At 36.4% G+C, this 510,261-nt stretch overlaps 13 protein-coding genes, 1 long non-coding RNA gene and 1 pseudogene across 44 annotated transcripts; 6 read left to right on the top strand and 9 right to left on the bottom strand.

The window, feature by feature from the left end:
• Positions 1–41,615: 41,615 nt before the first annotated feature.
• Positions 41,616–69,045, bottom strand: LOC6045708. Of its 4 annotated transcripts, none has more exons than XM_038257747.1 (7): positions 68,751–69,045; positions 68,190–68,695; positions 68,034–68,133; positions 67,880–67,975; positions 46,672–46,824; positions 42,119–42,243; positions 41,616–42,053 (listed from the first exon to the last, which is right to left on the bottom strand). In XM_038257747.1, exons 1-6 carry the CDS (start codon positions 69,036–69,038, stop codon positions 42,193–42,195), a joined length of 1,194 nt encoding a protein of 397 aa, XP_038113675.1. In that variant the 5' UTR covers positions 69,039–69,045; the 3' UTR covers positions 41,616–42,053; positions 42,119–42,192. The 4 variants fall into 4 exon arrangements, with proteins under 4 accessions (XP_038113675.1, XP_038113674.1, XP_001863018.2 ...); XM_038257746.1 differs by lacking the exons at positions 67,880–67,975; positions 68,034–68,133; positions 68,190–68,695; positions 68,751–69,045 and adding exons at positions 47,278–47,373; positions 47,436–47,535; positions 47,590–48,107; positions 48,176–48,506; XM_001862983.2 differs by lacking the exons at positions 67,880–67,975; positions 68,034–68,133; positions 68,190–68,695; positions 68,751–69,045 and adding exons at positions 47,278–47,373; positions 47,436–47,535; positions 47,590–48,107; positions 48,176–48,506 and having other exon boundaries at positions 41,616–42,048.
• Positions 59,303–59,675, top strand: LOC119767889. The gene is made up of 2 exons (XR_005277769.1): positions 59,303–59,537; positions 59,605–59,675. It is a non-coding gene; the product is annotated as an uncharacterized LOC119767889 (long non-coding RNA).
• Positions 60,789–63,165, bottom strand: LOC6045707. Its single transcript, XM_038257750.1, has 4 exons — positions 62,881–63,165; positions 62,302–62,819; positions 62,148–62,247; positions 60,789–60,871 (listed from the first exon to the last, which is right to left on the bottom strand). The coding sequence occupies exons 1-3, from the start codon at positions 63,067–63,069 to the stop codon at positions 62,220–62,222; spliced, it is 735 nt and encodes a 244-aa protein (XP_038113678.1). The 5' UTR covers positions 63,070–63,165; the 3' UTR covers positions 60,789–60,871; positions 62,148–62,219.
• A 4,634-nt stretch (positions 69,046–73,679) lies between the features above and the next one.
• LOC6045705 (odorant receptor 94a) lies at positions 73,680–75,231 on the bottom strand. Its single transcript, XM_038257749.1, has 6 exons — positions 74,971–75,231; positions 74,392–74,909; positions 74,225–74,324; positions 74,068–74,163; positions 73,855–74,007; positions 73,680–73,799 (listed from the first exon to the last, which is right to left on the bottom strand). Exons 1-6 carry the CDS (start codon positions 75,016–75,018, stop codon positions 73,749–73,751), a joined length of 966 nt encoding a protein of 321 aa, XP_038113677.1. The 5' UTR covers positions 75,019–75,231; the 3' UTR covers positions 73,680–73,748.
• A 21,593-nt stretch (positions 75,232–96,824) lies between these two features.
• LOC6045703 lies at positions 96,825–109,978 on the top strand. Of its 3 annotated transcripts, XM_038256470.1 has the most exons (7): positions 96,825–97,086; positions 97,158–97,431; positions 106,955–107,113; positions 107,181–107,522; positions 107,594–108,314; positions 108,396–109,649; positions 109,716–109,978. In XM_038256470.1, exons 1-7 carry the CDS (start codon positions 96,987–96,989, stop codon positions 109,959–109,961), a joined length of 3,096 nt encoding a protein of 1,031 aa, XP_038112398.1. In that variant the 5' UTR covers positions 96,825–96,986; the 3' UTR covers positions 109,962–109,978. The 3 variants fall into 3 exon arrangements, with proteins under 3 accessions (XP_038112398.1, XP_038112400.1, XP_038112399.1); XM_038256472.1 differs by lacking the exon at positions 96,825–97,086 and having other exon boundaries at positions 97,347–97,561; XM_038256471.1 differs by lacking the exon at positions 96,825–97,086 and having other exon boundaries at positions 97,347–97,688.
• Positions 109,979–118,030: 8,052 nt separating this feature from the next.
• Positions 118,031–139,247, top strand: LOC6045702. Of its 7 annotated transcripts, none has more exons than XM_038253831.1 (10): positions 118,031–118,239; positions 122,744–123,536; positions 131,821–132,039; positions 132,116–132,710; positions 132,768–132,905; positions 137,057–137,513; positions 137,573–137,606; positions 137,829–138,069; positions 138,406–138,489; positions 138,548–139,247. In XM_038253831.1, the coding sequence occupies exons 2-10, from the start codon at positions 122,857–122,859 to the stop codon at positions 139,142–139,144; spliced, it is 3,045 nt and encodes a 1,014-aa protein (XP_038109759.1). In that variant the 5' UTR covers positions 118,031–118,239; positions 122,744–122,856; the 3' UTR covers positions 139,145–139,247. The 7 variants fall into 7 exon arrangements, with proteins under 7 accessions (XP_038109759.1, XP_038109757.1, XP_038109755.1 ...); XM_038253829.1 differs by having other exon boundaries at positions 122,718–123,536; XM_038253827.1 differs by having other exon boundaries at positions 122,651–123,536.
• Positions 139,248–140,935: 1,688 nt separating this feature from the next.
• On the bottom strand, positions 140,936–143,545 carry LOC119766081. The gene is made up of 2 exons (XM_038250462.1): positions 142,108–143,545; positions 140,936–141,177 (listed from the first exon to the last, which is right to left on the bottom strand). The coding sequence occupies exons 1-2, from the start codon at positions 143,543–143,545 to the stop codon at positions 140,936–140,938; spliced, it is 1,680 nt and encodes a 559-aa protein (XP_038106390.1).
• An 8,106-nt stretch (positions 143,546–151,651) lies between these two features.
• Positions 151,652–162,798, top strand: LOC6045699. Its single transcript, XM_038253181.1, has 6 exons — positions 151,652–152,090; positions 152,673–153,084; positions 153,139–153,908; positions 161,768–162,002; positions 162,058–162,144; positions 162,198–162,798. Exons 1-6 carry the CDS (start codon positions 151,732–151,734, stop codon positions 162,777–162,779), a joined length of 2,445 nt encoding a protein of 814 aa, XP_038109109.1. The 5' UTR covers positions 151,652–151,731; the 3' UTR covers positions 162,780–162,798.
• LOC6045704 (WD repeat-containing protein 35) lies at positions 162,765–167,669 on the bottom strand. The gene is made up of 7 exons (XM_001862976.2): positions 167,512–167,669; positions 166,949–167,351; positions 166,448–166,896; positions 165,999–166,392; positions 165,839–165,942; positions 163,250–165,074; positions 162,765–163,188 (listed from the first exon to the last, which is right to left on the bottom strand). Exons 1-7 carry the CDS (start codon positions 167,533–167,535, stop codon positions 162,827–162,829), a joined length of 3,561 nt encoding a protein of 1,186 aa, XP_001863011.2. The 5' UTR covers positions 167,536–167,669; the 3' UTR covers positions 162,765–162,826.
• A 9,725-nt stretch (positions 167,670–177,394) lies between these two features.
• Positions 177,395–361,839, bottom strand: LOC6045698 (protein yippee-like CG15309). Of its 5 annotated transcripts, none has more exons than XM_038257318.1 (5): positions 360,927–361,839; positions 188,733–189,220; positions 183,492–183,709; positions 179,133–179,241; positions 177,395–179,062 (listed from the first exon to the last, which is right to left on the bottom strand). In XM_038257318.1, the coding sequence occupies exons 2-5, from the start codon at positions 188,763–188,765 to the stop codon at positions 178,973–178,975; spliced, it is 450 nt and encodes a 149-aa protein (XP_038113246.1). In that variant the 5' UTR covers positions 188,766–189,220; positions 360,927–361,839; the 3' UTR covers positions 177,395–178,972. The 5 variants fall into 5 exon arrangements, with proteins under 5 accessions (XP_038113246.1, XP_038113247.1, XP_038113249.1 ...); XM_038257319.1 differs by lacking the exon at positions 360,927–361,839 and adding an exon at positions 284,208–284,335; XM_038257321.1 differs by lacking the exon at positions 360,927–361,839 and adding an exon at positions 213,958–214,585 and having other exon boundaries at positions 188,507–189,220.
• LOC6045701 (UDP-glycosyltransferase UGT5) lies at positions 234,384–236,398 on the top strand. Its single transcript, XM_001862974.2, has 3 exons — positions 234,384–234,704; positions 234,760–235,171; positions 235,236–236,398. The coding sequence occupies exons 1-3, from the start codon at positions 234,470–234,472 to the stop codon at positions 236,116–236,118; spliced, it is 1,530 nt and encodes a 509-aa protein (XP_001863009.1). The 5' UTR covers positions 234,384–234,469; the 3' UTR covers positions 236,119–236,398.
• Positions 259,935–284,295, bottom strand: LOC6045700 (ras-related protein Rab-23). The gene is made up of 2 exons (XM_038257316.1): positions 284,208–284,295; positions 259,935–262,197 (listed from the first exon to the last, which is right to left on the bottom strand). Exon 2 carries the CDS (start codon positions 261,972–261,974, stop codon positions 261,246–261,248), a length of 729 nt encoding a protein of 242 aa, XP_038113244.1. The 5' UTR covers positions 261,975–262,197; positions 284,208–284,295; the 3' UTR covers positions 259,935–261,245.
• Positions 361,840–367,672: 5,833 nt separating the features above from the next.
• On the bottom strand, positions 367,673–430,276 carry LOC6043494 (zinc finger protein 135). 14 transcript variants are annotated; one of them, XM_038251335.1, is made up of 11 exons: positions 429,832–430,276; positions 422,979–423,291; positions 394,633–394,775; positions 394,501–394,565; positions 388,478–388,717; positions 386,787–386,926; positions 386,589–386,724; positions 385,395–386,483; positions 378,370–378,899; positions 378,079–378,309; positions 367,673–369,273 (listed from the first exon to the last, which is right to left on the bottom strand). In XM_038251335.1, the coding sequence occupies exons 2-11, from the start codon at positions 423,102–423,104 to the stop codon at positions 369,190–369,192; spliced, it is 2,784 nt and encodes a 927-aa protein (XP_038107263.1). In that variant the 5' UTR covers positions 423,105–423,291; positions 429,832–430,276; the 3' UTR covers positions 367,673–369,189. The 14 variants fall into 14 exon arrangements, with proteins under 14 accessions (XP_038107263.1, XP_038107270.1, XP_038107271.1 ...); XM_038251342.1 differs by having other exon boundaries at positions 378,085–378,309; XM_038251343.1 differs by having other exon boundaries at positions 378,370–378,884.
• Positions 430,277–432,232: 1,956 nt separating this feature from the next.
• On the bottom strand, positions 432,233–439,251 carry LOC6043498 (annotated as a pseudogene).
• A 23,565-nt stretch (positions 439,252–462,816) lies between these two features.
• Positions 462,817–469,550, top strand: LOC6043497 (ADP-ribosylation factor-binding protein GGA1). 3 transcript variants are annotated; one of them, XM_038255458.1, is made up of 7 exons: positions 462,817–463,016; positions 463,072–463,232; positions 463,295–463,432; positions 463,487–463,970; positions 467,529–467,591; positions 467,817–468,313; positions 468,381–469,550. In XM_038255458.1, exons 1-7 carry the CDS (start codon positions 462,980–462,982, stop codon positions 469,143–469,145), a joined length of 2,145 nt encoding a protein of 714 aa, XP_038111386.1. In that variant the 5' UTR covers positions 462,817–462,979; the 3' UTR covers positions 469,146–469,550. The 3 variants fall into 3 exon arrangements, with proteins under 3 accessions (XP_038111386.1, XP_038111385.1, XP_001859412.2); XM_038255457.1 differs by having other exon boundaries at positions 462,818–463,016; positions 468,378–469,550; XM_001859372.2 differs by lacking the exon at positions 467,529–467,591 and having other exon boundaries at positions 462,819–463,016; positions 468,378–469,550.
• Positions 469,551–510,261: the final 40,711 nt, after the last annotated feature.

Below are 510,261 nucleotides of genomic sequence, written 5' to 3'. Positions count from 1 at the left end.
CTTTTTCACACACCCAAAAAAGTTAAATCGACTTTACATTTTCTTGTGTTGATCTTATTTTAAATTATACTTTTTTTGCCTTTCCTCCCTCGATCTCAAAATGAGTACAAGATCAAATAATTTATGCATACAATTTCATCAACCATAATTCATTGACGATTAAAAAATGTTTGTTAGAAGAAACTATATTTTCAGGATTTAAATTCTAGATTACAATGATCAAATCATACTTGAAACCACTTGAAACGACTTTTTTTGATAATGCTCAAATTTGGTGAAGCTGTCTATACTACCGAATCATAATAATCCCGAATTTAATCAAAATTGAACCACCCCCTCCTTTTTAGGCACCACCTCGAAGTTTTGTAATTTTTCTAAATAAAAAAAAACTATGCTTCCAATTTCCTATATCTTGAAAAAAAATAAAGGACAAAACTTGAGCTCTTTTTTTTTTGAAGAAAATTGGACGCTGGATCGAATGGCATAATCAGCTTTTTGATTGGAAGCGAAGTTGTGCCCAATTGAAAACTTTACAAATAACATGTCACATGTTTTCTTATGGGGCAAATTCAAATCTCTTGTGTTAACGAATGAGAATTTTTACCACGCGTTGCATTTTGAGCCCTTAAAGAGAATAAAATGAACAGATTTTTTACTAAACAGATGTGTTTTGGAAAAAATATTCAAAATTGCAAAAAATAGAGTAGTAACAAAAAGAAGGATTGATTTTGCAGAAATTTGGTATTCTTGCATGTTTTGTTAGTATGCACAGCTCAGCCAAATTTGTGCATGACCAGACAAAGTTGATTTAGAATGTGTTCTTCTTTGTGTACAGTTAGGGTGAAATGACCCCAAGGGTATTACAAACTTTCTTCAGTCGAGGTCAAGAGGGGAGATATAATAGGACTTAATTTAAAATTTCGCACATATTTTTTATTCTAGACACAGAGTATCACAAAATACTCAATACATTTAAAAGGTTTTTTTTCCTAGGCAACTTGGGCTTAGACAATCATCACATCACATGGCGAAATCCAGTCTGCAATCCGCTAAAATCACCGTCTCCTAGCGAAGCGAAGCAAAGCGAAGCGAAGCGAATACATTTAAAAGGTTTTTCCATTCCTTCTTTAAAATATTCTTTCAACTTAAATTAAACGTCTTTTTCAGGTCCCAAAAATTCAGAAATCATTTTTTTTTTTTAAATCCTTAAAGGGCTATTTGAAAATAAATCCAAAAAAAACTTTGTTAATTTTAATTCTAAACGTTCATAATCGATTGTATAAGGTGTAACCTTTCAAATTTATATTTTTAGACTTTTTTTCCGCCCTTATTATTTGGGAAAATATTGCAGTGGCCTAACTGACTGAACTACTTTGACTGAATTTTAAACTAATGCATGCAAGAAAGATTAAAAAAGATTACGATTCACTTCATGTTTCACGAAAATGACTTTATAATTCAACTTAACTACGGTTAGTCCAATATATGCTAACGACATTCCCTCATGTTTCAGAACTTAACTAAAATGACTTCAAAAGTTTCACCGAGTTAGAGAAAAAAATGGTGTAGCTTTGACCCTTAAGTCTTAAGATTTTTTTTTGTTTTTAAGAGCCCTACACGGAGAGACCGGCCAGGGCAAATCTAAAAAAATCTTGGTTAATTTAACTAAAAGTATGGGTCAATTTTTTTCACAGCTTTTTTCGAACAATCGATTGTTGATTTTGTTAACCCGAAATTGCTGACCAACAGTAGCTAAAAGTAACTAAAAAAACAAAAACTAACTTAATCCACCAATGTGGTTGGAGCCTTCCTCACTTATTACCAACAATGGCTGATATGATGGAATTGTACAAAAATTTCATCTATTTTTAAGATCCGGAATAAAACAGTACATAAATATCACTTAAGTGGCCATATCTCGAGACAGGGTTGCCAGATCTTCAATGTTTTAGGCTCTTTGGAAAGATCTTCTGATAACCTAACCAACGAAGGGTTGGATGGTGGATCCGGACATAGTTTACATACATTTAAGTGAGATCCGGCTTCCAAAAAGTACATCAATATCACTTAAGTCGGGATATCTCGAGACAGGGTTGCCAGATCTTCAATGTTTTGGACTCGTTGGAAAGGTCTTTTGATAATCTAACCAACGATGGGTCGGATGATGGACCTGGACATAGTTTACATACATTTAAGTGAGATCCGGATATATGTGAAAACACATTTTTATACATAACTTTTGAACTACTTATCGAAACTTCAATCTGTACAAAACTCGATTTATGGGACCCTAAACCAAGTCGAATGCAACAGGTTCGGGTCAAATCGGTTCAGCCAGTGCCGAGAAACATGAGCTAGTTTGTTGGTCACATACATACATACACACACACATACACACAGACATTTGTTCAGTTTTCGATTCTGAGTCGATATGTATACATGAAGGTGGGTCTACGACGTTTTTATGCAAAGTTCATTTTTAGAGCAGGATTATAGCCTTACCTCAGTGAGGAAGGCAAATAGTTAGAATTGCCATTTTTGTTGGTTGAATGGCCGAAAAAAAAATTCTAGCAGTCGACTGCTAGAATTTTTTTTTTTCAGAAAATCAACTATTTTTTTTTGTTTTCAGCTGTATTGTGGAATATTCTGTAAAAAAACCCATATTTTTCAACTATTTTTTAACAGTTTTTTTTTCGTTGTATCAACTGAAATATTTTTGCATGCAGCAAATTATTAGTGGTTTATAACTAAACATTTCTTCATTAAACATAATTTATGTTATTGTCTATATATATTTTCTTTAATTATTAAACGATACAAACTGGGCTGAAAGACAAAAAATTCGTACATGTAGTCAATAATTAGCTGTTATTAGCAATATTTTTATTGAATTTGCAGTACATTTTATAATAATGCCTCATAAATTAATTTGTTGTACTTGTACTTGTACCACCTTGTACTTGTACTTATTTGTATTTTCTTTTATTATTATTATAAAACATTAACATGTTACATGATTATTGTTTATACAAATTATAATAAAAAAAGCATTTTACAAATTTTGTTAAACATATTTAAAAAAGATATTTAATTTCTCGTGAATTCCTTAAAAGTAGAAACCGATCAAAATTTTCACCAAATTTTTAGCTTTTTATTATGTTGTATTCACTTACTATCACTGTGAAATCTTCCGATAAGTCGTCATCATCTACAACGGTCTCATGTTTATTTATTTTTCTTGTGGTTGGACATAGAATTTACACCAAAGCGAACCTTTTGCTGCAAATAAACATATGAAATTTATTATTAATTTAATAAAAAAAATCTTAATTTCGGCTCTAAACTGATAAAAGGAACGTTAATAAATGTAATTATTATGAGGAAACAAGAAATATCAATAATGCTACTCACCAAGCTTGCATTAATTTAACAACTACTTTTGGCAACACACTTTCATTGCATTTGATTCAATTTATTCAACGTACTCCGATTCCTGAAAACAATATTTTGAGTTTTACTTACCAGTTTATTGGGCAGTCTTTTTCAACATTTTTAAAATATTAATATCTTCTTTTGTATATCTTTTATAAATTTTATTTTTTAGACATTTCCCATCATTCAATTTTTTTTTTGATATCTTGTGTACGCATTTCCATGTATTTTATGGTTGATGATTCTGAAAAAATAATAGTTTACTAAAATTGTATCCATCGTAAGCACGAAGGGTTTTATGTTTCAGTTTTCTAATTAAAATCACAATAGATAAATTGTTGTGTAAAATTAAACCCATACTTACTTAGATTAACCAACATTTTGTTAAATTTGCCCGTGCAAGTATTTTCGTGCAAGAGTTGGCCCGCCTCTTTCTTCCACTGCCCCTCTCTTTCCTCTAAACATTATCATAAAGTCCCCCCGCATCAGAGGTCCCCATTGCGAATGTCCTCGTTTTGCTCTTCATAGTTTATCACCTGCAAAGAAATCATCAACAAACTTACTCACCAATTGCACCTCCACAGTTGCAGCAGTGTGCACTTCGATTTGCCACTTCAACTTAGCCACATAGTGTGATTTTCACAATTAACAACACAAACTCAACAAATCGACCGCTCTCGATGAGTCCTGACTTCAAATGACAGGCGTAAACAAACCGAAGTTCATCTTTTAAATATTCAACCAATTGCAAATTATATTCAACCAGCATTTTTTTTATTTTTCCCAAAACCAAAGCTAACAGTCGAGCACGTTCATTCGAGTTTGGGAAATCTGTTAGCTTTTTGCCTCTAGCATGTTCAACAAACAGGTTATTCAATTAATACTTAATTTTAGTTATTTTAACGGAATATTGGCAGTAACGAGTACGTTTTTGTAAAAATATACGAAAGTAAAATCAACAATTTTAATTGTTTAAATTTCTGGGCACAGTCTCTCGGTGTAACATCACTTTTTTCTTTAACTTAACCCTGAATTGCTACATTTACATTCGAAAAACTGATTTTTGAAGGTTTGCTCAGATGTCTTCGGCTAAGTTGCTTGGGTTTTGTCAACGATGCCCACGATTTTCTGGAAGACAAAAAACCCCTCAGAAATATTCCTGCAAAGTTGGAATTTCAAAAACATCCTAATCGTAAACCAACCGAATTTTCAATCAAGCCAAAAGTTTTGCCTCTCATTTGCAACCACTTTTTTGAAGACTGTAAAACTCCAGAACGACATTGTTTTTCGAAATACTCAATTTTCCGCTTAATTTTGCAATTTAGACCACTGCTAGCAATTGGAAATACCATACCAAATATTCACATACACAATCCTAAGCCCTTCCAGAATTCCCGTTTCATCGGATATTCTCATTGAAAAAAATACAAAAAATCACCCAAAAAATCATCGACGAATCATTAGCCACCGCCACAAAACTTTTTGACGACGCAAAATTGACACAGCAATCAACAATTCACTTTCGGAGAGCTCCAGCAGCCAGCAAGCAGCACAATAACAGTAAAAGTTAAATTTAATTTCATTAGTCGAACAAATGGAACATGAAGAGCAACGAATCGCTGCGCGCTGGAGGCTGCCGGCTGCCAAAATGTTAAGCGATGGATCAGAAACCCTCTCGAAACGGTAAAACTTTTCCGTCGTCGTCGTCGTTCCACTTTTTTGTCAATTTAATTAGCACAATTAACAAGAGTGTTTTCCTATGGTTGATTTCATTATTGCTCCGAATCCGAGGCAGGAGCAGTTGTAGAGGTTTCACTCCCGAAAATGTGGTGTTTATCGTCGTCACGAGAGCGCATTTCAACTTTGCGCGATAAAACTTTGCTGGGGTGGGCGGGGTGGTGCAATCGTGTTGTTTTAAGCTAATTGTTCGATCTAAGTGAAATTGATGATTGTTTCATTTTATTGGGTAGCAGCGCGATTGCATGGGGTGGAAAGTGTGTTGCAGAAATTAAATTGAAAATTCATTTTTGAAATGCATTTTTCAAACAGTTCCTCACGAGTTACGCTACAACCATGTAGAAAAAAAGGTTTACTCTTTCTTGGTCATAAAACCTAGCCCAAACGAGTTTATTTTATTTCGGTCCTATTTCGGCAGCAGTTTCGATCCGACAAACTAGTAAAACCACATTTAATCGACGTCTGGTAAATATTTAATTATTTTCTTCGCGCTTCCTAACGCCTCAATTGCACGAAGAAGTGAATCCTCCAAAGGGGTGTGGTGTAACAGGAAAGAACCCGTCAGGTAATTCCGTGAAAGCTCTCCGGGATTCGAACTCGATTCGTCCCCTTACAAAAACCACACTTTCAAAGTAGGGTGAAGGATGGATTTTTCCCTGCTCGTTTTTTTTCTGTTGTTTGACGAAGTAACCATAAAATTTGCCCACATAAAACATGCTTAATGCAAGTTTAACTAGATTGTAAAATTATATTGAATTGTGTTTTATTTTTCCACTCTCGCTGCTTCCTTTTACGCTGACCAACTCTCCGCTTCCAAGAGGGGCAGGACAATTTCTTCGCTCGCAGGACGACTCTTGGGACGGCATCAACCATCGTCGTCGTCCGGCTGCTGTCGATCCTTTAAGCAGCTGCCAATGCCAAAGTGACACACACAAACACACTTGCTAGCTGGAGAATTTTTATCTTTTCTGGACATGGTGGAGACTTGCGTTTGCTTTAGATCATTTCTTGATATTTAGAAAACAATAAATTGCGAAATTACTTTTAAAAAATTTAAAAGCAAAAAGCAAAAAGCAAAAAGAGCAACTCTCTACGAAATCGGCCGATTTCGACCATTTTAATTTTTTGTATTTTTTTATTTGACTCAAACTTTGTGGGGGCCTTCCCTATGACCAAATAAGCTTTTTTGCGTCATTGGTTCACCCATAAAAGTCTCCATACAATTTTGGCAGCTGTCCATACAAAAATGGTATGTAAATATTCAAACAACTGCAACTTTTGAGTGAATTTTCTGATCAATTTGGTGTCTTCGGCAAAGTTGTAGGTATTGTTGAGGACTTTTGAGAAAAAATAGGTACACGGAAATTTTTTTTTGCAGATTTTTTAATCAACTTTTTTTTCACTAAAACTCAATTTCCCAAAATACGTATTTTTTGATTTTCGAGATTTTTTGATATGTTTTAGGGGACAAAAATCCGCAACTTTTGAGCTATAGAGAAACATGGTCAAAAAATCTGCCGCCGAGTTATGATTTTTTGAAAAAATAGTGATTTTTGGAAAAAATCGAAATTTCATGCAAAAACAAGTTTGACATTAATTTTTAATGCAAAATTGAATTTGCAATCGAAAAGTACTCTACAGATTTTTTGATAAAGGGCTCCGTTTTCAAGATATAGCCACCGAAAGTTTGATTTTAGCGAAATATTTGCAGTTTTTCGATTTTTAAAAATAGTGACCATGAGTGACCATTTCCAAAATTTTTTTTTTGAAAAGTTCAGAAAATTTGCTATAAAATAGTCTAAGAGACATCGAAGATTGGACATCAGGTTGCTGAGATAGAGCCACTTTAAGAAAAAGAAACACGAAAATTGAAGTTTTCTAAATCTCACTAAAACAACCCACCATTTTCTAATGACGATATCTCAGCAAAGCAAAAAGCAAAAAGCAAAAAGCAAAAAGCAAAAAGCAAAAAGCAAAAAGCAAAAAGCAAAAAGCAAAAAGCAAAAAGCAAAAAGCAAAAAGCAAAAAGCAAAAAGCAAAAAGCAAAAAGCAAAAAGCAAAAGCAAAAGCAAAAAGCAAAAAGCAAAAGCAAAAGCAAAAGCAAAAGCAAAAGCAAAAGCAAAAGCAAAAGCAAAAAGCAAAAGCAAAAGCAAAAGCAAAAGCAAAAAGCAAAAGCAAAAGCAAAAGCAAAAAGCAAAAGCAAAAGCAAAAGCAAAAGCAAAAGCAAAAGCAAAAGCAAAAGCAAAAGCAAAAGCAAAAGCAAAAAGCAAAAGCAAAAGCAAAAGCAAAAAGCAAAAAGCAAAAGCAAAAGCAAAAAGCAAAAGCAAAAAGCAAAAAGCAAAAGCAAAAAGCAAAGCAAAAAGCAAAAGCAAAAGCAAAAAGCAAAAAGCAAAAGCAAAAGCAAAAGCAAAAGCAAAAGCAAAAAGCAAAAAGCAAAAGCAAAAGCAAAAGCAAAAGCAAAAAGCAAAAAAGCAAAAGCAAAAGCAAAAGCAAAAGCAAAAGCAAAAGCAAAAAGCAAAAGCAAAAAGCAAAAGCAAAAGCAAAAGCAAAAGCAAAAGCAAAAGCAAAAGCAAAAAGCAAAAGCAAAAGCAAAAGCAAAAGCAAAAGCAAAAAGCAAAAAGCAAAAGCAAAAAGCAAAAGCAAAAGCAAAAGCAAAAGCAAAAAGCAAAAGCAAAAGCAAAAAGCAAAAAGCAAAAGCAAAAGCAAAAGCAAAAGCAAAAGCAAAAAGCAAAAGCAAAAGCAAAAAGCAAAAGCAAAAGCAAAAGCAAAAGCAAAAGCAAAAGCAAAAAGCAAAAGCAAAAAGCAAAAGCAAAAGCAAAAGCAAAAGCAAAAAGCAAAAGCAAAAGCAAAAAGCAAAAGCAAAAGCAAAAGCAAAAAGCAAAAGCAAAAGCAAAAGCAAAAAGCAAAAGCAAAAGCAAAAGCAAAAGCAAAAGCAAAAGCAAAAGCAAAAAGCAAAAAGCAAAAGCAAAAGCAAAAGCAAAAGCAAAAGCAAAAAGCAAAAGCAAAAGCAAAAAGCAAAAGCAAAAGCAAAGCAAAAGCAAAAGCAAAAAGCAAAAGCAAAAGCAAAGCAAAAGCAAAAGCAAAAAGCAAAAGCAAAAGCAAAAAGCAAAAGCAAAGCAAAGCAAAAGCAAAAGCAAAAGCAAAAGCAAAAGCAAAAAGCAAAAGCAAAGCAAAAGCAAAAAGCAAAAAGCAAAAGCAAAAGCAAAAGCAAAAAGCAAAAGCAAAAAGCAAAAGCAAAAAGCAAAAAGCAAAGCAAAAAGCAAAAGCAAAAGCAAAAGCAAAAGCAAAAAGCAAAAGCAAAAGCAAAAGCAAAAGCAAAAGCAAAAGCAAAAGCAAAAAAGCAAAAAGCAAAAGCAAAAGCAAAAAAAAAAGCAAAAAGCAAAAGCAAAAAGCAAAAGCAAAAGCAAAAGCAAAGCAAAAGCAAAAGCAAAAGCAAAAGCAAAAGCAAAAAGCAAAAGCAAAAAGCAAAAAGCAAAAGCAAAAAGCAAAAGCAAAAGCAAAAAGCAAAAGCAAAAGCAAAAAGCAAAAGCAAAGCAAAAAGCAAAAGCAAAAGCAAAAAGCAAAAGCAAAAAGCAAAAAGCAAAAGCAAAAAGCAAAAAGCAAAAGCAAAAGCAAAAGCAAAAAGCAAAAGCAAAAAGCAAAAGCAAAAGCAAAAGCAAAAGCAAAAAGCAAAAGCAAAAGCAAAAGCAAAAAGCAAAAGCAAAGCAAAAGCAAAAAGCAAAAAGCAAAAGCAAAAGCAAAAGCAAAAGCAAAAGCAAAAGCAAAAGCAAAAGCAAAAGCAAAAGCAAAAAGCAAAAGCAAAAAGCAAAAGCAAAAGCAAAAGCAAAAAGCAAAAGCAAAAGCAAAAGCAAAAGCAAAAAGCAAAAGCAAAAGCAAAAGCAAAAGCAAAAGCAAAAGCAAAAAGCAAAAGCAAAGCAAAAGCAAAAGCAAAAGCAAAAGCAAAAGCAAAAAGCAAAAGCAAAAGCAAAAGCAAAAGCAAAAGCAAAAGCAAAAGCAAAAGCAAAAGCAAAAGCAAAAGCAAAAAGCAAAAGCAAAAAGCAAAAGCAAAAGCAAAAAGCAAAAAGCAAAAGCAAAAGCAAAAGCAAAAAGCAAAAGCAAAGCAAAAAGCAAAAGCAAAAAGCAAAAAGCAAAAAGCAAAAAGCAAAAAGCAAAAAGCAAAAAGCAAAAAGCAAAAAGCAAAAAGCAAAAAGCAAAAAGCAAAAAGCAAAAAGCAAAAAGCAAAAAGCAAAAAGCAAAAACGCAAAAAGCAAAAAGCAAAAAAATATTGCTTTGTTATGTTTCAATATTTGAATTGTAATATTTCATACCAAACCTTTTCTCAATCAAGTACCCACCCTGCCCCCGACTCTAGCTGGAGTCCTCGTCGACTTTCCCTCAGTCCTCAGCCCACTCACGGTCCCGTCCCCAGTCCTCGGCACATCCCGGAGTTGGATTTATGTTGTAGGATATAAACATAAACTAGCGAAAATTTATGGCTTTGGCTCAATGACTTTGTGCATTTTTCCGGCCATCATGCCCCCCTCAACCTCCTCCCTGGCTTCAATCCCCGACAAAAGTCCACTTCCGCCGCCCACACGCTCGATGAATATGTTTTGGATGCAACACAAAACTTGCTGCCGCTGTTGCTTCGTGTGCTATTCAGAAGGGGTTTTGCTGGTTTGGTTTGGTCTATTTCTACGGTGTTCGACTCAAACCCAGTCCTTTTGGCCAAGCCAAGATCTTCGGGAACTTGCACGTACGGCATACTTCTCCACTCTACTGTGCGCTACACTACTAAGGGCTGCTGCACCGCACACACACAATAAAAGATGAACAACATATTGCCGGGATAGTCTTATCTCTTATGCATGGTTTGGTATTTAAAATAAGACCTCCTCGAAATTTGGCAGCAGCGATAAAAGGGGTTGACGCTGCAAGGAGGTGTTTTCGTTTTTTTTTGCGAGGAAAATATTTGCTAGATTGGGATGAATTAAAGGCACCGTTTTTAAATGCAGATTCAGGTAAAATGCTGAAAATATTTTTTTTCGATTCCGCTGTGAAACTGTCAACTTTTCCTGTCCTTCTGAAGAAATGAAACGGCCTAATTTTTCCTACCAAAAATAACAGAATCGAATAGCAACACTTTTCAAAATAAATGCTGAAAAGTTCTACTTTCCAGCACTGAAATGAGTGCTGAAAAGTTGAACTTTTCAGCACTTGTTTCGAAAAGTAAAACTTTTCAACATTTTTTTTATTGAAGCGATTTATTGGAAAAATACATGAAAATTTTACTTAAAATGTCACTCAATGGGTGTTTTTCGGAATTGCAAAAAATATTGTATGGAACTCGTTGCAAAACTTGATTTTTTCAACACTCGTCGTATTTATCCAACTCGGTGAACCTCGTTGGATAAATGTACGACTCGTGCTGAAAAAATTCTCTTTTTGCAACTTGTTGCATAAACTACTATTTTGCAATTCCGTCGTGAAACTACTTATTTTTCCTGTCATTCTTGAACGACGAAATAGCCTACTTTTCTGTATCAAAAATAACAGAATCGAATAGCAACACTTTTCAAAATAAATACTGAAAAGTTCTACTTTTCAGCACTCAAATGGGTGCTGAAAAGTTGAACTTTTCAGCACTTGTTTTGAAAAGTAACACTTTTCAACATTTTTTTGATTTAAACGATTTATTGACAAAATACATGAAAATTTAACATAAAATTTCACTCAGTGTGTGTTTGTTGGAATTGCAAAAAATGTTGTATGGAACTCCTTGCAAAACTTGATTTTTTCAGCACTCTTCGTATTTATCCAACTCGGTGAACCTCGTTGGATAAATGTACGTCTCGTATTTTGTCATTAATTTGTGAAATAACTCAAATTTTCTGAATTCTTGAAGGACAAAGTGACCTACTTATAGTTAAAATTACAGTAATGACAATTATTTTTTCAATTCCGTCGTGAAACTATTTACTTTTCTGTACCACTAATAAGGGTTCGTTCGAAAATTACGTCCATGAATAGGGGGGGAGGGGTCTGGAGGAACTAACTATTCTACACTGAAGTGGATGCTGAAAAGTTGCTCTTTTCAATACTTGTTTTGAAAAACAATAACAAAATAAATCAACAGTTGACTAGAACTCCATTCAAATGGTATTTTGGAATTGCAAAAAATGGTGTATGGAACTCGTTGCAAAACTTGATTTTCTCAGCACACGTCGTATTTATCTAACTCGGTGAACCTCGTTGAATAAATGTACTACCCGTGCTGAAAAAATCTTCTTTTTCCAACATGATGGCTAAACTACTAATACATTAATTTGAGTGCTAAAAAGTTCAACTTTTCCGGAATTGAACGTACACATTAATCTTCAAAACATAATTTCTCGGGAAATAAAAATTAACACACTTTTCCACACAAATCCAGCTCAATTCATGTTTTTTCTAGTACTTCTGCATCCGCCAGTCTCTGATTTCAATGAAACTTTGTAGACATAGGCTTATATAAGAAATTGTTGTGTATATGGAGCCAGTTGCACTCGAAAATGACTTTTGAGAAGGGCCTAAGTTATTTAAATATTTTTCTATTTCGTAATTTACAAAAGGTACAAAAGAACCAGACAAATTCCGGATTTGAGCTGGAATTGCTCTATATTTACTAAAATTATAAAACCTATGTTTTTTCAGAAACACGATAGTGGAGTCAAAAATCCAGAACAAGGACCCAAACAGCCCTTCAATTCCTAAAAAAATGTCAAGACTAACATTTCAATCGAATGATTGGACCTTAATATGATAGTCTTGATTAAAAAAAAGAAAATATTTTTTCGAAAAGATTTTTAAAATTTTACGATTGTTTCATATTTTAACATTGAAAATTGAACTATTAGTTGCTGAGTTATCAACATAAGAAATTAGAAGGTTGTTTGGGAGAGACTTAAAAAAATCAATTTCCCTGTTTCTTTTTCTATCAGCCGCTTAATCTCAGCAACCAGAAGTTCAATCTTCGATGTCTTTTAGCCATTTTTTTTTTGCAAATTTTTAAAACATTTTTTTTTTCAAGAATGGACAATCATGAACGCATTTTTTTTAAATATAAAAAAACCGGAATTTTTCACACAAAATTCATCTTTGAATGGCTATGTTTTGAAAACGGTGCATTTAATAAAAAAATGTAAAGTATTTTTCGATTGCAAGTTCAATTCTACATTGAAAATGAGATAAAAAAATTGCAGGTACAATATTTATTTTTTGTACAAAAATTACTATTTAAATTAACATAACCCGTCGCCCAAATTTTGGTCCAAACTTCTGAATGGCATTTGTCCCCTAAAACTTATAAATAAAATCAAAAATTGAAAAATTTGGATTTAGGGAAATTGAGTTTTTGCGAAAAAAAATAATCAAAAAATCGCATTTTTTTTCCGTGTACAATTTTTTTATGAATAGTCCTCATCAATACCTACAACTTTTGCCGAAGACACCAAACAATCAAAAAATTCCTTGAAAAGCTACAGATTTTCGAATATTTACGTATTATTTTTGTTTGAACAGCTGCCAAGATTGTATGGAGATTTGTATGGGTGAACCTCACAAATTTTGAGTCAAATAAAAAATTACAAAAAAATTAAAATGGTTAAAATCTGATCTCTACGCTTGAAAAAGAAACAATATTAAGTTCAACATTTCAAAGGAGCAAAATATTGAATTTTGAACTTTTAGAAAAATAAGTCAATATATTTATTTTTTTTTAATTTTAATTTTCGAAAATGAAATCAATTTTTTACATTGAAATGCAGCCCATGAGTTTCAGAAAAATCGAAAATTTGAAATTGAGTTCTGTCTGGATGAAACTTAGCAAACTTCAATTTTATTGCTTCTTCATATTTCCCGAGCATGGGTAGATAACAAGAGAAATGCGTGACCTTTCTCTGGTATCAATACCAAATTTTGGTATTCCTGGACCCTTTAAAATTTGTCTTAAGGATTATGCAAGAGCAAAATGTGGTATCATACCAATTTGTATTGTTTTGATATTGCAAAATTGCAGAATTTGGCAATGGTCGAACACCAAATTTTGGTATTCTTTTGGTATTACAGTATTTTATCAAATTCCTCTGAAACTATGGGAAAATTTTGACCAATTTTGATAAAATAATTAATGCGCTAAAATGATGTCTCATAGAGAATGCTTACATTGAAAACCGGAAATTTCAAACTTGATTTTAAACATTTTTGATATACCCCCTAAAGAAATGACTTGAAATTGTAAAAAAAATTTTTAGTCAGGATGGCTCATTTTGGTATTATTTTGGTATTGAAAAGTTTCATCAAATTCCTCTGAAACCATGGGATTTTTTTTATAAATTTTGACGAGACAATAAATTTTGCGCTAAAATGACTTCAAATCCAAAAATGTTTAAGCTGAATTATTTTTTTTATATACCTACCCACTTAGATTTTTCTAAAAACGTTGAAAATTCTCTAAGTCGGGATAACCAAATACTTTGAAAAACGAGTTAATCGACAGATTATTGAATTTTGGTGAATTTCAATCCAGTTTCATTTTAATAAAACTTATTTTTCAATCTTGTTATTTTTCAGAATCTTCAAGATCTTCAAGCACATGCCGTTCATCAATGACAATTGCATTCGATGAGGTGAAGAATATCACTAAGAACAACATGGAATCATCAGGTGAGTAGATTTGGCTGTTGCATATGGATCATTTCCGTTTTTTCACTAACTGCAACTGCTGCACTAAAAATGGTATGAAAATACCAAATTTTGGTATTACTTGTTCAAATACCAGCGACTTAATTGTGCTCTTGGTTGCCCAGTAATAGATGGTAAAATATCATGAAATCATACCAAAATCATGTATGTGGAAGACCACAGAAATACTAAAATCTGATTTTCCAAGGGCGCGGGAAAACCATTAATCTAATCTAATCTAATCTAATCAGACCCTAGCGCAGCCAATCTTTCGAAGGGATCCTGGAGAGTGCCTTAGGTTAGATGACGCCTAGCACTCTTCTTGTCATTTATTAACATCTGTAGTGCGCCATTGCATTAGAATGCATTGAAACCTCACAGACGTTAAAGCGGCCAGGCCTACTGCGTAAAGCCGTATCGCAGAGATGACTCGTAATTGGGTTGAGTTTGAGCACAGAGTGTTCGAACAACAACACAATTCTGAATCGACAGGGGAGGAAGAAGCGTGGGGACACACCACCATACGCTCCGAGATTTGGTTGTATACGTTGGGAGCACCATGCTAAGAAGGTTTGGTACTCCGGGACTCTCTGGGATGGGACATTGTATTTCCACGAATGCCCTGGACACTATTTGCCGTGGTTATAGCGCCACAACTCGCTCCAAGGGCGCGGGAAAACCTTTAAAATAAAAACATGGCAATACCAAGTTTTGGTATTCAATCAATGTTCAAAAATCCAGAAGACCTCAACTTGGTATTGAAATGGTTTTATCTTGAGGTATTATTTTACCCTTGGAATAACATGGTATGGTATTGTTGTGCCCTTTCACATACAAGACTTTTGCATTCAGAAATTCCCCACGGAAACAGCATGATTCGAAAAAAAAGTTCTCCGATCGAACTCAAAATTTTTCTGGGGGATCCTTGGCCGAAATAATTAGACTCGTATTTTTTTTGTTTGGCCAATAGGGTGACCTACGCCGTATTAGGGTGGTTCGAAAGATGGCAGTTTTCGTCGATTTTCGCAAAAACCACTTTTTTTCAAAAAATCATATCTCCGCGCCATTTCATCCGATTTTAGCTGTCTTAGACGCAAAAGAAAGGTGATTTGTTTGGCTATTTAAAAAAAATAGTAAGAAGTTTCAAAAATTTAGCTTAACATTTGAAAAGGTCGTTTTAAAACTTAAAATGCTGTTTTGAAGGTCTCGGGACCGAAGAGCCTATGTCTGAAAATATTTTTATCGGATTCCTCGGAAAATTTCACATAACATATCAAAAAATGGTGAAGTTATGTCATCGATACTCTGAACAAATCTTTAATGTTTCTCAGCTTTTTGATTTATTTTTTTCAGAAGAGTGTAACTTTTGGTCTGAACCTACAACTTTTGTGAATAACCACGCTCCACACAAAAAGTTGAAATTTTGAAATTAAACATAATTTCTGCAGTACTCTGAAAATGTTTGAAAATGTTTAATACCAAACCCGTCTTATTCAACCATAAAAAACAGCGTCTGACGAATTTACGTACAAATCTATAGTGTACATAAAATTGTCCCCTCAGCAAAGCCACCACAAGTTGCACGTTCTCGCCATAAACATTCCATTTAGTGCTACAATTTTCGCATTTGCAACGATGGCAACTGCGGCGCTAAGACTGTCCTTCCTGGTAATCCCGATTGACTCCACTCGCTGGTCGCTGGTTGACTGATTCCAGCTGGATTCCATCCCGTCTCTTGTCTCTTCTGCCACGACGCGGAAATAAAAATCCACTACTCCTCGGAGTGTGTGTTCCACTTTTTATGGACACTTCCTTCAGTCTTGAGACGAAGAACCGGCACGCCATTTCGCCAAACACACCATCTAATGTTATGACCTTATTAGCTGAAATGACAAAATGTGTAATGTACGCTGTATCGAAGCTGAGGGCATACCTGCTAAACTAGCAACACTTCGCCCCTCTTGGGCGAGGCTGTTTATGGCTGCACCGACTCTGATGGACGGCCAAATGTCCAGGCGTCAGCGTCGTAAAAAAGCTTATCAAAGTCACATAATAAAAATACCCTCCTGCAGGCCAAATCCTTCATCGTCACGTACGACAGTTTTTTTTTCGTCGTCCTAGGCTGACTTACGGATAATCCAACAATTACCATCCAGCAACCGGGAAAAGGCAAGCAACAAATTATCCTCAAGCCAATAGCAATAGAAGACCGGTCAACCATCGTCTTTATTTGGATAGCTGATTTGAGCTCATTTGCTGCCTAATAACACGTGTTTGGCGTTTGTTTTATTATTATTCTGGAAAGGTGTTCAGGAAGATATGTTTCGCATCGGGAAATACCTGCTTCTCTCAGTCATCAATTTTCATTATGGACCACAACTATTGAAGGTTGTATTATTCGCTGATAGCAGGAAAGAAATCATATTTAAATTGGGGTTTCGCCTTTCTTACTGAGGAAAGGATTCCTTCCTAAACTTTTCATATAAATTTGCTGTCTGTGTGCTCAAAATGATCAGGGTCATTTTCCGCCAACTCACACAGCAGTTGCCCCGACCCTCTTCGATTTTTTTTGATTTTTTTTTTTCTTTAAAGAGTAATTTTGGTCTATGATTACGTATCCGAGGTCTTTTTTTTTATATCTCGTGACGGAGGGACACTACAACTCCTCTCATTTTTCAGGATTTTTAAAAAGACACGTTTTTGTCAGTGATTTATAGCTCAAAGAGATAGACATTTGGGTCTTTTATTAACCCTCTACAACCCAACCCCACCATTCGACGGGCTTCGATTGAAAAAATCACCAAAAAGCAACTATTCAACCAATTTTTGATCTTTCAAAAGCATTGGAAAGAGAAATCATAACATTTTAGAAAGTTTATGGTCTAAAAGTTTCATTTTTTTTATTTGACTTTGCCAATGTTTTTAAAAATGTCATTTTTAGGGGTCAACTTTAGCTGTGTTTTTTACTAACATTTCCTATATTTTAAGTAAAAATAAGTATGCAGTAATTTTTCTAGTGTCCCAGACTATGCCTCTGCGCATTTGTTTACATTATAAATGATAATGGTGCCATTCTATAGCAGAAAAATTGGAAAACAAGTAAAAAATTGAAAAAGTGACTGTAAAAACATGAAAAAATTAGATAGGCAAAATGTATTGATAGGAGGTGTTAGAATAGGCCAAATACTACCAAAAACAAACATAAACTAAACAAGATAAATGAAAATTTAAATACAAAAAATAAAGCAAGAAAAATATAAAACAAAAGAAGTGAAGTTTATCGTAGAACAAAAGATGGAATCGAACCCCATCGCCTTCCGTTTACAAAGCAAAACCCATAAGCTTTCGGCAATGGAAGCTCGGCTTTTTGAAAAAAGGACGCATTTGACTTGATGTCGTACTCCAAATTTCTAAATGAACGTATTTTTCAGTTAAAAAAGTAAAAGAAATAGTTTTAAAAACCACGCCATTTCCCATTACTCTTACTGTTAAAAAAACGTAAGACCTTCCATTTTATGCGAAAATTAATGTACTTTTCAAATCTGCAATAACCCAGAAAGGTAATTTTGATCATTTAGAACAAACTTTCTTCATTTAAAAAAAAATCGTATTTTTTTAAAATTTGAAGGGTTGCTTAATTGAAGTGAACATTGACTAGTTTTTCAAAATTTTAAGCTCTCAAACACAATCGGAAGCCTTTGAAGATGTATTTTTGAAAACTTCGGCAAATTTTGCATAAAAATGATCTTTTAGACCAGGCCTGCCCAGCGACCGACACGAGGGCCGGATCTGGCCCGTGAAACTATTTCATCCGGCCTGCGACTGGTCTTCAAAATGGTTCTATGACCGGGCCTTCATGAAATGTTAAATAAATAAATTGATTGTCTGAAATAAAAAAAAAAAATCTAAGATCAAATTTTAACACACTAGAACTCCTTCATGTTTGAATATAAATCTTATAATTTCTATATTGGTATTTTCAAGCTAAAAAATGGTGCAAGAAAACAAAATTATCCATTCAATAAAGTTTTAAAATTTATGAAAAAAACTTGGAATGCAAACTATTCATACTGAAAATGAATCGATACAAATATTTTAAAATGTCGCAAAATGGGTCACAAAATCAGGGAGCAAAAACATTTTTTTTTTCAACTTTGAATTTCGAAGATAACGAATCAAACATGATTTTAAATATATTTTCACACTTTTTAAATTTCAAAATATTGAGAATTTAACCAAAAGCCTCGAGTCTTTTTGGGCTCAATCTCGAATGCCTATTTTTTAAAAATTTCAATGGTAAATTATGGGTCACAAGATGATTATTAGGGTGGGTATGGATTTTGAAAAGTTCTCAAACCAAGTTTTGGTGTGGTTTCCCTTGTAGAGCATACCTATAGGGACTCTCACGCCAAATTGCAGCTCACATGGTTGAAAACTGGCTTGTCTCAAGCGAGTTCAAGCCTGGAGTCCAATAAACCAAATTTCCAGTTTTTGCTTTTTGTGTGTTTTTTGAAACGAAAAATTTGGTTTATTGGACTTAAAAAAAACTCCAGGAGTTTGCATGGGATTTACAATGGGAAATTTAAATTTTTTGTTTCGCTCCTGCAGGCCTGAGGAAAACATGTAGAAACTTCTAGGATGGCCAGAAATGAGTGGCCTACAAGGGGAACCACACCTAAACTTGATCTGAGAACTTTTCAAAATCCGTACCCACTCTTATGATTATACTTAATTAAGAAAAAACATATTGGATTCACATTATTAGAAAATTATAAAGGGTACTCAGTCTTCAATGTTAATCTATGATTAACTTAAAAAAATATGTATCGATATTGCACTTTGACGATCTATTCCAAATAAATGTGCTGGCGCTTCGGCTAGACGACTTATCGATCTTTCGAGCAGGAACGAACCGGGACTTCAAATTTGATGTTCAGTATATGATTCTGTATAAAACCAAAAATTGAATAGGAAATATTATCTGGAAATAAATTTTGGAAAAGCTTCAAATTTTGGGCACAAGCAGTTTATGGCGTATGTTATCGAATGGTTTTTGCCTTCCTCACCTCAATGAGGAAAGGCTTTAAAATCACTCGAAAAATGAACTTCTTTATTTGACCTCGTAGACCCAATTTCACGTATACCTATCGACTCAGAATCAAATTCTGAACAAATGTCTGTGCGTGTGTCTGGATGTGAGTCCGTGCACCGAAAAACATGCACTCGATTATCTCCGGACTGGCTGAACCGATTTAAACCGTTTTGGTCTCATTCGATCCGTCTTGGGGTCCCACAAGACCCTAGTTTATATACTGAAGTTTAGAAAAGTACTGCAAAAGTTATGCTAAAAAAACGATTTTAGCTAAACTTCGGAAGATTGTAAAAAGGGTGGTTTTTGTAAGAAAACCCGTCATGCTATATATTATTAGAAAGGTATTTGAAAGACCTTTCCAACGCGTTAAAAAGATTGAAGAACTGACAACCCCATCAAAAGTTATGAGCACTTAAGTGTTATTTATAGACTTTTTTAAAGCCGGATCTCAAATATTTTGATAAAAAAGTTGTTGGATAGGTAATCAAAAGACCTTTCCAACAATCCCAAAAGATTGAAGATCTGACAACCCTATCAAAAGTTATAAATACTTCAGTGTTTTTGATACACTTTTTTGAGGCCGGATCTCAAATAATTTGATAAAAATAAGTGTTATTTATACACTTTTTTGAGGATGTGTAGTGTCTTTACTTTATGAATGTGAGGAAGGCACCAACCACCTAAAGGTGGATTAAGTAACGTTTTTTTTTTGAAATTAACATCTGGGTAATTCTCTACCAACTCACACGAAATCGGAAAAAGTTGCCCCGACCCCTCTTCGATTTGCGTGAAACTTTGTCCTAAGGGGTAACTTTTGTCCCTGATCACGAATCCGAGGTCCGTTTTTTGATATCTCGTGACGGAGGGGTGGTACGGCCCCTTCCATTTTTGAACATGCGAAAAAAGAGGTGTTTTTCAATAATTTGCAGCCTGAAACGGTGATGAGATAGAAATTTGGTGTCAAAGGGACTTTTATGCAAAATAAGACGCCCGATTTGATGGCGTACTCAGAATTCCGAAAAAACGTATTTTTCATCGAAAAAAATACTAAAAAGGTTTAAAAAATTCAATCATTTTCCGTTACTAGACTGTAATTTTTTTTTGAAAATGTCATTTTATAGGAAATTCAATTTACTTTTTGACCCAGAAGGGTAATTTTTTCATTTAGAACAACATTTTTCATTTTAAAATTTCGTGTTTTTTTCTATCTTTGCAGGGTTATTTTTAATAGTGTGACAATGTTCTACTAAGTTGTAGAGCAGACAATAACAAAATGTTTGATATATAAACATAACGGGTTTGCTTATAAACATCACGAGTTATCGCGATTTTACGAAAAAAAGTTTTGAAAAAGTTACTTTTTGCGTTTCTCTTTGTTTCGTCGTCCATGTCTGTCGCGGGTGACTATAAACGGCCATGATCGATGACGACCAACTTCAAATCGGGCGTCTTATTTTACATAAAAGTCCCTTTGACACCAAATTTCTATCTCATCGCCGTTTCAGGCTGCAAATGATTGAAAAACACCTCTTTTTTCGCAAGCTCAAAAATGGAAGGGGTCGTACCTCCCCTCCGTCACGAGATATCAAAAAACGGACCTTGGATTCGTGATCAGGGACAAAAGTTACCACTTAGGACAAAGTTTCACGCAAATCGAAGAGGGGTCGGGGCAACTGCTGTGTGAGTTGGCGGAGAATTACCCATCTTTGAATTTGAAAGTGTTACCTCTAAAAATGGGTTTGACCACATTTACTGGTCGAAAATTGTGAATCGAAAAACAGAATGTTCGTCTCCGATCCCATGGCTACAAATCTTAGATATGGAAATTGTGGGTTTTACGAGCGGTTTTCCAATGATGGAACACACAAATTTTAAAGAGCGGATACAGACATCGCACAAGAATTTCAGAAAAACAGCTCTCAAAAATCAGGCTTTGAGTTATGGGTTTAGGGCCAAAATTCAATCGAAAGAGCGCATCAAAACCTTCAAACTAGTAATAGGATTTTATTTTGGGACGATTCCCTGTCGTGCACGATTTTTTAAGATTTCTGAGAAAAACGTTTTTCCAAAAGCAAACCTTAGACCTTTCTTTTGTAAGAAAGGCAAAAACCAATGCTAAAAATATCGGTTAAAAATGGCATTTTTAAAAACATCGATTAACAAGTCAATTTTCCAAACATAAAATGATCAAAATGTTAAAAGTTTTTCGTTCCACTTCTTATTGGTGATCCTAAATTGGCCGAACAAATTGATTTTTTGCGAATTATTAGATCGAAGCTCAGCGTGTGGCAAGGATGCATTGTAAGGGGTTAACTTAATTTGCCCACAATAAACGTACTACATTTGCTACAGGCAGCACAATTAGAATTTGTTCTTCATATATTAATTCTTTATTATGAATTTCAATTTGTGGATTTTTAATAAGGACTAAAAACCAAAAGTAGACAGTTAAATTTTGTGTGAGGAGCATGGACTGAACGTTTGCAGATAACTTAAGTCTGCGATGGAACAATGTTTCAAAAAGATACAGCCAATCACGTGGTGCCATCAGTTTCTCCAAATTATTCATTTTTTCAGCATTAACCACTTTATCACCGCAGCGTATGACACCGAAAATTTGATCTTACGACCTCTCCTGTTTCTTTACTCTCGCATAAAACGGCACTCATTTCAAGAGAGCGCTACGCAGAGAGGGGATGCTTTCAGATAATCCACCGCTAAGCATGTGCACGTCATCCCTGGACGCACCCCTCCCACTCCCCGGTAATGAAAGCAAGCCATTTTGTGCCCTTTACGTGGAACGGTCGTAAATTACGAATTGCTGTGACAAAGGGAGGGTGCATCATTCAACCCCGAAACGTCAATGGATTTATGAATTCATAAAAAGTTCCAAATAGATAATGAATTACTTATTGTGATATTTGAATAACGGTTTTTATTATTCATATTTTGTTGAACAGAATGACACTCTTAATGCAAAAAGTTTTTTTAAGATCCTTCGAAATGTGCAATGAAAAAAAAATAAAGACGAGGACAGCAGAATCCCTCCCCTTCCCTGTGAAAACCTTTGCAAACCCCAGCAAAGGATTGGACGACACAACTGTCTCGGATTCAACAATTGTCTTAATTTCCAACGCCGTCAGCTCTTTGGGATTTTTCGCCTTTTTCTGATTCAACCAGCGGTGCTGGGTAAGAAAACGTGTCTGGAAAACGAAAAGAGTTAATTAGATTTTAATGTACGTTACAGGAACCGCAGATGGTGCCACCCTCTCCCAAGGGAATGATGTCCGTCCGTTTTCGTGGTCAGTTTTCCGGCTGGTTCCGAAACATTTTTCCGGACAATTCATTGGCCAACTACCTAATTGGTGATAATAACTGGGATAAGGGATGTCGATGAGGGTTCAAATTATCTGTCTTTAACAACATGTTATCGCTTTCCAATCTATCTCTGATCAGAGATTCCCTCAATTACAAATGCAAACGATATTTCACAAAAGAAAAGTAGGTGGATGAAGAACTTTTCCCTTCGCCGACCTTTCCCTTCGTTGGGATCCAACCACGTAGGGAAAACGTAGCTCAAGCTGGCTTTGAATTAATAAACATGCAATATATGCAAATCTACGGTTTTCCCCGTTTGCGTCTTCATTTCTTGCTTGGGCGTGGAAGGTGGGACATAAATAATATCGGGAAATGCAAAAATGTGCTTCTTCAACGTTTTTGTTTTTTTTTTGCTGTTGTTTTGTCCCAGAAATGCTAGGAAAAGTCATGACACGTGCTCCTTGTTTTTGCTGTCGTTGTGTTTTACAGTTGCCTAGGACATAAAATTTTGCAGTATGCGAAAACGGTCAGAACTGCACAGCTGGGCTTGTTGGTATTAAATTGCTTTAAAATGCACACAAACGTAGAACACCTTCAAAAAGTTGAATATGGTTGAAGTCGCTTGTCAAAAAAAATTTAGGCTTTTCAAATTTATAACTTTTCAGGTCAATTTCCCACCTAACAGATTTGTAGATTTGATGTTTTGAATATTTGAATAAAAGAAAATAAAAAAAAGATAGAAAAAAAGAGAATAGAGAATAGAGAATATAGAATAAAGTTAAGAGAACAGAGAAAAGGGAATAAAGAGAAAAGTATACAAATAAAAAAAGAAAATAAAAACTTGAGAATAGAAAAAAGACAATCTCTATTCTCTATCTTCTATTCTCTATTCTCTCTTCTCTATTCACTCTTCTCTATTCTCTATTCTCTATTCTCTATTCTCTATTCTCTATTCTCTATTCTCTATTCTCTATTCTCTATTCTCTATTCTCTATTCTCTATTCTCTATTCTCTATTCTCTATTCTCTATTCTCTATTCTCTATTCTGTATTCTCTATTCTCTATTCTCTATTCTCTATTCTCTATTCTCTATTCTCTATTCTCTATTCTCTATTCTCTATTCTCTATTCTCTATTCTCTATTCTCTATTCTCTATACTCTATTTTCTATTCGCTATTTTCTATTCTCCTCAATTCTCTATTCTCTATTCTCTATTCTCTGTTCTCTATTCTCTATTCTCTATTCTCTATTCTCTATTCTCTATTCTCTATTCTCTATTCTCTATTCTCTATTCTCTATTCTCTATTCTCTATTCTCTATTCTCTATTCTCTATTCTCTATTCACTATTCTCTATTCTCTATTCTCTATTCTCTATTCTCTATTCTCTATTCTCTATTTTTGATTCTCTATTCTCTATTCTCTATTCTCTTTTCTCTATTCTCTATTATCTATTCTCTATTCTCTATTCTCTATTCTCTATTCTCTATTCTCTATTCTCTATTCTCTATTCTCTATTCTCTATTCTCTATTCTCTATTCTCTATTCTCTATTCTCTATTCTCTATTCTCTATTCTCTATTCTCTATTCTCTATTTTTGATTCTAAAGAATAGAGAATAGTGAATTCTCTATTCTAGATTCTGGAGGACAGAGAATAGTGAATTCTCCATTCTAGATTCTGGAGAATAGAGAATAGAGAATAGAGAATAGAGAATAGAGAATAGAGAATAGAGAATAGAGAATAGAGAAGAGTGAATAGAGAATAGAGAATAGAGAATAGAGAATCGAGAATAGAGAATAGAGAACAGAGAATACAGAATAGTGAATAGAGAAAAGAGAATAAAGAATAGAAAATAGAGAATAGAGAATAGAGAATAGAGAATAGAGAATAGAGAATAGAGAATAGAGAATAGAGAATAGAGAATAGAGAATAGAGAATAGAGAATAGAGAATAGAGAATAGATAATAGAGAATAGAGAATAGAGAACAGAGAATAGAGAATAGAGAATAGAGAATAGAGAATAGAGAATAGAGAATAGAGAATAGAGAATAGAGAATAGAGAATAGAGAATAGAGAATAGAGAATAGAGAATAGAGAATAGAGAATAGAGAATAGAAAATAGAAAATAGAGAATAGAGAATAGAGAATAGAGAATAGAGAATAGAGAATAGAGAATAGAGAATAGAGAATAGAGAATAGAGAATAGAGAATAGAGAATGGATTCAATATTCAAGATTCAAGATTCAAGATTCAATATTCAATATTCAAGATTCAAGATTCAAGATTCAAGATTCAAGATTCAAAATTCAAGATTCAAAATTCAAGATTCAAGATTCAAGATTCAAGATTCAAGATTCAAGATTCAAGATTCAAGATTCAAGATTCAAGATTCAAGATTCAAGATTCAAGATTCAAGATTCAAGATTCAAGATTCAAGATTCAAGATTCAAGATTCAAGATTCAAGATTCAAGATTCAAGATTCAAGATTCAAGATTCAAGATTCAAGATTCAAGATTCAAGATTCAAGATTCAAGATTCAAGATTCAAGATTCAAGATTCAAGATTCAAGATTCAAGATTCAAGATTCAAGATTCAAGATTCAAGATTCAAGATTCAAGATTCAAGAACACACTGTGCCCTTTTCTCCTTTCCAGAAACTGGTCCTTTTCCCAGCCAAGACAAAATAAAATGCAAAATTTCTGTTCCGCTAGTTCACCACGTGGAAATGAAAAGTGATGAACACCACCACGGCCAAAAAGGGGGTGACATTCACACAGTGCACGGCGGTTCACGACGAAATGAAGTGGCCCATTTGGTGAAACGAGTCAACTCTGCCCCCGAAGTACTTCCGGGGGGTCTGCACCTGCTCTGCTCGGGTCGAAACGCAGTAAAGATGAATTTACGTGAACGTCTTTTCACATTTTCGTCGCCTCTTTTGGGCATAAAAAGTTCCGTAACGGAACGGAAGCCGTTGCACAGCTGGGGACAATGACGAAGCGTAATTTCACCTCTTTGGTACGAAGGACGACTGTTTCGAGGCATTCTAGAAAAGTGTTAGGAGGAAGCATTAGGTTGACCCCAAAGAAAGTTGATGTAAATACACTCAACCCCCGGTGATTGGTCACTTTTTCGTTTGACACTTTTTTGGTTTGTACCCCGTTGGTTGGTCAAAGTCAAACTTAAAAGTGACGAACTGTCTCTTTTTGCTCAGCACTCACGGACACTATCAAAACAAACGTTTGTTGGTGTATGTGAACTCCGTATAAAAAGGGTGTCAAACTAAAAAGTGGCCCGTTCGTTTGACAACAGTTGGTGTCAAACCATCGGGGTTTGTAGCATAAAACAAAGTTAGAAACGTTTCTTTACGTTTTGTTTATTTGAGTGTGGTTGTGGATCTGATCTGTTCTTAACTTAACACGCCGTAGAGGTCAGATCATTGAAAATGTCAAGGTTTAATCTAGGCTGCAGAATCAGGTCTCCAGAATTCGATAGAGCTACGTATGTTGACTCTCCATCACGTTGATATTGTCTACTCTGAAGTTGGAGACATTCGCAACAAATGCAAAAGATTCATTAATATTTATGCGTATAAAATTAGGCCGATTCGTTACGCGGGTGATCTGGTTAATTGAGAGATTTTGAAGGACGAACCTGCAAAAGCCCTGACAAAGCTGCAAATTCAAGTGAAACTCGTAATCAAGCTCGGAAACTGAAAATGAAAGTCTTAAGTTGAGTACAACATCATATAAACTGTTCAAAGAGTTGAAAATTACATTACAATATGCTCTGCAAAGCCATATGACCTACCATATATTGCCTGTAACAACACGCTTCCACATCCACGTATCATGACACGGTGGTACGTAAGTGTGAAGGGGAAATCGGAGATAAGTGAGGAATCCCTGGACGAATTGACGGGTCGACAGGACACCGTACGATTGCTGCTTGATGGATGGAGTCGACAACCGCCTGCAAGTAAGATGGAACCACTGTTTTTCATGATTTCATGGATCAACGAACCATTTAAAATACCGATTGGATATTATCTCATTATGACTTCTTCATTTTCAAAAAGCAGGAGTGATTATACTGCACAGTTTGCATTGAATCTCGCCGATGGAGAATTGAGGCAACTTAACTCATTAAACTCTTATCCGGAACATGGAAATGTCTGGGAGATAAAGTGTCCGATTCTAGAAAGATCCTCTTCTATCTTGGACTTCAGGTGCAACTTATCACAAGGTCAAGGAAGGATAGAGAACGGAGTATTTTAAAAAAGAGCACGGAGATTATAGGATGCTGTCTACCATGCAAATCTAAATATATACCTTTAGACAAACCAAATGCCTATATATTAGGCAAGAATACAAGTGATTGGATAATGGGTAACTCAAAACGTTGCAGTGGACATTTGAAGTCCGTATTCGAGATCAAATAAAATAGCGAGAATCCAGCGGTGAATTTCATCGTCAAGTAAAATGTTGGAACTTTACTCAAGATCTTTCAGTTCAAAATTTCATCTCTACACGACCACCCTAACTGACAAACCAAGAAAAAATATTTATTTGCGCCACTGTTTTAGTTTACTACCCGTCCCCCTTCGAAAGACCCGGTAGACCTGGTCCCAAACCGTCACGACGACATTCCAACGAAGACGTTGCACCGTGACATCTCCGCATACTGGGCGACACAAACGAAAAGACGGGGGCATTTGTTCCTTTTTCCTCGGACAGAAAAGACCATCAACATTAGAAAACACATGTTCTGCATGCAAATTTCCTCTTGCTGCAGCAGGTGGGGTGTTAGGTTAGGGTGGTACACACACAGGAAGGAAACCGCACCAGCACATTTCTGTCCAATGTGCTTAGAATAAATTAGGAGGGTTTATTGGCTCGCACATTTTGCCCCGTTCGTTTGATGTCCTGCAGCTCTTCACCGGCTGTATACAGCGAGAGTGTCATGTTTTGCATGTCCGGAACTTCCCGGAAGGAGTGCGGGTCGTCGTGAAAATTGAGGTGAAACAGTTGGGGTGGAAAAGGCTAAGACAAAGTTCTTCTACGAGCGGTGGGCTTCTAATGGAACAACTTTGGTGATCGAAACTTTGGCCTCGAAGAATGGTTTTGGGAACTTAGTGAAGTTATTGCACTTTTGAAATCACCTTGAAAATGTAGATGTTTTATAGTTTGCCATTATGAACTGACAAAAAACAACAAACGTTGTTAATTTTCAAATTTCCTTGAATCTTGAATCTTGAATCTTGAATCTTGAATCTTGAATCTTGAATCTTGAATCTTGAATCTTGAATCTTGAATCTTGAATCTTGAACCTTGAATCTTGAATCTTGAATCTTGAATCTTGAATCTTGAATCTTGAATCTTGAATCTTGAATCTTGAATCTTGAATCTTGAATCTTGAATCTTGAATCTTGAATCTTGAATCTTGAATCTTGAATCTTGAATCTTGAATCTTGAATCTTGAATCTTGAATCTTGAATCTTGAATCTTGAATCTTGAATCTTGAATCTTGAATCTTGAATCTTGAATCTTGAATCTTGAATCTTGAATCTTGAATCTTGAATCTTGAATCTTGAATCTTGAATCTTGAATCTTGAATCTTGAATCTTGAATCTTGAATCTTGAATCTTGAATCTTGAATCTTGAATCTTGAATCTTGAATCTTGAATCTTGAATCTTGAATCTTGAATCTTGAATCTTGAATCTTGAATCTTGAATCTTGAATCTTGAATCTTGAATCTTGAATCTTGAATCTTGAATCTTGAATCTTGAATCTTGAATCTTGAATCTTGAATCTTGAATCTTGAATCTTGAATCTTGAATCTTGAATCTTGAATCTTGAATCTTGAATCTTGAATCTTGAATCTTGAATCTTGAATCTTGAATCTTGAATCTTGAATCTTGAATCTTGAATCTTGAATCTTGAATCTTGAATCTTGAATCTTGAATCTTGAATCTTGAATCTTGAATCTTGAATCTTGAATCTTGAATCTTGAATCTTGAATCTTGAATCTTGAATCTTGAATCTTGAATCTTGAATCTTGAATCTTGAATCTTGAATCTTGAATCTTGAATCTTGAATCTTGAATCTTGAATCTTGAATCTTGAATCTTGAATCTTGAATCTTGAATCTTGAATCTTGAATCTTGAATCTTGAATCTTGAATCTTGAATCTTGAATCTTGAATCTTGAATCTTGAATCTTGAATCTTGAATCTTGAATCTTGAATCTTGAATCTTGAATCTTGAATCTTGAATCTTGAATCTTGAATCTTGAATCTTGAATCTTGAATCTTGAATCTTGAATCTTGAATCTTGAATCTTGAATCTTGAATCTTGAATCTTGAATCTTGAATCTTGAATCTTGAATCTTGAATCTTGAATCTTGAATCTTGAATCTTGAATCTTGAATCTTGAATCTTGAATCTTGAATCTTGAATCTTGAATCTTGAATCTTGAATCTTGAATCTTGAATCTTGAATCTTGAATCTTGAATCTTGAATCTTGAATCTTGAATCTTGAATCTTGAATCTTGAATCTTGAATCTTGAATCTTGAATCTTGAATCTTGAATCTTGAATCTTGAATCTTGAATCTTGAATCTTGAATCTTGAATCTTGAATCTTGAATCTTGAATCTTGAATCTTGAATCTTGAATCTTGAATCTTGAATCTTGAATCTTGAATCTTGAATCTTGAATCTTGAATCTTGAATCTTGAATCTTGAATCTTGAATCTTGAATCTTGAATCTTGAATCTTGAATCTTGAATCTTGAATCTTGAATTTTGAATCTTGAATCTTGAATCTTGAATCTTGAATCTTGAATCTTGAATCTTGAATCTTGAATCTTGAATCTTGAATCTTGAATCTTGAATCTTGAATCTTGAATCTTGAATCTTGAATCTTGAATCTTGAATCTTGAATCTTGAATCTTGAATCTTGAATCTTGAATCTTGAATCTTGAATCTTGAATCTTGAATCTTGAATCTTGAATCTTGAATCTTGAATCTTGAATCTTGAATCTTGAATCTTGAATCTTGAATCTTGAATCTTGAATCTTGAATCTTGAATCTTGAATCTTGAATCTTGAATCTTGAATCTTGAATCTTGAATCTTGAATCTTGAATCTTGAATCTTGAATCTTGAATCTTGAATCTTGAATCTTGAATCTTGAATCTTGAATCTTGAATCTTGAATCTTGAATCTTGAAACTTGAATCTTGAATCTTGAATCTTGAATCTTGAATCTTGAATCTTGAATCTTGAATCTTGAATCTTGAATCTTGAATCTTGAATCTTGAATCTTGAATCTTGAATCTTGAATCTTGAATCTTGAATCTTGAATCTTGAATCTTGAATCTTGAATCTTGAATCTTGAATCTTGAATCTTGAATCTTGAATCTTGAATCTTGAATCTTGAATCTTGAATCTTGAATCTTGAATCTTGAATCTTGAATCTTGAATCTTGAATCTTGAATCTTGAATCTTGAATCTTGAATCTTGAATCTTGAATCTTGAATCTTGAATCTTGAATCTTGAATCTTGAATCTTGAATCTTGAATCTTGAATTTTGAATCAATATTTTACGGTCTTTTCTTTTATCTTCAATCTTTGTCTTATCTGTTTTTGTTTTTTTAGACCAGGCAATGCAGAATTAATTGCTTAGCAATTAGTCCTTTATTGATTTGCTCCTGGAAAATTGAAGACGACTATTTGAAGCAATGTTCAAGGACGATCCCAGACAAAGCACATTCATATTTCTTGAAATTTGAGGTTATTTCTCAATTTGAAAAAACGTGTTTAAATAAAGTCAGGAATTTAATTGAAACAATTCTGTTTGATTTTACTTGTATATTTTTTCTGTTAACCATAACAAACCTTTTTGAAATGTTAAACCAGATCCATTTCAGTCATCTTCTTGCTGTCCAGATGGCCGGTAAACAGCTTGATTGAGCATGCCAAGGAGGAAAATCAGCAGCAAAGTGGCCGCCAAAGTTCCGGCTGCTGCTGATTATAGTTCAATAACACACTACTCACGCACGTGGTCCCGATGATAAGAAGAGGATAACACGGGGGAACCAACACGTCCTGTCCCGATGACGTTCGTCACGCACACCGGGAAAGTAGTGCGGGAGTTGCGTCTGAGTTGAGCTGGTGAAGGCGTGTAATTTAATAAGTTACGCAATTTGTACGCTCGCTGTCTCGTTTGGGCAAGGTTGGCCCTGTCTCCACGTGGAACGAGACTTGACGAAACGGAACGTTGATTTATACTTGAATGGGGTGTTTGTCATTTCGTAGTTGCTTTTCAAAAGGGCGTAACCTTGGCTGTATTGGTTCAATGCATGCACCTTGAGGAAAAATTATGACGGATTTTGTGAGTATTTTTTTCAATAATGTTTTTTTTTGTGTGTAAGAAATCTACAGTTTTTTTTAATAGGTCCTTTAAACATATTAACACAGTAGTTTATAAGATCTTTAAAAAAACGATTTAATCCTACCTGAGGTGAGATAGAGCCTTTCTAAATAAAGAATATAACAATGGTAGAATTCTTTCAATTCATAACATCGACTTTGTTTATTTAAAACGTCAGTGAAAAAGAAGGTGAAATGATAAAAAAATCTTTTGATGAAATCAAGGTATTATAAATGATGTGTTTTCCAAAAGAAATTGAAAACGAAATTTTCTCCAAAGGAATACAAATTTGTAATCAGACAAGCGTTTATGACAAACGCGAGCATAGAAAGCTTCCCATGCGCCAGTGGCGTTGCACACCGCGGTTTTGGTGTTCTATTTTTGGTACGAGCCCATAAACCGAACAATGCAGGCGCTAAACAAAACCGAGGTACAAGTGAACCGCGTATGGTGCAAAGAAGCTTGACATTCAGCTTCTACAAAAGTGAGAGGGTCACAGATAGCTATTTTTACAACCGCACCACTACACACAAAATCGCGAGTCTTTAGGTAGAAAACCATTGGCAGCGCGAGCATTGAAAACTTTGAAAACGATATAATCGATGAAAAGCTTAGAAAGCTTCCATTGGAATCCAATTCACTCTCTACTTTCAGGCGATTTTTGGAGCACACGGGAAACAAATTGATAGTAGCCGGACGAATGTCCTATGTCACAACAGTTTTTGCATAAACATTGGACAGTTAAGCAATAACGGAAAAAGCATAAAAAACCGAAAAGCTACGATATCCTACATGTTGTAGGAAACATCGATAGACAAGCTACTACAAACGAGTATATCTCGAGCTACAAAATATATGCGTCAGCATTCTCGCGCCTGCATTCGAAGCTCAACTTGACAACTTGTCGACATGGCGACGAAGCGTCGAAAATCAATGCAGTGTGATTTTTTAGCATATTTTTCCATGCTGAATCGTCATATTTACGAAGATGAAAATAATGTCCGGCCATTAAGTAAAACCTATACCGTTTTTTAGTAAGAAAGACAAAAAGTAAATCGTTCTAAAAATTGATCGGGATTGCCGATAGATGTCAAATTTGTTTCAGATGCTCACTCATGAGCAGTTCTCCCAGATTTCGGTCATTCGATTTTTTGTGTATTTTTTGATCCGACTGAAACTTTTTTGTTGCCTTCTTTATGCCCAAAAAGCCATTTTGCATCATCAGTTTGTTCATATAATTTTCCATACAAATTTGGCAGCTGTCCATACAAAAATTAAAAATCTGTATCTTTTGAAGGAATTTTTTGATCGATTTGGTGTCTTCAGCAAAGTTGTAGGTATGGATACGGACTACACTGGAAAAAAAGTGATACACGGAAAAAATTTTTTTGTGATTTTTAATTTAACTTTTTGTCACTAAAACTTGATTTGCGAAAAACATTATTTTTATTTTTTGATATGTTTTAGAGGACATCAAATGCCAACTTTTCAGAAATTTCCAGGCTGTGCAAAAAATGTTTGTGCGAGTTATCAATTTTTGAATCAAAACTGATTTAAAAAAAATCGAAAAATTGTTCGCAAAAATTTTTCAACTTCATTTTTGCAATCAAAAAGGACTTTAGTGAAATTTTGATAAAGTGCACCGTTTTAAGTTAAATCCATTTTTAGGTGACTTTTTTGAAAATAGTCGCAGTTTTTAATTTTTTTAAATTAGTGCACTTGTGTGCCCACCTTTTGAAGAGCTGAGAAAATTCTCAATATTTTGCTTATTTGAACACACCATTTTCTAATGTCGATATCTCAGCAACTAATGGTCCGATTTTCAATGTTAAAATATGAAACATTCGTAAAATTTTCCGATCTTTTCGAAAACAATATTTTTAAAAATTTTAAACCAAGACTAACATTTTAAAAGGGCGTTATATTGAATGTTTGGCCCTTTTGAAATGTTAGTCTTGGTTTAATTTTGAAAATATTTTTTTCGAAAAGATCGGAAAATTTCACGGATGTTTCATATTTTAACATTGAAAATCGGACCATTAGTTGCTGAGATATCGACATTAGAAAATGGTGCGTTGTTTGGGTAAGACTTAGAAAACATCAGTTTTCCTGTTTTTAAACCTTTGCATGGCAATAACTCAGCAACTAAGGGTCGTATCAACAAAGTTCAGATAAGCAAAATATAGAGATTTTTCTCAGCTTTTCAAAAATATTAATTTCAAAAGTGGGCAAACATGTGCACTAATTTAAAAAATGAAAATCTGTGACTGTTTTCAAAAAAGTCACCTAAAAATGGATTTAACTTGAAAACGGTGCACTTTATCAAAATTTCACTATTGTACTTTTTGATTGCAAATTTGATTTTACATCGAAAAATGAAGTTAAAAAATTTTAGCGACTAATTTTTTGATTTTTTGAATAAATCAGTATTGATTCAAAAGTTCATAACTCGCTCAAAGTTTTTTTGCACAACCTGGAAATTTCTGAAAAGTTGACATTTGATGTCCTCTAAAACGTATCAAAAAATAAAAAAAATTAAAAATAGTGTTTTTTTTTTGCAAATCAAGTTTTAGTGACAAAAAGTTAAATTAAAAATCACAAAAAAAAAATTACCGTATATCAGTTTTTTTCAGTGTTGTCCATATCCATACCTACAATTTTGCCGAAGACACCAAATCGATCAAGAAATTCTTTCAGAAGATACAGATTTTTTAATTTTCAATCATGTTTGTATGAACAGCTGCCAAATTTGTATGGAAAATTATATGGACAAACTAATGTTGCAAAATGGCTTCTTTGGGCATACCGTTGGTTTCAGTCGGATTAAAAAATACAAAAATTAAAATTTAAGAAAAAAGACCGATTTCGTAGAGAATTGCTCTCATGGTCTGTACTATGAATGTAGACAGAAATTTAGGATAAAATTAGTAAAGAAAAATGTTGGCGAATGTCGCCAGCTGGGCTTTTACCTTTTTTATGGATTTTTTTCTTATGGTAGATTTATCAAACGGCTCTAACTCCAGAACCAATGAAAAACTTTAAAAATTTGTGAGGTTGTAGTGCTCGAAAAATGCATTTTTTTAGACAAACAAAAGTTATGAAAATGAATTTTTTTACCATAATTTCATTTGGAAACTGTGTAATTCGTTGGAAAATCTTATCACATCCGAATTCAGATGGATATTTCGAAATTTGTGTGGCAACTCGCCCAGGTTCAGCACACTAGCTTTCATCTGCATTTAGAAGAATCAAAATCGGATTTAGGGAAGCTGAGAACGACGCGACACAAAATTTGGCAAAATTTTACCACACACGAACATCACTCGATCTCCACGGAATTCATTTTCTCAAAATTCGAGGGTTGGAGATAGACGAGTTCTGTCAAGATGAATCAATAGAGCGTCAAAAATCGATACAGTGTGATTTTTTTTGCAATTTTTTCGATTAAAATTTGTGCTGAATTGTAATATCTACGAAGCTAAAAGTAAAACCTATACCTTTCTTTAGTAAGAAAGGCAAAAACTTCAGAAATCAACATTTAAGTTTCTCCCCAAAGGTTCAATGCTAGGAGATGAATAGAGACAACGCGTAACGTGATTTTCGAATGATTCCACTTTGTTTTCATCTACATAAAAGTTTTAAAGAAACAAAAATAATAATTATTTCTAAAACAAAATAGAGAACAAAATTGCACTTTAAACAGTAAAAAGCAAAAAAAATATCAACAAAAATCCAAACCATTTCCATTTTCCATACAGAAGCCACCTCGTTTTCTACCGTTACGTCCCTACACGTGTGCAACCGTTCCCACGTGGCGACCCATGAAGCACGCCGCGTGCCTTTTTCGGGGGGCCTTTACATTTTATTATGTATTGCCTACCCCGTTTTGGGGCCCACGATTGCCACCCACATCCCGAGTGGGGAAGGTGGTGGGAAAATGATGTGTTGCGCAACATCGTCGGAGTAAATACATAAAGAAGAGGCAGCAGCAAGCCGAGAGTTTCCGCCTACTTTTTCCGTCGCTGTTGTGTGAGGGCTTCTCTTTTTCACATTAGCGGGTTGGTGGCTTCCGCAGCTGAGTTGGGTTGGTGTTAATTACTTAGACGGCCTATTGAACCCCACGGAAATGGCGGAATCAAATTTGGCATTTACAGAGTCGTAAATCATGAAATAAAAATGGAAACGTTATAGGGTTCCATGCGGGTTATTGAATTTCGGAATCATTTTATTTTAATTTAAAAGCGTTTAAGTAGAATAAAATAAAATTATTCTGTAATTAAAACAGTAAATCTCCAACGAAAGTCATACATCGACTTCAACCGTGATGGCTTAGGCAGTTAAGTCATTGATTTAGTCTGTCAAAAATCCACAATATGGCAAAATTTAATGAACTTCACCTTAAATGCCTTATAGTCAAACGAAATTAAAATATGCTCAAATACCAAGATATGGATGAAACAAGTCATACAACACTGTTACTTGTTCAAAGGAATCATATTGACATGCTAAAATGATGAAAGTGAAAATGTTAAACAGCTAGGGACTATCGAGCAATTGAAAAAAAACGTATAAAAAGTTCAATTTTTTGAGATGCCATTTTTGGTCGAAATTAGGCAGCTAGTCAAATGACAGGATTCGATCTTGAAACGAGATGTTTTCGGCAATTTTTTAAATTGTTCCTATACGAGCAGTTCTCTACGGAATCGGTCTTTTTTCTTTAATTTTAATTTTTGTATTTTTCAATCCGGCTGAAATCTTTTTGAAGCCTTCGGTATGCCCAAAGAAGCCATTTTGCATCATTAGTTTGTCCATATAATTTTCCATACAAATTTGGCCGCTGTCCATACAAAAATGATACCGTCAGTGGGGGTGACTATGGGTGAAAAAACGATACACCTCTCGTAATTACTTAATAACAAAAACAATTTAAATAACATCGAAAATCTTCCAACGTGGATTTGTTCTTAGATAGTTTACTAACATTTTGCCAAAATATGGTGGATTTTTATGAACACTACCTTAAATGCCAATAGTTTGAAAATTGAACTAATCTCACCCCTTAGAGGGGGTGACATTGGGTCAAATGAAACTAAAATTATGCTCAAATACAACGATATGGTAAAAACAAGTCATCCAACAGTGTTTCTTGTTCGAGGGAATCGTATTGACATGCTACAATGTTTGAAGTGGAAATTTTCAAACATTTTTGTAGTTTTAGAGCAATCCCAACAAAATTAAAAAAAATGATTTTTGAAGAGGTCATTTTTGGCCAAAAACGTACCTCAACTTAAGACAGCTGTCAAAATAACAGGATTTGCTCTAGGAACGAGATTTTTTCAGCAAAGTCATCTTAAGATGTCCCCTACACAACCATTTTAACAGAATTCAGTTTAATTGAGAAGAATCTGAGAAATGGTGAAATCCGTAAAAAATCACTTTGACCCAATCTCACCCCCCTGACCCAATGTCACCCCAACTGACGGTATGTAAAAATTCAAAAACTGTATCTTTTGAACATTTTTTGATCGATTTGGTGTCTTCGGCAAAGTTGTAGGTATGGATATGGACTACACTGAAAAATATGATACACGGTTAAAAAAATTGGTGATTTTTTATTTCACTTTTTGTCACTAAAACTTAATTTGCAAAAAAACACTATTTTTAATTTTATTTTTATATGTTTTAGAGGACATCAAATGCCAACTTTTCAGAAATTTCAAGAATGGGCTAAAAATCTTTGACCGAGTTATGATTTTTTGAATCAATACATTTTTTTTCTTCAAAAAATCGAAATATTGGTCGCCAACAATTTTTTTAGGTTATAGCCATTTTTATGGAACTTTTTTTTACAATGTTACAATATGAAACATTTGTGAAACTTTCCGTTCTTTTAAATAAAATATTTTCAGGAATTTTAAATCAAGACTAACATATCAAAAAGGCGTAATATTGAAAGTTAGGCCCTTTTGAAATGTTAGTCTTGACTTAAAAAAAATGAAAATATTGTTTTCGAAAGGATCGGAAAATTTAACGAATGATTCATATTTTAACATTATAAAAAGGTCCCTAAGAATCGCTATAACTTGAAAACAGTGCACTTTATCAAAATTTCACTAAAGAACTTTTTGATTGCAAATTCAATTTTACATCGAAAAATGAAATTGTAAAATTTTTGCAACCAATATTTCGATTTATTGAAAAAAATTGTATTGATTCAAAAAATCATAACTCGGTCAAAAATTTTTTGCCTATTCTGGAAATTTCTGAAAAGTTGCCATTTGATGTCCTCTAAAACATAATAAAAAAATAGTGTTTTTGCAAATCAAGTTTTAGTCACAAAAAATGAAATTATAAATCACCAAAGAAAATTTTACCGTGTATCATTTTTTTCAGTGTAGTCCATATCCATACCTACAACTTTGCCGAAGACACCAAATCGATCAAAGAATTCCTTCAAAAGATATAGATTTTTGAATATTCACATATATTTTTTGTGAGATTATTAATATTTTTTTTGAAGATATTTTTTTAATTTTATGGGATATTTGTTCAAAACAAATCACAGAAAATCGATGCATTCATGTTGATATCACTCAAATTTCTTATCAATTCGCTTTAGAGATTCTAACCAACTATATTTGACCAATATTTGACCTCCAATTAAAAAAAATCGAACCAGAATTCCCAGATTTCCAGTTTTTTTTTTTTGAAACTACCCCAAAATCTAAGCTGGAAACCCCGATACGACTGAAAGTAAACCTTTTCTTCGTACAATTTGTCATGAAGCTACAGCAACACATTGCCCGGATACAAACTTGAGCATTAAACAATGCAAAACTTACATGATTTATTTAATAACCATTTTTTGATATATTAAGTAAAATTTTCCGAGGAATCTGATAAAAATATTTTCAGACATAGGCTCTTCGGTCCCGAGACCTTCAAAACAGTTTTCATACGACTTTTTCAAATGTTAAGCTTGATTTTTGGAACTTATTACTATTTTTCCCAAATAGCCAAACTAATTAGCTTTCTTTTGCGTCTAAGACAGCTAAAATCGGATGAAATGGCGCGGAGATATGATTTTTTGAAAAAAGTAATTTTTGTGAAAATCGACGAAAATAGCCATTTTTCGGACCACTCTAACACGGCGTAGGTCACCCTAATAGCCAAACCAAAAAAAAAATACGAGTCTAATTATTTCGGCCAAAGAACCCCCAGAAAAGTTTTGAGCCCGATCGGAGAACTTTTTTTTCGAATCATGCTGTTTTCGTGGGGAATTGCTGTAGGGGGAAGTGGGGCAAGTGTAACAAGCTAAGGGAATGCTCGTTAAAACCCATTAAAAACGTTAAAACATCTGTCGGATTTTTTCATAATCATCTTATTTCAGGTCATGACTAAGACTTTGATAGAACAAATTTTGAATTATCCTGTATTTCAATGTTAAAAACGTTTCTTAATCCACCATTAGGTGGGTGGTGTCTTCCTCACATTTACAAAGTAGGGGAGTGTGGGGTAATTTGGACACCCTAAGGAAATCGCTCTATCACGGGTTGTATGGATATTTTAAAGGAATGTGGATGACTCCAGAGGATAAAAGAGACCATATTTGACGGAAAAATATCATTCATTTCGATAAATTTTGATGAAAACCCCATTTTTATCGTAAAAATTAAAAGGTGTCCAAATTACCCCCACATTTTTGTGTGGGGGTAATATGAACACCCCTATGGGGTAATTTGGACATGCCTTGTGGGGTAATATGGTCATAACTTGTGGGGTAATATGAACACCTTTTGTGGGGTAATTTGGACACACGTTGAAGAATAAGTTTAACATTTGATTTTTTCAGCATGTTTTTTATCCTTCAACCTGGTTTTGTAATTGCTTTATATTTTGAAGTGTTGTTTTGCTCACAATATTTCATCAAAGGTTTAAATAATGATTTTGTGATAGAACTATAATTCAATAGGAAGATAACAAATAGTTCAGTGTAGTATACATAATTTAATCATTAATACTGAAATGATTTAAATATTGATTCTGGATTAGGCACAAGTATAGTTTTTAGTGAATAAGGTATCGTTTATATTTATATAAATCAATCTTTATATAGAATTTATCAGTCTGAAAATATCATTTTTTTATTTTACATTCTGTAGCCCTTCAATTTTAAATATTATTGTAAAGCAGCATAGAAATGAGAAATGTCAAAGAAATTAATTAAAAGCAATCAACATTAGAGTCTTGTTGAACGCCAAACGTACAGTAATCAGATTTTCATTAATTCGAATATTGGAATAAATTTATCTAAATTTAAAAAAATAGGGGTTTCGTGAAAATCCCATTGCTCACATTCCTTTTTGATTGTTTTGACATATTAAATCCCTCTAAATTTATCTAAATCCCTTTAAAACTTATCCAACCATGAAAGTTACTTTTTTGTTGCCTGACAGGTAGACATTCAGGTATGTCCAAATTACCCCACAAGCCATGTCCAAATTACCCCCACAGCATGTTCTATCATTAATTGCAATTTTTGATGATAAAAATGGATAAAATGCACAATTTTAATACGTACATATCTCAGGCATCGTCCAAGCAACCCCCTTAAACAAAAAATGTCCACTTTTTTGCCATATAACCCCTGCAAAACCTTATTTCCTAACCTTCAAATATTAGAATTTAAGACCGTGCCAACCGGCCTTTGGAAACTTTTACATATTATACCAAAACTACTTAACCTATTCCAACTTTTTTGGTTTGTCCATACTCCTAGGCCATTACTAGTACTAGCCTTATCACTTAAATTGCCGTTTTCACTTTATATCCAAAGAAAATGTGATTTTTAAAGGGGTGTCCAAATTACCCCCACTGCCCACACATATTACCCCAAACTCCCCTAATAATGAAAATAAGTTTATGAAAAAATATATACCTGAAACAGACTTTTCCAGAAAACATGCAGAGCTCATTTGAAGCAATATGGCAACCGGGCGTTTCGCATCTGGCGCGACTCTCGCACGTAAACAAAAAGACCCGGCCTTTTGAGGTTATGCAAAAAATCACCCTTTTTTGTATCTACAAAAATCTTTTTCTTGGCATAACTTTTTAAATACTTTACTAAACAAAGTAAAATTTAATAGGGTCTTAGGGGACCCCAAAACGAACAGAATAAGGCGGATCCGGCCAAAATCGGTTCAGTCAGTTCTGAGATAATCGTGTGGAAAAAAATCGTGTCTACACACATCCCCACAGACATTTGTTCAGAATTTGATTCTGAGTTGATAGGTATACGTGAAGGTATATCTAGGAGGTGTATTTAAGAAGTTCATTTTTCGAGTGATTTTAAAGCCTTGCCTCAGTGAGGTGAGGAAGGCAAAACGATTTTAAAATTTTTGATTTTTCGTACGTTCTACTCAACTGGTGGGGCAAGACGAACAACCCGTTTGGGCAAGAGGAACAATGCATGAAACAACATGTTAATTTGCTATCAAGTGAACTGCTATCACTTTGAAACAACAGATTAGAATGTATTTGAAACGTTTCTTTCATTTTTAGGTTAAATAATAATATTTTAATAAAAATTTGATCGTTTTAACGAAAAAAATTATTACTTAGATGATAATTTTTTTTTTTAACAATTGTTTGTCAGCTTTTAAGAACTTTTTTTGTATTTATTTCCCAATAAAATATGTTGTTGCAGCAATTCGTATTTTTTCCATACTAAAAATCCATATGGTACACTTGCCCCACCTGAACAAGATTTTTTAAAAGCTCTCAACAAAAATAACCAAAAGATAAACCATACTTTCTAATAGGTGCAAATTATTGGTTGGAACACTACTGATCTAGGAAAAATAGCATTTTGATAAAATAAGCCTTATAACGATCCCTAAGCCTTATTTTGTACTTTCCAAATATTATTAGAAAACAAAGGTTTTTAAAAAACTTCATTTAATCTTATGCCCCGTGGCGTTTACGTCATTTTGGTGATTATGTGGTAGTAGAATCAGCTAATAGCACTGCTAGCAACAATTCCTCATACTGCACATGGTCGTCTTGCCCCACCTTCCCCTATATTTAGGATTCAACATGGTGGCATTTTTTTAATTTGAAAAAAATGATTACATTTAAATTTTTAATAAAAAAGTTGTGGAAATATGAAGTTCCATTTCAAATTCAAATTCACTTTTTTGAAATTTGAGACATCCCCTCCCTCCCTCCCCCCTCCACTCTTGGACAATTTCCATACAAAACATATCTTTTTGCATGAATTGTGAACTAAATAAGGAAAAGAGGCAAAATTCCTAGAACAAAGGAGTTTGATACTATTTTTTTATTTCAGTGAATACTTTTAACATCATATTCTAACTTAAACACAAGACATTTGCAACAGAGAAGTGTGAATCATTCCATCTCCCACAATACTACGCGTAGTCAAAGCTACTGCCTTGGCTTGGTTCGACTGTTCCGACTTCCAGACAATAAACCCATTCGTCACCCGAATGTCGTCGACAGCATAAATGGTCCATGGTCGGAAATGCTTTTTTGATGAGCTCAACGCAGATAAGAACATCCCATAGACTGGCCGATTACTCCTTCAGGCAAAACCCACCCCTTTTCGGTCTGGAAAATGGAGAAAAATGCACAGTTCAAAATTGTGGAAATTTGTGATTTTGTTAGTTACTGAAACAATCAATAGCTAAAATGTTTGAATGATTTTTTCACTGTGAATATCCGAATTATCTGCGAATCTCAGAAAAATTTATTGTTATTAATATGATTATTTTATTGCACTTCAAAACAAAAAAGGGGAAAGACAACCAAGGGGACGCGCATCGTGCACAATGTCTCCATTTTGCTGGAAATTCCTCGGCGAAGGGCAAATGAGATTGGATCGGAAGCAGATTATGATTCAGAAGAAAACTGCGTGAATAGTTTTATTTGATGAATAATTCTCCGCCCCCACCCCCTCAACATTTTCCGGGGGTGGTTGTAGTGAAAATTTACATTGAAATTACATTCTGTGCGATCTAAGGGATTGGATGGAAACTTGTACCATCTTCTCAACTCAACTCAACTACTGGGTGCTTTTTAACAACTGTGGGCGCAGTTATCGAAAAGAAATTCTACTTCAAAAAACGAGCAACACCGCACATTCCATCACAATTTTAATTTCCCCTAGGTATTTTGCAAAATCATGCTCCAACGCGCACTTCCAGAAATGACATCCAAAGAATTCTTAACACATCTCATCCTTCTATGTCCTTCTCCGCAAACTTCCTCATCCAGTCATAATCATCCGTCTTGCAAGATATCAACGCCTTATTATGCTTCTTGACTATCCTGGAAATGACATTCATTACTCTCATTCCCCAACCCACGCAGCCGGGGTTTCCGGTGATGATTACCATATTTATTACAATATCTGGTGACGTGTGAAATAATTTCAGCCTCCATCCTGGCGGGACGTCCCATTCGTCATTTAGTTGAAGTTCAGCAGCATCGCCACAAACGAGTAAATTTGCTTGTAGATCTGAAAAGAAGACATGAATATTTTTGTTTTGCATTTTTGAAGCACTTGCATAAATACGCAGATGTGAAAGCTATGGTTTGATTATTCACAAAGCAAAAATGGCTTTTTAGCACCATTTTTTTTTCATTTCTTTTTAGAGAAAACAGTTTAAGGAACGCTGCTGAGTGTTAATTTTTCTGAAAAAGTAATATTTTTTGCAACAAGTTGCAAAAATGTTTTTTTCACGAGTCGTACTTTTGTCTACCAAGTTTTACCAAGTTGGGTAAATATGACGAATGCTGACAAAATCATTGTTCTGCATGTTTTTTTGAAACGGAGTGGCAAAAAAAATAGTTTATGCAACAAGTTGCAAAAAGGTGATTTTTTCAGCACGAGTCGTACATTGTCAAGGTATGAGAACACATTAAATTTTTTTAAATTTTTTTTTCATGCATTAAAATAAACATTTTCATCTATTAACAATATACATAAACAGCTTTAAGAAGTAATTTACAAAACTAGATCTAGGTGTTAATTTGTTTCGTTTATTTTGGATCTGAAGTAATAATCACAACGTCTTGCCTTAACCTGATACAAAGTGTTATACTAACAGGCTATCGTTTCCAATAAATTACAAATTACAAATTACAATTACAATATTAATATGAAGACATTTGGATATACCATTGCCGAGGTATAGCTATTTTAAGTTAGCAGTTTCAAAAAACGGGTGCCACGATATCTCAACACTGCGTTGGCCAAATTGGCTCCAAATTTTGGTGATGGTTCGGTGTGCATGACGAAGGCCGATTTTCAAAAAGTTTATTAAAAAAAGATAAAAATTGTTTTCTGTTTTTCATATATTTAAAAAAAAAATCTAAATTTCCAAATCGGCCTTCGTCATGCACACGGGATATGTATTGAGAGTCCTCACTCCAAATTTCAGCCAATTTGGTCTCGAGATATCGTGGCACCCCCAAATCAACTCGATGTTTTGAGAAAAACGCTCACAAAGTTTGACGGTTAGCTTTGCGCATGGCAAAACTTTAAACTTAAATCGTCTTCGACTCACTTAAATCATGAAATATCTTTATGAATCTATCAGGAGTGATTTGAAACCATCTTTTGAAAGGGTTTAATAAATAATTGGATGCATGAATTTTAGAATTTTTTTAAATGGATGTAACCCCTCCCGAGCAGGGGTAAATAACACGGGAATACCAAATTTTGGTATTACTTGAGTAAATAACAGAGACCAAAAGGTGCCCTTGGTTGCCCAGTAATAGATGGTAAAATACCATGAAATCATACCAAAGTCTTGTATGTGGAAGGGCACAACAATGCCAAACAATGCTATTCCAAGGGTAAAATAATACCTCAAAATAAAACCATTTCAATACCAAGTTGAGGTCTTCTGGATTTTTGAACATTGCTTGAATACCAAAACTTGGTATTGACATGGTTTTATTTTTAGGTATTCCCGCGCCCTTGGAAAATCAGATTTTGGTATTCCTGTGGTCTTCCACATACATGATTTTGGTTTGATTTCATGGTATTTTACCATCTATTACTGGGCAACCAAGAGCACATTTTAGTCGCTGGTATTTGCATAAGTAATACCAAAATTTGGTATTTTATTACCATTTTTCACATCTATTAGCTATTTCGAAGGTTATTTTCGCAATTTTTTTCCTTCTCTGTCCAATTCGTTCTCCTTAGTAAGAGTAAACTCTATCCTCATTAAGAACAAATCAGCTGTTGAAAGGTAGTCCATATCTCAGCTCAGGATAACAACTGCACCAATGTATTTGTTAAAGCAACCAAATAAATGAAATGAAATGAAATTACCATTTTCAGTGCAGCAGTTGCAGTTAGTGAAAAAATGGAAATGATCCATATGCAACAGCCAAATCTACTCACCTGATGATTCCATGTTGTTCTTAGTGATATTCTTCACCACATCGAATTCATTTGTCATTGATTAACGGCCTGTGCCGTTCTTGAAGATTCTGAAAAATAACAAGATTGAAAAATAAGGATTGAAGTTCACCAAAATTCAATAATCTGTTGATTAACTCGTTTTTCAAAGTATTTGCTATCCCAACTTAGAGAAATTTCTACGTTTTAAAAAAAATCTTAGAAGGTTTATCAAAAAAATATGAAAATCAGCTTTAACATTTTTGGGTTTCAAGTCAAATAAAAATTAAATATTTCCTTCAATTTTATAAAAAAAATCCGTAGTTACCAAAATAATAATCCTTTCAATACCAAAATAATACCAAAATGTGGCATCCTAACTTTAAAAATTTTCCACAATTTTAAGTAATTTCTTTAGGGGGTATATAAAAAATGTTTAAAATCAAGTTAGAAATTTCCAGTTTTTAATGAAAGCATTCGCTTTGAGACATCATTTTAGCGCAAAGATAATTATTTTGTCAAAATTGGTCAAAATTTTCCCATAGTTTCAGAAGAATTTGATAAAGTACTGTAATACCAAAAGAATACCAAAATGTGGTGTTCGGCCATTGACAAATTCTGCAATTTTGCAATATCAAAATAATACCTTAAATTGGTATGATACCACATTTTGCTCTTGCATAATTCTTAAGCCAAATTTTAAAGAGTCCAGGAATACCAAAATTTGGTATTGATACCAGAGAAAGGTATTATTACGCATTTCCCTTGTTATTTACCCATGCTCGGGTTAACCAACGAAGTTTACCGAAAAACGCTATTCGAATGAAAGCTTATGTCTATGTTGCTTTTCGACACAAGTGTTTAAAAGTTCAACTTTTCATCACCCATTTCAGTACTGAAAAGTAGAAAGTTTTGCAACGAGTTCCATACAACGTTTCTTGCAATTCCGAAAAACACCCTTTGGACAGAATTAAACGACAAATGTCCATTAGGGTGGTACTGTCTTTGAAAGAGTTGTTAAGGATATCAAGGGCTATACTTCTACGGTGTAAGTTTCATAAAATAAGAAAACACGAATTTTCAAATTTCAAAAATGTGACAATGCAAGTTTTCCCATAGTAATTTCCATACAAATTTCATTCGCTTTGCGCCAATCGTGAGCTTAACCAATCGCTCCCAAATTTTGGGAGGTTGTTTGGGACCCTAAAAGCGACCCAAAAATGTGTTGCTGAAGAAACCAATTTTCGATTCCACCCTAATGTCCTCAATGCATGGATGAATCGATTAAATAAAAAAATGTTGAAAAGTATAACTATTCAGTGTTTGTTTTGAAAAGTGTTAATATTCGATTCTGTTATTTTTGGTGCAGAAAAGTACGCTTTTTTGTCGTTCTAGAATGACAGAAAAAGTAAGTGGTTTTACGACGGAATTGCAAAAAAAGAATATTTTTATACAAAAGGGATTAGGCTGATAATAAAATTATTTGAAGTTTTTTTTTTGTATATTTAGAGGATGAATGATTTTAATTAGGAATTTGAAACTCTTGGAACGATCCAAATGATGCTATCCCAGAATTTATAAAACGAAATTTGAAAATTTTCCTGTGTGAATATTTTAATCTCAAAATTCAGCTACAGTAAAAATTTTACGTAGTTTTAAAAAGAAACCTGTTTTTTGCCTTCCTCGCTGAGGTTAGCTGAAAACTGAACAATTTCTGTGTGTACGATGTGTATCGATAAGAAGTTCAAAAGTTATGTATAAAAATGTGTTTTCATTAATTTCCGGATGTCAGAAAAGTGACTTAAATTCCAGCATGTTATACATCGCTAGTTAGATACTTGAAAGACCTTTCCAATTAGTCCAAAACATTGAGGATCTGGCAACCCTGCCTCGACTTAACAGATTAGTCATCCAATGCATCTTTGGATAAATAGACTTTCCCAAAAATTTTAAGAGTTTGAAGATTTTTGAGAAGTGAGAAAGGCACCAACTACATGGATGGTTTCAGTAACTTTTTTTTAGATTCTTCACTTTAACAAATGTAAGTCATTAATATTTTTGAAACAAATTTCAAAAATATCAATCGCAAATTGAACTTATTTTTAACAATGGTAAGGGGAGAAAATTCAAAATATTTTTTCTGTTATTTTTCTGAGTCTCTGAACTTTATATAAGTTTACTTGAGAAAAAATAGATCAAATACTTGCTTAAAAAATATAAAAAATAAGCATACAATATTAAAATAAGTAAAAGATTGGTAAGATTAAAATTGGCAGAGTCCTACATTGTTGAAAACGATTATATTTTGCTAGGTTTCATTTTTGGAAAACATATTTTTTGATTTACGGTTCACGCTATATTTAAACCGGACTCGTATTAAGTTACTCTAATACTTGTTTCTAAAAATGATACAGCGTGGTTTTGCTGAAACGAGGAGCGAAGTGAGGAGGTGTCAAGTTTTTTTGCGTAACGTAATAAAAGAACACTCCCTTACTGTCACACCTGGTTGTTTAAGATGTTGAAGGTACGTACCGTCACAAAGTAGAACAAATCGACAGCGTTGAATCCATCAGACAGCACCATCGGTTGCTGGGCCGAGTGGAGCAGCAGCTGGAGGCTCTTCTGGGCTTCGATCGGCAGGTTGTTCCAGGATATGTCGTAGATCTCGCGAATCAGTTGATCATTCTGTATGGAAAGTAAACGGGATAGAAAAGAAAAGTCTCCCCACCTTGAAAGTTTTGCTTAAATATCAGGGCTGCAACTTAGGTATTTTGTTTAGCCACTCTGACTCCGGCATCTGAAGATTTAACGATTTCAATTTCGGGTTCCTCTCTCCAGCAAGACCCGACTTCGTTGACTTCAACTGTAAAAACAACTCCCATATAAAAAATTCTTAAAATTTGCCATGTCCATAAATGCATAGCTGTCCCATATAAAATTTTCCAATTTTTCCCGACTTTTTCTGACCACCAAAGCCAAACAGAATCAAACATTTTTCATTTGTTTTTTTTTTTTTCATAATTATAGTTTATATAGTTGAGACTACAAATTTCAAGTGCGTTTTTATCGAATGCTTGAAAAAGTACTCCTAACAAAAAAGCTTTTGTGGGTAGCTTATGGCTCCTTGAGCTAACTTACTTTACTGGACAGCAGCGTTCCCATCAAACAAGCGGAAAACAACTGCAATGCGCTGCCAAACGCTACCGCCGACCCCGTGTACCAGATTTCATCAGCCTTAAATTGTTCGTTAGAATGAGATTCTCGTGTTTCATTTTGGCTGCTCAAACAATAATTACCGTTACAAGAATATAACATGAAAAGACAGTTTGAGCGATCAAGCTGCCAAAGTTGACGTAAATGCCGTTTTGCAAAACATCGTCCAAATCACTGAGATTCCTGAAATTTTTCCAATCTTTGGATGATCTTGATTAACTTGATTGGAAAACAAACCCAGTATGTTGAATGTGTTTTTCGATAATATCATCCAATAACTCATTTATGGCAGATCCATTCCGTTCTAACTCTGGTGATTGTGTCAAGAGATCGAGTTTTTTTAGATAAACTATGATTATCTCCAGTCGTGCAATTGCATGAATGATAAAAAATATGAATACAAGATCTGAAGCTTGCAATCCACAATAGCCGTACACCAGTAATGTACTTTGGTAAGCGAAATTAATCAAATATCCAGCCAAGGTGTCCCGGTCAATCCATGGAAAGAAGTATCCAAACGGCAATACGTAGTGTTCGCCCACGAGGGAGCTCACGATTGAATACGCTACAATCAATCCGATCATGATTTTTGCGAAGATTGCGTAAAAAATCACGGCAAATTTGCAAAAAGTCGCTGCATTCCACATCGCTTCCTCGAACTCGTCATATTTTCGAACGTTTTGAAAGTTTTCCAAATTGCACATTTGAAGTTCATGAATCGTGGGATTGGTGTAGCTGTGAATCTTTGCAAAAGCCTGTAACCAAAGTAAATACAATTACATCCTAGGATGCAAACAAACAATACAGGACATAATTATCAAACCTGCACAGCCCCTCCAATCATTACGACGCAAAACATAACGTCAAGTAGCTGACCCCACAGAACTGTAATGCACCAGAAACTAAGCACCAGGTACAGCGTAAAGTCAGCGTACAGCAAAGCCAACCGCCGATTGTTCCGGGTGTAATTTTGACGGAAAATTTCGGCCCCACAAACGTCAGCCAAACGCATCGCAGATTCGGAGGCACTTTCGTACAAAGCCTTTGGATTTTTGAACTCACTGCTCCACAAATTGCGGTGGCGCACAAAGTACCGCTTGGCAAACTCCATGGCTAACAACGAGGTTGTAACTTATCCTTGATAGGGTGATGCAGCAAACTCTACTGGCTATGTGCTAAATTACAACGGCGATCGAATGATTGATTCATTAAATCGCAGAGAGGGGTAGTGTTAATATTTAATCTACAATCAGCCTTGAAGTAATCATGCGAAACTCTAGAAGGTTTTGAGGCATCTGCTGTTTCCCAGATTCCCAGACGTTGAAACGGAGTGAGAATAAACTAACTTTCGAACCTTTTTGATATCATACAAATTAACAATTGATATTGATTGATCAAGCAGCGATTAATGATTTGACTCATGGAATAACTAAAAAAGGTCACCCCCTGCTCCCACAAGCAGTAAACTATTTTTTGTTTATTTTAAGCATCTGCTTCAATTTTATTTTTTTTGCATTCAAATTAAATAACTTCAGCGTTGGTCTGTTCGACAAGGTTGATCCTGTTACTAATTTGAAGGTTTGAAGCCCAGAAACCCAAAGCCTCAAAGCCTGATTTTTGAGAGCTCTTTTTCTGAAATACTGAGGAAATGTGAGATGCCTGTACCCGCTCTTAATAATTTGTGTCTTCCATCATTGGAAAACCGCTCGTAAAACCCACAATTTTTATATTTCAGATTTGTAGCCGTGGGGACGAACATTTTATTTTTCGATTCACAAGTTTCGACCAGTAAATGTGGTCAAAGCCATTTTTAGAGGTATTTTTGGACTATTTTCAAATAACACTTTTAAATTAAATGAATTCAGTTTCAAACAAAAAGCCATTCGAAAACATGCGCCAGCGATGAAATAATCAACATCAAAAGAAAATCTTTGGAAAAAATCCGAAGGGAACATGGCTCTCGTCTCTCGCTCACGAAAGCTTGGTAAAAAAAATCTAAAAAAATCATCATCTTGATTATACGGCGAAACATCTTTTTCTCTACTACACTTACAAATGTAATGTCACACGTCGAAATATGACCTGTCACATTTTGTAGATGGGCAATGTGTGTAAACAAAGTGAAATAAATATTTTTGAGTGGTGCTGACAAGGTAATTCACAAAAAAATCATCAGCAGATTGATTTTCTAGAAGAATTTTGGGAGCGATTTTCTTTTGAGTGATTTGCCTCCTCTCTCTTTCGCGGGTGAAGAAGGTTCGCAAGCAAAATTGATTTTTTAACGATTCTTCCATCCCTGCATGCGCCATAAACTACTTGGGCCCAAAATTTGAAGCTTTTCCAAAATTTATTTCCAGAGTTACAGTCATCCCACATATTCGGAACACCCACAAATTCGGAACACTTTTGTGGTAATTTGTCAATAGGATGCAAAATGCAACTTTTCTGCCGACCCTGCTATTTTTAAGGCCTTAGTTTGGACATTTTCTTGCTATTTCACTAGTAAAAGTAGTACTTTTTAAACGAAAACTGCATTTCCAGACTATTTTATCCAGAGCAGCAAAACACTGCCTCCAAATTGCCTGTTCCATGATTGTGGGATGTTATTGTGTCTCCCACAATTGTGGAACACCTGAATTTTACTGATATTTTCACAAAAAAAGTTATCAGGCTATTCATGAAACATTATTAAGCATGAGTTTTATTGGTTTCGGAGTGCGAAGTCATTTTTTTTTGTAAAAAATATGTACTCCTGGAGAGAAAAATAGTTTGTTTACATCGTAAGAAAAAAGTGTTCCGAAATTGTGGATTTCAAGGGTCAATGTTTTTCTTTGAAAACTTTATATAAAACGTAAAAATGTACAATCGGTCTATACATCAATCGAAAGATCGCAAGAAAAGCTTCCACATGGAGGTAAAAGCAAATCACTATGTTCAATTATCGATTTTCTATGATTTGTTGAACATTGGCCGATCTGTAAACTGTTCCGAATATGAGGGATGACTGTAGAGCCATATTAGTTTTACGTCTTATTTTTACCCTATTTTTCTGTTAATTTTTTTGGTTTTATACAGAATCATATACTGAAGAACTTCTGTTTCATTCCCATCTATTCCGCGATGACCCGGGAACCAATACAGATGTACCCGGTTTCTAGATGCTAATTGTTTCAAAAGTGTTCTACATTCCCAAACAAGCCTGGACTGGCATGTTGGCGATTTTAATGCATTCATTGTACATTCCATGATAGCGTATATTTCCGCTAAAAATACTGTTGTCCATTGTCCCATACACGGAGAAAAAAGAGTTCCCAAAATCGTGAACAAGCGTTCATGAAAATGGGAACCTCGAACAAAGTGTTCAAATTCCATGGTACGATTTTGAAAAACGTACCATGAAATTTGAACACTTTGTTCGTGGTTCCCATTTTCATGAACGCTTGTTCACGATTTTAGGAACTCTTTTTTCTCCGTGTAGGTATTGAAATATTCAGTCCAGGATCAGTTATTCCAGCACCCGTTTGTTTTCACATTATGGATCCATCGGTGTAAAGTATGATCGACCTTGGAGGAAAAGTTGGCCCTTCTGACTCCCACTCTACCCGAACAGACGGCTATAACTAAATTCATGCCATTTTAATAACAAATACTGTTAAAATAACGAAAAGTGTTATGGAATATTCTTGCAAAATCCGTTTTTGCATAAGAGTTTAATAACAGTTTATATTATCATAACGAAATATGATATTGGTCTGATATCGATTGAAAGCCAAAACAACTTTGGAATAACATTTTTTGTTATGGAAGAATACCTCAAACCGTTATTGGGATGATCGGATTAGTTGTTAAAATAACAAAAAATAATAACAAAGATTGATTCGAAGAATAACTAAAATTGTTATTAGTCTGATATTACAATAACAATTCAATAACAAAAAAATCATAACGACGAATAACAAATATTGTTATAAATAACATAAAATGTAATTTCCAAGTTATTTCCGTCTGCTCTAGGCGATTTGTTTCAACCCAGCCCGGGAGCATTTTGACAGCTCCCATATAAACTGAGCGTACCGTAAACTGGGGTCAATCGGGACACATGGGGCGAATTGGGGCAGCAGTTTTAACCATGTTGGAGCACAATATTTTGATTTTTCTGGTTGGTTTCGGTTAAAACAGACTCAGACCAACAAAATGTGTACATTCATTTCCAAATTTAAAAGCTTCAAGTGCTCTAAAAACTGCTGTCCCTATTCAGACTGAAGTCCCGATTCGCCCCAGATTACGGCACCTTTTTTTGTGGGCCCAGGGGGGCCTAAGATGGCGGCCTTTGATGTTATCCAGCCAATCTTTTGAAAATGGCGAGCTTTTGCCTTGTTTCGATTTAAAACGACAAAATAACCACTGGCCTCCTGTTGGCGAATACTCGCAACTCACGAAAACTGTCAACTTAGGGTCCGGCTGTTTCAACCACTTTGAACGGTACGTCTAGGTCCAATTCGTGCTTGCCATTTCATTAGGACACATAACTTTTGTAGACAAGAGTATGTCCCTTTCACACCTTAGGTAAACTATCATTTGAGGGAAAGGGATACACTATTGTTTACAAAAGTTACGTGCCCTTTTGAAATGTAAGGCTCCAATTTTCTCTCCACCCAGTCTGTGATCTTGAATACTCCTTGGTTTATTTTCAGTTCAGCTAAAATTAGCAAAAGTTCAACGGAATTGCATGCAAAGAGCATTTCTCTACGAAATCGGTCGTTTTTTCTTAAATTTTAATTTTTAATCCGACTGAAACTTTTTTTGGTGCCTTCTGTATGCCCAAAGAAGCCAGTTTGCATCATTAATTCAAAAATTCAATATTACGCCCTTTTAAAATGCAAGTTACTTACTTTACTTGACAGCAGTGTTCCCAAAATGCATGCACCAAAAATTTGCACCGTAGCTAACACAACAATTACCAACCCAGTGTACCATATTTCTTCAGCCTGTAAAAATCAAACTTATTTTGTGAACTGAGCTTATAACTATTTCTACCCAGTTTTTATACCGTTGCAAGAACGAAGCATGAAAACACACTTTGCGCCACCAAACTTTTTGTGTTAAGTAATATTCCAAATTTCAATAGTTTATTCATGCCACTGAGATATCTAAAAGATTTTTCTACAGAATTTTGATGTTATCATACTTCAAATATACAAACTGTGTGTGCTTGATATGTTTTTTGATGATATCATCAAACAGGACGTTCATTGTTGATCTTTCAGATGGAAAATCAGCCTTTAGTAAAAGATCAAATTTTCTCAAGTAAATAATCATTGTGTCCAGCTGGCCATAAGCATGCATGACCAGAAATAGGAAACATAAATCTGTATATTGTAACCCACAATATGCATAGACCAAGAATGTAGATTGATAAGTAAAATTGACCAAGTATCCAACGAAGGTGTCTGGATTAATCCATGGAAAGAAATATCCAAAAATTAAAACGTAGTGGTCACTCATAATGGAGCCACCGATTGAATACATCAAGACAAGGACCAACATTGTGTTGTATAATATTTTGGAAATTTGTACGGATAGTTTGCAAATTGCGGCCACATTCCACAAAGCATCTTCAACTTCTTCATATTTTCGCTCATTTTCGAAATTTTGAAGATTGCTTAAATGAAGATCGTAAAACTGTTTGTCAGTGTAGCAGGTAATTTTAGCAATAGCCTGAAAAAGATACATTGCATATACAAAAATTCCCTTTTTTCAAAATTGCCAAACCTGAACGGCTCCTCCCATGGTCACAAAGCAAAAGATAACATCATTCAGCTGACCCCATAGCACAGTCACGCACCAGAAACTAAGCACCAGATACAGCGTGATGTCAATCAACAGCAAAATCAACCGAGAATTCCTCCGTGAGTAATTCGAACAGAAACGCTCGGTGCCACACACGAAGGCCAATGTTGTAACATTTGCACATGCACTTTCGTACAAAGCCTTGGGATTTTTGAACTCGCAACTCCACAGATTTCGTCGGCGCACAAAGGATCGTTTAATCGCATGCATGATTGCCAATTTGAGACTGAGCTTGACGTTGGCGTTTTCTTATATTTTTTACAATGGATTGTTTTTCATGCCAGCAAAAAGCTGGTAATGAATATTTAATATGAGAAGCACCTCTGAACTACCAACATATGGTAGTGTGTACCCAAACGGAATCCGGAATATCTCCGGTAAAGGTGGACCATTTGGGTGGAATCTAGTTATATGGGAAAATTAGAAATGATAGAAATCCAATCAGCAACACATTTTTCGGGTCCTTTTAGAGTCCCAAACAACCTTCCAAAATTTGGTAGCGATTGGTTAAGCCCACGATTGGCGCAAAGCGAATGAAATTTGTATGGAAGTTACTATGGGGAAACTAGCATTTTCACATTTTTGAATTTACAAAATTCATGTTTTATTATTTTATGAAACAAACACCGTAGAAGCACAGACAATTTAAAAACGTGCTAGGTATTTAAAAACGTGAGTTTTATAGAAAACCTAGATGTATGGGTATCAAAAGGTCGGAAATTTTATGCCCTTTCCGATTCCACATAAGTTGACTTGTGAATTGTGGACCGGTTTGGATGCCGGCGGATTTTCCGACGACGTAATTCCGAGTTGGTACAAAATTCCAACGAAAAATCTATTCTATCGATACAAAGACCCCCAAAACGGTGTTATACCCACTACAAAATGTTTATTAATCATTTCTATGGTAATATATTGACATTTAGTTAAATTGAAAGTTTGCAAAAATAAGTTTAGATAAGTTTTATATAGAATTTCCAGAGTTATTAAACTTTTATATTTAGTTATTAGTAAACTTAATATTCAATCCAAATTATTCTTTCAATCAGTCAAGGATGCCTATTTCGAGTTGGGAGGCTGGATTTATGGTGATTTGTCAACATTTAACATTATTTATGTTAATTTTTCGAAAGGTGTACAAACTTTTTTTGCACCTTTTTATTTATTGTAATAGTATTTGGGTAATTCTCTACCAACTCACACGAAATCGGGAAAAGTTGCCCCGACCCCTCTTCGATTTGCGTGAAACTTTGTGCTTAGGGGTAACTTTTGTCCCTGATCACGAGTCCGAGGTCCGTTTTTTGATATCTCGTGACAGAAGGGCGGTACGACCCCTTCCATTTTTGAACATGCGAAAAAAGAGGTGTTTTTCAATAATTTGCAGCCTGAAACGGTGATGAGATAGAAATTTGGTGTCAAAGAGATTTTTATGTAAAATTAGACGCCCGATTTGATGGCGTACTCAGAATTCCGAAAAAACGTATTTTTCATCGAAAAAAACACTAAAAAAGTTTTAAAAATTCTCCCATTTTCCGTTACTCGACTGTAAAAAATTTTGCAACATGTCATTTTATGGGAAATTTAATGTACTTTTCGAATCTACATTGACCCAGAAGGGTAATTTTTTCATTTAGAACAAAATTTTTCATTTTAAAATTTCATGTTTTTTCTAACTTTGCAGGGTTATTTTTTAGAGTGTAACAATGTTCTACAAAGTTGTAGAGCAGACAACAACAAAAATTTTGATATATAAACATAAGGGGTTTGCTTATAAACATCACGAGTTATCGCGATTTTACGAAAAAAAGTTTTGAAAAAGTTGGTCGTCGTAGATCATAGCCGTTCATGGTCACCCGCGACAGACACGGACGACAAAACAAAGAGAAACGCAAAAAGTAACTTTTTCAAAACTTTTTTTTCGTAAAATCACGATAACTCGTGATGTTTGTAAGCAAACCCTTTATGTCTATATATCAAAATTTTTGTAATTGTCTGCTCTACAACTTTGTAGAACATTGTTACACTCTAAAAAATAACCCTGCAAAGTTAGAAAAAACACGAAATTTTAAAATGAAAAATTTTGTTCTAAATGAAAAAATGACCCTTCTGGGTCAATGTAGATTCGAAAAGTACATTAAATTTCCCATAAAATGACATGTTCCAAAAATTTTTACAGTCGAGTAACGGAAAATGGGAGAATTTTTAAAACTTTTTTAGTGTTTTTTTCGATGAAAAATACGTTTTTTCAGAATTCTGAGTACGCCATCAAATCGGGCGTCTAATTTTACATAAAAGTCTTTTGAACACCAAATTTCTATCTCATCACCGTTTCAGGCTGCAAATTGTTGAAAAACACCTCTTTTTTCGCATGTTCAAAAATGGAAGGGGTCGTACCGCCCCTCCGTCACGAGATATCAAGAAACGGACCTCGGATTCGTGATCAGGGACAAAAGTTACCCCTTAGGACAAAGTTTCACGCAAATCGAAGAGGGGTCGGGGCAACTGCTGTGTGAGTTGGCGGAGAATTACCCATTTGTTATATAACTTTTTATAGAAATCATCTTTTCATGAGTTTTTTGTAGCAAAATGTTCGGCATGAGTTTCTGAACAAAACGTAGTACTAGGTTTCTGTCAAAATTTTGATTGTTTACATGTTTCATCACAAAATGTGCATAGTGCCCAAGGGGTGTAAATACTTTTTTTACATACTGCAAATTTTCTCATAGAGCATGGTACAAAATCTCAAAAAATGACAATTTTTAAATCGCTGTAACTTTGGTTTAAGAAAAAACCCTTTTGAGATGTTACATTCATATTAAAGAAGAAGTTTTAAGCTTTCAGATGCACCACAGAATATATTTTTTCGTGTACCCCTCGAAAAGATACAAACATTTGAAAAAGACCTATTAAAAACGCTGTAACTTTTTACCAAAATGACCTAGCAACTTCGTTCATGTTTCAAAAGACGTGTATTTTTATGCTCTAAATATGTCCCGAAGACACCAAAATTGCCAAAAATAATACAAAAAAGTTACGCAAAAAAAAAAACATTTTTTTGATGGGCCACCCTAGTGATTTTCATATAAAATACTGTAGAATGAATAAATTGAGGGATAGAGATTTGGTGTCTTCGACAAAATTGTTTGAAATGGCTAGTACTACGATACTGCCAAAGAAAGTTTACCTCTATCTCATCTAGGAGCGAAGATAGTTTTTGAAAATATTAAAAATTGTTGGACCACCCTAATATCGTTTTGGCCAAAAGATGTAGAATTTCCTTCTTAATAAAAGCTTCTTAGACACTGAAGCTCGAAAATGCGTCCCTGAAGCGTAAATAAATTATTCCTGCTAAATTTGCGTTTCCGACCACTGCCCTAGTAACATTTTTAAACTTACAGGTTTTATCATGGTTCTGAAAACCCTGATACGGCCTGAATAAGCTTTTATGGCCTACTTAAAACCTAAAATGTTACTTGGGTGTGCCGTGGTTATAGCGCCACAACTCGCTCTCTGTAACAGTATTCCTATTTCCAGTTCAATCTCACCAAGTCGTCATGGTCTTGTGGCATAGAATAGAAGTCCAACTGTCAAAAACAAGTTGTATCACTTTTTTCTCGAGAACAAGTAGCGCCGCGTATCGGCGATGGTATACTTTATTATGCCACTACTCTGGCATAATTTCAAGAAAGTGTTGGTAAAGGTGGCAACAACACCATTATTGATTTTTATTCGGAAGAATTTAATTAAAATTTGTTTTATTCTTAGCATCAATAAAACGAGAGTGAAACACGCAGATGAAGGGGCAGTATGGAAAGTCTGCTGCTATATTTTTCTATGGTTCTAAACTTTCACAGCGCTTTCAAACTTCGTTTTGATAATTTATTTTTGATCAACATATATGATTTGTTTTACCACAATTTTTGCATCGCATTTCCAAAGAATTGCAGTTGAAAATCAAATTTTATTCTCCAAAAAAAAACGAATCTCTCCATATGGCGAGCACTTGAAATTCTAGGTGTAAATACGAGTATCCTGCGCTTTCACCTTGTGAAATATTTTCAAATACTTAGGTTTCCATGGCGTCAAAATTTTTGCGCTTGAAAGAAGATTTAGTTGTTTGATACTAGCAATAGTGGCCAACTGAGAACACGATCTAGTAGTATAAAGGTACTGCAAACGGACACAGAGGATAAATCCCGAAATTAGCGAGAGCGTTATTCTCATGGGTTCATTTTCAAAACAGTTCATCAACCAAAAAAAAATGCCGTTATCGAGACTCGAACACCTTTGACTTTCCAAACCGCGCCCTCGCCGTATCCGCCACCAAAGTTCGATGACTATGAGATGGTCATTTGGCAATAAAAGCCACTCAATTTGATGAACAAATAAACACAATTTCGTGGTGGTTCACCCGCGAGAGGTTTTTTTTTTCATTTAATTTCTATGTTTCTATCCTCCAAATCGAGTCGGCTGTTCGATATTTTTGAGCACGTGGTTTTAAGCTTTTGACAGCTATCAGTTGTTCCAATTCGCGAATTCAGATTCGCTAATTCAAATGCAGTTCTATTCAAACTGCATTTTTTCTTAAAATTATTTTTGTTCTGTTCTTTTGGTACCGAAGTCGGCTTATGTAATTTCATTCTGCTACATTTTTATCACATTTGCAGTTGAGGATTACAATGATGTTTCAATCAGTGTTATGACTATGTTCTGTCTAAGAACCTCCAGAACCGGTATCCGAAACATCCGGTTTCGGTTCTGCGTGACCGGAAGTTGATATGTGTGACTCAGAAGTGTTAAAAAAGCAAAATTGGTTGGAATTTGTTAGTTTCCCAATTTTTTACAAGCGATTATCCTCGATTCTAGACTCAGCGACACCTAATTTTTCAATTTTAGGCTTATTTTACGCAAAATATAATTAATATTTCAAAAAAAAGTTTTAATTCTGAAAAATATTTGTTTTAAATTATCCGTTGTAACCATTTTGCCGTCATCTTGGACAAAAAACCGCTCCGCCATTTTGAAATCTGGTATAATTATGGTACAGCGGAACCCCGCTAGTTTGGAATTTTGGAATGTATAAAAAAAATCGTGTTTGGTCGCTTTTAGAATAAATCAAATTGATAATCCTTTAATTGACAAAAAAAGAATGTTCAAATAGATGCACACACTGTACATTTATCCACAAAACCTTGTGATTATTTATGCAATTGTTTTGTAATAAAAAGGACGAACCCAAGACGAACCTGATCAAACAGCTGAGAAGAATGATTTGTTTGAAGGTTGTTTAAGGATTTTTGTATGCTCCTGAACTAAGTTTTATATGCAGTTGTTTCAGCTAATGGGAATATGAAAGGAGCAGGCAAGAAAAAATGTTGAATTATTTGAGCATGATTTTTCATTTATATTGTTCAGTTTTGGCTGCTAATATACAGTACCATGTAGCCCTGTGGTAAACCTTCGGCCACATAAGCGGTAGATTGGGAGTTTAATCCTCGGCTTAACCCAACACAACTGAAGGAGGTATTAGACTATGGCAAACAAATAAACAAACTCACACTTTTTCGCGTTTGACAGTTTGCCAGCATGGTGTTAAGCTACACATAAAGAAAAAATACTGTAAATTTAAAAAGATCGTTCGTTGGATTAAAAGTTCGCGTTGGTGAATATTCGTAGAAAGTAAGTAAGTAAGTAGACAAAAACATTAAATATAATTTGTACCAGCCTAATCATGATACATTATGAATTTCAATTTCTAAAGTTTTTGTTCATGTATTGTTTAAATCACACAACTTTTGAGGTGACTTCGGCTGATAAATTGACAATTTTGATGGATTTTGTTGTAACGTTTCGTCGGTAAGTTTAAACAAAATTGAAATTGACTTCATAGCTGTAGGCCACTATTACTAGTATCTTCCTTTTAAGTCCTAAGAATCCTAAGTGTTTGAGTACGGCACGGAGCTATGGCTCCGGATACCCATATTTACTCTTAGCTACCTAATGGCATAGACAAAGACGAAGTTACAAAATGTTAGCCAGACATGGCACACTAATTTTGTGCTATGAAATGTTTAAAAATAAAAAAAAAATGTTTTAGAGGATTTAACTTCAATAGAAGATTTTAGGATTTTACAAAGGACAACACAAAAAATTTAAGCAACATTTAAATAAACGCACAAGATTTTTGACAGCTGTATTTTTTCAAATTCTCAGGCAATAGGTCCCAATGTAACAAAACCTTCAGTGTTAAAAAAATATCTGGTGGGCCAGTTTTAAACTTCGAGTTTTGTAAAAAAAACTCACGTGAAACCTCGGTGACGAATTACTACACTTCGGTTAGTTATCATAATTCAATAAACAACATCATCTAGTCTAGAGCATTGGTTCTCACGGCACTTTCAGGACTTTCACCAAAAGTTTATAATTCATATCATGATATTCGGGGATTTTCTTCAGGGTTGAGATATTGGCATATAAAAAAAACATACAGAACATGGCGCTTATGTGCAGCCCGCGACCCGCACTTTGGTGACTGTAGGGAATGAGTAGTGCTAATGTGAAATAAAAGAAACCGAAAATAATAAGGAAAAGGTAAATGCAAAATAATTAAATAAAGTTCGACTTTTTGTTTGGTCAAACCTTCTTTACTCAAATTTGGGTAGAATGCCTAGAAGAATGAGTTGCGTTTCATAAGAATTACATTAAACTTTTGAATGAGCTGTCGCGTTTCAGCGTGTATGGTTGAATTTTGACAGCTGCTTGCTCGAGAACGACAGTCATTTGACGAACGCGAAAAGAGTAGGATGTGCGCGAGAAATCGAGAGGTGGATTTTGAAAAAAATTGTTTTGTTTTGTTCCGTCACCACAGTGACCACTGATTTAGAGCCTGCTCCTTCACCGTCTTTCGTATTGGTCCTGAATACTACAAATAAATCAATTATAGTTCGTTTTGATATTATATTTCCGAACTAGCAGTGTCCTACTGTTACAGTTTGTTGACATTGGATTAGACCAGCTGGATTTGACAGTTATACCGGTTCGGTGTACACTGTGAAGCCAGAATAGTGAGAAGTGGCAAAATCCATGCAGCACTTTTGATACACGTCGCCATCTTGTTTTTCCTCTCAGTTACATTTCTATTCTATGCTTGTGGTCAGCATTTTTTCTTACCAATCAAAAGGACGGGGCATCGAACCCCGTTTCGAGCGACTTTGATTTTTCGTTTCTATATTCATCATTTCAAATTTCTGTGTTTTCGAATTTTCTCGTTGGGAGCAGTTGGGAATCGAACCCAGAACCATTCGCTTACAAAGCGAAAATCGTAACCAGTCAGAAAAGGCCGCTCCCTTGTTGCCGGGTTCTTGAGTTACAATCAAAAATGTAGACAGTAGTTGGGCATTTATATGTGTCAAAATGTATTCTGCCTAAAATTCCATTTGGCCGGTTGTTTTTTTAGGGTTTTGTTAAATTTTTGTCTGCGATGATCAAAAATGAGATCAATGCTGTCGCTGTCTTCGAATTAGTGAAAATCTAATTAGGGAATCAGCTCTGTACATAAAACAAACTCACTTACTTTGCTGGACAGCAGTGTTCCCATCAAACAAGCGGTAAACAACTGTACAGCGGAAGCTGTCACGATTTCCAAACCCGTGTACCAGATTTCATCAGCCTGAAATTTTTGGTTAAAAGGGCAGTTGAATTGTCTGAAATGTCTGAAACTAGAGGGTGACGACTCTCGAGATTTTCAATTTCCCGGGAATCGAGAGTTGTATTTTGCTATTTCTCGGGAATTCCCGGGACCCGGGAGTTTTTATCAACTATGCAATAGTGAAAATGATTTAACAGAAATGTAATAAATTTGTTGCTTTTCAACTAATTCAGTTACAATAAATTCAAACTTATTCATTGAAACGTTAAGTTAATTAGCCTCGTTTTATAGTTCTACATTTTAATATTTTTTTCTGAATTCTGAAGCTTTTTGCATGGACTTGTTATAGGATTTTTAAAAATTTAAAATTAGCTAATATATAATTACCCAGTATCTATAAGGCTTTCTAGTCAGAAATTTACCAACACATTCAAAGTTTGTTTGCATCAGAAAAAACATAACCAAGAAATGTGATGCGGTCCAAAATTACGATGTTTTGTGTTGTACAAGGTTGAAAATTAAAAACGCAACAAGTAAAATTCGTTTTTTTAGTTACCCTGCGATTCGGAGAACATGAAAGGAAAAAAAACCGGAAATTGACAAAGATTCCGAAAATTAAACACAAAAACAAACAAACACGAAACTGACAGCTGCTCCCATCAGCTTGTTTGCATCAGTACACGTTGCCGAAAGAATACCCATTTTACTATCTCGCCATACTTTTTACAGTGTGCCTAGAAAGCCTTATATGATAAATAACGACTCAAAACAACAATTTAAAATAGTTTTTCCTTCTAGGGTCACCTGTAAATATTAAATTAAAAATATTAACCTGGAAAATATTAAATGAGAAAATATTAACAGTTATCCGGAAAGCCATAATGTTAAAAATTGGCGGATCTGATCTTTACAAAGGTTGATGCAAAACCCAGAACTACTATTGAATTCAAAAAGGAAATTACCTTGATACAGCGAAATTAAGTTATTTAGAATTTAAAAAAAAAAAAACAAAATTGTAAGGATTGTTATGCTCGAAAGATAATATGGAAATTGAAAAAACGAAAAAAAAAACTTATCTTAAAAAGACTTATCCCTCAATGTTCTGAACAATTTCGATTTTTTCAAATGTTTTTCTGATAAGTTTTCATAATTTGGCTTTCATATTTAAAAGAATAAAATTTCCCGGGAGTCTCGACCAAATTTCCCGGGAATCGAGAGGTCAAAAAATGATCGATTTCCCGGGAAATTTTTCCCGGGAATTTCCGCTCGTCACCCTCTATCTGAAACCTTCAAATACCGTTGCAATCACGTAAAATGAAAAGACTGTTTGTGCGATCAAACTTCCAAAATTGATGTAAATTCCGTTTTTTTAAGCATTGTCTAAATCACTGAGATTCCTGAAAGAAACACAATTATTTGGCGATTTTGCTGATAACAATCTCTGAACAAACTCGGTATGTTGGATGTGTTTTTCTAAAATATCATGCAGTAGTTCACTGATAGCAGATCCGTTGAGCCGCAAGTCTTGTGATTGTATCTGAAGATTAAGTTTTCTCAGATAGATTATGATTGTCTCCAGCCGTGCAATCGCGTGCATGATAAAGTTTATAAATAAATGATCCGTAAGCTGCAGTCCGCAATAGGCGTACACCAAAAATGTACTTTGATAAGCCAAATTGATCAAGTATCCAGTGAAAGTGTCCCGATCAATACACGGAAAGAAATATCCAAACGGCAAGACGTAATGCTCGCCCATATAAGAGCTACCAATTGAATACGCCAAAATCAATCCAACAAAAATTTTGGAGATGATTGCATAAAAAAGCACTATCAATTTACAAATAGCCGCTATATTCCACAACATGTCCTCAACCTCGTTATATTTCCGAATGTTTTTGAAGTTGTCCATGTTTTTCAAGTGAAGTTCGTAAATTGTGGGATTTATGTAACTGGAAATTTTTGCAAACGCCTGCAAGAAATTGATCAACTATTACACCCACCAAAAGCTAACAGAACAATCACTTTCTAACCTGTACGGCCCCTCCAATCGTCACGACACAGAAGATGACGTCAAGTAGCTGACCCCACAGCACCGTCATGCACCAAGAGCTAATCACCAGGTACAGGGTAAAGTCAGCGTACAGCAAAGCCAACCGACGATTGTTCCGGGTGTAATTTTGACGGAAAATTTCGGCACCACAAACGTAGGCCAAACGCATCGTCGATTCACAAGCACTTTCGAACAAAGCTTTAGGAGTTTTGAACTCACTGCTCCACAAGTTTCGGCGACGCACAAAATAACGTTTGGCAAACTCCATGACTGACAACGAGACTATGACTGTATTTTTTTTTTTTTGAGATCGTGTTTCAAATTTTGCTTTGCTATGTGGGAATTTTCCTCGGCGATCAATTAATCAATGCATTGCAAGAGTGTTTAATATTTAATGGACAAATAGGTTAACCTTGGACCATGACTACGACTTGAGAATTCTAGAAAATTCAATAACATCTGTTATTTCCCAAACTACCAAGTGCCTCTTTTAAGGGAACAACATCCAAATAATATCATCATGCTTTTTAAAAAGGACGACGGTATTTTTTTTGCACATTTTCAATAACGTTTCAAATAAATTGCCACTTAAAGTTGATTTGCAAGAAAAACACTATTTTTTCCATTTTCTGATACGTTTTAGAGGACATTAAATGCCAACTTATCAGAAATTTCCAGAATGGGCAAACATTTTCTACCAAGTTATGATTTTTTGAATCAATACTGATTTTTTCAAAAAATCGGAATACTGGTCGCAAACATTATTCAACTTCGTTTTTCGATGTAAAATCGAATATGCAATCAAAAAGTACCGAAGTGAAATTTTCATAAGGTGCACCATTTTCAAGTGATAGCCATTTTTAGGTGCCTTTTTTGAAAAGAGTATCAGTTATTCATTTTTCAAAATAAGTGCACATTAAAAAAAATTTTTTTTTGAAAAGCTGAGAAAATTCTCTATATTTTGCTTTTTTGAACTTTGTTGATACGACCCTTGGTTGCAGTGATATTGCCATGCATATACAAGAAAATTGATGTTTTCTAAGCCTTACCAAAACAACCCACCGTTTTCTATTGTCGATATCTCAGCAACTAATGGTCCGATTTACAATGTTAAAAAATGAAACATTCGTGAAATTTCCGATCTTTCCGAAAACGATATTTGATTTTTTTTTTAAATCAAGACTAACATTTCAAATGGGCCAAACTTTCAATATTACGCCCTTTTGAAATGTTAGTCAGGTTTATTTTTTTTAATATTAATTTTGGAAAGATTGGAAAATTTTACGAATGTTTCATATTTTAACATTGAAAATCGGACCTTTAGTTGCTGAGATATCGACATTAGAAAATGGTGGGTTGTTTTAGTGGGACATCAATTTTCGAGTTTTTAACCTTTGCATGGCAATATCACAGCAACCAAGGGTCGTCAAAGTTCAAAGATGCAAAATATAGAGAATTTTCTCAGCTTTTCAAAAATATTTTTTTTTCAATGTGAATAACTGCGACTATTTCCAAAAAAGTTACCTGAAAATGGATATAACTTGAAAACGGTGCATTTTATCCAAATTTCGCTAAAGTACTTTTCGATTGCAAATTCGATTTTACATCCAAAAATGAAGTTGAAAAATTTTTGCGGCCAGTATTTCCATTTTCTGATTTTCCAAAAAATCAGTATTGATTCAAAAATTAATAACTCTGTCGAAGATTTTTTGCCTATTCAAGAAATTTTTGAAAAGTTGGATTTAATGTTTCCACATCAGACAATGAAAAAAAAATTAAATAGTGATTTTTTGCAAATTAAGTTTTAGTGACAAAAAGTGAAATTAAAAATCATCCATTTTTTTTCAGTGCGGCCCTTATCCATACCTAAAACTTTGCCTAACACTTGGCTCTGACGGCTCCGAGAGTGTAGACGTGTGTGACGTGAGCGCTAAAGGCATCGTGTCTCGAGTTGTTTGACGGATGGAGGTGGAAGAGACCTCCGAGACGGATGATTTTCAACTCATCCCCGGAAATCGGAAGCGGAAGAAGACCCCTGAGATCACCGGAGCTGTCGTCGGAGAAGGAAAAGTGGAGCAGAATGTGCTCAATAACAACAAGTTCAGCCCGCTAGCGGAAAACAAAAACAACAACAATGCCAGCTCAGCAGGAGGAGGAGACGCCCCGGTGGTTCCACCACCCGGCCAGTCGGCAGGTAAACAAAAGCAACCACCTTTGGTGGTGAAGAACACCACGGATTTTTACAAGCTCGTGGCGATAGTGGAAAGTTGTAAATTAGGTTTCAAACCGATTTACAAACTAACCCGATTTGGAACCAAGGTGACCTGCTTCTCTGTCAAAGATTTTGACAAGTTGCAAGAGCTACTCAAGAAGAAGAAAGTGGAATTCTACACCCACGATCGGTGGAGCGAACGAAATCATCGGGTGGTTCTTCGTGGTTTTCCTGATGAACTGAAACCGGACGAGGTCAAGTACCTTCTGAAGAGGGATCTCAAGCTGGACGCGCTGGAGGTTCATATCATCAAGCGGAAGGAAAAGTCCACCGTGGACGAAACTCCGTACATTGTGGTCTTCCCCAAGGGATACACCAATCTGAAGAAGCTCTCTGCAATGAAAGTTGTGGCAAGCACTATCATCCGGTGGTAGGCCTACCGGAACAAGCGGGCGAACGTGACCCAGTGCAGGAACTGTTTGCAGCTGGGACCAGAAACTGCCACCTCAAGGGGAGGTGCAACAACTGTGGGGGTCCCCACAGGACGGACGAGTGCAAAGTCCAAGAAGCCGAGCCGAAGCGGTGTGCCAGCAGTTCCGGACGGAAAATCCAAGGATCGCCCTCGTCCCGCAGGAAGCAGCCAAGGTGGCCCCCGAGACGGTGGAGCCACGGAGAAGGAAGCCGGGGAGGTACTCTACAGTTTGGCTGAGCTGTGGGGGATTTTCTCCAAGTACATCGGCAGGTTCAAGACCTGCAAGACCCGCTTGGACCAAGTAACCCTCGTCAGTTACATGATCTCCAAGTATGGAATTTAAGGAGTTTTTTTGTTATTATATATTGTTTTACTGATCCTCGGTCCCAACCAGGTCACAGCACCTAAAAGGACCTAATAAAAATAATTTAAGAAAAAAACAAAAAAAAACTTTGCCTAAGAAACCAAATCGATCAAAAAATTTCTTCAAAAGATACAGATTTTTGATTTTTCATAAATCAATTTGCATGGACAGCTGCCAAATTTGAAAGGAAAATTATATGCACAAACTTATTATGCAAAATGGCTTCTTTGGACTTACTGAAGGCACCAAAAAAGTTTCAGTCGGATTAAAAAATATAAAAATTAAAATAAATAAAAAAAAACAATTTCGTAGAAAACTGATTTTATGTGGTAATTTATCAATATAATTCTAAAGGCAACTTTTATGATAACACTTCCTAGTCCTCCTAAATCCACCTTCACGTATACACATCTACTTAGGCTTCATCCATAAAGTACGTCACGATAATATCGGCCAAAATTTACCCCCCTCTCCCCCCCCCCCCTTTGTCACGCTTTTCCTATACTTATAACATGCAATGTCACACTTGCTCAGACCCCCCTACCCCCCTAGAGCGTGACATACTTTATGGATGACGCTTTAGGATCAAAATCTGTGCAAATGTATGTGAACTCGGCAGTGGCTGAACTGATAATCCAATTTGGATCCGTCTTGGGATCCCAGAAGTCGCTTTCGAAATTATTATGTTTAGTTAAGTACTTCAAAAGCAATGTTAAACAGGTTGACTAGATTCTCGAATATTGTAAAAAGGGTGGTTTTCAAAATAAATCCCATCAAGTTATAACTTTTTAGAAAGGAAATTCAAAGACCTCAACGAGCTCAAAGATTGAAGATCTGATAACACTGATCAAAAAAATGACAAAAATTACTGCGCATGCTCAACTCGAGGGGAAGCATAAAGTTTGGGGTCCCCAGAATTACGTGCATTTGAATTTTTCAAAAATAGTTTGTCTGGGCCGAATGGTTTTTCTCCAAAGTTTGTATGGAGAATTAGGGCGGTTCATCGCTCTTGCATACAACCCAAAATTTGATTTCTTAAATAATTAATGACGAAAATGGGACCACTCTAGCACGGTGTAGGTCACCATAACGGCCAAACAATAAAAATACGGGTCTAATTATTTCGGCTGAGGAACCGCCAGAAAAATTTTGATCCCGACCGGAGAACTTATTTTGAGAACAAAAAGCAGACACTACTCACTAGAGTGTAACAAAAATGACTTTTTGGCGGGCATTCAGGGGTTTGTTCAGGTGGGCATACTGAGCCTAAATCCCAAATATGAGCTTGATTGGACGTAACAGGAGCTGGCGCTCCGCCCTTCAATTTTGAATGGGATTTAACCCGTAAAAAAAGATTTTTTCAAAAATGTCACTTTTTGAGGCATTTTGGCCACCAATGCGTTTACCAAAAACATCACTGGCGTGTAGGCCAGATCCTTGCGCATCTTTTGGTATATATAACTTTGAAGTTTGGAGCATCCTGGAGCTCGGTACAGACCTTCAAAGTTTCGCATTTTTTCGAAAAATCGGCCCCGGCAAAAAAGATATGCGTCGCACCTCGCGACGCCCGAGACGCCATTTGATTTTGCTGGGACCGATTTTTCAAAAATATGCCAAACTTTGAAGGTCTGTACCGAGCTCCAGGATGCTCCAAACTTCAAAGTTATATATACCAAAAGATGCGCAAGGATCTGGCCTACACGCCAGTGATGTTTTTGGTAAACGCATTGGTGGCCGAAATGCCTCAAAAAGTGACATTTTTGAAAAAATCTTTTTTTACGGGTTAAATCCCATTTAAAATTGAAGGGCGGAGCGCCAGCTCCTGTTACGTCCAAACAAGCTCATATTTGGGATTTAGGCTCAGTATGCCCACCGGAACAAACCCCTGAATGCCCGCCAAAAAGTCATTTTTGTTACATCCTACTACTCACCTTGCTCGACAGCAGTGTTCCCAGCAGACAGGCGGTGAAGAGCTGCACGGTGCTCAGAACAACGATCGCTAGTCCAGTGTACCAGATTTCTTCGGCCTGGATAAGAGGAGCGATTGAACCTATGGTGAACTGTGATGATGGTGAGCTTTCTTACCGTTGCAAGCACGAAACAAGAAAACACAGTTTGAGCAACCAAACTTCCAAAGTTTATGAAAATTCCCATCTTCAGTAGGTCGTTCATGTCTTTTGAGTACCTGTAGCATAAAGATGTGCTTAAAAGATGTATTTTACAAGTTTCCAAGATACACACTCAGTGAGTTTGATATGTTTCTCGATAATATCGTGCAGCAGATCGAGACAGGATGATGCACCGTTGGAACTGATGAGATGATTGAGTTTTCTCAAATAGATTATAATGGTTTCCGTTGCTCCAATCGCATGCATGATTAAATATAAGAAAACTAAATCCGAGGCTTGTAACCCACAATAGGCGTAAATTATAAACGTTAATTGATATGAGAAATTTACTACAAATCCAACGAGGGTGTCTGGATCAATGAATGGAAAGTAATATCCAAATGGCAACACGTAGTGTTCCCCCATTATCGATCCTCCAATCGAGTAGAACATGACTAATCCGACCATTCCTGAGAAGATTATCTTAAAAACGGTTACTGAGAGCTTACAAATCGTTGCAACGTTCATCATTATTTCCTGAACTTCATCATAGTTGCGATCATTTTTGAAGTTTTCCAGATTTCTCAAATGAAGGTCGTACAATCCTTTTCCAGTGTAACTGCTGATTTTAGCAAAAGCCTGTCAAAATACTGGTTAAAATCCAAATTTCAAACCTGAACAAACACTTTCAAACCTGAATGGCTCCTCCAATAGTGACAAAACAGAAGATAACGTCATTCAACCGGCCCCAAAACACGGTCGTGCACCAAAAACTTAACACCAAATACAAGATAAAGTCAGCGAACAATATGGCCAACCGGCGATTCTTCCGCGTGTAGTTTGGCCTTAAGACTTCAGAACCGCAAACGTAGGCCAAACTCATCACCGATTCGCAGCCACTTTCGTACAAAGCCTTGGGATTCTTGAACTCACTGCTCCACAGATTTCGACGGCGCACAAAGTAACGCTTGGCGAACTCCATGGCTGCAAGTGTTGGAATGATGGATTCAGTATTCTGATTCCAGGTTCAATAGTTAACTTGCATGACTTTGCTATATTATACGGCTGCATACTTAAACTGTTGCATTGTACCGAATCATTCACCTAAATGCCTTTGGTCTTTTTAACAGTTTTGCCTTCCTTACCTTACTGAGAAAAAGGCTATAAAATCACTCGAAAAATGCACTTCTTAACACTCAAACGCTCGGGTAGTCATTTGACCCCTATTTTTTTTCTTAGAAATCCCATAACTTTTGATAGAATTGACCAATTTGGATGCTTTCGGTTGCAAAAGATCCAGATTTGTCTATATTTTGAACTGCCAGATGGGGGACAAATGTGGTCCATTTTACCGGAGATATTCCGGATTCTGTTGGGGTACCTCGGCCCTCCTATATGGGTATTTGGCCAATATAATAAAAACTTTTCAACAAAAAAATTTCGGAAATGATGCAAAACTACAAGGCATCATCCTAATACATCATCCTGCAAAAATAATTGACATGGTTAAGTCCTACGGGGCAGCGGAGCCGGTTCCAGTTGAGCAACAATTGACATCAGCTCAGTGAACCGTTTCCGGATAGAACCTGTTCCGGTGCCCGAAGGTCTTCAGCATGTCATGTATCTATGCATGATGATGTTTTAGGATGATTCCTTGAAGTTTTGCATCATTTCCGAAATTTTTCTGTTGAAAAGTTCTTATTATATTGGCCAAATATCCATTTAGGAGGGCCGAGGTACCCCAACAGGAATCCGGAATATCTCCGGTAAAAATGGACCACATTTGTACTCCGTCTGACAGTTGAAAATATAGACAAATTTGGATCTTTTGCACCCGGAAGCATTCAAATTGGTCAATTCTATCAAAACTTATGAGATTTTTAAGAAAAAAAAATAGGGGTCAAATGACTACCCGAGCGTTTGAGTGTTAATTCGACCTCCTGGACCCACCTTCACGAATCCATATCGACTCTGAATCACATTCTGAGCAAATTTCTGTGCGTGTGTATGTCTGTAAGACGTGCACCGAAAAAATGTACTCGATTATCTCAGGACTGGCTGAACAAAAGTTATGAGCAATTCCATCTCAAATCAGGTATTTTTCTGGTACTTTTGTACCCGACCTTCTCCGATTTCAATGAAACTTTGTAGACATGTTATCCTAAGCAAATATAAGCCATTTTTGTGTATATGGAGCCAATAGTACTCGAAAATAACATTTGAGAAGGGCGTAACGTATTTAAATATTTTTGAAATTTTGCAATTTAAAAATTGCTGTATCTCGAAGCCGTTGCATTGTATCAAAAAGTGGTCAAAGACAAACTTGTAGGAAATTGGGCGGGCTTTATGAAAAAAATACACTGAAAGAAAAATACATGCCACTTCTATGGGATTTTTCAATTTTTATGTTTAAAAGTTAAATTCAAAGGTGAAGTTACGATTTTTTTTCATTCAAAATTTTTGAGGAAATAGCCTAAAATGTTGCACAAAGACTCACCAAAAATGCAGGATGGTATGTCTCTCCTGAAAAAATACAAAAATCATTTTCTAAAACAGTTTTTTTTTTTGGAAGTGGCCCAAACGTCAAAATTTTCAAAAACCAATAACGGGAATCGATTCTCCAGACAATTTTACATAAAAGTCTCCATATTGACCATTGTCCTAAGTCCAATCCTTGCGAAGTTACAGTGGTTTTAAAAATAAAAATGTTCAAAAAGTATAGAAATTGCCAAAAACCATCTAAAAACCTATTTTTTCAACATTTTTTTATTTTTAAAAACCGCTGTAACTACGCAAGGATTGGACTTAGGACTATGGTCAATATGGAGACTTTTATGTAAAATTGTCTGTAGAATCGATTCCCACTATCGGCTCTTGAAAATTTTGACGTTTGGGCCACTTTCCAAAAAAACAGTTTTAGTAAATGATTTTTGTATTTTTTTAGGAGAGATATACCATCTTGCATTTTTCGTGAGTCTTTTTGCAACATTTTAGGCTATTTTCTCAAAAAAACTGAATGAAAAAAATCGTAACTTCACCTTTAAATTTAACTTTTAAACATAAAAATAAAAAAAATCCATAGAAGTGGCGTCTAGTTTTCTTTTAGTGTATTTTTTTCAGAAAGCCCATTCAATTTCCTACAAGTTTGTCTTTGACCACTTTTTGATACGATGCAACGGATTTGAGATACGAAGTTGACTTTATAGCTGTCGGCCACCATTGCTAGTACCAACCACTAGTGTCTTCCTTTTATCTACAAGGACTTCACCGCCCTGGGCTCCTAAGTGTATGAAAGTATGGCACGGAGCGACGGCGCCGAATACCCATATTTACACAAAGAATTTTAGAGCGCTTTGAGATACAGCAATTTTTAAATTGCAAAATACAAAAATATTTAAATACCTTACGCCCTTCTCAAATGTTATTTTCGAGTACTATTGGCACCATGTACACAAAAATGGCTTATATTGGCCTAGGATAACATGTCTACAAAGTTTCATTGAATGGACCAAGTAACCCTCATCAGTTACATGATCTCCAAGTATGGAGTGTAATGAGTTTTTTTTTATTTTTATTTTATATTTTGATTGTAAACTGATCCTCGGTCCTAACCTGGTCGTAGCACCTTCAAGGACCTAATAAAAATAAGTTATGAAATAAAAAAAAAGTTTCATTGAAATCGGAGAGGGTCGGGTACAAAAGTACCAGAAAAATACCTGATTTGAGATGGAATTGCTTTTATGCTAAAATGCTGTGTGTTTTTCTAGCGATTTTTCCGATTAAAACTCATGCTGTATCGTCTTATTTACGAAGATGAAAATGACGTCCAGCCATAAAGTAAAACATATACCTTTCTTTAGTAAGAAAGCCAAAAAAACGATTTTAATAAAAGTACGGAAAATTGTAAAAAGCGTGGTTTTTGGAAGAAAACTTATCATGTTGTCTTAACTGTTGTCAAACAAACGGGGTCACGTTTTAGTTTGACACCCCTTTTACACGGAGTTCACACGCACACTACTTGTTACACACTATACAACATACTACACGCTTATTTTGATAGTGTACGTGAGCACCGTGTAAAAAGTAACTCTGTGTCACTTTTTAGTTTGACTTTGTCAAACCAACGGGGTACCGTAAAACGGGGTGACTTTGATAGCCGGGGTGACTTTGATGGGTTCGCGATTTTTCCGCAAAATGAAGAGTATAATTAAAATACGTACGGAATTGTTTAGAATCATTCTGACTATGGTAGAACCATTTTGAGGTTCAAAGAACCTCAAAAAGAACTTTTCATAAAATTTTGGAAACTTTAAAAAGTTAGTTAACTGTAGTTAAGCAAATGTTGATGAAAGTAATTATTTTAAACTTCTCAAAGTGTCATGATTTTCTCAATGATCATGATTTTGAATCGGAAAACGGAATGCATTTTAGGATTCTTTGGACAATTTTCCACTAGGAGAAGGTAAAATAAGTTTGTAAATAATAAATAATATGTGTTTTTGAAACACAATTTAAAAAAATCTCCAAATTTATAGGCAATTTCAGTTGAACAAATTTCATGTAAAATGTGAAAACTTGTGATTAGTGCTTCGAATTCAGTATAAAATGCAATATAAATCGATGATTTTATAAACAAAACCAGTTTTTACAAATTTCAGGCAAAATTCCGACTTTTAACAATTTTACCTAAAATTTATATTTATTTTGTTAAAAAGCTTATAAACTTAAATATCTAAATATAAACATTTTTTTTTCTTAAAAACAATACCAGTTTCTTAAAAACAATCAGTGATGGTACATTTAACGTACACATAAAGTTTGAACATCTTAAATATGATTTTAACAACAAAAACAATGACTATCAAAGTCACCCCGGAATTTAAACTAAGAATTTTAAACGTAACTATTTTTCTAAACACTATTGAAAAAACTTTTTTTCCAAAAAAGTGCATGTACTTTGTGTGGCCTGCCCCAGTACATGTTTTAAAAATAATAATCTTGAGTAAAACCTTACCTGTTGAAAAATATTCAAAAAAAAATTGCAATCCTATCAAAGTCACCCCGGTTTACGGTACGGTTTACGGTACAAACAAAAAGTGTCAAACGAAAAAGTGACCAACCACCGGGGGTTGAGTGTAATTCGACTTTCAAATTAGTGATTTGTTGCTCTTTTGGTCTAAAATTTGAGAAAAATAATTCGTTTTTTTGTAGCACCTCTTTTGAACGGCTGCTACCAACACGCGGTTCCGCTGTTTCGAATGAGAAAAGGATACCGGATTTTGAGACGAGTTTCAATCGATTCCAATATGACAACTTCAGTTTCCTGTTTGTCTTTAATATTCCAGGAGTGAATGATTTTATAAACAAAATAAAAAAACACTATTCTTTGTACAAGTGATCGTCAATTTTCTGCATTTCAAATTGCTAAATTCTGTAAACTTTAGCTTATAGAAACCATCCATAAATCACGTGGTCACTTTAAGGTTGCAACTGCTTTGTGAATTGGCGGAGAACGACCCTTCTAAGGTGATAAACAATCTCAAAAAAAAAATCTCTTTATTTCAAAACATTCAACATTCAAAAACGCCTTTCGATTGGGAAAAAATATTGCTGTGGCCTTCTATTTCTGGGTTATGAAATGATTTTGTATGACAATCTTTTCTATCGTTGATTAATATCCATTAGTTAGTTCTTAGTTGATACTCAGCAACATCATCAGGAACGAGTAAATTTTCTTGTAGATCTGCAAAGTAAACGCATTGATTTTAGCGACTGTTGTTTGCACTTTTACTCATTACCGAAACAAAATTGAACAGATTTATGGGGCAAAATCCGTCCGAAAGAACGACCGGATTTTGGGCAGAATGAAGCAACAGTTGCAGCAGTTTTTGCTCGGAAACTGACAGCATATTCCACGGGGTGTTGTAGATCTCCCGGATCAACTGGTCGTTCTGCAAATAGGAGGCAAACATTTTGAAATTGCTACCAATTCACTTTTGCATGTGGACTACCTTGTTTGAAAGCAGGGTTCCCAGAACACACGGTAATCCTATCTGAATTATGCCACCGAAGACAATGATGAATCCGGGGTACCAAATTTCGTCAACCTGAGATTGAGGAAAGTTTAGTTTTGATGATTTTTTTTTTTGCTTAAATAGTTGTACTTACAGTTGCTATAACGTATAATGAGGTGACAGTTTCAAAAATTAGACATCCAAAGTTTCCGAAAAAGTAGTTTTTCTTTAGTGTTTCCATCTTGTTGAGGTATCTGTCGATTAATGAATTATGTTTAATATGATTCATGATATTGATAACAAATGATTCGATAAACCTACGCAATATGTTCGACATGTTTTTCGACAATCTCAACCAGTAGCTGATACTGTTCGTCGTTTTTCTGGGACCCATCACATTTCATCGTAATTTCACCAAGTTTTTGCAGATAAATGATCAAAACGTCAAGCTGCCCTACTCCACTCATGATAAGAACGAAGAAGCACATGTCGGAAGCCATCAGACCGGCAATTGCTTCGAACAGCTGGAGTGCGTGATAGGCATAGTTTATTAGGTATCCAATTAAGGTTTCCCGATCGATCACAGGAAAGAAAAATCCAAACGGCAGCTCATAGCTGTGATACATCAGTGAAATAATCATCGGTAAAATCAAAATGAGCGATGCTATGTATGGATAACACATTTCCAATACTCTTACAGCAATTTTACAGTGAGTTGCCGTGTTCAGCAAAGATCTGCGAACTTCTGGAAATTTACTTATTTTTGAGTAAAACTGCAAATTGCTCTGATGTAGGTCGTAGATTGACATGCTCGTAAAGCAAATCATTTTAATAAATCCCTTTAAATAAAAGAATGCTTAAAATCAATGCCCAATAATATCACAATCAAATAGAAACTACTTGAAAAGCCACCCCAATTGTTACGATGCAAAATATCACGTCCACCATGTCGCCCCAGAGCTCCAAGATGCACCAAACACTCAGTACCAGATACAACACTAAATCCACCACCAAAAATATCAATCTGGCATTTATTCGCGAATATTCCGACCTAAATCGCTCGACACCGACAATGTAAAAATATTTGGAAACGGATTCGCAAGCATTGCCGTACAGCGCGCAGGGATTCTTGAACTCGACCTCCCAGGCGTTTTGATGTTCGCGGTGAATTTTCTCCAAGAAGTTCCAAAGTTGCAAACTGACTGAAACGAACATTCACTGGTGATGCACTTTAAATAGAATGAATAAAACCAAGTAAATCCTTGCATGGCGATACTATGGGAATCTAAATCATCTGGCGAATCAGAAAACCGTGCGAGTTCTTCATCAGTTTGCAATATTAATGAATCAATCAACTATATGAAGAACAAACATTGTTACATAGATTTCTAAATATAACTATTTCAATTATAAGCTGTCCTCACTTTTTTGTGAAAGATGGATTGATGTGTTTATAAACCACTTATAAATTTAAAAAGGCAAGATCGGATAGTAAAGAACATTATCGATCAGATTGAGTATTTTTTCTTTTAATTTTAGATTGTTAACAAACTTTTCTTTCCAAATATATCTATTTAAATGTCACACTAAAAACAGCCAAAATGTACCTCCCTCCCTCCTCCCATTTGCCACGTTTTTCCTATACTTATAACATGCATTGTCAAATAATTGTAATTGTAAATGTTTTTTTGTCTGCGATATTCTGTTTGTCAGACTTTTGTCAAATATTTCATAAAATTATTTTCATTAGGTTCTTTTCGGTGCTGGGATCAGGTTAGGACCGAGTCGGCTTTTGTAATTACATTTGACTTAACGTGAAGACTTCCATCATTGTCATGATTTTTCGTTCAAAGATATAAATTTTGCGTCGCTTTCAATGTTTTGACAAAATTCCTTCAACAAGTTTTTTAGAATAGTGCCCTACACACGCTGATTCATTTTGGTAAGGATTATCCCATTCCTTGTAAAGTTATGGAAATCGTCATTAATCAATGATTGCCAACTACACCCAAAGGAAAAATATATCTCAAAATCTGCAACATTGGATTTGCTGCAGAAAATGTCATATTTTATAACATTTTTTGCAGCAAGCCCGTAGATCATTTTTGCCCGCGTGTAAAAATTTCAGCGATCTGCAGTTCTCACCAACATATATAATGCTGGCCCGTCCCGAGCAACACTCCAAAAAGAAGCATATGTTGGTGCTCTTTCACTCACTTTTCATCAAGCGTCCATGGCTCGGTGGTAGCGTGTCGGATCAATAACCAAGAAGTTGGTGGTTCTATCCTCGTTCTGCTAAGTGTTTTTTTTTTGTGAAATACAACCAAAAAGCCGTCGGTAATGTCGATAATTCGTCAGTTGTGTGCTATCTTGTGACAACGGCCATTTAGTACTTTTCGAGAAAATCGATTTTTATAGTTTGTTGGTAAATAATTTCAAAACTATGAATGATAAAGCCAAACCTTTTGAAGCAATCGGTTCGTATACTATCGCTCAACAAACGCTATAAATTTCAACTGATTTGGTTACACCAGTTAAAAGATACAGTAAATAATGTAAACAAAAATCTGAAAAGCACGTGTCACAAGAGTGTTTCGAAAGTAAAATTGTACTACGTGTCACAAGTGTGCACAAAATTCCCATACAAACTAAAATAAGCTCAAATCAATGGTTTAATCGACTTAATCAGTTTATTTTTATAAACAGAAGGTTGCATTACCTTAAGAAAGTATGTGTGTACATAAATTTGTGAAAAACAAGAAAAATTTTCCACATATTCCAACAACATGTATGACGTGTCACAAGTGTGCACAATCATTTTGAACATGAGCATGAGCATGAGCATGAGCATGGTTGACTGCCAGTGAGCTGCTACTCCGTTATTGACGGATCAGCTGAAGTTAAACAATGAATCAAAAATGATCAGTGGGAGCCAACCATCCGTTCACTGTTTAACCTCTGAAGATCCCTACTTTATTAGTCAATACCGGCGCCCTCCCAAGAAGCCTGCAGTTCAACGAAAGGGAGGAATGTTAGTCCGATAGTAAAAGTTGCAGACTCATCAAGCACATACTTTTTCGCTATATACTTGTTGATACCGCTTGAGACCGTTGAATCCACAGCATCTCCTTCAAGCATCACGTTGTTATTTTTTTTTTTTGGTTAGTAGGATAAGGTATTGGCTTTTCGATGCCTCCCGAGCTACGACGCTATGGGGAGGACTTTCATAACAGACCCGTCGGCGAGCCTTCCGAGCAACGATGCTATGGGAAGGTCTTTCTGGTTAATACACAAAATCACACAGTTATTTTGCTCCACTATTAACTCGACGATCCAAATTGTCAGTGCGTCTTTCGATCATTATAAAGAAATAGCTTTTTCACCGCAAAAAAATAAAACCTTATTCGAAAAATTTAATTACAGTCCACCCGACGCCGTGCCTTCCGATCAACGATGATATTGGAAGGGCTTTGAAAATCACAAAACATCACTTTTCACTCTGAATATTTTTTTACGACCACGTGCTCCCTTTGCCAATTATGCACGGATGACGCTGCATTTTCAGAGGGTAATCTTCTCCTCGCAGCACACAATTCACGACAAAAATGCGAAACAAAAGGCACACACAAAAAAAAAATCACTTTTCACTCCGAATATTTTTTTACGACCACGCGCTCCCTTTGCCAATTATGCACTCACTCGAACAGCGACACAAAAGAGGCGGAAAATAACACGAAAAAACAGGAGTGCGCGTCCACACAGGCACCGCACTACTCGTGTGCACAATCATTTTGATGATAAATTGGTCTATGTCACAAGTGTGCATTGCGATATCCGGGAAACGGAAGCGAGTTTCCAAAATCGGGTTAAAGCATCTTGTAGTGTTTGTTAAGTATAGCAAAACGTCATCATTAACTCATTTTCGACCAAAATGATCTATGTCACAAGATAGCACACAGCTGACGAATTGTCGGTAACGGGCAAAAATGTCATACTCCTATATCGCAAAAAATGCATGAGGACAGATTTCATGCAGATTCTGATATACTTTCATGCCGCCATGCATCACAATCATGCGACTGCCAGTTGGGTGTAGGACGTCAATGACTGTACCACAAAATTATATAAATTTTGAAGCACAATTGATTTAGAACAAAAATTATTTCAGTGGCTTCAAAAAGGCAACAACCGGCACATGCTGATTCATTTTGGTGCAGAAATTCGTTAAATTGAATTCAATACAGAATATTTTATAGTGATGATCAATTTTCTTGGAAAATGATCAACGGCTTCACCTTAACGTGAAGACTTCCATCATTGCCATGATTTTTCGTTCAAAGATATAAATTTTGCGTAGCTTTCAATATTTTGACAAAATTCCTTCTACAAGTTGTTTAGAATAGTGCCCTACACATGCTGATTCCTTTTGGTAACGATTATCCCATTCCTTGCAAAGTTATGGAAATCGTCATTAATGATTGCCAACTAGGACGTTAATGATTGTACCACAAAATTATATAAATTTTCAAACGCATTTGATTTAGACCAAAAATTCTTTTAGTGGCTTCAAGAAGGCAACAACCGGCACATGCTGATTCCTTTTGGTGAAGAAATTCGTTAAATTTAATTTAATACAGAATATTTTATAGTGATGATCAATTTTCTTCGAAAATGATCAACGGCTTCACCTTAAAGCTAAGAGTAATTACAGAGGATCTTGTGTGTGAATGTACGTGGAAGGGGAGCCGATAACCTTTTGTCAAATATTTGTTGTGCATTGCAACAGTCTATTGAGTAATTTCTTTAAATTTAATTTTTGGTGTCAAAGAAGCCCTTTAGCATCATAAGTTTGTCCATATAATTTTCCATACAAATTTGGCAGCCGCCCGTACGAAAATGATGTATGAAAATGCAAAAATCTGTATCTTTGAAGGAAATTTTTGTTCGATTTGGTGTCTTCGGCAAAATTGTAGGTATGGATAAGGACTACACTGAAATTTTTTTTTTGTGATTTTTTATTTAACTTTTTGTCACTAAAACTTGATTTGCAAAAAACACTATTTTTTCTGATATGTTTTGGGAGACATCAAATGCCAACTTTTCAGAAATTTTCAGAATGGGCAAACAATTTTTGACCGAGTTATGAATTTATGAATCAATACTGATTTTTTTCAAAAAATCAAAATATTAGTCGCTAAAAATTTTCAACTTCATTTTTCAATGTAAAACCGTATTTGCAATCAAAACGTACTTAAGTGAAATTTTCATGAAGTGTACCGTTTTCAAGTTAAAGCCATTTTAAGATAACTTTTTTGAAAATAGTCGCAGTTATTCATTTTTCAAAATAAGTGTCCACTTTTTTGAGACCAGATCTCAAATATTTTGATGAAAACGTTGACCGGATCAATTATGCGACCCATCGTTGGATACATAATCAAAAAATCTTTGGGACCATCCATAAACCACGTGGACAACTTAGGGGGTTCGGCGATTGTCCACGCTCCATACAAAAAGGATTTTATTTGTATGAAAATTGTCCACGAAGGGGGGGGGGGGGGGGTTGAGAATTCCAAAAAAGTGTCCACGTGGTTTGTGGATGGTCCCTTTGCAATGAACCCAAAAAATTGACCTGACAACGCTGTCACAAGAAATTAATAAAGAAGCTTATTTTTTTAAACATGTGCTTTTGTAACTAAATCCAGAGTTTTTTAAATAGGTCCTATAAACATATGAAACACAAAAGCTTAGCTAAATTTGAATGAGACAAATACGAATGGTTTGTGGAAAAACATTCTTGTTGCAGACAACACAAAGACAAAGACCGATCTCAGACGAGCAAAACACGCCAAAGTGAATTTTTACAACATCACACATTTAATAGACGCAAAAATTCAATTTGTTTGTGCTGCTGTGTGAGGTGTGAATTTTTATAGGTGCCACTTTTGTTCTTCTTGTATTTTACTCCCTCCCAACCATCAACAAAAAAAACCCCTCCGTAAAGTCAAAGAATTCTGCTTTTTTGCCATTGAAAGCACCAATAAACCTGCTGCTCCTAAACATGCTATGGGGAGGGTGACTTCGGCATTGGAAAAAAATGAGGAAAAACGTATGAAAAATGACTGAGGCTTGCAAGGAAGCGAAAAAAAGACATCAGTTCGCCGGCAGCATGCACGTGAATAACAATAAAATTTTCTTAGCATACGCCTACTTTGGTAGCGAGTCAATCAATTCATCTACTAGAGTGATGGAACCTTTCCTTATTAAATAAAAGTCGCACTACATCAAATAGCTGATTAAATTTAAAGATTCCTCATATTTTGGCAAATTTATTTTTTTAAGCTGATAACTCTTTTAAAAAATAAACCATAAATAAAACAACACTTAAAATATAGAGGCATTTATTATTGATCTATTTTTGGATTGTGGTAGTTTAATTTTGTTTTAAAAATAAAATTTATGTGGATTCCGACTGATATCGTTAAATTAAATTAAAAAGAGCAGAAAATGTCACCAAAGTGTCAAGTTCTACATTGAAAATTATTCCAATATTTTCGAAAATATCGTGAATTTAAAAGAGGACAAATATACAGCAATTCCATTTGAAAAGAGCCTAAACCAAAAAAAAGTTCTCCGATCGGGCTCAAAATTTTTCTGGGGGTTCCTTGGCCAAAATAATTAGACCCGTATTTTTTTGTTTGGCCATTAGGTGGCCTACATCGTGCTAGGGTGGTTCAAAAATGGCAATTTTCGTCATTTTCGCAAAAACCACTTTTTCTAAAATCATATCTCGCGCCATTTCATCCGATTTTAGCTGTCTTAGACGCAAAGAAAGGTGATGAGTTTGGCTATTTGGGAAAAATAGTAAAAGTTCCAAAAATCTAGCTTAACTATTGAAAAAGTCGTATGAAAACTTAAAATGGCGTTTTGACCGTGTCTGGACCAAAGAGCCTATGTCTGAAAATATTTTTATCGGATTCCTCGGAAAATTTCACATAACATATCAAAAAATTGGCGATGTCGAACCGTACGTTTTGGAGATACGATTTTTTGAAAATAAAAACTGCGTTTTTCGACGCGCCACGCGCAAAAACGGGAAAATGACGAAATCGGCAAAAAATCAACTTTTTCCACTAAAACTGCGATAACTTTAAAATTTCAGCGATGACCTATAGATGTTATGGTACCAAAAGTTGCGTCTCTCAATTACGAAAATTTTGGTACCCAGACATGTATAGGTCATCGCTGAAATTTTAAAGTTATCGCAGTTTTAGTGGAAAAAGTTGATTTTGCCGATTTCGTCATTTTCCCGTTTTTGCGCGTGGCGCGTCGAAAACGCAGTTTTTATTTTCAAAAATCGTATCTCCAAAACGTACGGTTCGACATCGCCAATTTTGATATGTTATGTGAAATTTTCCGAGGAATCCGATAAAAATATTTTCAGACATAGGCTCTTTGGTCCAGACACGGTCAAAACGCCATTTTAAGTTTTCATACGACTTTTCAATAGTTAAGCTAGATTTTGGAACTTTACTATTTTTCCCAAATAGCCAAACTCATCACCTTTCTTTGCGTCTAAGACAGCTAAAATCGGATGAAATGGCGCGAGATATGATTTTTAGAAAAAGTGGTTTTGCGAAAATGACGAAAATTGCCATTTTTGAACCACCTAGCACGATGTAGGCCACCCTAATGGCCAAACAAAAAAATACGGGTCTAATTATTTTGGCCAAGGAACCCCCAGAAAAATTTTGAGCCCGATCGGAGAACTTTTTTTTTGGTTTAGGCTCTTTTCAAATGGAATTGCTGTATATGTATATCCACAATTGAAACATTAAGGGGAAAAATAAAAAAAATACTTGCCATGGTTTAAAATTTGATTGAGAAAAGTTTTGTTTAATGCATTAAAAACAGCAGTCCAGAAGTGTGACAAGAAAAGTTCAAAATTTTGGAAACCTTAAGAGATACCTCCTTGGTCAATTCTGTACGTAATAATTAGTAACTGAGCCAATTTTGAACCAAATCGGTTAATTGTTAAGGATCGCTATTGATCGTTGAAGATTGTCTGGAAAAAATACTATGTATGAGGAAAATTTTAAATTTCAAAATTCCACAAAAAACGCTTCGTTAAATGTGTTGGATCATTGTCAAACAAGACATTGTTTTGAAAATTTGATGACAAAAAACTTTGTCCAAGACTGTAAAACGATCCGAGTTAACTCTGACAAGTTGTAAGCGATTTAAAGAAGTTGTTTTAGTATGAAAAGATTTTGATTTTATTTATTCTTACGATCATTAGTGGCCCATGATGTTGATTTTTTATTGTTTCAGTAAAGTACAGTTGTTTTACAATCCTTAGTTTTCTCTAAAAAAAACTTGGTACCGACCAAAAAATTCTTTTTTATGCGGAAAAAATCTAATTTTGGTAATTATTTTGGACGATAATTGAATTTGATATCGTTTTTTAAAGATATTGCATGTCGAAATCGATTGAATTTTTAAAGATTATTGCATTCAAAAACTGTGCCACCTGATTTTTTGAGCCAATCATCGACTTAAAACAAAAAAAAAATGAAACGGCCTAACTCGAAAACGGCGGAATTAAAAACAGATAAGTCATTTTTGATTTCAAATTCAGTTCTGCATCTAAAAATTGTTTTTTTTTTTTAAATAATGTTAGACAACTTAACTTCTGTACCAGATATTTTATCCCCTGTACCTTACATAAGATTGAATGACAAAGTTTTATTCAAATAAAAAAATAATTCTGAAAAATACAGAAACAAGAGAGAAAAAAAAAACAAAAAAATAATAACAACATCTGAATATTTGCCGATTCTATCTGCAAGCTTAAACGGTTGAAAATATATTCAAAATTTGTGGAATCACTCAACTAACTGCGTTTGTAGATATTTTATAATTTAAAAATAATCAAATGTATTCGATTCGTAACAAAATTTCGATAAAATTCATTTTCACCATTAACAATATGTCCACGAATCATCAAAATATGAAAACTAATAGCTAATGTTGAATACATATTAAAACCATATTTTGCTATAATGTTATTTTGCAAGGCTGTATTCGATTTCTCAGGAAATTATTTAAGCTTTCCAAAAAATACATTTCAGAGTTGTTTGTTAGTGTTGTAAACAAAAAAAAAAACAATTCATATCTTTATTGAAATTGGCTATAACAAAAATCTGTGCTTTTTTAAGAGATTATTAAAAACATTTTGATTTTTAAATTTTAATGTGATTCCAAATTAATTTAGCATGAAAAATTGCGTAAAAAAAAAATGTTGTATTTGTTTAAACAGGTTATACTTCTATCATTAAATTCTGAAGCTTTAACACAAACTTTAAAAAATATTTCCAGCGGCTTTTTGAAGTTTTTACCCTCTACATTCATAAATAGTCTTTTTTTTATTATTTGTGTGACACACTAATAATAAAATTAATCAAATTTAAAAATTTTAACAAAAGATAATACCAAAAACGTAGCGGTTTAATGTTACAAGATCATTTTACAATATATCACATTACTTTAATCACTCAATAATTGAGCAATTCTCTACAAAGTCGGTATTTCTTTTATAATTTTAATTTTTGTATTTTTTAAATCCGACTGGAACTTTTTTGGTGCCCTCGGTATGCCCAAAGAAGCCATTTTTTATCATTAGTTTGTCCATATAGTAAGAACACCCTTGAAGAGTATCGGAGCCGGCATTTACAAAGCGGATTCAGTGGCAGTTTCATTCTCAACTTAATGTTAACATGTTAAGGTTAATGTTAACATTCCATAGGTCGCCTCCCTAAGGTGTCGTGATAAGGTCCATTTTGTGACGATAGGTACACTACCTTCCCTTTACTAAGCAATCGATTCCAGAAGGGAAAAGATCACCAGTTGTGTTGGTCCGAGCCGGGATTTGAACCCCGATCTACCGCTTACGAGGCGGAAGCGTTAGCACTGGGCTACGTGTCTCGGTCAATATAATTATTCATAAAATATGACAGCTATCCATACAAAAATGATTTATGAAAATTCAAAAATCTGTATCTTTTGAAGGAATTTTTTGATCGATTCAGTATCTTCGGCAAAGTTGTAGGTATGGATACGGACAACACTGAAAAAAAAAATGGTCACGGTAAAAAAATTGCTGGTCGCAAAAATTTTTCAACCTAATTTTTTGATGTAAAATCAAATTTGCAATCCAAAAGTACTTTTGTGAAATTTTGATAACGTGCACCGTTTACAAGTTAGAGCCATTTTTAGGTAACTTTTAAAAAAATAGTTGCAGTTTTTCATTTTTTTAAAATTAATGCACATGTTTGCCCACTTTTGAAAAAAAAAATTTTTTTGAAAAGCTGAAAAATTCTCTATATTTTGCTTTTTTGAACTTTGTTCATACGACCCTTAGGTACTGAGATATTGCCATGCAAAAGTTAAAAAACAGGAAAATTGATGTTTTCTAAGGCTCACCCTAACAACCCACCATTTTCTAGCGTCGATATCTCAGCAACTAATGGTCCGATTTACATATTTTAACATTTTCACAATTTCTGGATTAGAAACCCAGCACGCCTCTAGTCGAAACCCATCCCCTACCGGTCAGTATTCCCAGTGAGCCGATTTAATCGTTTAAGGGTTCTGACTTTACCAAGCCAGACAGCTATCGAACCCATCACATTCCGCTTACATGGCGAAACCCGTAACCTTACGGTCACGGTAGCTCGACTAAAGTAAGCAACTAGTTTACATTTACGCAACACACACTAAACTGACTAAACACACACTAAACTGAACTAAACATTTTTATTTGAAAATATACTGCGTCAATAGTTTCGACGACCAATTTTCTTCAAAATTTAATCCTGGAAAAACCTTCTACCACTTGTATTGCCAAAAAATATGAAACTTTGGAGTGGTGTCAAAAAGCGGAAGGTTTTTTTAAATGAAAACCGGAATTCTTGCATGTTTTGATGATATAAACCATAACTAAATTTGAGCTTGATCAGATAATGTTGATTTCCATTTGCAATAATTTGTGTACGATTTAGGTGCATTGCATTTCATGTTAAATGTCCATTAAAAATTCATATAATACAATACTATTCTCAACAAATCCAGAACAATCGCAATTCCTCCAAACTAACAGCCAGAGCACTGTGAGCATTCTTACGAGCCTCCTTCAGCCAACAACAGCAGCCGCAAAAAAATGTAACCATCTTCTCCAAAAAATTGTAATGCGTCTCGGCTAGCCGGGACAGCAAAGGAAAATTTCCCGGGCACGTCTTTAGCCAATTTTATTACACGTCTCCACACTGGGGTGAAGAGCGAACCCACACGTGGAACACGCACTCTGGAGCGAATAAAATTGAATAAAAATTCGCACGGAATTTAGTTGCTGCGAACAAATAAAGTTAGCCAATTTGCGCAAATGTTACCCCGGCCAACCAGCAGCCGACTTTTTTTTGGGTGGCGCAAGTTTTCGCGCGTAAATAACGCTATTATGGTAACCGAATAAAAAGTCCTCTACTTTGGGGAGCGGGGTGTGGGCTGGGCCCGCTAACTGTCACTCTGGAATTGAGGGAACAAGATGCGAACATTTTGCACGTGATGGCTTTTCGGAATTTCCTTGACATCGCGTGAGATGGGAGATGATGTGCCAAAGAGAGTGTATTATTTCGGCGCACCGCAAAGTTATCACTTGTCTTTTCTTGTCTTAACCAGGGCTTCGTGAACCTGAGTCCTGTTTTATAAAAAAAAAATCAAAGACTCCAGGACATTCTCTCCCATGACAAGGCTCCGACGCAAATTCCGAGAGATTTAATTTCTTTTTATGTGTCGGAAAGCTAATTCCAATAAATAGCCAAACTTTTTTGCCTAGACATCAATGTCTCCGTTCTCCCTAGCTTGCAGCTTGTCACTCTCATGTTCATTGGTGCAGTTGAACCCCTCCTCCTCCCTTTACCACGTGGTGTACCAGATCGGAGGATGAGCACTGAACACGTCAATCGGCCGACTTTGGTGGGCTAGCTTAATTGGTTAATCACGGAAGATGCTTCTCTCTCTCGGGTTATCAAAGTTGATGAGACAAAGTTCTTATTAGAAAAGTTCGGTAAATTCGGATCCTGCCCCTGTCCAAGCTGCCTGGGGCTGGTTGTTCTGTCGTGTTTTTCATCGATATGGACGTCGTCGTGTACACCACGTCCACTAAACTGACGGAATGACATTCCATTAGCTGCAGATGTTTCCCGGGCCAGAAGATCGGGCGAAGACGTCCGGCAGAGCGATTAGCCGATTATCAACGTGTTGAGGAGGGAATTTTAAAAAGTTCGAACTGGCAGGGCACTTCCTCGTAAAATCTAACGACTTCAACGCGGGCAGTTGCCAAAAGGATGGTTCCGACGAGGTTTTCGAACTGTAAAAGGACTTTTACAATCTTTGACCTGTCGTAAAGCCCTAAGTGAGCGATTAAAATGTTATGAATAATATTGTTTGAAAGACCTTACAAAGGTAAACGGCATGTAATTCAATCGCGCAATCTAATGTTGGCATATCAGCATATCAGCGTTAAAACCCATATCAAACCATAAATAGCTCAATGGGAAACGAGCAAGCGAGTTTCTATCAAAAACAATGCAAAGAAATATAGAAATAGTAAGAAACTGTTTGGAATATTTTTTTGTTTGGTTATTATTTTTAAGAGGCAGTATTTGTAGATTCTGCTCGGTTTGTTCTAGAGGTCGTATCGAGGTGCTCCGATTTGGATGAAACTTTCAGCGTTTGTTTGTCTATGCATGAGATGAACTCATGCAAAATATGAGCCCTCTACGACAAAGGGAAGTGGGGTAAAACGGGCATTGAAGTTTGAGGTCCAAAACACATGAAAAATCTTAAAATTGCTCGCATTTCCGTAAAACTTCATCAATTCCAACTCTCTTAGATGCATTCGAAAGGTCTTTTGAAGCCCTTCAAAATGTGCTATAGACATCCAGGATTGGTTTGACTTTTTCTCATAGCTTTTGCAAATTACTGTTAAAAATTGATTTTTTTTAAAACCTTAATAACTTTTGGCAACAGCCTCCAACACCCATACTCCCATAGGTCAAAAGTTAGGGAATTTCATGGACTATAAGCCTACGGTATTAACTTTTTGGCCAATCGCAGTTTTTCTCATAGTTTTTCGATTTTTCTAGAACAAACATTTAACAACGTTAGTTTTTGCTCTGTAGGCCTCCATAGCGGCACTTTTTGGTCTCAATTTTGACATATTCGGAATCCTCAGAAAATTTTACATTAGATTGAGGTGTTGGAATTTTGAATTTGATTGGAAAAACGTTACTTAATCCACCCTTTGGTGGTTGGTGCCTTCCTCTCATTCAAAGGGTAATGCTATCCAAAATAAACACGCTCGTGGGAAGGTCTTTAAATTACCTATCCAAAGATAGGTCGCATGATATATTTGGAATACGTTTTCATCTAAATATCTGAGAACTAGCCTCCAAAAAGTGTATAAATAACTCTTAAGTGCTTATAACTTCTGATAGGGTTGTCAGATCTTCAATGTTTTGGTCGCGTTGGAAAGGTCTTTTAAATACCTTTCTAAAAATGTATAACATGCTGTGGTTCCTTACAAAAACCACCCTTTTTACAATCTTCCGGACTTTAGTCAAAATCGTTTTTTTAGCATAACTTTTGAAGTACTTTACTAAACTTCATAATTTTCAATAGGGACTTATGGGACCCCAAGACGAATCGAATGGGACCAAAACGGTCCAAATCGGTTAAGCCAGTGCTGAGATAATCGAGTGCATATTTTTTGGTGCACAGACCCACATCCCTACACTCACACACACACACAGACATTTGCTCAGAATTCGATTCTGAGTCGATAGGTATACATGAAGGTGGGTCTAGGAGGTCTAATTGAGAAGTTCAGTTTTCGAGTGATTTTATAGCCTTTCCTCAGTAAGGTGAGGAAGGCAAAAATGCCATTTAGAATTAATTAAAATATTATTTAGAATTCTGTCGGATTAGGGGTAAACAAGTTTTCGCCTACTTGATACAGCATTTGACGTATTGATCATAGGGTAAATAAGATCTATTTCTTTTTTCAAAAATGGTTTATTTAATTATTTTTTAAATCAAAATTACAACTCCAATACTTCTAACTTACGTGAAATTGACCGAGGATTCCGAATATGACAAAATTGAGACCAAAAAGTGCCGTCTTCTTGGCCTACAGGGCAAAAACTAACGTTGTAAAATGTTTGTTCTAGAAAAATCGAACAACTATGAGAAAAACTGCGATTGGCCAAAAAGTTAATACCGTAGGCTTATAGTCCATTAAATTCCCTAACTTTTGACCTATGGGAGTATGGGTGTTGGAGGCTGTTGCAAAAAGTTATTAAGGTTTTAAAAAAATCAATTTTTAACAGTAATTTGCAAAAGCTATGAGAAAAATTCAAACCAATCCTGGATGTCTATAGCACATTTTGAAGGGCTTCAAAAGACCTATCGAATGCATCTAAGAGAGTTGGAATTGATGAAGTTTTACGGAAATGCGAGCAATTTTAAGATTTTTCATGTGTTTTGGACCTCAAACTTCAATGCCCGTTTTACCCCACTTCCCTTTGTCGTAGAGGGCTCATATTTGGCATGAGTTCATCTCATGCATAGACAAACAAACGCTGAAAGTTTCATCCAAATCAGAGCACCTCGATACGACCTGTTTCACATCGGTGAAAAACTCGCTCTTAATTTTCTTCAAGTTTAAACTTTTAAATGTGTCTGGAATATTTCTTATACAATTTAAGAGTTTATTTTTGCAAAAAAAAAAACAGATTATAAAAAACAATAGAGCAATTCCAGCTCAAATCAGGAATTTTCCTGGTACTTTTGTACCCGACCCTCTCCGATTTCAATGAAACTTTTTAGACATGTTATCCTAGGCCTATATAAGCCATTTTCGTGTATATGGAGCCAATAGTACTCGAAAATAACATTTGAGAAGGGCGTAAGGTATTAAATTTTTTTTTGTATTTTGCAATTTAAAAATTACTGTATCTCAAAGCCGTTGCGGCGTATCAAAAAGTGGTCAAAGACAAACTTGTAGGAAATTGGACGGGCTTTCTGAAAAAAATACACTGAAACAAAAATACACGCCACATCTATGAGAGTTTTTGATTTTTAAGTCTAAAACATAAATTTTAAGGTGTTGTCACGATTTTTTTTCGTTCAAAATTTTTGAGGAAATAGCCTAAGATGTCACCAAAAAACTGACGAAAAATGCAGGATGGTATGTCCCTTCTAAAAAATACAAAAATCATTTACTAAAACTGTTTTTTTGAAAAGTGGTCTAAACGTCAAAATTTAAACAAAAAACCCATAGTGAGAATCGATTTCCCAGACAATTTTACATAAAAGTCTCGATATTGACCATTGTCCTATGTCCAATCCTTGAAAAGATACAGCGGTTTTAAAAATAAAAATGATGAAAAAATGGGGTTTTTGACGGTTTTTGGCAATTTCTATATGACAGACTTGGCTTTTCAGTCTCGTAAATAAAGCTCATCCAATTTCCCATAAGTTTGCCTTTGACAGCATTTCGATTGGATGTAAGGGCTTACAGATATAAGCTAAATTACATTGTTAATAACTGAAAAGGGAATATTTTTTCCAGTGTGCTAGAAACCTGGATAGTAAATTAGCTTACGTAAATATCAAAACGAGTCAAATAAAAAAGCTGTCACAGGCAAACTAATGGGAAATTGGACGAGCTTTTCGGTAAAAATATTTACGAGACTGAAAAACCAAGTCGGTCATATAGAAATTGCCAAAAACCATCAAAAAACCCATTTTTTCATCATTTTTATTTTTAAAACCGCTGTATCTTCCCAAGGATTGGACATAGGACAATGGTCAATATCGAGACTTTTATGTAAAATTGTCTGGGAAATCGATTTCCACTATGGGTTTTTGAAAATTTTGACGTTTAGACCACTTTTCAAAAAAACAGTTTTAGTAAATGATTTTGGTATTTTTTTAGGAGGGACATACCATCCTGCATTTTTTGTCAGTTTTTTGGTAACATTTTAGGCTATTTCCTCAAAAATTTTGAACGAAAAAAAATTTTGACAACACCTTTAAATTTAAGTTTTAGACTTAAAAATCGAAAAATCTCATAGAAGTGGCGTGTATTTCTGTTTCAGTGTATTTTTTTTTTCATAAAACCCGCCCAATTTCCTACAAGTTTGTCTTTGACCACTTTTTGATACGCCGCAACGGCTTCGAGATACAGTAATTTTTAAATTGCAAAATACAAAAAAAAATTAATACCTTACGCCCTTCTCAAATATTATTTTCGAGTACAATTGGCTCCATATACACGAAAATGGCTTATACAGGCCTAGGATAACATGTCTAAAAAGTTTCATTGAAATCGGAGACGGTCGGGTACAAAAGTACCAGGAAAATTCCTGATTTGAGCTGGAATTGCTCAATACTATTTTCCGCTGATTGAATTTTTAAATATTGAATTACTAATAATACAAAGTAGCTGCAAACCCAATTAACAAACTGTGCCAATATTTTCTTCAACACGTGGCCGGCAATTCCTGTTCACACATCATGCGCATGCGCATCAAATTTCGCAGCATATCTTTGAACGCAGCAGTGCCACCTTGAGTCGACTAGCAGCAACGATAGTTTGGAAAGCGTTCGATGCTGTGAGTTGCAAAGCTTTATGGTGCCAAAAGCTGCAAGCCGGGAGGCGAGAATAATATTATTATAAGGACAAGCAGTTAAGCATTAAAACTACAGAACAACCAAGTTGAAAAAAATGAAAATAACATATTAATCTATGTACATAATGCTTTTGATTTTGAAGATGTATAAAAGATTTTTTTTTTAACTAATTACTGGATAAAATTTTAACAGCAATGGAGCGAAAAAAAAAACAAATAGTTCAAAAACTTAATTTTGCTTTGCTTCCCCAACAAATTAAAGGGTTTTACTAAAAAAAAATAAAGGAAAAACTTTTACAATCGATTATAAACTATTTGATATACATTGAATATCGTTTATTTGGAACACTTTTGTAGTTGAGTTTCTCTGCAGCATTCCAACAAATTGAATATGAACTAGTAATGAATATGAACTAGTAATGAAAAAATAAACGTAGGGGAAGGTGGGGCAAGAGGAACAATCGCTCGTACGCCCGTAACTTTTACAATTTTGATTATTTACAGTATGAGGAATTGTTGCTAGCAAAGCAATTAGCTGATTCTACTACCACAAAAATAAAAAAAAAATCCCCGGGTCTTTTGTGGTCTCTATTGCAAGTTTCTGCTCGAACCTAGGAGTCCGAAGTCTTGAATGGGGAGGGCACCCAAACCTCTTTTACTCCAAGGAACCTTCCACCCCAGTGTTTGAACTGACGACCTTTGGATTGTGAGTCCAACCGCCGCCAGCGATTCCACCGGAGTAGGCTTGGTTTGGTGTGTTGTTTGTACTTATGGCATGGAGACGACTCCTACACCTGGAATGACTTAACGGCCTAACAACCAAGGCCGGGACCGACATTTTACTTCCTCATCCGATGGAAGGTTCTACTACCACATAACCGCCAAAACGACGTAAGATTTAATGAAGTTTTTTTTCAAAACCTTTGTTTTTTATAATATTTGGAAAGCACAAAATAAGGCTTAGGGCTCGTTTTAATGCTCATTTTATCAAAATGCTATTTTTCCTAGATCAGAAGTTTCCCTACCAATGACGATTATAAGGTTTGATTTAACTTTTGGTTATTTTTGTTGAGAGCTTTTAAAAAATCTTGTACCATATGGATTTTTAATATTTAATTATACGAATTACTGTAACAACATATTTTACTGGGAAACAAAAACATAAAAGTACTTAAAAACTAATAAACAGTTGTAAAAACTTGTCCATGTAAAACAAAGTGAAATTATGAAAATTTACTATTTATCATCTAAGTAATATTTTTGAGTCTATGATTAATTAAAAAAAATATCGGTATTGCACTTTGACGATCTAATATGAGAAGCCAGAAAGATCACTTTCACGCGCAGCGTAAAACGCGCTAACGCTTCGACTTGACGACTTGTCGATCTTTCGAGCGAGAACGAGCCGGGACTTCTAATTTGACGTTCAGTATAGGATTCAGCATAAAACCAAAAAATGAACAGACAAAAAGGGTAAAAATAAGACGTAAAACACTAACATGGCTGTATCTCTGAAAATAACTTTTTGGAAAAGCTTCAAATTTTGGGCACAATGGCTTTTTGTTTGAAATTGAATTCTTTGAATTTAATATATTATCAATAAAATAGTCAACAAAATACCTCTATAAATGGCCAAATTTACTGGTGCAAAATTGTGAATCGCAAAACAGAAACTTACAAATTTGAAATTTAAAAAATGTGGGTTTTACAAGCGGTTTTCCAATGATGGAAGAGCGGATACATACATCGTACAAGTATTTCAGAAAAAAGAGCTCTCATAAATCAGGCTTTGAGTTCCAAGTTTCGGGGCGAAATTCAATCGAAAGAGCGCATGAAAACCCTCAAATTAGTTATAGGATTTTTTTAGGATGATTCCCGGCCATGCACGAATTTTCAAAGATTTCTGAGAAATGCGTTTTTCTAAAAGCAAACCTTGAACCTTTCTTTTGTTAGAAAAGCAAAAATATGAGTATAAAAGTCACCCTGGAATTCAACATAAAAATTTTCAACACTGCTACACATGATCAATACGATAAAGAACTTTGCCCATATCTCTTTAAAAAAATATCATTTTAAATTTTTACTTTTGTTTTGACTAGACATTCGAAGAGTTCAATAACTGAAAATTTTAATACTCCTATTGTCAAAACTCTTACTGTTTGAAAACTTCCTTGAGGGCACTGGTCACTCTAGATTGTGGAAAAAATGTGGCCAATATTCTACCGTCTTGGTCTCTCAGTTAACAACAATAATTGCTACAACATGAATTTTGATGTAATACATAGCCGAAAAAGTAGCTTTTTAAAATCTGTCATCAGTCAAATTATTGTAACTCGATTTTTCCCAAATAAAAACAAATTTCACATTCAATTCACTTCTGTTTATATCTGTAGCTCATCAACTAAAAATTGTTTATTGTAGGAGAAATACTGAGTTTTGGAGGATCCTTTCATTTGTGTATAATACTTTTATATTAGTGGATACAGATACAGTACAGTTTGTTGTAGGAGTAAGCGATAAACAGGAAAAGATCTGTAGGCCTGACACTATTGCTGGGATAGAAGGAGGATTGTAGGAGAAAAACGAGTTCCCAAAAAATAAGTCACAAATATCACGGCACCAAACTCGATATCAGAGTGTTCTCTGACATCATGCAACTCGTCCAAAACCGCTGTAGCAGTTCGCTGATCCATGTGTCCAGCAATTCCGTGTTGGTCGCCTTCTCGAGCTCGTCCGTCGGGGAAGTTAAACGGCAAGTCCAACATCATTTTCAGGATCTTGTTAAGGCGCGTCTGCAACTTTCTGCCAGGTTGGAAATCCGTACGTGAGCGTTGGACGGAAGACGAGTTTTTAGAGCAACAGTTTTTTGGCATTGCTCAATCTTGACCTTCGGTTCACCAGCGGTACCACGAAAATGACGGGAACAGGTTGAAAATCACTGTAAAACCATCTATATTTACAAATGACTGCCAGAATTTGAACACGTTTTATTTCAGATAACAGAGCATCCCAAGCATCCGAAGGCAAGGGGATCCCCCTTTCAAAACTGTCGTTTAAGATTATAGGGGGAGAGGGGGTAATATGCACCCCCTTAGGGAAAACTGATTTCTCAACCATAACATCAATTCTGTGGAAGAATTTTGTTAGATGTTCTAAAACAAGTATTATTCTTCGTCACCCATGTGTAAAAGTCTTGAAAAACCCTCAAAATTGTTAAAAAAAAACTGATATTTCTAAAAATATTTTTAATTCATTCCAAACAATCATGCGGGGCAATAAGCACCACAACATTGGGGCACAATGGACTACAACAACGAGGCAAAAAGCATTACAACAATGGGGCAAAATACACCGGGTAAAAGCAGTTTTCACTAGTCACCACTAGATGACACCGCTGTTTTTACAAAGAATCATCACAGCGGTGCATTTTACCCCGACCACGCTTATTACATTAAATGATTAAATTCAATTAAAAATTCATTTTTTTATGTTTTTGGACTCATCTATTTGGGTAATTCTCCGCCAACTCACACAGCAGTTGCCCCGACCCCTCTTCGATTTGCGTGAAACTTTGTCCTAAGGGGTAACTTTTGTCCCTGATCACGAATCCGAGGTCCGTTTTTTTGATATCTCGTGACGGAGGGGCGGTACGACCCCTTCCATTTTTGAACATGCGAAAAAAGAGGTGTTTTTCAATAATTTGCAGCCTGAAACGGTGATGAGATAGAAATTTGGAGTCAAAGGGACTTTTATGTAAAATTAGACGCCCGATTTGATGGCGTAATCAGAATTCCGAAAAAACGTATTTTTCATCGAAAAAAACACTAAAAAAGTTTTAAAAATTCTCCCATTTTCCGTTACTCGACTGTAAAAATTTCTGGAACATGTCATTTTATGGGAATTTTAATGTACTTTTCGAATCTACCCAGAAGGGTCATTTTTTCATTTAGAACAAAATTTTTCATTTTAAAATTTCGTGTTTTTTCTAACATTGCAGGGTTATTTTTTAGAGTGTAACAATGTTCTACAAAGTTGTAGAGCAGACAATAACAAAAATTTTGATTTAAAGACATAAGGGGTTTGCTTATAAACATCACGAGTTATCGCGATTTTACGAAAAAAGTTTTGAAAAAGTTGGTCGTCATCGATCATGGCCGTTCATGGTCACCCGCGACAGACACGGACGACAAAACAAATAGAAACGCAAAATAGTAGTTTATGCAACAAGTTGCAAAAAGAGGATTTTTTTAGCACGAGTCGTACATTTATCCAACGAGGTTCACCGAGTTGGATAAATACGAAGAGTGCTGAAAAAATCAAGTTTTGCAACGAGTTCCATACAACATTTTTTGCAATTCCAAAAAACACACACTGAGTGAAATTTTATGTCAAATTTTCATGTATTTTGTCAATAAATCGTTTAAATAAAAAAAAATGTTGAAAAGTGTTACTTTTCAGCATTTATTTTGAAAAGTGTTGCTATTCGATTCTGTTATTTTTGGTACAGAAAAGTAGGCTATTTCGTCGTTCAAGAATGACAGGAAAAGTAAGTAGTTTCACGACGGAATTGCAAAAATGACTTTTTCAAAACTTTTTTTCGTAAAATCGCGATAACTCGTGATGTTTATAAGCAAACCCCCTATGTCTATATATAAAATTTTTTGTAATTGTCTGCTCTAAAATTTTGTAGAACATTGTTACACTCTTAATTAAAAACCCTGCAAAGTTAGAAAAAACACGAAATTTTAAAATGAAAAAATTTGTTCTAAATGTAAAATTGACCCTTCTGAGTCAATATAGATTCGAAAAGTACATTGAATTTCCCATAAAATGACATGTTCCAAAAAATTTTACAGTCGAGAAACGGAAAATGGGAGAATTTTTAAAACTTTTTTAGTGTTTTTTTCGATGAAAAATACGTTTTTTCGGAATTCTGAGTACGCCATCAAATCGGGCGTCTAATTTTACATAAAAGTCTCTTTGACACAAAATTTCTATCTCATCACCGTTTCAGGCTGCAAATTATTGAAAAACACCTCTTTTTTCGCATGTTCAAAAATGGAAGGGGTCGTACAGCCCCTCCGTCACGAGATATCAAAAAACGGACCTCGGAATCGTGATCAGGGACAAAAGTTACCCCTTAGAACAAAGTTTCACGCAAATCGAAGAGGGGTCGGGGCAACTTTTCCCGATTTCGTGTGAGTTGGTAGAGAATTACCCATTTATAAAATAATGAAGATTATGGCAAAAACTATACAAACAAACACGTACAAAATCAATGAACACTTTTTATATTGTCCAAAAATCATATTGGAAGTTCAATTAAAATTAGATCAAAACACAACATTTTAAAGTTTTGCAAATAACTTTGGCTGTTTTTATCCTACCATGCTCAAACTTTTCCAGCATAGTATTGCAATGTTAAGCTTCCAATTTCTAAGATTTTTTTCTCCGGAAACTTCTTCCTCATATCGAGAAATGCTGGGGGTGCATTTTGCCCCGGAGGTGCATATTACCCCCTCTCCCCCTACACTCTCGTTTTCGGTTGAATATGGTTCAAGTCATTAAGAAATCGATCCGTAATGTTTAATTAAAAAAATATATAACTTGAACTAAATCGAAACCAATAAGCATTCAAAAATACTTCAATAATCAGTATAAAAAATTCAAGCTACATGAAAATTAATGTAAAAACTCGTTGTAAGTACTGGGTAACATTATGTCTGCATTACGAATTATTTCAAAAGATTAAACTAAAATTAAGTTATACTTTCAATATCCCTGAAATCAAATACTTGTTTGCAAAATGATTCAAAACGCCGCCGCCGGATACCACGAGATGCAAGATATGCACCCAGATAACAATCAAACGAGGGACAACAACGCCTTCCTACCAGGTTACACCCCACACCACCATCACAACCCGGAAAATTGCGGTAGTCGTGGGGCGAGAAATATGATAAAAACTCAGTATCAACAGCCAAGTCCATGCTGATAGCGCGAGAATAAGTTATCAGGTCGCTTCTGGCGGCGGGTCGGACACTTTCGGAAACGCCAGAAATTTTGCACTGACAATACCACGATGACCGCGGTGCGCGACGGACGACGGTTATCGATAAATCGGAAGTTTAACTGCGTGGAATCGAGGGCGACACGTGTCCGGTCGGGATGAGTGTCGGATATTCGTACTTTATGGAGATGCTGGGGGTGGGAGTGCACCCAGCTGGTGACACAGTGCCGGAAGGTGACCTTGAAGCGCCGAAAAGAGGTTCGTGCGGTGAAGAAGCTAACTTGGGACTGTTTTCGGCAAACCTGTCAATTTTGAACCCCTCTTTTCAGAGGGCAAACATCGGTCCAGTGTGAGGAGGCTAGTGCATCGGTTCGAGGCCCGTGCCAGTGAGCAGTTCGAGCGGGTCAGTGGCCGATTCTCGTCCAAAGTCCGAAGGTTTAAGCACCCTAAAGAGGATGCTGCCACTCAAGGATCTTCGCAGGGCAGCTCTCCGTTACCTTCACCTTCCGAATCGCAGCCGACGACGACGTTGTGGTACCTGGAGGAACGCGATAAGATAACCGACGACGGAGTTGATAACGACGACGACGACGATGAACGACGGTAATGGTCAGCCTCAAATGAAAAAGCCCCGTTTCGACGTGGGCTTTAGTGTAACGCTGGCGTTTTGTTATTGATAATGACATTCGATGTTGTGATTTGGGGCGGAATGTGTTTTTGCGTGCAAAAATAGGTGCGAAAGAATCCGTGATTTGGCAAAGGTGTCCAAATTGCTGTAATTTTAGTGCAGTGAGTTGTAATTGCTGTAATTTGAGTGCAGTGAGTGTTAGTGGGGTTTAAGCATATGTAAGAGCAACAAAGTAAGAGTAGATTCAAATCAATTACATTGAAAAAATCGAAAATAGACCATCTGTAAAAAGTGAAAATTGTGACAGGGAAAAAGGAAGAGTGAATAATTACTTGAAAAATGAGATGAAAACTTAAGAAACATGAAACATATGAAAACGCTATTATTAGCGAGTAAATTGATTAACTACCAGCTTCCAGTTGAATTAATTTTTATTTGTCAATTACCTGAAGCCATGATTTAATAAACTGTTGTAAATTAAAATGCTCTTAGACAAAAGTCAAACAATTGGTATTTTGTCCTGCTGACTTGTTGAATTCAAAAAATCTAAAAGATTTGGATTTTCATATTCAATAATATAATGATCCTATAAAAAATAGATATGTTTTTTTAAATTGAAAGATACCGCAGTTTAAGTGCAAAAAGTGTTTTATGACCCTTAACCATTTTTTTATGTTGTGGGTGTAATTCTAATGTTATGTTTGGCAAAAAATCGACTGTAAGTTGATTGAATCCCCTTTTGATCTTTCCAGGGTTTTGAACATTCTATATATTTTGCCTTCAGGCAAAAGTTTAATTGTAAACATGACTGGAGCACTTTGATAAATTACTTTTGAAAGGTTTTATTAATTTTCTTAAAACTTCAAATAAGAAATATATATGACTTAACCAAGACCAACAAATATAGTATTCTCGTCAAGATCAAAAATCCCTTTTTAAAAATAATTATCATGACAAAAATAGTTATAACTTATTTAACCAAGAGTGTGTCCCTTTCACACCTTATGTAAACTGTCATTTGAATGAAAGGGATACACTATTGTTTACAAAAATGATGTGCCCTTTTGAAATTTTAGGCTCCAGCTAACAAAAAAAATTTAAAAAAAAATCAAATACAAACAAGTTGAAGACAAAATTGCATAATTTTTCACAGTTTTAATTCATGCACCAACCCCAATCCAAAGGTCGTCAGTTCGAATCCCTGGATGGAAGGTTCCTTAGAGTTAAAAAAGTTTTGGGTGCTCTTCCAGCCTTTGGACTCCTAGGTTCTAGTAAAAACATGCAATAGAGACCACAAAAGATCTGTGGGTCGTGAATGGTTTGTTGTTGTTCTATACAGAGTTTATACAAAATTTACTAATATTTTCCGATTTTGGAATGCTTCAAAATTACACCAGTTAAAAGTCCATTCAAAAACAAAACCTCAAACGCAATCGAGTGTTTTTAGAACCCTAATCCTTTGGTTTCTTGGCAAAGACAAATCGTCTAAAAAACTGATTGCATCAATTGTATCATGTGTAATACACAGCATTTCAATGCTTTATTTTTATTTTTTTGCAAACATGTTTACAATAGTCGTAAAATTTCCTCAAAATTCCATATTTTGGCAGCATGTCTGTCATACAAATTGAAAATATTGTATTGCTTACTATAAAAAAATCAATTCAAATTATTCGCTCTACATCATTGCCTTGGCGTTCTCGATTGCGAGATTCCTACTCGAAACTAAGTGTCCGAAGGCTTGATTGTTGAGGCAATTGCAAACCTCTTTTTACACCTTAGCTTCCATCCATCCCGGGATAAGAACTGACGACCTTTGGATTGTGAGTCCAACTGCGACTCCACCGAGGCAGGACCCAGGGAGACGACTCCTACACCTGGACTGAGCTATCGACCTAACCCTTTGGGTTAGACCGGGGCCAACATTTACTTCCCCATCCGACGGAAGGCGTGGTCGAACAAATCTCGTCTCGAAAAATGCCACCGGGACCGTCTGGGATCGAACCCAAGCCGACTGGGTGAGAGGCAACCACGCTTACCCCTGCACCACGGTCCCAGCCGCATTACGAAACAAATTGATTTTTTTACAAATTGGTTGTGAATTCGTAAATGTTGGCCCCGGTCTAACCCAAAGGGTTAGGTCGATAGCTCAGTCCAGGTGTAGGAGTCGTCTCCCTGGGTCCTGCCTCGGTGGAGTCGCTGGTAGGCAGTTGGACTAACAATCCAAAGGTCGTCAGTTCGAATCCCGGGGTGGATGGAAGCTAAGGTGTAAAAAGAGGTTTGCAATTGCCTCAACAATCAAGCCTTCGGGCACTTAGTTTCTAGAGAGCCTATATGGAGAGGTGAAATGTCACTCTCAGGGTTCCGATCGAACTGTCAAATCGGGACTCCAATCGAGCAACAAGATCATGCAAGCAGGGCCGTGTACAAGGGGGGGGTTTTAGGGGTTTAACCCCCCCTGGCAAATTAAGTTAGTTACACACCATGCGCCCCTCGGCCCGAAGGGCCGATTTTTTTAGCTATGTTGCTAAAATGCCAAAGAGATTTTTTTTCAAATCGATATGAAAAATTTGACTGGAGGCGCCCTAACGATTAAAACATTTTTATGAAAATTATGAAAATTTAACTGGAGGCGCCCCTAAAACTTATTTTTTTTCAATACGAATATGCAATATAAAAATTTGACTGGAGACGCCCCTACGACTTAAAAATATCATGCAAATTCTCGATATGAAAAAATGAAAGCAGGCACCCTTACGACTTAAAAAAATCATACAAATTTTGTTATGAAAATTTGACTGGAGGCGCCCTTATGACTTAAAAAATCAAGCAAATTCTCGATACGAAAAATTTGACTGGAGCGCCCCTATGATTGAAACATTTTCATGAAAATTATGAAAATTTAACTGGAGACTTAATTTTTTTTTCAATACGAATATGCAATATAAAAAATTGACTGGAAGCGCCCCTACGACTTAAAAATATCATGCAAATTCTCGATATGGGAAATTAAATAGAGGCCCCTACGACTTTAAAAACATCATACAAATTTTATAATGAAAATTTGACTGAAGGCGCCCTTATGACTTAAACAATCATGCAAATTCTCGATATGAAAAATTTGACTGGAGGCGCACCTATGACTAAAACATTTTTATGAAAATTATGAAAATTTAACTGGAGGCGCCGCTAAGACTTAATTTTTTTTCAATACGAATATGCAATATAAAAATTTGACTGGAGGCGCCCCTACATCTTAAAAAAATCATGCAAATTCTCGAAATGAAAAATTAAATAGAGGCGCCCCTACGACTTTAAAAAATCATACAAATTTTGTTATGAAAATTTGACTGGAGGCACCCTTATGACTTAAAAAAATCTTGCAAATTATCGATATGAAAAATTTGACTGCAGGCGCCCCTATGACTAAAACATTTTCATGAAAATTATGAAAATTAAATTGGAGGCGCCCCTAAGACTTATTTTTTTCAGTACGAATATGCCATATAAAAATTTGACTGGAGGCGCCCCTACGACTTAAAAAAACATACAAATTTCATAATGAAAATTTGACTAGAGGCGCTCTTATGACTTAAAAAAATCATACCAATTCTTATATTGAAAATTTGACCTATGACTATGAATGAAACATTTTTATGAAAATTCTCAATATGAAAATTTAACTGGAGGTGCCCCTTAGAAATAAAAAAATCATGCGAATTCTTGATATGAAAAATTTACTGAAAGCGCCCCTATGAATTATTTTTTTTAAATACAAATTCCCAATATAAAAATATGACTGGAGACGCCCCTACGACTTTAAAGGCATATGCTCGATATGGCAACTTGGATTGAGGCGCCCTTATGACTTAAAAAAATCATACAAATTCTTATTATGAAAATTTAACTGGTGCCGCCCCTACGACTTAATTTTTTTAAACAAATTCTCAATATTAAAAATTTGACAGGAGGCGACTTAAAAAATCATGAAAATTTTCGCTATGAAAAATTTAATGAATGCGTCCCTACGACTTTGAAAAAATCATACAATCTCTTATTATGAAAAAATGACTGGAGGCGCCCTATGACTTAAACATTTTTATGAAAATTCTCGATATGAAAATTGAATTGAAGGCGCCCCTACGACCAAACAAAATCATGCAAATTCTCGATATGAAAAATTGATTGGAGGCTTCACTACGACTTTAAAAAAATCATACAAATTTTATTATGAAAATTTGACTGGAGGCGCCCCTACGATTTAATTTTTTCCCATTCAGGTTCTCAATATAAAATTTTGACTGGAGACGCCCTAACGACTTAAAAAAATCAGGCCAACTTTCGATATGAAAAAATGAATGGAGGCGCCCTTTTGACTCAAAAAAATCATACAAATTCTTATTATGAAAATCTGACCTATGATAATTATGAATGAAACATTTTTATGAAAATTCTCAATACGAAAATTTAACTGGAGGCGCCACTACGACCTAATTTTTTTTAAACATATTCTCAACATTAAAAATTTGACAGAAGGCGCCCCTTCGACTTAAACAATCATGAAAATTTTCGCTATGAAAAATTTAATGGATGTGTGACTACGACTTTAAAAAAATCATACAATTTCTTATTATGAAAATTGACTGGAGGCGCCCCTATGACTAAAACATTTTTATGAAAATTTAATTGGAGGCGCCACTACGACTTTAAAAAATCATACAAATTTTTTATGAAAATTTGACTGGAGGCGCCCTTATGACTAAAAAAAATCATGCAAATTCTCGATATGAACATTTTGATTTGAGGCGCCCCTACGACTTAAAAAAATCATGCAAATTCTCGATATGGAAAATGGAATGGGGGCGCCCCTATGACGTAAACATTTTTTTTGTAAATTCTCAATATGTAAGTTTTACTGGAGGCTGCCTTATGAGTGAGGAAAAAAATTGGTAAAAATATTGAAAAAAAGTTGAATAATCGGTGCCCAAATCAGCTTAAAAATGATAAAAATATTTTAAACATAAGATTTTACTGGAACCGCTATTATGACAAAATTAAAACATTCAACAAAAAAAGTTTGACTATCGACGCCCCTCTAGCAACATAAAGACTGTTTAATAAGAGCAAAACAAAGTTTGGCGTACGGTAACATAAAAAAATAAAAATTCTGTTCAGCGTTCTAGCTACAACAATTTTTTGCGCCGGTTTGCAAACTTTGTTTGACTAATTTTGAATAGTATTTATAGCTTGAGGAGCGCCGATAGTCAAATAATTTTATCAACAAAACGCCGCTGGTAAAATCCTATTTTTAAAATATTTATCTTTGATCTTTTTTTATGTTGCTCTAATTTTTTCATTTTTTTTATTTTGTCATGAGGCCACCTCTAGTGAAATTTTATTTTCAAAAAGGTAGTCAATTTGTTTTATTTAAAAAAAATATTTCATCACAAGGCACAACTTTTTATCATTTTTATGTTGCTTAAGCTAACTTTTTTTGATTATTTTTTTTACGTGTTGTGAAACTTTCTTTGAAATCTAATTTTCAAAATATTTTCATCATTTCTATGGTGCTATTCAGGCGTTGATAGTAATTTTTTTAATATGTTAATTATTTTATCATTTTTAAATTTTGTTTATGAGAGAGGTGCCTTTTCGGAACATTTTCTGGGGTAAATCGAAATATATCTTTGTTTCCTGTAGCAACTTTGTTACTTTTTATCGATTTTCTAGGACGTTTCTTCAGAAAAGTCAAGGAATCGATAGAAATATATTCAAAATTATCTTTTTTAATTTTTTATACTCAAAAAATCTGTTACAAATGTTTGACCCAAAAATGAAGTTTCTTATCTAATTTTTCAGATTTTCAGAAAATTCCGTCCAAAGATACAAAATTTCATACGTTTACATACCCATTCCAGCCCTCAAAATTGTATGGAGACTTGTATGGAAAAACAAATGATGCAAAATTGCTTCTTTTGACATAGGGAATGCAAAGAAAAGTCGATTGAAAACCAGTAGTTTCCGAGTTATGATCAGTTGAACACTTTCAGTTTATCCAGCTACAACCCAGCCCCACCTCTAGGCGGGGTTCGATCTAATAATTCGCCAAAAATCTTTTTTTTTTACCAATTTTCGATTTTTAAAAAGTATTGGAAAGGTGAACTCTTAAAATTTGATTTTTTTAGGGTTGAACGTGTGACTTGTTTTATTTGACTTTACCAATGTTTAAAAAAATGAAAATTTTTCTTGACTGTGTTTTTCACTAATATTTTCTGTACTTTTTTTCTTTTGTTTCAGACTATAACTCTAAGCATTTTTTAACAATTTAAATGATAATGGTTTGTTCAAGAGTAAAAAAAATTAAAAACATACAAAACATAATGAAAAATTGGCTGTAAAAACATGACAAATTAGGTGCTAAAATAGGCCAAATACTACCAAAAACAAATATCAACTAAACAAGATAAATGCAAACATAAAAACTATAAATGAAACAAAAACAACAAAAAACAAGAGACGTAAACTTTTTCGTAGAACAAAAGTTGCTCAAAATGACAAGGGAAAAATTAAAAAAAAAAATCGAAAAAAAATTGGGCAGCAAAGGGTTAACACTTAGAAAAAATCAAGTTCATCGATTTGAATTCTTTGAGATTGTGTATCTCAGAAACAAATTGCTCGAATTGAAAGTTTCAGAGAGAAAATTGTACAAAATTTTCTTGAAAAGAAACCAAAATAAATTGAAAATGCAGTCCTAAAATTAGCTTTAACCTGAAAACGGTACATTTTGTTAACAAAATTGCTTCAACAATTTTTGTCCACTTTTACGTTTTTTTTTTTTTCAAAAAAATCATATCTCCTAAACCAGATGAATAATATGACCGGCCCCAGAATTGTATGGACATTTGTATAGAAAACGAATAATGCAATTGTGCTTCTTTTGACATATGGAATGCATGGTGCATGGCAAAGTTTCATCCAAATCAAAAAAATGAAAAGCTAAAAATCGTGAAAAAATTTGCGAAATCGTAGAGAACTACTCTTAATATTCAAAAAAAAAAAATATGAAAACTTGTTTTGAGCAATTACTGCTACACTTCTTCACTAAAACCCCGTTTTACGCTCCACAAGTGAACGGCCCATGCCTCTTCCGATTTACGCCAAAACTCTCATTTGCGCAAAAATCTCAAATTCGCTCAAACTCCGAATTAACGCCCCCCCCTTCATGGTGCTATTCAACACGATTTGCAGCACCAACTCAAAAAGTGTAGTCTCCTGTTGCACCAATGTAAAATATATAAAAAACGAAGTTGACTTTATATCTGTCGGCCGGTACTAGATCAACCACTGTCTTCCTTTTAACTACAAGGACTTCGCCGCCCTGTTTGAGTAAGGCACAGAGCGACGGCGCCGGATACCCATATTTACACTTAGAATTTTAGAGCGTCCGCCGCGGGATTCGAACCAGCAAAATATATGTAAAATATATCAAAGTATTATTTATTGAGTTTAAAGATTGACTGTTAGCGCCCTTTCGCAATCTAAACAAGCACCCCATGCGCCCCTTTCGAGAAAACCCTCCCCTTTCGAAAATCCTGTGCACGGCCCTGCATGCAAGAACAAGGTTGGAATCAATTAAAAATAGTTTTTGCAAAAAAACGAGTCTTATAACAATTACAAGTATTGTAAAACTGTTGTTGATAATAATCTGGTAGTTCTTGTTATGTTTGTGCTTGTTCGGTATAAGAAAAGTGCCAGCACGAAAGAAAAACTACAAGTTTTTCAACCTTAAATTTGAATGACTTTGGGTGTTTGAAATTTCTCCCAGAACATTTCATTTCCCTATGTAGGTCCCTATCAGTTTCGAGTAGGAATCTCGCAATTGAGAACGCCAAGGCAATGCTGTAGAGCGAATAATTTGATTTTTTTTTTTTCGCTATACCAATTTGTAGAACATTGTTACATTCTAAATAATAACCCAGCAAAGCTAGAAAAAACATGAAATTTTAAAATGAAAAAAAAATGTTCTAAATGAAAAAATGACTCTGCTGAGTCAATGTAGATTCAAAAAGCACATTAAATTTCCCCTAAAATTACATGTTCAAATAACATTTTCTTTTTTAGTATTTTTTTCGATGAAAAATATGTTTTTTTTCGAAATTCTGAGTACGCCAACAAATCGGGCGCTTGGATTGGAGAGCAGGGGCAAAAGTAACTCCTTAGGACAAAGTTTCACTAAAATTTAATACATGAAAATAAGGCCCGTAGCCAGGGGTGTGGGTTTTGGGCTGCGCCCACCCCCGCATCCCTCCTTCGATTTTTGAGAAGACATATGGGAGAGAGTGAAGAAGAAGAAAATTTCTCTTGGGTAGCGATTTTCGTGTTCTTTATTATGTTATAGAAATTATCATTTTATTATAACTGTCAATCAGGAAGTACATTGTTGCATCACAAAGTTATATAAATTTTGATGCAAATTTGATTTGATACGCAGTTTTTGCAGTGGCTTCCAAAAAATATAATCTAGACATACTGATTTATTTTGTTGCAGAAATACGACAAATCAAGTTATTTACAAAGTATTTAAAAGTGATAATGATATTTTTTTTATTGTTAATCAAATTCGTTTATTTCAGTTAAAAAGTTATTCAAGATGGGCAGAAAGCAAAAAAATCTAGCAAAATTTGTCACTCTGGCACAGAGAAAGATGAATCTTTATTCTGGATGACACTTAAAAATACTGGCATTCCCAGATTTATCGAAGCCGTTGAGAGTTGGAAAACTCCACCCCCAAATCACCCTAAATTATAAAAAAAAAAAAAAAACATTTGAAAAGTCTAATTTGTTTTCGTATGAAATTTCGATTTTTTCCAAAACTCACTATTCTTGCAAAAATTCATAACTCAGCGGCAGATTTTTTGACCATGTTTCTCTATTGCTCAAAAGTTGCGGGTTTTTGTCCCGTAAAACATATCAAAATATCTCTAAAATCAAAAAATATGTATTTTGGGAAACTGATTTTTTGTAAAAAAAAGTTGATTGAAAAATCTATTTTTTTCCGTGTACCTATTTTGTCTCAATAGTCCTCATCAATACCAACATCTTTGCCGAAGACACCAAATTGATCAGAAAATGCACTCAAAAGTTACAGCTGTTTGAATATTTACGTACCATTTTTGTATGGACAGCTGCCAAAACTGTATGGAGACTTGTATGGGTGAACCAATGACACAAAATAACTTTTTTGGTCATAGGGAAGGCCCCCACAGAGTTTGATCCAAATCAAATTATTAAAAAAATAAAAATGGTCGAAATCGGCCGATTTCGTAGAGAGCTGCTCCTTTATAAATATGTCTCGCGCTTCAAGTTTCAAAATAAATTATCTCTTGTCGATTTCGAATCGTAAAAAATGGGCCTTAATAATTTGTCAAGTCTTCAATATTAAGAATTTTCGAAAGTTACGTTGCGATCAAATATTTAAAATTTCGTCCTTTTCCTCAGCAAAACCACCATGTGCCCCGGTACGCCACTCCCCCTAACGGACGAGCAGCTGGAGCGGATATCGCTGCCCGATTCGGAAACCATCTGCGACTGCTACAACGAGTTCATCTACCTCTGCCTCACCAAGAGTGCCGCCGATCACCTCAACTCGTACGACTCGTAAGTACCAGCTCTGCCAGTGTTGTGCCTTTGACGGTCAATGCTAACCCCTCAGAAATTCTTGCAGCGACTTCGAAGAAGACGACGACACTGACATTCCGGCATCGGCCGAAGCGAGCAACACAACGGTGTCACTGCGACTACCAGGGGATTACATCCACTATATGTTACATGGCCACTATCTAGTAAGGCGGCTTAGCGCAGAGCAAACAACTAACCTAGACAAGGAGGTCAACTGCGCTGGTTGTAGTGGTGGGAGTAGTTTCGATGACAATGATTCAGTATTCTTGGACGCGGAAGAAACTCTGCCAACGACGACGATTTCCTTCGAGGAAGCTGATAAGGCTGTGGGAACTTTGGAAACCGATAACGATATTGGGAATGGCAAACAAGACGACGAGCAAGTCAGGTGATTTATTGTTCTTTTTTGGGACGATGACTTCAAAAATTAGCAAATTTTAACTGAAACTTTGATTTCAGAAAACTAGCGTACCTGATCGATGAACTGGTTGAAACCGAGCGGAACTACATCAACACCCTCGAACGGGGAATCACCACGTACATCAAGAACGTCTTCCAAAAGATCCCGATCCCATCCGAGCTGATCAACATGAAGTACCACCTGTTCGGGAACATCGAGTACATCCACCTGTTTCACAAATCCATCCTCCTGCCCAAAATGATCGCTTGCGGCAAAGATTCCGGCCGGATAGCGGACGTGTTCCGGAAGTATCTGGAAAACGACTCCTTCTATGGGTACGTCCTGTACTCACTGTACCACCCAAAGTCACAGCGACTCTGTGAGCAGTTTAGCCGATTCTTTGAGGACCATCAAAATCACAGTGGAGATAAGCTAGGCGTCAAAAGCTTCATCCTGCAGCCGATCCAGCGACTTCCGAGGTACAACATGATGCTGAACAGTATTGCCAAAGCACTGAGAAAGTCTGCTCAAACCAGCTCAACCTCGATGAACCTCCAGTCGGTGGAGGCTGCCCAGCGAATGATGGAGGCGTTCATCAACAGCATGAACGAGTCGATGGCGGTGAACGATATCGTGGAGTGCGAACGGGCTGAGGATGATGAGGTGGAGTTGGGCTTTGGAGTGCCGAAGCCGGCCACCGTGCTGAAGGAGCAGAACAGCGAGAACCAGATCTTGTTTCTGTACCCGCGGGAGTGCGAGAACGCGGAGCGGAATAAACCAGTGAGTTTTGCCGTTACAAACATTTTGCAAAGTTTATGTTTGTTTAAAAATAAACCAACATTTATTGCAATTTCATTCCAGATCAACATCCTGCACCAGGGCAAGTTCAAAAAGGTGTTTCCGCTGTACATCAACGATCTGCGACTGGGCCGCCAGTACCAGGGCAAACTGTTCATATTCGAGCGGTGCGTGATTTTTACCGAACAGACCAAGCAAAAGCCCACGGAGCAGTCGAAGCAGAAGCTCCGCTACCGGGGACACTTTGACGGGCAGGAGGTCGGGTACGACTTCAGCAATCACCAGATATTGAGGGTCGTATCGGAGAAGGAACGAGAGTACGCCATTGAGGTTAAGATTGATATTCAGAATCCGAACGCGGCCAATTTGGCGGTCGTGGTGGAACTGCTGAGGGCGATCATAAGTAAGCGTGAGAAGAAGGAGGGATTTATCATTGAGAGTACTGAGCTGACGATCATCCGGAATGCTATGGTGAATCGGAATAGCAGTAACAGGAGCAGTATCTCTAGTACGGCTAGTAGTTTCAGTTTTTACAACACGTGTGGTCCGGAGATAGTGGAAGAATCACCGTTGAGTTTCTACCCGAAGCAGGACTTCAACAACAATAGTTCGGCGATCGACACCATGATCAACTTTCATCAGTATTACGAAAAAGCTTTGAGTGATAGTTTGAGTTTCTACATGAACTCGTTGCCGTTTGAAGTACGAGAACAGCTGACTGAACTGAATGAGATCCTCAACGACATGTTGAAGGTTCAAAGAGGTCTGAACTTTCGACTATTTGAAGACGATCTTCGCCAGGGTGCCGAAAGTGACCTGAAATATCTCTGTGTTATTTTCCATGACAGTCTCAAACAGTCCGAGTTTGAAATATTCCTCAGATATGTGGAACGATCCAAGGCTGCGGAAGCCGTCCTGATGAGCTTCGAGCAGTACTTTTCCGGCCAACCAAAGGAAGATGATGCCATCTGCCTGTCGATCGATGCATTCTTGTTTCTTCCGATCGAGTACGTGAATCGCTGCTACGAGTTCTTCGAATCTGTCTGGAGAGACGTCCACGGATCAACGGGCACGATACAGCTGCGAAACACCGTACTCGACTACAAGATCAACTACGTGCACGATCAGCTCTCTCTGCTGCGCCAACGGGTCAACGAAAACTACTACATCCGGCAGCTGATCATGGACGTTGACTTCCTGAACGAAATCGAACTGGTTCAATACTCGGAAATTGTTAGACTCGAAGGATCGTACGCCAACTACCGGCTGTTCCTTATGAAAACGGGACTGCTCTGCATGAAAATCAAACCAGATCAGGTAACAGAATCAACTTTTCAACTTTCAAAAACCTAACCTCAAACCCTTGTCCTCCTCCCCAAACAGCAACCGGACAAACCGGAAGCCTACAGCGGTGTGACGTTCTACTGTCCGTACACCAAGTCGACGCATCGGAGCAGCAAACGGAGCGAAAAACGGTGGATCGTCTACCTGGACGGGAAGAAGACAACGCTGGTATTCGCTGGGAAGCAGGCACGGCACATGACCAGCGATCAGTACCAGAAGCTGGCGAATCAGATGCGAGCCAAGGCGAGGGTTAAGAAGCGGTCGTTCTTTAGGGCGAATGATTAGTTTAAAGGGCAGGTTTTCGTGCAATTGTGATAGTGAAATATAATTTATTTTCTGCTGGTTATGAATTGTTTTTTTTTTTTCAAATTACTGAGAAACTTGTTTTACTCAAAATGTCTACAAATCTGATGATTTTTTTTATTCTGTTTCAATAATACTTAATTTTTTTAGTTTCGATACTTATTCTAATTGTTCTTAGTGTATGATTGTTCATAAAATCCGATAATGTAGTTCGTTTCCGATTCGACCAATTTTCCAAAGGTATTAAAATAATTTTTTAAACAAATGTTTCCATAATTAAAAAAAAAAAAAACATGTGAAAACTTCTTCTTGGGGTTTTATGAACCCCAGATTTTATTCGTATTTTTCATTTTGCAAGTAAAAAAACTTCATCCTTTTAATGTCACCTCTGTTTACGGTACGTAAATATTCGAAAATCTGTATCATTTGACGGAATTTTCTGGCCATTTGGCGTATAGGTCAAAATTGTTGGTGTTGATTTGGTCTAACTTTCAATGTTCAAAAAAGAAACATCTTGAAATTGTCTGAACTGTTTTCAAATTATGCCCCGGTTTTGCACGCCTCTGTTTTGCACTGCCCCGGTTATGATTCGTGCAGTTGGCTCGGGCCCAGTGCTTAACTGGAGCACAGAGCTAATGGGATTTTGGCTATATACAAAATCATCCATCATGACTTCAAAAAGTCGTAGTGTTTTGGAACCTGGATGATATTATTGTTTTTGCTGTATGGGTATCAAATGATCGGGATTTTTTTTAAACATTTTGAAAATTATAACACCCATTTTTGAAAAAATCAAAATTTTCACAAAACTACGCACTTTGGCGTCATCCATAAAGTATGTCACGCTAAAATCGGCCAAAATTAACCCCCCCCCCTCCCCCCTATGTCACACTTTGTCACGCTGGCTCTGACCTCCCCCCCCCTCGAAAAGTACGTCACGCTTTGTTGGACCCCCCCCCCCCATTTTGATTTTTTGTACAATCTAGATTAAATTTTCAAAATGTCATATCTGGATAGAAATCCATGTGGCACGATTTATAATTGTAGGATTATATTTTTATTTGGAGTTAAATCGAGGAAGTTTATTATTGCAGTTTGTGTGTTGATTTTTTTTTTCAAAATATGATTTAAACATTTAAATCAATTATCAAAAAGTCTGTTTCTTAAAACCTTGTATCGTGTTTCTTTTATGAATATAGTTTATGAAACATTACTCTTTTAAACTTTTTTAAAATATATTTTAAGACTGAATTTTCAGTATTCAAGAAATAGTCTAGCGTGACTTCACAGTCTCACGGACCCCCCCTTCCCCCCCTTGTCACACTTTGTCACGCTTGCGATAGCCCCCCCTCCCCCCCTACAGCGTGACGTACTTTATGGATGACGCCTTTTGGATTTTTTGTCCAAATCTCAGTATTTTACAATATGGGTATCAAATGATCGGAAAGTTTTCATACATTTCGGTAGCAATAATTTTTTTGTGAAATACTCAGAATTTTCACAAAACTTCGTATTTTTGAAAAACATGCTAAAAAATTATGTTTTATCAAATGATCGGGATTTAATCTTACATTTCGAAAGTAATAACAGAAATTTTTGGCAATATGAAAAAAAATCACTAAACTACGTATTTTTGAGAAAATACTAAAAAATCTAGTTTTTATAGTATGGGTTTCAAATGATCGGGTATTTTCATATATTTCATTTTTTGTAAGTGTTTTCTAAAAAAAATGTTCACAAAACTAAGTTTAAAAAAAATTAGTAATTTAAGTTTTTTTAATCCTTACATAATAACAACTGAAATTTCTGGTATTTTTTCAAAAGTACGTAGTTCTGTGATAGTTTTATTATTTTCATGAAAATATTCAATCGAAATTTATGAAAAATTCCCAATGATTTTATGCCCATTAATTTAAGTATTTTTTTTTCAAAAAGACGCATTTTTTTAAATATTATGAGTATTTCATAAAAAAAGGTGCAGGTGGTTATGTTACACATGACCAGTATGACAAAGAACTTTGCAAGATGATTGTTGAAATTTTCGATAAAAATGTCCGGTCCAAATTTCCCCATGATGCCCTTATAATTACATTAGACAACTCTTTTGTGAATAGTTTTAAGACATAATATCAACGTCGTATCGAACTAAGGGGACGGAAATTGCAAATGGAGCTGCAATAGAAATCAAGGTGAAATCAATCGACTTTCCCTCACCACTCGAAAGTTATCAAGATGCGGAAATGTTTTTGCAAGGCTGTTGCAAGCAATTGGCGGCAGCAAAGTAAATTTCAACAGCAAACATTAAAACTGCCCTTTCAAGGGCTCTAATTGAATTCGAAATAATTATTCTATATTTCCAGAAACAGAATTTCGCCGCGGCACAATAAAAAGGCAATCGCAGTAATCGATTTATTACTTCCTGCGTAAAAAAGCGATTTATTTTAACTGCGTAACTTCAGATAATGGTCAGATGCATGTGCAGTATCAAAAACCATAAAGTTTGATACCCATATTGCCCTAACTCTTATGGTTCGGCGAATGTCCCCTCATCGGAACATCCGTGGGGCCTCCGGCCACTCTGGATTGTAGCCAATACTTCCGAAATTTCAAATTTCATGTCCAGTATCAAAAACCATGAAGTTTGATACCCATATTGCCTCAACTCTTATGGTTCGGGAAATGGCACCCCACCGGAACATCCCCGGGGCCTCCGGATTGTGGTCACTACTGCTGAAATGTCAAATTTTATGTCCAGTATCAAAAACCATAAAGTTTGATACCCATATTGCCCTAACTCTTATGGTTCGGCAAATGTCCCCTCATCGGAACATCCGCGGGGCCTCCGGCCGCTCCGGATTGTGGCCAATACTTCCGAAATTTCAAATTTCATGTCCAGTGTCAAAAACCATAATGTTTGATACCCATATTGCCCCAACTCTTTTGGTTCGGCAAATGTCCCCCTTCGGAACATCCGCGGGGCCTCCGGCCACTCCGGATTGCGGTCACGACTGCCGAAATGTTAAATTTCATGTCCAGTATCAAAAACCATAAATTTTATCGCAACCACAACCAACTTGACCCAAAGGGAACTGGTTCTCGATCAACACGGAGACCCCTTCTTGATGCCGTTAACCGGAGCCTTCCGGGATCAGCAGCTTGACCACATCGGTCCCTAACGTTCTTCCTTGATGGCCTGCAGCGACAATCGGTCCCGTTCCTGCGACGGCCCGAGCCATTTCGGCGACCTCTCCACGTCGTTGACCGGGAGAAATTTCTGCTGTCCCTTCTGATTCTGCAACTGCCACTCGATGTTGACTCCTCGGCTGTCAGAAAATTATGAGCTTGAGTGGAGATGATTTTAGATACATCAATCTCACGTCTCTCGGAGAGGATGATCGGGAAAGGTTTGTTCAACCAATCAGCGTGAAGGAAAAGGAGGGAAGTCTGCGAAGAGGAGAAATCGCCACGTAACGATTTCGCTTCGCAAAAATTGGGTTCCGATCTTTTTATTCATTCTCTTTACACATACTACACACCACCTAGAGCACCAAACAGTGCGTTGCAAGTGTATTTGTAGCAAGAAAGCGCCATCGACTGTGGATTTGCTCGTGTGTGTGTGTAGTAAACCACACTAAAATTGTGTTCGCGGAACCACACTAATATCGAAAATCGATTTTCCCAAGATCGATCGGATGAGCAAACTCGTGAAGGGTAGTTGCACGGCAGAAACCAGGCGCACACAAATGAAGCTCCCCAGCCCGCGTTTGTGTGTATGCGTTGATAATTTGGTGCTCTTTCAAGCCCCAAACTTGCCACTCGATTTCCCTTCCGCACACACAAACACTCACTACCGTACCCAACCAGATTTTTAAAGAATACTCTTTCGTGTGAATTGGCCCTGAAAAGGGCCATTTTAACGTCCTATGACGATGATAAAACCATGCGATGATGACACTCCAAGTTGCCGGCAATTTTCCCTCCCGCGCCTGCTCTGCCTCTCTTTCCAATTTTTCAATTCTCTCCTTCCTCTCGGCGGCTCTGCTGTACTGCTGCTTCTCGATCCTCCTCGTGCAAAGCTTCGGACTCGTTTGAGCTTCAACCGGCGGCACGGCGCTCTTTTATAACCTCGCTTGGCTGTGACGGCTCGACGCTTTCGAAGCAGTGGCAGAGAGCAAAATTTGCTAAGTGCTAGATACTTGAATCTGATTAATGTGTTCGGGAAAGGTTGCGCTCAACCAATCAGCGGCCGGGATTTTCCCGGTCTGAATTTTTATTTTTCATCTTAACTTTTGAGTACTTTAACAAAGTTTTATCAACATTGTGAGGTAGTCTACTTGCAATTTAAGACTTCCCCTTTCGTTTGGTGGATAAAGCATGCAGATTGCTTGAATTGGGTGGAAGATATAAGCGTTTAAACGATTACACAAATCGTTACACTTTCGCTTCGCGAAATTTTGGATTGACACCCGTAGACAGTGCCCTTAGGACAAAGTTCTTTGTCAAAATATTATTACTATTACTATAAATGTGTTAAACAAATATTTGGTACCCATATGAAAAAGTTTTGAAATGTTTTGTAGTTTTTCGAAAATATGTAGTTTTGTGAAAATTTTTAGTATTGATAAAAACAATAAGCTTCGTTTTGAGCATTTTATCGAGAAAAAATGTCATTTTCAAAGTACAGGAAAAATACGTATTTTTGTGAACATTTTCATGTAACTATATTTTCAATGGATAGTAGACATCATCCCTATTTACTAAACACTTTAATTTTTGAAGTTTGGGTTATTTATCATGGGATTATAGCCATTTTGTAAAAAAGATAATTTAAGGTGAAACGGGACGCCCATTCTAGGACAACTTCTGTTCAACTAAATTCAATGGCATCGCCTTAGGCGTCATCCATAAAGAATGTTTTTCGTTGACTTTTATTCGGTATCGAGCTTAAATATAACCCTTAAACTACGCAAACGTGATTCAGAATGTTTAAATCCAAGATGGTGGCGAACATGGTGGCAATGAAATAATGAAAAAAATGCATTTAATTTAATAGATGTTGAACAGTTTGACTAAAATTGGGTCGCAGAATTTAAGTTTGATGTTAAAAGAAAAAAAATTAAAAAAAAACGAGAAAAAAATGTTTGTGATCATGATATGATTATCCGAAGTCCCATACAAACATTTGGAAAAATAAATTCGCATAACCAAATTTCGGATAATCGAGTTTGGACTGTATATAAAATAGTTGAAATTGCATGATATCAAGAGTTTCGTTCTGAAAATGTTCTATCATTTCCAAGTTATAAAAAAGAAAATTGTTACAAGAAGGTAAAATTTTATGTATTCAATTATTTATTTATTTCTAATTGTTGTCCCAAATAATGATACGAATAAAACAGTTTTTGCAGCACAACTAACTTTCAACACCGTTTTATAAATTTGCCTTCTACGCACAATTTCCAACCACTCGGGACACAGCGATCAACACCTTCTCTAGTCGTGCGTCGTGCCTTATCATCATTCGCGCGCGATTAGTGCACTTCGGGGAGGCGGCCACATAAGCTTACTAACATAAACACTAGGGTGGTCCAAATCCGGACTTTTTTGGGGCTACCCCCTGAAATCAAAGATTGACCCATCACTAGGCTAAATTCCAAATTTGAGCTCATTCTGACCACGGGAACCCCTCCCTCCAATCGCTTAAAGTTTGTATGGGAAAAACCGTCAAAATGTATGGAGAAAAGCAACTGTTTTACTTTTTTACCTGTGGAAGGCGCCATAATTATCCGATTCTTACCATTTCTCAAATGTAGAACCTTCATTAAATTTTGAACAACTTTCCCGAAGACACAATATTTTTAGGATTTTTCCCGCGAAGTTATTAGCGCCCAAAACTGGCCATTTTGCGCGGCCAGCTGTAAGGGCTACCTAACAACGATGTTTATTTCCAATTCGTACACGCACGTGCTCTCTCAGGTTCAAACTCTCTCACGAGCTTGCTCGCCTGCCTGCCTGCCTGTTTACCTACAAGCGCGCGCTGTTTCTCGGCTTGGACTTTTGTCGTCGTCGTCGTTTTCGTTTGATATCCGCTACGCTGCGTTCCTGGCATAATTATTATAATTTTCAACTAAAATAGCAGGATTGTATTGAGATATAAAATCAAATGTAATATGTGAACAACAAAACGAAAAAAGCACAACAAAGGATATCATTTTATAAAAGCGTGTGAGAGAGAATACAAATTTGATGAATTAGTTCATCCATGAATCGTCATCTGTTCTAATCCAAACCTAATTGCAAACGTTTTGGATTTTAATTTATCTGCTTTTGTTACAAGAAATACCATGCCTTCTATCGGATGGGGAAGTAAAACGTCGGTCCATTTGCGTAAAAGAGGATTTGGGTGACTCACCACACAAATCCTTCGGACGCCTAGAAATGAGCAGAAACTTGCAACAGAGCCCACAAAAGACCCGGGGGTCGTTAAAATTGATTGCTTTGCTTTTTTTACAAGAAATACCAGGAAGTTTTTTTAGATAAAAAGGAAGGAATTTTCTTTAGATTTTTTTAAAAACTGGATCCAAAAGAGTATCTTAAAGGAAGGCCGCAACTGCAAGATCTGAAGGTTGTTAACGATTGTGCAGAAAGAGATGTTTCCTGAAACGAAAAATTTACAGGTAAACTGACAAAAATGATAAACAGGTTCAATATTTGTTGCAGGTGGTCTAGGAACATAGAAAGAAATTTCCAGAAAGAATAAAAAAATAATTTTAGAGAGTATGAATGAAAATTTGCAGCAATAATTGTAAAATTGCCTTGATTTGTTCTGATTTGTACTAAAGTATAATTTTGTTAAAGCAAACTACCTAAAGGAACAACATTTGTATTACCTGAAGATTTTTTTTTTCAAATAATTGAATCATTATCATGTTTCTTTAGCATATACGAAAAACTGCGTGTAGTGCTTGGAAAAACAAACAAACCCTGTTCTCATGACATTTGCTGTATTTTTTTTAATTGAGCTTAAGCTGTCTTTTCTTTAAACTATTTTTTTCAGCGCAGTTTTTTTATTTTTGACATAATTTAAGAAATTATATGCTAAATATATCTCAAAACAATCCTGCTATTTTAGTTGACAATTATAATTAACATGCCAGGAACGCAGCGTAGCGGATATCAAACGAAAACGACGACGACGACAAAAGTCCAAGCCGAGAAACAGCGCGCGCTTGTAGGTAAACAGGCAGGCAGGCAGGCGAGCAAGCTCGTGAGAGAGTTTGAACCTGAGAGAGAGCACGTGCGTGTACGAATTGTAATTAAACATCGTTGTTAGGTAGCCCCTTACAGCTAGCCGCGCAAAAATGGTCAGTTTTGAGCGCTAATAACTTCGCGGAAAAAAATCCTAAAAATATGGTGTCTTCGGAAAAGTTGTTCTAAATTTAATGAATGTTCTACATTTGAGAAATGGTAAGAATCGGATAACTATGGCGCCTTCCACAGATAAAAAGTAAAACAGTTGCTTTTCTCCATACATTTTGACGATTTTTCCCATACAAACTTTAAGCGATTGGAGGGAGGGGTTCCCGTGGTCAGAATGAGCTCAAATTTGGAATTTAGCCTAGTGATGGGCCAATCTTTGATTTCAGGGGGTAGCCCCAAAAAAGTCCGGATTTGGACCACCCTAATAAACACAGGTAGGTATCAGTGCCTGATACCGGCGATACCAATTTCACCGATACAAACAGGTTATGAGCGTTGTGTGTTGGATACCATTACTATGGTGAGCAGGGCTTTTAAAGTGTTGGATTATTTGCACTGTGATAAATCGATTTGAAGGCAATTGTGACGAGGGAGTGGAGGATTCCAATATATTTAGATGCAAATGATGTCGTTGCATTGAATTTGTCTTTTACTACATTTTCTCGAAATTTACTAGAGTTTAGGATATGTTAGTACCTTCCCCTTCTCGGGTCATTCCACCTGACCAAATGACGAACCGCGCCTGATAATGATGATAGCGTGGCAGCAAGGTTGTATGGGCTGTGTTCTGCTGTGAGTTGTGCACTGTTTTCCGAGCTCGTCGAATCGTCGCAGCACGAGGAGGTCGTTCGCTTACTCAGGCAAACACGACTCCACCAACCTGATACCTGGTTGACGTTCCTCCAAAGTGTTCCTCATATTTTGGTCGCGAATTAGTCATTCCACAGTCGATTTCAACCTTGGTCAGCAGCAGCAACGGTTTCGCGTTCAGCTTTTGAAGGTCTGTTTTTCTCTTCAAAGTCGGAGGTCACCGCGATTTTCGCTCGATTGCAATTCAGCCCGAGCAACAGCTGAGCATAGTTGGAGGTAGAGAGTGGTCACTTGCAGTCGATACACAACGCAGTACATGACGAGGAAGTTTAAAACTAGAGTGGAAAGTTGGAAAGCTGGAAATGTGCTGGTACCTCAGGCCTAAGGCAATTCCGTAAAAACATTTTAAAGTGCACAAAGTGAAAAATGTTGTGTGTTGTGCAACTGTCCGGTCAGCTTGAAGCCGAGGGCCGAGAGTTTGTGTAGTGACAAATCGGGCTCGAGTATGTGAAGAATGATAACGAAATGAACGTCTGATAGCAAGAAAAGAGAAGAGTGCTTCAGCAAGCTAGTCAAAAGTGTGGGAGTCGTTGTCGCAGTTTAGTAGTTACTCTTTTGCTCGAGTTGGCACGTTCGTGTTACGCTACTGAGTTTTGTGCGAAAAAAGTTCGTGATCGCAAGTGGACAAGCGGTTCCTTCTCGTTTTATTCTTTTTTTAAACTGCTTCGTGAAAAGAGGCTCTTGTGTTTTTTTAGTAGGGTTGTTCAAAGGTTTGAAGCTAACAAAAACGATTAGGTTTGTTTCAATTTTCAGTTATGCGGAAAACTGATACTAAAAATAATCAGTTTGGACACTATAACATTTTCGTCGTAACCGTGCTATTTTTTCACACGTCGATTTTGGGCCAAAATTTATTAACAACACATTTTTGTGCAGCTTTCTCTGCCTTACTTCGACCTTCACAGATCCTTAAAATTGATTTCAGTCCTGATGTATTCTACAAAAAACCGGGAAACTCCGTGTATTGTTGTCACATGTTAAAAAATTGCTAAACTTGTGACAACTGGCCAAAGGGATTTCAGATCAGAACGCCTTTGACACAGGTACATTCCCGACTACCGTAAGCATTTGTAATTGTAACTCGGGACTTTTCATTTCGTTTAAATTCAACCAAATTTCGGGAAAATGCACATAATGGTCAACCAGACGAAACTAGTATGTTATTGTTAATATTGTGTGCTCTAATTAATGTGTATTCTAGGTCAAACATTAAAACGCGTTTTTCTCGATACATCAAAAAGCGACGTGCGACAAGATATCACGACAATGTCGATTTGAAAAAGTAGACTTATGCTTCACAAATACATAGAAGGCAAAGTGGTGATAAGTGACAAAAATGGCTCAGCGATATCAATCCGGGCAGGGTTATTGAATTCTAAGAATTCCGAAATGTCATGAACATTGTGAATCACTTGTGATACAGCGCAAAACATACATTTGATGTTAGGTTTAGCGATGTAAAATATTCTATATGTAAATAACAAACTAAAAACGATCGATATAAAATTACACCCGCCGTTATCATTAACTTCAGTACAATCTTAAAAGATTATCTACAAAATGGTTTTCATACACGTAGCGGCGCAGTGCGCAATAAAATCATTTCATATTTTAAAATTAAAGTATATCTGAAAAACTTGTTAAAATGATTACGAACACAGCTACTTTCCATTTTGAATGCAACAAACAATTGCAAAAGATTAAATAATATTGTGTAATTCTCCGCCAACTCACACAGCAGTTGCCCCGACCCCTCTCCGATTTGCGTGAAACTTTGTCCTGAGGGATAACTTTTGTCTCTGATCACGAATCCGAGGTCCGTTTTTTGATATCTCGTGACGGAGGGGCGGTACGACCCCTTTCATGTTTTAACTAGGGATCTGACACGTATGCAGTTTCCTGAAGTCCCCACCAGAGGTGCTGTCAATATTGTTTAAATATGGTATTTGAAAAGGTCGTATGAAATAAAAACATAACTTTTTTTCTCAAAATATGTTTTTTGGTAGTTTCTACCTCGATTTTTTTGCATATATATGCGAGATCGTTACAATCATTACGATATTTTTTACATTTAACATTTATTAGATGAATAAAACAAAGTTCTACTTGGCCATTCAAGAAAAACAACACAACACAACACTCTGAACTGAACTAAAAAATGAATAGCTTCAGTTTCCTTGAAACAAAATAAAATTTGTTTGATATTTCCTGTCCGTTGTATTAAAATGAATTACGCATTCAGAATACTAGCTAAATTTCTGTCGAAAATGCTTTAAACTAGCTGTAACTGAACACCAAAGTGCTGGTATGCCAACAGTAGGTTCTCGATGGAATCATATGCTGTTCCCTTAGTTCAAATTTGAAATTAAACATAAATCTTTCAAAAGAAAAAAAAACGAAAAGAAGTTTTCATTTATGTAATTTATGTCCGATGCGCATACGACCTTTTCAAATGCCACGCGCTAAAACTTGATTCGATCTTGGTTCGATTTTGACTTCACTCGCTTTGTATGTGGATGACAGTCGTGTCGTAAACGTAGTTTTAACATGCAAAAAAAGAGCGGCCTGAAACGGTGATGAGATACAAGTTTACGTCTGACAGCCGGAGACAGCGATTGTTTTTTTCTGCTGTTTTCGTGGCGCGGCACAGTGCTTACGGATGGAGGTGGAAGAATCCTCCGACGGGGACGAGTTTCGTTCCGTAAATGGAACGGGGAAGCGGAGGAAGACCAGCAACGGAGCCGTTGTCGGGGATAGCCCAGAGGAGAATCTTATCAACAACAACAAGTTCAGCCCAATGGTATCCCAGCCGGGAAAGGAAGCGTCTCACCGGTTCCAGTGGTTCCAGTGGCCAAGAAACCACCACCTCTGGTGGTAAAGAATACGAGCTACGCTAAGCTGAGGACTGTAATGTCGCCGTGCACAACCAAGCCAAGTTACAAGCTAACTCCGTTTGGGATCATATTGCTGTTTTCCTCCGAGGAGCGTTTTGAGACCGCGCTGATTGCTAACAAAGTGGAGTTCTACACCCACGAGAAACGAAGCGAGCGGCAACTCCGCGTCGTCGTCCGAGGACTTCCGTCGGCTTCACCTGAATTCGTCAAGAAGAACCTCAAGGAATCGCAAAACCTGGATGCTGTGGAGGTGCACGCCATCAAGAAAAAGGGAGAGTTCGCCTCGTCAGAGGAAACCCCGTACATTGTTACGTTCCCCAAGGGGTACATCAGCCTCAAGCAGCTGAGTGAAATCAAGCGCTTGAGAAGATTTCACATCCGGTGGGAGGCCTACCGGAACAAGCGACCGAACGTGACCCAGTGCAGGAACTGCTTGCAGCTGGGTCATGGAACCAGGAACTGGCACCTCAAGGGGAGGTGCAACAACTGTGGGGGTCCCCACAAGACGGACGAGTGCGAAGTCCAGGAAGCCCAGCCAAAGCGGTGTGCCAATTGCTCTGGTGCCCACGAAGCTACGGACCGCAGCTGCCCCAACCAAAACCGCCGGCAAGGAAGGTAGAGAAGCAGAGTCCAGCAGTTCCGGCGTTCACGCCGGCGGAGTTTCCTCCGCTGCCGGGCGCAGTTCCGGACGGAAAATTGAAGGATCGCCCTCGACCCGCAGGAATCAGCCAAGGTGGCCCCCGAGACGGTAGAGCCACGGAGAAGGAAGCCGGGGAGGTACTCTACAGTTCGGCTGAGCTGTGGGGGATTTTCTCCGAGTACATCGGCAGGTTCAATACCTGCAAGACCCGCTTGAACCAAGTAACCCTCGTCAGTTACATGATCTCCAAGTATGGAATTTAAGGAGTTTTTTTTTTTTTTTTTTTTTATTATATATTGTTTTACTGATCCTCGGTCCCAACCTGGTCACAGCATCAAAAAGGACCTAATAAAAATAAGTTAAGAAAAAAAAGGGTAATGAGATAGAAATTTGGTGTCAAAGGGACTTTTATGTAAAATTAGACGCCCGATTTGATGGCATACTCAAAATTCCGAAGAAAAAAAAACGTAAAACGAAAGATTCAAAAAGTACATTAAATTTTGAATTAAATGACATGCTCCTTTTTTATACAGTTAAGTAACGAAAAATTACAGAATTTTCGAAACCATTGTTATTTTTTCGAAATTCTGAGTACGCCATCAAATCGGGCTTCTTATTATTATTATAAATGTCCCTTTAACATCGAATTTCCTAATATCACCATTTCAGGCTGCAAATTATTGAAAAACATGTCTTTTTTCGATTATTTAAAAAAAGGAAATTGTCGTACCGTGTCTTCATCACGAAATATCAAAAATGGAGCTTGGATTTGTGATCAGGGACAAAAGTCCCCTTAGGACAAAATTTCACGCAAATTGAAGAGGGATCGGGACAACTGCTGAGTGAGTTGGCGGAGAATTACCCAACATTTATTTGTTTGCACAGTTTTTTTTTTTTTTGTAAATCGATAGGTATATTTCAAGGTGTGCCTACGAGGCCAAATCAAAAAACTTAAGAAGCTTCTCTCCAAAAACTACTCATAATTAATATCAATTATCACTTCTAAGCCCAAACAACCCTACTCAAACCCACACTGATTGCGACAAAGAAGCAGTTATATTACATAAATCGCAGTGCAGCGTTTCGTTCCGCCCCTCCAGAGTTTTGTCGGAATTCTACAGTGCACGCTAGTCCGAGCACATCCCAACTAATTACTACAGTGCAAAACATTACAACTACAACTTAGCAAATCGTCAGCAAACACAGCACAATAATGAGTAGCAACAGCCGGCCCGCGATCAAGACGAACCGCATCTCCCGGGACAGCGGCATTTGCGTCGAAGACGGCACTCAGAGCAACTCGTCGTCGTCGTCGTTGTCTACATTGCCGTCGATCGCGGGCGTCAAGAAGCGATTTCCGGCCGGCGGAAGTCGCAAAAGATCGTCGTACGTGAGTCGGCTGACGCAGCACTTTGAGAACCTGACCTGCCACGGCACCGGAAGCGACGAAAGTGGCCACTGTTCACCGATTCCGGCGTACCACTCGGAGTGGGATTTGCGGGAAGTTCAGCGGGCGAATCGGGAGGAGCCGGAAGAGCCGGAAGTGGTGCCAGTTGGGGGTATCGTGCGGAGTGTTAGTGTGGGTCAAAGTGAGGAAGGTGAGGGAGGTGGATTAGTTAAGGAAGAAAAGATGGATGACGCCGTTCAAGTGATTGAGAATATCTACGAAGAGATTATGGTGAAGAAGCGAGTTTCGGCCAAACTTGGCGTGAGGAGGGTGAAAACGGCCAAGATTGAGTCGGTGGAGTGCAAGGAAGAAGTCGACGATGGTGGTGGAGGTGATGATCGACACCAGCTTGGCAGTGGGAATCACCTTGATGAGGGTGCAGCTGATAACAAAGAGGCTTGTGATAAGATATCGGAGGATGAGTTTGAGAGGGAGACGGTGCAAAGGTGAGTGAAGGAATTAGTACTGTTTTTAAAGGTATACAAACAATGTTGCTGATTCAAACTATTTCTCTAATTCCGGATATCTTTATTCACATAATTGCTATGACTCGTTCAGATTAAGGTAATTAGACTGTTGCAAATATCTTTCAAAATGTACGTTAATGATAGATATAAAATTTTCCATTAATAGGGTAACAGCATGTAATTCCATCCGGCACCTAATGCTGGAGATGCGTTACGTTTTTCTAATTTGTCGATTTCTCTGTAACGACGCAACCTATCTGCTATCTTTTAAAATCAATTTGTAGGATTTGTTCAGATCTAAAATACGCTTTTTGAAGCTTGCAAAAATTTTATATGGTTTCAGAGAAATCGACAAATTATAAAGCGTAACGCCACCGCGTAAAAAAAGGTTTCTCTGTAGTTTGCAAAATCAGGTATCAAATAGCTTAATGGGAAGTGAGAGAGCAAGTTTTTCTCGAATGTTATGCAAAACAAATCGGCGGATTGGATGGAATTAGGACCGAATACTTAACCTGCCAAACATATGAAAATTCTCAATAGCGAACGAATATCGAGGAAGAGAAAGTAGCGCTAAATGAGCATTTTTGCAAGGATACGAAAAAAAACAATTTTTTATTGTACTTTTTCAATTCTGGAAAAAAGTTACACTCATTAAAAATTACTAATTTTCTAAAATAACTTTTTACTGAGTCGTGTGGTGTTCGCGGAGGAGATTGGTAAACAAATAGACGCGCGAGAAGCCACAAAAAAGTGCTAGAAGATTATGGAATCAATTGCGTCGTGGCCTTGGGATTCGTATTTCGGGCATATTTTTTCAATGATTGGTGTTTTTTGTGCTTTAATTAAGATTACATGATTTGTTATGTGATTTTAAAAGCCCTTTCTATATCATCGTTGATCAGAAGGCACGGCGTCGGGTAAACTGTACATGAATTTTTCAAATAATGTATATGTTTAGTAAAGAGAAAATGCTAACTGTTGAGCTAAAGGGCATGACGGACGTTTTGTTTTATGCAATATTATTTCGGACATTGTACACAAGTGGTCCAGAACGCAAAATCAGTGGAGTTTGCTGATCATGACCGTTCATGGTCACCCGCGACAGACACGGACGACGAAACAAAGAGAAAAGCAAAAAGTAACTTTTTCAAAACTTTTTTTTCGTAAAATTCCCTTTGTTTATATATCATTTTTTTTAATTGTCTGATCTACAACTTTGTAGATCATTGGTACACTCTAAAAAACACCCTGCAAAGTTAGAAAAAAACACGAAATATTAAAAAAAAATTTATTTCAAATGAAAAACTACCCTTCTGGGTTAATGTAGGATTGAAAAGTACATTAAATTTTCCTTACAATGCAAAAATAAAACTTGTCTTGTAATCAACGATCCATTCCAGTTTTGTAATTCAAAATCGTTTTCGAGCAATTCTCGCTAGAATCAGGATTTTTTCTGGTACTTTTGTACCCGACTCTCTCTGATTTCAATGAAATTTTTCAGACATGTTATCCTAGGCCTATATTAGCCATTTTTGTGTACATGGAGCCAATTGGGTCCTAAAGCCCTATGTCAATTTTTATGTACAATGGTAAAAAAACACGATTTAAAACCATTTTTGATCACGTAGTTAACTTTTGAACATTGATTTAAAAATCCATTTTAGATCCTTTGAGGCCGTACAAAAAGTCATAGTACTCAGAGAAATAAGCTTTATCGTTATGAACAATAATATCGAAAATTTAAGCTTAATTTTAGGACCCAATTGTACTCAAAAATAACATTTGGATGGTTTGATTTGATGTCATAATTTAAAAACTGATGCGTCTCGAAGCCAATGCATTGTATCAAAAAGTGGTCAAAGAAAAAACTTGTAGGAAATTGGGGCTTCTGAAAAAAATACACCGGAAGAAAAAACTACGCCACTTTAATGAGATTTTTGCTTTCCTCAGCTTACTGAGGCAAGGCTATAAAATCACTCGAAAAATGAACTTCTTTAATACACCTCCTAGATATACCTTCAAGTATACCTTTAGACTCAGAATCAAATTCTGATCAAATGTCTGTGGGGATGTGTGTAGACATGATTTTTTTCCACACGATTGACTCAGAACTGGCTGAACCGATTTTGGCTGGATCCGCCTAATTCTGTTCCTTTTGGGGTCCCCTAAACCCTATTAAATTTTATTCTGTTTAGTGAAGTACTTATAAAGTTATGTCATGAAAAAGTTTTTTGTAGCTACTAAAAACCCGATTTAATCCCACCAGGGGTGAGATAGAGCCTTTCTTACTTAAGAATATAACTTCTTTCAATTCACAACATCGACTTGATACAAAAAATCTTATGATGAAATCAAGGTATTATAATGATATGTTTTCTAAAAGAATTTGAAAACGCAATTTTCACTAACAGAATATAGCTTCGAATGCGCAAGTGATGACACACACCGCGGTTTTGGTGTTCTAGTTTTGGTACGAGCCCAAAAACCGAACAAAGCAGGCGCAAAGCAAAACCGAGTTAACCGCACAGTGGGAAGCTTGCCATTCAGCATCTACAAAAGTGAGAGAGTCAGAGATAGCTATTTTTACAACCGCACCACTACACACTCAATCGCAATACCTTAGGTAGATAGCCATTGGCGTCACGAGCATTGAAAACTTTGAAAACGATATAAAGCTCAGAAGCTTAGAAAGCTCCTATTGGAATCCAATGAACTCTGTTAAATAAAACTACACGACAAATGAAGCCTACTTAAAGGCGATTTAAGGAGCACACGGGAAACAAATTGTTTGTACTCGGATGAATGTCCTATGTCAAAAAAGTGTTTGCATAAACATTGGACAGTTATGCAAAAACGGACAGAGCAAAAGAAACCGAAAAGCTACGATATCTTACATGTTGAAGGAAACATCGGTAGACAAGCTACTACAAACGAGTATAAGTCGAACCAACACATATGTGCGCCAGCATTCTAGCGCCAGTATTCGAAGCTCAACTTGACAACTTGTCGACATAGCGACGAAGCGTCGAAAATCAATGCAGTGTGAATTTTTGGCGATTTTTCCGATTAATATTCATGCTGTATCGTATTATTTACGAAGATGAAAATGACGTCCAGCCATAAAGTAAAACCTATACCTTTCTTTAATAAGAAAGGCAAAAAGTAAATCGTTCTAAAAGTTGTTCGGGATTGCCGATCGATGTCAAATTTGTTTCAGATGCTCACTCATGGTCTGTACTATGAATGTAGGAAGAAATTTCAGATAAAATTAGAAACGAAAAATGTTGGCGAAGGTCACCAGGTGGGCTTTTACCTTTTTTTGGGGATTTTTTATCTTATGGTAGGTTAATCAAACGGCTCTAACTCCAGAACCATATTATGAATCTGGATGAAAATTTGGGAGGTTGTAGAGCTCGAAAAATGCATTTTTTGAGATAAATAAAAGATATGAAAATGAAAAATTTTGACCATATTTTCATTTGAAAACTGTGTATTTTGTTGAAAAGTCTATCCACATCCGAAAACAGATGGATATTTCGAAATTTGAGCGGCAACTCGCCCAGGTTCAGCACACTAGCTTTCATCTGCATTCAGAAGAATCAAAATCGGATTCAGGGGAGCTGAGAACGGCGCGACACAAAATTTGGCAAAATTTTACCACACACGAACATCACTCGATCTCCACGGAATTTATTTTCTCAAAATTCGAGGGTTCGAGATAGACGAGTTCTGTCAAGATGAATCGATAGAGCGTCGAAAATCGATGCAGTGTGATTTTTTAGCGATTTTTCCGTTTTTAATTCCTGCTGTATCGTCTTATTTATGAAGATGAAAATGACGTCCAGCCATAAAGTAAAACCTTTACCTTTCTTTAGTAAGAAAGGCAAAAAGGTAATTTTTGCCTAACCTCAAAGGCCGGGTCTTTTTGCTTACGCGCGAGAGTCGCACAGCATGCGTATCGCCCGAATGCCACATTGCTTAGGTAGTGTCTACGTCTCTTCTAGAAAAAGTCTGTATTAATTATGTTGCTGAATACATCATTTTGTAAATGAAATGAAATATACAACTCATAAGACATAGTTTACTAAGAATAAGGGGACAGCATGCAATTGCATCGTGCACCTAATATTGGCATATCAGCACTTTTAAATTCAATTAGAGCCATCCCTTTCTCCTTTATTTTGGAGATGTGGTTAAAAAAGAATTGAAAATTGCTGTTCTGGTGAAAACATTAATTATTAAAAAAAAATATTAAAATTAAAAACCCGATTTAATCCCACCAGGGGTGAGATAGAGCCTTTCTTACTAAAGAATATAACTTCTCTCAATTCACAACATCGACTTGATACAAAAAAACTTATGATGAAAGCAAGGTATTATTAATGATGTGTTTTCTAAAAGAAATTGAAAACACAATTTTCACCTATCGAATATTTTTAATCGTACAAATTCTTAGCTTCCAATGCGCAAGTGACGACACGCACCGCGGTTTTGGTTTTCTAGTTTTGGTACGAGCCCAAAAACCGAACAAAGCAGGCGCAAAGCAAAACCGAGTTAACCGCACAGTGGGAAGCTTGCCATTCAGCGTCTACGAAAGTGAGAGAATCAGAGATAGATATTTTTACAACCGCACCACTACACACTCAATCGCAATACCTTAGGTAGATAGCCATTGGCGTCGCGAGCATTGAAAACTTTGAAAACGATATAAAGCTTAGAAGCTTCGAAAGCTCCTATTGGAATCCAATGAACTCTGTTTAATAAAACGACATGACAAATGAAGCCTACTTAAAGGCGATTTTAGGAGCACACGGGAAACAAATTGATTGTACCCGGATGAATGTCCTATGTCAAAAAAGTGTTTGCATAAACATTGGACAGTTATGCAAAAACGGACAGAGCAAAAGAAACCGAAAAGCTACGATATCTTACATGTTGAAGGAAACATCGGTAGACAAGCTACTACAAACGAGTATAAGTCGAACCAACACATATGTGCGCCAGCATTCTAGCGCCAGTATTCGAAGCTCGACTTGACAACTTGTCGACTTGGCGACGAAGCGTCGAAAATCGATGCAGTGTGATTTTTTAGCGATTTTTCGGTTTAAAATTCATGCTGATTCGACATATTTACGAGGCTGGAAATGACGTCCTGGCTAAAAGTAAAACCTATACCTTTCTTTAGTAAGAAAGGCAAAAAGTAAATCGTTCTAAAAATTGATCGGGATTGCCGATCGATGTCAAATTTGTTTCAGATGCTCACTCATGGTCTGTACTATGAATGTAGCAAGAAATTTCGAATAAAATCAGAAATGAAAAATGTTGGCGAAGGTCACCAGGTGGGCTTTTACCTTTTTTTTAGGGATTTTGTTTCTTATGGTAGGTCAATCAAACGGCTCTAACTCCAGAACTATATTATGAATCTGGATGAAAATTTGGGAGGTTGTAGAGCTCGAAAAATGCAATTTTTGAGATAAATAAAAGATATGAAAAGGAAAAAATTGGACCATATTTTCATTTGGAAACTGTGTATTTTCTGGAAAAGTCTGGCCGCATCCGAAAACAGATGGATAATTCGAAATTTGCGCGGTAACTCGCCCAGGTTCAGCACACTAGCTTTCATCTGCATTTAGGAGAATCGAAATCGGATTTATGGGAGCTGAGAACGGCGCGACACAAAATTTTGCAAAATTTTACCACATACGAACATCACTCGACCTCCACGGAATTTATTTTCTCAAAATTCGAGGGTTCGAGATAGACGAGTTCTATCAAGGTGAATCGATAGAGCGTCGAAAATCGATGCAGTGTGATTTTTAGCGATTTTTGGTTTAAAATTCATGCTGATTCGACATATTTACGAAGCTGGAAATGACGTCCTGGCTTAAAGTAAAACCTATACCTTTCTTTAGTAAGAAAGGCAAAAGTAAATCGTTCTAAAAATTGATCAGGGTTGCCGATCGATGTCAAATTTGTTTCAGATGCTCACTCATGGTCTGTACTATGAATGTAGCAAGAAATTTCGAATAAAATCAGAAATGAAAAATGTTGGCGAAGGTCACCAGGTGGGCATTTACCTTTTTTTAGGGATTTTGTTTCTTATGGTAGGTCAATCAAACGGCTCTAACTCCAGAACTATATTATGAATCTGGATGAAAATTTGGGAGGTTGTAGAGCTCGAAAAATGCAATTTTTGAGATAAATAAAAGATATGAAAATGAAAAAATTGGACCATATTTTCATTTGGAAACTGTGTATTTTCTGGAAAAGTCTGGCCGCATCCGAAAACAGATGGATAATTCGAAATTTGCGCGGCAACTCGCCCAGGTTCAGCACACTAGCTTTCATCTGCATTTAGGAGAATCGAAATCGGATTTATGGGAGCTGAGAACGGCGCGACACAAAATTTTGCAAAATTTTACCACATACGAACATCACTCGACCTCCACGGAATTTATTTTCTCAAAATTCGAGGGTTCGAGATAGACGAGTTCTATCAAGGTGAATCGATAGAGCGTCGAAAATCGATGCAGTGTGATTTTTTAGCGATTTTTTGGTTTAAAATTCATGCTGATTCGACATATTTACGAAGCTGGAAATGACGTCCTGGCTTAAAGTAAAACCTATACCTTTCTTTAGTAAGAAAGGCAAAAATAAATGAAAAAAAAAATAAAAAAAAGCTCTTAAATTAATTTGAAAATACAACCTAAAATACAACATGAATGTGAGGAAGGCCTTAAGGTGGATTAAGAAACGTTTTGATTGTTAAGTTTATAAGTTATATTTAAAGTGATTTCACGAATTTTTTCGTTCGAAATATTTGAGGAAATAGCCTAAGATGTTACGAAAAATGCAGGATGGTATGTCCCTCAAAAATAAAAAAAATGAAAAAAAACCATTAACTAAAACTGTTTTTTGAAAAGAGGTCTAAACCTCAAAATTTGTCATAAACCGATAGTTGGAATCGATTTTCCAGACAGTTTTTCATAAAAATCTCCGTATTTAACACTGTCCTTTGTCCAATCCTTGTGAATTCCAATTCTATATGACAGACTTGATTTTTTAGTCTCGAAAATATTTTTACCGGAAAGCTCGTCCATTTTTTTTATTTGACTCGTTTTAATATTTACGTAAGCTTATTTACTATCCAGGATTCTGCCAAACTGAAAAATATACTATTTTCAGTAATGAGCAATGTAATTAAGCTAATATCTGTAAGTCCATGCATCCAATTCAAATGCTGTTAAAGGCAAACTTATGGCAAATTGGACGAGCTTTCCGGTAAAAATATTTTCGAGACTGAAAAATTCAGTCTGTCATATAGAAATGGCCAAAAACCACAAAAAAAACCTATTTTTTCATCATTTTTATTCTTTAAACCACTAGGATTGGACATAGGACGGTGGTCAATATGGAGACTTTTATGTAATGTATGTTTATGATGTAAATGTATGTTTATGATAATTTTGACGTTTTAGTTAATGATTTTTATATATATATTTTTAGGAGAGACATACCATCCTGCATTTTGCGAGAGTCTTTTTGTAGAAGTGGTGTAGTTTTTTTTATTTCAGTGTATTTTTTTTCAGAAAGCTCGTCCAATTTCCTACAAATTTGTCTTTGACCACTTTTTGATTTTTGCATTGGCTTCGAGACACAGTAGTTTTAAATTATAAAATACAACATTATTTAAATAACTTACGCCCTTTTCATATATAATTTTTGAGTACAATTGGCTCCATATACACAAAAATGGCTAATATAGGCCTAGGATAACATGTCTGAAAAGTTTCATTGAAATCAGAGAGAGTCGGGTACAAAAGTACAAGAAAAAATCCTGATTTGAGCTGGAATAACTCTTTCGTAAACCAAGTCATAATCTATAATGAATAAAGTTGAATGTATTTTTAGCAGCCAAAGTTCTGTTTATCGCAATTCTTGTTTAAATAATATGACGATAACATCCAAAAGACTTTCACCATACACAAATCACTCCCTAAAACGAACTCAAAACGTGCGCCAAATTCACTATCATTAACTAAACAAAAGCGAGCTGGCGTCAAACAGTATACCGGCATGTACTATTTTTGCAAATCCCACTCACTTGGGATGAATCATCACATTTCCGAGGAGACGTCCAGAGCTCAGCTGCTTCTTTTTTTCAAGCAGCGATCGAGGATTAGTCACGCTTGTTTGTTTCTTTTATGCAGATGATTGCAAATCAGAATTAACAAATTTTCTTCTTTTTCCTTTTAAATTTCAGAAATTTCGAACTAGCAGAAGAAGCTACGGAAGCGCTGGCGACGGTGGCAGAGGCGAGAAATACGTTTGTGGCTCATGAGGAGGTCAGCAGTAGCTATTACGACGATGATGAGTTCGATACCGACACGGATTCGTTTGATTCCACGGACGACGATCACGAAGAAGTTGCTGCCGTCACGAGTGGTTCCAGGCCGGGTTCGGATACGTCGATAAAGTCTGAGTATGTTTCTGTTTTTTCAATATGTAAACCCATAAAACCGTTTTTCAAATGTTCAGCAACTATACCCTTCTTTCAGACGCATCACCAACATCATGAAGGAGCTCCTCGACAACGAGGAAAACTACGTAAACACACTGGGCAAAGGCATCGAGGACTACGTCAGCGTGATGCACCAGAAGGACCTGCCGATGGCACTACGCGGCCAGCGGTACCACATCTTCGGCAACATCGAAAAAATTTACCAGTTCCACCGGGACATATTCCTTCCGAAGCTTCGCGAAAACCGTGCCAGCATCGCCGGAATCGCCGAAACTTTCATCAAGTTCATCGAAAGTGACCGGTTATACTGTTACATTCTATTCGCGCTAAACCGGCCCAAATCGGAGAAGATTTGCAATAAAAACCTGGAGTTCTTCCAGGAGCGCCAGCACGCCGTCGAGGACAAACTCGGCCTGAACAGCTTTCTGCTGCAACCGATCCAGAGGCTGCCGCGGTACAAGCTGCTGCTGGCTGAAATCAACAAAGAAGTGCTCAAACTGATCGCCGACAGTCTGCTCGACTCGGTCAAGGACGAGATCGGAATCCTGTGCAAGGCCGAAAAGCGACTCGAGCGGTTCATCGACGTGGTCAATGAAGCCATGAGCATCAACGACATTCAGGAGTGCTACGAGGTGAGGCTTCTTATTAAGTTTAACTTTTTTAAAAGATTAACCCGTGCCCAAAAACAGGACTCGTACTCGATGCAAGCAGACCTGATCAGTTCGTTTTCGATAGCGCTTAGCCCCTTGCTCAGTCCCGTAGTAGATCCCCAACCGGTGTTAATCCTTCGAGCGCGTAGTAACAAGAATCACGAGAAAAATAAACCCGTGAGTGGTAATTGAAAGCGGCAAACATCAAAAGTCTTGGGAAAAATATCACGTGGTAAAAGTTTAATCTTCATTAAAAATCTTATAAGCCCTTCATTACTAAATTCAACACTGGTGATAGTTACAGTTTTGTCAAATTACCTCAAAGTTTCATGAATCATTCCATGCGTAATCGAACCAAGCCAGGACATTTTGCTAGCCTATTTCTGCTTATTTAGGCAAATACATTTTTCTGTTCTTATATACTGTACTACATATATTCCAATTTTGCTGAACTTCACTTTTTTACTAGAGCGTTAAATTTCCCGGGATTACAAAATTTACGAAAAACGGTTAGTTTTCAACAAATCCAGGGAATTCTCGGGAAATTGAAAAAAAAATCTGATCCTGCTTCTGATTTATTTTTTGCAACAAATTTGTATAGAACAACATTTTTAATGGTCCAAATGAGTATAAGGATCGGTTAATGGTTTGACTTTTGTAAAAAATCATCCACTTTTAAGAAAATATATAAATTTGCTGTCTTTCAAATCGTACCAATTTAAAAACAAAATATCACTGGTATTAGTTCCTTGAGAAGTACCTATTATTGATTAAATCAAAGTGTTTGGACAGTGAGAAAAATCTATGCTCCGTAACCATAAAACCTTTAAATTTGTCTCTGAGACTGATTCCAGCAAATATGTTTAAGAAACACATTAACAGATAAGGCTGGTACAAATATTTTTAAAGATTTTGATTGCAAATCAACTGAACTAGTTTAAAATGTATTTTTAAACACTTTTTTATTCAAATGTTGCGACTAAGGCCTAATATTTCAATTTTTTTGACCACTTCCTTTCAACCTTGGTCAGAGCCGCGGGCAAAAACTTTTTTAAATATTTGCATCGACCTAAAGATGAAATGGAAAAAAAAAACATGCAGAATAGTAGTTTATGCAACAAGTTGCAAAAAGAGGATTTTTTCAGCACGAGTCGTACATTTATCTAACGAGGTTCACCGAGTTGGATAAATACGAAGAGTGCTGAAAAAATCAAGTTTTGCAACGAGTTCCATACAACATTTTTTGCAATTCCAAAAAACACACACTGTGAAATTTTATGTCAAATTTTCATGTATTTTGTCAATAAATCGTTTAAATCACAAAAATGTTGAAAAGTGTTACTTTTCGAAACAAGTGCTGGAAAGTGTTGCTATTCGATTCTGTTATTTTTGGTACAGAAAAGTAGGCTATTTCGTCGTTCAAGAATGACAGGAAAAGTAAGTATTTTCACGACGGAATTGGAAAAATTATATTTTTCATGGCAAACTTTTGCCATAACAAGTCTTACTGATTTCAACTTATGAATAAGGATAAGCATTGATTGTACCTTAAAAATCTGACTTCTAGTGCTTTTTTACTGGAAACACTCTTTAATAAAACCACAACTCAAAGCATTCAAATATTTGATTTCTTTGAGCGCTTTGCATATGACATGAAGTTGTTGCTAAATGATTTTTTTATGATTTCATTCATGGTAGATAGTTGTACTAAGCATAAAAGAATTATCATATTGCAATAAAATGGTTTCAATAAAAAAACATGTTTTTAATACTTAAAATACTTAAAATACTAAAAATACTTAAAATACTTTAAAAACATAAAAAACTTATAATACTTTAAATACTTAAAAATACTTAAAATATTTAAAACACTTAAAATACTTAAAATACTTAAAATACTTAAAATACATAAAATACTTAAAACACTTAAAATACTTAAAATACTTAAAATACTTAAAATACTTAAAATACTTAAAATACTTAAAATACTTAAAATACTAAAAATACTTGAAATACTTAAAATACTTAAAATACTTAAAATACTTAAAATACTTAAAATACTTAAAATACTTAAAATACTTAAAATACTTAAAATACTTAAAATACTTAAAATACTTAAAATACTTAAAATACTTAAAATACTTAAAATACTTAAAATACTTAAAATACTTAAAATACTTAAAATACTTAAAAATACTTAAAATACTTAAAATACTTAAAAAATACTTAAAAACTAAAAACTACTTAAAACTAAAAATACTTAAAATACACTTAAAATACTTAAAATACTTAAAATACTTAAAATACTTAAAATACATAAAATACTTAAAATACTTAAAATACTTAAAATACTTAAAATACTTAAAATACTTAAAATACTTAAAATACTTAACATACTTAAAATACTTAAAATATTTAAAATACTTAAAATACTTAAAATACTTAAAATATTTGAAATACTTAAAATACTTAAAAAACTTAAAATACATAAAATACTTAAAATACTTAAAATACTTAAAATACTTAAAATACTTAAAATACTTAAAATAATTAAAAAACTTAAAATACTTAAAATACTTAAAATACTTAAAATACTTAAAATACTTAAAATACTTAAAATACTTAAAATACTTAAAATACTTAAAATACTGAAAATACTTAAAACACTTAAAATACTTAAAATACTTATAATACTCAAAAAACTTTTAATACTTAAAATACTTAAAATACCAATAATTCTTAAAATACTGAAAATACTAAATACACTTAAAATACTTAAAATACTAAAGAGCAATTCCATGCCAAATAGGGAATCGGTTGTACCCGACCCTCTCCGATTTCAATGAAACTTTGTAGACATGTTATCCTACGCTTAAATAAGCAATTTTTATGTATATGGAGCCAGTTCCACACGATAATGACATTTGAGAAGGGCGTAAGTGTTTTAAATATTTTTGTAATTCGGAATATAAATATTTCTGTATCTCGAAGTAGTTGCATCGTATCAAAAAGTGGTCAAAGACAAACTTGTAGGAAGTTTGACGGGCTTTTCGATAAAAATACACTGAAAGAAAAAAACATTCAACTTTTATGAGATTTTTTGATTTTTAAGTTTAAAAGTCAAATTTGAGGGGGAGCCCACGATTTTTTTTCGTTCAAATTTTTGTGAAGATAGCCTAAGATGTTAAAAAAGACTCACGAAAAATGTAGGATGGAGCAACTCACCTAAAAATATACAAAAATCATTTACTGAAACTGGTTTTTTGAAAAGTGCTCTAAACGTCAAAATTTTCAAATACCGAATACGGGAATCGATTCTCCAGACAATTTTACATAAAAGTCTCCATATTGACCATTATCCTAAGTCCAATCCTTGTGAAGTTACAGCGGTTTTAAAAATAAAAATGTTGAAAAAATAGGTTTTTTGATGATTTTTGGCAAATTCTATATGACAGACTTGGTTTTTCAGTCTCGTAAATATTTTTACCGGAAAGCTCGTCCAATTTCCCATAAGTTTGTCTTTGACCACATTTCAATTGGATGTATGGGCTTACTGATATAAGCCTATTAACCTATTGATACTCGGTGATGAAGTTTGTATGGAAAAAAATCGAAAAAATGTATGAAAAAACAAATTTTCTTACCGTTTGGTCTACACGTGGCGTTACTTCCGTCCAAATATTCCCAAAAATTACATTCTCATTGGAAATTTAATGCTCTACAACGTTGTAGAACACACCAAAACTGTAAAACTCGATCCTGAAAAGTTATTAGCGATTTAAAAATGTCATTTTTGTATGAAAACCATTTTTTCACTAACTTTAGGCTCGGGTATCAATGGGTTAATAACAACCAATTTCGCTCAAAAATTGCACAGATCTGGAGTTTTTTAAAAAGGTCCAATAAACCAAATTTCCAGTTTTTGCTTTTTGGGTGTTTTTGAAACCGCCTTGAGTCAGGGGTATTAAAAACACCCAAAAAGCAAAAACTAAAAATTTGGTTTTTTGGACCTTTTCAAAAAAAACTCCAGAGATGATTAAAAATCCCAAAAAACCGTTTTCCGCCTGTGGAGCAGGGGGTCATTTTTTCCGGGCACCCTACTAGTCACCTATCCATCACTTACTATCAATTCAAAATAAAAATGTTCGCATGGTGTGGATGGTCCCATATTTCAGGAATCAATAGCATGGTGGTTACAAGATGGGTTTATTTAACATAATCAATACATATTTTCTAATAACTACAAATACCTTTATCTAACATGGGAAGTCTTGTGACCAACACTCAACCAAATAACTAGTAAACTTTCCATCAATTGCAATTTCCAGCTGAACCTCTTCCACCAGGGCAAGTTCCGCAAAATGTTCGAAGTGGACATCTACGACTGGGACCGGCGACGGCGCTACCCGGGCAAGATGTTCTTCTTCGAAAAGTGCATCATCTACACGGAGAAGATCAAGGAGTACCTGGAGTACCGGGGCCACTACGAGGACTCCGAGGTGGGGCTGTACAACGACGGCAAGTCGCGGGTGTGCGTGTTTGCCCGAAAACGAGGCATCCAGGAGGTGGAGATCTCCGGCAGTGACATCGGGTCCGTCCAGAAGCTGGCCGGGTACATCGAGGAGGTGATGAAGAGCTTTGCCATGCAGGAACGCAACCGGGTCAAGACGATCAACAGGAACAAGGACCTGCGGTACGAGCAGCGAGTTCCGAGTGTGATGACCATCAACCGGGGCAGTGTCGCCAGCACCAAGAGTACCTTCTCGGTGGCCAGCAATGGCAGTCGTGAGTCTTTTTTTGTTGGGGTTGTGAGTCTGTTGACTCAGTGATGTTCTTTTTTTCAGGTGATAGCTACGAGTCAACCTCTCAAACCACGTGGTACGTTGCGTTGTAGTTTCGTCTACTTCATCGTGCTGCGGCTTGACTGTTTAGAATTAGTTTCAAAAGTTTTGTTATTTAAGCGAAAATACATGTGCCTTTCATAAACATCGTGTCTCCTCGTGTTGTAATTCTTACCCTTCATTGCGCTTGATTGGTAATGGGTTTAAGTGTTTGAACGAAGAATATTGCTCTGCAAACGGTAGCTTGTTTCAATTCTAGGGATCCGGACAATCCAGTACAGAGCCTGATCACTGCGCAGAAGCATTTCTGCCAGATATTGTCGGCAAATAGGAAGTATTACTTCAATCAACTGCCTGATGGATTGGCGGAGAAGATTCGAAACTTTATTGATGTTTACGATCGGATGGTGGAGGTTCATTCCAAGAGGATTTACGAGGACTTTGCCCAGGCTGGCGTAGGAATCGACGAGCTGTGTGAGCTGTTTATTTTGTATTTTCAGGTAAGTTCCAAAATGTCTCGATTCACCCCTTATAACGGTTTTTAAAATCTTATAGGGGAAATTCTTGTATGTTTGGCAGGTTAAGCTCTCGCTCCTAACTCCATCCAATTTGCTGATTTTCACTATTTAAACAACAAATTTTGCAAAACTTTTGGTAGAAACTTGCTTGCTCACTTCTTATTGAGCTATTTATCACTCGATTTCAGTTGAAAACGCTTTTAATAAACATTAATTGAATTTCAAAGTTCTGACCTGCCAACATTAGAGGCACGCTGGAATTAGATGCTGTTCCCCTAGTTATTATAAATTTTCTTATATTACTTTTGTGCATTCCAGGAAAACCTGTTCGACATCTACAACGACTATTTGAAGCACTTCAAAAAAGCTGCTGGAATCATGAAAAACATTCACCGAGCATCGGTTTGTGAAAAATAACTTTTTCCAAAATCAAAAACTTCAAATCGGTTTCTCCTTCCAGCGCACCTCAATCAGCAGCACCTTGGTGGCTCAAACGACGGACGACTTTACCTTTCTTCCGGTGGAAATGTGGAACAAGTACCAAAACTTCATCCAAACCCAAATCGTGCGCATGTCGGAGCAAATGAACAGTGACTCAAACGCCGGCACCGACAAGGAACTCTTCCGGAAGTTGGCCTTCGTGGAGGTGCAAATCACGACGTTCCGCAAAACGTTGATGCAAAACTATCGCCTGTTCAACCTGGACGAAAGCCTTTCCGTGGCGAGTCACGGGCTGGTGGTTTACTCGGAACGGGTTCGCTTCGGGAACGAAACCATCAGCAACCACCGGATATTGATCTGCGAGCGGGCGGCCATTTGTGTGAGGATTCAGCTGGCGAAGGAAGTCGATCGACAGGTGGAGAAGTTTAACAGGGTGGTGTTTGTGGATAAGTTTGTGCGGGGAGTTCCAGCGGCGAAGCTGAGTAAAAAGTCGGATATTAGGGTTAATTTTGAGCTGAATGGGAACAAGCATCCGGTTGATTTTGGGACGAAGGCTAGCAAGGATAAGTTTTTCGGGAATTACTGTATGATGTATCAGAAGTTGTATACAGGTTAAATTGTTTGTAAAGTATATTAAATTTGCAAATTAGTTTTGATCCGAGAAGTATCGACACAAAATACAAAGCAAATGATTATATAAAAATGAAAGCACTTGTAAACAAAAAATGATTTTATCACAATTATTTTTTTATCACAACTCCGACTCGAATACAGAACAGTATATTACCACAATTGATTTATCTAATTAAATTAAATCAATAAAATCAATTTCCCTAAAGTAGCTTTTCACTTGCATGTCGTGATTTTAAGATCAGCTTTTTTTTCGCAAAAAGTTTTAATAAGGCCGAAAGGCCGATGCAAATATTTAAAAAAGTTTTTGTCCCTCGGCCCTGGCCGAGGTCAAGGGGGCAAAAAAATAAAAAATATAAAAATTTTAATAACAAGCCATAGTCTTCACATTTAAATGAAAAAAGTGTTTTAAAATGCATTTTACACTAGTTCAGTTGTTTTGCAATCATTAGTTTTCAAAAAATCTAAGATCTGACAAAAACAAAAATTGTATCGAAAAAAAAGATTTTGCATCGAAAATTTTCAAAAAATCTTAAGATTTTTTAATAAACCCAAACATGCTAAAAATGATTTTAAACGCAGAAGAATGTATTTTAATTTGATTTCAGCTGGTTGCACTTGAATTTTCATTGAAATTTTGAAGTTTAATGTAAAAATATTTTTTTTGCCCCTGACTTTTCGGGCCAATTTTGAAGGGGGTGACAAAAACTTTTATAAATGTTTGTACCAGCCTAATCACTTTTTTTTAAATTGCTGTTTATTTTGTCTCAGACAGATTTATAGAGTAAATTCTTACATTTGGAACCTTTTTAAAGCATGTAAATCTAATTTGATTGTAAACTGATATTCCAATTTCAACACAACAATTGCTAAGTTTCGAGTAACATAGATATACAGTCCAGTCCTCGATTATTCGAAAATACGGTTATCCAAAGTTTGATTATGTGATCGAATCGAAACAATCGAATTAAATAAAAAAAAAACGTTTTTTTTTAATTTTCTTCATTTTAACAGCAAAATTTGAGTTACGAATTGTTGAAATTTTATCAATTTTTTATCACCACCATTTTAACTTAAATCCAGTAACAAAACATTCTTAATCAATAATGATTAGTTTCGAGTTTTTAAAGCACCTTAAAGGAAAATAACATAACTAACAAGAATTATTGGTGTTGTAGTTCCCTTCCACACCGGAATTCGAACTGACGGCTATTGGATTGTGACTTTTTTGTCTGTACCAACTTTAGGGAGTCTCTTACATCTGGAATGACTTAACCACCTGATTAAACAATTGAGGACGAGGCCGACATTTACTTCACCATCCGACGGAAATCGTGATTAAGGTTTTTTTTTTTTTTTTTTTCCTTGGATGGCCCACCTCTTACCCATACACAGTTTTTGTAGCATGGAAGGATTACGAGCAGATATCTTTCGATAATTCTATCGTCTATTATTGAGAGTGTCCTTTGATCTAACTCTACTTCCGTGTATGCCCATCCGTTCCTCTCTTACTTCATCTCAAGGCGCTCTTACAAAATCCTGTGTAGAGTCCTTTTGTCTTTCACTCAGATTGCAGCTTCCATTTAGGGTATTGAGATCATTTGCTATCCCACACACATATGAGCACATAGGGTTAAAACCGCGCCCAGATTCGCGTTACTTTTGATCAAGCTTACATCATATGAGGCCCAAAGTGATCCCATGCGACATGTACCGATAATGAAGATGGCCGGCCGTCATAACATGCTCTTCCTCACAGTACAGTCGTGGTTCACTTTTACTCCATCGGTCGTTGACGCACGAAATTCTTACACAAGTTTTTGAACTCGTTGATGTTCCTTGTGTTCTTTGCTGCTTCCGGTAGCTGGTTGTACATGCTGTATCCTTTGTAGAACAGTGAATTCTGCGTACACGCCTTCCTGCACATCTGCAATCTGAGATTGTCAGCTCCTCTGGTGTCGTGCTGATGGATATCCCTCCCGTATACCACCGTACCTGTCAAGTATTTGGGCGCCATCCCTTTAGTTACACGAAACACAAAAATTAACGTATTGTACTCGATCCTTTGACGAACAGACATCCATTGTAAACAATCCAGCATGTTTTGCCTTGGTGTTAAACGATCACATTTCAAAATTAGTCGCATCACTTTGCTCTGCAGGACCTGCATTCTTTTCAGTTGTTGACGAGTTGCTAAAAACAGGATAGAGGCACAGTAGTCGAAGTGAGGAGCAATCAGGGATTTGTACACGTCTATTTTGGCTTCAGTCGTCAGGTAACGGTTAATTCTGCAGAGTACTCCAAATTTTCGGGCTGCTTTCCGTATTGTGTAGTCAATGTGGTCATTAAAGTTCAATTTTTCGTCCAGCATCACTCCGAGGTATTTGATCGTCTCGACCCTCTCGATTTCCTCGCCATCTATCCGAACCGCTCTGCTTACGCCGTCGCTTGGTCGTGTGGTCACTATCATGCATTTTGTTTTGCTGACATTCAGCTGTAGTTTCTTCCATCTCAGCCATTCGGTAAAACTGGCAAGCTCAGTATTCATCACGTTAAAGCACTCTTCAAAGCTAGTTCCGGTCATAAACAGTACAGTATCATCAGCGAAAAGGTTTACTTGAACTCGTCTCAGTGCTTGCTTCAGGTCGTTGATATATAAAATAAAGAGAAGCGGTCCAAGCACACTGCCTTGAGGAACTCCAAGATCTACTGCCGTGGCTGATGACGTGGAGCCGTTGTAACGAGTCACCTGCGTTCTGCTGTCCAAGTAGCTGCTAAACCATTTGAGCGCTGAACCGCGAACACCGTAGCGACGCAGTACTGCTTTCAGTTTGGTTCGGTCAATGGTCTCGAAAGCTCGCTTCAGGTCTACGAACACCGATAGGACAATTTTCCCTTCTTCAATTGCTTGTTTCCATTTCAGCAGTAACAGGTTGAGCGCTGACTCACAGGAGTGATGCTTTCGGAAACCAGACTGCTCTTCGAGTAAAACTTTCGTCCGATCCACAAACGCCAGGAGCTGCTCCTTTACTATAGTTTCCAAAACCTTTTCATAGAGTGGCAAGATGTTGATTGGTCTGTGATCTTCCGGGCGCGTCGATTTCGGTACCTTAGGTATCGGTATCACCAAAGTCCGCTTCCAAGGTTGTGGGAATTCTCCGCTTTCCAGGGATCTGTTGACAATCGCCAACAGCTGCTCTCCAACAACGTCAAATGAATCCGTCATGACCCGTTTAGTCACGCTATCAACACCAGCGCTGTCTTTTAACGAGTAGACTGTTTCTTTCAATTTCGTCAAGGTGATTGGTTGAAGCTCCGTTAATAAGTCCTCGCTGCCATCTTCGTTTACCCTTACTTCTGCTGGTACTACTGCTGGTTCCACCTGGGCTGGTGGGATGTTTCTATGGATTGTCTCTACACTTTTCACGAAGAACTGATTCAAGCGTTCCGCCGTTTCCCTTTCGCTTCGCGCTCCCTCGAAAACAATTTCCATTGGAGGTTCTCCACCAGGCCGAATCAGCGATTTCAGGCTTCTCCAAAGCTTCTTGGGATTTCCGTGACAACTTCGAATTTCCTCTTCTACTGCCAGGTTCTTTGATGATCTCAATCCTCGGACGTAGCGGTTTCGAAGCACTTTGTAAAGGTTCCAATCATCCAGCCTTTTTGTATGTTTGAAGGTCCTGTAGGCATCATCCCGCTCGGTTTTCAGGTTTCTCAGCTGCTCTCCATACCACGCGTTTGAGACTTTCCGGTCATTGCTGCATAGATCGGTCAGCTCCGCAACCGCCGTCGCCAGTGTTGAGCCAAAAGTTTGTGCAGCTTCTCCAACGGTCACTCCAGCGTCAGCTCTCCTCAGTTTTGCTCGTATCGCAGCTTGCAGTCGTTCCTTTGTATACCGTTTCCAGCTAACGTAACTCTTTTTCTGCTCCGGTAGGTTAATCGTGGTTTCTCCGACGTGAATACAGATGGTCTCGTGATCAGTTATCTTAAGCTCTTCAGTGACGCGCGCCTCCACCCCCTCCAGGTTTGTAAAGACAAGGTCAATAATTGTACTGCTACTGGGACCCACACGCGTCGGTTCTGATACTATCTGCTTCATCCCTAAGGCTTCGGTAACGTTCTTCAGCTCACGTGCGTATCCCGGTTCGTTCCATCGGATGTTGAAGTCGCCAACGAGTAGATTTGTCCTGCAGTCCTGGAAGACCGTCCTCAGCCAACTCTCAAAGCTGTCTATGAAACCAGCGTCACTGCTGCTGGGAGAATGGTAGATTCCTCCATAGATTCCATTGAGCGTTGTACTTTTCACGTCGATCGCCAAGAACCAGTTATCTCCTGCCACCGTATTCGAGACAATCTCATACTCCAAGCGGTCGTCTACATACACCATCACCCCACCCGTGTGTGCTGATCTGGACAGACAGCAACTGCATCGGTAATTCTGGATCTCAAATTCGTCTAGGTCGTGCTTTTCTGTCAAGTGTGTTTCCGTCAAAAATACTATTTTAGGTTTTGTGTTCTGCATCATCAGTTTCAGCTCGTCAAGATGTGATTTTATTCCAGCAATGTTCAGGTACAGTATTTCTCCGCATTGTTTTGGTTGCTAGATTGTGAAATCCACCATTTTGTTCCGTTTTTCCTGCTCTTTGATGAATACTGGACATTCGCTGCTCCAAGCCGAGTGGTTGACATCAATGTTGAGTTTGCGTTGCACGCGTAGTTTCTCGCAGTTGGCACACTTCTCTGTTTCAGCGTTACAGTCCTTCCATTCGTGGTCTTCACTGCAGATTGGGCACACTAAAGTCTCGGCCTTGCAGTCCGCTCCCTTATGGCCGTATCCGTTGCATTTGTAGCACCTTGTCACTTGAAGCCCGTCGAAAACACGACACCGATTCCAACCACAGTTAACTTTTCCCTGCTCCAAAACTTTGAAAAATGTCTCCGCGTCAAGCTCAACGAATGCAGCATGGTTGTTAAAGCGCCACTTCTCGATCTGGAAAGTTTTGCGCAACTTGAAGTGTTTCAGATTCGCAAAGACGTCATTCTGCTCCACCAACGACGCTCTCAGCTCCTCTTCACTAAACTCGTCACTCATTCCGATGATTTTGATCGACGGCTTCATGCTTTCCCGTAAGCGAGCCTCAAATCGACCTCCTAGCTGAGCATCCACGCTTGCTTTTAGCACTCCGACTGACGCTTCATCCTTCAGCTCGACGATAACTGAACCATTTTTGCTGCTGGTGACGCGTTGAACATTCAAATTCTTGGCGCTGATTTTCTTCTGCACCTCTGCTCGCGCGTCTTCCACCTGTACCCCTTCTTTTGGCTTGATGACAACGACAGGATCTGGTTTTCTTGCCTGTTTCTTTTTGACCTCCTCCTCCGTGACTTTCACCCGCTTTCGAAGCGCTTCAGCAAAGCTTGTTTTCGGCGTCACAAATCCTATTCCGGTTTCCTCAACATCCTCTGCCCTGTCTTCCGCTTTCCGCTTGCCTGCTGCTGCTTTTGCTGCCGATCGAGTAAATATTTTACGCGTTACTTCCGGTTTTTCCTCCGTCACTGTTTTTTTCACATTCGCACGCACTAACTCTTCACGCACTATTTTTTTGACAGCCGAATCAAGGTGAAACTGGACGTCAGCCATTAAAATACTTCTATGCGACTCAAACCAACTTTTCAACACGACAGATTGTCTGCTTAGGGAGCGTTCTTTTAATACGTAACAAATCGTAACAGATGAGCAATCTCCCGTACCCCCCTGTAACGCGTAACGCAAGGGTTTTTTTTTCAAATTTTCATGAATTCTTATATGAAAATTTTGCGTTACGTAACAAAATTTATTAGCACATCGCCCTCCCCCATTTTCATAACATTTCGTAACAGACCCCCTAACTGCGTTACGTAATAAAAGAACGCTCCTTCACGGCTTATTTACCGTCTGTCAAAAAAATCTTTCTAAGATACTGCGCCTATCTTAAAACTGTTACCAAAAAACGTGAGTCGAGGAATTGGGAAAAGTGAGGCAAGACGACCATGTGGGGCAAGAGGAACAATCACTCGATCGTTATTCTTACAAATTTGATAATTTTATAGTGAGAAATTGTTACTACCAATGCAATTATTTGATTCTTCTACAACGTAACCGCCAAAACGACGTAACGGGATACAAGGTTGAATGGTTTTTTTTTTATTTTATTTTTTGTTTTCTAAGGTTGGTACAAATATTTTTAAAAGTTTTTGTCACCCCCCCCCCCTTTAAAATTGGCCCGAAAAATCAGGGGGCAAAAAAAAATTTGTACAATAAACTTCAAAATATCAATGAAAATTCAAGGGCAACTAGCTGAAATCAAATTAAAATACATTTTCCTGCGTTTAATAGTAGTTTATGCAACAAATTGCAAAAAGAGGATTTTTTCAGCACGAGTCGTACATTTATCCAACGAGGTTCACCGAGTTGGATAAATACGACGAGTGATGAAAAATCAAGTTTTGCAACGAGTTCCATACAACATTTTTTGCAATTCCGCAAAACACCCTTTAAACAGAATTATAGGTCAAATGTCAATGCATTTAGTCAATGAATCGTTTAAATCAAAAAAATGTTGAAAAGTATTACTTTTCCAAACAAGTGCTGAAAAGTTCAACTTTTCAGCATCCATTTCAGTGCTGAAAAGTAGAACTTTTCAGCATTGTTTTGAAAAGGGTTACTATTCGATTCTGTTATTTTTGGCAGCGAAAAGTAGGCTGTTTCGTCGTTCGAGAATGACAGGAAAAGTAAGTAGTTTCACGACGGAATTGCAAAAAATCATTTTTAGCATGTTTGGGTTTATTAAAAAATCTTAAGATTTTTTGAAAATTTTCGATGCAAAATCTTTTTTTTTCGATACAATTTTTGTTTTTGTCAGATCTTAGATTTTTTGAAAACTAATGATTGCAAAACAACTGAACTAGTGTAAAATGCATTTTAAAACACTTTTTTCATTTAAATGTGAAGATTATGGCTTGTTATTAAAATTTTCATATTTTTTTATTTTTTTGCCCCCCCCCCCCCTTGACCTACATAATATTTGCATCGGCCTAATAACATTTGAAAAGCATAAAATAAGGCTTAGGGTTTGTTTTCAAGTTAATATTATCAAAATGCCAATTTTTCTTAATCAATAGTGTCCCCATCAAAGGTATGTTTGGGACTTCGGACAATCAAATCACGAAGATTTTTTTTTTCGTATTTTGTTTTTGTTTTCTTACGTAAAACATCAAATTCGAGTTCTGAGACTCCATTTCAATCAAATTTGTATGGTTAAATACCTATAAAATTAAAAAATGCATTTGTTCCAAAAAATAATTACCACCATTTTGGCCACCATTTTGGATTTCAAAAATACTAATTACTTTAGAGTAGTTTATTGGTGATAAGCTCAACAATCAAAAATAAGACAACATTTCGTGATTCGATTATCCAAAGTTTCGATTATCCGAAGTGATAATCTGCAGCCAAGGACTTCAGATAATCGAGTCTGGATTGTATAAATGTTATGATAGTTTACTATTTGTTTTCTAAATATTTTTTTTTTTCTTAAAAACGATCAAATTGAGCATGAGCATGAGCATGAGAGACCACCCATGGTTGTCCTTCTCCGTTGCTGAACAGAACCGTAATATCCTTTCAGCACTACTACTGATCATAGGCTTCGAATATCAAGTGGTATTTACCTTATCAACAGCATGTATGAATGCGCTGAAAAGATAAAACACCATGATTTCCAGAACAAGATCAGTTGCGAATAGGTAACAGTCATTGGCCACCAACGGCGCCCGCCATGTCAGTTTGTAGATCTCGATTTTAAGGGACGGGAATGTTAGTTAGCGCAGGTTGCTACTAGGGCAGCTGATTTACTCTGTGCTTACACCCCACAAGCGCCAGGAACCTGAAAAATTGGTTAGTAGGATAGGGTGTTTGGTCAGGATTCATCATAGAAGATGATGATGCGACCCAAAATCAAAAAAAAGGTATTATATTTTATTCTCAAGGCAAACACTCGGTTGCTGCGGATGAGACATTTCCCGTTTAACTGTTGTTAAATTTTTAATGAAATGGTTTAATCTTAGACAGCCGGCTGTGGAAAGATAAAACCAAATAATATTTATTTATAAAATGAGGTGTTAAACGCAATGCTGCAATGATAGCGTAGTCTGATTTTTAATTATATAATCATTTAGTTCTTGAATTTGTTACGAAATAGACGCGACGAACTCAATCATCAAGTGCCTTCCTATCTTCTTTCTGTTAGCTAGATAAGGTATTGATTTACGTTGCCTCTCGAGCTACGATGCTATGGAGAGGGCTTAACACACAAACAACCGACGTCGAACCCTCCGAGCTACGGAGCTATGGGAAGGTCTTTTCAACACAAAAAAGACTCGCGCACCACACGACGTTCTTGATGAATCAAAATAATTTTGTTACGCGATAAACATAACGAACGCGGATTGTTTTTATCGAAAGCTATATCAAAATTCACGACAAAAATGCGAAACAAAAGGCACACACACAAAAAATCACTTTTCACTCCGAATATTTTTTTACGACCACGCGCTCCCTTTGCCAATTATGCACTCTTTTTTCTTAAAAACGATCAAATTATTAGTTAAGTATTATTATTTCATCTAAAAATAAAATTGATGTGTCTAATTAATAACAGTTAAATTGTTAGCAAATTAACATGCAATGTTCCTCTTGCCAAAACCGGTTGTTCGTCTTGCCCCACTAGTTGAGTAGAACGTATTGAATATCAATAATTTCAAAATCTATTTTCTATTGTACAAAACAAATTGTTAATAACTTGTTCTATCAAAGTCTTAGTTACCATGAATAAGATGATTATTGAAAAATCCGACAGATTTTTGACGTTTTAAATGGGCGAGCATTTTCTTAGCTTGTAACACTTGCCTCTCCTTCCGGAAGGAAGCTTCCCCATGTATTATCGCATTTATCAACTTAATTAGATTTCTAAACTCGACAATCCCATCTTTGATATCGGCTTGAAAAATATGGACAAAAAGGACAAATTGCATGGAAGTAGACGTGTAATCAACATTTCCTGATTATGATTTTTAGCATGACTGAACCAGTTCGAACAAATAAAGTGTTGTAAAGTGTCGGTGTACAGTACCACTTTTATTAGACAAAAAGAAATCTTGGAAGCTCATGCTTTTTGAAAATATTTCATTGAAATCTATGGCTCGTTCTATGGCTCGTTATTTGATTAATTTGATGACCAAAATAACAAGCCGTGTTTGGACCAAAGATCTTGTGTATGAAATTATTTTTATCGGATTTCTCGGAAAATTTTACGTGACATACTAAAAAACTGGAGGTGTCTATAAACACGATTCCAAGATATGATTTTTTGAAAATAAATAGTGAGATTTTCGGCGTGCTCCGTGCAAAATCAGAAAAATGACAAAAACGGAAAAAATCAACATTTTCCACTAAAACTGCGATCGCTTTAAGATTTCAGCGATACCTATACATGTTTGGGTACCAAAATTTTCGTAATTAAAAGACTCAACTGGTACCCAAACATGTATAGGTCATCGTTGAAATTTTAAAGTTATCGTAGTTTTGGTGGAAAAAGTTATTTTCATCATTTTCTGGATTTTGTACGTGGCGCGCCGAAAATTCCACTTTTTTTCAAAAAGATCATATCACGATATTCTGTTAATGAACACCTACAGTTTTTGAGTATGTTACGTAAAATTTTCCAAGGAATCTGATAAAAATATTTTCAGGCTCTTTGATCCAGACATGGTCAAACGCCATTTTAAATTTTCATACGACTCTTTTAAATGTTTGGCTAGTTTTTTGGTCCTTTGCATCTAAGACAGCTAAAATCGGGTCTAGCTCATTTCCCCGAATGACATTTCCCCAAATGCCATTTCCCAGAAAATCATTTCCCCTAATTGGTCACATCCCCGAATACCACTTCCCCTAATCAGCCACATCCCCGAATGCCATTTCCCCGAATATCATTTCCCCTAATCGGCTACATCCCCGAATGCCATTTCCCCTAATCGGCCATTTCCCCGAATGCCATTTCCCCGAAGTGACACTTACGCCAATTGCCGTTTATTTAAATTTAAAATTACCCGAATTTGCATATCCCCTAATCATCATTTTCGCTAAAGCCTTTTTCCATGACTAACAGTTATTTTCTTTCTCAATTTTCCGAACAAACAGCTTTTTCGGGTATGCTGTTGATTAAATGTTGTAAATTGGGTAGTAAAGCCCTTTGTCAATTTTTATGAACAACGGTAAGAAACACGATTAAAAACCATTTCTGATAACTTTTTTTTCTTCATTTTTATGCAAAAAAAAAGTTATTGACAAGACAACATTTTCTCGATGGATCAACTATGGCCCCCCTGGATCGAGCTGTCAAGTAGGAGCTTTTCTGCCAAGAAGGGCCGTGAAGTGAATTTTTAGAAATTGAATTAAAAATCCATTTTAAATCCTTTGCGATCGTTCAAAGGGTCATTGTACTTAGTAAAGCTTATTTTTCTTGTGAACAATAATATCACAAATTTAAGCTTAATTTTAGGACCCAATTACTAAATTTTTTGTTGTTCAATTAACATTTGTGTTCAACCGCATGATTAGATGTTGTTTTTGAGAAATTTGCAAGGATTTTTTTCAAATTTTGCTCAAAAATGCAAAAAATCGAACAAATAGTTACATAAGGCTGGTACAATTTTTTGTTGATTATACTTTTCGCCAAATCCCAAACCAGCAATGTGAATAAAATGATCAGTGTGAACTGGGTTCTACTGATACGGGGTACTACGAAAATCGCACGGTATGTTTTTGAATCATAAAAAATAACAAAACTTCTATTGCATTATTATTATCATGTCTATAAGAAAAAAGTATTTGTTTTGAGAATATATATAAAAAAGTCTGTAACAATATTCATTGTATTTGAATGAATAGTACCAAACCTTCCAACACCACTTCCCCCCTAAAATGCTACGTCTGTTCTGAGTGAAGCCAAAAAGAAAGTTGATCATTCAAGGCCAATACGAACCTTTCAAGAAATATTATATGTAGTTTGATGTGATAAAAAGTGCCATCATTTTTTTTTTTCTTATAGAGTCGACTCTCTGGCTGTCGATCTTCTAGATATCAATAATTCTCCATCTATCGATGAATTCTTCAGTCACTGTATGCTTTAAAAATCTCTTCCGGTTGTCAATATTTTCAGTTTTCATGGCTTGCACAGACATTTTGCTTGGCGAAACGAAGCTTTAAAGGGTGTTTGAAATTTGTATGTTTTTGTTTGATGGACGTTGCCATGATTCTCTCCCATAGCTGGGTATCAAGAAAAAAATATTTTCAATCGAGTCCTCATTTTGCATCGTTCTGTAATCTGATGATTCTCTTCCTCGACGGTCCCTTGGATATTGACAAGCAGAGAGTCGACTGTTAAATGATTTCGAACGGTCAAGCCGAAATGCCCGGTGCCCAGGAGCGCGCGCGCTCCGGGGCACCGGGCATTTCGGCTTGACCGCGTTCGGGGAAATGGCGTTCAGGGAAATGACTATTCAAGGATATGACTAATCGGGTAAGTGACATTCGGGATTGTGGCACATTCGGGAAAATGGCATTCGGGAATGTGGACGATTAGGGGAAATGGGAAATTCGGGTAAATGGAATTCGGGGAAATGACTATTAGGGGAAGTGTCTTTTCGGGGAAGTGGCATTCGGGGAAATGTCCCTTCGGTAATATGGGTTTCGGGGAAATGTCATAGATTCCTAAAATCGGTTGAAATGGAGCGTAGTTATGATTTTTCGAAAAACTAGGTGTTCGAAGGCTTGATTGTTGAGGCAATTGCAAACCTCTTTTTACACCTAAGCTTCCATCCACCCCGGGATTCGAACTGACGACCTTTGGATTGTTAGTCCAACTGCCATCAGCGACTCCAAAGAGGCAGCACCCAGGGAGACGACTCCTACACCTGGATTGAGCTACTAACCTAACCCTTAAGGTTAGTCCGGGGTCAACATTTACTTCCCCGTCCGACGGAAGGCATGGTCAGACAAATCTCGTCTCGAAAAATGCCACCAGGACCGTCTGGGATCGAACCCAAGCCGACTGGGTGAGAGGCAACCACGCTCACCCCTACACCACGGTTCCCGGTATTGTATATCTTGTTTAAAATAGAATTTTGATGATCTTTGATGGTCAAAAAGGGAGTTATGGAGAGTTGCACAAAATGGCGTCCTTAACTCAATTTGGCCCAAAATCGGTGTGCTTTGAAGATTTTATTGTACCTTTTAAAACACATACATTCATGTGCAACAAATAAACCCTTCAATATCTGCCCGACAGCTGGGCTGATAAGAGTTTTATTTTATTCTTTAATCAATTCCACTCTAAACGCAACGCACGATATCAAATCTAATCGAAGGTAAATACCACCAGTCTACTCGAGTCTTCCGGGCGTGATGGTCGTTCGTTTCCAGACTGAACTCTGTGTGAGATTAATCGCGATTCGGTGATAACAGAACCGTCAAACATGAAGAAATCCCCACCGCCGGTGCCACCGAAGCCGAAAAGTGTACTGTTGAAACCTACGAAATCATTCATCGCAATTTTAAGCCAAGCTCAGCTGAGGGACAGTGGAATTTCGGTAGACGCGATTAGTCCCGGGAAAAATGAACCCTCCCCCAAACCGGATCGATCGACGACGAGCAGCGTGAAAAAGTTGGCGGAACAATTTTCACACCTGAATTACGTTATGGGAAGTGGAGTGGAAAAGCCAAAAGTGCCACCGAAGCCCGTGCAGGCTAAAGTTGTAACGCAAGAGTGTGAATTAGTGGACGAGAATCTAGATCTTGAAGATTGTGATAATATTTATGATGAAGTGTTTATAAGGTAATTAATCAAATATCAGAAAATTTTATATAACTTCATGAATGAGTCATCAAAACACAATTGAAAATGTCATAAATATATTGTTTACTTTGAATCTCAAGATAAGCATTGAACCAGTGCAATCAAAATCTTATTGACAAACCTCTCAATGCACTATCACTATCAATCGTAAAGTTCTGAAACGATCAGATTCTACCAGCAGTAGCTAAAACTGTGTAAATCGTGAATCATCCAACGTTTTGGCATTGTGGAATTGAGTGATAGAAATCCTGGTTGTGGGGTTAATCACCCGTATCAGATAAACCCAAACATTGTTTGCGATAAGGAAATTGGATGCAACGCGCCAAATCACAACTTATTGAAATGGCCTGTCAATCGAATCAGAAACGATTAGGGGCAAAATAAAAGTTGCGTTGAATTTTGGAATTGATGGAGTTTGTAAAGTGCATGATCTTATCTAAAGACATTAAATGTGCCGCAATACAATATAATTAGCAATAAGTTTATAAGATAATTAGGTTAGTTATCGAATCTCTTAAAGAAAATTGTTATTTAACCAACTTTATTTTTTACATATTGCAGCGACGACGACGAGGGCTATTACGCACCAATTCCCGCTGAAGCACCACAAACAGCATTACAATGTCCTCCCAGTCCCCGAAATGCCGTCGAAGAATTCCTTCAAAACGAACGAAAGTACGTCATCCGATTGGGAGAATACATCGAACAACTCATCCCTGTGATGTACCAACCGAATCTACCTCAAAGTCTGCGTTTCCAGAAGAACAACATCTTCGCCAACATCGAGGCGATCCACGCGATGCACCGAGATGTGTTGCTTCCACGGTTGGAACTGTGCGACGGATGTCCGGGCCGGATTGCTGACCTGGTTACTGAACTCATCGAGAACGATGATTTGTACTGCTACGTTCTGTACGCCATGAACAAGCATCGCTCAGAGCGGATTTGCGATGCCAATGCGGAGTTCTTCCAGGTTTGTTGGTGTGAAGTTTGTGTGGTGAAGTTATTTTAATATTTCAATTTTTAGACCATCTTTCAAGATTTGAGCAAGTTCCTGGTTGAACCAATCCAGCGATTGCCACGGTATAAGCTGCTTCTGATCGAAATCTACAAGGGAACACTACGAGCCGCGGACACCAGCTCAATCCGAAGAGAGGCCGCAGCTTTGTGCAAAGCTGAATCGGCGCTGTCGGACTTGATAGAGCTGGTTGATGCAGCGGTCAGCTTGAGTGACATTCTACCAGATCCAGATGTTGCGTCAGGATCATCTGCGGGACTCCAAACCCTGACCTACCACGAGGATGTTCCACTAGCCCTAGTCCTGCGTCCAGATGCAACCAAAAAGTCTGCTCCAAAGAATCCTATCAACCTCCTCTACCAGGGGAACCTCAAAAAGTTTATGGAACTCCCAGTCTACGACTACGACGAACGCCGCAAGTACACCTCGAAAATCTTCATCTTCGAAAAGTTGCTCCTCTACACGGAGAAAAAGTCCAAACTGGAGTACCGCGGCCACTACTTTGACAGTGAGCTAAACTACCGGACGGAATCTCGCAACAAAGTGCTGCTGTTCAGCAAACATCCGGGTACGCAAGACCTGCAGGTGATGGCGAGCGATCCAGCCCGGCTCAAGTACCTGACCGATTGTGTGCACATTATGCGCGAAAAGCACGTCTACTATCAGGCGGTGGAGTTTATCGCCCACAAGGAGCACGAGCGGCGACACTCGATTGCGTCGCAGCTGATGCTCGAGGAGCTGCAGCAGGAAGAGCAGGTGGACGAAGAAGATGCGGAATGGTGAGTACACAGAGGCACAATTCCCGTGACTTGTAATCGACCCTCTTGATAGTAGGATTTTCACAACATCAACAAAACAAAATCAGCCAGAAGTCATCCATTAACTTGGTAATATTTTTTCACTAGGACGTACGTACCATACAAATCAGCAGCGCACCAGGTACGCGTGCTGTAGCAAGAAGTCGCTTCCATCTTTCTCGGTCTTGAACTGCTACTCTCCAATTTCCTAGGTTACAGATCTTCCGGAGGTCTTTCGTAATCCTAAGTAAGCACGATTCCAAGCAAAAATACAAGTCCGGGTTTCTTTCCTGGTATCGTTGTCGGCCGTTTCCACCTCAATTCACCTCCTCCAACTCATCACCATCCACAGCTAGAGGGGAGAGGCTTAGGGGACCGACGTCCTTTAAGCCCCTTCCTCTCATGTACTTTGTTTTCGTCGTAATTATGCCAAGTCCTACACGCCTTGCTAGTACCTTCAGTCGGGTGTAGACATCTTTCACCGTCTCCAAGTTTGTTGCCACAATATCGATGTCATCGGCAAAAGCAAGCAGCTGGTAGGATCTGTTCATGATCGTGCAACTCGTGCCAATGCCCGCCCTTCGAGTAATGCCCTCAAGGACAATGTTGAACAGGCCTCGGCAGGATTCAGAGGGGTTCCGCTAATTTCTCCGAGACACGCACCGGCCACAACACACCATCCAAGGTCAGCCGAGTCAGTTTATTCGGGAATCTGCCATAGCTGCTTGCGGTTGACTGTAATATAGGCCGCCTTGAAATCGATAAAGATGTGATGTGTGGGCACGTTGTACTCACGACATTTCTCGACTATCTTCCGTGACAAAATATTTGGTTCGTGGTAGCGCGCACTCCAGTGAATCCCGCTTTTTTTGCCCAAAGGGCATTGGGTTAAGTTCACTGCGACCACCTGAGACGGCTATCTTTTGTGATGTAGCCTAGTTACTGTCCATACTACAAAGCCCGCTTGGTACGAACCTCTTTGCATGTCACCCCATGCTGACAGCAGAGGATCTGGGAGAGGAATTTGTAGGCCACGTTGATAAGCGTGATGCCACGGTAGTTGCAGCAGTCCAGCTTATCTCCCTTTTTGTAGATTAGGCTCGCCAGTTTCTTTCCTCCATATTTGAAAAGATGACCGGGTAACCGATCCTTGCCGGCAGCTCTGTTGTTCTCAGCTTCCTGATCTCCCTCTTCACCATCTCCAGATCAGGTGCTGGGAACTGTTCATCAGCTGCGGCGCTCTAAGGTTGACTCCATCGCCGTCTCCGTTCGCTTCATCGCCGTTGAGGTGCTCGTTCAAGAACTGCATCCACCACCGCGCTCTTGTTTACGATCTGGTTTCCCTCGTTGACCCTGCACACGTCAGCTCATGGCACGAAGCCTTTGCGGAATCGGTTAAGCTTCTCGTAAAACATCCGCGTTTCGTTAGCTCTTAGGGTGGATTTTCATGGATTTTTCGATGACCGACATCGAAAACGGCTTTCGATGCTCGTGGTCATATTTTGCCGAAAACTCATTTTTATCAATCAGGTTAAATCGCAAAATGGTTTGGATTGATATTTTATGGTAGTATAAGCACAAACAAACACATACCCATCGCCGGAAAGTTGCGAAAATGCGATTTTCCGACTTTTCATTTTCAATGCACGAGCATCTTTAGACGACTGACATCGAAAGCATACTCACGACCATGCTTTGCTAAAATGTCCGTGCATTGAAACTCGATGCTCGTTCAGTGCCTTTTTGCTACCTCAGCGGCACCCTAGACACAAACCTAAATAACGCTTTGAAACGCTTGGTACGGGATGGGAATGAAACTTGACGAAACAAATCTATCTGTCAAACCAGACCTTGTCAACAATCAAAACAGCTGATTTTGCATGGTGAAATGGTGGACATTGTTTTGCAGGAGGAATCCATCCACCGGTGGTTGGATTTCGGAGCATTATTTTACCGGAGGAATCCGTCCACCGGTGGTCGGATTTCAGGGCATTGTTTTGCAGGAGGAATCCGTTCACCAGTGGACGGATCGCCTGGCCAAGTTGACAAGAGGAACTTGTCCACCGGTGGTTGGATTTCGGTGCATTGTTTTGCAGGAGGAATCCGTCCACCGGTGGACGAATTTCAGGGCATTGTTTTGCAGGAGGAATTCGTCCACCGGTGGACGGATTGCCTGGCCAAGGTGACAAGAGGAACTAGTCCACCGGTGGTTGGATTTCGGGGCATTGTTTTGCAGGAGGAATCCGTCCACCGGTGGCCGGATTTCTGGGCATTGTTTTGCAGGAGGATGCCGTGCACCGTGCCGTGCCGTGGACGGATTGCTTGCCTAAATTTTGCTTAAATTTCTTAAATTCCAAAATTTCTAAAAAAATTAAAATTTTCTTAAACTTATAAATTTACAAAGTTTTTAAAATTTCAAAGTATTCTAAAATTTCAAAGTTTTCTAAAATTTTAAAGTTTTCTAAAATTTTATAATTTCTAAAATATAAAAATATATAATATGTCTTTACTTACTTTAATTTCTTCAATTCCTTTAATTTCTTAATATTTATAATTACCTAAATATCTTAAATTTCTTAAATTTTTAAAATTTGTTAAAAAATTTTAAATTTCTAAAATTTCTAAAATTTCTAAAATTTCTAAAATTTCTAAAATTTCTAAAATTTCTAAAATTTCTAAAATTTCTAAAATTTCTAAAATTTTAAAATTTCTAAAATTTCTAAAATTTCTAAAATTTCTAAAATTTCTAAAATTTCTAAAATTTCTAAAATTTCTAAAATTTCTAAAATTTCTAAAATTTCTAAAATTTTTAAAATTTCTAAAATTTCTAAAATTTCTAAAATTTCTAAAATTTCTAAAATTTCTAAAATTTCTAAAATTTCTAAAATTTCTAAAATTTCTAAAATTTCTAAAATTTCTAAAATTTCTAAAATTTCTAAAATTTCTAAAATTTCTAAAATTTCTAAAATTTCTAAAATTTCTAAAATTTCTAAAATTTCTAAAATTTCTAAAATTTCTAAAATTTCCAAAATTTCTAAAATTTCTAAAATTTCTAAAATTTCTAAAATTTCTAAAATTTCTAAAATTTCTAAAATTTCTAAAATTTCTAAAATTTCTAAAATTTCTAAAATTTCTAAAATTTCTAAAATTTCTAAAATTTCTAAAATTTCTAAAATTTCTAAAATTTCTGAAATTTCTAAAATTTCTAAAATTTCTAAAATTTTTAAAATTTTTAAAATTTCTAAAATTTCTAAAATTTCTAAAATTTCTAAAATTTCTAAAATTTCTAAAATTTCTAAAATTTCTAAAATTTCTAAAATTTCTAAAATTTCTAAAATTTCTAAAATTTCTAAAATTTCTAAAATTTCTAAAATTTCTAAAATTTCTAAAATTTCTAAAATTTCTAAAATTTCTAAAATTTCTAAAATTTTTAAAATTTCTAAAATTTCTAAAATTTCTAAAATTTCTAAAATTTCTAAAATTTCTAAAATTTCTAAAATTTCTATAATTTCTAAAATTTCTAAAATTTCTTAATTTTTTAAAAATTTCTAAAATTTCATTTATTCTTTTAATTCCTTAAATTTCTTTATTCTTTTAATTTCTTAAATTTCCTCAATTTTCTAAATCACTAAATTATTTCTTTAATTTCTCATATTTCTTGAATTATTTTTTAATTTCTAAAATTTGTTAAATTACTTAATTTTTTGAAATTCCTGAAATTTTTCCAATTTTTAGTCCACTCTATAGAGAATTTGCAGCTAAGCTAAAAGACACATGTCGCCACCAATGAACAAATAGCGTAAACCTATGATTTTTTTGAAAAATGTGTTTTTCCTTCATAATCAACATTTTTATTAAACTTATGCCGGATTCGGATGAGAAAAATATTTCCAACAATTTGGTGTACAACTTTCCAATATTTGTTTGATTTTTCTATGAGTAAACTGTAAATTTAGAAAAAGATAGTAATTTGGACTATTTGGTAAGAAAGTCTGTCAAAAATCAATAAAAAATAGTTGAATATACGTAAACACATCTGTTATCAATTATAAAACTGTTTATTTCATTGATATAAACGGGGAAAATAATTTTATGTGTCCCAAAACATGTTTTTTTTTTTAAAAAAGTCAAATATTTCTGCGCGCTCAAAAAATGTTCTCGTCTTTTGCAACCAGTTTCATTAAGATTGATGCAGGGAACCATGAGAAATAAGCAATTTTGTTCTTCAATCCAGCAGAAAGAAACACGATTTTTGGCAAGTAACCTCATTTTGGCGCCACCTACATTTGAAACACAGTCGCGCTGCAAAACCTCAGTTATCTCTCATCTTTTTTGCATGATTTTTCGCAACGAACATGAGGCAAAAGGTTTTATTTAATTAAATTATGCGCTAGTCTAATCATGCGCCTTTTTGAAAAGATTTATTGAACAACATCAGCTTATTTCAAAAGTTGTTCTGTAGTTCCGATCGGCACGCAATGCTGCTTTGTTTAGTTAAATTATGCGCTAGTCTAATCATACGCCTTTTTGAAAAAGATTTATTGAACAACATCAGCTTATTTCAAAAGTTGTTCTGGAATTCCAATCGCCACGCAATGCTGCTTTGTTTACGTTTGAATCTGTCATCTGTCCATCCTTCGTTAACTTGCATGCAAGTGTTCCTTATTCCGGAAAGTCGATTTTGGGGTTGTGTCTAAGCTAAATGAAGTAACGCAAGCCACGAGCATCGAGTTGGTTCGATGCTCGTGCTCTCGATGTCGTTGCACAATCCATGAAAATCCAGCCTTAAGATTGAATGCCGCGACCTGCCGATACCGTTCCACGTTCTCTATCGTCGCCTTGTGCTTTTTGGCGTAGGCTGCTTTCTTCTCGGCTGTAATAAGTAGTGCGTCCATCCCGGGAATTCCCGGGACAAAATTCACGGGATTTTACCAAAACCGGGAATTGCCGAAAAAAATATAAAATATTAAGCATTGGGGGTTTTTAATGTTCTATAAGCTTTTGTGTTTTCATATGTTATTGTGAAGGCAGACAAAAATCAAAACCCCTTGCACCACAGCTTACGACAAACCACTCAATTTTTGTACCGCGCAACAGATTTTTTCGCGCAACAGAAGAGATGCGCACTTCGGTTTGGTGGTGCGTGGATAATAATAGGACCGATTAAAACTAGGTATCAGCATTAATTTGATTTATAAAGGAGATCCGTAAATTGCCTAGAGCTTTAAAAATGTTTTAATAAATTTTATATATTTTTGAAAAGACTACATATCTTTTTGATTTTAAATTTATAAAACAATATCATTTTAAATTATTTTTCATGAAACATTTTTTTTTATTGATTTAAGCATAAGCATAAGCATAGGTGCCCACCCGCAGTTGCTACTCCGTTATTGACCAGGACCTCAAGAAGTTACATCCACGAGCCGTGGAAGATGAGTGGGAGCAGGGATGCCACATACTTTTTTAAAATGTTTGTGAAAAAATGTCTGGGTGCTGAACAGTGTTTCGCAAAACGGCCTCAATTTTGAACTGTCAAAGTGGAACCAATTAACTGTTCGCCAAAAGTAGAGAGTATTGTTATCGATCAATAAAAATTGTTTTTTTTTGCAAGAATGAAAAATGTGTGGCTATTGAGGAACTGGAGTTGAAGTCAAGAAATCTTAAGAAAGTTGAAGGCGGTTTAGTGAAAATCTTCTCTGTTTGTTGGATTAACTTTGCTAGAATCAGCGATGCTTTTTCGCTGGACCTGGAAGAGCTGCAGGATTCCAAAATCAGCCATGTAGTTTATCTGTGACATCGCAAAATGACACTCTAGCCGCAGTTCTACGTCACCCGTAAAAAAGAAAAATCTCTTCTAACCGATCGAAACGCGACAATTTTCTAGTGTAGTACTAAACATAGACTACTGTTACTGTTTTGGTCACAAGTAAAGTCAAGTTCACGACTACGGTAAATCATCTGGCGCACGTGGTGTGTTTTTCAAAACATACAGGTAGCGGTAACGCTTGACACCTGATGTTTGGTGTAACCAGTAAGAAAAAAGTCATGCTTACGCTTGAACAGCCTCCTTCTTTGTAGATGCAAACAAAGTGGGGTCATTCGAAAATCACGTTACACATTCTCACTATTCATCACCCAGGTCTGTGTATGTCTGTGAATTTGTCTGAAATTCAAATATATCAATTTCCGGTAATAGAAATCTATCAGAAATTGCGTTTTTAAGCATTTGAAGCTCAACGAAATAAGTGTCGGTTGATATTTTTACAAAATATTAATTTAATAATGTTTTTTAAAAGTCTGTGCACCCCCAAATATGTCAGGGGCAGAACAAAACAATTAGTACATCGATCTCCAAATTAATTGCTCTAAAATCTCCAGTATCCATTTAGACTGTAGTACCGTAATCTGGGGCGAAACGGGACTACAGTCTGAATAGGGACAGCAGTTTTAAGAGCACTTAAAGCTTTTAAATATGGAAATGGATGTACACATTTTGTTGGTCTGGGTCTGTTCTAACCGAAACCAACCAGAAAAATCACAATATTGTGCTCCAACATGGTTAAAACTACTGTCCCAATTCGCCCCATGTGTCCCGATTGACCCCAGTTTACGGTACCGGCTTTCCCAAGAAACGATTTAAGTTTTTTTTTGTTAAATATTTTATATATAAAACATGAATGTCTTAACTAATCTAAAATTTAACTAGTATAATTTTATATGTTGTCTTTTTATTTGTTATTTTAGTTATTTAAAAATATTTTTTATGCTTTTCTAGTCATGATATGTATAAAAAATGTATTTATAAAAAACTTATTCATTTTGAATCACATTGGATTAGATATTTTAAATATTAGATATGAAACCAAAGAACAACAAAGAACAAAAAAATCTTTCAAGCTATCTAAAAACTGCTATCCTAGTTAAGATTGAAGTGTAGTTTAACACCACTGAATAGTAATGAGCTAATTCTATGATTTTAAGCTTGAAAATCATGCAGATATAATGAAAACATAGTTTTTTAACTGTTTTCAAAATTTCCCGGGATCCCGGGAAAAAAATATGTAATCGGTTTGCTGATCTGGCCATTCCAGCACCTGCTTCTCCTCTAAGCACACCTCCTAAGGTGCCACAACATCGAAATCGCAAGGTTGCAACTCATTCGCCAAAGTGATTTCGAAACCCGGAAAATTAAGAGACCTGCACTGCCGTTCTACGCATAATTGTCCCATGTTCGAAAAAGTGCAACTGAGAAAAACGCGATTAAAATTTTTCGATCGATTTCTGTGTTTCTACGCATAATTGTCCCGTGGGTTCCTATTCGTCCTATGTGTTCCTAATTGCCCCAGTTAGCAGTGTATCACTCTTATTTGTGATCCTCTTGCTAAACAACAGGTAAACACGACATAATGCTACATAAAACCAATGATTGCGTATAAGAAAATACTTGGAGGGACAATTATGCGTAGAAGTTTAACGATGGGGCAAACAGACTTGATGTTGTTTTCAATGAGTTTCCGAACAAAGTACATAGTAAACTAAACTAAACTAAACTAAACTTAAAAATGTTAAAAAGTCAAAATCGTCCAAAAATGACATGGGACAATTATGCGTAGAACGGCAGTGCAGGTTCATGAACTGAGTCGACAATCGGTTATCTGCCGTTTGTTCCGGATTTCTGATCTTTTTGCCATTCGCGATCATGCTGAAATTTTTAGAACACAATACCTCCCACCCACCCAATGTCACCTCTGATTAAGGTATTAAAAAAGGGGTTGAGTCTTTCCATAATTTTGTAACAATTCCTAGTTCTGTTTGAAATTGAATTATATATCTTTCAGGGACGTCGAAGCCCACCTCACCACGCTCGTATCCTGTCAGCAACAGTTCTGCCACGTTCTGCAAACAAACATGGACTTTTACATGCCCCGGGAAACCCGCGACAAGCCGGGTGTGGCCAGTTTCGTCGAGGTGTTCACCAAAATGCACCAGCTTCACATCAACCAAATTCTGCCGGACATTGCCCAGGCCTCAACCCCCCTGGAAATGTGCAAAGTATTCCAGGCGTATCTGCAGGTTGGTTTGAGGCGAATGGGTACATTAAATCAGAATTAATTTGTATATTTAACAGGGTGACGTCCTCTCGTCCATCTACTTCGAATATCTGAGGGAGTTCAAGAGAGCAATCAGTATTATCAGCATTCATCGAACGCCAGCGGTAACTTTTAAGTAACTTCTAAAGAATCTTCAACTGAATTTTAAACTTTGTAGACCTTCAACAACCTGGTCGCACCGAAAGCCGAAGACTTTACCTACCTTTGCGTGGATCACCTGCGCGAGTATTGCCGGTTCTTCGAGCGGTTCAGCGTGCGGATGTCCGATGCCAGCAGCTGCAACCTCCCAATCGACATGGACCTGTTCCGGCAGCTTGCCATCACCCAAACGGAGATGGCCAAGTTTGTGGCGAACGTGAAGCAGAACTACCGACTGTTCCGGCTGGACGATCGCGCCGTGGAGTGCGGAATGGTCAAGTACGGCGAGCTGGTTAGGCTGGATCGTGACGAGGGCGAACCATTGAGCTGTAGACTGTTTGTGAGCGAGCGGGCGGCGATTTGTGTCGCGATTCAGACGATTCAGGAGAATGAGAAGAGTTCCGAGCGGTACATGAGGATCGTGTTCATCGATCGCTTTGGGGGTCGTGCGACCCCTATTAAACTAAGAAAAAGCAAAAAGACTGAATTCAGACTCAACTTTGTGATCGACGGTATCAAGTTTAAGGTTATCTTCAACAGCCGACAGGCTAAGGAACGGTTCTACAACAAGTACATCGACAGTTTTGTGCTTATCAAATAAAATGAGATTTATTGAAACAATTCAAACTTCACAGTAGGCGTTTTTCTTCAAACCTCCACCGCTCCCTTTGTGGCGATCACCGTGTGGCAAAGCGGGCACGTCTTACGCGTCGTAATCTCCAACGGATTGGCCACGTGGTAGCACGTTCCGCACTGCCAAGCCCCCGTCGGGTTGGTCAACGGCTGACCAGAGGCGGTGCACGGCGGAAAGTGGCTTCCACAGTTGGGACACAGCGTGCTGCAGTCCGCGACCGGGGTCTCGCAGGTGAAGCACGTAACGCTCTTCGACTTGCCGTCCTTGGGGTCGTATCGCGAGAAGATGTTGATCGCCAGCTCCTCGTACTGCTGACGGCGCAGCTCGGGGATGTTCTCGAGCGCTTCCAGCTTGATGAAGGCCTTGGAGCAGGTACCTACGGGGTGATTTTAGGTTATACTTCTGAAAAATGATAGTCGAAAAAAGCAAATCCTTACCAAACGACCGATCCGCACAGCTCGCCAACGCCAACAGCGCGTACAACGACTCTACGTCCAGCACATCCTCGTACTCCCGCAGCCTCAACGCCGTGATGACCGCACTGTGCAGCAGTCCCGACCTGAGCTGCCGCTGCGCCAACAACATGTAGTGATACGCTTCCGCGTTGTGCCAAATGTTCTCGATCAGCACCGAATCTTCCGGGTTCATTTGGGACAGAACCGATGCTCGGTTACCTCCCGTAAGTGAAATCTGCTTCTCGATATGCTCCTCGGCGAGCAGCCCGGACAGCACGTACAGCTGTTTGATTCGGACAAAGTCGGACTTTTTCTCCGTTTCGCTTTCGGCCATCTTGACCAGAAGACGGGCCGAGTCCAGGAAGCGACCTGCCTTCTTCTGAAGTTCAATAGCTTCGGGGAGTTTGCCCTCCTGGAGCAGGTGAGCAGCATGCTTGCTTAGCAGGGCACTTATTTGAGGCATTTTGTACTTTTGGGCGAGCTCAACGGCTAGTCCCCACTGACGGAGTCCGATACACGTTGAGACGGCTGACTTGACGTCTCCCAACTTGAGATAAGCCGCAACGGATTGTTCGCACATGCCGACGGTGGCCAACATCTGTCCCAACTTGGCCAGGTTCGGACTCTTCTCCGGTAGCTTATGCATACAACCGACCAACTCGTCGTACTGCTCCAGATGGTACAAGGTGTCCATCAGGCCTTCAACGTGATGCGCCTTATCGTAGTATTCCTTGGCGCTCTCCCAAGCGCGCATGTTCATGAAGTGGTTCCCGATCTCGCGCCAGGCGTGCTCCATCTGCTGGTCCGAGATTCCCGGCCCCATCTTGTACAGCTGAACCGTCCGAAACCAATCGCACAGCGATTGCCTCAAACTTATCGCCAAATCTCGCCGATCAACGTCAATGTACAACTTCTCCGCTTCGTCAAACTCTCCGAAAAAGGCGCAAATCTCCGCTTTCTGAAGCGCTTCCACCTGAATGTTCTTCAACCGTTTGATCAGCTGAATCCCGGGGTAATTGCTACACCTTACAAACGCCGACTCCGCCGTATCCAGGTCCAACTTCTTCACCGAAGCCTCCGCCAACAGGCGCCACAATCTCGGATGCGAGTTATCCTCAATAAACTGCTTCGCCTCCGTAATCCCCACGTGAACCAACAAGTCCTCCGTGTCCCGCAGCGACTTCACCCTCAACTGCAAAATGTGCTCCTTAACGTTCGGCGTAGCTCCCCCCTTAATAATCTCATCCAGCAACACCCCCGTTATCTCCAGATCCTCAAAGTTGCAAATGTACCCCGAGCACGTGATCGGCTCTTCCGGATCCGCACCCCTCAAAATATACATCCGCGTCTTCTCCATGATCGCCAGCAGCTGCGGATTATCCTTGGCCCAGCAAATCGCCCAAACGTCCTTCCTCTCAATTCGACCCTCCAACGCCGCCTGCTCGTCCGACTCGCCCTCCCTCAGCGAAAGCGTCGTCAACAACCCGTTACAGTCGATCAGCGCCGCCTTCGACGAGTTACAGTTGATCGCCATCTTGTAGCACTTGATCTGCAGATAGTGTCGATTTCGCAGCACCAAATGCGGTAAGGTGTACTCGTGGATCAGCCCCGACTCGCGCCCAATCAGCAACAAACTCTCGGAAACGGCGATGCAGCAGATCGGATCCTGGCTCGCATCGGTCTTCGAGGGGATGTCATAGGTGGCGTTCGAGTCCAGATCGTTGAGCACGTCCAGCGCCGGCGTGTCGTCGATGTGGTACTTTTTGTCCTTCTTGGCCTTGACGTTGCCGTGCAGCGTTGAGGCGCCCTGGAAGATGGAAGAAATGTACAGTTGAGTTTAGGTCACCGCTTCAGAAATAAAGATTTTAGTGGGAGTTGAACGGTAACTCGTTTTTTTTAAACGGTAGCTTTTGAATTCAAATACGGACTTCAATGAAGTCCTTCTAAGGGTTCACTTGACTTAGAAATTGTTGAAACGAGATTTCATGTTAGGATCTTCTCATGCATGAGGTTAACAGCAGCAGTTACAAAGTAGGGGAAATATGCCCATTTTAATCACTCTAAGCCGTTCGACCAATTCTCATCACTTTTGCCGTTTTCCGCTATAAAATCAACATTTTCAGATGTATCAACAATGGAGAGTTGCTTGCTCACTTTTGTTTGAGCTATTTATTGCTTTGGAACCGTCAAAAACACTTTATGAAAGCTGTAATTCATGATCAAAGTGCTGATAGGCCGATAATAGAAATAGGCTGAGAAAGGGTATAGTTCCCCTACTTTACACGTTTTTTATTGATCAGATGATTATTCGTTTCAACAAATGTTGTTGAACAGTTGGCTGCGATTGTGGTATCTCGTTGTAATCAGCCACAGACATTTTTAAGCATGGAGGGTCGTGTCTACCCAGGCACCTTATAGACGGTTTGTGCAAGCTTTATATTATATTTTGTTTTTGGAAACTTGTTTCTAGGACATTTGCAAACTTCTTTTCATCTTACCTTCGTTCAAAACATAGGGCCCATTCTATGTTTTGAACGTGACCGTAATAGGAGTAGAGACCAGTTGACTTACTTTTGGGGTATGATAATGCCACAGTAAAAATTGATCTTTTGAAGCAACGACCACATGCGTCGAGTTCATCGCGATGAAGTTGGGTCTCAAATCAACGTATTTAGCTGCAAGGAAATACCAAATTAAGACACTTTTTCGCAACTCTGTAACAACTACTCACAATCCACCGTCGTACTGATAGAATTGCACACCAACAGCTGGTACATAAAATCCTTACTCTTGCTATCGCTCATAAAGCTAAACTCCTTCGCGCTGATCTTGGTCTCGACGGCCAGCACGCAGTGGTCCACGGTCGCGGCGATCCCGATGATGGGATCCACCTGCTTCGAGTAGCACTGGTTCGAGTTGGTGTCCCAGAATGTGATCAAGCTGGTGTCCTCGGCCTTGGTGGCCTCCAGGTAGCACACGGTTTTGTTGAAATAACACCACGTGTAGTCGGGTCGGATGTTGGCGAAATAGATGAACGAATCAACTGAGAGGGCGATCCGAAGGGATTTGCCCTCCCAGGACAGGCAGGTTATCTCTTTGCCCGGGATTTTGAGGGTTCTGATGTGCTGGAATGAGATATAATTCAGATATAAGAATCATATTAAAAAAAGTATTACTTACAATTCCATACGGTGTGTAGAACTGAACTTGGTTGACTTCCTTATCGTTAAGATTCGTTTTCATGCCACAAACTGCAATGATACTTCCATCGTGGTTCCACATACAAGAAATTGCTTGGATATTGGTGTCAACAATTACTGGACTGTCATCGTTCTCGCTCCTCATAATCTGCATTTTACCATTTTCATAGCAGACAGCTAGAACTGGGCGATTCGGCGATACTGCATCGTGGTACCAGCACAGCCCAACCACCGTAATGCTCTTCGAAGGGGTCAAATACACGCACTGAATGTTCAGTTTCATCACAAATATTCCCTGGTTGTCGTACAGGTGCAGCTCCCCTGTTTTGATACTGAAGAGAAGCAATCTTCCGTCGGGACTCCACTGAACTCCAGTTAGTGAAACGTTCTTAAGCTCTTTGCCCCAAATGCGATTGCCATCAACCGATCCTAAATGAAATTTGTATTAAAACTAGTCAAGGCCAAAAGATCTTCAACCTACCAACAATAACCGTCCCATCCTCGTACACAATACAAATCTTCTGCCCGTCACTGGTCCACGCCATCCCCCTCACGGTTGATTTCTTCCGATCATTGGTCATTTCCTCGTACCACGAGCCCTTGTACATCATCCACACCATAATGACCCCATCACGGTCCGACGAGGTCAGCTTCTGCTGCGATTCGTTCCAGGTGACCACGTGAATCGACGACTTGTGGCCCTCCAGCGTTTGGTTCATCGACAGGTTGCTCGGCTGAAGGGCCTTGCCCGACTGGGCCGTACTGGCGGTGGCCTGCTCCAGTTTCAGCACCTTCAGCAGGCCGTCCTCGCCACCAACGGCCACGTAGCCCTGCTCCTTGTTCCATGCTATGCAGTTGAGCCGGGTGTTGTTCGGAATGGCGATCTTTTTTGAAAGAAAAAAGTTGAAACCAACTTGAAACATTTGCAAGAAGATCAATAACTGGACTCTTCCAGGTTTGATGCAAATTTTCGCTCCAGAAATAACGGTAAAAAGCTCTACTTTCTCAAATTCCCTAACCATCCCACTTCCTTCACTCGCTCACCTTTTTACTCAAGTAAATAAACATCTTGCAAGCTTCCACAAACGATTTTCACAACTTATCCGCCACTTTTCATTGTAAAATCCTCAAAAAACCACCAATTTTTCACACCTGACAGCTCCACGGCAGCCGCACTTTGTTGATTGTTTACTCCAACAGGTTGCCATAGCAATAATGATTGCGGCTCGACGAACGGAGAGCGTCGACGAAGAGAGAGATAGCAAAAGTTGCGACGCAACCAATACACGCGCGCTCGCGCTCTCTCAACACACGTGGTGCATCAGAATGTAAACAAAACAGTTCAGGCCAAGGTCAAGTGCACGGTCGCGAAGCGAAATGTAAACAGAGAGGGTTTGGGATTTCGGGTCGACGAACAAACAGGTGGCTTTGATTCGTTTTGAATTTTATTGTTATCATTCAATTGATTAGTAAACACTGTGTTGTCACTATTTTCTTTTTTTTTCTGTTTATGACGTTATGGTTTATTTTTTCTTCTTGTTTTCGGTGGCTATTATCTAAGCGAGTCTGTTTGTCACGTAACTATTTTCGAGAGTAACCGAGAGTATGGAAATCCAAAAAACGCTTCGATTTCTTCATTTTGTTTTTGGTTTAGTGTGTGAGTGTTGTTGTTGTTGTTTACCTTTTGCTCGTCAGTAAACAAAGCCGCACACAAACATCGCGAGTGGTGGCATGGTTCACTGAAAAGACTCATTCAAGATTTTTGAGAAGTCTCAAACACGTCGAAGGTTTTGCTGTAAGAGTGTAAAATTGACAGATTGAAGAGGGTACTTTCCACTCAAAAATGATTTAGTTTCAAATTGCTTGGTTGCTTGGTTTCAACGTAAATGTATGTTTCAAAGTAAAAAAAACGAGGTCTCAGACGTGTTTGAAAACTCTTAAACAATGTTCATTGAATCTTTTTTATTATTTGGTTAAGTTTTTCGAGTTTAAAGGTAAATTTAGCTGCATTCAATTGATAACTTCGAGTTGATTTTTGCTACAAATTTGCGATCGACAATTTTTCTACTGGTTACAATGGTTAAAATGACACGAGAGATACCTCTAAGGGGAGGGGGTTATACATACTATATGCACTTACAGATTACTGCTTCGATTGAGTACATCATAATGGGTTAATACTTGGATTAATTTAATCTGTTCGTTTCCCTTTTTGCATCGCTCCCACCTACGTAACATTCAAAATTCCAGCAACTTGCCCTCAAATGGTCTCACTCGTCTTCTTTCGGCTAAACTCGTACAAAACTAGTTTTTTTATGTCACTTTTACATTATTATCCGTTCCCAGTTTTGTGATAAAAAATATTACTTCTTCAAGGTTTTATGTAGAAAAATAATCCTTTAGGGTTTTTAAAAAGTTCTCCTTGCTTGGATTTTAAGTGAGATTCTGTGTTTTTATTTTGCTCCGAAATTGTGTTCAGTTCCAGTGTGTTTGTGTAAATATCTGTTTTATAATTGTGCTTTTTTCGTGACTTCTGAAAACTACTTTTGAAAAGTTACTCAACTTTGTTTGGTTCATCTGGAGTAACTTGATAGTTTTGAAAAGAAAACTTAATGTTCTCGAAATTCAAAAAACAAAAAAGTAAGAGAAAGTTACTTAAAAAAATAAATGAAACCTCTAGAAACAACAACAAAAAATTACTTTGACAAGTCTCAACATTCTACACAAACACTTCGTTAACATCTAAAATGAGTCACTCCTCAGAAAACTTATCAAATACTACATAATATATATTTATCACACTAGTACAACAAACGTAAACTAACCACAGATAATCACAAAACGTTTCCAACTTGACACAACGAATTCGTTCAAAATCGTACCAATCAAACTACTTTTCTCTGTTCTTCTCATTTCTTTTAACATATTTTTACTCTTTTTTTTATTTTCATTGTTCAGATGGCATTTCGAATCGATTTATTTATCACAATTACATTCATCAGACTTCCCCTCGTAACTTTTTCTGTCATTTTTTTTTTGTTTTTTTTTTCTTTTTTCTTTTATTTATGGATTTATTGTGGATTGTTGCTTTTCTCTCTATTTATGTTTTTTTTGTTCACGGGTGTAAATAATTTAGTGTTTCCGTATGTGGGCTAATATTTTTGCTAGTTACTGTTGGTTTATTTTTCGTTCGAAATGGTTTAGCTCGTTTTTTCTCTATATTTCTCTGGTAATCAAATGGTTTCGTGTTTTTTTTTTGCGATTTCGAGTTTCGTAACTAAAGTTTCAACTGCTGCTTTTTTTGGTAATGATGTGCGTTTTTTTAGTTTTTTTATTATATGTATTTCAAAATTAACATTCAGTTCTACTAGCAAAGTGCATGATTAATGACGACATGGATGACATGAATGGCTGCTTTTTTTTCTCTCTACTGATGAAAAGTTTTGCTAGTAAAATTGGGCTTTTCCGGCGATGCATATGAGTTGTAAAAAATCGACGCGCATGACTACAAGTGTAAAAAGTACACGATTTTTATGCTACTTAAATATAACGACGATTTATGCTTTTTTTTTTGTTTCTCAACAGTGTTGTGAGCAATTAAGTATTGATTGAACTTAAGCTGTAACAAAAGTAGACTTTATTTATAATTCAACCGATTTATAAAAAGAATAATATGTCAAGCACAAAAATCAAAACAAAATCACGTAATTTAATCATTATTTTCTTCTTACTAAAACTATCATTTTAGGGAACATTGAAAAAATCAAGAGACCAAATTTGCATAATCTTTTGCCATAACAAAATAATTTACAATTTTTTTTTTAATTAAGCTGTAACTTAAAATAATTACTTTGCTCAGATAATTTTGGAAGAAATATTAGAAATAGAAAAACATGAACGAAAAAATCATAATTCAAAAATTTAAAAATGTAAACCACATAATACTAAAGATTTATAAATGTTTTTTAACAAAAAAATAATTGCGGCATTTTATTATTAAAAGGCCGATTCAAATATTTTTTGAAGTTTTTGTCCCTCGGCTCTGGCCAGGGTCGAGGGGGGAAGAGGCAAAAAAATATGAAATAAAAATACTGAAATAAAAAGCCATAGTTTCAACATTTACATGGAAAAGTATTTAAATGCATTTTAATAAACACCAAAAAGTTTCAAAAATTATAAAGATTTTTAAATCAACCCAAACTTGCCAAAAATGATTCTAAACGCAGGGGAATGCATTTTGAGTTGGTTTCAGCTGATTGCACTCAAATTTCTATAAAAATTGAAGTTTTTTTTTAATATTTGTTTTGCTTCCCGATTTTACGGGCCAACTTTGAAGGGGAGGGGGGGAGACAAAAATTCAAAATTAGTTCCAACCTAAGGATTTCTGAAAATGAAAATTAAAAAAAATATTGATCCTTGCACTGTAACATGGATTTTGCCCGCATTTCTCTCTCGCACTTTTGACAGCAAAAATCAAAAATCTAGGCAACCAATCGTTGTTTATTTACTTTTGCAGTCGCAGTTTCCACCAAACTGAACTTTCGCAATTCAAAATTGCGAGTGACAGCTGAAAAACAAGCGATAAACCTCGGCTCTCTTTGATCATTTTTGAGGAAACTTTAAATTTTCCAGTTCCAGTTCCAGCCAGTTTGGCAATTCACAATCAATTCGCAATAGTGCGATCGATAGCAATAATTTAATGATAAGTCCAAGTTAGTGAAAATTGCGCAATATTGTTTATAAATCTTTTTTTTTTTAAATTTTGAGATGTAATAAGCCTTTAATTTATTTTAAACAGAAAACTTCAAAGTATTCCCAACGACGTTCTAAGCCAAATTTTATAAAGTTTTCAATGTAAATTCTTAGAAACCACAAAAATAAAATACGAAAATTTAATTTGAATTTGTAAAAAAATACAAAAATGTCCTTTTGATTTCCATTGCAACTGTAAAAAAAATAAACAAAATTTCTTTAAGGGAGCCGTTAACCAGCCTGAGGAATAATTAGAACTGAATTTGGTGTTTAATGTGACTTTTTAAAAAACGGTTTTTTTATTTCAATAGACTAACAAAGATGAGCTGAACAAATTATCGCAAAAAAACTTACCAATTTTTTGTTTAAAAACCTTAAAAACTAAAAATGGAAAATCATAATAAAACAACAAAAGGTTTAAATTTCACAGTTAAGTTTTTTTTATTTTTATCATTTTTCTACTACTTTTCTTCCTTATATTTTATTTCGCTTGTATAATTGCCTTAGATGCTACAGTGTATATAATAACCTTTTTTTTGTTTTCAATTAATTCAATTATAATAATACACATATATTAATGTCCGATAATAATCACTTACAAAAATACTTTTTACTTAAGGGGGGCTGTTTGTTGATTTTTGTATTATAACTGTACTTTGCATACAAGATCGCGAAATTAAGTGTACATTACCACTAGATACGTAGAAAAAAAACGCGTAGGAGGGGGTGAAAAAACAAACGCAAATTTCACCACCCACAACCACACCCAAAAGTTTAGGGGAGGGGTGCGAACCAATTACAGACGAACGTATAAACTTAAAATTGCATTGAATTGCGTACTTTTTCTGTGTTTTTTTTTTTGTTATTCACTTTTTTGTTTGTTGTCATGATCATTCGTACCAATCACACTCGTTCTAACTCTGTCTGTCTGTCTTCTTCGAGACCAAAAGCTTCACATATCACAATCTCGGTTCACCTGTCTCCTAACACAATCACGATTTCACTCAGTCTAAACACCGTCTGGAAAACAACTCGCATTCACATTTTTTTTTCTTGCATGTTTAGTTGTTTTTTTTTTTTTTTTTTTGCATGATCGTGACAACTTTTCTAACATGTTGGATGTAATTTTGCTTTTCACACACATTTTGTTTTTTTTCTATCACAAACTTAACGGAGGCTAATTTGAATCAAAATTGGCGCAAAAAAATATCGACTTCGGATAACTAACTGCCGTAACACGATACGATGGTAGTCGTTAGTAAGAATTCGAATTACATTTTTTTTTTGCATTGAAATTTTGTGTTTTTTCAAAGCACGAAATGACGAACTTTCGTGCTGCTTTTGATGACGGTTTTCGAAAAGTTTTGCATTGACAAAGTTGACTAGCAGAGTGGCTTCAATGAAAAAAAGTTGATAATTGTTATTTCACTGATCAACTTAAACTCAAATTAAATTCTTTTATTTGTGTATCATTAATGCAATTCAAAAAAAATGAAATAAAATAAAAAAACAAAATATATATCAAAACATCGATTTTTAGTCAGCCTATTTCAATTATCGGCCTAACAGAACATTGATAATAAATTACAGCTTTCATGAAGTGTTTTTGACTGTTCCAAAGTAATAAATAGCACAAATAAAAGTGTTGATCCATTGTTGATACATCTGAAAATGTTGTTTTAATAGCGGAAAACGGTAAAAAAGATGAGAATTGGTCGAACAGCTTAGAGTGATTAAAATGGGTATATTTCCCATAGTTTGGGTTTTTATTTGTAAAAATATTAATCAAAATATGACCAAAAATCGATATTTTGATAGATTGGATCAATTCTGAAGGCAGATTAAGATTCAGCGGGCAGAATTTTGGACAATTTTCAAACTTCGTTAGGGTGATCCCAAATACTTTTCTCTTGAAAATTAAACAGTTTCAAACAAAGATATCTCAAGTTTAAAAGAAAATACCCCTGATTTTTTCAGCGTTTGTAATGTTAGATCTACCCTTTAGTGGTTGCATTTGTCCAAATTGACTTGTTAAAAATAAAGTTGTTCGATTTTCAGAGCTCTTAAAGTGCCCGAACATCACTTTTCTCTAAATCTTGACCATGAATTGCTAAGTTAAAAAACAAGTTTTTAATAGTTTGCTCAGTTGCGTTCTCTAAATTTGATTGTAGAAGGCATGGATGGAGAAATTCAGTTTTGGTGTCTTAGACAAAATTCCTTGGTTTGGCAAGCCCAACAACTTTCTAGAAGACAAAAAAAAACAAAAATATTTCTTATAAGTTAGAACAACCCTGATTTTCGACTAATTTTATAAAAAAAAAAACAACGCATTAAAAAACAACGCATTAAAAAACTGGAATTAAATCTGAATTTGTGTGAAAAAATATATAAAAAGATTGAAATCAACAAACTTTGAGGTAATTTTGCACATATTTTCTGACTCAAAATCTGTTCTCATTCCATCATGTTAGGGAGAGGGGGTAATATGCACCCCCGGGGCAAAATGCACCCCCTGCTTTTCTTGATATTGGGAAGAATTTTCCGGAGAAACAATCATAGAAATTGGAAGCTAAACATTGCTAAACCATGCTGGAAAAATTTGAGCATCACATTATAAAAACAGCTTAAGTTATTTGCAAAACTTTTAAATGTTGTGTTTTCATCTAATTTTCATTGAACTTTCATTATGATTTTTGTACAATATAAAAAGCATTTATTGATATTGTAAGTTTTGAGGTTGATAGTTTTAGCCATAATCTTCATTATTCTATAGACAGACGAGTCCAAAAACATCAAACAATGCATTTTTAATTAAATTTTCTGCAAAAAGTGTGGTCGGGGCAAAATGCACCGCTGTGAAGCTCCTTTGTAAAAACAGCGGTGTCATCTAGTGGTGACTAGTCAAAACCGCTTTTAACCGGTGCATTTTGCCCCATGTTGTGGTGCATTTTGCCCCGTTGTTGTAGTGCATTTTGTCCCAATGTTGCGGTGCATATTGCCCCGCAGTGTTGTTTGAAATGAATCAAAAATGTTTTTAGAAATTTGATATTTTCGAACAATTCTGTGGTTTTTTAAGACTTTTTTCACATGGATGACGAAGAATAATAGTTGTTTTAGAACATCGAACAAAATTCTTCCACAGTAATGCTGTAATGGTCGAGAATTCACTTTTTTCCCTTAGGGGGTGCATATTACCCCCTCTCCCCCTATATGTTATAACTAAAATTAAAAAATATTGTTAATGAAGTTATTAAAAAAAAAGTTTATTCATAACGCATAAAAAGGATTGAATAATCATTAAAAATGCTATGATAAAAAATTTAAATTCCAACTTTTTTTAAAGTATTAAATGTGTTCCCTCGAAATAATAATTACCATTTTTATTTTGCTTTAGCAATATTTTTGCGAATTCTTTAAATCTTTCAAACTTTAAAAGTTCTTGAAAAGCCGTATAAGGATTTCTAGTCAGAAATTTACCAATACATTCAAAGTATTTACAGTACATTACAGCTGGACGATTGTTTGCATCAGGTTATGTCAGCACGATATGTCAGCCATCATACTTCGCATGGCTGTGACAGCTCGAGCTCGATCATTGTTTGCATCAGGACACTGTGATGAGAACTTCGTCATTTTTGGGTTAAATTATATTTTTTTCACCAAGCCTAGAAAGCCTTATGCTATTTTATGAAGCTAAAAGAGATTAATTGGGTACTAAAGCCCTATGCCCATTTTTATGTACAACGGTAAAAAACACGATTAAAAACCATTTCTGATCACTTTTATTCATTTTAATGCAAATTTTTTTTTTGGCAAGACAACATTTTTTCGATGGATCAACTATGGTCCCCTTGGAACGACCTGTCAAGTAGGAGCTTTTCTGTCAAGAAGGACCGCGAGGTTAATTTTTCAAAATTGATTTAAAAATCCATTTTAAGCTCTTTATGGTCGTACAAAGGGTCATTGTACTCAGAAAAATAAGCTTTATCGCTGTGAACAATAATATCAGCAATCTAAACTTCATTTTAGGACCCAATTAAAATCTGTTGAAATAATTAACTCGTGTTTCTGTAATTGTGAGTATTTCCATTTTTTCAATATAATGCTCCAACCCCTCTTTGATTTGCGGGAAACTTTGTCCTAACAGGTAACTTTTGTCCCCGATCACGAATCCAAGGTCCGTTTTTTTGAAATCATATTTTTCAATATTTTTAAGCCTGAAAATGTCATGAGATGGAAATTTGGTGTCAAAGGGACTTTTATGTAAAATTGGACACCCGATTTGATAGCGTACTCAAAATTCTGAAAAACGTGATTTTCATGAAAAAAAACACAAAAAAGTTCCAAATAATTTAAGTTAACCTTTAAAATAAGCCTAACACACGGACGGAGGGGCGGTACGACCCCTTAGGATAAAGTTTAACGAAAATCGAAGCGGGATCAGGGCAACTGCTGTGTGAGTTGGCGAAGAATGACCTCAATATAATAATAATTTTGAGATATTTTTTTCCATTCTTATGCTTTAATTAGCATAAACATTTCTTCAAATAGAATATGTGGCAAAACTTAAGGAATTCAGAAGGAATTTTCGGACGCGATTTTTCTGACGTTGTCATTTTCAATTTCAATATTTTACTTTGAATTAACCGAAAATTCAATGAATTTCGAAGAATAACATCCGGAAGTGGCCAGTTATAGCGATTGCAATGGAAGTGTACGAAGGCAAAGTTGCTGGCAAGTGAAAACGGCAGTCTATGACGCCGGGAGTTTGCTTATCGGGGAATTGATCCTGAGGTCACGCGTCCCGTTTAATTCAAGAATCTCCAGCCCAACGCGCTAACGATCCTGCTGTTTTTGGCATGTTTCCGGAAGTTCAGCAAAAACAGTTTTCTCAAGACTGAAGCTTGATGTTTTCGATGCGATAGAAATGGAGAATAATGTGGATATTTGATACATGGTGAGATCTTTCCATTTTTTATCATTTTTAGTTATTTATTCTTTCATATTTGTATTTTTTGAATGATCTAAGCACTACTTCATTCGTCGGTGAAGTATCCCATCAATCCCTTTCCCCCTCCAAATCCGGATATCTTGGAGGTCATCTAAGATCTTAGGCATCTCTATAGGGTATCCAATCATCAAATCCCTCCCCACCTCCCCAGTTGATCGTGAGGAGTCGACCAAAAGGACAAATGAGTGGTGATGTGTCATTCGGCACATTCCTGACGCATTTATTTTCCTTATCGGCGCCAACCTAGCTATTGCGAGCTTCATGCTCGGCTAGAGTACGGTCAACCAAGCTAAGCTAAGCTAAGCTAAGCTAAGCTAAGCTAAACTGAAGGAATTCAGAAGGAATTTTGAAAATTCGCCATTTTTATTTTACTGAAATGACTGCATCTTCGCACTGCAGAGACAAAAACTATTTATTCAAGAAGCCAAACAGTTCACAATGAAGTTGCCTTCCAGATGATTGTATTGATCTTGGCGGTTTTTTTTTTGTTGGTTTATTAAAAGAAAATTTTATCAAAAAAAAGTTTTTAAGCTTTATCATCTTTTTATTGAAAAGTGACGACTTTCTGAATCAATTTGATTACAGAAAATTGTTGGTTCAACCCTTTACAATGACTTGAAGTTAAAATGGGGCAATTTGTAAAGTTTCTTTTCTGTAAATCATAAATCGCGAGTTCAAAGCGGTTTTCTGAATTTTTCGTTGTATGAAAACATTGTTCCTGAGGCAAAAACCTATCGAAATTCGGATGAGCCTGAAGGTTTTTTTTTTAGGACACACTAGTGTGGAAGTATGACGCGGGATTAGAACCGGCGACTTCCGGATTGTGAGTCTAGTGTGCGGTCCGATTGACCCACACAAGCAGATCTTAAAAAACGCACATGGGAGGTTCAACGAAAAAAAAAAAATAAAAAAGGTATTTTAAAGAGTCTTCTAAAAAATAAACATTCGAAAAAACACCAAATTGTAATGAAACCAAAAAGAAAATAAAAACCACTCTGCCAAATCGACCTGCTAAACGTTTTCAGAATAGTTTTTTCAAGATTTGTTTTTATAGCCGTACTTTTTGCGATCGTCGTTAAGCTACCATTTATTATTTACTTTTATTGATGTTTGTGACTGCGTGTGTGTGTGTGTATGTGTGTTTTTGTGACTTTTAACATTGTTTTTTCATTCAACGATATTGCGGTAGTACAGTTTGATGTTTCCGTTTTTTTATTTCTTACTGTTTTGTTTTAGTATTTATTTAACTTGTTAGTTAGTTTTTCTCCGTTTTTTGTTATTTTATTTTTAGTTGGCAGTAAAATTCATCCATAGTTTTATTTGTTTTCCTTTTTCAATCCGCTGTCGTGTGTGTTTAGTGCTCCTTTTGTTTTGTTTTCGCTTGCTCGAGTTCGAGTTGAATCTGGTTTGATCGTTGCAAAACCATTCTTGGACTTTCGTCAGTCACGCCAGAGAAACAAAAGAAAACACAGACACACGGATATTCTGCACAAAAAAGTTGTTTTGTTTTTATTGTTATTGTTTTTTAATAAAAAAAATACATTATAACTGTAATATTACCGTTGATCACAATCGCTATCTCCGAAGAACGAAAAGAAAACGAAAACTGAAATTCCTTTAACATGTTGTATGTGAGTGTGTTTGTGTTTTTTATTTCTGTTTTCACACGCGAATTTGCACAATCAACTAACTTCTGATTTATAAAACCATAAGTGTGTGTGTGTGTGCTTGTGTGTGGGAGTGTAAACATATTAATGTCTTGTTATTCTCTTTTCGCTTCCAGTTTTCTTGTTTTCTTCTCGCAGAACTAAAGCTAGTTTTTTTTTTCTCTCTCTTAGACGTGTATATTTCGACTAAAATACGATTCTTTATAAATGTTATCTCACTTGAAACATTCGTAAAACTAATATCACTCTCGCATTTTCTCTCTCGCGTTCCTCCATCTCCGTGTTCGATTTCTCCCTCATTCTCACTCTTTCCATCTCTTTCTGCTGCTCATCTTCACCTCCGTTGACAGCTCTTGTTCTGTCGCTCTCCTCACTAACACAAGCGCACAAACGCATTTCACTCGCTCTCTTTTACGCTCTCGCGCGCTCTCTTCAACTCTTCTTGCTCCGATCCGCGACTGACGACGTTTAGTAATTTTTCACTAATCCATAAAGTAGTGTTAATCTTGTTCGGCTATCTTATGCAAAATTGTTGTTTGTTAAGGAGGGGGGACAAAAGATTCCGATTTTTTTAGGTTATGTTTTGTGAAATCATTTAAATTATAAAAAAAATTAGATTTTAAACGAATTTCCTCTTGATAAAACAATACTAATAATTTTCTAATGAGACAGAATCGACTAAAAGGAACAAATTTTAAGAAAATTCACAAAAGATGGAGTTTTACAAACTAAAATCGGGCAGGAAACAAAAAAAAAGGGACTGGAAAGTAGACGATGCACGGCGTATTTTGTGGTCGCCGGGGTGGGAAAAAGGGTGACCATCCCCAAACCGCGCCGCAAGCAGCAGTAGTAGTGGCAGAGTCGATTTGTTGCCCCGGAGGTCGCGGGGATGGCCGTGGGTGGCACCTTTTCCGGCTTCCCGACGACGCACATTGTGTTTTTTTGTTGTTGCATGATTTGCGGGGGCTGGCTGGCGGGAGTTGGCGTTCAACAATTCGCTAATCTAATTTACGATGACGACGGCGGCGGCGACGGTGACGAATTGATTTTATCAAAAATAACTCTCGCTCGGCGATCAATCCCAGCCGTTTTCCTTGATCATGTGGGCGAGCTCTATGATGTACTTGCCCTCCTTGTACTTTTGGCTGGACTCGAAGGCGTGCTCCTGAAAAATGGAAAAAAAACGCCGTGAAAAATGGCTCAACTCTTCAAACTCTCAAAACAGGCTTTCTTACATATTTCCACCCTAAGGGCGTTTTACAGCATTCGCAGTAGATGTCGGCTACCGCGTGGAGACCAGTCAGCAGGACGCGTTCTTCGGCCTGGCCACAAGCGACGTTGACCCTGGGAAAGCAATACATATATTTATTTAAATAAAAACTGTTCACTATTAATTAAAAACGAAAAACTGGGACTTGAAGGATGTTTTGAATTACTTGTAAAAAAATCATTATTTGTATTATTTAGGCAAAAATAATCAACTGTGCAAATGTTGACCCAAATCTGTTAAGGTCGCTATTGATCGTTGAAGTTTGTATGGAAAAAAACGCAAAATTGTATTAGGGAAAACATCGTTTTAGATCGGCTCCCCTCCCACTAACATTTACACACAAGATCCTCTGTAATTACTCTTAGCATTAAGTACAATGTAATTACAAAAGCCGACTCGGTCCTAGCCAGATCCCAGTACCGAAAAGGACCTATTAAAAATAATTTTATGAAAAAAAAACATCGTTTTAGTATTTTTCTGCCAGGCTGCCGGCAAAGTTCTGAAGCAATGAATTTTCCTCATACATTTTTTTGCGATTTTTCCCTTACTAACTTTTACGATCAATATAGAATCCTAAACCTTAACCGATTTGGTTCAAAACTTAACAGGAATCGAGTCATGTCGATTTTTTTATTGTCACCCTACTGTTCACACAAATGTCCCAAAACATGTGCTTTTTCAGAAAAAAACAAAACTATGCACTAGCTTGTTCAAGAAAACTAGAAAACATCAAGGTTTTTTTTTTCATAAAAACAAACTTGCCATGCGTTTTCTCTCAGTATGCTGTTTTTGCATATGAGACATTTATGCAAACATGGGCTGTTAACGTTTAAAACTGAAAAATATGTGGAGACTCGAAAAACACCTAGTTGAATATTTGAAAAGGTCCCATCAAAATTTCATTTGTTAATTTGAAGGTCTCTGGACCAATGAGCACATATCTGAAAATGTTTTTCCCTGAATCCTTGTAATAATTTAAAAAACATATCCAAAAATTTGGAATATCCATTAACACGATTCGGAGCTATTATTTTTTCAACGTAAAAACTGGGATTTTCGAAGCGTAGCGCGTAAAAACGGAAAAATGACGAAAACGTAACAGAGATAACTTAAAAATTTCAGCGATGACCAATACATGTTTGGGTACCAAATTTTTCGTAATTGAAAGACCCAAACATGCAAAGGTCTTCGCTGAAATTTTCCTGTTATCGCAGTTTTAGTAAAAATAAGTTGATTTTGACCCATTTTCGTCTAGCGCGCGGCGCGTCGAAAATCCCAGTATTTATGTTCAAAAAATCATATCTCCGAATCGTAATAATGGGTTATCGCAATTTTTGGATATGTTATGTAAAATATTACAAGGAATCAGGAATATTTTCACATATGAAATTTTTGATAGGACCTTTTCAAATATTCAGCCAGGTTTTTCGAACCTCCACATATTTTTCCTTTCTTCTGAAACTTTCTTTTCAAACTTGGGACTCTTAAATTGGTTCAGCCGTTTGGACCACCCTATTTTGGATAGAAGCATCAAAATCGCCAAACGAAAAAATACGGGTCTAATTATTTGGGTCAAAGAACCCCCACTCCAAATTTGAGCCAAATCAAAGCTCCTTAATTAAAAATAATAATTTACTAAAATTAAAATTTTCATTCAGCCATTCCACGTCAAACAGGAAGTCTCCAATCCTGTTTGATATTTTTAAAGGGAAATTTTGTAGGGGAAAAGGACAAACACTTCAAATAAAATTTGCAGTGATCTCATCAGCTTCCATAAATTTAACAATAAATGTAAAAAACAGACTGTCAAAACAACGCATTTACAAAAGTCTATGAAATTTCATGAAAACTAGTTTTTTTTAAGTCTTAAACCCTAAGTGCGGAAAATGTTTCCAATACATTACCAAACAAATTACTCTGTGCTATACCATAATTTAGAATAAAAATCGCGCAATATTTTTAAAATTCAAAGATCTGAAACATTTTCGAAATTTTTTATTGAGGTTTTGCAGCGTGACTGTGTTCCAAATGTAGGTGGCGCCAAAAGGGGTTACTTGCCAAAAATCGTATTCCTTTCTGCTGGATTGAAGTACAAAATCGCTTATTTCTCATGATTCCCTGCATCAATCTTAATTAAACTAGTTGCAAAGGGACCATCCATAAACCACGTGGACACTTTTTTGGGAATCTGTTACCCCCCCCCCCCTCTCGTGGACAATTGTCCATACAAAAAAAACTTTTTTATATGGATCGTGGACAATCGCCATACCGCCATATTTGCTTTAAAATTATGAACATCATATTTTGGGCGCGTTGATCATATTTTGGGCGCATTGATTTTTGACAGACTTTCTTGCCAAACAGTCCAAATTACTATCTTTTTCTAAATTTCCAGTTTTCTCATAGAAAAATCAAACAAATATTGGAAAGTTGTACACCAAATTGTTGGAAATAATTTTTCTCATCCGAATCCGGCATAAGTTTAATAAAAAAGTTAATTTTGAAGGTAAAAACTTCGAAAAATCATAGGTTTACGCTTTTTTTCATAGGTGGCGGCATGTGTCTTTGAGCTTTGCTGCAAATTCTCTATCAAAATATGCCAAATTTGATTTTGCATCAGAAAATTAATTTTAAAATTTCATATCTTCTAAATTTTAAGTTTATAAACTCTTCCCCATCCCCCATTTTCAAGTATAAATTATAAATGAAAATTTGACTTTGCGTATGGACCATGTGAACCGTTCTCAGAATTCTTTCTGCGGTTAACACAACGCAGTAGGGCTAACGGCATTAATTTTTGAAATAAATTTTCAAGTATTCTCGGATGTGCTGCATTTTCGTTAGATTAGGAACCGTCGAGGAAGAGAATCATCAGTTTACAGAACGATGCAAAATGAAGACTCGATTGAAAATAGTTTTTCTTGATACCCAGCTATGGGAGAGAATCATGGCAACGTCCATCAAACAAAAACAAACTAATGTCAAACACCCTTCAAAGCTTCGTTTCGCCAAGAAAAATGTCTATGCAAGCCATGAGAAAGTGAAATTATTGACAACCGGAAGAAATTTTTAAAGCAAACAGAATCCAAGGGACATACACTAGAACTTTGCTGAAGACACCAAATTGATCAGATGATTCTTTTTCAAATACAAATAATTTGATATCAAGTCTTATTTTCAAAAAATAAAATAAGCAAAACGTATCACAAATGCTTTATTTAATATTACAGTTATGATGCTGTTCAAATTTAAAATCATAAAAATATGTTCAAGGTTTACGTCTTTTTCCGATTTATCGCTCCAAAATTTTAAATTTTATAAAGACTAAAAGTGCCCTATTTGATTTAAAATGCAGAAAGAATCATCAACTGTAAAACTTGTTTAAAAGCTTTTTTTTTTGTTCTGTCTCCTTTTTTATTCGGAAAATTTTGAAATAAAATTGGCCATTGGCCAATGGCATTGGCCTTATTAACCTTTTCCGAATGGAAGTAAACGAAATTTTCAAAACAAACTTCCGTTTATGAGGCGGAAGCGTTACCACTGGGCTAAGTGGACTTGGTTCCATAATACTAGTTTGAATTAATTTATAAGTAGCAAAAAGCAAAGCAATCCACTTTAACGACCCCCGGGTCTTTTGTGGTCTCTGTTGCAAGTTTCTGCTCATTTCTAGCCCAAGTAACATTTTTTTCCCAGGAGTTCTACAAGAGCTCTTCAAGATAGCTACAGCATAGCAGTTTGGACCGCGGTAGGATAAAATTCTCTTCAAGTACTCTTCCAAACTCCTGAAGAAGTTTTGAAGAGAATTTTATACTACCGCGGTCCAAACTGCTATGCTGTAGCTATCTTGAAGAGCTCTTGTAGAACTCCTGGGAAAAAATGTTACTTGGGTAGGCGTCCGAAGGTTATGTGTGGTGAGTCAGCCAAAACCTCTTTTACGCAAATGGACCGACGTTTTACTTCCCCATTCGATAGAAGGCCAGGAGGATAAGGCGGGAATCGAACCCGCGCCCCATAGCAACTTAGGGATCGGCAGCCGAAGCCGCTAACCTTCGCGCCACGGGGCCCTTATAAGTAGATGGGAGTCATTAAATGGTTACGTTTGATTTTATATATACCTTTGGGCCACTTTCAAAGATCGATTCAAAAAATAAATTGGAAACTTTTACCACCTTGTCGCCACTCATGAATCCTACATTGAATGCGAAATCCACCCCGAAAAACCCCAAGATTAGCATTCCTGGCACGGTTTCCACATCCACCAGGATATCCTACAAGTTTGCCCATGAACACACGTGTTCTTGTCTTTCAAGCATTATGTACTTACACCGAGTTGAAGAGATACGCCCGGCCCTGGCTTCCCTGGAACGATTTCGATATTAGCTCATCGTGACTAGCTAGATGGGCCCGGCAGTGGACACAGGAATACGTTCGGTTCGTTGGCGGCAGGTAGGCTTGGAACGTTTTCACCATATTGCCACTTCCTGTCGAGTGCGACGACTGCGACGACGATTGCCCGTTTGCGTGCCCTTCGGTGGCCGCTTCCTGTTTCCGGATTCAGAAAGAGAGAGAGAGAGAGTGGAAATGACACCAAATTAGAGCAATTTGTAGCAGGCAAACTGTGAGTTGGGGTCTTGGGGAAAACGTGTTATTTGGATCAAAATTGGAACAGAGCTGGTTAATGACACTCAGAGCCGTAATGAAAGTTGAATGGACTTGGCGCCGATTACTTCGATTGTTTAAAAAGTAGTTTATAGCACAAGTTGCAAAAAGAAGATTTTTTCAGCACGAGTCGTACATTTATCCAACGAGGTATACCGAGTTCGATAAATACGACGATTGCTGAAAAAATCAAGTTTTGCAACGAGTTGCTTTTAACTTATTTTGCAATTCCGAAAAACGCTTCAGGAATAGAATTTTATGTCTAACATTCATGTGTTTAGTAAATTCACCATTCAAAACAATAAAAATATTTAAAAAATTACTTATCGATACTAGTTTTAAGAAGTTTAACTTTTCAGCACCCATTACACTGGTATAGCACTGGTATTGAAAGGTATTAATTTTCCATTCTGTGTTTTTTTAGGGAAAAGTAGGCCGTTTCGTTTCTCCAGGAGGACAGGAAAAGTTGACAGTTTCACAGCGGAATTGCAAAACATAAATTTTAAACTATTTTCAAATAATTTAAACATTTTTTTAAATAGCTTAGCTTTGGCAAATAAATTTAATTCAAAATATGCCACAACTAAAAAGATGAGATTTTTTGATTTTTTAAAAATTAAAAATATAACTTTTGTACATTAAATTTTTCAAAGTAAAATTAAAAAAGGTGTTTTTTTCTTTTCTTTTTTTCATGAAACCTGCAACTTAACCGAATAAGCAATATATGCAGTTGTTTATGTTACAGACATAACCAGTTTGGCAAAGATCATTGTAAGGTTATAGAGAGTCAAAGAAGTTCAAACAAGATGTCTTGTACAGAGCTTGAAACGTAATATTTTTTTTCAGGGTGCGGGACATTTCACCTAAAGTCGTTTCACCGAATAGGCATTACGCCGAAGATCGCTTCTCCGAATAGGAAATTTTGCTGACTGGCGTTTCGCCGATCGAAAAATAAAAGAATATTCTGGAGTTTTTTTTGAAAAGGTCCTATAAACCAAATTTTCATTTTTTGCTTTTTGGGTGTTTTTGAATACCCCTGACTCAAGGCGGTTCTAAAATCACCCAAAAAGCAAAAATTTAAAATTTGGTTTATAGGACCTTTTCAAAAAAAACTCCAGAATTGAATTGTGAAGAAAAAATCAGTACCGTTAGTGGGGGTGACATTGGGTCTGGGGGTGAGATTGGGTCAAAGTGATTTTTTACGGATTTTACCATTTCTCAGGTTCTTCTCAATGAAACTGAATTCTGTTAAAAGGGTTGTGTAGGGGACATCTTAAGATGACTTTGCTGAAAAAAACTCGTTCCTAGAACAAATCCTATTATTTTGGCAGCTGTTTAAAGTTGAGGTACGTTTTTGGCCAAAAATGACCTCTCGGAAAATCATTTTTCTAATATTTTTGTTGGAATTGCTAGAAAACTACTCAAATGTTTGAAAATCTTCACTTCAAACATTGTATTATGTCAATACCATTCCCTCGAACAAAAAACATTGTTGGATAACTTGTTTTTACCATATCGTTGTATTTGGGCATCATTTTAGTTTCATTTGACCCAGTGTCACCCCCTCTAAGAGGTGAGATTGGGTCAATTTTCAAACTATTGGCATTTAAGGTAGTGTTCATCAAAATCCACCATATTTTGGGAAAATGTTAGCAAACTATCTAAGAAAAAATCTACGTTAAAATTTCAATGTTATTTAAATTGTTTTTGTTATTAAGAAATTACAAGAGGTGTATCGTTTTTTGACCCATAGTCACCCCCACTGACGGTAGTAAAAAAAGTATTTGCCTGATTTTCAAAAAAAAAATCAAACCTGACTAGTTCTTTGAACTATTTAAAAAATGATTTTATTCTTTCCTGGGTGTTTTAGCATTTTGTTTTTTTTTTTTTTCAAAATGTTTAGTTCTTTGAACCTGACCAATTCGTTGGGCTATTATAGCGATGATTTTATTTATTTTAGGGACTTTTTGCATTATTTTCAACAACAACAGTTCTTTGAAAATAAATTGGTTGCTCAACAACAACAAAATATCAGCAGTTTTGCATTTTTTCACATTACCGTTCATTGGACTATTCACAGGATGATTTCTGGGAGTTCTTATTTTAAACATGAACAGTTCTTTGAAAATGAATTGGTCTCTACAAAAAAAATGTGAATTTTGCATTCTATCAAACATTACTATTTATAAGATGATTTTTTCAATTTCTTGAAGCTATGCATTGTTTTCCAAATAACCAGTTCTATGAAAATAAATAATCCGGTTAAAAAATATTGATGGATTTTGAACTCTTTTCAAGCATGACCTGTTCTTTAAAAAATGGTTTTGATTAAAATATTTTTTCTATTCTTTCTTTTCAAACATTCCTTCAAGCATGAGCTAAAAGAAATCTATGAAATCTCGCATTCTTGTTTTTTCTTTGGTTTTCCATAACTAATTTCTGTAGTTTTTGCATTCTTTGGAACAAAAACAGATATTAAAAAACAAATATGGTTTTCAAAAAATAATTTCTTTGAGTATTTGAATTGTTTTGAACATAAAAAATTATGCGAATAATTGAAAGAGATGATTAATAATTTATTCTTGATTGTTTTTTTGCATTATTTGACAAGAGTAGTCTAAACAATATATCATTCACAAATATAGTCATAGATTTACATTTTTTTCCTGTGAAGTTTTGTTATGAAACCAAAAAAGACGAGGCAAATATTTTGCAAAAGCAAAAGATTTTGATGCAATCCTTTTGATTTTTGATGCATAAAAAACTATTACTGAAATAGTCTTTTAGGCGAAAAGTTCATCGGCGTAACGACAAGAATGAACTAGATATATTTTTAAAACAAGAAAAAAATGTTTCAAAAAACTTTCTAGTGAAACCATAACAAAAACTAAAAGCAACAAATTAAGTTTTAAAGCGCTGTTATTTTTAGTTCCTATACCAAGAAGTGATATGTGCGGGTGGTGGAGCAAGGTAAAATTACGAAATAAAGACTTTTTTACAGGATTATAAGTATGGTACAAATATTTAAAAAGTTTTTTTCGGCCCGTAAAATCAGGAAGCAATTTTTTTAAGAGACTTCAAAATTTTAAATGGAATTACAAGTACAACCAGCTAAAATCAATTTTAAATGCATTCCCCTGCGTTAAGAATCATTTTCAGGATGTTTGGATTTATTCAAAAATCCTTTGATTTTTCGTAAATTTCCGATGTCCAGCACCGCAAAATGATTTTTTTTCAATAACATTTTGGTTTTTGTAGAATTTATATTTTTTGAAAACTAATGATTTCAAAACAACTGAACTACTGTAAAATGCATTTAAAAACCCCTGTTTCATTCAGATTATGAGACTTTGGCTTTTTATTTCCCCCTCGACCACGACCAACCAAAGTCTCATTGGAACGAGCTGTCGAACAAGATACTTTCTGTCAAGATAGGCAGCAATATTTTTTTATTTTTCAATAATAAATCGTTTAAATCAAAAAAATGTTGAAAAGTGTTACTTTTCGAAACAAGTGCTGAAAAGATCAATTTTTCAGCACCCATTTGAGTGCTGAAAAGTAGAACTTTTCAGCATTTATTTTGAAAAGTGTTGCTATTCGATTCTGTTATTTTTGGTACAGAAAAGTAGGCTATTTCGTCGTTCAAGAATGACAGAAAAAGTAAGTAGTTTCACGACGGAATTGCAAAAAAAGCATTTATTGTTATTGTAAGTGTTGAGGTTTATAGTTTTTGTCATAATCTTCATTATTGTGTAGACAGATGAGCCCAAAAACATCAAAAAATGCATTTTTAATTAAATTTTCTGCAAAAGGCGTAGTCGGGGCAAAATGCACCGCTGTGAAGCTCCTTTGTTAAAACAGCGGTGTCATCTAGTGGTGACTAGTGAAAACTGTTTTTAGCCAGTGTATTTTGCCCCATGTTGCAGTGCATATTGCCCCGCATTGTTGTTTGAAATGAATCAAAAATATTTTTAGAAATCTGTTATTTTTAAACAATTTTGAGGTTTTTAAAGACTTGTTTCACTTGGATGACGTTGAATAATAGTTATTTATGAACATCTAACGAAATTCTTCCACAGAAATGCTGTTATGGTTGAGAAATCACAGTTTTCCCTTAGGGGGTGCATATTACCCCCTGTCCCCCTACATCAATTACAGTTTATTTAGTCTAACTAAGTATAAGTTGGTGGGTCTCGTGGCGCAGGGGTAGCGGCTTCGGCTGCCGATCCCGATGATGCTATGAGACGCGGGTTCGATTCCCGCCTTATCCACTGAGCTTCTATCGGATGGTGAAGTAAAACGTCGGTCCCGGTTTCTCCTGTCTCGTCAGAGGCGCTGGAGCAGAAATCCCACGTTAGAGGAAGGCCATGCCCCGGGGGGCGTAGTGTGCCAATAGTTTCGTTTTTTTTTTTTTTCAAGTATAAGTTAGTCATAATCATTACTGCTAAACATTTTTACAAATCACAAATAGTAGATTTTTGAAAAAAAAAACTCATTTTTTTTTTAAATCTGGGATCCATAAAACAATTTTAGATTGGATTTAGAATTTCAATTTTAATTAACTATTAGAAAGGGTGTGGATTTAAATTGAGATAATTTTTAATTTTGTTTCACAAAAATTAAATTTATTTTTAGTTATAAAGAATGGCTCTGAGTGCCACCACCATCGTCGTTTTCTACCTGGGTTGGATCGTGGTCTCGATTCGAGTCCAGGCCGAAAGTGGTGTTTAAAACTAGTATGGATGATAAAAAGTACGGCTCCCGGCGAACTTTGTTAATTTCTAGTCGCTCTCTAGTTGTTAGTGGTTAGTAGTGACGTCACGCACGCAAGCTCCAAGTGTTAGCTTAGCCCAAGGTTAGTAGTAGTGTTAGCGTTAGAAGCGGCAAGAAACGTTACGATCCGTACTTCGAACAGCAAACTAAGTAGGGATATGTGCATCCGTCGAGGTTACTGAGAGGCTCGGTCGCTGAGCTCACTGCAACCCCGCTCACTCCGCCTCTGGTTCCGGTTCCGGTTTCGCGCTGACACTGCCCTCTTTCCCCCTCACACTGGCGTCGACATTCGCGGTCAATGTCAGACACGGAGCTTCTTCTTTGTCGTCGCGGGGATGACAACCGCTTCTGCTCGGGTGCTAAACGCGGTCAGCGATTTTTGTTGCGGTTTCTGCTGTATTTTATCAGTTCTATGCCCCAATAACAAACACTGCACCGAATGTCTTCTTTGAGGGCTTCTTTTTTTGCTTTTCCTTCGAAAAAAAAACACACTTTCAAACTACGACTTCGGTTTCGGTTGTATGGCTGCAGCTGTTGATGATTTTGTTGTTGTTGTTGCTGCTGATAACTGGATTACTGATTGATGTTTTCGGACATTCACTGATACTGTTTACGAAAATTCTGGAAAGAAAGGTGAGAGAAAACAAAAATAATACGTTAGACACGATGACTCCGATTTGGGTTTTTACAGCGTAGTTAGAGTGGTGATTGGAAATGTGAATGCAAATATTCGATAATGTTTTAACAAACAAATAAAATAATATTGCGCAATTATGCCGCATTCGAAATTAAAAACAACGGCGTCAAACGAAATGGTAACGTCACAACAAAAAAAATTTAAAATCATAAATATATTTTCAACCATTCTTAGAAATAGCATAAAAAATTATCGATTTTTCACAATATTTCCAGAGATACAATAATGTATGCATGTCACAATTTTTTAATGCACATTGTAGAAAAGTTTTGAATTAGTAGTTTATGCAACAAGTTGCAAAAAGAGGATTTTTTCAGCACCAGTCGTACATTTATCCAACGAGGTTCACCAAGTTGGATAAATACGAAGAGTGCTGAAAAATCAAGTTTTGCAACGAGTTCCATGCAACATTTTTTGCAATTCCGAAAAACATCCATTGAGTGAAATTTTAAGTCAAATTTGCAAGTATGTTGTCAATTAATCGTTACTTTTGTTACTTTTCGAAACAAGTGCTGAAAGTTCAACTTTTCAGCACCCATTTCAGTGCTGAAAAGTAGAAGTTTTCAGCATTTATATTGAAAAGTGTTGCTATTCGATTTTGTTATTTTTGGAACAGAAAAGTAGGCTATTTCGTCGTTCAAGAATGACAGGAAAAGTAAGTATTTTTTTGAAAAATAGCCAGAAAACTATCATATACATATGAACATCCCCGTTCATTTGTCGGGTGAACGAAAATCTATGGTCGGTAAAAATTAAAGCTATCCTCGTTTGAAGTTCTTGAACTTTTTTTTATGCTACGTAATTACACCTATTTCAATTTAGTATTGTTTTAAGTCCACATGGCCATGATTCATGTTTCAGATCATATCATTTTTTATGGGAAATAATGCAGGGAGCATTTCCCTGAACCACGCAAAGTGATTGGAAATAAGGGGAAAAAGTTATAAAAGTTTTATTGGAAATTTGGGAAATCTTCTATAATGTGGTCAAAGACTATCTTATGAGAAATTGGACGAGCTTTCCGGCAAAAATATTTACGAGATTGAAAAATTAAGTCTGTCGTAAATAAAATGTCAAAAACCACCAAAAAACGTTTTTATTCAAAATTTTAAGGACAGTAGTCAATATGAAGACTTTTATGTAAAATTGTCTGGAGAATCGATTCCCGTATTCGGTTTTTGAAAATTTTGACGTTTAGAGCTCTTTTCAAAAACAGTTTCAATAAATGATTTTTGTATTTTTTTAGGTGAGTTGCTCCATCCTGCATTTTTCGTGAGTCTTTTTGTAACATCTTAGGCTATTTTGACTTTTAAACTTAAAAATAAAAAAACACATAAAACTGGCGTGTTTTTTTTTCAGTGCACTTCTAATAATCGAAATTTCAGATAATCGAAACAGTCTTATTTTTTATTGCTTAGCTTAAGTATGACTCCTAGACTACTCCAAAGTGATATAGAATTTAAATGATAAAATTTTTAAAATATGCATTTTTAATTTATAAGGCAATCAAACATTCAGATTTGACAAAAATTTGGTCGCAGAATTCGAAATTGATGTTTAAAACAAGAAAATAAAAGATACGAAATTTGTTGTTGTTCGTGATTCGATTATCCAAAGTCCCATACAAACCTTCGCATTATCGAACTTCGGATAATCGAATCTTCGGATGATCTGGAGTCTGGACTGTAATGCCCTTTTGAAGTGTTAGCTGTGATTAAAAAAATAGCGAGGTTTTATGAGTTTTCATTTATAAAATCAAATAAATAGCCATTGATATTTTAATATTGAAAAAAAAAAATTTTTGAAAACCTTTAAATTTTTTAAAGGAATTAGAAGTCTAACCAACTGAAAGCAATTAGAAATGCAATGCAAATTTAAAAAATATAAAAATTAAAATAACAAGCTACACATTTAAAAACATGATAAAATTACATCTAAAAAGGGGTACATCTTTTATGTCAGAAAAAAGCTTTAATTTTACCTCTAATAATGTGTAAATTTACATTTGGCAGACGCTAGGAAAAAATATCTGTAATCCTAAAAAAATATCAAACCGGCGATAGTTATATCCAGCTTCCTGAGTCCGCGCCCCAACCCGCACGGCCAACTCGCCGCTGTGAAAATTGGACGATCAAAGCCAATGTACCTCTATGTACCGTATATGCAGTAAATAAAATTTACAATATACGGAGCACATAGCCAATGTACCTCGGCTTTTATCATTCTATTTTCACAGCGGCGAGTTGGCCGTGCGGGTTGGGGCGCGGATTTAGTAAGCTAGATATAACTATCGCCGGTTTGATATTTTTTTAGGATTACAGATATTTTGCCTTCCTCACTGAGGTAAGGCTATAATCCTGCTCTGAAAATGAACTTTTTATTAAAAGCTCCTAGACCCACCTTCATGTATACATATCGACTCAGAATCGAAAACTGAACAAATGTCTGTGTGTGTGTATGTGTGTGTGTATGTGTGTGTGTATGTATGTATGTGACCAAAATTCTCACTGAGTTTTCTCAGCACTGGTTGAACCGATTTTGATCGAACCAGTTGCATTCAACTTGGTTTAAGGTCCCATACATCGCTATTGAATTGTTTGAAGTTTCGATAAGTAGTTCAAAAGTTATATATAAAAAAGTGTTTTCGCAAATATCCGGATCTCAATTATATGCACATAAACGATGTCCGGATCCATCATCCGACCGTTGGTTAGGTAATTGAAAGGCCTTTCCAATGAGTCCAAAACATTGAAGATCTGGCAACCCTGTCTCGAGATATGACCACTTAAGTGATATTTATGTACTTTTTTGAAGCCGGATCTCACTTAAATGTATGTAAACTATGTCCGGATCTATCATCCGACCCATCGTTGATTAGGTAATTCAAAGGCCTTTCCAATGAGTCCAAAACATTGAAGATCTGGCAACCCTGTCTCGAGTTATGACCACTTAAGTGATATTTATGTACTTTTTTGAAGCCGGATCTCACAGAAATGTATGTAAACTATGTCCGGATCCATCATCCGACCCATCGTTGGTTAGGTAATTGAAAGAACTTTCCAATGAGTCCAAAACATTGAAGATCTGGCAACCCTGTCTCGAGATATGACCACTTAAGTGATATTTATGTACTTTTTTGAAGCCGGATCTCACTTAAATGTATGTAAACTATGTCCGGATCTATCATCCGACCCATCACTGGTTAGGTAATTGAAAGGCCTTTCCAATGAGTCCAAAACATAGAAGATCTGGCAACCCTGTCTCGAGTTATGACCACTTAAGTGATATTTATGTACTTTTTTGAAGCCGGATCTCACAGAAATGTATGTAAACTATGTCTGGATCCATCATCCGACCGTTGGTTAGGTAATTGAAAGGCCTTTCCAATGAGTCCAAAACATTGAAGATCTGGCAACCCTGTCTCGAGTTATGACCACTTAAGTGATATTTATGTACTTTTTTGAAGCCGGATCTCACTTAAATGTATGTAAACTATGTCCGGATCTATCATCCGACCCATCGTTGATTAGGTAATTCAAAGGCCTTTCCAATGAGTCCAAAACATAGAAGATCTGGCAACCCTGTCTCGAGTTATGACCACTTAAGTGATATTTATGTACTTTTTTGAAGCCGGATCTCACAGAAATGTATGTAAACTATGTCCGGATCCATCATCCGACCCATCGTTGGTTAGGTAATTGAAAGAACTTTCCAATGAGTCCAAAACATTGAAGATCTGGCAACCCTGTCTCGAGATATGACCACTTAAGTGATATTTATGTACTTTTTTGAAGCCGGATCTCACTTAAATGTATGTAAACTATGTCCGAATCTATCATCCGACCCATCACTGGTTAGGTAATTGAAAGGCCTTTCCAATGAGTCCAAAACATAGAAGATCTGGCAACCCTGTCTCGAGTTATGACCACTTAAGTGATATTTATGTACTTTTTTGAAGCCGGATCTCACTTAAATGTATGTAAACTATGTCCGGATCTATCATCCGACCCATCACTGGTTAGGTAATTGAAAGGCCTTTCCAATGAGTCCAAAACATTGAAGATCTGGCAACCCTATCTCGAGTTATGACCACTTAAGTGATATTTATGTACTTTTTTGAAGCCGGATCTCACATAAATGTACGTAAACTATGTCCGGATCCATCATCCGACCCATCGTTGGTTAGGCAATTGAGAGGCCTTTCCAATGAGTCCAAAACATTGAAGATCTGGCAACCCTGTCTCGAGATATGACCACTTAAGTGATATTTATGTACTTTTCTAAAGCCGGATCTCACCTACATGTATGTAAACTATGTCCGGATCCATCATCCGACCCATCGTTGATTAGGTAATTCAAAGGCCTTTCCAATGAGTCCAAAACATTGAAGATCTGGCAACCCTGTCTCGAGTTATGACCACTTAAGTGATATTTATGTACTTTTTTGAGGCCGGATCTCACTGAAATGTATGTAAACTATGTCCGGATCCATCATCCGACCCATCGTTGGTTAGGTAATTGAAAGAACTTTCCAATGAGTCCAAAACATTGAAGATCTGGCAACCGTGTCTCGAGTTATGACCACTTAAGTGATATTTATGTACTTTATTGAAGCCGGATCTCACTTAAATGTATGTAAACTATGTCCGGATCCATCATCCGACCCATCGTTGGTTAGGTAATTGAAAGGCCTTTCCAATGAGTCCAAAACATTGAAGATCTGGAAACCCTGTCTCGAGTTATGACCACTTAAGTGATATTTATGTACTTTTTTGAAGCCGGATCTCACTTAAATGTATGTAAACCATGTCCGAATCTATCATCCGACCCATCACTGGTTAGGTAATTGAAAGGCCTTTCCAATGAGTCCAAAACATAGAAGATCTGGCAACCCTGTCTCGAGTTATGACCACTTAAGTGATATTTATGTACTTTTTTGAAGCCGGATCTCACTTAAATGTATGTAAACTATGTCCGGATCTATCATCCGACCCATCACTGGTTAGGTAATTGAAAGGCCTTTCCAATGAGTCCAAAACATTGAAGATCTGGCAACCCTATCTCGAGTTATGACCACTTAAGTGATATTTATGTACTTTTTTGAAGCCGGATCTCACATAAATGTACGTAAACTATGTCCGATCCATCATCCGACCCATCGTTGGTTAGGCAATTGAGAGGCCTTTCCAATGAGTCCAAAACATTGAAGATCTGGCAACCCTGTCTCGAGATATGACCACTTAAGTGATATTTATGTACTTTTCTAAAGCCGGATCTCACCTACATGTATGTAAACTATGTCCGGATCCATCATCCGACCCATCGTTGATTAGGTAATTCAAAGGCCTTTCCAATGAGTCCAAAACATTGAAGATCTGGCAACCCTGTCTCGAGTTATGACCACTTAAGTGATATTTATGTACTTTTTTGAGGCCGGATCTCACTGAAATGTATGTAAACTATGTCCGGATCCATCATCCGACCCATCGTTGGTTAGGTAATTGAAAGAACTTTCCAATGAGTCCAAAACATTGAAGATCTGGTAACCCTGTCTCGAGTTATTACCACATGAGTTATATCTGTGTTTTTTTTCTGGAACTAAAAAAAGCTGAAATGTGTGTCCAAACCACTCATATTACCCATTTTTGGTAAAAAGTGAGGAAGGCATTAACCACATAGGTGGATTAGGTTAGTTTTTTCCTAGCGTCTGCCAGATGTAAATTTACACATTATTAGAGGTAAAATTAAAGCTTTTTTTCTGACATAAAAGATGTACCCCTTTTTAGATGTAATTTTACCATGTTTTTTTTACTGTGTATGATCTTAACATTATGTGCATTTTACATCTGCCCAGTTGTTTTGCATTCATTAGCTTTAAAATTTCCAATTATAAAAGAGATTTATTTTTCGTCGAAAAATAACTTTTTGCGGTACTGTACATTGGAATTCCACAAAAATTGAAAATATTTGTGATTGATCCCAGACATGCTAAATATGATTTCAAATGCATAAAAATGAATTTTTAAATGTTTTCGGTTGGTTTGACTTCTATTTCCTTTAAAATTTTGAAGTTTTTTGAAAAAAAGGAGGAAATATTTGCAACAGCCTGATTGGATATTTTAAAAACTAATGATTGCAAAACAACTGGGCAGGTGTAAAATGGCAGGAGACACCGACCTGGGAAGAGGGACATAAACTTCAAACAATATTTGCAAAGGCCTTAAAAATTAATTAAGAGGCAAATTTAAAAAAAATGTTTGAGCATCAAACATACTCAATTTTTATTGAAGCGTAGAAAGTTTAAAAAACAAAGGAAACATATTGCTTTCAGTTAAAAAAAAAAGAAATTTTCCAAACATTGGATCTTAATGAGTCTAAATGGGAAATATCAATTAAAATGTAAATGTCATAAAATAAGTTATAATCATTATTTCAGTTTTGATCATTTGAGAATCTACATTTCAAATGCTCGTACAACAATAATTTATGTTTTGTTTGTCTAGCATGACGGTGTTGCTTTCCCATCACTAGCAGCCACAATGTACTTTGAACAAACTTCCAAGAAGCCCCAAACGTAAGCCTTAGTAATAGTTTCAACTCAAACTTTGTCACTCACAAAGCTCTGCCTGCAACGTAACCGGTTTAAATACTCAACTCAATTCTTCGTCACCCCACTCTACAAGTACGGTCTATACAAGCCAGATGACACATGTCGCCATTTTGAATTTTCTTTGTGCTAAAATTTAGTGCTCATTTAGTGCTATTTAGTGCCCTATACCCCACATTTAGTGCCCTTATAGTTTCCATACAAATTGCCATACAAAATTTGAAATACAAGCCAGATGACACATGTCGCCATTTTGAATTTTCTTTGTGCTAAAATTTAGTGCTCATTTAGTGCTATTTAGTGCCCTATACCCCACATTTAGTGCCCTTATATTTTCCATACAAATCGCCATACAAAAATTTGAAATACAAGCCAGATGACACATGTCGCCATTTTGAATTTTCTTTGTGCTAAAATTTAGTGCTCATTTAGTGCTATTTAGTGCCCTATATCCCACATTTAGTGCCCTTATAGTTTCCATACAAATTGCCATACAAAATTTGAAATACAAGCCAGATGACACATGTCGCCATTTTGAATTTTCTTTGTGCTAAAATTTAGTGCTCATTTAGTGCTATTTAGTGCCCTATATCCCACATTTAGTGCCCTTATAGTTTCCATACAAATTGCCATACAAAATTTGAAATACAAGCCAGATGACACATGTCGCCATTTTGAATTTTCGTTGTGCTAAAATTTAGTGCTCATTTAGTGCTATTTAGTGCCCTATATCCCACATTTAGTGCCCTTATAGTTTCCATACAAATTGCCATACAAAATTTGAAATACAAGCCAGATGACACATGTCGCCATTTTGAATTTTCTTTGTGCTAAAATTTAGTGCTCATTTAGTGCTATTTAGTGCCCTATACCCCACATTTAGTGCCCTTATAGTTTCCATACAAATTGCCATACAAAATTTGAAATACAAGCCAGATGACACATGTCGCCATTTTGAATTTTCTTTGTGCTAAAATTTAGTGCTCATTTAGTGCTATTTAGTGCCCTATACCCCACATTTAGTGCCCTTATATTTTCCATACAAATCGCCATACAAAAATTTGAAATACAAGCCAGATGACACATGTCGCCATTTTGAATTTTTCTTTGTGCTAAAATTTAGTGCTCATTTAGTGCTATTTAGTGCCCTATATCCCACATTTAGTGCCCTTATAGTTTCCATACAAATTGCCATACAAAATTTGAAATACAAGCCAGATGACACATGTCGCCATTTTGAATTTTCTTTGTGCTAAAATTTAGTGCTCATTTAGTGCTATTTAGTGCCCTATATCCCACATTTAGTGCCCTTATAGTTTCCATACAAATTGCCATACAAAATTTGAAATACAAGCCAGATGACACATGTCGCCATTTTGAATTTTCGTTGTGCTAAAATTTAGTGCTCATTTAGTGCTATTTAGTGCCCTACACCCCACATTTAGTGCCCTCATAGTTTCCATACAAATTGCCATACAAAATTTGAAATACAAGCCAGATGACACATGTCGCCATTTTGAATTTTCTTTGTGCTAAAATTTAGTGCTCATTTAGTGCTATTTAGTGCCCTATACCCCACATTTAGTGCCCTCATAGTTTCCATACAAATCGCCATACAAAGTTCAAAAGTCAAATTTCAGATGTCGCCATTTTGAATGGTTTTCAATGCTTAAATTAAGTGCTCATTTAGTGCTATTTAGTGCCCTATACTCCACATTTAGTGCCCTCATAGTTTCCATACAAATCGCCATACAAAGTTCAAAAGTCAGATTTCAGATGTCGCCATTTTGAATGGTTTTCAGTGCTAAAATTTAGTGCTCATTTAGTGCTATTTAGTGCCCTATACTCCACATTTAGTGCCCTCATAGTTTCCATACAAATCGCCATACAAAGTTCAAAAGTCAGATTTCAGATGTCGCCATTTTGAATGTTTTTCAGTGCTCAAATTTAGTGCTCATTTAGTGCTTTTTAGTGCCCTATATCCCACATTTAGTGCCCTCATAGTTTCAATACAAATCGCCATACAAAGTTTAAAAGTCAAATTTCAGATGTCGCCATTTTGAATGTTTTTCAGTGCTAAAATTTAGTGCTCATTTAGTGCTATTTAGTGCCCTATACCCCACATTTAGTGCCCTCATAGTTTCCATACAAATCGCCATACAAAGTTTATAAGTCAAATTTCAGATGTCGCCATTTTGAATGTTTTTCCGTGCTAAAATTTAGTGCTCATTTAGTGCTATTTAGTGCCCTATACCCCACATTTAGTGCCCTCATAGTTTCCATACAAATCGCCATACAAAGTTCAAAAGTCAAATTTCAGATGTCGCCATTTTGAATGTTTTTCAGTGCTAAAATTTAGTGCTCATTTAGTGCTATTAAGTACCCTATACCCCACATTTAGTGCCCTCATAGTTTCCATACAAATCGCAATACAAAGTTCAAAAGTCAGATTTCAGATGTCGCCATTTTGAATGTTTTTCAGTGCTAAAATTTAGTGCTTTTTTACAACGCTTTTTACAACGAATTGTGGAGGTTCGATTTTAAAGACCGGGTCGATTTGAAAGAAAGTTGAAATGTGAGTCAGATCATGAAAGGTGGCAATACATCTGTCTCTTTTCTCTTTCTCTTTTATGTTATACCATAGCTTAGAAAGAGACAACAACACCTCACAAGCTGAATCAGTCCTATGAAGTGGTTGATGCATGCACACTTGCATTGAAATAGTAAGTGTGTGTGTTCTACAATGAGTTTCATACAATTTGTTGCACGACACCAACATTTTAAAATTGCAGCGCATGTGTACGATGGCAGAGGAACTTAACCAACATTGTCAAACATGTTGTTCTATGGGGCCGTAATTTTATGACGTAACGCAGTTAGGGGAAGAGGGTGTCGGCTTCTGTTACGAAATGTTACAACAATTAGGGAGGGTGGGATGAAAAATTATGTAACGTAAAGCAAAATTTTCATATACAGTATGTAAAAAAAGTATTTACACCCCTTGGGCACTATGCACATTTTGTGATGAAACATGTAAACAATTTAATGTTGACATAAACCTAGTACTACGTTTTGTTCAGAAACTCATGTTGAACATTTTGCTGCAAAAAGCTCATGAAAAGATGTTTTCTATAAAAAGTTATATTACAAATACTATTACAAAAATAAAAAAGGTGCAAAAAAAGTTTGTACACCTTTCGAAAAATTAACATAAATAAAGTTATTTGTTGACAAATCACCATAAATCCAGTCTCCCAACTCCAAATAGGCATCCTTGACTGATTAAAAAAATAATTTGGATTGAATATAAAGTTTACTAATTACTTAGTATAAAAGTTTATATTACTCTGGAAATTCTAAATAAAACTTATCTAAACTTAATTTTGCAAACTTTCAATTTAACTAAATGTCAATATATTACCATAGAATTGCTAAATAAACATTTTGGAGTGGGTATAACACCGTTTGGGGGTCTTTGTATCGCTAGAATAGATTTTTCGTTGGAATTTCGTACCAACCCGGAATTACGTCGTCGAAAAATCCGCCGGCATCGAACCGGTCCACAATTCACAAGTTAACCTATGTGGCATCGGAAAGGGCATAAAATTTCCGATCTTTTGATACCCATACATCTAGGTTTTCTATAAAACCCACGTTTTTAAATACCTGGGCAAAAGTAAGTTTGATCCACGAGAACAAAAATTACGAAATTCCATACATTTTTGGCAGATTGCTCAAACGAAACCATAACAACGTTTTTGCCTAGGTATTTAAAAACGTGGGTTTTATAGAAAACCTAGATGTATGGGTATCAAAAGATCGGAAATTTTGCCCTTTCCGATGCCACATAGGTTGACTTGTTAATTGTGGACCGGTTCGAATGCCGGCGGATTTTCCGACGACGTAATTCCGGTTGTACGAAATTCAACGAAAAATCTATTCTAGCGATACAAAGACCCCAAAACGGTGTTATACCCACTCCAGAATGTTGATTTAGCAATTCTATGGTAATATATTGACATTTAGTTAAATTGAAAGTTTGCAAAATTAAGTTTAGATAAGTTTTATTTAGAATTTCAGAGTTATATAAACTTTTGTACTAAGTAATTAGTAAACTTTATATTCAATCCAAATTATTTTTAATCAGTCAAGGATGCCTATTTGAGTTGGGAGACTGGATTTATGGTGATTTGTCAACAAATAACTTTATTAATGTTAATTTTTCGAAAGGTGTACAAACTTTTGCACCTTTTTATTTTGTAATAGTATTTGTTATATAACTTTTATAGAAAACATATTTTCATGAGCTTTTGCAGCAAAATGTTCGGCATGAGTTTCTGAACAAAACGTAGTATTAGGTTTATGTCAACATTAAATTGTTTACATGTTTCATCACAAAATGTGCATAGTGCCCAAGGGTGTAAATACTTTTTACATACTGTAGGCATTCATAAAAATTTGCAAAAAGACCTTGTGTTACGCGTTACATGGGGGTAGGGGGATCGCTCATCTGTTATGATTTGTTACGATGGGGGAGGAGGGGGTCAAAATCCCAATTTGCTCACGTTATTTTGGGGAAGGGGCCATCTATAAACCACGTGGAAACTGTTTTGAAAACATAACCAAGCCCCCACCCCTTCGTGGACAACTATCCATACAAGAAAAAAATGTATCAAGCGCGGACAACCACCCCCTCCACCACGCAGGCCCGTATCCAGGATTCTTCAATGGGGGGTGTTTCCTCCCATAAGGCGTTAGGGGTGTATGTGTGTTATAGGAAAGGCGTATATAGTAGGATGGCTCGACATGATCGATTTTTCAGAACAAAGTTTTTTCGGTCCCTTTTGGGTCCCTGAACAACCCCCCAAAATTTGGGAGCGATTGGTTCAGCCCACACTTTGCGCAAAGCGATTCAATTTTGTATGGGATTTAGTATGGGAAAACCAACTTTTTGTATTTTGATTTTTATAATTTTCAGGTTTCACTGAATTTAAAAACCAATACCGTAGGAGTGTAGCCCTGATTGTCCTCTAAAACTTTCCCGAAGAAAGTATGGTCCTATCTCTCTTCTGAAAAAAGATATAGCGATTTCAAAAGTTCGATTGGAAAATAAGTTGAGAAAATTATATTTCCTGACAACACTGGCAGTACATTTACGTAACATGAGTACGACATTTGTTTCTAACTCGTTTCAAGTGCATCCTAGGTAAATGGTGTCTTCTGGAAAGTTGTTGTATATACGCAGGGCTATCTTTTAAAAATATTGACGTACAGGGTGACACCACTACAGGGTGTCAAACCAACCCTAACTTTTTCTGTTGGCCATTTAGAGGATTGGTGTATTCGGAAAAGTTGTTGAGAAAGTTATTTAACGTAACTTTTTATCATTAGGGGGAACAGGGTGACACCACTACAGGGTGCCAACTCAATCCTAACTTTTTCTGTTGGCTATTTGGAGCATTGATGTGTTGGGCAAAGTTGTAGAAAAACTTATTTTATGTGTCCTCCAACAATGAGTGACGTGGTGACACCACAACAGGAGGGAGGGGGGGAGGTTACTCAACACAACAAATTCTCAAGATGGTCTTTTAAAATATTGACTTTTGCAGCAAAAGTGCATAGATATTAATTTTATTTTCTCCAAGCTACATAAATTTATTTCGATGTTTTAGCTTAACTCGTGTTCCGTCATAAGTCCAAGCTGAACCTCCTTCCACCAGCAAATAGGATTTCCTGGAAAACGGGCAACATAAATTTACATCCCGGAATCCCAGGTTATTTTTTAAATTGCCACATAAATTTTTTTTTAGTACATATGTTTTAAAACCTTAAAATCATAAAATAAGTTTATTGTCATGAACTAATGAGAGTCTAGACTACAATCTTAAAGGGGAAAGCAGTTGGTATTGTTAATGTACTTTGTTATGCTTGAGATTTTGAATCAACTGCAATTCTTTATAAAATGTGTTTCAGATTAAATAAGTAAATAGAAGCTTGTACAAAATATGTATTTTATAAGATATGAGAAAAAGAAAAAAGAAACAATGAAAATTACATCCAGTCATTGCTACATTTTTGCTAAGTTTAGAATTTTGGTTGTTTTTTAAACTTATATTTTTAATAATATCGTTTATCTTCACTTAAGTCCGCCTTTTGATGCAAATCAGAACTTCAATATAAGTTGGAAGCCCTTTTGATCGTTGACGTCTAGAGAAAAACTGAACTGTTACTTAATACGCCCTAATAAAATATTTGGAAAAAAATTGAACGTTGACTCCCAGAGAAAACTCAACTCTCACTCGATACGCCCTCATTTATATTTAAAAAAAACTTCGATCGTTGACGCCTAGAGAAAAACTAAACTCTTACTGAATACGCCCTCATACTATTTTTTGCAAAAAAAACTGAATGTTGACGCCCAACCCAACTTTCAATAAATACGCCCTCAAGAAAATATAAAAAAAACTTTGATCGCTGACGCCCCGAAAAAACTACACATTCACTAAATACGACCTCAAGAAAATATTTAAAAATAACTTTGATCGTTGACGCCTTGAAAATAACTCAACTTGCACTAAATATGCCTTCATAAAATAACTTAAAAAAAACTTTGATCGTTGACGCCTTGCAAAAACCAAACTTTAACTAAATACTCCCTCAAGAAAATATTTAAAAAAAACTTTGATCGTTGACGCCTTGAAAATAACTCAACTTGCACTAAATACGCCTTCATAAAATAATTTTAAAAAACTTTGATCGTTGACGCCCTGAAAAAAACAAACTTTCACTTAGGGAGTATTAAGAAAATATTAATACGCTTTCATAAAAATAATTTCAAAAAAAAACTTTGATCGCTGACGCCTTGAAAAAATTCCACATTTATTAAATACGCCCCCAAGAAAATATAATAAAAAAAACTTTGATCGTTGACGCCTTGAAAAAACCAAACTTTCACTAAAACCGCCTTCAAGAAAATGTTTTAAAAAAGCTTTGATCATTGACGCCTTGAAACAAAACTAAATTCTTGCTTCATAAAAATAATTTCAAAAAAACTTTGATCGTTGACGCCTTGACTAAATCTTAATTCCCACTAGATACGCCTTAATAAAATGAAAAAAATACTTTCATCGTTAACGCCAAGAGAAAAACTTAACATTTACTAAATACTTTGGTCATTGACACCAAGAGAAAAACTTTACTTTCACTAAATGCGCCTCATAAAAATATTAAAAAGATCATTGATGGCCACCGAAAAACTCAACTCTCACTAAATACGCCCTCAAGAAAATATTTAAAAAAAAACTTTAATCGTTGACGCCTTCAAAAAAAACTAAAGTTTAGCTAAACCAAAATCTTAACCCTCTAACGCCCATGGTTACTCCAGAGCACCACTAATTTTTGTCTTCAAAACTAAATTTCTCTGCAACCATGCATGTTTTCAACCTGATTCAACTTGCGTTAGTTTATATAGATTGTTAGGTTATAACCATTAGGAGTTATGGTGAAAAACGTAAAAATCTCGATTTTACTCTGGGAAGGAAGGGGTTAATACGCCCTCATAAAAATATTTCAAAAAATACTTTGATCGTTGTCGTCAAAACAAAAACTCAACTTTTACCAGATACGCCATAAGAAAAATATTTTGAAAAATTAAAAAGACACTTTGATAGTTAACACACGGAGAAAAATCGAAATCTCACTAAAAACGGCCAGCTATTATTATTATAAAGCCTTCGACTAACTGGATAGGCAGTTCTGGATTTTAAGTAAAATGGTTTCTTAGATCGTTATCGGATCCAAATCCAAATTTGACTATGTACCGCCAAAGTGATTTTTTTTAAATATGGTCTACTTTTTCTGATTCTGTTGAAATTTGGCGACTGTTTATCATTATACTGCCCCAAAGTTTTACGATTTTCGCCAATTTAAAAAAAAACTTTGTCAAATATTTTGGAAACAAAAAATGAGTAATATTCGACTGCTATTTTAAAAGAAATTTGACGCTGATTCAATTCATCGTCATCATTTTGATTAAAATCAAACATGGCAGCATTTTTAACAATTAAAAAATGTTGCATGGATCGATGTAGGTAAATTCTGCTACTGCAAGCTTATACATTTGAAATTGACAAGAGAACTTGGCCTAACAAGTAAAGACGCAATATAATTCAGCGTTTCTTTAAAAGCAGTCGAGTTTTGCTCTATTATTTTTGTATCCAAGATATAACCATTTGAAAACTAAATAAAAAAATAGGTGAAAATCGTAACACTATGGGGCGGTGCCAAAAAAGAAGGGATTTTTGCATGTTTCGATAGGATAAACAGCTCCGCTAAATGTTAAGCATGTTCAGAAAAAGTCGATTTCGAGTGGTGTTCCGCTTCGTGAAATGGACTCGTAAGCAATTATATGGGCAGCTGTCAAACTTCTATAGAAAGTTGTACGGACAAATCAATGATTTTTTTTATTTATGAAGCTTTCACAACTAGGAATATTGTTTGCTTATGTGTTAAGCAACAAAAATTATTTTTGTCTAATAAATTTAAATATTAGGCCATATAACCATATAACTAAAATCATACCATAAATGGAACCATTAAAAATCATTAAAAATACAACTTTGTATCATATGAAATTCACCCAAAGTATGCAACCATTTTTTCAAAACTCACTTCAAATATTGTAAAACTTGTTGTTGTGATTTCATGAAATAGTGTTTCAAGTTAAATAACGTGCGAAATTAGATTTTTACGCAAATTCAATGATTATCTATTTATTCACAAGTTGAAAATACTAAATTGCCATGAAAAACATTATTTCTACTTGATATATTTTTTCATTTCATTTCATTTTGATGGCCACTGAGACAAATTTAAAAGCAATTTTATTGTTGTGGAGCATAGATTTTCACTGTCCAAACACTATGATTATAAAAATACTTCTCAACAAAAATCCTAATATTTTTTTTTTATTTGGTACGAACAAATCTCGCTGATGTCTTCGGCAAACTTGTTCCTTAAAACACGAACTATAAGCTCATGATATTTAAGAAAAATAAAAAAAACGACGAAAATCAAAACGCATAGGGTAGAGGACCCAGTTTTCGCCCTGCTCCAGTTTTCGCCCACCTACTGGATTTAATCTGTATTCAGCTAACTTGTACCATTTTTAGGTTGAATTTATTATGCAGGTTTGCATATTCATTCATTTCTAGCTCTAATTGAAACATTCCTAGTGAATTACTATTGTTTATTAAGTTTTTATAAGCATTTAAAAAAAGCCTTATTGCAGCCGCCATATTTTTGTCAATTCCTACTACAGTGGGTAATAATGTTAATGAGGAAAACAATTCATTTCGTCCGAAAATAATGTATCTGAATAATTTATTGAATAATTCATCAGGGTGTTTTGGAAAAACATCAGTTCAAAAATTAACCTAAACTCAGATATGGGACACCTAGTTCAAACGTGGTAAGAGTTGTAGAACAAATTAAGTAAAGGAGGAAAAAGAAGTTACACAACATCTTTAAAAATAGCACATGTGCTAAATATTTTTATTTAAGAGGTACTCGAAGTTTTCTATTGAGTCAATTCGGGAGCGAACATGGAACTAATTGTAACTGTGTGCCCTTATCTTGGGTGAATAGGGACACATGAGTTCTATTAGGAATTTTGATTAAGTCATATTTTTAAGAGTGCGAACATGTTTTGGTTTTAGTTAGAACCTCAAAATTAGTGGAATATCTGTTAAAAAAACAACTAGGGTTTTGAATTTCAATTTAAAAATATTACAACAAAATTGTGCACATCAATGAAATTGAGCTTCGGGAACATATTGTGAATCAATAGGAGACCTATTTTGAGCCATAATTTTATTTGATTTCTTGATTTTTGTCGTGGGCGAAAACTGGTTCCAAGGGTGGGCGAAAATTGGATTTAGGGGGGCGAAAATAGGCACTTCAGAGCACTTTATTAAAACGCAAAATTTCAAAAAAATGAACTTGTAAATGATAAAAACCTGGTGGAAAATTAAAAGCAAATAGTTTGTCAAAGTTTTACAACAAATAGAACCGAAAATCATAAATTGTCATTGAATTCTTGTCAAATTTCTATGATTCCCACTATAAAGTGGGCGATTTCTGGGTCCTCTACCCTAGATCTTACGAGTTGATTTCCATTTTAAATTCATTTTTAAATTCATCGTTATTTCAATATTTTCAATCACATGTATCACATCAATAATATATGCATGAATAAAAATATTTTCATGTACTTATTGATGTTTAGATAATTTTTTAGCATTACTGTTACAATATATAAAGCAAATTTCACGTTTTTTTTTGGTACTCATTTGTTGACTATATACGCCTTTCCTATAACACACATACACCCCTAACGCCTTATGGGAGGAAACACCCCCATTGAAGAATCCTGGATACGGGCCTGCGTGGTGGAGGGGTGGTTGTCCGCGCTTGATACATTTTTTTCTTGTATGGATAGTTGTCCACGAAGGGGTGGGGGCTTGGTTATGTTTTCAAAACAGTTTCCACGTGGTTTATAGATGGCCCCTTCCCCAAAATAACGTGAGCAAATTGGGATTTTGACCCCCTCCTCCCCCATCGTAACAAATCATAACAGATGAGCGATCCCCCTACCCCCATGTAACGCGTAACACAAGGTCTTTTTGCAAATTTTTATGAATGCCTACAGTATGTAAAAAAAGTATTTACACCCCTTGTGCACTATGCACATTTTGTGATGAAACATGTAAACAATTTAATGTTGACATAAACCTAATACTACGTTTTGTTCAGAAACTCATGCCGAACATTTTGCTGCAAAAAGCTCATGAAAATATGTTTTCTATAAAAAGTTATATAACAAATACTATTACAAAAATAAAAGGTGCAAAAAAGTTTGTACACCTTTCGAAAAATTAACATTAATAAAGTTATTTGTTGACAAATCACCATAAATCCAGTCTCCCAACTCCAAATAGGCATCCTTGACTGATTAAAAAAAATAATTTGGATTGAATATAAAGTTTACTAATTACTTAGTACAAAAGTTTATATAACTCTGGAAATTCTAAATAAAACTTATCTAAACTTAATTTTGCAAACTTTCAATTTAACTAAATGTCAATATATTACCATAGAATTGCTAAATCAACATTCTGGAGTGGGTATAACACCGTTTTGGGGGTCTTTGTATCGCTAGAATAGATTTTTCGTTGGAATTTCGTACCAACCCGGAATTACGTCGTCGGAAAATCCGCCGGCATTCGAACCGGTCCACAATTAACAAGTCAACCTATGTGGCATCGGAAAGGGCATAAAATTTCCGATCTTTTGATACCCATACATCTAGGTTTTCTATAAAACCCACGTTTTTAAATACCTAGGCAAAAACGTTGTTATGGTTTCGTTTGAGCAATCTGCCAAAAATGTATGGAATTTCGTAATTTTTGTTCTCGTGGATCAAACTTACTTTTTGCCCAGGTATTTAAAAACGTGGGTTTTATAGAAAACCTAGATGTATGGGTATCAAAAGATCGGAAATTTTATGCCCTTTCCGATGCCACATAGGTTAACTTGTGAATTGTGGACCGGTTCGATGCCGGCGGATTTTTCGACGACGTAATTCCGGGTTGGTACGAAATTCCAACGAAAAATCTATTCTAGCGATACAAAGACCCCAAACGGTGTTATACCCACTCCAAAATGTTTATTTAGCAATTCTATGGTAATATATTGACATTTAGTTAAATTGAAAGTTTGCAAAATTAAGTTTAGATAAGTTTTATTTAGAATTTCAGAGTAATATAAACTTTTATACTAAGTAATTAGTAAACTTTATATTCAATCCAAATTATTTTTTTAATCAGTCAAGGATGCCTATTTGGAGTTCGTCAACGATCAAAGTTTTTTTTAAGTTATTTTATGAAGGCATATTTAGTGCAAGTTGAGTTATTTTCAAGGCGTCAACGATCAAAGTTATTTTTAAATATTTTCTTGAGGTCGTATTTAGTGAATGTGTAGTTTTTCGGGGCGTCAGCGATCAAAGTTTTTTTATATTTTCTTGAGGGCGTATTTATTGAAAGTTGGGTTGGGCGTCAACATTCAGTTTTTGCAAAAATAGTATGAGGGCGTATTCAGTAAGAGTTTAGTTTTTCTCTAGGCGTCAACGATCGAAGTTTTTTTAAATATAAATGAGGGCGTATCGAGTGAGAGTTGAGTTTTCTCTGGGAGTCAACGTTCAATTTTTTCAAATATTTTATTAGGGCGTATTAAGTAACAGTTCAGTTTTCTCTAGACGTCAACGATCAAAGGGCGTTAGAAAGGCGTATTTAGCGAGAGTGTAGTTTTTCTTCAGGCGTCAACGATCATGGTAATTTTTAATATTTTTAGAAGGGCGTGTTTTTGAAAGTGGAGTTTTTTGTTAGCGTCAAATGTTTTTATGAGGGCGTATTTACTAAGAGTTGAGTTTTTCACTTGATGGCGTATCTAGTGAGAGTGAAGTTTTTCCTGGGTGAATAAATATTGATAATCATAAAATGGCGGCCCTTCGGGCCTTGTTTTTGTGCGGGCGTTGGGGGTGTAGGCTATTTTTTTCCATGGGGGGTGTTGAACACCCATAACACCCCCCTTAGATACGGCTCTGCCACCACGTCGTTTATGGATGGCCCTGAACGACAACAATGCAGTGCTGGTTTAATCAGGTTTAACCTAGCCATGGTCACTCGGGTCTATATGACCAAGACATGTTTTGGCTACCAAAATACGGAATCTGAACCGATAGTGGATGTTACTGGTAAAACCGGTTTTGGACACTGTGGTCGGGAACCGGGAACCTGCTATAACAAAAAGAAAAAAAACATTTTGAGGCCCCGATTTTGAGGACCTGTATCTTCGAAACGATAACAACTAGCGGGTTGATTCCGGTTGCATTTGACTGGTAATAACTTATTACCAGTCAAATGCAACTGGAATCAACCTGCTAGTTGTTATCGTTTCGAAGATACCAGTGCTGTTAAACGTTAATCAACGTTAACGACTCCGTTAATCGTTAAAATTAACGTGAAAGCGAACGAAGCCTACGTTGATCTTAACGTGAACGTGGACGGAGTACGTTAATTAACGTCGTTAATTAACGCGACGCACTAAATTTTAGCACGGAAAAACATTCAAAATGGCGACATCTGAAATCTGACTTTTGAACTTTGTATTGCGATTTGTATGGAAACTATGAGGGCACTAAATGTGGGGTATAGGGTACTAAATAGCACTAAATGAGCACTAAATTTTAGCAATGAAAAACATTCAAAATGGCGACATCTGAAATCTTACTTTTGAACTTTGTATGGCGATTTGTATGGAAACTATGAGGGCACTAAATGTGGGGTATAGGGCACTAAATAGCACTAAATGAGCACTAAATTTTAGCACTGAAAAACATTCAAAATGGCGACATGAAATCTGACTTTTGAACTTTGTATTGCGATTTGTATGGAAACTATGAGGGCACTAAATGTGGGGTATAGGGCACTAAATAGCACTAAATGAGCACTAAATTTGAGCACTGAAAAACATTCAAAATGGCGACATCTGAAATCTTACTTTTGAACTTTGTATGGCGATTTGTATGGAAACTATGAGGGCACTAAATGTGGGGTATAGGGCACTAAATAGCACTAAATGAGCACTAAATTTTAGCACTGAAAAACATTCAAAATGGCGACATCTGAAATTTGACTTTTAAACTTTGTATGGCGATTTGTATGGAAACTATGAGGGCACTAAATGTGGGGTATAGGGCACTAAATAGCACTAAATGAGCACTAAATTTTAGCACTGAAAAACATTCAAAATGGCGACATCTGAAATTTGACTTTTGAACTTTGTATGGCGATTTGTATGGAAACTATGAGGGCACTAAATGTGGGGTATAGGGCACTAAATAGCACTAAATGAGCACTAAATTTTAGCACTGAAAAACATTCAAAATGGCGACATCTGAAATTTGACTTTTGAACTTTGTATTGCGATTTGTATGGAAACTATGAGGGCACTAAATGTGGGGTATAGGGTACTAAATAGCACTAAATGAGCACTAAATTTGAGCACTGAAAAACATTCAAAATGGCGACATCTGAAATCTGACTTTTGAACTTTGTATGGCGATTTGTATGGAAACTATGAGGGCACTAAATGTGGGGTATAGGGTACTAAATAGCACTAAATGAGCACTAAATTTGAGCACTGAAAAACATTCAAAATGGCGACATCTGAAATTTGACTTTTGAACTTTGTATGGCGATTTGTATGGAAACTATGAGGGCACTAAATGTGGGGTATAGGGCACTAAATAGCACTAAATGAGCACTAAATTTTAGCACTGAAAAACATTCAAAATGGCGACATCTGAAATCTGACTTTTGAACTTTGTATGGCGATTTGTATGGAAACTATGAGGGCACTAAATGTGGGGTATAGGGTACTTAATAGCACTAAATGAGCACTAAATTTTAGCACTGAAAAACATTCAAAATGGCGACATCTGAAATTTGACTTTTGAACTTTGTATGGCGATTTGTATGGAAACTATGAGGGCACTAAATGTGGGGTATAGGGCACTAAATAGCACTAAATGAGCACTAAATTTTAGCACTGAAAAACATTCAAAATGGCGACATCTGAAATTTGACTTTTGAACTTTGTATTGCGATTTGTATGGAAACTATGAGGGCACTAAATGTGGGGTATAGGGCACTAAATAGCACTAAATGAGCACTAAATTTTAGCACTGAAAAACATTCAAAATGGCGACATCTGAAATTTGACTTTCAAACTTTGTATGGCGATTTGTATGGAAACTATGAGGGCACTAAATGTGGGGTATAGGGTACTTAATAGCACTAAATGAGCACTAAATTTTAGCACTGAAAAACATTCAAAATGGCGACATCTGAAATTTGACTTTTGAACTTTGTATGGCGATTTGTATGGAAACTATGAGGGCACTAAATGTGGGGTATAGGGCACTAAATAGCACTAAATGAGCACTAAATTTTAGCACTGAAAAACATTCAAAATGGCGACATCTGAAATTTGACTTTTGAACTTTGTATTGCGATTTGTATGGAAACTATGAGGGCACTAAATGTGGGGTATAGGGCACTAAATAGCACTAAATGAGCACTGAAAAACATTCAAAATGGCGACATCTGAAATTTGACTTATAAACTTTGTATGGCGATTTGTATGGAAACTATGAGGGCACTAAATGTGGGGTATAGGGCACTAAATAGCACTAAATGAGCACTAAATTTTAGCACGGAAAAACATTCAAAATGGCGACATCTGAAATTTGACTTATAAACTTTGTATGGCGATTTGTATGGAAACTATGAGGGCACTAAATGTGGGGTATAGGGCACTAAATAGCACTAAATGAGCACTAAATTTTAGCAATGAAAAACATTCAAAATGGCGACATCTGAAATTTTACTTTTAAACTTTGTATGGCGATTTGTATTGAAACTATGAGGGCACTAAATGTGGGATATAGGGCACTAAAAGCACTAAATGAGCACTAAATTTGAGCACTGAAAAACATTCAAAATGGCGACATCTGAAATCTTACTTTTGAACTTTGTATGGCGATTTGTATGGAAACTATGAGGGCACTAAATGTGGGGTATAGGGCACTAAATAGCACTAAATGAGCACTAAATTTTAGCACTGAAAAACATTCAAAATGGCGATATCTGAAATCTTACTTTTGAACTTTGTATGGCGATTTGTATGGAAACCATGAGGGCACTAAATGTGGGGTATAGGGCACTAAATAGCACTAAATGAGCACTAAATTTTAACACTGAAAAACATTCAAAATGGCGACATCTGAAATTTGACTTTTGAACTTTGTATTGCGATTTGTATGGAAAATATGAGGGCACTAAATGTGGGGAATAGGGCACTAAATAGCACTAAATTTAAGCACTGAAAAACATTCAAAATGGCGACATCTGAAATCTAACTTTTGAACTTTGTATGGCGATTTGTATGGAAACTATGAGGGCACTAAATGTGGGGTATAGGGCACTAAATAGCACTAAATGAGCACTAAATTTGAGCACTGAAAAACATTCAAAATGGCGACATCTGAAATCTGACTTTTGAACTTTGTATGGCGATTTGTATGGAAACTATGAGGGCACTAAATGTGGAGTATAGGGCACTAAATAGCACTAAATGAGCACTAAATTTTAGCACTGAAAACCATTCAAAATGGCGACATCTGAAATCTGACTTTTGAACTTTGTATGGCGATTTGTATGGAAACTATGAGGGCACTAAATGTGGAGTATAGGGCACTAAATAGCACTAAATGAGCACTAAATTTAAGCACTGAAAACCATTCAAAATGGCGACATCTGAAATTTGACTTTTGAACTTTGTATGGCGATTTGTATGGAAACTATGAGGGCACTAAATGTGGGGTATAGGGCACTAAATAGCACTAAATGAGCACTAAATTTTAGCACAAAGAAAATTCAAAATGGCGACATGTGTCATCTGGCTTGTATTTCAAATTTTGTTTAGCAATTTGTATGGAAACTATAAGGGCACTAAATGTGGGATATAGGGCACTAAATAGCACTAAATGAGCACTAAATTTGAGCACTGAAAAACATTCAAAATGGCGACATCTGAAATCTGACTTTTGAACTTTGTATGGCGATTTGTATGGAAACTATGAGGGCACTAAATGTGGGGTATAGGGCACTAAATAGCACTAAATGAGCACTAAATTTGAGCACTGAAAAACATTCAAAATGGCGACATCTGAAATCTGACTTTTGAACTTTGTATGGCGATTTGTATGGAAACTATGAGGGCACTAAATGTGGAGTATAGGGCACTAAATAGCACTAAATGAGCACTAAATTTTAGCACTGAAAACCATTCAAAATGGCGACATCTGAAATCTGACTTTTGAACTTTGTATGGCGATTTGTATGGAAACTATGAGGGCACTAAATGTGGAGTATAGGGCACTAAATAGCACTAAATGAGCACTAAATTTAAGCACTGAAAACCATTCAAAATGGCGACATCTGAAATTTGACTTTTGAACTTTGTATGGCGATTTGTATGGAAACTATGAGGGCACTAAATGTGGGGTATAGGGCACTAAATAGCACTAAATGAGCACTAAATTTTAGCACAACGAAAATTCAAAATGGCGACATGTGTCATCTGGCTTGTATTTCAAATTTTGTTTAGCAATTTGTATGGAAACTATAAGGGCACTAAATGTGGGATATAGGGCACTAAATAGCACTAAATGAGCACTAAATTTTAGCACAAAGAAAAATTCAAAATGGCGACATGTGTCATCTGGCTTGTATTTCAAATTTTTGTATGGCGATTTGTATGGAAAATATAAGGGCACTAAATGTGGGGTATAGGGCACTAAATAGCACTAAATGAGCACTAAATTTTAGCACAAAGAAAATTCAAAATGGCGACATGTGTCATCTGGCTTGTATTTCAAATTTTGTATGGCAATTTGTATGGAAACTATAAGGGCACTAAATGTGGGGTATAGGGCACTAAATAGCACTAAATGAGCACTAAATTTTAGCACAAAGAAAATTCAAAATGGCGACATGTGTCATCTGGCTTGTATAGACCGTATCTTTACGCCAACCCAGAAACCCCCTGAGACTCCTAGTACAGCAGTGAGTAAGTAAGCCACCAACAAGTAAACAACAACAACGGACACCCCCTAAACCCAACCCCCAACTCACGAGTCGCCCCACCATCGCCCAACCAAATCCCATTAGACCGAAGACCCAACCAGGTAGGCAGGCGAATCCCAAACTTTCTCTGCCTCGAGTCGACCACCAATCTCCCAGAGTTCCAAGCGCCACAACAACAACAACAACAACAACAACAACAACAACAGCAAACAACTTGCTTCAGCAATAAGCCAGAGCCAGAAGTGGCTTAACGGTTCGGCTCTCCTCCGCCAATTGGTACACTTACACTTCTTGGTTTCGGTACTGCCACTGAACACTGAGTTGGTCTGTACCAGCAGCTGTAGAAGGTATCCAGTATACGGCTTCTTTTCTCTGGTGACGACTTTCGGTGTCTCGCTGCGTTATTCTTCTTCTCTTCGGGAGGTTCGTGGTTTGTGGTCGACGACAACACAACACTCGTAAAAACGGAAGCAACGGTACAAAACCGCTGGGAAAGCGGTAGGCACGAAGCAATCCGGACGGCAACGACTACGACGAATCACAACTACGCACTATTCTTTATCCCCCTCCTCGCTGAAACTCCGGAATTGAACGCAAAACCCGCAATCGCGCAATCAAACTTGCTCTACATTCGCAGCTCTTGACCCAAACCCGGTCAACTACGCATCAACAACTCTGAAGACAACAACAACATCGGCGTATCGACCAGCAACTATAGAGACCGATTCTTCACCCCTCACAACGAGTTTCGCGCAGCAAATCTTCTCGCGTATACAATTAGCAACAACAAATCCGCACCACAGAACTGTGAAACTGTGTTGTTGCCCTGAACTATCGAGAACTAACTAGCTGCTGCTGCTGCTTATTTGCTTGAGAGCTTTCTCGCGTAACTTCTGGCGTTGTACTATTGGCTGGTCGGCCAAGGAAGCACGGCCGTACCTCCGCGGCGACGTACTCTCGTTGTTGCCGTTGTTGTTGTTGTTAGACTCTCTTTGCTGCTCTCGACCACAACCACGGCAGTTCCGTTCGAACCCTCACGACGACATGGATAGCAGCAGCAGGGTGGGAGCTCAAACAGCTGACGCGGGATGAGCGGGGACTCGGCGGATAAAATTATTCCTCAGGACAATATCCTGAATACAGTACGGTGAAGATGCAGTAGATTCGAATTAGACAACCATGCAATTTGTTCGAAGTTTTGTCAAAAGATTTGGGTGAATCATTAACTGCAGGAAAATAACATACAAAAGTTATCAACTTTTCAAAATTTGCAGCCTCAACCGTTTGAACTTTTCTCCAAAAGCAGAGAGTCTATTTTTGCAAGAATGAAAAATGTGTGGCTTTTGAGGACCTGGAGTTGAAGTCAAGAAATCTAAAGAAAACTGAAGGCCAAATCGTTATTTTTTTATAATTATGAATCTGTTTATGCAGTCGATGCGGTTGTATCCATCCGAAAGCTGTCTTTTTTGTTTGATTCCATTTGAAAACCTACTGCGTTAGTAAAAATCTTCTCTGTTTGTTGGATCAGCTTCGCTAGAATTAACGATATTTTTTCGCTGGACCATGAAGTGCTTCAAGATTCCAAAATCAGCCAGGCAATTTATCCATGACTTCGCAGAATGACACTCTCGCCGCAGTTTGTCGTCACCCGTAAAAAAGAAAAACCTCTTCAAACCAATCGAAACTTAAAAACAAACACAATTTTCAGCAAAAAATTACAAAAACTAGACAAAATAAAACACATATTACTGATTATAAAACAGCCAATTTATCAGTAAGAAAAAGTCATGCTTGTCCTTGAACAGCCTCCTACTTTGTAGATGTAAACAAAGTGGGATATTTCGAAAATCACGTAACGCATTCTCTCTATTCACCACCCAGGTTTCACCATAAGCTTATATATCCTAATTTTTGTTGGACTATTATGGGTATTTTGTCCTTCTATGTCGATCCTTTTATTGAATATTTGGAAATGAGACACATTGACAATTATTAGATGCAATTTTAAGAATTCTTACATTGAAATAAAAAAAAACAAATTCCTTTATTCTAGGAATTTTGCTTCTTTTCTTTATTTAGTAACTGGATTTTTAGAATTCGATGCCTCTGTGCTCTCTTGTACTAAGCTTTCTGGTTTTCCTGTCTAGTTAGCATAAGAGAGCACAGAAGCATCGAATTACTAAGTAAGAAAAGGAGGCAAAATAACTTAAATATAGGAAATTTGTACTTTTTTTTAAATCAGTATACTAATTTTCAAATCCTTTGATAGTAGAATAACTTTAAATCATGTCTGAAGCTATTTGACAAACTTGTAACTTTTTTTGCTCAAAACTTGCGTTTGATCGTTTGAAGTTAGATTTTTATTATTTGTACTATTTTTCATCATCCAGATCGGAGCACCTCGATACGATCTCTAGAACAAACTGAGCAATATTTACAAAAACTGCCTCTTAAAATCATTCCAGAAAATCAAGGGGCAAAATAAAACCTTTGAAAATATTATGCATCGTTTATATCTGACTTATTCTGACTTATCCGATAGAGCACAATAATCAACCATTTTATTGCCATAGAATCTTTGCAAAACCTTATTTCCCAACCCTTAAGGTGAAACGTGAAGGCAATCTTGACTTCATATGTATAAGTGCATTTTGATAGTGTTAGTTTGATGATCATCATCGATGACGTCACTAAAGACAAATTATCTTTAAGGTGAAGCCGTTGATCATTTTCGAAGAAAATTGATCATCACTATAAAATATTTTGTATTAAATTCATTTTAACGAATTTCAGCACCAAAAGGAATCAGCATGTGCCGGTTGTTGCCATTTTGAAGCCACTGAAAGAATTTTTGATCTAATTCAAATGTGCTTCAAAATTTATATAATTTTGTGACACAGTCATTGGCGTCCTAGTTGGCAATCATTGATTAATGACGATTTCCATAACTTTACAAGGAATGGGATAATCGTTACCAAAAGGAATCAGCATGTGTAAGGCACTATTCTTAACAACTTGTTGAAGGAATTTTGTCAAAATATTGAAAGCGACGCAAAATTTATATCTTTGAACGAAAAATCATGACAATGATGGAAGTCTTCACGTTAAGAGGGTGTCCAAATTACCCCCACTGTCCATATTCCCCCAAACTCCTATATGTTTAAAATTGCATACCAAAAATTCAACAATTGATTTTACAAGTCGATTGCCATATTCTTCGAATTTTGTTTAAATTTAGCTTGAAATATTTTTTAATACATTATTTACAAATTTAGATAAAAAAAGATTCAATGTTGTTTAAATTTATGTTACGCTTACATTTGGTATAAGAGATGTTATTAAATTACCTAATATTTAAAATTTATCTAATTTAAAACGTTGTTGGAATTTCGCTTTAATTTAAAAAAAAATCAATTTTGTTAAAATTTTGCTTAAATTTGTTTGAATTTTGTTTAAATTTTGTTTAAATTTTGTTTAAATTTTGTTCAAATTTTGTTTCAATTTTGTTAAAATTCTGTTGCAATTCTGTATCAATATTTTTAAATTTTGTTTAAATTCTCATTTACATTTTGCTTAAATTTTGTCTAAATTTTGTTTAATTTTTGTTTAAATTTTGCTTTCGAATTTTGTTTACATTTTGTTTTATTTTTTTAATTTTGTTTAAATTTTGTTCAAATTTTGTTAAAATTTTGTATATTTTTTTTAATATTGTTTAAATTTTGTTTAAATTTTGTTTAATTTTTGTTTCAATTTTGTTTAAATTTTGTTTAAATTTTGTTTAAATTTTGCTTAAATTTTGTTTAAATTTTGTTTAAATTTTGTTTAAATTTTGTTTAATTTTTTTAATTTTGTTTAAATTTTGTTTAAATTTTAATTAAATTTTATTTAAATTTTGTTTAAATTTTGTTTAAATTTTGTTTAAATTTTGTTTAATTTTTTTAATTTTGTTTAAATTTTGTTCAAGTTTTGTTAAAATTTTGTTAAAATGTTGTTCAAATTTTGTTCAAATTTTGTTCAAATTTTGTTCAAATTTTGTTAAAATTTGGTTTAAATTTTGTTTAAATTTTGTTTATTTTTTTTAATTTTGTTTTAATTTTCGTCAAGTTTTGTTCAAATTTTGTTAAAATTTTGTTCAAATTTTGTTCAAGTTTTGTTCAAATTTTTTAAAATTTTGTTCATATTTTGTTAAAATTTTGTTTAAATTTTGCTTAAATTATGCTTAAATGTTGTTTAAATTTGGTTTAAACTTTGTTGAAATTTTGTTTAAGTTTTAACTAAATTTTGTTTAAAATTTGTTTAAATTTTGGCTTAATTTTGTATAAATATTGTTTAAATTTTGTTTAAATTTTTATTAAATATTGCTCAAATTTTGTTGAAATTTTGCTTAAATTTTGTTTAAATTATGTTTTCATTTTGATTTTTTTTTAATTTGTTTTAACTTAGTTTAAAAATGTGTTTAGTTTTTGGCATTTTTTTTTATTTTGTTTCAATATTGTTTAAAGTATGTTTAAATTTTGTTGAAATTTTGTTTAATTTTTGTTTAAATTTTGTTTAAATTATAATGAATTTTATTCGTTTTTTTATTGTTCAAATTTTGCGAAAATTTTGTTTTTGTAACGTTGAACCATTATTAATCCAAATGTTTTATTTTTTGCAAATATTGTTAAAATGTTCAAATTTATGTAAACATTTTTTATCATGTTATGTGATTAATCAGACACCCTGTCACAACAACCCACATCACTATCGTCCACAGTAATGGGAAAGAAAACAGAGAGAGAGAGAGAGCGCGCGTGTAAACAAAAATAGAACTGTGTGAATGTTTTTGTTGTTGCTTTCGGCGTCGTCGTCTTCGTGCAATAATAATAATAATACTCGCTCTGTTTACGGCAACAGCTGGGCCCGCTGATACGGAGGAAGAGAGCTGGTGTTTTACCATCTTTTGACGATGTCGCGAATTCATCGTCGTCGTCGTCGTTTTCTGCACACTACTGTTTTAGAGTGTGTCGTGCCGTGCATTTTGATGATGATCATGATGGGAGAGAGGCCTAAGCGCTCTGTGTTTTGGTGCTCCGGCTAATCGGACAGCACGAGCACGTAGATAACTTGCTGTACAGCTGGGAGTACAAGTTTGCGTTCTGTCGAGCCGATTTGTGAGAGTGTTCGATTTCATTCGAAATGTCAGGGTGGATGGGATGGATATAGAATAAGATTTATTCTATTGAATTCTTTTTTTTTTCATTCTATTTTCTGTTTTATGTTTTACTTTTTCTCTTTTTTAACGCATTTTAATTTCCTGTTATTTGGTATTCTTGCATTTTTGTTGTTTCTTATCTTTCTTGTCTTTCTTATCTTTCTTGTCTTTCTTGTCTTTCTTGTCTTTCTTGTCTTTCTTATCTTTCTTGTCTTTCTTGTCTTTCTTGTCTTTCTTGTCTTTCTTGTCTTTCTTGTCTTTCTTGTCTTTCTTGTCTTTCTTGTCTTTCTTGTCTTTCTTGTCTTTCTTGTCTTTCTTGTCTTTCTTGTCTTTCTTGTCTTTCTTGTCTTTCTTGTCTTTCTTGTCTTTCTTGTCTTTCTTGTCTTTCTTGTCTTTCTTGTCTTTCTTGTCTTTCTTGTCTTTCTTGTCTTTCTTGTCTTTCTTGTCTTTCTTGTCTTTCTTGTCTTTCTTGTCTTTCTTGTCTTTCTTGTCTTTCTTGTCTTTCTTGTCTTTCTTGTTTTTTTTTGTCTTTCTTGTCTTTCTTGTCTTTCTTGTCTTTCTTGTCTTTCTTGTCTTTCTTGTCTTTCTTGTCTTTCTTGTCTTTCTTGTCTTTCTTGTCTTTCTTGTCTTTCTTGTCTTTCTTGTCTTTCTTGTCTTTCTTGTCTTTCTTGTCTTTCTTGTCTTTCTTGTCTTTCTTGTCTTTCTTGTCTTTCTTGTCTTTCTTGTCTTTCTTGTCTTTCTTGTCTTTCTTGTCTTTCTTGTCTTTCTTGTCTTTCTTGTCTTTCTTGTCTTTCTTGTCTTTCTTGTCTTTCTTGTCTTTCTTGTCTTTCTTGTCTTTCTTGTCTTTCTTGTCTTGTTTCTTGGATCCACCCCACCTCCACCTCGAAGCATTAAACAGCCCACAGAGCCCCCTAGTTGTGAATGGCGTCGTGCCCTCTCGTTTACTCAACTTTTCGACTGTGGTTGTGTTGGTGGTTTATCTTTGCGTTCCCACTTTTCAACACGCAAAAAATCATCATCGGCAACGCAATACAGTTATAATTCGCGGATATAAAATTATAATAAACATCAACAAAGAGCCGGCTGATTGCTTTGCGATTCGTATTTCTTTTTCGCTTGTGATGATTGTTAAGTGGCGTTGATCCTTTTTTTGCTGCCGTCGTTTGCGAGTTTTGACACTAAGGTTACGAAAATGATTGCACCGTGCCACGTAACGAAACAACTTCAACACTGACCCATAACCAGGAGGGGAACGGATGTATAAACAGAAAATCGCGTTTATCAACAACAACAACAGAGACAGAAACGACAACAAAAAATAACAAGTTCGATTAATTACGTCTTAACTCACTCATTCACACTTGGAGCGCTCGTAGCGGTGAAGTGGATTGATCGACAGGCCGACGAAGGAGTTCAAAAGGTTGCTGTGGCTCGTCAGCCAGAAAAGTTTTCTAGCTTGACGAGTGAACTGCTTTCTTTGATTGTGAAGGAGGGCAGTTCTCTGGAAATCTTGTGAATTATATTTTTTTGTACAATTTCAAAGTTATTGTAAACAAGTTTTAACAAAAAAAAATATTTAAAAAAAATAAACAAAGGCCATCGAAAAAAGCAAAAACATGTTAATGACAATATTTGACCCCATTCATGTTTGAACATTTGAAAAAACGTGTTTTTTAATAGTTTGCAGTCTGAAATGGTGAACATTTGAAAATTTGGTATCAAAAGGACTTTTATGTAAAATCGGTTTTCAATAAGGTTTTTCATCTATTATACCAACTTTGGAGAAAAACCATTCGGCCCAGACTAAATATTTATGAAAAATTCAAAATTCACGTGTTTCTGAGAATCCCAAACTTCATGCTTCTCCTCGAGTTGAGCCTGCGCAGTCAATTTTGTAGTTTTTTTGTCAGTGATATTAAAAAAAATCGGAAAAATCAGAGGGCAAAAAACTATATGTTTTCAAAAAAATTCAAAATTTCAATGGAATTTTAAAAACAATCAGCAGATATCAATTCAATATGCATTCACCTGCGTTTAGAATCATTTTTTAGTATGTTTGAGTTTATTCAAAATCATATGATTTTTAAAAATTTTCAATGTGCAGTGAAAGTTTTTTTTCGCTAAAATTTATGTTTAACATTTTTTGAAAAATAATGATTGCAAAACAACTGAACTAGTGTAAAATGCATTAAGAAATCATAATATTTTAATTTTTATATATAAGCACACATCTTCCCTTTCGATCGCGGCCAGACCCGAGGGACAAGAATTTTGAAAAATTATGTTGAAATTTTGATTAAATTTTGTTTTAATTTTGTTTAAATTTAGTATAGATTTAGTTACAATTTTGTTTAAATTTTGTTCAAATATTGTTTATTGTTGGGTCGCGAACCCTATTATCGGAGATTATTTATCACCCCCCGTCGCACGGGGGGGTGAGTACGAAAGAGACGTCAGTGGTGGCAACTGACGTCTGCTTGAGTTGTTATTGTTTTGAATGTTGTTTGTAATATTTGTGAAATATACGTTCTGTTGCGTTTTGACACCCGTTGAGACTGGTCGTCTCATCGGGACCAAGAAAGTCGTCGTGTTTTATTTTGTAGTACCGTTCTCCCAGTGGTGTCTTCGTCCGCCGTCGTAGTTTCGTTTCGTTTTCTTGTTCCGGACGTCCCCGCAGTAATGCACAACGTAGGGGACTGGACGATCGGGCCGAACATTGGTGCCGTGACCAGGATGCGGGGGCTGCGCCGGAACATTTGCTGTTTTGTTTGCTGTCGATGGTAGCGCAAGATGGTTTCAGCGCCTCTGCAGCAGCTATGATGTAAGGAGTGGAACTTGGTCGCGGAAGTTGGGTAGGACCTGACGGGGACTGGAGTGTTGATGGCGAAAGGTCACTGGCTGCTGGTTCCCGGTGTCGGACCTGAGGTAATCCGGCGTTCAAGGCTTGTGCTCGCGAGTCAAGTCTGGGGCCACAGAGCCTTTCCCGCGTACGGTCAAATCGGACCCAGGGATGAATTGACCGGAGACAAGGCCGGCAGCTTCCGGACACACAGTGGCTGCCCATTCATCGCTGCTGAAGGTGGAAACCATCGAAGGATGCCTGTCGCGCAAAAGGAAGATGGCGGTAGCGAAGCAGAGGACATCATGGGGACCGGAGCAGCAACAGCAAGAAGTCGTGCGAAGAAGTTCGTGGTAAAATGTGCCATTTTAGGGGACCGGTATGTTGGGTCGCGAACCCTATTATCGGAGATTATTTATCACCCCCCGTCGCACGGGGGGGTGAGTACGAAAGAGACGTCAGTGGTGGCAACTGACGTCTGCTTGAGTTGTTATTGTTTTGAATGTTGTTTGTAATATTTGTGAAATATACGTTCTGTTGCGTTTTGACACCCGTTGAGACTGGTCGTCTCATCGGGACCAAGAAAGTCGTCGTGTTTTATTTTGTAGTACCGTTCTCCCAGTGGTGTCTTCGTCCGCCGTCGTAGTTTCGTTTCGTTTTCTTGTTCCGGACGTCCCCGCAGTAATGCACAACGTAGGGGACTGGACGATCGGGCCGAACATTTATGTTTTGTTAAAATTTCGTTTGATTTTTTTTGCTTTTGTTTAGATTTTGTTTCAATTTTATTTAAATTTTGTAAAAAAGTTTTTTAAGTGCGGTTTAAATATTGTTGAAATTTTGTTAAAATTTAAAAAAAAGACAGAATACTAATGTTAAACGGGACAAACATTGAACAAAAAGTTCCAGAAGGATAAGGCGGGAATCGAACCCGCGCCCCATAGCAACTTAGGGATCGACAGCCGCAGCCGTTAACCTCCGTGCCGCGGAGGGCCCTTCATGTTAAAAATTTGTTGAAATTTTGTTAAAATTTTGTTCGAATTTTGTTCAAATTTTGTTTAAATTTTGGTCAATTTTTGCTTTTTTTTCTTTTTTGTTTGAATTTCGTTTAAATTTTGTTTAAATTTTGTTTAAATTTTGTTTAAATTTTGTTTAAATTTTGTTTAAATTTTGTTTAAATTTTGTTTAAATTTTTTTTAAATTATGTTTAAAATTTGATTAAATTTTGTTTAAATTTTGTTCAAATGTTGTTCATATTCAGTTAAAATTTTGTTTGAATTTTATTAAAGTTTTTGAACTTTTGTTAACATTTTGTTCAAATTTTGTTTAATTTTTTTTAATTTTGGTTTGAATTATGTTTAATTTTTGTTAAAATTTTATTTACATTTTGTTAAAATTTTGTTTAATTATTTTTAAAATTTTGTTTACATTTTTTTTAAATTTTGTTAAAATTTTGTTGAAATTTTGTTTACATTTTGTTAAAATTTTGTTTAAATTTTGTTTGAATTTTGTTCAAGTTTTGTTTAAATTTTGTTTAAATTTTGTTTAAATTTTGTTTAAATTTTGTTTAAATTTAGTTTAAATTTTGTTTTAATTTAGTTTAAACTCTGTTTAAATTTTGTTTAAATTTTGTTTAAATTTTGTTTAAATTTTGTTTTTATTTTGTTTAAATTTTGTTTGAATTTTGTTCAATTTTTTTAATTTTGTTTAATTTTTTTTAATTTTTCAGTTTTGTTAAAATTTGTTTAAATTTTGTTTAAATTTTGTTTAAATTTTGTTTAAATTTTGTTTTAATTTTGTTTAAATTTAGTATAGATTTAGTTACAATTTTGTTTAAATTTTGTTCAAATATTGTTTATGTTTTGTTAAAATTTCGTTTGATTTTTTTTGCTTTTGTTTAGATTTTGTTTCAATTTTATTTAAATTTTGTAAAAAAGTTTTTTAAGTGCGGTTTAAATATTGTTGAAATTTTGTTAAAATTTAAAAAAAAGACAGAATACTAATGTTAAACGGGACAAACATTGAACAAAAAGTTCCAGAAGGATAAGGCGGGAATCGAACCCGCGCCCCATAGCAACTTAGGGATCGACAGCCGCAATTTTGTTTAAATTTTGTTTAAATTTTGTTTAAATTTTGTTTAAATTTTATTTAAATTTTGTTTAAATTTTGTTTAAATTTTGTTTAAATTTTGTTTAAATTTTTGTTTAAATTGTGTTCAAATTTTGTTTAAATTTTGTTTAAATTTTGTTTAGATTTTATTTAAATTTTGATTTAATTTTGTTTAAATTTTGTTTAAATTTTGTTTAAATTTTGTTTAAATTTTGTTTAAATTTTGTTTAAATTTTGTTTAAATTTTGTTTAAATTTTGTTTAAATTTTGTTTAAATTTTGTTTAAATTTTGTTTAAATTTTGTTTAAATTTTGTTTAAATTTTGTTTAAATTTTGTTTAAATTTTGTTTAAATTTTGTTTAAATTTTGTTTAAATTTTGTTTAAATTTTGTTTAAATTTTGTTTAAATTTTGTTTAAATTTTGTTTAAATTTTGTTTAAATTTTGTTTAAATTTTGTTAAAATTTTGTTTAAATTTTGTTTAAATTTTGTTTTAATTTAGTTTAAACTCTGTTTAAATTTTGTTTAAATTTTGTTTAAATTTTGTTTAAATTTTGTTTTTATTTTGTTTAAATTTTGTTTGAATTTTGTTCAAATTTTTTAATTTTGTTTAATTTTTTTTTAATTTTTCAGTTTTGTTAAAATTTGTTTAAATTTTGTTTAAATTTTGTTTAAATTTTGTTTAAATTTTGTTTAAATTTTGTTTAAATTTTGTTTAAATTTTGTTTAAATTTTGTTTAGATTTTGCTTAAATTTTGTTTAAATTTTGTTTAAATTTTGTTTAAATTTTTGTTTAAATTTTGTTTAAATTTTGTTTAAATTTTGTTTGAATTTTGTTTAAATTTTGTTTAAATTTTGTTTAAATTTTGTTTAAATTTTGTTTAAATTTTGTTTAAATTTTGTTTAAATTTTGTTTAAATTTTGTTTAAATTTTGTTTAAATTTTGTTTAATTTTTGTTTAAATTTTGTTTAAATTTTGTTTAAATTTTGTTTAAATTTTGTTTAAATTTTGTTTAAATTTTGTTTAAATTTTGTTTAAATTTTGTTTAAATTTTGTTTAAATTTTGTTTAAATTTTGTTTAAATTTTGTTTGAATTATGTTTAAAATTTGATTAAATTTTGTTTTAATTTTGATTACTTGTTGTTGAAATTAAATTGATTTTTTTAAATATTGTTTAAATTTTGTTCAAATTTCGCTTAATTTTTTTTAAATTTTTGTTTGAATTTTGTTTAATTTTTGTTTAAATTTCGTTTAAATTTTGTTTAAGTTTTTTTTAATTTTTTTTTTAATTTTGTTCAAATGTTGTTCATATTCAGTTAAAATTTTGTTTGAATTTTGTTTAATTTTTGTTAAAATTTTGTTTAAATTTTGTTTACATTTTGTTAAAATTTTGTTTAAATTTTGTTTAGATTTTGTTTAAATTTTGTTTAAATTTTGTTTAATTTTTGTTAAAATTTTGTTTAAATTTTGTTTAAATTTTGTTTAAATTTTGTTTAAATTTTGTTTAAATTTTGTTTAGATTTTGTTTAAATTTTGTTTAAATTTTGTTTAATTTTTTTTAAATTTTGTTTAAATTTTGTTTAAATTCTGTTTAAATTCTGTTTAAATTTTTGTTTAAATTGTGTTCAAATTTTGTTTGATTTTTTTTTACATTTTGTTTACATTTTGTTGAAATTTTGTTTAAATTTTTGTTTGAAATTTATTTGAATGTTGTTTCAACTTTTTTATTTAATTTTTATTACAATGTTTCAATTATGATAAAACCGTACTTTCTAGAGAACTACTCAGAATAACCTCCCAGGAACGAACAACGTCTTCGTCTTCCTCGTCATCGTCTGGGGGAGGGGACTGACTTGGCGCGATTAACCTTGACCCAAAGCAATGCCCCGGATTGGCTATCTTTTCGGACTCAGCTCAGCTGGTTTGTGCGAGTGAGATAAAGGCCATTTCCCTGTATGTGCAATGCCTCGCTGTGTGCTGTTATTGTCGGTGAAAGGATGTTAATTGAAGATTGATGAGAGTTCCGTCGTAGTTTCGCAAACGATGTAGGATTTTATGCCTTTCGGCCAACTGCTCACTTTGTTTGGCCTGACCGAACCACGGGTCTTTTAACAAAAAAAAACAAGACAAGAAAGATGGCCATGGAATAGGCCAGCAAGAGTTCGAAAAAAGGTTAAAGTTTAAGTGAAAGCTGCTATTAGACAAAAGTTTGAAGATAACACATGTGCAATTGTTAAATTGAAGTGAAAGTGAGTACAATTCGAAATGAGAATTGGATAATGTGTTCAATAACAGTTTAGCTTTCATCAAACAATTAACTATACTTCTTAAGTTATGGACTTTACCTCTTTGAATAATTATAATCAAATTAAACTTTTTAAGCATTTGTGGAAATTGTAACCATAAAATTGTAGACACTATCCAGCTCAATTCTGACAGGAAAAATGAAAGTGAGAATTTTCAATTTCGGCAGCTTTCTAGGATTGTTGAAATGCAAAAATGACTAAAATAAAGTTTTATTTCAAATATTGCCAAATATTTTGGTAATAATTAACAAAAAATATTTTGAAATTACCATATGTTAATGTTATGTTTTGTTATGGTTTATGTTAATAAAAATCATGTACAAGACAATCTACCATGATTCTTTTTTTTTTCTTCATCTCTCTTTTAATTGGAAGTTAAAACGTTCTATTAAACCCTTTGATTTAATCGCCAGTAAAGTTCATCCATGTATCGCATAATTACTCATGATGAATGAAGTTATGCTTTTTTTGCTCTCTCCTTTCTACTTGATGTGTTGCCAATTTTATTTGCTCGATTGCCCGCAAAATTATCCAAATTACCCCGTTCGCTGGTTCGATTAATTGGCAACACTTCATGTTCACGTACAGAATTTACAGACACGCCCGATGACGACTTTGATAGAACAACTTGGATACGTCGTTTTACGGTGGGAAAAATCAGTGAGCGTTGGGCCAAGCCCGTTTCACCTACATATCGTTCGGGTTCAGATCTAGAGAATTAATTAATTCATATGGCGTTTAATTGACTTTGCTCGTTTGCTGCTGCGGTTGGTAATTAACGGCAATTGCCGGGATATTCATGAAGCCGGAGAGCATTGTGCTCGCGTACACAACAGTTTAAACAATACCGATTATTTCTTGAAAAAATTCCGACCTACACCGTGAATCAGTTACTTTGTGCACTATGACGGCCAAGTCCGGCGCGACAACGCGTTGTGCCGTAATACCTAGCTTAGGTTCTTGTACGCGGACAGTTCATTAGCCAACAAGCGAAAGTTTCGCTCACATTTGCGTAGTTCGTTGTATACAAAGTGGCGTAGCCTAACAACCCCTTCGAGTTGACTGCGAAACGACCATCGAAGCCGCACCGTCGAAGGTCAGCAAGTCGCGTTTGTTGTTTTTCTTTCGAGCTTTCGAGCCTGACCACGCAGCCTTTTTGGCGGCAAAAAAGGCCATCGCGAAATCGCGCTGGCAACCTTGCCAAACATGTGTTTATATCATCGTTCTTCGAAAGGGACACCACACAAAAAAGGCCATCGGATGCTAATGAGGCTTGTACGGACGGAGACCAGTGTACGGGGCGGCGCGATTACCTAACCTCAAATTGTGGCGGCGGGTTCTAAAAAAAGGAACAAATTTGGACCGAAATAGCACGCCGGGAACTTGCAGTCGGGCCGAGAATGGTTGGTACCAAACAGCAGCAGATTGTCAATGGGATTAGGGACGCCAAGGGACACGGAATCGGGTGGCCCTCTGTGTGACCTACTCAGAATGTGGGGAATCCGCGGTTCTGAAAATAGTCACATTGGCGCGAAGCCGTACTCGACGACGACGACGACGACGACGAATGGCGATGTTTTGTAAACAAAACAGACGTTGAATGGGGCGTGCAAAATGTACGGTATGGTCAGTGTTAATTTGTGGTAATGCAATGTCCGATGAGATAGAGTGGCGTATTAAAAGAAGATTTCACAGAGAAAAAATAGTTTCATAGATTATCCAGACATACGCTTCAATGTGGTTTGTTTTGGTGTGATAAGTATTACTTTGTAATCATGATTACTAAACGATCACAGTTGGGAAGGATTTGACTAAGTTTTTGATATTTTGCAAGGTTGTTAACCGATAATCGATCAATTTTTCACAAATTAGCGTATTTTTTCGAAATATGTTTTACAATTTTCAAAATATGCAATATGGGTGTTTCCGAAAAATACGGTATTAAAAAAATGTATTTTACAAAAATAAAGCTTGAATAAAGTGAAAAAGCATAAAAAATTTCGTTTCGTTTGATAGCCATATTGCAAAACATTAAAATTTGAATTCTTTCGAAAAAATACGGTATTTTGTGGAAAAATAGTTTTTTTTCAAAAAAAAACTCCATGAATGTGAAAAATCTAACTAAATTTTGTTTCGTTTGATACCCATATTGCACATTTTAAAATTTTGAGTATTTTTGAAAAAAATACGGAAATTTGTGAAAAATATTAGAGTAAGAGAAAAAGTATTTTATCTAACTCTAATGCAGTAAAACAGCATACAAAATTTCCCTTCGTTTGATATCCATATTGCAAATTATGAAAATTTGGGTACTTTCGTAAAAATACGTTATTTTATGAAACTTTTAGTGTTTAACAACAAAAACTCTACTAAAGTGAAAAAGCAAACAAAGTTTCGCTTCGTTTAATACCCAAAATGCAAGTTATTAAAATGAAATCTTTAGAAAAAATACGGTATTTTGTAAAAAAAAGTATTTTCAAAAAAAAACTCTAAAAATGCGAAAAATCCCACTAAATTTTGTTTCGTTTGATACCTATATTGAAATTTTGAGTTTCTTCGAAAAAATACAGTAATTTGAGAAAATTTTAGTATTTGGGTCATTCCAGGTCAACTGAGTACACTTTTGGACTCGACCTTCACCGATTTGGACCAAACTTAGAGAGAACGTTTATCTATCGATAGTTAACAGAAATAACAAGTTTGGTACTGATTGGACCATCTCTCTATTTTTGACACCGCCCTCTTTTTTGACGATTTTATAAAAAAAAATATTTTAATCATAACTTTGCAACTATTTGAGCAAAAGACTTTCTACAGGTTGCATTTTATAGAAAATTGTCCAAGGAATTCGATAAAAATAAAATTTTAACCCTTAAATGCCCACTAATATTATATTTTATCGTTTTAAGTATAAAAATTCAGTTTTGACCAATTACTTATATTTTTATTTGTTTTATTTTATCACCATCGTGTTCCCCGGACAATTTTACATAATAATCAATATAGACTTCAAACTAAAATGAACTCGGAAGTTCATGGTGTAGTTTTCATCAAAAAAGAATGAATCTCGCATAATTCGGTTTTAATATGTGAGAAACTTATTTCGGATTTGAATTCATAGGACAGAGTGCAGTGCAAAATCAAACTTTTTTCAGTAAAATCGCTATATCTCGCAAATAGTTCATTTTAGTTTAAATTCTATATTGATTATTATGTAAAATTGTCCGGGGAATACGATGGCGATAAAATAAAAAAAATAAAAATATAATCAATTGGTCAAAACTGAATTTTTATACTTAAAACGTTAAAATATAATATTTTATTTTTATCGAATTCCTTGGACAATTTTCTATAAAATACAACCTGTAGAAAGTCTTTTGCTCAAATAGTTGCAAAGTTATGATTAAAAGAAAAAAAAGTTTTTTAGAAAATCGCTAAAAAAAGAGGGCAATGCCAAAAATAGAGGGATGGTCCAATCAGCACCAAACTTGGGATTTCTGTTAACTATCGATAGATAAACGTTCCCTCCAAGTTTGGTCCAAATCAGTGAAGGTCGAGTCCAAAAGTGTACTCAGTTGACCTGGAATGACCCATTTTCAAAAAAAACTCCAATACAGTATAAAAGCATACAAAATTTCAATTCGTGTGATACCCATATTGCAAATCATGAAAATTTGAGTACTTTCGAAAAAAAACGGTTGAATGTGAACAATTTTGAAACAAAAACTTTGAAACATAGTAGATTTTCAAAAAAATAATCTTAGTGAAAGCATTGATAATTAAGTCAATTTTAGATAGATTTTAAAAATGAGTTATCGTCCATCATCGGCGATAATATTATCGCCGATAGAATTATCGAAAAACGCGTTTTAATGCTTGACCCTGAATAAACAAAAACTAGAAAACTCGATGTAAACGATAACAACCACGTTTTGTTTGGTTGACCATTCTGTACATTTCCCCGATGTTTGGTTGCATTTGGATGCCAGAGTACCGAGTTATAATTAAAAATGATTACGATAGTCGGGCATGTACGTGTGTCGAACGCATTTTGAAATAAAATCCCTTTGACCAGTTGTCGCACTTGTAGCAATTTTGCGACAAGATAGCACAACAACGACGATTTGGTCAGAAAATAAGCCACCTCTAAAGAATTTTAAAGTAAATTTTCAGTTAAAAATTACCATTTTCTTCACATGCATTCGTTTTATACGCTTTTAATTATGTTTTGGTATTTCAATTTTATTACTGAACATTAAGATTTACTCACAAAAAATGTATTGAGTTATGTTACCTGGAAAAGATAAAAATAGAAATATTTAGTTTGATTTCAGTTGAAGTAAATAAAATTAGTACACTCAACCCCCAGTGGTTGGTCACTTTTTCGTTTGACACTTTTTTAGTTTGTACCCCGTTGGTCACTTTTTACACGGCGCTCACACACACTATCAAAACAAACGTTTGGTAGTGTGTGTGAACTCCGTGTAAAAAGGGTGTCAAACTAAAAAATGACCCCGTTCGTTTGACAACAGTTGGTGTCAAACCATCGGGGTTTGAGTGTACAATACAAAAGCAAATCAGTTTTGTTCCGGTTGTATATTTCAAAACCCCGCATGAACAACCAAACGGATTTTTACGGTTCCAATGAGTTCCACCCAAAGCGGTTCCACCCCATTATGTGCGGACCACTAAATCGTTAAACTTAATTTGGGGACATTGATCGGTGCTGGTGGCTCCCACTGCCGATGGCATGGCGAACCACAATCAAAACGAATGCTTTGCTTCTCCCAGCCCCAATTCGGCTCAATTTCTGCTTTCTTTCTGGTTCTGCCAAGAAAAAGTGCCGCCCAGAATTGGGATCATTTCCCGGCCGCAGGCCGCAGCGCTCGCTGAAGCACCATCATTAACGGAACCGCTACGTTATTTTTTCTTCCCTCGAAAATTTCACGATTTGTGCTAAAGAGAAGGCTGACGAAATTTGAATTTTTAATTTTACAATCTGCAGTAAAACTACATTATTTACGATCGCGAGGAGTTGTGCAAGACGAAAATCGCCCAGTCGAAAGTTGCTTCAATTTATACAAGCGGTAGTGTTTTTTTTCGTCGTTTCGAAGCTGTGACCAGAAAAGGGGCATTTTGAGTAACGACGATTCATCAAAAACGAAAAAGCTTCCAGTTCGGAACAAGAGAAGAACCATAAATTCTACGCGGTTTGCGAAACGGAGCTTGGTGCGCCAATAAATGATGCGTTTTATGGTGACAACAGTTGATTTTTATTAATGAGATTAAAATTAGTTGTTCTCCTTTCAAGAAAATGATACAATTTTACATTGGCTCTGAAGCTGAAGTTTGACTTCGACTTTGACTCTGAAGCTGAAGTCTGAATCGGACTCTGACGCTGAAGTCTGACTTCGACTTTGAAGCTCAAGTCTGACTCTGACTCTGTTTCAGACGCTGAAGCCTGATTCTGACGTCTGAATCTGACTCTGACGCTGAAGTCTGACTCTGATCCTGACGCTGAATTTTGACGCTGACTCTGATTCTGATTCAGACGCTGTTGTCTGACTCTGACTTTGACGCTGAAGTCAGACTCTGATTCTGACGCTGAATTTTGACGCTGACTCTGACTCTTACGCTGAGTTCTGACTCTGACTTTGACTCTGACGATGAAGTCTGACTCTGATGTCTGACTCTGATTCAGACGCTGATGTCTGACTCTGACACTGATGCTCAAGTCTGACTCTGATTTTGACACTAAAGTCTGAACTGACTCAGACTATGTCGCTAAAGTATGACTAACTCTGACGCTGAATTCTGACTCAGATTCTGAAGCTGAATTTTGACGCTGACTCTGATTTTGATTCAGACGCTGATGCCTGTCTCTGACTCTGACGCTGAAGTCTGAATCTGATTCGACATTAAAGTCTGAATCTGACTCTGACTCTGTCGCTAAAGTATGGCCCTAACTCTGACGCTGACTCTGAAGCTAAAATCTGAATCTGACTCTGTCTCTGTCCCTGAAGTCTGACTCTAACTCTGATTCAGATGCTGAAATCTGACTCTGACGCTGATGCTGAAATGTTACTCTGACTCTGACGCTAAAGTCTGGTTCTAACCTCGACGCTGAAGTTTGACTCTTACTCCGACGCTGAAGTTTGACTCTGACGCTGAAGTTTGACTCTGACTCTGTCGTTGAAGTCAGACTCTGACTTTGACTTTGACTTTGACTATGACGCTGAAATCTGACTCTGACTCTGAATCGGTCTCTTCTCATCCCTCTTCTACTTTTACCTTCTTTCAAAAGTTATGTTCGTTTAGCTTTTGACAGATTTTCTTGATTTTTTAATGATTCGGATTCCATAGTCTGCTGATATCTGCTAAATAAGCAAGTCTTGCGATCACAACAGCACGCAGCTCAATTGTGTGGCGCCAAACGATTTATAAATCATGGCGGCAAACGTGCGTGTCATTCCGTCGTACGTGGTAAACTGTGATTAATTATTCCAACGCTGGTGTTTCGTTTTCTAACCTGTGATGTGATTATTTACACACAGTGAAAAATAATAAAAAATACTATTATTCATAATTTTGTTAAAGATTAATAAACTGCTTTTTTTTTGTTAAACTTTGAAATGTTTTGTCAAATAAATAAAAAAACATTTAAAAAAATGTGTTTTTAACATTTTTTTTGTATAATGTCTGCGACAAAAATTATTACCAGCAAAAAAAAAAACACAATCGGCAACAGTTTGTTGACGTTGACGTCGGCCATCAAAGTCAAACGGCTGGACAAAGAGAAAGAAAGGGCTTGCTCGGACTAAATGTGTTTTACCTGTGGTGCGAGCTCGTAAAATATAACCGCACAGTTGTTTTGATGTGAAAAGCTGACTGCCATAAACCGGTTAACCTTTTTGGCGGTCAAGTTTGTTTTGATTGAGTTGTGGTGGAGTACGGTGTGGCACGCACAGCTGGGGAGTAGTTTGAGGAATTGATTAATACACTAGGAACATACTTTTCATGTCAAGTCAGTCAATCTAGCTGATTTTGCCGTAATCGTGTAATCTTGTCACATCACACGTGCATTTTGGGCCAAATTGAGATAAGAACGCCATTTTGTGCAGCTATCAATGCCTCACCTTTTGACCATCACAGATTGCCAAAATTCGATTTCAATTCTGAATCAAGTTTCGATCGGATCGTGCTATCTTGACAACTGGCCAAAGGGATTTCAGGTCAGAACGCGTTTGACACACGTACATGTCCGACTATCGTTAACATTTGTAATTAAAACTCGGGACTCCGGCAACCAAATTCAACCAAACTTCGGGAAAATGCACGGAATTGTCAGCAAAACAAAACGCGTTTGTCATTTTTTACATAGGGGGATGGCGTCGCTATTTTTAGACCACATTTTCCACTTTTTCTCATCGAAACCGACTACTTTATCGACTTCATTTTGCTGGGCGAGATAGGACGCCGTCTATTTTTAGACGATGACTCAGCACTTTTCCACTCTTGCACTAAAAAAAAACCAGATGGCAGCACGATGTAACGCCGCGTCCCTATTGCGTTTTTGTTTATTCAAGGTCAAACATTACAAAAAGGACAAAAAGGTTGCTCAAAAATTTCGAAACTACCTCTCGAAGCGCGCGAAACATACTCTGGATTTCAAATTGGTTTCATATTCCGAAAATCAAAATTTGCAAACCTCAAGCATCACTAATTTCCCATTATCTGAATTGCATCCATTCATTCCGAAAACAATCGGAACTTGGTAGACAATGCCGATATCAACGTCAACACTGACGTGACCAATCACTACTCCTTAGAGCCTTCTGTCAGGACAATCACGCAGCAGCACTGCTGCACGTGTCCTTGGGGAGAGGTTGTCCGATACATTACTGGATACCAGCACGTGGCGTAACGACCACCGCCAGCTGACGTCGTACTAGAGGAGAAAATCGATACTCGATTCGCAATTACCATATGGATGCATTGGGTTGTGAAATAAATTTTGTTATAAAGAGTTAAGAGAATTTCATCAGCTTCAACACAGCTAAAGCAATTAGAAACAAAACAAACTCTCCTAAAATGCCAACTACCTTATCAGAACGATCCAATAACCCCGAAACAGCTGTGTCCACCTTCAATTGCGAGTATTGAGACGTAGAGATAAGATTAGACTCGCACACACAGCGGTAGCACAACCTGTATAACAATTATCTGAGATGAATGTGTCGTTGTTCATTGCTACAACCTCAGGATCACATGCTGGCAGTGGTCAACCGGTAACTTAGCATACGAGTACCGATTTAGTCGTCCCTCAGCATTCACACAAATCGTATCCAGTGCAATGAGACTAACCGTAACACTTCTAGTTCTGATCGCCCTGGCTTTGTCCGTCCAAGGCTACCGGATTCTCAGCATCAACGCCAGCCCAAGTCGCTCCCATGTGATCGTACAGGAAGCCCTTGCCAAGGAGCTGGCCCGCCGCGGTCACCAGGTAACAATGGTGAGTCCCTACCCGGCGGGGAAACCACTAGAGAACTATCGACAGATTGTCGTACCGCTGGATTCGTACTGGAAAGGTTAGTTTAGAGATCCACGATGTTGAGACAGTTACTCACGCTATGCTGATTCTAGCCACCATGGCCAAGTTCATGGAGGATCAGTCCAAACTTGCACTGTTCAAGAACATGCCAAAGATGAACCAGATCATGCAGGACGCCGCGAACAACACCATCAACCACCCGGAAGTGCAGCGGATCATTCGGGAGGAGTCGTTCGACCTGTTAATAACCGGGATGATGAGTGACTTCGTGCTGGGAGTTGCCTTCCAGCTGGGAGTCCCCAGCGTCGTGGTTTGTCCCAACGCGGCGTTGGAGATGGTTAACAGCATGGTCGGTAATCCGGCACCGCTGGCCACGGTACCGAATCCCATGGTGGGAGCGACCAACGCGATGACCTTCACCAACCGGTTGAAAAACTTGCTCGGTAAGGCGATCGAAGGCGGGTTCGCGTGGTACATGAAAACGTCATCAGAGCAGTATTACAAGTAATTGATGCGGGGTTGCATCAGTTGTGGGTATTATCTTATCACTACCCCCGTTTGATTTCAGCTCCAACTTCCCGCGGGACCAATTTCCATCCTACGACGAGGTGCGCCGCAATGTATCGCTGGTGCTGATAAATCAATACTTCACCAAGACGGTGGCGCGTCCGTACGTCCAAGCCATGGTTGAAGTGGGTGGACTACAGATCAAGCCCGTTCCGGACCCACTGCCATCTGATCTGCAAGAGTGGCTCGATGGAGCGACGGATGGGGTGATATTCTTCAGCATGGGAACCAATCTGCAGAGCTCAACGATCCCGGCGGAAAAGCTGCAAGCGTTGGTAGCGACCTTCGGCAAGCTCAAGCAGCGCGTCATCTGGAAGTGGGACTCGGAAGACATCCCGAACAAACCCGCAAACATTCTACTGAAAAGCTGGTTACCCCAGGATGACATCCTAGCCCACAAGAACGTCCGGCTCTTCATAACGCACGGAGGTCTCGGTGGAATCGCCGAAGCGCAGTATCACGGAGTTCCACTGGTCGGAATGCCCATGTTCGGCGATCAACCGTTTAATTTGGAGCGAGTTAGGGAGGAAGGCTGGGCCGTGGTAGTTCCCTTCGCGGATCTTACCGAGCAAGCGCTTACGGATGCGGTAAACGAGGTGCTGCACAACCCGAGCTACTCGCAGAAGGTCAAGGAGCTGTCGAAGTTGTACCGCGATCGACCCCTGTCCGCGATGGATACGGCGGTGTTTTGGACGGAGTACGTGATTCGGCACAAGGGAGCGCGTCACATGAGGTATTCCGCCGTGGATCTCAACTTTGTTCAGCTGAATATGCTGGATGTGTGGGCATTTTTGGGAGTTGTGGTGCTTGTGGGTGTGAAGGCCACGCTGTGGACCTGCTCAAAATGTTGTGGGAAAAGAAGCGCGAAATACAAGATGAACTAGTCACTTTGTAGCTTCTTCAACAATAAATGCAAATTGCATCAACTAGATTTTCGTTTTTCGTTTTGCCTAGAAGGAGTAGAAGGAGTTGAAGGAGTAGAAGTTAAAGATATAGATCGAGGATTCTGCTGGTACTTTCTCATAATTTCGCTGCCGGCCAAATTTTGTATTTATCAGTATTAACGTTACAATTTGGACTAGTCTAGATACTTTATAACAGAAACTTCGAAGCTAAAGAGAAACTAGTAGAATCGAATTATGAATAAATCAATCTTTGATCCAACCTCCCACCAATCCTGACTCTCGAAAGAACACTTTGAGGTTAAGTACTGGCAAAACAAGAGCCACACAATCAAGTGCAGAACCTTCACTCTGGTGAAGCTCAGTTCATCCCACAATTCCGGCGCCAAACATCATCCAGCACCACCACCATCAACAGCATCATCACCATCATAATCAACAACATTCATGAAGGGGTTGGGGAGGCCGGAGGAAGCAAGTCAATGAACTGTTTTTGTTTCGTTGGGATGCCTTTTTTCCTCTTTCGTCTGGTAACTTTTTTTTCGACTGGGCCTTCTTTCCAAGCTCTGAAAGCTTTGGATGGAAGTTCACCTTAAAGACCTTTTCCCTCTCAGTTTGTTGAACACGAAAACAAGTCAGGGTAATGTTCTCATTAGCTTGCTTGGTGTAGATGCGTCACTGAATTTGATCACTTCATCTCGATGGAGCTATGTTGTGCTTTTTTGACGCAAACGCTTGTTAACAATTAGAGACATAACATTTGTATGGAATGTGACAAATTACAGCTGGCGCGTACGTCGTTATGAAACAAAAATCGTTTGTTTATCTCATACCGTCTGAGGTATTCAGTAAAAACCGAAAAAACTCCGTGCATTTTTGTCACTTTTCATATGAAAGAAGTTTCAATCTTGTCGTGCTATCTTGGCATACCCTGCAAATTGATATAAGTGCGAAATATGGCCAAAGGGATTTCAGGTCAGAACGCGTTTGACACAAGTACGAGCGTCCAAATTCAACCAAACTTCAGGACAATGCACAGAATGGTCAACCAAACAATACGTGTTTGTTATTGTTTACATTGCGCGTTTTTTGTTTTTGTTTATTCAAGGTCAAACATTAAAACGCGATTTTCTCTTCGACAGTGCGACAGTGTTTGTAGCAAATGGCGTTTACGTCAAAAGACCGTCAACACGACGCAATACCCAACAACGTCGGTAAAACAAATGAAGGCCACTTCGCACCGTAAGCACCCATCTTTCCAGGTAAGTGCAAATTTCACGGAAAGGTCACCCTTGAACTTTGCAGCAGCAGAGATTATCTCGAGACGCGCCTTAAGAAAGTGTTCCTCTCTACAACAGTTACCGCGCAAATTGACGTTTATGACAGGCGAAGCGACTTGGCGTCTTGAGACCTTGTTGACTTTCAAGCGGGTGGGCACATGTCGATTTCCAGACAGACGGAACATCAACAAGCCTGTCCAGCATCTTCTCGGGTACGGTAGAAGCTCGATAGTTGGACACCTTTTCATTTTTTCCGAAGTTCTGTTAATTTCGTAAAGCAGTAGATACTAATACTACAGTAAAACTACAATAATCTAACAATCATTGATTCCAAGCAAATCACCCCTAGGATGACCCAGCCAAGCATCAAACTATTGCATCTTTACTGTAATAGTCCAACAATGAGTAATGACCCCGAACCCACAGACCATGAGAAGCGACGTAATCTGCGGATCAGAACATAATTACCGCGCGTCCTCTCTATAAACCACTTCCAGCGAAATCCACGAATCCCAACAATTTAGAGTATCATCCAGAGTGCGATTTCTGGAGTTTATTATATTCACCCCGACTCAGTTGTTCTGGGCCGAGCAGTGGCTGGCAGGTTGTTAAAAGCTTTTAATGCCCTGCTGGACTGGCCTGGTAATGATCTCCTCTCCTTGCCGGCAAAACATGAAAAGTAATAAAACGGCGATGCTGATGGGAGGTGTCTGACACTTATTTTGAAATTTGGATACGCTGATGATACTTTTAATGTGAGCCGGCAGGAGGAACTTGATCAAAGCTTTGTTAAATTGAGAGCTGAATTAGGTACGTGATACTACTACTAAGATTACAACAAAAATGCTATAAAAAACAAGTTGGAAAAAGGGATACACCCATACAGAAGCAAACCAATTTTCTGAAAACTTTAATTCCATCGTGACTCTAATTCTGGCATATTTTGATGATCAATTACAGCTCTTAAAAGGCGTTTTTAACCAGGGCTGTGGAGTCGGAGTCGGAGCCGAGGTCGGTGGGTCGGGTCTTTTTGGGAAGCCTGGAGGCGGAGTCGGAGTCATAAAAACTCGAACAGCTGGAGTCGGAGTCGGCTAAATTTTATTAGCTGGAGTCGGAGTCGGAGCCGAAAATTTCTGATTACCCGGAGTTGGAGTCGGAGTCGGAGTTATCTTAAATTCAACAAAAATTATGTTTATTCTTTATTTTTTATTTTTTAGTATTTACTATAAAACAGATTAATACACAAAACTTCCTATCTTTTTAATTTTTTTTCGAGTTGCATGCGCTGCGTTGCCATTTTTTTTAGAGATCATTAAATAATAACCTGTCAATCAACTCTTACCCAAGTAGTAGTATCATCATAACTAAAAAAAAACACAATATTGGTTTTGTAGTCAAAAATATTTAATTGATTTTTGACTGCATCCTTTTGCCAATATTTATGTACCCATTAAACTCAAATTTGACCAAATTTAATCTAGTTCTTTCTGAAAAAGTACACACACAGTCATCTTATACCCCGATAGTGAATGTGTTTAATGGTTTTAAGTAAATCAATGTTCAAGAAAAAGTTACGAGGTACATCAAAAAATATAAATAATAATCACTATTTATGGAAATCGAAAACAAAAAAATCACTGACAGGATAACTCTTCCAACAAATATTCAAAGATTATAACAATCTATTACTTGGAATTCAACATGCGCATTTTGTTTATAACTTTGTACAAAAAGTTAAAAGTGTCTTAGAATGTTGATCCTTAGGCAAACTATTTTGATATTGTTGCAAATTATCGTTGAACAAATCTCAAGATTTTAGGATAGGCCAGGATTTCAAGATAAAAAAATATCCGTGACCTAGAAAATATTTATCCTGTGGATTTTTGTTTTTTATCCAATTATAAGTTTTTTCATATTTTTTTCATGGAGGCGCAAGACCATTCATAAAGCTTCGTTATAGGTGAAGATGCAAGAATTATCGCTTGCCTCCTTTTAAATATATATAAAAAAAATTCAAATAAATCCAAAATTCCGAGGTAATTTTTTTTTCTAGGTCACGGATATTTGAAAAGGACCCCTTAAGCGTTCTTACCACGAAGAATTTTTTAGATATATTGATTTGTAATAATGAACTTCTTCAGCCTTGTTGTGATGTCCATGTACGTCTTTTACAAAAAATTTAAAAAAAAAATTGAGTGGAGCTTTAAAAAATAGTTTCGTTTAAAATTTTTATTGAAAAATACAAGGTGACTATGATATTCACTGTGCTTCATATAAATGACAACTTAAAAGTGAGCAAATTGAATTTATATGTTAAATCAATCATTAAGGCCAGCTTTCTTTTAATGATCATTCAAAAAGTAACAATTTAATATTTTAGTTTTTAATCAATTTAATGACAATTTGAGGTTAACCCTCTACAACCTAACCCCGCCTTTAGACGGGCTTCGATCTAAAAAATCACCAAGAATCAAATTTCTAACCGATTTTTGATCTTTAAAAAGCATTGGAAAGAAGAACTCTTAAAATTTTAGTAATTTTCAGGGTTGGAAGTTTAACTTGTTTTATGTGGCTATGCCAATGTTTTTAAAAATGTCATTTTTTTAGGGGTCAACTTTGGCTGTGTTTTTTACCAACATTTCCTATATTTTCAGTAAAAAGAAGTATGCAGTAATTTTTGTAGTGTCCCAGACTATGCCTCTACGCATTTTTTTGCAATTTAAATGATGATGGTGCGATTCTATAGTAGAAAATGTGAAAAACATGCAAAAAATTGAAAAAGTGACTGTAAAAACATGAAAAAATTAGATAGGCGAAATGTAATTATATTAGGTGGTAGAGTAGGCCAAATACTACCAAAAACAAACAAAAACTAAACAAGATAAATGCAAATTAAAATACTAAAAATGAAACAAGAAAAACATAAAACAAGAGAAGAAAAGTTTTTTGTAGAACAAAAGTTGCTCAAAATGACCTCCTGAACACGGGAACAATAAATATTTTCGAAAAAAAAATTTGGGCAGTAGAGGGTTAAGTAAATAAATCCAAATTTACCAAACTGTTCTTCTGAAAATGCCTTCAAAACTGCCGTTTTTCTATTTCTGTTTCAATAACGTCTAAAACTTGTTCCTTTTAATTCTGACGTGTAAAACTTGAAACTTTTTTTCAGTTTTTTACACTTAAAGAGTTTTTAAATAATCCTATTTATCAATGTTTTCGAAATAATAGTAAACTATCTTTTGAAATATTTAAAAATATGTGGAGTCGGAGTCGGATTCGGAGCCAACCATTTTTTGAAAGCTGGAGTCGGAGTCGGAGTTGGTTGGATCTGAAAGCCGGAGCCGGAGTCGGAGTTGGCTAATCCTAGAAAGCCGGAATCGGAGTCGTTTGAAATATGACCGAACTCCGCAGCCCTGTTTTCAACTGCCATCGAGTGATAAATTAATCAGTTGGAAGTGAGCAGTCAAATTTCTATCAAAAGTTTTACATAAACTTGTTTAAATTGTAAAAATCAGTAAATTTGATGGAATTAGAACCAAGTACTTAACATGTTAAACATATGAGACTCTGTGCCAAATATGGTCAATGTTTACCCATTCATACTCAAAGGTGAAGTTTGTATGGAAAAATCGGAAAAAAATTATGAACACATAATTTTTCTTACGGTTTGGTCTTCAGGGTGCGAAACTTCCATCCAAATATTATCTCGACTCGATTATCCGAAGGTTTGTATGGGACTCCGGATAATAGAATCATTGGTATTTTTTTATTTTCTAACTTTTAACATCAAATTTGAGTCAAAAAAATATAATCGCAGTTAACCAAACATTTAAAAGTGATTTTTTTAAACGAAAAAAAAACAACTCACAAAGTTCAAAAACCGAGCACAAATATTAAGAAAGGAAATTTTTAAATTTTCCATGGGTTTTTGAAGGTTTTCATGTTCTGTCATTCGATATTACAATTACTGACAGGGGACCATCCATAAACCACGTGGACACTTTTTTGGTAATCTCGAACCCCCTCGTGGACAATTGTCCATACAAAAAAAAAAACTTTTTGTATGGAGCGTGGACAATCGCCATACCCCCTAAAGTGTCCACGTGGTTTATGGATGGTCCCCAGATTAACTGGAAAACAGGGTTCGTTTGTTTTTGTTTGAAATATTTCAGCAACATCAATAATCTTCAAGAGTCTTTTCTTTATGCATGTGTTCCGATTCCTTTCTACACAGAAGCAAAAATCCTACATTTTCGTGCCAATAGTTTTCCAATCACAGACGAAAAAATCCCCACTAAATTATGCAAAAACCTCTGACCAGAAGGGGGCCCACCCAGCTTCTGACCAGCAATCGACCAGGTCTCAGCTGTTGAATCGGAAATGCCACCACCAGCACTCTTTCTCTCTCCCTGGAGGGAAACACCAGAAATACGTGCAGATTGGATTTGAACCCATGTTTGACATTGAACTGGGGGAAAAAAAAGCTTGCTGGGCTGGCTCTGTGTAGAACGAAATGAAAATTTCATTTCCATTTTCCGTTTTGCTACACTCTAAGCCAGGGCACTCTGTGGGTTATGTTCCGGAACCGGTTTGCCGGTTGAACTTGAACAGGGAGGAGAGCCACAACATGGGAAAAGAAGAAAAATCTTGCGGTTTTACAAGTTGCACGGTGCAGAAGGGTCAGCTGGAGAAATGAGAAGAAAAAAGATTGCTAGCTTAATTCCTACGAGATTTTAGTGTATTTGTGGTGGGTGGGCGATTGCCACAAATACACACTAAAAGATAACTAGACTTAGTGCCAAAAAGAGATATTTTTTTCATCAGTTTAGTAATTAAATCAAAGTTTTATTAATCCAGAATAAAAGTGTACTTTTGACAGCTAAACTGTTAACAATAACACGCTCAAATTACTCAAACTGAATTACGCTATTGGCAGCGATCAGTTTTATCTCAATTTGTCTGTGAACTTGTTGAATCCAAAGGAAAGGTAACCTCGTGTTCTTAGCACACAGACACACTTACAAACGCGCAAGAAGATACACACGCAAACCGGTTTCCTCAAATTGCCGGCAGGTGTTTTGCGCTGGATTCAATTTTTAAGGCTCGCTGTGGGCACCAGGAGGTCGTAGTCAACAGCTGATAATTACATTTGGCTGATTTTTTATTAGTTCCTCATTGTTTTTTAAGCAGGATTTGTTTTTCAAAAAAAGTCATATCAAAGAAAACCCTAAACATTTTCTTTTTTTTTAAATTAAATAAATTAAAATTCTGTTAGGTGGATCCACTCTGCACTGTACTCATTTAACCCATCTTTCTGGAAAGAGCTTTCGATTACGGTTGTTGTGGTTCTGTGCGTTTTGCCTTTTTTTCTTCGACGCGGATTATTCCGACTGTTTGGTGAAAAGGTTTCTTCTGGTGGATATCGTGACCACGAACACGACATCGTGCGGTAATTGGATCAACACCTGGCGTGCAATTTTCGATGGAAAAGTAACAAGGTTATGAACGGAAGAATGGCAAAAATGCATCAAATTAATTCATGTTATGAAGAGAGCTGAGTTATTTTTCAAATAAAAATTAAAAGAATATCTCAAAAATTAAGCTAACAGATTTAAAACAAACAAACTTTGGGCTTTTTAAAAATCTGAAAATAATTATTTGGTTTTCAAAGTTGAAATATGATTTCTGGCTGATTTTTTTTCCAATGTCAATCTGTTTTTTTCTTATATTTTAAAACGAAAAAGTTTTTTTTTTGATAAAAAAATCGTTGAATAGTATTCAAAGTGACAAAAAACTATCCCGAGCAGACGGAAATAATTTGGGAAGGTCAGTTTTTGATATTGTGAGAAGATCGAAAAATGTTATTGGGATGATCGGATTAGTTATTAAAATAACAAAAATCAATAACAAAGATTTGTTCGAAGAATAACTTAAACTGTTATTATGTTGTTATTGCAATAACAAACCAATAACACAGAAGGAATCATGAAGGAATAACAAGATTTGTTATTTTGTGCGGAGAGGTGGAGCAGCATAATAACAAAAAATGTTATTGAACTGGTATGTCTCCATAACAAAAAAAGTTATTGTTTTGGTTTATTTGTGATTTGCAAATAAACCTGCAGTTGCCCTCCTATGTACTAGTCAGGGCTGCAGACCCGAGCAGACGGAAATAACGTGGGAATAACATTTTTTGTTATTTGAAAATACTAGGCCAATAACATTTCATGTTATTTATAACAATATTTGTTATTCGCCGTTATGATTTTTTTGTTATTGGATTGTTATTGTAATAACAGACTAATAACATTTTGCGTTATTGTTCGAACAAATTTTTTGTTATTTTAACAGTATTTGTTATTGAAATGGCATGAATTTTGTTATTACCGTCTGCCCGGGGAGTCGGGTACCTCCAAGCGACTTTGAATCCATACTTTAAAGACAACTCCGACTCTGGATGCAGGATATGACGTCAACGACGACTTCAGCTCTCCAAAAATACCCGACTTCACAGATTCCGACTCCAAGTGAATGTTGCTGAAAATTTGCTGAATCCGATGCAGTATCCGAGGTCTCACTCCAGCTTGAACTTCAACGTCAGCTCCGACTTCCTAACTCTGTGAAAATAGTAACAGCTTTGCTATTCACAATTTAAAAATTCTCAATAAATAAATCAATTCCGTTACGGAACATAACAAAATTTAAAAAAAAATAACTCTGAAAAGTTAATTTTAGCTTGAAACCCCATTTCATGGTGAAATAAATGACCCCGATTCATGGCCAAAATAATTACCCTGACGAAATTGGTCAAAATTATCCCATAGTTCTAACCATTTTAAACAAAGTCCTTTAGGAGGTATATCAAATAATTAAAAAAGCCAACATTCAAAATTTCAACTTTTCAGAATAATTTTAGCTTAAGGACCCCATTTCATGGCCAAAATAATGATCCCGACGAAATTGGTAAAAATTATCCCATAGTTCAAGCCAATTTTAGCAAAGTCCCTTAGGGGGTATATCAAATTATTAAAAAAAAACTCAACTTTCAAAATTTCAACTTTTTAAAATAATTTTAGCTTAAGGACCAAAAATTATCCCTTAGATCTAACCATTTTAAACTAAGTCCTTTAGGGGGTATCACGGCGTGTTTTCTAGAACAAGCTTTTCAGGAAAAAATAGTCATCGCTACTTTCAAATGTGTCTTATATGAAATTTTCTCAGCTTTCCAATGCTTCTAAGAGCGAAATGATTCATCGGGAAATTTCTGAGATATCTCTATTTTAAGTTTTTTAGTTTTAAATTTCTATATTATTTATTAGAAACTTTATGGGTAATTCTCCGCCAACTCACACAGCAGTTGCCCCGACCCCTCTTCGATTTGCGTGAAACTTTGTCCTAAGGGGTAACTTTTGTCCCTGATCACGAATCCGAGGTCCGTTTTTTGATATCTCGTGACGGAGGGGCGGTACGACCCCTTCCATTTTTGAACATGCGAAAAAAGAGGTGTTTTTCAATAATTTGCAGCCTGAAACGGTGATGAGATAGAAATTTGGTGTCAAAGGGACTTTTATGTAAAATTAGACGCCCGATTTGATGGCGTACTCAGAATTCCGAATAAACGTATTTTTCATCGAAAAAAACACTTAAAAAGTTTTAAAAATTCTCCCATTTTCCGTTACTCGACTGTAAATAATTTTGGAACATGTCATTTTATGGGAAATTTAATGTACTTTTCGAATCTACATTGTCCCAGAAGGGTCATTTTTTCATTTAGAACAAAATTTTTCATTTTAAAATTTCGTGTTTTTCTAACTTTGCAGGGTTATTTTTAGAGTGTAACAATGTTCTACAAAGTTGTAGAGCAGACAATTACAAAATTTTGATATATATACATAAGGGGTTTGCTTATAAACATCACAAGTTATCACGATTTTACGAAAAAAGTTTTAAAAAGTTGGTCGTCATCGATCATGGCCGTTCATGGTCACCCGCGACAGACACGGACGACGAAACAAAGAGAAACGCAAAAGTAACTTTTTCAAAACTTTTTTCGTAAAATCGCGATAACTTGTGATGTTTATAAGCAAACCCCTTATGTCTATATATCAAAATTTTTGTAATTGTCTGCTCTACAACTTTGTACAACATTGTTACACTCTAAAAACAACCCTGCAAAGTTAAAAAACACGAAATTTTAAAATAAAAATTTTGTTCTAAATGAAAAATGACCCTTCTGGGACAATGTAGATTCGAAAAGTACATTAAATTTCCCATAAAATGACATGTTCCAAAATTTTACAGTCGAGTAACGGAAAATGGGAGAATTTTAAAACTTTTAGTGTTTTTCGATGAAAATACGTTTTTCGGAATTCTGAGTACGCCATCAAATCGGGCGTCTAATTTTACATAAAAGTCCCTTTGACACCAAATTTCTATCTCATCACCGTTTCAGGCTGCAAATTATTGAAAAACACCTCTTTTTCGCATGTTCAAAATGGAAGGGTCGTACCGCCCCTCCGTCACGAGATATCAAAAAACGGACCTCGAATTCGTGATCAGGGACAAAAGTTACCCCTTAGGACAAAGTTTCACGCAAATCGAAGAGGGGTCGGGGCAACTTTTCCCGATTTCGTGTGAGTTGGTAGAGAATTACCCTTATACTAACAGCTCAGAAAAAACTTATTAAATGATGTGTTTCATTTGTCATTTACTCAGCAAAATGTGCAAAATAAGACAAGAAACAACTTTGTAGAAGGTTGCAAACCGCTAAACATTTTAAAAATTATGTTTTGTCTGAGTTTTTGAATATATGGGATTTATTCAGAAATTTAAATGATAAAACAGTGTAAAAATTTATTTTTTACCAAGAATTATTAGATTATTACATATTTTTGTTGTAAAAATATCACGTGTCTGCTCTGATTTAGCTTGTTCAACCGAAACTTTGGCAGGTTTATGATTGTGAATGGTATTATTGAATTTTAATGAATAAATTTGTTATTTTCTTAAACAAACATTAACTAGGAACATAAATACAAATATGATTTAAAAATCGAAAATGTACTACATATTACTGTTGCAAGCTTCAAAAGTCGTATTTTCATGAGTTTAAAATAAATATAAAATTTTATATAATATTTACTTTTAAAAATGCATTTAAAAATAACAATAAAACTCGAGTCTTCCAATTCAGAATGCTGAAAACACCGTCACAAACATTTTTTTTGTTCGAACAATATTATTATTTCAACAACAAAAAATTCAAACAGAAACTTCCTTTTCAAACTTCTCGAACAAAAATCAGGAAATGATACAATTTTTAAAAAGATGAGATTGAAGATGAGGGTCTTATAAACTTCTAAAATATTGCTAATTCCTTGATTATTTAATACAAAAAAAACTAAAACAATCATTTTATACAAATGAAAAGTATGTCTCCTAAAGCTTGCAACAGTAGTTTGCAGTTTAATTTTGAGTATTAAACAATAACATGTTTTGTATCCATGCAACTGGTTAATGTTTGATTGAGGAAATGTGATATTAATTTAATTCATAAAAATCTTGAAAAACCTCATTAATCTCAAACCTGAAAAAAAATCGGTTGTATCACCTAATTCCAAGCTGGATCAGAGAAGACCGGTGTTATTTGTACACAACAATTATGTAACAATCTAGTTGTTTTTGTAAAAATAATATTTTAATGCGGTTTTGAGATTTTAATTTCTGAATAAATCCCACATATTCATAAAATCGGTAAAAACTTCATTTTCAAAATGTTAAGCGGTTTGCAACCTTCTACAAAGTTGTTTCTTGTCTTATTTTGCACATTTTTATGAGTAAATGACACATGAAACACATCATTTGACAAGTTTCCTGGACTGTTATTTAAAAATTTCCAATAAATGATTAAGGATTTTATAACAAAAAACTTAAAATAAAGATATCTCAGAAATTTCCCGATGAAATATTTCGCTCTTAGAAGCATTGGAAAGCTGAGAAAATTTCCTATAAGACACATTTAATAGTAGCGATGACTATTTTTTCTCCTTAAGGTTGCCCAGAAAACACGCCGTGGGTATATCAAATAATTTAAAAAATCAACTCTCAAAATTTCAGCTTTTAAAAATAATTTTAGCTTAAGGACCCCATTTCATGGCCAAAATAATGACCCTTACGAAATTGGTCAAAATTATCCCATAGATCTAACCATTTTAAACAAAGTTCTTTAGGGGGTATATCAAATAATTAAAAAAATTAACTTTCAAAATTTCAGCTTTTTAGAATAATTTAAGCATTAGAACCCCATTTCATGGCCAAAATAATGACCCCGACGAAATTGGTCAAAATTATCCCATAGTTCTAGCCAATTTTAAACAAAGTCCTTTAGGGGGTATATCAAATAATTAAAAAAATCAGCTTTCAAAATCTCAACTTTTTAGAATAATTTTAGCTTAAGGACCCCATTTCATGGCCAAAATAATGACCCTGACGAAATTGGTCAAAATTATCCCATAGATCTAACCATTTTAAACAAAGTCCTTTAGGGGGTATATCAAATAATTTAATAAGTCAACTTTCAAAATTTCAACTTTTTAAAATAATTTTAGCTTAAGGACCCCATTTCATGGCCAAAATAATGACCCTTACGAAATTGGTCAAAATTATCCCATAGATCTAACCATTTTAAACAAAGTTCTTTAGGGGGTATATCAAATAATTAAAAAAATTAACTTTCAAAATTTCAACTTTTTAGAATAATTTAAGCATTAGAACCCCATTTCATGGCCAAAATAATGACCCCGACGAAATTGGTCAAAATTATCCCATAGATCTAACCATTTTAAACAAATTACTTTAGGGGGTATATCAAATAATTAAAAAAATCAACTTTCAAAATTTCAACTTTTTAGAATAATTTAAGCATTAGGACCCCATTTCATGGCCAAAATAATGACCCCGACGAAATTGGACAAAATTATCCCAAAGATCTAAACATATTTAACAAAAGAAAAAATAATAACAGATTGTGTTATGGACACTAAGAAACTTTTCCATTTGTGCGATTTATGGTAATTTTATTTCTAAGTCAGTATACCGAACGAATAACAAATTTTGTTATCTGGAGAGTTTTTGAAATGTATAACATTTCCTCTTATTAGCGTGTTATTAAACATTTTCAATATAATATCACTTCAATACCAAATTTTGTTATTTTATCAGAAACTGTTATTATTTTTTCTTCTTGAAGTTGAACTTCAGGATAAAATAATAACACTTTTTGTTATTTAAACAGGATTTGTCATTGAAATATTATTAATTTTGTTATTACCGTCTGCCCGGGATTCATGTATTTTATTTGCACCAAAAGTGTCATCCAGTGAGCACTTAAAATTCAAAATTTCAAATTCATGCAAGATTTGTTTTCTCCTTTGTTTAACGTCTGTGATCTAAAAGTTCTTTTTTAAAATGGATCTGGTTTGAATCTAATAAAAAAATGTCTTGAAAACAGCTTAAATTGGGGATAACAATTTAAGGGTTGGAAATATAATGGTAAATTATTGCCATTTTTGTTTTGTTTTACAAGTCTACAGTTTTTTTGTGTGAAAAAGTCTTATAATCTTTGGGATTCCCAATGTTTATAGGACCTTTTCAAATTAAACTCTACAAGTGATTTAAAAACATACTAATACTAATAAATAAAACAAAAATCAAAAATGAGTTTCAATTAAAAAAAAACAATTTCTTTCTTAGAAATTCTTTTTCTTTGCTTAGCAGACTTTCAAAAATATCCTAATAATCGTAATTCATGAATTCACTTCAAAAATTGAGGAGTTTTTGAAGTGTCTCCTTTCACTTCTTTGATTTGAAGTCTTTTCTGCCGTCGTAACTTCCACTTCCAGATACTTACCAAATTACTCAACAACCACTACAAAAACCCACACACACACACACACAAAAACGCCACGCCGTAGACCATGTTTTGCGCCGGTTTTTCGCGCTTTGTTTTGCTTTCCAACGTTTTTTCTCCGCTCAACGAAAGTCACTGTCATCGTGCGCCCTCTCTCTATAATTGGGTCCTAAAATGAAGCATAGATTGCTGATATTATTGTTTACAGCGATAAAGCTTATTTTTCTGAGTACAATGACCCTTTGTACGACCACAAAGAGTTTAAAATGGATTTTTAAATGAATTTTGAAAAATTAACCTCGCGGTCCTTCTTGACAGAAAAGTTCCTACTTGACAGCTCGTTCCAAGGGGACCATAGTTGATCTATCGAAAAAATGTTGTCTTGTCAAAAAAAAATTTTGCATTAAAATGAAAAACAGTGATCAGAAATGGTTTTTAATCGTGTTTTTTACCGTTGTACATAAAAATTGACATAGGGCTTTAGTACCCAATTCGCGATCGGCGCAAATTTACGAAACAATGAAGTTTGGGACTCACGAAAAAGGCTGAAGAAAAGTAAGAAGAAAAAAAAGAATGGTGGGAAGTCTGTTCGCGGAAGCATGTCGTAACATGTCTGTGGGGCTCACCCATACAAACCCACCGTGGTGTGGTTAACTCAAAAGAGCCGGTTAACGACCTTGGCCGAATCCACCTGACGCGTCCCGAATCGCCGGCTTTGGACGCGAGTGGACTTTACTCATACCAGCTTACAATCAGAAGAGTGATAAACAGACTTGACCAACAAAAACAAGTTGTTGGGGATCGGCGTGTGGGGACCGGTAGAACTTGCTCAGCGTGATCCGGCACGGTTTGGGGGGAGTTGTTTGGAGCCGGATCAGGTCTGAAAGTTTGCAGCCGAATGCCATGCGAATTGGTGCAGTTTTTTTTAAATTGGATTTCATAGAAGTTGAACCGGATCAGCATTTTATATCGATGGAACTGAAAAAAAAATCATAACAAGACATGTGTCCATTTTCAAACAAGTTCGACAAGAATATCATAGACAAAAAAAAAGAAATAGAAGAAAAATTGTCCGCTGTTTTATGCAAATTGCCAACTTTGAATTAACCTCACACGGAGAAAAAAGAGTTCCCAAAATCGTGAACAAGCGTTCATGAAAATGGGAAACTTGAACAAAGTGTTCAAATCCCATGGTGCGATTTTGAAAAACGTACCATGAAATTTGAACACTTTGTTCGTGGTTCATAAATTACAGCTTACAGTGCAGCTTTGTTCTACCAGATAGCTATAGTGGAGAGTGTTTTATAATTATTTGATGTTGATCAATGATTTACATATGTTTGTCTGTGATTGGATGTTTAAGAAATTTATGAAATTTTTTGCTATAAATTTTCATTCCTTTTACACAAACCATTATTTGATAGCAAAAAATTCATTTATGCAATAGAATGTATGAGTTTATTAAACTTTAATGATGAAATTTTAATTTCAATCTGACAAATACTATTTCGCTTCACCGAAATCAATTCAACAATAAAACTCTAGTTCAGTAGCGTGACCAGGCTCTGACAGAAGGCGGGGCACACGCATTGTGGTTTATTTTTATTACGGTGTTTGTGAATGACCCCTCGGACAAATCTAGAGCAAATTCCTGCAGAAGGAGGAACACGGGCCCCACCAGGCCCCTCCTTGGTACCGCCAGTTCTCTAGTTTCAAGTAGAAATCTCGCAATAGAGAAAGTCAAGATGATGCTGTTGAGCGAACAATTTGATTTGTGATTTCAAACTTGTATTGATGTTTTTCTTTTCAAATCACTAATAAAATTTTCCTTACCTTAAAATAAGATGTTTTTGATTTATACTCAATCCGCTTTTTCAAGACAATTGGATATTGATCTATGAGAAATTTGTATTTATTTGTTTTTGATAACATTACAGTTGGTTCCACATAAAGTCAATGAATATCAAATCAAAGATAGGTATACAGATCCGAAACGCTTAAAAAAACGATTTTTATGTTCAGTCCTTAGCAAGTAATTGTACGATTTTCAAAGTAAAGGGTAAAGTAGTCATCAATGAGGGTAGAGTAGTCATCAATGAGACACGGGTAACAATGATAAAATGGCTCTCACAAGTCGTAGTTCCAATCAATCAGGCTCATATTTTAGGGAAAGGTGTGTCTACTAGATACACATCTGCCATAATAGTGGCTTTGGTTATGGACGCTCCCTTGAAAAGTTATTCATAAATGTTTGATTCTGGGGTGTAGAAGTAAATTTTGGAGAAAAAATACTTTTTCGCTCGTAGGCTGCCACTTACACCAAAACTAATATTTCTTCAAATTTCTTTCGACGTTCCATAGGGATGGAGTTGGGCTACTATGTCCTTTCATAAGGTTTGGCCAATATTTAGAATATACCCAGAATCCAGGGCTGTCTCATTGTTCCCCACTCATTTTAGCCCATGGGTAACAATGAGACACTTTGATTTTTCTTCATTAAACTTTTCAAAATCTGTGGAAATCTTTCAAAACATATACTAAAAGTGATTTTTGGCATATTTATAGAGTTTTAACTTCATTTAACTAAAAATACAAAGTTATTTGGTATAAATATACGGATTTTACAAAATTTAAATACTTTTTAGTATAACTTTTGTTAATTAAAGTTTCATGTTGGCAAAATTGCTCTAAAATGTTCAAGGCAAGTCACCTGCAATGGAACAATACAAAAACATGATGTTTTACTAGAAAAATCTTGATTTTCGTAGTGTGTCTCATTGTTCCCCAGCTGTCTCATTGTTCCTGCCAAGTGCGTCTACAATGAGACAGTTGAATAACTCTGTCTGTAGATGTCGGATCGATCTCATATTTTGGTCAATGTTAGAACACATTTAAAGAAAGAAAATGTAACAAAAAGCTCATTAAAACATGCTGATGAAAAAATTAGAAAAATCGTTGAAAATTGAAAACCAAAAGTGTTTCATTGATGACTACCCGTCTTTTTTAATTACCAGTATGTTTATTTTTATGCGTTTTATAAAAAAGTCGGCTTTAATCTCTTTTTCTTTTAAAATAAAATATTTTTCTGGATGTGTCATTGTTATCAACAACTTTGCCGAAGTCACCAAATTGATCAGATCAGTTACAGATTTTCGAAAATGTGATCACAATTCTAGAGTTTTTTTTTATAAGGACCAATAAGCTATTGTGTTTCATATGTTCAAAGAACATTAAAAAAAAACTTAAGAATTGTTGTATGGACAATTGGGTGACAGGTGGCGCAGGTATCGCCCAAATTTGTCCAAATGTGAACGATTTTTCCCATACAAACTTCAACACTAGACCGCAAACTCAAAATTGGCACAGATAGGGTATATGACCCTATTTCGGACCTATTTTTATTAATCGAGGTAGTTCAGTGTAAGCAGGATCGTTTTGTAGCTTACCTATTCCAAAAACGTTAACAATTTTAATTATTTCCGCTTTTTCAGCCACTTTTCCCAATGCCATTCGTATTTCCTACCATTTTTCTAGCACATCGATTAGGTCCAAAAATTCTGGCCTCGTTGCTTCTCATAGTTGGCTCGCGACAACTTGAAGAGATTTTACTGTTTTGCACTGACCCAAAGCTTTTTCGTCCGGTTTCCGAGCAATGTAAGCGTCACTAAACCATTCAAATAACTATTCTATTATTGAAAAAACTCAAATAAAAAAAAAATTTCAAATCAGCCCCGTTGGATCAGTTTGTGGAGCTACTTTGCCGTCGGTTCAAGGCTATCACCAACACATGTACAACAAGGTGTTGCCAGTTTTGTTTATAAATTTATTTCGATATTTCATTGAAATTAAATGAGTTTTAATAATTTATAATTTATTTAAGTTTTAATTTAATTTTTAGGAATGAACATCTTTACTGTAATTATTTGAAAAAAACTAAAGCTTTGAAAAACAAATGATAAACAGAAACAATGAAAATATGTTTTTAATCGATAAAAATTCAAATTGATGATAGAGATTTGGATGATTCTCAGGACCGATTGCAAAGTAGCCCAACATTTAAAGTGATGTTGATTAATTTTTATGTTAACATCGTTATCACCGATTTAGCTGAATATATTTTTTATGAAAATATGTTTGCTTAAAAAAATGCAATCTGGCTACCCTGTCGGAATTGAAGTGAAAACAATTGTATAAACTGAAGGGCTGAGCAATTCTCTGAGATTTCGGTCATTCGATTTTTTTGTATGTATTAATCCCTCGGAAAATTTTTTGGTGCCTTCGGCAAACATTTAATATTTCGCCCTTTTGAAATGTTAGTCTTGATTTGAAAATTATGAAAATAATGTTTTCGAAAAGATCGTAGAATTTCACGAATGTTTCATATTTAAACATTGAAAATCGGGCCATTAGTTGCTGAGATATCGACATTAGAAAATAGTGGGTTGTTTGAGTGAGACTTAGAAAATTTTCTCAGCCTTTCAAAAGTATTTTTTTTTTTTCAAAAGTGTATTTTTATTTTATAAAAAGTTAAATGGAGATAACAAAAAATTTCGGGCAATGTCCAACAGCATTGATTAAAAAATTCATAAATTTTTTAAAGATTTTTGGAACATTCTGAAAATTTCTGAAAAGTTGACATTTGATGTCCCCTAAAACATATCATAAAATAAAATAAAATACAAAATAGTGTATTTTTGCAAAAGTGAAATTAACAATCCATAAAACTATTTTACCGTAAATTTTTTTCAATGTAGTCCTTATCCATACCTACAACTTTGCCGAAGACACCAAATCGATCAAAACATTCCTTCAAAAGATACGGAAAACGGAATCGACGTAACACCTTATTATGTGGTCCTCTTAAACCTTGCGGTTTCGTCAACGGATCCACAGGCGTGTATCGTTCTTTTTGCGACAAGACTCCGCCTCCCGGGTCTCCTAAGTGTGAAGGTATGGCACGGGGAGAGGGCACCGAAAACCTATATTTACACTTAGAATTTATTTGCGTCCGTCTCGGGATTCGAACCAGCGACCTCTGGATTGTGAATCCAGTGCGCGGTCCGATTGATCCACACAGGCAGACAAAAAGATACAGATTTTTGAATTTTCATATATCATTTTTGTATGGACAGCTGCCAAATGTGTATGGAAAATTGTTTGGACAAACTAATGATGCAAAATGGCTTCTCTGGGCATACCGAAGGCACAAAAAATAAAATTAATAAAAAAAAGACCGATTTCGTAGAGAGTTGTTCCCATACAAACTTCAACGCTCAACCACAAGTTCAATATTGGCACGGATACTTATTTTTGCCCTAACAGGGAGTTTCAATAGTTTTCCATTTTTCTTGTCACAATTGCTGCAATTAACCATTCGACGTTTTCTTCCTATCGTGTTGCACGTCACTTTCTGACGTTCCGAGAAAAACGCGTTTTAATGTTTGACCTTGAATAAACAAAAAAATAGAGCACGGAATGTACACAATAACAAACACGTTTTGTTTGGTTGACCATTCTGTGCGTTGTACCGAAGTTTTGTTGAATTTGGTTGCCGGAGTCCCGAGTTAATAATTACAAATGTTTACGGTAATCTAGCTTGTACGTGTGTCAAACGCTTTCTGACCTAAAATCCCTTTAGCCAGCTGTCGCACTTACAGCAATTTTCAGGGTGTGTCAAGATAGCGGGACAATAATTCACGGAGTTTTTACGGGTATTATTGAATATCTCAGGCTCAGGATTAAAGTAGAAGTTTGGAGTTCTGTGATGGGAATAAAATTGAAGCATTGAAAGCTGCATAAAATGGCGTCCGTAACAAAATTTGGTCCGAAACGCACGTGCGACAAGATAGCACGACAACGACGAATTGACATCTGCCTCAAATTTATGAAGACTTGATGCAAAATGGAAAAAATGTGTGCTCCAAGGAGAATTGTGCTTAAATTTTATTAAATTCTACAGACGTTCGATAACATTAGCCTAAAATAGCACAAAGAATCAAATCATTCCACCACAAACCGGTTTATTGACACCTCGGTAATTCGAAAAGAACCACTCCCAAGTTTCTTTGGGAAACTGTGGGCGAAACCATTACCGTGAAGAAGCCACTAAATGAGTTCTGCTGCTGGACCTAGCGGAACCGTAACACCAAATTTCGTTTTACTGGGAAATGACTCGAGCTGCGAACTCTTCTACCACCACCACCACCAATCTTGAATCTGAGAGATGAATAAACTTTCGCAATTGAATTCATTCTTTTGGGCTTTGGGTTGGCTTCTTTCACGACTTGCTGCTGGTAAGGTTTCTTTATTGCGCAGCTCACCTGAACAAACCTCAGTCTCCATCGACCGGCCAGAAACGGGAGGGTTGAGACGAAATACGAAAAGATTCGTGGAAGTCCATTTTTACGGTGAATTGAATCCCGGCGCGTGGTTTCGCGGTTCGTCGCCACCACCACCAGCAACTCGCAAGTCTCAAAACAGACGTGATCAAATTTTCAACGCTCCACGGTCATCTCTGGACCAGGGGGGTTTGATGCCTCAAGAAAGAGGGATGGGGATCTATTCGAAACCAGAGAGATGGCCATTCCAGTCACGACGCCACGTGGAAGCCAGCCAGCCAGCGACAAACAGCAAATCAAATCAAAATGGATGCAGCAACAGATTGGACATTAATCATGACCAAGCAAGAGTACAAGAAGTAGCATTGAAGCCAACGGGGAGGAAATCGAATCAATAAACATTGGAAAGTGAATGAATTACAGCGAACAGTTGGTGTTTGAAGAACGGAACAAAAGATTTAATTAATTTAAGGTTTTTTTGTTGTGGTGAGAAACACAGCAAACCCCCAACCGCTCTACGTTCTAGTTGGTTTGATTTTTTCATTTATTTGTGTTATTTTTGCATGATTGAGCTTTTGTTTATTTCCGTTGAATTAATTATTGATGGAGTATGAAAGAGGTATTAGATTAGACTGTTTGACTGTGATTTCAATATTAAAGAATTTATTTAACGTATTTTTAAATTGAATTAGTTTAGTTTTTTTATGACAAACCAGGACAAATTCTCCAGAAAGAGTTCAACATTGATAGATTGAATTTCAATCGATTTCTGTTATAATTATTTTAAACAGATACCGGAACCGAAACCGCTCCATTTCGTAACAAGAACTGCTGCCAACCAGTTTAACAGCTGCAAAAAAAAACCCCCTTACCACAAAACCAGATCAAATTTCTCCTTTCTACTCGCCGTTATTTCCTCAAAGTCACAATCTCGATCGATACATCACAAAAATGATATTAATTAATGCCACTGCTGTTTTTTCCACCAAACCACCCTTCACACCAAACTAGTGAAAGTGACTTACCAAACTATCAATCAAAAGACTTGCCTGGTTCGTGCAGCTGCAGCAGCCACATAACGGTTTGTTGCATGTGTGTTTTTCAAATTGTCAGATTGTTGATTCATGATTCCGAGAGATTTAAGACAGCCCATCAGCCAAGTTTGCATACCTCGAAAATGGTTCAAAAAGAAACGCCTAATGACCGCCGAGGAGATTAAATCATGATCAAATTAGAAAATTTCTCCCAAGTGCCCAAATCGAGTCACGAAACCTGCGCTGTTGAAGCCATGTTGGCAACACTGCCTGTTTGCCAGCAGATCATCACACAACAAAGGACCAATTTGGGATTTTCTCAGAGCAATTCTGGCCGACGCGCTAAAAACGTGAGCAATTACGCGTAACACTCGCGGCCATTATCGACTTTCGCCGCAAGTGCGTTTTGGTGCAAGTTGCAACGTTGTTGCAGGAAAATTTGATGCGTTAGGAGCATGCGAGCAACAGCTGGCAACACTGGATTGCGTGATCAAGTCTTGTTTGCACCAGAAAAATATCCACGTGGAGCTGTGAATAACTTCACTCGTTAGTTGTTTTATCTACATATGGGAAACTCTAACATAATCTTTTTGAAATCTTATAAAATTTCAATTGAAGTACTATGATTTATGCTATAGTTCATTTGATGTGATTGGATATTCTTACAATGGATTTGCCAAGAGGAGAGGAAATTATTTAAAAAAAAATACCTACCTTCGAAATTTGCTAGCGATTTTACCATCTGATTTTTTGCTTGAGTTTATATGGAAAAATCGGAAAAATGTATAAAAACCCCAATAATACCAAACGCCCAGTTTTCTGCTTCTAAAGCAGGGGGTCATTTTTCTAGTACATCGTATTTTGTCAAAGCTTTGTTTTTCAGAAAGTAATGATTGTAAAACAAGTGTATTAGCTTTAAATGCATTTGCAACACTTTTATTCATAGGAATGTTGAAACCACGGCTTGTAATTTCAAAAAAATATTCGAAAAAGTAAACAGTTGTGCATCCAGTGAAAGTTGTGTTTAAATTTATGAATAACTTAAAAGGGGGAAATAGAACTTTGTATTACCCTAACTAAAAATTCATGAATCATTCGAAAAAATAAAATTTATCCAAATTTGGTTAAGTTTTTTTTTTAATTTGAGACATTTCCCATTTAATTTAAAATTTTGTTATTTTTTAAATTTTAATAACCATCATCAAGGTACACATTGAGTCTATGGGCGAGATTAGGCCATATCTAGGGTCAAATAATGTAAAACTAATCTCACCCAATGACAAAATTAAAAATAAATGGGAAACATTATTTTGATTTAGTTTGTTGCACTTTTTTCAATATATCTCATATTAAAACAAGATTTTTTTACAAAATTAAGATAAATTTCAGTTTTTTTCAAATGTGTGGTTCGCTTTTTTATTATTTTTTATTATTCAGATGAAGTTTTTTTGTAAGCTGATTTATGTAAACCAATTAAAAAAATATTTTTTTGTGTAAATTTGGTTTGAGTTCGGTGTAAAAATAGTTCAAATTTTGTCAAATCTACATAAAATTTTAGTAAATTTTGCTACAAAAGTCAATACGATATTTTATGAATATAGCTTACATTTTGTTTCTATATTGCAATATTTTGCGCATAATTCGTATAAATTGTGTTGAAATTTAGTTTCATTTTTATTGAAAAAATCCTTAAATTAATATTGAACTTGGTATACATTTTGTACAAATTTCGTAAAAAAATGGATGAACTTTGTTTAATTTGTTGAAATTTGGTTTGAATTTTGTTAGAGTTATGTTTTAATTTTGTTTGAGTTTTGTTTAAATATTGTTAAAATTTTGTTTACATTTTGTTTTAGATGTAATTTTTTTTGAATTTAAATCCCGTAACTATCCAAAAACAAAAAAAATGGAAAAAATAATTTATTTTTTTTAAATTTTATTAAAATTTTGTTAAAATTTTGTTGAAATTTTGTTAAAATTTTGTTTAAATTATGTTAAATTTTTATGAACTTTTGTTTAAATTTTGTTAGAATTTTGTTTGAATTTTGTTTTAATTTTGTTTAAGTTTTGTTTACATTTTGTTTAAATTTAATTTTATTTAAATTTTATTGAAATTTTGTTTGAATTTTGTTTAAATTTTGTGTGAATTTTGATTCAATTTGATTTAAATGTTGTTTAAATTTTATTTTTTATTTTTTTGAATGTTTATGGAAGTTTTTTTTTGAAATTTTATTGAAATTTTAATTAAATTTGGATTAAATTTTGTTAACTTTTTGTTTAACTAATGTTTAAATTTTGTTTTAATTTTGTTTAAATATTGTTCAAATTTTGTTTAAATTTTGTTTGAATATTGTTTGAGTTTTGTTTGAATTTTGTTTGAATTTGTTTCAATTTTGTTAAAATTTTGTTAAAATAAATCAAAAACTAATTATTCGCTGTACAGCATTGCCTTGGCGTTCTCGATTGCGAGATCCCTACTCGAAACTAGGTGTTCGAAGGCTTGATTGATGAAGCAATTGCAAACCTCATTTTACACCTCAGCTTCCATCCACCCCGGGATTCGAACTGACGACCTTTGGATTGTTAGTCCAACTGCGACTCCACCGAGGCAGGGAGACGACTCCTACACCTGGACTGAGCTATCGACCTAACCCTTTAGGTTAGACCGGGACCAACATTTGCTTCCCCATTCGACGAAAGGCGTGGTCAGACAAATCTCGTCTCGAAAAATGCCACCGGGACCGTCTGGGATCAAACCCAAGCCGACTGGGTGGGAGGCAACCACGCTTACCCCTACACCACGGTCCCGTCAAATTTGGTTTAAATTTTGTTTATTTTTTGTTTAATTTTTTTTTTAATTTTGTTTGAATTTTGTTTCCATTTTGTGTAAATTTTATTTAAAGTTGATTTAAATTTTGTTTCTATTGTGTTGTTGCTTTGTTTTAATTTTATTTAAATTTTGCCCAAGTTTTGTTTTAATTGTGTTTAAATATAGTTTAAATTATAGTTGATTTTTTAATTTGATAAAAAATTGAACATTTAAAACTAGTTTGGACATTTAGAACATGATTTAACTTAAAAAAAACTTATAGGTAACATTTTGCTATTAATTTTTATTTGCTTTTATTTTGTTTTTCGGTTTTAAAATACAGAGCAAACATAATTTATTAGGTTATTCAATCTGGAATTTCTTTCGACAGGTGGAAGACCAACAACCCAAGATGAAAACACAAACAGCGAGCGTATCAAAGCTTCAGAGGTTTCTTTTAAATATCGGATTTTTTTCGTCCGTCTTTTTTATTAACATCGTCATCATTTGCATTATTCACAACTTTTGTTTTTTTTTGCTCCCTGGGTCTGACTTACTCTACTCTCGTTAGTTATCGCCGGCTGACTGAAACAATTTTCCTTTCGTGCCGATTTTCCTTTCACCCTGCATGATCACGACCGTACTAAAAAAAACACTCCAATTACACCTCCTCAGTCATTCACTCCTCTTGCAACATGCGATAATTAGTATCAAAATAGTGTAGAAAGATGTGGATATACTGTACGTAACGTAACATGGAAATTTGCCGAGTATTTTCGCTTTCTTTTGCGCGTTAGAGGCTGTACTAACTACGAATTGGGCTGGAGATTTGAGCTTGTTTGTTGCCGTCTGAATTTTTTTTTTAAATTCGTCGAATTTGTCTTACTGGTTGTTCGAATCACATCAATGCTGCCGTAACGTTACAAAGTGACGTCACACTGCAAAATTACCGCAGCAACATTCCCATCACTCCTATCAAGTCTTCAGTTTCTCATCTTTGTAAAGATTCGTTGAGCGGCACACAATTGTCATATAATACCTAGCTAAGATTTGTTGAGTATAACCATTATTACAAGTAACATTACAACTCTATAATTATCATATCGTGCTAACTCTGCGTGGCTGCCACAGTTCTTAGAATAAAAAAAAATATAAGTACACGGAAACTACAACCTACTCCAACTATCAACAGTTCCTCGCGGGTTATCCGGCGGCGGGCAGAAGCAATTTAACAAATTTTCAACAAGACCCGCGCGAAGCCAGCGACCTCCAAGCTTCCCCAACCACCCCGTTGTTGCTGTTGTTGTGAGGAAGAAGAAAATACTAGCTTGCGGATAAATCAACAATTGCTATCATTATCATCTTGCGTTGGTCACGGCCATGCTCGCTTGTCGCAATCGCCATTTGGATTTTGTTAAAAATAAATTATGTGCATCATATTGACCATGAGAATGTTTGTCGAGGATTCTACTTTCATGTATAGGCGGGGCCAGATAATGCCCAATGATCTCAGAATCGACCGCCAGGTTTGCTGAAGGCAGCGCGAGGGCTAACACTAACCCAATAGCCGGGTCTAAGATAAGTCTGAGACAAATTATACATTTCGCTAATTTCGTTGCCAGCTAGTAGGTTGAACTACCAAGCCTATGTGTCATGCTAAAAGTTTTGTCTTGGCTAGTTGAGTTATCAAAATTCAGAAATGGCGATTGCGTCACGAGAGCACGCGACAATCTCTCCCGATCAAAAGATGCCACACCTCTTCTGCAGTGGTTTTCGCTTAACGGATGGCCTTGTTAGTTGGATCGTATTGCTGGTGGCTTTCGACTGGAAAGTGGGACTAAATGCGCTGATCGTGGGCTGCGAGATCGGCATCGCCGCGCTGTACTGCTGCTTCATCTGCTGGTGGCACTTGGTCGCCAGGTACCGGAACACGCTGGCCACGTTGACGTCCTCCTTGACCGAGGTCCGTATCAGTCGGCAGCCGAGTGATTGCGCCAGCGATTCGGCCTCGTCGAACGACACCACCGCCTTGTCCATGAGGTCGATCTTGTTCTGGACTAGCACGGTCGGAATCTCACAGCACTCGTTCTCGACCTTGACCTTCCAATCGCGAATCGCCTCGAACGAAGCCCGATCCGTCGTACTGAACGTCAACACGCAGGCCTGCGCTCCCCGGTAGTACGCCTTGGTGATCGCGTCAAACTCCTCCTGCCCGGCCGTGTCCCACAGCATAATCCGGATGTCCTCACCATCAAGCTCAATCTGTCGCTCGAGAAAGTCCACCCCGATCGTCTTCTTGTAGTCCTTCGTGTAGATCCCCTTACAATACCTCTGGACCATCGAGGTCTTCCCAACCCCTCCATTCCCCACCACGATCACCTTCAGCGCGATCTCCAACTCCTCCTCCAGCATGCTGAACTCGTTCCCGAAGTCCGTTTCTCCACGCTCAAAATCTCCCCGTAACCACATAGAAGAGCCCCCTTTTCAAATCTTCCGGTGCGTCACCAACTTGGCATGATCGTCGTGCTGGTGACCATTGATCGTCGTCATGCTGGTTCTGTGTGTTCGCTACCGTCGTCCCGGGGTCATCGCGCGCGCGCGTTCTTGGTTTCGGACAATTTAGAACGCAGGTCTTACCAATTCTAATCGTTCTCAGTCACTGTCTACTGACATAAAAGGCGAGGGTGTGCACCTGCAAATCCAAACGAGACAAAGGTTTTCAGGTTAAGGTCGCTGTCCAAAAAAATACGAAATTTGTTGTTCAAAAAAATAGTAAGAAAAAAAGAAATAAATTAAATCCCGAAAAAAGTCTAAAATAACCAACGTCCAATTAGCTAAAGTATAAAAGTTTAGAATAAAACCGAAACAAAAACCAAGAACTAAAAATAAAAACAACAAAAGAAAAAAAAACCCGTGTTGTACAAGTCACCTGTCTGGGGCCGCGTTCAAGTGTGGTGGTGGTGGTGGGGGCGTGCCTAAACCTATTACGATAAATATTTAAACCATCTGCTGCTGGCCGCTGTACCTGTCATGTCACACAAGAGCTTATATCTATAGGTAAATCTATGTTCTGCTGCTCTCATTGACGCTCTTTTTTGCTTCCCGCTGGTCTAGATTAAACGCTCGTGCAAAAGTCGATTTAGTATTGATTTTAAGTATGAAGCTTTAATTCGCTCGTCGCAGATTTCACCTCTCCACCTTTGAAGCTACAGAACTAAACTATTTGATACAAAACATGCAATTTAGGGCATTCCAACCGGTGTAAGCAATAGATACTCAAACCAGACAATCTTTCACTTTTAGACCAAAAGAAACCCAAGACTCTTGTTCGAAACTAGAGAATCAATTTCGAATTACTCAAATTTTACTGTAATTTTTAATTCAGAAACATGCAATTTAGGGCATCGTCACCGCGCCGAGCAAAAGAAGTTTCAAAACACCATACAAATGTCAAAACCAAACAATTATTGAAATTCGATACATTTGACTAAACAAAGGTGGCGGCGTCGGTGGTGGTGGGTGGACTGGACAAAGAGTTCAACCCGACCCGAGGGCTAATTTAGCATGCATACGTCAAACGATTTTTCTTTCATAACTTGTCATGCAGCAAGCACGACGACTGCTGCTGCTGTCTGATTCAAGCGCGAGAAAAGCTGAAATCGATCGTTATTTATTCCGTATCGCAACGGGGAGTGACTTCCCGTGAATTGTCGATATCGGCAGGTAGGGTTGGGTTTTGGTTTGAGAGAGAAAAAAAAAATAACTGATTGTATTCAATTTGAAAGATTAACTCCGGGTGGATGGAGAAATTGAATAGTGGGTTGTGAATATTGATTAATTTTAAAAACGTTGCAGCATCGTGTTTTGACAGACAAACAAATTAATAATACCCTAAGGCAAATGATTTGATTTGAATTCGAGATTCATTTCTTTTTTGCATAAAATATGGATAAAATTAATGCCTAATGAAGCAGTTTCATGATTTTTTAAGCAATTTCGATCTCAATACATACGCAAGTTAAACGTCAGACGCCGCTAAAGTTGCTAAGAGATGCAATGTTTACAAACATTCAAAACAGGTGAAACACAAACCAAGCAAAACCGTGTAAAAGGGCCGAAGCCGAAGTGTAAACAAAGAGTCTATACTGCTCACTTCATTAGGAATGAGCAGGATAGACTCTTTGTTTACACTTCGGCTTCGGCCCTATTACAATGTTTTGCAGGAAACTCAACAAATCGCCCTAATATCGAGAAATTTAAAAGAGAGATGTGAGCCGGCAACATCGAGGGAAACTTTCGCAGATGTCATGAGAAACTTCACATCAGCTTGACAGAAAGTTATCTCCATGTCATGGCTTTCTACCTAAGGTACTCGCGATTGAGTGTGTAGTAGTGCGGTTGTCAAAATCGCTATCTCTGACTCTCTCACTTCACTGACACTGACATTGTTTATGTTTTGGTTTTCCTGGCACGGTCCATTGTTCTTTTGTTATTGTTTTGGTTTTAGTGGCACGGAGTCATGCACTCACACTAATGCAAAGCAAGATGACGAGTACCTTTGATATACAGCCTTGTCTCCATGTTGCACTTTACGTGCGTTTGTATTGCGTGTACGTACACGAAATAAAGTGAGATTAGATTTTGTCAGGTAGTAAAATCAAATGGTGCGCTAGTGTGCGTACGAGAAACGTCATAAAAGTCTCTCGAGCTGTAAAATCTGCAACATGGAGTCAAACTTTCTATGAAGGTGCTGTGAAGTTTTGCGTGGCACTTCGAAAAGTTTAACTCCATGTTGCACGCACCCACTCTCATTTTTAATTCCTCGATTTGAGTCGGAATGACTGTCAAACAATGTTTTGAATTCGATGCTGTCGTGCAATGTTGTCGCCCGTGGCTTTTTGACGTTCCGAGAAAAACGCAGCACGCAATGTAAACAATAACAAACACGTTTTGTTTGGTTGACCATTCTTAGCAGAGTCCCGAGTAATAATTACAAATGTTTACGGTAGTCGGACTAGTACGCGTGTCAAACGCGTTCTGACCTGAAATCTCTTTGGCCAATTGTCGCACTTACAACAATTTTTAGGATGTGTCAAGATATCACGACAAGTTTGAAACTTCATTCACGTAGTTTTTTCGGTTTTTGTTGAATATCTCAGGATTGAAACCAAGTTTTGGGGATCTGTGAAGATCAAAATTTTAGGAATGGAGAGCTGCACAAAATGGTATTCTTAACACAATTTGTCAAAAAATGCAATTGCGACAAGATAGCGCGACAGCGACGATTTGTGAATTACATTCGATGTCAAAGGTTTTTGGTTTGGGTGTAGAAAAGATATGCAATAAAAACTTGTTTATTTGATTTAAGAAGATCGCAGATATTGTTTGCATGTTTTCATAGTAGAAACATGTTGCGTACAAACAACACCAGATTGCACGAATCCACTCGGACCATCAACACAGAACAACTTTATTCGGTACCATGTTGCCGTCCAATAAAGAATAACTCTCAAGCACTCTGATAACACAAATATATGCAAAACAAAACAGGCACCAAAGTGCCACAATTTTAATCCATCTGATACCAAACTCGAGCAGGAGAAACTTTCGTCGAAAAAACGCCATTTCAGCTTAAGCAAAACATAAAAAAGTAAGCAAACTGCATTTCCACAAGCCAAAACGTGGCAAACGTGTTTCGAGGAACAGAGCCATTTGTCAAAAGAAGAAGAACAATAACAAAAAGCAGTGCTCTTTGGTGAAGAGAAAGAGATGTCTTGGCTGCACGAAGTGGGTAATTAGTGTGCAGCAAGCAAGTTTGGGTTCAATTTGTTCTCACAGCAGAAAAGGGTAGAACCGTTGGGGTTGCTTCGCGCACCAAAGTGCTCGCGATGTAATAAACGTTAAGATAAGACACTGAGTTGAGTCGGAGGAAGTATTAAACCAAGACAAGTCTTAGAAGTGACTGTTTTCGTGGAGTTTGAAATTAAGTCAGTGTGTTTTTAACGGCGCAAACAAACTGGTCTTTTTTGGAGATTTGAACTTTTGAGTTTTAAGAATAGTGAATATTATCGCAGAAATAATCTGGTAAATTGGATACTCTTCAGCTGCTAACAGCATACAAAAAAGTGAACAGTTAAGTTCTTCGTTTTAATGGCGTCAAGTTTTCAACTTATCTTAAGTTGTCCCACGGTCATGAGCTTTGGAACAGTTAGAAAGTGTCGATTCCTGACTCGGTTTTTTATAATTTCTTTTTTAAGAAAGCCCAATGTTAAATTTTATATCCAACGGTAAACAACACTCTCAAAAAAACCATTTCTGACCACTTTTTAATATTTTATGAAGAATTTTCTTTCTATGAGAAGAACTCAGAATAGATCGCAGTTCTCCAGTCCAGAAATAGACACGTGGTTGCCACATGCAGCGCGTAATCCGATGCACCCAAGGAGGACAAATTCCTCACCACACCACCATTGAGGAAGCATTAAATCGCCAACTACTACTCCATTTCACAAGCGAATCTGTTCATCTCGCATGCTGGTGGGAGATCAAGCCACAGCTGTGGGTTCAGAGCTATCCGATTTCGCATTACGCAAGCCATCATCATCAGCGAAAAATTTCAGCTGTTGTGTGAGACATCTGCACCACAAACATGCATGCATGAGAAGGAGGGGGCGGTGTTCGGTTTATTACGGTGGGGAAGTAATCAACAAACAATTAGTCTTCCGCCTTCAGGGGTCTCAACTTCAGAAGAGAAAAAAAACTCCAACTCAGAAACAATATTCTTTCGACACCCTTTTGTCTTGCGGGGGTCGGTGTAATAAGACAAACCGGATGATGGTGGTGAAGCTGCACCGCCCCATCGGAAAAAGCGTAGATGATGTGTTTATGAAATTTAATTAAAAATCCGCGAGATAAAGCACACACACACAGTCATAAAAACAAACACCGCGGAACGCGATTGAGGCAAATTTATTGTTCATTCACGGAATTCCACCACGTCGACGGCGATGCTTCTTCTGCGGCGCTGCATCCATCAATGCTGAAGACGAAATAGGGGAAGAGGACCTATTTTTAGGCATGTTAAATTTGATTTGACATGATTGATGGAACCTCTGACATTTGAAGTCTAAAATTTCACAAGGGCACATAAACTAACTTCCCAAAAGTTTGAGAGATATTAATTTGGTATCAACATAATGCAAAGCGATTAAATTTTTCATGGGAATTTGTAAGGGAAAAACATATATTTCGGATTCCAAAATCAAAAAAACAAACCAAGCTGTACAAAAACCGGACTCGTATTAAGTTGTTGAAGAAGGTGAAGAAGGTCTTAACTCTATAACTATCTCGAAAAGAGTATGGTGCAAATTTTCTCCTAGAAAAAAGATACAGCTTCTTGTTTTCAAGAAGAAAAAACACGTTTAAGACCAGTTTTGAGCACTCTGTATCATTTTTCAGGAGCAAAAAAGCACAATGTTGTGGAGCAAATTTCAGAGCAACCAATTAAGAGTCCTGTTTTTATACAGTGAATTTTTGAAATATCAATTTTCGTCTTAACTAAAATCTTATTTGAGTTCGCTAAAAACTTGCTACGCTTGAAAACATTTTGGCAGAGCTTACATTTTTTGCTGAAATCGGTGCCACAGTGGTCTGAGAAGTGAATTCAGCAGGAAAAAAATATTTCTGCTTCGGAGAAGCAATTTAGAGTGTCAAAGAAACTAGGGTGGTCCTGAATTTTCTCATTTCTGCCTTCCTCACTTTACTGAGGAAAGGCTATAAAATCACTCGAAAAACGAAATTCTTAATTTGACCTCCTAGACACACCATCATGTATACTTATCGACTCAGAATCACATTCTGAGCAAATGTCTGTATGTGTGGTGGGATATTGATCAAAAAAATTTGCACTGGATTATCTCGGCACTGGCTTAACCGATTTGGACCGTATTGGTCTCATTCGATCCGTCTTGAGGTCCCATAAGTCGCTATTGAAAATTATAAAATTTAGTAAAGTACTTCAAAAGTTATGCTAAAAAAACGATTCTAACAAAAGTCCAGAAGATTGTAAAAAGGGTGGTTTTTGTAAGAAACCCTGTCATGCTATACATTTTTAGAAAGGTATTCGAAAGACCTTTTCAACGAGTTCAAAAGATTGATGATCTGACAACTCTATCAAAAGTTATAAGCACTTAAGTGTCATTTATGAACTTTTTAGAGGCCGGATCTCATATATTTCGATGAAAACGTTGTCCGGATCTATCATGCGACCTGTCGATGGACAGGTGATCAAAAGACCTTTCCAACGAGTTCAGTAGATTGCAGATCTGACAACCCTATCAAAAGTTATAAGCACATAAGTGCCCTGAATTATGAAGATCTGACTACCCAATCTGATGGTATGAATTTCATTATTCAAGTTGATAGAACACTGAATAACACCGCCATTTTGAGTCTATTTTGGATTGCACCCTCTAAATGTGAGGAAGGCAACAACCACCTAAGGGTGGATTAAGTAACGTTTTTCAATAAATATCCTCGAACCCTGATGAGATAGGGGTATACTTTCTTCAGCAGTATTGTAGTGCTAACCATTCTAAACAACTTTGCTCAAGACACCAAATTTCTATCTTTTAATCTGTTCATTCCACAGCTTTTTATATGAAATCGGTTAGGATTACCCTTCAAAAGGCTATTTTTATTGTATAACTTTCTTGTTTTAGTTTTGGCAATTTTGGTGTCATGAAAGCACATTTAGAAAATTAAAAAACGCTTCTTTTGACAAAAGAACAAAGCCAAAGTAAAAAAAAAATATAGCGATTTCCGGTTTTTGATAAGCCTTTTCCAAATGTTTGTATCTTTTTTTGGTGGAAACAAAAAAAATCTGTTTGTTGCATTTGAAAGTGCAAGACTTCTTCTTTACAAAGATGTAAAAATCTTAGGATGGTTTTTTTTTTTTCAAAAATCAAATTATTCGCTCTACAGCATTGGCTTGGCGTTCTCGATTGCGAGATTCCTACTCGAAACTATGTGTCCGAAGGCTTGATTGTTGAGGCAATTGCAAACCTCTTTTTACACCTTAGCTTCCATCCACGCCGGGATTCGAACTGACGACCTTTGGATTGTTAGTCCAACTGCCTACCAGCGACTCCACCGGGACAGGACCCAGGGAGACGACTCCTGCACCTGGACTGAGCTAACGACCTAACCTTTTTAGTTTAGTCCGGGGCCAACATTTACTTCCCGTCCGACGGAAGGCGTGATCAGACAAATCTCGTCTCGAAAAATGCCACCGGGACCTTCTGGGATCAAACCCAGGCCGACTGGGTGAGAGGCAACCACGCTTACCCGTACACCACGGGTCCCGGCTTTTTTTACTCAAATAAAAGTTGTTTAAAGATTGTAATTTTTTGATTCTTTTACTTAGCGAAATTACCATTTTATATAAGAGTCGCAAAGTAAACAACAAAAATTTCTAGATTTAGTTAGAATATGATTCAGAAGAATCTCGGACACCAAAAATAAGACAAATATTACTGAAATGAACAAAAATCACGTAAACGCCCAGTTGAAACAATATATTGAAGGAGTTTGATATTTTTCCACATATATATTCTCCTACAATATGTCATTCCAACCGAGCGTTTACGTCACTTTTGATTATTTAAGCAGCAGCAGTACAAGTTCCAAAAATAAGTGTTTTGTGTGCGGTCGTTTGTCCAACAAAGTTGGCCGAGTTGGATAAGTACGACGAGTGCTGGAAACACATCGAGTTTGAGTCGATTGCGAGCGGCGAGGCCACGCGGTTGCAGGATTGATCGTGTGTTTTTGCGACCTTATTTCTCTTTGGCAGTGATAAAATCAGTCCTTCATTTATCATCGTTGATCGGAAGGCACGGTTGAATTGGTCGAAGTTATTGTGTTACAAAATAACAAGTTGATTTCAGTCGATTGTGAGCAGCGAAGTCACGCGGTTGCTTGCTGGATTAGTTGTGTTTTTTTAAGGGCGTTTTTTTCTGAGTGATTATAGTCGATCGCGAGCAGTGTAACCACTCGATTACTTTGCATGTTTAATAGTTATTTGGGGCGTCCATTTTATGGAGTTATAAGTGCGAACTATTTTCCCTGCATCATCAGTCGATTGTGAGCAGCGGGTCGTGCGTATGATTTGCATGTTTCGCAATGATTGTAGTATTTTTTCCTTTGTTTTTATACTTTTTGATAGAAATAAGCTGAATTTTGTTGTGACAAGCAAGTTGAATTGCTAGATTAAGTCCTTGCTATATCATCGATGATCGAAAGGCACGCCACTCGTGAATTCTGACCTCATACGTATTTTACTAACCCCCTCAAAACTCGCGCGATACTTTGTCAGAGAAGCAGTCGATTAGTCGGTTTCTATCACTTACTATCACATTGATCAATACCAGCTTCGGCTACAACCGGGGTCACTCGGATGTGGATGGGATGAATTTAACTTCTGGAGGTCCTGATCTATAACGAATTTTCCGTCAAAATAAATTTTAAACTATGAAATCTTATTATAAAGTATTACTTTTCGATGCAATTGCTAAAAAGTAGAATTTCTATGCACTCAAAAATGTGCTAAAAAGAGCATTTCAGTGCTGTTATTATCGGTGATCAAAAGTAGGTATCTTTCAAAAATGAGAGGAAAAGTGTTTTACGACGGAATTGGAAGAATTATTATTTTGAAAAACTTTTGATAGAAACTTGCTTGTTAATGTGGTCAAATCAGACATCGAATTTCAACGCTAGAGTACCTCGTTGAGACGTGAACAGAAAAAATGACAGGAATAGGTCCTTCTCCCCTGCAGAAAAAGTACCGGTAAGGAAGGAACCAGCCCCGCAGATCGATTGTTTCGTTGCGGTGGTGGCGAAATTTGTGCGCAACAAATCAAACCTTCTTCGAAGAAGATGAAGATGATCGAGCACGTCACGACGTCGACGTCGGAAGGAAATTGGCATCAGCTGGAGCTGCACCTCCCCCCTCCCCCCCCCCTGGCTCTGCGGTGAGGCCACCCATCGTGAGAGAACTGGAGGTTTGCCACGGTGGAACGGAACCGCTTTCCGATGTACGGCCGTGACGAACTGTGGAGGCTGGTGAAGTTAAGGTGCTGCAACGGGTGGTGGATCTCGGATGCTGGCAGAATGTGATAGTTTGTTAATTCGATTCAATTGCGATTCGTGGTGGTTCGATTGTTTTGCAAATGGGTTGGAAGAGAGGAAATGGTTTTACGGAGATTGAATTTTTCGCCGGCTATGGGGATGATCGTAGCAATCGGTGCGCGCGGACGCGATAAGTTTTTGCTGCGTCAAGTTTTTGCGTTTTTCTTCAATTTTAAGATTTCGGTGGAATTTCACGGTTATTTTTAGTTTCAAAGAAAGGGTTATTTTGTGTGAGTGGTTGGCATCTTTTCCGGGAGCATCGCCGAGCCCTGTTTTGCGACAAGATGGTCGTTTCTGCTGGTTTAAAAAGTCATTCTGACGGTTTGTGAATGATCCGGAACTCGTTGTGCGTCAGGTGAAATTGAAGAAAGTTGCTTCATCCGCGCCGTGAGTGGAAATCCCAAACCTCCGGCCATTTTGTCGTCGTGTTCGAGACAAGATCATCAATCGGGTGAATGCCGGGTGAAGACTGATCGATCGGATCTCTAAGAAGACCCACCGGAAGCTGTCCAACATGCCAAAACTGATTGGTGCTGCCTGAAAACAACACGAGAAACGGCGGGAACAGTGCCAGGAACAGAAGAGCAACTCAAGAATGAAGCTTTCGTGGATATTCAAAGATGGACTTGAAAAAACTTGGACTGCAAGAATAAAATGCCCATCTGGATGCGAAGAATTCGTAATTTGGTGAGAGCTTTCCTTTTTATTACAAAAGAACACTTTCATTTACACACACATATTGACAATTCATTAAAGACAACCAAGCCAACCTTATTATATACGCGGTAGGGTGTTCCCTTGGTCGTTCGCTGTGAGTTGTGGATTGCCTGCTTCTCTAATGAAGGTTCGACTGAGGGGGCATGCTTATTAATTTCTCGTCGCTCCATACCCTCAGTGACGTGATGGGAGCAAGGGCGTCTATGCGAAGTGTCCCTACACCCGCTACAAATTTCCGGCGCTTCGGGAGGGAAGCGGGAAACCATTTTGATCTATGCACCGGTATTTGTAGCATTAAAATTCGTGCAAAAAAACTTATGCACGTGGGTGTACAGATTACGGAGTAAAAGATGATCGAATTGTTCACCTAGCGCTCACATGTGTTTCAGGACCAAGTTGCCTGCGGGTATGGGGATCATACATACATACATACATTGAATTTTTCGCCGGCTATGGATGCAATGATAAATGTAATAAAAAGATGCAAAGACTCGTGTTTAGAAGACAGAAAAGAAACAGAAAATTTAACATTTAATTTAATTAATATAAAAAAACCTTTACGCTAAAAATTAGCTAGAATATGCAACGTAATGCGTTTCAATTTGTCATTTTGTACATTTCTCTTTCTGTTCTTAATTTTTCTAACAACTCATCAAGAGATAATGGATGGCGTTGTTTACAGTTCTGTTGTAAATCATGTTCCAGCGCTGTATCGAGCGCGGTGATAAAATCCCTGATTGATGGAACAGTCCTCGAGCTTATCTCACAAACTTAAAGTGAAAACACCCGGGGTTGCATAACCCGCTGCTGTACAAGTTTATAACGCTCGGTTGGCGTGTTCCCTCCACAAATTGAGGCGCACTTTCTCCAACCCAAATGACGGCAATTAATTTCCTCCGCCAGCTCGGAGTTCGGGGAGGTTCAGCTAACTGTTTTGTGACAACAACAATTCCCTCGAGTCACGTTTGGAAGTGGCTTAACCCAGCTCTGTTGACCTTTTTTGAAACAATGCGAGCGCGACTCCAAGTCATCTTTCAACCGGTGATGTCTTCTTCGAGGTGGGACAATTTCCAGCACGTGATATTTTTAGAGACCTGCTCTCTCACTGGAGTGCCGTCCCCACAAAGGAATCCTGCCGACCGTGGCCAGCACGGCGACGCGCTCCAGAGGTCTACGTGTCAATACTCTCGCCGATTCTCGTGCCTTGAAGCGTTCTGTTGAACTTGACTTTGAAAGCAGAGCCAGTACACACGCAAAGCAGCACGAGAATGAATAAATAAATTTCAAATAATGACACCGTTGAACCGCTGAATCGACCTCGGGTTTACAGATCGTCGCCGTTGTGCTATCTAGTCACACGGGTTACCAGGACTGAAGAGATTTAAACATTTCTTCAAAAGTCGGAGCCAGAGTTGTCTAAAAAGCTACTAAAATACCAACATACTATATCATGTGCCAAGATAGCACAACGTCATCAAGCCTTGTGTTTTGGCTGGGCACAGAGTCAGCACAATTTCCAAAAGAAAGAACGGAAATTGCGGGGGTGTGGTGTGAGGGCAATGGTCACAGGACCATGCGGAACGACCAGTCGAGTATTTCCACGTGAATCACTCTCACTGTGATGAGCGTTTTGTGGGAAAGTCCAAGAGCGTTCGCGTGTGTGTGCCGGCTTGATTATGGCTTGTAATGACCGGCTGACATACGATGATCTAAATTGGATAGGAGGAGCAATATTTTGGGAAATTCAGCTGAGCCGTAAATGGCGATTAGTTTGGGGGAAAACAAGTGTGATGACTATGTGGTGCTTGTTGGTAAACATTATGGTTGATTAAAGTTATGGAATTAATTATCCTTGAAAGTTTGTATTGAAGGCAAATGAGTTTATCTCCAAACATAAAATTTCATATGAAATCGTACAGTCATCCCACATATTTGGAACGGTTTCCAGATCGGCCAATGTTCAAAAAATCATAGCAAATCGATAATTGAACTCAATGATTCGCTTTTACCTTCATTTGAAAGCTTTTCTTGCGATCTTTCGAATGCTGTATCGAACATCTGCAAATTTTAACTTTTATATGAAGTTTTTGAAGAATTACTTTGACCCTTGAAATCCACAAATTCGGAACACTTTTTTCTTACGAATGTAAACAAACTTTGGATCTTTCCAGGAGTACATATTTATTACCAAATAATGACTTCACACACTGAAACCAATGAAACTCAAGCTTAGTGATGTTTTATACATGGTTTGATAACTTTTTTTTGTGAAAATATCAGTTAAATTCAGGTGTTCCACAATTGTGGGAGGCACAATAACATACCACAATTATGAAACAGGCCATTTGGAGGCAGTGTTTTGCTGCTCTGCACAAAAGTCTTTGAATGAAGTTTTTTGTTCAAAACGTACTACTTTTACTTATTTCACTAGATAATGTCCAAATGAAGGTTCTAAAAATAGTAAGGTCGACAGAAAAGCTGCTTTTGGCATGCTATTGACAAATTATCATCAAAGTGTTCCGAATTTGTGGGTGTTCCGAATATGTGGGATGACTGTACTTTATACTGATATATTTTGAAACAAAAAGCAAAGAAACTGTCACGAAATCGCCCACCCTTAAAATTTAGAGCCTAGTAGAATGGACAAAAAAGAACATTTCTTCCATGGAATGAGAAAAAAACCTCTCGCCATTTGCCATTGAAACTGAGCGAACTAGAACAATTGTTATTTCACAAAAACCCACCTCCCAGCAGAACAAAACAAAAATCTGAAACAAAAGCCAAGTAAAAAGTGAAAACCGTTGCTCGTGGCTCAAAGTGCTAACCTTCAGCGTTGGTGTGAAATTTTAATCTTTTACCCAGGGTGTCTATTCATTCTTTTCGGTAAGATTTTGATGACAGACATCTTTTGTTGAGTTGGAGTCAGAAGTTAACTTCAACAAAAAAAATCTTGCAGTGTTATTTTATTTTATGAAAATAAAAATTAAGTTCATAATATTCAAAAAAAAAAATTCGTAAAATCACATAAAAATTCATAACAACTCAAACATTTTTACACAAGCCCAAACATACTAAATATGTTTATCAATACAGAATAATGCATTTTATATTGTTCTCAGTTTTTTGGAAAAATGTTTTTGCCCCCTGATTTTTCAGACCAATTTTAAAGGGGCGACATAAACTTTGAGAAATATTTGCGTATTTATCCAATTCGGTGAACCTCGTTGGATAAATGTACGACTCGTGCTGAAAAAAATCCCTTTTTGCAACTTGTTGCATAAACTACTAAGGGAACAGCATCTAATTCCAGCGTGCCTCTAATGTTGGCAGGTCAGAACTTTGGCATTCAATTAAATCTAATTAAAAGCGTTTTCAACTGAAATCTAGTGATAAATAACTCATTAAAAAGTGAGCAAGCAAGTTTCTATCAAAAGTTTTGCAAAATTATAGTTGTTTAAATAGTGAAAATCAGCAAATTGGATGGAGTAAGGAGCGAGTGCTTAACCAACCAAACATACGAGAATTTCCTCTATTAGGCGTTCGAAAAAAAAAAACAATTTTTGGGTTTAAAAGTGCAAATTTAATTCTTGGATATTTTGAAAACTAATGACCCGATTTTAAATTTCCAAAAATTAAAATCTATGTGAAATTTTATCTGCTTTTAAAATTCCGAAATCACGACTAACACTTTCAAAACGGTACAAAACGTAGGATCGTGAAAAATAGAAAAGCTTGGGTTGCTCAATATTTTATTGAATGATAAGCGATCAAAATTAGTTTTTTTTTGCAGAAGGTTTAGAAAAATAACAGTATGTTGCCTGAGATATTGCAAAGTAGCTAGATGTCAAAATGCTTACGTGTCAGAATTTATTTTTAATTTTATCCATTATCAATTCAATTTATGACATTTCATAAAATTCAAATAAAAAAGACAATTTACACAAAAATAAACCAGTAGGTTTTCAAACAGAATCAAACTATTATTACAGCTTCTGGATGGATACAACCGCATCGACTCCATAAGCAACTTCCATTCATAACATAAAAAAATTACGATCTCGCCTTTAACTTTATTAACATTTCTTGACTTCAACTCCAGGTCCTCAACGCCACATTTTTTTCATTGCTGCAAAAAAAAACAAACAAACCAATTTTTAATGATCTATAACAATACTCTCTACTTTTGGCAAACAGTAAATTGGTTCCACTTCGACAGTTCAAAATTAAGGCCGTTTTGCTAACCACTATTCAGAACCCAGCTATTTAATTATGATTATTTCACAATTTTACAAAAATAAAAGATCAGTGTGTCTCAGTCGTTGGAAAATTCCCCCCTAGGAAAGGAATTTGATAAAAAAAAATCAAAAATCTAATTTCATTCTGATTTAAAGGTACTTGTGCGAGTTTTCGAAAAAAAAGTCCCCGATTTCAAATTACCGTAAAACGGGGTGACTTTGATAGGCTTGAGATTTCAAAAACACGTAAGCGATGGTATGGAATCATACTGACCGTGGTAGAGAAGAGTTCAAAAAACCTCAAGAAGAACTTTTCATAATATTTTGAAGAGTTTAAAAAGTTAGTTAACTATAATTTAATCTTCTTAAAGTAGGGGAAGGTGGGGCAAGAGGAACAATCGCTCGTACGGCAGTAATTTTTACATAATAAGCAGTAATAATTACATAAAAATACTTTAAAACTGAGGAACAATTGTTAAAAAAATTGTCCATAAAAAATAAAGTGATATTATGAAATGTTATTATTTATCATAGCTAAGTAATATTTTTTTTTTCGTAAAAACGATCAAATTATTAGTAAAATATTATTATTTAATCTAGAATTAAAAGAAACGTTTCAAATACATTCAAATATGATATGGGTAATTCTCCGCCAACTCACACAGCAGTTGCCCCGACCCCTCTTCGATTTGCGTGAAACTTTGTCTTTTTTTTTCGTAAAATCGCGATAACTCGTGATGTTTATAAGCAAACCCCTTATGTCTATACATCAAATTTTTTTTAATTGTCTGCTCTACAACTTTGTAGAACATTGTTACACTCTAAAAAATAACCCTGCAAAGTTAGAAAAAAACGAAGTTTTAAAATGAAAAAAAATGTTCTAAATGAAAAAATTACCCTTCTGGGTCAATGTAGATTCGAAAAGTACATTAAATTTCCCATAAAATGACATGTTCCAAAATTTTTTACAGTCGAGTAACGGAAAATGGGAGAATTTTTAAAACTTTTTTAGTGTTTTTTTCGATGAAAAATACGTTTTTTTCGGAATTCTGAGTACGCCATCAAATCGGGCGTCTAATTTTACATAAAAGTCCCTTTGACACCAAATTTCACCGTCACCGTTTCAGGCTGCAAATTATTGAAAAACACCTCTTTTTTCGCATGTTCAAAAATGGAAGGGGTCGTACCGCCCCTCCGTCACGAGATATCAGAAAACGGACCTCGGATTCGTGATCAGGGACAAAAGTTACCCCTTAGGACAAAGTTTCACGCAAATCGAAGAGGGGTCGGGGCAACTTTTCCCGATTTCGTGTGAGTTGGTAGAGAATCACCCTATAAGAAAGTTCAATAAAGACATATTTATTTCCAAAAGAAATACTAAATTCATGAAGTTCTTGAAAATAAAACAAAGAAGGGAACGGAACGAAAATGTTTAGAAGCACTGCTATAGATGAAAAACTAAAACCATCGTGTTGCTCAAGACTAAAATCAACTCTAAGCCAACACAAGTTCACACATCCAGCCTACTACGCAAATAGGCATACCCAAATCAGTCCATTTCGTTCCAACAAAGCCACAGTAAATCAGGGCCAAAGGCTCCCTTAAGTGGGCGTCAAATCAACATACGAAGTTGAAACCCCGATCAAGGTCTCAACACCTACACGGAAAAAATCAATCCTCAAAATCGTTAATTAAAATCACGAATGCGAGGACCACGAAGGAATATATTCACGTTTATAGTGCAAATGCACCATACTAATGAATAAATTCCTTCGTGGTTCTCACATTCGTGAACTTTATTCACGATTTTGAGGATTGATTTTTTTCTGTGTAACTTGAAGTGGTTCAACTTTGGGCAAACGTTGCCGCGTCGACTTGGCGATTCGAAAGTGGGCACTCTCAAAGGAGTGGATGCATTTAAGAGCACCCCACAGAAAGCTCGCCGGTTCTCCACAAATATTCAGTCAAGTGTTGAACAAACAAAAAATCAAAAGAAAAAAAAGGAGTTTAAGGCATGGTTATTGAGTGTGAAATAAAAACAAAACAAGCCGGGCTTCGTCACGGAACCGTGACGGCGTCGTCGTCGTCGCAAGATCTCTTGTAAAAAGGTACCCCGACCTGCGATTATGAAAAAAATACATCAAGTCGCAATAAAACATGTCCCGCTGTGTGTTTGTGGTGACCGGCGACTTTTTACTTCTGGGGACGCGATGACGGCTATGAAGGCAGTCATCGTCGTCGTAACCGGCTCCGACTCTCGAGAGCAGCGGCCAGACAAAGGCTCAGGGCATCAGGGCGCGCAATCAGCTGTTATTGACTAAACTTTGACATTCAGCAAGGTAAACGACGATGGCGCCGACGATGGGGGGTTGTGCAACGGTTTCTCCGGTTCTGCTTTTGGGGGGCTTGATGGCGAGCCGTTGATAGGCCTTTCCAAGGAGAAGAACTCGGGCCTGGTTACAGTCAGTTGAATGAAACGAAATCACACACATCTCCACAACTCCAGCCCCCCTTTTGCGCTGAAGATGACCGTCATAACCACCAATACCACTGTCACAACGCCGACTGTCCGCGGGAAAGGTCATCCTTCATCTGCGTCTGCGGCTGTTTTGGTTGTTGGATCTCGAGACTTGTTGGCTCCCTAAAAGGTCACCCGTGTGATTGGAGCACTAAAAGTGGAGCTGCTCAACTTCAGAGTTGGCTGCGTACTGCGTAATTTATCGATTCGCCATTCACGTCACTACGTCGTCTGTCTACGGGCCTCCCGCGTCCACCAGCTCACAGTGGGCGAAATGGAACCCAAAATCGGACTTAATTGAACGCGGCTGGTTCCCTGGTATAAATAATAGTGTTTCTTATGTAAAAAAATCCGGGGAATCGATTGGTGATAATTTCATCCACCGCACAAAACGGCAAAGGGTCCATTTTGCCCCAATTCCCCATTTATTCACATTTTTTCTTGAAAATCGGTCTGGAGGTGTTTCCAAAATGCACATAACTTATGTGAAAATGTCCCAGGAATCCAGTAAAAATAACCACTTGCACCGCAAAATCTAGGTCCATTTAACCCCAATTCCGCTATAAAAGCATTTTTGGCCGTTTTCAAATGTTAGGTCAGATTTTAAAAATCTGAAAATATTTTTATCGTTAAGATCAGACAATTTTACATAAGAATGACGATTAACACTTGATAGTTTGACACATTTATGTTGATAAAAATAAAATGTATGTGAAAGGCAGTTTATTCTGCGTTTGGGAAAATTGGCCCAAAAGTGATTCTTCAATCTTTTTATTTAGTTTAATTTCTATATCAACATAAATGTGTCAAACTTTCAAGTGCAATTCGTCATTTTTATGTAAAATTGTCTGATCTTTACGATAAAAATATTTTCAGATTTTTAAAATCTGATCTAACATTTGAAAACGGCCAAAAATGCTTTTATAGCGGAATTGGGGTTAAATGGACCCTAGATGATTTTTGCGGTGCAAGTGGTTATTTTTACTGGATTCCTGGGACATTTTCACATAAGTTAAGTGCATTTTGGAAGGCCGCATAAAGCCTCCGCTCTAAATACAGACCGATTTTCAAGAAAAAATGTGAATAAATGGGGAATTGGGGCGAAATGGACCCTTAGCCGTTTTGTGCGGTGGATGAAACTATCACCAATCGATTCCCCGGATTTTTTTACATTAGAAACAGTATTATTCATACCAGGAAACCAGCCGCGTTCAATTAAGTCCGATTTTGGGTTCCATTTCGCCCACTGTTCAGCTGTTCTCTCTCCTAAAGAATCGACCTGGCGTCAGAGCCGTGGGTGTTTTGGGTCTGAACGCGTGGGCTGTGGGCGGGATTGTTTCGTCGTCAGTGTTGTGGCGCAGAACCAGCCAGCAATTAGGCACGTTGTGGTTGCGCGTGGGTGAACCACGGTGTCGGAACGCGAAGCCGGAACGGAAGCGAGCCCACCAACCATCGAAGCCAAAGTAAGTTTGGTGGGAGGTTCCACTAGCGCTGGATGACGACAACGTCGTGGCAGGTCAAGCTGAACGGTTAGAACGGATTATCGTATAGTTTCGTTCAATTAACTTAACCAATTCTGTCGAAAAAAACCTTGACCTGAAGAATTGAAGGAAATGCCCAAGTTTCAAAAAACATCAGACAACCCAGATATAACTCAACTAGACCTCATTCCCATAGTCGGACGAAGTCGGACGCGGCCCTTGACCGTGTGCACATGTCAGACAAACTGTCACAGTTGCTTCAATGTTTACACTGGTCCTCGATGTGGTCACGTATAGGGAACTGTGCAATTTTCTAGAACGAACGTAAGTATAAAAAAATAGGTACACGGAATAAAAAAATAGCCGATTTTTTATTAGTTCAATTTCCCAAAATACATATTTTTTCATTCCTAGATTTTTTGATACGTTTTAGGGTACCAAAACCCGCAACTTTTGAGCTATATAGAATTATGGTCAAAAAATCTGCCGCCGAATTATGAATTTTTGAAAAAAATTGATTTTTGGAAAAAATCGAAATTTCAAACAAAAAATTGTTGACCTCATTTTTTTAGGCAACATTGAATTTGCAATCGAAAAGTACTTTACAGATTTTTTGATAGAGGGCTCCATTTTCAAGATATAGCCACAAAAAAATTGATTTTAGCGAAATATTTGCAATTTTTCGTTTATAAAAAATACATGGTCACTATTTTTAAAAACGAAAAACTGCAAATATTTCGCTGACCATTTCTGAAAATATTTATTTCGAAAAGTACAGAAAATTTGCTATAAAATTGTCTAAGAATAACTGAAGATTGAATCTCAGGAAAATTGATATTTTCTAAGTCTCACGCAAACAATCAACAATTTTCTAATGTCGATATCTCAGCAACTAATGGTCTGATTTTCAATGTTAAAACATGAAACATTCGTGAAAAACAATATTTTTAAAAATTTTGAATCAAGACAAACATTTCAAAAGGGCGTTGCGGGTTATGGTACCCTAAAACATACCAAAAAATCTCGAAAATAAAAAAAAAACGTATTTTGGGAAATTGAGTTTTTGTAACAAAAAAGTTCATTAAAAAATCGGCAAATTTTTCATTCCGTGTACCTATTTTTTCTCAATAGTCCATAACAATACCTACAACTTTGCTGAAGACTCTAAATTGATCAGTAAATTCACTTAAAAGTAACAGATTTTCGAATATTTACGTACCATTTTTGTATGGGCAGCTGCCAAAATTGTACGGAGACTTGTATGGGTGAACCAACGACACAAAATAGCTTCTTTGGTCATAGGGAAGGCCCCCACAATGTTTGAGCCAAATCAAAATATACAAAAAATAGAAATCGGCAGATTTCATAGATAATTTTTCAGCAATAACGTGAATTTCAATATTTAATGTGCTTGTGAAATTCAGATTACTGATTACTGATGAGAAATTTTAATCTTCAACCTAAAATGCAGATAGTTCATTGAATTAAATTAAAAATTAACGAGATTTTTTATCGTTTGTCCCGAAACAGAAAATGGATGGATTAAAAAAGTGAAAAAAATTAAAATAAAATATTCAAAACACCGTTGTAGCACCAAAAGCAAATGAATCGCTTTTACCAAAAGTTTACATATGAAATCAATCTGCCTGTGTGGATCAATCGGACCGCGCACTGGACTCACAATCCAGAGGTCGCCGGTTCGAATCCCGAGGCGGACGCAAAAATGCTAAGTATAAATATAGGTATTCGGTGCCCTCTCCCCGTGCCCATACCTTCACACTTAGCAGACCCGGGAGGCGGAGTCTTGTCGCAAAAAGAACGATACACGCCTGTGGATCCGTTGACGAAACCGCAAGGTTTAAGAGGGCCACATTATAAGGTGTTACGTCGATTCCGTTTTTTTATGAAATCAATAATTTAATGAAACCTAATATGATATTCTTGAAAATAACTGAATGAAACCTGAAATTTTTAGAAAAATATCCATACGTTAAATTTATAAAAATATTTGCATGCATTTAGAAAACAAAATGATTGAACAAAATTTACAAATTTGGTGAAAATTGAATAAAAGCAAATTGAATTTGTTCATAAACGATTTATTATTTTTTTAAACAAAGGCAATGCTGAAATCTGGAGCAACATTTGAAAAGGACGAAAAAGCATTTTGACAGCTAGAAACTGTGTGGCACTGTTTGGTTTGTGAGGGGCCATCCGAGAATTGTCCCACAATTGTGTTCCAGAAAAAATATGTTTGTCATTTAATTTCTTCCACAATCTTTTTAATCTACGATCTACGCATTTTCTTCAATTTAAATGATATTGGTATAATTCTATAATAGAAACTGTGAAAAACAAGCAAAAAAATAAAAAGGCAAATCTAATCATAGCTGGTAGAATATTCCAAATACACAAACGAACAAAATATAAATACTAAAAAATAAAACAGGAGAAGAGATGTAAAATTTTGCGCAGAGCAAAAGTTGCTAAAAATTACCCTTTTTTAACATGAGAAAAACCGAAATCAATTTAAAGAAATGTTTTTGATATGATTGCCAAGTTCAAGTTTTCGATTGCTCCAATTTTTTATTACATGATGTTGGTCAAAAACTGACTGAAAATTTTTATGGTTTTTCGATACAAGTCGCCATGCAATTCAGCAGCTTAGTCTGAAAAATTCAGCACGTGAATATTCGAAAATTTGAACCTTGAGTAGGGATGTTGTGATTGATTTGGTGACTTTGGAAAAGTTGTAAGTTATGATTGGGACTTTAAAAATTAGGTATTCAGTCCAGACTCGCTTATCCGAAGGCCTCGGAAAAATTTCACTTCGGATAATCGAATCACAAAAAAAAAATTTCATTGTCTAATTTGTGATTGTTGAGCATAGGTATGACCCCAAAACTACACTAAAATTATTTAGAATTTTTTAATCCAAGATGACGGCCAAAATGGCGGTTTTAAAGGCAATCAACAACTCAAATTTGACTAAAATTGGGTCGTAGAACAAAAATTTTATGAAATGAAAATGAAAAAATACGAAAAAAAATTTATTGTTCGTGATTCGATTATCCGAAGTCCCATACAAACCTTCGGATAATCGAACTTCGGATAATCGAAACTTCGGATAATCAAAACTCAGATAATCGAAACTTCGGATAATCGAAACTTCGGATAATCGAGACTTCGGATAATCGAGTCCTCAATTTTCAACTGACGAAGTTCCATAAATTATAGGATATTTCTTAGTATATTAATTTAAATGATCCAAAAAAATCCACGAACGATTCAATTCCACCTCCATCCGACAAAATCAACCAAGTAAGTTCTTGATCCGCACGAAAACTGGGCCAAACCCATTTCGAAATGACCACACTCAACCCGGAAAACTTTAAGTCTCGCAGATCGTTCCCAAAAATAGAACCATTTCCACCTAGATAGTGTTGTGAGACGACGGCGCGCGTAGATCGCGGTGTATAGTTTCGTAACGGAAACCGGGTGGAATCTTCGACATTTACACTTATTAGCGGATCGTTTCGATTGGAGTTTTCCTCTTTCGAAATGTTTTCTAGTACAGTCATCCCACATATTCGGAACGGTTTCCAGATCGGTCAATGTTCAAAAAATCATAGCAAATCGATAATTGAACTTAATGATTCGCTTAAACCTTCATTTGAAAGCTTTTCTTGCGATCTTTTGAATGCTGTATCGAACATCTGCAAATTTTAACTTTTATATGAAGTTTTTGAAGAATTACTTTGACCCTTGAAATCCACAAATTCGGAACACTTTTTTCTTACGAATGTAAACAAACTTTGGATCTCTCCAGGAGTACATATCTATTACCAAATAATGACTTCACACACTGAAACCAATGAAACTCAAGCTTTGTGATGTTTTATACATGGTTTGATAACTTTTTTTGTGAAAATATCAGTTAAATTCAGGTGTTCCACAATTGTGGGAGGCACAATAACATCCCACAATTATGAAACAGGCCATTTGAAGACAGTGTTTGCCTGCTCTGGACAAAATAGTCTTGGAATGAAGTTTTTTGTTCAAAAAGTATTACTTTTACTAGTGAAAAGTAAGATAATGTCCAAATGAAGGTTCTAAAAACAGTAGGGTCGACAGAAAAGCCACTTTTGGCATGCTATTGACAAATTATCATAAAAATGTTCCGAATTTGTGGGTGTTCCGAATATGTGGGATGACTGTACTGGTGTGTAGTTTTGTAGTGTTTATAAATATACCTATCTGTATTCACATGAGCGCCCGCTTTAAAGAGGACGCGATTTGAAGATTTATAGCCGCAGGCAGTTTTAATCGAGGAAGAAATAGTAGAGCAAAACCGACCGCAGAAAAGAGAGAGGAATTAATAGTTTTGGGGGTGGTAAAAAAGTAAGAGGAAGGAGATATCCAACGCCGCCGCATTCCATAGCATGCCAAATCTTAAGGGGAGAGGGAAAGAGCTTACCTTTCCCCTTAAAGCCAAAAACAACGTGAGATACTGTACAAGGTGTGAGTGTTAGAATTGGGTTGGCTAAAGAACAATGGCGGTAGTTACCTTGCAGGTGTTCGAGTGACGTTACAGCAACTTTCGGTTCTACAACTTTTGAAGATTTGACGACGAACGACGCACGAAGAAACGGCACTAAATTACTGCCTTTGCTGGAACACGTTGGCTTCAGGTCGTTTCCGCTTCGCGGGGTTCTCCACGGGCTTGTTTGTTCGATGAAACGGTGCTTGAACGGCTCTCCTCTGCGCTTCTTCTAGCAACGAATGAACATAAAACGAACTCACGCACTCAAGCTTCTTCACGTCTTCGAGAAATGAGAAAACTTGTGAATGAAGAATGTGTATCAATTTCGGAAACTGAAGAAAACTTCCACGTTTGAACTCTTTCTTCTTGCTTGCGTTGCACCTCTTGAACACCACCTCGGGACCTTGAAGTCCGTTCACTGCGATGCACTTTGCACTTTTCTTCAGCGCACGTCACCTTTCTCTTGTAACAAACGAACCAAAAACTGCAAATTTTCACGAAAAACTCAACTGAAACAATAAACCCAAGGAAAATCTTTCGCTAGCTGTTCACCACGAGCATCGGAAGCTTTTCCCAGCGCTCCAGAAACCGCCTACTGCTCAACGGCTGACAGGTTGTTGCACAAGCCACTTCGGATACACAGATCAAACTAACGACGACGACGATGACGACAAACTCTGAACAGCGCCTACTGCGTGCAACAACACAACTAGCGATCTCGACCGTTCCAACTCCAAACTGCGACTGACTTCAGCTCCGCCGTCTGGACAACTTCAACACGTCTCTCTCTCTCACTCGCAGCAACTTTCCAGCAACACAAAGCGCCGAGCCTTTCCTCTACACCGTTCGTCGTCGTGTTCATCAGCTGCCTTTCTCTTCGCTAGCCCGTACACGTGAAACGACGACCAACTCTTCGGGGGTATCCAACAACAACAACGACCTCTTCTTTGCAGCAGGTCTTAAGACTCACCACATGCGCCTCAACTCACCACACCGAATTCACCTGGCGTCGACCTCCAGAATTCGTTCCCTTCTTCGCTCGCGCAACAACAACAACAACAGTGTTGCTGAAGAACCGACCACAGACCCAGACGTGAAACGCGAAAAACTAGAATAAAGAGTTCGTTCAAGGCGTTGGTGGTGGTGGTCGCAACTATTTCCGACCTGGGGGTTGGTTGCGATGTGGGTGAAGGAGTGAGCCCGCGCACGAGTGAGAAATAAACAAACAAAAACCAAAATAAATCAACACATTGAAGGTTGCTGACGGTGTTGCTACGAGCGCAGCCTGAATGGTGGTGTTGAGCGCTGAACGAATACAGACTAGCGAACGAACGGTGGTTCGTCAGCAGTTGTACCAATACCAAGAGATGGACGAAAGGGCTTCCCCCCACACACGGTGTTGAGGAATACAGTGGTGGAGCATAGCACTATGGCTATGTTTTGGGTTGGTTGGTTGGTATGTAGCATGCAGTTGGATGCTTCAACCAATACCATAACGGTGTAAGAGCGATGGCTGGTGTTGGTGAATTGAAACGCGATGCTCCAAAATGTGAATGAAAATTAAAAATATTCTGCTTTGACGACTAGGATTTAAAACTAACCTATGTGGATGCCATCCTCACTCCTAACTTAACATTGATTACATAAAAGAAATATTCTTTATCTTAACTACATGAAAAAAACCGATTTAATATCACCAGAGGTAAAATAGAGCTTTTCTTACAAAATGATGAAACTTTGATGACTTGACGACTTGTCGATCTTTCGAGCGAGGACATGCCGGGACTTCGAATTTGATGTTTAGTATATGATTCTGTATAAAACCAAAATTTTAATAGGAAAAAATAGGGTATAAATAAGACGAAAACCACTAATATGGCTATATCTCTGGAAATACATTTTGGAAATGCTTCAAATTGTAGGCCCAAGCAATTTATGGCGCATGTTTTCGAATGGTTTTTTGTTTGGAACTGAATTCTTTTAATTTGATAGTGTTATCTGTAAAATTGTAAAAAAAAACCTCTTAAAATGGCTTTGACCACATTTATTGGTCGAAAATTGTGAATCGAAAAATAAAATGTTCGTCTCCGACCCCACGGCTACATATCTGAAATATAAAAATTGTGGGTTTTACGAGTGGTTTTCCAATAATGGAAGACACACATTTTTAAGAGCGGATACAGACATCTCACAAGTATTTCAGAAAAAGTGCTCTCAAAAATCAGGCTTTGAGTTCCGGGTTTCGGGCCGAAATTCAATCGAAAGAGCGCATAAAAACCTTCAAATAAGTAATAGGATTTTTTCCTGAAACGATTCCCCGCCTTGCACGATTTTTTTTAAGATTTTTGAGAAAAGCGTTTTTTTTAAAGCAATCCTTTCTTTTGTAAAAAGGTAAAAATAATAAAAATACCTAAATATTACTCAATTTGTTATAACTAGAGACAGGGTTACCAGATTTTCAATATTTTAGACTCGTTTAGAAGGTCTATCGAATAGCTATCCAACAATAGGTTGGATGATGGACTATGAAATAGTTTTCATTAAGAAAAATCAGATCCGGATTTAAAAATGTAAATTTAACTTTTAAAAAAATCAAATTATTCGCTCTACAGCATTGCCTTGGCGTTCTCGATTGCGGGATTCCTACTCGAAACTAGGTGTCCGAAGGCTTGATTGTTGAGGCAATTGCAAACCTGACACCTTTGGATTGTTAGTTCAACTGCCTACCAGCGACTCCACCGAGGCAGGACCCAAGGAGACGACTCCTACACCTGGACTGAGCTAACGGCCTAACCTCTAGGTTAGACCGGGGCCAACCTGTACTTCCATGTCCGACGGAAGGCGTGATCAGACAAATCTCGTCTCAAAATTTCCCACCGGGAACCCAGTCCGACTGGGTGAGAGGCAACCACGCTTACCCCTACACCACGGTCCCGGCGAATGCTCGAAATTTAACTTAAGTGGTCATAAATTGAGACAGGGTTGCCAGATCTTAGTTTTTTTAGAATCGTTTGGAAGGTATTCTCGTATGTTTGGCAGGTTAAGCTCTCTCTCCCATCACCATCCAACTTGCTGATTTTCACGATTTAAACAACTTATTTTACAAAACTTTCGATAGAAACCTGTTTGCTCACTTCCTATTTAGCTATTTTTACTCGATTTCATTCGAAGACTTTTTAAATGGGCTGTAATTGAATGCCAAATTGCTGATATGGCATCTTTAGAGGCACGCTGGAATTAGATGCTGTTCCCCTAAAACATGTGAAACACAACAGTTTATAGGACCTTGAAAAAATCTCTAGATTTGTTAATTCAAATGTTCACTTTTTTTAATTGTTGGGAGTTGCCATATTCGGTGCTAAAGGAACGCTTCCACTTCATCCGACCGGCCTAAGTCCTGTCAAGATCCTGGGGTCAGACTATCGAGACACCACCTTGCTGTGTTTTTGAAGATTTGCTGTTTCTTGGTGAGAGCTTTCCATCATTATTTTATTATATTCCCCTATATTATTATATTATAAATTAAATAAACCCTCCTCCCCTTTACTACTTTTCCTAATCTAATCTAATCTAATCGAACACAAGCGCAGCCAGTCCGAAGAAAGCATCCGGGAAGAACTTATGGTTAGATTAAGCCGCAAGTTCCCTCTTGTCTTTATTAATGTTTGCAGTACTTTCGAGAACCCCCGAAGTATATTACACTCATTAAAGCGGCCCGGCCTACTGCGTTGCATCAACCGCATGAGACAGATTCTATGAACGGATCCCACATTTCATAGAACCATCAGTGGAAGAAGAAGAAGCCGGGGTCATACCGTACCAACCGGTTCGAGTTATTTATAGATTGTAATGGTGTGTGGTGGGTGTGTAGGGAATCGTTGGGGAAGGGATTGTTGTATTATATAGTAAATGACCTTGTGACAATACTTCACCACTACGGATTAATTCACTCAAGGAGTATTAATTTCTTGATGCCCGAATGGCTAGAGCATCCGACTTCCAATCCACAGGAGTGAGTTCGAATCCCACCTGATTCTATGCGTTTTTTGTTCATATTCAAAGTTCAGTTACAGTCGAAAAATTTCAAGTAGACCGGTCGGGAATCGAACCCTGAACCTTCCGCTTATGAGCCAGGAGCTTTAGCCATTAAGCTACGGGCCGGTCTCCCCTTTCCTACTTTTCCGTTCCCAATCCCGATTTTCCAACCCACATTTTCCCATTTCCCCTTCCCCCATAAAAATATAATAATTTACCAATTTACACTTACACACCACAACTAACTGATTCGGAGCGTTTGGTACGGTATGTCCACGCATCCTTCCTCTCCTGATTATTCTGTGAAATGTGATCCGTTCACAGAATCTGTCTCTGCGGTTAATGCAACGCAGTAGGCCTGGCCGCTTTAATTTTTGCTATGCATTTTCGGGGGTAACTCGGATGTACTGCAATTATTAATATTGGCAAGAAAGGACGTGGGGCGTAAACTAACCGCAAGTTCTTCCAGGATGCTTTCTTCGGACTGGCTGCGCTTCTGTTCGATTAGATTAGATTAGCTTTTCTGATCATGTCATATAAAAAAGAATTATATTTATATAAGTTTATTTAATTTGAATCACTTTGAAGTCATTTCAAATCCAAATCACATCAAAAAACAAAAAAACTTATTTTAATTCCCTTTAACAATTTAAAACTTGTCGTCCTTGTTTAGATTGAAGAGTAGATTATCACCTATTATCACCAATCAATAATATTGAGCACGGCGTGTTTTCTAGAACAAAATTTTCAGGAAAAAATAGTCATCGCTACTTTCAAATGTGTCTTATAGGAAATTTTCTCAGCTTTCCAATGCTTCTAAGAGCGAAATGTGTCATCGGGAAATTTCTGAGATATCTCTATTATGTTTTAACCGATTTTTTGGATAAGTGGGATTTATTCAGAAATTAAAATCATCAAACAGTGTAAAAATATTTTTTACATGAATTACATTACAATTTACATATTTTCATAAGTATAAAATAAAGATAAAATTTTATAAAATGTTTTCTGTTGAAAATGCACTCCAAAGTAGCAATAAAACTCGAGTCTTCCAATTCAGAATGCTAAAAACACCGTCGCAAACTTTTTATTTTTAAATATTATTTTAACAATCAAAATCAAACAGAAACTTTCTTTCAAAACTATTTGAACAAAAATCAAGAAGATGAGATTGAAGATGAGAGTCTAATAAACTTTTAAAATATTGGTAAATCCTTGATCATTTAATACAAAAAACTAAAACAATCATTTCCTACTAATGAAAAGTATTTCTCCTAAAGCTAACAACGGTAGTTTGTAGTTTAATTTCGAGTATTTAACATGTTTTGTATCTATGCAACTGGTTAATGTTTGATTAGGCTGGTACAAATATTTTTAAAAGTTTTTGTCACCCCCCCCCCTCCCCCCCCTTCAAAATTGGCCCGAAAAATCAAGGGGCAAAAACAATATTTTTACAATAAACTTTATAATTTCAATGAAAATTCAAGTGCAACCAGCTGAAATCAAATTAAAATACATTCTTCTGCGTTTAAAATCATTTTTAGCATATTTGGGTTTATTAAAAAATCTTAAGATTTTATGAAAATTTTCGATGCAAAATCTTTTTTTCGATACAATTTTTGTTTTTGTCAGATCTTAGATTTTTTGAAAACTTATGATTGCAAAACAACTGAACTAGTGTAAAATGCATTTTAAAACACTTTTTTCATTTAAAAGTGAAGACTATGGCTTGTTATTTAATTTTTTTTATTTTTTTATTTTTTTGCCCCCCCCCCTTGACCTCGGCCAGGGCCGAGGGACAAAAACTTTTTTAAATATTTGCATCGGCCTTAAAGAAATATGATATTTATTCATAAAAATCTAATAATTCCCTATCAACCTCAAACCTGTAAAAATTCGGTTGTAGCAGCTAATTCCAAGCTGAATCAGAGCAGATCGGTGATATTTGTACACAACAATTATGTAATTATCTATTTGTTCTTGTGAAAATAATATTTTAATGCGGTTTTATGATTTTAATTTCTGAATAAATCCCACTTATTCAAAAATTCGGTTAAAACTTCATTTTCAAAATGTTTAGCGGTTTGCAACTTTCTACAAAGTTGTTTCTTGTCTTATTTTGCACATTTTGATGAGTAAATGATATATGAAACACATCATTTGACACGTTTTCTGGACTGTTATTTAAAAGTTTCCAATAAATGATTAAGGATTTTAAAACAAATAACTTAAAATAGAAATATCTCAGAAATTTCCCGATGAAACATTTCGCTCTTGGAAGCATTGGAAAGCTGAGGAAATTTCCTATAAGACACTTTTGAAAGTAGCGATGACTATTTTTTCTCCTTAAGGTTGCCCAGAAAACACGCCGTGTGAGCTAATTCTGTGAAGCTGAAGCTTGAAAAACACAACAAATATAATAAAAACATAGATTTTATAACTGTTTCATAAATTACCCGGGATCCCGGGAATTCCCGGGATTCCAACAATATTTTTCCCGTTTCCCGGGAAATTCAAAACCCGGGAAATTTGGACGCCTTACTCAAAAAGCATCAAATTTTCCTTAGCATGATATGAAAGCTTGATGAACACCGCGACGCCATATGCCAGACAGCCGTCATTTGCAAAAAAAATACAAATTAGCCATGCAAAGATTCTTAATTCGACTAAATAATATCAGGATTACTCGAAGTGATCATTTTCTAGTTAAAAAAGGTTTGCAATTAAATATTCCAGCCGTTTCTCACCCACGTGGTAGCTGTCTGACATATGGCGTCGCGGTGTTCATCAAGCTTTCATAGCATGCTAAGGAAAATTTGATGCTTTTTGAGGGAAAACCGTTGATTCCGGAAACATCGGATTGTTTGCCGATGCGCCAGCTCTAGGTACAACGAATCCGTGTGCTCTCTTCAGGAAAAGTGTTCCCCAGACCATTCCCCATAGGCCTGACCATACCAGAAGTTGGCGCGTGATTTTCTCAGACCTGTAGAAGCATTTGAACAAAAAGTTCCAATTTCCCATAGGAATTTCCATGTAAACTTTAAACCCTGATGCGCGCAGTCAGTTTACAACCAAATGAGCTGATATTTGGCATGAAAGTCCCTATGGGCATGCCCTACAAGGGGAACCCTACCTAAACTTGATCCGAGAACTTTTTGAAAAACATAAACGAAAACGAAACTATTGGCACTACGCCCCCCGGGGCATGGCCTTCCTCTAACGTGGGATTTCTGCTCCAGCGCCTCTGACGAGACAGGAGAAACCGGGACCGACGTTTTACTTCACCATCCGATAGAAGCTCAGTGGATAAGGCGGGAATCGAACCCGCGTCTCATAGCATCATCGGGATCGGCAGCCGAAGCCGCTACCCCTGCGCCACGAGACCCACCGAAACATACCCACCCTAATATTTAGTAAGGAATTTCTAAAAGAACGATTCTAGAGTTTTTTTAAAAGGTCCTATCAACATATGAAAGACAATAGTTCAAAAACTCTAGAATTATTGATAATCAAGTATGAATTGGGGAAACCCCGGAAAACTCTCAATTTTTAAATCAAACTCACAGAAAAATAAAAATGTATAGTTAACAAAAGCTTCGACCAAATCAAAAAAGCAGTTCAATGATTAAAAAGTTGTTAAAATTCCGTACAAATCCGTATTATGCGTAGAATTCCCTACAAAAATTCCGGCCTGTTAAAAATCCGCGAAGAGGTTCGAAAATCCGTATGGTAAGGACAAAATCCGCACAGTTGGTAGCCTTAGCCTTAGTAACGAAAATGAGCAGACTTGCAGCTCCAACACAATTATGCTCCCCTACATAGAACTCTGTAGGCTGCCCCAATGCAATGTATACTTGCACACGTTTTGAGTGCACTTGGCCTGGTCACCCATACAGGTGCAGGGGAGGTTCGCGCAAATGTATGTGACCGTGCAGTGCAAAACTAGAACGGTGCTAATGGTACACATGCGTTCAAAGCACCCGTGGCCAAGCCAAGTAAACAGTCTCTTCTCGGGATGATTTAGTGCCCTTTACAGCTAACGGACTATTTCAGTAACAACATTTCAAAAGGGCGAAACCTACGATCCTGCCGTTTCGGGAAAATCAACATTCAAAATTTTGCAATTTCGATCAATTCCTATTTCCACAAAAAAGCATGAAAACCATCAATTTTGTCAAAACGTTATAGAAAATAGCAATAATTTCATCATAGAGAGCAATTTGGAATTAATTAAAGTGTTTTTGCTATTAAAAATTGAGAAAAACAAATTACGCCTTTTTGAAGAGCGTGCCTACATTTTCGCCCCACCGTATTCGCCACCCACTCAACCAAAACAACGGTTTAGCCCGTCAGGTTACGCCACAAAGCAGAAGTAAACAACAGATTCGCCCTTTTGTTTTTTGTTCATTTTTCGGGTTTTAAAGAAAAAGTGGTGAAACAACTATTTTATCATTGTGAAACGTTACAGTCAGTGATAATACAGTGATATTTGCAACCTCAGTGATAAAAAATTGGTCTAGAAAGCCTTCATAAGGAGTCCGATTCAGGCCAATTCTCGTTGAGCCAGGATACACCGTAAGTAGCAAGTTGGTTTGACGATGTGGTCTGTATTGAAGTGACGTTCCTTGGGGTGTCCCCGCCGGAAGTGGGAGACATGGCACCTGACGACTAGGCCACCCCGCGACGCCATCCTGCCTTCTCAATCTTTGCATAGCTTCAATGGTTACGGAGGCGATGATTTTGTACGGCATTCCTCCTAAACCTCCCTACACTAACTTTTTGTCCTGCAACTGCTCGAAACAGAATCCCCGGATGTTCCCAGAACCGGCAATTTATGGACCTTCATATCTAGATTGTGAAACCAGACCAGATCCGATACTACAATAATTGAAATTAAAAATTTATGTATTTAGGATCATACAAATCTGTGTTTGTTGTGGAATTGTGGTCAGAGACATCAGAAACATACATTTTGATCCATTTTTAGGATTGTCAGGTTAAAATCCGTCCGTCCTTGCCCTGATAAAAAGTCTAACTAACAGGATATCGTTGCCAAATAAAATTACTATTACTATTACTACTAAAAATTTACAAAATTATAACGAAAATTTGGTGTTTCTAAATATACGTCGGAACTTGCAGAAAATACTACATTCGCCCCTCGTGATTGGGTGAAAACACAAGGGCGGAAACTCAATTTGGTTTGTTTTGATTGATGTTGTTGATTAGCCCTTTTGTTTTTTGCTTGTAAAACTACGTAGTTTCGGAATTTTGAGATGTTGGAGGGTGTTTTAGAATCAGTTTTGTTCGCTTTACATGATTCTGACGAAAACTCAGTTTGTTTACATCTGAGGGATTCGCCCTTTTGAAAAGTTGTTACTGATTTTTCGCTGGAATTGTATGAAGTAAACAATGTTTGATCACTTGCTGGTGAATAGTTGTGAACTTTGAACAAAACTAAGTGCTTTAAAAGTTGGATGATTTGACTTGAATATTAACTAAATTAAACATTGATTCCTAAAACAAAGTTGCCAATCTTCAAATAGCCGTAATTACTGTCTTAATCAAATGTAATTATGTGAAATCAGTATGGCAATTGACATAAAAAACCAAACTTGACAGACAACCCAGACAGATGAGCACAAGATTGAAGAGAGAAAAACTAGCCATTTCCATAAGTTTAAAAGTAGGTAAAAGTCTGATGGATAAAATATGGCTTGGACCGAGTCAAACAAGTTAACGCAAATATGGCAATCGGGCACATACAAACACGCACACACACGTACGCATTCAAGTTTGCTCACAGAGAGTGGCAGTAAGTTTACAAACTTTATTGCGCAATCCGAGTCAACATCCAGTCAACGGAAGTGTGTGCGGGAGTAGAATACATTTGCGTACGTGTCTTGGGAACAAAGCACGATTCTAACGATTTGCCGATAAATTTATTATATGCAACGCCACTAAACGTAGTTTGATGGATGAGGAGAAGAAGCTGTAACTGAATTAATTGATACTGTGAGCGATTAACGATTTTATTGCTACGATCGATGATAACGACAGCGACTGCAGTCATAAAAGTATCGTGATGAGTGATTTGAAGAACAGTACAAATTTGTGAGAAAATAGTAATGTAGAGCATTTCTTCTAATCTATTCAATCAAGAACAATAAAAGATACGAATAAAAATATTGTTATCTCAATAGAACGTCCAATTTCTCGAGGTGCCGGGAATTCCCGGGAAATGGTTAATTTTAACAAACTTCCTAGGAAACCCCGGGAATTACCGGAAAAAAATTGAAATTTATGTTGAGAAGTATTATTTTTTAAATCAAATTTCAAATTTTGCGTGAAATCCATGCTCCACAACAATAAAATGCATTTAAATTTATCTCTGTTACCAATTCGAGGAAATATGTTTAAGACTAACATTGACACATAAAGTTTAAAAAATATACAGGAATTGTGTTTTTCATGGCAAATAACTGAATAAATGAATGAAAATATCATTGAATTTATCTTAAAAATCTAATTTCTCGTGCTTTTTACTTGAAACACCATATCATTAAATCACAACTTAAAATTTTCAAATATTTGAAACGAGTTTTTGAAATATTTTTTTGGGCACATTTTTTTTTTATTTTTTCCCTCGAAACGGGAAATATTATTTTTCGGGAATTCCCGGGACGGGAAATTGGACGCTCTAAATCTTGCTCAGAAATGCTGTTTTAGCTGAGAAATCATAGTTTTCCTTTTCACGCAGTTATGATTCAAGATTTTAGATTAATTCGTAGAAGATTTTTTCTATGATGACAACAAGAGACTGGTAGTAACTTACCACGCTTATTTTGCACTCAGAATAATAAGTCCATTATACTTGGAAGTAAGCTCACCTGAAATTGAGAAAAACAAGTTTTCAAAGCAGGTCAAAACTTGCATGAAAATATATGTAGAAAAAAATGTTTCCTGTAAATACATGAGTTTTTGTGTGAAAGTTTTGAAATAGATTGCTTACGCATGAGAATGCATTTTAAATTGATTTCAGCTGATTGCACCTAAATTTCCATTGAAATTCTGAAGTTTTTTGAAAAAATATTATCCTCTAATTTTAATTCAGTATCCAATTTTCTCAGAGAGGAAATAGAAATTTTCATCACCGTTTCAGGCTGCAAATTATTGAAAAACACCTCTTTTTTCGCATGTTCAAAAATGGAAGGAGTCATACCGCCCCTCCGTCACGATAAAAAAATGGACCTCGGATTCGTGATCAGGGATAAAAGTTACCCCTTAGGACAAAGTTTCACGCAAATCGAAGAGGGGTCGGGACAACTGCTGTGTGAGTTGGCGGAGAATTACCCTATTACAAAACGTTTTACACATTATTACATTTGTACCTTATGCCTAGATAAAATAAAAACGTTTATTGAAAATATTAGTACCTAAAGTGTAACAGGTTTGTGATCCCAAAATTCGAAATGTGTGATAAGATTAAATAGGTCTAGTTGATTGACAATAGAAAAATTAACATTAAACCCCGATGGTTTGATACCGACTGTTGTCAAACGAACGGGGTCACTTTTTAGTTTGACACCCCTTTTACATGGAGTTTACTCATACTATAAACGTTTGTTTTGATAGTGTGCGTGAGCGCCGGGTAAAAAGTGACAGTTCGTCACTTTTTAGTTTGACTTTGTCAAACCAACGGGGCACAAACTAAAAAAGTGTCAAACGAAAAAGTGACCAACCACCGGGCGTTGAGTGTACAATGTTTTCCTAATGACAATCGATTATTTTATTTTTCATCACAATGTCAACTTTAAACAAATTTGAGGAAATTTTTGAGGTAACTTGGTCCAAAGAAAGTTGTACGTTATGGACATTTTTGAACACTACAAAATTAAAATGACTTTTTGTGACAAAAAGTTTGCAATTTGTATTTAAAGAGTGTTTCTAAGGAGGGAGGGAGGGAGCACTAAAAACAAAAAAAAATCTACGCTGTCTAACCTATATTTTCAATTTCAACATATTTTTTCCATTACTATTCAGTTATTTTAAATTGAAACAAAATGGAAACTAGCTCGGTTACATAAGGTGGAGTCATGTTTGCAAACAGTTTAATCTTATCACACAACTGTGAGCAAACAGTGCACCAGAGCTAAACTATCAGCACCTGATCAGCACCTACTGATAACTCACGCGCCCTTTGGGGTTTGTTGTTGTTGCACCACCAGTCTAGACAATATCTAGAAAGATCCCCAACTCACTCGTGGCACAAAATCGAGCAAACATCCCGAGAGACTTGTGAAACTTCGCAGTTAGAAACGGTTGGATGAATACAACTCATTAGTTAGTGTATTTAACCCACATACTTTTTACAGAATGAATTTTTAATTTAAATTTAAATTGAAAAATATTATAAAGATTTCATGCCGTCGTGATCGTTCCATTTTGTCAATTTTGGAACGAATTGTGTTATGGACCTTCACAAATCCCCAAAATTTGACTTTAATCCTGAGATATTCAACAAAAATCAGGGAAAACTCCTTGCATCGTGCTTTCATGACACACTCAAAAAGTCCTGCAAATGCGACAACTGTCCAAAGGAATTTTAGTCAAAACGCTTTTAAAACTAAAATGTTTAATATTTAAACCGACTGAAAGATATCCCGCCCGTGTGGATCAATCGGACCGCGCACTGGACTCACAATTCAGAGGTCGCCGGTTCGAATCCCGCGGCGGGCGCTCTAAAATTCTTTGTGTAAATATGGGTATTCGGCGCCGTCGCTCCGTGCCATACTTTCATACACTTAGGAGCCCAGGGCGGCGAAGTCCTTGTAGATAAAAAGGAAGACACTAGTGGTTGGTACTAGCAATGCACAGTGGGCAAAAACGGGTGAAAAAACGGATCTTTTGATGCCGTCAGTTTCTGCCTGTCAAAAGTATCATTTTTAATGTAAAAAATTACGAGGAATCGATTGGTGGTACTCTCATTAGCGGCAAATGACGAGAAGTGGTCCATTTTACCCCATTTTGCCTTTTTTAGGGTGTTTTTCTCGAATATCTTCAACTGCCATAGTTTGCCGCACTTCTAAAGTATCTTATTTTATGTAAAAAAATCACGAGAAATCGATTGTTGATACTCTCAATAGCGGCAAATGACGGCAAGGGCCCATTTCGCCCCATTTACCCCTTATTTATGTGTTTTTCATTCATATCTTGAATTACTGTAGTTTCCTGCAGTTTTAAAGTATGTTATTTTACGTAGAAAATCGCGAGGAATCGATTTTTGACATTTTCATTGGCGGCAAATGACAACATGGGCCCATTTTGCCCCAGTTACCCCATTGTATGTGTTTTTTGCCAATATCTCTAATTGCCGTTGTTTTTACACTTTGAAAGTATATTTTTTTATTTAAAAAATCACGAGAAATCGTTTGGTGACACTCTCATTGGTGGCAAATGACGGCAAAAGTCTATTTTGCCCCATTTAACCCCTTTCTAATGTGTTTTTCAAAAATACCTTGAAATTATTTTATTTCTTACAGTTTCAACGTATATTATTTTATGTAGAAAATCATGAGGAATCGATTGGTGGTGTTATCATAACCGGCAAACGACGGCAAAGGCTCGTTTTGCCCCATTTACCCCATTTTATGTATTTTCTTTAATATCTTGAATTGCCGTGGTTTTCCAAACTTTAAATAAATGTTATTGTATGCAGAAAATCACGAGGAATCGATTTAGAACACTCTAAATTGCGGCAAATGGCGAAAAGGGCCCATTTTACACCATTTACTCTCTCTTGAAATGTTTTTCGTGAATATCTTGAACGTACTGTGCATTCTATAGTAACATTCTTGTAAACTGTATTGGAAATCATGACACGTTTAATATATTGACTAAAAACACATGAAATGGACAAAATAGGCCCTTGTCGCCATTTGCCGCTAATTAGAGTGTTCTAAATCGATTCCTCGTGATTTTTTTGCATAAAATAACATTTGTTTAAAGTTTGGAAAACCACGGCAATTCAAGATATTGAAGAAAATACATAAAATGGGGTGAATGGGGCAAAACGAGCCTTTGCTGTCGTTTTCCGTTTATAAGTACATCACCAATTTATTTCTCGTGATTTTCTACATAAAATAATATACGTTGAAACTGTAAGAAATAATATGATTTCAAGGTATTTTCGAAAAACACATTAGAAAGGGGTTAAATGGGGCAAAATGGGCCCTTGTCGTCATTTGCCACCAATGAGAGTGTCACCAATTGATTTCTTGTGGTTTTTTACTTAAAATAGTATACTTTCAAAGTGTAAAAACAACGAAAATTAAAGATATTGGCGAAAAACACATACAATGGGGTAACTGGGGCAAAATGGGCCCATGCTGTCATTTGCCACCAATGAAAATGTCACAAATTGATTCCTCGCGATTTCCTACATAAAATAACATACTTCAAAACTGCAGGAAACTACAATAATTCAAGATATTAATGAAAAACACATAAATAAGGGGTAAATGGGGCAAAATTGGCCCATGCCGTCATTTGCCGCTATGGAGAGTATCACCAATCGATTTCTCGTGATTTTTTACATAAAATAAGGTACTTTAGAAGTGCGGCAAACTACGGCAGTTGAAGATATTCGAGAAAAACACCCTAAAAAGGCAAAATGGGGTAAAATGGACCACTTCTCGTCATTTGCCGGTAATGAGAGTACCACCAATCGATTCCTCGTAATTTTTTACATTAAAAATGATACTTTTGACAGGGAGAAACTGACGGCATCAAAAGATCCGTTTTTTCACCCGTTTTTGCCCACTGTGCAATGGGGTAACTGGGGCAAAATGGGCCCATGTTGTCATTTGCCGCCAATGAAAATGTCACAAATCGATTCCTCGCGATTTTCTACGTAAAATAACATACTTTAAAACTGCAGGAAACTACAGTAATTCAAGATATGAATGAAAAACACATAAATAAGGGGTAAATGGGGCGAAATGGGCCCTTGCCGTCATTTGCCGCTATTGAGAGTATCAACAATCGATTTCTCGTGATTTTTTACATAAAATAAGATACTTTAGAAGTGCGGCAAACTATGGCAGTTGAAGATATTCGAGAAAAACACCCTAAAAAAGGCAAAATGGGGTAAAATGGACCACTTCTCGTCATTTGCCGCTAATGAGAGTACCACCAATCGATTCCTCGTAATTTTTTACATTAAAAATGATACTTTTGACAGGCAGAAACTGACGGCATCAAAAGATCCGTTTTTTCACCCGTTTTTGCCCACTGTGCAATGGTGGCCGACAGCTATAAAGTCAACTTCGTTTTTTCGAAAGATATTTGAAGGTAGATTCCCAATATCAATTCTGAGGAATGATTTTTTAATAAATATTCAAAAAAATGTCATCAATAAATTTCAACAATCATTCTTGCACCACAACGCAAATCACCATCCAGCGGTGGTTGGGTGTTGTACGTGCGGCGAAGGTGATACCCCTTTCTCATTTCAATACAAAACTCGTGCGCGCGTGTCAGACGTGTTGATGATTTTTCCCAACAACGGAACGAAACGAGACGCGACGCGACGCTTCTGTTCTGCGGCGGACTTCCGCGTGTGCGAGAGGCCTCTTTTGTTTGGGCCAACGCGACGCGAACCATAATTGAGTGTGTGTCGAATTGCTCATTCACTCTCACTTTTGTTGTTGCTGCTGCTGCAATTTGCGCATCCATCCAACAGGCGGTGATGCAGTTTTGCATTAGTCAGCTGGTGTTGCGGGAAATGAACGGGCTTTGTTTGAAGAAGTGCAATTTTTATTAAGACTATTAATAATAATTCTGTGTGCTTTCCTCATTAAAATATTATATTGCCACAAAAATGATCAAAACTGTTTCTTGTTTCTTGTTTCTTGTTTCTTGTTTCTTGTTTCTTGTTTCTTGTTTCTTGTTTCTTGTTTCTTGTTTCTTGTTTCTTGTTTCTTGTTTCTTGTTTCTTGTTTCTTGTTTCTTGTTTCTTGTTTCTTGTTTCTTGTTTCTTGTTTCTTGTTTCTTGTTTCTTGTTTCTTGTTTCTTGTTTCTTGTTTCTTGTTTCTTGTTTCTTGTTTCTTGTTTCTTGTTTCTTGTTTCTTGTTTCTTGTTTCTTGTTTCTTGTTTCTTGTTTCTTGTTTCTTGTTTCTTGTTTCTTGTTTCTTGTTTCTTGTTTCTTGTTTCTTGTTTCTTGTTTCTTGTTTCTTGTTTCTTGTTTCTTGTTTCTTGTTTCTTGTTTCTTGTTTCTTGTTTCTTGTTTCTTGTTTCTTGTTTCTTGTTTCTTGTTTCTTGTTTCTTGTTTCTTGTTTCTTGTTTCTTGTTTCTTGTTTCTTGTTTCTTGTTTCTTGTTTCTTGTTTCTTGTTTCTTGTTTCTTGTTTCTTGTTTCTTGTTTCTTGTTTCTTGTTTCTTGTTTCTTGTTTCTTGTTTCTTGTTTCTTGTTTCTTGTTTCTTGTTTCTTGTTTCTTGTTTTACAGATTTAAAAATCCTTCTCAGTTACTAACGTCGAATTTCCCAACATTACGGTCATTACAGGAATTAGCGACTGCTTTGCATACCGAGTTCAGTTCAGTGGGAACCAGTTGACAAGGGCTCCGTTGCTCAATTACCCACTCTCACTCCTGCCTGGCTGCATCAGCACTTCCACCATATCTAAGTGGCAGCCAGACTGCAACTAAGCAAAACACACCCACCCACAGCTGCACAATGCTAAACTAGCTCGACGATGAGTGCTTGCCCGCTCCTCGCGGCTCTGGGAGTGAAATTGAATTTTATAGCACTTTGTTTGCGAAATTAAATTGAGCCTCTTGAGTTGCGATTATAATTTTCACTTTTATTTCCTGGTTTGGGGTTGGTGGGGGTAAAGCTGCACTCCCTTTAGGTCTGTACAGACCACGTACAGCAAATGTCGTGCAGAGCAGTGCATTTTCCCTTATTTTTGCATGCGCACAAAGTTAGACGAGTTTTGTGGTTGGGGGTTTCCTTGTGTATTTGTGCTCAGACTACAAAGCAACAATTCCATTTTGAAAAATAAAAAAAAGAAATCAATTGTTTTAGAATTGTAGGAGTTTGAAGAATTTCGTCAACAATAATTTAGTTTTTAAAGGAAAAACATTCTGTTTTTAGCAATTTTGCATTTTTGCATTTTTTTTAAATTTAGCATGACTGCAAAAAAAACATTCGTGTGACATGATTCAGCGTCCCAGCCTCGTCTAAGCTGCGTTATGGTACCTATTATTGCACGTCAGACGTACCGCAAAGCGTCATTAGCTATGTGCAGGTCGCTGTTCCCTATACCAACCCAGAGCAGAATACGTTTTCGGTCGAGCAAAAGGGTATCAAAAGGTACTGTTTTCGCGTTAAAACCGCGACAGCTGCCACCGGCTGCGGTTGGTATGCAATTCGCGTCGTCGTTTGTGCAAATTAATCGTTAGATGGTTCCCACCCGGTTTTGATGGTTGAACGCAGAAACCACAAAGAGGTATTGTTTCTGTGCCGGTGGCTTTGGAACGTGTTGAATCACACAATTTATAAAGTCTTGGAATATAAATTCAAAAAGTACCTTAAAATTACTCCTTTGAGCAAAAGGACCTAATTGCTCAATAATGACTCATTCTCTCGTGATCACAAATCAATAGTGACGAGAAACTGCTCTGACCGTTTCCTACCGTTTGTCACTTCCGCACCGATCGCCTGCTGAATACTCTCTCTTTGCTCTCGCTCTTACCCCATTCGGCTAGTACAGCGAATGGTTCAGAGAGGCAGATTGCGATATGTCGCTCAAAGCTGGCTTGAAATAGTCCGCGATCGGCTTTGTTTTGATCATTCATTAAACTGCTTGAAATCAATGTTATCAAAAATGTTTAGCAATTTTGTTGATAACACAACATCCAAGACACATTTGACAGCAATTTCCACCATGCCGAATATAAAATGACAGCAAACTGTGGTAGTGCACGCCAAGTGAGCGCCTCGCTCTAATTTTGTTAGATTCTCTCCTCTCTGAACATATTCGTTTGTGACTCCGATTGGCGGGCGAAGTAGGCATAGAAATTCACAAAGTATTTGTATCACTATGTAAAGCGATTGGCCAAAGCGCTGGAAACTATGTACAGAGAAACCTCCTTTTACGAGATGCGCTCGCGAATGGTTGCACGCTCCAGTCGGCGAAGATTCGCTCGGCGATGAGTGAGTGATGTCTGAACTTAAAAAAAGGACCCTTGTTTGAGTTTCGAGAAAATCCGACATGGGTCTGGACAACTGCTCTTTGAATTTTTGTGACTCATCTATTAAGGTGGTAGATGGAGTCTTTCACTTTTGAGGCAATTATTGTCAATGATGATTCTGAATTCAGGGCCCAGAAATAGTAAATTGAAAAGACAAATTAATCACTACACGGAGAAAAAAGAGTTTCCAAAATCGTGAACAAGCGTTCATGAAAATGGGAACCTCGAACAAAGTGTTCATAGTACGCATAGCCGCTAAATGGCCGATCGGGAATGATGCCTTTCAGAGCCTCAATCCAACATATCTAAACACATTTTGGCCTTTCTAAAGAGTTATAGAAATCTTTTTGATGTTCTAATTTGGGGAAATCTCCACCAACTCACACGAAATCGGAAAAAGTTTCCCCGATCCCTCTTCGATTTGCATGAAACCTTGTTCTAAGGAGTAACTTTTGGTGATGGGTTGGAAATTTGGTGTGAAAGGTTCTCTTATGTAAAAATTGGGCGCCCAATTTGATGGCGTTTTAATAATTTCGAAAAAACGTATTTTTCATCGAAACAAAACGTATTTTTCTTCGAAAAAAAATACAAAAATTGTTTACAAAATTGTGCAATTTTCCGTAACACAACTTTACATGAATTTTCTGATCAATTTGGTTTCTTCGGCAAAGCTGTAGGTATTGATGAGGACGATTGTTAAAACAAATTGTACACAAAAAAATCAAATTTGTTAATAAAGTCTTTTTTACAAATAACTCAATTTCCCAAAATTGATTTTTTGATATGTTTTAGGGGACTAAAACCCGCAAATTTTGAGCCATAGAGAAGTATGGTCAAAAAATCTGTTGCCGAATTATCAGTTTTTGAAATAAGTGATTTTTGCAAAAAAAAAAAAATCAAACGATATTTCATACAAAAAGAATAGTGAACAATTTTTTTGCCCAATCGAATTTGCAATCGAAAAGTACTTTAAAGATTTTTTGATAATGAGCTTCATTTTCAAGATATAGCCACCGTAAACTTGATTTTTGCAAAATATTTGCAGTTTTTTCAATTTTTTTAAATATCATTTTTTTTTAATATAGGTTCAGAAAATTTGGTATATAATTGTCATAGAGACATTGAAGATTGGACGTATTTAATAAAATTAATCAAGACTAACATTTTAAAAGGCAGTAAAATTGAATGTTTGATCTATTTAAAATTTTAGTCTAGATTCAAACACTTTAAAAATATTGTTTACGAAAAGATCGAAAAATTTCACGAATGTTTCATGTTTTAACATTGAAAAACGGACCATAAGTTACTGAGATATCGACATTAGAAAATGGTGAGTTATTTGGGCTTAGAAAACTTCAAATTTCCTATTTCTTTTTCTTTAAGTCGCTGTATCTCAGCAACCAGAGGTCCAATCTTGAAAGTATTTGAGACAATTTTATAGCAAATTTTCTTTGAAAAAAAAAATGTTTTTAGAAATGTCACTAAAAATCACTACTTTTAAAAATCGAAAAACCGCAAATATTTCGCTAAAATCAAGCATTCGGAGGCTATATCTTGAAAACGGAGCCCTTTATCAAAAAATCTGTAAACTATAATCGCAAATATAATTTTACATAAAATAATCAGGTCAAAAAATTTTTTGTTTAGAATATCGTTTTTCTCCAAAAATCACTATTTTTTCAAAAATTCTCAACTCGGCGGCAGATTTTTTTTTGGTTTAAAAGTTGCAGGTTTTGGTCCCCTATAACATATAAAAATATCTCAAAAATAAAAAATACGTATTTTGAGAAATTGAGTTTATGTGAAAAAAAGTTAATAAAAAAATCGACAATTTTTTTCCGTGTACCTATTTTTTTCTCACTCTACCTATTTTATTCTCAATAGTTCTCAATAATACCAATTGCCTAAGACACCAAATCGATCAGAAAATTCACTAAATAGTTACAGCTGTTTGAATATTTAAGTTCTATTTTTGTATGGACAGCTGCCAAAATTGTATGGAGACTTGTATGGGTGAACCAATGACACAAAATATTTTTCTTGGTCATAGGGAAGGCCCCCACAAAGTTTTAGCCAAATCAAAAAATACAAATAAAATCCATTTCCGGTTTTGGTAGAGAATTGCTCTTAAATAGACAATTGACTTGAAATTCCATTCAAGAGGTGTTTTTCGCAATTGCAAAAAATGTTGTATGAAACTTGAAACCCTGATTTTTTCAGCACTTGTCGTATTTATCCAACACGGTAAACCTCGTTAGATAAATGTCTTCTTTTTGAAACTTTTTGCATAAACTATAATTTAGGCACTTCTTAAAAACTTGTTTATATCGTAGTTACCTCAATAAACAACCTATGAATTCCACCACCTTGGTCTAACACATGCATATGCAACTCAAGAAACCTCTCGTCATCCGACCTGAGTGATGATTGCACTGCAGTGTGAGGAAGTACATAATTGTATGGAAACAACCGCGGCGCCGCCGGTGCGTGCATGCCACTAACCAGTGATACTATTTTGTTCGAACTCCCTTCCAATATGTCAGCACCAGCACCAGCTGGGAACACTGGTGGTGTTCTCTTTGTGCTATGTTCGTGTTCATGTTCGAGTCATGCATGCAGTGGGGGGTCATTGTGGTAATTGATATTATTGCGCGTCAGTATCGTGCAAGCAGTGGTGTTGGGAAGGTGGATTTTTGTGGTGTTCTCTTTGTGCTATGTTCGTGTTCATGTTCGAGTCATGCATGCAGTGGGGGGTCTTTGTGGTAATTGATATTATTGCGCGTCAGTATCGTGTACGCAGCAGGGCCAGGAAGATGGTTTTATGGTTGTGTTCGTTTTGTAATGTATTTGTATTAAAATCTAGCATGGCTTTTGTGGTGATGGTATGGTTTTGGTGGTGGTGGTGGTGGTGTTAAAAAAACAAACGTTCAATTTACTAACATTGAGTCCAAAACCTCCCTACAAACATCTATACCACTAGGTGACGTAGAGATCTCTGCGCATTCTAGATAGATGTTTACTAACATACCTTCCAATCCCCGAGGTTAGCAAGGTACCGGCCAGGAGCCCCTTATCTTACTGGATAGTATTACACGCTCATCTAAAGAGGAAAACATGGTATCTCCCGTGTTGGAATATTGTAACCGGATGAGAGTCTAGTGCTATCATACGTTTAATTACAGTTAAACAGCAAGATAAGCGTTGTGCAGCCATCCGGAATTGTGCGACCTTTATTGCTAATGCTAATGCTAATGCTAATAACCAGCACCAGCTGGGAACACTGCGCTGAGATGATGATGCATGCACCCTGCACTAGAAAGTCATACAAAACTTTGCGCACAACATTTCATCACAATCTTTTGATTGGCATCGGCGGCCTCCAACAGATGGCGCACGTTGCGTGATGTGCATTGCCAAGGAGAAAATCTGCCTGTCTGAAGCCTCTCCTCTGCTTGCGGGAAAGGTAATCACTCTTTTCACTTTCAAGTGCAACAGCAGTATGATTGAAGTGGACCCTTAACAAGTAGGTTGTGCGGGATTTATTTTTAGAATGAGTACAATGTGAATAGAAACGTACTGATTAAAAGAGAATTCTTAAGAAAATCAGCAAAGAAAATCTGTCATATATTTTTTTATTACAACATGTCCAGCTAAAGAAAAAAAAACTGCATATTCCTCTAAATTCCAAACAAATTACAATCTATACTTACTACTCAACAATTCATATAGGTCATTAGCGTGTGATCGAGATAATGGGTATGTTTACAGCCAGCACAATCCTCGGAGAAGTCACTGACGCCATCCGCCAGGAAGATGATCTTAATGGCGCAGCTTGAACTAGAAACCGCAGTCTAGTCGAAACAAGAAGTACTATGCACTAGAATGTGTACCTACACATCCTTTGATCTGTTATACTTAATATTTTCAATATTTTTTTTTTGCTGGCTTGGATTCATTGACAAATTTGTAGAAGTACTACTTTTCGTAGTTACGAGCAAAAAAACCTTTTTTTTATTTGAAACGTGAACCACCCTAACCCCTCATCACAGTTCAAGCGCCACGGAAAGGGCGAAAGAAAGTAAATATTTTTGTTCACATTTCGTGCAACTCGCGGCTTATTACGATTATTACGACTAACGAGAGACGTTTTTGTTCGGAATTGTTGACATATAGAACGCTTCTTCTTTTCTCTGTCTAGCTCAAACTGCATCGAAGAAATTGTTTGCGTCTCCTCACATGAGGAGCGGCAAATCTTGAGCTGATTGTACAGTATTATCTCATTTTATTACTGTGACGAGACGGGGTAGTATTACTAGCTGGCTGCAAGAAAAAAAACAGAATTCAAGGCTGCAACGTTCCAGATTTGCAAGAAAATAAAATGCAGATGCTATACCGTGGCATGGACAAGAATTTTTCTGTACGATTAGTTTATATTAGTTTGGTTATAGACTGTAGTATAAAATGCAAATTGGCATACTTTTTCTTTAGACAGAGATTTACAACATTGATTCGAAAATAGCGTCTGCCTGGGTGGATCAATCGGAGGTCGTCGGTTCTAATCCAGAGGCGGACTTAGGGTACCCGGGAGGCGGAGTCTTGTCGCAAAAAGAACGATACACGCCTGTTTAGCCCTTGACGAAACCACAAGTTTTAATAGGGCCACATTATAAGGTGTTAATGTCGATTACGTTTTTCCGATTCGAAATTAAGTGCAAAAGTTTTAATATTTTCGAAATTACAGAGTAAAACTATCACCCAATTCTCGTTACTAAACCACAAACAATCGAGAGACATTGCATTTTACGTGAAATTTTCTCCTCTTCTGTCCATTTTTTGTGAGATCAAGAGGTAATTTTTTTTGTATTTTTATATGCATTTAGTGTTTGTTGTTTATTGGTAGTCATTTGCCATTATGAGCAGTTCACTCAGATTTCGGTCATTCGATATTTTTTGTAAAATACTAAACACATCGAATGACCGAAATCTGAGAGAACTGCTCATCCGACTGAAACTTTTTAGGTGCCTTTCGTATGCCAAAAGAAGCCATTTTGCATCATTAGTTTGTCCATATAATTTTTCATACAAATTTGGCAGCTGGCCATACAAAAATGATGCATGAAAATTCAAAAATCTGTATCTTTTGAAGGAATTTTTTGATCGATTTGGCATATTTGTAGGTATTGATTCGGACTACACTGAAAAAAAAAAACTATACACGGTAAAAAAATCGTGATTTTTTATTTAACTTTTTTTCACTCAAACTTGATTTGCAAAAAAACACTATTTTTATTTTTTGATATGTTTTAGAGGACATTAAATGTCAACTTTTCAGAAATTTCCAGGATGTGCAAAAATCTTTGAGCGAGTTATGAATTTTCGAATCAACACTAATTTTTTTTTAAATCGAAATATTGGTCGCAAACATTTTTCAACTTCATTTTTCGATGTAAAATCAAATTTGCAATTATTTTTTTTTTTTTTGATTGCGAGTCCAACGGTTGCCAGCGATTCCAACGGAACAGGCTTGGTTTGGTGTGTTGTTTGTACTTATCCAGGTTTTTTAAGCGAAGATGGCATTCGAATGGCGAACATCCGAAATGTCAAAATCGCACAGTAGCACCAACATTAGAAAACAAATGTGGCCGTCATGCCATGGTACACTTTTTTCGGAATATTGGTACCTCTGCGTGATTTTGACATTTCGGACGTTCACCATTCAAATGGTGGATTTTTTATTTTTTGAATTTGTTTGCATTAGGTTTCCTATCTCTTTCTAGCAAAAGTTTTTTGTCATTTGACTTCTAGCTGTTTTTTTGACTGGCCGCCCGATATGTCAGCTAACATACTTCGCAGGGCTGTGACAGCTCGAGTTCGATCATTGTTTGCATCAGGACACTGTGACGAGAAGTTCTTCATTTTTGGGTTAAGTTTTTCTTTGTATTGGGCCTTGAAAGCCATATTATAAAAATAAAGTTGATAAAGTAGTTAGAGTGAAGGTCAACAATGTAATTAAACTGAAAAATATCTTTAAGGAACATAAAAATGTTTTCTTGGAAATATATTACGTATTTTTTTTAAATCGTGAACGTTTTGAATTCTGGGCACCTCATCTTGTTAAATAAATTATTTTTAAATAATTTTGAATAATAAATGTCAAATCTGTGTCTTCGATGAATTTCAATAAACTATCTTATTCATAGCAGTCTATTCCAAATAAATAAATAAAAAAAGAGAAATGAGTCTGCCCACAAGTAAAATTATGTTTTAATATAAAAATATCAATTGTCTACCTGTTAAAAGCTTATTTAAGGGGTAACTTGACTTGCCACCCTGCCAACATTATTTACGCTTTGATTTTTTGAATTTTTTAACGATGGATATCAACAATCCAATAATGAAAGCTTGTTGAATACATGTTTGTGAATATTTGGAGAAAGTTTGAAGCAATTTGGATGATTTTTAGGTTAACTGAGTGGTACATGAACAACATAGTTTTGAAAAAAGAGTATTTTGCCTTTATAACGCAAGTTTCCTGTTATGAACCTAACAGTATGGGTATCAAAATTCATGATTTTGAAGCACCAACTCAAAACTGGTCATTGGGAATGCTTAAATGGCCACTGGCCAACCCGGAACCGGTTCCGAAGAATTCCGGGGAACCTACTTTATCAAACAAAAAACCATCAAAACAGGATTCAAATTACAGCGCATCCAAAATCATTCTCATTTATGATCACCAGAACAGATTTGGACCGTTCTGGCCACTTTGGGACCGATTCTTAAAAAGGCCGTTCCTTGAAAGTTAAAAGGATTTTAGCTCGCTCGCTCATTCGCAGCCCTGCGACTCCTACACTTGGAATGACTTAACGGCCTAACAACATCCAAGGCCGGGACCGACGTTTTACTTCCCCATCCGATGGAAGGTTAGAGCAGATGGGAATCGAAACCATGATCTTCCGCTTACTAAGCGCATCTTAACCATTCGGCCAAGCCTGCTAGTAGACAAGCCAATGAAGCTTAATACCTTGTTCTGCCTCTAGATTCAGCCAAATAAAAAATACAAAAAACTCAAATTTCATAAAATCGTCCGATTTCGTATTGAAGAAGCGTTGAACCTTTAAACACATCATTTTTATGATACCTTCAGACGGTGCTTGAAAAATTTTTAAAGTTAAGAAAATGGATCAAACTTATCACATTTTATGAAACATAAAAACTGCCTAAAAATTATGAAATATTATCACTATATTATCAACTATTGACTACTTTTTATCAAATTTGATTGAACCACGATCTGTTTATTGCAATTCAGATTTCAGAACAGTGGGTATAATTATCAAAATATTTGTAGATTTTAACAATGGATATCCTGAATCATTTGCTAATAATCGAAATTTTACTGAAATTAAAAAAAAAATCTGATTTGTTTTTTCCGGCGTTTCTTCCCCCAGGACAAAACGCTACTTGGTGCTCAGCCAAGAGTTCCATTCGTTTGTTTTAAATATTCTGAAGGACAAAACACTAGCTTAAATATGCATTTTTATGACATCCAGCTACTGCCACTAACTGGAGATGCCAAAACTACTGCACTGACCTTTGTTTGAATGCAACTATGAATTCAAAGTAGTTCTCGGGCACAACTTTTTGCGCCATAAAGGGAATAAACTCACAAATATGACCCAGATCGAGAGATTTCCCTGCTGCTCTAATCCAGATAAGTCCTTGTTTCTGGGAAAGTTACTGTCGCCCCATTAGCACAGGTTTAAAGCAGGTTCAAAATAGCTTCTATCACGGCAAAAAAAAACTTGACAAGCTTCCAGCTTTACTGTGGGGGCAACACTAATTCCAAAACCATAATCGACGACACATTTACATAATTTATCATGCAAAACTTTGCATTCACAACGCGATCGATGCACTTTCCCTGCCCGATGGTAATATAATTAAGGCACGACATCGATTTAGCGTCCATGCAGCTAGATTGCATCCGCTTAGTCGTCCAGAAAACAAACCAAGCCGTCTTGCCGCTCGATCTAAATCACTTTACAATGAAGCCTCTGTGTCGGTCAGTCGACTACGACTTGGCTTGTTAACTAGTTTTGTGTTAAGTATTTAGTCTTCCCCTGCTAGCCTCGTTGTGGTCGAAGTGTCCCAGTGGGACAGAGTGTGCCCCCACTCAACATAATTGTTCCTGGCGGGAATTTTTGCAACACGCCTCGTGGTGTGGCCATGGAATGGTGTTACTTGGCAGCGGACTTTGCTTCAATAAAAATCACTGAGCTGGAGAATGCTCGAAGCAGGTAAATGTGTCATCAACTCAATTCAGAGAGGGGTTATAATTAGAACTTCCTTGAGAAAAGGGAAAATTGCTGGCATCATTTAATAAGTTGGTTATGGGAATAATAAGTAGAAAGTGTCAATATTTATTTTAAGTCAACTTCAGTATGACTCTGAACAGAGCACTACCTCAGACATTCAGTCTGTCGTGAAGCTCATTGGCGCAGATCGTGGTGGACACCTTCCCCCGGTAGACAGTACACTTCAACGAGAATGTCGTTTTCTCTTCTTCAAACTGAGTGTCAGTCAAACCACCAACGCCGGCTTTCGCCGGTTAGCCCAGGTCAACGACGTTTGTTGTTTACATCCCTCTTGGCATGGGTAGAGAATGAAGCCATTGAGTTTCTTTTATCGTTTGTTGATCGCACCTGCTGCCGAGAAATTTCACGATCAAATATTTAATTAGACCAAGTAAAGTTCAAATCTTAAATCAGAAGGCAAACTGAGATGATTTCAGTTGTTTAAGTTTTGTGTTAATCATAGGCAAAGATGAAATTTGATATGGATGGCTTTAAATTACGCAATACTTAGAGCCTGGTGAAATCATGTAACACAAATCAATAATATTCTTAATATATAATGTTGAAAAAAAAATATGCAAGGAGACATAATATATATTTTCCAAAAAAGGGCAAAATTCTTAGAGAATTTCCGGCAAAGAAATATATGAGCAACTCTCTACGAAATCGGCCGATTTCGACCATTTTTTATTTTTTGTATTTTTTTATTTGACTTAAACTTTGTGGGGGCCTTCCCTATGACCAAATAAGCTATTTTGCGTCATTGGTTCACCCATACAAGTCTCCATACAATTTTGGCTGTTGTCCATACAAAAATGGTATGTAAATATTCAAACAGCCGTAACTTTTGAGTGAATTTTCTGATCAATTTGGTGTCTTGGGCAAAGTTGTAGGTATTGTTGAGGACTTTTGAGAAAAAAATAGGTTTACGGAAAAAAATTGCAGATTTTTTTATCAACTTTTTTTTACTAAAACTCAATTTCCCAAAATACGTGTTTTTTTGATTTTCGAGATTTTCTATGTGTTTTAGGGGACAAAAATCCGCAACTTTTGAGCCATGAAAAACATGGTCAAAAATCTGCCACCGAGTTATGAATTTTTGAAAAAATAGTGATTTTTGGAAAAAATCGAAGTTTCATGCAAAAAAAAGTTTGCCATTATTTTTTAATGCAAAATTGAATTTGCAATCGTAAAGTACTTCACAGATTTTTTGATATAGGGCTCCGTTTTCAAGATATAGCCACCGAAAGTTTACTTTTAGCGAAATATTTGCAGTTTTTCAATTTTTAAAAATAGTGACCATGAGTGACCATTTCTAAAAATATTTTTTTTTTGAAAAGTTCAGACAATTTGCTATAGGGTAATTCTCTACCAACTCACACGAAATCGGGAAAAGTTGCCCCGACCCCTCTTCGATTTGCGTGAAACTTTGTCCTAAGGGGTAACTTTTGTCCCTGATCACGAATCCGAGGTCCGTTTTGATATCTCGTGACGGAGGGCGGTACGAAAAATAGGTGTTTTTCAATAATTTGCAGCCTGAAACGGTGATGAGATAGAAATTTGGTGTCAAAGGGACTTTTATGTAAAATTAGACGCCCGATTTGATGGCGTACTCAGAATTCCGAAAAACGTATTTTCATCGAAAAAACACTAAAAAGTTTAAAAATTATCCCATTTTCCGTTACTCGACTGTAAAATTTTGGAACATGTCATTTTATGGGAAATTTAATGTACTTTTCGAATCTACATTGTCCCAGAAGGGTCATTTTTCATTTAGAACAAAATTTTTCATTTTAAAATTTCGTGTTTTTCTAACTTTGCAGGGTTATTTTTAGAGTGTAACAATGTTCTACAAAGTTGTAGAGCAGACAATTACAAAAATTTTGATATATAGACATAAGGGTTTGCTTATAAACATCACGAGTTATCGCGATTTTACGAAAAAAGTTTTGAAAAAGTTACTTTTGCGTTTCTCTTTGTTTCGTCGTCCGTGTCTGTCGCGGGTGACCATGAACGGCCATGATCGATGACGACCAACTTTTTCAAAACTTTTTTTCGTAAAATCGCGATAACTCGTGATGTTTATAAGCAAACCCCTTATGTCTATATATCAAAATTTTTGTAATTGTCTGTTCTACAACTTTGTAGAACATTGTTACAGTCTAAAAAATAACCCTGCAAAGTTAGAAAAAAACACGAAATTTTAAAATGAAAAATTTTGTTCTAAATGAAAAAATGACCCTTCTGGGACAATGTAGATTCGAAAAGTACATTAAATTTCCCATAAAATGACATGTTCCAAAATTTTTTACAGTCGAGTAACGAAAAATGGGAGAATTTTTAAACTTTTAGTGTTTTTTTCGATGAAACGTTTTCAATTAATGCGGCGTCCAAAATCCCTTTGACACCAAATTTCTATCTCATCACCGTTTCAGGCTGCAAATTATTGAAAAACACTCTTTTTCGCATGTTCAAAATGGAAGGGGTCGTACCGCCCCTCCGTCACGAGATATCAAAAAACGGACCTCGGATTCGTGATCAGGGACAAAAGTTACCCCTTAGGACAAAGTTTCACGCAAATCGAAGAGGGGTCGGGGCAACTGCTGTGTGAGTTGGCGGAGAATTACCCTATAAAATTGTCTAAGAGACATTGAAGATTGGACCTCAGGTTGCTGAGATAGAGCCACTTTAAGAAAAAGAAACACGAAAATTTGAGTTTTCTAAATCTCACCAAACAACCCACCATTTTCTAATTACCATATCTCAGCAAATAATGGTCCGATTTTCAATGATAATACATAAAAAAAATCGTGATTTTTTTTTTAAATCAAGACTAGCATTTTAAATAGGCGTAATATTGAATGTTTGGCCCTTTTAAAGTATTAGTCTTGATTTAAAAAAATTCAAAATATTTTTTTCAAAAAGATCGGAAAAATTCATGAATGTTTCATGTATTAACATTGAAAATCGGACCATTAGTTGCTGAGATATCGTCATTAGAAAATGGTGGGTTAATTTGGTGAGATTAAGAAAACTCCAATTTTTGTAATTTTTTTTCTTAAAGCGGCTCTATCTCAGCAACCCGAGGTCCAATCTTCAATGTCTCTTAGACAATTTTATAGCAAATTTTCTGAACTTCTCGAAAAATATTTTTAGAAATGGTCACTCATGGTCACTATTTTTAAAAATTGAAAAACTGCAAATATTTCACTAAAAGTAAGCTTTCGGTGGCTATATTTTGAAAACGGAGCCCTTTATCAAAAAATCTGTGAAGTACTTTTCGATTGCAAATTAAATTTTGCATTAAAAAATAATGTCAAACTTGTTTTTGCATGAAACTTCTATTTTTTCCAAAAATCACTGTTTTTTCAAAAATTCATAACTCGGCGGCAGATTTTTTGCCCATGTTTCTCTATGGCTGAAAAGTTGCGGATTTTTGTCCCCTAAAACATATCAAAAAATCTCGAAAATCAAAATATACGTATTTTGGGAAATTGAGTTTTAGTGAAAAAAAAGTTGATAAAAAATCTGCAATTTTTTTTCCGTGTACCGTAAACTGGGGTCTATCGGGACACATGGGGCGAATCGGGACAGCAGTTTTAACCATGTTGGAGCACAATATTTAGATTTTTCTGGTTGGTTTCGGTTAGAACAGACTCAGGCCAACAAAATGTGTACATCCATATCCAAATTTAAAAGCTTTAAGTGCTCTAGAAACTGCTGTCCCTATTCAGACTGTAGTCCCGATTCACCCCAGATTACGGTACCTATTTTTTTTCTCAAAGAGTCCTCAACAATACCTACAACTTTGTCGAAGACACCAAATTGATCAGAAAATTCATTCAAAAGTTACAGCTATTTGAATATTTACATACCATTTTTGTATGGACAGCAGCCAAAATTGTATGGGGACTTGTATGGGTGAACCAATGACGTAAAATAGCTTATTTGGTCATAGGGAAGGCCCCCACAAAGTTTGAGTCAAATAAAAAAATACAAAAAATAAAAATGGTCGAAATCGGCCAATTTCGTAGAGAGTTGCTCAGAACTGTTGGTTTATGAATGGGCCCCTCCTATGGGTTTGAGTGTTATTAAGGAAAATTGAATAAATCTTACAAACACATTTTCATAATTTATATTTCGATGCAAAATCAAATTTGCAAACTTAAAAGACTCTTGAATATGTGTGAAAGTGCATTCTGTCTTTAAGCTATTAACAGTATAAGGCAACTTTTCTAAAATTAGAATAAAATGTAACAATTGTACGAAGCGCCTAAATTTCCCTTGCTTTAACATTTTCTAACTGAAGGAAAATAAACAATTTTAAATGTAGTCCATCAAACCTACCTCTGTTCCTAATCGGTTTGACTTGACATTCTACCATCCTCATAATGTGCTCCCCTTTTTGCATGCATTCCGTTTGAAAACCGCACATTGTTCAACATTCCAATATAAAATATCCAGGTCGAGTCAATGCACCGTTGCGTTACCTTGCGTTGTGTTGTTGGCTGATGGAAAATAACCACCCAAGGGAAAATGCAGGAGGCTTCCTTTTTCCCAACTCGGTTCCGCAAGAAAAATAAAACACATCGTCACCTGATGAAGCTACTCAAAGAAATGCTTTGTTACGGGGAGGGAGGTGTTCTTCTTTTTCTTCCTCCTGAAGGAAAGACTTATTGCACACTTGCATTCCAGCCCAAGAGGCTTTCCATATGGCGGAACCGTGTCAGGTGTGCTGCAGCACCAGTCCGACACACGCCGCCGGCGGAGAGCTTCTTTCCGGCAGCAGAACAAAAACAAGCATAGAAGACTGAACTATACCGAAGGGTCACAGGCAAACGGGCGTGAATGTTTGGGATTCACTTGTACTTCAGAAATAACTGTCAAATTGAATCTCAAATTCTAATTGACTCAAAAATTATGAGAATGCATATGAGACATTTATGTGGCAATCGACAAATTAGTCAATATTTGGTCTGGAACTCAAATAATCGTTTGACCAAAAAAGTTAAATTCTCAATTTTCACGTCCTTTTGTCTATATCTCCCCTAGGACACTGCACTACTCTTTCCCCCCACTTACAAGCCCGTACGTCCAAGTGGAAGACCGTTGAAGATCCCCGCCCAAGAAAAGACTGATGGCGTGTGTTTCGGAAGCATGTGCTGCCATGTCATGGCTGTTTGGCCGTTAATCTTCTTAACGACGGAGACCTGGTGCAAATTTGTTTACCACTCTCTCGCAAAAACGGTCAGTTACGTGGAGTGGGAGCAGGGGGGAGTGGAATGATGTGTTTACATTGTCAATAGAGGACATTCCCGACCGATGACAGGTTGGGGGTTGGGACAGGTCAAGATTGGTGCGGAAATCGTTGAACTCTTTGCGTCTAAATTTGTTTTGTTTTTTTCCTGCCAGAAAATTTATGGAAACTTTTACAAAATACAGAGGATGCAAAATATCTTCTTTGAATAAAAAATGAAAATCTTACGGTTCATAGCGTTGAAAACCTGTCCCGTTAAAAATAGTCTTACAATAAATCTCTCCACAAACAAGAACTTATTTGTTTTCGCTAGAAACTGGAACAACTCAACAACTAATAGCACTCATAAAAGTATCACCGCCCGTCCAGTCGTTTGCCGTTGCGGGGAACTAATTAGCCCATCCAACGGACAACGGGACTTGGCCCGATGATCCTCTTGTTGCTCTTTTACTAAGTCTCTTTTGGTGGGTGAGCAAATATTGCACCACAAATCGCTAGAAGTTGGGCTGTTGAATCAGCAAGTGTTCAATAAAGTTATCGCGCAATATCTTTGTGGCCTTTTCCACGATCGTGTCGTGTCCCATTTTTGATTTTAGCACGGTTGTGGCCAACTCCAAGCTCAAACTAAGGTGTGAACAGCTTGTGGTCTTTGACTCAACTTTTTTTATTTTTGCGAGGCCCCAGGTGTGCTCGAGCTTTGGGTGGGTAGAATTTTAATTGGTCAACCCACGCTTTGGGTTTATTACACTCTGTATGATTTTTGAGAGGGGGTGACTGAATTGGCTGTGAAGTATATGGGAAATCAGGTTTTTAATGGGGACAAATTAACAAATTTTCACCTCATTTCAGGTATAACGGAATCGAACAATATTAATATATTTCAATAGTTCTATTTCCCTTCCCATCAAAAAACATAAGTAATAGAAGATTGAACTACCTCAACATGGAATTATTTCCAAACTACAGTAGATTCTTTTCGTCATCTTTTACAAGTCAAAATCAAAATCAAATTATTCGCTCTACAGCATTGCCTTGGCGTTCTCGATTGCGAGATTCCTACTCGAAACTAGGTGATTGTTGAGGCAATTGCAAACCTCTTTTTACACCTTAGCTTCCATCCACCCCGAGATTCGAACTGACGACCTTTGGATTGTGAGTCCAACTGCCAACCAGCGACTCCACCAGGACAGGACCCAGGGAGACGCCTCCTACACCTGGACTGAGCTAACGACCTAACCTTTTTTTTTTAGGTTAGTTCGGGACCAACATTTACTTCCCGTTCGACGGAAAACGTGATCAGCCAAATCTCGTCTCAAAATTTGCCACCGGGACCTTCTGGGAACTTCTCTTACAAGTATAAAACTTAAAAATATATTAAAAATCAAACGAAATTAAGTTTTCAATCTGTGAATTTTAACAAACAAAATGTAGTGTGACAAGATAACTAACTTTAACAATTGGAAAATAGTAGTTTATGCAACAAGTTTTAAATAGAAGTCTTTTCAGCACGAGTCGTACATGAGTAATTCTCAACGAAATCGATTTTTTTTAATTTGCCTTCGATATGCCCAAAGAAGCCATTTTGCATCATTTGTTTGTCCATATAATTTTCCATACAAATTTGGCAGCTGTCCATACAAAAATGATACATGAAAATTCAAAAATCTGTATCTTTTGAAGGAATTTTTTGATCGATTTGGCAAATTTGTAGGTATTGATTCGGACTACACTGACAAAAATATACACGGTAAATTTCACTTTTTGACACTAAACTTGATTTGCAAAAAAACAGTAATTTTATTTTTATTTTATATCAATTGCCAACTTTTTAGAAATTTCCAGAACGTGCATAAAATCATTGACCGAGTTAAACAAATTTAAATATATACTGATTTTTTTTTAAACTGCAATATTGGTCTCAACAATTTTTCAACTTCATTTTTCGATGTAAAATCTTATTTTCAATCAAAAAGTACTTTAGGGATTTTTTTATAAAGTGCACCATTTTCAAGTTATAGCCATTTATAGGTAATTTTTTTGAGAATAGTTTTATTAATTAATTTTTTTAAATAAGTGCCCATGTTTGCACAATTCTGAAAAAAAAATTTGGAGAGCCGAGAACATTTTCTATATTTTGCTTTTTTGAACTCTGTTGATACGACCCTTAGTTGCTAAATTGCTTTTCATTTTTTTTAATCAAGACTAACATTTCAAAAAGACGTAATATTGAATGTTTGGCCCTTTTGGAATGTATGTCTTGATTTAAAAAAAAATCGTAAAGATCGGAAAATTTTGTGAATGTCAAAATTTCACTAAAGTACTTTTAGATTGCAAATTCGATTTTTCATCGAAAAATTAAGTTGAATTTTTTTGCGACCAATATTTAAATTTAAAAAAATTAGTATTGATTCAAAATTTCATAACTCTGTCAAAGATTTTGTGCACATTTTGGAAATTTCTGAAAAGTTGTCATTTGATGTCACCAAAAAATTTAACCGTGTATCATATTTTTCAGAACTGCTTATCCATACCTACAACTTTGAGGGAATGTTTGTAATGTTTGTACATAAGCTGACTTCAAATCGATCAAAAAATTCCTTCAAAAGATACAACTGTCAACTGCCAAATTTGTATGAAAAATTATATGAACAAACTAATGATGCAAAATGGCTTCTATGGGCATACCGAAGGCACCAAAGAGTTTCAGCCGGATTAAAAATACAAAAAAAAAACAAATAAATGACCGAAATCTCTGATAATTGCTAAATATTATTTATTCAACAACATTAATTTTCTTGAGGTCAATACAAAGTATTTGTCTTTGAAACTATCCCACGGAGTTTTCAGCAATTTTAATTGTATGTTTCTCAGGACTTCTTTGAAAAATTTGTTACACTCTAGAAAAAAGTTACTCATTTTTGTATTAGACCTTTGACACAAAAAAATATTTTTTTAGACAATTTTTAAAAATCTCATTCTTAGATAAAGTGACGAATGACCTCTCTAGGTTAAAGTCACGTTAATAAAATAAACAACAACATTCTTAGATATGTGTTTAATGATAGAAATCACACCTTTTGAGCTATGGTACATGTTGATAAAAATCATTTGGCAGTGTTGCCAATTTTTCAAAAGGATTAAAATTTTTGAGAAACGTGAATAATATCAATCAAATTAACGTTTTTTTTTTTAATTTGCAATCAAAAAGTACTTTAGGTCGATGCAAATATTTTTTAAAGTTTATGTCACTTTACTCTGATCAAAGTTGAGGAAAGGGGCAAACAATTAAACATAAAAATTTAAATTCTGACTGCATTGTAATAAGCTAATAAGCTTTTCTGGATTTTTTATCATTTGATGCTAATAAAAAGAATATTTTTAAAATATGACAAATTAAGTTAATTGGATAGAAAATAATTAATTTTCACGTGATTTCGCGGAATATTCACTAACACTAATTACACAATTAAAAGTTTCATTTAAAAGGCATTTAAGAATCTGTAAATGAACGTCAAAGTGACCAAAGTGCCAACATTAGGTGCTCGATGGAATTTCATGCTGTTCTTCTAGTTAATATGACAGAGATTAAAAGACAGTGCAGAATTTTATGATTACCTGAAATAATTGCATGTTCTTCAAGAATTATTCCTCACCTGAAATGTAGCAAAACAAAAAAAAAATAGTTGAGTTTTGTTTATTAAGGATTTCTATTTGATAGTATTAATGTGACAAAAAATCTAATATCTAAAATTTATCAAATTTCATGAACAATTTTAAACCTTCATTGAAAGCAACCCATCACGAACGAATAACAAATCGCTCCTATTTTTTTTTTTTTTTTTTTTTTTGCAGCTAAAGAGACTTAAAAACTCCTCAACATAATTATCCTCCCCCCCAGCGAGTTTTTAAAATATGCAACAATCGTTCGTGACCTGTCATACGGGTACACAGTGTTCACTTCACTTCCTCGAACCATCATCCGCGAGGACACCACCGTCGACGAAAGCAACAGCATCAAGGAAACAGCAACATTTGACCCAATTTCGACCGACTTCGAGTTCCCCCTTTGCGAGGAACCGCGTTACTCCTCCTATGTAGAGCAACACCACCGTGTCCTGGCATATCCTGGATAAATAGGTCAACTCCGAATGCAATTTGCAGCAGTTGATGCACCTGCTGGCGCACTAACACGAGGAGGTGGACGGGGACGAAGGACGAAACTGGTTGCAAGTGCACTCCAAGTTGATGCTCTTTGTTCCACTTTGCGTCGTCGTCAGGAAGGATTCTCACACACATAAAACGAGTTCGGTGGTATTAGTGAGCGAGAGGGAAAAAGGATCACGCGCGCAACTGCCACTGATAGTGATGGGTATGTAGTGGTTCAATCGCGCGTTGAAAAATGATAACAAAGTTTACCTTTGATAACCACTACCATCAACACTAACTACTACAGTGCTAGTGAGTAAGTGCAGCTGGTAGTTGCATCTCTGACGATGCACCATATCGAACCAACACAGGACCTTTCTTTGTTTCTGGCCAACCAGCGAGCCAGCTAACAAAATGTATCCTTGAACTGTCTGTTCCGACGTGGTGGCCACGACAAGGAAGAAGAAAAAGAGCCATCCTTCACCATGTGCACTCAGTTTCATTTGATAGAATAAATAGATTTGCTAAGGACTAGCTATACCACAGAGTAACTTACTCTGTGGCTATACTGTTACATTTATTCCTTTACATCAGCGATTCTCAACGGGGGTACCGAGCCTACTTGATTTACACGGTAGGGGGTACCAGCCTCGAAGAAGGTTGAGAATGGCTGCTTTACATCAAAGATATTTCTTCACAACGCAGTACTGCAAAAAAAGTAATCCCTTGCAATGATATTTTATGACAGGGTTGCTAGATCTTCCAAAGGCATATTTGATACATCTGTCAAAAAATCTATCCAACTTTGTAGAGTTGGACGGTTGCAAAAGTTGGTTTAATCGAAACTTTTGTCATCTTACCTTTAAAAGCTGATAAAACTTCATTAAATAACTCATAACCTTAGACAGGGTTGCCAGACCGTATTTACAATTTTCCCTCATTAACAAGCTGTTTCAGATAGGTACTATATTTCATTTGAAAGCCTTCGTTTGGCCAATTCGACAAAATTTAAGAGCGAGTTTTTCACCGATGTGAAACAGGTCGTATCGAGGTGCTCCGATTTGGATGAAACTTTCAGGGTTTGTTTGTCTATACATGAGATGAACTCATGCCAAATATGAGCCCTCTACGACAAAGAGAAGTGGGTTAAAACGGGCATTGAAGTTTGAGGTCCAAAAAACATGAAAACTCTTAAAATTGCTCGCATTTCCGTAAAACTTCATCAATTCCAACTCCGGTAGATGCATTCGAAAGGTCTTTTGAAGCCCTTCAAAATGTGCTATAGACATCCAGGATTGGTTTGACTTTTTCTCATAGCTTTTGCAAATTACTGTTAAAAATGGATTTTTTAAAACCTTAATAACTTTTTGCAACAGCCTCCAACACCCATACTCCCATAGGTCAAAAGTTAGGGAATTTTATGGACTATAAGCCTACAGTATTAACTTTTTGGCCAATCGCAGTTTTTCTCATAGTTTTACAATTTTTCTAGAACAAACATTTTACAACGTTAGTTTTTGTCCTGTAGGCCTCCATAGCGGCACTTTTTGGTCTCAATTTTGACATATTCGGAATCCTCAGAAAATTTTACATTAGATTGAGGTGTTGGAATTTTTAATTTGATTGAAAAAAATGCCATTTAGAATTAATTAGAATATTATTTAGCATTTTGTCGGATTAGGGGTCAAACAAGTTTTCGCCTACTTGATACAGCATTTGACGTATTGATCATAGGGTAAATAAGATCTATTTCTTTTTTCAAAAATGTTTTATTTATTTATTTTTTAAATCAAAATTATAACTCCAACAATTCTAACTTACGTGAAATTGTCCGAGGATTCCGAATATGACAAAATTAAGACCAAAAAGTGCAGTCTTCTTGGCCTACAGGGCAAAAATTACCGTTGTAAGATGTTTGTTCTAGAAAAATCGTAAAACTATGAGAAAAACTGCGATTGGCCAAAAAGTTGATACTGTAGGCTTATAGTCCATGAAATTCCCAAACTTTTGACCTATGGGTGTATGGGTGCTGGAGGCTGCTGCAAAAAGTTATTAAGGTTTTAAAAAAATCCATTTTCAACAGTAATTTGCAAGAGCTATGAGAAAAAGTCAAACCAATCCTGGATGTCTATAGCACATTTTGAAGGGCTTCAAAAGACCATTCGAATGCATCTAAGAGAGTAGGAATTAATGAAGTTTTACGGAAATGCGAGCAATTTTAAGATATTTCATGTGTTTTGGACCTCAAATTTCAATGCCCGTTTTAACCCACTTCTCTTTGTCGTAGAGGGCTCATATTTGGCATGAGTTCATCTCATGTATAAACAAACAAACCCTGAAAGTTTCATCCAAATCGGAGCACCTCGATACGACCTCTAGAACAAACCGAGCAGAATTTACAAATACTGCCTCTTAAATACAGATTTTTTGAAATTGAAATAAGTGTACCTGACAGGACTTTTCCGCCCCACGCAAGCCATCAACAACTTCGATACGTTGCTCCTTTTCCCTCGCCCTGGTTGGTGGCACAGAACACTATCGCGCTGCATCGCATAAAGTAGTAGTGGGTGGCAGTGTTGCTGGTGGCAAACGTGTCCTTCCCTAGCTCACTTTAAAGTCTTCTTCCCATTCAACACTCCCACGTATTCATTATACCTTATGCACCGCAACCAACCAACCAACCTGAGGTTTGTGATCATGGTAACGAGAAAGTATCCGGATTACTTATTTATAGAGGATATGTTTTTTTTTCTTCCTTATTTTGCTTTTCCAAAGAAAAGAGGTTAGATTTTTCCTCGTGAATGTGGAGTTTAGACAAGGCTTGCGTGGATTTGAAAAGATAAACCGATAATTCATAATTTAAAAATTTAAGTGCATTACGCCGTTACGACTACACAAGAAATTAGTAGGGATTAGAATATATGAACAAAATGATACTGTGAACACATAGAAATTCGGGCAAATATTTAAGGATCGAATCATATATAATATAAAATTATTTTTTCAAAAAAAATATTTATGAAATTTTTAGAAATATTTGTTTTTTTTTGAAAAAATAACTTACCAAAACAAGTTGTTGATACGTTTTTCTATTTAAAAAAAATAAAAATAGATGAAACTTTGTACATCAAGTCCTATTGAGCATCACTGAAGTCTCCATACAAACTTGGGTGCTGTCCATACAAAAGTGCTATAAAAACGTTAGAAAATCCGTATCTTGAAAAGGGACTAGCTTATCGATTGTGGAATCTTCTGCATAGTTTTTGTTTATGTTAGATTTTCACCTATTAAAATGATAGTCGTGATTTTGAATCTTCGAAAGTAGGTTTTTGTTTTTTTTAAATGACAGAATTAAACACAGATTTCATCCTTTCACATTGAAAACCAAAAATCTAAAATGCTTATTAGTCCTAATTTTCAGTCTTTGAATGTCGGAACAACATACCGTAAATCGGGGTGACATTGATAATTTATTTTTAGAATATTTTCCAACTGTTTACGTTTTTCTCAAGATAAGGCCGTTGCAAATATTTTTCAAAGTTTATTTTGACCCCCCCCCCCCCCCCCCTCCCCCCTTCAAAGTTGGCCTGAATAATCCGGGGACAAAAAAAATATTTTTTTGAAAACTTAAAAATTTTAATGAAAATTAATGTTTAATCAACTATAAACCAGTTAATCCCGCGTTTATAATCATATTTAGCATGTTTGAACTCCTTTGAAAACATTTTAAATTTTCACGAAATACTAATGTACAATCCCACGAATAGTTTTTTTTTTTCGAAAAATTTTTTGTCTGTGCGACGGCTAAAAAGTTGCGTTTTATTTTTGTCCCAGAACTAATAAAAAATCATAAACTAAAAAATTAGGATTTGGGAAATATATTTTGGGTGCTTAAAAATTAACTTAAAAATTGGCAATTTTTTCCATGTACATTTTTATCTTAATAATCCTCATCAATACCTACAACTTTGCGGAGACACCAAACCGATCAAAAAATTCCTTCAACATATACAGATTTTCGAATCTTTACGTGTCATTTTTGTAAGGACAGCTGCAAAAATTGTATGGAGACTTGTATGACACAAAATGGCTTTTTGGTTATAGGCTGCCAAAAATTTTATACCAAATTTAAAATTACAAAAAATATTATGCACAAAATCGGACGATTTCGTAGAAAATTGCTCATTAATAATCATTCTCAAGAAAAAAATCTTTTTTTTTTTCTTAAATTATGCATTGGTTTGTCAATGCTTTTCATAGAAATTACTGAAATAATCCAGGTGTTGACAATCTGCTGTGTTCCATTTCAAAAAGCGGCAAACAGTCCTACATTGCTGAACGAGGCATGTCAATAAGACACAGCTCAAATCTGCCATAAAACTAACCTATCCCTGGGCAAACATTAACTCCTTCAACACAGTACAAACAAACGGTATTTAAGTAAAACAAGCTGCATTACGACCTGGCACGTGTGCCGGTGATAAAGTTCTATTCCGTGTTAGATAATGGCTTCAAGAGGTGTGCTTAGGGCGTTGCATCATTTGTCATTCGATTGTATACCGGAAAATAACACACGTTAAACATTTAAAGTAATTAACTTTGTGCACTCAACTCTTCACGGGGAGTTTAGTTTGCGACGGTTGTAAATTTCCACCTATTTGTCGCGAAATGTTCAGACACGAAATGGCACTGACCTTCCTCACCATATCTCGAGTGTTTGAGTTAAACTTTCCATAAATATCGATCTGCAAATGTTTTTTCAGTACGGCGGTCAATCATCTGCATGCAAACTAAGAGCTAGACTGTGGTGTGGCGACACGGTTATGACTGTTAATGTGCTTCTCGTTGTTTTTTTTTTCTTTTACTTTTGTCCCATCCGGTCCAAAATTGGGACATTTTGGGACAATTTTTTTAATTTGTTAAGTTTTTCTCAGTCAAAAAACCGTGAGAAGTGAGAACCGATTTTTTTTGTAAATTTGATTTTTTCCATTTTACCCAATTTGCCCACCCTTTTGCAAATAAAGATTTATTCCAGAGTTGCACTTTACCAGGCGACCAGAGTGCACTGTTTTTCCTCGAACTCGACCAAGTGAACAGCAAAAGTGTTAATAAATATAATAAAAAAAGAAGTTTGCAAAGTGCTGCAGTTTGTTGCACCAGTGCTATCGATGGTAGAAATTGCAATCAAATGTGGACCTTTAACGGAGGAGGGGAAGGGTAGCGAAATGGCCATAAATCATACTTATGAGACTGTTGTTCCCGCGCGATATCCAGACACACGGACTATAACAAGCTGCATGCAAATACGGGACGTGGCGATCCCCGCGAGTTAAACTTCCGACGACGGGCGGCTTAAAGGGTCGAGCATTGAACTTAGCGGGTGCAAGGCATGTGTTAGCTGATAAAGATTTCGTTTTAACATTTTGCAAAAAAAAAAGTACACAAAAATCCCAGAACAAACATAAATTTAATGTAAAGCTATTCCGCGTCAAACAGGAAGCATCAAAATCAAAAGTGCGCCGATTTGGCTCAAATTTGGCATAGGATTTCAATTTGGCAATGCGTAGTTCAAATACAAAAATTTTGACACTGAAAACAATGTATCGACCATCGCTAAAATTTTATAGATATCGCAGTTTTAGCTTGAAAAGTTGTGTTTTCTCGTTTTCTTCATTTTTCAGTTTTTGCACGATGCGCGTCTTTAGTCCTGAAACCTTCAATTCAGCAAATGAAATTTTCATAGGACCTTTTGAAATATTCAACTAGTTTTTTCGGACCACAACATATTTTTCCTTCAAAGCTCAACCATTCTTTTGAAACGTGGCTCTTGGTTCAGCCGTTCCGGAGATAAGAGGGCTTTTGTTAATTTGATTTGGTTAACCGCGGTGGATTTTCTTGAAATAGGGGAAATATACCCATTTTAATCACTCTAAGCCGTTCGACCAATTCTCATCACTTTTGCAGTTTTCTGCTATTAAATCAACATTTTTAGATGTATCAACAAAGAAGAGTTGCTTGCTCACTTTTATTTGAGCTATTTATTACTTTGGAACAGTCGAAAACACTTTATGAAAGCTGTAATTCATGATCAAAGTGCTGATAGGCCGATAATAGAAATAGGCTGAGAAAGGGTATAGTTCTCCTAATTCGAACTGTCGAAAATCCACCAAAGCATCTACCTCATTGATCGCACAAAAATCTGTGGTAGAAAAGTATCCACCGGTAGATGCTTTGGCGAATTATTTCAAGAAAATCCCCCGCGGTTAACCAAATCAAATTAACAAAAGCCCTAAGATTTTGTGGTTTTTGCGAAAACCGACAAAAAAAGCCATTTTTTGAACCACCCTATTTCAGAAAGAAGCACCCTAATTGGCAACAAGGAACTCCCATGCCCAATTTTAGCCAAATAGGAACACTTTTGATTTGGATACTTCCTATTTGACGTGGAATCGCTGTGTAATCAAATTAATAATACATGTGGGTAATTCTCCACCAACTCACACGAAATCGGAAAAAGTTGCCCCGACCCCTCTTCGATTTTCGTGAAACGAATCTGAGGTCCATTTTTCGATATCTAGTGACGGTGGGGCGGTACGACCCCTTTCATTTTTCTGGTTTTTTACTAAGACACGTTTTTCAGTGATTTGTAGCTCGCAACCGTAAAGAGATAGAAATTTGGTGTCAAAGGGACTTTTGTGTAAAATTAGACGTCCGCGTACTCTTAATTCCAAAAAACGTATTTTTCATCAAAAAAGTTAAAAAATAGTTTTAAAATCGCTGCCATTTCCCGCTACTCAACTGTCAAAAATCGTGAGACATGTCATTTTATGGGAAATGTAATGTACTTTTTGAATCTGAAATAACCCAGAAGGGTTATTTTTTCATTTATAACAATTTTTTTCATTTTAAAATTACGTGTTTATTCTAACTTTGCAGGGTTACATTTTAGAGTGTAACAATGTTCTACAAAGTTGTAGAGCAGACAAAAACAAAAAAAATGATTTATAAACATAAGGGGTATTCTTCACGAGCTATCAGAATTTTACAAAAAAGTTTTTTAAAAAAGTTATGATTTTGACCATTTGTGACCAGTTTCGAATTTTTAACACCTAAAACTCAATGGTGTGCTTTTGAAAGTATTTTTTGCCTTCCTCACCTCACTGAGGCAAGGCTATACAACAGGGGTGCCCAAAGTATGGCCCGCGGGCCAAACGTGGCCCGCGATGTGATATTTTGTGGCCCGCGGACCCATTTTTAATGATCATGTAAAATGGCCCGTGTAAAGTGATTTTATACTTTTTCAAAATTATGGTTTATTTTAAGTTTTTATATGCTAATCTTTTTTATTTTTTTGTTAATAAAAAGAAACTTATGGTTTATCAATATTTTGATCCCCACTTAAGGATACAAATAATTTGTTCAAAATATTTTATAATTAAAACAATTTCACACGTTTCAATATGAGTGAAACTAGTAAATATCGTCAAAAAAACGTTTAAGTTTGACTTAGGTAGAATTCTGTAATAGTTGCAAAAATAAAAGTTTTCTTTATTAATTTACAAGTCACCCTCAAACTAACATTGCACTTCCTTAGGAATTCGAGCTCATTACAGTTAGATAACGAATCTGATTGACTATCAACTGATTCAGGCAGACAAGCAGACAGACAAGTTTGCAGCAAATATTTTACAAAGCTTTCGTCGATCAACCCACCCTCCACCATTATTAAAAAATTGACTCAAAAAACCAGGAGCATAAATGTATTTTCAAAAAACTTAAAAAAAAGAAATTTAAGTGCATTTAGCTGAAATTGATTAAATATGCATTCCTTTGCATTTAAAATCATTTGAGCATGTTTGGGTTTATTAAAAATAATTTGAATTTTAGTGAATTTTCGATTAAATAAATAAATGTTGATTCGCTTTTTTTTTTGAAAAAAATGATTGCAGGTTAACTATACGGAAGCTTAAAACATTTTCTAAAAGTTGTTTTTCATTGAAATGTTCAAATTCTGGATCTCAACGATTGTTCATTAGCCACACTTAACTCATAGAAGAATTGTTCAACATGTAATGTCACAACAATTTTCGAAATATAAAAACAAAACTTTATTTTTTTTTTTTTGAAAACACAAGTACATTCAGCTAAGAACTTTTTTTTCAAATACCAGAAACAACAATACCGATAGTAACTTGTTATTTTGTGGTTTCTATTAGTTTGAAAAGACATTACAGAAATGTAATCTTTTACATTAAAATAACGTAATTTATTTTTTTAACAACCTTTTTTTTGTAAATTTGGCCCGCATGCTCATTTGAGCTTCAAATTTTGCCCGGCCTTCAAAAACTTTGAGCACCCCTGCTATACAATCACTCGAAAAATAAACTTCTTAAATACACCTCCTAGATATACCTTCACGTATACCTATCGACTCAGAATCAAATTCTGAACAAATGTCTGTGGGGATGTGTGTAGACACGATTTTTTCCACACGATTATCTCAGAACTTACTGAACCGATTTTGGCAGAAGACGCCTTAATCAGTTCGTTTTGGGGTCCCCTGAGACCCTATTAAATTTTATTTTGTTTAGCAAAGTATTTAAAAAGTTATGCAAAGAAAAAGATTTTTATAGATACAAAAAGGGTGATTTTTTGCATAACCTCAAAAGGACGGGTCTTTTTGTTTGCGCCAGATGCAAAACGCCCGGTTGCCACATTGCTTCAAATGTGAGTCTGCATGTTTTCTGGAAAAGTCTGTATCAGGTATATATTTTTTTCATAAACTTATTTTCATTATTATTTTGTAAATGTGAGGAAGGCACCACCCACCTTTTTCAGAATGTTCATCTAATTTTGCATAAGAATGACCCCTTGGACGATTGTTGTGGCTTGTGCACCTATTGACTCAGAATCAAATTCTGAACAAATGTCTGTGCGTGTGTATGTCTGTAAGTCTTTGCACCGAAAAATATGCACACGATTATCTCCGGACTGGCTGAACCGATTTGGACTGTTTTGGTTCGATCCGTCTTGGGGTCCTACAAGACCTTAGTAATATTATGATGTTTTGAAATGTACTTCAAAAGTTATGCTAAAAAAACGATTTTAACAAAAGTCCGGAAGATTGTAAAAAGGGTGGTTTTTGTAAGATAACCCGTCATGTCATACATTTTTAGAAAGGTATTTAAAGGACCTTTCCAATGAGCCTAAAACATCGAATAGCTGATGATCAAAAGTTATTAACACTTTATTGATATTTATTCACTTTTTGGGGGCCGGATCTTGTATATTTCGATGATAATGACAACCGGGTCCACCATGTGACACGACGTTAGTTAGATAAATGAAAGACATTTCAAATGAGCCCATAATATTGAGGATCTGATAACCCTATCAAAAGTTATGAGCACTTAAGTGTTGTTTACACACTCTTTTGAAGACGGATTTCAGATATTTCGATAGAAACGATGTCCGGATCAATCATGCGACCTATCGTTGGATGCGTAATCGAAAGACCTATTCAACAAGTCCTAAAAATTAGAGATCTGACAACCCTATCGAGTTATGAGTACATTAAGTTTCATTCAGAGAACATTCGCAGGTAATAAATTTTTATTTTACGAAAAAAAAAACTATATTAATGTGTGGAAGGCATTACAGTGGATTAAGTAACGATTTTTTTGTAATACATCCACTTTATTTTAATCAACATAAAAATAAAAAGAAAACAAATAATTATTTAAGCATTGTTTTGTACCGGAAAGTGATTGCGTGTAAAACAAAAAAAAACAGAAAGAAATCGAAAAAGTTGCTGGAAAAAACACAAAACAAGCAGGTGATTTGGGTTTTATAATATGGCTAGAATATTAGAAAAAATAATAAACTATTAAAAGGAAAACATGAATCAAGAGAACAAAACAGCTGTGGCATGAAAGTCCGCAAATTTTCACCATTCATGGGCGCCAAAGATAAGTTTATAAATTTAATCTGTTTTCATTACCGGAATTACCGTCCAGTTCTAACGACCATCCATTACTCTCCTCACTTTATCGACACACCCAGACACCAGACAAGTGTGCAGCAGGTGACAAACTGTTCACACTCTACTCTTCACTGCAGCTGTGCACGCGAATTGCAAACTTCCTCACCATGCATCAAGAGTAGCGTGGTTCACGTTTCTATGAAAAAGACAAAAGTTGTTATTTTGTCTTGCATCAACCGGAATTTCGTTCTTTTATGTCCCCAGAAGCACTCCTGAAAATTTGAGCCCATTTGGTAAGGTCTAGGAGCTCCAGTTTTAATTTGAAATTTATATGGGATTTTGATTTATTTTCCATGGGAAACTATCTTTTTTTTGCATTGTATTAGGATTTTTTTTATAAGTCGATGAAATGACTTGATTCTTATAGTAGGAGATAGGTTTTGAACTGGGGAACAACTTTGTAGAACATACCAACATGCTAGGAAGTGACCCTTTAAAGATACAGATACTTTTAGATGGTTGCTGGCCCCTTCAAAAGCCACCATCTAAAAGTATCTGTATCTTTCTTCCTAGCATGTTGGTATGTTCTACAAAGTTGTTCCCCAGTTCAAAACCTATCTCCTACTATAAGAATCAAGTCATTTCATCGATTTATAAAAAAAAATCCTAATACAATGTAAAAAAAGATAGTTTCCCATGGAAAATAAATCAAAATCCCATATAAATTTCAAATTAAAACTGGAGCTCCTAGACCTTACCAAATGGGCTCAAATTTTCAGGAGTGCTTCTGGGGACATAAAAGAACGAAATTCCGGTTGATGCAAGACAAAATAACAACTTTTGTCTTTTTCATAGAAACGTGAACCACGCTAATCAAGAGGTTATGTCTGGGGCCGCGGTGCTAAAAGTTGTTTCTAATTACGGACACAACCGCACGGAAGTAAACACCCCAGACGGTCATCGCACCGGCAGACATGGAACTGTTCCGGCGACCGTTCGTCGTCCCTTTCATACTGGTGACCTCGTCAGCAAAAGTGTACACAAAATCGAAACTGATGAGACGTGAAAAACTCTTTTCCCCGGATTGGGATATAAAATTTTCATTTTCTCCACCTCATTCATCTTTTCGATTGGAGTCTTCTTCTTTGGTCTGCTGTGTTGCCGCTGTTCATCAACTGATAGTGGACGAACCATCCCGAGGAAAAACCCTTTTGACCGAATCGGAGAACAAAGAACCTGGAACACAACGCAGACCTTCCCAGTTTTCCCCGGTCCTTACAACATTCCCAGACAGTTTCCTCTAACCTTTTGCGTCCTGGATAGTGTGACGTGACTGCAAAAGTCTGTTGGGGCAGGACATGGTTCAGGGCGACGACGAAACTGTTCCGCTTCGACACTTTATGGCACAAGCACCACCATCCCCAAAACGAGGGGAGACGAAACGATCAGCTCAGTAAAACTTTGTTCGTCCCCCTCGAGAAGGGACAATTGGCAACGATTTAGGGATGGGGAGATCCATAAAATAAACGCTTTCGTGAGCAAATTAACCCTCCCGCAAACAAACTCGGGGATCCTATAGTGTTACAATCATTCTCTCCCTTTATTTGGAATCATTGACCCAAAGTTTGCGACTTTTGTCAGAGGAAATCTTTGAAGGAACTTTGAGGAATGTTTTTAAAAACTTTTTTAAAATCGCGATAACTCGTGGTAATTATAAGCAAACCCCTTTTCTGCCGTTTTACGGCGATATGATGTATACGCCATTTTGGACATTTTCAATTTTATTGTACAGTCTGATAAAGAATCTTAAAAGCTACCTCCTGACGAAAGAATTTTTCAAAAAACTGCTCTGGGGCCCTTTTTATTAAGCAAACAAACAATGATGTATACGCCAATTTTACTCATCATGATGTATGTATACATTGAGAATTGCTAGAAGTCAAATTAAATTCTGTTTGAATGTTGATTTAAGGTTTTGGGACCAAATCAAGACTTGGCAATATTTTATTACATTATTTCGATTTAATTCTTAGGGGACGTCCAATAGGCGTCATCCATAAAGTACGTCACGTTCTGTGGGAAGAGGGGGGTTTTGAGTAAGCGTGAAATTGCGTGTTAAAAGCATACGGAAATCGTGACAAAGGGGGGTGGAGTAAATTTTGGCTGATTTTAATGTGACGTACTTAATGGATGACACCTTATCCACATCCACGTAGATACTTTTTTAATTCTAAACCCACCCACCTCCCTTGTGGACAACTGTTCATGCAAAAATGTGTTTATGGAGCTTATACAATTGCTAAGGGAGCGTTCTTTTATTACGTAACGCAAAAAACGGATTTTTAGACCCCCTCCCCATTAGTAACAAAATTTCCATACAAATTTTAAAAATTTTGTATGGAGCGTAACACGGCCTCCAACCCTCCCTCCCCCCAACTGCGTTACGTAATAAAAGAACGCTCCCTAATACCCTCCCCCCCTTAAAGTATCCACGTGGACAATGCATTAAGGGATCCGCTCAGCTGTCAAAATAGCTGGCACAAAAAATATAGCCAGCCTAGCAGCCAGCTTTGATCAAGCAATGTATACATACATCATTGGGAAGTAAAAGTAGTGATTTTTTATTGCTATTTTTTCGGCCAAATGATGTTTGTGGTTTAAAATCGTAGAGAATAGGAAAAAACGAGAAATTTTGTAGGGGCCACATTTTTATTGTACTTTTTAACAGTTTCTACAGAGCAGACCCTAAATTAGTAATTTTAAATTGAAAAAATGAACAAAAACAGAAAATCGTGTCTACAGCAAAATCACCTCGATGGCGTATACATCATATCGCCGTAAAACGGCAGTTTTGTAATTGTCTGTTCTACAACTTTGTAGAACACTCTTTGAAAAAAACCTTGCAAAGTTAGAAAAAACACGAAATTTTAAAATGAAAAATTTAGCTCAAAATGAAAATGACCCTTCTGAGTTAATATAGTTTCGAAAAGTACGTTAAATTTCCCTTAAAACTACATGTTCCAACATATTTAACAGTTGAATAACGGAGTTTTTATAATTTTTTTAGGGTTTTTTCGATGAAAAATACGTTTTTTTCGGAATCTCGAGTACGTCATCAAATCGGGCATCCAATTTTACATAAATATCCCTTTGACACCAAATTTCCATCTCATCACCATTTCAGGCTGCAAATTATTCATAAACATGTATTTTTTTGCTTGTTCAAAAATTGAACGGGTCCTTCCGTCACGAGATATCAAAAAACGGACCTCGGATACGTGATAAAGGACAAAAAATACCCCTTAAGACATAGTTTCACGCAAATCGAGGCAACTGCTGTTTGAATTGACGGAAAATGACTCCAATACAGGTGCTGAAAAGTCAAAGCTTATAGCACACATTTGAGTGCTGAAAAGTAGAACTTTTCAGTTCTTGCATAGAATTACTTTTTGATTCTGTTATTTTTGGTGAAGAAAAGTATGCAATTTCGTCATTCGAGAATGTCAGGAAAAGTAAGCAGTTTCACAATAGAGTTGCAAAGAAAAGTTTGCAACTAATTGCAAGATTTGTTTTTTTTTTCAGCACTCGTCGTATTTATCTGTACACTAAACTTTCAACAAAATTCAAAATGTTTTAGAATGCTTCAAATTTCGGATTCAAGCCAGAACCAAAATGGTTCTAAGATATTATACTAACCTTTTATTGATTTTTTTTTGTGTTATCTTGATATTTTAGTCAAGTTTAGATTTTTATTGATGTTTAGCAGAAGAGTTCTTTAGAAGTTTAGAAAATTTCTAAATTCGTCTCAAAAAATTTAAATAGACTATTAAAAAAATGGTTTGAACATTTCACCCCTCCACATTTTTTCCTAAAAAGAATAAGATTCAAAAAAAATGCAAATTTAAATTTATAAAAAATAAAGTTTTAAGAACTTTTTACAAACTAATACCATTTTGATACATAAAAGTTTGGCGTTTGCTTGCTTGCTTCACAATTTTCTGATTTCTTTGGTTTTACATTTGAGCAACTCTCTACGAAATCGGCCGATTTCGACCATTTTTATTTTTTGTATTTTTTTATTTGACTTAAACTTGGTGGGGGCCTTCCCTATGACCAAATAAGCTATTTTGCGTCATTGGTTCACCCATACAAGTCTCCATAAAATGTTGACTGCTGTCCATACTAAAATTATATGTAAATATTCAAATAGCTGTAACTTTTGAATGAATTTTCTGATCAATTTGGTGTCTTCGGCAAAGTTGTAGGTATTGTTGAGGACTTTTGAGAAAAAAATAGGTACACGGAAAAAAAATTGCAGATTTTTTAATCAACTTTTTTTTCACTAAAACTAAATTTCCCAAAATACGTAGTTTTTGATTTTCGAGATTTTTTGATATGTTTTAGGAGACAAAAATTCGCAACTTTAAAGCCATAGAGAAACATGGTCAAAAAATCTGCCGCCGAGTTATGAATTTTTGAAAAAAAAACTAACTTAATCCACCTATGTGGTTGGCGCCTTCCTCACTTTTTACCAACATTTGGTGATATGATGGGTTTGGACACCAATTCCATCTATTTCTCAATAAAAAAAATACACAAATGTCACTTAAGCGGTCATAACTTGAGACTGAACGTTGCCAGATCTTCAAACCTAACCAACGATGGGTCGGATGATGGATCCAGACATAGTTTACATACATTTAAGTGAGATCCGGCTTTAAAAAAGTACATCAATATCACTAAAGTGGTCTTATCTCGAGACAGGGTTGCCAGATCTTCATTGTTTTAGACTCATTGGAATGGTCTTTTGATTACCTAACCAACGATGAGTCGGATGATGGATCCGGACATAGTTTACATACATTTAAGTGAGATCCGGCTTCAAAAAAGTACATCAATATCACTAAAGTGGTCTTATCTCGAGACAGGGTTGCCAGATCTTCATTGTTTTAGACTCATTGGAATGGTCTTTTGATTACCTAACCAACGATGAGTCGGATGATGGATCCGGACATAGTTTACATACATTTAAGTGAGATCCGGCTTCAAAAAAGTACATAAATATCACTTAAGTGGTCATATCTCGAGACAGGGTTGCCAGATCTTCAATGTTTTGGACTCATTGGAAAGGTCTTTTGATTACCTAACCAACGATGGGTCGGATGATGGATCCGGACATAGTTTTCATATAGATAAGTGAGATCCGGCATCAAAATTCCAGCACCTGATTCGCAACTCTGACACTTTTTTATACGTAACTTTTGAACTACTTATCGGATCTTCAAACAATTCAATAGTGCAGTATGGGGCACCAAAACAAATCGAATGCAACTTGTTTGACTCAAATCGGATCAGCCAGTGCCGAGAAAACTTGGCAAGAATTTTGAGCGCCAAGGGGAATACGCACACACATACACACACACACACACACACACACACACACACACACAGACATTTGTTCAGTTTTCGATTCTGAGTCGATAGGTATACATGAATATAGGTCTACGAGCTGTTTTTCAAAAGTTCATTTTTCGAGCAGGATTATAGCCTTACCTCAGTGAGGAAGGCAAAACAGTGATTTTTGGAAAAAATCGAAGTTTCATGCAAAAACAAGTGGTACATTATTTTTAATGCAAAATTGAATTTGCAATCGAAAAGCACTTTTTTGATTTTTTGATAAAGGGCTCCGTTTTCAAGATATAGCCACCGAAAGTTTGATTTTAGCAAAATATTTGCAGTTTTTCAATTTTTCAAAATATTGACCATAAGTGACCGTTTCTTAAATGATTTTTTTTTTAGAAGTTCAGAAAATTTGCTATAAAATTGTCTGAGAGACATTGAAGATTGGACCTCGGGTTGCTAAGATAGAGCCGCTTTGAGAAAAAGAAACACGAAAATTGAAGTTTTCTTTTAGTTTCTTTTTTTTCTCACCAAAATAATCCACCATTTTCTAATGACCATATCTCAGCAAATAATAATCCGATTTTCAATGTTAATACATAAAACATTCGTGAACTTTTCCGTTCTTTTCAAAAAAAATATTTTGAAAAATTTTAAATCAAGACTAACATTTTAAAATGGCAAAACATTGAATATTACGCCCATTTAAAATGCTAGTCTTGATTTAAAAAATTTCAAAATATTTTTTTCGAAAAGATTGGAAAATATCACGAATTGTATTTTTTCTAAATTTGAGAAAATCATGAAAATGAATTAAGAACAAAAGACCACAATTTACTTCAAGAAAAGTTTCATGCAGATCGTTTCTTTTAGTTTGTTTTGGTTTGTTTGGGTTTCTTTTTGTTTCTTTTAGTTTCTTTCTGTTTCTTTTAGTTTCTTTTAGTTTCTTTCAGTTTCTTTTAGTTTCTTTTAGTTTCTTTTAGTTTCTTTTAGTTTCTTTTAGTTTCTTTTAGTTTCTTTTAGTTTCTTTTAGTTTCTTTTAGTATCTTTTAGTTTCTTTTAGTTTCTTTTAGTTTCTTTTAGTTTCTTTTAGTTTCTTTCAGTTTCTTTTAGTTTCTTTTAGTTTCTTTTAGTTCTTTTAGTTCTTTTAGTTCTTTTAGTTTCTTTTAGTTTCTTTTAAATTCTTTTAGTTTCTTTTAGTTTCTTTAAGTTTCTTTTAGTTTCTTTTATTTTTTTAGTTTCTTTTAGTTACTTTTAGTTTCTTTTAGTTTTTTTAAGTTTCTTTTAGTTTCTTTAAGTTTCTTTTAGTTTCTTTTAGTTTCTTTTAGTTTCTTTTAGTTTCTTTTAGTTTCTTTTAGTTTCTTTTAGTTTCTTTTAGTTTCTTTTAGTTCTTTTAGTTTCTTTTAGTTTCTTTTAAATTCTTTTAGTTTCTTTTAGTTTCTTTTAGTTTCTTTTAGTTTCTTTTAGTTTCTTTTAGTTTCTTTTAGTTTCTTTTAGTTTCTTTTAGTTTCTTTTAGTTTCTTTTAGTTTCTTTTAGTTTCTTTTAGTATCTTTTAGTTTCTTTTAGTTTCTTTTAGTTTCTTTTAGTTTCTTTTAGTTTCTTTCAGTTTCTTTTAGTTTCTTTTAGTTTCTTTTAGTTCTTTTAGTTCTTTTAGTTCTTTTAGTTTCTTTTAGTTTCTTTTAAATTCTTTTAGTTTCTTTTAGTTTCTTTTAAATTCTTTTAGTTTCTTTTAGTTTCTTTAAGTTTCTTTTAGTTTCTTTTATTTTTTTAGTTTCTTTTAGTTACTTTTAGTTTCTTTTAGTTTTTTTAAGTTTCTTTTAGTTTCTTTAAGTTTCTTTTAGTTTCTTTTAGTTTCTTTTAGTTTCTTTTAGTTTCTTTTAGTTTCTTTTAGTTTCTTTTAGTTCTTTTAGTTTCTTTTAGTTTCTTTTAAATTCTTTTAGTTTCTTTTAGTTTCTTTTAGTTTCTTTTAGTTTATTTTAGTTTCTTTTAGTTTATTTTTCTTCTGAAGTTTATTTACCCTATCTCATTGTTGACATAGTTCTTCTTTTCACTTCTAGCCTCTCCTTGGCTTCTCAAGAATCTTGATGTTTTATTGAACCAATTTTTTCACTTTTCTTTCAAATTGAAATCTCCAGGGATGATAACCCACTCTTAACGAGTCCCAGACATCTCATGATGAAGACAATTTAATACCACGCCACCGTCTATCTCCAGCTGAATTAGTATCCCCGGTAAACAGAACCTTTTCCTTGGCATTCCCAGCCATTCTTTATCCTGCTCTGCAGATCAACCCAGCTTCCGCTTGGCTGTGCATTCCGAAAATTTCTTACACTTTCTTTGCAGTTTTCCCCCCTCTTCACGGAGTCTTCTGCCGCTGCTAAGCATGATAAATGTGTCTGGAAGCTGTGTGCTCCAAACTTTTCCGCAGGAAAATGGTCCGCCTTGCCCGGGGAAAACTAACCATCAGCCACTATTTCTCTCTGCACAGTGCTCCGAAATGGTGACCAAAATCGCTTCATCTAAAGTGGCTCAATTTCCATAAAGTGGTAATGTGGTTTGAGCGCGTTTGAATATCTTAATCCCCAAGGTCAGCTCGTACTCGTCGGCGGTCCCGGGGAAAATCGTCAACCTTGATCATAAATGGTTCTCAGTGTGCCACCCCACCCCCTTTCTGTCTGGAGGGCGCCCACCACCACCACCCACCAGGGCGCACTCTGGACTTGAAGAAATATTTCTCTTCTTGACTGGGCTGCAGACTGCAAGTCACTGGGTAAATTCTTGGCATAGGTTAGTTCTGTCTGTGATTCTGGTCGCTTGCTTATTTCTAGCAAATTGTATAATATACAAAATTCGCGAGATTAAATTCACTGCACTGAGAAAATGGAGGAAAAATAAATTGAGTCCGATAAAATTATACAACGTGACGCGCCTGAGCAACTCCTCGTCGGCGGTGACGTTCAATTTCGGTGTGTCCCCGCCGCCGGGCGTTCTCCCGCGTTGGGATAGGTCAGGGTACCCTGTGCACGGCTGCTGGTGGCGTACTCAGGCCAGCAGGCAAATAACTTTTTATGTCAACCGCGCCAGGGCAAATAAAAACTTTACAGCCAACTCGTCTGGGTAAAATGTATACCTAATTTTGGATAAGATATTCCCACGCGGAATTTAAATTGAATCGAGATGTCGAATGATAACCAAATTGAAACAAGTTTTTAAATTTCTGTCGTTCGGAAATTTGTGTTAATTATTGAACTTGTTCAAAAGTTCTTTTTTCCTAAAAAATGAGTCCATAGAACAGATTTTATTGTTTTACAAACATCAGTTCAACTACAATGAACAAGACACTTGTTAAAATGCAGCACGGAAAATCTTTTTTTTAATTAAGAGATTCGTTTACACAAAACTTATTTGTAAATGCAAATTCCAAGGTTATATCATTAAAAAAAGGAAGAATTGAGCTACAATTCGAAATAAAAATCTTCCTACTTATTTAACTCAAAAGACTTTATTTAAGCAACAAAGTTCCAATCTAAAATAAATATTTCTTAGCTCATGTGCAAAAGAAATAAATAAAAGCGCTTAAAATAGTAGTTTATGCAACAAGTTGCAACAAGAGGATTTTTTCAGCACGAGTCGTACATTTATCCAACGAGGTTCACCGATCAATTTGGTGTCTTCGGCAAAGTTGTAGGTATTGTTGAGGTCTTTTGAGAAAAAAATAGATACACGAAAAAAAAATGCAGATTTTTTAATCAACTTTTTTTCACGAAAACTCAATTTCCCAAAATACGTATTTTTTTGATTTTCGAGATTTTTTGATATGTTTTAGGAGACAAAAATTCGCAACTTCAAAGCCATAAAGAAACATGGTCAAAAAATCTGCCACCGAGTTATGAATTTTTGAAAAATAGTGATTTTTGGAAAAAATCTAAGTTTTATGCAAAAACAAGTTAGACATTATTTTTTGAGTCGCGTGGTGTTCGTGGGGGAGATCGGTTGAAGAATCAACGCGCGAGAATCCACGAGAAAGTGCTAGAAAATTCTTGAATTTATTGATAGAAGGCTTTGCGTCGTCGTGTATATATTTTCTTTCTGTTGTTGAGCCGGTTGTTCGCGGTCCGGACTGGGTAAATTCGTGGTGAGGTTTGTTGCAAAGAAGTCATGCGCGAAGAATTTCATTAAATCGATTGAAACAGTTCAGTTTATCGGCACTATTTGTTGTTTATATGATAACGAATAATATGCGTTAAGAGGCAGTATTTGTAGATTCTGCTCGGTTTGTTCTAGAGGTCGTATCGAGGTGCTCCGATTTGGATGAAACTTTCAAGGTTTGTTTGTCTATACATGAGATAAACTCATGCCAAATATGAGCCCTCTAAGATAAAGGGAAGTGGGGTAAAACGGGCTTTGAAGTTTGAGGTCCAAAAAACATGAAAAATCATAAAATTGCTCGCATTTCCGTAAAATTTCACCAATTCCAACTCTCTTAGATGCATTCGAATGGTCTTTTGAAGCCCTTCAAAATGTGCTATAGACATCCAGGATTGGTTTGACTTTTTCTCATAGCTTTTGCAAATTACTGTTGAAAATTGATTTTTTGATAATCTTAATAACTTTTTGCAACAGCCTCCAACACCCATACTCCCATAGGTAAAAAGTTAGGAAATTTTATGGACTATAAGCCTACGGTATTAACTTTTTGGCCAATCGCAGTTTTCTCATAGTTTTACGATTTTTCTATAACAAACATTTTACAACGTTGGTTTTGCCCTGTAGGCTTCCATAGCGGCACTTTTTGGTCTCAATGTTGACATATTCGGAATCCTCAGGAAATTTTACATTAGATTGAGATGTTGGAGTTATGAATTTGGTTAAGAAAATAATTAAATAAAACATTTATGAAAAAAAGTTAGATTTTTCATACCCTGTGTTCAATACGTCAAATGCTGTATCAAGTAGGCGAATACCTGTTTTACCAATAATCCGACAAAATGCTAAATAATATTTTAATTAATTCTAAATGGCATTTTTTCCAATCAAATTCAAAATTCCAACACCTCAATCTAATGTAAAATTTTCTGAGGATTCCGAATATGTCAACATTGAGACCAAAATGTGCCGCTATGGAAGCCTACAGGGCAAAAACCAACGTTGTAAAATGTTTGTTATAGAAAAATCGTAAAACTATGAGAAAAACTGCGATTGGCCAAAAAGTTAATACCGTAGGCTTATAGTCCATAAAATTTCCTAACTTTTTACCTATGGGAGTATGGGTGTTGGAGGCTGTTGCAAAAAGTTATTAAGGTATTAAAAAAATCAATTTTCAACAGTAATTTGCAAAAGCTAAGAGAAAAAGTCGAACCAATCCTGGATGTCTATAGCACGTTTTGAAGGGCTTCAAAAGACCATTCGAATGCATCTAAGAGATGCATCTTAGATGAAGTTTTACGGAAATGCGAGCAATTTTATGATTTTTCATGTTTTTTGGACCTCAAACTTTAATGCCCGTTTTACCCCACTTCCCTTTGTCGTAGAGGGCTCATATTTGGCATGAGTTCATCTCATGTATAGACAAACAAACCCTGAAAGTTTCATCCAAATCGGAGCACCTCGATACGACCTGTTTCACATCGGTGAAAAACTCGCTCTTAAATAAAATTTCATTTCGTTTTGAAAGCCCATCCCAAAGCATCGTTGCTCGGATGGCACGCCGGCGGTAAGAAGTAAAAAAATACGCGAATGATAAGTCCTTCTCATAGCGTCGTAGCTCAGAAGGCAACGATTATGGTTCACAGTTCACATTCTGGTCATATCATCTACCAAGATGAATCCTGACCTTCCCTTTTCTTCCCCTACTAACACAATTCCCCCACTTCCCGTGATGCTTGAAGGAGATGCTGTGGATTCAACGGTCTCATGCGGTGTCAACAATTATAGAGCGACAAACTCTGTGTCTGATGAGTCTGCAACTTCAACTATCGGACTAACATTCCTACCTTTGTTGAACTGCATCTCCTTGGGGGGGCGCCGGTATTGACTTAAAGCAGAGATCTTCAGGGGTTATACAGTGAGGATGATTAGCTCCCACTACTCATCTGTTGGTTCATTGTGTAATTTCAGCTGATCCGTCAATAACGGAGTAGCAGCTCATTGGCAGTCAACCATGCTCATGCTCATGCTCATGCTCAAAAGACTTTATTTAAGCAACAAAGTTAAATATTCCAATCTAAAATAAATATTTCTTAGCTCATGTGCAAAAAAAAATAACAGCGCTTAAAATAGTAGTTTATGCAACAAGTTGCAAAAAAAGGATTTTTCAGCACGAGTCGTACATTTATCCAACGAGGTTCACCGATTTTCAAAAATTCATAACTCGGCGGCAGATTTTTTGACCATGTTTTTCTATGGCTCAAAAGTTGCGGATTTTGTCCCCTAAAACATATCAAAAAATCTCGAAAATCAAAAAATACGTATTTTGGGAAATTGAGTTTTCGTGAAAAAAAGTTGATTAAAAAATGTGCAATTTTTTTCCGTGTACCTATTTTTTTCTCAAAAGTTCTACCTACAACTTTGCCGAAGACACCAAATTGATCAGTAAATTCACCCAAAAGTTACAGCTGCAGCATGTTTGAATATTTACATACCATTTTGGCATGGACAGCAGCCAAAATGTATGTAGACTTGTATGAGTGAACCGATGACACAAAATAGCTTATTTGGTCATAGGAAAGGCTCCCACAAAGTTTGAGCCAAATCAAAAAACACAAATAAAATCCATTTCCGGTTTTGGTAGAGAATTGCTCAGGTGTGCATACAAAAATGATATGTGGGTAATTCTCCGCCAACTCACACAGCAGTTGCCCCGACCCCTCTTCGATTTGCGTGAAACTTTGTCCTAAGGGGTAACTTTTGTCCCTGATCACGAATCCGAGGTCCGTTTTTTGATATCTCGTGACGGAGGGCGGTACGACCCTTCCATTTTGAACATGCGAAAAAGAGGTGTTTTTCAATAATTTGCAGCCTGAAACGGTGATGAGATAGAAATTTGGTGTCAAAGGGACTTTTATGTAAAATTAGACGCCCGATTTGATGGCGTACTCAGAATTCCGAAAAAACGTATTTTCATCGAAAAAACACTAAAAAGTTTTAAAATTCTCCCATTTTCCGTTACTCGACTGTAAAATTTTGGAACATGTCATTTTATGGGAAATTTAATGTACTTTTCGAATCTACATTGTCCCAGAAGGGTCATTTTTCATTTAGAACAAAATTTTTCATTTTAAAATTTCGTGTTTTTCTAACTTTGCAGGGTTATTTTTAGAGTGTAACAATGTTCTACAAAGTTGTAGAGCAGACAATTACAAAATTTTGATATAGATACATAAGGGTTTGCTTATAAACATCACAAGTTATCACGATTTTACGAAAAAAGTTTTAAAAAGTTGGTCGTCATCGATCATGGCCGTTCATGGTCACCCGCGACAGACACGGACGACGAAACAAAGAGAAACGCAAAAAGTAACTTTTTCAAAACTTTTTTCGTAAAATCGCGATAACTTGTGATGTTTATAAGCAAACCCCTTATGTCTATATATCAAAATTTTGTAATTGTCTGCTCTACAACTTTGTACAACATTGTTACACTCTAAAAACAACCCTGCAAAGTTAGAAAAACACGAAATTTTAAAATAAAAATTTTGTTCTAAATGAAAAATGACCCTTCTGGGACAATGTAGATTCGAAAAGTACATTAAATTTCCCATAAAATGACATGTTCCAAAAATTTTTACAGTCGAGTAACGGAAAATGGGAGAATTTTTAAAACTTTTTTAGTGTTTTTTTCGATGAAAAATACGTTTTTTCGGAATTCTGAGTACGCCATCAAATCGGGCGTCTAATTTTACATAAAAGTCCCTTTGACACCAAATTTCTATCTCATCACCGTTTCAGGCTGCAAATTATTGAAAAACACCTCTTTTTCGCATGTTCAAAAATGGAAGGGGTCGTACCGCCCCTCCGTCACGAGATATCAAAAAACGGACCTCGAATTCGTGATTAGGGACAAAAGTTACCCCTTAGGACAAAGTTTCACGCAAATCGAAGAGGGGTCGGGGCAACTTTTCCCGATTTCGTGTGAGTTGGTAGAGAATTACCCATGTGATAATAAAAAAATCTGTATCTTTCGAAGAATTTTTTTTTATCGATTTGGCGTCTTCAGAAAAAAATTAGGTATGGATGTGGACTATACTGAAAAAAAAAATTATACACGGTATAAAAAATTGGGATTTTTAATTTCACTTTTTGTCACTAAAACTTGATTTGCAAAAAAACACTATTTTAACTTTTTATTGTTTTCAGATATGTCTTAGAGGACATCAAAAGCCAACTTTTCACAAATTTCCATATTGGGCAAAAAATCTTTGACCGAGTTATAATTTTTTGAATCAATACAGATTATTTCAAAAAATCGAAATATTGGTCGCAAACATTTTTCAACTTCATTTTTCGATGTAAAACTGTAAATTCGTTTTTACATCGATAAATGAAGTTGAAAAATTTTTGCGACCAATATTTCGATTTTTTTTTTTAAAAATCTGTATTGATTCAAACAATCATAACTCGGTCAAAGATGTTTTGCTTATTCTGGAAATTTCCGAAAAGTTGGCATTTGATGTCCTTTAAAACATATCAGAAAATAGAAAAAAATAAAAATAGTGTTCTTTTTGCAAATCAAGTTTTAGTTACAAAAAGTGAAAATAAAAATCACCAAATTTTTTTATACCGTATATAATTTTTTTTCAGTGTAGTCCATATCCATACCTACATCTTTGCCCAAGACACCAAATCGATCAAGAAATTCCTTCAAAAGATTCAGACTTTTTAATTATCACATAATTGAAATTAAAGAAAAAAGACCGATTCCGCAGAGAACTTCTCATTTAAAAAATACGTGTTTCGGCAATACAACGTATAGTTATAAAAAGTAAAATTTAAAAAAATGTTTTCTCTTCGAGTACTAACTTTTTTCTGAAAAGTATGTTACCTACAACTTTGCCGAAGACACCAAATCGATCAGAAAATCCTTTCTCAAGATACAGAATTTCATACATTGACATTCTCCCCAAAATTTTGTAGAGACTTGTCATAATTCATTGCTTGATATAACGCGATCAAACATCATCAACACTTCCAAAAATTGCTAACCATGCAATTCACAGATTCACAGAAATGAGCTGCTCGCGAAGAAAATATCTTTTTCGTTGCACCACTCGACTTCATCAATCTATACAGAGGATTTCTCAGCCAACGCCGAAGGATAAGGCATCCCCTGTTGAGCAACATATCTCGCCCATTTTCACCATCAAACAAGAGCAAACAAAAGACGCGCCACACCGCAGCCTCGTTATCGCTTCATTTTCCACCCCATGCAACGAATTTTCCCCGACATCATGGCTTCAACCACACACAGAAATTGGAACCTTTTGCTAGATGTAAGAGAGACTGCCTCAAGATTGTTTCCCCGGGAGCTGGGATCTGATGGAACCCCCCCCCCAACCCCCCCCCCCCACCACGATGAAGAACTGCTGCAGTGCACTCAGTTTTACCTCTTTCGAAAGAATCGTTGTCAATGCCGCCGTGGAATATCTGACAGAGCAAAGATTGGCGTCTCAATGGATATTCGACGTCGAGTTGTCGAAGAAACGGAGCGCATATTGGGTTACCGGTTGCGTCTGACTTTCTAGGGTAAAATGGCAGTTGAAATACGGTTTAAATCAAAACAAAAAAAAAATATATCCTAAATTTTTTCTGTTACATTTTAACAAAACAAACAAAACAAAAAGTTGAAACAATTACCCTCAGACCCTGTCTTAGAAGCCGACGTGCTTCACCAGCAGAATTGGATGGAAATTGAATCAACAACACTCTTGAATGTGTATCCCGTCACGTCTGGGATTACCTCCTGCAATGACATGGCTAAAAGAAGAACTAACCTCGTCGTGTTTGGTGGGCTGGTTGTCGCGTTACTGCTGCTGACAGTACTGTACGCAACCTAATTGAATATCAGGTTGACTATTTGAACAAACTATAATGTTTCACTTTGTAAGGATACATAATCTTGAGATTCAAGCATTTCTTGCATTAGTAGAATGATTCTGATATCAGTTTTAAAGTATTTATTGTAGGCTTCTTCAAAATTTTGATTTGGCTGAAAGATTAGTCATAACTGGAATCTACAGAATGTATAAGAGCCAACAAATCCAAGTTAATATTTTTTACAAAAAAAATTAAACACGATCACCAAAAAACAACTAAATCCTAAAATATCTTAAAGTTTAAAAATTATTGGTATCCTTTAAATTCATGAAATCAAACTGGATTTTTGAATCAAAAATTGATTTAAAATAATTGAAAAAAATAATCTTTAAAATCTTTAAAATCTTTAAAATCTTTAAAATCTTTAAAATCTTTAAAATCTTTAAAATCTTTAAAATCTTTAAAATCTTTAAAATCTTTAAAATCTTTAAAATCTTTAAAATCTTTAAAATCTTTAAAATCTTTAAAATCTTTAAAATCTTTAAAATCTTTAAAATCTTTAAAATCTTTAAAATCTTTAAAATCTTTAAAATCTTTAAAATCTTTAAAATCTTTAAAATCTTTAAAATCTTTAAAATCTTTAAAATCTTTAAAATCTTTAAAATCTTTAAAATTTAAAAATTCTTAAAAACTTTAAAATCTTTAAAAAAATTTAAAAATTTTAAAATCTGTAAAATCTTTAAAAAAAATTAAAAATTTTAAAATCTTTAAAATCTTTAAAAAAATTTAAAAATTTTAAAATCTTTAAAATTTATAAAAAAATTAAAATGATTACAAGTTATAAAAAAAATAAAATTCTTAAAATTTTTAAAATCTTTGAAATTCTTAAAATTTTTGAAATCTTTAAAATCTGAGAAATTTTTGAATTCTATGTTATTCTGTTTTGTTCTTTGTAAATCCCTACACCTGACCAGTAACTGGAATCTTCCTGAATTTTAATAAGTTTGAGTAGTTTCTCATTGATGATTTTTTAGAATTTTAATTTTTATTTTAGAAAAAAATAAGCTTTTGCAAACATGTTTTATGTTAAAAGTTGTAAAATTCCTAGAACAACATTATTTTGGTAAAACCATTTGTTTCAAAAGCGAGTTTAAAAACAATTGGCATAACTCAAAGAACAAATCTATCTAATAATCCTTACCAGCTCAAATTAGTAGAATAAATAACTTTAAAATCATGCGAAAGTTCATGTTCAAATAGATTTAATAAAAATCGTTTGAAAAATGCTTAAATCCTTGCAACTTTTAAACAGTTTATATATAGTTTACTCAAAAGGGTTTTACGTTCATCTCTTGTGAGGATTTATTCCAATCTAATTATATTTGATTCATTCAATGCCTAAACCATCTAAACTTCAACCACCAAACCATGTCCTAAACTCGTGCCATAAAACTAAACCAGTTCGGCCCGCCCTTGGAACGTCCCCACAAACAGCTGCTGCTGAAGCCACTCAAAATATTGAGTGTAAAAAAAATCGTGCACGATCGATTTGAAAGGAAACAAGGGGGCTTGATTTAACGTGCATAGAGTTGCATTTTGCGAGTGGAGGTTTTTTTTCTACAACCGGCCACTCCTTCACTTTTTGGTTATTTTTATTATCAGTTTTTTGGAAAAAATAATGTTTCGAAAAATAAAGTTTTCTGATATTTTTATTTCTGATTATAAAAACTAAACCATGTTATTCTTAAAAGAAAATTAAAAAAAAACTAAACAAACTTCAACAAAGCTCGAATTATTCTCTTAGGTGAATCAATCCCAGCTCGCGTTTCAGGTCAAGCTGTTTATCAACAAATCTGTTTACCGCGCGATTTCGAAACTTTTCATAATTTATTAGCATAAATTGCAGGCAATTTGACGTTTGGCGGGCTGAACTTTGGCGTGGTTTCAAACTCACGATCCTACTGCTGGTTTTGGTTTGGTGGGAGCTCCGTTTTGGATTAGCGGCCAACAACAAGGCCAGAACAACCCGCGATTGGATGGGCTATCCAAGCTGCACATTAGGCCAACTCGAAGCCGCCGTCGGTTTATGGCACCGACCGTGGTCTATGGTGCGTGGCTCCATATCGGATATCGCTGGCGTGCCGAGGGCAGATTTGTGCGGGGTTATTAGGCTTTTTATAGAGGCTGATAGGCTATTGCTATAAAAGAGGGATTTTGCGATTGTGTAGAAATTAAATAGATTGAAAGCCTTTATTTCAAACAATTTACCTTTGAAAAATAAATGTTGTGTATCAAATGTATTTGCTTTCTTTTGATTAAATTGAATAGACTTCAGCCCACAATAAAACCAATCATCAATCAAAAGTTGCAAACACAAACACAAAACACGACACACGATTGAGTCCAGTTTCATTATCTGGATCCATTTGGCTCGACGAAAGAAAACTAGTTCAATTTACTCGACTCGATCACTGCCATAAAACACCAACCAACCAACCAAGCCAACCCTCCCATACCAGAACACCATTTACCGTTGACTTTCTCGGATGAATTCATCATGAATGCAGCAGTTTATAACATCAGCAAACGCGCGTGTGGCATCACATTCATCCCATTTATGTCACCTCGTCAGACTATGGGATTTTGTTATCAATTAAAATTTGATTTAAAGAAAACAGATTCAATCCAATTTTATTTTTGCAAAAACAGCAAATCGAAATATTTAATTTACAATATCTTTTTTTACTAAATTTCAACCACTGTCCAATGTGATCCAACTGTCCCGTCTGTCCCACGATGATGTCCTGATGTAATCTGCAGTCATAAACTGTACTTTTTAATTAAAATTATACAACCAGCCATACGCACATGCACACACATATGTCACAATAAACGTCTGATGAAAAAGGGGAAACCATCTTGACGAACTATACTTTTCCCCCATCATGTGAAAATCATTGCTGAAGAAGGTAAACCACATCTCTGTTCCGGGAATTTCGATCACCTTTCTTATTAATAGCTACATATTAATCCGTAGCACTGACTAAAGTAATTTAGAAAAAAAAACATGAGCAAACTTTTGCAAAAGAAAAGATTACATTAAAAGGATTTGTTTCCTAAAGCCTTAGCTTGGGGCAGGAATATAATTTATCTGTAGATCAAACATAAATTGAAAACATATAAAAGGGTGTACCCCATATAATGGACATTTGGCATAACGGGTTTTCAAGATGGACGTTTGGCATAATGGACGTTTGGCATAATGGACGTTTGGCATAATTGGTCCAAGACATCAGGGACGTTTGGCATAATGGACATTTGGCATAATGGACGTTTGGCATAATTCGTTCAAAACCCATCAAGGACGTTTGGCATAATTTTTGCTAGCTTTTTTTTGTTCAATAAATATTTATTTTTTTTAAAGAATAATAATTTATAGGTTTTTTTTCTTTTTTCTAAGCAGATAACTTAACTTTAAAAATGATTTTTGTTTTCAAGAAATCTAGTATCTTTGTCATTTTCTCCGAAAAGATGTATTTTTTTTTCCTTTTTTTTCTTAATAAATCTTTAAAATGCAATTTTTCATAAATATAAAATGCATTTTTTTCATAAATGTATAATATTGAGATTTGTCTTCATTTGAAATATTTTGCAGCTAATTTTTTGTATTCAATTATTCCTTCTTTTATTTTAAATTCAACCTAACAAAGTGATGTAAGTTTTGCCAGTCTTTGAAATTTAGCAATAAAAAATTTATACTGTTTACCCTTTCCCCTCCTTTTTCAAATTCAACCTAAAGAATGTATGTACATTTTGCTCTTATTTAACGAAATGCATTTAATTTTTTTAAAGCAATTTGTTCTTCTTTTATTTTAAAGCTAAAGTAAGGTAAAATCTCTCAAAAAATGTGCAGTTTGTTTTTTTTCAAAATTTTGCAATCATTGTTTTTATGCAATTTTTTCTTCTTTAATATTCATCCTTAATAAGGGATGTACATTTTTTCTTTCTTAAAATATTTGACAAATGAGTTATGAAATTTTCCCTTCTTTTATTTTAAATTCAACTTTTAGAAGGGAAAATCTCTAAAAACAATACTTTTCGAATATTTGACAATGAACTTCGATTATGAATTTTTTTATAAAATTTATATTTATTTATATAAAATTCAACTTATGGAAGGAAAAGTAAATTTAAAGATTCACATTTTGACACTCTTTAAATGTTTGACTATCGCAATATTTTTATGTTTTTCACCTACCTCTCTTAAAAATAACATTTAATCAGCTTTTTTTTAGGCAGTTGTCCCTTCTTTAAGATTAGTATTGAATAAATAAAAGAAGGGAAAATTCCATAAACAACTTTATTGCAAAAATAAACCAACAGAGAAAAAATGTGCAGAAATTATATAAATGTTCAAAGACAACATCTATAAGAGAATTTCCCTTCTTCAAGTTAAATATAAAAAAATATGGGAAAATTGAATAAAAAAAACTTAATTACGAATTATTTAAAGAAAAGCAACATCGACATCCATTCACCCAAAATACAGGATCGAGAGTATAATTCCATCAAAATTTATAGAGAGCTCAATGCTAAACTCGATAGAATAATGGTACCAACTCACACCTGCAAAACAATTAATTTAATTAATTAATTGAAACAGTAAATCTGCAACAAGAGTCATACATCGAAATCTGACTACTCTTGTGTCACCAAGCTGCTGTGGCCAAGGCAGTTTAGTCATTGAGTTAGTCTATTATAAGTCTCTGGTTCAGTTCCCGTAGAGAACACTTTTCGTTTTGAAGGATGAACTTTTTCTTGAAAATGGACTCGAGGGCATAATTCTCTCGGTCATGTAGAACTGTGTTCTCTGTGTCAGTGAATCTTTCCACTAGTCTCGTGTCGGATGAGTGCTGCCCAGTTCTGGGGTTTCTTTAGATTAAATTCGAAAAAGAAGGGAAAAATGTGAATTAATTTAGAAATTTCCTTCTTCAAGTAAAATTTTAATCAAAAGAAGGGAAAATTGCATTATAAAAGCTCAATTGTCGAAGATTTGAAGAGGTTTTTCTCATCATGAATTTCATATAAAAGAAGGGAAAATTTCATTTAAAAAATTACTCCTAATTATATTGAAAGGGGAAAAATTTTAAGCTAACAAGAGATATGTTAATTATTTAATAAAAATATCAAAATTTCATTGAAAAGATTTATTGTGAATTATTCAAAATGGAAAGAATTTACTATTGGGAAAAAATATAGAGATACCTAATTTTTTATAGAAAAAAATGATAATCTCTTAAAGTAATATAAAAAAGGTAAAAAATATACATTTTCATTCGTGAAAATGAGAAATAATTAACAAAAAAACAAGCTAGTAATAATCATGCCAAACGTCGATTATGCCAAACGTCCATTATGCCAAACGTCCATTATGCCAAACGTCCTTGATGGTTTTTGAACGAATTATGCCAAACGTCCATTATGCCAAATGTCCATTATGCCAAACGTCCCTGATGTCTTGGACCAATTATGCCAAACGTCCATTATGCCAAACGTCCATCTTGAAAACCCGTTATGCCAAATGTCCATTATGCCAAATGGGGTACACCCCATATAAAACGCGTTGAAGAAAAACTAACGGGACTTTTATGTAAAATTAGACGCCCAATTTGATGGCGTACTCAGAATTCCGAAAAAACGTATTTTTCATCGAAAAAAACACTAAAAAAGTTTTAAAAATTCTCCCATTTTCCGTTACTCGACTGTAAAAATTTTTGGAACATGTCATTTTATGGGAAATTTAATGTACTTTTCGAATCTACATTGTCCCAGAAGGGTCATTTTTTCATTTAGAACAAAATTTTTCATTTTAAAATTTCGTGTTTTTCTAACTTTGCAGGGTTATTTTTTAGAGTGTAACAATGTTCTACAAAGTTGTAGAGCAGACAATTACAAAAATTTTGATATATAGACATAAGGGGTTTGCTTATAAACATCACGAGTTATCGCGATTTTACGAAAAAAAGTTTTGAAAAAGTTGGTCGTCATCGATCATGGCCGTTCATGGTCACTCGCGACAGACACGGACGACGAAACAAAGAGAAACGCAAAAAGTAACTTTTTCAAAACTTTTTTTCGTAAAATCGCGATAACTTGTGATGTTTATAAGCAAACCCTTATGTCTATATATCAAAATTTTTGTAATTGTCTGCTCTACAACTTTGTAGAACATTGTTACACTCTAAAAATAACCCTGCAAAGTTAGAAAAACACGAAATTTTAAAATGAAAAATTTTGTTCTAAATGAAAAATGACCCTTCTGGGACAATGTAGATTCGAAAAGTACATTAAATTTCCCATAAAATGACATGTTCCAAAATTTTTTACAGTCGAGGAACGGAAAATGGGAGAATTTTTAAAACTTTTTTAGTGTTTTTTTCGATGAAAAATACGTTTTTTCGGAATTCTGAGTACGCCATCAAATCGGGCGTCTAATTTTACATAAAAGTCCCTTTGACACCAGATTTCTATCTCATCACCGTTTCAGGCTGCAAATTTTTGAAAAACACCTCTTTTTTCGCATGTTCAAAAATGGAAGGGGTCGTACCGCCCCTCCGTCACGAGATATCAAAAAACGGACCTCGGATTCGTGATCAGGGACAAAAGTTACCCCTTAGGACAAAGTTTCACGCAAATCGAAGAGGGGTCGGGGCAACTTTTCCCGATTTCGTGTGAGTTGGTAGAGAATTACCCAGAAGCAAGGGTCCTGATTTTCGGTTCAATGTACAGAAACCACTCACTCATCGCCTATCCATTCGCCACCTATTCTAACCCGCTAGCGAATGATACTCGCAAGCAGCCAGCGAGTGGCCCGAACTTAGAGAACCTTCTAAGAGAAATAACATGGCACTCAAACACAACAAAACTCGCTCTCCCGTCTCGTTCCCGCTCATGTGCTTCTGAGTGACGACGCTTCTCTCTCAGGTTCTCTACCCGAACTGTTCACTCAGCGAACAAATACATCGTGAAAATTTTTGCCTACTCCATCGCTCGACGACACTCACACACTACCATGCTCAGCGAAGAGCCATTCTCAGTGAGTGTCAGTGAGAATTTTTCACAAAATGCCAGCCTGCAGGGATGCCAGATACACAGATTTGTCTGTGTTTCACAGACATTTGAGCTCGTGTCAGACATTTTTTGAGGTGCACAGACTTTTTAAAAACTTCATTAAATTGTTATTTTGTTAAAATATCAATCGAAACTTATTTTTTTAGTCTTCAAATGCTTAAAAACACAATTTTTGATAGATTTCTATGCCTGTAAATTGATTTATTTGAATTTAAGACAAAGACACAGACATACACAGACTTTTTCACAGACATTTTAAAAAATCATTTGGCATCCCTGAGCGCGGCAGTCTTTTTGTCTTCACGCCCTTAGTTTGCCATCAATTTGATTTTTTCTTGGTGGAAGTGTCTTTGAATGGTGTCAATAATGTTATGAAATCCAAATAAATGCACAATTTAATTGATAACATTGATTTTAGGCAACCCAAATCAATAAGTGTAACGCAGCGCATCAGAGAAAAAATATTTTCAGTTCAGAGTGATCGGAGCCGATCGGACTGCCTGAGCCGTTCGGAGACTGAGCCGATCAGAGAGAGAAGGAGAGTAGAAGAGAGAGTGTACGGGAGCGAATGGTGTGAAAGTGACAAACAGTAGGAATTCATCAGGGCAGTATCGCGTCGCCTGCTATTTGTGCTCGCGAATGGAGTGTTTGATTTTGAACAATGAGGACCCTTGCCTAGAAGTTTTTTTTTTCGATTTTTTAAATATTAAATTAGTTTTCCTTGAGATTTGCCGCAATAAAATTTCAACAGAATTATTAGTAAAATAAATTCAGTTGGCTGGGTGGCATTTCCTTTTTTTCAATCTCAGATCTAATAAAAAACATTGTTTTAATTTTTAAGCTTTTCTAGTCTTAAAAGCAAAAAAAAAATAAACGAATTTATGCATTACGACCTTATTAAACCTGAAACATAGGATTGCGTTTTATAGAAAATCTATTAAAATTTGCAACTGCTGTCTCTGATCAGATTGTAGTATAGATTATCAACAATTGATTGCATCATTTCCAGCCTTAAAAACTGAATTTATGTATTCAAAAATGGTTTTGAAGACCATTTGAAAAATATCTCAAAATTAAAAAACATTCTGTTTCGCAGGAAAATTGGACGCCCTCGCTCTTTAACTTACAGATGAAGATTCTTAAAAAATTTCCATTAAAACAGTTTTTATTTGTTTTTAAAACAGTGTCAAACAATTTATTTATTTTATTCAAAACGAAAAGATTTTTTTCTTAAATTTTTAGAAACTTTTAATGCTTTTCAGTAATTTTATTGACTTTTGTTTTTTTTCGGGATTCCTTTATTTTTATTGTTTGGAATTCTTCTTTCTCTATGTCAATAGAATCCGTTTTGCATCATTTGTTTTTTTCATATAGGTCACAGTGTTGTGCGCTGATTTAATCTATATTTGAGCAATTATCTACCAACCGGAAATGGATTTTATTTGTATTTTTTTATTTGGCTCAAACTTTGTGGGGGCCTTCCCTATGGCCAAATATGCTATTTTGTGTCATTGGTTCACCCATACAAGTCTCCATACAATTTTGGCAGCTGTCCATACAAAAATGGTATGTAAATATTCAAACAGCTGTAACTTTTGAGTGAATTTTCTGATCAATTTGGTATCTTGGGCAAAGTTGTAGGTATTGCTGAGGACTTTTGAGAAAAAAATAGGTACACGGAAAAAAAATTGCAGATTTTTTTATCAACTTTTTTTTCACTAAAACTCAATTTCCCAAAATACGTATTATTTGATTTTCGAGATTTTTTATATGTTTTAGGGGACAAAAATCCGCAACTTTTGAGCCATAGAGAAACATGGTAAAAAAATCTGCCGCCGAGTTATGAATTTTTGAAAAAATAGTGATTTTTGGAAAAAATCGAAGTTTCATGCAAAAACAAGTTTGACATTATTTTTTAATGCAAAATTGAATTTGCAATTGAAAAGTACTCTACAGATTTTTTGATAAAGGGCGCCGTTTTCAAGATATAGCCACCGAAAGTTTGATTTTAGCGAAATATTTGCAGTATTTCAATTTTTAAAAATAGTGACCATGAGTGACCAAACAAAGGGCCAAACATTGAATATTACGCCCATTTAAAATGCTAGCCTTGATTTAAAAATTTTCAAAATATTTTTTTCGAAAAGATCGAAAAATTTCACGAATGCTTCATGTATTAACATTGAAAATCGGACCATCAGTTAGAAAATGTCTTCAAAAAATTAGAAAATAAAAAATAAAATAGTGTTTTTTTGCAAATCAAAAACAAACACAAAAATTTAAATTAAAAATCATAAATTTTTACCGTGTATAATTTTATTAAATGTACTCCTTATCCATACCTACAACTTTGCAGAAGAAATCAAATCGATCAAAAAATTCTTTCAAAAGCTGCAGATTTTTGAATTTTCATATATCATTTTTGTAAGGATTTTTTTTTAGTTTTTAATCAGACAACCAAAAAACTAAAACTTTTCAATGCACAATTGATCATTCATTAAATTGAAGTACCCTCTTCAAAATCTTTATTTTTGTCAACTCATCTGACATTTTTCACCCCGTTCTCGAACAAAACATAAAACAGCTGGAAAGCACCCGGACTAACTACCACAGCCACAAAAAAAACATACCACGACCAGAAAGAAATTTTCTCAGCTCCCGACACCAATACCAAAACCAACAGAGCCCCAAACAAACTCATACATCACCGTTATCTCCCCCCTTTTCGTTGGGAAAAGGATGGGGGGGGATGTGGAGAAAAATCGATTCGCGACCAAATGCAAACGGAGACGATGACGACGATAGAGATAGCAACAATAATAAAAACAAATCCAACGCGCATGACAGCAGCTCCAATTTTCACTCAGAAGCAAAAGAAAGCAAAACAACAAAATAATTCCTTTTGTGTTTACTCAAATCTTGCATGAAATTTTGAATTAAAAAGTACAACATTATAATAGATGAAATGCAACAAATGAATCTATTTTTAGTACATATTACAAAAATTAAATAATCGCGTAACAAAACTATCATTCTGCAGTGTTGCCACCATTCGCATATATAGTGCAGCAAAGCAGTTGCCATTGACTGAGTTAAAAAGTAGTGTTTGGGTTCGACGGCTGTGTTTGTGCTAGATATTTTCGTGTTCTAGCGACCTACCAACACCATCGAATGACCTCGGCTGGACTTTATGAGAGAGAGAGGAAGAGAGCAAGGAAACGGCTCCTAACAACAAGACTGCTTTGTTTGGGAAAATTTGATTGAAAAGTGTTGCAAATCAAATCGTCTGAATATTTAAATTTTAAAGTACCATGCGTTTCCTTTCGTAAAAGAAAATGTGGAGACGCACGGTTTATACAATTAGTCATTATTTATTTTAAATAAATAAACTAGTGTACGGTAATTAAATAAATTTAGGAAACATCTACTTCTCGTTCGATTGCAAAACTAAACCTTTGCTGAGTTTGTTTTAAATATTATTCAAGATTGATCTCTATTCTTTTTGCTACATTCTACATTGTAATCAGAAGACACAACTCAACCACAAACTCACTTTGCATTTCTCGGACGAATAAATCAGCTGTGCATTATTCAAACAAAGCTCGAACGAATCGATTTTCCCCTCACAAGCTTCAATTGCCTCCTCTCTCCCCCAGTTCAATAAATTCTGCACAAAAGTGACGCGCATCGAACACGAAACCATTAGAAAGCCAATATGCAATTCAAGTGCAACTTTTAATTGAACCTCTGACTCTCGATGTCCATCGATTTCGATTCGATTTGAAACGGTACGAAACGCCAGCCAGCCGTTTCGTCCGTTTCAGCGGAAGTACTTGAACCTCCATGGACGCCATGTAGAATGGTTCCTGCTCTTGCATTGCTGCATTGCTCCACGATTGTCTAGTAATCAAAATGTTGTTATCGGGAATTGATTTTGAAGCAGAGCAGCTGTGGTTCACGTGCAGTTGGCATGTTTTCATGATGTAATCGTATGATTATGATTTTCATTTTAAAAAAATAGAAAATAATAAGAACTTTTCTTTCGTATTGTTTATGAGACGCTTAAAATGTAATAAAAATAAAGCAAAACTAAATTTTTTCATCAAAATTTGAAGATAATATACAACAATTGTCTTGCAATCATTATTCTTCTAAAAATCTAAGTATAAAAAATACTTTTTGCAATTCCGTCGTGAAACTACTTACTTTTCCTGTCATTCTTGAACGACGAAATAGCCTACTTTTCTGTACCAAAAATAACAGAATCGAATAGCAACACTTTTCAAAATAAATGCTGAAAAGTTCTACTTTTCAGCACTCAAATGGGTGCTGAAAAGTTGAACTTTTCAGCACTTGTTTCGAAAAGTAACACTTTTCAACATTTTTTTGATTTAAACGATTTATTGACAGAATACATGAAAATTTGACATAAAATTTCACTCAGTGTGTGTTTTTTTGGAATTGCAAAAAATGTTGTATGGAACTCGTTGCAAAACTTGATTTTTTCAGCACTCTTCGTATTTATCCAACTCGGTGAACCTCGTTGGATAAATGTACGACTCGTGCTGAAAAAATCCTCTTTTTGCAACTTGTTGTATAAACTACTATTTCATGCGATAAAAAGAAACAAGTTTGAAACTATGTAGCTACATTTTACACAATGATTTTTTAGCAATTTCGTAAATATAAAGAAAATGATTTTCCTGTAATTCGACAATACTGAACAGTATTATAGCACTTATTAGAATGCTGAAAAGTTCCAGCACTTGTATCGAAGAGAAATACTTTTCGACACTGTTGCCTGTTAAAACACAGCAAAAATGTTTTTTAAATTGCATTAAAAATGTACGCAGCCGTTGCAAAACTCGTATTTTCAGGCTCGTTGAATAAATGTCAATTTGACAGGCTCGTAGTATAAATCAATTTGATACTTGTTACATAAACTACTAATTAAACATCAAGCAAATTAAAATGTTTTGCTACTTGACTTCTGAATAAGTGAATAAAAAAACCATGCCCATGATGATCATATCAAATTCATGCAAATTCGATCATTGAATTCTATAAGTCATAATTCTTGTATGGTTTTATATTCAACATAAATGGGCATCAATATTATGTCTACAATATTTTTAAACAAAAATCCGTAACAACCAACTGAACCAAATGTTCAAGTTATATAAAAAAAATCAAAGTATTCTTGTAAATTAAGGGCGAGCAGCGCAGCACAAAAAAGGGAACAACTTACGAGTAAGTGATTGCAAAACTGATGAATATACATCAAATTGTTGTTGCAACTTAATTTAAAAGCCTAAAATAAATCTATATTTAAAGATTAAATGAAAATGAGAAGGCACTCACCTGAAAACAACTAAAATACATTTTTCTGCGTTGTTTTTTATGTTTTAAATATACAGCAATTAAAGAAGTAATCAAACTACGTGTAAAATGCATTTTGCACTATTTTATGAAATTTTATGTAATTTTACAACCATCCCATCAGAATGGGAATTTTGTTGACCGAAATGTCAAGCTCATACATACACGACATGTTTTCTGGGCAATTTTAAGGAGAAAAAATAGTCATCGCTACACCGAAAACTGGCAGCGCTAGTCCGAGAGAATGATGGTCTCGAGTCGAGAGAATAGTGGTACCATTCACGGACGCAGAGAACACAGCTCGAGATGGGCGATAGAACTATTCTCTCGAGGTTCATTTGCAAAAAAAGTTCATCCGTCAAACAAATAACCAAAAGTGTCGACAACGGGAATCGAACCAGAGACCTTTGACAAACCAATCCAATGACTTAGCTGCCTCGGTCACCACAGCTTGGTGACCATGGAGAAGTCAGAAGTCGATGTATGACACTTGTTGGAGATTTATTGATTCAACTAACGAATGAACTCATTTGTTATGATGGTGTGAGTTGGTACCATTATTCTATCGATTTTGGCACTGAGCCCTCAATAAATTTTGAGAGAACGATTATCTCGATTCTGAATTTTGGGTGTACTTTCAAATGTGTCTTATAGGAAATTGTCTCAGCTTTCCAATGCTTCTAAGAGCGAAATGTTCATCGATAAATTTCTGAGATAATGATGTGTTTGATGCGTCATTTACTCATCAAAATGTGCAAAATAAGACAAGAATTTACTTTGTATAAGGTTGTAAATCGCTTTACATTTTAAAAATTAAGTGATAACCATTTTTTTGAATATGCGGGATTTAACTATTCAGAAATCAAAATCTTTGGGTTTGAGTCCCGTCTTTTGTTACTTTTTTGTGTTTACAAAAATTGTATATACAGTGGGTAATGTTAAGTGTCTTTTTTACAAAGGTGATTTGCATGCGATTTTACCATCGGATTTTATGCTGCGTATAAGTAAAATTTTTGTTCAGACTCTTTAAAAAAATTAAAAAATGTGAAACCATTGCTTGACACTTTATATTGTCTGCCTTTCCTCTCGAACATTCTTTCACGATTGCAGTGTTGGTATTCTCGTGCTTTCGCGAGAAAAAATCCTCTCCCTCGAGTTCTCGCCGCCAGTCTCGAGCTGCCGAGAGAAACTCACCGATTGCCCGTGCTCTCCTACGCTCGCGAACGGACTTTCTCGCGTGCCAGAATTGTCCGTTCGAGAGATGGTGAACGTGTTAGAAACGAACAAAAAACAAAAAAAAAGCGATTGGAGTCTGGTTCGCATTCATAAGCCTGATAAAAAAAATTCTAGCTTGGGATGAATGGCTAGCACGAGAGCGAGAACGCGAACGAAAATGCGAGCGCGAGCGAGAAGAGAAAAGTACTACAAGTTCTCTCCCTCGCTCGTGAGCGAGAAATGCTTTCCTTCTTCTCTCTCGAATTCCAACACTGAACGATTGTAAGGGAATATTTTAATTAAAAAATTGCAGAAGATAATTTTTTAAGCATTTCCATGCAGAATAAGTTTTTTTCTTCAAAAATCATGACTCAGCGGTGAAATTTCTGCCCAGACTTCTATGTGTTTCAAAAGATGGCTTTTTTTTTGATTCCCTAAAAATGTCACAAAATTTCAAAAAATATAAATGCGGATTTTGAGAATGAAATTTTTAGATATAAAAAATATTTAAAAATAGGATATTTTCCTAAAGTGTTACTATTTTATGAAAAAGTCCTCATGAACACGTACAACTTTGCCGAAGATATCAAATCAATCAGAAAATTTCTCAAAAAGATACAGATTTTCGAATAGTTACAAAGCATTTTGTATGTATAGCTGCCAAATTGTATTGAGACTTGTATGGGAAAACCAATTATGCAAAACGGTTTCTTTGTACATAGAGATGCCCTCTGGAAAGTCTTTGTTCAAAACTACAAATAAAATAAACTTCCGGTTTTCGTGAATAATTACTTTAATGTAACCATAAAATTAAACTAAGCAGTATTGAAAAGATTTTTCTTTGAAGTTAAATTATAATCATGATTTTTTGTCCACCTTTTTATTGAAAGACTAGAAATACTGTAATTTGAGCGGAAATGAAATTTCAGATTTCAACCCGAATAAAAAACTAACCACTTTTTATTTTGCTGTATATTCCGATATTTTGAGCCTGAAATAAGAAATCTAGAGTTTTTTTTAAGGTCCAATAATCAAAATGCCATTTTTTTTCTTTTTTGATGTTTTTGAATACCCTGACTCAAGGCAGTTTCAACAACATCCAAAAAGCAAAAAAATCAAAATTTGGTTTATTGGACTTTGAAAAAAAAAAATCTTCAGAATTGTTCAAAAATGTTTTAAAAACCTTAATTGTACCCACACTTTCCCCAAAAAATCAGTTTTTTTGTAAACTTGTTCAGTTGTAAACTATTCAGAATGCATTCTTTATTGTTGATGTTACATTGTTATCAAAGAGGACAGTTTCGGGAACTTAACACATTTTGAATTATGAACCAAATATTGCAAAAGACGTAAAACTTCGGAAAAAATATATTTTTTGATTTTTTAAATATCATATTATTGACGGTAGATACAATAATATTTAACGCATGTTGTGATAGTTTTGCTCCAACATTTTAAAAATTATACTTTAAGTTTTATTGCTAAATTATTGCTGATCAGGACCGAGGGACAACAAATTTCAATAAACCCTAATATATTTTTCAAATAGTGTTACCTTTTTATTGAGTTGATTTAGCTTATTCGGCTTCCCCGACTATCCTCTTGCCGAGACCATTATACCATCCGCGCAATCTTTCCCGCAGTTGAGCAGATTGCTTACTGGTAGAACACTAAAGCTGACTTAATCTGCTGCACCGCACACTGAGATCAGATGCGCCCCGATGTCACTCAACCCTTTTGTCGTTATATAACACTTGTAATGCATACATGCATCAAGTAAAACTGCACACACAAATCTCCCTTCAGCGGTGCTGCTACTGCTTTTGCAAGTAATACTGCGTCAATTCAGATTTAAAAAAAAAACCCTTCACCATTCACAGCTGCTCTGCTCACAATGACGGAATTTGAATTTTGAAATATTTTAAATGGCAAACATCGCTTAGTTTTTTTTTTCTTGTTTAGTATCTATTTTTGTGTTGTTTTATCAAACGTTTATTTTGGATGTAATTAAATCATAAAGACTTTAATTTTAATTGTTGAAACTTCGGTTTTTCTTCTTTCTGTAATTTTACACGCTCTTCCATGTAATATCACCTTGTCATTTTATTGTCAAGCAAACGATGCAAATTTATCACGAAACAAGCAAAAATTCACCCATTTATCAAACATGGCATCGAAACTGGGCCATCAATAATCACCCCACGGCTGTGTTGTCCTCAATTCCCCGGATCCGGACCGACCACGGAACACCGACCACAATCCGACCCGACGTCCGTACTAAACCATCGTAGCCACCCGCGCCCGGAATATTCCGATATTCGCAACCCAACGCAATTTACGCCAAAATTCGCCAATTGAGCGCACTTTTTCACGCGAAATTTTCCTCCAGCGAGAATTTTCTCTGTTTTCAATTCGCAACGACGCAACAGAAACCGAAATTTTTGTCGATTTTTTCTCCACTTTACGTTCTATACAGTACCAACACAACTTGAAAAAGCTGCACTTGATTGTGTTGAATTTGGCTAGTGTGCGATGTGGGGCTGTTAAAATGCGAACACGAATCGTTAGTGTGCGTGTTTAACATCAACAAAAACAAACACAAAGTTTGCGTTGATAAGTAAAATTCATTTTGTTTGTTTTATGAAAATACGACTTTCAAGGAAAAGCCATGTAAATTTACTTGTTTTTTACTAAAGTATGATAGCTTCTTCGAAATTATTATTATTTATGATCATTATTTTTATGTAAAACCGTCTGAAATCAAACTAAAACGAAAATCAAACATATTGTTGAACAACTATTACTTTTTTCCTAAAACAAATCAATGACAATTGTCCAAACATTAACTACGTAGTAGGAAATCTGATCCTGGATACAGCTTAAAAGAAAAAGCATCCCTTTTCATCCCCCATCGATCCCCTTTCCGGTGAGGCTCCCCACTACACCCCCTTAACAATAACACCAATACATCCCTAACCAAAACATTTCACCAATACAACTGCTTGTACTGGGTTGAACAGATGATAGGAGCTCAGATCAAAACTGTTATTATTGCCACCCCGTTTACTCCAACGCTGCTGGGCCACCCCCGGTTTGTTTCTGTTTCACTTTTAGTACAACTGTGGGGTCTCTTTCACGCAAGTGCATCATCAAAAGGCATGCGAAAGTAAACAAACAAACTGCAAATTAAACCATCTAACAGGGATTGTGGGTTTTCTTTTGTATCAACTTGTAGGCATTAGGTGAAACCATCAATCATTTGGAGCCTAACATTTCAAAAGGGCACATAACTTTTGTAAACAATAGTGTATCCCTTTCACACGAATGACAGTTTACATAAGGTGTGAAAGGGACACACTCTTGTCTAAAAAAGTTATGTGCCCTAATGAAATGGCAAGCACGATTTTCAAAGTAAATCGATCATCTATGCTCTGTATTTAGTTCAATAATAATTTTTCAATTATTTTTGCGATTTTTTGAAATTCGTCTTCTTAGGCCACTATATTGTATTAAATTTTTTATGTTTGCTTGGTATTAGGGACCTACACGCTAGACTTTTTTGCATGGATTGATTATTTTTGGCTCAACAATTAATTTAACAGGCAATGTTTAAAAAAAAACATTTTGGAACTAATCTAAAACTTTTCAATGTAAAACAGTGGCGTTCCAACATGGGGATTATGGTCTAAAATTGGGGTAAACATTAGTACGCAAGTCACCGGCTCTGTGGCTTAATGGTTACGGCTTCTGCCTCACAAGTAGAAGGTTCAGGGATCAAATCTCGGCCGGTACCTTTGAAATTTGGAATCAGGAATTTGAACTTTGAATATGAACAAAAACGAAAATGAATCAGGTGGGATTCGAACTCACACCTCTGGATTTGGTGGTCTGGGACGCTAAGCATTCGGCCATCAGAAGGTTTACACTCTAGCAGTGAAATTATCCGTAGTGTTGAAACATGTTATCTTCTCATATTATGTACGCGCTGATCCCTGATTTGCCTGACGGGATTGGAAGTCTAAATATAGATCGAGTTTCCTTCAGATGCTTGCTTCTATGTTTAGGCGGGGCCGAACAATGCCCAGCGACCTCGGAATTGGACCGCAAGGAGCTCTGTCATTCTGTAACGGGTCGTTGGAAGCAGCGCGAGGGCTATCACCACCTAATACCCGGGACTGAGATAAGTTGTATCAGCATTCGACATATACAAAGTCTGATACTAACTATGCTTTCCCATAATATCGCTACCGGTTAGCGGGTATTGGATTGGACCACACACACACACAAACATTAGTACGCAAGTCAATGTAAAAAGAGGTTAGTATGCAATGTAGACACAGTTTTTACACAATACTAGGGCTAGTGATTTTTTTTTGCGATTTCACGGAAGCCACGTAATCCATGAAATTTGCTCTTGGGCGTGAAATCTGATCAACACGGTGAAATGCCGCGAAATTCGAAAAATCACTTGTATTGCTTCTCAGTGGTTCAAATTTTGATTTTTGAATTGCAACAAGCCACAAAGAGTGGAAGCTGACGCTGTTGTACTATCTTGCCGCAAGTCGATTTTTGACGTTCCGAGAAAAACGCGTTTTAATGTTTGACCTTGGATTAAAAACTAGTAGAGTATGTTAATGTGTGAGACCAGATTCCGCCCGGGAAATCGTCTGCCGAGGATGACCAGTGCGGACTGACATCCGATCTGGCCGAGCGTCGCTCGAGGAAAGAGCCGAGAGCTGGACCTGCTTTGCCAGCTGTCACCGAACCGTTCGCGTGGCTGCGTCCATGCGCTGTCAGCGCTTGGCTGCGTCGAGCCCAGCGTACGAGGGGCTTATTCGACTACATCCAATGGAGTGCGTTCGCATTCACCGCAACAGGGTGTATCACGCCACACAGTTAACAATAACAAACACGATTTGTTTGGTTGATTGTCCCAAAGTTTGGTTGAATTTGTTTGCCGGAGTCCCGAGTTATAATCAAAATGTTTACGATAGTCGGGCTTGTACGTGTGTAAAACGCGTTCTGACCTGAAATCCCTTGGGCTAGTTGTCGCAGGGAGCGTTCTTTTATTACGTAACGCAGTAGGGGGGAGGGGGAGGGGGCGGAGGCCGTGTTACGCTCCATACATTTTTTTTTTAATTTGTATGGAAATTTTGTTACGAAGGGGGGGGAGAGATAGGGGGTCTAACATCCGATTTTATGCATTACGTAATAAAAGAACGCTCCCTTACTTTAATTTACAGGATGAATCAAGTTAACACAACAAAATTAATACTTCTTTCATATGAAAAATTACAACAATGCACGGTGTTGTATCGTTTTTTTTAAATCAAATATCTCAGGATTCAGCACGTATGACAAGATAGCACGACAGCGACGAGTTGTTAAAAAATATTTTTTCTGTCAAACTTAAAATTGTTTGCATGTTTTGGGGTCTTAAACAACTCCCCAAAATTTGGGAACGATTGGTTTAGTCCTCACTTTGCGCAAAGCAATTCAATTTTCCATACAAATTTGTATGGGGAAAATCATTTTTTTGAATTTTGATATTTAAAAAATCCAAGTTTCACGCTGTGCTAAAACCGGATTCATATTCGGATGCTCCATACTGACCATAGTCCTATGTCCAATCCTTGGGAAGATACAGCGGTTTTAAAAATAAAAATGTTGAAAAAACGGGATTTTTGGTGGTTTTTGGCATTTTCTATATGACAGACTTGGTTTTTCAGTCTCGTAAAGATTTTTACCGGAAAGCTCGTCCAATTTCCCATATGTTTGCCTTTGACAGCTTTTTGATTTATATCGTTTTTATATTTACGTAATCAAATTTACTATCCTGGTTTCTACCACACTGAAAAAAATATTCTATTTTCAGTTATAAGCAATGTAATTAAGCTTATATCTGTAAGCCCTTACATCCAATTGAAATGCTGTCAAAGGCAAACTTATGGGAGATTGGACGAGCTTTCCGGTAAAAATATTTACGAGACTGAAAACCCAAGTCTGTCATATAGAAAATGCCAAAAACCACCAAAAATCCCGTTTTTTCAACATTTTTATTTTCAAAACCGCTGTATCTTCCCAAGGATTGGACATAGGACAATGGTCAATACGGAGACTTTTATGTAAAATTGTCTGGAGAATGGATTCCCACTACCGGTTTTTAAAAATTTTGACGTTTGGACCACTTTTCAAAAAAACAGTTTTAGTAAATGATTTTTGTATTTTTTTAGGAGAGACATACCATCCTGCATTTTTCGTCAGTCTTTTAGTAACATTTTAGGCTATTTCCTCAAAAATTTTGAACGAAAAAAAATCGTGACGTCACCTTCAAATTTAAGTTTTAGACCTAAAAATCAAAAAATCTCATAGATGTGGCGTGTATTTTTGTTTCAGTGTATTTTTTTCAGAAAGCCCGTCCAATTTCCTACAAGTTTGTCTTTGACCACTTTTTGATACGACGCAACGGCTTCGAAATACAGTAATTTTTAAATTACAGAATACGAAAATATTTAAATACTTTACGTTCTTCTCAAATGTTATTCTCGAGTACTATTGGCTCCATATACACAAAAATGACTTAGGGGAAATCTACCCTTTCCAATCAAAAACCTATCTTCGTCATATGGAGAGTTTGATGCTCGATTAAAGCTCCAAAAATACTATTTGGGCTATAAACTTACCAGCAACATCACCGCCTCGAGTAAGCACGCAAATGTATGCCACTTACTGGCCAAAAAGATCACATTTAATGCACTTTTGATCATAATTTGTATTTTGCGAGACCACTTCTCATCATTTTGTTGGCACACACAGTGACACACACTAGAATCCCTCAAACGCTTAATGAATATCGCCAAAATTAACTTTTCACTTTCGCTTACTTTTTCACGGCGCTTAAGATATGAAATTGCTTCCAACTACCGGCAACATGTTCTTTTGATCATTATTAAGGCACTCACTTGAAGAATAATCCCGAAAAATGTAATAAATTAGCAAGCGCCATCAAAAAAACAAACGCGCCAAGTCGTTTGACGTTTCAATTTTCACTTTGCATTCCACTCGAAGGCTGAAGAAAACCGAACGAGAGACGAAGGCAAAAAAGAACAAAGGCTGGCCGTCAACACCACCAGCAGCACAGCCAGCGATGCCAGGAAACTTTCCCTATAAATGCCACTTTTCATGAGTGTTCGTTTGAACTGTCAGCGCAAATGGCAACACTCGACAGAGTGTTGGAAGAAAAAAGAACTAAGCCGATATTAGAAAAATGGGCGTGGCCCAATGCATTCGCCTCGATTAGAATACCCTTGGGATTTTTTTTTGTTAAATGCTTGGTAAAGAAATAGAATAAATTTTAGTGAAAGTGAAAATAAACAGAAATGTTCACAAAAACTTGCTCTACTCGTTGGTGTACTTGGTTTTAGTAAAATTCAAGGGAGACTCTAGATTATCCAGCATCATTCTAACACGACCGCTTATTAGGATTAAAATGGGTAGATTTCCCCTATATAGGCCTAGGATAACATGTCTACAAAGTTTCATTGAAATCGGAGAGGGTCGTGTACAAAAGTATCAGAAAAATTCCTGATTTGAGCTGGAATTGCTCTATAGAGATTTACCCTTTGTGTTTTTATAGGATTTGAAGATTTGAATAAACCAGTGATTCTCAACGGGGGTACCGGGCCTACTTGATTTACATGGCAGGGGGTACCGGCCTAGAAGAAGGTTGAGAATCGCTGGAATAAACCAAAAAAAGGATAATCTCTAAGTTTCATTTTTCATTACCATAAAAAATAATCCTTCCCTTGAAAAAAATAAACAGACAACTACAACAACAAACATTTGCAGGTTTAGGTTCAGTTCATTCCAAGAATCCCGGCGATAGAATTTTTGGAGAATGGCATTTTTAAAAATCGTGCTTTCCATTTCATTAGGGCACAACACTTTTGTAAACAAGAGTGTATCCCTCTCACACCTTATGCCATTCGAGTGAAAGGGATACCGATACACTGTTGTTACCAAAAGTTTTGTGTCCTTTTGAAATGATAGGCTCCAAATTTCTGAGGTTAGAGATTTGAAAATGTGTTAAAAGCCTTTGATGCTCCAAATCAGATTTTCATACAAACTCTGAAAAAGACGGGTATTTATACTCGACCAGAAACTAGTATTTTAAGAACGGTCAAAATGGCCGATTCAAACCAGATTCGAGAAGAAAAACGAGACAGAATCGAGTATCATTCGAACGAGTCAACCATTCTTCATAACCATAACCTTTCTTTCACTAATAAAAACACATCTCACTTTATGAATATTAAAATATTTATTATCCACAAATCATCTCTTTTTCCACGGTTTTACATATAATCAATAAACATTTTTTCCTTAAAATTTACAGATTTCATCTCGTCCTCCCTAAACGTTTTCCTGCGCCGCGCTTTCTTCCTCTCCCTATAAATGCACCCACCCTGGCGGTGCACTCTCTCCTACCGATTGTTAATAAAAATATGCGCGCGGGCGCCCGATTTGTTACTCTTCACTTACCCTAAGCCTAGCTTTATAAGCTATCTCTCTCTCTCTCTCTCGCGTTCGTTCAATTTGTGTTTGTGTTTGTGATTAAAAACTAAAATGTTACAATTTCATCATCTTAAGAGCACGAAATAAGCAAAAAAAATATGTATAATAATCCTTAAACAACGAATAGTAGTGACTTTAAAGTTGCGCCCTTTCTTTTCAAGAATTGTGTGTTTGTTTGTTTTAAGCAAATTAGTGAGACTTTTGTGTGTGTGTGTGTGTGGGAAATCATTATGGCCGCCGCGAAAAGAACAACTTTCTCTCTTCTCGTTAATATGTACAACTTGATGTGTTTCTTGTTAGATTTGTTTGATTCTCACGATTTTGTAACAGACAAAAGCTGCTTGTTTTTGTGTTGGTGGTTGGTGTGTGTGTTTTCCTACATTCTAGTCGCGCGCTAACAGTTAAAAAATACATTTAACAATCGTGTGTGTGTGACCCTTGCAATCCTACACGTAGCTTTACCTTTTCTCTGGTTTTATGTACAGCGTGTGGGGGAGAGGGTGGAAAAGAAAAAAATAACCGTAACATATGTTAAAACTCTCTCTCCTTACTTTCTCTCTCTTTCTAATAAGTAACGCAAGGTGATTCTTCTTCTTCAATGATTGGCGCGTGATTCTGCAGCACTGGCTTTCTTAAAATTAAAACTTTTTCTGAAACTTTACACTTTTAGTAGGGAGGTTAAACCGGCTCCTGTCCTGCGGCAGGAGCTCAAAATGCTATAAATTAAACTTGTTTGTTTCTCGCGAACCTCTTTGTACAAAATAGTGCTGTTGTACATCTCCGATTCTGACTTAAAAAGATAAACTGCTTGTGTGTGTGTTTGTGTAAACCTAAAGTTTCGTCCAAATTACGAGGGTTTTTTTTGTTGAAATCAAAACTGAAATTAATTACAAGGCTTCGTTTTTGATCGACGATTGGTACTCCCCGGCAGCCTGTTGTTGATGATGATGGTAGAGATGCTGCTGGTAGTGCTCGCTACCACCCTCGCTGACCACGATCGCGTTGGCCGCCGCATAGTTGTGATGATTGTCTGTGGCGGCCCCTTCCGGCTGCCCATCCAATATCTCCCCCATCACCAGCTGCTGCTGTTGATGCGCAAACTCTTCCCCAGCACCGCCGGAACTTCCACTCGCCGTCGCCGTCGCACTCTGCAGCATGTTTCATCCGACCTCGTTCTTCAGGATAAACACCTTCTTCATTTCCTCCGTACCGTCCGGCTTGGTAATACGGAGCATCGCCTCCTCTCACTCGACGTTCGACTGCCGGGACGAGTCGTGGATGATCTCGTACTTGATGACCTGGGCGGTGTTGCTCTCGAGGACCTGCACCTGGCCGAAAGGAGAAAGAGAGGTTTTCTTTAGTTCGGGGGGTTCGGTTGGGGGAAAACGGGTTTGTTTGTGGTTGGGGAGGGCACACTTGCTAACTACTATCAACATTCAAGGCTAGATACTTTCAAGCTAAGCACAGAATTTATATTTAAAAAAAAAAGATAAAACTCTCTGTAATGTTTTTGCCTTCCTTACATGACCCAAGTTAATATTATGAAGTTTTGTGAAGCGCTTCAAAAGTTATGCTAAAGAGGCGATTTTAACAAAAGTCCGAAAGATTGTAAGATTTAATAAAGATTTTGCCGCTCAAATCAAGTCCGTCCCATATGTAATTTCGTCAATTTTAAGTTAGTGACGCAGTTTGGTTCTAAATCATGTGAACTATCAGAAAAACAAATAAAATTTAGTAACGTCATGATTCGAATCCCCGGACACCTCATCTTGTTTTATCAATTATTTGGATATAAGTTCGCATTATAAATGTCAAAAATGGGTTATTTGATGAATTCTAACATCAACTTTCATTTAAAGTTTGTTTGAACGCTTTGGTTAATGTCAAAACAATTAAATAAAATAGATTTACACTCAAACCCCGATGGTTTGACACCAACTGTTGTCAAACGAACGGGTTCACGTTTTAGTTTGACACCCTTTTTACACGGAGTTCACACACACTACCAAACGTTTGTTTTGATAGTGTGCGTGAGCGCCGTGTAAAAAGTGACAGTTTGTCACTTTTTAGTTTGACTTTGACCAACCAACGGTGTACAAACTAAAAAAGTGTCAAACGAAAAAGTGACCAACCACCGGGGGTTGAGTGTATAAGATTACCACAAATGCGAAACATTTCACGTGAAATATTTCATAGGTGTCCGAAGCACCGGGAAGGCAAATCAAAAATTTATGGTTTTGATTTCCATAAATTCAAACAAATTTTTATGTAAAATATCGATTGTTTTGAAGTTAACAGCTTATTTGAGACCTAAAGAATGCCATTCACTAACATTTCAGTCCAAATTTGTGCGATTCATTAACAAAAACGTTACTTAATCCACCGATGGTGGTTGGTGCCTTCCTCACAATTATGTACATATTTGTTTCTGTAGTAAGAATGTCAAACCTACAAGTTTTATCTAAATTTTACTTCTTACAACATATCTTCATGGAGTATGGGGTCTAGAATCCCAAAAATCATTGGACGTAATATTAGAACAACACCTACGGGGCTGTTTCATGAAAATTGTTCACTTTCAATAGTTATATTACTTTAAAGTGTTTTAAGCCTTAAGGCAGTTAAAAAATATATCTGTTCATTTTTCCCGGGAGTTTCAAATCAACAAAATCCCGGGAGCCAGATCCCCGGATAGATCCGAACAACTTTTTCATCAAAATATGGGTCATTCCTTCCCAAGTGACCACGCGTCCAACATCGACTTTCACCAATTCTGCTCATATTTGGCATGGGGGTTGTTTTTGCCCCAAAAACAAAGAATCCAAAGTTTGGTGACATTTGGTCCACCCCCGCGCCCGTGGCACCCCTCTCTTTTTCTGAGATTTTTGAAATACCTCATTTTTAAAATGCATTTTGCTAAGAGAAAAGTTTACAAAACGTGAACTTTTGAGTATGCATATTTGAAGATTTTTTGACGTAGAATCGAATGGCGTACTCAAAATTTACGTACAGTGTTGTCAGATATGAAAATTTTGCCCTTTAAGTTTTAAAATGCTTTCTTAACGTTTTGGACGAGCACTTACGGGAAAACTGACAATTGCATTCGATTGCTGAGAGTTTTTTACATTAAATTCAATCAAAACCTCAGGGTAAAATGGATATTTCTTGAGATATCACATTTTTAAGTTGGAAAGCTCTGTATTGCACAGCAAATGTTTTACTTAACCATCAATTTTCAACAGTACATTGCGTGAGAGCATAGTAGGCCTTGAAATTTGAATATTCTTTTTTTTTGAATTTCTTAACGGAAGCAAGTGAATGTCCCAAAATTGAATTTATGTATGTATGTATTGTATGCATGTATTTATTTGTGTATGTATGTATTGTATGTATGCATTTGAACCCCCGTCTTGGCAGGACTTGGCGTGGTTCACGGATATAAGAAAATGACAAAATGTTTAATTTCGAGCGCTTCAACAGGAATTTTCTAGTTTTTTGGCCCCAGAAGCTAGCCTGATAATATGAGCCCATTTGGTTAATGTTTACTGGGTCCAGTTTTGACCTGAAGTTAGAATGGAACTTTAATTAATTTACTATGGGGAATTTTCACTTTTAACATCTTCTTCGACAAAGTTTCCCAAAATGCTATCAAATTTTCTTATTGTCAAAATTCTCAAATATTTTTATCCGGGGAACAACTTTGTAGAAAATCGCAAAGCGCTAGGAATTGATCCCGAAAATATATAGGTTAATTTTTTGAGCATGTTTTTATATTTTGCCAAAAAAAATCCAAAAATCCTTCTAGTAAAAATTGGACCCACCAACCATAACCAAATAATTATAAGCTCTATTATCAGGATAGCTTCTGGAGCAATAAACTAGAAAATTCCTGTTGAAGCGCTCGAAATTAAACATTTTTTCATTTTCTTATATCCGTGAACCACGCCAAGTCCTGCCAAGACGGGGGTTCAAATGCATACATACAATACATACATACACAAATAAATACATGCATACAATACATACATACATAAATTCAATTTTGGGACATTCACTTGCTTCCGTTAAGAAATTGAAAAAAAAGAATATTCAAATTTCAAGGCCTACTATGCTCTCACGCAATGTACTGTTGAAAATTGATGGTTAAGTAAAACATTTGCTGTGCAATACAGAGCTTTCCAACTTAAAAATGTGATATCTCAAGAAATATTCATTTTACCCTGAGGTTTTGATTGAATTTAATGTGAAAAACTCTCAGCAATTGAATGCAATTGTCAGTTTTCCCGTAAGTGCTCGTCCAAAGGGTTAAAAAAGCATTTTAAAACTTAAAGCGCAAAATTTTCATATCTGGCAACACTGTACGTAAATTTTGAGTACGCCATTCGATTCTACGTCAAAAAATCTTCAAATATGCATACTCAAAAGTTCACGTTTTGTAAACTTTTCTCTTAGCAAAATGCTTTTTAAAAATGAGGTTTTTCAAAAATCTCAGAAAAAGAGAGGGGTGCCACGGGCGCGGGGGTGGACCAAATGTCACCAAACTTTGGATTCTTTGTTTTTGGGGCAAAAACAACCCCCATGCCAAGTATGAGCAGAATTGGTGAAAGTCGATGTTGGACGCGTGGTCACTTGGGAAGGAATGACCCATATTTGAGATCCGGCCTCTGAAATGTATACAAGTGACACTTAGGTGCTCATAACTTTTGATAGGGTTATCAGATCTTTAATCTTTTGGGCTTGTTGGAAAGGTCTTTTGATTACCAGGGTTGTTACGGACGGCGCGGATCTGGCGCGGATTTGCTGGCTAATTTTGCTCAGGCGCGGATTTCGCGCGGATGGCAATTTTGATAAATAAATTAATTGAGAGAGATAGAATTACTTTCAAGTTATTAAGAAAAATATTATCAGGAATTACGATAATTTGTTTTTTCCTTTGAGTGCAAGAATTTCATAATTTTTATTAATTAAATTTTCTTCTGAAAATGTTTGTTTGTATTTTCTTAGTACGAAACGTCGAAAAATGAAGATGAAGATTATGTAGAAATTATTTTTTATATGTTTCTTGTAATTTCTTAACATCTCCGGCTGTGAATATTTAATTTCTTTTGAGTTTTGAGTAATGATTTTTAACCTTATTTATTTTTAATTTTCTACTGGATTTATTCAATTTTTAATTTTGTAAATCAAATATTACAAACTTTTCCCGAAGATATAGACATTAGAATGTGTAACAAAAACTATTATTGGGGCTTGTTCTGGTGGGCGCCAAATATGAGCTTGAGAAGTTGGCCTCCACTTTCGAATTTTGGAATGGAATTTAATCGGTAGAAATATTTTTTTTCTAAATTTAAACATTCGTGGCGAAAATAAAAAGATCAGAACATTCCAAATTCAATGCTTTAGAAATTCAAAAATTCGAAAAAAAAATTGTTTGAATAGTTTTTATTATAACAAAAAAAAATCAAAATACATATTAATTTTTTTTCGATGTTTCTAAAATCGTAATTTCAAAAATCTGAAATTTCGAAATTCAAAATTTTGGCAATCTGAAATTTAAAATACCAAAAATTTGGGTAATCGAAAATTTGAAGATTTAAAAAAAATCAAAATTAAAAAGTCAAAACTTTCAAATTCAAAACAGTATAGAAAAAAAATCTCAAATCTAAAATAATTTTAGTATTTTTAAGCTTATACATTCTAAAATCCTTAAATTTCTAAATTCTAAAACCTTAGATTAAATTCTTAAATTCTTAAATTCTTAAATTCTTAAATTCTTAAATTCTTAAATTCTTAAATTCTTAAATTCTTAAATTCTTAAATTCTTAAATTCTTAAATTCTTAAATTCTTAAATTCTTAAATTCTTAAATTCTTAAATTCTTAAATTCTTAAATTCTTAAATTCTTAAATTCTTAAATTCTTAAATTCTTAAATTCTTAAATTCTTAAATTCTTAAATTCTTAAATTATTAAATTCTTAAATTCTTAAATTCTTAAATTCTTAAATTCTTAAATTCTTAAATTCTTAAATTCTTAAATTCTTAAATTCTTAAATTCTTAAATTCTTAAATTCTTAAATTCTTAAATTCTTAAATTCTTAAATTCTTAAATTCTTAAATTTTTAAATTCTTAAATTCTTAAATTCTTAAATTCTTAAATTCTTAAATTCTTAAATTCTTAAATTCTTAAATTCTTAAATTCTTAAATTCTTAAATTCTTAAATTCTTAAATTCTTAAATTCTTAAATTCTTAAATTCTTAAATTCTTAAATTCTTAAATTCTTAAATTCTTAAATTCTTAAATTCTTAAATTCTTAAATTCTTAAATTCTTAAATTCTTAAATTCTTAAATTCTTAAATTCTTAAATTCTTAAATTCTTTAATTCTTTAATTCTTTAATTCTTTAATTCTTTAATTCTTTAATTCTTTAATTCTTTAATTCTTTAATTCTTTAATTCTTTAATTCTTTAATTCTTTAATTCTTTAATTCTTTAATTCTTAAATTCTTAAATTCTTTAATTCTTTAATTCTTAAATTCTTAAATTCTTAAATTCTTAAATTCTTAAATTCTTAAATTCTTAAATTCTTAAATTCTTAAATTCTTAAATTCTTAAATTCTTAAATTCTTAAATTCTTAAATTCTTAAATTCTTAAATTCTTAAATTCTTAAATTCTTAAATTCTTAAATTCTTAAATTCTTAAATTCTTAAATTCTTAAATTCTTAAATTCTTAAATTCTTTAATTCTTTAATTCTTTAATTCTTTAATTCTTTAATTCTTTAATTCTTTAATTCTTTAATTCTTTAATTCTTTAATTCTTTAATTCTTTAATTCTTTAATTCTTTAATTCTTTAATTCTTTAATTCTTTAATTCTTTAATTCTTTAATTCTTTAATTCTTTAATTCTTTAATTCTTTAATTCTTTAATTCTTTAATTCTTTAATTCTTTAATTCTTTAATTCTTTAATTCTTTTATTCTTTTATTCTTTTATTCTTTTATTCTTTTATTCTTTTATTCTTTTATTCTTTAATTCTTTTATTCTTTTATTCTTTAATTCTTTAATTCTTTAATTCTTTAATTCTTTAATTCTTTAATTCTTTAATTCTTTAATTCTTTAATTCTTTAATTCTTTAATTCTTGAATTCTTAAATTCTTAAATTCTTAAATTCTTAATTTCTTAAATTCTTAAATTCGTAAATACTTAAATGTTTTTATTTTTAAATTCTTATTTCTTAAATTATTAAATTCTTGAGTTCCACAATTTTTGAAGTCCTATTTTATGTAAGAGATTTTGAAATTATGAGAAGACATTATTTTAAATGTCGGAAATTAGCGAGGATTTTGGATTACAAACTGTATAAAAATTCTTTGATTTTGAATATTTAGACTTTCGAAATTTAAAATTTTATCATATTATTATTTTAGATTTGGATTTTATTTTGAGGTTACATTTTTGAAGTTAAATTTTTAGGTTTTTAAATATTGTATTCTCTATTTTGAAGATTTTTTTTCATGACCCTTGCCTTGACCGTCTCTTGAGGATTTTTTTTCAATGGATATTTTGCTTTCATTATTTTTGAGCCTTCAAACATAAAACAAGTTTTTTAATCAAATACTTTCTGAATTAGTTTTTCTTCATTAAAAAATAAAATTTCCTCAATGTTGGTCGCGATATTTTTTATATGGTGTGGATTTCGCGCGGTTTCGGATTTTAGGTCGGCGCGGATTTGGCGCGGATTTTTTTTCGACTCTCCCGTAACAACCCTGGATTACCTATCCAACGATGGGTCGCATGATGGATCCGGACAACTTTGTCATCAACATATTTGAGATCCGGCCTTTAAAATGTGTACAAATGACACTAAAGTGCTCATAACTTTTGATTTGGTTATCAGATCTTCAATGTTTTGGGCTCATTAGAAGGGTCTTTCAAATACCTTTCTAAATGTATGATCAGACGGATTTTCTTACAAAAACCACCCTTTTAACAATCTTTCAAACTTTAGCCAGAATCGTTTTTTTAGCATGACTTTTGAAATACTTAACAAAACTTCATAATAGTTGATATAGGTCTTGTGGGACCCTAAGACGGATCGAATGAGACCAGAACGGCCCAAATCGGTTCAGCTAGCCCGGAGATAATCGAGTGCATTTTTTCGGTACACGGACTTACAGACATACACACGCACAGACATTTGCTCAGAATTTGATTCTGAGTCGATAGGTATACGTGAAGGTAGGTCTACGAGGTCGAATCAAGAAGTTTATTTTTCGACTGATTTTATAGCCTTTCCTCAGTAAGGTGAGGAAGGCAAAACGAGTGTCCGGAATTCGAAGCAAAAGTGTCCGGATTCCGAATCAGCTTTTATCAGTGTCCGGGATTCGAAGCACAACAAGTCATTTTAATTTTACAATTCTGATGACAAATTGTTAGAAAAGACATATTTTGCATGCATTATCTTAAAATTGACTGTTAATACTACATCCTGATGATATTTCTCCATTTCCAACTTATTTTATGATTTTTTGTCAGCTATAACAAAAATGATATGCTACTAAGTGTCCGGATTTCGAATCATGACGTTATTACAGTTATTTGTTGGCAAATCACCATAAATCCAGTCTCCCAACTCCAAATAGGCATCCTTGACTGATTAAAAAATAATTTGGATTGAATATTAAGTTCACTAAATACTTAGTATAAAAGTTTATATAACTCTGGAAATTCTATATAAAGCTTATCTAAACTTAATTTTGCAAACTTTCAATTTAACTAAATGTCAATATATTACTAAAGAATTGCTGAATAAACATTCTGGAGTGGGTATAACACCATTTTGGGGGTCTTTGTAAGCCCGGAATTACGTCGTCGGAAAATCCACCGGCATCCGAACCAGTCCACAATTCACAAGTCAACCTACGTGGCATCGGAATGGGCTTAAAATTTCCGATCTTTTGATACCCATACATCTAGGTTTTCTATAAAACCCACGTTTTTAAATACCTAGGCAAAAACGTTGTTATGGTTTCGTTTGAGCAATCTGCCGAAAATGTATGGACTTTCGTAATTTTTGTTCTCGTGGATCAATCTTACTTTTTACGTCTGATTAAGCTACGGACGTGCACCGAAATGTAGTAAGATAACGATCATTCTCGATAAAGCCTTCAACCTGAACAGACGTCTTTTAAAACTTGCGACCAGTTCAAGAGAAAATCTGTGAATAAGAATAACAGCCTCCTGAGGAAGACTAAACCGAAGGAACCGAACGGGTGGGAGGATGTTTTACAAGCCTAAAAGACCTTACATCATTCGGTGTACTTAAATCAACAAAATTAAGAGAAAGTTTAGCGGAAGGAAACATCGAGAAAAATTTCCACTCGATTGACGGCAAACCCAAAGACAGTGCTGACCAACGAAGCGCTTATTCACACTTCAGTCTAACATCATGCCTCGTGAAGTCGAACTTTTTGATCCAACGATTGCTGCATTGAGTCTTAGCGAAAGGGAATTTTGCTGAAGAAGTGACAATATGATGGCAAACGATTGGATGACCTTATGATATCGGGATGTTCCACGAAGTATTGATGATCCATAAGCTTGGAAACTAACAAGCATCATTTTGGCGTAAGTGAAGAAACCCGCAACAAAGGAGTCATCAAAGCCGTTTACAAAGGAGAACAGAATGCAAAGAATACATGAAAGCACCGAAAATCACTATTAAACCAAGTGGCATGCAGGAGTATTGGAAAGAGTGTGTTGCGAAGACGTGTTTCTCCGATGCATATAACAAGTTCACGATATATGACATTCACGTCGGTGATCGGGAAGCGCATTTGTGTAAGATTTCTTGAGCCATTTTAAAACAAACATTTTCGAAAATATCTTGCGCTATCACAAACTTTGCATTCTAAATATTTATAACCATACCGTCATACCGTTTTCAGTACTTTTTTTTCTGTTGCTGGTGAAAACCAACCATATATCTACTTCACAATGTCGAGCTACTATCTACCGGCGTCGAAACCCCGCTACTCAAGCCTTCAAAATATCCAAAACACGTTCATTTCACAGTTTCACACTCGAAAACGGGGGGAGGGGTTTTAGGAGAAGCTTAAAATGACTTTACATATTGTACCTGCACGGGCTGGTTGGCGATCACCAGGTTGCGCATCGCATGCTGGTTGTTCTGGTTCTGCTGCTGCTGTTGCTGTTGTTGGGCTTGCTGTTGCGCCTGTTGCTGCTGCAGTTGGTGCTGCTGCTGGGCGGCTTGCTGCTGCGCTTGCTGTTGGGCCTGCTGCTGCGCTTGCTGCTGAGCTTGCTGTTGCTGCTGCTGTTGGACCAGGGCTTCCTGGTTGGTTTGTTGGATCTAAAATTTAAGGGGGTTAGAAACCTGTGGGGTTGATTCAACTTTTCAAGCCGTTCTCACCACAACAAGCTGCTGTCCCTGCTGTTGCTGCTGGGCGGCCGCGCCGCCACCACCCCCGCGTTGGTTCTGCTCCAGATGCTGACGCTGGTGCAGCATCAGGTGGTTCTTCTGGAAGAACGCCTTACCGCACTCGCACACGTGCGTCCGCACGGTGCAGCCTCCGTTCGGGTGGCGTCGGTTGTGCAGCAGCAGCCCGTGCTTGGCGGCGAAGCCCTTGCCGCAGTGGCCACAGTAGTGGGACTTGGGCTTGGCCTGCGCCACCACTACGGTTTGCTGGTGCTGCTGAACTTGTTGCTGGACCTGTTGGGTTTGTTGCTGTTGCTGCTGCTGCTGAACCACCTGAACTTGGTGGGTTTGCTGCTGCTGCACCTGGTGGTGCTGAACCTGTTGCTGTTGGGGTGGGCTCTGCGGCTGGATGGTTTGCTGAACCACCTGGCCGGAGGAGGTGATTATTTGTACTGGAACGGGAGACGATTGCATTACAGGGTTGGTTGTGACCACCGTCGTGCCACCTCCTATTAATGAATATTCTAATGGTTATTAGAATGCAGATTTTTTTTTCATTAAGTTGTTAGATGTGTGTGCGTGAGTGAGGGTAACGTAAGAAGCGTCAGGAAGCACAAACGATTAGGTGAGTTGTTTTGGTTTTTTGGATAGTGTGTGCGTGGGTGCAACATGAAAATTGAGAAAAAGAAACAAAAATTATGAGAATGAAGAAATCGTCATGTATTAAGAAAATAATTTATGTTACAAAATCATAATGAAAGCACAAACTACTGATGTTAAATGAACTACAAATTATAAGAGAAACTCTAAACCTAAGATGGGGAAATGATCTAGAAAAAAAGGAAAAATCCTAAATTTACATTTTTTGTCAAATCGGATGAAACTTTGTGTACGCGTTCCTTCAATCCCCCAAACAATTTTAAAACATACAATTCAAATAGCAGTACTCTGAAGACCCAATTCATCTATCTTTTTTGTGTCCTGACAGCTGGGCGTCAGCTATGAGTATTTCTGCGGAGATCCGATCTATCCCTGGCGCTAATTCGGACTTTATACACCTCATGGCTGCCTCAATCTCACTCAGCATAGTTGAACTATAGAGTTCACCCGATTAATACTGAGCGCTTCAACGTGGATTCCAATTCGAATTCGGATTCGAAACAACCAGTTGGACAGCTGGGTCGATAATCAACTGACCACTTCTGTTTTTCACTGGAATGCGTGTATTTGCCCTGGCACTGCCACGAGATGTCATAGAGGAGGGTTGTTGACAGCTTTCTCTCGCAATTTGACAAACGATTCTGTCCAAGCTCGTAGTCCCGCCTTTCATGAGCGTTTGACAGTCTGTTCCCGATTTGCGTACTCTTGATGGGTACCATCTTCAGGGTTGACATAAGGTCTTGGGGTGAGATTGGATCATGCAAAAATGCAGAAATTTTTAAGACCCAATCTCACCTTCCAATACTCAACGTCACCCGGTGCGACGGTGCGGTGACGGTGCGTGCATTTGCCGTTCTCGTTCTTACACTCACAGTGGTAGCCTTTGCTTGTTTCCTCTCTTCTATCTTCTCCCAGTAGGCATCCGAACATCATTCCTGCGAAGATCCGGATGCCACCTTTCTGGATTTTGTAAAGCTCCGTGTGGAATCTTCTCTTCGGTCAACACGTCCGCTCCATACGACGATCGAATTTCAACTGCCGTTTGACATTTAAGCTAAGAGCAAGATTGTCCGTTCGACGCAGTGGTGAACGCAGAACGTTGTGCCAGTTCGATTTTTCCATCAACTGTCAGTCGAACAATCTGCAGGGGTTGCTTTGTTCAATGGTCGATGACTGGCAGGCTATGATGACAGGCGCAAAATTTTGCGTTTGCGTCCAGGTCTGACGGACAATCTTGTTCTTAGCTTTACTCTCTCGCTCCTGTCCGTTCGTTCGACTGACAGTTCTCTCCGTCTACACGCTGAACTTGGTTTACTCATTTTAAGTGTAGGTGCTACTCTTGGAATAACTGAAAAGTCAGCATTTGGGTCATTCCTTCTAAGTGACCACGCGCGTCCGACATCGACCTTCACCAAATCATATTTGGCATGGAGGTTGTTTTTTCCTCAAAAACACATAATCCAAAGCTTGATGACATTTAATCCACCGCGCCGGAAAGGGAAGTGCCATTTTTGAAAAACCTCATTTTTAAAATGCAAACTTTTGGGTAAGCAAATTTGAAGATTTTTTACGTAGAATTCTTAGAACATATTTCAAGGCCTACTGTGCTCTAAAGGAGCAATTCTCGGATTAGTATTCAAAAAGACTATGGCAAACAAACAAACTTTTGCCTTCCTCACTGAGGTAAGGCTATAATCCTGCTCTAAAAATGAACTTTGTATAAAAACGTCGTAGACCCACCTTCATGTATACATATCGACTCAGAATCGAAAACTGAACAAATGTCTGTGTGTATGTGTGTGTATTTATGTTTGTGACCAACAAACTAGCTCATGTTTCTCGGCACTGGCTGAACCGAGTTGACCCGTACCTGTTGCATTCGACTTGGTTTAGGGTCCCATAGATCGAGTTTTATACAGATTGAAGTTTCGATAAGTAGTTCAAAAGTAATGTATAAAAATGTGTTTTCACATATATCCGGATCTCACTTAAATGTATGTAAACTATGTCCGGGTCCATCATCCGACACATCGTTGGTTAGGTTATCAAAAGACCTTTCCAACGAGTCCAAAACATTGATGATCTGGCAACCCTGTCTCGAGATATGCCCACTTAAGTGATATTGATGTACTTTGTGGAAGCCGGATCTCACTTAAATGTATGTAAACTATGTCCGGATCCACCATCCGACCCATCGTTGGTTAGGTTATCAAAAGACCTTTCCAACGAGTTCAAAACATTGAATATCTGGCAACCCTGTCTCGAGATATTCCGACTTAAGTGATATTGATGTACTTTTTGGAAGCCGGATCTCACTTAAATGTATGTAAACTATGTCCGGATCCACCATCCGACCCATCGTTGGTTAGGTTATCAAAAGACCTTTCTAACGAATCCAAAACATTGAAGGTCTGGCAACCCTGTCCCGAGATATGTCCACTTAAGTGATATTTATGTACTTTTTGGATGCCGGATCTCACTTAAATGTATGTAAACTATGTCCGGATCCACCATCCAACCCATCGTTGGTTAGGTTATCAAAAGACCTTTCCAACGAGTTCAAAACATTGAATATCTGGCAACCCTGTCTCGAGATATTCCGACTTAAGTGATATTTATGTACTTTTTGGATGCCGGATCTCACTTAAATGTATGTAAACTATGTCCGGATCCACCATCCAACCCATCGTTGGTTAGGTTATCAAAAGCCTTCTCCAACGAATCCAAAACATTGATGATCTGGCAACCCTGTCTCGAGGTATGGCCACTTAAGTGATATTTATGTACTTTTATATTCTGGATCTTAAAAATAGATGAAATTTTTGTACAATTCCATCATATCAGCCATTGTTGGTAATAAGTGAGGAAGGCTCCAACCACATAGGTGGATTAGGTTAGTTTTCGACAGTATGTCTGCTTTGTTTGTTTACCTGCATTTGTTTGCAGAAATCAACCTTGGCTTTGTTGGCGAGTTTGTCGCAAACAAGTTTGCGAGTTTGCCAAACTATCAAACACAAAAAAGTGCGAGTTTTTTTGTTTGCCATGGTCTAATAGCTCCTTAACTCAGTTATTTTAGAAAATGGATGGATAAGTAAAACAGGAGGTCGGTACGAGACGTCGTGCGGTGCGGTTCGCTCTGAAGCGAGTATTTTTATAGACTCGAATATCGGTTGTTTTAGTCGTGCGATTTACCTAAAAAGTGTTCAGGATTGTCCAGAAAGTGTTGTGTGATGTGTGTTGCCTTTAAAATTTGGAAATTTTCTCGGTTTTATTAGAAAATTATCATTTTATTTGAGTTGTGTGATTGGTGTCGGCCATTGTTCGCATTGCGTCGGTTGCGCCGGAGAAAAAAATCTTCAGCTTGGTGAAAAAATCACACGAATACAAGGCCAGGCAGTAGTGTATTGGTGTGATGTTGTCTTGTTGGCCACTGGAGGAAAAGAGAAGGATGGCCGCGAGTTAGTGTGTTAGCGAACGGAGAGGAAAAGAAATTCGTGAGTGCAGTCGGCTATCATCGGATGTCATCGCACCGAGCCTCTCATGCTGGCTTGGGAAGAGTTGATGACGCTAGCGATTCGTCATCGTCATCGCGGGCCGCTGAGCCAGCTGAGCTGAAGCAAATGAATGAGCGGAGCAACAACATGAGTGTGAAAGAGATGGCCTTTCGCGTTGTGTGCTTTGAAGGAAAGTGGTGTAAACTTGAAGAGGTGGCAGTGTCGTTAGCTAAGCTTAGTTTCTTAAAATTTCTTTTGAATCGCTTTTTTTCTGAAGTGGTGGTGAAATTGGTGAAGAAAGTTTTTATCGAGAATGGGATTACCGTTACGGCTGCCGCCCTCTAACTGCACTGGTATTGGTGACGACACCGATGACAGATGTAGATGAGATGAAAGAGAAGAAAAATGCCGCTGCTGTCAAGATGGATGCGTGTTTGGTCAAAGTGATCAGTGCTGCCATTTTTCGAAAGAGACTAAGTGAGACAAACATAGGTGGTTCAAGTCGTTGCTGTGGACAAAACAAGTCCAACGGATGCCTAAGATGATAAACTTGGTGAGGACTTTCCATTATTATAGTATTTATTTCAATAATATTGAATATGCCGATTAATCACATTACACATAAAAGTTTAAACATTAACTAAGTATGCTTTTTGAATCGGTCGTTAATATTAACTTCTAAATCTTACATTCAAATAAAACAAATGAATAAATAAATAATTGATGTTCACTCTGCATCGCTGTAAGAGTTTAAATTCAAGATTTTAATTATGCGTTAAATTACTTTTAACCTCGAATTCCGCTTAAACACATGATAATTTATAGAAAAATATATAAACATCGCTTTACTCTTACAGTCGATAGCTTGAGTTTAACAGCAAACATGTTAAAACTGTGTTAAATCAGCATTGTTTTTACCTGAGGAAATGGCGGGTAAAGTAATACTACAGACAATTTTTTCATGCACGGCTTCGTCGCGTTGTATCTGCCGTGGCTTTAAATCAAATAAATATAAATCATGCATCTTTTATACTGTAAAATCTGTATCTGTATAAGTTTAATAATCAAAAAACTAAATCTACTTGACTCGCCCGCAATACCTTTCGGGGTATATCCTAGGGTTCTACCTCTCCTACTAACATTGAGTCCAAAACCTCCCTACAAACATCTATACCACTAAGGTGACGTAGGGGTCCCTGCGCACTTTAGATAGGTGTTTACTAACATTCCTTCATTTCCCCGAGGATAGCTTGGACCCGGCGTGGACCCCCTTATGCCCTGGGCTGTATTACACACTCATCAAAAGATGAAGACATGGTATCTCCCGTGTTGGATTATTGTTCCGGATGAGGGTCTAACACAACCAGACCAAACAGTGGGATAAGCGTTGTGGAGCCTTCCGGTGGTGGGGCGTCCTCCAAATGCTAATGCTAATGCTAAAATGGATGGATAAGTAAAACATTTACTAAAGGAGGTATTAGACTATGGCAAACAAACTCTCCCTTTTGCCAAACTTTCAAACTTGTTTGCGGCAAACTCTCAGCCAAAGGCAAATGTGTGCAGGCTAACGTTTCTTCAAACAAATGCAATCAAACAAACAAAACAACTTAACCCATCGGCCAGGGATGCCAAATTTGAAGATTTTCGAGCACAGGCTCAATGCTCAAACGTATTGTTTTGCCATGTTATTCGATGATTTTTAATTAAATGAATTACTCACGAAAAAGATAACAATGTCTTTTGCCACTAACCGATTTGTGGAGTATTATTTTGTCATCAAGGTCAACTCATTTGCGTTTTTGTGATGGGCCCGAAAATCTTCAAAATCTGGCATGCCTGCCATCGGCAGTCGCATACGTGTACTTTGTACACACTTTGTATGAAACGCCAAAACACGTGACTTTCAAAAGGTAAAAAACGTGATATCTCAAGAAATGTTTAATTTTCCCTATTTTTGATTGAATTTAATGTAAAGCAATCGAATGCAATTGTCTGTTTCCCTGAAGTGCTCGTCCAAAGGGTTAACATGCATTTTAAAACTTCAAGCGTGAAATTTTGATATGCAACACTGGCACTGGCAACACTGTAGTTAAATTTTGAGTACGCCATTGGACGCTACGTCAAAAAATCGTCAAATTTGTTTTCCCAAAAGTTGACTTTTTAGTATTTTTTCTCTTAGGAAAATGCATTTAAAAAATTAGGCTTTTCAAAAAACTAGCGCGGGGGTGGACCAAATGTCACCAAACTTTGGATTCTTTGTTTTTGGGGCAAAAACAAACCCCGTGCCAAATATGAGCAGATTTGGTGAAGGACGATGTTGGACGTGTGGTCACTTGGGACGGAATGACCGACTTCTCACTTATTTGGTTGTTAAACTTCTTCTCGTTGCTAGGCGCATAAAGTTGATCGAAGAATACATTCCTAACATTTTTTATTCTCCTAAATGTTTTTTGTTTTTCTGGTTATGTTAATAACATAACCACCAGCCACTTTTTTTTGAAATTGAAAAAAAGTGGCTGGTGGTTATGTTATTGACCAGAGTTACAAAGTGAATTTATATAATTTTTATATGAAGGCTTCCCAAGTTTTGAGAAGAAAAAGTCGGAAAATACCTCAGATTACTATTACAATTAAACATTTAGCTGAAAATTTCTTTCATTATTAAAGACAGCGTTCACAAAGTTTCATCCAAATTAAAAAAAAATACGTTATTCTACAGAACTACCCTGGCGTCATGGAAGCTACAAAATCATAAAAAAAAATAAAAAATCATAAAACCAAATGAAATATGCTACAATTCAAGTGAACTCAAGCAGAACGAGCGTGCGTCCTTCCAGTGCTCTAAATACACTTCATCTGCCGTACCTTGGTTCACGGCCGGGAACAGATGGCCGGGGATGGCCGCGGTCAGCGCGCACAGGTCCGTCATCAGGCTCTTGTCGCCGGTGTGCAGCCGCAGGTGAAGCGCCAACGCTTCCCGGCTGTTGAAGGCACTGCCACACTCGCGGCACGCGTACTGTGGCCGCGGCGACGTCTCCGGCGAGCTCTGGCCGGTCGAGATGGTCGTGATGATGTTGCCGGTGTTGACGTCCTGCACCTGCTGTTGCTGCTGGTGGTGCTGCTGAATCTGCTGCACCTCGATGTGCTGCTGCTGGGCTTGCTGTTGCGCTTGTTGTTGGGCCTGCTGTTGGGCTTGCTGTTGAGCCTGCTGTTGGGCGGCCTGCTGGGCGGCGGCTTGCTGCTGAGCTGCCTGCTGGGCGGCGGCCTGTTGTTGTGCCTGCTGCTGCTGCTGCTGCTGGGCGTTTGTCGTGACCACGGTGTTGGTGGTGATGATGGTCGTGTTGGACGAGTTCGGGTTGACGCCGCCGTGCGTTAACCGGTTGTGCGCGTTCAGCTCGGACTTGGTGCGGAAGCCTTCGCCGCACGCGATACACGGGAACGGCTGGTCGCCGGTGTGGATTCTCATGTGCGCCGCCAGCGTCCTCTTCTGCAGGAACTCCTTACCGCACAGCGTACACGAGTGCGGAATGCGCCCGTGCAGCTTGCCGTGGTTCACCAGCTGGAACTTGCGCGGGAACGTAGCCCCACAATCGGGGCACACGAACGGATTAACCGACCCGTGGAACCGCGAGTGCATCACCAGGTGCTCCTTCTGGGCAAAGCTCTCGCCGCAGTCCTCGCACACGTACGGACGCTCTCCGGCGTGGAACTTGCTGTGCGTGACCAGGTGACGCTTCAGCGGGAACGAACGGCCACACTCCTGGCAGACAAAGGGCCGCTCCCGGCTGTGGACGCGCGAGTGCGTCAACAGATGATGCTTCAGCGTGAAGCTCTTCTTGCACTCCTGGCACTGATAGGGCCGGTCCGTCGAGTGCAACAGCAGATGGGTGTTCAAGCAGTGCTTGTGGGCAAAATCTTTGCCACAGTGGACGCACACGTGCGGTCGTTCACCTACAATTGGGAAGAGACGACGGGCTCGATTAGATACCTGCTGCTACTAACGACCGGACGGGACGACGATGTTCGACGGAAGGCCGCCCAGCGCGTGCTGCAACTTACCGGTGTGAACCCGTGCGTGGGTCGTCAGGTGGTGCTTCAGCAGGAACGATTTGCCGCACTGGTCGCACGAGTACGGCCGCTCCTTCGGGACCACGTTCGGCGTGGGCGTGTCCGACTCCTGCTGGACGTACTCATTCTGAGGGATGAAAACGGGAGAATCAGTTCCGAAATCTTGAATATCTTGAGGAATCAACTTACGTAGTCAATTTCGACCGCCTCGAGCTTGGGCGAGATGCTCAACGTGGGTTCGATCTTGAGCTGGTGTGTCGAGGTGGTGGCCTGCGAGTCTTCGCCCTCCTCGAGGCCCTGGATCACCTTCTGGACCTGGACGGCGATGGCTGTGGAAGGTAAAAGAAAAAAATGTTTTATTACTAATACTCGTTAACATTTCCTAAGAACTGCATTCTGACGTGGCGGGCGCCACTATTGTCCAGAATAACGTTATTATTTCAAATTAAAATTTTTAAAATTTTAGAATTTTAGAATTTTAAAATTTTAGAATTTTAGAATTTTATAATTTTATAATTTTATAATTTAAGAATTTTAGAATTTTAGAATTTTAGAATTTTAGAATTTTAGAATTTCAGAATTTTAGAATTTTAGAATTTTAGAATTTTAGAATTTTAGAATTTTAGAATTTTAGAATTTTAGAATTTTAGAATTTTAGAATTTTAGAATTTTAGAATTTTAGAATTTTATAATTTTAGAATTTTAGAATTTTAGAATTTTAGAATTTTAGAATTTTAGAATTTTAGAATTTTACAATTTTACAATTTTACAATTTTACAATTTTACAATTTTACAATTTTACAATTTTACAATTTTACAATTTTACAATTTTACAATTTTACAATTTTACAATTTTACAATTTTACAATTTTACAATTTTACAATTTTACAATTTTACAATTTTACAATTTTACAATTTTGGAATTTTGGAATTTTAGAATTTTAGAATTTTAGAATTTTAGAATTTTAGAATTTTAAAATTTTAGAATTTTAGAATTTTAAAATTTTAGAATTTTAGAATTTTAGAATTTTAGAATTTTAAAATTTTAGAATTTTATAATTTTATAATTTAAGAATTTTAGAATTTTAGAATTTTAGAATTTTAGAATTTTAGAATTTTAGAATTTTAGAATTTTAGAATTTTAAAATTTTAGAATTTTAGAATTTTAGAATTTTAGAGTTTTAGAATTTTAGAATTTTAAAATTTTAGAATTTTAGAATTTTAGAATTTTAGAATTTTAGAATTTTAGAATTTTAGAATTTTAGAATTTTAGAATTTTAGAATTTTAGAATTTTAGAATTTTAGAATTTTAGAATTTTAGAATTTTAGAATTTTAGAATTTTAGAATTTTAGAATTTTAGAATTTTAGAATTTTAGAATTTTAGAATTTTAGAATTTTAGAATTTTAGAATTTTAGAATTTTAGAATTTTAAATTTTGGAATTTTAGAATTTTAGAATTTTAGAATTTTAGAATTTTAGAATTTTAGAATTTTAGAATTTTAGAATTTTAGAATTTTAGAATTTTAGAATTTTAGAATTTTAGAATTTTAGAATTTTAGAATTTTAGAATTTTAGAATTTTAGAATTTTAGAATTTTAGAATTTTAGAATTTTAGAATTTTAGAATTTTAAATTTTGGAATTTTAGAATTTTAGAATTTTAGAATTTTAGAATTTTAGAATTTTAGAATTTTAGAATTTTAGAATTTTAGAATTTTAGAATTTTAGAATTTTAGAATTTTAGAATTTTAGAATTTTAGAATTTTAGAATTTGAGAATTTTAGAATTTTAGAATTTCAGAATTTCAGAATTTTAGAATTTTAGAATTTTAGAATTTTAAAATAAAAAAAATAATAAACGAAAACAAACTTTAAACTTACCAGCATGGTGCCCCTCGGTGTTGGTGGTGATGGCGTGCTGATTGTTGGCCGCAACGGCCGCCGCCGCCCGCTTCATCAGGATGTCGTTGCATTCCTCGGCCGTCAGCTGGATCGGCCCGAGCGGGGACATGAAGGCGGTCGCCGCGGACGAACCGCCGCCGCCGCCGCCGCCCGACGTCGTGGTCAGGATTTTCGCCTTCGAGTCGATGATTCCGTTCGCTAGGGCGGAATTAGATTGATCTGATGATGGTCCGGGGTGATTGTTTTGTTGTTTGAATTTACAAGATTTGTTTTGTTTATTTTTGTTAGCAGGGGTTAGAGGAAAAAAAGAGAAGAAAATCCACTTTAGAATACACAATACACAACCAACCACAACAATTCTAAAGAGGCTACTACTGCGCGTGTAAAAGTTTAAAAAGCGTTAAAAGCATAGAGTCCAGAAAGAACCTACAAGGAAAGCCGGAAACTCGGTCGATTACGGCGAAAACACTTATCGAGTGCCACCCACAGAAAAGAGGAAAACCGACCTTAAAATATGTATGACCACCCAACTAGAAACCGAGAACAGCTTTCTCAAGCAAACTATTCTTTTTGTGTAGGTTCAAGTTTTTATCGTCTGTGCATCGTCGTCGTCATCGATGGAAAATCAATACTGACGCGGCGGTGGTGGAGGCGGAAATGAAGGAAAAAGACCAACTGCTCCCTCACCAGAACAGGAAAAACCAGAACAGGAAAAGAGGTCGTTTTTCTCTCAACTGTGAAACCATTTCGACGTTGCAACGAAGCATGGTGACGTGCGATTTGATTAATCGCGGAAAGTTAAGCGGATATATATTTGAGTAAGAATGGAAGGGAAAACTTTGGTTTTCCGCGGACTTTCATACACATTCATGAGATGAGTCATGATTAAAAAAGATTTTTAAGGTTAAATCGAGCTATCAAAAATAGATTCCTCAACAAATAAGCACGTTGCATATATTTTGGAAAATTAACAAATTTTCTTCATTTGCCCTTTGAAAAACGAAAGCAAGAACATCAATTTAAAATTCGGTTGAATCATTTAACAAAATTGCTTTTACATTAACATTGCAAGTGACAATAACTCTACAAAGTTATATCAAAATGACTAATTATTTCGAAATTTTTCGACTTGAGTTATTATTGACAAACATTTTGTTCAACCACAACTTAAATTTCAAAAGGGTTTAAATCATATCCAGACTTGATTATCCGAAGGCCTCGGAAAAAATCACTTCGGATAATCGAATAGGGTAATTCTCCGCCAACTCACACAGCAGTTGCCCCGACCCCTCTTCGATTTGCGTGAAACTTTGTCCTAAGGGGTAACTTTTGTCCCTGATCACGAATCCGAGGTCCATTTTTTGATATCTCGTGACGGAGGGGCGGTACGACCCTTCCACATGCGAAAAAGAGGTGTTTTTCAATAATTTGCAGCCTGAAACGGTGATGAGATAGAAATTTGGTGTCAAAGGGACTTTTATGTAAAATTAGACGCCCGATTTGATGGCGTACTCAGAATTCCGAAAAACGTATTTTCATCGAAAAAACACTAAAAGTGTTAAAAATTCTCCCATTTTCCGTTACTCGACTGTAAAATTTTTTGGAACATGTCATTTTATGGGAAATTTAATGTACTTTTCGAATCTACATTGTCCCAGAAGGGTCATTTTTTCATTCAGAACAAAATTTTTCATTTTAAAATTTCGTGTTTTTTCTAACTTTGCAGGGTTATTTTTTAGAGTGTAACAGTGTTCTACAAAGTTGTAGAGCAGACAATTACAAAAATTTTGATATATATACATACATTTTACGAAAAAAAAGTTTTAAAAAAGTTGGTCGTCATCGATCATGGCCGTTCATGGTCACCCGCGACAGACACGGACGACGAAACAAAGAGAAACGCAAAAAGTAACTTTTTCAAAACTTTTTTTCGTAAAATCGCGATAACTTGTGATGTTTATAAGCAAACCCCTTATGTCTATATATCAAAATTTTTGTAATTGTCTGTTCTACAACTTTGTAGAACATTGTTACACTCTAAAAATAACCCTGCAAAGTTAGAAAAACACGAAATTTTAAAATGAAAAATTTTGTTCTAAATGAAAAATGACCCTTCTGGGACAATGTAGATTCGAAAAGTACATTAAATTTCCCATAAAATGACATGTTCCAAAATTTTTACAGTCGAGTAACGGAAAATGGGAGAATTTTTAAAACTTTTTAGTGTTTTTTCGATGAAAATACGTTTTTCGGAATTCTGAGTACGCCATCAAATCGGGCGTCTAATTTTACATAAAAGTCCCTTTGACACCAAATTTCTATCTCATCACCGTTTCAGGCTGCAAATTATTGAAAAACACCTCTTTTTCGCATGTTCAAAAATGGAAGGGGTCGTACCGCCCTCCGTCACGAGATATCAAAAAACGGACCTCGGATTCGTGATCAGGGACAAAAGTTACCCCTTAGGACAAAGTTTCACGCAAATCGAAGAGGGGTCGGGGCAACTTTTCCCGATTTCGTGTGAGTTGGTAGAGAATTACCCAATAACGAAAAAACATTTTTTTTTCGTTGGCTTATTTTTGATTGTCGAGCTGAATTACGCTTAAGTGATTCAAAAATTTAAAATCCAAGATAGATGCCAAATTGGCGGTGATGAAATATCGAAAATTGCAATTTGTTTTGCTTTCCTCACTGAGAAAAGGCTATAAAATCACTCAGAAAATTAACTTTCTAATTTGACCTCCTAGACCCTTGACTTATACTTATCGACTCATAATCAAATTCCGAACAAATGACTGTGCGTGTGTGGGAATAAGAGGTGGGCAAAACCGCTCTTTTTTAGGAGCCGCTCATTTGAAAGAGCCGTTCTTTTGAACGGTTCTTTCGCTTTTTTTTTAAATTTTTTGATAAAAAGGTTATTTTTTAGAATGCTATGGTTTTCAAAGTTATTTGACATTGGACTTTTATAAATAATTTGATCTCTATGTCAAGATTTCTATTCGAACCAAAACGTTGAAATAATTGAATGGCATCCAAACTCAAATCTAGGATTTTAAAGTTTTCGCTATCAATTTTAAAATTGCATTTATTTTCGACAAATTTGAAGTAATGCATTTTATTTGGAGAAAATATTCTGTGAACTCTTTGATATATTCTTATTTAATCGATTAAGTCTTTAAACGCTAAAGTTTAATCGGACAAGGGAATTTTTTTTCCTAAAGTAGATGTTTGATAATATTTGACCTGTTAAACAGTTTTAAGTGCTCAAATTTGTATTTTGGTAACACATTAATTTATAATTAGTTTTACAATGATTTTTTTTAAATTTTGTTCAGAAAATCATTTTTTTTTTTGAATTTCAAACAAAAGTAGGAAACTGAAAATGAGTTTAAATTTTTTTAAGTGGTGTTTGCCAGCAATTTTATTTTGGGATTATTTTTTATAATTGCATTTTCAACTCTCAAACATAAATTTTATGCTACAATTTGTTCGAAATTCAATAAATTATATTTATAACAAGTTTGAAAATCATTCCATCTTGGAATGATTCTGTCAAAAGCCCGAAGATAAAAATGAACCGCGGTTCTTTTTTTGTGAGCCATGGTTCATTCGCTCTTTTCAGTGAACCGGCTCTTTGAGCGGCTCGCTCTTTTTTTACCCACCTCTAGTGGGAATGTTGATAAAAAATATGCACTAGATTTTCTTGGCTTTGGCTGAATGAATTTTGCCCGGATGTGGTCCACTCGGTTCACATTCAGGTCCTACAGCTTAAAAGTTATGATAAAAAAAGCTATTTAGACGACTACAAAAAAGGATGATTTTCAACATAACCTCAAAAGGTTGGGTCTGATCGCCACGAAAAAGTCGTGTAGAGGGATGCCATCTTCTTAAAATGCGGTGTCTGTATATTCTTGACAAAAAGTCTGTAGGTAGTTTGATTTTTTTTATCCATAACATATTTTTATTGGGACTCACTCTATAAATGAAAGGAAGGCTCCAACCACCTAAAGGTGAATTAAGTAACGTTTTTAATAGGCAATCAACTCTTCCAATTATCTTAAAATGGGGTCGCAGAACTCAAATTTGATGTCTAAAACAAGAAAATAAAATAAAAAACACGAAACAAAAATGTTTTGTTTCCTAATTCGATTATCCGAAGTTCCATAAAAAACCGAGTCTGGAATGTATTTGGCTCTATCTAAATCTGATAATATTTTTTCAAAAAGTTGAGCACAAGATATTGCAAACCAATATCTCAGCAACCAAAAATCGGATCAAAAATTTTCAAAAAGCAAATTGTAGAGATTCTTCTCAGTTTTTTATTTATTTATTTCAGAAATGAACAAGAAAACCCCTATTAAAAAAATAAAAAGGACAATTTTGTTAAATAATTAAGCCAAAAAAGGCTTTGGCAAAAGAATTGTGCACTTTTTCACAATTTTACAAAAGTACTTTTCGATTCAATTTAATTTTACATCTAAAATGTTATTTAAATTTCTAGTTTTATTTGAAAAAAAAAAGATTCTATATGCTATTGTGTTTCATATATTTGTTGGACCTAATAAAAAAAAGTCTGGAATTGTTTTGTGCCAATATTTTTCCAAATAATCATAACTTGGCCTAAAACAAAACATCATAACCTTTAGCTCAAAAGTTGGAACTTTTTGTCAAATAAAACACAAAAATTAAGGGGTCAAGGTTATGGAAAAAGAGAAAAATTGTGATAAAAATTAACTTAAAAAATAATATATAAAAATAATATTTTTTTTATTGACCATTGTTATTTGGTTCTTGAATTTCCAATGTTGTGAAAGTAACACCGTAAAACAACCCGTTTCCTTTTACACCAGTTTCCTTGTAGGTTCCTTAGTTACACAGACAAAAAAATCAATTCTCGTAATCGTGAATTAAGTTCACGAATGTGAGAACCACGAAGGAATTTATTCATGAGTACGGTGCATTTGCACTATAAACGTGAATATATTCCTTCGTAGTTCTCGCATTCGTGAATTTTTTTCACGATTTTGAGAATTGATTTTTTTCTGTGTAAGCTTCTTAATACTAGTTTTTGCAACAAGTTGCAAAAAGAAGATTTTTTCGGCACGAGTTGTACATTTATCAAACGAGTTTTACCGAGTTAGATAAATACGACGAGTGCTGAAAAATTCTAGTTTTGCAACGAGTTGCTTACTAGTAGTTTATGCAACAAGTTGCGAAAAGAGGATTTTTTCAGCACGAGTCGTACATTTACCCAACGAGGTTCACCGAGTTGGATAAATACAACGAGTGATGAAAATATCAAGTTTTGCAACGAGTTCCATACAACGTTTCTTGCAATTCCGAAAACACCTTTTGAACAGAATGAAAGGATAAATGTCCATGCATGTAGAACTTTTCAGCATTTGTTTTGAAAAGGGTTACTATTTGATTCTGTTATTTTTGGTACAGAAAAGTAGGTTGTTTCGTCGTTCAAGAATGACCCCGAGCAGACGGAAATAACGTGGGAATAACATTTTTTGTTATTTGAAAATACTAGGCCAATAACATTTTATGTTATTTATAACAAGATTTGTTATTCGCCGTTATGATTTTTTTTGTTATTGGATTGTTATTGTAATAACAGACTAATAACATTTTGCGTTATTCTTCGAACAAATCTTTGTTATTCTTTTTTGTTATTTTAACAACTAATCCGATCATCCCAATAACAGTTGGAGTTATTCTTCCATAACAAAAAATGTTATTCCCAAGTTGTTTTGACTTTCAACCAATATCTGACCAATAACAAATTTGGTTATGATAACATAAACTGTTATTAGACTCTTATGCAATAATGGATTTTGCAAGAATATTCCATAACATTTTTTGTTATTTTAACAGTATTTGTTATTGAAATGGCATGAATTTTGTTATTACCGTCTGCCCGGGACAGGAAAAGTAAATAGTTTCACGACAGAATTGCAAAAAAACATTTTTTTTTATTATTAAGAAGATGTACTCACTTATAACTTCATGTTTCTTAACTCCGGGATGTTGTGCAACGGTTGTTCCACTGGTTGTGATGATGCTTTAAAAGGAAAAAAAGAAACAGATTTATAGTTATAAATCACGTGATTCTAAAAGCTTCAACTCACCGCTGCGCGCCGCCCTGCTGGAGCGCGGACGGATCGTTCACGACGATCATCCGCCGGACGCCCTTGTTAGCGTGCGTGATCGTCCCCTTGGCATCCTTCTGCACGATAATACTGGCACCGTCCGGCAGCTGCAAGTATGGCATCTATAGAGATTCAGGTTCAAGTTCCGGGGTTGGGGTTGGTTGGTGGGTCACACACGTGGATGGCGATGGCGATGGCGTGATTTTGGTGATGAATTTGGTGGTGTTTTTTTTTTGTTTTTGAGGGTGTGACAAAAACGACGCAACAAACGGAAGCACAATCAATCAAATACATGGTGTGGGAAAAGAAAAAAGAGAGAAAAATAAGCAAACATGTGGTAAAACAGGTTGAGCTGATGATGAGCAGGGCTGTTCATATATGAAAGAGATAACTTTTTTTGGTAAGTTTGTTCGAATTGGGGTGCTGAAAAGTAAAACTTAAGGATGTACCAGTTGCGACCGAGATGGGACCAATTTTGTGATTTCTTCTAATATTTCTTCGTCTATTAAATGTATGTTCGATTAAAGAGCGCTCGAGATGAATGTGAAGAGTCCCACCACCAAACGCCAGACTGATATAGCAGCAACAACAACAAAACGGTGGTAAGTGTGAACATCCAAGCACAAACACACGTGCCGCCAGCTGCAACTCCTGTACGCACGTGTTTGTTTTGATTATTTCCTTTTTGCACCGTACTCACGTGCAGTGAAAAATGATGTGCACACTCACTCACTCTATTTTAATTTTTTTTTTTGCTAAAGTGGTAAATTATAACGTGTGACGTAGAGAAATGTAACGCACACATTGTAGCACACAATTATGAGCATGAAAAGTGAGTGTGAGTGCGCGCCAACCCCAAAACCCACCACCTCACGACCACCCCCCTGCGAACCGAGTAGGCATTGCTTTTGTGCTAGTGTTGTTCCTCTTCGCTGTGTTGTGCAACATGTGAAGCGTAAGCTGTCAAAATCAGCTGTTTATCATTATCGGCGCGTTTGTTTTGGTCCCGGCGTGTGCATCCTCTCCTTCACACACAGATTCTTGCAGCGACCTTGCCCGTGGGTCTGTGTGTGGACCCAGGGTGTGTGTGTGTGTGGGACCGTGCCACACTCACCGTGAAAAATTACCACTATGCTGGTATGCTGCGGAACAACAACACACGCGTACCAGTGCAAGAGGAGGAGGAGGATCTCGACGACCTTGACGAGGGAGAGGATGTCCTCCTACCCTGTCATGTCTCTGGTCCTTCGGAGGAGGACGCGACTGTGTGCCTCTGTGTGAAGCTGTGTGTGTGTGATAATCACGAGATTAGAACTTGAAAAAGGACGTTTACTAGTGTTAGAAGGTTTGAAGACATTAAAGGTATCTGCTAAGTTTACGAACCTCTTCCATTAATCTTCTTTTTTCTGAAACCAAGTTCTTCCTCAAATTGCAACAACCACACATGCCAACTTGACGCAACACATGTTGGTTGAAGATACAACATGTTTCTGCGTGCGTTTGTACACCCATACCGACAGCTAGAGGGGACCACGTGTGCGGCGGCGTCGCCGTCGTGAGAAAGTACGCGCCGAGTCTGAGGTTGTTGTTGTTTTAGTAGGCGCTGAAGAAGCCTATACTTCAACAGTCAAAGGCGTCGCGACGCCGTGCAGAATCAAAACAAACCAATACGGGTTGAAACTCTGGTAAATCTCAACGCGTACTAGGATCGAAGCAAGATTTGAGTAACGTCATGGTGAGAGTAAAAACTTGATGTAATTTATACAATTCGTGCCTGACTTAGTACACACAAAACAAGAATAAAGTCAGCACACGCAGAAAAACTAATAATAATGGTGTTGTGAGACATGGGAGAATGTGCGGCGAACGTGGTTGGACTAGTGTGTGGAAAATGTGAGCGCGATTTTGATCTCTACACGAGGTACAAATTTGTAGGACAATATTAGTTACGGCGCGGACTTCGGTGTGGAACCGGCTCAGATGAGGAGAGTCTCTTTTTGTTTGTCATTCATTGTTGATAATCGGACTGTATAGAAAAATCTTCATGGAAAGTCCTTCGCTGAAAGAAGTAGCTTCTCTCTTTCGCGAGATAGCGGTAAAATCCCTCAAGTTGGTTCAAAAGACGAATGAGCTATGAATCAGGTTCGAGATTTTCGAAGAGTTTTTCTTTTTCAAAATGAGTTTCACTTAGCTTCACTTTCTGAGAGAGAGAAAATCGAAAGAGACCGAGCCGCTCTTCTATCATAAAAGAAATATCAACAATGAATGCTCAAAGGTTTTCGGGAGAAATTCGGGAGATCGTTCTCACTCATACATTTACAGGTAAAATGTCAAAACTCTCATTTGCTAATTGGCTAATTAAAAACTGTAAACAATGTAAAAATTATCAAAACTAGTGATTCTAAGACAGTTTGAAGAGAGATGCATGAACAGTAGTAACTTTTCAATAGGGCGTAACCTTGAATGTAAACAAACATTCTATCCCGCTTACTCTAGTGACAGTTTGCGTTGGATGTGAGTGGGATAGGCTTGTTAACATCAAAGGTTAGCTTTGTATGCCCAAAAATAGGGATATCAACCCGACAAACAAATTTTACGAACCCCGGCCTACTATCGATACCGCTGTCGTCATCGTAAAACGAACGCGATTTAGCACTCAAATGCTAAACATTCCAAACACGAAATATTTCGTAAGTCACGTTGCTTCGGAGGAGAGTTGATGACTAACATAGGAGGTTGTGCTTGTTGGCGTCTTAAAAAAAAAACAAGCAAGTCCAACAATTGACACCTTTCCCTAAGCTAGAAACCATGATCTTTCAAGCTTAACGTGAAGACTTCCATCATTGTCATGATTTTTCGTTCAAAGATATAAATTTTGCGTCGCTTTCAATATTTTGACAAAATTCCTTCAACAAGTTGTTTAGAATAGTGCCCTACACATGCTGATTCCTTTTGGTAACGATAATCCCATTCCCTGTAAAGTTATTGAAACCGTCATTAATCAATGATTGCCAACTAAGACGTCAATGACTGTGCCCCAAAATTATATAAATTTTGAAGCACAATTGATTTAGATCAAAAATTCTTTCAGTGGTTTCAAGAAGGCAACAACTGGCACATGCTGATTCTTTTTGGTGCTGAAATTTGTCAAATTGAATTTAATACAGAATATTTTATAGTGATGATCAATTTTCTTCAAAAATGATCAACGGCTTCACCTTAATGTACCTTCTCCTTTTCAAGTTTTGTATTGAAATAAAACTTGCACAAGGGTCAGAACTTGAGTTGGGATTTGACGAAGCAACACTCTTTCAAGTTTGTCAGCAACTCTGACATTGAATGTCATAAATTCCGATTACGCACGATTCAATCTAACAAATTTATCTCCAAAGGTCATTTTCCACCAAAACCCCCATCGGAATGTTATCTCAACCAGACATCGAACAACGCCACAAATTTGTATGTGACCAGTAATGACTGCGGCCATCAGTAACTAGCGCCGTTGTACGTGCGGCGCTTCTCAGATAATGAAAAACGTGATCGCTTTGTATCGCAAAGCCAGTCGAGGTCATTACTTGGTATTTCACTCATTGGACCAGAACACGGTACAAAGCCGGACTCGTCGGACACAAGGATAGCTCGCCATTCAAATTTAATGAACCTTCAGGGGGTCCTGGCAACGGATAAAAGAGGAGCGCTGGTTATAATGCTATTTTATTCATAGGATCTATCACGGCGACGCATACAATTAGAAGCGGACGGTCCGGCTCTGAATGGGAAAAAGAAGCTCGTACCGCATCCTGACAAGTATTAATTTCCATAATGCTCTCGCTTCCCCGCGTTGGTCCGATGCTTCTGCCACAATCTCTCCAGAGGGTCGTCGTCGTCGTCGTCGTCGTGTTCCGAAATCACGAATGCAATTTATCATTGAAGCTGCCGCCGGCAGCGCCTTCACGTTCCGGATTTTAGCCACTGTACGAAAATTTCGCGCCAAAATACGCGATTTTCTTGTTATGTTAGCGATGTGTAAGAGTGGCGCCTACCGGGTTGGTTCAACTTGAACGCAAGTTGCGTTCAAGTTTTTTTCACAGTGTCCGCGCGTTTGCAGTGACGACGACGACGACGGCGGTGGAATGTTGAAGCCTTTGATGATGGGGAGTTCGTCGTACGATCCAGGATGAGAGTTTTCGCAATAAAAAGCTTCATCATGCTCGTTCGTTAGTAATTTCCTCTCTTCTTCGTTTCGGTGCAGACACCAGTACATGCAGGGTTCGTCCCGGACCTTCACCGGAACGCTGGCAGTCGCCTGAATGTATGCACGAACGTTGGCGAAATTGTGTGCTCGCAAAAAGCGAGCATGATTGTTCGTTCTGTTGTGTACATAAGGTACACACACACACAAACTCCCGCACAGATTCGGTGGGGGTGGTGGTGGTGGTTATGGATGTACCCTTTTGTCGGTACCAACACCATCCTCCCTGGGCATCCTGGGATAGTGTGGGTTGAGAGGTTTCTGATTGAGATATGCAATCTCTGGAATGGTTTGCTAAATATTGGGTTTCGCAAGCTGCACTTTTGAAAGTAGTTAGTATTCGCATTTTGTAAAGGAGGTATTACACTGCTGAAAACTAGACAAATAAACACATCTTTTTGCATTCGACAATTTTCCTGCCTATCATGTCATGCAATCCGCCAAACATAAAAAGGTGCGGTCCTATCTAGTTTAAAACAAAGCTTGATATAGTTTAATACCTCCTTAAGATTAGGCGATTCAGTGAATCAAAACAAACAAAAAGTGCATAACAACACTTGCAAATTTACTTTTAAAGAGTTTTGTATTGTTGTCATATAAAGCAGCATGGTGTGGTAGTGGCTAGACCCAACACTTCCTTGAGTGCGTAGCACCAAATTCATGCCTACACCACCCCAAGCATACATACATAACAAGCAAAAGCATGACGACGACGTCATGGCGCTCACACGAACATTAAAGTGCGCCCCGCTAATAACATGTACAGCAAGGCAGCGCCAGTTCAAACACAGACATCAAAAAATGGCGCTTCCGAATCAAAACACTTTACACATTTTTGTGTAGAGAGGCAGTAGGCCTTGTGTTGGGGTGCTGTGCATGGGAGAGTCAGGTGTGAGCGGATTTTGGCGCCAAAATGACGCCAATATATATTTTTATTGGCCTGAGCGAGGGTCTCGCCACTTTAAGGCAGGATGAATTGGGGTTGTTTGAAAGGACACAGATTTCGTGAGTTTTAGCATGTTATTGAAAATTATTTCAAACCGAAACATCACTTAATGTCAGCCGCCGGATCTGTTCAAAAGATGATACCTCAACAGGTAAAAACCACCTTTTGTTTTGAAAAGTATTTCCAGCAAACATCTCACAAGATATCAACAACAACCTACTGAGTGTAAACCATCGGGGAGACCAAAAACACGAACAAAGCAATTTTGCCGTAATGGAACCTTCATAGTTTGGACCAGTCATCATTTTTTAATGTTTGTACCGCGCGATGGTCGGCCATTATTACAGGTAAAAGATAGAATGACGTGATACAACGTGAACATCAACGCTGTGGTGTTGATGATCCGGGCTGACTTAAAAACAAGAACGAAGAGTCGCATTTGGAGACGGTGATCTTAGCGAGTTGCAGACTGGATTTCGTCATGTATATGTGAAGATAGTCCAGTATAGTGAATTACAAACAAGAACGAAGAGTGGAGGAAAAATTACAATTAAATAGTTTTGCATGTAAATTTTCCACAAATTATATTGAGAAACCATGTAATTTTTTTTTTCTGTTTGGTTTTCTAGTTTCCTGTAGATTTATAGATTTATAGATTTATTATTTTTTCCACATATAAGATTTCACTTTTGTGCTTAAAATAAACCCAATTCAAAGAATTATCTTTGCGAGCAACTTAACGCAGTATGCCTGGTCACGAGAAGAGGGGTAAACGATCCTACGATCTCCAAGGTGCATTTGAGTCACGGGATTCGACTTGGATGTTAGTATTACCATAGTTAGCGTTTTTGGGTTAATAACTTATTGAGTCCAGGGTGACCACTCAAATTCCATTTTCAAATTCCCGACTTTTTCCCGACTTTTTTCCAGACTTTTCCAGAATGCTCAAATAATAGGCATTTCTTATCTAAAGAATGCTTTCAAACAAAAAACTTTCTGTAAGAACAGTCAATATCAACCAGCGAAAAAAAAATCACAATGGTTCAAAAAAATCCAAGTATAGGCATTTTTTGTAAATACAAAAACTAAACAATAAATAAAAAACACTTCAAAAATGGAATTTCATTATTATGATTCAGAGTAGAAACACAAACAATTAGTCTTTGAAAAAATAATCGATTGTTCAACAATACTTATAACTTCCATGTTATTTTTTAAATTGGCAAACGTATCGTTTTTGATACTTCTTTTCAACTGAAAAATGACAAAGAGTTAAAGATAACTGAACTTAAAATAGCGTTCCTATTTTTTCAAAACTTCATCATCATTTTAAATCAAAGGATGATTGAAACATAATTGCTGTTATTATTCATTCAAAGGATTTAGAAAAATGTCAAGGAATTCATTAAATTTAATTTTGTAATTTGTAATTGATTGTTTATTTGTGACGAGGGCCTGAGTTTACAACTTTTTATAAGGTTTTTTTTTATATTAAATTTTCTAATCAATTTTAATTTATCTAGGGTCAGTATTTAGCTGTTTTTTCCAATGAAAATTAAGTTTGATATGATTTTATATTTTCCCACTTATTTTAAGCAAAATAATTGAAGAAACAATTTTTTTAAACAATTTTGCAATAACTAAAAATCATTGCCAAACTCAAGTTGGAATCTGTTACCAAATATCCAATTATGTGACAAAATGAAATAGAAGCATAATTCTAAGCTGGCCATTATGCTCTATTTTTATATTAGTTTTTCATTATCTTTACCTCTTGTTAGATGAACAAAAATTAAAGCGATCATTTGATTCATAAAAAAATATTATGAACATCTGTGTCAAAAACTCCAATATTCATTAAGGTTTTGAATGCCTTTAACAGCTTTTCTATATATTGAAAAAGTGAAAAGAACCTTAAATTTAAAGTAAAATATATATAAATATTAGCGTGGTCGCTGCCGGTAGCGGCGATGCGGCCCAGCAAGGAGTCACCGGGGAAGATCTCTTTACCCTGCCGGAGTTCTTTGCTCTCGCGGGGGAGATGATGACGCGGTTTCGGACCTGCCGTAACAAGGCGGAGCAATTTCTGGCCCTCGGGGAGCTGATGATTAAGCACATCTATAAAGGATAAAAAACTGTGATCTAGTTTTAAGCTTTTTCTATTTCTATCCCCTTTCCCTCGCAATTTTAGTAAGTTTTTTTTCTTAACTTTTTCTTACTTTCGGTAACCCCTTAACTACAAGCAACAATTGTTCCAATATGGATTATGATGTAACACACAGCTGAAAGGAACTCCAAAACTCTGTTTTGTACCTTAAAAGAAATTATTGTATCTGATTATTCACCAATAAAACCGAATTTGAATTTGAATATATAAATATTACAAAATTATTCAATTAAAAAAATAATTTTCAGCCAAGTATGCTCAGAATTCCCGACTTATCCCGAGTTTTTGACAAAAAATCATGAATTCCCGACTTTTTCCCGATTTTTGGCGGATTTTGGCGAATTCCCGACCTTTTCCCGACTTTCCCGATTTCCCGACTTGAGTGGCCACCCTGAGTTAAGTATAGAATTGCTTACTACATATTTTTCGTATTATTTACACTGGTCCAGACTATTTTTTTTCCTATCGAACATGAGTGGTGTTGAAATAATTGAAGATGTATTTTGAGTGAACTTTATCACAATGTTAGTGCATTTTTCTATCATAGGTTTGAATTAGATTCAAAATTAACTTACAATGAATTCAGCAACTTATTTCAGGTCGAAAAACGAAAAAATATAAAAATTTAAAGAACAAGCCATTGGAATGCAAAAAGTGTTTTAAAATTCATTTTACACTAGTTCAGCTCTGAAGTTTTTTTTTGAAAAGGTCTAATAATCCAAATTTCTAGTTTTTGCTTTTTGGGTGTTTTTGAAACCGCCTCAAGTCAGGGGTATTAAAAAACACCCAAAAAGCAAAAACTGAAAATTGGGTTTATTGGACCTTTTCAAAAAAAAAAACTCCAGAGTTGTTTTGGAATAATTAGGTAGTTTTCAAAAAAAAAAAGTAAGATTTGACGAAAACAAAAAAAGAAAAAATAACTTTTTGCGATACTAAACATCGAAAATTTTCTAAAATTCAAAAGATGTTTAAGTCAATCGAAACATGCTAAAAATGATTTTAAATACAGGGGAATGTATTTTAAATCAATTTCAGCTGATTATACTAAAATTTTCATTAAAATTTTGAAGTCTTTGAAAAAACTAGAAAAAAATCATTTTTGAAAGGGGGGGGGGAGGGGGGGGGGAGACAAAAACCTTAAATAAAATTTGTACCAGCCATATTGTCAAAAATGAAAAGTAGACAAAAATCAAACGCAGACGTTTTCAGATGATTTAAAAAAATATCGACGCTTTTTTGGTGATGTAGAAAAAACTCCATTTTCCTGTTGGCTTTTCGTTCAGCAATGATTGGTCCAATGTTGAAATATTTTTGAAGCCAATTAATAGGACATTTTATGATTTTTTCGAACAAGGCATTCTCAGAGATGGTCAAGCATGGTCGTGACTTCTGCAGATAAAAAAAGTAACTATTTGGCTATTACTTGAAAAAGATGCACGATATCAAAATTTCCGTAAAGCCCTTTTCGATTGTAAATTTGATTCAGAATAATTTTTTTTTTTTTTGCTTTTTTCCATAGTTTTCAAAATTCATGATTTTTTCGATAAATTTTCAACATATGGTTTGGTTGAAAATGAGGGTGGTTCACGATTAAGGTGATTTCGAAAATGTAACTTTACAGGAATATTTTCGAGAATTTTATTGTCTTCTAGAAAGTTGTTGGGCTAGCCAATTCAAGCAACTTCGTCGAAGACACCAAAATTTTATATCGTAATCTACGCCTTCTATGACCAAATTTATAGAAAGCATCTGAGCAAACATTCAAAAATCAGTTTTTTGAACGTGGCATTTCAGGGTTTAGCTTTAGAGAAAAGTGATATTCGGAGCACATATATTATTTTTATTTCTTTGTCATGTCAATTTGGCCTTAAGGGTCAAAAGTTACAGCAATTTTATGGTAAAAAATATGCAAATTTAAAACTTAAATATCTCGAAAAGGTGCAAGCCAAACTTTAAGCACCAGGTTGCATTTGAAAGAGGAGATCTAGCACTACAAACGCTGAAAAAATCTCAGGGGTGTTTTTCTTTAAACTCGAGATATCTTCATTTGAAATAGTCTAATTTTCAAGGGAAAACCATATGGGACCACCCTAACGAAATTCGAAAATTGTTTAAATATATGTTTTTCCATGTAATTTTGCCCGCTGAATCTGAATTCGCCCTTAGAATTGAGCCAAAAAGTCAAAAAATTGAATTTTGGTTATATTTTGGGTTTCCTTGTAAAATTATCATATAAACCCAAATTACAACAACTTTCTAGGAGACAAAAGAAATCTCAAAAATATTCCTGTAAAGTTAGATTATCAAAATCATCTTAATCGTGAACCACCCTAATTTTCGACCAAACCAAAAGTTGCCAAAACATCACAATTTTTCGGAAAATCCATTTTCCACTTAATTTTGCGATCTGGACCGCTCCCAAGTAACATTTTAGGCTTTATCAAAGCTGTCACAACCGCTATAAAGCCTATCAGCCAAAACCAACATTAAAACCCCATAGTCGTAACAAACTCCCCAGAACCTTGATAAACCCCACTTAAAACCCAAAAGGACCTCCGCAAAAGGTTGTTACGGCCTATTTATAAAACCTACATAGGAGTTCAAGGCTTTACAACTGAATCCTAACCACATCCTCAAAGCTTTGATAACACCTTTGTTAAAACCTAGTCAGGAGTTATGGAAAAATGACATTTCATACGTCTTCAAACATCTTATGCCAAATAGGTTTTATTTTGGCAAAAATAAGTCTTCGTCTTGCCAAATGAAATTATGGAGATGGTTGTCAAAAATGGCGATGATAAATAATAGATATTAGAGGTAATCCAAATAATTTGAAAGCTTATTTCTCACAATTGATGGCTCAAATTCAGCTGCGGTTGAAATTTTATTGATAAATGTAAGGCAGATAGAGCCAAAAATTCAACTCGCTTCATCAAAAATCAATATTTGGTAATCATAGTGTTTAATGTTAAAAAATATTTTATTGCAATTCTTTAAAAAAAAAGTTCAAAATATTTTTAAACATCTATCGCTTTATTAATCATACCAGAAATTCAGCATAAATGTGTGTTTTCATCAAATTTAAATCAAATTTTTAGTTTTCTATTTTTTCAATCAAGATGGCGGTCAATCATATTCAATCAGAGCACGCGTTTAGCGCCATATTTATGCACTGCTATTTAGCCGCGATAATTGCTCTTTTAGGAGCTTATGGTTTTAAGTGAGCTTTTTACATGCCTAATGTCACTTGACAGCTACAACACCCTAGGTTTTAACAAAGCATGCGATAAAACCGTTTGGCATGGCATTGCCATCTGGTTTTCAAGCCTCTATTAAAACTTTCATAAAACCTTATTGAAAGCCAGTCGGCTTTTATTTCCACCCGGTTTTATGTCCGAGGCATAAAACCCTGTTAGAACCTATTAATTAGCTCTTGCTTGTTGGTTGCGGTGAATGCCCAAATAAAACTATTAAACAATCAAGATGCTACAATAAACCTTTAATAAAACTTGATGGTGGCTAGTTGGTTTAAAAATGTTACTTGGGCTGTGCATTGCTTAAGACAGATAATTGCTCAGTAATTGAGCTACATAATTATGCGGACAGGTATCGAATGGGTGTCTTTTTTTTATTTTACCAAAAAATCAAACTATCAAGAATTAAGTGATGTATTACGTTTTTCATCTATCAAATCATGATTCTGGTGAAATTGTATTATCTCAACAAAACAGCTGATGCTGTAATACCATCAAAATCTTGCCCCCATAGAAATGTGCGTTCCATCCCGCGTCTCGGCTGTCTCCTTCTACCAATCCTAACCCGGCTAGCAGCATCAATACAGAACACCGAGAGTACACACGGTTCGAAAAGTGTGTATAGTTTTTCTTTCCGATCCTCCCCACACATTATATTATACACTTTCAGCCGTCGTCGTCGTGTACACTAGAGAGAGGACGCGGACTATACGCTTGTATTTGGGTCAAGGCCGCCGCAATGATTCGGAATTGGTATATGTAGGTGAGGTGAGGGACCGAACTTCAAACACCAACGTCGAATCTGTTGTGAATGTGGGGGGGGGGGGACAGCAACCACCCTGGCCCAAGTCCTGTGATGTAGGTCAGGAGACCGAACCGACACCGACAAACGCACAGGACTCGCGTGTGTGTGAGCACCCGCTGCCAGCATCAGCAGAGCAACAACGGCAAGTATGAGTATATGTTTGTACAAATTTAATTCAACACTACAGCCGCCGCCGGAGACAAAAACATTACAATCACAGTCGCGCCGGTTGTACTATACCATGGGACTCAGCTGTTTGGCGGAAGACCAGAACGGGACAAGCCTCCAGAGGAACACACACAAGAATTACGACGACGACCACGAGTTCGGAACGGTACACACTGATTTAAATCCGCGCACTACTAAGAATTGGAACCGAGATGTACACAAACCGTCGTCAGACTGACGACGGGGGAATTTAGTCCACCCTTAAGTTCCGCGCGCCCAAAGTGTAGTACACGAGCGAAAGTGACGGGTTACGTAAGGGTTGAGCAAAAGTTTAAAAATAAAAAGTTACAGATCGAACTGTGCGGTCGAGGTTGGATATTGATTTCGAGTGTGTTGAGATGTTCATGAAACAATTTTGGAGGGAACTTTCACTTGGGATTGAACCTGTTTCATGAATAAACAAATATATATCCACACCAGACATTTCTTAGAATTCCTTGAAATTTTTAAAATCTTGAGTCGAAGTTGCTTAATCTTAAGAAAACGGAATCGGAGTTGGCCAATCTACAACATTTGTTGTTGGAGATAAAATTTAGATTAGAAACCTTCACAGATGGCACATTCTCAACCAGTTCCTAAACTTGTTTCCACTCTGTTCCGATCTAATCCCCCTTCCGAAGGTCGCCCAGCTTCCCAAGCTCACCAACACGCACCTCTCAAAACGCACGTGGTAAAAAGTGCGTAAAGATGAGAGTTGTTTGCAAACAAATCTCCTACATTCCTTCAGCAGAACCCCCCACTTGCCACCCCCTCCGGACCACAACACACTCAACAATTTTTCGTGTTTGTTGTGATATTGCACTTGGGTCTACACAAAGTTTTGTCTTCCTCAAGCGTTTCCATTTCGTTCATTCGTGCTCACTGGTATTGGATACTACCACCAACTCGACAGTTCCCTCGGAGTTTCCGTGAACAGAAGAAACTTTTAGCAATCATGTCGTCGCTTCTATGTTTTAATGGAAGGTCCTCCCCCCCTTTCCCCTCCTGAACTGAATCTTCTCTGAAGTCGTGCTTTAGTCTGCAGAGTACCACACCACGAGAAGAGGGAAAGGTCTCAAGTTTCTATGTGTAACGCACACACAATACACACCACCCTGTCGCGGGATTCCGTCCGGACTTGGTTCACACAACTTCAGCAGCTGAAACTGGCGGTTCGATGAAGGTTTAGATGTTTCCTCCAACCCTCTAATACAGCGTTGAGCTTTGTAGATGAAGCGGTTTTAATCTTCAAGTTTTGTAGAACCTTTCACAAACACGAAGTTTGCTTGTATATCTAAGCAAAACAAGATTTTAACTTTTTGCAGTGATTATCATGATTATTAACAAAGATACCAATTTGATACCTTACCTCAAAAAAACAAAGAATAATTCATTTCATTAATAGATGTTAGGGGAAATTCTCGTATGTTTGGCAGGTTAAGCACTCGCTCCTAACTCCATCCAATTTGCTGATTTTCACTATTTAAACAACTAATTTTGTGCAACTTTTGATAGAAACTTGCTTGCTCTCTTCTTATTGAGCTATTTATCACTCGATTTCAGTTGAAAACGCTTTTAATAAGCTTTAATAGAATATCAAAGTTCTGACCTGCCAACATTAGAGGCACGCTGGAATTAGAAGCTGTTCCCCTACTTCATCAAACAATCCTTTACTATTTTAAACAAAATTAAAAAAAGCTAAAGGAGGCACCAATTCTTCACCTATCTTAGTGGAAACTCACTTCACAACTATTTTCATTAAGATTCATTTAACAAACGCTATTAATTTTAGTTCAGTAACAAGTTAATCCACTTAAAATACGCCCGAATTCTAAATACATTCTGCTTAAGGAGGTATTAGACTAAGACAAACAAACAAATTCGCACTTTTTGACAGTTGGCTGATTTGCATGCATACATTAAGCTTTGTTTGCGAGTTTGCCGCACACAAGTTTTCGAGTTTGGCAACGTTACTAAATCCACCATTTGGTGATTGCTGCTTTCCTCACATTCACATAGTGAATACAATTATTCAGAATTGCATGATCCCACCTTAACACCTGATGATTACACAGTTTAAAAATCATGGTAATATTACATCTGGGAAGGGGTATGTATGTCAGAAAATTGGTGTAATTTTACCCCTGGAAATGTATAATTTTACCACTAGTGTAATGTCACTTTTTCAGTCTAAATTGAGGTAAAATACATCATAAAGAGGTAATATTCAACCTTCCAAAATTACAACTTCTAATTTTACACAATGTTTTACTGTGTTACACTTAAGTGCTCATAACTTTTGATAGGGTTGTCAGATCTGCAATGTTTTGGACTCGTTAGAAAGGTCTTTTAACATGACGGGTTTCCTTACACAACCCACCCTTTTTACAATCTTCCGGACTTTCCTTAAAAAATGTTTTTTAACCCTCTAACGCCCATGGTTACTCCAGAGCACCACTAATTTTAGAATTCAAAATTAAATTTCTCTGCAACCATTCATTTTTTCAAGCTGCTTCAATCTGCATTAGTTAATATAGAATTTTTACCAATAACCATTAAAATTTCGTCCAATTTGGTTGATCCAGTTACGAGTAATGTGGAAAACGTAAAAATCTCGATTTTGCACTGGGCGGGAAAGGGTTAAGCATAACTTTTGAAGTTTCAACAGTTTTGAAGCCTTTCCTCTGTAAGGTGAGGAAGGCAAAAAGAAAAAAAGGCAGTTTTTTTCAGGGATTTTTTTGATTACGATCACAGTAACCAATTCTATACCAAACTTTAAAAAAAAAAAAACAAAGTTAAATAAATTGCATCACTATGGGGTCATTACTCAATCAATTCTGTCCTATTAAAAAAAAAAACAAATTAAAAAAAATCTATAAATTTACTAGAGGCACCAATTTTATACCTATCATAGTGGAAACTCATTTAGATTTTCATTCAGATTTTGTCAAAATTGAGGCTTCTCAGCTATAAGTTTTTTTTATCAAATAATAAAAGTTCAGTTTTGGGATGATTCCACTTGAAATTGAACGGAAATCAATTCGCATATTTCTGAGTAAAATTTACTTCAAACCGAGTTTAATTAAATTTGGTTTCACACACGGGCAAAGTTGATATACGAGCTTGCTTTAAAATCAGTTCAGAAAACAGATTTGATACATTTTTTCCTGTGGGAATAGCATGAAAAAGCGAATTGATTGAATGTTTATATTATTTTTATTTAGTAATTTAAATAAATCGTCACAGTGAAACCCAATGAAAAACCTTAAAAAAAACTTATCACCCTTCATCAGTCTCTCCAAGCATCACAATCGTACAACAACAAAAAATCCTCAACCAAATAAAGAGAAATGGTGGCAATTATTCAATCTAGCAGTCCTGGCCCGGGGAACCGTGGTCCGGAGCGAGAGTCCAGGCCGCCAACAGAAAACCGTGCACGAACAAAGGCACAATAATTTCAATTGGCTAAATGAGACTTTAATTGGGTCGTGTCGGTTCCGATTGGGGGATAAAAACGAGTCTGCAGTTGCAAACATGCTGGCAGCACTGGACGGAATTATTTGAAGGGTTCGAATAATTAATGTTATTGATGGAAATGGTTCCCGTAAGTTGTTTTTGTTAAAATTTTAGCCAAATTTGAGAGCAAGTCAAATTTCAATTTTAATCAAATTTGAGAGCAAGTCAAATTTGAGAGCAAGTCAAATTAGAGAGCAAGTCAAATTAGAGAGCAAGTCAAATTTGAGAGCAAGTCAAATTTGAGAGCAAGTCAAATTTGAGAGCAAGTCAAATTTGAGAGCTAGTCAAATTTGAGAGCTAGTCAAATTTGAGAGCAAGTCAAGTAAAATTAGAGTTCAAGTCAAATTTGAGAGCAAGCCAAATTAGACAGCAACTGTAATCTCGATTCAGGACGAATTTGATAGCTAATCAAATTCTGCATTAGCTTAGTTAGGTTTAGATGAATCTGACTATCGATTTGAATAAATACAAAACTATTCAGTCAAACCAACATTGCGTGAAATTAAATTAGAGAACCAGTTTTGCATTCTGCTCGCAGTTCTAATGCAATGAACCGAGCAAATATGCTTCGACGGCCTCAATTATGATGACCACAAACAACAAGTCGTCGGCTCTGTGGTATGGAAACACACATTCAAATCTATGCTAATCTCAAACCTGGCATCACCAACGACGCAATGTTTGTACTGGCCCCGGTAGTGGTCGTCACGGTGCAAACACACACACACTTACACCATGGCAAAATGTGCAGGAATTTTGTTTGAAAACAAATGCACGTGGGGGCCAATGAACCTCTTTCACTTTTCTCCTGTACTCACACACAAGCTTCCTGCAGTCCGCGCTTAGATCACACACATATCGAATCGCTCGAATCGCGCTATTATTTGTCTTTGTGGCATAAATTTGCGCGCACTCTGCTTTGTGAAGGTCGTCCCGTGGAAAATTGAGAACATTTGGCTTTTGTGGTAGTAAAATGCGAGTAATACAATGTCAATTTTAACCAAAATAACAGAATTAAATAGGTACTTTACATTGTTTTGATTGAAATCATAAAAAATATATAAAGATTTCAAAAAGATCTAATGTCAGTTCTGGCCTAAATTGATTTGATTTAGACCATGATCCATGATCAACAGTCCAAAAACAAACCTTTTTTTCTATTTTTTGCTTTACTACACAGCAAAAAATTGGGTAAATTTGAAAGGTGTAATTCTAGAACGTTGAATATTACCTCTTTTATGATGTAATATTACCTCAATTTAGACTGAAAAAGCGACATTACACCAGAATAGTGGTAAAATTATACATTTTCAGGGGTAAAATTACACAGTTTTTCAAACATAAAAGATGTACACCTTCCTAGATGTAATATTACAATGATTTTTTTTCTATGTATATGAAATTTAATAAAATTAAATAATTTAATATTACACCCAGAAATATGTAGCTCATCAGTATGGGAAACCTACTTGACCGAAAGACTCATATGGGCGTTTGTCCTTTTCTCCCTTCATCGGTCTAATAGCCGAGCGGGCTAAGGCGTCAGTCCTCACTATTGGTGCTGTGTTTGAATCCCGTCGGTTCGACTTTTTTGAGTGTGCAGAAAAACAGAACATGCCGTGGGTAGTATTAAGCGACTTAACATCGGTTTTAATGCTGTGCAATACAGAAAATAATCTCAAAACTTTTGTGATTCAGATTTCACCTTTCTCCACGCGCAATTTTCGAGTTCAAGTCCCTTTCACTTTGCGTTCTTCGCAGCCTGGAACGCAAACCGCAACCTTTTCGCTTCGTCAAGAGTCCAAAGTTTCGAAAATTGAACTCTTCCGGAGCGCGCGGTCATCACTGTGCAAATGAGGTCAGCCCGTCGAAGACGACGCTGCCTTCGGTGAACGTTGATAACGAAGAGCGGTAATTAGGACTTACGGTTTTGGGACTAGCTGAGGTCATTCTAGCTCGTTTTGCGGGGTAGAAGTTGAGACTAATCAACGAAATTGGTGCTAATTGGGTTGAGTCGCGGAATTTGCATGCTTGTGCGAAAAATGGAACACGTTTGCGAACTTTGAGTGTAAGTCAGTTCAAGTCAAACGTCACTCCGGTTGCGTTGTTCAATTGTGTGCAACTCGACCACGTGCGCTTCGATGCCGGTGCATTCGCAAAACACATCGTAGTATGTGCGTAGAACTGTGTTTTTTCACACTTTTAAAGACACGGTCGTCACACGAACATCATCATCAGCAACATGTACGTAGTATGTTCAAGTCCAGCAGACACTGACTGTTGTAGGCTTGTGTGAATTTTGCCATAAATGTGATGCACACCTCGCCAAGACCGTTTCTTGGGCTACCCCCGGTCACAATTATGGCGTGGAGGCATCAATGGTCGAGGAGTCGTGTGATACCTACTTATGTTTGTAGCAAACGTAAAAATTCACCAACCAGTCCTCAACATTGTGTGTGCGGAGTACTCTCGTTGTGGGTGTGGGGGTGACAGACAAGGCAGCACACACGTGGAAACCTGACGAGCCTCCGCGCGAGCGTGTACGTGTGTCGGCACACACACACACACTCACAGAGATATTCACACAATTCATTCAAAAAGCAAGAAGTCTTATAAATTTGATCAGCTGTGCCAAAACAACACAAAATCCACGCGAAGAAAGCTTGAAGGAATGTGTGAATCACGACGACGAATCGAGACAGGAAAGTGAAACCCACACCAAACCGATGAGATCATCGTTCGGTGGAGAGAATGGAACCTGCTACCCCCTTCACAGTCAGTGTGCTCGAACGAATCATAATCGATTAACCTCGATAAACGAGAATGATTTGCATACCAAAGCGCTGAGACATTGGGGTTTGGTTTCGTTAAAAGTGATGAAAAAGGTTCAGAAAGCTGTCACTGTGCTCTCGGAAATTGTTGATGCTCCACTTTTTTAAGAAGACAAGGGAAAATCTCCATGGTATCCTCAAGCTAGTTTCGCTTTCATGTTGGCTTAACCTTTTGAACATTGACTGGAACTCTTGAATGTTGACTTAACTTTTCAATATCGCCTCAAATGCTGACTTGAACTCTCGCAAAATTGGCTTTAAGTCTCGAATATTGACTGGAAGTCCCAAATGTTGACTTGGACTACAATGAGAATTGTACTTTCAATTGGATTTTCTAAAGATAATTTTGGCGTTAGCCTCACGGTCACTTTTTCGGCGAACTCCTAATGATACCAATTATGATCCTTCCCCTCCATTATTCCCCGCAAAATCAAGCATAATTTAGATGGAACGATACCAACGAACTGAACTTTGTGTACCGCATCCCATCATCAAATATCAACCTAACAGGGTCAAAACCTTTGCCCAGCAGCGTTTGAACCTATTCCCATTCGTACACCGTGTAGTGCAAACACTGGCAGGCAGTAACTATATAGTTTCCATCTATCAACGGCGGCGTAATCTGGCATCGCGTACCACCCCCGTGCCACCCGGAAGCTCCGGCAAACTTGGCATGCGGACAGTGTCGTTTAGTTGCGACCAAGTTGCGACACGCAAATGACTTGCTCGAAAACCGGATTTTTTTTTTTTTGAAGAACAAGTCAAATTTGAGAGCAAGTCAAATTTGAGAGCAAGTCAAATTTGAGTGCAGGTCAAATTTGAGTGCAAGTCAAATTTGAGTGCAGGTCAAATTTGAGTGCAGGTCAAATTTGAGCGCAGGTCAAATTTGAGTGCAGATCAAATTTCATTGCAAGTCAAATTTTATTGCAAGTCAAATTTGAGTGCAAGTCAAATTTGAGCGCAAGTCAAATTTGAGAGCAAGTCAAATGTGAGAGCAAGTCAAATTTGAGTGAAGTCAAATTTGAGAGCAAGTCAAATTTAAGAGCAGGTAAAATTTGAGAGCAAATCAAATTTGAAAGCAAGTCAAATTTGAGAGCAAGTCAAATTTGAGTACAAGTCAAATTTGAGTGCAAATCAAATTTGAGTGCAAGTCAAACTTTAGTGTAAGTATGAGCGGCCGTGGCTGACTGGTTACGGTGTTCGCTTTCTAAGCGAATGGTCCTGGGTTCGATTCCCATCTGCTCCCAACGAGAAAGTATAGGAAATATTAATCTTGAAACACTGAACATGAACGAAAAATCAAAGTCGCCCGAGTCGGGGTTCGAACCCCCGTCCTTTGGATTGGTAAGCAAAAATGCTAACCACAAGGCCATCACGGCTTGGTGAACGACGCCTGGAATTAGGAATACTGTTACTATCAAACTATATACGCGCTGGGTCCTTGTCCATTTGACAAGGGTTCGGAAGTTCTAAATAACGTTTGAACCCGATTGGTGCAAACGTTCTTCAGGGCGGGGCTTGTCGATAAAAGCTGAGGGACCTCGCGCTCGGCTAGCCAGCGTAGAAATGGGTCACCAAAGCTCGGCAGAGCTAACACCTTCCAAATGCCTATGCGAGTTATTTGTATGTATAGAATGAAGATCTAAAAATACATGGAAACAACTCAATTTGTAAGAAGCGACCGCGTGGTCCCGTTTGGTTGGTTGCACACACACACAAGTCAAACTTTAGTGTAAGTCAAATTTGAGATCAAGTCAAGTTTGAGAGCAAGTCAAATTTGAGAGCAAGTCAAATTCGAGAGCAAGTCAAATTCGAGAGCAAGTCAAATTTGAGAGCAAGTCAAATTTGAGTGCAAGTCAAATTTGAGAGCAAGTCAAATTTGAGCGCAAGTCAAATTTGAGAGCAAGTCAAATTTGAGAGCAAGTCAAATTTGAGTGCAAGTCAAATTTGAAAGCAAGTTATATTTGAGAGCAAGTCAAATTTGAGTGCAAGTCAAATTTGAGAGCAAGACAAATTTGAGAGCAAGTCAAATTTTAGTGCAAGTCAACTTTGAGTGCAAGTCAAATTTGAGTGCAGGAAAAATTTGAGTGCATGTCAAATTTGAGTGCAGGTCAAATTTGAGAGCAAGTCAAATTTGAGAGCAAGTCAAATTTGAGAGCAAGTCAAATTTGAGAGCAAGTCAAATTTGAGAGCAAGTCAAATTTGAGAGCAAGTCAAATTTGAGAGCAAGTCAAATATGAGAGCAAGTCAAATTTGAGAGCAAGTCAAATTTGAGGGTAAGTCAAATTTTAGACCAAGTCAAATTTGAGACCAAGTCAAATTTGAGAGCAAGTCTTATTTTAGAGCAAGTCAAATTCATATTCCAACAGAAATTCCTGGTTACATTTCTGGTGCTATTCATCTTTACAAAGTCTGATAAAACTCTCCTCAGTCCACGTCTGGTCCAAAAACAAACAACCAGCGAGAGAGTCGGGACGGACGCGAGCGGTATTGCATACCACAGTCACGAAGGGTCGCTGCAAACGCAGACCAAGGGGACATTGTTTGTCCAATCCACGTTGAATGTGTGCCCGCCGTCGCCGCCACCATCTGCACACAAAGAGCTCGAGCTGTTTTTGTAGAAGAGAGAAACTCATCGTCCGGTTTCAAAAATATCAACGACGAGCTCGTTCGTCGGCAAAATCACACAAAAGCACCGTCATCCACCATGGTCGTCGTGGCCCCGGCTGTATGTGTGTTAGCACATACACACACACACCGAGCGACGAAACCTTTCGGGGCTGAAAATAAAATCGTTCATGTTGTTGAAATAAACTCGGCACCCGCCAGTTTAACCTCTTCCACTTCCCAAACTGCGTCATGATTTTTTTAACCATCGAGCGGCATTTCATCACACAGGGATGATGTTTACGTGCTTCGCGGATATTTTCTTGTTCCGTTCGCGCAGCGAACTCCACGATCCAGTTCTCGGGTGCACGGAAATAATCAAATTTAGAAGGAAATTGCTTCACCCGTGACTACCTCGCCTCTAGGCGACCATGCTCGCGCAAGCGAGCGCAGCGCCGCGGTAGTGACGCAGCGCGTTGCGCAATAGGTCACGGGATCGAGTCCCGAAAAAGTCGTAGTTTTTTTTCGCTTCTTCTAAACTTTTCCGTGCACAGATTTCCATCGAGCTTACAATTTCTGCCCTTCTGAACATCTCGACGGTGCATTACACAATCTGCTCGCGTCGAGTGACGAACAATCGGGCCGCTTCTTCACGTCCGCAAGAGCTGATCATCGGCGATGACTACAGCCCCTGAAGAAGAAGAACTACAAGTGCGCTCGGATTTTGTAGGATGCACGCCAAACACAACTTAAATCCCCTCGACGAGATTAATGTGCCAGGTCATGCCCGCCCTGGCTGGTGTGCTGAATAGCTGACCTTTTAGATCGGCGACGTGGTGGTTAAAGATCGCTGGCAAAGCGCGGCTAAGCTGACATTTCAAGCGAGTTGGTAGTCTCAAACCAGCTGCTTTTTCCACTACCATATTTTGTGTACTTAATTGTTAAAACACTTGCAGCTGCGTAACGCTGCTGGTCGTGACGGGCCTGATAAGTTTCCCCCCTTATTTTTTCGACAGTTGGTGTTGTTTTCGAGCTGCGCCGTATCTTGAATTTATTCAGGCCCTGTTATCTGGCTGTGCTGGTTGGATTCAACGACCTCGGAAATTATCACAGCTTTTCGGCGTAGAAATGGTTTATTTACACTGAATTTGCTTCAGCATCAAGAAGGCGCATCGCAAACTAGTCGCTTCCAGGCGCTTACTGTCTCGCTAGCAAGCGTAGCTTAGGGGAAGCGCGTCAGCGCTTCAACCTGAAGGTCGCGAGTTCGATCCCAGATGCATTTTTTATATTTGTTTTTTTTACGTGCAGATCATCCCAAATCTGCGGAATCACTTGTACTCGGCGTCCGCTTCGTATAACGAGACGTAAATGCAATCGCATCCTAAATCACATCAAAGTGGTGAACTCAAGAATGTTTGAGAGCTCGTAAAAAACAACTTCGTTGTCTCGACCTGACCGTCTAGCCGGAATATTCAATTTGAATTGAATCAGCAATTAATTTTTTTTATTCTTTGCTTCCAGTTCCGCGCTTATTTTTTTGTTTTGATTGACTTTGTTTTGGGATTGTCCGAAGAATGTTTATGAATGAAGTCACCACCACCACCGCGGTCCCTGCACTTTCCAACATTATTATTATGTGTTATTCTGGCGCTTCACGCTCGCCGATTTGGATGTATTCATTTCAATTTTCACACGGGAACCACCAACATACTCTCGAACCAACTGCGGGAGTTGGTGGTGTGGTGTGAACCCGCAACCTAGGGCTTTATTTTGGTGAGGGTTCCTCCGAAAAGTTTCCCCCAACACCAACAGCAACATCACACACCATCAGGCTTATTATGCTGTCGGTTCTTTTTTTGTTGGGATTCGCTTCTTTTTTTTTGGTAACTGGTATTTGTGGGCTAGGATCTGCGCATACACACACTCACCCACGCGGACAACGTGTTTCATCCCGACAAGGATGTGCTCCACGTGTGTCGCCAAACATTTCCCGGCGCACCAAGAAGAATGCAAGCGCAACATATCTCTCTAACCCTCTGTGTGAGTGTGTGCGTTTAATGTGCGTGTGTACTTTTGATTATTCATTCATATAATTTCACATTGGGTCTATCCCGGTGACTCATGTGTGGGTGAGTGGGCAGCATTGCGTCAAATCTAGCCGGGAATCAAGGTTGAGTGAGTTTCCCGCCTTTTTTCCTCCACTCGACTCGGATTCGGTTTTTGTTGCAAGAAATTATAGCAATTTGATATCGTGACAACCTCGCATTAAGGAGGCTTAACTCTCGCAAGCGAGTGCAGCGTCGTGGTAGCGCTGCAGATCGTTGTGCAAGAGATCACCGGTTCAATCCTTAGCATCAGTGTTGGTGTTCTCGCGCTCTTGCGAGAAAGTTTTTCTCTCTCGAGTTCTGTCGAGAGCAACTCGTCGATTGCCCCTACTCTCCTCCACTCGCAAACGGGAAAGCTCGCGAGACAGGCGAGTTGGCGAGAGCGCGAGCGAGGAAAAGAAAGAACTACAAGTTCTCTCTGTCGCTCGCAAGCGAGCAAAGCTTTCCTTCTTCTCGCTCGAATTCCAAAACCGCTTAGCATAAAACAAGAGTTTTTTAGCACCTTTTTTGTTGATTTTCTCTTGAGATATATTTTGTTTATGAGGACTTGTCGCCTAGCTGAGTCTGACGCGTCTCCTTTAAATGTGTTAGTAAAATCAGCTTGAATTATTTTTTTAAAGAGCAATTTTTTTTCACGGAGCACACCGTGTTTTACTGACTTTTTGTATCACAAATCCTCAATATCTGTAATTCGGGATTTTTTAAATAGTTTGTTTTCCAAAATTTCATCAATTTAGCAATTTTAATAATTATTTTCTGCGTCCCAAAAACAACATGATAACATGGAGAAAAAAGTTTCCAAAATTGTGAATACCCGTTCATGAAATTGAGAACCACGAACAAAGTGTTCAAATGGCATGGTACGATTTTCAAAAACGTACCATGGAATTTAAACACTTTGGGAACGCTTTTTTCTCCGTGAAGGACCACCTCAAGAGTTTTTTTTAAGATTCAATAAAGCTTTTTTTTGCTTTTTAGAACTCCGAAACAAAGAAATTATTCGTGGAAACCGGAAAAAAATTCTATGTATTTTTTGTTATGGCTAAAACGTAGTGAAAGGTAGCTACAACTTTATATCATAAATTTGACCGTACAAATATCTATAAAACAATATTGGCAGATTTTTACACAAAATTAGTATGTAAATACTACACGACAAAAGTCAATTCTCGAAATCGTTAATTGTGTTCATGAATTTGAGAACCACAAAGAATATTTTCAAGTGTCTATACAAAATAAATGCAATAATATTTCTTCGTTATTTTCAAATTCATGAACACAACTTACGATTAGGAGAATTTTTTTCTGTGTAGAAAATCTGCATCTTGGAAAAGTAAATTTCTGAACGATTTGATGTCTTGGACAACTTGTAGATATTGCTAGGATGGTTAAGATGGAAAGGTTACAATCTTAAAGAAAATTACCATTTCTTTTTTCTAAAAGTGATTTTTTGAAAAAAAAATAATAATATTTTTAATTCATCGAATAGTACTTTAAAGGATTTAGAGTAACATTCATATTTTGCCAATTTATGATTTTTTTTTTGTCCTAATAAATATTAAAGTTTTGTCTTATTGCTCCTAAAATAAAAAGAAACAATAAAATTGAAAAAAATACCTCAATAGTGGGGCTCACAATCGAAAGGTCGTCAGTTCGAATCCCGGAATGGATGGGAGGTGTTAAAAGATGTTTGCCTCACCGTTTCAAGCCTACAAACACCTAGTTTCGAGCAGAAAGCTCACTAAATATCAACGAAATGTTTGGTCTGTTCTAGGCCTTAAAAACAATACGATACATACTTTTCTCTAACTGAATACAGATCTCCCTTGCCTTGTTCTAGCAAGAGAGAAAAGGTGGTATCTCGATTTTTCTCTCAGTGAGTACTCAGTGTGAGTCTTTTGATACAAATAAATTGTTCTATCAGCGATTCACATTTTTTCAACAAAAATTTTTTATAGGCCGTCAATTTCACAAAAGAGACAATCTCGCATCATTCATTAATCTTGCATTCCATAAACGTCACCTGAAATAGAGAAGAGAGATTCTTCCTGTTTAGATTCTTTCTCTCAGTGAGTGTTTTAGGTAAAAAGCTTTGGACGAGGTTTCTTCCAATGCTAAACTAAAGCATTTTGGTAGCAACTTAGATTCAGAATCGAAAGTTTGTGAGTTCATGTTCTGAGTGTAAAACTGCTACGCAAATTGTAAACAAACTTAAACGAAACGAATATCTTAGTAAAAGTAATTTTCAAACACTCTCAAAGTAGTTGACGCTATTTGATATTCATGTTTCGCGCTCATACACGGTTACTGCAGAACGGAGCAAGCGAAACCACGAGGTTCCACGCGATAATGAATGTGTTAATTTAATCAGTGTCAATACGTCAAGTGCCTCAAAACACATTCGCCTCTGTTGAATGTAGCTATTATCATCCCAGCAAGCGTGTTGCCACGCAGCAGCGCACACTTGCGAGAGTGTCTTGTCTGAACACGATGATTGTGTGAATTTCATACGAAAATTTCTTTTCATCGTCGCACACCTTCAGGAACATGTTTGCGCGCGCTTGTTCTTCCGACTGTGTTATTTTCGAGTCGAGTCTGATTTGAATTTCAAATATAAATTTGTTTGCGTCGTAGTTTTAACCTTTTCCCCTTGGCCAGGCCGTTCGTGTTGGTGCCTCTCTCCCCGCGCCACACCAATACCCGCGCCTACTTGGGGTGGTATGCGCCGCCGTATCCGGTTTGTATTAGTTCCAGCAGCGGGCCGAACCCAGGGCCTGCTTCGCATTCCCTCTACCAACACAAATTCTAATTATTCAAAGGTTTTTTTTGGGTTGGTTGGTTGATTGATCCCTGTACAGTTTCCTGCGCTCGACCTAACCCTTCCGTCATGAACGAGAGAGGGCACTTTGGGCGCGTTCCAAGATGGCCGCCGGTGCGCGTTATGTATTGGTTCGGAAAAGTACCGAACGCGAGCGTACAAACACACACACGTACAAGCTTCGTGTTTTGCTGAGTAAATAACCACATCATCAAGCGTGCGCGCTGTTGCCGTATTTGGGTCGTCGGCTGGTGTGTGAAAAAGTTCCCCTCACCACCACCACTCTTCGCTATACTCATCCAAGTATGCGACGACGACGACGACCCGAGAAGAGCGTTCTACACCTAACCTCAACCATAATGCGCTATTGATTTTTGTTGACTCTCTCATACAATCTCTCTTGTAGTATGGCTACGCGACGAAGGGTAGGCTGTGTGCGCGAGAGAGGTAGGGTAGACTTTGGATGTTGGAAGGCAGCAAAGAAGTACAGTTTCAGGGCACACGCTGGGCCCCACAAACACAGAGGCAACGTTGCCACGTTTGCGCGTGTGTGCGGGTTTGCTGTTCACGCTAGCTGCGCATGGATCGGACGAGGGTTTCTCGAGTTTCTGCTGGTGCTGGTTTCCAAGCCCCGGACGTCGTCGTCGGGTAGCTGCGCATTAAAAATTATCGCTTTGACGACTCGACCGGGTTATGTAAAGACGTAGAAGTTCGAGGCCCCTTCGAGTCCAGCGAGAGCTCAGAGCATAATGTTTATGAAAAATTGCATGAAACGACCTGCTCCTTGTACACACAACTTCTTGGAAACTGTGGTATTTGCGTCGATTGACATCGTTTGCAATACACATCACGCTCTCTACCTTTCAAAGTATGTTGTAACTTTTCCTCTAGGTCTTGAAAGCAGCTATACAAACACAGCAGGCCGTGTCACGTGTGTGTAGCCCCGTAGTCAAAGTAGCCTCTGTGTCTTGATGTACTTTGGTCGTGGGCGCCACCGACAGAACTGATGCGATCATAATCAAACTTGTTCTTGTATGGCGTGGCCTGCTTGAACGTGATTGTTTTGCTCAAACGTCAAAAGCGGTTTTGCTCTCTGCTTGTTTGGATGGTTTTTGGACAAAGTTCTGATGACATTTTAAGACTTCTGACCAGGACCTCCGAAGACTCATCCATGACATGTTCTAACTTTAGACAGCTCTACTACAAAGTTAGTTTACGATAACTTCTTAGCCTCCATCAACCAGTGTGAGCTCTAGACCGACTGCGCTGCACTTGACGGGTGTGACGTGTGTGTGATGTTTTCCGTTGTTTGGATACACACCTTATTATAATTCCAATCGACACCACCAATACACACCGTGTGTGTGTGTCTGTGGTTTTGCTCTCGCGGTTTGTACTGTTGCATGTTTGTTTTGGTTTTGATTTGTTTTTTTTTGCTTGCTTGTTTTTATATTTGTTACACTAAAAATGTAAACATTGCAATACACTCATGGCGTCGCATAGCCCGGCATGATTTGGTGTGGACATGTGCGTTTTCTGTTGTATCGTATCGTTTTATATCCATAACGTATGAGATTGGAGATGTTTGATCTTGTTTTTGTTTCGATGTTGTTTCTAATCTTTTTTCGAAGACTTTCAAACAACGTTACATTATTTTTTATAACGATTAAATTATCACAAATTTGCATCTATTTTTACTGGCTCAACGCTGAAAATTAGACCATATCTCTTAGAGGTAGGTGAAGTCTATCCTTTTTGATTGGTTGGTCAATTATCCAAATTCGTTATAAGGAGACTGATATATATATATATAAGTCTTTCCCTTTTTCGTTACATTTAGCGTTTTCGAAAATCTTGTTGAAACCATCAACCAATGTTTAGTCCAGTCTGACAAAAGATTTTAGTTTGTGTATGTAACTGAAGGTAAAGTCTTTTTCTTTCGTTTGATGGGACTATCATATAAATTAACTTCTATGTGATTGAGATATAAGCGTTCGAATTCTTTCACGTTTTTGTAACGCATAGGTTTCGCGATAAGTTATAAGATTTTAGCAAACTTGGAAAAAATCATTTTAATCTCTGTGAATAGACTACGATGTTCTCGTGACAATATTGACAGTATTTATTGAATCTTGCTGAAGGACTCCAACGTTTCGTTCGACACAACAACTTTCTCAAGGAAGGCTTTAAAAGTGGTTCTCTCGCAGCTTTAATCCAAATTTCTTCAACAATAAAAAAGAGCTACGGAATCTCAGGTTCCGTCAACATCCTGGCGTGTTTTTTTTGCCAATCAAGGAATGTGCGAAGCCTCACAGAGAACCTGTTCCGAGGAGAACCTGTTGTGGATTGGGCTTGGTGGTTGCCGACAGAGAAAACCATCTCTCCACCGTATGTGTCGAGTCGTGCAATGGTTTGCGGCGGTGTGGTGCACGAGGTGGTCGGTGTGAGTTACACAAAGTGTGTGTGTCTGTGTGTGGGATTTTGTGTGTGCTATGATAATGCTGAAAAGCAACACGAACATCACTCGGCGTGGAAAGCACAAGTGTATGTTGGAGCAGCAGCATATTAATCCCTGTGGCTCTGTATGTGCGGACACAATCGCCGACAAACGAACATTTGTGCAATGAAACCAGATGATTTCGACGGGGATGGATTTGAGCGGGAAGTGGAATCACACAAGCACTCATTGAGTAACCCGATAGTTCTGAATGGTCTCGCACACCTCTTTCTATCGCAAATTGGGCATCCTTAAGGGGAGTGAGGGAGGAAAAAACTCTGCTAAAACAAACAAAACAAATCGCCCCGGAATCCACTTACCGACGCATCCGTCACGGTGTAGTTGATGTTGGGGCTGATTTCGACGACCGACTCGGTGCGGGAATTGTCCGCGAAGCCCCACGTGTAGTTAAAGCTGGACGGCGGATTCGTCTGTGCCGCACACATTTTGCCAGCGCTCTGTTATCTTTCGATACTACTAGTTAGTACACACACACACACTTTACACTTCACTTATCAGTTGTAATCGGTTGCACGGTTTACACTTTTGCTCCTAACTTATCAAAACTTCACTTTTTATTATCTTATACACTGTATGTCTTCACTTCAAGTCAGAGCAGCAAAATGACGTTATCTGAAACGGGAAGAGCAAACAAAACTCGATTGAAACGGGCTGTTTTTGGAATGCGAACACAAATTTTGGCTGTGACGAAGGGGTATAATTAGTGGATCGTGTCATACAATGTGGCCAGAATACGAGCGAATTCAGAGCGAGGGAAAAATGAGTCGGATTCTTTATGTTCTTTTTTTGTTTGGCGAAAGAATGCGGTTATGATGAACATATGCTGCGGCCACTTGCAGTCGAAATTTGAAGGGCTTCAGTCGATCTTCGCTTCATTTGTTACAGATATTGAATGGAATTTTGTTCGGTACAAATTTGTCTGTTTTCATTTGACTGTATCTTGTGTTGGATCCAATTAGGATAACTTCAATTTGAATAGCACTTCACTGTTCTCATTTAACTAGATCATGTATTGGTTTCATCTTCGACGTTTCGATCTTTGTTTGAGTTCTCTGAAGAATGAGTTGGATGCAGGGTTCACTATTCTCATCTCACTAAATATTGTATTGGTTTCATCTTAGACGTTTCGATGCTGGCCTTCAAGGAATCAGTTTAGATTCCGGTTTCACTGTTCTCATTTCACTAGGTCTTGCATTTATTTCGTCTTCGACGAGTCGATTTTGGCTTCGCTTTCTTCAAGGAATCCGTTTAGATCCAGGTTTTACTGTTCTCATTTCACTAGATCTTGTATTGGTTTCATCTTAGACGTTTCGATGTTGGCTTTTGCATCTTGAAGGAATCAGTTTAGATGCAGGTTTCACTGTTCTCATTTCACTAGATCTTGTATTGGCTTCATCTTCGACGTTTCGATGATGGCTCGTGCGTCTTCAATAAATCAGTTTAGATGCAGGTTTCACTGTTCTCATTTCACTAGATCTTGTATTGGCTTCATCTTCGACATTTCGATCTTGATTTGTGCATCTTCAAGTAATCAGTTCAGATGCAGGTTTCACTGTTCTCATTTCACTAGATCTTGTATTGGCTTCATCTTCGACGTTTCGATCTTTATTTGTGCTTCTTCAAGGAATCAGTTTAGATGCAGGTTTCAGTATTCTAATATCACTAGATCTTGTACTGGTTTCGACTCCGACGTTTTGCTGCTGTTTTAATCGTTTCGATCCTTCTCTAACTTGGGTTGATTGCTCCTTGGATGTTGCTTTTCTGTAGAAAAAAGAAAAAAGACAAGCTGCGATATCCCAGATTCCCAAGAAAAATCAGAAACTCTTCAAATTAGACCAAAACAAAAACCATAACCTTTTCACTTCAACACAGAGCACCAACATTCAACAAACATTGCGTTAGTATGGTACACATTGCCAAATGTCCTTTTTTCATACTACCACAAAACATACTCGAGAAGTATGCATTTTTCCATGCAACTTTGCTCCTCAACATTGACGCACGGCTATCCAACAACACACAGTAGCGAAAAATCTCCTAGGCCCATCACGTTATCACAAAGTCAGAGAAATATCGATTTACAAACACACACACACGGACACATACACACGCCACACCCACACTGTTGGAGCCCGCAGCAGCAGCAGTAGTAGGCTCTGCTGGAGCCCCACATCATTTCATGTGATTATTAATGATAGTGAGCCCAGCGCACACTTTGATCCACACACACACGCACACCTTCAGTTAGCGTTGATAATGGATTTCCTGATGGAATTGCGTCAAAAGAACGAACGTACACCACATTTTTTTTTCGCTGGCCTGGTCGTTGTGCACACGAGCCTCAACTTTTCGTTTCAGCGTTCACGGAGAGAATGTGTGTGATATTTTGTGTTGTTTTTCACTTTCGATTCACTTGTACAAACATACACACACGCACACACACATGAGCCGTACGCAATCTGCTGGTTCGAAATTTCTGTGCGACCGCTGATAACAACAAACATCAGTTTCCGAGAGCATTGATAAGAATTTCAACCATCGTGGCGCCGTTTTGAGGTAACTCGATGAAGAAAAAATGCTAATTCATTTGCTGACGCCATTTTATGTTCGGCTGAGAGAGGGAAAAAGAAGGGACCTGCGCGATTTTTTTTCTCTTCGCTTTTTTCTGCACTCTTCTAGAGGACGCTTGCACGAAAATTCGTAATTCATCAAAAAATCTCTGTTTTTCTTTCGACGTTGGAAAAGTTTGAAATAAAAATAAATAACCTACACTTTTGTGCAAGTGAGGGCGAAGAGAACGCGCGCGCAAAAATCCAAACACCGCTGCTCTGTCCTATCCAAGTGTGCGATGCGGCGATGTGATGTTCTGTCCGGACTAGGGTCTCGCAAACTATAGTCTTGAAACGGCTCGAACGAGGTGTGCTGCAGGCCACGATGGTTGGTAGGGTATATTAACCATTAGTGGACCCCCTAGTAGAGCCGAAGCACATTTTTCACAAATTTTCAATATTTTAAGCACTTTTTCATAACCCTTTGTACGAAACAATGAAATCTGAAGTCTTTTGAACAATTTTGACTATTTGTTTCATCAGTTATTTGTTTTTGAGCAGAAAAATAGCCTTTTGAAAAAAAAGTTTTTTGCCTTGTTATGGACCCCCTTTTCCTATAGTGGACCCGGGTCCATAATCCGATTGTGGACCCGGGTCCACTATAGGCAAACTGTTATTTTTATACCAAATTTAACCGATATTTGATGTTTTGATGTATGGTGTAGGTCTAATGATAGATATAATGAATAAAGGATGGATTTTGCTCACTTTTCATTATAAAAAAATATGTTTTGTTAACAAATTTGGCTTTAAACAACAAAAAACCTAACAGACATTTAAACACATTTATTACCGAAAAAGATCAGAGAAAACGTTTCAAAAACCACTGTAAACATAAAAATAATTAAAAAAAGTAATCTTGATGCAATTTTTTCCATATTAATTACATAAATGGTTGACCGAAACTAAATAATAGATTTGTTTACAGTTGCTGATAAAATCACGCATGTTTATTTAAAAAAAATGTGTTGTTATTGATTTATTATTATAAAATATCATTTCAAACTGCATTTATGATGCTTCAGTTAAGAACAATCAACTATAGTTTTGATTAATTATAAATTTTAACGGCTTCAGCATTTTTGGTACTTTTAACATGAAAACAGCTATATTTATACTCATAATTGAAAAAATATGAGTTTAGGTTGATAACAACAAGCATTTGTTGTATGTTTTAGAGAAACTTTTGCTTGAATACACAGTTTTCTTCATTTTTGAAGGTTAAATTAACAGGGGTCCACTTTTGGAAAAGTTTGGATTTCGTTGTCCTATATTGGACCCCCCTAATTTTTGCTCGAAAATGGCAGTTCTTCGCTTTATTTTAGTAAAGATCCTTAATCTTACATTATTTCGACTTGCTGAAGTTAAATAATCAGTCAAAAAATGATTGGATGATTAATTCAATCATAAAATATAAATGCAGTTTTGTTGTGAAAATGCTAGTGGCCATGGCTGATTTCAGATGTCGAACTAAAAACACTTATTTTGGTGAAAAGGACAATTCAATGTCAGTCAACATTGTTTTAAATGATGCTGAACATGCCAAATAAAAGATTTGTAGACAACAACACGCTTGAAATTGTGATTTTATTGAATTTTTCATCAAAAACCCTTCAGAGGGTCCACTATCGAGAAATTAAAAGTGAGAGTGTGTGCAACATGGAGTTAAACTTTCTGTGCAGTTTCTGTGAAGGTTCCCATGGCACTTCGAAAAGTTTAACTCCATGTTGCACGCACACACTCTCACTTTTAATTTCTCGATAGGAAAGGGGTCCATTAATGGATAACGTACCCTACGAACAAATGAACGAAGGCAAACACACAGGCAAAGCGAGCGAGAGCGGACCTCCCGAGCAGGGTGATGTAACGAAACGTGGCAAATGATATTTTAAAGCAATTTTGTGTTTATTTTTATCATACAAGTTAAAAGTTTAGTTTTTAACAAATCGTTTTGAAAAGAGAAGATAATTTGAATAACGTCTTACTCGAAAGTAGTGAGGTGCCATTCCGAAAAAAACCGGTTCGAGGACATTGCGTAAGATTTCAAACGCTTTCAGACAAATTGAAACGGCACAATTTGTGCACCATTCGAATCGAAATTAATTTTGCAATTTGAACTTTGAACATTGGCAAAATAAACCGCTGCAAATATTCATAAAGTAGTATGTGCTGAAGACTTCTCATTTAAATAACATGAATTGTGTATTCAACGCCATCTCGGTTATGTCACAGATTTTTTTCAGGTGAGATGTTTTTGTTTTCCCAAAATAAAAAAAGTATTAAGTAGTAAATACGCTATGTGAATGCCGGTCCCAATACACTTTAAGTCTGTTTTTTTCGGGAAACTGAGAAAACATTACCTTATAGTTGAATTGGATTTTTTCTATAATTTGTCAATTATTATAATTTTTATAATTGAGCAATTCCAACTGACTGAAAAATCTTGATTAACCATAAGATGAAAAAAAAAATCAAAGAATATACATTAACAATATTCATGGCTTTCATAAGTTTCTCATATAGATTTCGTAATTCATAGGAAAAACTTATACAAATAATGCTTGTTACGTATGAAAGCCTTACGTTCTCTGAATTTATTAGCAATATATAGATTATCTATTTTTATATAGATATTTTTTATAAATGATTTCATTTATATGCGAACGATAAATATTTCAAAGTTTGTTTTGGCTGAGTGCGCTCCATAAGGCGTTTTCAACTGAGATCGATTAATATATACAGTGGACTCTCTCAATATTGACAGAAGGGACCGTTGAGAGCGAGAGTTATCAAATTAAAGAACGAAAAATCAAAGCAATCTATTTGAAGGAACTGACAAATTTATTGGAGCAATAATGATATCGAGAAGATCGACAGCCAGAGAGTCCACTGTAGCTCAATAGGAAGTGAACAGACAAGTTTTCATCAACAGTTTTGTAAAACAATTTGTTCAACACGCAAAAAAAATATTTCCAAATGTTACGTAATTACATCGTGATTCTTTTTTTCCGTGTCGAGTAAATTCACTTATAATTTTTCTGTGAACAGTGCGACACAGGTCGTATCGAGGAGCCCCGATTTGGATGAAACGTTAAGTTAGTTTGTCTATTTATGGACTGAATGAACTGAAACTGTAAGGGATGTGGAGTAAAACGGGCATCGAAGTTTGGGTTACAAAAACATTAAAAATCCTTAAATTTCTCGCATTTTCGTAGAATTCGACGAAATCTCATTCTCATTTTCTTATTTGCATTTGAAAAGTTTTTCTAAAGCACTTCAAAAATTACCATAAAGATCCGGGATTGGGACTACTATAAACCACGTGGCCACTTTTTTGTTGATAATCACAACCACAAGTTACAGCTGTCAAAATGCTTTATATTTGTGGTGTTGTGAACTTTGTCTCAATTTTTTTGTAATTTGAGCGGTTATTTGTAGCGAAAAAAACGAAACTATTGGCACTACGCCCCCCGGGGCATGGCCTTCCTCTAACGTGGGATTTCTGCTCCAGCGCCTCTGACGAGACAGGAGAAACCGGGACCGACGTTTTACTTCACCATCCGATAGAAGCTCAGTGGATAAGGCGGGAATCGAACCCGCGTCTCATAGCATCATCGGGATCGGCAGCCGAAGCCGCTACCCCTGCGCCACGAGACCCAGGGGTAGCGATAACCCGTGATTTTACAACTATTTATCAGGAGTAGGAAGACAGAACAATCATTTCAAACCTAAGTTATTGGAATCTTAACTAGCTCAAATTAATTCATTGGCATTTAACATTGATTTACCAAACTTGAAAAAGAACTGAACTGCAAGTAAGATAAAAAGTCAAGCTAACAGGATATCGTAGCCAATTAAAATTACAATCACAATTTAAATGCAGAAAGCTTTTGTTTTTAAAAAAACAATCTTCAATTTCAAGTACCTAATCGTACAACTTCTAGCAATTTATTCTGCAGTTGTGTAAAATATTGAAACATTTGAAACGATATCCCGCTTATGTTTACGACGACTTAGAATTTTTACAAATATGCATTATTCAAGCACTTTTGCATAGAATAGACCCCTCTTCCTTTACTTCTACTTAATTGAACTAACAGGTTATCGAGGCCAATAAAACAACAAATTACAAAATAACCCTCACGTCCCTCGAACGAAGTTGACTTTATAGCTGTCGGCCACCAATGCTAGTACCAACCACTAGTGTCTTCCTTTTATCTACAAGGACTTCGCCGCCCTGGGCTCCTAAGTGTATGAAAGTATGGCACGGAGCGACGGCGCCGAATACCCATATTTACACAAAGAATTTTAGAGCGCCCGCCGCGGGATTCGAACCGGCAACCTCTGGATTGTGAGTCCAGTGCGCGGTCCGATTGATCCACACAGACGGGACACGTCCCTCACTTTCAATAATATCTTTTCCAAATGACTGTGACATCACCCTGATCGGGAAGCTCTTCTTCTGTTCGATACCCAACACTTCTTTCCCTCTCCCCCCTTCATCAAACGTACACAGTACTGCCCCAAAACGCTCCTCACCTACCTTCTTTTAATTCAATTCACGCTGGTTGCTGTTTCGCACACTCGTCGATAAAAAGACGCTGCTGCTGGCTGATTCCGCTGCTATTGTTCGTAATGGTGGTCGTGGTGGCGGCGGCGTCAAAGACGGCGGCGGTGGTCGCATGTGAGCGTGTTCCTTGAGAGGGCGCGCGGCAAGAGAGAGAGACAGACGTGACGCGAGGGGAAATATTCACGCAGGCGGCCAAGAAAAAAAAAGAACCCCGAGAACCGCGGCTGAGGAAAAAGAAGAACGAACAGCAGCTAATCGAAGTAGCCGATGTCGGGGTGCGCGCGCGAAAACCAAAACACCTTGAAAAACTGCTGGCTGAGTTGATGTGAGAATGGCGGGCAAACGACAACGACGACGGAGAGTCCACACCACACACAACTGGATCTGTCTGCAGCACTACGAATACTAGCGAAGCGGTGGCCAAATTTTCTTGTGTTCGGCCCAGGGGCGAAGCGACGCTCTCTCTATCTCTCTCTCGCTCTGCGTTTGCGTTCGGCTCCGTGTGTACCTAGTAGGCAGTGTGTGTGTGCGCTTATGTACAACGAGGAGGGGCGTCCAGAGCTCTTTGGTATGCGAGCGGAGGGTTCGAGTTGCAGGAGCAGTGTTGCCGGAAATGTCAATAATTTGGGCAAAAGATCGAAAATATTTTTTTTTTCAAAATTACGAAGAAAATTTAACCTTAATTCACCTTTATCTAATAATTGGGTGAAGAATAGAGAGAATGCGTAACGTGCTGTCCCGCCCGTGTGGATCAATCGGACCGCGCACTGGACTCACAATCCAGAGGTCGCAGGTTTGAATCCCACGGCGGGCGCTCTAAAATTCTTTGTGTAAATATATATATATATTCGGCGCCGTCGCTCCGTGCCCATACTTTCATACACTTAGGAGCCCAGGGCGGCGAAGTCCTTGTAGATAAAAGGAAGACACTAGTGGTTGGTACTAGCAATTGAGATCTCCACGGTTTCTCTCACGCACACCATGATTCTGTGTTAGTATTTGTATTTGAAGTATTGTTTTGGTTTTGAACGATTGTGATTGGCTGAATTCCAAGCAGCTGATTTTGTTTACACTTTTTTTACGCAGACATATGCAAATCGAGTAGATCAATCGTCTGTAAAAAACAGCTGTTTACCACGTGCTCGTGGTAGAACAAAGGACACAGCTGATTTTGACAGACGAATCATTCTACTCGATTTGCTTATGTCTGCGTGTAAATATTGTTACAAACTAACATACTCTCGCGCGTGGATATCTCTATGGTGGCCGACAGCTATAAAGTCAACTTCGTTTTCGTAACGTCAATTTCGAATGATCCCCGAGGGGGACGTCACTCCTGCGTTCACCGAGCGATAAAGCTCCCTTCTCTAACCTTCGCAGCACTATCTTTTGCTTTTCCGCTTTATGTTGCTTTAACTCGCGTTAACCGCGATAACTTGCTTTTTGGCTTACCTTTTGTTGCTTTCACGCATCAGACTGCTCGATTTTTTTGACAGCGAGAACTGTCAAACGCATATGACAGTTCTCGTTGTCAAATCAATCGAGCAGTTTGTTTTGCTGGAACCGATCGTCTGCCATCGGAATTTTAGACCGGTTCCCGTCACCGGAGAACTGCGACGACCACGAAAATGATGTAGAGCCTTCTTTTTCATCATCTTCCACCTTCCATCTAAAGGTTAAGTACCTGAACAAATTCGCCAAAGCCGCCGTTAATACGACCTGCAAGGACCTAGAGCGCTAATAGCCGAAGGAGACACGCAACCACCTGGATGCGGTTTCGGGAAGTTGGTTTGCACCCGGTGCAACGTCGTGATGGACCACACCCGGAAAGGTTCCATCATTCCATTCCAGTGGAAGGCGCAGGAGCACTTGAAGAGTTTATGGAGGAAGGTAGAAGCGAAGGCGTCAGGGAAGGTCAAAAAGAAAGTTTCGTTCGTGGCGGAGCGTGAAGAAGGTGGAGAGCACATTGAGGAAGGTTTCGTCGTACGTGTCGTGTGAAATGCGGGTCAGGCAACATCCAGAAGGGACGCTTCACTTTGATCCGGACAGCGAGGGATTTAATGTGTTCCACGTACAACGTGATGATGGACCATACACGGATGCATTCATCGATAGGCACCTGTCAACAAGTTCAAGAAGCGAAAAGTGGACCAGGACGATCCTGCAAAACACAATCAACCCTCCTACAAGGTTGCACGATACCCTTTCAAAACAACAGCATCTAACGCCATCACAAACCTGGCTGAACACTTGCTGATCCGGCTTAAGCGAGTTAGCAGCTTCCGGATGGAATGTGCGAGGAGAGAAAATTGTGAAATCATTTAATCATATTTGAATTTTTAAATATATATTTTCATATATTTATTAAGCGATGAAAGTTATGTATTAAATAAAAATAAATGTATTGCGCCTCCAGCTTGTGCCGATCGTCTTCCGGAAGGCATTCCAAATCCACGTTCACTTCTTCCTCATCCAGTGTTTCAATGCTTTCGGGGTCCGTCTGCGTCCTCCAATTATGCTGCGCTCATCGTCGTCGCTGATCGTTAGCCGCATCAGGTACTCTTCGTTTAGCTAAGCGTTACAAACGGATTCATACCCTTCGTTGTCGGCGATCCTCATCCGCAGCTGGAGCAGAGCGCTACCGAACGCTTCCAATGGCCATCGATTTCTTACCAGTCGTTTCCGCGGCCAGTTTGAACACGGCACAGGCCATCAGCGTTTTGGGGCAACCTCCGCCGTACACGATACGGACCTCTTTGACGGTAGCGGCCAGCATGCAAAGGGCGTCGTGCAGCGAACGATCCGCTTCGTCGGTGATCTGCTGGGTTGTCCCACGGATTACGACGGTACAGATCCTCCTAAGGGAACTCTCGAAGCGCAGCAGCGTGTCCTCGCCGATCATGACCTGCCAGATCTGATTGAGACGAACCGGGTTGGTCCGGGTTGTCACCATGTCCTTAATTTTGTCCTACTCGGTGACCTCCAGCTCGGCAATCTTAGCTATCGAATCCATCTTGATGCTCTATGCAATAACCTTGAACTTGACCGTGTCCATTGGCGTGTTGGCGATCAAGATCTTTGCGTTCTCGATGCGTTTCGACTGGTGCACTGCACACCGCGCTTGTCCAACAGGAAACTCTCGTTCAGAAACGACTTCTCAAAGCAACCACCGGTCTTTTTTATGCGCTGAATCGCGGTCAATTTCCCGGATCACTTCAACCGCTTCACGGCATCGACGACCAGCTTGGCCAAGTACTACTTTTGCTGGGACCGAATCTACGAGCTGAGCGTCGTCCAGGCAATGTTCATCAAATTCTTCCATGAACTTTTCTGCAGCCTTCGAATTGTCCTGAGCTACGACAATCAGCACCGGACGTGCCACCTGCGTGGACGCTCTCCACCCGGCGATAATCGTCTGCGGGTGCAACATTTGTTCGTTCAGCTTTTCCGGCTCACGCAGCAACTCCGACGCCAGCACCGTCGCGGAAGTCGTTCTATCACCAACCTCGTTGTCAAAGAAGCGACTCATGTCCTCGAGGATCTTCGCCGCCGGATTTTTTACGCCGACCGCCTTCAGAATCGTCGCTCCGTCGATGGTGACCTCAACCTATCCGGCGCTGCGGCCGTGCGCCACCAGAATAATGTCCTTTCCCTTCGGGCCGAGTGTGCTCTTGACCAGGTCGCCGATCGCGATTGCCCCCGCAAACGAGGATAGCCGGGCTATTTCCCCCTTCTCCTCCTCGGCAAACGTTTCGGTGATTCGCTGGGGAAAGATAACAATCACAAACAACAATAAAAATCATAATTAAAATCACTGCTAAACAACAAAATTACCCGGAAACTTTTCTCCTGCGGAGCAATTTTTCTGGCCGTTGACAAAAAAAGCAAAGTTTTGCTTTGAATGTTTCTATCTGTCAAAACTGCATGAAAAAACAAAAACAATTACCGAGTTGCCAAACATGACCAAAAACTGCTCGACGGCAAGGTTGCAAGATAAATTTCCCTGGTTCAAAAGTCGAGCAGAAACTGATCGCTTTAACTCGCTTTAACGCGCGTTAACTTGCGATAACTTGCTTTAAGGTGGCGTTATGTGAAAACTCGGCACGATGAGTAGCGTTGATGCTTTTCGAGCCAGTTTTTGTGCGTTTTCGTGTGTTATCGCGGAGTGACATTCCCCTCGATGATCCCACTTTGTTTACATCTACAAAGTAGGAGGCTGCTCAAGCACAAGCATGACTTTTTTCTTACTGGTAAATAAGCTTTTTTATAATCAGTGGTATGTGTATTATTGTGTCTAGTTTTCGATTTTTTTTTGCTGTTAAATTGTGTGTGTTTTCAAGTTTCGATCGGTTAGAAGATGTTTTTCTTTTTTACGAGTGACGACAAACTGCGGCGAGAGTATCATTTTGCGATGATGCAGATAAATTTGCTGGCTGATTTTGGAATCCTGCAGCTATTCCTGGTCCAGCGAAAAACATCGATAAATATGATTTTTATGTTAAAGATAATCATTTTAAATAAAATCGTTATGTATCCAAAATCACTGCCATGCACGGTAAGGGAAGCCATCTGTTGCTTTTAATTTAGTTCTTAGAATCACCACTAGGTGGTTCTAGCGTACATCAAATGCGAACCTGACGGCAATTCACCGAAACACCCCCCGTCTGCACTCCATTGTAGGGAAGCTGATCCAATAAACAGAGAAATTTTTTACTAAACTAGTAGGTTTTCAAAAGGAATCAAACAATTAAGACAGCTTCTGGATGGATACAACCGCATCGACTCCATAAGCAATTTCCATTCATAATATAAAAAATAAAGATCTCGCCTTCAATTTTCTTAAGATTTCTTGACTTCAACTCCAGGTCCTCAAAGCCACAAATTTTTCATTGCTGCAAAAACAAACAAAACAAATTTTTAATGATCGATTACAATACTCTCCACTTTTTGCGAACAGTAAATTGGTTCCACTTTAACAGTTCAAAATTGAGGCCGTTTTGCAAACCACTATTCAGCAACCAGATTAATAACGTCATGATTCGAAATCCTTATAAAACGGGAAACATGTATTAAGTTGGGAATGAAAAGATATCATCACGACGTACTTTATGCAGTATGTGAAAAAAGTATTTACACCCCTTGGGCACTATGCACATTTTGTGATGAAACATGTAAACAATTTAAAATTTATAAAACTCATGCCAAACATTTTGCTTCAAATAGCTCATGAAAAGATGATTTCTATAAAAAGTTATATGACAAATACTATTAAAAAAATCAAAAAGGGTGCAAAAAAGTGAGTACACCTTTCGAAAAATTAACATGAATAAAGTTATTTTTTGACAAATCACCATAAATCCAGTCTCCCAACTCCAAATAGGCATCCTTGACTGATTAAAAAAATAATTTGGATTGAATATAAAGTTTACTAAATACTTAGCATAATAGTTTATGTAACTCTGGAAATTTTATATGAAACTTATCTAAACTTAATTTTGCAAACTTTCAATTTATCTAAATGTCAATATATGACCATAGATTTGCTAAATAAACAGTTTGGAGTGGGTATAACACCGTTTTGGGGGTCTTTGTATCGATAGAATAGATTTTTCGTTGGAATTGGGTGCCAACCCGGAATTACGTCGTCGGAAAATCCACCGGCATCCGAACCGGTCCACAATTCACAACCTATGTGGTATCGGAAAGGGCATAAAATTTCCGATCTTTTGATACCCATATATCTAGGTTTTCTATAAAACCCACGTTTTTGAATACCTGGGCAAAAGTATGTTTGTTTCACGAAAAGAAAAATTACGAAATTCCATACATTTTTGGCAGGTTGCTCAAATGAAACCATAACAATGTTTTTGCCTAGGTATTTAAAAACGTGGGTTATATAGAAAACCTAGATGTATGGGTATCAAAAGATCGGAAATTTTATGCCCTTTTCGATGCCACATAGGTTGACTTGTGAATTGTGGACCGGTTCGGATGCCGGCGGATTTTTCGACGACGTAATTCCGGGTTGGTACGAAAATCCAACGAAAAATCTATTCTATCGATACAAAGACCCCCAAAACGGTGTCATACCCACTCTAAAATGTTTATTTAGCAATTCTATGATCATATATTGATATTTAGATAAATTGAAAGTTTGCAAATTAAAGTATAGATAAGTTTCATATAAAATTTCCAGAGTTATACAAACTTTTATACTATGTATTTAGTAAACTTAAGGCTGGTACAAATATTTTTAAAAGTTGTTGCCACCCCCCCTCTTCAAAATTGGCCCGAAAAATCAGGGGGCAAAAAATATTTTTACAATAAACTTCAAAATTTCAATGAAAATTCAAGTGCAACCAGCTGAAATCAAATTAAAATACATTCTTCATTTTAAAATCATTTTTAACATGTTTGGGTTTATTAAAAAATCTTAAGATTTTTTGAAAATTTTCAATGCAAAATCTTTTTTTTCGATACAATTTTTGTTTTTGTCAGATCTTAGATTTTTTGAAAACTAAAATGCTTTTTTGAAGTGTAAAATGCATTTTAAATCGTTTTTTCATTTAAATGTGAAGACTGCTTGTTATTTGAATTTTTATATTTTTTTTATTTTTTGTCCCCCCCCCCCCTTGACCTCGCCCAGGGCCGAGGGACAAAAACTTTTTTAAATATTTGCATCGGCCTAATACACAATCCAAATTATTTTTTTAATCAGTCAAGGATGCCTATTTGGCAAATAACTTTATTCATGTTAATTTTTCGAAAGGTGTACAAACTTTTTTTGCACCATTTTTGATTTCTGTAATAGTATTTGTTATATAACTTTTTATAGAAATCATCTTTTCATAAGCTATTTGTAGCAAAATGTTCGGCATGAGTTTCTGAACAAAACGGAGTACTAGGTTTTTGTAAAATTTTAAATTGTTTACATGTTTCATCACAAAATGTGCATAGTGCCCAAGGGGTGTGGTGTCCCACCCAAACAACACACCATTTTCTAATGTCGATATCTCAGCAACTATTGGTCCGATTTTCAATGTTAAAGTATGAAACATTCGTAAAATTTTCCGATCTTTTCGAAAAAAATATTTTCAAAATTTTTAAACCAAAATTTGGTTTATTGGACTAAAAAAAATGGTTTATTGGACCTTTTCAAAAAAAACTCCAGAAATGCAAATTTCAACCTAAAGGCTGGTATGCAGATCGAAAGGAAACCCGCATAATCAAAAACCATCGGGAGAATAGTCCAAACTATATTACTACTAAAAGAGATGTAGTTACCACATACTTAACCATTATCATATAGTTACGGCACTATACAAAACCATAACGAAACTGATCGTCAAATGATGACGTTTTTATTGAAGTCAATCTAATGATTCTAACTATTTTTGAACTATTTGGGGTACAATAACCTTACACTAAACAGTTCGGATTGTTTAGACAACGTGACTCAACGAAAAAATGTACAAGTCCAAAAAGTTCAAACAATTTATCAACTTTATTGAGAACAATATAGCAAAATTCCACAGATTTTAGATTTTTATAGTCAGAACCTGTAAGAACTAAAAACCTACTATAAATGCTATAGTAGAACACAATTGATGGCGGCCACATTTTTTCGATAAGTTTGTATAATCCAAATAATTTGTCAACTTACATGAAGTAAAATTACTATACACCATACTATTTTGAATTAAAAATTTCTATAAGTCCAAATAGTTCAAACAATATTTCAACAGTATGGAGTACAATTACAGTTTGTTATATAATCCAACTATATGTTAAACGATTGGTACAAAAATTTCAACTTTTATCAAGTAAATTGATCACAGTCGATTCCTCTGGATGATAGAGAACCTTCAACACCCCCACTTCTCCTCAGATTATCAGAAAACTCCCAAAAGAAGAAAAATGTTACGAGGGCTCATGAAATTGACTTTCACTATTCCAGAAAAAGTAGGCATGCTGTTCTTACCATACAACAAAAATATGTGTACTACATGGTGGACTATTACTGTTCACTATAAAATGAGTCAATTGTTTGGACTACTTGGACTTATCGAAAAATACTTGCCCCGAGCTTGCTCCTTCTAACACAACATGTCACCAAAACCACTGAAAAACCACCAACAGATATAGATCAATCGGATAAGGCGGCAGCAGTTCGGCAGCAACGTAAATAACATCACATATAATGGCGGTAAACATTCACCAACTATCGATAGAACTTAAAAATCAAATTTGATTATATCCGAAGTAGTTATCACAACAATTGTAGGGTTCATTTTTGCGGTCTTTTTAAAGTGTCGGCAAAGTAGTGTCGGTAAAGTAGTTTTTCAGAAACTATATAGGGAATAGTAAATTTTTGGGCAATGACTATTTGACGTAAAATCCAAGTTTATAAAAATATTTACATATGTATGAAAACCTCATATAGTTTTCTGCCTAACAACTAATTTCTCATATAGTAAAATCGACCAAAACTATTTTGGGAATGGAATTAATGGTTTGATATATCGTACATATATAGTTGGGTTACAATTTAATGAATAGTAGAGACCATTTGATAAATAGTTGAGTAACTATTTGTCATAAAGTAGTTATATAGTTCATGACTATGCGGGAAGGGGTCAAGAAACAGCTTTACGAACAGCAGAACAAAGGAGAGGCAATGATTTCTTGGGGCTTTTCTTCACCCTCTCTGACTTGCTCGCGCTGCCGCTGCTACCCATTTGAATTTTTTCTTGACCGGTTCCTTCCGAAGTGCGTATACCGCTAAAACTAAAATATTTTTCGGCAACACTTCTCTCTTATATACAACCACACAATGGCAACTGTGGGAACCGAACGATTCACTCGTGACTGCGTGTGTGTGCTTACCCGGTTGCCGCTGTGTGCAGCGTCGATGACGAGCACAAAGCCAACTGTGAAGAGACGCTGGTATTGGTGATGGTGGTGGCGACGGGTGGATGAAGTGGGCTGGCGGTGTGGAGGGTCGTTTTTTCCTCGAACTCGGCGCGCGGATGCACAAATTTGTAATGTTGTGAGTGAATGTTGCTTTTCAACATGGGCACCACCACGCCACAGCAGCGTCCGACGCATCTATGAACACGAAAACTTGGGGGTTGAATGGTGGTGGTGGTTGGTTTCTGTGCGTGTTTGCTCATGTTCGTATTGAGGAGGATATTGTATCGCGGGGTGGTGCATCGGGAATGCAAATGCACTTTTATGTTGTGGATGGAAAAAATAAATGAATTTGACTTCACCACCACCACACGCAGCATGCCACGCCGCACCCACACCTTCGTAGCAAACGCGCAAAATGCAACGATTGAGGCTTTCCAGGGTGGTGTTGGTTGGTCGGTCGGTGATGTTTATGATGTTCATGTTTCATGATGATGCTGGTGTGCCGTGGCAGGCTGCGAGAATGAACATAGTCAACAGCACACAAACCAAACATTGCATACCATGATTAAATTGCGTAGCATCGGTATCTACGACAACCGTCGGGATAGAACGAATGTATATCACAGGTAAAGAGATGAAAATAAAACAAAATACTAGAGCGATGATGGCAAAATTAATACACACACGCACACACAAGCGGTCGTACATGCTCACATTTAGGTAAAGAGAGAGGTAATTAGACCCGCTCACTGATTGTCACTTTGTTTTGATTACAAACAATGAGAAGGTTTATTACCGTAGTTGAGCCACTGAGGTTAAGCTTTATGGGATCAGCTCGGCTATGGTTGTGGACAGGTAATTTGAATAGGAACGAAGAAGAAGAAGAAGGGGGTACATTTCTGCAGAGCAGAGCATGAAAAGGTACTTTTTTGACCACAATGACTACCGGCGGTATTTTTCGTTGACTTGTTATGAAGCTGTTTCTTTTCTCTTCAGAGTTGATCTGAACGATCTGGAGTGGGTGCAGGCGTACAGGGATGAAATAAAGTGTATTTCTAGATCATTTTTCGAACCAATCAATGCGCCATGAGTTTCCTATGTAGGGGAACTTCTCGTATTTTTGGCAGGTTAAGCACTCGCTCCTAAGTTATCCTAACTCCGGCCAATTGGCTGATTTTCTCTATTTAAACAACTTATTTTGCAAAACTATATCCAGATTTTTAAGCGAAAATGGCGTTCGAACGATGAACGCCCAAAATGTCAAAATCACGCAGTGGTACCAACATTAGAAAATAAAATGTGGCTGTCATACATGGCACACTTTTTTCGTAATGTTGGTACCACTGCGTGATTTTGACATTTCGGGCGTTCATCATTCGAACGCCATTTTCGCTTAAAAATCTGGATACCTATCTGCAGTTTTTTTAAAAGGTCCAATAAACCAAATTTTCAATTTTTGCTTTTTGGGTGTTTTTAGAACCGCCTTGAGTCAGGGGTATTCAAAAACACCCAAAAAGCAAAAATGAAAATTTGGTTTATAAGACCTTTTCAAAAAACACCAGATATAGAAACATGCTTGCTCACTTCACGCAGAAAAATATTTGAATCAACAAAACGTTTTGTTGATTTGAAAATCAAGATTTTTGTTGAATCAACGCTAAACGTCAAAGCAACTTTTTCAAAACAAAAAAAGATTTTTGTGGATTTGAAAAAATCAAGGTTTGTTTCAACCAGGGGGATGCTAAAGGCCGCCATTTCGGGTGATTGAGATTGATAACGCGCGCAAACTGCGCACAGTGAAAACAACCATCTTTCTCTTATTAATAATTAAATTTTTGTTATAAGAATTACTGTAGTATCAGTCACAGTTTACACAGTAATTGAGTTAAACGTTTCATGTGATTAAAGTACAACTTAAATGAGGTCATCGGCCCGATGTATGCTTAATAATCCCTACTTTAGTAGTTTATTTTGCAAATAAATTGATAAAAATCACCCCACAAACATATACTAACTTTTAAACGTATATTGCGGTAAAATTTCACATGAAAACAAAAATAACTTTATTTCCATTTTATGCCTGCAGTTTTTGTACTTTTTTTTCAGTGCGCAATTGCTTTGTTTTGATTTCGTAACGAACAGCTGTTCGTTTGTGCTGGTGCCGAAGTTGACATTTCCCTTTTGTTCTGGTGCCGAAGTTGACAGCTTGTGTTGGCTACGGGCGAGCTGCCTGTAGATGTCGCCCCCCCTGGTTTCAACGCAAAACCGGCGTTGATAATATTCAACAAAAATTTTGTTGAATCAAACCTCGTACAGGCTGATTCTACAAAATATTTTTCTGCGTGTTCCTATTGAGCAATTAATCACTTGATTTCAGTTCAAAACGTTAAAACATTAGAGGCACGATTTAATTAGATGCTGTTCCCCTACATAGGTCATTTTGAAAAAGTTAGTTTGAAAGCCTTTTTAATGGCATTTTTAAGGAGGGAGAACAAGGGAATAATTAAAATTTTGTGGGTATTTTTTCTTAGTGTAGTTTTAAGAGCTCAATTTCAAATATTTTCTTAATCTTTTTCGGGGAAATCAAAATTAATTGTTCCTTAGACTTATTATCTCTCTATCTCGGGTGAGTTTTCTAAAAGCCGTAAGAGCCAACGTGACCTCTGACACTAATTTTCGTTTTTCTCCAAAATGAATCAAAATTTCATTTATTTTTAGTTTGAAGCACATGAAAGACGTGTAGATAAACAATCTCAAGCATTTTTGACATTGGTTTTAAGTAACTAGATTGAATACCGATGCAAAAAAGACTTTGTTTACCAATGGCTCTTACGGCTTTTTGAAAAATAATCCGAGCTATGAACTTTTAGTAAAGTCATACTTATAAAGAATTTAAAGAGTTTTAAAGTGCAATGTACAAAAATAACTCAAATGTTCAAAATTTTACAATTTGGTCTTAAATATGAAAATTTAATAAGGGAATTATCTATTTTCAAACCTTTTCCTAGGTTACGCTCGATTTTTAATTTTGAAATTATTTTTAATTGAAAAGATCAGAAAATATTGCAATAGTTTAAAATTTTTAAACATTTAAATTGAACCAATAGTTTCCCAGATATCTTCTGTTAAATATTACAGGCTAATTAGGTGACACAAAGAGAAATTCATTTCCATCGATTTGAATTCTTTGTGAGGCTGTATCTCAGAAACTAGCTCGAATTTTAAAGTTCCAGAGAGACAATTATAGGAAATTTCCTTAGCTATAAAAAAATCGTGGGAGCTTTTCCTTTAAGGTGGGCCTCATTTGCCCGCCCGAGGGAAAAAATCTGAACTTTTTTTCTTCCACTCGCAAAAACACTGCAATTTTTTCGAAAACCGCATTCCAAACATATAAGTCGGTGTAGCCAACATTCTAACGAAGACAATGATGTATAGCAATATATACGTTTTATATAAACTATTTGATTCTAGTACAAAATAAATGAAATTTTTAGAAAAATCGTCCATCAAAACTGGTCGCGACGACGACGACGACGACCAACCAAGCAGACACACACGGACACGGGTGGAAAGAGAGAACGAAAAATAACGGCAAAATTCGAATGATGTGCAATGCTGGCGAAAACAAAAGTTTCGGGATTATTATTTTACTGAGAATTATAAAGAGAATATTGGTAGAACCGACTTCTGAATAAACCGACCACATTGGAATCGGTTCCAGGGTCCCCGGGAATCCGGATCATGGTCAAATGGGAGATGGATTGCAAAAATAGTTGTGCTTGAAAGTGAAGAAAAACAAGCTCAATTTTGAAAAAGAATAATCATGGCATAATTCAGAATGGTGTTTCACTATATTGGCCACTTTGTAATCGATTCCTGGTGTCCCCAGGTAATCCGGATCATGACCAAAAGGAAGAATTTTTGAAATATTTCTGCTTGCAAAATGGAGATAAACAATCTCAAATTTGAAAAATAATAATCATGGCATTGGCCAGAAAGACGATTGTCCGTATTGACCACTTTGTAATCGATTCCGGGTTTCCCCGGATAATCCGGATCATGGTCAAAAAGGAGATTTATTTCAAAAATAGTTGTACTTGAAAAATGGAGATAACAAATCTCAATTTCGGAAAAATAATTGTGACATTTTTTAGAATAGTGTTTGTCCGTATTGGCCATTTTGGCATCAATTCCAGGTGTCCCCGGGGAATCCGGAACGTGGTAAAAAGGGAAAACTTGCTTCTAAATTAGTTGTGCTTGAAAAATGGCGGAAAACAATATCAATTTCGGAAAAGAATAATTGTGACATTTTTTAGAATAGTGTTCGTCCGTATTTTCCATTTTGGCATCGATTCCATGTGTCCCGGGGAATCCGGAACATGATCAAAAGGAAAAACGTTTTGCAAAAATAGTTGTGCTTGAAAAATGTAGAAAAACAATCTAAATTTTAAAGAGAATATGATGGCATTTTTCAGATTGGTGTTTGTCCGTATTGGCCACTTTGGAATCGATTCCATGTGTCCCCGTGGAATCCGGATCATGGTCAAATGGGAGATTGATTGCAAAAATAGTTGTGCTTGAAAATGGAGCTAAACAAACTCAATTTTGAAAAAGAATAATCATGGCATAATTCAGAATGGTGTTTGACTATATTGGCCACTTTGTAATCGATTCCTGGTGTCCCCGGGTAATCCGGATCATGACCAAAAGGAAGAATTTTTGAAATATTTCTGCTTGCAAAATGGAGATAAACAATCTCAATTATAAAAAGAACAAACATGGCATTGGCCAGAAAGACGATTGTCCGTATTGGCCACTTTGGAATCGATTCCATGTGTCCCCGGGGAATCCGGAACATGGTCAGAATAGTGTTTGACCGTATTGGCCATTTTGGCATCGATTCCATGTGTCCCCGGGTAATCCGGATCATGACCAAAAGGAAGAATTTTGAAATATTTCTGCTTGCAAAATGGAGATAAACAATCGCAATTTTGAAATAGAATAAACATGGCATTGGCCAGAAAGACGATTGTCCGTATTGGCATCGATTCCATGTGTCCCCGGGAATCCGGATCATGGTCAAATAAGAGATTCATTTCAAAAATAGTTGTATTTGAAAAATGGAGATAAAAGATCTCAATTTCGGAAAAGACTAATGTGCCGTATTGGCCACTTTGGAATCGGTCCCAGTTTTCCTGAGAAATTTGAATCATGTTCAAACGTGAGATTTTTTACGAAAATAGGCGTGCCTACAAATCAGCATTATTTTTAAAAGGATTTCGTTCTCTCTTTCCACCCGTGTCCGTGTGTGTCTGCTTGGTTGGTCGTCGTCGTCGTCGTCGCGACCAGTTTTGATGGACGATTTTTCTAAAAATTTCATTTATTTTGTACTAGAATCAAATAGTTTATATAAAACGTATATATTGCTATACATCATTGTCTTCGTTAGAATGTTGGCTACACCGACTTATATGTTTGGAATGCGGTTTTCGAAAAAATTGCAGTGTTTTTGCGAGTGGAAGAAAAAAAGTTCAGATTTTTTCCCTCGGGCGGGCAAATGAGGCCCACCTTAAGATCAAATGCAATAAAAAGAAAAAAAAAAGGCGTACCAATTTTTTTCTTAATTGTCCTTAACAATACCTTCAACTTTGCTGAATACATCTAATTGATCAAAAAATTTACTTAAAAGTTACAGCTGTTGGAATTTTTACGTACCATTTTTGTATGGATAGCTGCCAAAATTGTATGGAGACTTGTTTGGGTATACTAAAAAATCAAATTATTCGCTCTACAGCATTGCCTTGGCGTTCTCGATTGCGAGATTCCTACCCGAAACTAGGTGTCCGAAGGTTTGATTGTTGAGGAAATTGCAAACCTCTTTTTACACCTTAGCTTCCATCACCCTGGGATTCGAACTGACGACCTTTGGATTGTTAGTCCAACTGCCTACCAGCGACTCCACCGAGGCAGGACCCAGGGAGACGACTCCTACACCTGGACTGAGCTAACGACCTAACGGCTATACTAATGACACAAAATAGCTTCTTTGGTCATAGGGAAGGACCCCACAAAGTTTGAGCCAAATAAAATAAAAGAAACAATATCCAAAGTTACATCCAAATAAAAAACAAATGAAAAGTTGAAAATCTAAATCAAACCGAATTTAATCCACCGCGGTTGCGCATTCATACACAGCCGCAAACAAGTGTATAAATAACACTTATATTTATCAAACTATCTGAGATTCGACCTCAAAAAAGTGTATTAAAACACTAAAGTACTTATAACTTTTGATAGGTTTGTCAGATCTTCAATCTGTTGAGCTCGTTGGATTGGTATTTTGATTACCTATCTGACGATGGGTCGCATAATAGATCCGGACAAATTTTTCAACAAGATATTTGAGATCCAGCCTCAAAAAAGTGTATAAATAACACTTGAGTGCTCATAACTTTTGATGGGTTTGTCAGATCTTCAATCTTTTGAACGCGTTGGAAAGGTCTAAATACCTTTCTAACAATATATAGCATGACGGGTTAACTTTTGAAGTACTTTTCTAAACTTCACAATATTAACTAGGGTCTTGTGGGACCCCAAGACGGATCGAATGAGACCAAAATGGTCCAAATCGGTTCAGCCAGCTCGGAGATAATCGTGTGCATATTTTTCGGTGCACGGACTCACATCCACACACACGCACATACATTTGTTCAAAATTTGGTAGACGTGAAGATGGGTCTACGAGATCGAATAAAGAAGTTCATTTTTCGAGTGATTTTATAGCCTTTCCTCATTGAGGTGAGGAAGGCAAAAACAACGATGAATCAATACTTTTGACGTGGTTAAACCAAAAGGATGTTTTCGAATTAAAATTTAATTTCACTCTTCAATCATTAGTTTGCTGCAACAACAAAAAAACAACCTTATCCGATCAGTTTTATTTACAATATAAAAAAACTATTGAAATGTTTTGAGAGCCTTGTCATAATTGAGTCAACTTCATAAAAGTTTTGCTTTTTCATTTAATAAAACATTTCTTTTTTGATGAATTACTTTTTGAAGGGACTTATGCTGTCAATAAGTTAGTTCCCTTGATTGAAATAACTTCAGTTTATTATGTTTTGAACATCCCTATGTAAACATGTTGAATATATGTTGCACGCAGTTTATACCACAATAAAAACTTGCATTCAACGTGGAACAGAGCTTAAAAGCACATCATGCATGCATGCTTTTTTGAAATTTTTCCTGGCCGTAGCTTGTTACCCATGACTGTATTTTTTAAAAATTGAAACGTATGATACAATAAATTAAACTTATTTAATTTATTGTTGTAAACATTGTTTCTAATATTTTTAACATAAATTCACAAATTCTACGATTTTGCCTTCCTCACTGAGGTAAGGCTATAATCCCGCTCGAAAAATGAACTTATGAAAAACAGTTCGTAGACCTATATTCATGTATCCCTTTCGACTTAGAATCGAAAACAGAACAAATGTCTGTGTATGTGTGTATGTGTGTGCGTATTCCCCTAGGAACTCAAAATTCTTGCCAAGTTTTCTCGGCACTGTCTGATCCGATTTGAGTCAAACAAGTTGCATTCGATCCGGTTTGGTGCCTCATACTGTTGACTATGCACTATTGAATTGTTTGAAGATCCGATAAGTAGTTCAAAAGTTACGTATAAAAAAGTGTCAGAGTTGCGAATCGGGTGCTGTAATTTTGATGCCGGATCTCACTTATCTATATGAAAACTATATCCTGATTCATCATCCGACCCATCGTTGGTTAGGTAATCGAAAGACCTTTCCAATGAGTCCAAAACATTGAAGATCTGGCAACCCTGTCTCGAGATATGACCACTTAAGTGATATTTATGCACTTTTTTGAAGCCGAATCTCACTTAAATGCATGTAAACTATGTCCAGATTCATCATCCGACCCATCGTTGGTTAAATAATCAAAAGACCTTTCCAATGAGTCCAAAACATTGAAGTTATGACCACTTAAGTGATATTTATGCACTTTTTTGAAGCCGAATCTCACTTAAAAGTATGTAAACTGTGTCGCTCAGTCTCAATTTATTGCCACTTAAGTAACATTTGTGTATTTTTTTATTGGGAAACAGATGGAATTTGTTTCCGACCCCATGATATCTCCAAATGTTGGTGAAAAGTGAGGAAGGCACCAACCACATAGGTGGATTAAGTTTGTTTTTTTTTTTTAACAAAATGACAATGCTTTGATTTTATATTATTGTTGACCAACTGCTTTTTTTCAGGAGATCATCAGTCAACTTTAAGGGCCCTTACAGAGTGGACGCTGCAAGCGACGCTACAAGCGACGCGACTAATTTGACAGGCGAAGCGACTACGCGTGACTCATTTGCGGCCAGCAGAAATCGCTCGCCTATTCAGAGTAGAAGCGATTTTTCGCTGCGCTACAAGCGACGAACAAGCAACTGTCAAATTGGTCGCGCGACCGACCTGTGCAAACCGAGGTCAGTCGCTTGCAAATCAAGCGATTTAAATTGATTCTGATGTTTTGTTCAGCTTTTCGCAATTCAAAATTTCGAACAAAATGAGCAGAAGAATTGTTTAATGCAATAAATAAAGTACATTTAATTAAAAAATTGCAAAATGGTTCGAAATAAATTTTAAATTGTAAATAAAAAATAAAAAAATCAAAATTCTTCATATTGGAAGGGCATCTCAGAAAGGGTCCACCGAAATAATTTGGTGGCCATTGGCCACTCCGGAACCGGTTCTGAATGTCCTCCGGGGAACCACCGAAGTGGCCAATATCTGATCAGAAGAAAACTAGTCAATGTTGGTATCAAAATTCTTCATATTGGAAGGGCATCTCAGAAAGGGTCCACCGAAATAATTTGGTGGCCACTGGCCACTCCGGAACCGGTTCTAAATGTCCTCCGGGGAACCACCGATGTGGCCAATATCTGATCAGAAGAAAACTAGTCAATGTTGGTATCAAAATTCTTCATTTTGGAAGGACATCTCAGAAATGGTCCACCAAAATAATTTGGTGGGCACTGACCACTCCGGAACCGGTTATGAATGTCCTCCGGGGAACCACCGAAGTGGCCAATATCTGATCAAAGCAAAACCAGTCAATATTGGTATCGAAATTCTTCATTTTGGAAGGACATCTCAGAAATGGTCCACCAAAATAATTTGGTGGGCACTGACCACTCCGGAACCGGTTCTAAATGTCCTCTGGGGAACCACCGATGTGGCCAATATCTGATCAGAAGAAAACTAGTCAATGTTGGTATCAAAATTCTTCATATTGGAAGTGCATCTCAGAAATGGTCCACCGAAATAATTTGGTGGCCAATGGCCACTCCGGAACCGGTTCTGAATGTGTTCCGGGGAACCACCGAAGTGGCCAATATCTGATCAAAGCAAAACCAGTCAATATTGGTATCGAAATTCTTAATTTTGGCCACTCCGGAACTGGTTCTGAATGTCCTCCGGGGAACCACCGAAGTGGCCAATATCTGATCAGGACAAAATCAGTCAATATTGGTATCAAAATTTTGCATTTTGGAAGAACGTCTAAAAATGGTCCACCGAAATAATTTGGTGGCCACTGGCCACTCCGGAACCACCGAAGTGGCCAATATCTGATCAGAGCAAAACCAGTCAACAGGGGCGCCGACTCTGGGGGGGCACGGTACTTTTTGCCCCCCCTAAAATTGGGCTGGGGGGGCAGCCCATACATTGTGCCCCCCCCAGAAATTTTGGAAGAAAAATATTCTTATATCAAATATAAAAAAATTACAAAAATAATTGAAAATAATATCTAAAACTTAAATCGAACATTGTTTGTACACACGGATAGAATTCTTCTAAGCGAATCCATAAAAAAGTTCAAAAACATTTGTTGTTTTCGAAATCGCTGAAGTTTTTTTTTAACAAAATCGTTTACAATTTTCTGAATTTAGATGCATTTTTTTTTCTAAATCCGACAACGTTTTATCTATACCACTGTGCTCTCTAGGAAAATCAGTAAGCTTAGTACAAGATTTACATAGATTTTACGGGTTTGCTCATATAATTTCTATCTGTGAACGTTGTTCCAAAAACAAAACCAATGTACTTTTCCCATAGCACTTCATCTACAATCAAACTTACGCAAACTCTTGCGAAAACAATCGTCAAGTTTTCAAACGCAACATTCTGTGGTTTGCCATTGTAGATCAGGATTTAGCGAATATAAACTGAAACACTTTTCAAAATGTTCATTTGTTGACTGCTTTACATTTAGAAAAATGCTGATAAATTCGATAATTTTTTGGGTAATTTTAGAAAGGGTTTGAAAAGATTTCAAATACATTTGTTAACCGTTAACCGTTATATACCAATTTGAGCCAAAAAATACAATCGTTTCAAAATAAGTAAATTTTTGAAAACAAGCGCACCGCTTTACTGAGAAACCGACAAATTTAAACCTAATCTGAGACAATTCCACATTATAATCTTAAAAAACACAAGTGTATCGCCGTCTGCAATTTATGATCGATTTAAAAAAAAGGCTATAGAAATTTCAACTGCACCCTTAAAAAATATGCCAAAAAATCATGGAGTTGAGAATAATACTAAAAATAGAAAATTTTCAGGAAATCAGCATTTTTGAGTATTGCGAATCCATTTTAAAACGTTTTTGGTCGTATTCTTAAATTCTTAAATTCTTAAATTCTGAAATTCTGAAATTCTTAAATTCTTAAATTCTTAAATTCTTAAATTCTTAAATTCTTAAATTCTTAAATTCTTAAATTCTTAAATTCTTAAATTCTTAAATTCTGAAATTCTGAAATTCTTAAATTCTTAAATTCTTAAATTCTTAAATTCTTAAATTCTTAAATTCTTAAATTCTTAAATTCTTAAATTCTTAAATTCTTAAATTCTTAAATTCTTAAATTCTTAAATTCTTAAATTCTTAAATTCTTAAATTCTTAAATTCTTAAATTCTTAAATTCTTAAATTCTTAAATTCTTAAATTCTTAAATTCTTAAATTCTTAAATTCTTAAATTCTTAAATTCTTAAATTCTTAAATTCTTAAATTCTTAAATTCTTAAATTCTTAAATTCTTAAATTCTTAAATTCTTAAATTCTTAAGGGTACACAGCAACGAAGGAAGTTGTTGTCTTCTTATTCCAAAATTGACAAACTTACGGACCCAATCCTGCAAAAACGCGTTTGTCAAATTAGTCAAACTTTGTTGTAAATTACTTTGTGGACAGTACTTTAGGGGATGAATAAAAAAATATGTCGATAGTACCCGTAATTTTGAAGATACTAAAATGTCTGTAACAAAAATCTGGGTGCAAAAGCTTTGGTTGATGTGCACCGTTAATCTAATCTAATCTAATCTAATCAGACCCTAGCGCAGCCAATCTTTCGAAGGGATCCTGGAGAGTGCCTTAGGTTAGATGACGCCTAGCACTCTTCTTGTCATTTATTAACATTTGTAGTGCGCCATTGCATCGAAATGCATTGAAACATCACAAGCGTTAAAGCGGCCAGGCCTACTGCGTAAAGCCGTATCGCAGAGATGACTCGTAATTGGGTTGAGTTTGAGCACTGAGTGTTCGAACAACAACACAATTCTGAATCGACAGGGGAGGAAGAAGCGTGGGGACACACCACCATACGCTCCGAGATTTGGTTGTATTCGTTGGGAGCACCATGCTAAGAAGGTTTGGTACTCCGGGACCCGCTGGGATGGGACATTGTATTTCCACGAATGCCCTGGACACTATTTGCCGTGGTTATAGCGCCACAACTCGCTCTCTTTGGTTGATGTGCACCGTTAAATTCTTAAATTCTTAAATTCTTAAATTCTTAAATTCTTAAATTCTTAAATTCTAAAATTCTAAAATTCTTAAATTCTTAAATTCTTAAATTCTTAAATTCTTAAATTCTTAAATTCTTAAATTCTTAAATTCTTAAATTCTTAAATTCTTAAATTCTTAAATTCTTAAATTCTTAAATTCTTAAATTCTTAAATTCTTAAATTCTTAAATTCTTAAATTCTTAAATTCTTAAATTCTTAAATTCTTAAATTCTTAAATTCTTAAATTCTTAAATTCTTAAATTCTTAAATTCTTAAATTCTTAAATTCTTAAATTCTTAAATTCTTAAATTCTTAAATTCTTAAATTCTTAAATTCTTAAATTCTTAAATTCTTAAATTCTTAAATTCTTAAATTCTTAAATTCTTAAATTCTTAAATTCTTAAATTCTTAAATTCTTAAATTCTTAAATTCTTAAATTCTAAAATTCTAAAATTCTTAAATTCTTAAATTCTTAAATTCTTAAATTCTTAAATTCTTAAATTCTTAAATTCTTAAATTCTTAAATTCTTAAATTCTTAAATTCTTAAATTCTTAAATTCTTAAATTCTTAAATTCTTAAATTCTTAAATTCTTAAATTCTTAAATTCTTAAATTCTTAAATTCTTAAATTCTTAAATTCTTAAATTCTTAAATTCTTAAATTCTTAAATTCTTAAATTCTTAAATTCTTAAATTCTTAAATTCTTAAATTCTTAAATTCTTAAATTCTTAAATTCTTAAATTCTTAAATTCTTAAATTCTTAAATTCTTAAATTCTTAAATTCTTAAATTCTTAAATTCTTAAATTCTTAAATTCTTAAATTCTTAAATTCTTAATTCTTAAATTCTTAAATTCTTAAATTCTTAAATTCTTAAATTCTTAAATTCTTAAATTCTTAAATTCTTAAATTCTTAAATTCTTAAATTAAATTCTTAAATTCTTAAATTCTTAAATTCTTAAATTCTTAAATTCTTAAATTCTTAAATTCTTAAATTCTTAAATTCTTAAATTCTTAAATTCTTAAATTCTTAAATTCTTAAATTCTTAAATTCTTAAATTCTTAAATTCTTAAATTCTTAAATTCTTAAATTCTTAAATTCTTAAATTCTTAAATTCTTAAATTCTTAAATTCTTAAATTCTTAAATTCTTAAATTCTTAAATTCTTAAATTCTTAAATTCTTAAATTCTTAAATTCTTAAATTCTTAAATTCTTAAATTCTTAAATTCTTAAATTCTTAAATTCTTAAATTCTTAAATTCTTAAATTCTTAAATTCTTAAATTCTTAAATTCTTAAATTAACTACGTAGTACAAACGTTGAGATTTCTTATTATTTGAATGTACTTAAATTTTTTTTAAATATTGATTTTAAAAGTTATTTTTTTTTTGAAATTATAATTTTTTCGTTTTTTTAATTCTTATATAGCATTGATAAAAATTTTAATTTTAATGTTCTAAACCTATAATTTTTTTGAAAATTTTAAACTTTTGATTATTTTGCTCCTCTTTTAATATTTTTTTTATTTTTTTTATTTATAAATTTAAAAATTAAAAAAAAATATTTAAAAATACGGTAGACTGTGCCTTCAAAGCAAAAACTTTAAGTGGAGTAAATAAAATTTTAAAAGTCTGTAAAATCTTTTCGAGATACTTTGACCCACTGAGCAACGCTGTGTTAATTCGATATAAAATATCCATTTTTGCATAAAACAAGTTTCATAAATTACCCCTCTACCAGTTTCATGAATAAATTAATTAGTTCAGGTTTGATAAGTGTTGGAAATCAATAAATAAGTACCTGCAAAAAAAAGCAATCCACTTTAACGACCCCCGGGTCTTTTGTAGGCTCTGTTGCAAGTTTCTACTCATTTCTAGGCGTCCGAAGGTTATGTGTGGTGAGTTTTATTTCCCATCCGATAGAAGGCGTGATTAGGCAAATCTCGTCTCGAAAAATGCCACCGGGTCCGTCTGGGATTGAACCCAGGCCATACTGGGGTGAGAGGCTACCACGCTAACCACTGCGCCACCGGACCCGGCTAAGTACCTGCATTCTATCCAAAAATGGTATAAGTTAGTTAAACACAGTTTAAACTCTGTAAGTGGGTGAATACTGGAGCATGGCGATTTCTGGGTGCTCTACCATATCCACCCCAGATAATGATTAAAGTAAAAAATATTAGGCAAAATCTCCAAAACTATTATGTTTTGTTACAAATATCCGGATAGTACGGATTGTGCAGATAATTAAAAACAAAACAACGTGCTCGGATATCGTCGAACAATGGGGTTGAAATGTCGAAGCCAGTATGACAACTGGTTATAACGTTTGAGTGCTTTTTAATTCGAATTCGTTTCAGTTAGCGAACATTTGCTCTGTATTTGTATTTTTGAATTTCTAAATTTATGTGTTTCAGAACCGGTTCCGGAGTGGCCAGGTCAATCTAAATTTTCAGAATGTTCTTCCAAAAATTTTTTTCTGAGATGTTCTTCTAAAATAAAGAATTTCAATACCAATTTTGACAGGTTTTGCTCTGATCAGATACTGGTCATATCAGTGGTTCCCTGGGGGACATTCAGAACCGGTTCCAAAGTGGCCAGTGGCTATTCAATTATTTAGGTTGTCCATGTCTGAGATGTCCTTCCAAAATGAAAAAAAAAAGATTCCAATAATGACAGGTTTGCTCTGATCAGATATTGGCCTCTTCGGTGGTTCCCCGGGGGACATTCAGTATCGGTTCTGGAGTGGCCAGTGGCCACCAAATTATTTCGGAGAACCATTTCTGTAACTAGAGCACAACAAATACTGCATTTAACATCAAAAGATATTATGTTTGCATCGAAATTGCTTCTTTCAGTCGCGTTGCTTGGAGTCGCTTCTAGTCGCGTCCACTCTGGGGCAAAAATCCAGTCGCGCGTTGTCGCGTATAGTCGCTTGGTCTGTCAAATTAGTCGCGTCGCTTGTAGCATCGCTTGTAGCGTCCACTCTGTAGGCACCCTTAGGCCAACGAAAATCTCTCCTTTTTCTAGTTTAATAAAAATAATTTATTTATAGTTTAATAATAATTATTTATTTAATTTATTTGAAATCATTTTCATTGCAGTCCAGATTCGATAATCCGAAGGCTTCGGAATAATTTCACTACGGATAATCGAATCACAATTTTGTGTTTCGTTGTCTAATGTTTGATTGTATGACCCCTAAGGGGCCATCCACAAACCACGTGGACACTTTTTCGGTAATCTCAACCCCCCCCCCCCTCGTGGACAATTGTCCATACAAAAAAAAACTTTTTTATATGGAGCGTGGACAATCGCCATCCCCCCCCCCTCCCCTTAAAGTGTCCACGTGGTTTATGGATGGTCCCTAAACTACGTTAAAGTTATTTAAAAAAGTTAAATCCAAGACGGTGGCCAATATAGCGGTGACAAAATATTGAAAAAATGCAATCAACTACACTCAAACCCCGATGGTTTGACACCAACTGTTGTCAAAACGAACGGGGTCACTTTTTAGTTTTTTAGTTTGTTTTGATAGTGTGCGTGAGCGCAGTGTAAAAAGTGACAGTTCGTCACTTTTTAGTTTGACTTTGACCAACCAACGGGGTACAAACTAAAAAAGTGTCAAACGAAAAAGTGATCAACCACCGGGGGTTGAGTGTATTCAAATTTGACTAAAATTGGGTCGTAGAACTCGAAAAAAAATTTTTTTTTGTTCGTGATTCGATTATCCGAAGTCCCATACAAACCTTCGTATAATCGAGGCTTCGGATAATCGAGTCTGGACTGTATTACTTTTTAATTTTTCAAATGTTTTATTTTTGTGTTTAGCTTTTTTTGAATATTTGGCTTGTTTAACAACCTAAAATCATTTTACCTCACAGAATTTTTAAACATTTTTCAGTAATTTTCGAGTATTATTGTTGCTTGAAATTTAAATATTTTTTAATGTTTTTTTCTTTTTAAGCAAAGCCTGTAATGCAAAAAGAGTTAAAGGGGGATTTCACATAGTAAAAAATAGATTGAGCTTTAATTTCTTTTTAAAATTTTAATAAAATGTATAAAAGTGTGTTGGAGACATGCTGATTATATTTTAATTGGATCTACAAAAACTGGCTTAAGTCATGAGACATAAGTTAGAAAAAATTAAGCACATGTTCAAAATCAATAAAGCACACCTTCTCGAGGCAATAAATCGAACATGTGTTTTAAGATGCGGATAACAGCTCGTTAAAATATGTTGGACAAGCGACTACATGGTAGAGCTCATGTTACTTTTTAATCAGCACTTTCAGTCATGTTTCACCGCGGGACACCGTCCCGAAAAGATTGCGATAATTTCATTATCCTTTGCTTCGGACAGTCCGGACGAAACTCCGGCCAACTTCGGCCCAAGATGAAGAGGCAATTTTGGAGCTGCCGAGAACCCGCCGTCTTTCTGTCTTAATTTTATTAACTGCAACACATTATTTGTGGCCAACGCGTATAGAAGGGGCGGTGTCACGTGGGCAATCACCAGGACCTCCGATAGTGCATGGTGGTGGAATGCAGACCAGAAATTTTGGCAACTTGTCCGTAGGATGCAATCCAAACGGGTTCTGTGGAGGCCCAGGTCGTGTGAATAATTAAAATCGTGGATCTTCGACGCAGCAGGTTTTGCCGCGGTCAAATTGAGAAAGCACGAAGTTGTGCGGTTATCGGAATTTCGCGTTGGTTGGAGAATTGGGTACTAAAGCCCTATCTAAATTTTTCAAAACCATTTCTGATCACTTTTTTCATTTTAATGCAAAATAATAAAAATTGATAAGACAACATTTTTTTATGGATCCCCTTGGAACGAGCTGTCAAGTAGGACCTTTTTGGTCAAGTAGGGCCGTGAAGCTATTTTTTGAAAATTGAATTAAAAATCCATGTTAAATCCTTTGCGGTCGTTCAAAGAGTCATTGTACTCAGAAAAATAAGCTTTGTCGTTGTGACCAATAATATCACAAATTTAAGCTTAATTTTAGGACCCAATTATGTGATCTGGTTGATGCTATATTTATCACAGAATTAATTTTGTTTTACTTTTAAGCATTCAGGACGTTTACGGGAGTCCGAAAAAAAGAAATTGTGGGCTAAGGGGTTTTACAAAAAATATTCTGAAAAGACTAACCTTACTGAGTCTTTTATGTCAATTTAGATAAGATACTAAAAATAAATTAAATTAATGTAAACGCTTCGAAGCCAAACCAAAAAATCGCAAACATCCACAAAGTAACTGATTGCCTCCATTTAGGTATATCGCTGCAGCAAATTCAAATAAATTGACAACCAAACAAATGTTCAATTTACAAAGCCAAATACGTTGCTCGGGGCCATTTCGATTACGATTTCGTCTGCCTGCCGCCGCCACAAAACTTGAGAAAGAGATACAAAATTCAACCCAGCTCAAAAAATTAATCCTCCAATCATCTGCGTGAAATGTGTTTAAAATTCCTTCAGCAATGCCATCAATTGTTAAGAAATTAGTACCACTTTTTATAACTTCATTATGTCGCTAAATATGATCACATTTAAGGCACGGTTGTCTTGTTAATAGTTGCCATTATTATCAATTTATTATGATAAACGTTGGCCGTTAAAATGTGTTCAAGCTCGAAGACTCCCAAAAATATATTAAAAAAAAAGCATGCACCGAAAAGAGGAAAAATATTCAACCCTTTCCTCGCCGTGCCACAACGATCTGCATGGGCTGATTGTAATAAGAAAAACATAAATTAGCCATCGATTAGTATGCTTTTGGCAAATTGAAGTTCGCCCAAGCACCCAAGGGTACCAGAAATTGAACGTGGAGACAGGTTTTTTTGTCCGCCACGAACCAAAAAAACCTGCGAACGCCTGCTGTGAGCGGAGAACTGAATCGTTTTTGGCCAGGGCAATAAATCAGTTTTTCGCGGAAACTTTCTGCTTAAAACGTTCTAACGCAAGAAATGCGAAGGGCGGCAAATGCACGTGGTCCCAGATGACAAAAGACGACGAGGTTCGCGGAATTATCAACTTCTTTATTAAATTTAAATTGAATTAGAGTTTCAGGTTTGTCGATCATTTGGTTTACAGTATATTTGGTCGTTGATCAAAAAAAAGAAATTGCAGCAGCAATATTTTCATAAAATTCGGATATTCCAAAATTGTAAAATTCTGAAATTCTAAAACACAATTCCAAAATTCCATAATGAGCATGAGCATGAGCATGGTTGACTGCCAATGAGCTGTACTCCGTTATGGACAGATCAGCTGAAGTTAAATAATGAATCAAAAATGATCAGTGGGAGCCAACCATCCGTTCACTGTTTAACCTCTGAAGATCCCTACTTTATTAGTCAATACTAAAAATTCTAAAAATTCTAATAATTCTAAAAATTCTAAAAATTCTAAAAATTCTAAAAATTCTAAAAATTCTAAAAATTCTAAAAATTCTAAAAATTCTAAAAATTCTAAAAATTCTAAAAATTCTAAAAATTCTAAAAATTCTAAAAATTCTAAAAATTCTAAAAATTCTAAAATTCTAAAATTCTAAAATTCTAAAATTCTAAAAATTCTAAAAATTCTAAAAATTCTAAAAATTCTAAAAATTCTAAAAATTCTAAATATTCTAAAAATTCTAAAAATTCTAAAAATTCTAAAAATTCTAAAAATTCTAAAAATTCTAAAAATTCTAAAAATTCTAAAAATTCTAAAAATTCTAAAAATTCTAAAAATTCTAAAAATTCTAAAAATTCTAAAAATTCTAAAAATTCTAAAATTCTAAAATTCTAAAATTCTAAAATTCTAAAATTCTAAAATTCTAAAATTCTAAAATTCTTAAAATTCTAAAAATTCTAAAAATTCTAAAAATTCTAAAAATTCTAAAAATTCTAAAAATTATAAAAATTCTAAAATTCTAAAATTCTAAAATTCTAAAATTCTAAAATTCAAAAATTCTAAAATTCAAAAATTCTAAAATTCTAAAATTCTAAAATTCTAAAAATTCTAAAAATTTTAAAAATTCTAAAAATTCTAAAAATTCTAAAAATTCTAAAAATTCTAAAAATTCTAAAAATTCTAAAATTCTAAAATTCTAAAATTCTAAAATTCTAAAATTCTAAAATTCTAAAATTCTAAAATTCTAAAATTCTAAAATTCTAAAATTCTAAAATTCTAAAATTCTAAAATTCTAAAAATTCTGAAAATTCTAAAAATTAAAAATTCTAAAATTCTAAAATTCTAAAATTTAAAAATTCTAAAATTCTAAAAATTCTAAAATTCTAAAAATTCTAAAATTCTAAAATTCTAAAAATTCTAAAATTTAAAATTCTAAAAATTCTAAAAATTCTAAAATTCTAAAAATTCTAAAAATTCTAAAATTCTAAAATTCTAAAATTTAAAAATTCTAAAAATTCTAAAAATTCTAAAAATTCTAAAAATTCTAAAAATTCTAAAAATTCTAAAAATTCTAAAAATTCTAAAAATTCTAAAAATTCTAAAAATTCTAAAAATTCTACAAATTCTAAAAATTCTAAAAATTCTAAAAATTCTAAAAATTCTAAAAATTCTAAAAATTCTAAAAATTCTAAAAATTCTAAAAATTCTAAAATTTCTAAAAATTCTAAAATTTCTAAAAATTCTAAAAATTCTAAAAATTCTAAAAATTCTAAAAATTATAAAAAATTTAAAATTTTTAAAATTTTTAAATATTCTAAAAATTCTAAAAATTCCAAAAAATTTAAAAATTCCAAAAATTCTGAAAACATCCGAAAATTAAAACAAATAATCAAAAAATTCTAAAATTTCCAAAAATACCAAAAATTCAGAAAAAAAATTCATTAGTTCTAAAACTTCCTAAATTTTTAAAAATTAAAAAAAAATTGAGAAATTCAAAAAATCCCAAATTTAAAAATTGTAAAATTCCAAAAAAATCTAAATGTCATAAATTCCAAAATTTAAAAATCTTAAAATTTAAAAAAAAGCAAAAATTGGGAAATTCCATAAATAATAAATTAAAAAATTAAAAAAAATCATTAAGATGCAACAAATAAAAAAGTGAAAAATAAACTTTTTGCGGTGCTGTACACTGTAATTCTGAAGTTTTTTTAAATTTTGTTTTCCCTGATTTTTGAAGTGGGGGGTTGCTGGGAACGACATAAACTTTAAAAAATATTTGCAACGGCCTTATTTAAAAAAAACTTAATTTAAAATCTATCAAAAATGCCAAAAATTAATTGGGGAGCGGCCGTGGCTGACTGGTTACGGTGTTCGCTTTGTAAGCGAATGGTTCTGGGAACACATAAATTTGAAATGGTGAATATAGGTGCTCACCCGCAGTTGCTACTCCGTTATTGACCAGGACCTCCAGAAGTTACATCCACGAGCCGTGGAAGATAAGTGGGTGCTATCTTTCCTCGCTTCGCAACTTCTCAAAGGCCCCTATCATGCTGATCAATACCGGCGCCGGCCACGACCAGTGGTAGGGTCACGGGGAAGTGGATGGGAATGTTAGTCCGATACTTGAGTGATAGAGACCGCCCAATCGACTGCTTCTCCGACAAAGTATCACATGAGTTTTGAGGGGGTTAGTAGATGGGTATGAGGTCAGGATTCACGAGTGGCAGTGATGTGACCATGAGCATTTTGTTTATCGGTTGAAATTTTTAAATCTTAGGCAGCCGGCTGCGGAAAGATAAACTAGTGATGATTTAGAAAGTTTGTTTTAATCGAACGCGTGCCAACCGAGCGGTAGTGCTATGGGCTGGACTTATCAGTATATTTTTACTGTTGGTACAATTAAGATAACGCGAGCAAATGTCAAAAATAGTAGATGAGTTAATACTAAAGCTGCCAGTTGGAATAAATTATTACGATCAACGAATATAAACGAAAAGAAAACAGGACACCACGTAACCGATTGTAATGAAATTAAAACAATAACTTAAACGAACTTAACCGGCGGCGTGCCTTGCTATCAACGATGATAAAAGAAGGACTTATAAATTTAAAATATAAAAAGACTCCAAAAAATACGTTGCATAGTAACCGCGAAGTCCCGCTACTCACAATCGAATCCGAAAGATAGCTATCTAGAATTTTAAATATAGTATTAATTCGACCGCGATCCTCCAGAAATTCTTCGTCGGCGTGCCTTCCGATCAACGGTGATGTAAGAAGGGCTTTATTCATTAAAATGATTTTATATCATAAGCCTTAAAACATATTCGTCGAATTTGAAATGGTGAATAAGAACGAAAAATTAAAGTCGCTCTAGGCGAGGTTCGATCCCTCGTCCTTTGGATTGGTAAGCAAAAATGCTTACCACTAGGTCATGATGACTTTGTAAGCGTGGACTGGAATTAAGAATACTGTTACAGAGAGCAAGTTGTGGCGATATAACCACGGCAAATAGTATCCAGGGCATTCGTGGAAATACAATGTCCCATCCCAGAGGATCCCGGAGTACCAAACATTCTTAGCATGGTGCTCCCAACGAATACAACCAAAATCTCGGTGCGTATGGTGGTGTGTCCCCACGCTTCTTCCTCCTTCCTGTCGATTCAGAATTGTGTTGTTGTTCGAACACTCAGTGCACAAACTCAACCCAATAACGAATCATCTCTGCGATACGGCTTTACGCAGTAGGCCTGGCCGCTTTAACGCTTGTGATGTTTCAATGCATTTCAATGCAATGGCGCACTACAAATGTTAATAAATGACAAGAAGAGTGCTAGGCGTCATCTGACCTAAGGCACTCTCCAGGATCCCTTCGAAAGATTGGCTGCGCTAGGGTCTGATTAGATTAGATTAGATTAGATTCCCGCATAATCAAAAACCATCGGGAGAATAGTCCAAACTATATTACTACTAAAAGAGATGTAGTTACCACATACTTAACCATTATCATATAGTTACGGCACTATACAAAACCATAACGAAACTGATCGTCAAATGATGACGTTTTTATTGAAGTCAATCTAATGATTCTAACTATTTTTGAACTATTTGGGGTACAATAACCTTACACTAAACAGTTCGGATTGTTTAGACAACGTGACTCAACGAAAAAATGTACAAGTCCAAAAAGTTCAAACAATTTATCAACTTTATTGAGAACAATATAGCAAAATTCCACAGATTTTAGATTTTTATAGTCAGAACCTGTAAGAACTAAAACCTACTATAAATGCTATAGTAGAACACAATTGATGGCGGCCACATTTTTTCGATAAGTTTGTATAATCCAAATAATTTGTCAACTTACATGAAGTAAAATTACTATACACCATACTATTTTGAATTAAAAATTTCTATAAGTCCAAATAGTTCAAACAATATTTCAACAGTATGGAGTACAATTACAGTTTGTTATATAATCCAACTATATGTTAAACGATTGGTACAAAAATTTCAACTTTTATCAAGTAAATTGATCACAGTCGATTCCTCTGGATGATAGAGAACCTTCAACACCCCCACTTCTCCTCAGATTATCAGAAAACTCCCCAAAGAAGAAAAATGTTACGAGGGCTCATGAAATTGACTTTCACTATTCCAGAAAAAGTAGGCATGCTGTTCTTACCATACAACAAAAATATGTGTACTACATGGTGGACTATTACTGTTCACTATAAAATGAGTCAATTGTTTGGACTACTTGGACTTATCGAAAAATACTTGCCCCGAGCTTGCTCCTTCTAACACAACATGTCACCAAAACCACTGAAAAACCACCAACAGATATAGATCAATCGGATAAGGCGGCAGCAGTTCGGCAGCAACGTAAATAACATCACATATAATGGCGGTAAACATTCACCAACTATCGATAGAACTTAAAAATCAAATTTGATTATATCCGAAGTAGTTATCACAACAATTGTAGGGTTCATTTTTGCGGTCTTTTTTAAAGTGTCGGCAAAGTAGTGTCGGTAAAGTAGTTTTTCAGAAACTATATAGGGAATAGTAAATTTTTTGGGCAATGACTATTTGACGTAAAATCCAAGTTTATAAAAATATTTACATATGTATGAAAACCTCATATAGTTTTCTGCCTAACAACTAATTTCTCATATAGTAAAATCGACCAAAACTATTTTGGGAATGGAATTAATGGTTTGATATATCGTACATATATAGTTGGGTTACAATTTAATGAATAGTAGAGACCATTTGATAAATAGTTGAGTAACTATTTGTCATAAAGTAGTTATATAGTTCATGACTATGCGGGTTAGTATCAAAAATGCCAAAAATTACAAAAAAATAAAAAAATGCAATAATTCCTAAAATTCACAAAATTAAAAAAACCCAAAGTTTCAGAAATTCCAAAACTTACAACAATTCCAAAAAAACAAAAAATTATGAAAATTTTAAAAATTCAAAAAATCAAAATTAATAGTTCCAAAAATTAAAAACAAAAAATACAATAATTTAAAAAAAATCAACATTTAAAACATTCTAAAAAATCCAATAAGGCTTTCTAGGCCCAGTGAAAAAATATAATTTAACTCAAAAATGACGAACTCCTCTTAACAGTGTCCTGATGCAAACAATGATCGAGCTGTAGCTGTCACAGCCCTGCGAAGTATGTTGGCTGACATATCGGGCAGTCAGTCAAAAAAACCAGCTAGAAGTCGCCTGACAAAAAACTTTTGCTAGAAAGAGATAGGAAACCTGATGCAAACAAACGTCCAGCTGTCACGTAAACATACTTTGAATGTGTTGGTAAATTTCTGACTAGAAAGCCTTATTCCTTTTTTTAATTCAAAAATTATAGAATTTCAAAACTAAAAAAAAATCTAATTTTCAAATAGAAATCAAGATTTAAAAAGTTCCCACAATTCCGAGAAACCAAAATATCCAAATATTTTTATATTTTGAAATATTAAAAAAATTCTGAAAATTCCGAAAAATAAAAAAAAATCTAAAATTTCAAAATTTTTAAAAATAAAAAAAATGTTATTGAAAATTCAAAAAATCTAAAATTCCAACAACTGTATAATTTTACATTTCATTCCTATTTTTCAATCTATTACTCTTTAAAAATATGCAAATTAAGTATTCTTAAGAAATTTCCAGCAAAATGCATTTTTGTTTCTGCCCCTTCCTTTTTCCATGGTGCACCGCTTCTGCTCACATCTCCCTTTTGTCAACCGTGACGTCACAAACCGTTTGACAGTTCGCGACGACTAGCCGACCAGGCAGTCAAAGAACGAAAAAAAAAATCGAATTTGCAGCCAGAAAAACAACATCAGGCAGGAGAAACTTTCGGCAAAATCGCAAAGTTTGCATCATTTTTCCGCCGTAAAGTACGCTTCCGGAGTAAGCTGCCTCACCTGAACGATGGACGCGACCACAAAAGTGCTCGATGGATATTTGAGTAAGCAAAAAGCCGTTTTGTTTGTGGAGCGTAATTTCATCCTTTTCTAACTTAGGAAAAGCGGTCAACCCCGGTAACGCCGATCTGGACGTTTCCGCCCTGGACCAGTTCTGCATGACGATCAAGAACGACCCGAAATTGATGGCCTTGGCGCCCCAGCTGCTGGCCGTCCGGATTCAGTCGGGGAATAGTCGTGAAGCGCTGCTGGCACTTGAGGTGAGTTGGTCAATCTTTTGTGGTGTTTGATAAGGACTAGATTGATTAAAATTTTTGAACAGGCGTTGGAGGAATGCATGGAAACCTGTGGCCGAGAGTTCCGATCCGAGATCAACAAGTTTCGCTTCCTGAACGAGCTGATTAAGCTGGTTTCGAAAAAGTTCGACGGAGATCGAACTCCGCGAGAGGTTTCCGAGAGGGTAAGCTTGTCTCACTGTAATTCTCCACAGCTGCTGACTCCCTCCATCTTACAGATTCTCAACATCCTGCTCACGTGGACGACCAAGTACGACAACTGCGCCAAGATCCAGGAAGCGTACAAACTCCTAAAAACGCAAGGAATCGAGCACCATCCTCAGCAGAACGTGGTCCTTAAGACGGCCCCCAAAGCCGCAACCGATGCCAATCGAGGGTCGCTCGACGAAAAAGAGTTTGCAAAGCTGCGCCAGTTGATCAACAGCTCCAAGCAGGAAGACCGCGACAAGGCGAACCTGCTGATCCAGAACTTTTACCGCGATGACGAGCGGCGCACCCAGATGAAGCACCGGCGGCTGGCCGAAGTGCAGAAAGCGGCCGAAAACACCAAACTGCTGGACGATATGCTTTCCCAGTACCGACAGGGCGAGACAACGGAGGACGAGCTGGCGATTTACCGGCAGATTTACGAGTCCTGCGAGGGCATGCACCCGACGATTGTGAAGCTCGCGGAGGACACGCAGCACAGCGAGGGAATGTTGGGTGAGTTGTGGAATGTTTGTGGGTTGAAGAGCATTCGAAGTGGACCCTTTCTACACCAAAACACACTCCAAATTTATGTCTTGTTTCACGTAGCTCTCTGTTTCCGCTGTTCACTGTCCATTTGATAAATTTTCGTTTGGTGTAACCTTTTGAATGATTAAACTAACTTTGAAACTGTTTACAATTGCGCTAAAACTATAGGCACCTAGTGTTGAACTCGTTTGTGAAAATACAATGCATCAAATAGGCAAACAAGCCTGAAATTTCCATCGTTATTGATAAGATATTTAAATATTGACTATGCCAAACCAGTTATCAAAAAAGTATGTACTAAAACAAATATTTTAAAGTTAATCTGCAATCATGCAAAAACAAAAACAAAAATTCAAATGGTTCATTGGACCTTTTTAAAGAACAATCACATTTTTCATTAAAACTTAGACATTTTGAAAAATAATGAATTCTGATACAACTTATGATCAAATTTAGAATCGGTAGTTTTTACAAAATGCCTTTTCAACTAAAAACTTTCTGAACATACCAGATCGTTTGCTATCTTCCTGATTTTAGAAACTCAAGCCGAATTCGTATATTAACGTTGAATAACGTATTACTCGAACTGAAAATACTTACATGAACTACACGTCATTCAACGCCATTTTGGCTTCTTTCTTTCACCCTTGATCTTACCCTTTCACTTTAAGTTTGTCAAACAAACAAACTAACTCGCACTTTTTGACAGTTTGCCAGCTTTGTTTGTTTGCCTGGATTTGTTTGTACAAATGTCAGCTTGCAACTCGCATAAAAAGTGCGAGTTTGTTTGCGGTAGTGTAATAGTTCCTTTAGCAAACAAATGCAGCCAAACCAAGGATCTGACACGCATGCAGTTTTCTGAATTCACCGCCAGAGGCGCTGACAATATTGTTTACGTGTGGTTTTTGAAAATTATTTTGTTTTAAGTTTTCACTATCTTTTGCATACATATATGAGATAATTACAAGTATTACTTTAATTTTTCCACATACATAGTACAAAGTTTTACTTGACCATCCAAGCAATAGATCACAATACACTAAACTAAAAATGAAATAGATTCAATTCCTTGAAACAATATAAATTACGTTTGATTCATCCTGACCGTTGTTGGTTTAAATAAAATAAAATATTCACTCAATATATTAAATATTTACTCAATTTTCGTCGAAAAAAGATGTCAATCTTAAAAAAAAACTAAAAGCAGTTTTAATTTTTGTAAATTACACAACTCGACATTTTTTAAGTTGATGTCAGTAAACGCTCCAGTTTCGCCAAGGTATGATAGATTTGGGCTCTCTGCCAATAAATAAAATTGTAAATTTGACATTAAAATAAGACATTTTTGAACATTCGGTTAGGTTCGGTTTTCTATACATTTGCTCAAAAGCATTGAAGATTGGATCAATGTTGATGAGTGATAGAACCAACTATCATTTAATGATTCCTGCAGCAAATATCAGAGGGTACAGCGACCGTCACTATAGCTTGTGAGTTCTCTTGCTTTATCTCGTGATTTTCAGCAAGAGTATTTTTTTCTATCACTCCTTCTATTTTCCCGCTTACGAACGCTCGCCGAAGATTCTTTTGTTAGTTCAGAAAACCGCAATGAAAGAACGCGAGAGGGGGATTGGGAACCGACCACCAGGGATGCCAGATACACAGATTCGTGTTTCACAGACATTTGAGGTTGTGTCAGACATTTTTTGAGGTGCACAGACTTTTTAAAAACTTCATTTAATTGATATTTTGTAAAAATATAAATCGAAACTTATTTCGTTAATCTTCTAACGCTGAATTTTAGCCAAATGCACAGACATACACAGACTTTTTTACCCGCAACTTGTATGAGAGCAATTCTCACAGATTTCGATAATTCGATTTTTTTTGTGTTTTTTAATCCGGCTGAAAATTTTTTGGTGCCTTAGGTATGTCCAAAGAAGCCATTTTCAATCATTAGTTTGTCCATATAATTTTCCATACAAATTTTTCAGCTGTCCATACAAAAAATAATGTATGAAATTTAAAAAAAATCGGTATTTTTTGAAAGCATTTTTTGATCGATTTGGTGTCTTCGGCAAAGTTGTAGGTTATGGATAAGGACTACACTGAAAAAAAATCAAACACGGTTAAAAAAAATGGTGATTTTTAATTTAACTTTTCGTCACTAAAACTTGATTTGCAAAAAACCCCTATTTTTATTTTTTTTCTGATATGTTTTAGGGGACAATGCCAACTTTTCAGAAATTTCCAGTTTGTGCAAAAAATCTTTGACCGCAATGTACTTAAGTGAAATATCGATAAAGTGCACCGTTTTTAAGTTACAGCCATTTTTGGGTAACTTTTTTGAAAATAGTCGTAGTTTTTAATTTTTTTAAATTAGTGCACATGTTTTCCCTCTTCTGAAAAATTTTTCTGGAAAAGCTGAGAAAATTCTCTATATTTTGCTTTTATGAACTTTGTAGTGCTATTAAACTGTTACCATCTCAATTTATGGGATAACATGTTGCTATCTTTTCTCAGGAACACGATGTTGAGGTCAAAATTACGTCCTTAATTTATATTTAAAGTGAGTCCTGGATCAACCATCTACGATTTGTGGTTCTTGAGATATCGTAGTTTAAAATTGAGGTTTTTCACAATTTGCACGAGAAAGGTGAAACTTTGGGGTGGTGCCAAAAAAGAGAGGGTACCTAGTCCGTTTTGGATGAAAATTATTTTGATTTAGATTCTTGATACTGCATTTTTTCATTATGTGGGAATCTTCTAGATTTGCTAAAGAAAAGGATAGAAATAGAAAAGCTTAAAACTAAATCACAGTATGTTTGTCTATTGACGTCGAAAAACTTCGCTGTACAAGACAGTTTATCCATTGTAGATGTACTTCATCATCAGCTCACTGAGAGCTTGAATTTTTCTGCCTTGTTACGGCAGGCACGAAAGCGCGTGAGCATCTCTCCAGCAAGAGTGAAACACTCGGGAAGCGTGAAGAGATCATCACCGGTAACATCAGCAGTTGGTCGATAGAACCGCCAGCTGCTGCAGCTTTCGAGCTCGAAGTCTTCGGGGGTTGGCAGGACGCAGCCACGGAAATTCGCCGTATGGTTTCCACCACAGTTCGCGCACTTGACGCGCGCTTTGTGCTGCTGGGCGTTTTCCCCCGGCTGGTCTTTCCGCCGGAGGACTGCATCTTTCTTGGTGTAGTGGGTCTCACCGCATTTTACGCACCGGGGTGGAAGATTACAGTTTCTGGAATCGTGTCCGAATTTCTGACAGCGGTGGCGTCGGTCGGATTTTCGTGTAGAATCGCATCGTCACAAAGAAGCCGTCCAGTGCTTTGATCCGCCGAAGATCCTGGACTATATTGAATAATGAAATTAGTTTGGCAATTCAAAAAGTTACATCACTCTCCTGTTTTGTACTTTCCCCCCTCACTAACTCCACTCACTAATATGATATCTCCTCTATAAATACCTCACATCTATTGTCGTTGTTGTCGCATCACACGCCATGCCATACTGCCAGATCTGTCTCATGAGAACGGAGTAAAAAACCTAGCAAAATTCTGGACCTTAGCTAGTGAATTTGGTTAGTAGCTCGTACTAGAGAGAACCGTCTAATTGTATTGCGTTTGCTTTTGTAAATCCGTTTCCTGTGTGCGTGTCTTTAGTTGTATTTATTTTTTTTACTAAATTTTAATTATTCAAAAATTCCTATCTCTGTTGTTAGTTTGGAGTGTTTTGTATCGTTTAGTTTTCAACATTTTCGCTCATTTCTAAGAATTCAAACTTCCTCCAAATTTATCAATTTCAGAAAAAATCTTCGAAGTAAACGACAGCCTTACCCAAGTGATGGACAGGTACCGCCAACTAATTCTGCACCAGGCTCCCTCAAACGATCAGCCGGCTGCGTCCACCGCCTCGGTCAATTCTCCTTCAGCGTCGTCAACCCACTCGAAGACGACCTCCGCCTCGATGAACATTACCGGGTCCGATCCGCTGGACACCCTGTTTGACATCTCGACCATTCCGACGGCCAGCAGCGAACCCGCCCGAAGTGTCTTTGAAGATCTCAGCGATATCTTTTCGGCCACGACGGTCAGTCCGAGCACGGCCAGTATTGCCGCCAATGGGATCGACTCTGTGTCGGCTCCAGCGACGGCCTGTTCTGTCCAAAGTGATACGATTTTGACGCCGCTGGTCGTCAACAGTAACGGGACGACTGGGATTGGAGGGGAAGTTCCTCGGTTGATGCAGCTGGCGGCCGGTAGTGGGCAGAACAACAACAAGTATGCGGAGTTGAAAAATTTGGTGTGTTTGTAGCTGTTAGAAAATCTCCAGGAATCAAAACGGTTTATTTTTTGTTTACTTCCAGAAGCCAGCCCTTGACCCCACGCTGGTGAACGGAAACGGCATCGCGTCCAAGAAACCCTCCAGCACCGGTACCAACTCCACCAAGCTAGACTCGTCCAGCACGGGAAAATCAATTCTCGACTTGGACTTTCTCGTTAGCGGTATCAAATCAACGCTGCTAGCGGGCCCATCCGCGACCCCAGCAGAAGAAATTCCTCCCCCAACCCCAGAACAACCCCTTCCGGCGATTGACGATGACGACAAGGTGCTAAGTTTGAGCACGCCCGTGGCCGAAAACATTCCGGAACCGTCGTTCCCAACACCATCAGCGGTCGTGGCAACCCCAAAACCGGAGTTTAAATCTCTCGCCGAGATCGTAATCGACCTGGACAACATCCAGCCCAGCCAAGAACCGTCCCGTACCGTTCTGGACGACAAGGCGGGCCTGCAGATTACGCTGAACTTTGCCGCGGACCACCCGCGCCCCGACGTGACAGTAATCGTGATCTCTACCATCAACCAGGGCCGCGACCCTATCCCGAGCTTTCACTTTGACGCGAGCGTCCGGAAGCCGTGCAAGTTGCGCCTGCTGGACGCGTCCGGGGCCAGTCTTCCCGGCACGAAACCATTCCGACCGCCGGCCGATGGCGTCACGCAGGTGCTGCTGCTGGCGAACCCTTCCGGCGAACCGGTCGACCTGACCTGCATCCTGACGTACTGTGTGGGTGATGATCCCGATCCGGTGAAGGAGTCGATCGTGATGAAGGACGTCCCGTTTGTGAGGGATTAGGCAGCGCTTTTACTTAATCGTTTCGAATGCGGACAGACTGTGATGATTCGTTGGACATTGTGTGGTTAGGATTTACGTTATTATGTTTTCTTTCCCCCCGAGCGTAACAAATCAAACTGATTTAATCAGAGGCAGCTTAGTTTTCACAGGAATTGTTTTGAATTAGATTATCTTTTGTTGTTTGTTTTAGAAAAAGTGACCAAAAATGTGTTGAAATTTTTTGCGTGATTCAGTTTCTGTCGAGAACAAAAAGTCGACGAGTTTTACTCAATAATCCCCATTTTTTACATTTTAGGGGAAATATGCCCATTTTAATCACCCTAAGCCGTTCGACCAATTCTCATCACTTTTGCCGTTTTCCGCTATTAAATCAAGATTTTCAGATGTATCAACAATGGAGAGTTGCTTGCTCACTTTTGTTTGAGCTATTTATTCCTTTGGAACACTCAAAAACACTTTATAAAAGCTGTAATTCATGATCAAAGTGCTGATAGGCCGATAATAGAAATAGGCTGAAAAAGGGTATAGTTCCCCTACTTTATTTAAGATTGTGAACGATGTATCCTAGCAAGATTTGCAAGCGTATAAACATGGAATTATATAGCCTAAATCACGATTATAAGCAATGTGTTTGGTTTGGTTTGAAAGAAATTTCCAATAAAAAAAAAAATAAAATGAAATCATTTACCGCATAAACATGAACCCTGACCACTACCCTCTATAACTAACTTAATTTCTGGCACACGTGGGGTTATGGACATCGTTTGGAACATACCCTTAGTAGCAACCTGTGCTTACTAACATTCCCGTCCCATCGCCTAGATCTACAACCTTACATGGCGGGCGCCGTTATTGGCCAATATATGTAACCTGTTATGTACTCCCTAAGAATTGCTGGCAGAGCGACAACTGACCAAAGGGATTTTTCTCATAACCCTTTTGACACACGCACATGCCCGACTACCGTACATATTTTCAATTAAAACTCGGGACTCCGGCAAACAAAATCAACCAAACTTTAGGAAAATGCACAAAATGTTCAACCAAACAACATGTCTTTGTTATTGTTTACATTGCGTGCTCTATTTTTTTAATGTTATTTAAGGTCAAACATTAAAACCCTAGTTAAAACCCGTTTTTTCTCGGAACGTCAAGTCAAGAGTGACGTGCAGGCCAAAGATTGATACCTAAGAGCATGCAATGGCACTGACCTTGTTGCGTGCTCTTCGGTTGACGTCCACGTAAGGAACATCCTGGAAGGAGCGTAACTAACTACATCCGTAGTTCTGTTAGATCATCCGAATTATCTTGATCAGAACAGTATAGCTCTGGTTCCTTGCGAGTGTCCTATTTTCTTACCTCCACGTTGGCTTGGTTTTCATGATGACCTAGCTGGTGGCCTGTGGAAACGGATCGTAAACCTTTGACCACCGCGGGTCAGAGTCGAGACGGCTAAAAGAAAGGGGCGCGACAATGTGGGTAAGGGAAGTAATTGGGTACTAAAGTCCTATGTCAATTTTTATGTACAACGGTAAAAAACACGATTAAAAACCATTTCTGACGAGATTTCTGATCACTTTTTTTCATTTTAATGCAAAATTTTTTTTTGACAAGACAACATTTTTTCAATTGATCAACTATGGTCCCCTTGGAACGAGCTGTCAAGTAGGAGCTTTTCTGTCAAGAAGGACCACGAGGTTAATTTTTCGAAATTGATTTAAAAATCCATTTTAAACTCTTTCTGCTCGTACAAAGGGTCATTGTACTCAGAAAAATAAGCTTTATCGCTGTAAACAATAATATCAGCAATCTAAGCTTCATTTTAGGACCCAATTTGTGATTGTAGACGGTATTGTTTTGATTCGCAGTATGTTGAGTCAACTGCTGTGGGTGTACCTGAAACATCGCACAACGGGGTTTCTCTTCTCTTCATTCTCAGCTACCACCTATCTCCTATTTTTATTTTGCTCTTCTGATTCCCAATTCTTCACTGATTCTTCTAATTAATATCCAACATTTGATTTTATTTTACTAACTTTTGATTCTCTTATCTCTCAAAGCTTTTCCACTCTTTTATATCAATTGATACTGCTGTAACAATCTTTGTTTTGTTTTTTTCCCTTAAAAATATACTTTTCCTTAATGTACTAGTAATATCAAGTCTATTTATCATTCGCCTAATCTTTTTTGATTTTATTGCGAATTTATTTATTTGAATAATTCTTTATCTGTCCTATAAATTATCATTACTATAATCTAAGCTTGTTTTGTATCTCTATTTATTAACTATTGTCTAATTTTACATCTAATACATCTAGCTTCTCATTTTTATTCTTCAAAATACGCTCATCATTCTCTTACTATTGATACTTGATTTTTATAAAATAAATACTCTTTTACTGTCTATTGTTTTCAATCTTCACCCTTTTTTCAAACAAGTGAGGTTTGAGCCCTTACTCAATTTATGGAATGGTTAAACGATTAACACAAATATTACTATTGTATTTTTGGTAAACTTTTATAACATGCTTAGGACCAAAAATTGTAACAAAACACCGCGACAAAAGAAATAGCAACAGATAAACAGACTCAACAATAGGGAAGATTTCAGGAGAAAACAATACACAGTAAATAACAATAAATTTTTGAATTCAAACTAAAAATAAAACAGTTTTTGCTTTAATGAAAGTTGATAGGCACACTGTAAACGGTTAGGCGCTTATACTTACATCAAACCCTACGTAATGTACCACCCCCGGCCGAGTTAAAATGCGTAACCGGAAAAGAAGGTGTGCATGCCTGGCACGAACACTCAAAGCATGTTCTAGCGTGCTGCTCGTACTGACTCAGAGCAAGGGTGAGATGTAGGTGTAAGGGCAGTGCGTGTTCGTCGGGAACCTAGTGCATAAGATCGGTCAAGGCCCGTTCTTACACTGAAAATTGCGAATTGCGAATTAAAAACTATATCAGCTTCTTTAGTGATGGTACATTTAACGTACAAATAAAGTTTGAACATCTTAAATATGATTTCAACAAGAAAAACTATGACTATCAAAGTCACCCCGGAATTTAAACTAAGAATTTTTAATGTAACTCTTTTTCTAAACACTATTGAAACAATTTTTTTTCCAAAATAGTGCATAGACTTTGTGTGGCCTACCCCAGTACATGTTTTAAAAATAATTAGCTTGAGAAAAACCTTACCTGTTGGAAAATATTCCAAAAACAAATTGAAATCCTATCAAAGTCACCCCGGTTTACGGTAGTTCAAGTTCTTTCTGATTTTTATTTAAACTTTTTTATACAAAAAAAAACAATATACCAAAATCCGAATTTTTAAATTTCCGAAAATTTGCAGCTTTGAGCTGGGTGCTGAATAGTGGTTCGCAAAACGGCCTCAATTTTGAACTGTCAACGTGGAACCAATTCACTGTTCGCCAAAAGTAGAGAGAATTGTTATCGATAATTAGAAATTGTGTGTTTTTTTTGCAAGAATGTATGGTTTGAAGGTTGAAGGTGAACTCGTCATTTTTTTATAATTCTTATGCCGTTACAAATATTTTTTGAAGTGACTCTGTTGTATCCATCCAGAAGCTGTCTTTATTGTTTGGTTCCATTTGAAAACCTGCTGGTTTAGTGAAAATCTTAAATTTGTTAGATCAGCTTCGCTAGAATTAGCGAACTTTTTTCGCTGGACTAGGAAGAGCTGCAAAATCAGCCAGGGATTTTTTTTTTCGAATGAGCCCACTTTGTTTACTAATCTAATCTAATCTAATCGAACACAAGCGCAGCCAGTCCGAAGAAAGCATCCGGGAAGAACTTATGGTTAGATTACGCCTCAAGTTCTTTCTTGTCATTATTAATGATTGCAGTACTTTCGAGAACCCCCGAAATGTATTACATTCACTAAAGCGGCCCGGCCTACTGCGTTGCATTTAACCGCAAGAGACAGATTCTATGAACGGAACCCACATTTCATGGAATCATCAGGGGAAGAAGAAGAAGTGAGGACATACCGTACCAACCACTTCGAGTTATTTATAGAATATGGTGTGTAGTGTGTGTAGGGGAAACGTTGGGAAAGGGATTGTTGTATTATATAGTACCGTAATCTGGGGTGAATCGGGACTGCAGTTTGAATAGGGACAGCAGTTTCTAGAGCACTTAAAGCTTTTAAATTTGGAAATGGATGTACACATTTTGTTGGCCTGAGTCTGTTCTAACCGAAACCAACCAGAAAAATCAAAATATTGTGCTCCAACATGGTTAAAACTGCTGTCCCAATTCGCCCCATGTGTCCCGATTGACCCCAGTTTACGGTAAATGACCTTGTGACATTATTTCACCACTACGGATTAATTCACTCAAGGGTTGTCAACCCCTCGGTGGCCGAGTGGCAAGAGCATCTGACTACCAATCCAAAGGTGTGAGTTCGAATCCCACCTGATTCCATGCGTTTTTTGTTCATATTCAAAGTTCAATTATAGCCGAATAATTTCAAGGAGACCGGTCGGGAATCGAACCCGGAACCTTCCGCTTATGAGGCGGGAGCCGTAGCCATTAAGCCACGGGCCGGTCTGAATGAGCCCACTTTGTTTACCTCTACAAAGTAGGAGGCTGTTTAAGCACAAGCATGACTTTTTTCTTACTGGTAAATGAGCTGTATTATAATCAGTAGTATGTGTTCCATTTTGTCTAGTTTTGCTGGAAAATTGTGTGTGTTTTCAAGTATCGATCGGTTTGAAGATTTTTTCCTTTTTAACGGGTGACAAGAACTGTGGCGAGAGTGTCTTTCTGCGAAGTCGTGGATAAATTCCCTGGCTGATTTTGCAGCTCTTCCTGGTCCAGCGAAAAAAGTTTGCTAATTTTAGCGAAGCTGATCTAACAAATTTAAGATTTTCACTAAACCAGCAGGTTTTCAAATGGAACCAAACAATAAAGACAGCTTCTGGATGGATACAACAGAGTCACTTCAAAAAATATTTGCAACGGCATAAGAATTATAAAAAAATGACGATCTCGCCTTGAACCTTCAAACCACACATTCTTGCAAAAAAAAAAAACACACAATTTTCTAATGATCGATAGCAATACTATCTTCTTCTGGCCTCTTTTGGCGAACAGTAAATTGGTTCCACTTTGACAGTTCAAAATTGAGTCCGTTTTGCGAACCACTATTCAGCACTCAGTACATAAACAACTGCAGTAAAAATTGGGTGCGAGTTTATGTCGCAAAAAAAAGTTTCGTCAATACTGAGCTATTTAGGAAACTAATGCTTTCAAAACAATAGTGAAGACGTGCATAATGTATCTTAAATTTTTTTTGTTAAAATGTCGAAGCCATTGCTCGTTATTAAAATTTCATACATTTTTTATGTTTTCCGGAATGATCCTAACTATCTCCCCATCTTTTAGCTATTTCGAAGGTTATTTTGTAACTTTTTTCCTTCAGTAAATCTCGATTTTTAAAGCATCCGCAATCTCTGTTCCATATTTTAAAATAATCAGCTGTTGAAAGGTAGTCTACATCTCAGCTTAGGATAATAATTTTTTTCGACAGCATTCGACTATATTCAGGATATTCATCGACAATTTATTAAAATGTCAAAGTACAGTCATCCCACATATTTGGAACACCCACAAATTCGGAACACTTTTGTGGTAAATTGTCAATGCAAAATGCAACTTTTCTGTCGACCCTACTATTTTTAGGACCTTTATTTGGACATTCTCTTGCTATTTCACTACTAAAAGAAGTACTTTTTAAACAAAAACCTGCCTTTCGAGACTATTTTATCCAGAGCAGATACAACTTGATACAAAACGTAAAAATATACAGCCGGTCTATACAACAATCGAAAGATCGCAAGAATAGCTTTTACATGAAGGTAAAAGCAAATCATTATGTTCAATTATCGATTTTCCATGATTTGTTGAACATTGGCTGATCTGTAAATTGTTCCGAATATGAGGGATGACTGTATTTTAAATTTGTTAGAACCTTGAAAGTTTTAGTAAGGAAGCGTTCTTTTATTACGTAACGCAGTAGGGGGGGAGGGGGGTCGGAGGCCGTGTTACGCTCCATACAAAATTTTTAAAATTTGTATGGAAATTTTGTTACGATGGGGGGGAGGGGGTCTAAAAGTCCGATTTTTCGCGTTACGTAATAAAAGAACGCTCCCCATCTTATCAGCCTTGTAATGATTTTTGGAAAAATAAGATCATAATAATAATATTTATATGGCCTGGTTAAAAATTAATACTCAAAAGCTGATCCATTGAAAAAATATATCAAAAAACGAAGTGGTTAAGTCAGGCCTGCCCAACGTCCGGCCCGCGGGCCGTATCCGTCCCGTAAAGCCATTTCAACCGGCCCGCGAAGGCTTTTCAAAATTGTTCTATGACCGGCCCTCAACTCAAGGCTATTCATGAAATATTAAACTAATAAAATGAGTGTATGAATAAAAAAAACTGTGTAAAAACTGTGTAAATTCAAATAAGAAACATTCTGTTTGTTTTTTTTGCTTTTGCAATAAAATGTTGCTGATTCAATATATTATTTGAATTTTGCCTTTTCTTTTTCAAAATCTAACATTTTTCATAATTGAAATTAATTCTTATGATTTATATATTAAATATTAAACTGAAAAATGGCACAGGAAAATTAAACTATCCGATTCGTTTGAATGTAAAATATATATAAAAAATAGATTTTTTGTCAAAAATTTATGAAGACACACTAAATTTAAACTTCTTTCAGTTTTTACTGTGTTTACTACAAATTGATGCATCTCTGTTTTGAATAACATGATTAAAATTTATTTTTAAATAAATGAGTAAGCAAATAATAATGGAATTTTTAAGAACAACTTTTAAAAGCAAATTATTCATACTGAAAAGAAAGATCACTGCAAATATTTATGAACAAAAAAATATCAAAATGAGTTAAGAAATCAGGGAAAAAATTTCATTTTTTTCATAAATTTCAATAGTTTACTGAAATTTGAAAAATAACGAATTTTAAACTATTCAATTTGTGTTATATTTTGTTATAAATTTGAACAACAACGTAAAATGTGTTTTTTTTTGTAAGGAGATTTGAACCCAAATTAAGTTTTAATAAATTTTATCATGCCTCTTTGATTTTTGAAATATATTGTTGTGTTGAAGAAATTCGGCTTTTAAAAAATTTGCAACGATCAATGAATTTTTGATATATTTTTTATAGTCAATGATAATAAAACACATTTTTTACAGTTATTTTTGTTTTTCTTTTCAAAAACCAAGAAGCTTATTTGCAATACTAGTTTATTTATTTGTTTACCTCAAAAGAACCTTTTCAAAATTATATTATGAAAAAAATATTGTCATCTTTTTCAACTTTTGTCAAACATTAGTACCGGCCCGCCACACCTTCAGAAAAATCAGATCTGGCCTGAAGGGCCAAAAGGTTGGGCACCCCTGGGTTAAGTTTATCAAAATCGAGTTTTAAGATCTGTAATTGATTGATATTCTAAAACTGATTTAACTTTAGACTACCTTCACTACCTTAATGCATAACTGATTAGGTTAAGAGGTTGACATTAGGAGGAATTAATTCCGACTTTGTTGAAAATATTAAACTTTTGTTTTCTCTGCATATATCTAGATCATAAAGGCCAATCAAATACCCCGCTAACTACCAATAATTTGATCACATCTTTCTTTCAAGTCTCGTTCCACAGCTAAAGCCCGTCGGTCCCGCTTATTGATTGGCGCAATTAAGATGTGTCTAATAATGCAATCAATTTTTCAAATTTACACCTCCCACATCACATGCTCGCGAGCGGTTCAAGCAACCACCAACATGACCAACACTGAGACGATTATGCAAAACTGGTAGTTGGACTCCACTTCAGATGGAGCGCAGCGATAGTGTGTGCTAAACAGTTTTGATTGATTGACACTCTCACTTCGGCTTCGGTCGCTCCATTCGGGTGCAGGAAGACAGGCAGGACTAAGTAATTCCCCGGTCAATGAATAATTAATCAGCTTCAACCGACGAAAAACATGTGTACTTGGTATCTGTCGAGAGTGTTAATGAAGACTTTGCCACTGGACCTTAAGGTGACACCTCTGGTATTCAGTGGCACTGGAGTTGCTTCCGTTTTTGTTTGTACCCTTGGCCACTTATCGACCCCACTTGGTTGTGTACTTTTCACTTTGGTTGGACGAATTTTGAGACCCACGATTGTTTTGCCCTAATACCTAGTTGGTGATGAGAAAATATATGTTTTTGTTTTGTAAAGCTCAAGAAGATTGTTTGCTGTAAACATGGACTTTGTCCCCGAACTTTATTGAACATACCGCAAATAAATTGAAATTGAAAAGGTATATTAATAAAATATCAATTCAATAAACATATTGCTCAATAAGCTGGTAGCTAAAATTCAAAATAAATGGGATATTTTTCAGGAAACACGAGTTTAAACATTTGTTATATGTTTAACATATTTTTGAATTAAATATACTTTATTGAATCTTTCTTATAATAATTACATTTGGTTTACATAATAAGTGGTCAGCTGTGGCTCTTCAGCTTTAGTTTGCTTTTCGTGATTTAAACACTGTTCATGTTCATAACTTTAAAAGTATATGATATATCATTTTTGTAACACTAGGTACAATGAAGAAAAAAAAATAAGAAAACATAACCTAACCTAAAACTAACTTAATCTTACCATAAACTAAACCAATCCTTGAATCAAGGGGTATTCAGATATAGCACATTTTTCCCTGAATTTCAAACATTTTTCTTGAATCTTCTGATCCAACATTTTTACTTCTGCTAATTCATGAACCTCACTTGATCTTGTCCAGCCAGGAACATTCAAAACCATTTTGAGTACCTTGTTTTGGACACGCTGGAGCTTCAATTTATGAGTTCTAGCGCAACACTCCCAAACAGGTACTGCATACTCAATAACGGGGTAAATTATTTGTTTGTAAACTGCTAGCTTATTTTTCAAAGATAACTTTGATTTTCTGTTAATTAAAGGATACAAACACCTGATGAGAATGCTGCACTTGTTCAATATTTTATCTACATGCTGTCGAAACAATAGTTTCGAGTCAAGTATGAGACCTAAATATACAACTTCCTTTGACCAGGGTATTGAAACATCATTCATTTTAATCAAAACATCATCCTTTGGGACAAATCGGGCCGATTTGGAAAGTGGAAAAATGATGGTTTGAGTTTTGGCTGCATTTATGCGAATTTTCCAGTCGCCAAAGTATTCGGAAAGAACGTCAAGACCCTTCTGAAGACGGCCAACTAAATATCTGGTTATTTTACCCTTATAAATAACGGCAGTGTCATCAGCAAAAAGTGACAACACACCATTACCAGGAAGAGTAGGCAAATCAGATGTAAAAATATTGTACAGAAGTGGGCCAAGAATACTTCCTTGGGAACCCCAGCATCAATGTTGAATAATCCAGAAGCAATCCCATTCAGAAAAACCCTGAACGATCTCTCCGAAAGATAGTGCTGGATAATTTTGATAAGATACATTGGAAAACCGTATAAATACAGTTTATGTATCAAACCATCATGCCAAACATTGTCAAAAGCCTTCTCAACATCCAACAAAGCCATAGCAGTTGATTTAGACTCAAGCTTGTTCTGCTTGATGATTTTAGTTACTCTCGTAAGCTGATGAGCAGTATTATGCCCCTTTCGGAAGCCAAACTGCTCATTCAAAATTATATTATTATCGTTGGTAAAATCCAAAAGCCTTGAATAGATGACCTTCTCAAAGAGTTTGGACAGACTACTCAAAAGACTAATGGGACGATAACTTGTTGGCGATGTTGGATCTTTTGAGGCTTCAAAATTGGTATGACTTTGCCCAGCTTCCAATTGGTGGGGAAGTAACCAAGTTGCAAACATTTATTGAAAATATTGGCTAGATGTTGAAAGAACTGATCACTCTGTTTTTTCAACACTAGATTAAAATGTTATCAAAGCCAGGAGCTTTCATATTTTTCATTTGTTTAACTGCAACTTTGACTTCCTCACCAGAAACATGGGAATCTGCAGGAAATTCAAAGGTAGAGTCATTGATTGTTGAAATACTATTGGCAACTGATGTTTCTTTACGGCTGGTCATGGAAGCGCCAAGATTATGTGAACTAACAAAATGAAGCCCAAGTGCATTTGCCTTTTCCTCGGATGTAATCAAAGGAGAATCCTCAACAATAAGAGGAGGAATAGGCTTTGGTTTGTTTTTAAGAACTTTTGAAAGTTTCCAAAATGGTTTTGAATAATTCCCAAGCTGGCTTACATGTTTTGAAAATTCTTGATTTCTGATATTGTCAAGTCGGTCTTGTATGATTTTGTTCAAATTGTTAACTGAAATCTTTTGTCATAGTCCCCAGTCCGTTGATATTGTCTCCTATAAACATTCCTAAGTCTAATCAAGTGTTTAGTATCTACGTCAATATCAGTTACCTTAAAATTAACAGGAACCTCCCGAACGTTGGCAGCCTCTGCTTGGTTGATAGCCTGCTGGATCACCTCCAGCGAACGATCAATATCGGCAGAAGTTTCCGGGTGTTGATCATAGTCGATGTTGCTGTCGACCACTTGCTGAAACTGCTGCCAGTCAACGTTGTGGTAATCTTTCCGGGTTGGTTGCCGCTGCGGAGTAACGGAAGCTCCAACCTCCACAACCACCGGATAGTGATCAGAACTCAACTCTTCAAACACCTCAGGATGAGCCACGTTCTCAGCCATATTGGTAATGAAGAAGTCGATGATTGAGTGATTCCCAGACCGAGCCACCCTCGTTGGACGATCCGGACTCACAACGTTGTAGTATCCGTTTTGCAGATCGTTGTGCAGAATCACTCCGTTCCGATTCCTCCTGCTGTTGCCCCAAACTTCATGCTTCGCGTTGAGGTCACCAGCGATGATGTACTTTGCGCTCCGCCGTGTCAGCTTCTGGATATCGCCCTTCAGTTTTGCTGCTGAACCATCTCTGGCATTCACCTGACGTGGGCAGTATGCAGCAATGAAGAGTACTGGGCCAACCGAAGTGGGAATTTCCACCCAACGGCCTCGATGATGTCCAGCTTAAAGTGTGGCAGCCGGCGTGGCTTGAGATCACGATGAACAGCGACAAGCACACCTCCTCCTCCAGAGGTGGTCCTGTCGAGCTGCGTCGCGATCTTGTAGTTTTGCAGATAAACTTTTTCACCGGGCTTCAGATGAGTTTCCGTGATGGCAGCTACGTCGATCTCCTTCTCGCGAAGAAAATCCACCAGCTCTAAGTTCTTCCTCCTAATGGAGCAAGCGTTCCAATTCAGCAGCTTGAGGGACCTACGATCCATACTGGATGACGAACGAGGTCAGCACTTCAATCTGCTGGGTCTTGGTTTTGCATCCACGCAGTGCAGCGGACATCTGTTTGAAAATATTGAGGAGTTCGGTTGAGGTGTAAAGATCATTACCATTTTCCTCAACTGCTGGTTCTTGGGTTGGTCTTGGCTCCTGGCTGAAGCCCGGTGGTGGCGGTCTCGGCTCCTGGCTGGAACCCGGCCGTGGATGATTCATCTCAGCTCTCTTCCTGGGATCCAACGGCAACGGTGCCAAGTTCGGGACCTGGCGTCGCGGTTGAAGAGGTGGAAAATTTTGCTCCACCAGGGCTGGAGGAGTTCTACGACGCTGAGGCTGATTCTTCGTCGATGCTTGCTGCCGAATTTTCACGAACTCAGCTCTCTTGGGGCACTTTCGGTCGGTTGACGAGTGCTCACCGTTGCAGTTGAGGCACTTCACCAGCGAATCTTGGATGCACTGGGATGTGATGTGCGCATCGGTACCACATTTGGCGCAACGACGCTTCAGGTGGCAGTTCTTACCTCCGTGCCCGAAGCCCAGGCAGTTGAAGCATTGTGTGACGTCACGATGCACTGGTCGGTATCGCTCCCACGACACGATAATGTTGAAAACCGCTCGGATTGCCTTCAGCTCAGGAAGCGTCGTCGATCCCTTAGCCAAATGCAGCAGGTAGAGCTGGTCACGGTACTTGATGTCTTTGTTGCGTCGGCTCATTTTGTGCACGGCCAACACATCCAGTTTCAAAACTTTTAGCTCGGCAGCTAATTCCTCCACTGGCATGTCGTACAGACCTCTGACGACGATTTTGTACGGCTTATCCATGACGACATCATGGGTAAAGTACTCCGCCTCGTTTTCGGTCAAGTAATCCTTGACCAGTTGATAGTGCTGCCTGGATTGCACCAGCACCTTAAATCCGTCCTGACACAGACGAATGTTGCCTTGGACTTTCCCAGACTTGATGAGTTCAACCAGCCCCGCTCGAAAGTCGATCGTTGCTGCTGATTGCCTCACATAGAAAGGAGGCAGTTTCTCCTTTCGCTGTTTCACTTCATTCTCCTTTGCTTCCGCTACCTGGTCCTCGTCAGGCAGTCCAGCAAACTTGTTGTTCTTCAATAGCTGCTCCTCGTGCGATGAAGAGTTCTCCTCCTCCTCATCCATCGGTACAGTACCGTCGCTCTTTTTCGTCTTTTTGCTGTTCGATGTCACTTCCAAAAGCACCTTCCTTTTGGAAATTCCCGGTTTTTGGCCATCAGTTGAGGCCTCAACCTTCCTTTTGGAAATTCCCACTTTTTTGCCTGCTTGAGCCGCAGGTAGAGCAATATTGCCGGCGTTTTGCGCCGGGACGCGACGAGTCATGTTGATTCAGACAACCTTCACCAACGAATGCTCGGATAACAATATGTTTAACATATATTCTTAAGCAAAAACAAAACTTTTTTGCATGTTCACTACCACATAAACGATCATAAAAAAAAGAAAAAAAGAAACAAAACAATATTCAGAAGATTGACGAGTTCATGTACAGTTTTCCAAACATAGTCAAAAATGTTGCATAAAGAGGACGATAACTAAGAGTTTTGCTACACTTTTCCATGTGACACAACACGTGTCACATAGAAATGCTGTGACAACATGATGCGACAACCAAGATGTTGCAAATAGCAAAGCAGCAAATAGGTGAGTAAATAAAAACTATAGTGTTGCATTTGTGCCTTCATTGATATCACATCAGGTAAATAATCATGTCTTGTAGATTCTACCCAAATTGAAAAAAAAAAATGTAAAAAACATCAAAAAGTTTGGAAAAAGTAAGGAAAAGTAATAGATACAATTTGTTTAAATTTTAGAACCAATTTTATTTTTAATGGTTTTGCTCTCCCTTTTTTAATTATTTTTTTTAAAGCTTGTTGAAGGATGTTTAAGCTTGTTAAAGGATGTTCATTGAGTTTTATTTGCATTTTGCAAATGAGAAATTCTCTACGAAATCGGTCTTTTTTCTTCATTTTCAATTTTTTTATATTTTAATCCGGCTGAAACTTTTTTGGGGCCTTCGGTATGCCCAAAGAAGCCATTTTGCATCATTAGTTTGTCCATATAATATTCCATACAAATTTGGCAGCTGTCCATATAAAAATGATGTATGAAAATTCAAAAATCTGTATCTTTTGAAAGAATTTTCTGATCGATTTGGTGTCTTCTTCAAAGTTGTAGGTATGGATGCGGACTACACTGGAAAAAATGATACACGGTAAAAAAAATTGTGATTTTTTATTTAACTTTTTATCACTAAAACTGGATTTTCAAAAAACACTATTTTTATTTTTTCTCATTTTTTGGTATGTTTTAGAGGACAAAAAATGCCAACTTTTCAGAAATTTCCAGGTTGTGCAAACAATCTTTGAGTGAGTTATGATTTTTAAATTCAAAAAATTGAAAAATTGGTCACAAAAATTTTTCAACTTCATTTTTCGACGTAAAATCAAATTTTCAATCAAAAAGTTCTTCAGTGAAATTTTGATAAAGTGCACCGTTTTCAAGTTATAGCCATTTTTAGGTAACTTTTTTGAAAATATTTTTTTCGAAAAGATCGGAAAATTTCACAAATGTTTCATATTTTAACATTGAAAATCGGATCATGAGTTGCTGAGAAATCGACTTTGAAAAATGGTAGGTTGTTTGGGGAGACATCAATTTTCCTGTTCTTAAACCTTTGCATTGCAATATCTCAGCAACTAAGGGTCGTTTCAACAAAGTTCAAAAAAGCAAAATGTAGAGAATTTTCTCAGCTTTTCGAAAATATTTTTTTCAAAAGTGGGAAAACATGTGCACTAATTTTTAAAAATGAATAACTGCGACGTTTTTCAAAAAAAGTCACCTAAATATGGATTTAACTTAAAAACGGTGCACTTTATCAAAATTTCACTGAAGTACTTTTTGATTGAAAATTTAATTTTGCATCGAAAAAGGAAGTTGAAAAATTTTGCGACCAATATTTAGATTTTTTGAAAAAATCAGTATTGATTAAAAAAATCATAACTCGCTCAAAGATTTTTAGCACAACCTGGAAATTTCTGAAAAGTTGGCATTTTATGACCTCTAAAACATATCAAAAAATAAAAATAGTGTTTTTTCGCAAATCAAGTTTTAGTAAAAAAAAGTTAAATAAATATCACCGACATTTTTTTACCGTGTATCATTTTTTTTCAGTGTAGTCCGTATCCATACCTACAACTTTGCCGAAGACACCGAATCGATAAAAAAATGCCTTCAAAAGATACAGATTTTTGAATTGTCATGTATCGTTTTTGTATGGACAAACTAATGAAGCAAAATGGCTTCTTTGGGCATACTTGGGCATAATTCACCAAAAAAGTTTCAGTCGGATTATAAAATACAAAAAAAAATCGAATGACTGAAATCTGAGAGAACTGTTCAAATGCATTTGTTCTGCGCTAATGATCTTTTTAGCATACCATTCCCCCTCTTGACTTTGGTCTGAGTCGAGGGACATAAACATAAAAAAATATTACAAAGGCCCTAAAGTTTCAAATATCTTTTACATTCGAAGGAAACACAGTTTTTCCAATTCATCAGCCTTATTTTTTTAATATGGCCGTCATTCACAAATACTTTTTGTTATGTTCAAAAATATATCATTATAAAAATCCCAGAAATTGACCATCTACTCTAAACTGTTAAAATTTAAAGTACAAAATACAGCTTTTGTGAAATTTTCAGGTTTTTAAATAAAATATTATAAACATTTATCAAACATTTATAAATTGTTTCATTACTCTACCTTTTTTTCCTTTTTAAGCAATGTTAATACCTGGAGTCAGGGGTATTAAAAAACACCCAAAAAGCAAAAACTGGAAATTTATGTTTATTGGACCTTTTCAATAAAATAACAGAAAAATTTAAAAAAAAATCGTAAAAATATATATAATCAACCGGGGTGATATGGATTTGTCCGTTTTCAGATTCGAAATCATTTTCATTGAGAAAATCATGACGTTTTGAGAGTATTCGAATGATACTATTCTTCAATATTTTAATAATTATAACTAGCTAACTTTTGCAACTGTTCAAAATTAGTTAAAATCACACACTTAAGCCTTACTCCGGCTATCAAAGGGACCACTGAGAAAGATGAGCAAATTCTCAGGAATTAATTTGGTATTGCTGCCAATTTCTACAACAAGATTTGCACAAATTTTCCAAGACATGAATATCACCAAAGTCTCTAGTTTAAAAGGTGTTTCCGGGGGAAAAAAGATAACGATTATAATGTACAGGTAAAAATGAAACTTTTTGATTATAAAAAAAACTATGTTTTGATAAGTGCATATTTCAATTAAACCTGAAATGTTTTTTGTTGCAAAATATTAATTTACTTTCACTTGTTTTGGATTTTGATTCTATTTTTGGTATTTATTATGTTACTGACACATTCTCCGGCAATGTACACCTTAGGATGAAATTTTGAAAAGCGTGTATGAGCTATTTGGATATTTTTCCTCGATTCTAGACTACTGGAAGCTTCAAAAATCATGGTTTTCATTAATTTATCATTTGAACATCATTATGTACAGGTTGGTTAAGTTATGCATCAATTCGTGATAAAATCACCGTTTTAAAACATTTTTCTAAAAACTCCTGGTTTTCAGCGAAGTAAAATCCAAAAATTATTCTTTTGATTGCATTTTGTAGGTTTTTAAATGTACTAAACGGAAATGTCATGGATTTGCAGTTTATCTTAAGTAAAGTATTTTTTCAAACTAGTGTAAGTTTACCATTGAGCAATTCTCTACGAAATCGGTCTTTTTTCTTCAATTTTAATTTTTGTATTTTTTAATCCGGCTGAAACTTTTTTGGTGCCTTCGGTATGCCCAAAGAAGCCATTTTGCATCATTAGTTTGTCCATATAATTTTCCATACAAATTCGGCAGCTGTCCATACAAAAATGATGTATGAAAATTCAAAAATCTGTATGTTTTGAAGGAATTTTTTGATCGATTTGGTGTCTTCGGCAAAGATGTAGGTATGGATACGGACTACACTGGAAAAAATAATACACGGTAAAAAAAAAATGGTGATTTTTTTATTTAACTTTTTATCACTAAAACTTGATTTACAAAAAAACACTATTTTTAATTTTTTTTATTTTTTGATATGTTTTAGAAGACATAAAATGCCAACTTTTCAGAAATTTCCAGGTTGTGCAAAAATCACTGACCGAGTTATGAATTTTTAATCAATACTGATTTTTCAAAAATCGAAATTTTGGTCGTAAAATTTTTCAACTTCATTTTTCGATGTAAAATCAAATTTGCAATCAAAAGTACTTTACTAAAATTTTGATAAAGTGCACCGTTTTCAAGTTATAGCCATATTTAAGTGACTTTTTGAAAATAGTCGCAGTTTTTCATTTTTAAATTAGTGCACATGTTTGCCCAGTTTTGAAAAAAATATTTTTGAAAAGCTGAGAAAATTCTCTATATTTTGCTTATTCGGACTATGTTGATACGACCTTTAGTTGCTGAGATATTGCAATGCAAAGGTTTAAAAACAGGAAAATTGATGTTTTCTAAGTTTCACCCAAACAACCCACCATTTTCTATCGTCAATATCTCAGCAATTAATGGTCCGATTTTCAATGTTAATATATGAAACAATTGTGAAATTTTCCGATCTTTTCGAAAAAAATATTTTTGGAATTTTCAAATCAAGACAAACATTTTAAAAGGGCGTAATATTGAATGTTTGGCCTTTGTGAAATGTTAGTCTTGATTTGAAAATTCCAAAATATTTTTTCGAAGAGATCGGAAAATTTCACAAATGTTTCATATATTAACATTGAAAATCGGACCATTAGTTGCTGAGATATTGACGATAGAAAATGGTGGGTTGTTTGGGTGAAACTTAGAAAACATCAATTTTCCTGTTTTTAAACCTTTGCATTGCAATATCTCAGCAACTAAAGGTCGTATCAACAAAGTCCAAATAAGCAAAATATAGAGAATTTTCTCAGCTTTTCAAAATATTTTTTCAAAACTGGGCAAACATGTGCACTAATTTAAAAATGAAAACTGCGACTATTTTCAAAAAGTCACTTAAATATGGCTATAACTTGAAAACGGTGCACTTTATCAAAATTTCAGTAAAGTACTTTTTGATTGCAAATTTGATTTTACAAAAATGAAGTTGAAAAATTTTACGACCAAAATTTCGATTTTTGAAAAATCAGTATTGATTAAAATTCATAACTCGGTCAGTGATTTTTGCACAACCTGAAATTTCTGAAAAGTTGGCATTTTATGCCTTCTAAAACATATCAAAAATAAAAAAAAAAATAGTGTTTTTTTAAATCAAGTTTTAGTGATAAAAGTTAAATAAAAAATCACCAAATTTTTTTACCGTGTATTATTTTTTCCAGTGTAGTCCGTATCCATACCTACAACTTTGCCCAAGACACCAAATCGATCAAAAATTCCTTCAAAAGATACAGATTTTTGAATTTTCATACATCATTTTTGTATGGACAGCTGCCGAATTTGTATGGAAAATTATATGGACAAACTAATGATGCAAAATGGCTTCTTTGGGCATACCGAAGGCACCAAAAAAGTTTCAGTCGGATTAAAAAATACAAAAAAAATCGAATGACCGAAATCCTAGAGAACTGCTCCATTATATTGCGTTGCAACGTCACGAAAAAGGAACAGTTGTTTATGCCAACAGAAAACTAAACATTCAATCATTTTGATATTTCGGATGCTCTTTGTACTTCGAAAGAGCTTTCAAATGCAACCTAGAGCGAGTAAATTGGTTGTTTAGATCCAAAGTTACAACAGGTTTAAGTTTGCGTTGCAACGTCACGAAATTTTAAATCATATTGGCCACATGGCAAAAAGGTGTATGTGTAGTTTGTTGAAGATAAAAGGATACTAAATATTATATATTTTTTATATAATGTTTCCGAGCATATTTACAGAAGAATTGTACATGGGTCATTCACAAATTCCGTCACTTAAGTTTGTATGCAACTCGAAAAAAGTAGTATTTTATGAAACTTGTTGAACAAATCAAAATATACCGATGTTCACAAGGGGGAAAAAATCTAAAACTTTCAAAAAAGTAATCACGTGGTTACTGAATGGCCCCTTTATGATTAACTGATTTACGTGAGGGTTCATTCTAATACAACGCAACGATTTTTTTTATCCCACACCCTTAAGTAGGCCAAATTACAGTGAAATTCACTTAACAATGAAAATCACGTGATTCAATTGTTTTTTTTTTTACAAACTTTTGTCACTTTGTTGTTGGACGAACCCTTGCCTAAATAAGTTGTATGCAACGTTTAGTTGTTCGCAATTAAAAATGTTATGTTGCGCAGGTAAACAGTTTTATTATTTCCTCAAATTTAAATCAAAAAGCACAAAAGTCAACAAAATAAGTTACGTTGTTTGCAACATGGGTGGGCCAAGCAATTCACATGTCCTTGTACTGTCTATTGATGTCTTATAGTAAAATCTTAACCTCCAGTTGTTCAAAGTAACAAAAACTATGATTTATTTTGAAACTAAAATTTCGTGACGTTGCAACGCAACGAAAAACACTGTTTTCAAAAACAGAGCGTTGCAACGTCACGAAATGTAAGTGGTCTTTAAAAATCGAGTTTTCGAAAAACTAATGATTGCATTCGATTTGTTGGCCAATTTTACACTAAAAATGGAAGAAGAACTCCAAATTTGCCGTTTAACAAAGCAGAGTTAGTGGCGAAACATGAATTGGGTCCGGATTGAGAAAAAGTCACGCGTTGCAACGTCACGCTACATATTCCCCTCTCAAAAATAGAATATTCGCTTAAAATAATGCTTCAATATTGTTTCTTATAGGAAATTCAATGTACTTTCCGAATCTGTAATAACATGCGTACCTTTTCAATGTAATTTTTGAGTTACAGCCGAAATACTGAAAAAAGAAAAGTCAAAGCGTTGCAACGTCACGGCGGAATGTGTCTACTGCATTTTTGTCTGTATATTTTGCTTGATTGTTGTGTGTGTGTGTGTGTGTGTGTGTGTGTGTGTGTGTGTATGTAGATCGAAATTATATTGATGGATGGTCCTGGGTTCGATTCTCTCCAGATCTCAATAAGGAAGCTTATCCAGAAAAAAAGTTGATTTTAGATGGTTGAAAATTGTGTTGATTGAATATTACCTCTTTTTCTAACTTAATGGAAATTCATAAGAAACTGATTATGATTCACCAGTTCCTCATGTAATATTACATATTTTTTTAAGACACAAAATCTGTTATTCCCATTGCCTCATGAATATTACAATCATTTTTTTATGTGTCAGGACTCATAAATGAACGAAAAATCAAAAAAACATTATAGTCATTATCAACAACTTTTAGACTTGTAAAGGAAAAAGAAGAGTGGAAAGAAAAAAGTTTTGATTTACGTATTTGTGTATACAGCAGAATTGTTATTTAAATATGATTTTGATTTCCTAAAATTTATAATATAAATATCGTTAAATCGTTACAATATCATTTTAAAAATTCAGACCAATTTTATCACTTTACATCAAAAGTAAGTCTTATGCTGATGCTGCCAAGCCGACAACCAAGGACAGTCCTTGGTCCTTTCCTCCAAACTGGAATCTGGCCGTTGCATTGCCACTGGATGAAACCCCCGAAAAAAAAAGTTGCGCGCCTGTCCATTCCAACCTCCCAAAAGCACAGTCCGACTTTTGTCTTTCATTCGCTTTTCGGCAGCGGTGCGATTCGGACGTGCGTCGTTTGGCGTCGGGATTTTTTTTTCGGTTTGGTCGTGGAAAATCGTGTCGCCGGGATCGTCGTCGGGTCGGATCGGGTCAGTTTGTTCGAGAAGTGCGCTGGCTTTTTGACTTGCGATTTTGGGTGCGACAAATTCCTTCAAAACAGTCGTTTTGGGTACAAAGTGTAACTTTGGTTGGTAAACGGAAGAAAGAGTTTTGAAAAAAAAAAGAATAAGAAAAAAAAGTTGTGTTGTGGCAAAAAAAAGCCTATAAATAGAAGTTATGCACGAGGAGGTGTGGTGAACGAGTTGTACAATTAGTTAAATTGTAGTAAACAAATTCGTGGATTTGAAACAGTGGCGCTAAAGGATTATTTGAAAAAGTGATGTTTTGAAAAGTGTGAGAAGAAAAAAAAAACTAAATTGGATACGTTTCGTTTGCTTGGTTTGTATTTTTTTATTTGAATATTTCTAAAAATATTTTTCCGTTTTTTGTTTTAAGAATGAATAAAACAAAATCAAATTACACTTATTTGAAAAATCATTTGACCTATTAATCGAAATTAATCAATTTACATTTTTTCAAAGACACAGCAAGCTGCCATAAAATATATTCTGTCTACAATTCAACAACACAAGGTTCAAGAAATATAATGTTTTTGTAAATGGCACGTACTGCTAAATTGGGTTATGTAAATAATTCTAGATCGGTGATATATATTGTAGAAGGACGTTGCTTCAAATGCGTAAATAAGTACCTTAGTTTTAATTGGATAACTTGTCCAGAAATCTGTACTTAGAAATAACTTGTAAAAAAGAATAAAATCGAATTTCGACTCGATTATGCAATTACCTTTTGATTTTAAGTAATTGTTTCCCACCTTAAAAATTTGTTCAAAAAAACAGGGAGCCAAATAAAAAAGGCCTGATTTTTTTACGGGGAAATGTTTTGTAATATTTATTATATTAAAAAAATGTAAAATTTAGCTTGAAATGTAAGTTTTTTTTTTAATTTTTCTCGTGCCTTCCCACTTTGACAAAGGCCGAGAAACAAAAATTTTGATAAAAATTTGTTAAAAAATCGATTTTACGAAGGTTTCATAGGAACTTCGGATAATTTAATTTTTATTTTGTTATTCTTAACATAACATTCCAGTTCTACGACACCATATACATCAAATTTGAGTGGTTGATTGTCTGTTACACTTCAAAATGCATTTTCTCAATATTTCAACTCGGCCATATTTGATTACATTTTTCCACACCACTTTGGTGCATTTAAGGTCTTTGGAATGTTTGAATATTTCACGTTTATTAAAAAATTGTTATAAAATTGAACCCTAACCTAAACTGGGTGCGTTTTGCCTTCTTTACTAAGTTAAAACTATAATCATTTCATTTTCTTATTTTTAACACCAAATTCGAGATTTGTGACCCCATTTTTGTCAAATTTTAATTGCCTAGTTATAATAATTTTCAATAAATTTCCAAATGCATTTCTCAATATTTCATCACCGCCATTTAGGATCTAAATATTCTAAATCACATTGGAGTAGTCAAGGGGTCATATTTAAGCTCAATCATAAAAAATAAGACACATTTTTTTCGAAGCTTTCGCGATTTAGGCCTTTGGATAATTGAGTCTGGACTAAATACCCATTAGGCTGGTGCAAATATTTTTTAAAGTTTTTGTCACCCCCCCCCCCTCCTTCAAAATTGGCTCGAAAAATCAGGGGGCAAAAAAAAATTTTACAATAAATTTCAAAATTTCAATGAAAATTCAAGTGCAACCAGCTGAAATCAAATTAAAATACATTCTTCAAATCATTTTTAGCATGTTTGGGTTTATTAAAAAATCTTAATATTTTTTGAAAATTTTCGATGCAAAATCTTTTTTTTCAATACAATTTTTGTTTTTGTCAGATCTTAGATTTTTTGAAAACTAATCATTGCAAAACAACTGAACTAGTGTAAAATGCATTTTAAAACACTTTTTTCGTTTAAATGTGAATACTATGGCTTGTTATTTAAATTTTTATATTTTTTATTTTGACAAAGGACTTTGTCTTAAAGCTCTATCTGCGGTGTCAATGCAAAAATTTTCGAAAATGTAGCGTTACCGTCGCAGACCCTCGGCGTGACATTCTGTTTCTGTTGCGTAGATGCCGTGAAAACTATTTAAGCTAAAAGTTAGCCTCTGGAGGATTTAGTGTCCATCAGACTTTCATCAAAGACGGACCTTACGTTGGGAATTTTATTGCTCACACACACACACACGCAGGTGGTGCACGAACTTGAGAGGAGGTCCAAGAAGTTATTGACGGTAGCCAGAACGGTCACCGGAATACCGAAATTATTGGGAACAATTTGGTAGGATATCGGCCACACCCGGTGTGGCCAGTGCCCTGAGGGAAGGTTCTACCGGGAGGACATTTACGGAACCATACAAATTTGGGCAATATGGGTATCAAAATTCATGGTTTTTGATACTGGTAATGAAAATGGCCATTTTGGCAGGATTGGCCACACCCGGAGTGGCCGTTGCCCTGAGGGAAGGTTCTACCGGGAGGACATTTACGGAACCATACAAATTTGGGCAATATGGGTATCAAAATTCATGGTTTTTGATACTGGTAATGAAAATGACCATTTTGGCAGGATTGGCCACACCCGGAGTGGCCATTGCCCTGAGGGAAGGTTCTACCGGGAGGACATTTACGGAACCATACAAATTTGGGCAATATGGGTATCAAAATTCATGGTTTTTGATACTGGTAATGAAAATGGCCATTTTGGCAGGATTGGCCACACCCGGAGTGGCCGTTGCCCTGAGGGAAGGTTCTACCGGGAGGACATTTACGGAACCATACAAATTTGGGCAATATGGGTATCAAAATTCATGGTTTTTGATACTGGTAATGAAAATGACCATTTTGGCAGGATTGGCCACACCCGGAGTGGCCATTGCCCTGAGGGAAGGTTCTACCGGGAGGACATTTACGGAACCATACAAATTTGGGCAATATGGGTATCAAAATTCATGGTTTTTGATACTGGTAATGAAAATGGCCATTTTGGCAGGATTGGCCACACCCGGAGTGGCCGTTGCCCTGAGGGAAGGTTCTACCGGGAGGACATTTACGGAACCATACAAATTTGGGCAATATGGGTATCAAAATTCATGGTTTTTGATACTGGTAATGAAAATGACCATTTTGGCAGGATTGGCCACACCCGGAGTGGCCATTGCCCTGAGGGAAGGTTCTACCGGGAGGACATTTACGGAACCATACAAATTTGGGCAATATGGGTATCAAAATTCATGGTTTTTGATACTGGTAATGAAAATGGCCATTTTGGCAGGATTGGCCACACCCGGAGTGGCCGTTGCCCTGAGGGAAGGTTCTACCGGGAGGACATTTACGGAACCATACAAATTTGGGCAATATGGGTATCAAAATTCATGGTTTTTGATACTGGTAATGAAAATGACCATTTTGGCAGGATTGGCCACACCCGGAGTGGCCATTGCCCTGAGGGAAGGTTCTACCGGGAGGACATTTACGGAACCATACAAATTTGGGCAATATGGGTATCAAAATTCATGGTTTTTGATACTGGTAATGAAAATTACCATTTTGGCAGGATTGGCCACACCTGGAGTGGCCATTGCCCTGAGGGAAGGTTCTACCGGGAGGACATTTACGGAACCATACAAATTTGGGCAATATGGGTATCAAAATTCATGGTTTTTGATACTGGTAATGAAAATGACCATTTTGGCAGGATTGGCCACACCCGGAGTGGCCATTGCCCTGAGGGAAGGTTCTACCGGGAGGACATTTACGGAACCATACAAATTTGGGCAATATGGGTATCAAAATTCATGGTTTTTGATACTGGTAATGAAAATGGCCATTTTGGCAGGATTGGCCACACCCGGAGTGGCCGTTGCCCTGAGGGAAGGTTCTACCGGGAGGACATTTACGGAACCATACAAATTTGGGCAATATGGGTATCAAAATTCATGGTTTTTGATACTGGTAATGAAAATGACCATTTTGGCAGGATTGGCCACACCCGGAGTGGCCATTGCCCTGAGGGAAGGTTCTACCGGGAGGACATTTACGGAACCATACAAATTTGGGCAATATGGGTATCAAAATTCATGGTTTTTGATACTGGTAATGAAAATGGCCATTTTGGCAGGATTGGCCACACCCGGAGTGGCCGTTGCCCTGAGGGAAGGTTCTACCGGGAGGACATTTACGGAACCATACAAATTTGGGCAATATGGGTATCAAAATTCATGGTTTTTGATACTGGTAATGAAAATGACCATTTTGGCAGGATTGGCCACACCCGGAGTGGCCATTGCCCTGAGGGAAGGTTCTACCGGGAGGACATTTACGGAACCATACAAATTTGGGCAATATGGGTATCAAAATTCATGGTTTTTGATACTGGTAATGAAAATGGCCATTTTGGCAGGATTGGCCACACCCGGAGTGGCCGTTGCCCTGAGGGAAGGTTCTACCGGGAGGACATTTACGGAACCATACAAATTTGGGCAATATGGGTATCAAAATTCATGGTTTTTGATACTGGTGATGAAAATGGCCAATTTGGCAGAATTGGCCACACCCGGAGTGGCCATTGCCCTGAGGGAAGGTTCTACCGGGAGGACATTTACGGAACCATACAAATTTGGGCAATATGCGTATCAAAATTCATGGTTTTTGATACTGGTAATGAAAAAAGCCATTTTGGCAGGATTGACCACACCCGGAGTGGCCAGTGCCCTGAGGGAAGGTTCTACCGGGAGGACATTTACGGAACCATACGACTTGGGGCAACATGGGTATCAAAATTCATGGTTTTTGATACTGGTGATAAAATGGCCATTTTGGCAGGATTGGCCACACCCGGAGTGGCCAGTGCCCTGAGGGAAGGTTCTACCGGGAGGACATTTACGGAACCATACAAATTTGGGCAATATGGGTATCAAAATTCATGGTTTTTGAAACTGGTAATAAAAATGGCCATTTTGACTGGATTGGCCACACCCGGAGTGGCCAGTGCCCTCGGGAAGGTTCTACCGGGGGGACATTATTCGAACCATACGACTTGGGCCAATATGGGTATCAAAATTCATGGTTTTTTAAACTGCTAATGAAAATGGCCATTTTGACCGGATTGGCCACACCCGGAGTGGCCAGTGCCCTCGGGAAGGTTCTACCGGGGGGACATTAATCGAACCATACGACTTAGGGCAATATGGGTATCAAAATTCATGGTTTTTGATACTGGTGATAAAAATGGCCATTTTGGCAGGATTGGCCACACCCGGAGTGGCCAGTGCCCTGAGGGAAGGTTCTACCGGGAGGACATTTACGGAACCATACAAATTTGGGCAATATGGGTATCAAAATTCATGGTTTTTGAAACTGGTAATAAAAATGGCCATTTTGACTGGATTGGCCACACCCGGAGTGGCCAGTGCCCTCGGGAAGGTTCTACCGGGGGGACATTATTCGAACCATACGACTTGGGCCAATATGGGTATCAAAATTCATGGTTTTTTAAACTGGTAATGAAAATGGCCATTTTGACCGGATTGGCCACACCCGGAGTGGCCGGTGCCCTCGGGAAGGTTCTACCGGGGGGACATTAATCGAACCATACGACTTAGGGCAATATGGGTATCAAAATTCATGGTTTTTGATACTGGTGATAAAAATGGCCATTTTGGCAGGATTGGCCACACCCGGAGTGGCCAGTGCCCTGAGGGAAATTCTACCGGGAGGACATTTACGGAACCATACAAATTTGGGCAAAATGGGTATCAAAATTCATGGTTTTTGAAACTGATAATGAAAATGGCCATTTTGACCGGATTGGCCGCACTCGGAGTGGCCAGTGCCCTCGGGAAGGTTCTACCGGGTGGACATTATTCGAACCATACGACTTAGGGCAATATGGGTATCAAAATTCATGATTTGGCCACTACGGGTGTGGCCAATCCGGGTGTGGCCAATCCGGTCAAAATGGCCATTTTCATTACAAATTTAAAAAACCATGAATTTTGATACCCATATTGCCCTAAGTCGTATGGTTCGATTAATGTCCCCCCGGTAAAACCTTCCCGAGGGCACTGGCCACTCCGGGTGTGGCCAATCCGGTCAAAATGGCCATTTTCATTACCAGTTTCAAAAATCATGAATTTTGATACCCATATTGCCCCAAGTCGTATGGTTCGATAAATGTCCCCCCGGTAGAACCTTCCCGAGGGCACTGGCCACTCCGGGTGTGGCCAATCCAGTCAAAATGCCCATTTTCATTACCAGTTTCAATAACCATGAATTTTGATACCCATTTTGCCCCAAGTCGTATGGTTCCGTAAATGTCCTCTCGGTAGAACCTTCCCGAGGGCACTGGCCACTCCGGGTGTGGCCAATCCAGTCAAAATGCCCATTTTCATTACCAGTTTCAATAACCATGAATTTTGATACCCATTTTGCCCCAAGTCGTATGGTTCCGTAAATGTCCTCCCGGTAGAACCTTCCCTCAGGGCAATGGCCACTCCGGGTGTGGCCAATCCTGCCAAAATGGCCATTTTTATCACCAGTATCAAAAACCATGAATTTTGATACCCATATTGCCCTAAGTCGTATGGTTCGATTAATGTCCCCCCCGTAGAACCTTCCCGAGGCACTGGCCACTCCGGGTGTGGCCAATATCCTATAAATGTGGTCCCAAGCCCATTGCCCCAAATCATTCTGTTCCGGTGACCGTCCTTACAATCTTCATAAGAACAGAATTCCTCCCAATTTAGTGCACAAACTGTGTCTTTCAATGTGTGCGTGTGTGTGTGTGAGCAATAAAATTACCACCGTGGATCCGCTTTTGTCGAAACCTCGTAAGGCACTGAATTTTTCTGAGGCTATCTGTTAGCTTAAATAGTTCGCATGAAATGTGGCAACAGTGGTGCAACATTCTCGCGTGACAGTTCCACGTAAACAGGAGAGGAGGCAAAATTTGCACCATGTTGCCATATTTCATGCGAACTATTTAAGCTAACAGATAGCCTCAGAAAATTCAGTGCCTTACGAGGTTTCGACAAAAGCGGATCCACGGTGGTAATTTTATTGCTCACACACACACACGCACACATTGAAAGACACAGTTTGTGCACTAAATTGGGAGGAATTCTGTTCTTATGAAGATTGTAAGGACGGTCACCGGACCAGAATGATTTGGGGCAATGGGCTTGGGACCACATTTATAGGATATTGGCCACACCCGGAGTGGCCAGTGCCTCGGGAAGGTTCTACCGGGGGGACATTAATCGCACCATACGACTTGGGGCAATATAGGTATCAAAATTCATGGTTTTTGAAACTGGTAATGGAAATGGGCATTTTGACTGGATTGGCCACACCCGGAGTGGCCAGTGCCCTCGGGAAGTTTCTACCGGGGGGACATTAATCGAACCATACGACTTGGGGCAATATGGGTATCAAAATTCATGATTTTTGAAACTGGTAATGAAAATGGCCATTTTGACCGGATTGGCCACACCCGGAGTGGCAATTGCCCTCGGGAAGGTTCTACCGGGGGACATCGAACTATTCGACTTGGGGCAATATGGGTACCAAAATTCATGGTTTTTGATACTGGACATGAAAATTACCATTTTGATTGGACATTTTCCGAACCATACTTGTTTTGGCAATTTATTTCCACAGAGGTGCCAAAGATTGAAAACATTTTATAGGAATAAATTTTTTAGGATTAAATACATAGGCAATGTTTTAAAAATATAAAATAAAATAGAATATTTTTTAGGAGTTTTGTACAAAGTTCTTTGTCATATTGGTCATGTAGAACATAACCACCTGCACCTTTTTTTCCCCTCCCCCTCTTGACCTCGGCCAGAGCCGAGGGACAAAAACTGTTTTAAATATTCGCATCGGCCTAGGGTGGTTCAAATCCGGGGTATCTCGGGGCTAATTCAGAAGCTAATAACTTTTCAGCAAAATAATCTAAAAATACGGTTTCTTTAGGAAAGTTGTTTTTAAATTCAATGAACGTCCTACATTTGAGATTTGATAAATATTGGGCGACTATTGCGCCCTCTGCAGGTAAAAAACTGAAACCGTTACTTTTCTCCATACATTTTGACGATTTTTCCCATACAAGCGATTGGAGGGAGGGGTTCCCGTGGCCAGAATGAGCTCAAATTTGGAATTTAGCCTAGTGATGGGTCAATCTATAATTTCAGAGGGTAGCCAAGAGAAAGCCCGGATTTGGACCACCTCAATACCCATTAGCCCGGGTCAAAACAATTAAAAATGCTCAAATCAAAAATTATATAAGATTGCCCGAAAGAGTACTCAAAATGGGGCCTCCAGAACAAATGTCAGCCCATTTGGTTGAAAACTGGCCTGCCTTGAGTAGAAACAAGTTTAAATGGGATTTAACCCGTAAAACTTGAGCATTTAGGTAAATTGCTCTGTACAAGTCAGCCGCTAATGAATAACGATTTTTGCATAGCAAGGAAATGGTCTGATCAACAATTCTTCTGAAGTGTGCAAGATGATCCGAGACCTCTGGCCTTGCCTAGAAGCAGATTCATTCCAGAGTCACAGAAATTCTCATGGTCCCAGCAAAATGAATAGGGAAAAATCAAAGCATGCTTAGAAGGCTGCCTCGATTAGAGGACGCCACATGTCAGTCAGCCCCCACGTGGCAGGAGGGTATCTGGAAATTGGGGTTCAAAGTGATATTTTTGACGTTTATAAAGTGTTTTTGCACAGAGCAATTCTCTGAAATTTCGGTCATTCGATTTTTTTTGTATTTTTTTAATCCGGCTGAAACTTTTTTGGTGCCCAAAGAAGCCATTTTGCATTAGTTTGTCCATATAGTCACCATTTTTTTAACGTGTATCATTTTTTTCAGTGTAGTCCATATCCATACCTACAACTTTGCCGAAGACACCAAATCGATCAAAACATTCCTTCAAAGATTTTTGAATTTTCACATATCATTTTTGTATGAACAGCTGCCAAATTTGAATGGAAAATTATATGGGCAAACTAATGATGCAAAATGGCTTCTTTGGGCATACCGAAGGCACCAAAAAAGTTTCAGCCGGATTAAAAAATACATAAATTAAAATTAAAGACCGATTCCGTAGAGAACTGCTCACAAATATCTGACTAAATAAAATGTTAAAAAATTGACAAAAACTCATTGGCAAATCGGAGAAACCCTCCTGCCACGTGGGGGCTGAATGACAAAAAAGAGTTCGTAAAATCGTGAAGAAGCGTTCATGAAAATGGGAAATCTCATATCATTTTTGATTTGAGCATTTTTCATTTTTTTGACCCGGGCTAATATCCATACACTCAGAATTGAAAACTGAACAAATGAAATAATCTCATAAGCTCTCTAACATAAGTTCGAAAAACACTCGCAAATTGAAGTTTGAAAACATATTAAATTTTGTATAAGCAAAAACACTGCTCATGTTCGCATAAATGTCTAATATGTGAAAACAGCAAGCTGAGAAAAAGGCATTTGGAGTTTGTCCCATACATAAGACTACGTCTGTAATTTTTTTTAAAAAAGGTCCAATAAACCAAATTTCCAGTTTTTGCGTTTTGAGTGTTTTTGAAACCGCCTTGAGCCAGGGGTTTTAAAAAACACCCAAAAAGCAAAAACTGAAAATTTGGTTTATTGGACCTTTAAAAAAAAAACTCCAGACGTGTTAAGTTTTCGCTATAAACTTGATTCCCTCCTGACTTTTTAGAACAAAGTACTGGATGCTATAGGCTTTTCTGAAAGATTTTTTCGATTTTGAACCAAACTTCATCAATAACTCAAAACCGATCAAAATGCATATGGGACATTTATGCGATCAGGGGCAGTACATCTCTTTTCATGTTACCAATGAATTGCAAAAAAAATAACAAAACAAATGATTAATAAAATAATTGAGCATTTATTGTTTTCCCCTGAAACTCTAAACAAATGAGACACTGTAATCGAATAAATCGATTCCCATGATCATAACCACCTTAACAAATCACAGAATAAAAGTTATTAAATGATCATATTAGTCACATTGAGCATCTTTTAACGCCCAATTAGCACGCCTACGAAGGTGCTTAAAAATTAGTCCCTCTCATGCATCCGCCGACAAACCGATAAATAGAACCATAAGTATTATTTGCCGGGACCGTGGTGTAGGGGTAAGCGTGATTGCCTCTCGCCCAGTCGGCCTGGGTTCGATCCCAGAAGGTCCCGGTGGCAAATTTTGAGACGAGTTTGTCTGATCACGCCTTCCGTTGGACAGGGAAGTAAATGTTGACCCCGGACTAACTTAAAAAAAAGGTTAGGTCGTAAGCTCAGTCCAGGTGTATTAATCGTCTCCCAGGGTCCTATCTCGGTGGAGTCGCTGGTAGGCAGTTGGACTAACAATCCAAAGGTCGTCAGTTCGAATCCCGGGATGGGTGGATGCTTAGGTGTAAAAAGAGGTTTGCAATTGCCTCAACAATCAAACCTTTGGACACCTAGTTTCGAGTAGGAATCTCGAAATCGAGAACGCCAAGGCAATGCTGTAGAGCGAATAATTTGATTTTTTGAAGTATTATTGCACTGCACAATTAATTAGTGTACGATTCCGCAAGCGATCGAGTGCCCACCGACATTTCTACAACAAACTGTAGGTTCCTACGCCTACTTAGTACAGTAGAGTAATAGGTGCGCGGTTAAATATAAGTTTCCACATGAACAAGTTGTTATTGTTGGTGGTGAGCAAAACTGCACTTCATCGGGGCAATATGAATGGCTTGGCTTTGACGCGGAGGCAGACACACCCCCAAGCGTTTCGAGTCTGTCTGTGTGTAGTGTATTTGAAACTATTCGACACAAATGCTTCTATGTAAGTAGGGGGTGAACGATTCTAATTTTGAAATTTAATCGTTTTTACTTACACATTTTGAAACATTTCTTAAACGAATTTTGAAACGGGAAATTACCCAAATATAAATGCCAGGATCTTGAAAATTTCTGACAGTAAATTCATTCCAAACACCAAGCGCTTCCATTGAATTTAACTTCCTCAGAATGAATCCATGGAGGCGCCTGGCTTCTAAGCACGGAGTGTCATTTGTAATTGAAATTTACAACTTTATTTTTTCGCAGGAAATTTACAAAAAATCAATTCTATAGCAAGGAGCGTATTCAGGGAGCTCACATCTATCATACCTTGACGAAACTGAAGCGTTTACATCAACTTCAAAAATATTGAGTTGTGTTTTCAACACTAACAAATTAAATTTCAAAATAATGTTTAACATTTCAAATGGGCTGAAAAGGTTTTACTTCGAGAATTGCGCATTCGTAAATTTATTATTTTCTAATGAAATTTACGAGCAACAAGTAATTTGAAATTTGGGAAAATATTTAAAAAAAACTATAGAAGCCAAATTTATTCAACTTTACCCTAACCATCTTATATACCATACGATGAACCAATCATTCCATCAGTGTCTAATGACGGAATGCTAATAATAGCTCAGCATTAATGTGTTTTAGAGAGTGAGAGCAAAAATAGCAACAAAAAAATGTGGTTAAATAAATACAAACATCACGCGATTTGTGCAACCGATCGCGTTCTCAAGGTCGCAATGGTCGCGCGATACACCCCCAGCCCCCAGACCCCACCCTTCAATTCCTAAAATGGCGTTCGGAAGTGGCGGTTGTTTTCACTCTGAATCAACTCTCCGACGACACCGTCAACAACAGGTTGTTGCTCATTCATTCGACAGCGTTTCTTGGGAACTCGTCGGTGACGTGTTTTGGCGCGGGTGGCACGCCGAGACTTTGATGGGATTCCAAATCAATGCGCAATCACCATCGTACGATCTGTGGAGGGGTTGTTGTTTTTGTACTCACCTTCGCGATTGGGCAAATAGTCTCACCGGGGTTTGTTGTGGGTGATGATGACGGTGCACACCGCGCTTGTGGGAAAGGATATTCACGGGAAAGAAATCATACGATGCTGAGCTTTGTTTACCAAGCGCTAATCACTGAATGCGAGAGGAATTAGTCAGTTACTGAAATGATTCTTTTCTATACAAAAGTTATAAATAGTTGAAGTTGTGTTCATGAGTTCTGGTTTTTGGTTCAATGAGTAGTGATCACTCACTCAGTAACGATTGAACCGTTTGAATCATCGCTCCGAAGTTAATCGTGAACGAATACGATTCTAAATCAGCGAGCGATTGATTGATCACTGCTCACCAGTGAAGTAGTGGACGCAGCTTACGATGTCGCAAGTGATATCTCAGGGCTAGATCGACCAAATTTCCAAAAATATGGTTAGAAGACTCTCATTTTATATTCTCTGTGCATTACGATGTAAGATTCTAAAATTTATTTTACTCTTTATAATTAGTAAAAGTTTCGGTTTCACGAAGTTCAATCATCTGAAGGTCTTCAAAGAATATTAGAAACATTCTTTTCGTGTTTTTAATATCTTATTCTAAACATTTAACTTTAGTTCAGCGCCCAAAAGTCCCCAAAGATTTCTCAAATCGACTTTTGTTTGTATTTAGTTGATTTGGAATAAACTTTGTCCTTGTTTTCCCTATGGTAAAAGTAGTAACTTTGCATAATATTTTTTTTCCATACAAGTCTTCATACAATTTCAGGGACTGGTCATGCAAAATAGGTACGTAAATGTATGAAATTCTGTATCTTGAGAATGATTTTCCTGATCATTTGGTGTCTTCGGCAACGATGTAGGTTATGATTAGGGTAAGTAACTTTTCACGATTTCATGGAAGCCGCGAAATCTGTGAAATTTTGGTGAATACCGTGAAATGCCGTGAAATTCGAATCAATCGTAACTGACAAAAAGCTCGTCAATGTAATTAAACTTCGATTTGAACATAAACATTACTTTACTGTTACATTAAATTAAATAATGTTGCGAAGAAAATTTACGAGGTGCTGATAGCAATTATAAACTTCCAGCAACATTAGTTTTGGTTGTAACACGCTAAAAAAAATCCCTAAAGAATGAAACAGAACGTCGATCAAAACTTCAGTGAAAGAAAAAGCAAGGCAATTTTTTTTATAAATATCCGAACAATTTAGTAATAACGACTATTGAATTGAATATAACTTGAGGAAATTTAAAAATAAAGATTAGAATATTTTGGGTTATGCCAGTTTAAAATTAAAATATTTTGAAATATTTGTTTAACATTTTACGATGCTTTTGTTTTTTTTGCTAGAGTTATCAATACCAAATGTTACAAAAACTGGTATAAATGCTATTTACCCTAACTTTTTAAAAATACTCTAATTTCATTTTGCTGCATTTTTTTCTAAAATTGATTTGAGATTGCCTTGAAATTGCCGTGAAATTCCAAAGTTTTGTAACTGGCATGCCGCAAATTTTTAATGTTCTTGCCATGAAAAATCACTAGCCCTATAGTTATGATTAGGACGGAAAAAAGAACACTGAAAAATTGCATTATTTTGATTTAGCGTTTTAATTCCCAAATGAAATTTTTAGATCTTCATTGGTTATTGAAAAGACATCTTTTGAGCCACAATGCATGATGGTGCACAATCTGGTTCAGGAGAAATTAATTTAAACAAATATTTGTAATTCGAAAATGTTGAAAAACGTACAAAATGTCAGAAATATATATTTTTCAAGCAGAATCGAATTAGCTATCGATTTTTTTTTATTTATTTTTTTTTTATAAAATGTACTATTTTCAAGTTAGAGCAACTTTTCGGTATTTTCGATTTCTTTCCGTTTTTTTTTAATTTTAAAAACGCTTTTTGAAAGAAAAGCACCTAAAGAAATATTCCCTTTTTTCTCCTGAGGATTTTAAGATCGGACAAAGTTTTTGAGAGACAGTCTCACAATGCATTCGAATCGATGAAAATGAGTTTCTCTGAGTGCCTGTGTTTTGATTGACGATATCTCGGTTGGGATTTACAATGTTAAAACATGAATCTTAGGTAAATTTTCCGATCTTTACACTGAAAATAATTTAAAAACTTTAAAATCAAGCATAACGTTTGAAAAGGTAAAAAAATACAGTTTTACTCAGTTGTTATTTAAAACCCGATTTTAAAATTTTATTTTATAGCCTTTAATTGTTTTTTCGGAGGTACTTTTCTTTCAAAACGCATTTTAAAAAGCAAAAAAAAAGTTGTTCTGCTAATTTTTTGATTAAATTTCTTCAATAATCTGTAAGCTTTAAATTGGGTCCTAAAATGAAGCTTACATTTTTGATATTATTGTTCACAACGATAAACCACAAAGAGTTTAAAATAGATTTTTAAATCAATTTGGAAAAATTAACCTCGCGGTCCTTCTTGACAGAAAAGTTCCTACTTGACAGCTCGTTCCAAGGGGACCATAGTTGAATCATCGAAAAAATGTTGTCTTGTCAATTATTTTTTTTTGCATTGAAATGAAAAAAAGTGGATCAGTATTCCATCATTATTCTAATTGATCTAATTGATCTGTTGCTGGTTTGAGTAGAAGTTTGAAAACTTCTGATAAACAAAATATTATGAATACAAAGAGACAACTCGAGTCGAGAACAGAAAACTGATGAAGTCTGCAAGTAGTAGACGAAATACGTATCTGTCAAGATATTAAAAAAAAATATATAGCGGAATTAAAAGGAACAACTCGTCTTTTTTGTATTCATAGTAATGCATTCTGCTAAACGCTCAACCAAATCACAAAACAAAATATGTTAAAATTATTATTAAATATGAAAAAGTACATCAATTGCCAAATTCCCCTCCTCGTTAGCCTCGACTAACCTTCCGGCGATCTCGCCTCCATTAACCTCACTACCACCACGGTCGCTGCGCTGGCCAAGTCTTGAGTCCACATCGCACGCCGTGTGTGGCAACTCCTGTGCGTGAAATGCGAGATCCTTGACGAGCCAGCAAACTTACTCAGAGAGAGAGAGAGCCAGAGTCAGCAGCATTGTGACTCGGCAACAAACAGTAGCCGACGACGACCACCCCTCACGGTTCAGTTCTGTGATCTGGTTTCGATCGTCAACCCAACTTCTGCTGACCAACGACGAGGATCGTATGAATGAAAAGTGCAAACATCGGCTGGGAGAACCGAACGCGTTGGCAACCACGTCACCGTTTTGCATCACCCATCGTACGATCCCCAACAATGTTGATGATCTGAGCAAAGAGAGAGAGAGAGAGATATCCGAGTCTCGTTTCGCTCTCTGAGCCAGGTAACGACTGTCGTCATCGACCACGCGCACCTTGGCGAAATACCTGACCAGGGATGGTATTTTCTCGTTTCCTCGCCGATGGCGAGGGCTTTTAGATATCGTCCCTCGCTTAAATCATCACATTTTTGACGTTCTCCCAAAACTGCATCAAGAGAGCGAAGCGAAAACGACGCCGATGAAATAGCGAGCAACAAACAAACCGATGCGTAAGACGGAAAATAATCTCTCACACAGCCAGTCCCCTCGCTCAAAAAGCAAGAGAAAGAGCAATCGTGAAATTCTCTCGCCCGTAAGCCCTGTAGTAATGAGTTTATTTGTGTGCGTGAGCTCCAGTATATGTATACAGCAATTTCGTGTGCGTGTCTCTCCGGTTGGAACGATAGTTCCATCGGAGCCAGCGATAGGGTATTTCTTGTCGATGTGATGGGCTTTCGATATTCGCGATAGCAAGCAAACCATCACTCGGCTGCGAAAGAGATGAGAAATTTTAAGAGACGAGGAACGCACCGAAATATGCATCAATGATGGTGCGATGGTGATGGTTTACCTACCCTGTACCTGACGAAGGTGGAAGCTTCTCTGAGGCTAGACAAACACAAACAAGACTAGCTACCTCGCGGGGGTAAACACCCAACTTGGGCAACGGTAAGGTCTGCAAAGTATGGTCACTTAAGCAGGGTGCTAATTAGGAGTTAGAAGGTGTCTTCTAATCAGGCGGTGTAAAAAGTTGGGCGTCAACGAGTCGTCAGCGGTGTACCAGTGCCATATGACTAAACACTCCAAATTTGATCTCCACTGCGACGAAGACTTGGCCATCAGTCATTCCCATAACTTGAGAACCGGCTTGGTCGTCTCCGCCGGAAAGCCCTCAGTAAACACAACTCGACACGTGAAATGCCGTTGGTCGGTTGATAAGGTTCAAGATCTTGCGAAAAAAATAAAACAGCCACGTAATTGCCCCCTCACAAGCCTGCCGACTCAGAGTTCTGACCACACCGGCTTGATACGGTATACGACAAACTTCACAGAGGCCAACCCAGGTGAAATGTCTACAGATACCGGCGTACGTACACGTTCATTACGGCTATAGTACGCGTCGCAGAGCTGTAATTACCTCATATGAAGTTGATATGATAATGAATGACGGTCCGAAATATCGTACGATTTTCCACCACAGTTGCAGTCGCGATACAGGTGCGAATTATAAACAAACCAACACCAGCGAAGTAACAACTGACCGACCAACCAGCCAGCCAGCAGTTCCATCCGGACACGTTGGAACCTATCGGCTGACTCTCTGAGCGGTGCTCACCTGAAAAAAAGAGCGCCAGGTGAGAGCGGGAGTTGACTCGTTGGTCGGTGGCTTAAGTTTTTGGGAGAAAAGACCGGGCGATTCGAGTCACTTAGAAGGATAGCGATTAGTTTTCTTATCATTTGCTTTTTTGCAAACTCATGCCAAATTGCAATAAACGTAATATTTTTGTGTGATGGTGAAAATGCTTCAGGATAGCTCAACGTCCAGCCAGAACTTCTATATCATTAGGTCCACGTCGGATCTGGAAAATTAATGGAAACAGTTCATAGTATTGAAGGCGAGATTAATTTGTTATATTTAGTATCAAACTATCTTCAACTGGGGCGCATTGGAACTACAGTCTGAATAGAGCAGCAGTTTTTAGAGCACTTGAAAGCTTAAAACTTGGAAAACGATGTTTTTGTTGTTCTGTGTCTGTACTTTCCGAAACCATTGAAAAATATCCAAATTGTGTGCAATAAAAACTGTCCCAATTCACTCCACATTGTTGAATTGGTCCGAACATATTCTCATTTTACCAACTTGTGAATAAATAAATTAGAAAATAATACATAAGGAAATGATTATAGCCAATTGCATAAACTGTTGACATGAGAACCAAGAACAAATCCGTTTTAAAATTAAAAAAAAATCAGATTTTTGATATGATGTGATTTCCTGCGTTTTCGCAAATCGATCTTTTATTGTAGTTTTTGATGATATTGAAACTGAGCAATTCTCTACCAAAACCGGAAATGGATTTTATTTGTATTTTTTTATTTGGCTCAAACTTTGTGGGGGCCTTCCCTATAACCAAATATGCTTTTTTGTGTCATTGGTTCACCCATACAAGTCTCCATACAATTTTGGCAGCTGTCCATACAAAAATGGTTTGTAAATATTCAAACAGCTGTAACTTTTGAGTGAATTTTCTGATCAATTTGGTGTCTTGGGCAAAGTTGTAGGTATTGTTGAGGACTTTTTTATCAACTTTTTTTTCACTAAAACTCAATTTCCCAAAATACGTATTTTTTGATTTTCGAGATTTTTTGATATGTTTTAGGGGACAGAAATCCGCAACTTTTGAGCCATAGAGAAACATGGACAAAAAATCTGCCGCAGAGTTATGATTTTTTGAAAAAATAGTGATTTTTGGAAAAAATTGAAGTTTTATGCAAAAACAAGTTTGACATTACTTTTAATGCAAAATTGAATTTGCAATCGAAAAGTACTTTACAGATTTTTTGATAAAGGGCTCCGTTTTCAAGATATAGCCACCGAAAGTTTGATTTTAGCGAAATATTTGCAGTTTTTCAATTTTTAAAAATAGTGACCATGAGTGACCATTTCTAAAAATATTTTTTTAGTGAAGTTCAGAAAATTTGCTATAAAATTGTCTAAGAGACATTGACGATTGGACCCTGGTTGCTGAAATACAGCGGCTTAAAGAAAAAGAAACACGAAAATTGAAGTTTTCTAAGTCTCACCGAATCAGCCCACCATTTTCTAATGACGTTCTCTCAGCAATTAATGGTCCGATTTTCAATGTTAATACATGAAACATTCGTGAAATTTTCCGATCTTTTCGAAAAAAATATTTTGAAAATTTTTAAATCAAGACTAGCATTTTAAATGGGCGTAATATTCAATATTTGGCCCTTTTAAAATGTTAGTCTTGATTTTAAAATTTTCAAAATATTTTTTTCGAAAAGATCGGAGAAAACTTCAATTTCGTGTTTCTTTTTCTTAAAGCGGCTCTATCTCAGCAACCCGAGGTCCAATCTTCAATGTTTCTTAGAAAATTTTATAGCAAATTTTCTGAACTTTTCAAAAAAAATATTTTTAGAAATGGTCACTCATGGTCACTATTTTTAAAAATTGAAAAACTGCAAATATTTCGCTAAAATCCAACTTTCGGTGGCTATATCTTGAAAACGGAGCCCTTTATCAAAAAATCTGTAAAGTACTTTTCGATTGCAAATTCAATTTTGCATTCAAAAATAATGTCAAACTTGTTTTTGCATAAAACTTCGATTTTTTCCAAAAATCACTATTTTTTCAAAAATTCATAACTCGGCGGCAGATTTTTGACCATGTTTCTCTATGGCTCAAAAGTTGCGGATTTTTGTCCCCTAAAACATATAAAAAAATCTCGAAAATAAAAAAATACGTATTTTGGGAAATTGAGTTTTAGTGAAAAAAGTTGATAAAAAAATATCCAATTTTTTTTTCCGTGTACCTATTTTTTCTCAAAAGTCCTCAACAATACCTACAACTTTGCCGAAGACACCAAATTGATCAGAAAATTCACTCAAAAGTTACAGCTGTTTGAATATTTACATACCATTTTTGTATGGACAGCAGCCAAAATTGTATGGAGACTTGTATGGGTGAACCAATGACACAAAATAGCTTATTTGGTCATAGGGAAGGCCCCCACAAAGTTTGAGTCAAATAAAAAAAATACAAAAAATAAAAATGGTCGAAATCGGCCGATTTCGTAGAGAGTTGCTCAACTTTGTCAACGGTTCCTTAGGTCCAAATATGCCGTTTCGTTTTGCATCTTTTATTTCCATAAAATTCTTCATACAAATTTAAGGGCTGTCCATGGAGAAAAAAATCAAAATCTTGAGAAGAGATTTTCTGATCGATTTGTTGTCTTAGGCAAAGTTGTAGTTAAACGGAAAATACCATTTTTTTATTAACTTTTTATTACAAAAATCTATTTTGACAAACTTTATTTTTTCAGTTTTTGATTTTTTTAGTGGACAAAAAGTGCTTAGCTATACGGTATGACGGAAGTTATTTTTTACCAAGTTTCCAATAATCATTGTTGGATTAAAATTTTATTTGAAATCAGAAAATAATTTTGTGATTTTTTTTAGTTAAATGCATCTTTGAGTTATAGCCATTTTTAGGGAAATAATGATAGTTTTTAAAATTGTTTCTATACGTACAGCTCTGATATTTTCAAAACAGCTGAGAAAACTCTCTAAAATATTCTTTTTTGGACATTGTATGTCCGACCTTATGGCCGAGCTCTTCCAAAGCATTTAAATTACGAAGAAAATCAATCAATGATATCTTTTTTTATTTACTAAAAAATGTTAAACTCGTGTGAAATTTAATCAACATTATGTAAAAAAAACCGATGTTAAAAATCACGACTCACATTTTAATCGAATTAATTGGCCCTTTTGAATTATAAGTAGGGATTTAAAAAATCAGAATTTTGTTTTCTAGATGGTTGACAAAATGTTACACGAGCTTTACTTGTAAACAAAACAAAAAAACTAAAAAAGTTGTGTCAATAGTTCCCAATATACAATCGATAGAAAATTAAGGGCCAAATAGTTAGAAATTGGAAAACTCTAAAGTTTATTTTCGAAATGGTCCTATAAGCTATTGTGTTTTAAATGTCTATAAGACCTGGTCGAAAAAAACTAACTCTAGAACAATTTATTCGGTATTTCAATTTTTTTCGATGCCATATCTCAGAAATTAAAGACCGGATCTTGGGTTGGATTAATAAAAAAACTAAATTGACCAATTCTCTACCATAACCGGAAATGGATTTTATTTGTATTTTTTGATTTGGTTCAAACTTTGTGGGGGCCTTCCCTATGACCAAAGAAGCTATTTTGTGTCATTGGTTCACCCATACAAGCCTCGATACAATTTTGGCTGCAGTCCATACAAAAATGGTATGTAAATACAAAAAAATTAACCTATATTAACATACCCTTTTTTATATGAACACCTGCCAAAATTGTATGGTGATAGGGAATGCCCCCATAAAGTTTGAGCCAAATATAGACTCCAGCTCATAAAATGTAGCTGACTCCGACTCCAGCTGTTCGAGTTTTCGACGACTCCGACTCCAGGTCCCCAAAAAGACCCGACTCCACCGACTCCGGCTCCGACTCCGACTCCGACTCCACAGCCCTGATTTTCTGATCAATTTGGTGTCTTCGGCAAAGTTGTAAGTATTGTTGAGAAAAAAAAGGTACAAGGAAAAAAAATTGCAGATTTTTTTATCAACAAAAGTTGATTAAAAAAATCTGCAAATTTGTTTTCCCAAAATTCGTATTTTTTGATTTTCGAGATTTTATGATATGTTTTATGGGACAGAAATCCGCAGCTTTAGAGCTATAGAGAAACATGGTCAAAAAATCTACCGCCGAGATATAAATTTTTGAAAAAAATAGTGATTTATGTAAAATTTAATTTCCAATCGAAAAGTAATTTACAGATTTTTTGATTAAAGGCTCTGTTTTCAGTATATAGCCACCGAAAGTTTGATTTTAGCGAAATATTTGCAGTTTTTTGACCATTTCCAT

This window comes from Culex quinquefasciatus, chromosome 2 (genome assembly GCF_015732765.1).
Source record: "Culex quinquefasciatus strain JHB chromosome 2, VPISU_Cqui_1.0_pri_paternal, whole genome shotgun sequence".
NCBI classification, from domain to species: domain Eukaryota; kingdom Metazoa; phylum Arthropoda; class Insecta; order Diptera; family Culicidae; genus Culex; species Culex quinquefasciatus.
Note: the sequence above shows the minus strand (reverse complement) of the source record. Positions and strands in the feature narration are given on the sequence as shown.

Bases quoted from the DNA above. Each gene is read 5' to 3' on its own strand.
- LOC6045708 (XM_038257746.1), bottom strand. From the start codon at position 48,463: ATGGAGTTTGCCAAGCGGTACTTTGTGCGCCACCGCAATTTGTGGAGC. The intron at 48,108-48,175 runs GTTTGATAATTA...CTTTGGTTACAG, and splicing joins TGATTGGAGGGGCTGTGCAG to GCTTTTGCAAAGATTCACAG. The intron at 47,536-47,589 runs GTTTGTTTTCCA...GAAAAATTTCAG, and splicing joins AAACACATTCAACATACTGG to GAATCTCAGTGATTTGGACG.
- LOC6045707 (XM_038257750.1), bottom strand. From the start codon at position 63,069: ATGCGTTTGGCCTACGTTTGTGGTGCCGAAATTTTCCGTCAAAATTAC. The intron at 62,820-62,880 runs GTTAGAAAGTGA...AATTTCTTGCAG, and splicing joins CGATTGGAGGGGCCGTACAG to GCGTTTGCAAAAATTTCCAG. The intron at 62,248-62,301 runs GTTTGTTCAGAG...TGTTTCTTTCAG, and splicing joins AAACACATCCAACATACCGA to GAATCTCAGTGATTTAGACA.
- LOC6045705 (XM_038257749.1), bottom strand. From the start codon at position 75,018: ATGGTGGACGTGATATTTTGCATCGTAACAATTGGGGTGGCTTTTCAA. The intron at 74,008-74,067 runs GTAGTCCACATG...TCCTATTTGCAG, and splicing joins GAACCCTGCTTTCAAACAAG to AACGACCAGTTGATCCGGGA. The intron at 73,800-73,854 runs GTAATGAGTAAA...TTTACTTTGCAG, and splicing joins ATCTGTTCAATTTTGTTTCG to ATCTACAAGAAAATTTACTC.
- LOC6045703 (XM_038256470.1), top strand. From the start codon at position 96,987: ATGAGTGTCGGATATTCGTACTTTATGGAGATGCTGGGGGTGGGAGTG. The intron at 97,087-97,157 runs GTTCGTGCGGTG...CCCTCTTTTCAG, and splicing joins CCTTGAAGCGCCGAAAAGAG to AGGGCAAACATCGGTCCAGT. The intron at 107,114-107,180 runs GTAAGTACCAGC...AAATTCTTGCAG, and splicing joins CACCTCAACTCGTACGACTC to CGACTTCGAAGAAGACGACG.
- LOC6045702 (XM_038253831.1), top strand. From the start codon at position 122,857: ATGAGTAGCAACAGCCGGCCCGCGATCAAGACGAACCGCATCTCCCGG. The intron at 132,711-132,767 runs GTGAGGCTTCTT...GCCCAAAAACAG, and splicing joins ACATTCAGGAGTGCTACGAG to GACTCGTACTCGATGCAAGC. The intron at 138,070-138,405 runs GTAAGTTCCAAA...TGTGCATTCCAG, and splicing joins TGTTTATTTTGTATTTTCAG to GAAAACCTGTTCGACATCTA.
- LOC119766081 (XM_038250462.1), bottom strand. From the start codon at position 143,545: ATGGTGTATGTAGACGACCGCTTGGAGTATGAGATTGTCTCGAATACG. The intron at 141,178-142,107 runs GTGAGTCAGCGC...GTGTAACTAAAG, and splicing joins TTTCCGAAAGCATCACTCCT to GGATGGCGCCCAAATACTTG.
- LOC6045699 (XM_038253181.1), top strand. From the start codon at position 151,732: ATGAAGAAATCCCCACCGCCGGTGCCACCGAAGCCGAAAAGTGTACTG. The intron at 153,909-161,767 runs GTGAGTACACAG...TATATCTTTCAG, and splicing joins GACGAAGAAGATGCGGAATG to GGACGTCGAAGCCCACCTCA. The intron at 162,003-162,057 runs GTTGGTTTGAGG...TATATTTAACAG, and splicing joins TATTCCAGGCGTATCTGCAG to GGTGACGTCCTCTCGTCCAT.
- LOC6045704 (XM_001862976.2), bottom strand. From the start codon at position 167,535: ATGTTTATTTACTTGAGTAAAAAG. The intron at 166,393-166,447 runs GTAAGTAATACT...ATCTCATTCCAG, and splicing joins TCTACACACCGTATGGAATT to CACATCAGAACCCTCAAAAT. The intron at 165,943-165,998 runs GTGAGTAGTTGT...ATTTCCTTGCAG, and splicing joins TATCAGTACGACGGTGGATT to CTAAATACGTTGATTTGAGA.
- LOC6045698 (XM_038257318.1), bottom strand. From the start codon at position 188,765: ATGCACATATCCCTACTTAGTTTGCTGTTCGAA. The intron at 183,710-188,732 runs GTACGGATCGTA...ATCCGGAAACAG, and splicing joins TACTTAGTTTGCTGTTCGAA to GAAGCGGCCACCGAAGGGCA. The intron at 179,063-179,132 runs GTAAGAAAGCCT...TCCATTTTTCAG, and splicing joins CGCCCTTAGGGTGGAAATAT to GAGCACGCCTTCGAGTCCAG.
- LOC6045701 (XM_001862974.2), top strand. From the start codon at position 234,470: ATGAGACTAACCGTAACACTTCTAGTTCTGATCGCCCTGGCTTTGTCC. The intron at 234,705-234,759 runs GTTAGTTTAGAG...TGCTGATTCTAG, and splicing joins GCTGGATTCGTACTGGAAAG to CCACCATGGCCAAGTTCATG. The intron at 235,172-235,235 runs GTAATTGATGCG...GTTTGATTTCAG, and splicing joins TCATCAGAGCAGTATTACAA to CTCCAACTTCCCGCGGGACC.
- LOC6045700 (XM_038257316.1), bottom strand. From the start codon at position 261,974: ATGTGGTTACGGGGAGATTTTGAGCGTGGAGAAACGGACTTCGGGAAC.
- LOC6043494 (XM_038251335.1), bottom strand. From the start codon at position 423,104: ATGTGTGCGGCACAGACGAATCCGCCGTCCAGCTTTAACTACACGTGG. The intron at 388,718-394,500 runs GTGAGTACATCT...GACCATCATCAG, and splicing joins TAAGAAACATGAAGTTATAA to ATCAATCTAATTCCGCCCTA. The intron at 386,484-386,588 runs GTAAGTTGCAGC...TCTTCCCAATTG, and splicing joins CCACGCACGGGTTCACACCG to TAGGTGAACGACCGCACGTG.
- LOC6043497 (XM_038255457.1), top strand. From the start codon at position 462,980: ATGGACGCGACCACAAAAGTGCTCGATGGATATTTGA. The intron at 463,433-463,486 runs GTAAGCTTGTCT...TCCATCTTACAG, and splicing joins CGCGAGAGGTTTCCGAGAGG to ATTCTCAACATCCTGCTCAC. The intron at 467,592-467,816 runs GTTAGTAGCTCG...TATCAATTTCAG, and splicing joins GACCTTAGCTAGTGAATTTG to AAAAAATCTTCGAAGTAAAC.